The 542,021-nt window shown below is 49.4% G+C and overlaps 13 protein-coding genes and 2 long non-coding RNA genes across 33 annotated transcripts; 9 read left to right on the plus strand and 6 right to left on the minus strand.

The window, feature by feature from the left end:
- The first annotated feature begins 12,687 nt into the window (after window positions 1-12,687).
- LOC130603877 (uncharacterized) lies at window positions 12,688-14,463 on the plus strand. Its single transcript, XM_057417966.1, has one exon. The coding sequence runs from the start codon at window positions 13,176-13,178 to the stop codon at window positions 14,307-14,309; it is 1,134 nt and encodes a 377-aa protein (XP_057273949.1). The 5' UTR covers window positions 12,688-13,175; the 3' UTR covers window positions 14,310-14,463.
- Window positions 14,464-14,853: 390 nt separating this feature from the next.
- LOC130603882 (uncharacterized) lies at window positions 14,854-16,207 on the plus strand. The gene has a single exon (XM_057417980.1). The coding sequence runs from the start codon at window positions 15,005-15,007 to the stop codon at window positions 16,121-16,123; it is 1,119 nt and encodes a 372-aa protein (XP_057273963.1). The 5' UTR covers window positions 14,854-15,004; the 3' UTR covers window positions 16,124-16,207.
- Window positions 16,208-25,152: 8,945 nt separating this feature from the next.
- On the plus strand, window positions 25,153-295,653 carry PRDM16 (PR/SET domain 16). Of its 8 annotated transcripts, none has more exons than XM_057418033.1 (17): window positions 25,153-25,289; window positions 25,692-25,764; window positions 136,941-137,290; window positions 254,336-254,470; window positions 259,976-260,078; window positions 265,537-265,735; window positions 269,774-269,921; window positions 270,379-270,532; window positions 273,614-275,015; window positions 278,638-278,725; window positions 282,506-282,675; window positions 284,517-284,594; window positions 290,311-290,480; window positions 291,058-291,232; window positions 291,999-292,229; window positions 293,179-293,353; window positions 294,943-295,653. In XM_057418033.1, the coding sequence occupies exons 3-17, from the start codon at window positions 136,964-136,966 to the stop codon at window positions 295,075-295,077; spliced, it is 3,690 nt and encodes a 1,229-aa protein (XP_057274016.1). In that variant the 5' UTR covers window positions 25,153-25,289; window positions 25,692-25,764; window positions 136,941-136,963; the 3' UTR covers window positions 295,078-295,653. The 8 variants fall into 8 exon arrangements, with proteins under 8 accessions (XP_057274016.1, XP_057274009.1, XP_057273992.1 ...); XM_057417993.1 differs by lacking the exons at window positions 25,153-25,289; window positions 25,692-25,764 and adding exons at window positions 37,263-37,526; window positions 172,255-172,305; XM_057418002.1 differs by lacking the exons at window positions 25,153-25,289; window positions 25,692-25,764 and adding exons at window positions 37,263-37,526; window positions 172,255-172,305 and having other exon boundaries at window positions 278,641-278,725.
- Window positions 295,654-302,218: 6,565 nt separating this feature from the next.
- ARHGEF16 (Rho guanine nucleotide exchange factor 16) lies at window positions 302,219-310,679 on the plus strand. The gene is made up of 15 exons (XM_057417440.1): window positions 302,219-302,285; window positions 303,279-303,831; window positions 304,408-304,459; window positions 304,853-305,022; window positions 305,571-305,627; window positions 306,091-306,251; window positions 306,403-306,555; window positions 307,156-307,285; window positions 307,450-307,524; window positions 308,179-308,271; window positions 308,402-308,556; window positions 308,889-309,098; window positions 309,457-309,530; window positions 309,923-310,024; window positions 310,493-310,679. Exons 2-15 carry the CDS (start codon window positions 303,304-303,306, stop codon window positions 310,630-310,632), a joined length of 2,100 nt encoding a protein of 699 aa, XP_057273423.1. The 5' UTR covers window positions 302,219-302,285; window positions 303,279-303,303; the 3' UTR covers window positions 310,633-310,679.
- A 2,719-nt stretch (window positions 310,680-313,398) lies between these two features.
- On the minus strand, window positions 313,399-390,362 carry MEGF6 (multiple EGF like domains 6). 4 transcript variants are annotated; one of them, XM_057418063.1, is made up of 39 exons: window positions 390,136-390,362; window positions 388,086-388,220; window positions 384,709-384,818; window positions 378,558-378,662; window positions 358,496-358,618; window positions 344,899-345,021; window positions 337,583-337,708; window positions 336,613-336,735; window positions 336,111-336,233; window positions 334,811-334,948; window positions 333,077-333,199; window positions 332,212-332,334; window positions 331,189-331,356; window positions 330,738-330,869; window positions 330,510-330,638; window positions 328,780-328,908; window positions 328,321-328,455; window positions 327,829-327,963; window positions 325,928-326,053; window positions 324,816-324,947; window positions 324,294-324,422; window positions 323,768-323,899; window positions 323,337-323,465; window positions 322,681-322,809; window positions 322,147-322,275; window positions 321,287-321,415; window positions 320,987-321,115; window positions 318,848-318,976; window positions 318,542-318,670; window positions 317,775-317,906; window positions 316,722-316,850; window positions 316,377-316,505; window positions 316,133-316,261; window positions 315,839-315,967; window positions 315,263-315,391; window positions 315,051-315,179; window positions 314,487-314,618; window positions 314,161-314,208; window positions 313,399-313,969 (listed from the first exon to the last, which is right to left on the minus strand). In XM_057418063.1, the coding sequence occupies exons 1-39, from the start codon at window positions 390,219-390,221 to the stop codon at window positions 313,911-313,913; spliced, it is 4,833 nt and encodes a 1,610-aa protein (XP_057274046.1). In that variant the 5' UTR covers window positions 390,222-390,362; the 3' UTR covers window positions 313,399-313,910. The 4 variants fall into 4 exon arrangements, with proteins under 4 accessions (XP_057274046.1, XP_057274062.1, XP_057274071.1 ...); XM_057418079.1 differs by lacking the exons at window positions 332,212-332,334; window positions 333,077-333,199; XM_057418071.1 differs by lacking the exons at window positions 313,399-313,969; window positions 314,161-314,208 and having other exon boundaries at window positions 314,423-314,618.
- A 2,861-nt stretch (window positions 390,363-393,223) lies between these two features.
- TPRG1L (tumor protein p63 regulated 1 like) lies at window positions 393,224-397,326 on the plus strand. The gene is made up of 5 exons (XM_057418100.1): window positions 393,224-393,430; window positions 393,529-393,620; window positions 394,378-394,554; window positions 395,271-395,424; window positions 395,991-397,326. Exons 1-5 carry the CDS (start codon window positions 393,242-393,244, stop codon window positions 396,183-396,185), a joined length of 807 nt encoding a protein of 268 aa, XP_057274083.1. The 5' UTR covers window positions 393,224-393,241; the 3' UTR covers window positions 396,186-397,326.
- A 588-nt stretch (window positions 397,327-397,914) lies between these two features.
- WRAP73 (WD repeat containing, antisense to TP73) lies at window positions 397,915-411,163 on the minus strand. 3 transcript variants are annotated; one of them, XM_057418114.1, is made up of 12 exons: window positions 411,093-411,163; window positions 410,434-410,586; window positions 409,780-409,896; window positions 404,180-404,252; window positions 403,234-403,337; window positions 402,540-402,626; window positions 401,570-401,704; window positions 401,401-401,478; window positions 399,971-400,076; window positions 399,281-399,406; window positions 398,455-398,646; window positions 397,915-398,369 (listed from the first exon to the last, which is right to left on the minus strand). In XM_057418114.1, the coding sequence occupies exons 1-12, from the start codon at window positions 411,159-411,161 to the stop codon at window positions 398,260-398,262; spliced, it is 1,350 nt and encodes a 449-aa protein (XP_057274097.1). In that variant the 5' UTR covers window positions 411,162-411,163; the 3' UTR covers window positions 397,915-398,259. The 3 variants fall into 3 exon arrangements, with proteins under 3 accessions (XP_057274097.1, XP_057274106.1, XP_057274114.1); XM_057418123.1 differs by having other exon boundaries at window positions 410,434-410,703; window positions 411,093-411,162; XM_057418131.1 differs by lacking the exon at window positions 401,401-401,478.
- Window positions 411,164-412,583: 1,420 nt separating this feature from the next.
- Window positions 412,584-437,663, plus strand: TP73 (tumor protein p73). 3 transcript variants are annotated; one of them, XM_057418150.1, is made up of 14 exons: window positions 412,584-412,709; window positions 415,706-415,801; window positions 416,179-416,302; window positions 421,348-421,593; window positions 432,061-432,247; window positions 432,319-432,434; window positions 432,821-432,930; window positions 433,363-433,505; window positions 433,940-434,028; window positions 434,294-434,418; window positions 434,614-434,768; window positions 434,843-434,975; window positions 435,805-435,898; window positions 437,323-437,663. In XM_057418150.1, the coding sequence occupies exons 2-14, from the start codon at window positions 415,743-415,745 to the stop codon at window positions 437,641-437,643; spliced, it is 1,902 nt and encodes a 633-aa protein (XP_057274133.1). In that variant the 5' UTR covers window positions 412,584-412,709; window positions 415,706-415,742; the 3' UTR covers window positions 437,644-437,663. The 3 variants fall into 3 exon arrangements, with proteins under 3 accessions (XP_057274133.1, XP_057274122.1, XP_057274142.1); XM_057418139.1 differs by lacking the exon at window positions 412,584-412,709 and adding an exon at window positions 415,048-415,177; XM_057418159.1 differs by lacking the exons at window positions 412,584-412,709; window positions 435,805-435,898 and adding an exon at window positions 415,048-415,177 and having other exon boundaries at window positions 437,323-437,477.
- LOC130603986 (uncharacterized) lies at window positions 425,424-430,541 on the minus strand. The gene is made up of 3 exons (XR_008973335.1): window positions 430,358-430,541; window positions 426,652-426,791; window positions 425,424-425,906 (listed from the first exon to the last, which is right to left on the minus strand). It is a non-coding gene; the product is annotated as an uncharacterized LOC130603986 (long non-coding RNA).
- Window positions 437,664-441,111: 3,448 nt separating the features above from the next.
- On the plus strand, window positions 441,112-443,725 carry CCDC27 (coiled-coil domain containing 27). 2 transcript variants are annotated; one of them, XM_057418188.1, is made up of 6 exons: window positions 441,112-441,253; window positions 441,714-441,844; window positions 441,970-442,044; window positions 442,303-442,515; window positions 443,133-443,237; window positions 443,353-443,725. In XM_057418188.1, the coding sequence occupies exons 1-6, from the start codon at window positions 441,121-441,123 to the stop codon at window positions 443,506-443,508; spliced, it is 813 nt and encodes a 270-aa protein (XP_057274171.1). In that variant the 5' UTR covers window positions 441,112-441,120; the 3' UTR covers window positions 443,509-443,725. The 2 variants fall into 2 exon arrangements, with proteins under 2 accessions (XP_057274171.1, XP_057274178.1); XM_057418195.1 differs by lacking the exon at window positions 441,970-442,044.
- A 137-nt stretch (window positions 443,726-443,862) lies between these two features.
- On the minus strand, window positions 443,863-448,931 carry LRRC47 (leucine rich repeat containing 47). The gene is made up of 7 exons (XM_057418176.1): window positions 448,278-448,931; window positions 447,437-447,883; window positions 446,686-446,802; window positions 446,357-446,472; window positions 446,060-446,162; window positions 445,561-445,650; window positions 443,863-445,161 (listed from the first exon to the last, which is right to left on the minus strand). Exons 1-7 carry the CDS (start codon window positions 448,929-448,931, stop codon window positions 444,934-444,936), a joined length of 1,755 nt encoding a protein of 584 aa, XP_057274159.1. The 3' UTR covers window positions 443,863-444,933.
- A 1,279-nt stretch (window positions 448,932-450,210) lies between these two features.
- CEP104 (centrosomal protein 104) lies at window positions 450,211-463,737 on the minus strand. Of its 2 annotated transcripts, XM_057418211.1 has the most exons (22): window positions 463,640-463,737; window positions 462,938-463,102; window positions 462,298-462,471; window positions 461,867-462,005; window positions 461,132-461,197; window positions 460,693-460,769; window positions 460,356-460,524; window positions 459,999-460,157; window positions 459,161-459,409; window positions 458,173-458,376; window positions 457,477-457,644; window positions 456,655-456,828; window positions 455,920-456,096; window positions 455,423-455,629; window positions 454,966-455,082; window positions 454,739-454,775; window positions 454,141-454,222; window positions 453,621-453,729; window positions 453,189-453,327; window positions 452,873-452,940; window positions 452,372-452,453; window positions 450,211-451,207 (listed from the first exon to the last, which is right to left on the minus strand). In XM_057418211.1, exons 2-22 carry the CDS (start codon window positions 463,048-463,050, stop codon window positions 451,071-451,073), a joined length of 2,847 nt encoding a protein of 948 aa, XP_057274194.1. In that variant the 5' UTR covers window positions 463,051-463,102; window positions 463,640-463,737; the 3' UTR covers window positions 450,211-451,070. The 2 variants fall into 2 exon arrangements, with proteins under 2 accessions (XP_057274194.1, XP_057274200.1); XM_057418217.1 differs by lacking the exon at window positions 463,640-463,737 and having other exon boundaries at window positions 462,298-462,452; window positions 462,938-463,087.
- A 64-nt stretch (window positions 463,738-463,801) lies between these two features.
- Window positions 463,802-466,395, plus strand: DFFB (DNA fragmentation factor subunit beta). 3 transcript variants are annotated; one of them, XM_057418237.1, is made up of 7 exons: window positions 463,802-463,925; window positions 463,990-464,116; window positions 464,195-464,383; window positions 465,027-465,106; window positions 465,266-465,439; window positions 465,622-465,722; window positions 466,164-466,395. In XM_057418237.1, the coding sequence occupies exons 1-7, from the start codon at window positions 463,812-463,814 to the stop codon at window positions 466,375-466,377; spliced, it is 999 nt and encodes a 332-aa protein (XP_057274220.1). In that variant the 5' UTR covers window positions 463,802-463,811; the 3' UTR covers window positions 466,378-466,395. The 3 variants fall into 3 exon arrangements, with proteins under 3 accessions (XP_057274220.1, XP_057274211.1, XP_057274227.1); XM_057418228.1 differs by having other exon boundaries at window positions 463,990-464,383; XM_057418244.1 differs by having other exon boundaries at window positions 463,990-464,383; window positions 465,907-466,305.
- A 2,632-nt stretch (window positions 466,396-469,027) lies between these two features.
- On the minus strand, window positions 469,028-472,148 carry CUNH1orf174 (chromosome unknown C1orf174 homolog). The gene is made up of 4 exons (XM_057417479.1): window positions 472,102-472,148; window positions 470,589-470,934; window positions 469,589-470,071; window positions 469,028-469,174 (listed from the first exon to the last, which is right to left on the minus strand). The coding sequence occupies exons 1-4, from the start codon at window positions 472,146-472,148 to the stop codon at window positions 469,070-469,072; spliced, it is 981 nt and encodes a 326-aa protein (XP_057273462.1). The 3' UTR covers window positions 469,028-469,069.
- Window positions 472,149-512,533: 40,385 nt separating this feature from the next.
- Window positions 512,534-522,939, plus strand: LOC130603599 (uncharacterized). Its single transcript, XR_008973223.1, has 3 exons — window positions 512,534-512,655; window positions 518,369-518,471; window positions 522,813-522,939. It is a non-coding gene; the product is annotated as an uncharacterized LOC130603599 (long non-coding RNA).
- Window positions 522,940-542,021: the final 19,082 nt, after the last annotated feature.

Genomic DNA, 542,021 nt, shown 5'->3' on the forward strand with positions numbered 1-542,021 from the left:
GCTGGCAAACAGTAATTACAGACTTCCAGGGGAGTCCTACAGCTGATGTGCCTCTCCCCTTTTCATCACAGCCAGTGTGCATGCTCCAGCACAGACATTCCCGTGCGCATCGCAAGTGGTGGAGCCAGTGACCATGAGAGCTGCTGCTTGGCTGGAGCACTGGGATTTTGGGCAGTGGCACCAAGGGCCACACTCACTGACCTGTGAGGAGGCTGCCCCATTCATCTGCCACAATCACAGTGGTGATATACAGACCATTATGAGCCCCAGCTGCTGATGTGACAGAGGAAACCCCATCCGTGCAGGTATGGTTTGAGGTCTTCCAATGGAACAAATCTGCAGCTTCACTCAGCTATTGTTGAGCTTCCAGCAAAGCCATCTGAGTGCTCAGCCCCAGCAGAGACAGAGCCAAGGTGTGTTTTGCCCCGTCAGGTATGTTGAAAAGATAGGACATTTGAGGAGGGCTGGGGATTGACTTGATGAAAAAAGGGCTTTGCTCACTACCTACCGCAGCATGGACGGGGCAGAGGCAGGGCCGGAGAGACGGGATTTGGATGGCTTTCAGGAGGGACGTCCCAAAAGGGAGCTGGATTGAATTTGGCCTCCTTAGGACAAGGAGGGCCTGTCAGTCATCCCCAGCTTTGTAAAGGAATGAAAGGTATTGTGCTTGGCCAGCTGAATGCTGAGCCCTGGGCAGGCATTTGCAATTTAAGCAGCAGTTGCTGTGGGCTGGACACTTCTCTCCTTGGCTACTTTGGGGGAATAAACCCCACCAGCCTGAGCCAGGGCAGCCCAGTTCATGCAGCTGTTGTTACTCAATGGGCAGAGGTTTTCTAATGCTATCTTCTAATGTTTACCCAAAGCAAATGCACTCTTGTGGCTCGATACACTGAAAAAGCATCTTCTCTAAAAGGGCTGGTACAAAACCATTAATTGCAGTAAATGATCAAGGAGCTGTTTGGAAGTCGGTCTCTTTCTTGACACATTTCTGTTGGATTAAAAGCAGCTCAGTACAAAAGCAGTGAATTACTCTGGAGAACATGTGAAAAACCAGAGGCTTGTAGCCAAAGAAGTGGCTTGGGTTTAAGCAACCAGTTTAGATAAATTAACATATACGTATAGGAACTGATTAAGCCTACATAAAATTATTGAGAGGCTCTGAAAGAAATGATGCTTTGAATAGATTCGGTGAGCTCTGTTATTTGTATTTAATGTTAATATCGTTGTAGGTGTGCATAGAATAGATTGCAGGTTCAGTGCTAACAGGAATCTCATTAGAAGCAGCTTGCTGATAGTTGCACTGTCACTGCCTTCGCTCCTCATTCAGTGGGTTTTATGCTGAGGCATCACCCAGGAAGTTGTGTCCTGCCCTCTTCAGGAGGTCCTCATACCATGGCCAGAGACACAAGTTTCCCCCTGCTCCCTCTGACCCGTTCCTCTTTCCCAGAGCTGTACGGCCTGACTTCTCCTACCTGTAAATGTGCTCCTCATGGGCCTGGTGGAAGCCAGTGTTCAGCAGGCTGTGATTTGTGCTCTAGGTAACAAGCTCGGTGGTGATCTTCTGCTTTAATTAACTTCTAATGTTTGATCTTATGGAATTTGGCAGATTATTCCCAGCACATTGTGCAGACATTTTCTATAGGCAAGCATCCCATAGCCTGAATTTCACTTTGGGATTTCAGCCATAACCACTTTGAGATAGAAGTGAAAGTGCCAGCAGTACTGGAGAAGGGGAATCCCAGAGCCCTGGGAAGGGCTAGGAAGGTGGCCAATGGGAAGCACAGTCCCTCCTGCAGGGAGGTGATCCAGTTGTTGAATTGCTGAGTTAATGAGATCTGACCAACGAGGTTCATTTCGGCGGGTGCTGAAAGGAACCCCGATCTCTTGCGTTGTCTCAGTGGCTGCACTCTGATCCCAGATGGGTGGATAATGATGTTAGAAATGATTTACTGCCGTACGGTGTGTGTTATGGGAGGTTTATAGAGATCAAATCGCACAGTGAGCTGGAAAATCCTCTCTATTGTCGAGTCTGTTCCCTGGCTGCTCTTGGCAGTAGTACATTAATGGCATGTGAGGGAGTTTGCCTTATTCAAACAATAGTGTAGGCATTATAATAACAAGTGAAAAAAACACCGAGAGTTTTCTTACTGAAAGGACTCCCAGTCCTTCCTGAGAGAAGCCTTATTTGCAGCACTGTGCTTCACTGATGCTGTAACAGTGGATTTCTGCTTCCCACTCCTAATATCCTGGACCAGATTTCCTTCCCAGTTGCCTTTATTCCTGAAATTAAGTGCCTTCCTGACAAGGATTTCCCATGCAAAGTTTAGCAGCCTCCTGTCTGCACCCTTAAGGTAAAGGATGGAATTTATTCCTTGGGCAGGACAATCTCCAGGCTGGGAAGAGACAACTGTATGAATTTTAAGCACTGTGGATACCCTCTAACAAACAGCAAGTATAAAACAAGCACAACAAGCGGGAGCAAAGTGTTCCTTGACCTGTGGCCTTGGAGGCAGTAACATCTCTGCTTCAGCGCTTGGATCCAGCAGTACAGCTTGTGATGATGGAGCCACAGATAGTAGCACACTTTCCTTTTGATGTATTTAAAGACTCCTTTCATTTGTTTGTTTTTGCTGTCACATTACTTCACCGAGTCCCTTGTGCAAGGCAGATACTGCAGGATATCATTACATCCTGTAAACAAGGACGTGGAACCTGACACCTGAATGACAGTAAATGAAGTTATTTGCCAGCCGCAGGGGGCCAGGTTATGCACGGGCTGGACTTTACTCAGAGGCATGCCCGAGGCATCACTCTTCGGGGACAGATGTAAACCAGTCACTGGCTGCCCTCGTCTGCAGAGAGCTTGTGGAAGGCACTTTGCACTTCACCTGCTATGGATTACACAGGGTTTCCCTCTGTGAACTACTTCATTGGATGTTTTCTGGTGTCTCAGTGTAGTGTGAAATGGAATAGGAAAACAGCTCTTCTCCCCTCCAGATTGGTTGTGGCCTGTCCTTATTCACTGTTGCACATGGCATTTTATTTGAGGGTATGAGCTGGCCATTTCTGGCCAGAAAATGACAGATGTTGTTAGTGGTCTTGGTTGTAACGTCAGCGTGGCCCCGCCGTGCCCGTGATGCAAGGGAAGCATCCTCCACTCTTTCTGCAAACAGGAGGGCTTTCTGCCACAGGAAGAGCCCTGTGCAAGTCCTTGGAGCATGGTGCTGGTTTCCCAGCGTTTGGGTGAGATCCTTTCCTCTGCACAAAGCGATGTGCATGGACCAGGCCTCTCCCAGCACACTGCCCACTGCTGCTGAGCCTTGCCTTGGGGTGCCTGCAGAGCTGGGGGTGCTGCTGCCAGCTGTAATCACCGCTCTGTGCCATTGTGCAGCGTGAGGCTCTTATTTGCTTTGTTTATTCAATCTCTTGTCACCCTGTAGGCATTTATTTCTTGCCCCAGAGTCACAATTACTGCTTTAATTATTAGCATTTTCTTTGCCAGCAGTTCCATAGCTTTCATTCCCTGAGTCAGCAGGGCCTGCTGCAATTGAAAGCCTTGAGTGCTTTACCCCACAGAGACACAACTGTAACTCGATGAGCCATTTGCCATGGCAGACCCATTTTTAAACTCCCAAACCTGAACAGCCTCACTTCAGTAAGTGCTGCTACTAGGAGTCTTGGCAAATAATGACTTTTCATGTCAAAGACCTGGATAATTTGATAGGACAATGAGGAGTAGTTCGAGGTCTAAAGTTTGAAATACCTCAAAATGATTGTAATTGGATGTGTTGCAGGAGGGGGGAACCTCCACGTTTTAAATACCTTTCTAAAAACCAGATTCATCAGTCGGATTCAGGGAACTAAGAAAGCAAATGCCATGTTTGTTTAGGACCTGGGCAAAAGAGACAACAAGTGGGTTCTCGATTGGTTCTGCAACAGGGATTAACTCACAAACACTGGCTTGGGTTTTGAAGCCCTTGCTCAATTTGTACTTGGACAAAACTCCTACTGAGCTACCTCTAGATGTCTGGCTGAGCCGCTGGCAGATGAAGCCCGATCCAGGAGCAGTGAGCAGCAGTGTTTTGCTTTGTGAGGGTATAAATAAACCAGTCGGCTCCCAGCAGAGGAAAAGCACCCCAGTGCGTTCAGCAGTGCTTGGTACTTCCTCTTTCAATGGCTCAGGAGATTGTAGGCTTGGAATTCTCTCTCAATGTGTCGCAGTCTCCAGACTTCTGGGCTGATTTCTGCTTTTAATGATCTTTGTTTGGTAGGACAGGAATTCTAGTTGCTACCTAAACATCCCAAGCCATTGGAGGAAAACAGATCTAAACAGATACATTAAACGTGAGAGTCTGAAAATATACAAGGGAAAACCTGCAGTGTCTATCCAGAGACAAATCTAAGAAGCTGGTGCTTTCCATTAAGGGAGTTTTTGGGTGGCTCCCACTATCCTGATTGCAACATGATGAATTTTACCTAATGAAGTTCGCAATTGCTCATGATTTCTCAGTCAGGTGGATCTGTTCCTGACCTCATCCATCTGCATTAGGTGCTTTTCCAGTTTCCAGATTAATGAGGCAATTCATCATCTTTAACATATCCAGCCTTTACAGTATCTTGTGGAGAGAAATACTGTGTCCACTTTATAAATGTGCAGCCAGAGGCACAGAGAGCAGAGCGATTTGCCCAGGGTCACGGAGTTCATCTGCAGCTGAATAGGGTAAGAACATTGCTTCCCGAGTTCCAGGACAATGCCCTGAGTGCCAGGCTGTCCTTTCCCAGGGAGGTGTTTGCTGGATCACATCAGCACCAGCTGAAGGCTGCTTCCCAAGTGTTCTTTTTCTCAGACTCGGAATAGAGACTTTCAGAAAGGCAGAGGCTGGCGTTTCTGAGCAGTGCGGAGCAGTGAGTAATGAAACAAGAAATCAAAACTTGCAAGTAACGTATTCAGCAGAAATGCCAGCCACATTCTTTGGGTAAAGAACTGGCAATGAATAATTCAACCAGCGTCATCACTACGGGGCATAGAACCGGAGTGTTTTTTAATCATTTGGCCTCTTTCTTCGTCAAAACTTCAACCCAGATTCAGACCCTGATGCATTCCAACTCCGCATCTGGGTTTTGCTTGTGGCTTGGCCAGAGATGGCCTAGGGTCAGGTTTGGGCCTGTGCTGGGCACGCTCGCTTCTCTTTGAAATCCCAAGAAACTCCAGGAATTTGGGATCTTAAAGGATACGATTCAGAGCCACTCTTCAGAGAAAAAAAATGCATCTGTAGCCTCAAAAACCTTGTGAAAATAGCAAAACCTTGAAAGCTGTTGAGGAATCCTGGATTAACACAGCACACAGGGTAGGGAAAAGGCTGGTGGCCTTTGGAACAACTTCTCACATTAATTTTCTTCCAATGCTGACAGCTTTGATTTATTGCCTCAAGGCTGGCTAGAAAACACCCAGACATGAGCGAAGCCAGGAGTTATGGAAAGCAAAGGAAAATATGGTAAACGTAGTGATGAATAGCACTGGTAGATAGACAAACACTGCTCTGCACTCCTACTGCACCCAAATGTTGTCTTAAAGTGAAGATGGGAACAGGGGCTTTGCTTGCACTTCAGTATTTCTTCTTTCACTTCCAATATGTTGGATATTCTGCTGGAACTCCTCTGGGAACCGTGGGTTTATTTTCCTTCTCTGTCCACTGAATGCCAGCTGGAGCACCAGCCAAGGGAGGGCTTTGGAAAGGAGAGAAACACAGCGCTGAGAAAGCTCTTTACATTGTTCCGATGTGAGAATCCAGTTTAACAATTCCTTGCCTTTCCTTTTCTCTGGCACTGAATAGCACTCAGACAGGCTCTGCACCTAGAGTTGATGCCAGGATCCTGAGAGGCAGCTTCTCCATCCTCCCACCCCTTCTGCGTCTTCTGTGTCTGTTTTTTCTTCCATTTCAGTTGCTGATACCCAGTTCTGAAATGGGACCTTGTGTTTGTTTCCCAAGCTTGGGTTCAGGGAGAAGCACATTTGGAGTATTTCACCTTTATTTATAGGTGCTGCTAAATCACCCACATCACAGCGCCTGGGTATCTGTAGCCATTAAAACCCAGGCTAAGCAAGTGTCATCCCTGCGCATGCAGCAACTGCCTGGGTGTGCTGGAGTCTGGCAGTGCTAGCTGGAATTGTTCTCATCAGACCAGTGATGGGAGGAAGCTTATCTTAGGCTTTGCTGCTTTATCTTCTGTCAAATAAGGTTTGGTGGTGGCTTCTGCATGAAGGTGGGTGTTTGAACTTGTCCCTGGGAAGCCTGCCTGTCTGTGCCAGTGAAAAAGTGATGTTGCTTGCAAGTGCTTCCCTCAGAAATCAGAACAAAGTATTATCTCCCAACAGAGATTTGGGAAGATCACTTAAACAGGCTTTTCTTGGATACCAAAATTGTTTGCTGAGAATCCCTGGCTGCTCAGTGCTCTCACTCTGCTTTTGCCATATTGAATTCCTGTTTACAGAAGAAGAACTGGCCCTGCAAACCAAACTGAATGAAATACCCGAAGAACGCGACATCGTGAAAGTTGTCTTTCATTTCATCAATATTCTTAAATACTTGGAAAGCACAATGTAAACATCTTAAGAGCAAGCAGATAGAGTTCTCTTGATGTGTTGGGATTTATAAACAGAGAGGCAGTTCTCAGGGTGTGGAACCGATGTTTCAGACTTTCCACCAAAGCTCTGTATGCTCATGTCATTACAGCTCTTCCTTCGGGCTACATTGTTGGCACAGTGTCCTGAAATGTTTCTCATTAGTAAACTTTTCATAACCTCCAGAACTGCAGAATGAAATGTGCCGGGATGCCAGCTGGAGTTGGCACTTGGCGCAGGGCTCTCCGAGCTGTTTGCTTAGCTGGATTTGAAGGATGTTCCGGACCAGCTAGCAGGACATGTGACTGAGTTTTGACTTAAACCGCTGGCCCCCTTCCAGCCATCCTGCACACTTCATGGGAATGCTTTCCACTTGTCGCTTTCATACCTCAGACACAGCTTTTAACAATTTGCTCGTAAACCCAAGTCCGGCAGCCATTGGAATAGAGCTAGAGGTAATGGTACTTGGCTGTATAAAGTAACAATGGGATTCCAGAACACCTCAGTATGTATTTAATGCTGAATTAACAGTTTTCCAAGGGTAAGAGCCCTGCTTTCCCTTTTTTCCATTGTACTCCCAACTCCTCTGATTTCTTCTAGAAAAGCTCTTACCTGGGCAGGCATGGAGCCATAAGGGAGAGGCACATGCAAGCTGCAAGCAGACGTCAGAAGACCAGCCATAGACCATGTCCTTGTGCCATGTCCTGGGGTGGTCTTAGCAGGGAGAGCTCTTGCAGGGTTATAAGTGTTGCTTTTCTTTTGTTTTCATGTCAGGTGTTCATATTTGTGCTTTAAGGCATCAGGTGCAGTCTGGAATTGGCCCTCTGCTGAGACGCAGGAGTTGCAGTGCTGAGATCCAGAGAAGCTGTGGCTGCCCCATCCCTGGCAGTGTTCAAGGCCAGGTTGGACACAGGGCCTTGGAGCAAGCTGCTCTAGTGGAAGGGGTCCCTGCCCGTGGCTGGGGTTGCAGCTGGATGGGCTTTAAGGTCCCTTCAACCGAAACCAGGCTGGGGTTCTGTGTGTGTGAGGTTGCTGCTGCTGTTTTACAGGTGACGCTGCAGCCCAGGGCTGGAGAGACAATCCCTGTGGCCATACAGGGCTGGCAGCCCCCAAAATGGACTTCATGTCTCCATCAGCTTCTCTTGTATCTCTTAATCCTACAACTTGCCTTCTTCCTTTTAGTATTCCAGGACACCCTGTAGGAGATGGTGTTATTTCAGAGCAGAGCCACAAAGGCCGTTTCCCCAGGAAAGCTTAATTTGTGGATGAGTGATTGGAGCTCAGTTTAGTGAAATTGTTTTACCTGATTCAGAGCATTTAGACAGTAAAAATAGAAGTATTTTCCTGGACTTCATTTCCAAATAATCAAGACTATTATTTTAAACATGAATTTTCAACCAGGAGTTTTATTTATGCATAATTTTGATCATTTCCTAGGTGTAGATCTTGTTTTCTTTGCTCCAACATGGAAAATAACATGTGGACTCTGAGTAGTTCTCAGATGCTGAATGCCAAATCATCTGAATTAAATTTGAATCCAGTGGGTTCTGCGCCTTCCCAGTTGTTCATCACTTGCAGGGTTTATTACATTTTAGATGGTAGTATTCAACCCAGCCAGCCCTAAAGATACTGGTTAAACTTTGTGGGTCTAAAGAGTAGCCCATGAATGAGTCCCCAGAGCCGCTTCAGTTTAGCAGTGCAGTGATTTCAGTTTCCTTTAAAAGGACAGTGCATTGCAGCTCCTTTTAGTACTTGAAAATTTGTTTACAATTTCAGTTTCCCTGCCTCCAATACCTGTTAGGAATTGTAAAATAAATGTATTTTCCCCCAGTTATATTCTGGTTTTTCTTTTCCTATTTAGCAAACATCGTTTTTCACTCCCTTCCCCAGTGCTGCTGTTCACTGCCAAAATTAACATGTCTTTTTGGCTTTCCTTTCCAGAGGGTCTGCCTGGAATGCCCCATTAACAGGAGTGGGTCCTGCTCCCTCCTCCTGGCACTGCTTGGTGCCCACACTGAGGAGGTTTGGTGCTGAAAGGCTCTGGGGAGCCCAGGCTTGCCTCGTGCTTTATAGGGACTTTTATAAGGCTGTTCACTTGTAACAGTAGACACTAAAAGGTTTTTGTTTCATGGTGCTGCTGCAGGGCCCAGCCTGGCTCTGAGTTACTGAAACCTTTTATGGCCCAGAGCCCCAGATGCTGATGTTGACTTGGGACCACGCTGACACATGTCCCAAGTGACTCAGCAGCATCCACTTCCAGTGCCTGCTGCTTCCAGTAGTTGGGCAGGCAGCTCCTCTGGCCCTGCCTGGCTAAACATCACCCCTGGAGGGTGGCAGAGCCCTGCTGCAGTCCTGAACTTGAGCCAAAGCCTCATGCTCCTCAGGAGCCGCAGCGGGGCCATGCAGCCAAGGTGTCCTCACTGGGTTGGGGAGACCACACAGGTTCAGCAGTGCAGCCTGGTCAAGAGAGGGAGCTGCCCCAGTTGTTTCTAATGGGCAGTGATGTGGACTTCTAAAACCTTCTGTTGCTGCAGTTAGGCCCACCTCTAGCAGATAGAGATCAGAGGGAAACCTCCTCTGGCCAATCTGCAGCATCAGGGCTGAGCTTCTGCAGCTGCCCATCACTAGGCTGGACCTTGGCAGCAGATCTGACACCAAGGCCAGCTGCATGTGCAGGGTTAACTGCTGGGCTTGAGCATGGGAAGCACATTATGGCAAGTCATAGATCTGCAAGGAATGTTGAAAAGGAGGACTTGGGCCATGTGGTGCCCATAAAAATGAATGCAAAATGTTCCAAAGTAATGAAATCTGCAGATAAGGGGGTTTTTATGTTTCACAAAGTGTTGAATATTAAAAGACGAAATCAACAGGAGTTTAAATAAGCACAGACAAGTGAGTCAGCAAGAAGATATAAAATCATCAGGAAAGGCTGAGTTTGTTTTAATGTGGGGATTACTGTAAACACCAGGAGTGCATGGTAACAATTTGTAGCCCATGTGTTTTGAAATATCATAACTGGTGTTAATAAATGCATTAAAAGTCAACTTCAAAGAGCTTTGTGGATGTTTGGAGTGTCACGAAGACGTTGCAAAATGGGGATTTTAGGTGGAAACAAGTATGGGAGCAATCAAGCACAGCTCCTATGTGAAGAAAGGGATCTTGTCAAGTTGTTAGAGCTAAGCATCTGTGATGGTGATTATTGCTTCTTACTGCTAAGAACTGCTCTCAGCCCCTGATTTCTTTCACGCTGTCTCCCTTGCCTCCCACCCTGACCTTGTCTCACCCACCTGTTAGGTCTTGCTTCCCAGACAGAATTCTTTGGAGCAGGGCCTGCCCTTTGCTGTTTGTTTCCGCAGTCCCTGGGAAAGCCCGGCTGATTTCCAGGCCCCGTCTCCATTGGAATAATAAACTCATTCTGTATCTGTCCCAGGATGACTTGTGGCACAGAGGACGTGTTGTCCTCCTGTGCTGACGGCCTGACTGGATAAAGGCATCTGTCATCACCGCAGTATTTGATGTGCTTGAGTCTTCCATGCTCTGTGAGCTGCTGTTCCAGGGGTACGGAAGAGGCTGAGCTGCCTCCCTTCTGTCTTCCCCACATAGAGTTTCAGTGGTGTATTCTGTCCTTCCTCAATCAGACTTCCACTGGGTTGAAATAACTTCTTTTCCTCACTTCTTCTCTTGTAATATTTCTTCCTGGTGCATTTGGATTCACTCCATAAATGCACCCCTATTTGTTACACAAATCACGTGCGTGCTCCAGGGAAATGGGTCTCTAACTGTGATCTTTCAGCTGTAAAAGCACAGACTTCTAAAACTTAAGCTTTAGCACTTTAATAAATCCGTTGCTTTGTTTCTGGGATATCCCAGAAAGTGCTGTATAACTTCTGTACGTAAAAAGGCAGCAGAGTTCTGTTTACATGACTCTGCCTCAAGATTCCACATGCCAGCCTCTTGGTTTTTCTTGTTTTCACCTTTTTGATGGATTTAATGCATTGCTTTACATCAAACAATCAAAATTTCCTCCTTAAAAGCCACTTGGAAAGCTGTGTTGGTCATCCTGTTGACAGAGGCACTGTCAGAGAGCCAACAGGTAACATGAGTTCTTTTCCCTCTGTTTTTATCCCAGGTAAACTCAGACCTTCCAAAGCTCATCACCCTTTTCTTGGTGCTTTCCCGGCCTCCTTTATTCAATTTGCCCTGAGTTACATGTTCATCTCCAGAAGTGTTTGGACAGAGGATGGCTATGGAGAAAGGACAAGCCCTGCCTCTCCTGGGGAATCGCTCTGTGCAAAGAGACGTGTGTTACCTGGTGAGAATGTGTGCTCAGCACTGACATGAAGCAAGCCTGGCCTATAAAGAGCATGTTTAAATACCTGTGAACTTTTACAATCCAGTGTCTGTGGGACAGAGCGCATTTATGGTTGGTATGTTGTGGGAACTGTGTTATTACTGTGTTCCAGTGTGCCTCTCAGCTTCAAGTTTATAATGCAATCCCATTCAGAGATGACAGTGGATACCATCCACCAGTCAAGACATTAGCAGACTGTCTTGCATGGAATGAATTTCCTTGTCTCAGTTTGATTCCTCCTGTGTCTCCCCACAGCTGGCAGCCCCTGGCAGACATCAAAGGCCAAAGACAGACTGGTTCCCAGAAAAGGAGCTCTCTGGCCATTCCTGAATGAGATCCTGTCCCATCAGCACAAGCTGTTCCACCAGGTGAGCAAGCGAAGTTTCTGATATCTCACATTGTCTCTTCTATAAATTCACTTTACAGCAAAACACCACCAGTAATTTCACTTATTACAAACCCTGCAGGAGCAAAATTAATTCACACATGCCCTTTTTAAGGTGATTTATGACAGAAGCAATCTGAGGGAACAGATAGACATTCCTGCCTCTGGTTTCAACTGCCATTTAATCATCCCAGTCAATATTCCCTTGTTCTAATGCTCAACACTGTGTTCAAAAGGGAGTGCTTCGCTGTCAGCCGCATGCAGACCACGCAGGATTAAATAGGGCTTCTAGTGTGATGCATATAACAACCTCTTAAATGATTGGGACACCTGTTGACATTAATATAGAAGCATGCATGAAAACAAGTGTGCCACACACTGAAATATACGTACACAAATATTAAGAGGATTAGAGAAATTGCTAAAATGGATAGAGTGGAATTTAACCCAAACGTGTCTGGAACCGAAGCAGAATGGAAAGGACTTGCACAGAGCTGATCCCTTGGCTTTCTTATTTCGGAGTTCATTAGGGGCAGAACCATCTCTGTACAAGGAGATCATTTGCTTACATTTCAAATTTCTCCTTAATATCTGTCTTTGTTTGGAATCTGCCTCCGATTCAAACTCACTTTCATTTAGTAGCTGGCACCTCTGCCATGCGAGCTGCAGGAAAAAGTAATTAAGTTTAATAGAAGCCACCCTTGCTTTGAAGCTGCCCTGGATTTAAAGCCACAAGGAGAAGCAATTAAACTCTGGCAGCCAAGGATTCAACTGAACTTCTGTAGGGATTTATTTATTTTTTTTATAAGGGAATTTTCTCAGTAGAGGGATTTGGATTGTCAGATCCCATCGGATTCAGAGCTGCAGAAATTTCCTTCTTTGGGAAGTCTCCTGAAGCAAAGTTATAAAACACCAACAAGCAATTAGATGGGAAAGGGGATCAGTTGTAAAGATCCAGGATATTTGTAATCCTTTTGCACTAACTTCCAAAAAACAGTTTGTTCTTCTCAGCAAAGTGCTGAATGGAAAAGGAAAGCAGGGAAGGAAGACATCTGCACGTCTGTTTATTTGCAGGCAGGTCAGCTTGTCAGCAGCCTAGGATATAGATTCATTACAGGAAGGGATTTCTTTGCACTAGAAGGTACCATAAGCATTGTTCAAAGCTGCTGGGGTTTTTCAAACCACCAAGAAACAGAAATTATTTCACTTGTGTGATTCCATCAAAAAATAGTCTTTAAATGAAGTAAGAAGGACGGGGGAAAGATGCCAGAATGCCATAAGGAGAGGCAAACTAGTTCTAATGATTTAAAAGTCTCTTGGGAGTTCCCTTTAAAGGATCAGAAAGGATTCGGTTGAACAAGGTCTGCTTCCAGTGCAGATGTTCTTCACAAAAGCAAACTGGTAATTCAGTTAATGCTTACAGGAGGCACAGTTGTCCTCATCTTCACCAACCCTTGGAAATGTTTGTAGAGTCTTAGCTAAGCCAGGGGCACTATGAAAGGTTTAATTATTGTCATGCAGGTATTTGCAATACATGTTCTTCTATTCCAAGGAAAAAATGCTCTCGGGCTCATTGCAGGGATACATTCATAGGGCATGACATGGATGAGAGTCAGTGAATTGATGGTCGTGGCTGGAATCGTGGTAAAGCTGCTCTGGCCATAGGCAGTGTCAGGGGAAATGTATTATTGCATCACGAGGCACTGTGAGGTGGAGGGGTGTTGGAAACAGCACGTTGTGCAGCCCTGAGAGGGTGTCTCTAGCGATGGGTGCACCAGCCTGTAAAAGGGGAATGGACAAAGAGAGCTCTGCGAAGAATGTTTGACCCCAGCGTTTTGGATGTTCCGGCTGTAATCTTTGACAATGGGTCTGGGCTGTTCAAAGCAGGTATCGCAGGGGACAGCGGCCCAAGGTCTGTTTTTACAGCGATTGTTGGGCGCTCTAAAGTCAAAGCTACAATGCTGGGAGCTGGGCAGAAAGAATGTTACATTGGAGAAGAAGCTCAGTCCAAACGGGGGGTCCTGTCTTTGAATTATCCAATTGACCATGGCATAGTTACGTCCTGGGATGATATGGAAAGGATCTGGAGACATGTGTATGAGTACGAGCTGAGAATCAAGCCCTGTGAAAGGCCAGTGCTGCTGACTGAAGCCCCCCTCAATCCTCTGCAGAACAGGGAGAAAATGACAGAGATCATGTTTGAAAGCTTCAAGGTACCGGCCATGTACATTGCAGTCCAGGCGACCCTGGCACTCTATGCATCAGCCCGTGTCACTGGGATGGTCGTGGACAGCGGAGATGGTGTCACCCACACTGTCCCCATATATGAAGGATACTGTTTACCCCATGCTGTCTCCAGGCTGGATATTGCTGGCCGGGATATCACCAAATACTTTATGAAGCTGCTTTTGGAGAGCGGACACACTTTTGTCAGCACGGCTGAAAGGGAGATTGTCAGAGACATCAAAGAGAAGTTGTGCTACGTAGCTTTAGACCCTGTCCAAGAGATGAAAGCAAAGCCAGAAGAGCTCATGAGGGAGTACAGACTGCCTGACAACACTATCATCCAGATAGGCACCCAGCGCTTCCGTGCACCAGAGACCCTTTTCATGCCTGCAAACATTGGAGTGGAAGCTCCCGGCGTGCACAAAATGATCTTCAACAGCATCATGACGTGCGACATCGACGTGCGCAGGAGTCTTTATGGCAATATCCTCCTCTCAGGGGGGTCCACGCTCTTCCCTGGCCTGGAGGAACGGATCCTGAAGGAGATGAAGCTGCAAGTGCCTTCTGGCATGTTTGTGAGGATCATCGCACCCCCTGAGAGGAAGTACTGCGTGTGGATTGGGGCCTCCATCCTCACCTGCCTGACGTCGTTCCGACAAATGTGGGTCACCGTGAACAATTACAGGGAATTTGGGGCTGCTGTCATTCACCGCAAGTGCTTTTAAGGAGACCATCAAGTGAAGGGCTTGCTACAGCAACACATGAGCAAGGAGCCCTGCTGAGAGCTCAGTGACCTGAAAGGGGCTGCAGCCGTTTGTGTGTTCACTGGCTGACGCACTCTGTGTGAAAATCAAACATTAAAAGCTTAAGCAATGAGGATTTTAGTGTTTATCATCCCCCTTCCCCTGGGCAGAGGTTACAGGTGCACGCATATCACAGGGATGCAGTTACTCCCTAATGGACTCGCAGCCTGCCTTGGAGGCACGTGAGGAGTAGCATACCTCCTCTGCTGGGAGATCTTCCCTCTGAGGTCTTCGAGGTACCTGGGGTTTCTGTTCTAAAACTGGCTCTCACGTTATTTTTTACCTCATTGAAAACGTTTCCTTTAGAAACCCAGCAAAACCCTAAACAGAATCCAAATATAAATCAATGCAAATGCAATTACTGTAACCGGCCCTCCTCTGTGCCTGGGGGTCTGAATAAATCCATTGATTCTCTGCCTTAATTTGTCTGGGAAGCAGGAACACCCAGTTTCATACTGAATCAAAATGCTCCCCAGAGGAAGTGGTGTTGCCGGTGCAGCTACAGTGATTGTGAGCTCGGTGGGGTGGTACCTCTAGGCTGGGGGATCTAGAATGTTCTCTGCCAGTAGCCACTGGCCAGGACAGCACCTGTCCTGCACAGGACACCTGACTCTGTGATGGCAGGGAGCCGTGCGGTGATTTTTGACATAGGGTCTGGGCAGTGTAAGGCTGGTCTGTCGTGGGAACAGGTTCCCCGCTCGGTTATTTTCACTGTTGTGGGGTACCCCAAATTCAAACCTGTCATGTTTGGGGCAAGTCGTAAGGACCGGTATATTGGGGAGGAAGCCCAGTTCAAAAGGGGCGTTTTGTCTTTTACTTACCCAATGGAAAATGGGTTGGTTACATCCTGGGATGACATGGAGAAGATTTGGAGGTACCTGTACGAACAGGAGCTCAAACTGAAACCGAGCGAGATGCCGGTGCTGCTGACCGAGGCCCCTCTCAACCCTTTGTCCCATCGAGAGAAAATGGCTGAGGTGATGTTCGAGAGCCTCCAGGTGCCTGCCTTGTTTGTGACCCTGGCGGCACTGATGGCCCTGTACGCCTCTGCCCGCACCACGGGACTGGTGCTGGACAGTGGCGATGGTGTCACCGTCACCGTCCCTGTCTACGAAGGCCATTACCTGCTCCATAGCACCACCAGGCTGGATTTTGCAGGCAGAGGTGTAACCAAATACCTCACAAGGCTCCTCTTGGAGACTGGGAACTCCTTCGTAAGCACAGCAGAGAGAGAGATTGTCAGGGATATTAAGGAGAAGCTGTGTTATGTTGTGTTAGATCCCAGCCAGAAGATGCATGCGGAGCCTGCAAAACTCCTGCGCAGGTACGTTCTCCCTGACGGGAGGGCTGTTGAGGCAGGAGACCAGCTATTCCGAGCTCCCGAAGCGCTCTTTGTGCCTGCGGAGGCAGAAATCACAGGGCCAGGGGTTGGGGTGATGGTCCTCCAGAGCTGCTCCAAGTGCCACAGCGACATCCAGCCCAGCATCCAGAGGAACGTGCTGCTGTCGGGTGGATCGACTCTGTTCCAAGGCTTCAAGGAGAGGCTCTGGAAGGAGCTCCAGGCAGGAGTTCCCAGCCCAGCTCGTGTCAAGATCGTTTCACCACAAGATCGGGTGTATTCCGTGTGGGTTGGTGCTTCCATCCTGGCCAGCTTAAGAGCATTTAGGAACATGTGGGTTACCAAGGAAGACTATTACGAGGTTGGAGCCACAGTACTCCAGAGAAAATGCTTCTGAACATTCAAGGAGCAACCATCCAGGGTTTGTTTTTGTGTGCCAATCTGAACTGCTGCAGAGCAGGTAATAAATCAGTACAAAAATAATTGATTTATAGTACGTGACTTCATAGCTTACTAAAGAAAGGTCTCTTGTGCATTGGGTGGGAAAAAGAGCCCTTGTTCAGAGCCCTTTTGCTATCCAAAAATGTTGGGGTTTAATTCTGGAAACGTGTTGATCCCTGCTAGAGCTGCAAACAGTTTGTCAGACTTTTAAACACTTGAGAACAAGCCACCTCCATTCCCTGCCCATGGGGCTGGCTCCTTGCCATGCACCATAAACATCCAGGGAGTGCAAAGAGACCTCTGATGGAGAAACAGAGGGCTCGAGGGTATTGCTGACCCTTCACCATCGTGCTGGAGATCTCCTGTAGCAGCCCTGGAAGAGCAGAGGGGCCTCAATTTCTACGTTTGGGTTTGCTCATGAAGTGAAGATAAGCTCTGTGATTCTCTAAGTTGATTTGGCTGTTAAAGTAGAGCTCTTAGACCTAGAAGCTCTGTGCTATTACTGGCCATGTGATTTGCTGTGTCATGTCACATGTAACATTGTCCACCTGTGAGGTTTCCCTAATATTCTAGCATAAGGACTATGTGAGACTGCATTTACACAACTTAGTATAACGTTAATTGAAATTAGTAAGTTAATCAGAGAGCCCAAGGTGAAAGGTACCTATTTGAGTTTATCTGTAGGGGACTTCTGAAGGAACATTTTGATGTCGGACATCTAAGAGAAGGTGGAGGCATTGGTCCCTACCTGACACTGGTTCTCTTAGGGAAAAGCTGAGTGTTTTAAGAGTTATTCCTCTACCTTGTCACTGAGAGCCAGGGAGAGTGACAGTCCTGCAAGTGTTTGCTTGAATTACTAAGCAAATCTGCATTGCTGGGCTCAGTATTTATAAATAACTACGCCAAATAAGCTTAACTGTCATAAATATCGTGGCTGATGGGTTTGGTTTCCAAAGGGACCTATGGAATTCATAACAAAGGTGTGAATTTTCAGCACTGAAATTTGCACTCAAAGAAACTACTTGAAAACGATGCATTTGCAGAGATCATCTTTATCCACACCTGCAAATACCTGCACTGCATCCAGGCAGGGGGTAGAAATCTCGTCATTTGTGAAACTGATTAGCACTATGATTGATACATTGTTGAATATCATTGTGTATTGTTGGATTTGCCCAAGACTAACATGAAAACAGGGAAGAGAGCTGCAATCTCTCCTGTTAATTCAGTACAGTGTCTGGCTATTTTCATGCAGCTCCGGAGGTGAATCTTCAAACTCATTGATGCCCTCTGCTGCCTTGGGACTGATCAGTCCTCTGCCACCTCCTCTCGCTGCCCTTTGAGGAATCACAACAAACTCTTCCTTCTCTACACGACATTTACAAGGGAGCCACATCTACCTCCCTGTTCAGTTGTCCCCCGAGCCCTGGAGCACTTCCTCAGCAGGCAAGTGGAAAAATGGGCTGAAAGACCTGGATACAGAGGACAGGGGGAGCAGGGGATGGTTTGTGGGTGACCGCACTGAGACCCACCTACCCTGCTTTTCCCAGTGACCAGAGTGAAAGCATAAAGCAAGGAGCCTGGAGAAAAGCACGCAGCTTTCCTGCTCCATTTGGGCCCTAAGGCTTCAGAAGGTTGAGCTCTGCATTACCCCATTGAGTTAAAGCAAGTGTTCAGAGCACTTTTGAGCTGTTATGAAATCAGACTCAGCAGTGTTGGATCTTTCCTCTGTTACAGTGTGTTACCTTTTAGCAGCCTGCTGGAAATGTGTAAACAAACGAGGTACAACTGTAGACAGTTTAAATACTTCACAGCTCACTGACTTCCATCTGAGGAGGGATCTGCAGTAACTTCAGTGTTTAGACTCCTGCTCCAATAATCTAATGCAAATAACAATGCAAAAGCCAGAGTGCTGGAAAGCAGAGGGGACCTGAGTGAACACTGCAACTTGGGGGTGGTGTCAGGGAGGAGGAAAGAGAAGCAAAGGGCAGGATAACTGCAAAGCCAGATGCAGAGACAAAACCTGTTCGGAGAGTGACACCTAGCAGAGCTCTCTGTGTGCTTTAATGAGATGTCACCCTTGCAGAGCAAGATATTGCCTGATGTACTCCAGGATGGGTTCAGTGATACCAAACGTGTTTTACATCACAGGACCTGGTTCAGCTCCTCCCAGATGAAAATCATTCAACAACCCATTATTAAAGGTATGTAACACCCACGGTACTGGTTTGGCCTGGCTGTTCCCATTTACCTCTTAGGCATGACTTTGCTCAAGGACACGCAACAAGATAGCAGAAGTTGGCACATGTTCCATGACTGTAGACTTTAATCAGCCTCTTCAGTCTCTTGGTCACCTTGTATTTCCATTGCTGCACAGGGAGCTGGAAATTCATTACTCCATTTGTATTTCATTTTCACTTTGAAGAGGTCTGAGGTCTTCATCATTTGAGACCTTATTCCCTTGGCCTTCATGCCATGGAATATGAATTGCAGTGATCTTTCACCTGATGTATTTCCCCCTATGCTCTACCTGTCCTGTGGATAAAGAGGATTTAAATTGTAAATGCCTGGGATCTTTCGAGCCTCAAGAAAGTAATACTTGTTTGGTGAATATAGGACTGGCTGCAGGGCCTGAGTTAATTCCTGGATTTACCAGTGGTTAGTTCTGGAATTAAAACTCCTTGTGTCCCCTCCACCCCGGCCTACCTGCTGGTGGGGTGAGTTGAGGAGTAGAAAAGGCCTTAAGTCGGTATAAGCACTGCTCAGGGATAACGGAAGCATCCCTATGTTTTCAGCACAAATCCAAATCACAGCCCCATACCAGCCATGTAAAAAATTAACTCTATCCCAGCCAAAACCAGCACTTCCTGGTAATTTCATTCCTCCCTCCCCAAGTCTCTTTTAAGTTTCAATCCAGCAGCAGCTCTTTATTTTCTGTTAAATGTCAGACAATTCATCATTTGCACTTTGCCCATTCCCTCTGAATTTCAGGGTTTTATTGGTATGCAGTCATGTCAGCCTGCGACAATGCACACTGATTACCCAAAACAATGTGCTGCTTGTCACCCTGCCCATTTTTGGTTGCAGGCTCTCAAGAACTGTACAAGAGCTCTTGCTTTCTCCCTCTCCTCCTTGTTATCATGTGCACAATAAAAAGGCCGGGTTCAAATATACACTTGGCAAATAATTATTATCTTTATTATTCAGATCTCCTGGCCCCTGCCCTCGTCCTGCTGAGCTGTGTGAGCACACTTGCTGCAGAAGGTGCCCTCACCCCTGCCTTGCAGATCGCAGGTCTCCAGGAGGGTGGTGATGGGCAGCTTGTTCTGAAAGCAGCTGGATAGAGAGTGCCAAGTGCATCTTTGCAGCAGGGCACGGGGGAAGGCAGGGAAATGAGCTCCTTTGTTTCCCCAGGCGGGGCGATGCTCGGGGCACGGCACACAGAGGCCCCACGATACAGAAGTGCTGCACTTGTGGTCTTGCCATGGCAGGCTCTGCAAGCAAGGTCAGACCCAAACTGCCCAGGTAAAGGAGGCATTTTTTCCCCATCCACGGTCAGAATGAAGTGATGCCAGCAGATCAGTGCATGCATTTGGCCACTGACAAAGCCAAGAGCTGCTTGATGAGCGTGGGGGTTGTTAAAGATTCTCATTAATGTGGCTGTACAGAGCAGAAGTAATCTCAAAAGACCCAGAGAACCAACCTGGAATGCCTGAGAATCAGAATGGTTTGGGTTGGAAGGGACCTTAAAGACCATCTAGCTCCAGCCCTGTGCCATGGACAGGGACACCTTCCACTTGTAAGTCTGAGAGCCTGCTGAAGGCAGCCTGCAGAGGTGGGTGAGAAAACAAGCTCTGCAGACATTTGGAAGTAGCCAGAAAGGGTAATGGTGCTACCAAAGGCAAATACCAGCCCTGCAGGTGGGTGTGGGCAGCTCCATCAGTTCATTGACAGAGCAACGGGCAGGCACACCTCCATTTCTCCAACTTTGGAAACATCCAGGTGAGTAACTGAATGTGAGGGGTTTGATGTGAAGGAGTAAGAACATTCCAGAGCTTTTCCCAGCAGAGGTGGTATAAGGTGTAGCTCTGTAGTCATTATCCACATGCCCCCAGGAACACATGCACCCACACACACACACTGATTTTATTAAGCCATTCCATACAAGTATTTTATATATGTATATATATTTTTTTATTTGGAAAACTTCAGAGTGCTTTTTTTCACACACAGTAAAGTTGGCTTTGCTGAGATTCATTAGTCCCCTTTCCCCCTGTGTGTAAATGGATCTCTCTCAGTTATGCAATGCAAGGGTACACAACCATGAAAAGTGCAGAGGCAGCCAAAAAAAGCATTGTTCTGAACTTGGACGTGTAAAATATTCATATTCAATAATAAAAAAACAGAAAAATCCCTCCCTTAATAAAAAATTCACAGCGTAAAATATGCATTGTCGTTCCCTCCCCAGGGCTGCAGCGGTTCCACACCAACACGTTACATGGGGCTTCACTGCCTTGTTTTACTCAATTAATTCAAAACCAATTCACTTACAGACATTCCAGTATTAGGTGCCTAAATTGATTCTGATTTCTCTAAGGGCAGTGTCTCTATGACTACAGTAAGAGCTGGTAGAAGCTGTGACTGTTCAAAGCATCCATCCTGTAGGTCCTCTTCCTGATGGTGTGTCTGTAGGCCCAGTTGCTATGCTGGGCATGGACACATAGAACAGCTCCGTGCAAGCAGGAGAGCTCTTTTAGCATGATGCTTGGGCCACTTGGTACCCCTAGTTCTTGAATGAGCAAACTGAGCTGAGCATTAACATGGCTGAGCAGCCTCCATAGAAGAGGGAGCACACTTTAGTGTCTGCCCTGCACCCTGCAGAGCAACCTGTGGAGCTTTGCACACAAAGCAGAAGAAAGAATCTCCTCACTGTTTTAGCAAAGGGAAACGGGCAGGTGGAAATGGCCACTGGCTCACCCTGTCCTCCTTTGTATTTTTCAGGACTGTGCAATGGGAATGTGCTGAGCAGCGTGGATCTAGCTGGGAAAGTCATCTGAGCAGAGGATGCTGCTTGCAGGCCCCAGGAAAGGCTGCAGGTTTGCAACCCCCCCACTGGTTTGCAGTCAGCTTGGATTCTGTTTATTGTGAAGGCTCAGCCACATCCTCCCTATCCCAAAGTCCTGAACATCTGCCTTAGTTTGTCTGGCCTTGCAGCCTTTGAGGATTCACTGCTTGGTTTTGCAATGAGTCTCTCACTGAGGACAGGGAAGGGAATTTGATGGTGTCAGAAAATACGACTCTCCCTGCGCTTCTCAAGACATGTTGGATCCCTGGTAATGTCAGAGCTCCAGACTAAGCAAGGAACCACTGGAGAGCCACTTAGCCCTTGTAACGCAGATGAGCTGAGATGATTTGGAAAGATTCAGCTCTTTGAATCCTTCGCTATCCTGACAAATCCAAAGGGAAATACATGCACTGCCAAAGTTGTTTCTGTGGGTCATTCCTGAATTCCTACAGAAAACAGTATTTCTCAGAACAACACAGAAGAGCTGTTAAGCGGTACTGGTGGTCTGGTGACATCCCTACAGTACTGTCTTTCAGCCAAAGTAATATGGATTTCCTAGAAGCACGTGCCCCCAGAGGAAGAAATCATGGACTTTTAAAGTATCCCAGACAACAGTGCAGATGCTGATTTCAGCTTCGCCGTTTTAAATCCTCTGTATTCAGTGGATTGACTTTGAAAGTGGTTTTTTTTAACCGATGGGAGACCTATGAGGGGAGGAATGGATCCCTGCATCCCCAGAGTACCTGGATAACCTCCAGCTTGTCCTCTTGGAGGTTTTGTTTCCAGATCTATCACAGGCAAGTCACCAGGACATGGATTCATCCCATCTAACCGTTCACAGCTAAAGCAAGTAACTTTAAACAAGAGTTAAGATAAACAGTGGAGAGAGAGATTTCACCTACCTACGGGCTGCTGGGCTTCTATCACTCTCCTTTTACTGAAGATTTTTTGGGCCTATGTTCCTAATTTAATTGTCTTCTTTATGCTTATCAGTGAAAGTGAATGTGGGCGTTTATCTTCCTGAGCATCAATTCCAATTCTGTGAAACTTAAATACAAGATTAAAGACATTTTTATTAGGTATTATTTTTGTTATTAGAAAGTCATGTGTGAAGGCTGCAAGAAGTGAACAACCAAAAATGTTCCTAGGATATGTAAAAGCAGAAATAGGTCAAGTCAAAGGTACCAACTTCCAGGTGCTCCACTTTGCCTGATCAGATACTCAGAGATGTTCAGCCACTTCTATTGTCAGTTTATGTTTACCGAGAGGCATCCATACCACGAGTGACTAAATGTGTGAGGATTTTCTTCCAGGAGCCAGAGAAGGGATTAAACACAACAATAATCTGTGAAATTACTTCACATTTTTTCTCCTTGAATGTCCTAAGGAATTCCCCAACTCCCAACCCGTTCCAATTGGCACCACCATGCACTTGAGCTCTAATATCAGTGGAGTTTGTAATGTTTCAACTTTTCTGGTGAGGGATTACATGGAACCGAACCAATTCTTTCCATGGGGGATTACGTAGCCACTTTTGTTTCTAATATTCCAGTCCACGAGTGAGGAACGTTTTCTTGGTTACCTGTTTCTTCTTTAATGATGAGAGTTAGTGTCATTTAGAGTATCTAGGCATAAATCCAGTTCATAAATTTCATTCCTGATCATTTCATCGCTGGTTAAATAGCCTGTCCTAAGTCCAGTCTTTATGTTTTGGCTGAATGTTCCTGGACTACTAATTTAACATAAATGATGTTCCCCATTGTAGTGACTGAAATGCATCTGCATGGTAAATGAGCTAAAAGCTCACCTGAAGAACCATCAGCAGCTTATGAAAATGACTCCTATTTGGGGTAAAATTGCCACTGATTTGCAAGAGTCTGGATCAAATGTATATTCCCAAATGTTGTTTTTTTTTCTGTGCAAGTACCAGAATGTGCTTTGGGGATGTTTTTGGCAGCAGTTTTAGGGCAGGAAAATAGGAAATGAACTGGAAAATGTGAAGACTACAGCAAACAAGAAAATCCTGGAAGGAGCACACGCTGTAGATCCACCCTGGCCATTAATAATATGGAAAGATTTCATTAGGAAGAGAAAAAGGAAGAATGTATAAGGAGGCAGTGTTAGCATCAGCACGCACAGGACGTCCTCACTGCTCAGACTTACAGACAGGGTTTTGCAATGCACTCCTGCCCGCAGAGACAACAGGCATTGTGTCAGAAGCTGCACTTCTGAGGAAGGTGATGAGTCCCAAGCGCTGGGACATGTGGCAAGTGGCTTCTGAGGCAGTTCTGCTGGGGACAGTGTGGAGATGAGGGTGCGCAGGTGAGATGCTTTCAATGCAAACCATAGAATTAAAGAATCCCAGACTGGTTTGGGTTGGAAGGACCCTAGATACCATCCAGTTCCAGCCCCCTGCCACGAGCAGGCTTCTCCTCTTTGCACCAGTGCATGGGGAATAAAGCAGATAAAGTTACATTGCAGGTCCTGTGACCTTCCAGAAAGTCATTTGTTCTGATGGAGAGGCACTGTCTGCCCCAGCCTGAAGGGTGCCTGACAGGGGGAGCAGCCCCCCAAGAGACACTGCTCTATTTAAGGGGGCTGCAAGAGGGCATCACCTTCACAACAGCCCCTTCCACAGCCTCTGCAGTGGTACCCTGTGTAAGGAGCAAGCCCTTTGGAAGCACCGTCTGTGCGGGTGAGTGCTGGGACCTGGGGCCATCACCCTACAGATCCACGGACAGACCGCCGTGCTTGTGTCCTGCTCTGCTGCTGTCTGCTCCCATGGGGCCCAGGGAAATACACAGAGCCCAGCAAATTGTGTTGTAAAAAGGGAAATAAAGTTCTGTCCCCTTTCACCTCTCTGTAGCATGTACCTGCCACCTCATCACTGCCACCTCCCTCCTGTGTGGGGCCCTTCAAAGGTTCCCTGGTAGCCAGAAAGCATCAAGTACATCAAACGCTTCTGTTCACTGTAACCTATAAGCAGTGTGCTGAACTCAGTGAATTTTTGTCTGGGAAATTGTTTTGTTCTTCCCTGTAACACACTCAAGGTGACTGTTCTTTTGTGTCAGTTCTAGGCAAAGTGCACTGCATTGAAACTCCTGCCACAGCAAAACAGAGCAGAGCAATTTCAAGTCCCTGGGTTTGCCAAAAGTTTTTGCACCCTTATGTCACATCCTATACATCAGAGTGTGCTGGGAAAGACTTGGGTTGGGGTTTCTTTCACTGTTCCTGCTCTCTTCTGGAAATAGAAATGTCAGCAGGTCGACTGACATGAGTTATGTTTGATGTGTTTCCACAGAATGCATGAGGAAGTTCAGTCTTTATGAAACATGCAGTTACTGCAAACAGAAGAGTTAAGCAGTGGAAATGTAACGACTATTAAATGTAGACCCTTTGGGATGCTTAACAGCTAATTCACCTGTGAGACAAGATCTGTGTTCACCAGTGCTGCCATAGTTGCATCTTCCAAAGAACTGTAAGCATATGGGGAGGGCTTTGTAGGTGTAACTTGTAATATGATACAAGACAAGCTTTACACATCACTGGGAGTTATTAATGGACCACCTGATATTAATTCATTTTCTGTCTTCAGATTCGGTGAGCTGAGCTGTTTCACTGCATATTCCTGGAACACACAATAGGAATCTACCCGGTTAGTCAGTATCCTTGGAAAACATCCACGGCAGCGATTTCATCTCCTGCCCCTTGAGCACGGGCACATCTGTGAAGGAATTCCCTCTATTGCAAAGGTGTGATCCCTTGTATTTGCTGCGCAGCTCACAAGGAAGCAGAGAGGAGCAGCTGTGTTGTACCACACTCAGTGCTGCCCACCACCACCTGGGTGCCCTGATGCTAGACCCCACCCAGCCCCAGCCCTGATGAGCTAAATTGAATCCTGCTAGTGGCACTCACCTTAATTGGTCAAATCACTGATGCTGTGTAGGCACCTCTGTGCTCCTTCCAGAAGGTTCAGGCTCTGCTCAGAGGAAGGTTTGCCGCATGTGGAGTCTTCTCTGCTGGCTCAGGAGCCAGGAGGTTCCTCACCTTCTTTAAGGTCAGTCTTACGTTCTTCAGCTCTTTTGAGGTAGTGAATTGAAGGTTGGTTCGCAGCTGTAGGAAAGAGAATTAGAGCTGTAGTAGCAAAATGCTGGTTTATACTCTTATTTTGTACTTTTTTATACTCAGATTTTATGCTCTCATTTTCTGTCTCTGCATTGTGTATGTGTTGTGGGTGATGTGCATCAGCAAAGGGCTGGCTGACCTGTGGTTCTAGCAGGTTATCTTTGCAATGCTAGTAGCTTGCTTAGAGTGCCAAAAGAAAGCTCTGCTGCCTCATGAGTTTTAGAGTCTCTACCCTGCTACCCAGAGCCTAGGCTGCAGTGGGATGGGGGGAAGCTACTCTGGTATGAGGAAATAAACTGTTTGCTTCAGCTTAGAAGTGCCACATTTCTTACAGATTTGATCCTGTGTGTCAAGAGAAATCTGTTTGCTGCAGAGGGATAATAAAGCAGCAGATGCAGAGCTCATAGGTAGGAGAAAACCTGCTTCTTTTCTATAAAACCTAAAGAATAGGAAGCTTTAAGCCTGAAATTAGGTGAAAAGTGGAAGTGAATGGAACTTAAGAGCTAAGAAAGTGATTTGGGAAAGCTGAATTACTGTGAGGGCCTCTGTCCTCTGCTCTGATTGACATGCTGTTGTTTCTGGGGTGGAACATGGTGCGTGTTCAGCAATTCTGAGTAAGTGCTTTGGTTGGGAGTTAGGTGACAGTATCTGTTTGAAACATCAAAGGAAAATCAGTAGTGGCTGTTGCCACTGGGTTTAAACCACGACACTAGGCCAACAAGGGAGCACTGTGGGTGTGGAGAAGTGCAGGGGGTGGTGGCAGTGCACCTCCCGAGCTCGCTTTGGTTGCGGTGTTCTGTGTGTGTTGAGATGAGCTGATGGAGGTGTGCCTCCAAATGGGGTGTTCTGAAACTTGTGGCTCCTGAGAGGATGTTGTAGGGTTTTTGTGAGGGGAAGAGAGAGTCCTCGGGGATTTCCAAACTGGGAAAAGCTCCTTGAGACCTTGAGGTTTATCTCCAAATGGAAGAAGCTGAGTAAAGAGAAGCAGTTAGATTGTGATGATAGACCTCACCTGAGTCTATCAAGGAGCTGTTCCCTCCCCTTTCCTCTGTGTAGCTTGTGGGTAGCATGCAGGAGAGAGATGAATAATGTGGTATTGTCTGTGCCACAGAATCTGGGGGTTCTGCTTGGTGCTCCCTGGAGCTGACCTCGTGGTGCCAGAGGGTGAATGGCACCTGAGCCAAGCTCCTGGAGCACAGGGTGAAGGAAAACCGTGGTTAAACTCTGGGTGAGAACTATTGGGAATTGTCCTTCTCCCTCAGAACACACCCATAGTTGAGCTGCACATTCATCTGCTGCTGCTACAGAGAAATGCAGCTGCTTTCTTCCTGCATTTATTGTTTAATTCATTCATGCTGCTTGTTGGAAACCCCACGTTAAAGTCCTTCTGGGGCATGGTTTGCTTTAAAGAAAGCCCTCTGTGGAAAAGACTTTCCTTTAAATTTAGTACAAGAGTGAAGTCCAGCTAGTTTTATTTATAGACCGGGGCATGAGAGACGTTGAGCTTTGGAGCTCGCTCTGTATCTCCACTTCTCCCATAAAAACATGTTTAACATTTTTCTCATCCTTCCAGAATAAAATTCTCTTATTGCCATTCTCTTTATTTCTAAAATGCAGCCCCTAAAGTGACAAAACCGTTGGGTTTCCTTGTTGAGTTGTGAGTTGGAGTCTGCTCTTGGATGATGTATTCTTGGGTTTGGTTGTTTTAATAGATCATGTCTTACATCTCTGTGTTTGTGATAATTTATATGCCTAAAGGTGTCTGATGTTCCAGACCTGTACCACAGGTATGATAAATGTGGGGTGTTACTAATGCAGAAGCATCCAGAATGTCATTGCACAATATGTGCTTGTATGAATTGTGAGAAATGGTGAAATGGTCAAAAATACAACTTCCCAGCAACCTGGGTGAGGGGAAAATAAAGAATCTTGGTGTTAGTTCATGTGTTTAATGGGGGGGGAAATACTGAGCTGTGGCTTGCTTGGGAAGCCAGCAGTGCCCAGGTGGATGACAACACTGGGAACATAAATCTTGGTTTCTATTGGTTATTGTGGTTGGATGCAGAGTTTGGAATGGCTTTAAAGTGATAGTGTTTGCTGGTGAAAGGGAGGATGTGATAAACAGGTCCAGCTGTAGAAATTAAAGAGGTGATTACAATGCAGAAATGCTGCCTTGTGCTGCTGGCAGAGCTCTTGCAAAGCTGAGTGTTTGGCTCAATGAGCAGCAACTCTTAATTACTCTGAGATAAAGCTGAGGTACACTGCTCACTGCTGCTTCTCTTGCACTGTCACTGGGTTTCACTGTTCCAGTCATTCTTTACCCTCATTGTGCCAGCCCAGATTTGGTGGTCAATATACTTAGGAATCAAGTGTTTTCACTGCCAAGATGGTTCATCTAGCTGAGCTTTGTGACAAAGTAAGGCTCAAATTCCCTCCAGTGTCATATCCTTCTGTGATCTTTAATTGATTCTCATCCTGGGTTGCTTAAGAGTGGAGTTAAAAAGCTGTTACTCATAACTTTATAAGAAATACCTTCCCCATGTGAATGAGTGCTGTCTCCTTGTAATGCACCCAAGTGGCTGAAACTGAAAAAGCCTCCTATTCCTCAGGAGGAACACTTGGTAAATGCACGTGCTGCTCTTATTTGAGCCATTTAAAATCACTCTATGGGTGATCTCACTCCATTATTTTTAAACTTCTCGGTTCACTCTATTTAACTTTATACTTCAGAGAAATGGGACTATTTCCGCATCTCATTTATACCAAAGGAACAAAACTGGAGCTGAATGGTAGTCAAGCAACTTGTGATACATGTTTCAGGGCACTGAAAGAATCTGGAGTAAAACTGTAAGAAGGGTTTGAGGGGTGTGGGGAAATGGTTGGCACGGTAGTGAGGTTGTGGCCACTTGCTGAGCAATACACCGGTTTTTCCTAGGCTAAGGGCAGTGTACAGCGGTGCAGAGCTGCTCTGCTGGGACCTCCCTGCGTAACCTGAGATGGTGCAGACTGACAGTGGGAGTGGGAGCCAGGAGGGCTGCATTCTGCTGGGTTCATGGTGGTGCAATGCCCTCGCCTGCTCCGCTGGCTCTCTGCTGCTGTTAACTTGGCAGCTTCGGACAGGATTTGTCCTCCAAACTGGGAGCTCTTTCCAAGCATCCTGTGTAGCTCTGGTATTGCACAGATGGTATAAGTAAATGTAACACCATTTTGCTCCTATAATTCTTTTATCGGTAACTTTGGAACTCAGTTGTTTTTTCAACTTAAGAGAGTAACTAAATACTAACCCTAATGCTTACAGCCAGTGCTGGAGATGGTTGGTTTCTGAATGTCTTTATCATTTTGGTAATGCTGAAATCACATAGGCTGTGTCCACGGAGTGAGAGGTACATGCCGAACTGCAGAGTTGGTGTGGGAGCGGGGAGCTGGGACAGCTTGCTTGGGGAGTTGCCCCATGCTGTTTTTTCATTGTGAAGGTAGGGAAGAAACTCCCTATGGAAGCTAGGAAGCGTATTTCTCTAGGAAAACTATTTTTAGGTATGGAGTAAACACTGTTACCCAGCAAGACTTGTGTTTGACCCGGGTACCATTGTTCCTGTTTTTAATGCTGTACCAATTGTAAAAGCCTTTCTCTTACACAGGATGTGTATCAGTACTTTGATATTTTGACTGGGAAGAGTCTGTTTGGTGCTTTCCAAAACGTAGCATTCCCTCACTGGAGGCTCTGCTCTTTGCTCTGTATTAACACAAGTCTTCACAGGAATAAACCCAATGGAACATGAGTCACTGTGGGAGCAAGCACACGGGCAAGGTGGGCTCCTGCCTTATAAATGGTACAATTGTAGACACAGAAGTGCAGAGGCTGCACTGGTTGGAAAGCTAGCTGGAAAATAGCAGTCGTAAGGTAGACAGACACTTATATTCATAGAAACCATTGGATATTTGTATATATTTGCATTTCATTTTCTAACCACCTTTTTTAAATGGAGGTTGGTTTTTAGCTACTTATCAATTAGTTTATCACTGGCTATGGCAAAACTGAACCTCCCATGGGGTTGCCATAAGCTCTCCTGTAGCCAGTTTGTGAGCTAAAAACCTCCTAGTGAAGTTGAAAAGCCTAATGATCTTGCTCCTAGATGTTGGATGTGCTCTTTGTGCCTTAATGGAAGTGTGGGAGGGTCCATCTGACACTTCGGGTCTCTGAGTGTAAAGACCACAGCTCTGGCTGTGTTGGTGCTCATCTTTCCATTACTCCCTTTGCTGTATCCTGATACTGCAACCCAAATCTAAGTAGTTTGTTCTTCCACCTGTAAAATAAACCACTGCTGTTGTGTGAATGTGTGATAGGAAAAAGATCTACTGTCAGTCACTTAAACATGCTGCTTTCTCCTCTGAAGTGAGTAGTGTCCCTCTGTAGTGTGAGAAGAGCTGGTTAAGAAACATGTCAGTGGCTTCAAGAGTTTTCACTTCCTCCTTGGAAATGAAACTAAAACCTTGTGAAGTTTAACACTAGAAATCTATGTGAAGGAGAAACAAGAATTAGCAGCAGGATGAGCAGGGGCATCTCTTACATGTCAAAAGCTTTCTACTTCTTCCCTGTGCCCTCACCACTAAGCACAATCTTGTGTGAATCTTGTGTGACTCAGGATGAATGAGTGCTTGTAACTGATGGGATGTTGAGGGGGCAATATTGGTGTTTCCCAGTGGTGAAAAGCATTTTCAAAACCTCCCACCCATCTCTAACCCTTAACACTGAAGAGAGAATTACCTGGGCAGCAATAAATGCAATGGGGGGAACAGGATGATCCAAATTCATGCCTGCTGCAGCTCTTGTCAGCTCAGTGAGTTTTACTCGAGGAATGAGGTTGACTCATTCTTCCTGGATACCATCCACCTCTTATGGAAGTGGATGGAATTCTTTTTGTTGTGTTTTAACACATGTTCTCACAGTTACTGTCTGCAGTAAGTCCTCATTAATTTGTAAATCAATGTCAACTCTTGGTTCCTGATGGCTTAAATAATTCTGGGCTGGTGCTGGTGGCGTTCCCTGGTGTGGGATCTGTGCAGGTGACACCAGTGCCTTGGTGGGTGCTGTTAGATGCTTCCCCATGTCTGGTTATGATTCCCAAACCCCGGCACAGGCTCTTTGTGCTCTAGCTGTGTGTGTGATTCCACGGGTGGTTTGTGCTGGTTCTTAGTGGGCAAAAGCTTGGGCAGGAGAAGCTGCTTGTGGTGGGGGCACATCTGGGGCAGACTGGGGGACCCCCAGACCTCCCAACCACGGGTCTGCCCCCCCCCCCCCCCCCGAGCCGTGCTTTTTAAGGGTGTTTTTGTTTTAAAGCTGCTTTGTATTAAGTGAAGAAGACATGTTCCTGTCCCATCGGGTCCCTGTTTGCTCCATTATGCACCTTTATAAAAGGAGGCAATCGTAACCGAGTTGCCACTGGCTTCTTGCAGTTTATCGTGTTCCCAAAGGAGTTTTACATCCTCAGCTCATTGGATCATCTTCTTTTCATCTTGAAAAGGAAAATGCGGGGGGGGGGGGGGGAGGCATTGAAGGCAGAGATGCTGCTGCTTTGAAACAGCTTGAAAACCCCAGCAAGAGTCGTAGTCTGTGTTTGTTTAATGCTGGCAGAGATGCCTCCAGCCATGCCCTGTGTTAAAGCGTTGCTGCTTTAATTCATCCTGCTGTAGATGAATTCTCACTGAGCGTGTTTTCAGGTGTATTTGTAACAGAGAAATGTTCCCGAAGTTGGTGCTTAAAGGAGCATTTGGAAAAGGGTTTGATTCTTTATTTATGCTGTTTGCTAGGGAGAAGTAAAATGTTCTTAATTATGACTTGGGGGTGGGGGGATGCTTGGGAAGCTCTTCCAAAAAGTAATTCTAAACAGTAAAAAAAGAAAGGGGGGGGGGGGGAACCAGCTCTATGATGTTTTATTTTAATAATCCTTTGCAGGCATGTGAGCCATTCCCTGACAAAAACCGTGAGTTTGGGGAAAAGGGCGCGAACAATACAGCCTTTAAACCCAAATCTGCAAACTTCTGAGAATATGCCCTCTTATTGAATACACCGGATTTCTCTCCCTAGCAAAGGGGAAGGTTTTGTTCGTTTGGACAGTCTTTGAATACTGTTCTAAAACTTCTTTCAAGTGGGAACTGAAGAGAGAAATGTCAAGTTCTGAGAGGAGACAATCAGTTAGCATCTTTGAGCAGAGCCCCTTGCATGCAAATCAGCCTTTTTGGCAATTTGGGGGCAGTTTAATTGGAAGGTGGAAGCGTCTAAAGATAAGGCTGTAGGGAAGGGGATCGGTGGGGACCCCCCCTGCTCGCCGCGGGTCCGGGGAAGGCGCAGGAGCCCTTGGGGGGGTCCCCATCCTGCTCCGTCCCTGTTGCACCTTGTGCCCCACTCCCGAGGGGGGGACTCATAAATAACCCCTTGGTTTAAAGTTTCTATCATTTTCACCTAATGAATTTTGTTTTCGCCGAGGCTTTCCCCGCCCCCGGGGCCCGCAGCCTCGGCCGGGCCCCGCAGCCCTCGGTGCTGTGTTCGTAGCTCTTGGCTGCGCGCAGACCCTCCTCGGGATTAGTGGTCGGACTCCTCATTTCCCAGAGCCGTAAAAGGTCTTGAACTCAATTAATAGCTAATAATTATACACCAGCCCCGCTCCAGCCGTCGTTAGCGGCGGGGGCCGCGTAACCTGCGCGGGCTGCCCCGTGTGAAGAAGAGCGGGGGGGAAGTGGGGTCCCTTCGATACCCCCCAGCGGGTGCTGCCGGGGGTCGGGGCGGCATCAGGGACTGACCCCCCCGGGGCTCCCATCGGGGCCCTCCGGAGCCGGCGGCTCCTTGCTCAGTGCAGGATGGAAGTGCAATTCGGACAGGCTTCGCCTCCCCAACATCAAGGAGTTCATTAAAGACCCCCCTTTAGGGTCGCGGGTGCCCGGTGCTGGCAACGGAGTTCGCTCCCGACAGTGAATGTGTCCGAGTTCCCTCGGACCTGGAGGTCATGAATTTCGGGAAGCGAGGCGGTGTGGGGCGTTCTGATGCCTCCAGAATATAGCGCGTTTCGGCTGAAAAATGTGTGACTGGAAATGACTCGCCCCGTACCCGCTTCTCCTCGCCATCTCCCGCAGGAGGGACCGGTGCGGGAGCCCCGGGAGGGAGAATCTTCTGCCCTGGTCCTGGGGCTTGGGCTCTCCCCAGCGCCGAACCGCAGCGCCCGTCAGTTCCATCTCGCTTTCGTTTGGCAAACGTTCTCCGGGCAGAAATATTTTGATCAAACGTCTCGAAAAATGGCTGTAACGCCTTAATTTCCCTTCATTCCGGGAGCCCATCGGGAGCAGAGCTGCTGTGTTAGTGCCTGTTCACGGGCTGGCGTTTTAAAGCCAACACTGCCCGATCTTTTACGATTGTAATTATAATAATGTTCAAGATAGATATTCAAATGTAAATGTTGCTTTTCCTTTTTCCTTTTTTACGGCTTCTTATTTTGGGACTTGAATTTGGACCCGGGGCTGGACCAGCAAGGCGGAGTGTAACGAATTCAGAGGAATTCTTAGCGCTGAACATGGGTTTTGAAAAATGCTAAATTGCGATTTACACGGTATTTGTCCATGGCCTGAGGAGCCAGTGTGTTCCTCGAGAAATAAGGGAGAGAAAAACTAGTCTGATAAACTCATTTTGGTGCAAAGACCGATTTCGGTGCAGCTTTGGCTATTGGGGCAGTGAGCTCAGGACAGGAAGGTGCACGCAGAGGCTTTGCGGTGATATCGACCTTTCTCCCCCATTGATTTAATTGCTAAGGGCACCGTAGAAGTGACTTAATTCCCTTTCCATACAAAATGCGGCTGTTTCTGTGCTTCGCTGTTGTGTTCATTCTGCGGCTTCTCAAAGGTTGTCGGGGTTTAAGAATGGTTTTAAACCAATAAGGAGGCAAATCGGTCTCTTCGGGAAGCCGCTCGGGGCCAGCCCGAGTCCCGGTTTACCGGGAGCGGCCGAGCCCTGACCCCTATCCGCTGCCTCAGGGAGTCCCACTGCGGGCTCCCGATAGCCCCGTGGGGCCGGGGCCTCGCCACCCGCGTCCCGGGGCTCCCGTGGGGAGGCTGCAGCCAGCCCTGCACGCTCTCCTTGTGTTCGTTATCTGTTTCCCCTCGCCCCGGCCGCTGGTGGAGGCAGCGGAGGCGCTGCCGGGAGAGCGAACAAACTTTGTCCCGGGTCCTCAACGGCCCCGGCCCCGCTGCCCCCCGGAGCGGCGGCCCCGGCTTCCCGGTTGTCCTTAACTGCCCCCTTGCGCCGGCACCACGCAGGGAACCGGGGCTTTAAACCGCGTCCGAAAGGTGTTGAAATTCCTTGGCACCGGCGGGGATGAAAGGCGAGCTGCTCTTTGATTGCGTGGATTTAAGGCAGAGCCTAATTACAACGTGGCGGCTGTGTGTGTGCTTCCTCCGCTTATTAATGGCAGATTAGAAAGGAAAAATCCCTAGGGAAGCGTGTGACATTCTTGCCGCCTAATCTGTCCGGGGCTCGCTGACCCTAACGGGGAGCAGCCCCATCCTCTGCCACCGGCATCTTGCGTACTTTAAAATATTAATTCCTGGTCTAATCTCCTCGTAATGTTGCGCAGAAACAATGAGTAATTGATGCGAAAATCCTTGGGAAGGGAAGGGGGTTCCTCTGCGTGTGCGGCAGCTCCCGGACAAGCCGGACTTTGACTACCTCAACCATTTTAATCTTCTTTACCGCTTAAAAGTACTTGTGCCTAACAGCTCCCAAAGCACCTTTTCCCTTCCCACCCCCAGCTGCTGAAGGGGTGGGTGCCAGCCCCCAAACCCCCACCTCCTGCGAGCGCGGGGTGGGGGGAACCAGCCCCATCCCAGCGGCTTCCAACGAAACCGCTGCGGGAGGCTCGCACGCCGGGCTTCACCTGGAGCGTGTTTTCTAAAGCTGCTTCATAAAGTACCCGGGAACATGGGGCTTTGCAGGGAAAATATCAGGGAACCCACCCGTAAATTACAGCCGCTCCCCTTAAGGAGCTGACCCCCCCCCCCCCCCCCCCCCCCCGGATCGCATGTGGCACGCTGCAGCCTTCGTGTGTTGAAATGTATATTAGCTGGGCAAGGAAGCAGAGCCGGAGGTGCAAACAGGCGCAAGGACCGGTGATATCAACCCCGAACAGGCGCTTTCTTGGTACCCGGGTCCCTCTCCCCGCCACGCGTGTTCCGCACGGCCCGGGGACCGGCTGCTCGCTGCTCCGCAGGGCACCGTGACTGGGGCTCGGTTGAGAGGCGGCTGCCTCCGGTGGAGCCCTTTTCCTCTTCCGCAGTCTCCAGCTTCGCCCTGGGGACCGATCCACGCCAAGTGCCCGAGCACCCGAGTGGCTCCTTGGGCCAGGTCCTTGGCCGAGCCGCGAAGCTTCCCGGCTCCTCGCCTTCCTTCCCTCCTTTGCACCGATTAACTTGCCACCCTGCGTGGAGCCGACCCGCACTCGGGCAGGTGCGGGGCTCTCCCTGCCCCCGGGCCGCACACCTCTCTCCGGGGCCCGGCTCCTTCCTGAAGCGCAGCCGGGCACCGCTCTCTGGGGCCTGCCCGCCTCCTGTCCTCGCCGCATTCCGGGCTCGAAGCGAGCCGGTGCAGCGGGGCCCGCTCCCGGGCTGCTGACCCGCTCTGTGCCCGGTGCCGCAGGGGCCCTGCTGGCGTCGGGGGAGGCAAGGGATCCTCTCACGGTCAATCGCCGGCACCCCCCGACCCCTTCCGTTAAAAATTCGTTCATTTTCCTTTTGTCTTCCCCCCCCCCCCCTTTTTCTTTTTCCTCTTTTCCTTCCGAACGCTGCTCCCGGCCCGGCCGAAGGGAGCTGCTGTGCCCGGTGGCGGCAGCTCCGCTCCGGCCCTGCAGCGAGTGTAAAACACTCTGGGGGAGACCGCTGGGAGCCCGGGCCTCGGCTCGGCCGCGTTGCTGCCGGCACAACGGCGGCTTTTCGTTCGCTTCTCTGCGGCTTCGTTTGAGAAGCGTCAGTTAAAGCAGGGGGGGACCCTCTGGTGCTCCCCGAAAGCGTTTTGCATCTCCGGAATATCTGCGAGCGGGTCCCCCCGTGCGTGCTTATTTACCGTCGGAACCGTTGCCTGGGGGGGAACTGGATGCTCTAGGGTGGCAAGAAAACAAAAGCCGGGTTTAGGCTGGGGGGGGGCACCGGCTGCTCGGGCCCTCAGTGCCCTCTATTTTATTATCCGTCCTCCCGGGGCAGCGCCGGTCTCCCGGCTTCGCTCTGCTCCCATTTTCAGCCAGCGCTGTGGGCTAAACCCCTCTGGAATAATAGGGAGAAGTAACCCGGGGGGGAATACATTTTCGAACCGAAATGATTCTGTCCTGTGAGGAGGGATGCGGGAGACAGCGAGCGCCCAAGGTCGTTGGCAGAAGTATTTCAGTGCATCGGGAACATTAGGGCTCCTGTTTCAGCGGGGAAGCTCACAAGAGCTTGTTTTTCCGACCTCGGGGTGCCCGCCACGCCGTGAAACGGCGTCCTCGAGGAAGGAATTCACGGGCACCGTGTCAACATTTTAGGCGACACGTGGCTAAAGTTCCCTTCAGCCGTATTTATTTTATTTGGACTCCTGTTCCACCACCCTTCCCCTGCGCGCTGGCTCCCAGGTAGCGTCTGAAAGGGCCCTGCTCCCATTCGCAATTAAAGAGTTTATTGAGGAGGGGAAAACCGGTAATTAGCAGGAATATTCCCCCCTCCCCGGTTCCACCTGCAGGGCAGGAGTGCAGCTGGCAGAATGGCTTCCAGCAGCGCCCTGGCGCACCCACACAAGTTTTGCTTTGGTTTTTGGTTTTTCTTTGCAATGCCCTCCACCAGAGAGGGCTCCGGTTGTGCTGCTCGCCCAGCCCCGGTGCCGGTCAGCAGCACCCCGAGCTCAGAGCGGAGCTGCCGGTTATTTCAGTGGAGGTTTATGAAGGCGCGCTCTTTCTCTCTCGCTCTCTCCGTATTAATCTCATTAAATCCTACCTTTCAACCTTTTTCCGTGACCATCTGACCTGGCCACTTGAATTAAAATAGTGCTTTTCTCCGCAGTCAAAGACAGCACATCAATCATCGGGCTATTTACACTTCCCTCCCTCCTTCAAAGCGGCTCAGCCCGGCCGCGCTCTGCCTCCGCTCCCGGGCGGCGGCCGCGTCCCGCAGGGTTCTCCGGGGGCTTTTCCCTCCCTCGCCCCTCTCCTGGGTGTCCGGGCGGCTCCCGGCTTCCTCGGGAGCGCTGCCCGGGTCCGCTGCTTCCCACCTGAAACGCAGAAGAAAGCGGCGCGGCACCCGCGGAAGCTCCGCTCATCCCGACCCGGAGGGGGGAGCCCGGCTCGGGCACCGTGGAGCGCGGCCGGGGGTGGGGGGTAGGTCCGCGGAGGGCCAGGACGTTCGTAGACACACAAAGCGGCCGCGGAGAAGGAGCGCGGCTCTCGCCGCCCGTGCGGAGCGGGGAGGTCCGGTAGAGACGCGAGAAATGACGGCAAAGCACAAAGCGTAAATTCGGTTGTTTGGGAAGTTTCGCACCCGCCTGAGCCGAGGGGGGCCCGAGGGAAACCGGGGTGACAAGGGAGAAAATAAAGACAGACACGGACGAGAAGTTACTGTAAAGAAATATTTGTCAGGTTAAAATATAAAAGCATGTAACATAGGTACGGTTACGAGATGACAGCCATTAACAAAGTCTACAGCATTGCGATTTAGTAGTAATAGTAATAATAATATAACGATAATCACCTCTTTATGGGATGGCACCTTGATCCTTAAATATTGTCCAGTGTGTAAGGTCAGTGTGCGGAGGGTTAGGAGCGGAGAGGGCTGATTTTTCTTAAAGGGGCAGATCAGGGGAAGGCTGGGATGGTGCTGGGAGAGAGGAGGGGGGAGAGATAAGTGGTGTGAGGAAGAGGATAGGACAGGGAAAGAAAAAAACGCCAACAACCGCAAACCACCCCGATGATGATGAATACATTGGAAAGTTTTTTTGGCCGTGGTGAGGGTGTCAGATTGAATGCTCTGTGCGCATGTGCGAAGGTGTCCAAACTGACAATGCTTGGGAGATGAAGATAGTGTGTAGCTGCTTCTGGGCTCGGGGAGGAGGAGAGGAATCCGCCAGCCGACACGATGAGATCCAAAGCGAGGGCGAGAAAACTGCCCAAAAGTAGGTCCTTTCTCTCCCTTCTTCCGCGTCCCCCCGCGCCGCCGGGCGCGGAGCTGGGCCGGGGGCTACGCGGGGCTGCAGCCCCTCTTCCTCCCTCCCTCCCTCCTGCCCTCCCTTCCTTCCGCGGCCGCGGCCAAGCCTCGCTGCCCGCCCCGGTGCGCAGAGAGCGGCCGGTCCCGCGTTCCTCCGCGCTTCTCCGCGCCCGGGCGCGCTTCAGCGGGCGAGCGGCGAGCCGGGGCAGGGGGGAAGCGAAGCGAAAGTTCCGTGGAGTTGGCGAGCGGGGAGAGCAACTTTTCCTTTTTTTTTTTTTTTTTTTTTTTCCTCTCCGGGCTCGCCTCGCTCCAGCTCTTGTGAAATCCTGTTCCTGGCGCCTGGAATAGTGGGCGCTCGAGCTCTGCGTTTGGCATCTGCCTGCGAGAGAGCCGGAGAGGAGCGGGGCTGGGGGGGGGAGGGAGGCAGCCCGGAGGGGGGTGTGTTGGGGGGGGGGGGGGGCAGAGGAACCCTTCTGGACTCGGGAACAATTATCCGGGAGAGGGAAGGAAGAGAATTTGTAGGGGAGGAAAAAAAAATGGATCCGCTCTCAGCGAGGGGCTTTGGAATCGCGGGTCCGGAGGGAGGACGATGCTGGCGCGGCTCGGGTGTCCCGGCTCGGGGGAGGGGGTCGGGGGGAGTGTCTTTAATTTTTAATTTCTTAAAATCGCACTTGCGCCGGGTGGGGAGGGGGGGGTGTGGGGGTCGTAGCTCCGGAGCCTGGCGCGGCGCTTCCCGCGCACCCGGTTCCCTGCTCCCTTCCCAACGCTTCCTACAGCGGGGTTTCGGCGGAGCAGAGCGCGGCTCGGGCAAGGGCACAGCGCGGCGGGTTTGCCCCGGCTGGACCGGCTCACGTTGTGCCGGGGCAGCGCGGGGCCCGGTGCCGGCGCAGCCCGCCCGCGCTCTATTTATCGTTGTTATTAGTACCATTATTATTTAGTTTCTGTTTCGCTCTGGCTCTGTACGAAACAACCCAGAGGCTGCACAAGTTCCAGCGCAGCCTGAGCTCGGCGGAGCCGCGGCCCCGCTCCGATTAACCCGCGGGTGCGTTCTCCGGGACTCCCCGGTCGGTGTGGGTATGGGGGGGTCCCCGCTGTCACCCCGCCGGTCCCGGCCCTGGGGGTGCCCTGTCGTCAGAAACACCGTTTGGGGGTGAAATCGAAGCGCGGTGTCGGAGCCCGCTGCTGCTCCGCGGCTTTGCTCGCTTTAAAAACCCGTTTTATCCCCCTCTCCCCGAGGCTCACTTTCCCTTCGTGCGGCTCGGCCCGGCCCCAGTGACACCGGGCACCGCCGGCGGAACGGGTGCTCGGGGCCGGGGTGTCCTGCGGTCAGCATAGCGCTGCGGCGCGGTTCCGGAGGTTTTCTTCCAGTTAATGCCGTTTTTTTTCTTTATTTTTCTTTAATATTTTTTACGTAAACACGTTTCAAATGGCCCCCTTCAAGTAACTTTTTTTTTTTTTTTTTTTTAAGTCATCACTTACAGTTTTAGGTTCTTAAAGAGCAAAACAATTTTCAGCGCTCCCCTGGCTGGGCAGGCGAGGTTGAATAGAGCAGAACAGTTTTCTTTTTCTCCTTTTAATTTTTTTTTACCCTTTATTTCCCCCCCATTTTTTTCCCCTCGTTCTCTTTTTTTTCGCTCCGCAAAAGGCACGGGGGCTTTGCCGGTGTGCGCCGCCTGGCCTCTTCCCACGAGCTTTCCCCGTATAAAGCTCCCGCAGCTTAGGGACCAACAGCTCTCCAGTGCCGGGGCAGCCGAGGCGCTTGGGGGGGAGCGGTGGGAGCCCCTGTCCCAAGAGCTGCCGAGCGGGAGCAGCGGCCGCCGGGTGCGCGGTGCTGCGGGAAGGCGGGTTGGGAATGCTGAGCCCTGATTAAAATCAGGTGTTTAACACAATACAAGGCCCAACGGTTTATGGGGTTTCAGCTGAGGATTTTTTTCGGGATCACAGTTCAAAACAGTAGTCCAAAGCTAAGGTTTCAATATCCCAGGAGTATGTATTTACAGAGCAGATTGAACTCGGACAAGAGGGTACGGATGGCGGTGTGTTCACACCGGCAGGGCAGCGAGGACCGCGGTCCGTACACGCACCAGGGGTGCTCCGGCCGGCCGTCGAGGGCTGCATTAAAAACACGGGCCGCTGCAGAATTCTGTTTCATGGGGCAATATTTTAAGCAGATGTGAGGCTCCCCCGGGAATTCGGCTCTGTTACCTGGCTTGGAAAGGGATGAACGCGTGTGTGCGCCGGGCTGCGGCTCGCAGGGACGTTCTCGGTAGTCTTCACCGGGCAAGAGGCAGGTACCGGTGGCGGGAGCTGGTTTCGCTCAGCCCCGGGTGGGAGTCCCCCAGCGACCGAGGTGCAAGGGGGGTACCGGGACCCCCCCAGCCCTCGGGCCTCCCACTGCACCGGTGTCCTCGGGGGTGCCAGGGATCCCCCAGGACTCGGCCGGGCCGGCGGCCTCGTCCCATGGCGGAAGGAGGAAGCCCCGGCCGTCGGCCTCCGTCCTACCCGTGAGCCGGGGGAAAGGCGGCGAACACGCGGGTTTGGGGCTCCCGCTTAAAGCAAATTCGTTTCCTTTCGAAATCTCCGACTTGCGTTTGTAGGTGACGAACACAACTGCAAAACACGCGCGGATGCGTTGGAGTTCCAACGCTAAATAAATGTCCGTGCTGGAGCAAACGGCGCCCCGAATTTCTACCAGCCTGTTTGCTTCTCATTATTAGGAAGTTAAAGTTTCGTGGGTGAGGGCTCGGGCAGAGCTGCTGCGACGGGGACGTGGTCCCGGGTACCTGCTCCTCGGATTAGGACCCGCGGGGAGCGCGGGATTGCCGGGTACGGTTGTGTTTCCATTAAGGCTGTCGGAGCAGCGGAGCGAAGGGAGCGGGAGACGAGCGCGCCCGGGACCGGAGCTTTCTGCGGCGGCTGCGCCGGTGCTGGGTGTTGGAACATGCCGAGGGCGAAAACGTGCCGCGATTTGGGGCATTCGGGGGGGTTCTACATCCCCAGCTCCGCCGCCGTCTCTGCCGCGATCCTGGGGCCGGCAGCAGCAGCGTGATCACAACCGAATGGCCCCGCAGCCGCTACCGGGAGCAGGGACCCGCGCTGCCGCCCGGCCCGGCGGCGGCTCCCGGTGCGGGGCTCCCGGTGCTCGCTTCCCCCTCATTCCCCCCCCCCCCCCCGGTGGCTCCCGGTGCGGTGCAGGTGCGGAGGCCGGTGGGTCCCCTCTGCCGCCGCGGCAGCGCCTTCGCCATCCCCCGCCCTGCCCCGGATCTGTTCAATTAGGCAATTAGAGATGCTGGGCGGATGGGGGGGGGGGGAATCCCCTAATTAACGGGATGTGTAATTAGCGCTTCAACAGAAATTACCGAGGAGTTCAGAGGAGTTTACTCTTAAAAAATATATAGCTAAATCCTACAAATACCTTAAATCAATTCCCCACCCTTCCCACCTGATTTATTGGAGAAAGCACAGAGAGAACAACTCCAAAGTGCTTCCTTGTCCGTGTCCCAGGAAAAAGCTTGGCAAATGGGATGAACAGGCTGGTTATTTGTTGTGGGGTTCTCCCTGGACCTGCCCGCAGAGCAACAGGGTTAAGGTGCCAATGCTGGAGGAGATGCAGGAATGAGGGGTTGAATTTTGGCCTGCAGTGCAGGCAGTGCTTGTGGGTGTCTGTGCAGCTGGCGTGAGTGCGGGTGATGCTTATCCACGTGTGTTTACATCACGGGGCGTTTGCATGTGCATCTATAAATGCAAGTTTATAAAGTGCACTGAAGATTTATCCGTTACTCCAATGTCACTGAATTCCCGTGTCCTATAACCCCCCCATACTGATACAAAACATCTCTGTGTGGATGCATTTGTCGAACCGACAGTGCGCATGCAAAGGTCTCGTAACACATGGCAAAATCACAGGCACCGTGTGATCACAAACCCGTGCGTTGTGTGCTGAAATTGTGGCTTGTGTTCTAAAAACTTTGTGTAGCAACAGCTAAAGCTGCTTTATTTTTAGACGTTATATTGGAGCTGCAGTACGAGTTCAAGTTCAGCAATAGAAAATGAGGTCTTTAATGAGCTAAGGGAGGGGATATTTCTAAAGGGTGCTATTAGAAATGCCAGGTGAAGATGCTGAGGTCAGAACGAGCAAAGCATCGCTCTTCTGATCCCCCACAGACATTGTCCTGTGTTCGGTTGTACGATATTGGTATGAGATGACTTGGAAACGAGCAGGACTTGGAGCTATCAAGCAGGAGACAGCCAAATGCACCCAAAACACAATCTTTATTTGCTTCCAGGCAAAATGCAGAGCTTGGATTTCACAGCACAGGAGTAGTGTAATGCATCGCTGTTGGTCACTGTAATAATACCCAGCCCCTGAGTCGGAGGTAGCCGTTCCACTGCCGGTGCTGCAGGACTGCTCCTGCCTGCTCTGGGTTTACACCTGCCTGCACCAGCCACACCGTGCCTGCACACACATCCCAGTTGTGAGCACACGCACCGGAGGGGAAGGACAAGGGGATGTTCTGGAGAGGGCTGTAGCCTCTGCGGCATGGCTGCGTTCATTGCTGTTTGTAAAGCACTCTGAGATCCTCGTAGGGAAAGGCCCTACTGAGTGAAAAGTATTATTATTGTTATTATGCTATGATTATTATAGCTTCGATATTTCAGCAGAGCTCTGTACTATTTAATTCAGTGCTTCAAAGACAAAGGCCTGGAGAAGTTTGCAAACACTAAGGAGGCAAAGCTCAGGAGCCACCTTGGTGGTGGGGAATGTGTTGTGACTGCTCCGGCATAGCTGGGACGTGGAGGCTGCCTGTGACAGGATCAGGGAAGGAGCCCACAGCTTCAGACTTGCCTTTGCCTTTTGAGCTGTCAAATCTGCATTCTCTGTTGGTTATCTTTGTTCTTTCTTTCTTTCTTCCTCCCCCCGTTGCAGTAAACTTTTGGTGTGCGAAATTGGTCAGTGCAAGGAAACCCTGCGCTTCCAAGCCAGGCCTTTGCAGCGCTGACGGCGAGCACGGCTGCGTGTGCTCGCTGTGGGCCGGGGCGAGCTCATGCTTTGTTTCCACAGCTCAATGGCTCTCCGGTTATTACGGGATATGTTTATTTTTTTCCCATTGAGGATGATTTAAATGATAAACCCATGTGGTTCTGCGTGCTGGCTGCGGGGACCGAGCTCTCAGCTCAGCGATGCTTTTCTCGTGCCTGTTTCCCCATAGATATTTGTAATCCTGTAGGGCTAAATAATATCAATAAATACATAAACACACAGTGTCCGTCTGCAGCGCGGGATGAAGACATGAGAAGGATCCCTGCAAACACATTTGTTTCCACTCTCTGGTTAACAGCCTGTTGATATGTCACTACTCCGCAGCATTCCACACCAAAATTACTGCTGGTTTCTGGCCTTAAATATACCCCCCCCCCCTTTATTTTTCTGCAGGAGTTTCAGGTCAGGGATGTCGTAGTGGGAAAGATCTACAACCTTATTCCTTCTTTTATTTTCCTAATGGATTTTCATGCCTCACCGCTACCTCCTCACGGGCTGTTTGTTTTCATTTTTATTGCAGTAGGTTCTGCGTTAGGCAGCGTCTGAATCTGTAACAGGGCGTCCCTGTCCTGGGGAGGGTTTTTTTCCCCCTTCTCTTCACTCAGTGAATGATTTGATCCTCCTCGCTAATAAAAATGAAGTATGACTTTTGTCCGTGGAATAAGGGAGCTTCTTGGTGCTTCTGAGTGCTCATACCCTGAGCGAGCAGCTTTTTTTTCTCCTCTTTTTATAATTGGGATGAAATTTCCCTGCGGTAAGGATCATGTGTGCTGGCATTGGTTGGTAGGGCTGGAATCCGAACTCCTTTTCCACGGGGTAAAGTGTGTCTGTGCAGAGGTTCCCACTCACTGTCACTCTGTGCAGCAGCACTTGGTGTGTTGTGGGACAGTGGGAGAAATGAAAGTTTCCATTCAGAGGGTGGATGAGCTTTCACCCCAGTGATGTGCTTTGCCCAGATTTACGACACAAAGTTAATAAGGCGTTTTTTGCCGTACCACTGAACCCACTTTTGTGCTTTGGGGAGACATTTTCCAGGTGAAAATGGACTGAGACAGCCAAATTATTTCCAGTAGGCCACAGAATAATGCTGGCATCACGGGAAATGTTTGGCTGTGTTGAGCTGGCGTGGAAGGACTTCACCTTCCCTTAACCACCCGCTTGTGGTAGCAGGATGGACAGCACTGGGGGCTGCTGGACCTTCAGAAAGAAGCGACTGTGCGAGCGCGGTGTCAGGCTCAAACAGACCGGGCAGCGATTTATTTCTGTCTTGATGCTTTTACATCTTTCAGGTGTTCTGCTTTAAGGTGCTCTTTTGATGGGGTAGGTTTTTGGCTGCTCTGTTTTCTTTGGCTCGTGAACCGTCTTGCCAAGGCTGAGACACACACAATGCCCTGGCGTCAGTTATTGGGGTCAATTTAGCCATCATTACTAGATAACGCTGTCAGCCCGTTTGAGACCCGTATTTGTTTAATAGTTAATGTTCTGCACAAAATATTGAGGGTGAGGAGAAGTCAAACTGCAGTGAATGCTCTGCTTATTTTATATCCACTATAACTATTTTTGTCCATGAAAATTGGCTTAATTATATCAATGGAATGTTTCTTTTTCAATTCTGTATGCAATTAGTCCATCTTGCTGGCTGCAATTTATTTTAATAAAAAAATAAACCAGTGGCGTGTTCAGTTCCTCATCCCCTGGGGACAAATGCGATTGGTGTGTTTAATTTCATTAACTACAATGCGGCCTACTGGAAAAATGTATAAAATCAGCTTTATACAGCTTAAACACTGGCATTTGAAACAAATCATTACTGCATTAGCTGTCACACTGGTAATTCTAGAATCCAAGACAAAAATATTATAGCTGTTTTTATAACCCTCTGCAAATACACTTAAAATAATTTGTAATCATTTTTTAAACATGCCCTGATGTTTTCAGTTAAAATATCTTATCGCCACCAAGGAGGGCTGGCCGTTTGTTATCCTGGGGATGCTTTATGGAAGGATCCAGGGGTTGCTTCCCCTATGGAAACTCCTCGCCTGTCTGTCTGAAGCTCCCGGGTTTGGGGATGGGCTGTTTGAGAGGAACATGCTTCCCGGGTGTGTATTCAACCGAATTTCCCTGTGCTGCTTTGCAAGCCTGGCTCTGGGTAAGGCACGTGCAAGGAGCAGCTTTTCCTAGAGGTGCAGCCTCAGAATATTACTAAATTCATTGTTCTGGCTGTCCCCCCCATCCTTCCTTTCCATCCTACCCGGTGTGCAACACCTTAAAGTAGTTCTGGGTATTCCTTCAGCGAGGAGGGGGTGTGCGGTCCTCTCCCGGTTTGCTCCTGCGCAGATTCCCGTTGTGATTGCGGGAGGTGGTAGCAGGGCCCAAGTGCATCCTGCCCCCGACGATGTGGGGCTCAGGGGGGCTTCAGCCCAGGCTGGGGGGGGGGGTGGGGGTGGGGGCAGAACTTGGTGCCTGAGCTGGCTCCCAGTGGCATGTCCTGCGCTTCATTGGGGTGGTTTTCCAGACACTGTGATTTAGCCCCAGCACTGTTCTGGCCCAGGCTGGTTAATGTGTGTGTCTCACACGTGAGTGTATGCGGTATTGGCATGTGTAATCAGTGCCCAATGTGTGTGCTGTGAAAACTGAGGTTAAATGGGCAAAACTTGGGACTTGTTTTTAAAAATGAGAGGCCAGATCCTCAGCACCTGTAAATCAGCATCAACATCAAGGAAACTCGTTTTCACCACCCGAGGACATGGCCAAGAGGTTCTGTGTGTATGTGCATAACATGTACAAATATTGGTATGTGGCTGGGTTAAGGGGATTCACTTATAGCATCTGCAGATCAATATCCGATGGAGGAATGTAGCTTAGGTTTGTGTTGGGCTTTTTTCCTTAATTTATGGAATGATCAATGATATAACCTCAGCATATTTTAGGCAGATTGCTATTTTCTGGAGTGGCATGGACTTCCTTTCCAAAGAGGTCATATACGGAAGATGGGCCATTCTGGACATGAGCCATCTTGTTTCCCTGCCTGCTCTGTGCTCTTTTTCTTTCCTTCCCCCCCGCCACTGCTGTCATAAACAGTAGTTAATTTTCTTTTCCGTATCTTTAACTTTATAGCAGCCATGTTTTGGTAGATGTGATATCGAGTTATTGTTTTATTGGTATTGCGGGGGAAAAAACCAGCTTTATTTCCTACTTGATACAAAATCACTTCAGGGGGGCTAAAGAACCTCAATGCAGTTTTCCTCATCAGGCTGAGGGAGCAAGGGGGCCGGGGGGAGGTGGAGGTAGTGCAGTGAAGCACATAGCAAGGGTGGGAAGGGGATGTGACTGCGTGGGTTCTCCTGCCTTGCTCCAGAGAGCCCAGCCCTGCTCCTGCACTCCGTGGGTTGCAAGGGGAAGCCGTAGCATGAAGGAAGAAAGAGGCTTTTTGCTCGCTGCTGCCGCACCTTCCGCACAGAGCAGCGTTACCTGAATGTTAAGTGCAGGATGAGGCTCTGGCCGGCTCTACACCGGTCGTATGCATCCAGCTTTAAGGGCTGTCTCTAGCACATGTATTTATTCTCAGGCCAGCACTGTTGTGCTTTGAGCACTGGGTGTGCTGCCCGTAAGGAATCAGGGAAGTTGGATGTGAAGTTGCTCAGGATGTGGAAAGCTGTGTCCCTGCACAGCACTGGGACTGGGGTCACAACAGGAACCCCACCAAGCCTTGGGAGCATTGTTTCACCTGGGCAGAGACTGGGCTGAGATGCAGCAAACACAGGAATTAGGGGGTTTTGCTGAGCTCATGAACTCGCTTTACCAGCTTTACCCTCAGCTACTTCACCTGTGAAAGGGGAGGGATATCCCTACCTGCCTTCGATTCCTGGATAAATGCCTTGTCAGTGATCCCTGGGTAGTTCCAGCTCCCACTGAGGTCACTGGGATGGGTTTGCCGAGTTTACCGGATCAGGCAGTTTTCTTCTTGTTTTGCAAGTTTCAGTTTTGGCTGAAAATGTTCTCTTCCATCTCAGATGCTGATGAAAAATGCTCCTGTTTACACCCAGCCTGGCATTCTCCTCCGTTCAGGCTAGCGTTTAGGGGGGGGTTATTTCCCAGTGAATGGACATTTTGGGCTCAATCATGTAATTAATTTTTAAATGGCTGTGCTTCAAGGTCACAATGTATGAAATGGCTTTAGGGTTTTTTTTTCCTGTTTATGGAAAAGGACTGGTTTCGTTTTATATTTTACTACAGAAACGTGACCCGAGGAACAGCACGACTCGCACATGAGCATGTATTTTAGTTTAGAATTATCACATAGGAATAAAATAAATTGCAATCCCTACATGGCACAATAGTTGTATTTAGGAAGCAGCTGATACCTCATGGAGAACTCTGAAAAGCCCTCTGCTCAGAAACAGTTCTGCTCATATATCCCATAGTTAATGAATAAAACCCAGATCCTTGTTACTTTGGGAGTTCTTAAATTCTCCCTGCTAGAATACTCTGCAAGTATTTATCCAGATACAGCTCAGGACAGGATTTGGGTCTTTGTCTCCTGTTCATGATAATATCTATTAATGAGGGCTTTTAGCAGCTGCTTAGTAACAGCAGCTGAAGGTGAGCTGCAGGAAATCCAGGTTAACCTCATGGCTGTGTCCCGAAGGAGATTCCTGAAGAGCTGCTGGTGCTTCCTCAGCCTCTTGGAAATGTATGTTTTCCCAGTACAATGTCTGGGCAGCTGAGGCCCCCTCAGGTAAATCCTGGCACTCCCTCGGCTGTTCTGGTGTTTGGGTTGTGATTATCTATTAGAAAATGGAAGCCTGATGCACCTGAAGCGCCATCACCATCGCTGTTAAACCAGGCCTCCCAAAGCTCGGTCCTGGCCTCTCTCGCACGAGCAGGTGGGTGATGTTAAAGGCCTGCCTGCTTCAAAGTGTATTTCATTTCCTCTCTGAACTTAGGTGCTGCTTCTTAGCTCGCACTCCAGATAAGCGGGTGTCTGTGTGCAGTGCTTCAGATGTGCCGATCTCAGAGTCCTGGGGGTGGGCAGAGGCTTGGTGGCACACACCAAGTCACACACACAGCCTCCAGCCCTCTCCATGAAGCTTCTTGTATGATCCAGGAGCTGATCCCACAGTGAAGTATTGACTGTTGGAATGGCACTGTCTGCTCCAGCAGATCAGGACAAGAGCATTTGCCACCCATCCGTAAATCTGTTGGTACCCCGTGACAGTAACTGGGGGGGTTTGTGGTCTGGTGTCAGAGCACTGTTGTTCAGCAGTTTGTGACCTGATTCTTGAGGTGTGGGCCAGAGGAATGTCCTGCAGGATTCATTCTATCCAGTGTCCCTCCTGTATGTCTGCAGCACGCATCTGGGTGACTCCATCATACTGGGGAGTTTTGCTTCTCGGCATGACAGCTGTGGATGCAGGACCTGCCTGGCTGGTCCAGGGAAGCTGAGTTCCTGTAGGTCAGTAATTCAGCCTAAGTCACATGCCTGGAGACTGAACAAAGGGCTGGGAGCAATGGTCCTCCCTGTCCTCCGTACTTAGAGACCTCCCCATCATTCCCTGGAGAAGCTACAACTCTAATAAATGAGGTGAAGCAAGAACCTATGGAGATTGCACAAGCATTGCTTTGCTTTGGAACCCTCCTTTCTTTCCTCATGAAAATACCAAGGGCATAACAGGGCAAATTGAGGCTCAGGTCTAATTCAAGACCAGGAAACAGGAATTCCACAATGGAAGTTTGCGTTTGACCTAGTACAGCTGATGGCCGCATCAAAGGCACCTTCCTCATAGCCAGACATTTACCCTTAAAAGCCTGCATGGCCTCGCTGCTCAGAACCTGGAGCCTGCTGAAGTTCAGGGTAGTCTTTCCATTGACTTTGCTGGACTTTGGAGCAGGCCCTCAGGCACTGAACTCTTCAGGACATCCACTATTTGCATGTAAAGATTTTTCCTTATATCTGAGTTTGGAGGTAACACTTGTTAATGATTAGCTACCAAGGGTCTGGTATAAGATATCCCTGTTTCCAGAGGTGAAATCAGCCCTGCCTTTGTCTCTGCTTCTAAAGTCCTTTTACTGATGTGACCTGGCTTTTAAAATATTGATCAACAAATGTTGTTGTTTTAACCTGTAATTTGAAGAGCCACATTCCTGATCCTTCCCAGCCTGAGGAATGTGTATTTGCTGCCCCTTCAGAATCCTACCATAAGTGGAATAATCCCATTCCGTAGTCACATTTCAGTAATTGAAGACTGAAGAGCCAGCTCTGAGGACTTCCCTGGCAATAGATGCTGGGTATGTCTAGTTCAGGGTGGCAATGTGTAACCATGTAAGGGTGCTGCTCGTGTTGGGAATGACAGATTCTCTTCAGTTCTGTCAGAGGAATTACATCCCACACGTCTGAAAGGAGAAGAAGCTCTGAAAGCACAAAGCTCTACCTACAGATTTATCTATCTAGAGACTAAATATTGGAGGAGTGGTGGTTTGGAGCATTCCTGTGCCTCCGTGCTCCCTTTGGAACAACAGAAAAAAGCACTCTTGAAAAATTACGGAATTCTCCTTGCAGTGTCGGGTTCCAAGATAATGATGTGTCTGTGTGTGAAAATATTAAATTGCAATAACATGCGGAGTGAGTGGCTTTCTGAATGGGGTATTCAGTTCACAGCTTGGACTATACATAAAGCTAGTGAGTGACAGAATACAAATGGTGTCATAAAACATCAGGGGAATTTACAGCCAGTCTGTCTTTTTGATCTGTGGTCTATCTCTGGAGCGCTCTCGATCTATCTTTAGTTAATGAAACAGTTAAACATATTTAATTATTTATCACTGGTTAATGTCAAGAGTTATCAAAACAGATTACGTCCCCCCTTCCCCACACACGCACTTAAAGGTATTGCAAGAACTCTATAAATTGTGTGTGCTAAAGTCTGGGATGTTTCCTGTTCAAAGATAATGCTTTTAGAACGCATCTCTGCATGTCCATGTTTTCAGATCGCAGTTGTTGGGTGAAAGCAATTGGAGCCTTTCATTTCTTTGCATGAGAAGATGTTTATTTCTGCAGCTTTGCGTGTTTCTTACACAAACTGCTTCTACCCAGGAAAACGGGGAACTAGGAATTCAGTTTCTCTTAAGGTGAGAAACGAAGCAGAGCGGAGGGTGTGAGGTGACCGACGCTGACAGAGCCAGGCTGAGAAGCCATTCCAAGAGTCCCTCTGCTCTGCCCATCCTCTGCGCTGGGGGGTCAGCCCCAGCAGGGTCTGTCGAGCTCCTTCAGGGATCATGTCTGAAGCCTGAGCACGCCACGTGTCCTTGTGGCTTCCCGCTCTCTGGGTCCTCTCGCATGTGCACGCAGTCTCTAAAGAGACTCCTGGAGCTGCGGATCCTCCCCCGACCTGGGCATCTCTGGTTTTCCAGGACAGGAGGTTCCTGCCTTCCCCCCTGCTCCCCTCTCCCCCCAGCAGAGGTGTTAATCGGCACCCGCTGAAGGCTGCCTTGAGCTGCTAAAAGCCGCTGTTTGTTACTGAATCTCATCTGGTAATTCTGGGCTGGAGGTAGGTGATGGGGATCCCCCTCTGCCGTGCCACCTGGGTCTCCTCTGTTGGCAGATGGAAGAAGAAGTCATTCTTTCTTCTCTACCTAAGCTCTCTCTTTACCAGTGGTTTTAAATTGCTCTCCACTCCTGACAGACTACCCCCGTTCAAAGAGAAATGTGGAGGAGGTTGATGGTTCTAGCAAGTATTAGGAGTCCATTACCAGAGGACTGAATCCTGTTGGGATCTCTTGGGAGACACCCCTCCTTGGCCCACCAAACAGAGTATGGCATTGTGAGCAGAAAGGGCAGGGGGATAAAGGAATCCAGCCTCGCTTTCCTCTGACAAAGAAACCTCAATACTTTTATTCAGCGGAAAATGGAATAATACTTGTGGGTTTGCTTTGAAAGCCCCAGCCACCGGCTACTTTACGCGCTGCGGATGGTTTCTGTGTGGGGAAGAGCTTTCCTCAAGGGGAGCGGACTTTACACCTGACACGAGATTAAAGGCATCTCCGTGCCAGCACGTTAAACATTTTGGGCTTTACTAGAAGAGCCAATGTTTCATTGCGTTCACGTGCCAGGCAGCAGCAAAGCCCCTGCTGCGCTGCTGTGTAGCACCACTCACCACACAGATGTGTGGGAAGCAGCCTGGCCTGCTGGAAGTAAGTTTTATTATATGTCATGTTCCCTTTAAAATGCACCATGTAGTACTGTTCTTTTGGTAAAGGTAGGCAAGGGACTACTCCAGGTATTGCAGCACTCCTAGCTACACAAAAGCAGCTCTCATGTAAGTAGTGTCCCTGCAAGAGCACGAGAGCTTAGTGGGGAAGCACTGGAGTTTTTCACGTCTCAGCTTCTGATGCCTTCGTTTTAACTTGTATCTCAGTGAGGCAAAATGCACATTGCAAGTAGAAATACACCACTACAGCAAGGTGCAAACCTCTCTGTTAATAGGAGTGTGATATCGGAGTTGGCCTATTGGCATCTGCCTTGAAATACTGTACTCTTGGAATGGTGCTTGTACAGTGGTCATTACAGACCAGGAGCCGATGGAAGGAGGGGGTGGCTAAGCTGACGTCTGCTGTGAGGAGCAGATGCTCTCTTGCTGAGCTGAGCCCTCTGACCCAGGGCTCTGATTGTGGCAGGGGCAGAAGAGTCAAGAGACAGCACAGACCATTCCTGCTCTGGATTTACACATCTGGGAACTGTATTGGATTTGATTTTGTCTAGTTCCTGTTTTGCTGAGAGCAGGAAAACTCACCAGGGCATCTGCTGGTTCATTGTGTTGCCTTGTGCTATTTTCAGTGCTGTAGACCAAAAATTTGCTGTGCTGTTAGGTTAATCAGTGTATTACATTTGATACTTACAGCTGACGAAGAGCTAAGTCTGTAATGCAAGGTGTCAGAGCCAAAGGAAGAGAGTTTTAGTATCAGAGATAGTCAATGAGGCACTTCAAGTCAGGTTTTCTGCCTTCAGTGCCTTGTGGGTAGTTTAAGGATGGTAAACACGGGGTGTTGTAGATAACTGGACTTGTTTAAAATAAGGAATCCCTGTTTTCTTGTGGGATGGGAGCTGCTGGGACAACATCTGTAGTGAAATACCCACTGGATGATCTGGAAAGAATGTTTTGGTGACTGCAGGCTAGTTCTGGTCCTGAGCTCTCCAGCCAATGTGTATGTCGGAGCGAGTGGTGTTATTTGCAAGGGTAAAGTTATGCTTGTAGTGAAACATTTGTGTAATGGAGCCCAAGCTGATGGTCCTGTTCTGCCACCTGCCTGTTTCTCGCTCTCAAGAGAGTAGGTAGAATAAAGATAAGGGAGGGAACGTAGAAAAAGGCACCGCTCTCAAAGTAGCTGTTTTATGTACAGCTTTTCCTCTGCATTCCACAGGCTCTTGTTTTGCCAAATCTTTCTCACTCCCTTTCCTTATCTGGCTTCCAAAATCTATTGCTGGTTTGTTTTAAATGGTGTAAAGCTGTGTTGGGAAGCATTGGCCATTTCTAAATGCAGCTGAAGTTGTTGTGAGCTTGGACCCTCCAAAACCAGGGATTCAGGGTTGGTTGTCCTCGCTGGTAGCTGCTGTCTTAAAACTGAGCGAACACACGTCTGAAAGCCAGGCGTGGTTTTTGAGCTGGGTCACTCGGAGTGAAACCATTTTTCCTGCCCTCCAGAACTGATATTTTCATTTCTAATCCCTTCAGAATTGCAATAATTCTGGTTGTCAGACTCAGGTTAGCACATGGAAACACGTGTCAGAAGTAAGCGTGATCTCATGGTTTGTACTGGGCCTTGGTCTCTGCATTTGGGAAAGGGAAAATCAACAGCATTTTGTGTGTCTGTGTGAGGGAGATGTTAGGCTTTGGATTCCCTTTGGACTACAGCCATTGCTTGCGTGGGCCAGGTTTCGTTTTAGCTTTGTCCCTTGGTACCAAGAACTGTTACAAGAATGATACTATTCCTCTTCATCTTTCTCTCCTGTGGTGAAATAGGAACACTTGGATCCTCTGCTACAGGCTTCGTAGCACCTTAGATGTTAAAAGGCTTGACCACATGTTGTTCGAGGCACCTACCTGTAGGATTGAGTCCTTCTTGATGCCACCTCCATCAAAACAGGGTAGTTGTTTTGTCAGGGGTCAGTCCTGTGCACAGATCTTTCTCCCGTGCAGCAGGGAGGTTATTTGTAGTGCTGTGGTGTCTTGGTGGAAGAGCTATCAGAGTCCAAAGCATCATGTTAACAATATGATAAATTATTGATTAGTTAGTTAGCCCAGGCCTCAAGTGTGAGTAACTGGTGTCCATAAATGACTGATGCCCCCGGACTGCAGCGGAGCGGGGTGGCACTGTGCAGGAAGGTTTCATTTAGGGAGTACAACCCTGGCTGTGTTTCAGGACAGGATGAGTGAGGCTGACCCAAATGCAGAATCCAGATGCTTGCATGGTTCAGCTGCGGCCTCTCTGCCAAGGCAGGTGCTAATTCCTAAGCAGTTGTGATGTTTGAGTAAAAGGCTGCTCAAAATCAGGTCTTTCAGTCAACAAGTCTGAAACACACAGTGCTGACTCCCAAGGGATGGCTCCTCTAAGGACAGGGCAGTTGTATCAGTGCCCATGTCACATCTAAGAGGATAATGACCACAGAGGTCTCCCAGTTTAGTGCTCACTACTTGTTCATGGAAAGCATCTTTATGGTAGGGGTTACATCTGAATGGATTCTGTCTACATAATTAGTGTAGGAGCTGCTCCCGGCAAAGGGAGATCTTGTGGGTCAAGCGTTGGAATTTTGGATACAGTCTCTTGAGCTGCTCTGGAGCTGATTTGCACTGTGATAAATAGCATCAAACTGGCTTTGTAGGAGGGGGCAGCTGGGATGATGAGGTACCAGCTTTAAAAGGCAAAACTCTCGGTCTGCAAGGGAAAAGGATTCTGAGAGTACTTTGCAGCTGCAGAAAAAAACCAAATTCTATTCCTAATCCTTGAGGATGGGTAAGAGGAGAAGTTAGGATTAAAATGAATGCCTGGCTAAAATGAGATGAGATCTTTCTCACTTTGGTGGGAACCAGTCTGTCCTTGTGTGTGAATTGCTTTTGGCCTTAGCTCCAAAATATCTGTTAAAATTTCAAGTACTTTAATTCCAGTAATTATTAATTTGAAAGCATTATTTTATCCCATGTTAAACTTGAAACCAAGCACATTCAGTTGTGAGAACCTCACAGGAGAGGAAGGAAGAAAAAATACACTGTTGACCTAAAAGATACTTATTCCTGTTATTTCTCATGTCCATTTCTTGCTTCTTTGCTTCAGTGCAAGGACTTGGTCTTCTATTTGCTGTTTCCACACTGGGAAAGTGCTGTAATATTGTCCCTATGTGCTACTGATTGATTTGTATTAGAGCCCTGTCACCAGAGTCACTTGGCTGTGGGGTCATTTGCTACATAGAGGGAAACCAACCACAGCCCCAAACCCCGCCACTGCAGTGAACCAAGTGCGTCTTCTACACTTCATGTAGGTAAAAGCCTTAAGGAAAACAAAACCCAGGCTGAATCCAGAGCAGATTTCCTGGGAATGGGAGATGCGCCGGTGAGGAGCTGCAGGTATTTTCCACATTAGGATTGCTTGATGTGCTATAATATGCTGATAGAATCTCCCTTGGCCTGACGTGGAGGGACTGGTCCTGCCCAGGTTTGGATAATCCAGAGGATTCCCTGGTCTCTGGCACTGGATGGAAGCGGATGGCGGAGCTTTTGAAGTCTCCCCATTTACGTGCGGCATGAGTTTCCCATTTGATTAAACAAATGATGCTTTGCTTAATTTGTCTGTGTTGGCTATTTTTTATGAAATATGCACTTAATTAAGTAAGAGAAATACAGAAACATGTTTATTCTCAAGATTTATGCGAAAAACGAGAACCCCACTGAAATTTCCAGTAGTGAAGCAATTAAGTAATGGAATTCCACAGTATAAACATAGTATAATTCAACTATAAAACCGATGTCTAAGTAATGTTAATGAGCTGACTTGAAGCTACGAAAGCTCGAAAAGTTCAGTTACAGATGAAAATTGAATTTGTTCTGAATTATAACTGAAATAAAGTTAGTTTGCAGTGGGAGCAGCCTGTGGTCCCAGCCCAGGCTCTGTCTGTGTGTATGGGATGTCAGGGTAGTAGAACTGGTCAGGACTGTATAGGATCTGGATGTGCGGCTTTGATCCATAGCAACATCAGTAGACAGATTATAACGTGCTCCAGTGGTAAGCAGTGTTTGCAGAGAGGGCGGAGGGAACAGGAGCTCTGTGAAGAGAACAATTTTACAGTTATACAAAGCTTCCTGTGAGTTACCAGCTCCAAGGAGCTACGAAGTCAGGTTCTTGCTGATTTCTTGTTGAAAGCTTGCATATGCAACCATCCGTGAGAGAGAAAAGGAGACCAAAAGCAAGCAGCCCCGTTTCCCTGCAGGCAGAGCCCCAGATAACTTCTCCATCATTTGGACTGGCAGTTTGCAAAATCTGTGCTTGCTTGTTTCAATATATTTCACAGCAACTCCTTAAATATTCTATTTGCTGCAGTGAGAGGCAGAGCCTGAGAGCCATCACTCAGTAGACGTGTGTGTAGAAAGAAGCTCAAACCCATCTGATTCTTCAGCGAGGTTCCAACATGAACACTGGCAAAATCTTGGTCTGGATTTAAGCTTGAACTCTGCATTCGTACTGAAAACAGGGAAGTGTTGGAGCAAATCCTGGAGCTGGCAATTTTAATGACCGGGTTTCTGTATAATCTCTCCTTCAGAAGCACTGGTTTGTGATGGAGACCTCTGGTAGCACAGGGAAACGGGTTCTCTCCAGTGGCACTGGTTTCTTCGTAGGCTCTTCTCTTCTTTTGTCACTGCTTTTACCTGAAGCTTCCTCTCTAAATTCTCATCTCTTTTGGTGAGTTTCTTTCCAGTCTCTTCCCAGGCTGTTAAGTCAGGAGTTTGCTGTGAAGGTGATGCTTACAGCACAGAGGTGACTTCTGCCAGCCATGGCCCTGCAAAATTTAGGCTGACGTTTCCTTAAGCTGTGTTTTAACCAGGTCCCGGGGGGTTTCCTTGCACTCTGGCCTCCATGCCACGTTTTCCTTTCTTTCCTCATTCCACTTCAGAATGTTGTTTCTATCACCTTTTCGGCCTAGTAAATAGCACACCCAAGATTTATGGTGTTTAAACTTTTAATGCCGTAGCATAGTTTATATTTTTTGCAGCATTATTCAGACGTGTGATGTTATGGTTAGTTCAGGTCCTAGCGAGGAACTCTTTCCTTGTGGGTAGTTCCTCTTTGCCAAATAGTATTTGCACTTGCTTCAGAGGACGAGGAAAGGAATGTGCCATAAATGTTGCACAGGATTAAAACTGTAGATGGCCAAACCATTGTGGATGGGGACTGAAAGCCTGAACCTGCAGCCTGGAGCATCTGTGAACCGCTTTTCCTTTGAGGGGCAATCTGTGCTGCATGTTTCTTGCCTTTCCCAATGCAAATTTAGTGCAGAATCAATCATTCCCCTCTGCATCGGGGGCTTGTGCTGCCATGAAATGGTCATCTTCACTTTGTTGCTGGGGTTGTCTGCTTCTGAGGTTGGGAAGGGTTTTCATCATCAGAATACATAGGGAAATACCTAAATGGAGTTGAATAGGCAACAGAGAATGCAAAGAAGGACTGTATTCAGCTTTCATTTCATCTCTTACATCGTCCTTATTGAATATGTGACTATTAAAGAGAAAAGAAAACAAAACCCCCACTTAGAACGAGCGAATTGTGGGGCACATCTGCTTGCCCTGCCTTGCTTTCACAGGGATTCCACTTCTGTGAAGTTTCACGAGTTTATAAAACATTAACTACTCGGAAAAGAACAACAAACATTGTTCTCTCCTCAGCACAGATCCTAAACCCCAGCTACCAGATGGACCAAGGCCTGCACCCAGCAAGGGAATATTAATTTTGATGGAGAGAGCCTTAGTGTTCTGGGTATTAAATGATACGCCTTGGGAAATGCAGCACAGTGGATGTGTGTTTGTACTGAGTAGTGCCTTTGTCTTTCATATATAAAACCCACTAATTAAAATATAATGTAAAAACCTGCAGCATGCTGGTTATGTTTTAGTGTGCTGCTAAGGTAAATAAAACTGAAACAAAAGAGATATATGTGTATGTATAGGTTGGGTCATTAAAAGTGCATTGTTAAATCGCTTTCTGCCACAACATTTCCGAATTAAAAGCTGACCAGAAATCCATCTGGAATTGGGCACAAAGGCACATTAGTGTTACTGTATCCGGACTTCTGCATTTGGCCTATGGCTCATTTGTGCTGCCGGGAACCACTGCGCAGGGAAACAGCAGCGAGCTCAGCTCCTGGAACTGGACCTTTCACAACATCTCCAGTGGTGCAGCACAGCCCCTGGCAGTGTTACCCCAGGGCTGAGAGCTGAGCTCCATATGCTGTCTGGTGCTTTGGATATAGGGTCCCTTTTAATATGTTCAAACCAGAAACAGCTTGGAATATTAACTGAGCTGGACCTTACAGCTCGCAGTGTGTAATGAGAAAAGTAGACAAGCTGTCAAACTTAGCAACTAAGACTGATCCTTTGCAATTTAAAATGAGGAATATCATATATGAAACTGAACCGTTTGATGTGAACAGCCTGCTCCAGTGGAAGGTGTCCCTGCCCATGGCACGGGGTTGGGACAGGATGGGCTTTAAGGTCCCTTCTACCTAAACCAGTCTGTGATTCTATATTGATGAATCAAAGCATGGCAAAGCACTATGGGCTTACAATGGCAAATCAGTACTACCTTATTTTATCCTCTATGTAAGGAAGTGTGTGGCCTCCCTCATGCCTTTGGGAACCAGTGCAGTGCACACGCTTCATCATCACAGCCCTTTGCTGCCCAGTGGCCAAAGCAGGTGGCTGAGGTGGTGGAGCCTCCAGCCCTGTGGAAGGTAATTTTCCATTGGGTTTGTTCTGCAGTGAATGTGGAACCCCATCCCCACTACTCGCAGTAGTATTAATAATGTCTTTCTGGGCAGGAATCCAAGGTTGAAGGCCTGGGGTACAATAAAGGTTACAGAAGGTCACTTCATCACCACTCTGTTGCTTCAAGAGTGCGTAAGTGCCCTCCAGAATCTTCTCCTGGTCTTCCTGGCATAGAATATGGCCACCTTGGTAAGGAGAGAGGAAAGAAATAATAAGATCTTTCTTTATGCCACGATCCCCCTGAAGAAAAAGCTTAACATCTGATTCAGGTTTACTGAAATAACAGCAGATGTTTATCTTGCAGTGTATGGCACATGGCACTACATCTCCTAACCCCTCCTGGAGCTTGAAGCAGGGATTCTGGTCCCTCATTCAGCACTTTCAGGCTTTGTGCTCTTTCTGCAATGTTTTCATTTGTCTGGAGCTTAATCTGCTACCAAAGTGTTTGTAAGTGTCCCGTTAGAAACCGTGACGTGAGGAACAGCAACGGGGGCTTTCGGTGCTTCCTTCCACTGAGCACAGGGTGAGGCAGCTGCTTACCTGCAGCCTCCAGCAGTGAGTAAATGGTGAGAGCTTTCTCCAGGTCTCATGGAGAATCCACTTGGGGTTTGGGACTGGGGACAGAGCAGTGGGAAAAACCATCCTGCCCTGGGAGAGAAAATGGGGAAGGAAAAACGTAGGGAAGAATTCAGTCTTGGACTTACACAAAGTGAAACGTTTTCACGTCTGCAGTGTGTGTTTGTGTGCATTTTGTGCACACAGACACTGAATTCTGCTCGCTGCAGCTGTAGAAAACTGCTGCGTGACGGAAACAAGTTTCCTTCTAGCCCCAACCTGGAAGTGTTTGAAAGTGTCGGTGTCCTTGTGGAAGCAGCGGTGACGTTCAGACCAGTCACTTCACCCAACCCTTCTTGATGGGCAGCTCTTCTTGCTGTCGGATCATGGAGGGGGCAAGGAAGCGCAGAACAGAGAGGCAAAGGGCTGCTCAGCTGTGGAAGGAAAAGAGGAAGCTCATTGCTTGCTTACATGAAACCTACTGCACTCTGGGTCTAATCTCTCTTTCCCAGCAGACTGAGGGGCGGAAGGGTGGAGCGGGCAGGGTGACAATTCCTTGTTGTCCACGTCTGGACACGCAGAACATGTGCAGCAGATTCCTTCCTCTCTGCGGAATGTTCTAGAGATGCCACGGGACTGTCTTCAATTGAGGCAGGTATTTGGGTATTTTCAGATATTCCTGAGCTCCACTGATCCATGGATGTTGTGGCTTCTCTTCCACATCCCCTCTGAAGCATGGTTTATTTTCTGTTTGAATCAGTGCAGTCCTTCTTTGTTTCCTCCGCTGAATTCTTTATTTATTATTTCCTAAAATGATTTGATTTTCCCCCTCCTTCACAACACATATGATTGCAATAAGCAGATACAAAATAGAACCAAGAAACAAAAGGCTGAACATGCTGATAATGTACATTTGGTTTGTATTTATCGTTTTAAGATGTGTTTTAATTGGTTCACTACCAACATCCTGGAACTCGCAGTCAGTCAGAAGAGAAACCTGTTTCATTTTAAAGTCAGTTCATTTCTTCCTCCTTTCAGCTGAGAGCAGTGGGTAAGACCCTACTGTAGGATCTTCAGATTTAATTGCATTAAAACATTTAAATAGAGGATTAGAATGCATCTTGGTTTGCTCTTCTCCCTTGGATTTCCTCGTGAAATGGGGTTTTAAAAGCACAACAATGCAAAACACATTTTTTTGCCTTGTAACGTAAGCCTTCATGCATAATTTCTAAAGAAAATGTGCAGCTCTAAACCTGGAAATAAACAGTTTGCAAGCTTAATCTGTTTAGCTTAATGAAGAGAAAGTGAAAAGGTGACACAAATGCCATCTGAAAGTGCTCACAACAAAATGTGATTCAATGGACTAAAGGTGTGACAACCCCCAATTTAATACAGGCCTTTTATGTATTTTATATATATATATATATGTAGGAGGAATGAAGGAAAACTGGATTGGAGGAGGGATCTGAAGGCTCAGCTCGTCTATCCTGGACAACAGCAAGCTTAAATGTTGCCCATCTTTCTGCTCAATGTTTGTTAACTGTGTTCTTCAGCCTCCTCAGGACAGTGCCAGTGACTTGAAGTTTGTTGCTGACAACTTGAACACAGGTTTGATGCCTCCTAAAAGGTCTGCATGTACCAAACAGGAATTAGTCTGAGGAAGTCTTGCAGTGCAGGAGGTCAGCCTGGCAAACCACAACACAGTCCTCTTGACCTTGCCTTTTATGAGGTTAGAGTCAGGGTTATTTTGGACTGGCAGCTTCTGTCTTCAAGGTGGAATTTGGTTTAGCAAGTTTGCATAAACATTTTGGATTTTAAAGGGTAAAAAGTGTCCTTCTGCTCTTAGTGAAATCAGAGCTAAAATCAGAGCACCCTGAAAGAGGGTGGGTGCATGTATTTCTGTCTTATGCTTCATGGCAATGCACTGTACCAAAAGTCTCAATTTTGTTCTGTAAAGGGTTGTCCAAAACCCCTGTATTTAAACTCAAAACCTGCCAGCCTGCATCTTGGTGGAGTTTTCAGGGTGCTTTTAGATGGGGATTGGTGATCACACTGTGGGCAAAGCAGGAGCTGTGTGGATGGTGGGGGTCTGCTCTCTTTGCTGGTTCTAGCCTTTGCCCCCAGCAGCTTTACAGTGATTTTACAGCCATTGCTCTCTGCTCTCGGGTGATGTGTGCTGCCCTGAGCTTCATGCAGACGCTTGCTCCTCTATGGGAGGAGTCCCTGAAGAGCCGCTCTCTGTGTGACAATGAAGGTTGCTGCTGCTGCGGTGAAACTGCTTCACGTGGTTAGAACAAATGGAGAAGTTCATGAACAGAAGTGGTGAGGTGGTGGAATTACCTGGAAGTTTTCCTTGGTTAGTGTCACACGGCGTCGAGACCTGCGGGAGCTGCTGCAGCCCGGAGAAGGGCATTGAGCAGTGCCGGGGTCTGGGTGGGCTGTGGATGGAGATGGAGATGGTGCGTTAAGAAAGGCTTTTCCCCCCAAAATGGGCAGCTTTGGAGGTTTCAAAGCTGAGGTCTTGAAAGGGAGGTTTTGTGTCTTTGGGGAGGGTGAGTAGTTGGACACTGTTCAGGAAAGCATATGGAAACTTTTGTTTTAATACATGTTATGGAGCTTCCCTTTTTCCATTTGGCTACTGGAAATGTGGGGAGGGGGAAGATGGAAAAAGACTCAGGTTGTTTGCTGGCCAATTTGGTCAAAGGAGAAAAGCTGGGAAGTGTCTTTTTCCATGAAGGTTCTTGCTGGAGGCCTCTGCCCAGCTCTGCCATGTCGGGGCCCAGCTCTGCAGGGAGCTGGGAATGGGAGATCCCATCTCACCCAGGTGCCTCTGCAGTGTTTCTGGGATGGTGCAAAAGCCGGGAAATGAGCAGGATTCAAGCCATGCTTGGAAAGCTGGAGTTAAAAAGGAAGGGCCAATATCGCACTACTGCGGTCTGCAGAGTTACTGCAGGAAGGAGTTATCCCTCCGGCGCTGTGATGACAACATAAATAGTTCTCTGTGCTATAAAACAAATACAGAATCATTTCTGGAGTTCAGTGAGCTGGGAGCGTGCCAAGTCTGCACTAATTATCTTGTGTCTTGGTTTTATCATATGTATTATAAATGATTTCTTCTGCCAAAGTGGCTGCACACTTTCCCTGGTATCCTATTACTCATTTAGGTTTCTGACCACCTTCTCACATGTACTGATTTCTCCTGTAGCTTTCTGGGGAACAGTTTGTTACCTGCTCCCACAGCAGTGCTGCTTATTCAGATGCTTTGAAAGTGTGTAAGAAAGGAAGAAAAGAAGGTTGAAGTGTGATATACACCCTGCGGTGTATCAGCCTGTGCCTTATGTGCGCATGGTATGGTCCTTTTACTGCCCATGAGGACGTTGCAAAGGGCAGAACTGTATTAGAGCAGCTGCACAATGGAGATGACTTTTCCTCTGTGACAGTCAGTGAAGAAGTAGGTAAATGTCTTTGAAAGTGGAAGGAAAACGGTGGGGGAGGTTGGGCCAGAGCATTGCAGAACTTGGAGAGAGAAGAGCTGAAGCGATGGAAGATAAAGAGGGTGCAGAATATGATCAGATGCAAAAGGAGAATTGGGGGGTGCGGGGTGTGCAGAGGGTGCCGGATATTCAGTGTGCCCCAGGAAGAGCAGTTTTGCTGTAAGCACCCCTCAGATGCTCTGTGGTATCCAGTTCATGGGAGCAGTCAGTCACCCAGGGATGACAAAGGGTCCTTGCTCTGGAGGGCTGCGATGCTGATGAAACGCTCTTTGAACTCTTTGAGGTTTCTTTGGTTTCTTTCTTTTTCTCCCTTCTTTTTTTTTTTTTATCTTGTGGGTTTTTGCTTTCTTCCAAAGAACAAACCAGGAACTTCCCATGCAGATCCAGCCTGGCGGGACAAGGACCCTTTTGAACTATGTGACATACAGTCCCTATTCAAAAGAATCTTCTCGCAGCTTCCTAAGGAGCCCCGGCAGTATTACACTTGGGTAAAGACAGAGCAAGCCTCTTTCATGAGGACAGCAGTGACTGCAACCAATGCTGAGGGAATTCCTGAATGGAAGTGGCAGCTTTGCTCTGCTGTGTTTCCCAGAGCCTTATTTGCTGTTGTCCAGCAGTGAAATAGATCTGAATAGTGAGATTCTAGTGAATTGTAGTTTATTCATCTGGACATATGTAATGGAATTATTCATTGTCAGTACTGGTGTCGTGCTTTCTATCGTAACGGTGTGTGCAATTTCCTCCTGAATCTGAGGCCTCTGCTGCCAAGAGCTGTGTCCAGTGTGGAAGAGATTCCACAGTAAAGCTGGTCAAACCCATGCAAATGTCTTAAATTTACAGTTTCCTCAGCAAAAATCTGGAATCCACTCCTATTAAAAAAACCCGACCCTATTTTTAATTCTGCAGAGGAAAATAAATAAAACGTAGTGGTATTTGCTTCCCATGGGAGCTGGACATCTGGGAGGGTGTTCTGTGCCAGTTCTTCCCTGAAAGAGTTTGTATCCAGAAGGGGATTGTCTTTATGCAAACTTATTTAGCTCAGATGAAGCTCTATTGAAAGCTAAGTGGAAGGTGGCAGAAAAGTGGTGCTGAATAGGGTGAAAATCAAGTGTGAGTGCAGCCAGAGATGTGAATCCTGTGACCTTGCTGTTCTTCCCTTTTTACACGTGGGGAAGCAGTGCCAACCCTGCAGAACTTCTGCTCGGCAGTGTTACTCGAGATCTACCTCACTGAGACAGTGCTGATTTATGGATGATGTTAGGGTGTTGTTAGGTGGTGGTTGTCTGTCAGCAAGTTCGCCTGTTGATTCACAACCAGAGTGAGCGAAATCCAATCACTGCAGCACGGAGGCTGCCCGTGCCAGCGGGTCACCAAGGATGCGTTTCATCCTTTGCAGTACTTCAGTCGCATTTAGCAGGTCAGGAGATGGGTGCCAGAAGCTTGGTGTGATAAGAAGTTGCCTAAATTGGGGCCATGATGGGTTCTCCTGGGGAAGGCAGGGAGGAAAAGTTCAAAGCCTGGTATTTCTGTGCACAAAGTCCAAATACCTGCCAAGGCTCTCTGAGGAAGTGTCTTTGCCAGAACCATTAAAGGAAGGTTAAAGAGGCCAGACCTTTTCTCAACATATTTGACTTGCTCTTTGTTTCCTCTCTTCAAGGTGTCTTCATGTTACGTTTCTTTGCTTCATGAATTCTTTATTACCCTGATCAGTCCTGATGTACAACCTCATTAGAAAATGAGCTGGAATGTAAGGTCTGTCAAATTTCAGAGACTTCTGACATGGTGGGGCTCAAAGGCAAAGGAAAGAGAGAAAGGAAAGAGGTGAATGAGGAGCTGTCAGACAATGGAGAAGTCGGTCTGTTTGGGGATGAAGTTTTGCAAAGTTCAGAGAGGAAAGTTGTGGAGTTGCCAGGCAAAAGACGGAATTCAGTTTATTTTGATGGGAATTTTGGCACAGAGGAGTTTTTCTCTTACTGGTGCTACTGAGCACTCCTGCTTTGGGTTTGTAATCCGCATTTTGAACCGGTTTACCGTGTTACTTTTTAATGAGGACACAGAAATGAAGGGAAATCATGATTTCATAGGGATTTCCTAATGCTGCAGATTTGTATCATGGGTCCTGTGCCAGTCTCGGCTGAAACCAGTGTCCCGCCATGGAAGGTGCTGTATAGATGCACAGGGAAATAAATGCTGCTGTACAGCAGGGTTTGGTCTGCTTTAAGAAGAGCTTAGATGTGCAAGATCCATCAGATCAGGAGGTCAAAGATCCCATCATTCACCTAACCTCGGGAGAAAAAGGTGAAAGAAGGAAGAGTGGTGAAGAGAGAAGTAACTTGCCTGCGGTCATACATTGGTCTGTGGCTAGAATAAGGGGAGAGTTCCCACCAGTGCCCTATTCACTAAATCACACCTTCTCTCTCTGTCCACTGACTGTTAGGATAAGTGCAGTTCTGAACAGCACTAAGAGTGAGGAAAACTGAACGATTAGCAACACACAGAACAGTCTAATACTAGTGCAGGCAAGCCTGCTGGCCTCTATGCAGCTGTGGTTGCATAAAGGTAGATCAGACTGTAAGTGGCTTATTTAATGTCTTCATTGAAAAGCTCAGGATGCAGTTGGAAAAGTGGTTAGATATGTCACTGCAAGGAGGGGTGGCTGCTACTCAGATGTAGCTGTCGAATCCTTTTTCCTTGTCATTTGGAACATGGAAACGCCTACTGTTTCCATCGTCAGACTGTCAGCTGGGAAGGAGCACGTCTGTCCTGACCAGCGACACCGAAAGGTGCAGGAGATGCTCATCACGAACGGCTATCGTGAATGCAGTGCTGTAAACTGGAGAGTGGGGATGGAGTGAAGGTGGCAGCTCCTGTGCTTTCTTTTACTACTCGTGCAGCCATCACACTCCCCATATCAACAGGTTAGAAACATGTGGACAGCTGCTCATCGCACAGAAGGGGATTTCAAACACAGGGAAGTGCAGGAACTGGACACCTCTGCCATCTTGACAGCATCATGTTGTCAGAGCAAGTAAGAGCAGCTCAGTTTACTGAGTACAACTTTAAATGTCTTTAGCCCTTGAATTAACTTGTATTGCTACATGGAGTTTAGAGCAGGCAACTCTTGTTCATATGAGCTGTATGCCAAGAGAAACCTTTCTCCAAAGCTTGGTCCTTCCCTCTCTCATTGGTAAAGATCCAGGTGGCAACTCAGATGTACAGGTCTGGAAGGCTGCCTGCTTCTCGGGTTGTGTGAAGCTGAGGGTCCCACTGCAGATCCCCTGTTGCCCACCTCATGTGTGTATTCCTTAAGGATGTGCACGGCATCCTTCTTCAGGGTCTGTTCCTCAGAGGTGCTGAGCTGAGCATCCCTGGCCTCCCACTTCCAACCGCAGTGTAAGGAACAGGAGCTGTGGTTGCTCAGCACCTCATAAAAATGAAGCCCTTGTGGGTTTTGGGGGGATAAATGAGAGAGAAACTGGGCTCAAGGAACAAGATAAGTTTGCTGGCAAATTGTTAGTAGCAGTGAAAGCAAAACCCGAGGCATTTACATACCCATTAGAGGGGATTTCAGGCCTGGACTCTGGCCTGCTTTGGAATCATTGGTCTCCAGGGGCCATCTCACCATATCCTGCAAACGCTGTGCTGAAGGGCAGCTGCCATGTGTGGCCATCCTTTTGATGGTGCTTTAAGCACCTCCATCCCAGACTCGGTGGGGTTTATGGCCACGACTGCTCTTGCTACAGCCTGTGCAGCGCTGGGGAGGTGTATCTAGAGCACAGCACACAGGTGAACATGCAGAACCCCTCAAGGGCAAAACTGTTGCAGCCCATGTGGCATGGGGTGATGATTCATCTGGGGGACTTCTCGTAAAATCAGATTAGAGTAGTGAAAGGGAGTGTGTTCTGCTTTGCAAATCTAACGCCATCAAAAAGGTGTCAAAGGACTGGTACTTTTCTTCTTAGTTCTTCCCCCTCTTTCCTTCCTCTTTCTGTCTCCAGCCGTTGTCTTGAAAACAAAACCCACATCTCAAATTCCTCCTCTTTGAAAGCGATGCTGGTCAGGTAAAGCAGATTCATTGGTCCCTTAGGAAAGAGCTTTGGGTATTTTCTTTACCCAAGGGATGTGGATCTGACTTGTGAGGAGCAGTCTAGGTTTCTACACTGCATCAGACCCATACACACAGGATTTCCAGGGCAGTAAAATATGAAGAGCACTGGATCAGCCTGGCAGACTTTTGGTATGTGTTTCTGTTTTACTGATGACTTGGTTTTAAAAGTCCCTTTATTTACCAAAAAGAAGTAGGTGTTTTTGCACATGAATCTGCTTAAAATGATCCTAAACTCTTCCCTGAATGTCACATCACTGTCATGTTACTAGCCATGTCTTTTAAGATTTCTTATGCTTTCCTTTCAATTCTGGTGCTCTGATTGGTGCTGGCTTATTTGTCTTTGAGTGTACCTGCTTGATAGCCTTTAATATCCAACTGCTGATGTTTTTTTTTCTTGCCAAATAAACCCCACTTCCCTGCAGGTATGAAATCTGAATGCACACCTCACTTGTTGCTGTTGGTTTTGGTGCGTTATGGCCCTTGGCAATCCTTCATTTTATCTTTGGTCTCAATTAGGATTTCAACCTGTGACAGCCCACTTTGGCCTTTGGAGATGAATGCTCTGGATGTGGCTTCTCTGCTCTCCAGATGGAACACCAGCCTGGCAGCCACGGAGCTTCACTTTGGGGCATCCTTCTCTAAGCAGTCACTGCTGCCCACTGGATGGTTTCCAGCTCCTTCAGCTATTGTCCTGCTGTATCACAGGGTGACGCTTTGCTCTAGGGCAAGGATGGCTGCAGGAATAGGGGAGAAAGAAATAATGCAAAATATACCATGAAAGAATTGACGTTTTTCTTTCGCCAGAGCTCTCACTTTTTCTTATATTACAAGGAAACTTCAAAATCAAACTTTTTGACTGATTTTCCTTTAGAAAACATCTTGTAAAGAGCTGCAGGAACTGCAGAGCTGTGAGGGCAGTTCTCTTCTCCAGGGTCTGGTTAGCTCAGAGTGATCCACACTGAGGGATGCTGGCACTGCTGGTTGGCTGGCTGGCTGTCAATCGGTCCTTCTGATAAGGTTGCTGTTTGTATGTGTGTGTTTTCTTGGCTGTCTTCTTTCCTCATCTCCCTTCTGCAGCTGCGCCAGCCCATGGTGGGCAGTTTAGATGTTGCATGATCTTTTGATCTGGGTTTGCACCTTTTGGTTATTCCTGCAGATAAATAAGCAGTTCACTATCAACCCAGTCAGTTACATGAAAAAATACAATCTTTAGATACTTTTTTCCTCTGTGTTGTTACCAAAAGGTACCAAATTCTCTAATCTTAAGAGTTGTTCTCCCCTGGAAATGTGAAAAGAGAAGATGGAAGAAGAAACGTGCTTCCACAGTGGAGCATCCTGGGATTGCTGTTCCTGTCTGGGCTCTGGGGCTGGAGGGGCAGGGAGTTTTCACTGCAGGACCTCTTTAGCTGGTTTTTCAGTTAGTTCAGCCCAATTCCTGAAGCCATATATGGGGAAGTTTACACTTCTGCCAAGCGTGTGTTGATAACCGGGAGACTTTGTTCCTGTGCCTGTCAGTTGTACCTCATCTGTGCTGGGTCAGGACAAAAGTCTAAGTGTATTTCCCTTAACAAATGGCTTACGCTGCCTCTGAAGCATCACATCTGTGTAACAGTCAGGAGGGAGCTGGCAGGATTGTGTTGTGAGAGGTGTGTCTGGGGCAAAGCCTCGGTGTAAGAACTGGGTCAGGGCGTCTAACGCTGACCAGGTTGATGTGGATTGTCAAGCAGCTGATGATGGGGAACCAGCTCCTTATAGAGACTCTGTAGGTATTTAGAAGTAAACACACACACCTGCATGTTTAACTGAAAGGCCTTATAAATAGAGCACCTGACAGCATCTCAGTTTGGATTTGTGTTACTGCAGAGACTGCAGCTTATACAGACAACTTTTTCCTATATATATTTAAGTGGTTTATTGAGGGAAAAGGAATAATTTAACCAAGAGTTAGGGCTGCTGCCAAAATGCATCAGTTTTAAAGCACAGAAGCTTCCTGAGTACTTGTACTTTCATGTTAGCCTGACCTGGGGCTTGGGAAGTTAAGGATGCTTGAAACAAAAACCCATTAGGAAAACAAGGTGAGTTTCTATGTATAATAGCTATTGTGTCACTTCGTGGCTTTGGGCAAAGACTGGTGAAGGGCAAAGGGGGTTTATACTTCTTGTTGAAGTGCTTTGTGCTGCTAAACTTGGAGGCAGCAAACACACTGCTAAACGAGTTTCATATTGAATGTAGCTATAATGCAAGCAGTGGATGCTGAGATTGTATTTAATTCTGTTTGCAGGGGGGCAGGCCTGCGTGGTTTGGGCTAATCTGTTCCTAGCTAGGCTAGCTTTGTGGATACAGGACTTGGGTTCAGAAAGGCAAGGTGTATGTCTGTGCCACTACCCTGCAGGACAACCTTTGCTTGCTCATTTCTTCTCTTTGCTCTGCACCCTTTACAAGCAGCATGAGGATTTGTTAGTTCTTCAGGGAAAGGACTCGCTCTTACTAACAAGTGGTACCATGTCCAGTGCCAGCTCCAGGCCTCGGGATTACTGCAGCACCAGTACTGACCTTAGATGAGTTGAGGCAATGTCAGCCTGGGTGAGCAGTGTGTGTTAACCTGCTTATGGGCAGCGCTCCCCTTGATCAGAAACCCAAACACAAAACACCTGCAAGCAGTGCAAGGTGGTTTTTCCCCTTTGGGTCTTGTATCCCATCTGGGATCACCTGGATTTCTGGTTTGCTCTTGACTCTGTAGCTGTGGAACTGCTCCATGTAAGCATGCTAATAATGAACTGGAGACCAACTGGAAATGTGGTGCTGTGCAGCACTGAGTGGGTCCCACAGACCCACCTCGGGAACTGCAGAGGGTGAGAGGAGAGGTGGGGCTGATGTGCTCCTGATCTCCTCTCTGAGCAGCTGCTCACAGAGCAGCAGCCATTCACAACACTGTATTTTAAAGCCAAGAGGGTGAAGGGACACTGGTAACTGCAGATGAGCGTTACTGTGAGCACCTCAGGTCCGGTGGTGAGCTCCTGTTTGCATGTTCCATTAGCACAGGATGTTCAGGCACATGCAAGTGCAAAAGCTGAGTTGCCCGGGTCGGAGGCAGTGCCCAGAGGCACGTGCACTGCGGGGCTGTGCCACGCTGCCGGCTTGGCTCAGCACCCCTGTAATGCCACTTGTCGTTGTTCAGCAACCTTGGCTTCCCAGGGTTCAGCTGAGTTCAACCTGGCAAATGGCAATCGTCACCTGGGCTCTCCGGGGAATAGATGGAGTCAGGGAGCACCGGGATATGGCTCTTGGGATGCTGAACTGGCAATGGGAGCACATGGTAATGACCCACAGCCTCTCTGTTGTTAATGGCTGACTCCTGATTGGGGGTCAAAGGTGTTGTGGTGTTGAACTCATTAGGGTTGCAGCCTTTTGGGGCTAAGATAGCCATCTTGAAGCTGGGGACTCCAGTGCCCTGTGTAAGAGCCTTGCTGCAGGACTTACTTCATGTTTGGAAGGGTCTCAGCCTGTCTCCATGTGGCTTCAAGTGAATGATGCAAAAGCCTTTGCTTTTGATACCTGCTGCAAAGATCTTTGAATGAATAGGGGGGTCTTTGCAGGGTTAAGGAGCTTCTACAACCTCTGTTAGCCACTGACACTTCTCCCCACCATGGAAGGACGGCTGGTGCTGGCATGGGAGTGGGGACAAGAGCAGAACGAATTAGATTCTTGTGGTGTGTTTCTTGTAGAGGTGGCTCTGCCCTGCCCTGCTGCCGCTGCCACAAAGTCCCTCCTGGTTTTCAGGAAGCCTGTACAGAGTAATTTTCCTTCTACTTTCCCCACTTCCTCTAAATGCTGGGCCAGACAAAGGTGCTGTAAGAGTTACAGCCCGCAGTTTGATCTCTCTAAGTTAAATGGAGAGACTCTGGGCTCCTGGTGGTTGAGGCAACACGGGAATTGGGCCTTGACATTTGTTTTTCTGTGGGCTCCCTATATGGTCTTTCATTTTAATCTCATTTTTGTTCCTCTCCTGTTCTTTCCTCCTTCCCCTCCCTCCTCCCTGTGTTCACCAGTTAAAAAAGAACAGAAAAACACTGCTGGAAGTAGCTTGGAGGTGCAGAAAGTGCTCCAGGATGCCTGTGCACTAATGTGCAGTGGGTCCAGGGCTGCTGGTGGGCTCTGATGCCTTGCAAGGGAGGAGAAAGGGCCGTGGCTTGCCCGGCTGTCGGCAGCATTAGTCACTGGCTAGAAGATGCTGGTCTCATACGTGCCTCATTTACATGAAGTGATGTGGAAGACGGGGCCTTTATCCTTTAAGACAGAGGTGCAGCAAAAGCAAACCAAACCCCTTCTGCATCTAGAGCGTGCTAGGGGATGTACAGACGTGCTTCCAGCTCGCCATGTTAAGGGCCCGTTTCAGCTCAGCATAAAGGTGTTGAAAAGGTTCCCAGGAACTCGAGTGAGCCCTCAAGGGAGTCTTGAATGAGTTCACAGGAGTCAAAGACAAAAGGAAGAGGGCAGAGAGTGCAGACAGGGTCCCTGGTGCAAGATAGCAGGGCTGTGTTTGCTCTTTGAACGCCTCCCCATGGCATTTGCTTCTTATTCCACAAGCTCAGGCTTCCCTTCCTGTAGCCTGCTGACGGCAGGTGAGCAGCTGTGGGCTGGTAGCCCCTGCGTGTCCCTCCGTGCAGTGCGATTGTGGTCAAATTAAAGCAAAACAAACCCCAAACCCGAAAATGTTCTATAAAACCTTTTGTTTTCAGCCCATTTACACATAAAGGCCACTCACAAAACCCAAACCCATTCACTCAGCTGGTGCCATTAAGGAGACTGAGGAACTTCAGTGACTCCTCAGGGGCTTGAACTTGCGGTTGAAGGAACTGAGAAGTCCCAAATGCGATGTTAAGGAAACCTTAAACTGCACCTTCCAGCAGCCCTGTATTAATGTAGACTTCTCTTTGTTCATAACTGAAACATGGCAGTTAAGAAATTTGGAAGTAGAAAAGATGGAAAAATGGAGGCAAATTAATTGTGCTAGTTGATAATGGAGGTGGTAGTTCATATAGAGACTCTGGGGATGAGGCTGAGCATTTCTGCTTGCTTGGGCTGTTTGTCCTGCCCCTTCATGCACAGCAGCCCACTCACATCATTTCCTTTCCCTGGTTTTCTAGCCAAACGGATTCCAGCAGGAGGGAATGTGGTGGGGGACGCCTCTCCTTGCTGGGTGCAGCAGACCCCCAAAAGCGGGCACTGCTGCACGCCCAGTGCTGGGGAGTGCTTGTGTGAAACAGCTCCATCTGGTGATTCCCCCCCCCCCAGGTCTTTGCAAGGCAAAAGCCACCCAGGCACTTACTAATCCCAGGTTAATTCCCATAGGAGCCCCCGTCCTCTCGGTGGACTGAGAGTGCTCTCTCCAGGGCAGGGATTGTGCCACCCCTCGGGTGCGCAAGGAGTGCCTGTTCCTCAGTGGGCACGTCAGGCTGTTGGTGGCCTTGCCTCAGCTGTGTTTATTGGATTACACACTGAGGGCTCAGCGCAGGCAGGAACATATGCTCTGCCTTTTGGCTCAGCTGCTCCCAAACATTCGCATCAACAAAAGAGAACACTGCAACATTTCTGATTTTTATGTTTTTCAGCTGACTGAGTCATCCAGAAATGCAGTTGTAGGATCAGAGAATGGAGGATGTGTGATAGCTCAAACAAAGCATCTTTGAGGCGCTCTGCTGGCTGTAGGAAAGAAGCTCCATGTTGATATGTATGGCAGGAGGGGTCAGCACCAGCTGATGCCTCAGAGCTCAGGCTGGTTGGGCCGTGTAGGTGTGGTACCTGATGCTGTTGTGCTGTAGCTGATGCTGCAGGCACTTAAGTGTAAGTGATGTGATCTGATGCATTGGTGATGGGAGGAGAGAAGAGCTCTCCATCCTTATACATCTTCCTTTCCTCAATGATTGTGAGATGGGCAGGTCTGGAGTGAAGGAAATGATTCCTCTTACAAAAACAAACTTCTCAGTTTGCAGTGTTTGTGAGCAGTGGTTCTGTTCCGTTTGGTGGTTTGGGTGCTAGACACCAAATGAGGATTGCTGAAGTATTTACCAGCCCCAGCTTCATGAGCCTGCAGGAGTCCTCTTGTTCTGATCCAGTGCCCTTTCAGAGATGGAACACTGAAGCTCTTTTCAGTCCCATCTCCTCTCTCTGTGTCAAATAGGTACTGTCACTTTAGGTGGGAGTCAGGAAGCTCTGTGGTGGAAGGTGAACAGAGCAATGTAATTTCTGTAATAAACAGAACTCTTAAACCCAAACAATAAAATTCCAACAAAGTGAATAATTACATTAGTTTGGTTGGAACTTTTTCCATGAAAAAAAGATCTTGATGCTGCAATGCCTTCATCTTGACCACTGCACCTGAGTTGGCATGGAGTTCCTGTAATGAACATCTGCTCAGAATAGTGGGATGTTATTTTGAGGCTAGATCTGTATTTCTGCTCATTACCAAAGCTGAAGCATTGGTGTCCATGATGTTTTCTCTTAGTAAGAAGGACCTAAACCTCTCTTTTTGCCAAGTCTCATTTATAAATTGGAGTAACATTTTGGTTGCCCCTCACTAGGGATGAGGCAACTTCTTGGTAGTGAACTTTCTAATGGGGTAACAGTCTTCACCAGTGAAGTGAAGTGATCCATAACACGTGCAGTGCAGGCACAGTGATGGATGCCTGTTGTAAGGTATGGGGAGGACCTCCTGTGTTTTACAGGTGCTCCTGGTGTACCAGCTCTGTGGTCATCCCCTGCTGTGGTGTCTGAGTATCTTTGCTAGGCAAGTGCTTCTTGCTCTCGGCTGCGAGCAGTGGTTGATTGAGGAACAGGCTTCAGTGTCCTTCAGTTCCTTCCTTTTGAGAAAAGCCCTTGTGCTTGCATTGAGGCAGCACGTATGGAAGGACCAGTGGATTTCAGGCTGTGCCAAGGGCTTTTCTAAACAAAGACCATAACGAAATAAATGAGGAGCTTCTGTTTGTTGAAATGAATCAATAGGGCCCTGCCCACCGCTCTCGCAGAGGTGACAATGCCAGTATCCATCTGCTTTGTCAGCCAGCCCTGCCTACTGCAGATAGTGCTGGCATCCGTCTGTGCCCAGTCTACAGCCTTGCAGCATTGCTCCTAGATGAGTTAAACTTTCCCCCCCCTCCCCTTCCTTTCTCTTCTTCCCACCTCCCTCCCTCCCTCCCTGGTCCTTGACAGAGGCGCAAACACTCCTAAATGAGAGATAGTGGCTTCCATCCAATGGAGCCCCGGTTAATCACCGAACATCGTGGGAAAAGCACAAGATGAGGGCCGAGAAACAGCCCATTGTCTGGGCAAGATTAAAGCCCCAAAAGCCGTATTGTCTACTGAGGGGATAAATCTTCCTGCTGTCACTCAAGCACTGAATTAAATTCCCCTTCATTTCTAAAGGGGCTTATCTGTACTGAATAGGCTGTTGCGCCACAAGCGTAAGGGAACGTATTAAGTGAGCTCCTGTCTTGGGCACCTTCACAAATAGACGAAAAACAGGAGCAAATCTGGAAGGGGCGGGTGGGAGAGCAGAAGTGCTTTGGCCTGGGGGAAGAGGAGGGATGTTAATTGTTGTTGCAGGTCGTCATTACTGAGCGAGGTAAATGCAGTGGCCACTTTGCTTGACTCCCAGCTTCCTCCCCATTGAAATAAGCGCGCAGTGCACTATTAGGGATGAGCATCCTTCAGTGGAAGGGTGGTTCTGGCAAAGGGACGTTCTTGTGTGGTTCAGGGAGTCCTGGAATGACGGCGGGATCTTCTCGCGGGGTCCTTAAGGGAGGAACCTGTTGGTGATGCCAAGGCACAGGCTAGGTGCGCTGCCAGGGGCCCTCTGCCACCCAGGCTGTCCGAGAGGGAGGGATGCTGCGGCACAGGCGCTCGCAGGGGGTTTGGAACACATTTGCTCAGCTGCTGGAGCTAGCTGCCCGCAGCCGAGGGGCTGGGCTCTGGCGGGAATGTCTGGAGCAGATGCAATGTCTCAAGGAGCCCACAGGCAACACCACTGCTGCTTCTCCTCTAAATGCTTCCTCTGCTCCTTGGCAAGGGCCCAGCCCTGTGAGGACACGGGACACACACAGGCGCAGCTCGGATCACTGCGATCCTCTCCTCTTCCTGCTCAGCCCTGCAGCATCCCTCAGCACCAGCCAGCGTGCTCTTCCATTCCACCTGTAGATGCCTCTGTGGGAGTGAGTGCTGTCTCTTTGTTCTTGGTGGCTCACAGAAGTACAGCAAGCAGGGACGTGCCTGGTGCCTGGCCGTTGGACCAAGTGTCGGGTCATAAGCTTGGTGTGTTCAGAAATAAGGCATCACATGGGGGGCTGCTGCCTGCAGGACCCTGCAGGCTGAAGGCTCAGCACGGCCCCCTTGGCAGTCCAGTGCTGAGCTGCCGTTCTCCTCCAGCACACTTACAGGCCAGAGAAAGGGCTAGCAAACTTGCAAACAGAAATGAAGCATTTTCCATGTTGGCTGCTGCTCCTTATAATAATCACACCAAGCCAAGTGTTCATATTTGCAAATGGAGGGTGATCCATGACTGTGTGTAGGTGAGGCTGAGTTCTGGCTCTTTGTTCGTAGCCTGTTTTTTATCTGGCTGGAATTTGTTTTTATTGGCTATTCCTTTGCCTTTGGTGGTGACTGGGGTGCTCGATGTGGTGCTTGTCTGCAATCTCCATTGCTAGCCTGGTCAGTTTATGTTCCTGCAAAATAAAGTGCATATGGAAAAGTTTCTCCATTGCAATTAGAGGCTGGATGGTAACCGAGTGTCCCACTGATTGCATGTACAATGCAGATGTCAAAGGACAGCAGTGTTTCTGTGTTTCTGTTTACCGTATATGTAAAACATGCTCCACATAGTGATCAGACTTTCCAGTGTAAGAAAGCAGATGATTGCACTTCACCTCATGTTAGTGTGTTGGATTAGAAGCAGGCTGCATTTCGCATTTGGTACGATTTGGGAAGTGCTAAACAGGATTTTCTGCATCCTGAGTGGAGTTTCCTCTTGTTGATAGGGTTTAATGCTCCCGTGTACAAATCTCTTACTGTGCAAATACCTCCAATCTCTTTTTTTAGCAACCCAAATCATTGCTTAAACAAGTGGGTTTACACCTGCTTACCAGATTAATTTAATTAGCTGAAAATAGAGTGAAAGAACTAGCTTGAGAAGAACAGTTCACAAAGAACACTCTTTTTCCCTGTTTTTTGTTGAATCTGGTAATCTAGTGGAAGCTGGATTGAGATGTTATTCCTCTTTGCTTCCTGCTGCCTTGGGTTTAGATGCTAAACTGAGAAAATAAATGATCAAAATGATATTTTTTTGAGGTTTTAGTGTATGAAATAACACAAAGAGAACTTTTCCTATGTTTTCCAACCGTCGTACAACAGAGCTGACCTCCTCCCTTCTACCCATCACGCACTCGTGCAACATTGGCCAACACTGACCAAAGGAAATGGAGCCCTGGGGCAAACCTGCAGCATCCACCCTGCAGTCAAGTGCCTGGTCAGTTTATAGTTAGCCATAGATTTATATATACATACATAACTACATAAATATAGCCATTGGCTAGTGCTGGGCCTTGCCACAGCTGGGGAGTTCTCTTCCATGAGAACTGCTGCTGATCCAAGCACCTGGAATTGGGTTTGAGCATTTTTGTTAAAATCACAAATCATTAATGAGTGGAAAAAATAGATTTTTGTCAATAGAAACGTTTCATTTCAGTAACCTTAAATGTTTCCTTTCAATTTCAGCCTGACTTTTCAGACCCTTTTCTTTCCAAATAGACCTCTTGTTGTAAGCAGACAGCGTTTTGCAGCACAGGAGCTGTACAGTAAATGTCAGATTGTCTTTTCACACTAATCCTCCTTTTACCTCTTTCAGTTTTCTTTTTTAAGAGACCAGACAAATTCCTGTTTTAATAAATCCACATTTTCTGTTAAATACAGTTATTTACAGGTACACTGGATTGGACAATTGTAAAGCCACTGAATTATATACATTAATTTGGTTAGAAATCAGCTGGTATTTTCCTGTTGAATTGAGGTCGTGGACTGTTCCATGCATTTTTCTTCATATTGTACAATCTTTTGGAAGAGGCACAAGATTTAAGTAAAGCACCTTCCAAGCCCTGCATAATGCTACTTTTAAAGTAATTTGTATTTAAAAAATAATAATAACAAGCAAACAAACTTGTTAGCCCATAGGATGCTTCTGCCCTGTGGCTTAATGGCACAGGTCTTTATACATCCAAATCCAGCAGCTTTCAATAACAAAGGATGAAATTCATGAAACAAATTGCTTCTCTCTTCGTAAGTCACACACTCGTATGCCAGGGTAAAGATGTGTTGATAACATTAAAATAGTTTGGTCTCTGATGAATTGTAAATTCCCACCGAGACTTGGGCCGTGCAAGTGAGCTGCGAACAGCATGATGCTGGACACAGAATGCACTCAGATTGTGGCATTCACGGCTTCATTTTTTATAATACTTTTAGGATAAGAGCTAAGGAACACCACTGGGGATTTTGGTAGGCAGCCTTGAGGGGAAAAAAGGAGCAAAATATGCAGAGGCGATTTAATGAACATCCACGGCTCTTTAGAGCTGAACTGGGGTAAATGGGATCTCCGCTGACTGTGACTTTTGGGGGCAGGGGAACAAAGGATAAATGTACATGCATTTCCTTTCTGACAAGCGGTAACACATTTGCGCTCTTTAAACAGAGCTGCTCCTCATCCGCAGAAGCACTGTATTGAGCAGGTACTGCTTATGGATACTTGGCCAAAGCTGCTGCTCTGGGAGGAACTGCTCTGAAGGGGAGAGATAAGTCTGGGGCTTGGCCATCTTGGGACTCTTCTAATGGTGTGGTTGAAGGAGATCTGGACTGCAGAGCACCCATTCCTGGCCGCCGGCACCAGAGAGCTACCAAATGAGAGCATCCTTTGGTGGCATCTGTATCTGCACAGGTTTCCCAGGGGTCTCTGCCCATGCTCTCCCTGTAGCTTGGTGTACCAGTGTTTTCCAAGATGACGTAGCAAAGGCCTGTGGTCAGCTTCTCATCTGAAGAGCAAAGCAACCTCCCGTGTAGGTGCTGCATGGTGTTGCTGGAATACCACTAGGATGGGCTCGTGCCCAGGATGCTTGTTTGAGGATTCCACACAGAAGGCGAGAGGAGGCCTGTGTTTCAAACCAAGAAAAGAACAGCGCTGCAGTTCTGCCCTTTTTCCCAGTTGCTGTTTTAATCAGATCTTTGAATTCTCCGGCACAATTTGAACCCAACTGATCTACAAATGTGTGTGTGTGGGGGGGGAACCCGTAATAGGTGGCTTGCCATGCCAGTTTTGGTGAATACCTCTCTGATTCCAGCACGTTCGGAGGACAGCGTTCAGCCTGCCCTCTGCAATTAGAGCCCCGAGCCTGGTGGCAGGATGCTGTGACTTCAAACCCAGGGCAGGGGAGGGGGACCCAGCAGCGTGGAGCTCTTCCCGCAGGTCAGGACACTTTGGCAGGACCCAAAAGGGTTAACAAACAAACTGCCTGAATCGCTTTGTTCACTGGAAATCTAATCAGATGTTAACCTACAGTCTATATCCAAGCAATCCTTTCCTTATGATAGTGATTAGTATTACACTCGGAATGAATAGACCAAGGAAAGATTCCTATGGTAACCTTCAAAATGCATTCCGTCGGCAGGCTCTGCCTACTCCCAATAATTACGTTCTTAACTCGTCTAACAAACGGCATGCTAATGAGCTGCTTAACCAGCCCCAGCTCATTATTGCCAGGCTTGGGCAGGCTGGAGGAAAGTGACCCAGAGAGAACAAGCCCACTTAGAAAAATAATAGTAATAAGAAGACATTTGTCAGATTTGCCGTGAAGATGGACCTCCTCCCCAGCGACAGGGCTCCCTTTGTGTGGGGACTGGCCTTTTGGCAAACCAGCATCCCCTCGGCAGCACGGTTCTGCTGCCTCTGAGCTGTGCTTCCTGGGCTGCATCTCCTCTGTGGGTTGGCATCTGTGGGTCTGAAGAGTGCGCTGCGAAAGTGCCATCAGGGGTTGCCCCTGCTTTGGAGGTACCCTTGTGAGTGAGCAGTTACCTTGCTCCAGAGCAAGCCTGGTGCCACCCCAGTGGTGGCTGGCCCTTGCTGTCCTGGCTGAGCTCTCTCCACCTCCACACCAAGGAAATGCAGGCGACTTGTGTTATAGTGCAGTGCTTTGTGATGGTGAGCTCCTTCCCATTTACCTCTGCTTTCTCTGAGGCTCAGGGCCAGCACCCTGCGTGGTTCAGCAAAGCAAAGATATTCTCAAATGAAAGCAAACTTCTTCCAGATCCATTGTGCAGACCTGGGTTGTATTTGCTGGATCACAGGAGCATTGGTTGGAAGGGATCTCTGGAGGTCCTCTTGCTGCCTGAAGGATGATGAGATCTGGTTGATTGCATTTCTAATACTAACATGTAGAGAACCCATTTCCTCGGGCTGGTTCTGCACTGGGGTTTGCACTGATCTGCTCTAGTCAAAGTGGGGGTTTTGGGGATCTGTTTAGACCAAGTGAAAGTATTTTATGGATGTCGCTGTTTCAGGTTAAACCAGGCCTGGCTTTGGTTCAGTTTAACATAGGTTAGCTGATTCAGAGTTGGACTTTGAATAAGTGGTGCCTTAGCACGAGGGGCATGTACTGACAGAAGCTGAGCTTCCCATGTTTCTGAAGCACAGAATGGTTGTCCCATTGGGAACTGGGCTCTTCCTCTCCATGGCTCCTGACAGCCACGGTCCATCAGGCACCTCCATTCTGTACCAGTGGAGTTCGTTCTTTTGAGCATTTCCCAGGTTTTGGGACCTCTCCCACTGCCTCCAGATGATAAAATCATAGACACAGAATGGTTTGGGTTGGAAGGGCCCTTCAAAGCCCATCCAGTCCAACTCCCTACAGTGAGCAGGAACATCTTCAACTAGAGCAGGTTGCCCAGAACCACCTCCAGCCTGGCCTGGAATGTCTCCAGGGCAGAACGGGCTCTGTCACTGGAATACGCTGCCATCACGCACCTTTCCTCTCTGTGTCCGTGTCTCTGGTCGGAAGGGAGCTGCTCTGAACCTCCCCTTGTGTTTCATCAGCTGTGTTCGCTTCACAAAGCGTTTACGTTGCTGCTGGTCCATGGCAGTGATCTGTGGAGAATGAGGAGCAGGGCACTTTGGTCGCTCCCTCTGGCGAGGTGTGTGGTGGGGCGTTGGAGGGGCTTGTTTGTCTTTTCCTAATGTTAACACCCAGGATGGGGAAAGTCCCAACTGGGTCTGCTGCAGCAGCCCTTGCAAAGGCACTTTGCAAACAGGAGTGTGCTTGGGAGGCTTCTGCTTGAAGAAACGCCCCGCAAAGCCCCGTTGTCTTTATGGCCCGTCAAGTTAGCTCACAGTAGCTAATGTGGTTAAGAACAGATCACAAAAGTGAGGGGCTTTAAAACTCCCTTTACAGTTCTTCAGTGTCAGTCCACAAAGTTAATCCCAATGTAAACAAAGCATAACACTATTTATATGTCACTAAATGCAGGCTTGTGATAGCGTGGAGCGCTGCAATGGTAAGGTTTGCTCTAAATACAATCTGTTCACTTCTGCCCTTGCACCAGCTGGAAATGCAGCTCTCTTCCCATGATTTCAACTCTTGATTCGGTTAGCATACATCAAAACATTACCTTCCTAGATGAAGCAGAATGTTTATTTTTGGGTTTCACACTTCCAACCCTTTTAACACCTTAATGTGCTCTTGCATTTTGTTGCACTCCTAATTATTTCCCCCCCTCTTCACCTCTGCAGTTGATTCTTACATTGTTGAAACCTGACCGTATGAATAATGAAACAAAGCTGAGCACGCTGCCTCCCACACAACACAGTTTCCTTCTTGTGCATGCTCACAGAGAGCCACAGGCCACAGAGTACAAACTTCCAGGGAAAAAAGGAGCTGCATTTACAGTCTGTGTAGTGTGTTTGTCACAAGATGGTCTCAAGTGCAGTGAGAGGCAATTTTATACTCAAGTATAGGCGCATGCAGTTGTAACCTCTTAAAATGCGTACTTCTCTTAATAACAGCAGTGACTTCATATTTATCTAACGCTGTTTATCAGCAGAATGGAAATGCAGATGTTTTAGAGCAAAATGTATTGTTATCTCTCTTCCTCCTCAAAAAATGTTGGCAAACTTCATGTCAGTAAAACCTGGAAACAGTTTTTGTCCCCACGTGTATATGTGTTGATTTATTCAATCACTGATTCATGTCCTATGTAAGGAGGAGGTTGGGAAGGAGGTGTGTGCAGCTCTGTGGGCACATGTTAGAAGGATCAGGATTTGCAGTTTCCACAAGTCGGACATCTTTTAATAAGCCTGGAGGTGCTCAGTGATTTTACTGTTCCCATAAGCAATGGCTATTCCTGAACCAGAAAGTATCAGTGCCAGGATGGTGCCAGGCAGAGAAGGAGTGATTAAGGGATGAATACCTACTTGTTTAGCAACTTACTTTTCTCCAGTGTAATAATTATATATATAGCAGGCCACGTGTATCTTTACCTTGGCTGGATACATAGAGAAATACATACTAGTGGTCACTGTCACAAACTTTGTGTGGATGCTGACTGTGTTTAGCCCTTTGGTTTTCCTTGTTCATGGCTCTCTTTTACTAGCAGGCCTTCCCTGCAGGTGGAGCAGTGCTTGGGAGTAGCGTGTGCCTGTTGTAAGAGAACTTTAGATCCTATTTGCACAGACAGAAACACAATTATTTCTCAGTTTCCCACCCCCTGGAGGCATTAATTTGATGCTAAGAACTGTTTCCTTGTTGGTTAGTGCCTTTCTTGTGGCTGCAGTTGCTCCGTTGTCCCTTAGACTTGGCATTGATGCTCACGCATGTTGCACGTGGGCTGGTTGGGGTTGTGCTGGTAAAACCATTGCCAGTGCAGGGCTGAAGCTGGGTCACCAACCGGAGCGTGCAGGGCTTTTACTTCTTCCAACTCAATATGAAGTGTTAAGAGTTGCAAATGGGAAAATAAACAGAGAAGTGGATGCAGAAGACTTCAGGTCCTCTGGCCCCAGGTTTTCCAAAGTGCCAAGTGTTTTTTGTATCTAAGAGGTTCCTGTGGTGTGTGTTAAGAACCAGCTGAAACTTTTGCACTGAACCCCTGCAGAACCTTTGTGATGTTGGAGAAATTCTCTCCCTCTTCCTCAGACAAGCCAGAACTGATGAATTTCCCCCTCTGTTGGTAAGGAAAGTGGAATTTTTAGCAAGGAGATGCCTCATTGTCTAGAAATAACCAGAAAGTGCTGGAAATCTTCCCTGCTGCTTGGAGTTTGTGGGGTTTCGGGGTGGTTTTAGCTGTTGGTAGCCAGGACCCTGCAGATTGAGGGTGCTTGTTTGAATGGCACCTCCAAGGCTTTCAGAGCTATCCTCTCCTAATACAGTTGGAGCTTGTGGCTCTGGACGAGCTGTTTAGAGCTGACTCTGAACTGGAGCGTATTCAGAAACCACCCCCATTTGTATAACGCAAGGAAGGAACAAGGAATATGAAAACACAGCTTCTGAGATCTCTGTGAAAGATTCTTATTATCCTGCCCCAGATGGCACCAGCTGTACTCCTGGACCAATACTAAATGACTGTGGCTTGTGCCAAATATGTACTTGAGTGGGTTGTACATGCCCTTTACAAATAGAAGTTGAATGTTAATAGATACTGAATGAAGCCCATTGCCAAACCAAACAGAGCCTCTGGATATATACAGGGCATGCAGGGAAATTATACATTTCAGCAGCGCTTGCTGCAGAATGCGTGCAAAGGATTTCAAAGTGTTGGTGGATTTAATGTGGTCGTTGCTAATTCTCCGTATGCTAATGGCTGTGTGAAGATGCAGGAAGAAGAATGAGGGAAGGTTAAAAGCCCGCTGCACTGATATCATGTAAATTCAGGATAGGGTCAGCGTTTGGTGTTGTAAACAACATCACATCTCGGAGTACATGGAGTTCTGATCCTTTCAGGTATTCGAGCCTTTGTCTGCTGATATAACGCTTGCCTGTCAGCCCCACGGTCAGAGGCCCAATCTTTTTTTCTTCAGTTGCTGAAAAGGTCCCAGCGCCACATCGGGGCAACATACTGGCTGCCTATTCTCCTTCCCTATGGAACGCAATCACTGGACAACTCTGCTATAATTCACTCCCTGGCCAGCCCTTTGAAAAGGTGGGCTGCCTCAGTGCTGTTAGCCCAGCAAGATAAATCATGTACTCGAAATTAACTTCCATTGAAAGGAAGGGGTGGAAGAAAAGCCGACTGGTCAGGCGGAGCATGCTAAAGAAAAGATGACTAGAGTTGATAAATGTCATTGCGGATAATTTGGGGGCTGTGATTAAGATCTTATCTAGGTAGGAAGTAAATAGAAAAGACTTAATAAAAGTCCTTCCCAGGGATCCGTCCTTATGAACTTGGGAAGTTTTAATTTTTTGTGCAGTGAATATTGAGGAGAGCACCGGGAAGGTCCCTTCATTAAAGGGAAAGTTGTTTTCCGGGTGCTGCCGACAGAGATTTGCAGAGCGCCCATGTGGATCTGCGCGTCTTCCCCCCGCTCCCTTTTCTTTTCCAGAGGAGAAAGAAAGCATCTTTGTCTGAAAATTCCTCTATAAAGTTAAAGGATAAACAACTGGGGGGAGCTGACGGAGGCTTCTGGGTAACAATCATCTGTTTTTTCTCTTCTCTTTTTTCTGTCTTTAATGAATGGGCTTTACTGCCATAAAATTCCCTACAAATAAAATGTAACCTTATCCCCAATATGTGTAAGGGAGAGAACGCAGAGGCCTGTTTGTCCATAAATTCACATTCTGCTCGCTCAGAGAGCATAAACTGCCTCCTGTTTTTATTGTACTGGCCAGAATTTGCTTTTATTATATTATTAGCAGTAGTTTGCCTTGGGTTTTTTTGGTCCAACCAATTACTCCAGCAACCTGCAAGCGGTAGTAAACTGGGTTTAACATCTGCGGGACTGAGTGACGGGGATCCGGAGCCCGGCGCTGGAGAGGCGGGAGCATTCCCCTCCTCCCTCCCAGGACTTGGCTGGCCGTAGTGCGTGCGCTGCCTTTACACCGCGGAGGAGCGCGGGCCATCCCAGCAGCTGTACAGCTGTTTTCTGTGCAGGGACCTCTGCTAGCTAATGAGAATGCTTAGGATTTTATTGAGGAGTGTATCCTGTGATCTGCAGCCTCCCTAATCCAGATCTCTGAGGGATACAGAGCTGCTCGAGCTTTCCAGAACCCTTGAAATGCCACCTCCTAAATTACCCCGGCTTCTTATTTACTTCCTCCATATATTTTTACTACTTTCCCCAGCATGCAGAAGGTATTTTGATAGGAAAACTGGGTGATGTACTTAAAAATGAGTTTAAATGTTGCAAAAAAAAAGAACAGATAAGGGCAACCAGAGTGGAGAGGTGAGGATCCAGGGGCTCTGTGATGTTACCTAGGCTTGAGCAAATTAAGTTTGGAGATGGGAAAAGATACCGGTGTGCCTCTAATCGCTTTGTATGTCAGGGTTCTCCTCCTGCTGTTCCAAAACCAAAGGGGAAGAGGCAAGAAGAGCAGGTCGTTACAAGCTGTTTGTCTGTCAGAAGCACTGTTGAGTAGATTATTCTACAGTAGTGAAGGACAAAAGCAGAACCTGGCGCTGCACAGCGCTGTTATTGTGTGCGCAGGGCAGCAGCTGCATCGAGAAGGAAGCTTTGCTGTGATGGGGACATTTTCACAGCAAATGAGTTCCCAGAGCTCGGTTGGAGCTGGTCTTCAGCGCAGATAGAGTTTAACGTGTGTGCAGAGGGCAGTGTGATGCACACTGTGCTTCCGTTGGTGAACTATAACATTAAACCTGCCCAATTGCAGGGACGGGATGGAGGAGCCCGATCCTGTCCCCCACAGGGCAGTGGCCAGCACTCCAGACCTTGCTAAAGGGAAGGATAACCAGTGCTGTGAGGCTTTACGAGAGCTTCACCAGGAACGCTGCCCACAAGGAGCCTTAACTGCAGCTTCAACGCCGGGACGCCTGCAGCCTTCTTTGTAATTAAACACTTACTTAAGTGCGTGGCTGCGGTGCTGCTTTCTCAGCCTGGGGAGGGTCTTGCTTGTATTTAGCTGAAGATCCTGCAGTAACAAAACTCGTGAAGTTCCGATGGAAGCCATGGGTTTAAGTAGTGCCTGTTCCACTCCACACAAACAGAGGCTTTGTAGGAGCCAGAGCTGAAAAGTTAAGCCTTATCTTTCCATTTGTAAATTCCCTGTGCACCGAGGCAGATTTCTAGATGTGTATTCCCAGTTTCATGTAAGTATGAGCCAAAGTGTAGTTTAGTGTTCTATGGAATGAGCTGCCTGCCTGGTGAGGCACTCCTGCCATCCCTGTGTCACTGAGCACTTGAGCCATAAGCAACTCTGCTGCTGGGTTACCTGCTTTAGAAATACAGACCATACAACGGGTATAGATGTTGGCCATCAGGTGCTAAACAAATGTTGTTCTCAGGGTGCCTGGAAGTGTAGAAATACCAATGGCTGCGATGAGGATCTCTGTGCAGGCTCAGCACCATGTGCACAGCTGGTGGTGGATGATGGAAACAATCAAATGAACTCTCCTCACTTCTTGTGAGCTGTGCTGTGAGACTCTGACATCTCTCAAATATGGAAGGTCAAACAGGGAGCTGCCAGTCTGGGATGCCACGAGCACCAACGTGCTCCTGTGGCTTGCCTCTTTGATGCTTTCTGCAAGCTGTGTGCTCTGCTCTCACAGCTGATGCTAGCGCAGGTATTGCCATCCTGCCTTTCAGGACATTCTGAAGGTAGCTGCTGGGCTGAGTGCTGTTCTCAAGTATTCTGACTCAGTCGCCTGCCAGCCTTCTGCTGGCCGCTCTTTTCATGTGCCTCCCATGGAAAATTCAGTGTTCTTTAGAAATGTCTCCACTGAAATCCAGTCTGAAACCCAAACCCCTTCCTCGTTCAAAACATATCCTGAGCCCAATCCATGAACGCTGTCCAAGCCATCGACATCATCATTTTCCAGTGATCTCACCAGCATGTCAGCATCTCCCATGTTAATGACTCTGAGAAAACTGTGGACCCAATAAACTCCGTGTCAGGTAAAGAATACAGTGAGGATTGGGAAGTGACAGATAAAGTAAATATCCTGCTCCTAAACAAACACAGCAGGACGGGAGAAAATGACAAATGACGGGATTGTGTCAGCTTGAAAACAGATTGGACTAATGGCATGCTGGACTTTGCACTCCGGGGGATCGATACTCTATCAGGCAAGAGAGCTTGAGACCTTGTGAATAGCGTTTGTATGGACAGGAGGCAGAGATCTGCTGATAGCGGGTGCGTGTTTTGCTCTCAGAGCACCGGGTCCAGCGCAGGGGGAAGCTGCACAGCCCGGTTTGTGCAGGCTGGGGGGAGCCTTTTCTCCTGGGAGCCCGTTCCTCAAGGCTGGAAGCAGGGATTTGGCGCTCTCTGCGTGTCTGCAAAGCCTGGGGCTCGCCTCGCTTCTTCCTCTCAGGCCTTCCCTTTGCTGCCTGGGGCAGGGGCGAGGGGTTGAGGACTTGTGAAGTGAGGAGCTTCCGCGCTTCCCACCCGCTGCTGAGCCGCGTCCTGCCGGGGCCGGCTGGGTTTTGGGCTGTCCTTAAGCAGGGCCCTGAGGCTCCTCCCGCCGCTGGCGAGTCCAGAGTCCTGCTGACTGCACCCTTCCCTCCCTGCCCTTCCTTCCTTTGCAGGGACCGCGAGACAGCCCCTTCCCCTGCCCCGATAAGGAGCGCGCAGCGGGGCGCCCCACGGCACAGGGATGCGATTCCATCCATCCCACCAGCAGCACGGGGGTTTAATCCTAAAGCTTTGCAGAGCTCAATTTGCCGATGGGCTCCTCATGCCTTTGTGTGCTCAGGCTCAGTCCTGGCTGTCTTTTTGTGGCTCAGAAGCCTCCGAAGGCTTTGAGAGGAGCGATGGAGGTGACTGCCCAGGGCTCTGTAAGTCACTGGGGCTCTGAATTGCACCCTGCCAAGGAAAGGAAGGGTCAGACCCCTACAGAGGCCCTGGGCACCGTCCTGTAATACACACCAGGTTTGCTGTGTTTGTGTAGGTCGTACTCAAAATACACATTCCCATCGTTCTGAGAGCTTTCCCCCTTCAGCTGGCATGCTCGGAAGGGTTAACTGAGTCGTGATGCATTGCACTCTCTTTAATAGCTATTAGTTGTTTACCTGAGCTAATAAGATTGATGTCATAATGAATATGAATAAAAAACCCCTTGGACAGACCCACACGTGCTTTTAGATTTATGTGCTCATTGTCAGGAGCAGGAAATTAACGCTGAGGAACCATTGCAGGAGCGCTTTTGCCTGGTCAGGAAACCAGAAAGAACTAAGACCTTATAGGTCCCATCCTACAGCTCCCATCGGAGGGCTCGCAGGGAGCAATTGGGACCATCGCTCGTGTGCATGGGGGTTTGTAGGAGCAGCCTTGGAAATGTGTGCTTTTAACTCGGAAAGGTCAGGTTCAGAGCCCAGGAGATCCCTCCATTGCTTGTGCTTTTCCAAGGTGTTTATTCAGCTTTAAAGTCTCTTTGGAGGGAGAAGGAAGGAAAACCCCTCGTGTGCCCATCGGCTTCTCTGTTGATACTTCTCTCTACCCATTTGCTATTTTAGATAAATAGGCATTATCTCATCTGAAGGAGCCCTTTGGAAGGCAGCAAGTACTTTTTATTAGAGCCTAACAAGCTGCTCCTTTAGAACTGGTATCTATAGAGCTGTGTTGTGGAAATGGGGGGGGGGGTGTGAAGGCCATTTAACAACAAAAAAAAAAAATTAAATTCCAAGCAAAATACCTGGAGAAATTTAACTGTGAGCAGTGTAAATATTGTTAATGGTCCAGTGTTTAATGGAAATCAAGTACTTGTGCTTTGCACAGAGGTACCAGAGTGCACGTGAGTTGCAATAACCCGTATGGGCACCTTGTAAAGACAACTTGTAAATACGCATTTTGGCCTCTGAAGAGCCGTGCTTGTCCCCTGCTTTCCTTGTCCCATAGAGGCTACTTCAGTGCACATGAAGAGATGATGAAACTGATGGAGCTTAAATGGAAACATGGTGCCACCAGGACTGCTGGAGAGGTGGGAATGCTCCTCATGTGCTTTGCTTCTATTGCGGGAGGGAAGGAGGTCAGAGAAGAGAGTTGCCAGCTCAGGATCTCTGCTGCATGTGAGCAGACCTGGCTTGCAGTGAGAGTTGGGGTGCACTGGGGAGGGGGGGCAGGCAGGGAAGGGTAAGTTCAGTCTCAGTATTGTCTGGCTGGCTTGGTTACTGACGCGATCTCACTGCTCCTGCTTGTCAGAGCAACTATAGTAATAGCAATGCTATGCTGAGAACAAGAACTTGAGGCCATTTTACGTGTATTTCCAATGTTGCCTTTGCTTTCCTGCACCTCCTCGAACAGCAGCGGTTCAAGCCAAGTAACAGGCAGAAAACTCCTCTCTTACTATCTCTTCTCTTTTTTCTGTAATTTATGTGAATCGTATGCTCGGAGAAAAAGGAGGGTTTTGCATTTATTTTGGCTTGTCTTCCCTTGTAACACGGTTGCTTGGGCCAGAGAAACTGCACGTCGTACGGGTGGCGGCGCGGGGGCAAGCTCTGAGCATCCCAAGGAACACATCCCTCTTGTGCTTAGCTGTATCAGTAAATGCATTGCTTCGCTGAGGCATTAATTGGAATCAGTTGATGTATATAATAAATGAAAGCTAATTCCCCACTCAGGTATCTCAAAGGAATCCACTAATTCTGTTTAAGAAAACCAGAACGCTTGGACGTGTCTGTGCCCAAAGGCAGTGGCCAAAGACCTCCTCACCTGGGCAGCACAAGGGATCTGCATGCCCCTGAGTGTGGTGCATGGAGTGAGGGCACTTTGCTTTTTCAGAGGCATTCTGTCCACAAAAGGGAGCTCTGGAAAGAGCCTGGATGCACGTTCTGAGCTGTCTGCAGTGTACCCGGCTCCTGCAGCTCCCTACCTTAGCAGCCAGCTGCGCATGAGGGAAAGCATGTGCCTTGTATTTGACAAGTAAAAATGCATTGGCTCTGCCACAGTCATTTGTCTTTATTGTGGCCCTAATTTGAATGAAGGCAAGTGCTAATGGAGGACACGGTTTGAGAGCACTGCACATGGGCAAGCCCCACCTCGGCGGCGCGGTTCAGCAGCGCCGGTTATCTCTGCTGCTGCCAAAGTTTGCCAGCGCGGCGACGCCGGTTCCTGCCGCAGCGCCCTCGGAGCCTTCATCCTTCCCGTTCCCCCGCCCCCCCCAAACTTCCCAGTGAATTCAGCTCGAAACACATCGATCCCATGCTGCGCCGGAGTGGGACAGGGCCCTGCTCGGCAGAGAGCTCTCGCTGTTTCCCTTTCATGAGCAGGCACAGCCTGCGTCTGTCAGCGCTGCTTGTCCTGGAGTACGTCTTCCTTGTGCTCCACAATAGGAGCTGCTCATCAAGGCAAGACAGACGTGTTAAATAAAGTGCCATCAGGCCTGCCCGCTCGCGCAGTGGTAGCCCATTGTGCTGCCGTCCGGGTGAGCTGGGGATGGGTTTGTCCCTTTGGAATCCTGTTTAATTATCTTTAACATGATTCCAGCTTGAAATGATATTTCAATTGAACAGAACTCGGGGGACAATTACCTTCTTCCGCGTCTTTGTAAATATTCATGTGCCGATTTGTTCGGATGGGGAGCGGGGTAGGAAGTGGGGACGGGAAGAATCTGACCATTTAAAGTGTAAAAATCAAGGCCGGATGGGGTAGCACTGAAACTGCAAGCTCTCTGCTTTCAAAGACGTGTTTTAGGGCTGTGTTTCTTTCAGTTTTCCCTTCCCTTTAGCTTGTTCAATGCAACGTAAGGTGCAGTGCAGCTCTTCTGAGCAAATTCAACAAGTGAAGGGGCTGGGAAGATCTGGTGGGGAAGGCAGCCAAATGATAAAACTTCCTTGTGAACAGAAATTATCTGTGCTGTTTCCCCCTTTTTTACCTCACTCCTCAGCCCCGTCTCTTTTCTTCCTGTCTTCCAGTATAAATCCAGTTATGTTACACTGTGCTGAAGGACCTGACATGTGGCTCCTTAAGGTTTGGGAATTCTTATAGTTTTGGAGACACCTGAACCAAGGTGCAGGTTTTCCCTCTCACATTCTGCTTAACCCTTTCCCTTCTCTCTCCCAGTTCACCCATCTCCTGCTTGAACCCGGGTGGTCCTTTCCGAGTACAGGCCTGTGGCAGCCCCAGCGCTTCCCTCCAACAGATGCTGCGGATCCCCGTCACAGGGGATGCTGAACTCCCTTGTGATGGTAACTTGGCAAGTTTGTGCTGGGTAGTGTCTGAAGACCAAGGCATTAATTCTGCTCTCTGGAGGAAGATGCTTTGTGCAATCAAACCCCTCCCAACCCTCTAAAAGCAGTGTTAAGGCTTTTAATATCATGGTTTCTGGGTCCCATAGGAGGCTGGGGAAAACAGAAATACTTTTAACAGTCAGGGTCTAGTTTAAAACCATGAGCACACCAACCCCTAAATAATTAAAGAGATGGATACAGTCTGGTTTAGCCCTCTTGTTTATTCAGTATTATTTAATTTCACAAATATTAAGTTTCCCTCTTCCATCATCAACACCCCTCCCATGGGATGCAAGTTACCACCAATTTCATTCTTCTGAAGCCTCATTAATGTCACCAGTTGTTCACTTTGACTTATGGGCTTAAATTACCAGCGACTGGAACAAGTGTAAATACAGTGGGGCTGCCCTCGAAAAGCCCATCCGCACTTAAAACTTCTGCAGTAAACAAGAGCTGGGAAAGTCAGGAGTTTACAGATGGGGTTGGGGCATTAGGATAACTCCCTCAGAAGCTCCCTGACGGTGGACAGAACCTAAACCAAACAGTGGAACGATACCACGTGCAATAAACCAGCAAGAACAGATGATGCACTGGTACTGGACATAGGAAATGTAATGCTAAATACCTAAGCAAAAGCAAGGGAGATGGGTGACTGATGGCTGTTCATTCCTCACTGTGTTGCTGCTGACAAGGCACACAGGTGTCTGTGCTTAATTACACAAAGCAAGGGTTAGCAGGGGAGCTGGGATGTAAGGTTCATGTCAGTGACAGAGAAATCATGGATTAACTGGGGATGGTGAGGGATGCGAGACACCCCTCGTCCTGTGCTCTGGACTGGTTCCTCCTGCGGGGGAATCACCATCGGAGCCCACCCAGGGCTGAGAGCGCAGCACCATGGGTTTCTCATGGGCGCTTTGTCAGCCCGTAGGACATTCAGTGGGAAGCTGGGAGAGGCGCTGAACCAACACACGGATAACTTGCTGTCATTCCAGGCTCCCTCCTGAGCTGCAGTAGCTAGAGAAGTACATGTGTTGTTGACTTCTGGGTTAAAGCTTCAAGCTGTAAAATAGAATGTAATTACTAATGAAACACAGGCAAGTAACAGGCGTGCTCCAGACTGAAGCATCAGATGAGCTTCAAGCAGGAGGAGGCCGAGTGCTTTTAAAGAAATACAGCAAGGGGGGAAAGGGGTTGTGCATGGAGACTGTCAGAGCAACACGCGCTTAGAAATATTTCCTGAACCTCACAGTTTTGCAGGAGGGTTTTTAATACTGGCACCATAGTGGGATGATGATTTAATAAGAGAAAAAACCCTATTTGACTTGCGCTTGCGGCACAATGAACATAGCCACAAGAGCGAGATAATTTCACATGCAGACATTGAGCTGTTAGTACAATGGTTAAGCATTAAAAGTTTCATCCTTGCTGTTTCTCCTCCAATGAGGAGCTCTTTGGTATTTAGATTAGCAACAGGATATAATAAACTCGTTAACATGTCAGAAATCTTGTGTTGGGAAAACCTACGTGGCTGGTCTCTCCTCTTTAGCTTTGTTGTGCGGTGAAACGCAGCAATTAGTGCTGTGACTGGGGGACAGGCTGGAGGCAGCAGCCAGGCGTAGCCGCGGCTGACTTGGCACAGCATTCCCAGGAAGTCCCGCCTGGTTTCCAGTATAATGTGTATGAAACCAGTGAGACATCAAAATGTATGTTAACAGAGCGCTTACACAAGTGTAGATGTACAAAGAGACCAGGATCTCGGCAGCACAGATGCACTGTGTGCGCAGACAGAGCCAAGCGTTGCGGCCGCAGAGGATGAAGGACAAACAGGGTTTTCTAGTACAAAGTTTCTCTGCTGATACACAATATAGATTTCTGTTGCATCTCTTTTTTTAGTTTGGTTTAAAGCTCTGAAATTGCAGCTGTTTGGGCAATTACAAACGGCAAACGTTAATTAAACCCAAAACAAACCAACAAGAAGCAATAGGAAAAAGTTCCTTGATGGGGAACAAAAACATTTTTGTTGAGGCCTAATAGAAGTTTGAGCTTTGTCCTAAAGCTCTCTCCAGTCTGCAGTGCCTCTCGCTTATTGAATAAGTGAAATGAAGCCCTTGGCGAGAGCTAGTAAGTGTGGGACAAAGGGCAGCAGTGAAAAATGAACACAGTTTCAAAATGCAGAGAAACAGATGTGAATCTGCAACAGAGAAAAAGGAGGAAGGGAAGCCCATTACAGAGACGATACCAAGGGCAGGATTTAAAGCTGCACGATGTTTTGCTTACTGTGTTGCTCGCGCCACGCAGCATTTTCCAGGCTGGTCCTCTCCATTATCTCTGATACCAGGTTGCAGAGAGGCTGCTTTTCAAACAGTGTCAAACATCTGAAGATTCTTGAGGAATATGCATCAAAAGACCTCGGGCAGGGTGGGGGGGAAGGAGAAGGTGGATGCTTATTAAGTCCTGCTAATGTTAGTGATGTATTGAGTGAAACATCATGAAAAATGAAAGCAAATCCTACTATAATCTTGACAGAACAAAAGGCTTTCAGTTAAAATAGAAAAATGCTAAGGCGGTATATATCAAACATAACTTTTATATTAAATGTGCATGTGGTAGAATATGGATCACATTATAGGAAATGTTGTTTGCCTTTTTTTTTTTGCCTTCTGTGAGCACCTAAAGCTCTTGCTTGGGAAACTTCTGGCCAGTGCGCTGCTTTCTGTTGGTAAAATTAGATTTTCTTGTGTTTTGTAATTACGAGGGATTTGCCCATCTGCACTTGGAAGAGAAAAGATTTTGCTCATCAGTCATTAAGTACAAGGTTTACATGTCTAGCCTGAGTGAAAGTAGCTGTAGTTCTCATTCATCTTTCCTTGACAGGATAAACCCAAGATATTGAAGCAGTTACTCTTCTTTTTAAAAATCCCACCTTTTAGAACCACTTAATGGTATCAAATTTATCTGGTGACTCAGTCTCTTTGAGCACAACTTCCCCCCTTCTAATTGCTGCCACCTTTTGTTCTAAGCATAATAAAATATAAGGCAGAGCTGGCACAGGAGCAAGGTGCCCCCTAGCAAAAGTCAAGTGCTTGCAAAGAAAATAAAACTCTCAGTTCCTCCTTGAGGTCCGGTAGCTCTCGCAACGGCAGTGGTTTCCCTTAATGCATTTAATTCGTCACAACTGGAAAGAAGTCTTTTAAAATACCTTTCTCCTTAAAAGTGAGCGTAGCCTCTCCGGCTCATCTCGCCTGGTGCCGAAGTCGTCATCTTGGCAGTGAGGAGAATTCATGTATTAGTTTAGGGCTCAAGCAACATAAACAAAACTCAAGTGGCTGGAGGGAAAAAGGGATCATTATGTGAGTGAAAAAAATTAAACATCTTGACTCAACAAATGCTCCGCTCCTGTCTTATACCAGACTGTCTGTGTGCCAAGTTACAGAGAAGTCATCTGACTTAGGGGGGAGAAAGGGAAAACAGGGCTTATGTTTCGATGTGCAGAAATGTAATACAGTGAAAAAGGGGAAAGCAGTTTTCTAAATATAATTTTTTCAGCTCTTTTTTTCTCCCTTTTGTATCTTTAGAACCGCTTCATTTTAAACATAATTGTGCCAAATGCAAGTAAGTGTTGGAAAGGAAGTTTATGTTCCTTACGACAGTGGGGAAGACCAGAACAAACCCCAAGCCGATTCTTTTATGGCTGTCCAAGGAGGGCACCGTCACACGATGGGCCGTCTTCTTGAAAGAAACCATGACAGATTGGAGGGAAAAGATTTCTCTATCCATCTTGTTATGTCACCTCTTATAAATCAACATATCTTAATTAATTACATTCTTTTCATACCAAGACTTTAAAATTGATGAGGGTGTGCCAGTGTGTATTTATTGCTCATTAGCTGCATGACTCTGCGGAGTTCTTGTGCTCTATTCCCACATGTTCAGAAACTCGGCAGCATACTGTGGACATCTCATTTTACTTACTGTATGGATAACTGTCTCGGTCACGGTGGCTTAATTGTGTTGCTATCCTGAAGCAGACATAGGAGATGCATAAAATTCGGTGTGTATGCATTTTTACCTGTCACATGCATGCACATAAATATCTGTACCTAAATGGGCACATCTAGGGACCACAGTTTATTTCCACATAAGGACAACAGCATACTTGGGAGATCACAGATGCTTTTCTCATTTATAAATTAAATAGCAGCCAGAGGGTTAATTCTGTATGATATCAGCAATAGCTGTTCCTTAGTCAACCCCACCATGCAGAAGGTCATAAACTAAATATTTCTGTGTCTCATTCTGATGTGCCAAAATTTCCTTGAGAAACAAAATGAAGCTGAAATGAGTCTTTTAACTGAGTTAGTAACTAGGCACATTTGATACGAGCTGCAGAGATTGGTCAGGGCAAATAAACCTTAAAGGGAAGCAGTCTGCAGTGAGTTCTGGTGCCACTGAACAGAAACATTCCAGGCTGTGGGTACAGCTCAGTGCAGATATCTGGGCAGAGCCTGCTCGTCCCGTCTCATTATTCCAACAGTTGTTTGAAGAGCACGAGCCAGCCCTGCCAGAGCCGCAGAGGAAATGGTGAGGGGAAGAGGACAGTGTGGAGAGTTTCCCAGACTGCAGCTAGCACGGGGAGATAGCAACCAGATGGAAGCTGTCAGCAATAGTGAGGGTATTGCTACTGCTGTTTGAAAATGGACAGAGTAAGGAATGAAGGGAAAGAGGGGGAAGAGGCCGAGTGAAAGATGGATTGCACTGAAGAGCAGAAGAGGAGATAATGAAAACGAAGTGGGGCAGGGGTGTGTGAGGAGTTGTGGGTTAGAGGAGCCTGGCTCCACAGTGTGCTAGCACACAGGAGCCTTGTTACTGAAAAATAACCCAGTTTACATGTTTTGTTTAAAATGTACCCGGGGCAAAACAAAGATCTTTCAGCGTTTGCATTAGATGCCAGAGAGATTGGCTCTCCTGAATACTTAATATTTAAGGCAATTGCTTGGGACGAAGGTGCAGGTTCGGATTTCTGTCTGCTTGCTCTGGAGCTGGAAATAAAGTCTGGGTCTCCCTCAGCCTGTCACCTACCTGAAAACCACCCCAGGTGCGCAGTTGTAATGCTTCTGTTCCACCAGTTCCCTGGTGCAGGGGTTTGTGTTTTCCAGCCTGACAGTACAGCATTCACCTGCGATGAGAGGGATGCTGGTTGAAATTCCCATTCTCTCTCAGACAAGGTTCCTGACCCAGCACAGTTTTAGCTGTTTTCAGCTGGAGATGTGGTTTGCTTGAGAAATTGGGAAAACTCAGACAAAAGTTCCTGCCAGGCTTACCCACAGCTTTATTCTTGGAGCTCAGCAATGAAATGCAGTCCCAAGCAGGCACCTACTAAGTCAAGTCAGTTTGTCTAGCAAAGATGCATCTCTGGATGCGGTCAAGTGTTATTTAAGGTTACAGAGAGTCTGGGAGACCAATTGCTTTAAAATGCCACTCAGAGGAGTGTGAATCTGTGCTGAAAGCAGGGAAGCAGTGCTGCTGCTCTTTGATGGGAACCCAGGCTCTGGGATCTAGGATTTGTTTTGTCCAGCCACTAGATTTCTGCATCAAGAGCCAGTCAAAGGCCCGATAGTGGAAAACAAACATCTGGTCCTCAAGAGAAAAGAGGTGTGTTCCCTAATTCATCTTTAATTATAACTATTTCTTGTGCTGTTAATTGATGCTCAGCATTTATAAAAGCTGCTGCCTGTTGCACCTCATGGAACACAGGCTGTGAGTTGGTTTTGCTGTGCTACTGGGGGTTTTGATGCATCGTTGTATGCAGAATTCTGCACTCAGGTTACTGGCAGTATCTTTAGGCGATGTCAAAATAAAGGCTGAAACGAGAGCACTGAAGCTCGGGTGTATCCAGCACAATTGGCACGTCGGTTTAGTTACTTTGTTTTCACTTCTTCAGTGGAGATCTCAGTCTGGTCTTGCAGCTTGTCCATGGTTTTTTACTTTCCCCAAGCCTGGCCTGTCCAGCAACTTAATACAATTTATGTATTAGTATTGCTGAAAGAATTTTCCATGTGTTATAACAGCGACTCTTCAGCTGCGGTGTGGGTCATGCAGATGCTAACACGAGGGATGCCAAGAGCTCGGTGCTGTCTGTGAGCGTTGTTCCTGAGAGGCAGAGAACTTGGGGCTGTTTTCTAGCCTGTTTGTCGACAGGAATGGTGTCTGGTCACTAACGGGGAAGATGCATTCAGTTGGAGTGTGTTTACTTCAGAAAGAGCGATAAAAGCAGTTTGTGCCGTGGTGCGTGCTGGGGCCGGAGCGCACAGTTGAAGTTGGTCAGGGTTGCAATGTGTGATGGCTGAGGCTGAGCAAGGTAATGCTTCAGGGTTGTCGCAGAGGTGTCCCTGGGGTGTGAAGCACCTCGGAGCCGTGTGTCCGCTGCGTGTCGGGCTCTGGCAGCGGGCGCTGGCTCCACCCTGAATGCTCCCTCGCCCTCCGAGTGGGCTCACAGCGGGGCGCTCCGTGCCCCTGGGCTGTGCGGCGGGGCTCGGTGTCCCCCATGGCGCCCCAGGAGCCCCTCACACCCCGTTTCCTCCCTCGCTGTGCGCCCTTCCTCCCCCGGAGCCCTGGAACCCGCGCGGCTCCGTGCCCGCGGTCATGGTGAGCCCCTGTGGGGTGCTGCGGCCCCGTTCCCTGCGCTGCCCTCCCGGAGGCTGCTGCGGGCAGGCACGGCCCCTCACTCAGCGCTCCACCGGTGGGATTCCTCCCGCACTAATGGAGTGCGGAAACCGGACTCCCTGAGCTGCAGCCACGTTGTGCTCCGAGCCCCAGGTCGGGGGCCGGGGCCCGGGCCCGGGCCCCCCGCGGGCTGCCCCCGCGGCTCAGGTGAGCGGGCGAGGCGGGACTCGCAGCTCCGGTTCCGCTCCCTGCTGCCCGCCCCGGTAAGCGCCGAACGTTCGTAGCTTGCCTTTGACAATTACTTGTCATTTCTGGTGGGTTTTCCCCCGGGAGGGATATGAAATGATAATGAAATGCCGCCCGCTGGAGGCGACGTGCCAGTGCCCGGCTCCAATGCCGGCATTAGCCTAATTCAGTAAGTGCTAGATGCCCGCTTTGTTTGTGTGGAGCTTGCAGCCCTATTGATGTCAAGCAGGCTGTTAAAAAGCATAATGACATGGCATTAGAGACCCCGAGAGCAATTAACAGGCTGCTTAATTAGCAAAAGGAATTAGAATTTGAGTGGCTGATCTTTGCTTAAAGACTTGTAAAAAAGCTGGAGCAGTTATCTGATTATGCATTGATCAAACAGGCTAACCCTGTCCTTAGGTAATTCTCTTCCCTCCATTGTAGTCTTTGAATATACAACTGTTTAAATATGCTGACCTGCCCCGAGAAACCAGAGGGGAGCTGCGCCCGCGGGGCTGGGCGGCAGCGGGGACCCCGCGCCTCGGCCCCGGAACGGGCGAAGCCTCCGGGGGGCTCCGGCCCCGGCCCCGGGACGAGGCTTGGCCCGAGGCGATGAGGCCCGGTGAAGGCCCCCGCCTGGCCCCACGGCGTGAGGCGAGGCCTGTCGTGGGCCACCTGCCCGGGCAGCAGCCAGGACACATGTGGGGCCAGCCCGGAGGTGCCCCCCGGGCCCTTCTGCTGGCTCTGGAGGCCAGGGCTACCCTTCGCGTCTGGCTGCCCAGTGGGACACGTAACGGCCCCTTTGGCAGGCAGAAGGGGCTGCTGTGGGGCAAGGGGAAGGGGGGAGCCGTGCCCATGGCTGGTGGAGGTGTGCCGCTTGCACAGGGAGCGGGTTGGAGGAAGCGAGTTACAGCATCCTGCGCAGGGCTGAGCTGGGGGAAGGTGCGTGTGGGGATGGCAGGGCCAGATAGCGCCGGCTGCATCCTGGAGCAGGCACAAGCACGTTCGCCCCTTGTGCAGGCACACGCGGGCTCCCGGCATCTCCCCTGCGCTGCTGGCAGCCGAGCGGCAGCGAAGTGATTGATTTTACACAAACACTGCATCGTTTGTTCGGCTGCCTTCGGGTCCGGTTCGCTCCAAGTGTGTTACGACACCCTCCCTCGTCAAATAATGGTGGAATCGCAGTTGGGGCGGGAGCGAAGAGCGCTGCTGGGGAAGGGGAGAAGCGTGGGCATCGTAAAATGCTTGTGTTTGTTTTAGGTGGTATGAGCAGCAAAATAAACATGTTGGAGTAAAGGGGAAAGCAAAGCAGACCGGACAGAAAGGGAGCTGCAAAGCCACCGTGCTGCTTTAGGAGAGGGTTTCAGCAGTGGTTGCTGTGGAAGGTCAGAGTAGACGATCTCAGAATTCCTTTGACTGTAACATGGATGTGACGCTTGCTTGACCTTGCTGTGCTTTTGGCAGGTGGTTCCCTATTACTGCGTGGCACAGAGTTATTAAAAAATCCATTAAGGGCTGTGTTTGTGCTTGCCAGGAGCCCACCTTCCCCAAATACTTTTTTTTTTTTTTTACACAGGTTTTCCTTGAATATTGTTCTCTTTGCTCCGCATAATTTTGGGTTATTGGGATAATCTTGTTGAACACCTCTCGGTGCAGCGAATGCATCCCTTTTTGTCTGCGTTTGTGAGGGTGAGGAAAGAGAATTAACCTTTACCAGGCAGGGGAATTGTGCTGCACCCGGTACAGTTTGCATTGTTCCACTTGCAAAAGTTTTCTTTGACCCAAGTGTGATTGTCTTCAGTTCCTGAGGGCTTTATTTTGGAAATGTTCGTTCTAAACATACCCGCCCAGTCTCTAAACGAGCGCTATTGTTTATTGTTTTCCTTTTAATAATCTTATTTTTTCCTGTCTTCTAGATGGCTAGAAAGAGAACAAAAATCCCCCCACCCCCCAGTTTAGCGATTGAGAAACATCTATAGCCGTTTTCTCACTGTGGATGCTGTTTAGGAGAGCATTTGTGCTGTGGACGCCTCTTCCAGTGATCCAAGTTCTAGTGAGAGTCTGATTAGTTTTTAATGCTTTGAAATGAGTAAATTGTGATTTGAGTTACAGTAAATCTCTGCTTACAGGAAAATTGTTCTGTAGGGAAATATTTATTACTTCACTACGGTTTGTGTGAGATCAAATATGTGTTGTATTTCATGCCATAGAATTCACTGAAATATTGCAGAATATGGTGAGGCTGAACTGAGCTAATCTGCAGCTCACTCACAGCACATCTCAGGTTTGCTCCTTTCACATTTTCCTATACTGAGTGCAGCAGTTAGGGGTGTTAAAAGTTGGGGTTTTGTGTTTTGGTTTGTTGTTTTTTCCCCCCTAGAGGTACCAGTCACTAAAATAGGAGGAGGAGGAGGGAAGTGCCTGCTGCACTGGAGCTTTTTCATATCACTAGGATGTGTGATGCAATTGCCAGGGAAATTTCGAAGCTGACGTTCCAAGGTCTTGATCTAGCCATCAGCTCTATGTAGGCAGAGCTCTATGCTCTTGATTTAATTGGGATTGCTTATGTCTTCAGGGATCTGTCCAGACGGGCACCAGCGTGCTCTCAGAAAAAAGCCTGTGTTGCATACAAGCATTTCCCTCATCTTTCTGCTTTAATGACATATTTCTCCACGAAAAATGCTGAATCTTTTCCAATAGCTGCGAAAGCGTATTTGAAATAAAAATCTCATTCCTCTGGAGGCTCTCCTCGATGATAAATGGACTATTATGCTGTTCAGCCAAAGAAGATATTCATATCTTCCAAAATTTGAAAGAACATATTAATAACTGATCCTGTGTCTTAAATAAATTCCATATTAAGTTGGATAAAACCTATTTTTAAGAAAAGGAAATGACGAGAAGCCCACAGTTGATGCACATCACTGGGTAAATAAGTGTGCAAAGTTATGCTTGTGTTTAAATGATTGTAGGGTGAAAAATTAATTGCTTTAGGCTTACTCGGCTAACATTCAGTGGCACTTTGGACTTTCTCAAAGCCTTCACCCTGAAGCTAACTAGAAGTTTTGATAAAGCCTTTCCTAAAGGATGGCTCTGGTCGTTGGGATCAAATCGATTGTGGGAGGGCGAAGCAGACACCCAGCCCATGATACCTGACTCAACCCAGGCTCACACTTTTCACCAAAATGCTGTCAGTTTGTGAAGAATCATATAATAAGCACATGGGGAAAACCAGGTTAAGATTGTTCATTCATGTTCTGAAGGATCCCAAATGAAAATAAATATCTTTGTTTTGTTTGATTGCTTGGAGTAATTAGTTCCAAAGCTTGGGTAGCATGAAACCTGAGGCACCTTTTCCATAGTGGTTTAAAGGAGCCTTTCAGAAGGAACTTGCAGTCTGTGAGGGTCAGATACTGAGGTGAGTTGGGAACCCCTTGGTTTTTGGGTGGGGGGTGTTAGTGTATCCTGTGTTTTCTCAGGTATTTGTGTTAATCTTGAACCAGTGAAGCAAACAGCCATGGTTGCGAAGGAAATGAGAAATTCTAATTGGAAAAATACAGGGACTGAACCCATCCACAGAGGTTGGTTGAGAGGCAGGTGGATGAGCTGATGCAGCACATAGTGGTGGGTGTTCTATAGCTAAGCTGCATTGCACATCAGTTAGAAGTTTGGTTTTTGAAACACAAACTATTTTACATTTTGCAGTGCTTTTAACTCATTGGCTTCAGTGGGTGTAAAATATTTGAAACTTTGTGAAAGCCCCAGAAAAGTGAGAAAAGAAATAAAAATACCATCTGTCTTTTTCCATTAACAGGCAGCTGTTGACTAATAAAAGTGCAAAGTTGGATCCATGTTATAAATGAAGTAAAATACCAGAATCTAAGCAGGTGTTTTTAGCCGTGCCATCGAGCATAGTTGTCCTGAGGTCAGGTGATGCTAGTACAGTTTTGTCTCCTGTGGCCTGACACTGAAGACTGGGAGAAGGATCCCTTGGACTTCCCTGCAGTATTCATTCAGGTTTTACTTTGTTGATTAGTTAATCATAGCTGCCCGCACGCTTTTTGCTCTCTGGGGGAGCAGAAGGAAAAAGGGAATAAAACATTCCAACTCGTGCAAGTTTAGGGACAGGAGGGAGGGAATTTAAATTGAGTTGGTGGAGTCATACCGGTGTAGGTAATCTTGACCTAATTAGTCTAATGGAACATAGTCCAGCACTAAGCATCTGGGCTCAGATTTTTCAAAAAGTAAAGATTAAATTTAAAGAGATTAGACAACTTTTATTTTTTTCTTTCCTCTGCAAGATATTAGCTGTTCAAAAATGACAAAAATGTCCTTAAGCCTCTCTGAAGGAAGGGTGACCAAACAGACTGCCTTTTGTTCTGCAATGGAGCTTGCTTGCAAGCCACTGAGAGGTGGTGTCCGGTCACTGTGTGCGGGACCCAGAAACATGACTTATCTATCGCCAGGAAAGCGAATCAGGCTGGGTATTAGCAGGGGGATTAAAAGTCGAAGTTGCCAGTGCATCAGGGAAAACACTGGCCACCCACAAGGTCTGTTGGAGAGACAGGTTTGTGAAGCCTTGCTGTAAACGAGAGGAAAAAACTGGGGCAGTGATCTTCCCAGTGCTAGCGTAAATGAGCCTTGGATTCATTATAATAATACTGACCTGGTGTTAAGGTATGGATAACAGATGCCACTGCTTGTAAATAGCACTTAGGCTTCTGCATGTTCATGTGACCTCTGAAAATGAATACACGTTCCTAAACCTTACCCTTAGGTAGCCTTGAGACCTTCATGATACGCACGGGCAGATGGCACATGTGCTAAGCAGCTATAGGTTAGGAAGTTAAGGTGCTGGTTTTGTGTGAGGTACTAGATCTCTGCTGCTGCCTGGTATGGAATCAAGGTGTATTAGGATGTTAATATTTTGCTGTTTCATTTAAAAGGATAAATGCTACTTATGAATGTGCAATATTGTGGGAATTTCAAATGGTGATGGTAGTTCTGTAGTCCATGTGGGTTATATACAGGGCATTGTCCAAGCCCTTTTCCTTCTGCCCTTGGCTGGTGGTCTGTGTGAAATGAGTTTGTGACTCTAAACCAGTTCTTGATAAACATAACTGTATATTACAGCCCCGTCGACTTGATGTGCAGTAATCGGCTTCCATATTTTAGTGATTGCGCTGGCCATGGAGGATAAATTGTATTGTCATTTTATCTTGCCTTTCATTTTCTGCCTTTCTAGCTGTAAGCGTTAGAACTGTGGATTCAACTATGCAGGGACCAGCTCTGCTTGCCGTGGGAGACACTGGGAGAGCTGCCATCAGACGAAGCAGTTCATCTTAGTTGTGTGTAGTCTCTCTAAAGCATGCGGAGCACAGCAAAACAAAATAGCTTCATCTGCCTTTTTGGTAGTTTATTAGCGATGTGATTATCTACCTCCAGCCCTCTTCTCTTGACTTAGCAGATTTTGTTGGGCTGGGAAGGATTTTAGTTATCCCAGGTTGTTTTAAGGCTCAGATATCGAAGGTGGAAAGGTTGTGAGACACTGAGCACCGCACCCGCAGTCCCACACATAAAGCCTCACCCTTGCACCTGTGTCTCTGGTGGTCCTTAAATAAGTGTACAACAGAATGAGGAGTGCTCTCAGTGTCTTTATAAAGTCCTGGTTCTATCAGTAGGATTTTTTTTATTAGCAAACCCTTTGACTTTGAAGCCTCAGTTGAACTACTTCTTGACCTTTACAAGTGAATCGGCGAGACACTAACCATGTGAGGTGGGTCATATGGAACAGATTTAGATAGAAACTCATATCATCCTACTAGAGGAATGCAAAGTCTCTCCCGATCCCCTCCACAAAGCTGCATCATGTGTGTGAGATAAATCCAAGGGACATAAGGGCTTGCCAGACAGCACAAAGGACAATAACTTTGCTATCTCAAACAAAACAGACAGCACTGCTTTGAGATTTCACTCTTAAAGGTGTAGTAACCTCCCTTAGCCATTGTGGATTCCTAAGTGAGGGTGTCGGGGAGTGAAGAGGGATTTATAGCTTTCAAATCTGTGGTGGTCTGGCAAAATGTATAAGGGACCACATGAGCATAAAGGTGTCTTTGGAAAACTGTGTGAGATTTTAAGATGTTGATAGCAATAAAGGGTTCAACCTTTTTGTGAACCCCAGAGCATCCTGAGTGAAGGCTCCAGCTCTTCTTGTTTTACACATACCGAACTATTTCTATCTACAAGGGTAACAAGGGCTTTCCTAAGAGCATGGAGGTGAATTTTCTCCCTCTTCACCTCGTGTCATCACTTGTCAAATGCTAAAATGCAGCAGTTTGAATTCTCATGTAGGAGAAGTGGGAACTTGTATCAAGTGGGAGCTGTGGAGATTAAGAGGTATCATCCAGCTCAGTGTTTCAGGTGTGTGGCTGGTGATGTGCATCCTCAGAATTCCACTGTAAGAAACATTACTGTATTTTGAGATACGCTGCTTGTGTAACTCCTCTATCCAGTTACCCTACCAGGTACTCACCTAAGACCTGCGACACCTCTCCTTCTTCTTTTGACAACACTGAATGAGGGTTCTTTAGAGTTCAGAGAATGTTTTGAGAAGATGCAGTTACTGTTACTTGCACAGTCAGGTGATGGGAAGAGAGTCTTTAAACTCTTAGGCAATAGTGTAGCTGATGGGGACATTTTCTTGTGGTGTCGCTTTCTGCAGGGGGAAAGCTGACAGTGTGCAGGCCCCAGTGAGTAAGGCATTTTTCCCCAGTGAAAAAAGGAAATGATGTCTTCCCTTGGGAACAGGAGGAGGAGTTTTTCAACAGAAGGCCATTACGGTCATCTTCTGCTGCTCATTTTGATGGAACCCACAAATCCTGATGACAGAGATCATGCTTAAGCTTTTGACAGAGACAAAGCTTAAGTCAGACCCATTCTTTAGCATTTTTTACTAACTCTGTAAGTGCTTCCTGCTCAGTATCGTGGTCTTTTATGTATCCTCATCCAGCTTTCGCATCAATTTCCAAAGGGAGAGTAGATGCCTAATACCAATAGGGTGTCTAGAAGCTTGGGGTTGTGACGTGTTGTGATGCCCAAATCCCATTTCAGCGCTGAGCAATAGCTGAAGCTTTCTGCAGACTGGGATGTGCAGCAGGTGTTGAGTTCTGTTGGAAATGATCAGCATGTTCCAGTGGGAACTACCGAGGCACAGCGCTTTAGTGCTGGGGCCTTGTGAACCCTGCGTGACCTGCTGTTTTGCTGGTACAAGGTAGGAGGATGTGAGCATCCGTCCTGCTGAGACAAACCTTTGCACGTTTAGTTAGGGAGGTGTCAGACTCTTGACCAGCGTCATTCTTCATTCCCTTGTTTCAGAGCTTTTTCTTTCAAAGTGCTTTTGCCTTAGGACTCTACAACTCTGACCTTTAGCACCAATATTATACCTTTAATTATGTCTGCTAGACAAATATGTCACCTTCAACTTACTTTAGTCCTGGCATGCTATGAATCTCCCTTGGCCAAGGTACTGTAAGGTTCTGGGTTTCGACAATGCTATTAGCAGGGAGGCATTTTAAGCTGCTCGTTGTATAATCATCCCTGTAAGGTGGTGGTTTTCTCTAAATTAATCAGCGGGGCTTGTGCTTAATCAACAATGATACATGTATATTTTTTCCTCAGATTACAGACCTCTGTCTCAGTGTTCCATGGTAAGCTGGATTCTGCACTTTATCTGATTTGTGGGATTTGAATAAGTTTGGCCTGCACATAAGTAACTGTGCACTTGACCTTGAACATAACAGTAGCAGAGGAGCTCCAGCCCCTCTGTGCTCGTGTTGCTGACAATGCAAACATTTAAACATGGGAATTAAGATTTTATTTTCTTTCAGTGTTTCTCCTTTTTTTTTCAGTTAACCTATGGCAGGAGAAAACTACAGCTTGGGCTGCATCTGCACCAATCCTCGGGTTATTAATATTCCTATTAAAGAGCAATGAGGATAAAGAGCAAATGGAAGAGAATAGGAATTTCGTTTGCTTGCTGGCACTACAGCGTAAAACATTATTAAGATGATTTGTTAAATAATAGAAAGGGTTTTTCATTTCCTAATTTTCCAGCTGCAGCTAAAGCTATCTCCCGGCAACCTGCTTCTCATTCCTTAATATTTAGACTTATGGACCAATTTGAGAGTATTTTCTTTCCTGCTATGATTAATGCTTCTATGAAACAATGTCATCGCAAGCCATCTACCTACCTTGTCAGCTTGGCATCAGTCTGGCTGTGCTGTGCTGTAATTTATGGCTTCAGCCAGTAATTTGCAAATCTAATGTTGGGAAGGCTATGAGGATCTGAAATCTGAATGCTTTTTACTGATTTGGTAAATATCTCCCCCATTAGTAAAACAAATGGCACAGGGATCAGACATCATCTCCAAGGCTCAATAAATATTTTATCAGCCATAATGGAAATTGTCAAATTGATCTAATTGTACAATACGTTATCAACGAGATATCAAAGTTGGACATGGCCTCTGCCCTTGTCTATCATTTGCAGGCTTTTGTCTTCGATTGTGACTTCCTGGGAGGAAAGTAGGGAAGTGCAGAGTTCATTGCAAAGTAGAGGGAATAGCGAGCCGGGTGGATAGCCATTCACAAGATGAATTCTGGAGAAATAATTAACTCTCCCTGCTTGCCTGGAAAGCAGGGCTGCAGAAGGTTCATGTAAATCTCCCCAATGGTAACTGGTATTTTTATGTTGAACCTGTACGCATCGATCTAATACGTAAAGGCAAATTATCCACCACCGATGCTGCTTTTGAGGTAGCATTCATGGCTTCCTTCCTTTTAGAAGAGCTGAGGGAGTGAATTCAGAAGCAGGTTTTAGTTCTCTGGTAGCAGCTGGGGAATTATTTCGTTAATTTATTTAAAGAAGTTTAGGAGAAAAGTGACCTGACTTTAGCTGACATTGCCTGGAATTATTGCTCAGCTTGAATCCAGTGGCATGGTCACTCACAGCAAACCCAGAGTTGGAAATAATTAAGGATTTATTTGGATTTTAGCTGGAGTTTAGGAAGATAAAATGAGAAGACTTCGCCATGCTGAAATTCAGGCTTGTTAAACTTCACCCTATAGAGATGTTTAATTTAATGCAGCTCTTTTCAGTCCGCCCCTTTTTTTTTCCCCTGTGTGAGGGGAGAAACCATCCACAGACACAGAAGAATCCATTGACATCAAAGTGAAGAGAACAATTTTTGTGGAAGAATTTCCTGGAAAGTAAAAAGGGGGGAGGTTGCTCTGCTTTGGGAGCAAGAGAAACTCAGCTGGGATGTTCTGCCCTCGCCTGTGCACTGCAGCAGATCTGGGCAGGATCGGAGGGGCTTCAAGGCAGCTTGTATCTGATGGAGTAGATTTCTCAAGGTGGAGACCCTTGCCAGCTTTTCCTGCTCAAAGCATTCAGTTTTCAGCCAGGGTGTTAATATTTAATGGGCAGGGACCAGGGCTGTGCACAGAACTGCTCACAAAGCAGCGTGTGACTGCCTGGAACTGGTCAACCGGTATATGGCCTCTTGAACGTTCATGTCCATTTTCCCCCAAGCATCCATTGTGTAGGAGTGGTAGGATGCTTTCTTGGACCTGTTTTCTGTGTGCCTTAGGTTGCTTATAGCTAACAAAGAGAGTGTCAGTACTGCCTCAGTGAGGTGGTGGATGCAGAAGAAATGGAAGAGTCTTCCTTTCTTTTTCTTCACATTAGTGTTTGGGTCTCCAAATACCCAAACTCACCAGTGTCTTGTGCTGGAGAATGGTGGTAGCCTTTGCCTAGATAGGGAATCTTAAACATGTTCTTGGATACAGCCCCTAGTTATGTTTTTCATTAGATCTCTGGGAGGCTTAAATAGAAGGTCTACACTTGATGTTTTTGGTTTCCTGTCATTTTGAATAAAAATAAGGGTAGAGAATGTGGTATCTTAATAGGAACCTTGCGTAAAAGTAGCTTTAGGTAGCACTGTCTTTGAGGAAGTGCTTAAAATTTAAGCTAACAAGCTGCAAATATCCTGTAATGTGTTTTTACTGCTAGTTTGTTGGATACAGCCACTTTCTGCGTTGTAAATAGGGAACAGAAGTAAATGGAAGTGTGTGTGGAATTAGAGTCAATTTTGGGATGTTAGTAACTGAGCACAAGTAAGATCATAATATTCATTAACTCAGTGGAAGGGTAAAGAGGCTGTTGTAACAAACAGCAGACAGGCAACCAAGACCAAGGGAAGCCTGGGCTTCAGTGCAGCCTCTAGCCTCGGGGTTGTTGAGTCAAGAGAGGTTTCTAAACATAAGCCATATGCTTGTTCTTTCTTTCAAATATTCTTTGAAAGTGTATGTTTGGTTTTCCACCCCTGTGCTTGGTCGCTCTGTGCTGTGCACAGGGGGCATGGGAGTTGTTTGGTGTGGTTTTCTCCAAAGCACTTCTGGTTAGGGTTTTTGCCCAGCAGGATCTGAGCATGATGGAGTGATAGCTCAGTAGATAAGATCAAGATGTTGATGTTATTAAACAGGGAAATACTGAACTCGGACAGCTTAGGGCTAGTTCTGGAGCAAGGTGGTAAGAAGCGGGTGTAATTCACTTGTTGCTGAAGAGGTGACCAGCTCCCCGTCTCTTGCCTCCTGACCGCCGTGTTCTCTGCAGCGTCTCGGACGTGCTGCCGTGTGTTGTTTCTCTCCAGCACACGCACAGAGCACACAGCATTTAGTTTGGCCCATCCAAGTGATGACAGACCTGTGGGTGTGAGCAAGGCCAGGCTTTAGCACCCATGATCTGCTGCACATCCGTTAACTTTGGGGAGAGAACTATTCATTTTTAATGCAATCCTTCTTTTCTTTGCATCCCATGCACACTCCCACCCCCAAATCAGCAGACCTAGATTTGTGTCTGTAATAACTTCTGGTGAGAAGAGGAAAAAAAAGGAAGTTGTTCTTAAGCATTCATTTTCTAGGCCAACAATAACCCCAGCCTAGACGAGTAACTCCCTCCTAGTTCCTACAGAGAGAAGTGTTAGACTACACAGACAGTGAGGTCATTCATAGTCACTATTGTTTCTTGATAACCCAATTAAGAAAGTGCAGTTTATCTCGCCTGTTTCCATTTAATTACCTGATCTGTCTGAGCAGTCGCACGAGCTATCTCCCCTGCACTCCAGGGTTCTATCAGGCTGAGGACCTGCTCCTGCTGCCTGCTCCCCGCTCCCCAGGTGCTTTTCATTCATTTGACCTATAGTCATAGACAGTTATAAATCAGGAAGGTGGAAAGAGCCATCGCATTGCTTTCCCTTACTTTAGCATGAGGGGGGGAATGTGTGCGCTGGATTGAGAGGCACAGTGCTATTGCCCTCTTGCTAATCTCAAACCAAACTTTAATAAAGGTATTTTATAATCTTCCATTTAAAACTAAAGATGGCTTGAAAAAAAGGTTTGTGTGTGCGGAGATTTGTCAGTGTGGATGTTCCGCAGCAAAGGGTCAAACCCACAGCATTAATAACCCGTGGAGAAATTATTAATACCTCTATATCACTGTTATTAACATGCTCTAATGACTCGTGTTTGTAAATGCTGTCTTTGCTGTGATTATCACTGCTGCCAAATGCAGTCTGGAGATACCTGTCTGAAGCAAAGGAATCATTTCAGGGGAACAGCCCCTGAAATGCCCCTTCGGCCTTCCGAAGCTGTACAAATCAGCAGCTAAACTGCAGCAGGATGTCTCCTGGTGGGCTTTGACTGCCTCGCTGCCCTGTCATTTTACCCAGAGCTTTCTCATTTGCAGTGTTCAGTTCACAGATGTAGGGACCTCATTCCTAGAAACGTGTTTAGCAAACTGAATGTTCTTGGTGCAAGACACTGAGGTCTGGACGCAGGGTTGTTGTTTTGCTTGTCTGGCTTTGGACACCAGGTTCCACTTCTTAGGCACTTACTCAGGTGGTACAGTGTTTTAGAGGTGCTTGTGCTCCGACTCCCTGTAAGAGTGGCAGTGATGTCCTCAGTTAATCCACCTGGCAGATTGGTGCTGGTGCTTGGGAATCGGTGTTACCCCTGTGGTTCAGCTGATCTGCATCTTCTGTCTGATGGTAATAGGTGTTTTAGGGGGAGAGAGCCTGGCAGGGACGTTTACCTTTCAGAACGGGGGGTTCATCTTCATTCAGATAGCATTTTTGTGACTTAATTCACATTTCAAGTGTGAAAGCTGTAACAGCAGCAGGAGTAGCATCACCATGCCCTTCTGTTTCTCTGATGCAGTGCTGTTGTGCCTGCTTGTTCGGTTGAACCCTCTTTGGAGGGCCCACCCATCAGTGTTGTGCTGGGTGCAAGTGCAAACACTTAGAGATAATCATCACCTCAGAGACTCATAGGCTGGTTGGAGTGAAGGCTTCTGGTCCAGAAAGCCATCTTCAGAGGCTTCTGGGCTCAGTGCAGTGAAGGTGTGAGCCACCTGAAGGACTCCGCTTTGTGGAGGTTTAGGGAGTGTTTCATGCCTTCCCTGTTGCTGCATTGACTTGTAAGTATAGAGCAATGGTCTGGTTTACTCTGGGGTTTGATTTTGGAAGCCAGGGCTGTCCACCCTTCCTAAGGTTGTGGGTGTGTTGTGTGGGTTTCCTTTCTCTCTGCAGTTGTTTGAGCTGCTGCCGTTTGTGAAGAGGTGTGTGCTGTGCTACTTGAAGTTAACCATGAACTGTGCTCTCTGCTGATAGCGGGCAGCTTTTGTTTGCTTTGCCACAGTCCTGTGCTGTCCAAGCAGGTGGACAAATGCCTAACAAGGGTTTGGCTTTGTTTGGGTTGTGTTGTGTGTATGGCTTTCTTCTTTTTGCCTCTCCACCCCTCTGCCCCTGTAGCAGAAGCACCCTTGCACTTCTGGGGTGCGTGTTTTGTCTTGCTGATGGTGTTCAGAGGAGAGGTTAACAGTGTAATCAGGAGCTTGGTGCTCTGCGTGTTCCAGCAAATCACTGAGCCCTCAGGTAGCAGGTTAGGCAAAGGAGCAAGCAGGAGCTGTCTGAGTTTATCTGATGCATTGAGAATTGAGTATCTCGGGCCGTGTTTGTAGCATGTTACAATTCAACTCAATTGTATGGTATGATTCCATGTAATCTGCTTTCTCTGTTTATCAGGGATTATCACACACGCGGTTTGCACAACATACTGAGAAGCAGCTTTTGAAAAGTTTCAGTTTCTGACTGTGCTGAGCTTGTGTTGCACATTCTCAAGTACGGGGCTGTTTGGCATGTTGTGAAAATAGTGATTGTGGTGCCTGCATAACCCCTTTCATCCACAAAGGTGGAATCATGTAGGTGCTCTGTTATGCAGGCTGGTGCACAGAGCTGTGTCTGTCCTGGGTTTGTGCAGGTACCAAGGTGATTGTGTTGAGAGCCCTGCTTGGGATGTGTGCTTCAAAAGTGTTGTCGGATTGGTCAGTAAATGAGGATTTTGTGACAGTATAATGGGTTTTAAAATTAAGGTGTTCTTTGTTATTCTCTCTTGAAATGTGGCCTTTTCCAAGGTGCCCATCAAGAGGATGGTGCTTTCTGTGCAGCAAGTGGCACGGGTGTCTGGAGTTTTGCAGATATATCCCAGGTCTTACTTGGAGCATCTTTGGGCAATTCTCAGGCCTTGCTGGGTGTGCGTGTGTGCTTTTCTGATGAGGAAGTGTCTCCAATGATCCAACAAGAGGGCAGAGCTTCCTTTTCTGCTGCTGACCTCATCTCTGAAGCAGGTTTCCATCCATAAGGTTTGTTAATACAGAGAGCGCTGATTTCTTTTACACCCAATGCGCAGGAGTGAATGTAGCATCCCCCATGTCCTGTGGTCACTGTGGGGACACTACAGAATGCCCTGACAGTGGCCTGGTCTGCCTGGTCTTCCCTGAGCATTGCTGCTGTTCAGTTGCATTCCTTCCACGAGCTGGAAAGGATGTTCCAGGTCCTACAGCTCCTGCACCAATTCATCTGTTCCAAGAGAAATATCAGTTAGTTTACTGTAAAGTGTAGAGCACTAAAGGCAAGACAAAGCACTACAGTGGAAATCACCCCAGTAATATTGACTAAGAGATCTTTATTCGCTTGTGAAGAATGGGGTTAGGAGATCTGATCCTGACACACACTTTGTCCAGCAGGATAAAACCTTCTTGTTGGGTTTATAATCCCTTGCAGTTGGTGCCAGAAATCATGAATTTGCCTAGTGTGTGTTAGAGTAGAAGCAGGCTTACGAAGCACAAGCAGTCATACATCTTCTGCTGCTCAGTGTTGGCTTCATCCTTTCATCCCTTCAGTGTGATAGTGCTTGGAGCTTTTCCTGTGGCTAAATAGAAGGATGGCTTGTTGTATTCTGGGAATTCGGTTAAGTCCAAATCTCTTCTTCCAGGCTGAGAAGTACTTTTGACACCTGAATGAGGTGCCCTAGTATCTTAACATGCCATTCCATAGGGATTTGTCACCTCCATCTATCCTGGAAACTTGTAGCAGTGTTGGGATTGTAGTATACCTGGAATGAAAACCCAAAATGATTGTGTTCTCTGTATGTGTGCTTTGATTTGTGCTTTGTAGCATAATACTCTGTGAAGTGCTTGGCTGAATGCCAGGAATTTAGAAAAATGTTTGTAAATCCCAACAGCTTCACATATTTCTCCTGAATGATGATTAGTTCCAATATTTGGACTGTGGGAAGACAACAGTCCTTGGTTGTTATGCTCCTGTTTGGAAAGGGTGGCTGTCTGGCTGCGGCACTATTTGATGGTAGCATCTGCAGTGACCGACCTACCTTTCCCACAGGGAATATCTACAGGTCCATGTCCGCAGGTCTGTTTGGAAGCCCTTTTACCACTGACTTGCAGGAGGAAACCTTGGCAGTGAAAAGCTAATGTGAGCTGTGTGGGAGACCAGTGAACAGAGTGTGAGTACTCCAAGCATTTAGCAGATGCTTCAGAAATCAAACATGTTCAGAGAAAACACAATCTGTTAGTGCAGAGAGGGGCTAAGTGTGGAATGGATGAAATCTCTCCCCACTTGAATCCACAGGGGATTTCAGATCCAAAAAGTAGAATACCTGCTCATTGGGCAGGTGGCAGGGACCCCTTCCACTGGAGCAGCTTGCTCCAAGCCCCTGTGTCCAGCCTGGCCTTGAACACTGCCAGGGATGGGGCAGCCACAGCTTCTCTGGGCACCCTGTGCCAGTTCCTCAGCACCCTCACAGGGAAGAGCTTCTGCCTAAGAGCTCATCTCAGTCTCCCCTCTGGCAGTTGTAGCAAGGGCTCTTCTGCATTACTGGGGGTTGACACCTAGCAGATAATGTGTAATACTTGGGCAAATATCAGTTCATAGAGTCCAAGAGTAGCTTCTTGGGTCTTGCTCACTGTGCAGAAGTTCTCTATGGCCCTCATTTAGCATCTTATTTAATCCTTCTCCCCCTGCTCTCCCTCCCCCATCATTCTGAGGAACCACAAGAGCAAAGTCTGCATCCTTTTACATGGCAGAACGCCTGAGAAGGATCCTGTGCTTGTTTCCATTATGATAAAAGACAAAACAACTAAATTAAATTGGAAGCAATCTCTGCATTACACAAGTCTGCATACTCCAAAATTCTCAAAACAAAAGAGGTGCCGGGAAAGCCAATCACCATTGGAAAGGAGGAAAAAAGTGTCTCTGGACTAAAACTTTTACTGTTCCTTAACTCAGAACTGAAATATTTTAACTCCTCGGCCACCAGAGCCATTGAAGTTTCAGAATGCAAAAAACAAAGGCAAGAAGGAGATGTGGCTGGTACCTGGGCTCAGTGCTGCTGGGGAATGATGTTGTTTCAGAGCCGATCTGCCTGCGGTTCTGTCCCCGACTCCGCTGCAGCGGGACTGTGAAGCTGTGATTTGCACGTGTTCACCCGGGAGATGTGAGCCAGCCAGAGGGAACATGTGCTGGGGACTTGGCAGTGTAAAAAGGCAGAGGAAATCCAAACTGTCTTCTAGCACTCGGAGCCCTTTTTTTCCCCTTATAAAAAAGAAGGCTGAAACTTTGAAAGCCTAGACTATTATTTGTTATGGTTAAGTTGGCCACTGACCCACTGGCATAGAGCAGAATCTGTTGCACAAAGTTGGTGCTGGATTTTGTTTCGTTGGAAATGGAGGAATGGAAAAGTGAACTGATCAGGTATCTTGCCTCATCCAATTTAATTATTTTAAGCAAAAAAGAGGGGAAAAAAAAAAACAGGGTGGTTGTGGGGGTAGGGGGGAATTCCTTGGAGCTCAAGTCACAACATTATTATCAATTCAAATTCAGTGAGCTTTTCTCTCCCTTGACTCTGGAGGGAACCTGATCTTATGAAACAGAGATGCTTTACCTGGTTCTGTGTGTGTGTATGTGCACTGCAAATCGCTGCTAATGTTTTTTCCTTCTTTAATCTGGGTTAGAAATGGAGTAATTTATTTTTTTATTATTTGACATGAAAATAATAAGAATTTGCATTTATATAGGTTCAGAGCAAGCTTTCAGCCTTTCCAAAGATCAGAGATGGGCTTTGTTGTCTGCTTGTGAATAAGGTTTTCAAAAGGAACATGGGAATATCAGATCACACTATGCCACACACTTAAACACATTGTTAGTGCAAACCTTTGCCAAGGTGATACCCGTGATCCTTAAGGAACTTGAAAGCTCCGTGCTGAGAGAAGGGAACTTCTGTTGAACTCGCAGTCAGGATGGGATGCTGCCAGGGAACATGCTCTGCCCTTTGGGGGATCCTTCCTCCTGTGTTGAGAGTGCTGCAGGGATCGGGACCAGGACTGGGTTGTGCCTGACCTGAGAGCCCACTGCGAACATCCCTGGCAGTAGGATCCAGTGGTTTGTGTGGCCCAGAGTGAGCCTCAGCAGCAAAAAGCAAAGATGATTTTGTGGCAAAGGCTTTAAGACGGGATGTAATAAAAACAAAGATGGTTTCCTAGCCCTTGCTTGGTCACCTTGGCCAGATCACCTCATGTCTCAAGGGTTCAGTTTCTCATCTCTACCACTGGGGTACAAAGTCTGTGTTTTTCTGCTTGTTCAGGGCTGAAGTTTTCAGGGCACAGCTCTTGTGGTGTTTTTGTCTTTGTGGCATCTACCGAGAGATGGTGTGAATCTCAGGTGGAGCCTGTATAAATGACATTGCTGTGCACAAGCTAGAGTTTGACCTGGGGCTAGGTGCGGGCACCTGAGGGCAAAACCTGGTCCCTAACATGTAGGTGCAAATAGGTGCAGATACCCGGAAAATCTCGTGAGCCTGCAGTTCTGGCTCTGAGTTTTTCTGCTGCCAGTGCACAGTGAGCAGAATGTGGCTCTTCCTCTTGTGGCTGCAATATTAGCCAATGTTTGCAGAAAAATACAGAATTTGCCATAATTCACCTTTAGAGGTTTCTCGGGAAGCATTTTTTGCAGTGGATCATTCAGCAATGAAAGCGTCATGGCATTGTGCTTAATAGATCTTGAATTCGCCGGGATGGGATCAGAAGTGAGCGGTGCAGAGATGACAAACCAAATCCAGCAGAAGCTTTGTTGGTTGGGCTGACTTTCCCGTTTGAGATGACTGTGCTAAAAAGCCCCTCCTGCAGCAGTGATGTAACCCTGGGAAGTGTGGGGTGAAAGCGCAGTTTGCAGCAGAAGAAAGGGAAATTACTTGCATTTGGAAAAATGAATCTTGTTTTTTAAAGGCATTTCCAGGCAGCGGTGAGCATTCCAGGCTCTGCTGATAGACACTGGAGTTACCTGGCGGAGCCTCCCTCGTGACTGACAAGTTACTGCTTTATTTTGATAGTGCACCAGTGGGGAGATAACTGGACAAAGCAGGGGCTTTCTCCTGTTACAGAAGTGGCTCCCCTCAGGTAAAGCAACTCAGTTGTTCATAAGTTGACCCATTGACCTTCTAATCACTGACAAATTATCCACTGCTTTATTCTACAGTCTTCATTATGCCCTGTTATTAAACAGACTAATTTCTTTTTCAGTAGGACAGGATCACTGAGGTGCAATAATGACCCCTTTCATTGACTCCAGTGAGTGGTCATGGAAGTATTTCTGTGATTTTTTACGTGAATTTTTGAATATTGTGATGGTTCCTGTGGTGGTTTTTGAGGCATTTGTGGTGCAGAGGGTGACACTGGGGGCTTTCAGTGTTGAACTTTATAAAATATGAGTGATTCAAAGTCTTTATGCAAGGTATCCCCTGTCCCAAAAATACGGAAATCATCCAGTTATTTAGAATCCCAGACTGAAGGGACCTTAAAGCTCCTCCAGCTCCAACCCCTGCCACGGGCAGGGACCCCTTCCACTGGAGCAGCTTGCTCCAAGCCCCTGTGTCCAACCTGGCCTTGAGCACTGCCAGGGATGGGGCAGCCACAGCTTCTCTGGGCACCCTGTGCCAGCGCCTCAGCACCCTCACAGGGAAGAGCTTCTGCCTAAGAGCTCATCTCAGTCTCCCCTCAGGCAGGTTAAAGCCATTCCCCTTGGCCTGTCCCTACAGGCCCTTGTCCCAAGCCCCTCTCCAGGTTTCCTGTAGCCCCTTCAGGCACTGGAGCTGCTCTCAGGTCTCCCCTTCAGGAGCCTTCTCTTCCTCAGGCTCACCCAGCCCAGCTCTCTCAGCCTGGCTCCAGAGCAGAGCTGCTCCAGCAGTGCCGTGGCCTTGCCCCAGCGATGGAATTGCAGCTGGTTTTGTGTGTGCTGCTGACTGATCCAGGTTAAACTCTTCCCCCCCCAGACCTGCTGCTCCAGCCTATGCAGGGGCCGCTCGCTGCGGGCACTGACACCAGGGCTTTGGGCACGTGGAGGTGCCTCTATAGAGGCAGGTTTGTGCCCTGGTAAAAGCCCAGCGTCAGTGACCTCTCTCCCCACTGCCAGAGCAGCCTGAAGGCTGAGCTCTAGAGCAGGCTTTAAGTAAGTCTGAAGGGAAAAAAAGCAGGAAATATGTTTTGCCTAAAATAACAGAGATAACTCCATGTTGCTTGCATGATGTTTTTTAACGTTTCCCATCAGTCTTTTCACTAAAGCTTTCCCAGTTTTTCAAAGGATTTATTGTGAAGGTGTAGGGAGCATGGGGGAGGGCAAACAAATTAGGGGTTTAAAATTACTATTAAGTATCTTATTTTCAAGCCCCTTGACTGAGATCCTCAGTTCAGAAGGAAAGAAATCAATGAACCATAGTCTGCATTTTGAAAGAGAACTACTGAGCTTACATTTCCAATAGTGAGCATCTTAAAGAACCCAATTTTTCTGAAAGCTGCAAGTACCATTCTCCCCAGACGTTTTCCTTTTGATGTTTCCAGTGGGGTAGCAGATGCTGGGACACCCAAACTCAGTATTGGAAACTTAAAACAGTGTGTTACAGAAGCATTTATTTCCCAGTATCCTTTCAGCTATGAAGACAATTTGTTGTACTTCATAATGGATGAACTAAAACAAAATCCAGTTTAGCTATTCCCCCTAAAACTCTCTTTAAGTGTTCCTGAGTGGCAGAAGTGACCAGCACTGCTGAGTGAACAAGGACATAAGTGAGAATTGAGCCCTCACCAGGCTTTTGAGAAGCTTAGCATTTGATGTTCTTCCTCCTCCTTTGTGTGTATTTGGATTCTTTGACCCCGAGCTGTGTCATCAGGAGCAGAAGCAGAACTATTGTGTACTCAGATGGGGTATAGTGAGTATGTCTTGTGCATAAAATCAAAGAATTTCACAAATTGCCATGCAAACCTTATCTGACCTTTCAGAACAGAATTTCCACTGTTCTGGGGGCTGCTCCGCACCAAGTGCGTGGGTCCTTCTCTGGTCCTTTGTACTGCAGGCATTAGAAAGCCTGGATTTGTGATGTAGAACCTCAGCAGAACCCCCTGACCCCTTGTAAGAAGCACCAGGTAGAGAAATGGCAGCGGGGCTCAGGTGACAACAGGTAGAACAGACGCTGTGAGAAAGTGTTCCTCTCCTGAAGGACAAAGGCCTGAAGTGTGAGAACCTTTCCATTTATGAGTGTGATGCTAATCCTTTTAAAACTGGGAGATTAATGTGTTTGTCAATGGGAGCAGGAGTAGGTGCTTAATGTATATTGTAGTGCTTAAATGGCTGTATGCTTAAAGCCTCCATTTTCAAACACAGGGTCTCAAGTGCCTGTAGCCATGCAGAAGAGAACTGAAAGCTGTTGGTTTAGACACTCCAGTTGAGTTTGTTCCTGCACTGCCCATCCTTCGTCTCTGGAGGGGCTCATGCCTTCCCTTAAGCACACAGAGAGAGCATCCCTGTGAAATCTTTGTGACCCTGTGTTTCGTAAGTGTTGAACTCTGTTTAATCAGAGGAACATGAAATCTCTCAGAAGACTGTCAGTGAAAAAGCACAAAACAAGACTGGATTTGTTGTGTAGATGAACTGCAGATGCAGTCAGTTGCAGCGTAAGAGACAAACTGGTGACAGACTCTTGCAAATGGTGGGTATTTTCAAGCACTTGGTAGGTGTAAGCAAAGGGTGTTATAGTCCTGAGTCTTTTGTTGCAAGATTTAAAATAACTGAAGAAATGAAGTGTAATCAAAGGCTTGGTTTGCATGATGGGAGCTATATGGAGATTGTGCTGGAGATTAGCGTCTCTCACAAAAAGTCCTCTGGGTTCAGGTTCACAGAATTATTTCCCTGTTATCTTTGTTGTCGATGGCACGATTGTATGTAGATTGCCACATAAGTGTTCTGTTATTTTGGAGTAAAAGGGACCTGTTGTATTGTTCAAAAAGCACTTGTTCCAATTCTGAGTACTTTCCATCTGTTTTCCTATTTCCTTCCTCTCGATAGGAGCAGCGTTTCCTCCCCTTCTGACTCCTTGAAGGGGCGGAGAGGGAGGTTCTTTGCACAGCCTTGTTCAGCTCTCTGATCTAGGATATTGCCTAAGATTTAAGCCCTGTCTTTGGGGGGGGGGGGGGGTGGGGAGGAAAGAGGGGAGAAGGAGTAATTTTGTTGGTTTGTTTCAAAGGCTTCACAGAAAAGGAGCCTCGATAGTGCCAGATCACCAGCTTCGCTACCTCAAATTGTGGGTGGCCCCTGCAATACAAGTTTGGGCCCTGGTCCAGGTCACGGTGAATTAAGGGTCCACAACAGGAAAAACCTCCTTCAGCCAGTGCTCATTTCTCCTTCCTTCCTCTCTCATCACACACACACTTCTCCGCAGTTCCAGCGAATGGTCAGACATGCTGGGCTGGCAAAGGAGCACTTATTCTTCTCTTGTCCTTGGTACGTGGCTCCTTCCATGCCCCTCTGTGGGAAATGGAGAATAATGCACGTTGGAGGCACAGTGGTCATCTTCCTGCCCATGCTCTGTTCGCTCTGAGATAGGCAGAGCTCATCCAGGCCATCAGCCACCTTTTAGATAAAAGCAGAGAAAGAAATGGAGAAGGAGAAGAATCCGAAAGGAAGGCAGATTTCCCAGGAGGGAGCCTGAGCATCCCAGGGGATGGCAGTGGGGCTGTGCCTGTGCTGACCCCCAGCTGCCTATCACAGGTCTCATGTAACCTTGTCCTCCCCTCAGAGCTGTACGGCGTAATGGATTTCTTTAAATTAATAATGCGTAAAAGGAGATTTACACCGCAGTGCTCAAATATTGTCTTTGCCTTTTATTCATGCATTTGTCACTGTAATCTCTAATAGAGGTGTTCAGTGGGGGGGATAAATAATGAAGGGTAAAAAACTCTGTCATAATCCAGAGCCATTTGCAAATTCATCACCAGTATTCTTTTGGAAGCAGAGACAGAGGGAAATGAAAAATATATCCTGGTGCTAATATATCTCACTGATTTCCATCTCCCGTTTATTCAGAGCACCTACTTTGAGCTATGATAGAATGGGAATCCTAGAAATTGCCATTCCTTTTTAGAGACGAGTCTCGGGCTGCTACTGAGCCTCTCGAGCAACAGATTAAATATAGTCAATGAATACTAAGTTAGTGTAGTTTATAGTCAGCCCTAATACACTTACCCGGTGTGTGGTGATTAATTAGGGTTTCCGTTATCGTGTACAAAATAGTACGGAAGTTGTAGCGATTCTTTAGCATTTAAGCTGTTGTAGAGGCCTTCCCAGGCCTTTTTTAAAAGGTAAGAAAATACGAGCACATGTTTTAAAGCAAGAATCCTGCAGAGATTTTTCTGTGTTCAGTATTAAAGCAAGAAGGGCTGGGATAGGTCTCAGAGCTATCCCGAGGCAGACAGAGCTTCTCATGGAGTTCAGATTCCTTTAACCTTCAGCAAAAATGTTGCAACTCCAGGATTTTGAAATTATGGTCTTGGGAGAAAAGAAAATGTTCTTGCAAAAGAGGTTCCCTTGTCACAGGCGCTGCCCGCCTCAGCCTAGGAGGTGTTGCAAAACCGGGGTGTGCCACTGTTGGGGATCATCTGGGTAATGCCAGGGTCGTACATACAGTGCTGGGGGCTGGAAGGGACCTTAAAGCCCATCCAGTTCCAACTCCCTGCCACGGGCAGGGACACCTTCCACTAGAGCAGCTTGCTCCAAGTCCCGTCCAAACTGGCCTCATGTATAAGCCCATATAGGCTTAAACATGAAGTTAAAACCAAACAGAAGCCTTGTGATACCTTTCACTGGAGCCTTTATGGTACCAGCCTGGACAGTTTGATTGAGCCCAAATCAACTTCAGCAGCATTCCCAGCATCCAGAGCAGTGAGCCACAGAGGGAGTTTTCACTGACTTCAGTTGGTGATTACACAGCAGCAGCGCTGCAACTGGTGGATGGCAGTGGGATATGGTTTAGGGCGTGAAAAGTTCGGGCCTAATATATATACTAAGGTAGTGACATGGTGTTTTGTAGCCTGTGAGCCTGAAAGTGCCTGGACTTAATGGAATCTGCTGTTCTGTGTGTGATTGCTCCCTGCTGCCAAGCCAGGGCTCAGTTAGAACCAGCAAGCAGAGTGAAAACAGAATGTAGTAGCACTCTGAAAAGGGGGAGAAGATGAAATATATCACAAGATAATAAGAAAATAAACCATTAAAAGGCTCTGTTTCCTATTATCATGTGGTTTTATGTTAATGAAGTTGTTCCAGGCCTGTTTGAGTTTAACTCAAGCAGGGGAATATGAGTAATATGAAAAATATGTGGGGATGAAGACCCTAAGTTAAAAAGTCTGTGAAACATTTAATGTTTTCATTCACCATGCATTTCAGAAGAAGATATAAAGCAGCCAGAAAGTGGTACGGAAAAAACATTAAGCACCAGATTTTCCTTTCTGAGATCTCTGAATCTGTGTTGACAAAAGCAGGGCAGAACATGACCCGATGCTGCTGTGGACAGCGTGGGGATGCCTGAGTTCAGATTCATGTGCCCAGTTTATCCATCATGGCATAAATGCCTGGATGAGTCTTAGAATTCCAGAAAAGAACATGAATGATAAATGGCATATCCATGTAGGGCGTCTGCCCAGGTTTCAGTAGTGCTGTTTTGGGTTTTAACCAAACAATTGATTTACAAAAGGAGGAAAAAGTATTGGAGGTAGAATTTGGAAAGCAGCTTTGATCAGAAAAATGGAAAATCCTGAAAATGTCCAAACAGACTTGAATGTTTTCATAGGGTTTGATTTCAGAAGAGCTGAAAACGTAAGCTCTGACCTGAAATGGCCTATGTTTAAAAAAGGGAAAGGGAAAGCATGCAAGGACTGAGATGTCCCAGGTTTAGAGAAAGTTTCCATGGTGAATTGAGATGATGTCAATTATTGTAAGTTAATTGAGAACCTTGAAAAACTCCGCTGGCATTTAATATGCACTGGACTCTTTAATTCTGCTGTGAGAATTAACCATAAAGATCATAGTGTGGGACAGCAAGGACCATATCCAGGGACTGGGTGGAAAAGCTCTCCTGCTCGCAGGGCAGCAGCTGGATGCTCTCACAGCTTCTGTCATTTTACTACACATGAGCATCCTTGGTTTTGCTCCTCAGTTTTTCAGTTTAGTAGGGTCCAGTGCGCAGAAACACAGAGGGGCTGTAACTGAACCAGTGAGCTGAGCTCAGCTGAAGAGCTGTCGGGAATGGCTGAGAGCTGAGCGGAGAGAAGCTCGTCTCCTTGCTCAGTGTCTTGGAGCTGCTCTGGCTGACAGTCATGCATCATACCTGGCGTCTGGTCAGCCAGCGAGGTTTGGGGGGCTTGGTTTAGTTTGGGTTTGGGTGGGGTTTTTAAAGTAACTTTGCTTTCTGTCTTCCTGCTGGATCTGACAGGAGCAGTAAAGCTGGGGACTCTGGATCCACACCTTGTCCCAGGCATGTCGAAGATGGTCTTCCTCTCTTTTGAAGCCAGGCATCTGTTTTCTCAAAGAAAAACCTCCTACAAATCAAAGCGGAGTTAAAGAAACTGCCACTGATTTCAAGAGTCTTTTCTAGAACAGTATTTCAGAAAGAGGACCTTCTGTTAATAACTTCCATGCAGAGCGCTGTAAATGGGCTGCAGGATTAAATAATGGGTAACTTGGGAAGAAAAGCACTGAATGCAAAGCCAGGTAAGAAAGAGATTTACAAGTGAGATGCAAAATGACCTATGGAAAGGGGGATAGAATGGGAATGGATATGAGAGAACAGTGAAGGGAAAGGCTGAGCACCAAACTAGGTGCAGAGGTGGAATTTGAAGGTTGGTGCTGTGCAACCTCAGTTTAAATGACAGAAATATAGAGAAGAATTGATGAAATGGTGAATTCATTTGTTATCAAACTGTCTACAGGGTATGGAGCTTTCTTGAGCATCTGGGAAGAGGTGGTTTTGGTTTTGTTGCTCTGGGTGATGATGCTGTGAGCAGACAGTAGCTGTGTTGAGTTTTAAACAGAAAGAAGATGCTGATTTTGATGTATTTTGAGTGCATCTGCATTTTTCCCTGAAAAATAATCAGTGAAAACTCATGGCCGTTTAGATACCTGGTTGAGAGCATAAGAATTCTTCCTCTTAAAGAGAAAGCTTTGAGTTCCTCTGGTCACAGTTAATATTTCAAACCATTTGGGACTGGTCTGGCCAGGCAGAAGCAAAATGTAAAAATAGTTTTATCTTATAAGATTTTTCTTGATAATACCTTCAAAGGCAGAAAAATTGCTTGTTCAGCTGCAGTTGACTTGTGTGCTGTGGCCTGGCAAAGCCCAGGCTGCAGGGGAGAGGAGGCCTTGCCTTCTGGTGGTGTTCCTGGGCAGCCTGGAATGTGAATCGTTTTGCCATGGTCTGTAGCCCAACAAAAGTATTTCTAGCAGGAGTAATAGAGGAGGAAGGAATGCGTTGTGTAGAGGGCTCTCCAGGACCAGTGTGTCAAGTTTTAGAATCAACTCTTCCAGATTTAGCTTCAAGTCTCAATGGGCATCTTCATAAACAATAGTGGAGAGTGTCACTGGGCCTGCATGCCAGTGTGTTGGGAAGGTGGTGGAGCAGAGAGGCAACCACCCGTGGTTGTCCAGACAGGTGGTGGATGCTCCATCCCTGGAGACACTCAAGGCCAGGCTGGATGTGGTTCTGAGTAACCTGCTCTAGTTGAAGATGTCCCTGCTCATTGCAGGGAGTTGAACTGGATGAGCTTTGAAGGGCCCTTCCAACCCAACTGTTCAATGATTTTATGGTTGTATTGTGCATAAGGCCATAGGAACCTTTGTGAATCCAAGTGTCTCTGTGGAACCAGGGTTAGTGGTTTGCACCTAAACCGGTTCTTGTTCCTGCTTTGATGTTGAAATTCCTTGAAGTTGTAAGTGGAGCGAGGTGGGTGCTTGGTGCTGTCAGTAGTGTGGGGCAAATGGCAGCAGATGGAATCCCTTAGAGCCCCTGGTTATTACTGTATCTGGGTTGCAACATTAAACAGGAATATCACCTTGCCTTCTGTTTTGCTGAAATGAATTAACGGACAGGAAATCATGGATTTCCGAGCCCAGCTTTCCCTATGACATTCCGCGCTGCAAAAGAGAATTAAACCGGTGAAAGGGAGTAACAAGAAACAGGTTCTGAAATGATTCTGTAGGGAAAGAGCGAAACAGCATCAACCTGTTCAGCAGCAGCCCTCCAAAAACAGGGGTTAGAGACAGATAAACTGGGACTGAGGGAATGGAGAGTGCACAGAACTGATTAGTAGGTGGTGGGTTGCAGTGGAGGCATGATGTCTATGAGAGGTGGCAATACACTGAGCATCCTGATGACTGCTCTGTAGCACTGGTCCTCGCTGTCAGTAGCCCGGCAGCCCCTGTTGCGGTGGTTTTGGTGTCTGTGTTTTCATAACTGGGGGGGGGAGGAATCCACTGAGCACATCTGAAAATTCTCCATTACATCCCTTATTGGGTCATGAATGGAGGGAAAAAAAAAGGATCAGTAAAAACGTTCGGCAGAGATTTTTGGAATTCTCCCCATGGTTTTATTATCTTCAGAACTGTCAATGGCCTCACTGTTGGAGCTGCTGTAGTGGGAGTTACGGACTGGTGGGACAGGGCAGGACTCAAAGAATGCAGCTGCTTTGCCACTGCTTGTACAATACAGCCGGGGCATTCAAAACTACTGCAAAGGTTCATTCTTTGCCCTCTTCCACTACCGCAGAGCGTGCGTAAGCCCTTCCTCGTGCGGGCCGACGGGAGCGTTTCCTCAGATCCCCCCCTTTGCCTGTGCCTGCTGACACTGGTTTTCACTTTAAAATGACAGTCAAATGCATGTATTGTTCCTGATGACTGCAGCACGGTCACAGAGAGCACAGAGGCTCTGCCGTCACGAAGAAACGTAATACTCAAGGAATTGTGGTGGTTGGGTTTGGTGCGTATCTTCCCTCAATACTTTGCAGTGTTACACAGTTGAAATGAGAAGCCACATTAAAGCAAAAAGAAGGGGCTGAGTGCCAGAAAGCGCCGTGTGTTGCACTGACAGCTTCTTTCAAAGTGTTTCCAGGCACAAGTGGCCAGTGCTCTATGATCTGGAAGCCAACAGCTCTGAGAGAGTGTGATTTTGGAAGTAAGGAAGGAGGATTCATTCGGCTCCCTGTGAAATGTGGTTACTTCACGTCTTCGAGGAGAGAGGAGAGGCCTTGGGAATGAGCTTTGATCAGCCCAACTGTGTTTCTAAGCATTTCCAGAACTGGCTCCCTGAAGGTGCTGCTGATGGAGGTTGCCATTCCTGCCCTCTCTTGGAAGCTACGGGAGGGATGCGGGACCTGTGAGAGGTGGTGTTTCTCTTCATACACAGGAGGATCAGGGGAGGGGACAATTAAGTAGAAAATACCACATGGTGCTTAATGGAAGTTCTTTTGAGTTGCATACAGAAGGTGACTTGGTATCTAAAAAGGCTACAAGAAACCTGGAGAGGAGCTTTGGGCAAGGGCCTGTAGGGACAGGCCAAGGGGAATGGCTTTAACCTGCTCGAGGGGAGACTGAGATGAGCTCTTAGGCAGAAGCTCTTCCCTGTGAGGGTGCTGAGGCGCTGGCACAGGGTGCCCAGAGAAGCTGTGGCTGCCCCATCCCTGGCAGTGTTAAAGGCCAGGCTGGACGGGGCTTGGAGCAAGCTGCTCCAGTGGAAGGGGTCCTTGCCCGTGGCAGGGGTTGGAGCTGGAGGAACTTTAAGGTCCCTTCCAACCCAGACCAGCCTGGGGTTGTGTTTCTCCTCCTTGGTGCCTTCCTCCGTTCTCCCACTTTGCTCCACTGCTGCTCTCCAATTTCTCTTTCCCTTTTCCCTGCCTCAGCAGCTTAAAGAAAAAGACTGATACAAACCCGTGCCTTTCCCCCAGCCCTGTGGCTGTGCTCTCCTTCCTCTGCTCGTGTCCCAGAGCCCTGCTCGGGTCAGCAGCAAGCTAACGCTTTTGTCAGCGTGATTAATAGCGCTGTGGATTGTCGTTAATTCACTGGCTAATGACTGCAACTCTGGCCGCTCCTGGAGTAATCGGGTGATGTATGTGGGGAGCGCGCACCTCATGGCAGAGGTGAAAATCATTTCGACAAGTCAAATATTGTCACAGGGAACAAATGGCTCTCCCTGTTAATAAAAATTAATGAATTTTTTTTACCGCTGGCCTGCTAAATGAAGCTGTGGAGTGAGTGAGTGGAGGGGACAAGCTCGGTGGAATTAAGCACTTTATTTGATGGTTAAAACTATAAACATCTTTATTAGGGTTGTGATAGGATGTGGCAAGTGTCGGTGGGGCTTTTGTTTGTGTTGCAGAGAGGTTTGTTCAGGTGCTCGGAGGCTTTGTGAAAGTTTGTGTCTGGGTTTGCCTTGGAAGGGAGAAGAGAGAGAAAATAAGATGGGGTTTAACTGGTACAGTCATGATTGTAGAGTTACTGAATGGTTTGGGTTGGAAGGGACCTTCAAGCTCATCCAGTCCCCATCCAGGCCTACGGTTACACTAGTGTTGGGATAACTTGGCACTGGCTACCAAGCCCATGGTAGGGAGAGGATGCTCTTGTCTGTAGTGGCTTTCAAGCCTAGGCTGGAGAAGAGGGTTGGGAGAGGATGAAGTGACACTATTCTATCAAATACGTATGGGAAATCTTCTTCAAGCAGTTTCCCCATTCAAAAGTCACGTGTATGAAGAAAAAATACCCCTTGACCTGTCAGAGAGGTTTAACAACTTCCAAGTTATCAGACACTGTCTATCTAGGGAGCAAGAAAATGGAGGGATTAGAGAAGGAAAACAATGGGAAGCCTTAAAATCAACAGAAGACCTCAGTGTTACTGGAATGGGTGTTCGGTGGCCAGGTTCACTTCACAGGCCAGGGCTCAGCATTAATTCTGCAGCTTTTGGTCCGGTGTTTTTGGTGTGTCTGCTGCCAAAGGCTGCTTTCCATGCCATTGGGGGTCTGCGTTCTGCAGAGATGCTCTGGCAGAGTCCATCTGAGTGAACACAAGGAGAAATGTTTATGCTACTTTAAAATGCATTGCTTTTCACAACCAGGTGTAGATACTGTCCTGGGAGATGTCAAGGCTCTCTGTACTTTTGGGCTGTGTTTCCCTTAATGAACTCTCTTTCCTGTCTTGATTTTAAGTTTAATGTAAACATGTTTGCTGCATCCAGGAGAGCGATCACAAGGGAGGAACCACAGGGAAGCAGAATGCCATTACTGTGATTTTAATCCACTTTATGTGGATACAACTCTATGGGTAGCAAAGCTTAGCAATGTGTTTAAATCACTGAACTTCCTGCCTCCGGGATTATTAATTGTCATGTAATTCGGGATAGAGATGCTCTCTTTCAGACTAAACATTGAGCAAAGTCTTGACTGGGTTTGGCTGTTAAAGATCCCATTAGCATGTTGACTCCTGTTTCCTATGTGAAAATGCAGTAATATGTGGGATAATGATGGATTGTCCAGGTTCAGTGTTTTTCCTTTGAGGTGAAGTGTTCTTCTCTTGTGCTTCCAACCATGTGCAGTGCTTCTGAGCACTGGTAAATGAGGGATTTCATTCCAAATGTGACCAGTTTAGAGATGCCTACAGAAGTACTGGAATACCTAGTTTATAATTTATTCATTGTCTTGGAGACCACGGGGGTTGTATAAATGCAGGAGGACAGCGAGCAACATCTGCTTTCAAAGCGTGTTTTGTTGTGTGCTTGGACACTGGGTTTGACATACATTTCATAGCAAGATTACCCTGTTTGTCAGTGAGACAGAACAAATTCAGACTCGATGAAGCAATCCCAAATCTGGGGTAAGCGTTACTGTGTTTAAAAACAAATTCTTTGCGGTGCATAGGAAAGGAAGAGCTTGTGTTTTGAAAAGACTTTGAAAACTTTAGCATAAATGTAGGCTTAGTGACGTAGGTGAAAGTACAGTGGTACTTGCATAAAAATACTGTATTAACTAAAATGCATTGTAGATCCATTCATATTTTAATAACATATCCGTGAGCTTGCACACGGATACCTGGTGATGGGCAGGCGGACCCAGAGCCACATCTGTTCAGTTGTGAGAAGCTTCCTGATGAGCTGGACAGTATTTGTGGAATAAATCTGAACGGCTGTGGGGGAGTTTTCAGTGTTACTGAGCTCCCAACAAGAAAATGTGCTGAAGTACCTTGAAGTGATCTGGCAACGTTGAACTGAAGTCTTTTGGAGCATTATCTGTACCTCTGGTTTTTTCTTTCCTTTACCTTTGACTGTGTTCAGTAGCTTGGACTTTATCTTTGAAGAGAACAACAGGGATGTGTTTTTTTTAAAAGCATCCATACTAGTTTTTACCTTGCATCAAGCCAATCCAATACGTATCTCTGAGAGGATTTGTTTTCGGTGTGGACCGGCAGCTTCCACCTCTGAACTCTGGTTTGCTTAGTTGTTTTTTTTTCCATTTATATTCTATTCTGCTCTGTTCTTCTGCAATTATCCTTGAAAATGCTTCTTTAAACTCTGTCAGTTGGGCAGAATATATTTGTTCTCCAGTTTATAGTGAATGAGCACCTGGCTCTTAGAGAGATCTGCCCCAAACAGTAAATAACAGTAGCCAGAGCTTCTCCTTCCCATCTCACTGTAAATCACAGCAGTCTCCTTTGCCAGAGCAGATTGCCCAGTCCTGACATGCATCTCTTTAACATGGCCATGTGACTGCTCAAATCCAGGAGCTGAAGAGTTAAGGCACAAATAAAACCTCAGGTTCAGACTGTCAGCTTAGATAGTGCTTAGCAAGGGTCGAGGAAAAAAAGCCAGTTGTGATTTAGAAGAAAAACAGTGAGATTTGACCAATTCCATGGAATACCTTTCTCAGCCCCAGGGCAAGTGGAAGTGGTATATTAACCAAGGAATAGAGCAGAGGAGGAAAAAGGCCAAATCACATTTCTTTGAAACAAAGAGGCTTTTTACCAGGAACAAGCCTTGATAAAAATTACAGTGGCATCGCAAGTCATTTCACCCGCTCTGCCTCGGGCTATATTAAAGCAGTGAGGAAATAGGGGATGCAGCAGCCCTGAAATACAAATACAGTAGTCCCGGGAGTGGTTTTAGTATAAATAATCCTTTTTAGAATAATGGAGCGGCTTTAAATAGGGCCAGGTGGTGGGTGCAACACCCAAGATGGCTTCGGAAGAGTGGAAGGGAGCAGGATGGAGAACCGCTGTCTGGATGTGGGATGTGCCCTGTCCCATCTTCCTCACACTTCTGCATCTTCCCAGGTCCTGCCTTAACGTGGAATCCAATGAAATCGGCTTAAAAATGGTGTTAATGGATCAGTCATGCTGATCTGTAAGAACACTGTGGCATGATAGGGAATTGAGCGGGTCTGAAACTACCATGGACTTCCCTGGCATCAGGCAAATTTCAAGTGGAGCTCGGGAGATTCCTACCAATGTATCTGCTGCTGCTTGATATTTCTGATCAGCTCCTTGGGCCACTCCTGTAACCCACCTGCAGAATGCTCCATAGACCTGCCTGTTTGCTGGTGTCTGTTCCCAAAGCACTGGGGAAGGATTAGATGCAGTGTTAACATCTCACTGCTGTCATTCCTGCCCCGTGTGCTGCAGGAGAAGTCTAGGAGCACGTTTCACAGTCAGAAGGGACTTGTAAACAGACCTCAGTGCAAAAAAGCTCTGGGATTAGACATGCGCTTCGTTCTTTGTCAGGTACTTTTGGTTTTGTTACAGAGGAAAGCCTGTCTGGAAAGAGCACTTGAGTGATGAGGAAAAAGTGCCCCAAACAGCGGAGGTGCTCACAGTGCCAAGTTATCAACACCAGGATAGGAAACGGTTTGGGGGGAATAGAGATCTCTGCAGAGAAGGGGGCTTAAAACCCCCACGTGTGTTTGTGACCGTCATCACTTGTACCAGTAAAATTCCACGTTCCCATAGTGGTTGAATGAGTCTGTGATCCAGCACAACGCTGGCAGCCAGAGGAAAGGTGCTTGGCCCAGGAAAGGAGTTTGTGTCATTAACTTGGCTCCTCAGCCTAATGGTGGGGAATCCTTGGTAGATCTGTGGCAGTCCATGCTGAGTTTCCCTCCTTGGCATGTTTGAGGTCTGACAGGTTAAACCTGAGCTGGAAGCTGGCTGAATGGGTTTGTTAGAGGTGCATCTCGGCCTCGAGGGTCAGGTGCGGGTTTGAGGTTCAGTTGCTGTCATAGTGTGTGATTTTTTGCAATGCTTCTCCTTCCATAAAGCTGCTGCATCAATTCATGGGCAATTACTGGTGAGAAAAATCTGTTGGTAATTCCTGGTTTCAATGGTGATGAAGGAAGGACTGATAGGAGGATCATGGGGCTCTCTGGATGCCCAGAGGATGTCCAGGACACAGAGAAAACATGCATACTTGTGACTTTAATTTTGGGGCCACTTAGGCTTGTTGGGCTCTAGAGGCAAGTTAAGGATGTGTGGGAGCACTGAAATAAAAAAGTCATATAGGAGCTGGCTGTAAAACCCCACAGCATTCCCTGTGCTTCGGAAGCAAATCCATGGAAAGCAGGAAGGCCATTTCCAGTTGGGTTTTGAACACAATCCTCTGCTCCCAGCTGCCGTCTAATAGGAGAACTTGTCTCTGTGGTTAATGCCCCTCTAGGATGGAGCTCTTCACTGTCTAACCCGAGATCCCTCTCTCTAGAGCCGGGGTACTTTCTGATGACAGGTAAAGCCCTGTGCCCCCCCCCAAACGTGGGAATTGGGTGGTGCCTGGGAATGGGCAGCCCAGCTCAGAGCCTTCGTACGTGGAGGCAGAAGCATCCCAGAGGAGTCTGGGAGCAGTGGTGGTGCAGCGCTGCATCCTCGTCTGTCCTCTGATGCGGTGCTCATGAGGTTTGCTGTCATCCCTGCACAGAGGCAGCGTGTCCTTGCAGCGCGCCCGTTAACGCAGTCGTAGAAAACCTCCAGCCTCGTGGGTGACAGCCTTTGTGTTTGCTGTTCGGGGCAGGGCTCGGGCAGCCTCCTCGCTACAAAGAGGCGTTTTCGCACAGATCTTCACTCGATTTCAGGGCTGGGAGAAACCTTCTTGGGTCCCACTGAAGTTGCTGCAGAAATGGGTCTGAATGTGGTGATGAAGAGCTCCATCGGTCCCACCCCGCAGGGACCGAAGGGGATTTGTGTTCTGCTGAGAGCTTGTGAGCTGAAATGCCTTGATTTGGGTTAAACCCCACAGACACCGTGGGGCCGATCATTTGGGAGCCCCTTCAGCAGTCGGGCTGTGCGCACCGCTTCTGCTGCGCGCAGTTAAAAAGTGTGCGAGAGAATGAGCAGGACTTTCCAAGCCCGAGTGGTAAAACCTTGTCTGGGCTAATCCGTCAGCAAAAATGCAACAGGTTTTACAGACTGCCTTTAAAATAGAAGAGGTCGGTGGCAGGAAATAGCTTGAAATGCAAATCCAGAAACTGGGTGAATTTGTGCATATCTGAATTTAACAAATAGCTCTGTAGTGTTATGAGTGTTACAGAAAACAGAGTGTGCAGGGTCCGGTGTTACACAGGGTGGTAAAAACAGCAGCAGTTTTCCCTGTTCCTGCTCGGCTGCTCTCGGTGTGGTATCAAATTGGTGAGCGGTGCTGGAATTGTGTTTGGCCAGGGATGGAAAATCCAACTTATCTTGTGGCATTAAAATGTGCCCCTGTGCCTCTGAAAACAGAGCCCTGCTTTTGACACCCACCTCACGGCTCACTCCTCTGTCCTGCATTGATTCACTGATTCCCTTTCATTCTGTAGAGTCTGTTGACACCGTCCCTTTCCTTCTCTGCCCTCCCTCCTCTGCTCCGTGCCTGCGGTCTGTTTGTCTGGCTCACGTTAGGAACTAGAAATTGTTATCGATTAATATTAATATTTAGCATGTTTGTGAAAATGTCTTTTCCCACTGCTATTAATCTGCTATGTTAATAATGCCAGGACTCCTGTTCTGGACCCTGGGGAACCCACAGTGAGTGGAATGACAATGAGACGGTGACAACAGCCGAAAAGCTTTCGCTTGGCAAAGATGTGAATTCCAATTGCGAGGTCTCCTTTTGGAGACTTGCAAATGCTTTATTCTCGTTCTATGGTTTGACATCCAGGACTGAGAGAAATACCCAGCACCGTTTGTTAGTTTTTGGAGAGCTAGTCTGGCTGCACGGATTTATTTATTCTAAATAGGTAGCATTCCTCTTACCGGCGAATTTATCTCGCGCTCATTTATAAAGTTCCACTTTAGCGCATTTCCAGCAAAGAAATTTCTCTAGAATTGGACCATTTCTGTAGCTTTATAGATTTTTAAAGGGGAGGTATTTTGTAGCAAAAAAAACAAACCACCATAAGCAAACCAGCGAGAAGCAATGATGATTTTTCTTTCCAAATTGGAGCATTTTCTTTAGGCTTTCATCTCTCCCTTTCCATTTCTTTGTGGCGTTATTTCTATAGATTCTTCACAAATGTTTGTTACAACTCTGTAATACACTGTACATTTCTTGTGACGCTTCGTTGGAGCTATTATGTTGTAAATAGTTTAGAGGCAGAAATCCCAAAGGCTAATATTTTTCCAGTGGCTTTAATAATATGACAATAGAGGTTTTTTTTTTGTTTAAAAGAACCCACTTTATCGACTGCATCCAAATACCCATCGCATTAATTTTTTAAGATAGCATAACTTGCAGCAATGTCATCTGGAATTTGAATACAAACCAAGCTGCTGAGCACAGGGGATCAGGTGCAGCGTCGCTTTGGACAGCAGCGTTCTCTGAGGAGTTTGATTCTAAAAGGATCTTGTGTGGAAATGTTTTTGATGCCCGGTTGAGCTCGACTTTTACTGGGAATATAACAGTGGCATTTAGGGGAGGGTAATGTGGACCCTGTCCCTGCTGGTTTTACTAGAGGAAAATGCGTATTAAGGAACACGCTGAAATGCTGTTTCAAGCTTTATTCTTCATTTCTGCCAGCAGAAATCCCTTAATAAAAGAAAACATTTTTTTTTACTCTGAAACCGAAAGCACTTTAAATTCTTTGTACCTGTTCTTCTTACGGCCAGGCTCGGAAGCTACTGGGTTTTTAGGGTGTTTATCAAATAATTCATGTGATAAACTCTCCTGCTCCGTAGTGAGTCGTTATCTGTGCTCACAGCTCACTCCGGTGTAAGGTGGTTTCTGTTTCTTTTTAATGGCAGGACTTTGCTTTGAGAGGTGTAGTTACAACCCAGAGAAAACAGACCAGAATGTGAAACTAGAGAAAGGAATATACAAGATAATCATGGAAAAGCTCTTAGGTTTGTACATGTTTAGTCACCACAGTCCTTTTCCTTCTCCTCCTCCCTTATCCCTCGCTGTCCCCATCTCTCAGTAACTCTGCAGGTTTTGGTATTCTCTGGGACTGAGCTGGTTTTTAGTGCATTCTACAGCAGTTCTGCATCAGACAGAGGTCTGCGGGGGTTTCATGGAATATGTCCTTAAGCCCTAGTTTCCAGGATGGGTAACTTGGACGCTAGCCTGGGACACTCCAGTACAGCAGTAACTGGGAAGGTTTCCTGTTGTGAGAGGGTCACATAGCTTGGTCTCTGCTGAATTTTTACGCAGGGGATGTGTTAAAATGTGTCTCTTCTTCAGGTTTAATTTCCATGACGTCTAAATAAAGATTTCCATGAGCAGTCCTGCAGATGTGAGGGCTTTGGGCTGGTGTGAGCAGTGTGGGTTTGTCAGATACCTGGCCGCTTGTTTCAGGGTCCTGTTGACAAAATCAGCGCCTTCTGCTTCTCGAGGAGTCCTGAAATGCTGTGCTTCAGAGTGTGTAAGTAAAATAGGATCATAGGGCTTTGAGGGGCAATGCAGGCCAGCAAGCAGGGAGAGCTGGATTCAGCTGGAGCTGAGAAGGGTTTGTTATGGCATCAGCTCAGGTCTTTTGTAGATGTGTTTAAATGAGTCGAGGATAGCAGAGTCTTGAGTTTTACATGCACACCTATTCAGTGGGATTTAGCTGGCTGGTCTTTCAGAACAAAGCCAGTGCCTTGTGCCTGTCGTAGCTGCGTGAGCAGGGAGTATGGAATACCAGATCTTTCCCTAGAGCCATTTTGTTTGTCAGTTAACAACAGCTGTAGCACTGGGGGGGGGGGCTTTCAGATAGTAAAGTCAGGGAGCCTGTGAAAGCCTTTGGACATCTTCTAAAGAAGAAACAGTCTTACTTGACTGAGAAACACATCTAATGTGCTTTATGTATTAGTGTCATCTGTTCTTCAATGCCCAGGATTTGGGGGGGGGGGGGTGCAAATCAGCAATAACTGTAAGGGAAGAAAAACATGACTTCAAGCTGGGTATTTCTAGATATGTTCAACATCCATGGAGGAAAAAATAGGCAAAATCACAGCAAGTTGTGGCAGAACTGCCCATGAGACTGCGAGTTCCATGGAGGGTTGCGCTGGCAGTGGGGTTTCTCAGAGGTCAGAGCAGATCATGCTGCACTCCTCTGGCACAGCAACATGTTGGCAAAGCCACTTCCCATGTGTGACCACTTCCCCTCCCTGCACATTTATTGCACTGAGCCTTTTTCCAACTGTAAACCTGGTGAAGACGAAGGCTTTGCATGAATGAACAGAAGAGAAAGACGCTTCCAAGTGTTCACCTAAAGCTGCATTTGCTTTTGCTCCTGCGGCAGCGGGAGGTGTGTGGAGCACCATTCACAGCCTCGCTCCATAGTGTGAGGAGCCTGTGGAGCACGGGCCCCTGTGCCTGTGGGGGTGTTGCTCTCTGCAGTTTCTGTTTCGGCTGCTGAGCATGCTGCTTTCCAACCAGCATCCTCCAGTGATGCTGTAGGTACTTACCAGGGCAGCTCAGGTGGAGGAGATGGGATCTTGCAAGGGATGGGAGGAAGAAATTGTGTGACACGCTCAAGAATCCTAAGTAACTTATTCCTTATTGTCCTTTCTCTACAGCCATTGCAGCTAAATCTCATATTGTGTGTGGAGGGAGGAAAAGCCGTTTTTGTATGCCTGTGAAGCTTTTATTGCTTCAGCCCCATCTGTAATGCAGGAGCAGTTATTCCTGTCACCACAGGTTGGGCACGGATTTGCATCCTTTCTGCAGGAAGGAAACCCAAAGATTCCGGAGATGGTCTCACACTGGATTTTGGGTCTTTGGCTCGCAGATACAAACCCTTTCAAGTGTTACTAATACCGTTGAGGGAAGGGGGTTACTAATGTGGGGAGAAATGTGCCTTTGTAGGTGACCTGTCCTGCCAACACTTTGTTACCTTCACCAGTAGAGTGACAGGGAAACCATTCCTGGATGAACTGAATAGGGGAGCCTCACTGAGGGTTGTGTTGGGTGCCTTGACTTCTCTGTTTTGTTGCACCCTGTGAGCCTGTGTGAGCCGAGGTGCCAGCTCCTGGTGCTGCAAAGGGCTTCAAATGTGTGTCAGTCAGTCTTGGTAACGGGTGTCAGGCAGATGCAGCCCAAGAAGGGAGTGGGTTTCTGATTTTCTATTGTATTTCAGCTGTGGCCATCAGGTGGCAATCTGATCACTAGGATCGTTCACTGCTCTGAAGTCACTGCTCGGGTGGGTGCTTTCTGGTGCCCTTTGTGATTTACAGGGGGGCTGCTGTCAGCTTTCTGCCTGGTTCAGGACAGTGGGAGCAGGTAGCCGGGCTCATGTAGAATTCCATACGGAGTACGGGATATAGGCCAGGTACCTGTAACTTGCCTGAAGTGAATTGTAGATGGGCAGCACCACATTCAGAGATAATGAAGCCAGTCAGTTGGTGGTGGTAGTTGAGCAAGTACTTGCTTGATGTAAGTATTTGCACTCTGAGCTGAATTAGGCTGTCAGAGCCTTTCTGGAGTCAGAGATGCTCTTTGGGATGTCTGTGAGTGTAGATGAAGTTTAGTCATTTCAGATAATAGACATTTCCATAGCAGAATTTGATATAATATTAATAAACATCTTAAAAATTAAGCACAAAACCTACAGCCCCCCAGAATCTCACATCATGTTTCTTCTGCCACCATTTCCTTTAACATCGAACTTTCTTTTTGCTTTATTACAGCTGCTAAATAGATTATTCATGAGGTCTCTCACCATTACTAAAGCATCACTCTCATTGTTGCCAGAACCTCATTGGTGTCACACAGATTTTAAGCCTAAGCCCATATCTGATTATCTGTGGAAGCAACTTTTCAATGGGTCTTTTTATGGAGTGATTTTCCTAGTGAGCTTTGAAGGACTAATTTTAGTTTCATGACAATAACAGTAAGGTCAAGTTGTATTTCTGCACTGCTTTTCACATAACCAGACATTCCAGAGCATTGCAGTACTTGCTGTTAGAAGAGGGGCAGATGTAGGACAGCATGGTTGTCACCAGTGAATGGCCACGTCCCACACAGAGCTCTTGAAGAGCAGCCAGCAGCCTTGGGATGGAGCTCGGCAGAGCTGGAGGTTGTTCCTGAACAGCAAGATGTTCCCTGGGTTTTTAACCACTTGTGTTACATCTGGTTACAGGAATGGCTCTGCTAATAAATACTGTCATAGAATCAGACTGGTTTGGGTTGGAGGGGACCTTAAAGCTCATCCAGCTGCAGCCCCCTGCCATGGGCAGGGACACCTTCCACTAGGTAAAAAGTATCGATCTAACTGTTAGATTGTGGTGACAAACCCAACGTGCATGCACATATGTTTAGATACATATGCATTTGGTGATTCTGCTCACACAGATGCCGTACGGGGTATGTCTTGTATCAGTTACCTGGAAGTGTTCTGTCTCACTGTTGTTTTATATCTGGTGTCAGTCCCTGATAACTGATTTTAGCACCTGAAAAGGCAGAAGGGAGGAGATTACCTGTGAGGTCAGTCTGATGCGGGTTCAGCTCCACATTAATCAGAGCTGGCCCAGTTGTCCCACAGAAGGAATGACATCTGCAGTGCTCAGTAGTGACGTGCCTCTGTTCTGGTGTCATTCAGAAATTTCCACAGGTCGTGCTCCAGTAAACCTGGTTTTGCTTTTCAGCTCGGTTGGAATTCCTGTTCCTTAAGTGCAGGAGAGGCTAATCATAGAGTACAACATCATTTGACTTGCTAATACCGGGAGAGAAAACATTTACAGCAGCCACAAGTATTTTCAGGGCTGTGGAGCAGATCATGCTTCTGAGAGCTTGTTTCTGGCGATGTGTTTGGGTAGGGAGGGCCGCACTTTGTACCGGGGAAAACAGATGTAAGCTGGAGCAGGCAGCTCTCTGAAGGCTGGAGCAGGAAGGCGTTGGCAAAGGAATCCAAATCCTGCTCCTCAGTCAGGTCTGCCACCGCGTTCTTCAGGCATGAACTCGGGGAAGTCTGCATTGGGCATAAGGCAAATACAGCACAGAGGAGGGGATGCCTTGCACACAGGAGGTGTGTTCCGAGGGTGGAGGGACGTGTGTGTGTGTGTGTGTGTGTGTGTGCAGTATGTGCACCTCGAGCGGAGCCTCCCGGCTCTTCCCCTGGTGGCTCCCGATGGCAGCAGGAGCGCGGTGCGGGGCGAGCTCCGAGTGTGGTTGGGTGCTGCTCCCCCCGCTGACATCAGGGTCAGGCATTAACATGCGCTGTGGGAGCGCGCTGGCTGCCGCGGGGCCCACAATGAGGCGGTTGTTGGACGTGTTATCATAGTGGAAACTACTGTGCAATGAAAGCACAGTCATGCTGCCTCATGTTTAATTGAGAGATGGCAAATCTGTTCCCAAAATACTTCAGCTCCTTGTATTGGATGACAAATGTGTTTTTCTTTTCCCCTTCTTCTGTTTCCCTTCCCCCCCCCCCCCTTTTTTTCCCCTTTTTGGATGAAAAAAGCTCAGTTTTGGTTACATATGAATGTTGCAGCTTAGCAGTCGACTCCTCTTGGAAGAGTCCCCAAACATTATTACCCTCTGAGTCTGCCATTCTCACTCTCAGCTTCCTCTCTTCTGTATTTCAGGCTGCCTTGGACTTGGGTTTGTTCTGCCCCTTCTCTTTTCACTTTAGCATGTTCAGATATGATTTTGTAATGTGCTTCTCGAGCTTGTTTCATGTTCCCACTGGCATTTGGCATGGTCAGAGGTGGGTTCTGTAGGACCTGGTCAGCAGGGATGCCTCACACCCAGAGCTGAGACAGGCCACGTCCAGAGAAGGGCCCTTCAAAACTGTTTCTGTTAGTGTGGGACAGTCAGAGGCCTGGTTCTCAGTTTATTTACCCTGAGCTCCTCTTTACCTGCCAGGGCTCTGGTGACTCTTCACAGTGAAAGCTCATGTTAGGAAGTGCTGGGGTCTGCTGAAAGATGCTTCCAGATCATCACCGCTTCCCGATGGGAGTGCTGGAGAATTTCCTTTTCTGTTGGCTTTGCTTGGGTTAATCTGTTTGTTTCTAGTTTAAGAGGTGTCGTGAGGAACAGAAGGTGTGCAGCGTTCCCAGAGCTTTCTGTTTGACTGTTGTAGCTGTTGCAAATGAGGTCCTTGGCCTGTGGAGTTGACTGGAACAATATCTGTGCTGTGGTAGCTTAAAGTGCTCACTGGAGGACACGACGGTCTTAAAGCAGTATTACAAACCAGTGATGCTTTAGTTGTGCTTGAAAAGGTGCGTTGCTGAGGGGTGCCTTGACCCCAGGGAACTCAAACACTGGGCAGACAGCTCTTAGGTGAGGTTTTACCTGAATTACTCTTTATTTTCTCTACAAAGTGTACTGAGCCAGTTTAAACCATAAATGGTTACAGGGAACCTGGAGCAGCTCTTCTGTGTTTTCTTCCCTCTTTCCTTTACTAAAAGACATTGGCTGCAGTAGCCCTGATCCCATACAACGTGGCAGGCCAGCAGTTAGCTTCCATCTCATCCTTCAGCAGCAGAGCAGGTTGTGCCACCGGTGTGAAGGTTCTTACCTCAGCCCTACCTGAGCCCTGTAGGTGAGGCTTATCCTTAAAGCATGCAAGCTGGGCTTTGTGAAACGTTGTCCCAGGAAGAGATTAACCAATGTTCACGTGAGTATTTCAGTGTGTTTTCTGCTGTTTCCCCTTTCAGGTGACAGCGAGATTGTAAATAATATGTACGAGACCGACCCTGATCTCCTTGCTGGCGAAAGCGCAGAGGAGGAAACAGAGGACAGTATTATGTCCCCCATTCCTGTCGGACCTCCATCACCCTTTCCCACCAGTGAGGACTTCACTCCCAAGGAGGGCTCACCTTATGAAGCTCCTGTCTACATTCCTGATGACATTCCAATCCCACCAGATTTTGAACTCAGAGAATCTTCGATTCCAGGGGCAGGGCTAGGGATTTGGGCCAAAAAGAAGATTGAAGTTGGGGAAAGATTTGGACCCTATATGGCAGTACAGAGGAGCACATTAAAGGAAACAAACTTTGGATGGGAGGTAAGCGCCTTGAATGTGACAATCACATTCATTTGTCTTCTGTGCAAACTGTTCATAAAGCGAGACTGAGCCCTGCCTGGCTGAGGACAGAAGCAGTGACTTTGCTAATGCCGTGTTTCCCCGAGTTATTTTGCATCCCCCATTACGTGCAGTATTTACAAAGCAGCAGAAATCCTTTTTAAGATAGCTTCTGGGGCTGCAGATGCTGCTCCAGCCCCGTTTTGGAAGGGTGGTTTTAAATGCTGTTGGGTCACTTCCTAAAGAGCTGGTCATTTTCAGGTTGTGTTCAGGACTTGTCACAGTGGAAGGAATCTGATGAGTCGCATCATGTTCTGTAGTAGGGTGTGTTACCTTTGACTTCCCGTCCATGTTAGCTGTGCTGCCGTTATTAACTGCCCATAGAGAAATAGCATGTACCCATTAACACCTTAGATGTTCTGGAGTTCTTGTTCTGCAGCAAAGATAAAGAAATGTGAAAGTCATTATTCCCTAAGAGCTGTTATATACTGGCGTTATATATTCCTGTTAATATACAGGGAATAGCTGCCTATTGTGGGGAGGATACAGGTATGAGGCAGCTTGAGATTTCCTCTTGTATTGATCGCTTTAAGGTGTCTCTGGAGCTAAGCACAATTCTCCTCTAGGAACAGGCAATATTGATTATTTGTAGGCTGCAGTGTGGAAGTGGCTCCTACAGAAAGGTGAATTCTCTTCTTAGAGGTGGCATTGTTGGTTTTGTGTTGTTTCAAAGCCTGATTTTTGGAGCCCGGTGCTGTCCTCCTTGGCTGCTAGAAGTCGGATCAAATTTGAGTAATGCAGATCTATTTTTCTTCTATGACCTTGGCGAAACTTTGTCCTTGTTTCATATTTCTGATAAGAGTCTGTATTTACATTCATGCTTTAAGAACCATTCCCCATATCCACTGCCTTGAATGCCAGCCCTGATAGAAGCCCTATCTGTTCACTTCACTCCACGTTGACTTTGTGATACTGCTTATTTTCGTAGTGTCATTGGACAAACTCTCTGGGTACTGCTCCCATTGCAGCGGCGTTCCTTTGTTCTCAGGTTTGGCAGGTACATTTCATACCTGGAAGGAAGGACTGTTTGTCCTCCATCAGATGTCCTCAGATGCTGTCTTAGGCCCACCCTGCCACTATCTTTTCTGACTTCCCTTGTACTCGGAGATATCTCCTGAAGTCTTCTACTTCCCACTATGTTTAAAGGCAGTATAGAAACCTGTTCTCAGTCACTCAGTAGCTTTGTTGTTTTACTTGGGAACAGCATACATGGATATCCTGTTGCGCTAAACAGGAGTTCATGTGATATGTACTGCCTGCCTCTGTGTTGGTTTCTGAGCTGTCTCCTTTGAGTGTAAGGTTGGAATAGCCTTGGAGATGTTCTAGGCAGCTCCGCATGATATTACTTGTGGGAGGAAGTTGTAACTGGGGTTGTGTTTCTATCCTCTGTTAATAGAATTGAGTAGGTAGACCATGGGCAGCAAGGGAAGAGAAGGGGAGGAGTTTCATAGAATCCCAAACTGGTTTGGGTGGGAAGGGACCTTAAAGCTCTTCCAGCTCCAACCCCTGCCACGGGCAGGGACCCATTCCACTGGAGGAGTTTGCTCCAAGCCCCTGTGTCCAACCTGGCCTTGAGCACTGCCAGGGATGGGGCAATCACGGCTTCTCTGGGCCTCCTGTGCCAGCGCCTCAGCACCCTCACAGGGGAGAGCTTCTGCCTGAGGTCTTTAGCAACGTCTCAGTTTTGCTAGAAACTGCTCTTTATGCCATGGAAAGGGACACGTCTTCGTGCCTGTCCGCTATGGGTAGCGTAAAGAGTGAAACCATGCTGGAGGAGACTATGGGGAGGTGTTCAGGAATCGTGTGTTTATTGCTGTTCTTTGGATTTTTGTAGTTAAAGCTTGAGCTTGATAAGTCAGTGTATTAAAATATAATAGTGATTCCAAAATGCTTCCATTTGCACTTCACAGTTTAGATCTTTTTCTCCTGATTTCTGTAATTAAAAACCCAACAACAGAAAACCACCCCAAACATCTGGGAGGGACTGGAGAATGTGCTCTTAGGGGCTTTGATTTGAAAATAGATTTCTCTCTTCTACGCAAGGCATTGACACTGCAGAAACCGCTTTCTCTTTTCTGACTTCAGTCAGAGCAGGTTTGTGAAGATCAAAATGACACAAAGCAGTTAAGTGTGTTGCTCTGAAGTCCTCACGAAACACGGCTGCTGTTTGGAGGTAGGGGCCAGCTCTTTTTCCATCTGAATTGTTTGATCCGGACCTGGCTCCGATGTAAGACATCGAGCTCCAGGAGGTGGGGGAAGAATGTGATTTGCTGAAACTTTTGGCTTTGCTCGTTATTTCCCTTCACAGCCTAAACCAGCTCAGGGAATAGGGAATGCTGTGTCTGACTTGCCATATCTTCAAAGAAAGAGATGTATAATAGATGCTTTTCCTGTTAGCCAGACAGGAGGATTGCGACTGCGTGAATACACGTCCTACTTGAACACAAGTCTTCACTATCCTGTTTCTTTATGTGTTTTTCCTCCAACATTCACTTTGTGGAATATGTATTTAAAAATACTCTTTCTATTAAACCACACCCATTATTGAAGGGTTTTACCAGGGGATGGCAGGGAGTGATTCATGCTCATTTCATAAAGAGGAATGAGATGTGTCCGTGTTCTGGAGCTGATTCACTGACTGCCTGTACAGGATGGTGCGTGGTGCACTTTCCCTCTGTGCCTCCCTCCTGACACTGCTGTGTCCTCATGTTTATCTACCTTTTTTCCCCTAAAAGACACCACCCAAACCTAAAGCCTCGTGATTATTTAGTGTGGCGTGATTGCATTTCTGCTCTCCTGATCCTATTACTTCCTTGCCTGCTGACACAGAACACACTATTCTGAGCCCCCCAAATAAATCACAGCGTCTTTTCCCTTTACTGCCTCAGGGACCTAAAGAGAAAAAGGAATCGGTAATGATTTTGATCACTTTGTTGAGTAAATAATGACATCTGTCATAGCACAGTTTATTTTGCTAATTGAGAGAAGAATGGGAGTCGCATCCCAGAGGGAAATCTAGCAGCTGAATTCTAGGGAATTTGGAATTAAGCTTTTAGCTCAGTTTGCTTCACAGGGCAAATGCCATTAATAAAATATAGTTATTAGTTCCTTTGTTTTCTATTTTGAGAGATGATTTGCCGAAGCATGAGACTGATGTGTAAGGGGAAGGCTGCTGCTTTGCACGGGAAAAATCAGTGCTTTGATTTAATACTTTTGGGTGAAGATAGAAGCGGTCCCATGAAAGACAAATAACTGTGGAAAAAATAAGAGCCAGCAGCTAAGGATGAAGCAGGCGTTCCTGGCTTCCCAGCTGTGCCAGTGGAAAACTCGGCTTTATAGTGACAGTGATTCAGAGCAGTTCAGCGTCCCCATTCCCAAGAAATAGAGTATTTAAACTGGGGGAAAGGGTGAGAGATTTTGGGGTTGGTTTGTTTGATTTTTAGACTCACAAGTGCCAAGGAAAATTTACTTCACACAACAGGTCCTGGTTGCTGAGAGAAGGATGATCTTGTGTTTCCTCAAGCCTAAAAAATATTAGGAATGAGACTCCAAGCATTCTTCTAACTGTGATGCTTTTGTCATGCTTCCCAGTTAAAAGAACACACAGCCCAAATTCCCTTGTTGCACTTTAAAAGCTGATTCAGTGTGTTAAAGCAGGATGTTCTTGGCTGTCCTGTTTTTAACAATAGATGCTAGAAGAAGTAAGAGTCCTTTAAATGAGCAAAGAAATCCCCAACCCTGTTTGCACTCATCTTTCACTGATGTTCCTTTAACTTTCAGGCTGAAAGGATGTGATGATATTTCCTTGTAGCTTCTCTTCATGTGTCTTCCAATTCATTCCTTTTCTCTGGCCCCTGCCTTTCCCTTTGGCTGGAGAGTAATGTTACTAGAACAGCTTCTATCGCTCAGGGAGAAAAAGCTTATGAATTGCTGTTTCCAAAACCACATCTGATGCTCTTGCAGGGAATGAGCAGTGCTGGAAGGGGCTGAGGAATGGTGTGCGTGGCCATTCCCTAGCTGGAGCGTGTTACCTACACAGAAAACCTTTCCCATGCAAGGTTACTCCACAGTTCCTCAGAGTTTTGTTTGGCTGGAGTGATTCTGAGAGAGAAAGAATCTGTGGGTTCATAAGGTAAGCAGAACCTAAGAGCACTCTGGGGCTTCCCTGATATGCCCTGAGCCACCAGCAGTCAGAAGCTATATATACATGTGCTATAAAACCCCAGACAGACTTTGCTTTAGACTGAAACCTGGCACTTAAGAGAGAAAAAAAGTAATCTGAAAGAGGAAAAAGAACCCACTGAACCCAGAGTATTTTAAATGCTCTGCGCTTACAGGCCAGTGAAGTTGCTCAGCTTTGTACATGGTAGATACTGTCCCCTGTCCAGAGAACAGGGGTGGTGAGAGCATCAACACTTCCACTTTCCCCATGGTACATGGCTTTGTTCTGGTGTCAGGAATCATCGTGAGGAAGGGAAGTGTCAGGTTCCAGGTCTGTCGGTCCTATGCCTGGTGTTAAAAACATGCCAGTAGCCCCATGCTACTGGCTTTTGATTCAGAAAAGGAGCAACAGAGATAAAGCAGGGAGGGATCAGGGGAAGCTGCTTATTGTATCAAAGGCAAAGTCCCATTCACTACAACTAAATCCATTGGGGAGTGGTTTAATTTATTAATTGCAACCCTGGATAGAAATTAAAAATGGACCTTTTGACATCCAAGCGAAGCAGCTGAGATTTGTACCATTTTTTGATGTTTCATCAAATGCTGCAATGTCAGGGTTAAAAGAGGAAGCCTTTTTTAGGCCCAGGAATGCCAAGATCTCTAGCTCTATCTTAGGCACGTCTCTAAAACATGGGTATATAAGGAATTAAGAAAAAAACCCCAGAAGAGACAGGGGAAGGGAATGACTAAGAATACCTCCTGATAGCTCTCCTTTATTTCCATAAGGGGTAATAACTCATGAGCAATCCGGCAGAGGGCACTTTCTTTAAATAGAACGTTCTGATTCACAAGCAGAAAAAGGAAATAAATATTTGCTTTTCGTCTTCGGGAGCCATCCATGAATCCCAACTTCTGGGGCAGCATTTGTCATCCAGCTGAAAGGGGGAAAAGGGCAGGAAGAAAAGAAAGCCCCAGGAAAAGCGCAGTGGTGACCACAGGGTTTGAAAAACAGCTGAGTTTGTTGTCTAAAGCCTTGCGGAATACAGGGCATTGCTGCTTCCCCTGGCATGTTAACCTGCCCAGGAATCCAGCCTTTATTTTGTGCATTCCCAGAAAAGGCCTGCCTGATGGAGCACTGGAACACAGTGGCTTTTGTAAAGGAGGTGATCAATAAGTTAAACTGTAAATATATGGGGGGCTTTAAAGGAGGCACGGCTTGGTGGCCTCTTTCGGTTGCCATTCCAGAAGGTGGAAGCAATGGGAAATAACTTGCTTTGCAGTTCCTGGGCTGCCCGTGTGGGGATGGGGATGTGTTTGCTGTTTGAGAAGATGGTTCTTAGGCTGTTTACTGGTACGTGTGATGGCATGGCAGTGAGGGCTCCAGCGGAAGCTGGCGATGCAGGAACGTCCCCACCTTCTCTGGTGAGCTTGGGAGCCAACAGCTGAGGTCAGAGCTGCTGAACCTTTCCTTCTTATGGGTCGGCTGCTCGCACTTGTGCTGTCCTGTACTCTGTTTCAGGTGTTCACCCCTTATTTTCCATCGTCCTTTTACTGGGCATCTTATCACTAGTCCCTGAGTTCCAGCAACCTTGTGCTAAGACATTAGAGGAAGTCATTATGCAACTTGGAGTAAAGGCTTGAATACTTAGAGCTGTGTTGGAACTCCAAAGACTTGTGCCATGAGCAAACCTTTCAGTGAACCTCATCTGAGTTCCTGGTTAATCATAAAGCCTGAAGGTTGTAAATTCAGTCCCTTCATCTCAACCTCTGCGATACAAGAAGTAACAACAATGACATTTCAGAGGAAAATGTGATGTTAATTGCTTGTCGGGAAATCACGTTCTCCGCACAGTTTGGCGCCATCCTCCTCTTCCCATAGCAAATATGGAGCAGCACCAAAAAAGTGGAGAACTAAACTTAGCAACTCCTACTTTGTGGAATTTAGCACTTCACACATTTTGGCACCTCAGTTGCTTCTGATCTGGCACTGGAGATGAGGGAGTTACGTTGTTGTATGGAGAGGAGGAAATGAAAAGTTGGGTCTGTCACACTTTCTGAAGTAGCAGGACACAGGTGGGTCCTTGTTCTTCACTTGTTACCGTACCGTTTTCTTACTCATCCTTTCTTCTTTTGTGTATTTCATCACAGCAAAGCACTGGGACCCGTACAAAAGGAGAGAATCCTTGCACTCGGAGTTTACTACTTCAAAAAACATGGGCTGTTTATCCAGGGAAGGTGCAAAGCTAAGCTTGAGTCACCTTCAGAAGCCTTAGTGGAAGGAGCACATCTGCGGGAGGTCTGGTGGTCAGGAAGGTGGGCAAGTGTGGAGCGGAAGGAGCATTTCCATGCATAGGGAATCTTACTAGTACCTGTGCGCTTTGTTTCTCAAGCTGTGGCTAAGGTCAGCTGCTTTGGGAAGCCTCCTTGTAAAATGACCACCTCCACTTCTTTGTGCATCTCTCTCCGTTTCCTGCTTCCCTCTGTCCTCTCTGAAAGCAAAGGGATAAACAGGATGGTCTGAGGCACAGCAGCAGGAGCTGGTTGGTGTTAACGGGGTTCCAGACGGGTGACAGTACCCTGGCCATTTAACGTGTTTGCACTGATCGGGGACGTGCATCTTCAAGTGGGATGTGTAAATAAGGGGGAGGCCTTTCCCTCCCAAGGAAAACCAGTGTGTGTGCGCGTCAGAACTTACCCTCTTTGCCCCAGAGAAGCACAGGCTGCTCCTGGCAACACGGGGCCAGTGAGTGAATCCCCAGTGTGCCCTGGAGGCAGCGCTGTGTGTAGTAAATGCTGCTGTCCTCCGAAGCCCTGATCTTTAAGAACCACCTTTGTGTTTAATGTATTTTATTTGCTTTCTGGTCTAGAAACTGCAGTGTTCAGCCAGTGGTGCCGGTGTTTGTGCCCAGACAGTTTGTTCGGCACGCAGAAGCGGGTATTTTCTTCCTTTGGATCTGATTAGCAAGCACTATGTTTCTTCACTTTCAGATAATGCCGGAGCAAGTCATTGCTTTAATTGTACATCTTATTGTGTCATCCCTGTTCAATCATGTTCAAAAATACCTACATTTCACCCTTGTCCCCCACCTCCCTTTTCCCATTTAGATCTCACTGAAGTCCATTCTACCTTATCAGCACAGTAATTTCATGAGCAGAGCTAGGATTTCTGCCGTTTAGGCCCCGGCCATTGTCTGTCGCAGCTGCAGTCAAGATAAACCCTCACCCAGAACAAAGTTGGAATGACCTTTTACAAGCAGAATCTGCCTTGTTTCCCTCCAGACTAATTTATCAGCCTTCATTTCAACCTAGTCTCTCAGCAGAGGCCTGAAAGAACATTACAGAGAGCATGAATGAACAGGGGGATTAAGATGCTTGGCTAGTCCCTCTTTTTCATCAGACACCTTCTGGATTTACTGAGATGTAAGCTGTAAATGACCGTAAGTGGTGAACTGCCTTAAACTTGGAGTAAGGGAAGGGGTGGGGGGAATCACCAAAGCCAAATGTTTGGAAGAGTGATGTGGGGAACTGGGTAAACCTCCTTGAAGTCAGAAAGTGGTAGGTCTGAGCTGTAAGGAGGTCCCTGGCTGTGCTGCTGTTACACTGAGGCTCGGTGATGGCTGTCCAGCGTGTCCCTGCGGGATGCAGGGGTGAGGCATGGGATGTGCCTGGATCTGCCTCGCAGCAAGATGGGCTCCAGCTTTTCAGAGATGTTAACCAGGGTTCTTGCAAACTTAAACCCAGTTTATTGATTTACATCCGTGTGTACTGCAGGTAGTTTTGTGCAGCAGTGCTGCAAGTGCTGAAACCCTTTTCAAGTGTCAAAGGGCTTGATGTGAAATAAAGGATCCACTTTTAGTTGACAACAGCCATAGACCAAAGGACTTCCTGTGAGGAGGGGAATAGCTATTTGCCTCTTGAAGGAGGGGAGATTTGCCAGCTATAGTTTGGGTGGATATCCTGCCTGTACCACGCAGGCAGCTGCTGTTGGCCTTAGTGGAATTGGATAATTCCGCCCCTAATACCATTAGACATCAGGTATCTTTTTAGTGCTTTCACCTTTCATTTCCCTTCATCTTTTATGTGACAAAAAACTGGTTTTTAACAACTTTGAAGCATTCCTGTTAAATCACAGCTTGCTCAGATGATTGGGGGGGAACCCTTGTCTGTAAAACTGGAACCATTGCAGTGAATAACTTGGAGTTCACTTGAAAGCTTTTGCAAGGGAAGAATTAAATGCAGCTCCAGTGACTTGGCTTTGCTGTTGGTAGTGGTTGTTATTACCAGTGCTGTATTACTTACTGCATGAGTGTCCTCTACTGTCAGTTGAGGAAGCACAAAGGCTGACAGGAGATGGCTGGGCCATGCAAGGGGCAGGAATGTCTCCATATAAAGCTGTAACACCAGCAGGGTTTGCACCTTTGGTGGGTTATTTGAATTAGGTGTATTTTTGGAATAGTTCAGGGGTTTGGTGATGAAGATGGGAGAGGCAAAGGATGGAACTGGGCAAATGAGCCACAGGGCAAAGCCCTCAAACGCAGTGGTTTGTGATTAGATCAGAACCATCTTGACTGCCCTAAACCTTGGGAAGGCTTCTGGTTTCATGTCACTGCTTGGGTGAAAGTTCAGGCTGTGATTTCTTTGTATCTCCTGCGTTGCCAACCCCTGTTTGTGCCCTTGCAGCCTTTTAGCCAGTATTATGGACTCCTGGGGTTTTTAGAGTTGATGGGATCCTTATTTTTGCTCCCAGCAGTGGTTGTGTTTAATCTCTTATTAAGAAAGCTTAATAATGCACAAGGACTGCACTGTTATGAAGCTTGCATCTTGTCTATTTACTTGCATTCAAACAAGAGGTGTGTGTGTCTCATCACTTAAATACTAACTATTGTTTTAAGTAGTGATTTACAGACACTTCCACTCAGAAGTTATCTTTTGCTATTCATAAGTGCTTATATCATCTCCGAAATGAATTTCAGCAGTGTGAAGGGAGATAAAGGAGAGTTGGCGAGGCAAAATGCACATACTTTAAACAGGATGGATTATTTTTGGCTCTTTTCCAGTTTCCTGGGAAAATGATAGAAAGAAGCTTAATTTCTTATAGACCACTGCAGCTGTGTTGGGCTTTAATAAGCATAAAGCTTGATTAAAACAAGGCAGGAAGTTCAGATCTGTGTCGAGCTGTCTCTGTTCTCTGGAGCAGAATTAGGTTTTACTGCTGAGTGGACCAGCAGCACCAAGGATAGGCAAAACCAATGACAGGTTAACTCCACTTAGATAAATGTGTGCTCATGTAATTTGGTGTGTCCAGGAAAGAGTGAGCTGAGCCGTGTCTGTGTGATGCTGAGCTCCAGGCTGGTGCTCACAACACAGGTATGGCGGTAAGAGTACGGGAGGGCAGCTAAAACTTCCAAGAGGATTGAGTGGCTGTTTTAGGAGGAGGAACTGGAACATCTGGATTTGCTGAGTGTGGAGAGGAGAAAGCGTAGCTACCCAAACTCCTGGCAACAGTGGTAACTGATAACACCGAATGGTGTCCCCAGGTAGGAGCCCCATGTGCAGGTTCTGGGCAGCGCTGTGCCAGTATCGCTATTGCAGATCTCATGGTCAGCCTTTGTACTGGTTTTGTGGGGTTTAGGTCCAAGCCACCATTCCTGGTGTAAGTTCTTGTCTTGCTTCAGTTTATACAGGGTTTGGTGGTGACTTCCTGCTGCAAGTTTCAGGTTTAGAAATTGGAGCCAAAGGGGTTTCTTTCCCTGTCTTTGCCTGGTTTTCAAAGTTGCTTCATTTTGTAAAGGCCTTGTATGTGTGTGTGCGTGATACATAGCAGCAGCTGTGTGTGTATATATACTTATATATATGCTGATATATATCAGCATGTGTAAATTTACTGCTTACTATAAACTGTAATTGGCAGGAGCAGAAATATAGTGAATTCAGAATGTGAATGATAAAATACTGATACTGTATCCTTTAATTTATTACCTGTATTATCCCCACTCTACGTTTTCCACTGGGTTCTCTCTCCTTCATGAGTTGTGTTTTCACTAGACTGGCATTTTCCTACTCTGATGAATTAACTGTCAATTGAAGTTAGTGAGATAAATCAAAACAAATGGACACACTGCTCCATATTGACTTTCTCACTGCCTGATTCTGAAAACCACTTTCTGAGCCCTGTGCTGCTATTATGCTCACTTGGTTCTAAGCAGATGTACAAGAAGGAAGGGCTGGGGGAGGTGGGTGTTTAATAGCCATCAATTACACTTTCACTATCTTCATTTTATCTGGGATCTTGTCAACAATGAGACCTGTGCCATTTACCTAGAGAGAAGACACTTGGCGTTGTGGCAGAAAGCTAAATGCCGAATGGCTCTTGGGAAGCATACATCGACCTTCAGGTCTTTAAAATGTGGTCTTAATCTACAGCAGAAGAGAGGGTTTGGAGCAACTGCAATAGTTGAAGTAAAAGAGGAGGACATATCTGTATCAGGAGGGGCTATGTGCAGACACCATAGCAAAGGCAGGTCTCTGGTCTGATGGAGTGAGTTTTACTAACGTTTGCTGTGTATAATTGCATAGTTGTTGGATAGGGGACTTCGAGATGTTGAAGTTTTGGCCTAGATCCTGAGATAGCAGAACTGTTTCTAGCCTGGTTTATTCTGTTTGTGCAAGCAGATGAGCTCAAGCTCCCAGTAACCAGGCTCAGCTTTGTCCTGCTTCGACAAAACAGTGCACTGAAGTAATTGGTAAAACAAATGTGAGATACAGACGTGTTTAAGATTGTTCCCTCTGCAGGCACGGTAAAACTCTCACAGTAAAGGACACGTGGTTGCCTGGGTGCAGGCATTCACTTTGTTGTCATCCAAGCCATAATTGTGTGATGGGAAAGGGGTTGATTGTTTTTAAATAATGAGAATAGAAAATCCATCTGCATGTCTCAAGGAGTGCTGCTGTGCAGGGCTGCGCGGATCAAACACACACCCTACCTCTGTAGCCCCTCTGCATGCCTTCAATAATGGCAACAAGCATCTGCCTGTCGTACAGCAAGTGTTGAAGCTCCTTTGGCTATTTGCTTTCTTGTATCTTAAACATCCCTGTCTTAATACTTGGCTTTGAAATGCGTTCTAGAGCAAGCAGGTTATTTTTTCCCAGCTGTTGCCTCGTGATGGTGGGTTGTGTGCTCTGTGTAACCAGCACCACGTGTAGCAGAGCAGTTTAACACCACCTCACCTGGGAGAGAGCTCACAAACTTCAGTTCAACAAGTAAAAGGTTAAAACCAAATGTATGTGCAGAGGAATGGATGGTGGAAAGGGGTAAAGCCTCTCAGCAGTAGGTTAATTGGAGAGTGGAATACCAGTGTAGATGGGAGCACATAGTTTCCTTGGACAATGTGCTAAAGAACTGGGAGCTGGGAAGGACCAGCTGGGATTGTTAGTGAATTAGCTGAAGTCAGAAACTGCTGAATGGAGCAAAGAAGTAAAGGGGAAATGAAGGTTAGGGTATAATTCAGTCTAAATTAGGTGGGCCATTCACAATGCATAAAAGGGCTCTGAGCTTCCTTTCTTGGGGAAAATGGGTAGGAAAGCTCACTTTTATTTGGATGTGTGTTGAGTGGTTGATTTTAAGAATGTGCATACCTAGAGCCTACTTTTTGGAAGTGCATTATCCCACACGAGTTTGGAGGAAGCATTGAAAATGCCATGAGCCTGAAAGACAACAGGTTTAGTAAGAAAGGCTCAACAACCGTTATGGTGCAAGAGCATGTAATGTTAATCTCTTAGGAACTGAAACACATTCTCTTCATTTGTTCTCTCTTTGGTGCTTATTATTAGTGATGAAAAGTCTGTATCTGATCACCTCGGAATCCTGGTGCTTGAAATCTGCTCTGGCTTTGTCCCTCCTCTGCTACTTATTTTTGAAGAGGTTTATTAGAGCATTTGTGGACTTTCATTAACTTCTAAGTTCTGTTTCTAAATAGCTGTGCCATTGCAAGTGATGTGGCAGACAGCAAATGGCCTTGGAGGCTGGATTTGTTCTACCTTAAATGATGAGGCAATAGGGAAGCCCCTCTCTTGCCTGAATTTAGTATGCTAACAGTGAATTTCAGATGGCATCTCCACAAAGCGCTGAACAGGCGAGGGGAGCTGTTAGTGATGGGGTAAAGCTCTGGAAAATCAAAAGCAAAATTAGGAGCAGAGGCAGTAAACGTCTGTTTACTTGTTCTGAGGGGATGCCAGGTCTACAGACCTCTGTGATGTGGATGGATGCGCGTCTGTGGCCTCACCACAACCAGAGGAGCCCGGGGTGGATGGGAGCAGCAGTTGGCTGGCAGCAGTGGATGAAACCGTTTCAAAGCTGAGGGTTTCTCAGAGCATCTGCGAGAAGAACCTTCCCCTCCTTGTCAGAGCTGGCTCGTGCCTCTGTGCTCTGAAGGTGTGTAATCACCAGTGCAGTCACTTGAGCCACCCCCGGCGGCTTCGCTCGTTTCATCTGTTGAATACTATCTTTGGAGCAGGGTGAATACAAACAACATGCTACAAATTTATGCAGGGTGCAGGCTTTGTATAAAATCAGGGGTAAATGCAAAGGAAGTTTGTGGTTGGAGGTGTTTTTCATGTTATAAAAGATACCTTCCAGTGATGCTTGGCTGTGATGCATTTGTGATGTGATGGGAAGGGTTTTGCTGCATCCCTGCTGGTGTTGGAGCATTAGGTTTCTAGGTGGACCTTCCAACTCCTTTGTCCTCAGTTTGCTCCGTATCCCCAGAAGTGCGTCATCCATTTGATCACAAGAATTCAGTGTTCTTCAACTTTGCAAGTATTTCAAAGCTCTCTTGAGATCTGCATTAATGTGGTCTGGATGTTGTCTGTGGGTGCAAAGTGATTGTAACTTAAGTAGTGTGGTCATTGTGGCTGTGCAGAGCACACCGAAGTGATGGAGCATGTAGCTCCATGGACAGATAATACTGAGTTTCTGTTTCAGAAGCCTGGGTGATGCTGGTGCTGCATATGACAAACCTACCTGCAGAGGCATCGTGTTGGATCATTAGTAAGATAAAACCTGACTGTTGGTATTCTGGTTTTATCAGACAGGAGGTGCTGCTGAAGGCTGATTTTATCAGTGTGCAACTCCAGAAGCGCTGTGGCTGGAGGTGGAACATTATCCCCCCGGTGCCACAGCCCAGGCTCGTTTCTGTGCTCACGCTAAAGGTTTATGTCAAGCCCAGTCAATTTAAATGAGATTCAGAACTGGAACAGCAATAAGTGTTCAATCAAAGTATTTGATAAATCACTTAAACAATCTCGCAGATTGCAAATTCTGTAAATGCAAGTTCTGCACTTATTCAAAACTAGTGAATGTGACAAGACTGAGAGACAGCAAAGTCAAAACAGCAGGAAGAAAAACTCCACTTCTTTGATGAGATTAAAATACCAGCAATTGAAGTGGTGAGCAGGTAGGACTGTGCTGCCCGTGCAGCTTTCTAACCAATTCTTGAGCATTTACAAGGAGAATATACAGATGGGATAAAGAAGAGAAGGCTGATTTGATGATTGCAGCATAATTTTACCTTTACTTTGGGGTATGTGTGTTTTCCTTAGTATCTTGAATGGCATAATTTAGGTGGTCAGGAAAGTTTTCTCTCTCATTAAATGGAATGACAAGTGACTGTAAAAGCAGGAGAAGGGAAATCTCAACAAACCCCAGATTGCTTTGAATGCTAAACAATTTTCCTTTGGTTACTCAGGCCATGGCATGAGCTTCCTCAGGGGGAATTCATTCTGAGAAGTGTCTCCACATGAAAGGTACAAACAAAGTGTTAAAGCAGACTCTTTGGCTTGGCTTTAAGCTGGTCTGTTCCCCTCTGCAGCCATGAATGTGTCCAGCTACGTACTTAATAATTTCTTTAGTACAGTTTTGATTATCCCAAAGCAATATGGAAGAAATTAAAGCAAATATTGTTTTAGTGGCTTCCAGAATGAAATGTTGCATTTTCCTCTTTGACCTTTTCCCATCTTATTAATGGAAGAAGGTTGGCAGATTATGATGGGAGAGGAATACGCTTACCCTCAGTACCAGCACAAAGGCAAGGAGCAAGATTTGCAGCGAGTTTTCATGGTTACCAGAAGGAAGATGAAAAATCACATCATTTTAGGTTGTAACTAGCATTGATGTTCAGCATTTTAGACTAAAAGAGTTGTTGGTTTGTGTGTCTGTTCAATCTCATCATCTTTGTCCTTAATTGTAATGGGGGGGGGGGGGGCTTTTCTTAGGATCCTGGTGCCCAATTTTGCTTGCATCCACCATTAGTGGATTTCTAATCCTCAGGAATCAGGAGTTTGATCACTTTTTGCAAGGTTACAGTAGGAGCTGCTTGACCTGAAATCTGTGCCACTCATCCCAGGCATTTATTGCCAAGGACATCAGCAAGGGGCTGATTTCTTTGTCTCCTTTCCCCACCTGTTTTACTGCAGATGTGAAAGTGCTTAAGGCTTGGATGCTGAAAACACACACACCTATTTCAGACAGTGCGAGGCCTGGTTTGGGAAAGCTTTGAAGGGCTCTTGAGATGGTTGAATGAAAGCTATTGTACTAATAGCAATGTATTAGAAATTACACAGGATAACACTTTGTCCAGCTTGAAGTTGGGCAGGTTTTCATCATGCTGGACTTGCATGCATCCATACGGGCACACACACATGCTTAAACCTCCCAAACAAAAGTGCTGAAGGTCCTTTACATCACTTTGGTGATAGGCTTGCTGTGACCTCCTGGGTCTGAGAATGGTTCAGGCAATTCTCTCTTAGTTAAACCAGTTTTCCAAAAGCTACCCAAATACAAATGATGTTAATAAATTAGGAAAGATTTGCATTCTGGGCCAGGGGCTGCTGCAATGCCTTGATCTATTAAAGAAATCATCATTTTGAAACCACACTTGAATGTACTTCACACATGTGGATACAGTCATTAAAAATATTCCCCCTTCAATCTTTTCCTCTTAAAAAAGAGGTAATTTTTAGGACTTGCTAGCAGTCATTATGCCTTCTCCCATAAAATCTGTACGGGTTAGCACATTGAACGCATATTAGTTAATGGAAATCAGCAGCTGCAAGGATCCACATAAAACTACGTGGTATGTACAAGGTAGAATCACTTTAAGCTCTAGCTTTGCTTGCAGGATGCCAGTGCCTTTCTTCTCTGGTATGTCCGTGCTCTGTCTGGCACAGAGGAGAGGTTAAGCTCCGTGTGTGCGTGCAAGTGTGTGTGCATGCGTCTGTTGTTTCTTTCTTCTTGAAATGCTTCACCACAGTAGGCAAAATGGATGAAACACAGAAAAAGAGAGACAATAAATAGTTTCCTAACCTGGCCTGGATAATGGAGAAAGTTCGTTAGATTTATTAATCCTCATTTTCCTTTGGACTGTCAGGCTTAGAGTGACAGTAAAAAAGCTTGTGACGACTTTGGCTAATTTGCACTCCATTCACTTTCTCATGAAAACCCATCAGGATGACTGAAGAACTGCTCTGCAATTGACCTTATTCAATGGCAGAGTGATATACTGGGAAACAGGCCAGTTTTTACAATGCCTAAAAGAGCAAATTGGACGGAATCTTTGTTCCTCTCTTTTTTTCTCTTTCCTTTTTATGCCAGTCTTGCTCTAGTTAAGCTCTCTCATTTGTTCCAGCCATAGCTCTAGGGCTCAGGTCACCCTCTGTGGCTGCCATTGCAGGTGATCACTGGGCTGCTTGTCTTGGATGCAGAGAGGAGGGAGAAAGGGAAAGGCTGGAGGACTCTGCCGCAGTGAAAACGTGGAAGAGGTTGTGCTCAGCCAGATGTGCAGGGTGGGGAGGCTGCTTTTGCCTTTGCACACACAACTCGCTGGTGCTCAAACAGGTTGTGTGCACCCAGCAGCCAGGAGGGAGCTGCTGTCGTGGGTGATGTTTTCCTGTTGTTCATGGGGTGAGGCGTTAAAGCTGGAGTCTGGTGGTGGCTGTGGCAGGAGAAGAGGGAGGAGATTCTGTACTCAGCTGTTCTGTGTGCCTTTTGCTCATGTCCAACCCAGGATCTTTCATTCTCCCCCATGCAAAGGAGAAGGAGACACCCTTTGAGGCTGGCAGCGGGGGGCACAGTGGTGACTGAACCCTTACATGAACATGTAGTGTTTTATGCAGAAGAGAACAGTGGTGAAATGAGTCTCTGAGATTAGCACATGAGCAGTCAATGTCTGGCAGATACCACATTTATCTGGGGAGGTGGAGAAAAGCAACACAACTTGGACTAGAACTTGTTTATCCTGATCATCCAAAGCCTCACCCAGTGCAGTTCATAGAATCCCAGCCTGGTTTGGGGTGGAAGGGACCTTAAAGCTCATCCAGTTCCATGGGCAGGGACACCTTCTCCTAGAGCAGCTTCCTTCAAGCCCCTGTGTCCAGCCTGGCCTTGAGCCCTGCCAGGGATGGGACTCAGTTTTATATCACAATGGCATGTGCAGGGTCAATTCCTATTGAAATGATAGGCTTTGGGAAACTGTGTTCACTCTCCGAAGCGGTACTACCTCCTCCTAACGTCCAGAAAGCCTTGATCTAACCGTTCTGTTTAAGGACAGTGTGTAAGCCTCCTGTAGAAAGGCTGCAAGCATTGGTGTATTTAGGGTTTGAAAGCAAACCAGCGGGCTGGAGACCAAGGTGTGTGTGGAAGAGCAGGGGAAGCAGCAAAGCTGCTTCTGTTGATGACGGGGGGGGGCAAATACTCACATGAAGAACAGGTTCTATAGACAGGTCTTCACGTGCAGGATAAGCCTAGAGAGAGGTGTCATCTCCTCTGCTGTGCCCCACTGTCACTGGTGGGTTTTTCTCATGGTACAGGAAGTCTCTCTGGCTGTTTTGGATCTCTGGTGGTTGATGGCCTTGAGTGATGCGACTTCCATATCCCGCTGTTTCCACACGCTGCGCGGAGTCACTGGCACCGTTCTCGTCTTCCCTCTGTCATCTCCTTGCCCTCCTCCTTCTGGTGCCCTCAGGTCCTCCAATTTCCCCTTCTCTCTCTATCAAATTCTGCCCATGTCCGCACCCTCATTAATCAATGTCAAGTCACAGAGTGTACAACAAGGGCTGTATTCTTCAACTGCCCCCTCAGCCCTCATACATCCCATTGTTCCAAAAAACTGATTCAGATGGCAAGAAAACAGCCGATGCAGCACATAAAAGAGATGAGACAGAAATGAAAAGAATCAAGGAGGGGAAAAAAAAAAAAGAGAAGGCATTTTTTTCCCCTGAAACACTCGAATAAATACTCGGCAATGATAATTTAAATTATTCATACATTTATGAAAACATCCATTGAAAAGTGAAGTGTATGATGCTCTTTGTCTACTTTACTTGTCTCTTGTTTGTGATTAACCTTTACTGTAACTTGGGCTGGCAGTGCCACGCTCACAAAGACCAGACTTTTCCTTCCATGGGAAAAAATGTTTCATCGTATCCAAATGAAAAATTAAGTGGAGGTATTTAGTGCTGATGTGGCAATTTGTTGCAGAGCATTAAAGATGCAGCATTATCCGCGCCTGTGGTCCAAACACTGCCGGGTAAAGAGAAATAATAAATAGACAAAGACAGCTTTTACCAGCGGCTTCCCTTCCAGCCTCCTTTGACATCTATTCTACTTCCAGTACCATGACGTGCTTCAGGAGCCGGGGAGCTCCTCACCACGCAGTGCACGGGACTTGCCGCTCTCAGATGCGTGCATGGGTCTGTGTAGATGAACGTGTACAAACCCAGGCTCGGAAATGGAAGTGAAAAAGGAGGCTTGGTTATTTTGATTACAGCTCATAGATGGGCCTGTTTGTAGAGTAGCATAAATAATTCCATCAGAGAAGGTGGGACATTTGATACCTGACGCTTTGTGCAAGTCCTGCTGACGTGATGATGCTTCTTTTGCCTGTTAGATCAGCGTGTTTGATCAGACTCATTGCACTTCACAAAACCTCGGTTTACAGCAAGATGAGAAGCAGGATATTAAATGCCAATAGTGACAAACAGTCAAGTGACAGAATAAGTTGGGAGGGTTTGGAAAGCTTAACTCCATGGGAATTGTGGTTCCTTTGGGGTATCTCTACAGTTCTTCCTTATTTCAGAGACCAAGAGCAACAGTCAAAGCAAAGCTTCTCTTGCAGCGTTTGTGTCTTGCTTGTAATTCATCAAATTTCTCCCCGACTTCCAACCCAGCGAGGTCTGGATAATGTCATATAATTTATAGACAATCATCCCAGCGTTTTTTACTCTCAAGTGAACGTATTCAGTCCTGCAACTCTGCATTTCTGCCTCTCCAGAGCTGGTTGATTACGTGGGAGGGGGAGCCTTTGTCTAGCAGTCAAAGCCAAGGGATTTTAAGCAAAGATCTTGTTACTCTTGTGTTGACTCTGCAGTTGACTCTGTGTGTGACCTTGGACATGTCACTTACTCTCCGAATGCTTCACTTCCTCCTGTAAATGGATCCAGCAGTGCTGAGCACATGCAGGGAAGGGTGTCTGGGTCTTGGTGGAGCATTTTGAGTTCTCCCTCCTCGTAGGCACCGTTAGGTCTTGGCACTTGAAAGGGATGAGCTCCTCAGTGGTGGGGCTGTGTTGAGCGTGGTCCCAGTGGTGCTCATCTCGGGAACTTTGTGTTTTCCTTCGCTTCCCACTCCTGCATTCTGTATTCCAGGGTTTTTAGTTTCCCTGCCGAGCTCTTCGTGTACAAAGCGACTCTGAAGGTTTTCCTTTGCATGCATCTTGGCCGGGATTTACTGGGTTTGTCTTTTAATGCTGTCTCTGGATCTGTCTTTTGCCGAGGTGAAGCCTGTGCCCTTGTTTCAACAGAAAACATTTTTGGTGAATCCACTAATGGATAAATCTACTAACAGAGGCTGCCAGCCATAGGATACAGTATTTATATAGAATGTGTGGTGGAAACCTGTATATTAAAAGAGGAAAGGAGCTAGAGCAAAAGTCCTAAATCACTGCTGGCAATGTTCTGTCTTGGTGTGTATTTCTTGCTAGGCTGTGATTCCTTTTGCTTGGAAATCATCCAGAGCTTCCTGGCTCAGTGATCTGGGATGCTTTTCAATGTACTGGATATATGGAGCAATGGGCAGACTTCAGAAGCTTCTGAGATTTTGTGGGGGCTATGGAGAGACATCCAAAGTATCAGTTGCTTTTCTCAGCTGATTTGCATAAATCCTCCTTCACTGCTTCCAAGGCTTTCTGTAGTTCCTGAGCAAGAAATGGGGATCAGATCCCTCCCATTCACACGCCAAGGTTTTTGGGATCAGTCGTGTGGAGCCTGCTCATCCTACAGCAGAGAGCTTTGTGCCTTGGCTCTTCTCACTTATAGAATCCCAGAATGGTTTGGGTTGGGAGGGACCTTAAAGCCAAGGGCAGGGACACCTTCCACTCGAGCAGGTTGCTCCAAGCCCAGTCCAACCTGGCCTTGGACACTGCGATGGGTGGGGCATCAGCCTTTTGTTAACGAATGGGCAAGGGTATGGCCATGCAGAAATCGCCTCAGTTGTGCTGGTTGGTAGTAGGAGCTATGAGGAAGGGAAAACCTCCTCTGCATTCACACCCACAAAGCCTCCCGTAGGGTTCTCAGTTGTGAGTTTGGATGAAGGTGATTTAATTGGGTCTGATTCTTCCCAGCGCAAAGTGGCCCTGTTGTTGACTGTCAGTGCTGTAGTTCATGGGTAACCACTGCCCCTCATTTTCTGCCTGCCCTTTCGGCCTGAGGAATTAAAACTACTTTTCCCTTGCATTCATACGGTTCAGATCTGATCCCTGTGTGATCCCTCGCTCCGTGGCCAGCCCTGGGTCCCCCTGCGCCCCATGGCTTTGCCTGTAGAAGGTACTGAGGTTCCCGTTGTGCTGCGCTCCCTCCTCCCGCCCGGCCACCAATGCCGGCCTCTGGGAAGGTAGCCAAATGCCACTGAGGACACTGGAGCAATAAATCATCCTCCTTCCAACATCTGCAGGCCCCAAAGGCTAGCCCCTTGCGATGATGATCTCGCCTCCCACCCCCTGCTTTTTATCCTGTCCCTCTCTGACAAAACACCTATTGTCACAGCCTGAGTGAAGAAGAGTCCTTTTTCCTTCACAAAGGCCCTCTGAAGCCAAGTTGTGAGCTGCCAGAGAAGATGCCTATGTCTCGGCAGGGAGTCTATATCTCACTCTTTTTCTCTGTAGTTCATACTTTTTCTCTCTCACGGGGGTCACCCAAAGCCTTTCACTCTGGCTTCATATTCACATAAAGACATCAAGAAAAAGAAAAACCACACCAGAAAGAATTATTAGGCATGGCTGTCAAATGCTTTATGGGGGGGGAGTGTAGGGGGAAAGAACAGTAACTCTTTATGTGCTGGCATTGTTATAGGAGCTAATGTACCACTGCCCGGTGCAGTGTGCAGGGAGGCATTGCATGCAGTAAGGATCAGAGACATGTTAAACTAAAATATTGTGTTTCAGGGAAAGGGCATTTTGGTGTCTGGTTTCTGGGCAGGTTTTTCCAGGTTATGGAAGGCTCTTTCCTGATCCTCCTTTCTGGAAGAACTTTTATTGAAGAAGCCTTTACAGACTGCTGTTTGCACGGCAGTTGTGAACTGCAGTGATTTTTAGGATCAGATAGATCAAACTAGTCCATTTCTGCATGTGAAGGGAGTTTAAACATCCAAACCCTCTGTTAATATTTCATCAGTGAATGGGCAAAGGAACTGAAAAACGGGAGAGAAGAGCCCCCTTGCTCCTCTTCTTAGAAGCAGAGACGTGCTTACACCTGGGGTGTGTTCAGAGGGCAACTGCTGTGCTGATGCGTGGGCTCAGAATTATGGAACTGCCCATTTGTGGCAGGTTAATGCCAGAAAGCATTCCTGAACCTGCTCCCCATCTCTCCCCAGTGTACTCATGGAGAACTTGGGAAGTGAAGGCTTCACAAACAAATCTCCTGCCCGAGGTTCATCCAGATGCCATGTAGCTGTGTATGTGTTTAACCCTTGGAAGCTGTGCTCTGGTGCTTTGCTCCTGAGCAGGGGCAGCTGTGCTGGGCACTGCTTTGGGAAGAAGACAGATTAAAAACTTCATTGAATCCTCTGGAAGGCTGAGACTGTAAAGTTAACAGTGGAGTAACCTATTAAAATTTACAGCGCAAGGCATCAAAACAGAGGAGAAGTGCACATGTATAAAGTTTAAAGCATCCTTATAAAAAGCCGGAAACCTACCACTGCATTCCTACAAATTATTCCCTTAGCAAACATTTTTATTTCCAATTAGTAAAAGAAAAATTGCTAATTTGCTGCAGTTGGACAGGCCTGACGTCTCAATCTGCAAAGTGTCAGTGCTGTGAAAGGAAATGTTTCACACTGTGCTGGAGAGAGAGAGCGGCTCTAAACAGGGTCAGGGCATTGGGCCCAGAAACCAGATTGACTGGCCATCGTGCTAAATTACTCACACAAGACACACATTGTCTGCGGTGCCAGCTCCAGAGTACTCACTTTCTCATTCTTTCCCTTTTTTAGCTGGTGCTTGGGGAGGAGGTGAGGGGATGGCAGGGAGAGCAGGAGGGGGGCTGTGCTCAGCTGCGGTGAGCGGCCCCATCCCCTGCTCCCGGCTGAAGGTGGGGACCGCAGGTACCTCTGGTGAGGTGGAATAGCCCTCTGATCCATCCCTGATCCTTTGGGAACCAATGTTATCGATGGTTTGGTAGGTGGGTTAAGGTGCTGCTGGAGATAAAGGCTCAGGCTGCTGCTGAGCAGCCCCTCTGTATCCTTAACAAAACCAAGCAGCAGCGGTTGTTTTGTGATGGTTGTAGCAGTATTCCTGTGTGTGAGAGGAACAGGCTTGTATGATGTGTCTCACTGTGTGAAGGGTGTAAGCCTTGAGAGCTGCTGGAGAATGCCAGCAACATGGCAAAGGGGTGGGAAAGAGAAAGGAGGAGGAAGAAAACGGCAAGGCTGCAGGGACACAGCAGATACAAAAACCTATCAGTATTCTTCAGCACTGTTGTGGTTCTCTGTTTAAAGTACCTTTGTTGTATTTATTTCATGGTCTCATCAAGAGCCCTTGAATCCAGGCAGTGTTTTGAGCGTATTGCAATAGCTTAACCAGGATACAAACCTGGATTTTGTGGAATTCTACAGTGATCTGAGTCATCCCACTCACTAAAGCGCAGTCGCTGGACCTGTCCTGGGAGATTTCGTAGGCACCAGCTTGGACTGTTCTGGCTTCGCCTGGTTATTTTCCTGTTACGCAGCTGCATGGGGCAGAGCTGAGGCTAACAGATTGCCAGGGCTCGTTTCGTGTGGTACAGGCTGGTATTTGAATTGAAATCATGCTTATCACTTTTTTGTTAATCATGTGTTAAAAAAGAGGCACAGATCGAGTTCCCAAATAATCACTGCTTCCCGAAGGGCGATCTTCTTCTCTCCCTGTGAAAGAGTTTGTTCCGCTTCTGGCTCCCCGTTGCTGTGCCCACCTCACCCTGTGCTCTCACTCTGTGTGGCGAGGGTGCTTGGTGCATTACTGCGGGTGTGAAGTGTTGCAAGCTGCAGGCGTTGTTGGGTGCATCGTGACGGCAGCATGCTGCAGTGCTCAGGTGTGCGCTGGACACTTCTCAGTAAGCCTGTTGCAGGAGCCCTGTGTTTTGCTGAGGTGCTGGTACCTCTTGTGGAGCAGCCTCCGTGGGCCAGACGGATGTCTGAGTTTCTCCTTCCTTTCTACGGGGAGGCAGCGTGAGGCAAGCTCTGCTTTACTTGTGCTGAAACCCTTACACTGCACCCAGCACTCCAGTCATGTCTCATTTACAGAAGCAGCTTTTCGCTGTGCCTGGGAGGAAGCTGGTGCACCTTGACATAACAGCCTCCGAGCCCCTTCTCCAGCCAGACAGGTTCTGGGTTTCTTTCTGCTGATAATCCCATCAGGACCTTTGTTTCCTGATAAAGCTGGATTCCACTGCAGAAACCCAAACACATTAGAGGCTCCATTACACCCTCTGCCTGCTTCTTAAAACCTGCCCCGTGCTTCCTGTGCATTAAACAGAGCAGATGCCTGCTCGGTTCCTCTGTGGCACAGGCCAGCCCAGCCATCACGGTTATTGCTGATAGCTGCGTACAGCTGCCATGATAAGGCAGTAACATTTCCAACGCGTCCGGATTAAGAAAGCCAGGAAAGGAGCTTGCCTTCAGCCAGAGCGCTCTGGGCCATGAATGTGATGGTTTCTTTGTGTCTGAAGATGCCATTCTAATAGTCAGTTCCCAGCTCCTTCGTTCCTGTGGAGCTCAGCAGGCAGTTGTGTATGAGCTGAGATGGGGATGCTGCTACTGAGTCGGTATGAAGAGAGGGAGAGAGAGAAAAAGCAGTTTGTTTGGGGTTCCAGGTTTGAATGTCACAGCGGAAGGCCAAGGATGTGTTTCCTTTCACAGTGCTTAGTGCCAGAACAGGGAGCTCCGGCGCTTTGTGCATGAAACCCAGCCCAGATCCAAGCAGTAGGTTCCTCTGAAGAGGCACATTCCAGCACCTGGCATAGGGAGGACGGGATAGGAGGGAGTGATTCAGTGTTCTAGGACAGTTTGGGAGGCTTCTGTTGGGGTTGGGAGGGAAGACGTGTGAGCCGCAGCCTGTACGGAATGGGTGAGGAACTGCAATTGTCTCCATTTAGGTTTCCTTTTCTTTGCCTTTTCTGGGGCAGAACTTTACCCCGTGCAAGCTGAAGAATAATTTTAAGGGCAGGTTGGACGGGGCTCGGAGCAAGCTGCTCCAGTGGGGCAGGACCCCCCATGGCAGGGGTTGGAACTGGATGAGCTTTAAGGTCCGTTCCGACACAGACCAGTCTGGGATTCCATGAAGAAGGGAATTGTATGGGAAGCAGCAGTAGATTCTCAGAGTTCTTCCTTTTTAAAATCATGATCCTGTTGTCTGTAGGATTCAGAAGCTGAGCCGTGGTGGATGAGCTCCTGAGGCTGGCTGGGTAGCCTGTGTGCTGGAGGGAGTGGTGCTTGTGGTTTGGGAAGCTTCCAGGGTGAAGGGTTTGGGGTATTCTCAAGTCAAATGCAGTCAAAAGCCCCAGGTCCCCAGGAGTCTCTTGGCATTTTTTGTGTCTTTGTCAGCCGGTGCAAAGAGGGTGCTGCTTGGTTCGGGGTGAGCTTCTCCCCATGTATACAGATGTACACCCCATGCCAGGGGTCAGACCCAGCAGCAGAGTTAGCCTGGACACGGTGTTCCTCCTGCATCCTCATCCACACACTTTTTCCTCGGCTCCATAGGGCTGGAAGCGGTCCAGGCACTTTACATATGCAAACACCTCCACCTCCAGGCTTCTGCTGCATCACAAGGGGCTCCTTCTGTCAATCAGGCCACAGGCACGGAGCACAGCAGCATCCCTTACCACAGAGGGTCACTTTGAACTTGTTTCCCTGCACCTGGGAGCTTGTGGTGTGTGCTGGGGAGGGAGGCCGGAGCCTTCCATCCTATGGAGTTTCCTGCTTGCTTTTTTTCCTTCTTTTTTTCCTTTCTTCCAGGCCTTTAGTGTCCTCCTTTAGGCCAAAACAACGCATCCATGTTCTCCGCAAATTGTTGCTATAATTACAGCTGTGTGTGGCCACACAGAGATGCTTTGGAAACCAGATGTCGCATTTTCTACCCTCTGGTGCAGGGGTAGTGGCTGGCCACATAAACTCCACAGCACATTCATTTATCTTCTTAGGGAAGTGGCTTTGATGTTCCCAAACAGCAAATTGTCCTTTTGAGAGGATTTGTCCTAATTCCCTCTTGCTTGTGGTGCTCCCCGTGCTGTTTTTTCTCTTGTTTGATAATCAGATGTAAGCCTTACCATTGCATTCTGCATTCTCAAGTGCAGCCAGCGCTGTCACATGGAAATGCTGCTTGAGGATGAGCCCTGACCTCTTCTGCAGTTGGCTTTGGGTTGGTAGGTGCTTGCTGTGGCTCCTCTCTCAAGTTGGTCACGATTCAATTGCTGATACACTAGTTAATGTTTCAGTCAGTTATATTCCCAGTACGTGCAGAATCTAGAGAGCCCTTTGGGCTTTTCCAGGAGGGAGGTGAAGCACAGCGAATGTGAACCAGTGAATTCTGACCTGTGCTGTGGAGGGGTTTTGTTTTCCTTTGTTCCCCCTTTTCGGCAGACAGCTCTGGTACAGTGGAGGGGACAGTTACACTATGGGGAGATAAGGCAGGCTTCAAAGTCTGAATAGATGTGTGCATAGTTCTGAGCTTACTGGGGTCAAAGGTGTTTGTATCTGGGGAGGAATCACAGCCTTATTGTTAAGATTAGATCTAAGGAGCTTGAAACTCAATTTCTAAATGCAAGAGACTGAGATTTGGGCTCGTTGCCTCATTTCTTGTCTCAGTCTTGTCTGTAAAATTGGGATAGTAAATCCTGCCTTTCTGTTCTCACTGTTCTTCCAGTGCCTTTCCTTGTTTCACAGGGTCCTTTGGGCAGACTCATCTTCTTGTTATGTATCAGCGACACAGTTGGGCTTCAGCCTGAAGTCCTTGTGCCCCTGATAATAAACAGTGGGGAAACTCAGTCAGACATAGCGTGGTACCAGGAGGTTCAGTCTCACAGTGCTTGGTGCATCCCCATTACCTGGAGATATCAAATGCGGGGAATCACAAAGTCCCTGTCTCCACTTTAAAGTCAGTGGCTTATTGGCACTGGATTTTTTCCCCATGAAGTGGTGGGGTTTGTAACTGAGGTTCTCTTAAGTCCACCTGCTTGAAGGTAAGTGCTGGCTTGTGCAGCCACATCAGGGATTTCTCCAGGTAAATCATCAGATCAAGGTCAGCGTGTGTCCCCTTACCCTGCCGCAGCTAACAGAAGCTTTGTTTGTGAAGCAGCTGCTGGTTATCATTGGTGAGGAAATGTCTTTGATTTTTATAGCTCCTGTTATCTGAAACTAATAAAAACACAATGCAGTGACAAGCCGAAGGTCATCTCACCTCCCTGCTGAGGTGGGTAGCACTCGGCAAAGCTCAAGCTTACACACTCTTTTTGTCTAATAGACATGGGAAAGAGAAGTTTGTGAATGAGGGATGTAAGTCAGGGATGGATGCATCCGTCCATTAACACTTATACTAAAGTTTTCCTTTTGTTTTCACATATTGCCCCAGAAGAGAACAGAAATCGGCGTACCTCAGGCTCAGTCAGGTGCCATTTCAGTTAACCAAGCACTGGGGTGGTTGTGAGCACTTCTGAAACCCCAGATCTAATAGAAAATCTATTGAAACACTCAACCGCTCACCTTCCAGGGAAGCTGTTGTGCCAAGTGCAACGTAAGGAGACAGCAATAAATCAGCACGCTATGCACCTCAAATAGATAATCAATTTAATTGAAAGCATCAATAATCATAGTTTGACATTTATTACCCTGTGGATGTTTTATCTTTTAGGCTAGGGGACAGCAGGGCAGTGATGAATGCCAGGCCTGCCATGGAACACAATTACGTGGTGCAAGCAGAGGGATTTTATATTCTGCAGTCAAATTCATAATTGAAGCAGATTGCAGGAAATCTGTGAGAAATAAATGCCTATAACTGGGATGCCTATAACTTGAATTCCAGTGTCGAGATAATGTTGCAAATGCTGCCTTGTATATATAGGCAGGCTGAGAAAATTGGTGCTGTTTAACCATGGAGAAAGAGAAGCTGCATGGAGACCTCAGAGCGGCTTCTAGTGTCTGAAGGGGGGTTCAACAATGGTGAGCCACGCTTTGTTAGTCCCTGAACTGCAGCTGAGTTACAAACCAGATCACAGTGAAGCTATAGACACTCAGGGTGGCATTCCCTCTGCAGCAGCACTGGAGCTGTTCCCGGCCTTATGCCCTTGAATGCTCTAAACTTCCCACCTGTGGAAGGAATCAGCAGCCCAACTTAAAAATGAGCTTAACTTCCTTTTGGACTCCCTGAATTCCTGTCTCAAGAAACTGGATTGAAATTGCCACCCACTCTCTGTCTGTCTGATTAAATAAAATATTGGCCTTTTCCAAGCACAATATTATCATTCCAAGCATAATATTATCCAGTTCTGTCCCAGATTGTTTCTCCAGCTCTTAAAAGGGAACTCACCTGCCACCCCCTATCAATTCAGATAAACCAGCACTATTTAAATTAGAAACTCTGTGCCCATGTCTGAAGTTAGTCTGCAGAATAATTCTGTATTCACTTTGCTTTATAGAGAATATAATTTGCTGGATGTTACTTCTGAATAGAGGACGATAAAGTGCCCTTTTCTGTCCCTCTGTTGTTTTCTTCCCCTGCACAGAACGTTACTACAGGGAATTCCTCTCTAAGTTAAGTTACCAACTCAAAGTAAGGACTTACCCTCTGTTTGAGCAGCGGTGCACCTTGAGGACAAGTGAAAAGAGGGGCACATACAATAGCAGACAGTGTTCTTGTTGGCACAGATCATCCCATGAAAGAAACACACTAGAACAGGAGATTCCCCTCCTATTAGAGCCCATGGAAGCCTCTTCAGAGCTTTGCTTTATCAAAGACTTGTTCTGGTAAGTGAAATGAGTGTTGGGGGATGTACCCTTCCCTCGAGCTCTGGGGCAGGCCCCCGTGGTGGCTCTGCTACTCACCAGCTTCTTTCCCTTCAGAAAAGTTCATCCCTGCAAAGGAGCCTGCAATATCCGCATCTTCCCTCAAATAAATAAGACTCAAACATCTCGGCAGCAGCCCGATGTTTCTCTTCCAGTTCTTCTCAGGCTTTAATGGCCCATTTTTCTTACTGCGTCTCACTGACTGGCTATGACCTTGTCATGTTAAAGTGACAGCTAGGTTATCCTGCTGATGGGTATCAAAGTGACATATCCCATCCTGTCTGTCGGAGTGCCAGGCAGGGATGCATTCCCAGACAGCCTGCACTCCCCCTGGACGGTACCGGCTATTAGGAAGGCTGCTGTTTTCATTCCCTCCTTTCACAGTGTGAGCAGCTAAGTTGAGCTGCTCAATGAGACAGTGCATTTCCTTCTTCAGACCTTTGAAATGGGTGGGAACGTTGCATATTGGCTTTATTTTCCTTCAAGTGTGATTGATGATCAAAAATGTACATGTCACAGCTTAGCTATTTAGCTTCGGTGCACTACTGTGGGTACGCTGAAGGCCATTATTTTGATGGAGCTGAGGATAAGCTCCACATACAACTGCAGTTCATTGAGCTGGGGTTTTGGCAAGTTCTGTACGCACTGAAGTGCAAGTTGGCTTCTCCGTTGTGCTTGTGATTTGACATGCTTGCATGTGGGGAAGTAGAACACCCAGCTCAGCAGTCGTGTGTTGCTGGGGCAAGGAAAAGCCTTGGCTTTTGAAGCAAGACAGGCAAGAAGGCTGTGAAAAAGTGTATTTGTCATACACTCCTTAAACATGGTAAACCTCTTCATAACTCTTATCAGTGTCTTTTGTGGCTGTGAGGAAGAGAATGGAATGAGGTCATTTTTCTCTGTTCTTTCTCAAATTGGGAACTGTGTAATTAGGTTTAAATAAGATGGAGGCAGCGTGCTCCAGATGGGTGATGGGAGAAGCCCAAGCAGTCTGGGGGCCTGCAGAAGAAAATCTTTTCTTACATCTAATCCCAGTCCTGTTTGGCAGCTGTACACGTGGAGAAAGTGAAGTGCTGGGGCTGTTCCTACATAAAAAATGCTGTTTCCTATAACATTGGTGCCAGTCAGCTTCAGCATCAATGGCAAGCCTGTGATAAAGGGGATTTTGTGTGGAAAGAAAGGAATAGTGTTGATGTTGCTGTGGCTTGAAGGTATTTAACCTCTGCTGCTGTGTGGAGAAGGACAGGGAGCTTCTGGAAGTCTTGCTGGAAAGGAATGTTACCCCAGAGATACCAAGGATGGGGCAAATCAGTCAATAGCTGTGTATGAAGCTCACCCAAAGGGAGGCATGAGTGACTGGTGTTCCAGTAATGAATTATTCCAGGGGCTGGATTTGTTAAATCCATTTCAGTGCACCTCTTCCCTCTCAGGGTATTTTCTAAGATGCCCTCGTCACAACAGGTATGATGAGATACCAAGATTTGAGTGCATTGCCTTGTATAGATGCCATTGTGTGTCCTGGATAGAAAGGCTGCAATTTAATATGAAGTACGAGCTCTTCTGCCGGAGCCCAGAAGTCCCCATACGTCAGATGAAGCGCATGTTAGCGCTGCCATTACAAGATGATGTATGATCACTCTTTATTTACTTATGATTATTACTGATCATCTTAACAAACAGGTTATCAATAGATGAAGTACAGAGGAAGTTCATTTATATTGTTCTGTCAATATCAAGGTCATTTTTATAACTAAAAAGGGTCAAGAACAAAAGATGGATGGCTGGGTCATATGTGACTGAAGGTAGCCACCCAATCCATTTACATGGCTGCGAACAGCAGAGCTTTATGTGTTAACCAAAACGTTGCACTTCACTCTTCAAGGTGATTTTTTGCTCAGATAAGAAATAGCTCTTGCAACATGAGGCGATGGTGTGCTCTATGGCAGGCAGAATCTAGGGTTGATGACCCCAAGCTTCCGTTCTCCTCCTGTTTTCTCTGTGGTTGGAGTGAAGGTGTAACTGGTTTGCAGCTCAGAAGCACGTTGTGTCAGGGCAGCTCATATTTTATTCAGCATAGAAGTGTGAGGGGAGCGTTCCCAGGTTTGAAGATGAACAGATGGGGTAAATACAGCTGTGGTTCAATGCTAGGAACTTGTGCTTTAATCCTTAGACTGCTCAGCATTAGGCACAGAGAGAGGTGCCCCTTCCATCTTCTCAAAATTCAGTTTTACAATGAAATTTCCCTTCAGGAAAAAGGTAATTGTAAGAGTGGGTTTTTTTTAAAGAAAATGATGTCCTATTGGCTATTTCTGGGAGGTGTTAGGTGAGCAAAATACTGGGCAAAAAACTTCTTAATTGGGACTTACTCTTCTCTCAGGAATCCCTGCGTGTTGCAAAAGGGGTGCCCTGGGTGAGCTCTTACTGTGTAAATGTCTCTGCTCCAGGATCCTTAAAGAGCTCATTTGCTGTAGCTGGTAAAACCTCTTTGCTTCCAACAGTCATAGCAAATAGATGGTTGCTAAAGGTGACGTTGGATTGCTCAAATGGAGAAGAAGAATGGGGAGAGGTAGATGTGGCGCCACGTGAAAGGGAAAAGCATCTCCAGCCTGGATCCCAGGGGCACGTGGAGTGAATGGAATAAGTTTTCTTTGAGCAGACCTGCCAAACTCTCAAGCGCGTTTCTCGTGCTCATTAACACTGGACTTTAAGGACCCGATAAGAATGCAATATAAAATCAAAGAGCCCCTAAAGACTCTGAGATTATATTTAATACTCTCCTATCACCAGTCCCTGAGTGCTTGGCAAGAGAAACGGTGACATTTACTAATCAGTACCCTCTCTTATTTGTCTTGGCTGGAAGTCTCAAGTCCTCAGCTTATTGAAGTTACTACAAATGCTCTCCATTAGATTCTGTGGAACTTCCTGGTATTTGCAGTTGACCTCGATGGCAGTGTCATGGAGGAGTTAGGTCTTTAAGAGGTGATCCAGAACTTGCCGTGCCATGTATGTAAATGGGGTGTGTTTTATTCTTAATGCTTGACATTCATTTTCCTTCTTAACATTAACGACCCGAGCGCTTTCCTGCTCCTTTCTGGATGCACAGGTTTGTTTCAGGTGATGAGCAGGAGCTGTTTCTTACTACAAGGTGGCTTTGGATGTTCCTTTCTTTTGAACACCCTTTGGAATCACCTGTAATGGTTCAGCTGATGTAAACTGCATTTTGTTCTCCCGAAAGGTGGCGAACAGGAAGAATTCCTGTAAAGCCACAGCAGACACAAGGCAGGAGCAAGTGCAGAGGTGCTCCCCATGGCAGGTCACCACTGATTCCCTCCTGATCTTGGTCACTTTTCCTGCAGCACTGGACCACCTTTTTGTTCAGACTTTCAACTGAGAAATAAATGGTTATAAAATGGTCTGTGGGGTGCATACCATGGCTTTGCAGGCTGTTACTGGTCTGCAAACCACAGTTTGGCTGCTCTACAGTGTTCCCAATTGTGCTGGGGTTGCCCTTAGCAGTGAATGGTTGGTTTATTCTTTATACTCTTTTCAGCCCTTGGCTTGTTTCTTGCCAGTCAGAGTTGTGCTGTTCATCCTCCTTCACTCACCAGCCAGGAGAGGAAATTCTTCCTCCTAGACAAGAGCTTTCCTCTTAATTCCAGGCACATTCCTTTCAAATTCCCAAGGCAGGATATTGAAAATTTCCTCAAGTTAACAGGGCTTCACAAGTTCATTTACTATAGAAAATGTGAAATTTTGGTAAATTGGTGGCCAGAAAGTGCTATAAAATCCCTGGATTTTATAAATTTCAGCCAATGGGAAAAGTTCCCGAGTGCTGAAATGGGTTTCTGTGGGTTCCTTCTCCCTCTGGCTTTACTGTGAAAGAGCATCACCTCTGTGACTTTGCTGTTGGAGGGTTCTTAGCTGGTGTGTTTTAAAGGCCAGTTCCATCATATCGTGATATCTGATAAGATGTGATATATCTGGACACTGATTTTAAACATTGACGTGCTTCAAGTCTTACTGACTTCAGCACTGATGTATTAAGGTCTTACTAAAGGAACAGATGACAACGCAGAACATGTTACTGAGAAGTGCTGTTATCTGCTTCTATGGAATTACGGGGCATCCTCTTCTGTTTCCAACTCAGAGCAGCCATGGAATTCCTCCTTAAAAATCAAGATTCACAGGGATGCAGCAGGGGCAGGTTCTGGTCTCTCATCCTCTGTGCTGTCAGAGCCTGCTGAAGGCATCAAGCATGCCCGTTTCAGTTTGGGTTTTGTGGGTTTTTCCCTTTAAATGACAGTTTATCTGAGCTCAGGGAATGAATGGATAACGTTACTATTTACATAAGCTCATTGTGATCTGTCTGGGTAATGTAATCAAATTAGGGTTAACTGCAGCTGGAGAATGCCAGCTTGTAAACTGTTTTTCAAAACGAATCACATGGTGTTACTTGACATGTTTAGAATACATTCGGGAGGCTTTGCACAAATTATAGCACATCCCGGGCTGATGGGACCGAGGCAGGATTCTGTTGCCACCAGGTCGCTGAGCCCAGGACATGGGATGTAGGGATTCACCAGCGGGCAGAGGAGATGCAGCTCGGAGCGGAGCCTGCACCCCACGTGTGCTGGCGGCTGCTGCTGATACGTTGTCTGTCTTTTGGCTAAAAATCAGCGTATCAGTTGATAGAAACAGCATCTGGTGTAAGTTTGGGGAACGTTTAAGAACATCTGTGTGAAGTGCCAGAGCGCAGCCGCTGGACACACCAAGCCTCTATTTAGTCTTAGGGCGTTTTGTGTAAGATGAAGTCCAGCCTGAGCTGAACTTACCCCATGAGTAGCTTTTCAAAGCATCTTGTGTTATTCTTAGTAATAAACATCGCATCTGGTACTTACTTTCCTTCCTTCTTTCTCGCTTTCCCATTGAATCAGGAGGTGCTTTTTTGCATCAACAGCACTGCAGTGTCTGGTTCTTTTGCTGTGGGGAGTGATGTCAGATGTGTCTCCGAGGACATCAGGCCATGGGCCATGTCCAAGCTAACTTAGTCCCACACTGTTGAATTCCGGATGTAACCCTTATCCTTTTTGAACTCCAGGATTTTCAACTGTAAAGGAAGGATGGGAAATGCCATTTAAAGTTGCTCCTGGTCTCCCACTACTGGTAAAATACCTTTTCCCACACAAACTGTTCTGATAGTTTGCATGGGGAGATGGTTCCATCAAATCTAAAATACATTCTGGCTCTGGGGTTTGTTTCCCCACAAGTTCTATAGCAGAAGGAAAGTGAACGGATTTCACCTTGTCAAAACCCAGCCAGTTTGCGGTGCTCCTCATGACCAGGTACATAACCAGCCCCTGATGCTTTCCCATGGAAGTACCAGGTCTGAATGTGATGAAATGCTTCTTACAGAAGTTCCGTTCCCTAAGAATGGTCAAATTTGGGATTTGCTCTGAACTGAGATGGGGGAAAAATCCTGTTTGAGCAGCAGAACTTGCCCCTTGCACGCAGATCTGTCCAAACCGGCACAAGGAAGCTTGTGTTGGCGTTTAGATTCAGACTCAGGAATTCCTGACTCTTAAGCCTGTTTATATAGGACTATACCACAGCCCCATTTGCACTTCATTTTAGGGTTTTTTTTCTTTCCCCCTCTATGTTTATGGCCATGTTGAGCGGGTGGATTATGCACTCTGAATGCACATGCTTAACCAATTGTATTGAATGGTGTTGTGCGTCTAATAATTACAGTTAAGTGTCTTCATTTGGAAGCAGCAGCCTTCCATGAAGGCTTTCAAGTCATTTAGCACAAGCATATTTATATTACAGCTCCGAGAGTTTCATGGCCTAATTGTAAAGGTTTTGGGGGTTGAATGCACCCGGATCCACAAGTTCTCTGGGCTTGGCAATGGTCACTGATTCCCCAGCAACCTGGAGACGCGTGCTCCAGTAATTCAGGGTGAGATTTCAGCACGTGGATGCACACACACAGCGTAGGAGCACACGGGTTCTAACTGCTCTGGTGTTCACCTCTTGCTCCTGTTTGCTTTCAGCTGCTTTCTGAACCGCAGTTTCAGTATCTATTAGAGTGGCTGTAAACCAGGGGCTGGTTCAGGATCCTTGCTGTGTAGAACACGACCCGTTGTTATTGCAGCTGAGCTGGGAGATGTTTGCCAGCAGCTTGGAAATCTCTGAATTGCTCCATGTCACCTGGGCATGGGCAAAGGGCTCCAAGAGCTTGGTGCCAAACCCTCAGCTGCAGAAACACAACGGAGTTCTTTGGGCCTTCGTTTATTACTGTGATTATTTCAAGTGAGGTTCCTTTGCAGTGTATATCCATTCTCATCACATCTTGGGTTTCCTGGCATTTGGATTTCAGTTCCTTGGAGCTTTTTTCTGCTGTTTGGTAGCCAAAATACATTGCCTGGGTCTGGAAGTCCCGAGTACCTTGACCCCATCCTGGTGCTTGGGTGGATGTTAAACCTGAGACACCTGAGATCCCCACTGAGGGCAGTGAAGCTACTTAGTATGAGTCAGGCTGCTTGATCAGGTCCTTGTTGAGTACATTTATCCTGATGGGGCTATGGAGTGTGATAGAAGATGGAGGTATTGACCCCTTGAAGGCCCACTGACCTCGATCTCACCTGAGGTAAAGCACAGCCGTGGTTTCATGACTTGTGTCATCACTCCTCTTGTTGGAGGAGGCACTGAAGAGCTTCCTGCACGGCTGCTGGGAGCACTGAGGTACTGAGGCATCCCATGGTCAGTCCCTGCCACTGGGACAAGCTGCTGGTGTGGTGCTGGCAGATGGGTTTGGTCCCCACTCTGCTCTGGGGGATGCGCTTTTGGAGAGCCCACAGATCTCCATCCTCTGCGTGCTCAGAGCCCGCATCACCGGCCACTGGGGAAAGAAACGCATCTTCCCATCGGCTCAATCTAAAGAAATCGCTTACAGGAGTTACAGAGAACATTAAAACTTGTGGGAGAAAATGATGGTGTTTCTGGTATATAATCCTTCCATCTGACTCCTAAAACATCCGTGTTGCTCTGTTGCAGTTGGGAGTTTTGACCTGTAAAACCAAGGAAACAAACCGTGTGTTCTCTTCCAACAGTTGCAATTCAACTGAATTTTGCTTCTGTTTTGTTTTTTTCTCAGCAAATGCTGACTGATCCCGAGGTGACCTCCCAAGAGGGCAACATAAAAAAGGTAGGACATGGATCACTCTTATCCGAACTGTTTTACTGCCTGGTTTGAGGTGCAGCTCGGCACTTCATTTTCTCTTCCTGCTGCTGAACGGAGGTGTGTGTCGTGACAGCGTCGTAAAAGGTTTCCAGTATTTGCTGCTGCTTTTCTGGATGAAGTGTTGTGCTGCTGTTGGCATCGTTTTTTGTCTTCTTGTGATTCCAGTCCTTATGAAAAAGAAAAAGGAGTTTAAAGTGCTCCTTGATTCAGCTACAACATAAACAGCTCCGAGTCCAAAGTGAAAAACCTCATTTACCTCTTTTCCAGTAAAAGAAAATGTTGGTCCTTTGTTAAAAGTGCTAAATTTTTAGAGGTCGCTTCACCATGTAAATGTGGCTTATGTGGAGTCCAAGGGAAAAGGAATAGATATATAAAAGGATAAAGTTTAACTCATGTGATGTATTACCAGTGCTTTTCATCACATTGTGATGCTTAAACTGTAATACTGACCAGAGAAAAATGTGTTCCAAATACAGCCCAGCTGTCTAAATCTCTTCCTAGTGGCTGTGGGGCAGCCTCAAGGCTGCACACTTCAGTAGCCAGGTTGCTATTTTGGTTGAGGTTATTCTCAGTAACACTAAAATCACATTATTTCCGTGGCTGTCTTTCGGTTAACAGCTTTACTGAAGTAAAGTGTTACAAGTCGTATTGGACGATGGGCTCTCTAGATGTCTGTGTCCGTGTTGAGATGAGGAGGTGGCTGTCCTTTGCATCTGCAGTTGTCTTGTGGCGAGTGTTCACGGTGCTCCTCATAACGCAGGAGTATTTGGAAGTGGAAGGTATTTTAAACTGGAACTTGCAGCCCCTGCCGTTCCTATTCACCCAGTGAGGTGAGCGTCAGTGCTGCTGCTAAACTGAGAGCTCAAAGGAAACACTCGTTTCCCTCTGCCAACCAAAGGGAGATGTAATACTTGTCCGGCTCCAAAGTCGGTTTGGGGAAAGACATTCGGACCCATGTCCGGTGCGGAGCGACTGTTCTACCGCGCGGCAGCCCCCAGCTTTGCTTTGGAAGGCCCGGCTCCCGACATGAAACATCCTTTGACCATCCCATGACCTTGCGGGGGACCTGTCGCAACACTGCTGAACTTTTTACCTTGTTCATCTCCATAACTCATGGGGTGTTGGTCTCTGCCTCTGTGGGATCCTTTTGTCTGGACAGACCCAGTGACAAGGTGGCAGGTTCATATTATCACAAGGCGCTCGTCAGGCGGATGGGGGAGTTCTCCCCTGCTCGGCTGGTTCTTTGTCAGTCTGTAATTACAGCATCACAAATAAACCGTGTCCCTACCTTGCAGAATCTTCAGGACCCTAAAGAGAGCAGGCTGTGTGTGAGACAAGGGTAGGAGGAAGCCTTAGACTGGCAGCTTTACGTGTGCAGTACATGGGTTTGCACTTCAGTGTCATTTTGTTTCAGATGAGAATGTTGCAGAAACTACAGGTCTTTGAACCGTACTGTGTGTCCTGAGATCTCCCCCTGTCCAGCAGGTATAGAACTGGACAATTAGGAGATTTGACACTTTGGGGAAGGACTGGCCTTCCATTTGTGTCTTTTAAATGCATTGTAGGGAAGCACTAGTGGGAGTTTATGAGGTGATAAATTTATTGAAGGATGGGCAGTAGGGTTTTACAGCTCGGGTAAGAAAGGTCAAAGCAGTGAGGTAAAGAGTTCAAGTCTAAACTTTATGGCTTGTGACAGGACTGCTGCTAGACAGCTTTTCAGTCAAAGAAAATGAAAAATAAGGAATGAAAAATCATTCCTTGCAGGTTTTGTAGTGTCAGGAATTGTTTGTAAGAGGTACCCGGGCATTCTGCTCCGCTGGCACAAAACCCTCCTGGGGAAGAGCTCCTTTTCCAGCCTCTCTAAATCACTCTGTTGTCATATCCCTGAAGACACAAGAGCTGAGATTTGACTTCAGTTTATTCCTGTTCCATCAGAGATAAGTTGGTGCTGAGAAGGTGACTGAAGACAAATGTAACTGTAGTGGGTGCGCTGATTTAAACCAGGGGAGGAGGATGTTGGAACCAGACAGAGACCACAGTGGTCAGTGGCTCCTTTGGCTGCTGCATCAGGGCTTCAGAACTGGGCAGTAACAAGAACGAGAAAGAGAAAAAATCCCTAGAATGGAGAGAAAATCTGTAATAAAGCAAATGGAAGGTGGGGGTGTGGGAAGTGTGATGGTGTGAGAGGCACAGGAAGGTGCTCAGGAAGCATCTCTGCTTGAAAATTGCCCCAGTGTTTGTTCTGCTCTTCATCTGCCAGACCAGAAATGCTCTTAAATAACTGCTTATGCACTGAAAGGCAGTGAAAAGTCTGAAGATGCAGCAGAGCAGGCGCAGACACTGTTATACTGCACACTGAAACAGGCCTTCTTTTGGCTCAAAGCAAAATAAGAAGTATTATCCCACCGTGCCCAGTATCTTTGAGTTTGTATTACTGTTATTTCTGCTGGGACCACTAACATCAGGGAGCTGATTTATTTGTTAGTGGTTGTCTCACAAGAACTAGGATTTCTACCAATGTTATTAAAGAACCTGTACCCAGGGTCATTTTTCTGTATGTGGAAATGCCACAGACTATAAACGTGCTGTGCTCTGAGTAAGTCTTCCTTTTATCTGCTGTGCTTGCTGATACTCAGTTTAACTTCCACAAATGTACGTCAGCTCCTCATCCTGCTTGTTTAATTTGAACGAATCGATCGTGGGAGTTGTGCTAAAATGGGAGATTCCCTCTTTTTAGTGACCTGAATGTGTGCATTCAGAGCTGGGTGTAAGTTAGACCTGTGGGTATATTGCCCGTGCTCCCAGACGTCTCTTTTTTCCAGGCCATCTTCCTGCAGCCTGTTTATTTTGCTTAGAGAGCAGCTCACATGCTCCCTTGCTCTGCATTTTCTACGCTTCTCCACTGTGTTTAATACCAGTGGCTTGTTACCATTATCTTCATTGTCATTTTGATTTAACTTTGAGAGGGAGATGAAAGATTCAGACTTCCTCCGGCAGGAAGCAAGGCCAGTGTCCATTACAGGACACCTTTTTTCCCAAGGAGCACTGCTGGGTGTATTTATCTCTCCTCTAAGTCACTTTGGCCAACGGTTCGAGAATCACGTTGAAGGAGGCTCTGTGCAGAGCTCCTGGCTGTGGTGACAAGAGACCTCAGGGACTTCTCTTCAGTAGACTCTCTATTTAGTTTCTGTTTACTTAGAGGGAATAGCCTGAGGGGCTACTGGAGAGAAAACATCTGTGGGAGATAATCTATAGAGTTATCTATCTATCACTCTTGTCGACCCTGTCTCCCTTGAGAGCAAGCTGAGAGACTTGTAATAAAAAGGCATCACTGAAGAGGCTTTAGGGACAAATAAAGAGACATGTTAAGGGCCAGCTGAAAAAGGATAGAAGACATTATTAAAGCTCAATAGCCGTCTTATCAAAATCCAATAGGATAGGCATTTGGCAAAAGGCTTTAAATTTATTCTTTGACTTTCTCGAGAGCTTGAATTTATCCATTAACAAGAACGAAGCACGCAGGGAGCGGGAGATGCTATCAGCTTCAAAAGAGTGGGATTCAATCTGGCATTATACGAAACACCACAACAAAAACCGAAGGCAAAACCCATTTTTACCCCCGCTTTGGCCGAGTTCGTACTCACGCTGCAAAATACCAGAAGCTGGTAACATAATGCTGGTGTCACTGAGCGGAGGTAATTTGGGCAGCAGTGATTTATTCTCGACTCCCAAATCACACAGATTAGTTTTAAAAACAAAGTTACTGTTAGAGAGCTGAGTGAGATCAGAAATCCTGACCTCTTAGAGAGCGCCAAGTTGTAAACAGAAACCTGGGTGGGTGGAAAGCTTTTGCTCCTAAACAAAAGTGGAAACTAACTGATGTTTTGCCACTGCAGATGCAAAGCAGGATGGGGCCATAAATCTCACCAGGTTTATTATTATATGCAAAATGCTACAGGTCACAGGAACCATCTGATACTTCAGGAACACATTGTTCCCACAAGATGATTGATTGATAATTATGATAATTTGCAAAATGATTATTTGGGTATTATAACCATAGTTTGTCCCTCCGGATTGCTGTGAAGACATTTTCTATATCATGGGCCGTCAGAAATGGCCTCTGGCAACAAGGGATATGGAGAGGTCTGGTCGGTCTGTCCCAGCGGGATCTGTAGGACTGATGAATGATGACCCAGAGGAGTAAGAAATCAGACTTCAATAAGCAGTCAGGAAGGTAGTTAGGGAAGAGCAAGGGAGCTGTTAACTGTCTTTTGTGGAGCAATTACGAGCCGGACCATACACCCCCAGGCCTGAGCACAGCCTGTCATAACATTATACATGCAGAGATTTCAACTGGAGCCTGCAAAGTTCTGGGTTTGCAGCGCCTACACACAGTGCATTTGCATTTGGGAGCTATTAGGAATATATATTTATTATCTATGCCTAATAAAAAGTATTTTACAACTGTCAGGATTTCAGAATCCAGCTTGCAGTGAGATTTGTTCATCTTTCAGTTGTCTATGCTGAAGAAGGAAACCCCCAGTTGTAGTGGGGTTAAAACAGATTTCATACTGAGAATTCACACTGTTAACCAGACCTATCTTCCACCTGCTTTTGTGTGCTTAGATTGTGCTTAAGGAAGGGGAATGTGGTGTTGAAACACATTGAGAGCTTGAGGATGGCGCCCAGAGCTTGGGGGTAGCGGTGCTCCCCAAACCCCTGTGAGCTCCTGTAACCGTACCCGGACAGCACAGTTGAAGTCCAGTTGCAGCACGATCACTGCCTTACAGTTACTGTTTCAGAAGGAGCTTTGATTTGCCTGGTTTATAGGTTGTATCTTTCCAAACTAAAGGTATGTTTAGTTGCCACAAACAGAGGCAGCTTTGAGTTGATTTTTATGATCTTTTCTTGAATAGGCTTGCGTCATTCCAATAAGCCCTGGACAAAAGAGTGGACAGTTGTCTGAGAGTCTTTTTTATAACATTTCTCTCTTTCTATTGTTAGAGAGCTGCTAATAAAAGAACCAGGAGTCCATTAATTCAGTGAATGAACATATAGTAAAGTCAGTTCCCTCTTGAGAACAATAATGTTGCGGTCAGCTTAGGTTGCCATGGAAACTAAGTACTTCTAAGAAGTTTGCATCCTTGATTTTGCTGAAATGAAGCATGTAAAGTAAAAGAAAGGTGTAAGCTGGCACAGAGGCGCCAGCGGAGAGCGATGGTGAAGCCGTCCTGCAGGACCAGCACTGTATGTTTCATCTCTGGGATGCAGATGTTTGGGCTTGATCGTATCATGTGTGTGTGTGTGTGTATGATAAATGAGTCCAGAAAGAGGTCTCGGGGGGGTTGAACCCAGAAATCAGGGCAAGTGAAGAGGAGCAGCAGTGGTTAAGTTTGCTCTCTCCATGTCTCCAGTATGTTCAAGTCAAGTACAGCTGCTGTGATGTTAACAGTGTGCATCAGCATGGGCCTCTTGTTTCAGGAGGACAGAGGGTGAGGGTGGTTAATGGTGATTTACCATGTTGTCTCTTTGCAAGTTAATGTAAATATATGGATACGGTGTAAGCGCCTCATACGACTTTAATTAAGACCTTTGTGTAAAGTAAGTTGGTTCCTTTCCTCCCTCCCACTCTAGGCAAGTTCATACTAAATCACTACAGTGTGAACCGAATGCAAGGACATTGATTTGCTCTTTTAGCCCTAATTCATAGCCTGCCGTCTTACTTCCTTGAATAAGTGATTGCTGCAGCTGAGAGGGAAGTGTCCGAATGTGCTGCTGAGCTATTTATACCCATTGCTCCAAATGACATGCATCTCTGTTGAACAGTATCTCTGAAGATAAAAGTGTCTGCTTAACTTGAGGCAGCGAGTTACAAGAGGTCACCTTGTCTTGTAGTGCATCTCAAACATAAACACGCAGGTTGTGTGGAGCCTCAAGCTATTACAGAACCAGTGATGCTTTGTGGGATGCGAGGGGCAGGAGGCTGTTCCCTTGGCAGAACTGACCCACTCGCATTGGTGATCTGCTGTGTCTCAGCAGGAAGTGTGAGTAGCAGAGTCATAGAATCATAGAATCCCAGACTGGTTTGGGTTGAAGGGACCTTAAAGCTCCTCCAGCTCCAACCCCTGCCACGGGCAGGGACCCCTTCCACTAGAGCAGTTTGCTCCAAGCCCCTGTGTCCAGCCTGGCCTGGAACATTAAAATCAGTTCTAAACTGCTGTCCTCTTTAACCCCTGTGCCCAACTGGTGGTTGGCTTGAGAGGGAAAAAGCCAAACCCACTCCACTACTAATTTATAGGAGGTGTCAGAGTTGTATCTTGGCATCAGGGCAACCTCCTGTCACTGGGGCAGAAATGGGAGCTCGTTAGCTCGCTGGCCAGGTAATTAATTGCATGCCTGTTCTGGGGAGTGGTTTGGAGTATCTGGTGCTCTGCTGATGGGTACTCACAGCAGAGCCTGGTCGGCTGCAGTGGCATGGCTGGGGGGGCCCAGCCCCTCTGCAGAGCAAAGCAAATAAAGGAGACTTGTTCCGACATCTTGGCTGAGTGATCAGTTACGTGAATAATGTGTGTAAAGTTAAGATTTATAAACTTTGATATAGCTAAGGGCTTCCTAAAGAGTGTGAAACCCACATGTGCTAGGGGCTGAGCAATGTACTTTGCATTCACAAGCACATATTAACAGCTTTAACACTTTTCTCGCAATCCGTCTTCTCTTTCTGTGTGTAAACAGAGTTAATTTCAGTGATTCCTTGTTGAAACTCACATGCAAGATCGTATGTGAAATGGAAACCTCTCTACATGCGTGTCTGCTCTTTGCAGTCAAGAGACGCTGTTAATTGTTTGCATACCTTTGAGCACGCACTCGTTGTGTGCTCGCAAGAGGAGCTGCGCACTGAAAGGCTGGCATTTACGTGCTCCTGTAAGGCGATTACTGGTGAAAGAATATTCGGGATGATTAGGAGGTATTACAGCCTCTCCTCAGTTTAGAAATGCCAGAATGCCCCAGAGATCCCCATGAATCTGCTGCCAGCCGGCCCCTGTCAGAGCTGAAGGCAGCACTGTCTGGAGCCCAAAATCAACTTCAGGAAGGTCATGTGAAAGAAAATCCTCAGTCATCAGGAAGCCCTTGGCCCCGTGGCCTTTCTGACATTTTCTGACAACCCTTAAATCACCGGAGTAGACAAAACAGCACAAATTTTGGAATGATGGCCTCTGGGATTTCAGAACTGTCGTTAATTTGGAAGGTAACCCCTGCCAGGAGAGGTATTCCCAGGATTAGGGCTGGATTCAGAACCACATGTGGGATGGAGCGGGGTGGGACTGGACTGTATCCGGTACCGCGGCAGAGGAGGAGCTGCCGCACCCCTGTGCCCGTGTGTTGCCACCACTTATTTACCCGGTCCTGGGAATATCCATCAGTGATGTAGGAGCGGGTTGTGCTGAATAGGGTGGGATTCTGTTCCAGAGTTAAATTTGGACCCCAGATTTATTGTATACATTGCATACATCAGAGCAGCCAGATGGCTCTGTTGATCCAATCTGGGATCTTGAGGTGTGTGCAGTATTCGGGTAATCGCACTGTGCAGCTGTTAAAGAGAATAGACATCAGGTAGGAGCCTATTAGAGCTGGCTAGCTAAATCCAGAAACCTGGACGGTAACTGGGAGGAAGGAAAGGGGGGGGAATAGCAGGGGGAGTGACTTGAAGTTGCCTCCCATCACTATGGTACTGCTCTAAAAAGACAAATCAAAGGGAAAATGCAGGGACCTGAATGCCAGGGACTGAAAATTAAATATATAAATCATAGCAGATACAGAAATGCTTTTATTCTTTTTTTTTTCTCCTATATTTTGCTTTAGAAATGCATCAAGGGTTTACAGAGCAGCAGCAGTGACTGTCATCCCAGGCGCGTTCCAGGAGTGCAGTGTTTCTGGTGGTGCTGGTTAGATGGGGTTTAGATGAGCTGAGGGTTTGATGAGATTATAAAATGCCCAGATTTATTTTTTCATAGGACTGTTTTGGGAGAAAAATCATTCCTCAAAGTCAGCTCTTCAGTGATGTTCTGCCTTTACCCCAGGAGATTTCATGTGCAATAGCAGTGCTTCATGAGCAAGTGAGGTTCATTCACTTTGCCCTTCTAGTAGCTACAGTAGTTGTCTGAGTGAGTGGTGTCTGCTGTGACCTGCAGTGTGAAGCCAGATTGTTTTGGGAGTAATGAGAAGATTTAGCTCCATGTCCTAATGATTGTCCATGGGTTTTTTTTACTCACTATGGATGTTTCTTTTCACAACATCGTGAGTTTTCAAACCTTGATCTCATAGTGAGTTGGGCCAGAAATGCTGCATTTAAACCTAATGGGGTTCTGTACTTGGAGATTATTTCCCTTAGCTTCTGATAAACGTTAATTTCTGTGAATACTTTAATCAAACAGTAACTTTTCAACACAGTAGTTTCGGGTTGGGAAGCATGCGATCAGTTCTAGTCTGGGCTCTCATTTATATCTATGCTAGAAGTGAGGATTTATGTGGTATTTAAACTGATGGGGACTTGCCAAGCTCCGAGTCCAAAGTCCTTCGCTGCTCACGCAGAGACACAAGAGCTTGCAGGGCTGATTTCATCCTTCCCAAGGAGGAGGTAAAGCAGCAGTTGAGGAAACGGCAGCGTGTCCAGGATTCTGTGCTGGCATCAGTCATTTCCAGACCTTCCAGCCCAGCCTGGGTCTGAATTCAGCAGCTTATTACGGAGTTTGTAACCAGCAAGGAAGGGGTGTGAGTGATGTGGGACCCTGCACAGGGGCTGAGCAGGTTGTGCTGGAGCATGTGGTCTAGGTCATGCTTTACCTAGAAAGGTTGGACCAGAGGATCCTGGAGGTCCCTTCCCCTGAAGGATTCTGTGATTTGGTTTCTTCTGTTTTCCCTCCTTATTTTAAAATGTGACACAGAGGTACAGAAAAGGATGGAAAGCTGTGGAATAGATGATAAACTACTTTATAAACCATGGAGGACGTTTTCCTCATGCTTCTGTTCAAGCTTCATGTGTCTTATAAGGAAATGAAATGAAGAAATCTTCTGTCGCATGGAAGCATCCTATCTCCCGATCTTCATGAGTTAGCTGATTATGTTGGGGTGTGTTGAAATGAGTGCTGGCCTCAGGATGGGTGAGGCTTGCTACTGAGCAGTTTTCCAGATCATTAATAATTGCTGTAGAGATAGTTGTGCATATCTGCTGTCAGAACACTTTAGACCCTGGTTGATGGAGTAATTCCTTCTGTTCCAGATGAATAAATCACCAGTCCTGAAGGAATTGTTTCTCTTTATTTCAGTCTTAAGCTTCAGCTTGTGTCACCCACAAGACGACTGGTTCTTCCTTATATGCAGTCTGGTAGAAACTCTGGAAGTTTACAGAAATGCTGTTGCATCAAGGTAGTTCTTATGATCGTGCTAAGGTGGTAAAGTTCTTCTTTCCTTAAAAATTAAATGAAAAGTTAATCCAGAAGAGTTTTCATTTTGCATATTTCCCCCTCTAATCACATACATTTATATATAACACCAGAAGAGTACTGACTTTGATTGTTCATTCCCTTCCCTTTATATCTGGTTAACTCCTTCTGTAGTTGTGCCCAGAAATAGCTTGCAGGCAACCTGCTGACTTACATTGGCTGCTTCAGGCAGCCTCTTGCTCAGCTGCTGCTGCCTTGATATGGAGATTAATAACATTCCTTATCCTGGGAATCTCAGAGAAGGTAACTCCTGAACAACTTGTGGAGGGAGTTCAGGTCTGGTGAGCCCGAAGATGAGCACTGTCACTTGAGTGTCCCCGAGTCTGGAGTTACACTGGGCTTTATTCGGCACGACTCCTTTTCCTTTAGCTCACACACTTTGTGTGGGTGGTTGCTTCTTTTCCACCCCAACTCCCATTAGGAACAGAGGTCTGGAGCAATGCTGTTGGGTTATTTTGTCCAGTTTCCTGCAGTCACATGCAGTGAGGATGTGCAGTCTTTCCTCAGTAAGTGGGGTCCCTTCCCCCTTCAGTAAGATAATTTCTTTCAGGCTTTCTGTCTTCTGATGACTAGAACATGTCTTCTGGGTTCCAACGTAAATTTATTCCTGGCAGTTTATATTTGCCGACCCTTTTGCCAATAAAAACTTCTCGTTTGAATGGTAGCCCATCTTCCATTCCAGTTCTGATGTTCACCATATGCTTATCTGCTCTCTGCTTTGGTAGGCTTGCTGCAGACAGCACCCTATCTCCTGCTAATCGAATTGCAGCGTGTCTGTCCCACCCTTGGGAAAAACTGGGAATCCCAGTGCACGGAAAAGCTGGGCTTTAAGGTCATGCTCATTTTTCCAAGGCATTGTAGTGTTGGTAGGTGTCTGATGTCTACATCCTTCTCCTGATGCCGGGATGACTTTAGGCAAAGCGCTTCCCTCCTTTGTGCCCAGGTTGCTGTTTGCACAGCTACATGAGCAGTTTTGCTTTTTGAAGGTATTTCAGTCCAAGGAAAGAAATCAGAATATTAAGAAGTCAATATTTTAATTATTATTACCCAAATAACAAGGTATTCTCAGAGTAATGAGGTCAGAAAACCAAGGTTTATTATTTACTCCTGGTCTATGTCTCTGTTATTTCTGAACCTGGACCAAGGCTGTAGCCATTTGCTATGTGAATGTTTGTGTCCCTGTGACTTAAAAGTGTTACAGACGGAGGCTCTAAAACGACCGTGACCATGAAAGCAGATTATTCTGAGATGATTTGAAATGGCCCTTTCTGCTGTATGATAGGAAGGTTGGCAAACAAGTCCCTGCTGAATGTCAGAGTTCACAGTCTTGTTTGGTTTGGAAGCTCGCTCCCAAGTTTGGATGCATCTCTGAAATTCATCAGAACCCCTTTGGTCTGAAAAACACTGATGAAAACCTTGCACATGACTTCTTTCTGCATTAATTTCTTCTAATTCCTCGCAGTAACTGGGCTGGAAATACCCAAGAAATAGGTTTCCTTGTTGTATTTTCTCTGTTCCGTTTGCAGCGCCAGCCAAAGTCTAAAGCATTAGAAACTTATGTACATAAATAAGGAGAAAAGAAGCTAATGGATTTTTTTCTCTGAAGGTTCAGAAATCCTTTCAAGCTGGACAAGGCTTTGAGTGTGTTTTCCTTCTTGCAGGGGTTTAGTAGAATTCAAGGAGGTTTTCTTGTAGTGAATCTGCATGGATCATTCCATAGCAGAGCAGAACCACAGGGATTTGGTTGGCATCATGAGCAGATTATAGAAGAGGACTTGGATAGTAAGGGAACAGTAAATACTACAGATAACAAACTCTTATACCACTGATTCATTACAAAAAGGGGCAGATAACCACTGGTAGGTCTGGCCCCTGCCTCAAGGCGCCTCTGGGTGGATGCGGTCCTGTGTGGATCTGCTGGAATGCCAAGGAACAATTGCTTTTAGTGTGAGAATGCTGTGCCAGAGAAAAAACCTTCAGTGTTTAGGCTCTGAATAGGGAGGATGTGCTTTTCAGAGGATATATTTTGCAGATAATGTGGTTAAGTTAATACTTAGTGTCAGTGAGAAAATGCTTTTGGGTAGGCAAAGAATTGTGCAGACCGCATTCACTGTGTATCATCCTGTATCTCTGCCTGGTCGGTGAGTCTCGTGCCTTTTGTACTCTTCCTACAACGCTTAAACGTGTCAAACACTGAATTAGAGGAGCTGGGTGTTTGGTAACTATCTTTCCCATTTGTGAACAGCCACAGCGCTCTCTGTATTGACACAGCCACAGTTTCCCTTTGTTAGTAGCCCTTCTTCCCCTGGCTGGTTTTCACTCACATAAACCAGTTGACCTGCATTAACTGTGCTTGCACAGTGCTCCTCCTTTTCATGCTAATGCAGCACATCAAATATTTGTTTGATTTTTCTTTAAATATCTACCTAAAAGAATATTTCCTTTTTTTTTTTTTTTTTTTTTAAGAAAAAGGAAGAAAACCCTGCTGAGCATCTTACTTAACAGGTCACAACAGCAAAGCCAATATGGTGGCAGAGGGGAACCCTCTTTAAAAGAAGCAGAAATACTTTAAATAAATAAATTTGGTCTGATCTTGCTTCTACTGGAGAATAAGATAAGCAGATGCCATTCTGTAAAACAAACAGCTGAAGCTAAAATCCATACTCTGCATTAACCTAAAGGGCAATCCCCTGTATCACACATCCATCACAATAAGGTGAGAAGAAGGCAGTCTTGTAGCAAGACAGGTTTGGGTTAGATGTTAAGAATGGAAACCTGGAGCAGTTCAGTACCTGAGTAAACTCTGCAGGGAGGAGGTAATATACCTGCCACTGGAGGCTCTGAGGAGGTTTAGACAAATACCTGCTGGGCTGGACTAGGTAGGCACAGTCCTGCATTAGAATGGGGTGGCTGAGACGGCTTCCCGAGATCCCCTCCAGCCTCACAGGGTTTGTCTTGGCATTAAGGCAAGTGAATGGAGCGAGTTCGATGGGGGCTGAGCTGGTCCTTGCCTTCCCTGGGCAGGCTCCACGTGCAGGCTGAACCACACTAAAAGCATGAGAGGGGCCAGCCAGGGCTTTCCTTCTCCTTTCAGGCTGATTTGCTGTTGTTTCATGGTGCCTGGTAAGTTCTGTGCCCTTTGTCTTCAGTACTGCTGATCAGCCACACGTTTTTCTCCATTTACGAGTGGGTTTGGTGCTTGGGAGAGCTGGCAGGTTTAGAGAAAGCTGAGCTGAAGGGCTGAGCGTTCCCTCCTAAACTCCTACATAGCTGCGTTTCCTACTATGGAAAGTAGTTGGTCCAGATTCTGAAACATATATTTATACACACTGGATAATAGAAAACTGAGCAAAAGGAAGAAAGAAGAAAAAAGAAAAAGCCCGAAGTATTTGCAACTGTGTGCCAGAGTCCTGGATCAATCAGGAAAAGCAGGATCACAGCATGTGGAATAACAGATGCAGTAAAGGCTAGCAAATGAATGCTGAAATGCATTATGCTTTTATAAAGAAGATTTAAGGTGTCAGAACGTTTTTCTGTTTGAAGATGGAGGCTCTTTGTCCTTGTGGCTGACATTGCTTCGTTTCTATGTAGTGTTGCAATGGGTGGAAACATCCTTTAACTGCCAGACAGCACTTACCGATAAGGCAGCCAATTAATAATGTTGATTTGAAAAGCCCAGGAATAGGTGAGAAAGCAAAGTCCTTTGGTAAGTCATATTTGCACAGTATTAAGAGTCCCCTTTTACCTGATCTGGTAAACATGGTATTAGGAACTCTGTGCCATTGAAAAGTTGAGGGACTACAATGATATGTGGAACTGATAATTGCCACTCCTAACTATTCAGCACCCACTTATCATGCCTTTTGTACATACATACCTTTGAAAGGGACAGCTTATGGCATATGTATTTCTCTTTCCTAAATACGGAGGGAGTGCTTTTATTTTGGCTGCACTGACGTGTTTTATCGCAGGAGGAAAGGTGGAAAAGGAATCGGCATTTCCTTCAAAGCTGGTGGCCCTCCCGTTGTAGACTTTGCGTTGGGTCTGGACACGCAAACAGCCACCCTGTTTGCTCAGCTGATGGCACAGTCTTCCCTCGCTGTGTCGTTGTGTGTGCTCAGAGGACAAGATGAATGCAGTCTCTGATGGAAACAAAAAGGTGTCTAAATCTGTAAGCAAAAGAAAAACCAGTTCCCTGAGGTAACTGCAACTGATTCCGCATGGGCACCGCTTGTTGCTTTGGTCTTTGGTGTGAACCTGCTCATTCTCAAGGAGCAGATACACTAAAGATGTACAACAGTGACACACAGACCAGTCCTAATCGCAAGGGAGGCTTGAGCGGAGTGGGAGCTGTCAGGTGGTACAGAACGTGCCCTATCATCGGTATCTTTGTATGTTCCTGTATGCTTAAAAAGGCATAGAAATGGAATTAATTAGAAGTAGATGAAGCTGTTTGATTAAAGGGCTTATTTGTTGCCTAGACGTACGTGTAGGTATAGAAATGCAATTAGTTTGAGCGTGCCATTAGCAGTGTCAGAGACCAGAAGTAATAGAGCTTAACCCTCACAAGAGCCGCCCGTGAGGCTCTGTGCAGTTCTGATCCTCAGAGCAGGACCTGAGTTACTCTGCACGAACCATTTCACCTCTTAACTCTTTCTGTGGAGTCATTTCCAGCCCACAGTCACTCTGGTCGGGGAAAGCTCACCCAGGGCCAGCTCTTCCCTTCCTGCCATGGACAGGTTTGCAAACAAGTGTGTCCAAGGTGTTCTCTGAGATATGGATCATGCAGAATTCCTCAGCTTTCAAAATCCCTTAGGATATAGCTCCGAGGACAAGACCTGCCTCAGCATCTCTTCACGTGTCACTGACCTGTAGCTACTCGGTCTGAGGGAGTCTGATTAAAACATAAGGTTGGACGAAGCCTTGGGTGATATGGTTTAGTGTGAGGTGTCCCTGCCCGTGGCAGGGGGGCTGGAACTTGATGATCTTAAGGTCCTTTCCAACCCTAACTATTCTATGATGCTCTAGGATCACCCAGCCCATGGGGTGAATCCCTCAAGGACCTCAACAAATAAGAAGCCTTTCGAAAGTGATGGCATTCTGGTGCTGCCTTCAGCAGTTTATCAGTTGCTAAGTTCACATAGGTGGTTAGAACTTATCTGCATTTCTGGTCCGTGTGGACTTTGAACGCCTCTGTGGTCTTTGTGCTGCTCCTCTGCTGTCTTCCTTAGGAGCAGAGTATGAAGAGGGGAGTGTGGGCTGAACATACCCAGTGCCAGTGCTGGCCTTGTCCTGGCTGAGTGACTTTAGAGGTTCAGTGTTTGTGCTCTTTTGATGGAAACACTGAGTGCTGTAGTGCAAGTATTCAACCGCAGGTTCACCGCTGCCGCTCACGAATACCTGGTGATGGTCCATGATTGTGGAATACTGGGATGTGTGTGGTACCCATCATGTGAGAAAATGGTCACCAAGAGCAGCTAGGGTTGGGATCGTAATCGTCATAAATGTATATTCTCTATCTGTTCTTTCCCTTGAGAAAGTGCCTTACTTTAGATGAAAGAAATGCACTTCATATTTCAGCTGATAATGAGAAGTTAATAAAATGGGGATTTTGTGCAATGCAGGACCTCTGACATCTTAATCTTTATTAAAGAGACTTAAACTACCAGGAACTGCTGGTGCTGACTGGCACAGCCAGACTCGAGAAACACCAGGAGAGACTGGTCAAATGAACTGTTAAACAACTCTTCCTAATCCATCAGGAAGAAACAATAAGTGCTGGAAACATCTATTTACCATGCATCAATCACGCTTACCTAAGCAATTTCTAAGTAATTATACTTGTGTTATATAGTTCCTGAGATGACTGGTCGGAATGAGACATTTGCTTTATTAAAACAAAAATGTACTTCAGTTGACATCTCAAATGTTGGTTCCCGTTCTGACAAAGTAGTAATTTTTCTGGACATAACCTCTACTAATTGTTGTGCCCAAATCCCATCTGGAATTCGGAGAGCTGCTTTTCCCTTTTAAAAGCTTGACAAAAGGAGGGGGGTAAAATTAAGCGGTAGAGATTTTGTCTGTTGAATTTTGGTAGGTCAGGAAATAAAGCGTTAGGAGCAGCTTGGCAAGACACGGCCTGTGGGGAGCTGGTATTTGGGGAGGGGAATAAGAAGCTCATTGCCCTTTTCGTCTTTCTTTTTCCTTTTATTCTTTTCCCTGCTTCCTTTTATCCAGAGGGAGAGATGCCCTTTGGGAGGAGCCTGACAGTCTCCAGAGCAGGACCAGTTGTAACCACCCAGCTGCTGTTGTTCCCAGTACTGAGGGTGTCAGAGTTTTGCCTGTTTTTTCCTGACCAATATCACATTTTAGACTAACAGATAAATGAATGAGGAGCAGTTTGTACCTACATTTTCCATAGCTGTACCAGTATATTTGGTGTCTTGTTGACCTTTGATGTTTGAACATTGTGGAGTTGTAAAAACATATATATGTGTGTGTGTGTGTGTGTGTTTTACAAACCCATCATTGTGTGGGGCTTTGAAATGTCGGTTTCTAATCCACTCAGAGAAAGGGGAGGGATAGAGGCTTTGTCAGGATCCAAGCAATTAGGATAATTAAAAAAGAAAGCTTATTGGGTAAACATGCTCTCAGATTGTGACCTCTTAATTAATGGACTACAGGGAGAAATTACAGCAGTGGCAAGATAATTAACACATGCATTTAAAAAGAACTGTTAGACAAGGGTATTAGAGGATAGTAAGACACAGATTTGAATCACCCAAGGACTGTGGAGGTGAACAAACACAGTTGAACAAGACAAGATTTGCATGTATGAGTGCCCCAGCGCACAAGAGGGAACAGATTAGGTTAACTTTGTTATCACCCGGAGCGGCTCTTTTCGTGGTATGTTCTCTTCAGTGAAGCGTTTGAGAGATCTCTGCTGGGTTTTGTACATTGTCCATGGAGAAGAAGCCTGCCACGGAGCGTGCTGCTGTTCCTGGTCACTGTGAATGCTGTTAGTAGGGTGTTGGAGGCCTCCTTGCTGTGTGAATGTGGACAGCCACCCATCCGCAGAGGGGATAAGGGAGGTTGCAGCAAGTGCCTGAGCAAGGCTGGTTTGTGGCACCTTTCACGTCTCCTTGGCTTCGTGGCTCTTGCCAACTCCAGCAATTCCAGTAAATATTTTGGAAACATTAGACAAAAACCAAACCAAAAGAGGTTTGTGACCCAGATTGTCTCCTGGAAGTACCCAACACTCAGAAAGGCAGCAAAGAGGAATCCTGTGTCACCTCCAGCTTGCTGTGCTGTAGGTCTTCAGCTTTGTAGCATCAGGTGAGGATTAAAGTTAGCATATTGGTAATGACCCTGATGAGAGTGTTGTGGAGCAGCAGTCTGCTAGGAAAGGGATCTTGGGAGATCTTCCTTACCAACTAGAGCCTTGTGCTGAAGGCAAACTGGGGATCATTTCCCTGCCTTGGGCAAAGTCAATCCATCCCTGGGTTCTGCTAAACCTTCACTGCTGAAAGTAATGTGAAGACACCTTTTTCCATCACCCCAGCATGGAACTAGCTCAGGAAACAAGCTGCAGTACCCACACCAGGGGCTGTTGGATTGATTTGCCACTTTCTGTCACCAAAACAGTCTCCCTGCAGTTAGGAAGCAGGACCATGCAGGCTGTTGAGTGGGATTTCTGAGGCCTCTGTCTTTATCCATGTGCAAGTAACGTGCGCACAGAGAGGTGGGAGCAGCCCAGGTACGTGGTGGCTGTCAGTAGTGGTTGTCAATGACGCAGGAAGTAGATTTTAGGAGACGTTCTATCACTGAATATGCCCAGCAAGTGACTTGAGCAAGAGGGGCAAGGACCAGATGACCCTTGAAGGTCCCTTCCAACCCAAGCTGTTCTGTGATCTTCCTGGGATTGGTTTTCACCCACCTTAGGACCGAGGTCTGTTTTTTGGAGAAGGGAACAATTCCATGTAAAGATGAATCTGACCACCAGAACTGCCTCTAGGGTTTGCTTTGTTCTCTGCAGGGTGAGTGGCTGTGTCTAAAGGGTATAGGGAAGGGAAGCTCACCCTCCCTCCATGAATCACACTGTAGCCAGCCTGCAGCCAGGGGCTGACTCTGGGTGGGATATGGAGATGCTTTGTCTGTATGGAATGTATCTCCTATACATGGGATAGGTGCCAGAAGCAGTTTTCTGGGCTCCCTAATCATTAAATCTCCCGAAGTCTAATGTATAGAAAGAACAAAATGCGGCAAATGCGAAAACTCAAATGATTTGTGTTTGGTGATCAAACCTCCTGTTATAAATGTGCACGGGAGCCAAAGCTGAATGATTATGTTCAGTTTAAGAACATGGGATTTGCATAAGTCCCCACTCCTCGTGGTCTCACAGGGAACAAAGAGATGCTCTGCCAAGCCAACATTTCCCATCTCCAGCCGTGCACTTACCCAAATCCCACCCACTTCTGAGTAAGTCTCAGCATTGCTGCTTTTGTCTGTGTATAAATGTCCCTGTTCAGTACAGTGTTCATCCTACCTGGAACATTAGAGATGCATGTAGACAAAAAACTGAAATGGAAAAAAAGCAGCTTTATGAATGTTTGATTAGGGACTTGGGCCCCAAATTTTTAACTAATTGAGTACATTAAATAGTATGTCTCTGAAAGACACTTTTCAAAGCTTCTTTAATAAAAATTCTATTTGGGATTTGACCATAATGGCTATCCTTGCTTGCCAAAACATGACTTCTTAGCAGGTGACTTTCATCAAGTACATCTGAAATAGTACCTAAATGAATTAGCAATAAAATGGACTTAGGCCTAGCAGTAGGAGCCTCCATTAATCTTGGGTTAATCACTAAAGAGATGCCATTCACTTTTCTTAAGAAGTCACATTTTTCTCCCCTTGCTGGCGACCAGATTTCATAAAGTAACATATTTCTAATGAAAGGGCTCTGCTTGAATTAAAACCCTGAAGGTTTATGCAGATTTTAGTTTTGATTACTGCTGGCATGGGCTCTTAGCAGACTCCGGAAGGTAGGTCCGCAGTGAAAGAGCCCCAGCATGCAGTTCATAATATTCTTTGAAATAAAATAGTGCACTTGTACTTAGTGGCTTTAATCAGCTCTGACTTTTGATAGTCAAACAATAGCTAATTACAGTAACACCTGCCTTCTAAGTCATGTCATGTAGGTTATTGCCAACAAGAGACCTTGTATCTTAGCTGCGTGATTATTATAGAGTCTAAAACCTATCTGTTAAAAAAAAGAAGGGGGGAGAAGAACTGAGTTTGGTAGCCATTATACGTAGGTTTATTGTCTGGTGCATTTCTGGCTATTCTGTTTGCCTTTTCTGTGTGTGAAAGGCAAAGAGTTGGTGTTTATGACCAGATTAGAGCTGGGATTCAAGGGAAAGGATACGGTTTTGCAGCTCTCACTTTTCTGTAAAGGAAGGCTTGGTAATGCTGGATAAATACATTTATAGAGGTCTTTGGATGTGTCTCAGTTTTCCATGTAGCTCAAAATGTAGAATATGTTGTGAATTGTTTGTATCATTGAATCTCTGGCTTGTAGCCACCGAGTAGAATTGTGTGTCACTGTCATTAAATGATACAGTGAGGGGGACAAAGGCCCATTTATTTCAACCTTCATCACATTTGGAAGGGTTTCATAGAACCAAATACCCAGCTAAGAACTTGATTTTGAAATAGCCATGTTTGTGGAAATAAATCCACACCTTTTCTCCCTGATATTTGCCTTTACTGGGAGGGGTGCAGTCAGAGGAGCTTTGCTGCTCGTGCTGGCTGCGGCGGAAGCCATTAATTATTGTCTCATTGAAGACTCTTTTCTCATTAATTTTGCTGGCAAATAAGGCTTCGTTTTCACAAACTCAGTCAAGTGAATAATATCAGATGTTCGCCAGAGGCTCAACAGCCTCTGCAACAGCTCTCCAAGAGCCAGAACTACAGATGTGTGCACTGCTGCTGCGAGGGATGCTCCCTCTTCCGCACCCAGAAGGGTCCAGTTCTACACCCAGTGCTGCCAGACTTGGTTTCAGAACTGTGTGACCAGTGAAGCTAAAAGGCCATTTGATGCCTGCCCATTCAGAGGAAGGCTGCTAATGAAAAAGGGGCAAAACGAAGCCATGGTCAGGTCTTGTTTCACCAAGTATATTTCTATGCGTGTGTTTAGAAAAGCCACTGCTTTACAGCTGGGTCATGGGCAGCGCAGAGCTTGTCCCCACCTTCTCACAACGGTCTTGAAGGCAAACAGATGAAGTTCTGGGAAGAGTATCATTCTCAGATAGCTCTGCCCTGACAGACAACAGAACATCTCAGTGGTTTGGGATTCTGACAAGACGGGATGTATCTCTGCTCCAGGCTTTTCATCTGTGGTTGTTTCATTGCTTTACCATGTTAGGCAGACTCTGTATTCTTCATAAGTGACAGTCCAAACCTCTTAGGGTGTGAAGTGCATGAAAATTGGAGGAAGATGGTCTGCCTAAGGTGACTTACAGGTTGCTTCGAGCTGTGGGATGTGTTCTGGGGCCTGCCCGCCAGTCCTGGTACCAGGAACATCAGTGGAAGGGACAAAGTCTGCTGTAAAAGATGAGGTCCTTCATCTCCATGTGGCCAGTGGAGAGACTGCAGTGTGAGGTGTGAAATGGCTTGTTGAGACTGAGCCGATGAGGCAGTGGCTGAGCAGGGAGTACAACGTAGCCGAGTGCTGCAGATGTGGTTTAGATTTCTCTTTACAATCCAACCCTATGTTTAAAAACTATTCCCTCTGGATTATACACGGAGTTTGCAAGGAATGCATTCAGGGTTCCCTCAATGAATGGGGAATACGAGTGCATGTTAAAAGGAATTGTTAACTCTGCTTCCCAAAGCTACTTTTAAGTTCAGCGTTAAATGGGCTGATTTCCCCCCGTAAGTTATTCTTTCTCACTCTATCATTTGTCATGTTAACCTCAAACTGTGTAGTAAGAAATCTTCTTTATATCAGTTACCATGTTTGCCATATCTGATCAGTTTGATTGATCATTGCCTCAGCCACAGGTTGGTAATAAGCTGTTTTGAGAGAGACACACATTTCCCATAGGACAAAATTGGCATGACAGCATTATAAACTGGCCATTTATCAACCTTCTCCCTGGTGGTCACTGTCGGAGCACTGATAGGCAGGCAGGCAAGCCAGACCTCTGCGGCACGGCAGGGGATAGAGCCGGAGCCGGTGGGCACCATGGTGCAGCTAATACAGGAGACAGTAATAAATGATGCTGCTTTTGAATCAGAGCCATTGGTGCAAATGTCACGCTTAAAGTCGAGCAACTTCCTTCTCTGAAAGCTGCTCCTTCGGATGCACATCAGCTTGTGCTGCTTCCCCGGCTCAGTGCCCTGCTCCAGACAGGAGCGGGTCAAAACTATCAGTGCAAGGAAAGAACAGCATCACAAGCAATGAGGGGATGCCTGTCCTGTAGCACACGTGATGGTGCTCTCTCTGCTTCCCAGAATACTTACTAGAGCAAACTCATCTTAAAGCTTTGTGTGCCTTGCGATGATACGGGCTCTGTTTGTGTGTAGGAAAGCAAAGAAGAAGAGACACACACCACCTTAAAACTGATCTGCAGGTATTCATCACTCAGGTTTTTAAAGTCCAGGGAGGGAATAAGGTGATGTAGTGTCTCCAATGCACTGTAGCATGGTCACATCTCTTCCTTGCCCTGTTGCTTCAAAGGCAGCAGCATTCCCTGCATCAGGAAGAGAAGGCTTCTTGTTCAGAGCTGGGCATTGGGAGATTTGTATGTCTTACACCTTTACACTGTTGCTGTCCTAATTGTGGATTCCAAGGGTGCCGTTCCTCTTGGAACTCTTACTGCAGGTACCATGAGGACTTGGCACCAGCCTTGCATTAACTTCAGGCAGTTGATTTTGATTCCATCACTTCCAAGATACAGATCCTGAGCTGCAAGCCTGTGTTGTGTTGTAATCAGGCCTTGATTGCATTTGGTGCTGGAGTTGAGGAATCTCCTTATTAGAACTTCGGGATCATAGAATGGTTTGAGTCAGAAGGGACCTTTGGTTGAAAAAGGTTGCAGACCTTGTAGTGGCTATTTCACTGCAAAAAAGGTATGTTCAAATCCTGCAGATTCCTCATTTCTCGCCTTATTCTGCAGGACATGGACCAAACGATGGTGCTAATTAATGAGAAATTCTTGTGCCTTGCGAGAGAATGTCTGCAGAGCAGGACTGGAAACAGTGGGAGCATCTTTGGCTTGCCAGGATGCGTGATGCCTGTTAGAGAGATTCATCTTCTGAACTGAACTGAATGAGGTGTTACAAAACTTTTCTCCTTTTAACCTGTGTTGGGGGTTTTTCCCTCAGAATTTTGGTGAAGTGGCTTTTATTTTACAGCCAGTGTGAAGTTATTCCCAGACTGCACAAACTGTGATTTTTAATCTTAATGATAGATTTAGTGACCACTGGAGTGTAAAATAAACCACTGTGGCCTAATCAATCAAATCTGCATAGTTCAGAGAAAGCACCTGTATGAGGCTTTTATATCAGAATGTCTGTAATGGTAATAGATGTTTATTAGCAACCATAAAGCTGTTTGAGTTTAATATCTCTCTAAATAACACCAACAGCATTAAAACAAATCTCTAAAGCAAATGCAACTGCGCCATAAACAGCCCATAGTGTAAGGTTTAAAAGCCATTGCAAGAATCCTGCGAGCTTCATGGTTTGTTCGGTGGCTTTGGACGCTTGACCAGGGGTGGAAAAATGCTGTGGTTACTACAGGGAGAAGAAAGCACTGCCCAGGTACTGATGACCCGATGGGGTTTGTGGTTTAGCCCAGATGGGTACAGCTGCCTTGTTAAATGGCACAGACAGCAGAGGCTTCCAGCAAGGCAGTGCTCAGAGTTCAGCTACGCCTCTTTGAAGGTGAGGTTGTAAATGGTACCCATCAGCTTTTAACACCCAAACCTGCCTCTGTAAAGTGCTGAGGACTCTGAGGTTGGTTTGCAACCAAAGAGGATGCAAGCGCTCCAAACCTGTTAGATTAACTGCCCCTTCAGAGGTGGAGGTGAATGAGAAGCACCTCAGGACAAGTTGTTTAGGTTTTCTTGGCGCTTTTATATCTGTAGGAAACTTACATATGGTCATGAGAAAACAGCATAAAAGCAAAAGCATCAACAAACCATTAAGCCCATGTTAATGGCTTTGGAGGATTAAAATAATACTTGGGGTTTTGTGAATTAAAACAGGTCAGGTTTTCCTCTGTTGAATCAGGAGTTCTTTGGTCCCTTGTTTTACTGGAATTCGCCGAACATCCTTGGAGATGGCTGGGAGCTGGAAAATTCTCAGACGAGCATTTTAAATCCTGGTCTGCTTTCCAGGTTTATATGGCAAAACCTAGCGAAGGGTGCTGATCTCCTCTGGTACCCGAGCCCCTGCGGCACAGGGGCCTGTTCATGTCTCTGTTAATCCCAGCACATCAATTCTAAATTTCATTTGTTAAAACTTAACCAAAATGCAGCTTTTTCCCCCCTGAAAACACAGTTTTGGCTGAGTGAGGCTACTTGTGGCTGAGGCACTCAAGTGGTTTAGAAACAAACAAACTGCATGGGGATTTTTGTGCTTGGCTCCTTAATGAAGAGATCAAGGGTTTCTGCATGGATGCACAGACTGCAGGGCCGGGTAGATGGTGATCTTCGGTTCAGAGATCAGATCTCTCCTCGAGCAATGAGACCACTGCTCGTCTCCCACACGTGTGTTGGACCTGGAAGCGAATACAGCATCGCTTTGTGAGGCAGGCTGAGGTCGGGGCCCCCAGTCAGCTGTTTTATTTGGGGTAACTGTGTTCAGATGGAAGCGGTGCAATAGAACAAGACATTCAGATGGCAGGGGGTGATGGACACACCAGAGAATAAGGGGCAGGCAGGGCAGCTGCGTGGCCAGGGAGCATTGCAGGCTGTGTGAGCTGGCACACGCTCTGCAGCACGGCATTCCTGGGGTGAAGGGTCCCGGAGAAGTGGGACCCAAATGGGGATCTTTCCCAGCATGAAGGAGGAGAAAAGGGAAGAAAACAGCAGGCTTTTAATGGCAACAGGGCAGCTGATGTTTAAGGAGCACGGCTGAAATCCCGTGTTCCTGGGAGGGATGGGAGTAGAAAGAGGCTCTTTTGCAACGAGGGGAGTGAAATTCCAAGGCCATTTTTTGGATACTAAGCAAACAAGAGAGCCTGTGCAGTGCTGTCAGCTGGCACAGAGGGTGCTGGTGACCTGCCTGTCATCGCTGCTGCCTCCAGACCCAGCTCTGGTTTGTCTGGGACACCCGACTGTGGTGACCATTGGGGTGAGCGCTTGGAGCTCACCAGCTTTGTGTCTGTGGTGTGTAAGGGCATGGTCTGCCCCGAACACAGACAAACCCACTGCTCCCAGGGACGGTGCATGGTAACCGCAGACAGTTTGGGGCAGGAGGTAGGAGACTGAGAGAGAAGCCTATCACCTATGAACTCCCCAGACAGCTGTGGATAACCAAAATGAGTGTTATTTATCATTTATTGGAAGTTAAGGATTGATACGTGGCACGTGGAAGGTGTTAAGAAAAAAGCTCTATGGCTGGATCTGCTGTCCCTCCTGTGTATGAGCAAGTGAGCAGCTTTCCCCCAGCCTTTTTAATGCAGCTGAATCCGGGTGTGATCGCAGTGGTTCATGCTGTAAGAAAACGTTCTGATTTTGCTCTAAATTACAAACCACCACCCCGAAAGAAAAAACTGCGACTGGAGCAGAAACAATTCCAGGAGACAGCAAATGGTGCTGCCGCCGGGCGATAACAGCCCATGAGCTCAGCGAGGGAAGCGGAGGGCAGGCAGCCCACCAGTACCAGGGGCTTGCTTTTCTTTTCCATCAGAGAGAGGAGAATTGACAGAGAAGGTGAAGGAGGATGAGACTGGAGAAGCCAGAAGTGAGAGAGTGAGCCAGTGATTGTTTCAGGGAGTTAAAGTAATGGGACTGGTACTCGGATGAGTGCGTTCGGTGTTTTGCTGGGGAAACACGGAGTAATAGGAGCAAGTATTTTGTGTTTCACGTATCCATCTATCAGACCGTTCATCAGATGCAGGCTGAAGTTTTGCCCATCGTTTCAAACCACTTTGTGCATTTTGTCTCATCAGTCTGAGTTTGCCTTGATCCCTGGGGATCTGCTGAGTGGGATCCCCTGTCGTGAATCCTGTGATGAGCTCAGGAGCAGCAAACCCTGGGATGGGTGGTTCATCGCTTCCCACCTTGCGCTCTTCCCTGTTTCTTTGTTGTGTCTAACTTTGATGACTTCTTTATTCTTGACTTACTGATTCCTTCAAATAGGACCTGTTTTCTTTATCACTCGACTACTTGGCATTTACTACAAGGTGCCAGTCCTTGGCTGAGTCTCCTAGGTGCTGTGACAGTAGACTGAGGAATGCTGAAGGAGCATCCCTGGAAATACAGTGATGTTTTGTGAGGCAAGCGTGAAGCGCTGAAGACAGAAACAAGATGTTCGGAGCCTGTTGGGTGGTGATGCTGCTCATTGTACAAGCAGTTACAGTGGTGTACAGCGCTGGGTGCAGCACTGGCATTGTGTCTGTGCACGTTCATACTCTGCAGGGTGATGGATGAGCGAGCTGAGCTCGGCAGGTAGCAGGCTTGTCCTGCAGAGAGGGCATCAGGATGAGGGAAAGTCAGTAAGGAGGACATTGAGAAACCAGCATCCAGCCTCCCTTAGTGTAAGTCGTTCAGTCCCATTTTGTTTATCCCTGCCTTTTAAACTGACCTTTTAAAGCAGTTCACCTCTGGTCTAGAAATACCATCCCTCCTGTATCAAAACATGCCCTGTTTAAAGAGTTCTAATATTAAGGTACAAACAGTCATGCCCGGTGTGAGGTGCCAGCTAAGCGGTACCGTCCCTACAGCATGGTGCTGTTGCAGCTGTAGAAGTGTCATCTGAAGGCCTTTCCATGAGTTTTGTTAAAAAACGAAGGTTCTGTCCAACCACAGCGCTCGTTTTTCCAAAGGAAATAATTTGTCTTCAAAAAATGCCTTTTTTCTGTCTTTGAGTAGAGCCAAAGGCCTTTGTCTGCCTTCAGGATTAGCCAGTACGAGTTCAATTTATAAATGAAACCCTTTTTGACTGTCAAATAAAAAGCATCAGAAACCAGTGACCAGCTTGGTTTCCCTTTTATGTCTGTATAAATTTTCTAACTGTAAAATGCACTCCCATGAGCAAATATTGGAAGAGAAACCTCGTTTTTGATGAGAGGAGTTAAATCCTCGCGTTTGCAACAAAACTCGGAGCAATCGGTCCCCTAGAAGCAGGCTGACAAATAACCACTGGTACCCCATGCTGCGCTTGCATTAGGGATATCGAGGGCTGGTTACACATGGATCCAAAAGTTCAGGTGCTGAGTTGCATTCCAAGCAATGCAAGGAGTTGTCCTTAGATGGCTTTCAGTGGGATTGGGGCTGTGGTGTGGTGACCTGGGTATGTCAGTCCTGCTCCATCCCTCTGCTGCGCCCAGATCTGCAGAGGTATTTTAGGTGTATTTTTGTGGCCTTGGTTTCGTATTGGAACAAGAAAGTAGAAGGTGCAGAAACTGCCCTGAAACACAAGAGTGACCTCCTCTGAAATGTTAACGAGTTGATTTGCACCTGGCTGTGGCCGCAGTTGAGGATGGCTCCTGGATTTATTTGACTTTGAGACACAGATTGCGGCTGCCCCTTTCCCCAGGCCCAGGTTCATCGTTTCTTAACCCCAGTTTAAAAGTGGTTTCTGCCGACAAGCAGTGAACGCTGCTCTGGGGGGCAAACCCCTTGGAGCAGCTGGAAAACCATTCCCTGCTAGCACAAACCTGAGGCAGGGAAGCACAGGTTGAAGGGGGACCAAGTCTGTGTTAAACTTCAAGAGGAGGAACTGCAGAAGCCAGAAGCACTGGCTTCCATTGGGTTGTGTTCCTGGGGCTTGGGCAGTGGGGTTCACTCCAAACCTCAGACTTTTGGGACATTTCAGCAGCGGGATGCTCAGTTCTGCTGCTGTGTGCGCCGCTGCAGGACTCGGAGCTCTGTGTAACCCCCCCATTGCACTTCATTTCTTCTGCTGGAGCAGTTTAGTGCTCGTTGTGTTTTAACGCTGCGGGACAGGTTTGGGTTTGTCTGTGCGCTGTCCCTTAGGAAAGATGCTTTTTTTTGACCCCTGGTTAAAAGTGGTTTGGGGAAGACGTTCGGGAAGCAGCAGTGGCTGCCCCATCCCTGGCAGTGTTCAAGGCAGCGTTGGAGCAAGCTGCTCCAGTGGAAGGCGTCCCTGCCCGTGGCAGGGGCTGGAGCTGGAGGAGCCCCTTCCAGCCCAAACCAGTTTGGGATTAAATGGCTCTATGAAACTCCGTTCCCGTTAGCGGCTGTGGGAGCAGAAGCCGAACCGCAGCGGTGTGTGCGGTGCCTGCCCCCCGCCGGGAATCCCGCTCCCTTCCCGTTTCCCGTCGTGCGGGCGCTGGGACGGGGAAGCGGCTCCCGGCGGCAGGGGAGGACCGGCGCACGGCCTGGGCGGGGGCGCCCCCTCTCGACGGCGGACGGGCGCTGCAGCGGCGGCGCGGAGCTGCGCTTACCGCCCGCAGTGAAACCAGCTTGGGAAACGCCGCTGCGGTTCTCGGGCATTCGAACGGAGCGGAACCGTTCAGTGCCGTGCTGCAGTGTGTTACCGTGGGGACGTTCAGTGCCGTGTTGCAGTGTGTTACCGTGGGGACGTTCAGTGCAGTGCTGCAGTGTGTTACCGTGGGGACGTTCAGTGCCGTGCTGCAGTGTGTTACCGTGGGGACGTTCAGTGCAGTGCTGCAGTGTGTTACCGTGGGGACGTTCAGTGCAGTGCTGCAGTGTGTTACCGTGGGGACGTTCAGTGCCGTGCTGCAGTGTGTTACCGTGGGGACGTTCAGTGCCGTGCTGCAGTGTGTTACCGTGGGGACGTTCACTGCCGTGCTGCAGTGTGTTACCGTGGTGGCACGGGCGGCACCCCCTCATGAACCGCTCACCATGGAGGTGACCGCGGCCGCCGGACTCAGCGCCCTCCCCTGCTCCCACCGCATTGCTAAAGTTTAGTCTCTTGTTAGACATGGGTCTTATCCCTGAGACAGAGGCGCAGAGACAGCCCCAGGCTTCAGCAGCGATGGGGCTCTCCCAGTCTGTTTCCCTGTGGGAGCTGAATCCTTTTCTCTGCTCCGGGAAACTGAGGCAGGCATCCGATATGAGCTCAGCTGGGAGCTGCCCATGGAGCGTTCTCCAAGGGGATGGAGAGAGGCCCTTCAATGAGTCTTGCTCCAAAGCCGATCTCCATCCAGCAGAGTACACTTTGCTCCAGGTGTGTAACTTTTATTTTAAGCTGCTGGCCTTTGGCTTGAAGCAAAACCATCATGGAATGTGGCCACTGCTTCCAGACAAACACAAGCATTGGAGATCCCGAGGGTATCCTTAGTGCACCTTGATTTCAGAGCTGCCCTTCGCAAAGTCCCATATTTTTTACTTGCTTTTTCGGGTCTGGTCAGAGGTACTGTTATTGAATGATGGTGTGACTGAATTCTGGTCTTGCTTATGCAGGTATTCCTGTTACTGAAAGAGTTGCTTCCTTTTACATGGGTCTGAGTGGGAGAATAATTTGCTTCTACAAATACACCCTTTTGTTTCCAAGTGTCAACATCTTGGAGGGTTTGGTTTCAAAGGGGCCATGTAGTAGTTTACGTCTCTATCGAGTCCTTAAGGATTGTGGTTCTGTTCCTAATAGTGGATCTGTGAGCGCTGCATCAAAACTGACAGCACTTTTCTGGATATTATTATTCCAGAAAAACACCCGTTGCCTGGATTCATGACTTCCAGGACACTGGGAGCAGAGCTGTGTGGGAAGGTTTGTTGGCAATGAGATACAGCTTAGAAGTTCATTTAACTGCATTTAAAAACAAACATGTAAGCAAAGCCCCCAAGCCCAAGGATGCTTTTACTACTAAAATACTCCAGGTTTGTGCCAGGATGGCGATTTTCAATTTTGCCAAAACAGCAAAGATTCAACTGGAAGATTTCTTTGGAAGTAGCTGAATGTTGCCTTGGAAGTCCCTTTATTAAATTATTCCAAATGCTATAGAAAAAAAAATACCACTTTTTGCATACCGAGGCGAGGAATTTGGCAGCCTTATGAATGTGGAATTCTGTGCTTTGTTGTCTGATTATGTATTTATTCCTTACGGTATTGTGGGGGGGACTCCCAAGAGGAGAGGTGGCACCGTGACATGGGTCCACCTGGCTCTGGGATGCATCCCCTGCTCCATCCATCCTCCGAGAAGCCAGAGCGCGGAGGGAAGAGGCTGTGATGCAGACATGGAGTGGCTCTGGTAGTGACACAGCTCTGGGATTCTGGATTGATCTCTCGATGTTAGAGCCTGCAGGATTTTGGGACAAGTTCCAGGTTTGGAGAATGTTGAAACGCTGTTAGACATGTTCTGAATTTGTGGTTAACTCAGAGAGGCCTGAACCTTGTTTTAATGCTCTGTGGATCCCTTTAACCCCTGAACCGTGGCAGAATAAGGCCCTAAGCTAACAGAATAACTGTGAGCGCTCTGTTCCAAATCGCTCCATGTATAACGGCACTGGAAGTATTTCTGCGGCGTGTGTGTGACATTTGCTAACATTTTATTAGACCTGCACTTGAGAATTAATTCACAAAGGGCAGGCGCAGGGAAATCTTGATGAGCCGTTAGTCAGCCCCCTTCTCAAAGCAAACCCAGCCACATGCTTGTGTAACAAGTTGAATGTATTCAGTGATAGTTTGCTTTAGCTGGAAGTGCTCTTTCTGCATCGGAGCTGTGGTGAAGCCTCAGTTCCCTCGTTATTGCTGCTTACAAAAACATGTTTGTTTAGTCTTCTAGTTTTTATAGCTCTTGCTGTGTGCAAGTACTCGGGAGGCTTTATTGTCTGTCATAAATGATAATGCTGCTGCTTTGCACACGCATGTAGGCAGACGCACAGGTACGTGTAGGTATTCAGAATGCTTCCATATTACCTGTCAGGGAGCTCAGCATCTCTCCTGCTCACAGTCTCCTGTTTTCATCAACCAAAACGGAGCTTGTTTCACGTGAGGGACGTTTTGGCTTTTACCAGTGGCAGGAGTGGGGAAAGCTGTGTGTGATGTAAACGTTACTAATGGCTAATGCGTGTTACCAGTCTGCACTCCTAAAGCAGTGGCTGTGATTCAGTAGCATCATAAAGCTGGGATGGTTTGGGGGGGTGTGCATCATTCCTGGTCTCTTACATGAGTGAAGGGTTCTGAGCGTGCCCAGCCAACCCGGGTTACACCCCCTTAGTCACTGTACTTGGTGTGCAAAGAGCCACTTCTGGTTTAATCTAAATAACTTGAATGGCTCATTGCGGGCCAACGCGGACTGAGGAATTGCAAAACGTTGGGCTTTAGCCAAGGTTGTTCCCAACTAAAAAGTGCCTCTTCAGATGTTCTATGTATGTTTGTTCTGGTTTGGGTTTATTTGATTATTCGAAACACCATTTGTGTATACCGTGCTTTGCAGACAGTTACGGATTGCAGGCTCCCAGCATGAGAGACTGTGTTGAGTTGAGTGTGAATGCAGTGCAGTGTCACACAAGGAATAAGTGCTCATTTTCTTGCATTTTCAGCTTGCTTTCCATTAACTGATGGGGCATTCTCGTGCTATCTTCATTTCAGTGCACTTGTAGTGGTTTGAGAGGTGACAGACCTCTGGTTGCAGCTGCGCACAAGGAGCACAGTCTGAACATCTCTCTTCCCAGCTTCAGTTGGGCCTGAAAAAGGTGCAGAAATGAATCTGAACCCGCACAGTGTTTGTTTTCTGATTCTTTTATGTTTTGTCTGAACAAATTTGAAAGCATTTTGGGGAAAATCATGCTCTATGGAAGTGAATTTAATGGAAACAGGCAGGGAGAATGGGAGGTGAAGGACCCCGGCTGTCTCCTGGCAGATTTCAAGCAGTGTTCCTCAGTGAAATTAGCAGAGTTGGTAAAGACAATCTCAGGTCACGTCATCATCAAAGGGTTAATTCTAATTTTGAACTTCCCAAATGTCAGTGCTCTTCTATCCAAAATTACAGCAACTGCCTTTATCAACATATGCTTTTCATTACCTACAAGACTTACAATATTTTTGGTGTCTGTATCAACTTGATTCAATTACTGGTACCACTGCGAGGGAACATTACCTCCAGGGAAAAGGGGGTGAATGCATCAGTGCCCATGGATACAGTGTACAGAGCAGATTAATATAACAGATTTACATCGAGACTGCTGACTCCATTACTTTAAAACTCCTGTAATTGACTTTCTTAAAAATGACATTAGCATTTAAATGGTACTATCGTTACAGGGGTGAAGGTTCAGCGGAATATGATCAATTTATTGAGCTCTTCAAATGTTCTTTCGGTATTTATTTTTCGTTGTCATGCTGGAGGGTTTTTCTGGTGCTGTGTCAGACGCGAGGCGACGTCTGCAGCACCGGGGTGCTGCTCGGTGCAGCCGCTGAGCCAGCAATGCACAAGGCGCTCACTGAAGCCAGCGGGTGACCTACTCGGAGCTGTCTTCCTCTCCTGCATCCCCCACGCCCCGCAGCCTTTTCTGAGATGGGAAATTCCGTGTGACAGAAAGGCACAATTTACAGAAGCTGTCTGTGGGCCGCCACGTGAGGCTGGTGTTGGGGCTGCTTGTACAGAAATAGCCAGGGACATCAGCCACCATCATGTCCCCTCTCAGCATGGCGCACTGAAAGCACTGCAGTAGCATCCATACAGCCACCAGTGCAGCCACTGAGGCAAGCTTGACAGAGATTCTACATTGCCTCAGGAGAAGGTAGCTCCCTATCCCGTTGCTTTCCACTGTGAGTTAGATGCATAACACACCTTGTACCGTTTCAGAACCTCAGCACAGTGCATATTTCCTTCTGGGACATTTGTTCTGTAGCAGCCCCATGGCATCGTCCACAGCCCCTGAATCATGCAAAGCACCTTCCTGAAGGTGGGAAGCTCCTTGTTCACTGAACAGGCAAAACTCGTGAGTTTTACTGCACTAACAGAGACTTGGGATAGTTTCGTTAGAGCCAATCCCTTCACCATGGTAGTAAATGCTCATGAGGATCATCTTGCAGCACCTGCTACTTTGTGGTTGTACGTCATTAAAGGCTGAATGATTTTAAAGAGATGTTTCAAGTGCAAAGTATATTGTGAAAAGCCCCTCTTACACGAGCGCAGCAGGACAGAGCCTGTGCTCATGGAAGTTCTAACCCTGAAGACGGGGATGGCAACAAGTGGTGCCTACCTGCTGGGTCATTTAGCACTGATCTGTGCATCTTCTCATAGATAAGCATCTCATGAGTGCAAAAGTGTATGCATATGCATGTGTTTCTATAAAATGGGTTAATTCTAGTGTAATATTCTGATGTCCTCTGTGAAGTAAAGTTTTGGGAAGCTTTGAAGGCAGATCAAGGACTAACCATGAGACTGAAATGGCCCAAGAAGGCATCTCTTCAGGCCTGCAGACTAAGCAAATAGTTTAGGAGTTAGGATGTTTAAGAGTAGTAAATTTACTTGAACATATCCGTTTGTGGGTAAATAGGTTTTAAGTCTTTTCCTCCCAAACCATCTGATGCCACAAAACCAAGCACGAACATGTAACAGTCCATGGGACTTCGATGAGTTCATTTTGTTTTCTCTATCTTTAAAGCAAAATCTAAATGGAGAGGACAGCAACAACTACACTGAGTTTTTACAGTTTTAACCAGTGACTGATAGGGTTGATGCATCCCAGTCCCATTCTAGTGGAAAAGCAGCTCTGGGATGCAGAGCAGGGTTCAGACCAGAGTGGCAATGGGTAACCCAGGATCCCTCCTGCTTGCCTGGCTATAAAAATGCTTTGTAATGACCCAGTTCGACCCTGCCAGTTCTCTCTGACCTCCTCCTCTTCAGGATGCTGCTTAATTTGCACTAATTACATTCCATTCTGACAGGAACTTGGACATTGTCTCAGGCTCTCAGGTATTTTCACTGCCGTGGTCCAGCAGAGTACAGAGGCTCACTATGAAAATGGCAATAGGTGATTTATGACAATGCACTTTGTTTAATATAATACAGGAGCCGTTTGCATGGAGCGTGATTTATGTTCATAAATACTCCTTCAAGTTTGACTTTGTGCGTGAGTCTTGAATCCTCACTAGGATTCAGGAGGGTTGGTTAAACCCATCAGTAGCAGTCTTGGGTAGGGAGTACATTGTTGGCTTTGGGTTTGGTGGGTTTTGTTGGTTAGCCTCCAGAATCCCAGGTTAAATTCCTAATAATAATTCCGGGGTTGATTGCCACTACAGAAAATTGTCCTTCAGAGAGGTCAATGGTTTAGGAAAGATCTTCTGGAAGAAGGAAAACCCAAGGGATAGGTTCAGCTTTGCACAACAGCAAAACTGAACGCAACCAGCAGCGACAACCAAGAAACCGGCTCCGGGGGCCATAGGAGCCCATGTTTGGAGCTGGAGGAAGAGCCCACTCTCCTTATGGAAGCAGATCTCCCTATGAAGTCTCAGAGCGACGGCTGAAAAGGCATCCAGCACATGCCAAGGCTTTGTATGGCTTTGAAAGGAGTAAGATCGGAGCCATTGTTGGAGCTGCACCGAGGCTTTTAGGCACAGACGGTATCAGTAAAGCAGTTGCGTGTTTCAAAATATTGCATCATTTAAAGTGCAGCGCACATTAGGTCAGTGAAAGGGGATCCGCCGGTCGGAGCTGGGTCAGATAATGCGGCTCTGTGTTTGCAGAGACGGAGGCACCCTGGACCCCAAATCCCTGGAGCTGTCTTTCAAAGAGCGATAGTTACGGAAATTAGCGGTGCAGAAACCCATACTGATCATTCATCGGGGCTCTTATTAACTGCCTCGCCGTGCGAGTAGGAGAGGGCCCGGCCCCCGAGCGGGGCACGGGGCAGAGGCTGCCTCTCCCGAACCAGCACCACCACCTCTTGCTCCCATTGGGAATGGTTTAGTGGCAGGAAGGGGAAAAGGATCCCACCTGCACATAAACTGAAGCGACGCCTTTGATGTGCCAGAGAATGGGACCGCATCCTGAGGATGAGCTGCTCCGTGAGCACCTCGAGGTCCTCTGCCCATCCCTCCAGCCAGCCAGGGCTGGCATGGGAATGACCTAAAGGGTGAGAACCTGTGGAATAGTCATGGCTGTAAATGGGCAATGCCCTGCGCTCCTAGGCTGTGTCTGTCAATACTGTATTTAATACACTGAGCATTATCATGTCTCTTTGTTTATTGACAGACTTTACCTAACTGGGAAAACCAGTGCCATTTGACCCAGCTGAGCAGGGAGTTTTGCATTAAGCTTTGCCCCTACTTTTATCAGACAATTGTTTGAGTATCGGCTTGAGACCTATTTCTCTGGAAAGAGAGCTCCTCAGCGTTTCGCAAGGGTGAGTTTCGAGTTTGACCCTTGGTGTTCCCATCTGATGTTGGTTTCAAATGAAAGAAAATGAATGACACACTTGGGTTCAAGGATTTGAGTCTGTGAATCTCACTCCAGCCGGTATCTCCACCATGAGGGGAACAAAGGACAGAAAGGAGATAAATAATACTTGAAAAAGACAGAATCTTTTTTGTCTGCTCCTTTATCTGTGGTTTGACTGTGTTCCTTAAGTGTTGAAAGGGGCACTTTCTTGGCAAGTATGACACAAATAACCTTCACCCTTGACTGCACTGTCTGAGGCAGTTATAAATTTGAGGATAAAGGACACGAACAAGAGTTACTTTATATGACATTTTCTCATGATAACAGAGGATGGAGGAACGAGTGAGTATTCCCGGCACGCTTGTCCTGAGATTGTTGTGTCAAACAGTGGGATTTATAGCCCACACTTCTGCTGTGTGGCTGCTGGCACTGGGTTTGGGTCCTGTGCTGCAGAGTGGAGCCTGTGCAGGGTGGGTGCTTGGTATCACTTAGGTGGCATCTTGGTGAAATCTGGAACCTCAGTGTCCCGCTTCAGAGAGATGCGGCACACCCCACACTGAAATAGCTTTAAATGAACACAAGAGATAGGGTTCATTTATTTGCTCTTATAAACTATTCCATAATCCTGTTAGATTCATTCTAAAGCATTTCTCAAGATCTTTCAGTGTTCTAAACATTGGTGTTTAAATTCCAGCAATCCCCAGCATATGGTTGTGTTTATGCTGTGAGTACACTCAGGGTGTTCTCTTTCTCCGTATTCCCATTGCAGGGCTTTTTAGGGAATTGTCCAGACTTTTAGAAATGCATTTTTAGGATTTTTAAGAATGTCTTTTTGAACGATGATATTTAGGGAATTGCAGAAATCTGCATTAAGGAGACACCAGTAATATCACATGCTTGGCAGAGTCCGTACTCAGGAAGCACAAATGTGATTCCCAGAGCTCCCGAGTGTGGTTTGTGGGTTTATTTCTCCTCCTGCCTGGAACTGTGTGTTGGGTGCCTGCTGCTGGAGCTCAGCTAGGGGTGGGTGCTCATAATTTGTCATCATATCATGACAACAGCAGCTGAAAACTTTCCTGGATACCATCATCAGTGTGAACACTTGCGTCCCCATGCCTGCATCCAGTATGATAATGAAACCTTCCAGGCTTGCCATGGACCCTGGTTTTGGTAAAAGTGTCTGGGTAAAGCTTGATCCCTGCGTAGTGATTTATCCATCTGGGAACCGGGATGAGGCATTAATAAGAGGCGTAGCATTGCCAGGGGCAGCGTTGGAGCGCAGATGTATCAAAGGTGCTGAACTTGATTCCACGCTTTAAATACTATTCCATTGTTACTTCCTAAATGAAGAGATTAAGGGATGTAGGCCACGAGCTGGCAATTACATGGGAATGGAGCTGGGGTAAATTCATGAGCACTGGGTGGTTTAGGGCACTGTTTGTCTCAAGGGGCATGAAGGGCTTGTTTTAGAGGAGTTTGTTGAATAGGTTTATGAGCAATTCTTGGCACACAGAGCGCTGACTGCATGAGATGCTCCATCCATCTCTCACCTAGCTCCCTTTCTTGAGGAGTTGTGATTATTTCCCATAGGCCTTTTTTTTTTACTGGGAAATCTTAAATACAAACCCAAACTAAACCCCACCAAAGGCAATCCCATCTTCAGCTGTGGCTTCTAACTTGTGCTTACTTGAACAATAACATCTATTCCCACAGTGAAGAGATCTCCCTGGACATCTCCTCCTCAGCTCTGTGCTTGGCTCAAACAGGTATGCTGCTTCTCCACAATGCACAGGGTCCTCTTCCATTTCCATCGGGGTTTCTATTGTCTGATCCTTCCAGCTGACAGGAAACTTGGCTCCTTGCTTACTCTTAACACCTTTTGGGTATTTGTAGGCCAACATTGCTGGGTGTGCAAGCAAGCACAAAACATAGCAAGTGTGGTCGTTACTTTCTAGCAGGGTCACATCCGGAAAGGGGAGAGGACCATACGAGGCATCTTTAAAGCAAAACTACTCATTTTGAAATGGAGTCTTTCATAATAGGGGAAGAAGGGAAAATAATTAAACTGATGGTGTAATAAATCATCCTGGTTTGCACTGTTTGTACAGGGGTTGCCCAAGAGACCAGGCAGAGAAAAGGAGGCAGTCACACAGCTGTACGCCCATGTCAGGAGCTGTGGGGTCCTTGGGACTGATTCCTGTGTCTCATCCGGGAGTGACTCCTGGAGGGACCTTGCCATCCATGTCTGCAGTGATGCCTTGTGCCTCGGTGTGTGGCTGCTCAGCAGTGAGCTCAGGGCTGCTGCTGAGCAGGTTTTCTGTTTGCCGTGTTCCTGTGGGATCCCAGCACAAGGTGTGCAGCTCATAGATTCTTCAGTGTTTCTGGGTAGATTATATACTGACATGCATTAGAGCCAAAGGCAGCGTCCGCGCCATGTGGACTTTCTGGAGTGTTTGGATCTTTATTTTCATGGGAAAAAGATTTCCCTAAAATGGGAGGACTGCGAAGCCTTTCCTTCCAGCCAGCCCCACTGCTGCTTCCTAGAGAAACGCAGAGGACTTTCCCCCTTTCCTTTTGTTTAGTCTGGGCTCTGTTTGGGTTGTAGGCTTGCTTTTTCCTCCAGAGCTCCGTAGGCAGAAGAGAGCGCGAGAGGAGCCAGCAGTGACTCAGTAAATCCCTTTGTGGCTGAGTTCCCGTTTCTCCTCGGGGCAGGTCCTCACCGGCAGCCACAGGGGTCGTCCCGTCCTGGAAGCACAGCTGCTGGGTTCACCAGAACCGACCAGCAGATGCTGATGTGTCCCTTAAAGCGCTTCAGGTACAGCAGTTTCACCTTCGGCTCCCCACACGCATTGCCTGTTTCAGGTAGCCCTGAGAAATGTGGCTCTTTTCCCAAAGCACAGCAGGACAAAGCCCTGGGATGTTTCCGTCTGCTGCAGGCTCGGTGCAGAAGAAATCTGGTTTGTGTATAGGCTTCTAGATAAATAGTTATTTAAAATACATATTCATTTTCATACCGTAGCACCTCAGTCTCCATGTTGCAAATGATAGCTTTGGCTTAGGCACGGCTGTGTGCCTTTGCCTCTGAGGAAGGGGGAGCAATAGAGAACAGCTCTGTCCTGCCTGTGCTTTGTGGCTCTCCCTAGGAGGGTCTCCAGGCTTGGGACCAGCACAGGATGCTGGAACAACCCACATTGTTTTGATAGGAATTTGTTACACTGAATCCCCAGGGGAGATGACATGAATGGATTTACACTTTATGAGTGGTGTGAAGGTTGTAGAATTGATGCATTTCTATTTACCCTGTTCACAGTGAAAAAGTAAATTCCGCTTTAAAACATATTTTTGTTCCAAAATGTAAGCAAGCCAATGTTTTAATACAGAGATTAATCTTAATTTATATCATCTCCAGCTCGAGCCAGTGGATATCTATAAAGCATGCTTCAACTGCTCAGTGTAAGTAGGGATTTCTTACCGTGCGTAACAGAGCGCTGCTTTCTGGGGCGCTGAGCCCTACAGCAACAAGGAGAAGGGAGGAAATATTAAGAGGGCTTCCTGGATCAAGCAGAGGCTTTGTCCAGGTTGCGCTCTAACTTTGGGGTCTCTGAACAGCTGCTTGAATTTGGCCCCGTTCAGGCCTTACCCATTGGATTGCTTTCCTGCTGGGGGGTTATTTTAATAAATTGCAGTTTTAGAAACATTGCAGCTACTGCAAGAGTCTGCTGGCAAAAATGGAGCAAACTTTACAAGTAACTGTAGTAACCTACAGCTAGCAATGCATCAGAAGGTTGAATAGGAAAGGAATGTCCTATTATGTGGTCTTCTAGTACATACTGAGCTCTGCTTCCCCTTCCAGACTGGGTGATGAAGGAGATCCTCTGTTTGTTCCTGATCAGCTTCATTTTTTGTAGGATTATCCATAATTAGGGAGGCCAAACATTTCTGAAGGCTCAAACCAGGCAGTTAGGGCGAGGTATTGTAGGTCAGGACTCTGTTTCCTGCCACTGCTGGGCTGGGGTCCTCTTCTGCGCCTCAGTTCACTACCTGCAGAAAGGGTGCAGTCTCTTCCTGCCTATCTTTCAGCACAGAATTGTGTCTAATTCATACCTCTAAGCATCTGAGCCCATTTAAGCATCGAGCATTTGTGTTTCTTTCCTAGGATTTTTTCTGGTCTTCGTTAGCTGCTGGTGGGAACTGTGAATTCCCATTGACCAGACAGTGTGGACCAGGGTGGCGTGATGATGTGTAGGGGTGGGTGCTGGGGCAGCTCTGTCACAGGTCCTGTGTATTGCCTGGGCTCTCAATCCTCCTTTTCAACTGAAGAAGGTTCTTTGAACCACAGCTTTAATATGCACGAGGATGTTTATCATCTCCCCTTAGTGTAAAACTAAAGGCCACTTCATCTTTGATGGGTGTAATCTTTCCCATGCACTTACAACGCAGAGCAATAGGCCACTACTTGGGTTTTTTAAATGAAATCCCTTTTCCCCCTGTGATTAATTCAAGCTGTACTTTGATCTGTCTGTAGAATTGTATGCACGGCTGTGTACAGAACAGTGGTTTGATATCAGATAGATGCTGCAGTTGGAGTTGCAGTAAGGAAGCAGTGGAACCGCAGGCGCTGCTGAGGTGGCAGCGCTGATGAGGGCTGCAAATTAGATTTACATTGCCTGAATATCTAACAGCAGCTAACCGGGTTTTTGTCCTTTGTGTATGAACATTTCCATTAAAATTTCCAAAGGGTTTGAACTGGATTAGACCCCCACAGTCACTTTGAAATAACAAAATACAGCTTGGCTGACGGGGGCTCTTTAGGAACCTGGAGCAAAAATTATCTTCAGAAACGTTAGCACTTAGCAGTTACAAAACGTCTACTTTTGTCTTGCCCCCTCTGCCAAGTTCCCTTTTTGTCTTGCCTTGGGGAGGATAAATTATCCGCCTTGCAGAGATAAACCACAGAGAGGTGAGATTACTGGAGCTGAATGCTGGAAACCCCCAGCACTCTGTCCTCCTCTACAGTTGGAATTTAGACCCCTGTTTCTGGCCGTGTCAATCAGTCCCTTAATGAATGCATTACTAAATGTAGTTAGTTTTTTCCTCTCTAGAAGATGCAATTAATGGTTTGGCTTAAGACACCAAGTTTGTAATAAATGTATGGGGTGCAGCAAAAGGTCTTTGAAGCAATTCAAGGAATTACCCAAACAGGGAAAAGGCACACAATACATTGCTTTGCAGAGTCACCAATGGGTTGGCATAGGGCAGACAGAGGGAAATGATGCCTCATACACACCACCATAAACCCTTTATGGCCTGACACACTGTGCTTATGCTAAACATTGGCTGAGGGTGAGGACCCCAGTGGAAACCTCTTGTTATGGTCTTGGTCCTCTTCTGTGTGTAGGTCTACAAGAGGGTGCTCAATGTAAGAGAGGTGTGTGTGTGTCGGAGGGGTTTCCCTCCAATAAAAGGAAGAGCAGGATTTTCCTTCCTCACAAAGAACCAGTGACGTGCAGAGTGCCTGGAACAGGAGGGTGGGAAAGAGCTTTAGCAATAGGTGGTGACAGTTTCTTGTCATCTTCATTATGTTCTGCATGCAGTAGTTTAGTGGCTGGCTAACGGTATCTTTGGATTTATCTAGCCAAGGAGCCTTTGACAGAGTCATTTCCCCCCCTTATTTATTAACATTTGTGCTCTAAGGATGTGGTGCTGGTACCATTGGAGGGGTCAGAGCCTGGCAGGGGGGGCCCTCCTGGTTTTCATGGCATTTTACAGCTAAAATCTAGGCTGTGAACGGTTTCATTTTGTGAATGGTGCCTTCAGGGTGCTGGGACAGGTAGGGCAGTGGCTTGGTGAGGAAGAGGAGAGCCCAGGAAATCAGCACCGCAGCATTCCTTAGTGCCTTGCTGGAGCCTGCAGACTTCCCAGGCTATTTGCACTGGATTCGAGCTCTGTGAATGAATTGAAACCTTGAGTTTTGCGTTTCCAAGCACAGTTTTTGCACTGTCTTGTTTGGGAGGTTGTGATGTGAGGAGGGCTTGGATGGGGCTTGGAGCAAGCTGCTCTGGTGGAAGGTGTCCCTGCCCGTGGCAGGGGGTGGAACTGGATGAGCTTTAAGGTCCCTTCCACCCAAACCAGGCTGGGATTCTAATGTAGAGTAAATAGCGAGTGGAATTACGCTTTTAAACATCTTGTTGTGACTGCATTTATACCCATTCATTTCTCCCATTTTAATTCCTAACTAACATATGTGATGGCACCGATATTGAGGAATTAACTCATAAGAAAATTTCAATACTTGCATTGTTGTCCTGTGACAATTCAATGGAGACACTCACTTTTAGCTGGTGAGATGGGGGGGGGTGTTCATCAGCGTAAGGAGTAAGAACTAAATCTGAGATGGACTGCTTGCAAAGCATGTGGAAATCAAGTAGTACATGTGCAAAGGCAGTAAATGTGAGTGGTTAGTATGTCACAAAGTTTGGTTGTGGATAAAAAGAGAAGTAAAATTCATCCCCGAATTCATTCACATGTGTAACTGTGGGGTTTTATTGTATCTGGAGAATGTGAAACCTGGGCTGAACACGGAATAATAGTTGACTGGTGAAATTAGTATATGGTAATGTACTGATATACCAGTATGAAATGCATAAATAACGTAAATTAGTGTAATAAAGTAGAAGTAGCAATTCAGAAGTTTCACTGCCGGCTCTGAGTTGGCTTCTCTGCAGTTGTAATGTTTCTTGGGATGGGAAGGCAGTGCAGAGGTCACCCGCGCTGGCCAGAGGCAGTGAACTCTGGAGGTTGTCTTGGCTGTGGTGGTTCTGAACTTCATCGTGGGGCTGCATCACTTCATAGGGGCTTGCACAAGGGCTGAGTTCACCTGAAATAACCAATTTCAAGATTGCTCCCAACTTGAGACCAAAGACAAAAGCTTCTGATCAACTGGCTACCAACACGAAGTCCTGGAGTAGCTCCGCAGTGTCCATGCGGATGCCAAGCCCCGCAGTCAGCATCAGCCCTGGTGCAGGGAGCAGAGCGGGTACAGGCTCAGCGCTCACCAGCTAAAGGGTTAACTGCCAACGCGGAGCACAAACAAGAGATGCAAGCAAACAGTCCCCAGCAGAAATTGGACCCATCACTTCCCTCTAATGAAAACCAGATTCACTCCTACAACAATCGTTCCACTGTTCCTAGATACCGTTCCTGGCTGGAGAGAAGCATTATTGTTGTTTCTCTTAGAAGAAACCCCAACCCCGAACCTATACGTTATATTTCTAGAGTTCATCTCTCTTATCATCTGGTTTTCTTTCTGGAAAAGGAAAAAACAAAGTCAAAAGGGTTGCCAGGTCTGAGTCTCAAAGCAAAGGGGAAGGGTGGGAGTTTGCAGTGCCATTGGTCCTGATCTGAGTGTGAATGAGTTCAGAAGAAATAATAGAAATTACATGAAGTAGAGACCTAAGTTTGTGTCTTGCTGTCCTTTTTTTGTGGGTGGGAACATGTATAAGGGCTGTTTAGAGAGGATGCGTTTCACTTAAGCAAAGGGTATTCTCCTGCTGTCTGCCCGTGAGCTTCACCTACGCACCAAACCCACGTTTAAACCCAGTCCAGTTTATTAGGAGTGCAGCATGGTCTTTAGCAGCCTGACCAAAACCTGCAGTGCTGAGGGCATTTTAGCTGTGGGTTTCAATTTCATGCTTTGCAACTGATTTGGTGCAGGATAGAAGAAGGTTTGAGCACAGAAGAATCAGCATCCAGGCTTTTCATCTGACCGAGCATTTCCTTTACATAGACAAATCAACTATGAGGTCTTTATACATTGATCCTGCTCCTCGCTATCTCCCAGCAGCCAGGACCCGCTGTTCTGCTGGGAGGGTTAGGATTTCCAACTTACACAAATAGTCCTGGGCTTTTTAAACGTGTTCCAAAGAGACATTTATTTTGGCTGCAACGATATTTTCCTTTTATTGCTGTTGTGAGATTCAACATTTCCAGAAATAACTTCTGAAAGGTGCTGGAGGGTCTTGATGGAGGTGTTGTCAGATGCGGTGGGGAAGTATTGCACAATGCACAATGTGTACTAACATGCATTCGGAAAAGCAAGGAGTCCATTTGGGAAACTGAAGCAGTCTTTTCAGGCCATTCCTGCTGAGTTGTTAGGATCAATATCCTTTCCTGCACCCCACAAACTTCTCATTGCAAGGATTCCCGATGTTAGAGTTTACTTGGGGCATCTGATGGTCACTGGCTGATGGTTAGAGTTTGGAGTTGGCTATATTTGGTGCTGTATAGGTGATGCCATCTACGAAGGTTCCTTTTGGGGTCAGATTTAAGGTATTGTGTAATATTTCATTGCAGAAATCAGCAAATTGTTTTCTGTCCTCAAGTTCATGGCGTGTTTGTCTCTGCATTTGCAAGGGACTGTAGAGACAACAGCTAATTCTCATGTTACCCTAGCTGAGCAAGCTGCTCTAGTGGAAGGTGTCCCTGCCCATGGCAAGGGTTGGAACTGCATGAGCTTTAAGGTCCCTTCAACCCAAACCGCTTTGGGATTCTGTGATGAGCATCCCTTCTGCTGGTGGTAAACTGAGCCTCTGAGAGATGCAGCTGAAGGCCTGAGCAGGAGGTTGGGGGGAAGACCCCAAGCTGTGGCGTTCCTCCTGCCTCTCCCAGGTGTGCAGTAGTGCTCGTGTACAGAGGTTGCCGAGGGATGAGGGTGCACTGCGAGCTGCTAAAGCACTCAGCCATTTCCTGTGGTCTCCTCCGTTCTCCTGGATCCATCCTGTGTGATGGGGGTTCTGTTAGAAGACAGTAAAACATCACCAACTCCACGCAGCGCCTGACTCCATCGCTCTCCTCTGAAAGCAGGAGCTGTACTTCTCACTTTGCTCTTGGCTCCCCTCTCCTTCCCTCCCAGTTTCTCTGATGTTTGGGGTTTCTCTGATGGGGCTTGCCTGGAACTGGGGAGTTTGGGCTCAGGAAAACTGGAATTCCAGTTTGTGCCCATTTCACATTCATGCTTGTGTCTACTGCATGTGTTTCTTGAATGCCAAACAGTTGTGATTTTGGTGAACAGCTTGGTTAGTCTGATCATAAGCAAATTATATAGAGTCATATAGTGGTGCTTCTGCAGGACTGAAAGCAAAGGTGTAATGCTCATTTCTGTACATTAGCTTTAGGGTTGGGTTTTTTTTGCAGGGCATGACATAGGTGTGCAGATGTGGACACCTATATCCGAGTGTACAGAGTAACAAACACGCATTGATGAAGAGCTCTAGCTGTTAGAGCCTGATGTTTGGAGAGGTCTGCATCACTTCCCAGTCATCGCTGTAACACTCCGAAATCTGCTGACCCAAGCCAAAGCCTCTCCACTCGGCTCTGCTCTTGGGGAGGAGTTAGGGATTTGTGAATGTGTGAAAGCATTAGCTGCCAGTTGTAACTGGACTCAAGCCTAGAGGAGCCCAAATCCTTCAGCGGGAAAGTTTATAATACATTATCTCTGGAGTTGGCCCAGCTTTCAAAACCAGGAAGCATTAATAGGAATAAATGTGAGCACCATTAGCACTTCCAAAGGTGTAATTTATTATGCATTTTGGTTGCAAAATATTGTTTAGTTGCATAATGTGGGTCATTTAAATAGGAAGTGTCACTAATGGAATAGTTTATTAAATACACAGACCTGAAAGTGAGGGAATTCCTTTGAACGTGTGACTGTCTTTGCAGCATTACAGCCACGCTGGGCCTGCTTTCAGAGGGAGGAAGCATTCATTTTCCTGCTTAGAATTAAAGTAGGAGAGAGTTTGGAGCAAAGGTGGTAGGTACAGAGCCCTCTGGCCATGCCCCGTGGGGATGCCCATCATCAGTGCGGCGTCAGAGGGACCACAGGAGCCACAGCTCTGGTTGGAGGCAGGAGGGACCCTCTTGAGCATCGTCTTTTCTGTTCAGTTCAACTTGTGGTGTTGAACTGTGCACATTATGGGTGAAGCAGAGATCCCATCCCTTCCCTGGCTCCCAGCACCACACAGCAGGGAACAAGCTGCTTGGGATCAGACAGTTCTGGGGTCAGTGCTGCCGCAGTGCTGGGGTGTCCCAGCATGTTGTTGGTCTCTGATGGTGTGTGCACAAAGTATTATAACTTTGAGGATTCTGATGTTGCTGCAGGTTTCTTCGTGCCCAGTAAATGAAAAGGGAGATTTCATGACTGACTATTAAAGAGGAACTTTACTTAAAGCATCAACGTGTTCTACGTTAATAGGAGTAAACAGTCGGGCAGTGCTTGTTCTGGTTAGTTATCTGCTCAGTTTTACAGGTATCTGACTGATTCATGGAGGCAATGCTCATTACTCTGCCTTTTTTCTATTACAAGGTAATTTTTCCCCTAACGTTTGCCCCTGTAGTCAGCCTGTTCCCTGTAAAATCCTCTCCTCCCCTCGCCCGCTTTGATCTGCTGGTTAGGGTTCACCTCCTTCATTTCTTGCAATTACCAGTCTGGAGTGAGGATGCCCCTGACCTTTTCCAGCAGTCTGGCAGACACATGGGGCAGGAAGCTTGGCTTTTATTTCAGCCTTTTCTACCATTCATCTTGGATGGATTACAACAGTAGCAGCTCCAACTGTCCTGGAGCCCGTGTTGTGATAAAGCAGAGGTAACCCCACAGGCACAGAGGAATGTTGGGGTGCTGCTGTCTGATTGGGATGGGCTGGCTGAGGTCTTTGCTGGGTAATCAGATGCAAGAGCCCCTCGTGTTCTGTATGTGGCTATACTGTGACGAATTCCTGTTACATCAAGTTCAGCAGCAGTTACCCTAGAGCGCAGTCTGTTCTGGTGAAGGATCTATGGGTATGTCAGTGCAGCAGATGAGTCGTTTGCTCCCCAAAATGAATGGATTTGCTTCTGTTCTGCTGCTGCTTTCTTCTGCTTTCAAAGTAGTTTCAAATCTACAGCAGCAGCAGAACAAGTGAAATAAATCCAGCTGCCATGAGTGCTTTGCAAAAGATGAGGATAGAGCTTGGGGTTTATGTTTGGATTTGAAGAGGACGGGTGAGTTTGTCACGCAGAAATTGAGTGTTAAGTAGTGACTGAAGCGTGTTTTTCCCACCTTGCAGAAGTAAAGGGGAAAGCTGATGCTGTAGCTTGCATCAGTACAGCTTTGCAATAACAGTGGCAGTAACTCTTAGTTTCCCTTTGCCTTGTATAGCTTCAAAATAACAAAGAAATGAGTTTTCCATAGCTGGTTTTAGCAGGCAGGTGGTGAAGAAGCTGTGTGTGTGTGAGCTCGCCTTCCTGTTCTGCCGTTCCATAGAGAACATTCCTCTCCCAGGAAAGAAAGTGTGGTAATTCCTATAGAGGGGACTTGTAATGAGGAGCAAAAGTGAGGACAGGCCCATGTGTGAGAGGCAGGGGGTGGGGAGCCGGAGAGATGAGCCTTTGGAATGACATTATGGCTTTACCTGCTTGCTGAATGTATCTGCGGATTTAAATGACATCTCAGGGGACAGGATCAAACTTCTGAATCCCATTCATCCATCAGATGGGAGAACAAGACCTGTCTTTCAGGCAGGCAGGAGCTGGAGTCTCCTCCTGGAGTAAATGAGCTCAGACCACACAGATAAAGAACGTCTTCTGTTCCGTTTTAAAGCATTTCAGGGGAGAATCATCTGTCACCCGGCTCCGGGCTGGAGGCCTCGGCTCCGACTGCGGCGCAACAGTGATGCTTTTCAGACCCTTTCCAGCCCCTCATTCCATTCTAACTTCCAGAACTGGCTTCAGAGCTTCTCGCACTTTAAAAGCCAGTGCCCAGCATCCAAACGCTGCAGGTAATTGCACTGCACACAGCATTCCCCTGGGAAAGGGTAGGCTGGGTCATGCCAAGCAGGCGTTTGCTCCCCAGTGCCTTACTGAGCTGCTGCTGTGTGAGTTTTATGTCCATTCGCTTTCTTCCCTCCAGCGAGCATCCTTCATCCCAGCCAGACCCAGCAAGGAATGAACCCAACAGCAAACAAAGTAGATTTTGTATGGGGGATTAGTGTTCCTGTGTGGATCCTCAACTTGTATGTGCTGAGTTTTGTCTAGGTTCACGTAGAATTGGTATATTACTATAAATGTGTTGGAGTAAATCTGCCAGTTAATATAGGGAAGAACTGAAGACGTGTTACCTAAGAGTGTCTCAGTATACTTTCCCTTCCCGGTGGCTTTAAGACACTCCCACTTGGGGCTCTCTCAGACTCCCTTGCTGAATATCTCCATCTGCCTGAATAATGGTGGTTTTATTTGGCTGAAGGGGGTAACAGCTTTAACACAGTCGAATGGAAATGGAGGAGAAGGGATACAGGCAGCCTGCAGAGAGGAGGAGAAGCCAGCGAGCTTTTACCCCCTGCACCTTATAACTGCACCTTGACGGGTGGGGATGGAGATGGGTGTTCAGAACACCCTTTTCCTCAAACCCTTTGAGCCTGTCTCCCAATAGAGAGCATGTCTCGAGGTGAGGTGGGCATCTCAGCTCCATGGTCCTGTGGGGTGCAGGTTGTGCGGTAAACTGAGCGGCTGCATCTGTTTGATGGGGTCCCGGGCTGGAGAGGTCTGTCCTGATGATGCGTAAAATGGGAGTTGCAGAAGGGGACAAAGGCACAAGGAGTGGTGTGAGCTGTGAAGCTCATTTAATTGCCCTGCAAGGAAAAGGTGAGTATAGCAGTGAAGGAGAGGTTGTTCTTCCAAGAAGTACATAAAGACCAAACCTGGTCTCTCTGGCTGTCTTCATCCTTGAAGAGAAGGAAAAGCACCAGCTGTGATGAGATGCCCACATAGTCCCAGCCTGTCAAACGCAAAGCATCATTGGAGAACTCTCTTGTCTCATCTTGATTTCCAGAACAAACGAGTTTGGGTAAACTGGAGATAAGGATCTGAAATGTGGATCACTGGCTCATTGCATTGAAAGCTGCCATGGAAACATATCCCTGGTTCACTTTGCTGTCTACAAAGGCTCGATCAGTACATACGATCCTAATGATTTCCACCCAATTCCCAGCTCCCTGGGTCAGACGCAGGCTCTGTGCTGCCACAGAGCGTGTGTGCTCACGTGTTTGGAGTGTGTTTTTCCACCCGGAATGAGCAAAGTACACTGCGGGAAAGGGGAAAGGGAGACCATTTAAAGCAAAATTTCACCGTAATTAAAAAGCAACTTTTCAGATGCGAGCTGTCAGCCTGGTTAACCCTGCATCCCCGCGCTGCACAGATACATTTTCATCTTTGCAGAGCCTTAGTTAGCGGTTCCTGGCACATTACATTAACTAATTTGAGATGGAATTATCAAATTTGCTCATTGCTGCTAGCGCTAATTTGAAACCTTACAATAAAGAACAGTTTGAGAGGCAGATGAAAGGTTGCCACCCACAGAGGCTCCAAGACCTGTCCCTGGTGTATCACAGCAAGGTTCGCAGAGATTTGGGGTAATTGCAGTCATGAGCTGGAGTTGATTGAAGAAAATTATACCCCAGTTTTTTACTACAAGCTTTTTTCCTCCTTCGTCTTCCCTTTATTGTGTGTGTGGCTTTTCTTCAGTTATGCTGGGAAATAGCAGTGCAAGGAGGACAGAGCATTCCATGGTAATAACTTTGTTAAAACTTTCCTTACAACTTGTTCAGCTTTAGTCTCACTGCAGTTCCTTAATGGAGTTTCTGAGGAGCTCTTTATGTGTTCCCTGTATTCTCCAGGAGATTTTTAGGTTTAGGGTGTCTGAGGTTTTTGTCTTTGCAAAGCTTCGAAACTTGCAGGCAAGAATACATTAATGGGGATCAAAATGACACAAAATCCTTTCCGTTCTCGCTGGCAAAGGCCTAGTGCCCTTCTGAGCCTCCCAGTTTGATGAGGGGAGAGTCTCCATTGCTGGGTTCAAGGCTAACAGATGGGAGCTGAAAGCAGTTCTCTGCTGTGGCTGTAAAGCGGCTCATCGGTTCCTGGGCTGGTTTAGTTTTCAGCATCCTCAAAGAGGCTGCGTTTTAACGCGTCCTGCAGGCTGAGGCCGGGGGGTCCTGGGAGAGGCGGTTTCTTTGTGACCTTCCTGAGATAAATAATTAAGATGGAGTCTAGATAAAGATCGCTGTCAGGGGTGAGGGGTCAGCCCGGCTGCCTGGCCTGCGAGGGGAATGGCCCCGCTGCTGCGTGTCAGCAGGGAGCAGACGTGCTTTGCTCTGTCGAATAGGGCAGAGATGGGGGAAAAGATCTTAAAGATCTTCCCTTTACAGTGTAGGGCCATGAAGTGGTGCTTAGGAAAATATTCCCCCCTTTGGTCAGGGTTAAGGGAGCAGACGAGGGGACGGTAACAGGGCTTGAAATTTGGAGAGTGCAAAGGTTAAAATGGTCTTCTCGTTTGGAGCCTGTAGGCATGCCTGGGGTAGGAGCAGCCTCCCCGGACGGGCAAAGTCTGTGCTGTGAAATAAGTTTATCAAACACATGGTTCTGTGATGAACCCTCTCCCAGGGTCTTCATTGCCATGAGGGTGCTCTGCTCACAGCGGGTACCTGCCCTTGCCCACACTTCTCACTTTGCAGGAGCCTTTTCGTCTGAGAAGCATCCCGAGGACATCACAGCAGGCCCAGGATGAGAATCACCTCTTTGAGGTGCTCCATTGCTGCTTGGAAGGGAACGTGTCCTGACAGGGAGTCATAGAACAGTTTGGGTTGGAAGGGACCTTCAGAGCTCATCCGGTCCAAGCCCCCTGCAGTGAGCAGGGACATCTTCACGTAGAAGATGCTTTGGGAAGGGTCTCCTCAGGGACCCCAGAATGTGGGGTTTACCCCTGTAAGAGCTGCAGGATGGAGCCAAGCCTGATTTCGGGGGCACAGGGGGGGTCTGTGCAGAGCCCCAGGTCGGGGGCTGCCCCCCGCCTTCAGCCCATGCACCAGCAGAAACCAGAGCGGTGCCTTTAAATGTCCCTGCAAGATGTCTGCAGCTTGGGCTGCCTCTTGTTTTCAAGAGGGAGTGCTTGGGGGCTAGTTCCAGAGCTCAGTGACAGAGAGGAAACAGGGCCAGGAATAAATGGCCTGTTGATTTACTCAAGTTACATCATTTTCTTCCCCTCAAGAGCCTATAAATCTCACGCTCCTTGTAAAAACAGAATTTAAAAACAATTGAGAGCTTCTGAGACGACCCCATAGCTTCCAGCCGCTGCGGCCTTGGAATATAGAGCTGCCTTTCACAGGCTGGACCACTTGTTTCATATTAGATACTGGGGGAGCCCTGCTTCCAGCTAAGCAGCAGAAGCTGTTAAGATATTTTATAGTCGTCCTAGTGGTTTAGATAACACTCTCCCCATACATATCGTGGGGCTTTAGCTAAATAGCAGGCTTCCTGGCTGGGCCACGAAGCTCGGAGAGTCATTAATTCACACGTTGGGGTTTCTCCCCTCTCCAGTAACGTTTCTGATCAAAGACACCCAGGCTGGCAGAGGGGCCTCTGTTAAAAAGTGGATCCTTGTGATTATGGTACAATTTACGGCCTCTTTGCTCCGACGGTTTGCATATTAAGGAAAGCGCTCAATTGTTGGGCTTGCTGCAGCGCTCCTTACTGCTCCCGTCTGAGGGCTGGCGTGCAACAGGCATTTGTGCTTATCAGTTGTTCACTGCTAACGCGATGCAGTGGCCGCCGCTCTCCCCGCAGCTGGGTTCACCTGGCTGGGTATCAGCGGTCTGGAGGTGAAGAAGGGCCTTGCGTGGGTTTCACCATCGCGTGTCCCAGGTGAGCGGCAGTTCGCCGCTTCTACCTAGAGTCAGATGCAGCCAGGAGGAGCTGGTGTCTAATCTCTCTCTGTGTCAGAAGGCGAGTTGTGATGGTCCTTCTGATTGTTATATGGGGCTGTGGAGTTTATGGAGCAAGGACTGGAGTTCCTAAAGCCGTGTGCATCTTCATTCCGTAATCCATGGCAGTAAAAACTCGGGTTCAGAAGTTCCAGGAACCTTGAAGAAGCATAAAGGGCTTTTCTCAGGCTCTTTGCAGCCTTTTGCCGCTGTCAGTAACAAGGTGATACCTAATGTAATGATGTCAAAGAGGCATTTCTCAGCCTGATCCCAGCTTTCTAATGGCTAACATCCAAGTTATAACACCAAAGCCCTGAAGGTCTGTTCTCCTTATTGTAGCTGATAAGCTCTGAAGTGGCTTCAATACTGTTTGGATATGTAAACGTACAAAAATGTGTAATTGAAACTGCTTTTAGACATACACTGTGAGTGAAGATTGTCCTTTTCATGCACTAAAGGGGAGAGCAGTGGTTGCTACACGTGTCTGTGCTGTTACTAGCTAAACTTAGAGATGGGAGAGTTTGTGTTTTACTTACCAAGGGATGCTTTGATAATGATATTGTGGTTAAGTGCAGGAAAAGCAGAACTAAATAATGAAACCAGCAATTCCTTCTAGAGTGGTGCCCCCCACCCCAAGAAAAGAAATAAACATACAAGTTGACATAACTCACAAATGGCAGCATTTGCTGATTCCTGGCCCACTGCCATCCCAGCGCAGGGTGAGGAAGAAGGAATCCCTGCAGGCCCAATTCATATAAACTAAGTGGATTTACTTATCATTTATGAAAACAAAAGAAGGTACCTGATTAATCACTTTGTGGACTGAGATCTGCATCGGGATGGGTTAAGGAGCAGTTTGCTGTGTGCTCAGTACATTCTGATCTCAACTTGCACTTTCTTTTTAGGAGTTTCCAAAGGACCCAGTGGCTGGTTTAGAGCGTGTGGAGGATGCTTTCCTCCCCAGACCTTTTAGCCTGATGAAACAAAGGGTGTCTGCAGACATTAAGATGTACCGATGGCTTTTGGAAGCAGAAAGGGCATTAGGGAGCAGAATAGGCCTTTGGGAAGTAAAACTCCCTGCCAAACTAGTAGTTTTGAACTTGCCTTTGCACTACCCTAATGGCATTGATTTTGCATAGAGCTTTGTAGGAGGGTAACACATCTGGACTAGCCCACCTCGCTCTCCTGTTCAGTAGTTCAAGGGATGGGAGGTTACATTTTCTGTTCCTGACATGCTCGTGTGTGCAGTTCATTGTTTTATGCCTCCCTGCCCAGGAGGTGCTATTGGGTAGAATTCCATGGGGATTGGTTCCTGACAGTGGTGGCTTTCGGGTAATGCTGGGGAGGAAGTCATTAGTTTACCTCTTTCTAGCCTATAATTGCAAGCAGCACTGTTCTGTTCTCCCATGTTTATCCATGGAGTATTTGATCTTTTTTTCAAGTACTTCTGTCAGTTTTGTGTGTGCTTCGCTTTGCGTTTTATTCCCATCTCGGTGCAAACTGCATCTGATTCTGTGTGTAACTGCAGGAGACTTTGGTAGTGAGCACAGCTGCTCAGTCCTTGTGACTGTGGTGCAGGTCTGCGGCCCTCTTTCCGTCTGTTTTTCTGCCCTGATGAAGCAGGTTGGGAATGTAGCTCACATTCACGCCATCCCCCGTGGAATCTGCCTACTTCCCCTCCCCTTTCACAAAGAACAATGCTGCTTCCACATCTCCAGGAAGAGCAGCTCCCGGAGCGTTGGGTGAGCAGCAGCAGGTTCTGAATCCTACTGGTGCATACAGTATTTTCTTTCACCAGGGTATTAAAAAGCAACCAAGAAAGAGACCTCACAGATGCCAAGAGCTGTTGAGCATTGAGTTGTAGCCTCCATGGTGCTTCAGTTCCTCGGCTCGGCAGATAGGCAGCGTTTTTCATGCTGTTTGACAGTTATCTCCTCAGCAGCATTACTGGGCTTATACATCTCCTTTCAGCAGCTCCAGATAGAGCTGACAGCAGGGGGATTCTGTTTTGTCTCAGCGAGGGGGGAAAAAAAAGGTGGTCTTTTGGCAGTAGCCAAGGCCACACTCAAGCACCAAGGGGCACAATGTCTCCTCTGTCTCAGAGAGAAAATAGCTTCTGACAGGAATCAGCTTTCAGTCAACTGCCAGGCATCTCTCATTATGGGAGGCCCGACCTGCAGGCTGCTATGTAGATAACCTGTTATCGCAGGAGATTGAATGCGGAGTTAAATTGCCTCGTGCTGCTGCTCCTGCAGGTTCCAGCCTGAAGCCGTACAATATTAGCCTTGGGAAGATGCGTCAGAGTGGGAAAAGCGGGAAGGTGAAGGAAGGCAGTGCCCCTCGAGGGGAACCCTGCCTGTTTCCATGTGCCCTTCCCGTGGGTTCGGGACTGAAGAGCGGATGGTGTCTGTGTTTGGTGTGCTGCGAGAGGCAGCGAGGAGCTTGTGCGGGTGCCAGGCTGATGCTTGGGCTTTGAAATGGTTCTGATTATAACATGAAGAGCCTCAGTGACTCGGTGTGCTCTAAGAACCAGTGAGCTGGCCCTCGCAGCACCTCTGAGATGAGTATAGCTGCTTGGGTAAGCAGAGGTGGGGAGAAGGGAAGGATGCCCTTAGTTCTGATCCCAGTTGTCTGTCCACGAGACATTGCACAGGGGCATCTCCTCCGTGTTCCTTAGGTGTGGGGCAGCCCCACTGACAGCCACAGCCTTTCCTCTTTCATCTCCAGCATCTAAACCGTGCAGGCACTCTGAAAACAACCAAACCAAAGCACAGAAAGCAAAACTTACTGCGGCTTGTGCCAGATCAGTGGTGAACGCAGCAGAACCTTCTGATAGAGAGCTTTAAACCAGCTTTCCCTAACTTCACGCTAGTCTCAATCCAATCCTTTAATCCATGTATCTTTGCATCTGATGTGAAAGGAGTCAGCGGCTGCACCCATTGCATTGAGCCCTTACTCATGTTGGTGCACTGGGAATCATTTTCCATTGAGGCCATACACAGTTAAGGCCAACAGCGTTAGATGGGCCTATTATGGGGGTTCTCTTTATGCTGACAATAGGTTATTTGACCTTTGGCTGATCATGTTTCTGATACAGAACATGCCAGCTCCCTGCTTTACCTATTGATAACGTGAGCTCCACAGCATCAACATCTGGATGCTGCAGCTGGGCTGTGTTCAGAGGCAGAGGAGGAGCATCAAGGAAGAATATCTCACCTTAAGAAAGCTTTTACATCCTCAGTGCAAATGGCTCAAAATTGGGATGTTTCTGTGCCTCTTATGTTGGGAAAAGGGTCTCTGAATAATTCATTCCAGTAGCTGTTCCTCAGGCTGCCTGGAAAGGTGATAAACCAGCTGGGAGGGTATAGCTTCTGCTATTCACCTGTAGGTACAGTTGTCTTGCTGTCAAAGTGAAGGAATAGCTGTGCAGGCAGAGAAGTTCCTTTCTGTACCGTGCGTCCAAAGGGACCTGTGTGGAGTCCTGGGGTGGTGGGATCATTCTCCTGTCAGTTACAGCACAAGTGTTCATCTCTTGCCCCTCGGACCAAGGCTCTGTTGCTCCTCGCAGCCCTGTCTTGATCCTTTTGTACCACCTGCCCTGGGGCCTGGAGCAGTGACAAAAATAAAGAGGAGAAACGCACAGAGCTCATCACGAGTTCAAAGGCCCACAGACACTTTGTTAGCTGCAGGCCCTTTGTGCTATCTTGTACATGACATAGTTTGCTGAGCAATTTGGTGACTACTGTGCACTGTCAGCTAGCACTGTCCCGCCATGGGGCACGGGGAGCTCTGGATGCAGTGAGGAGAAATGCTTTCATGTCACTTTTATCTGACACTGGACGCCTGAGACAAGTGCACTGAGGTCCTGCTGAATTCTTTATGAGACAGTCTGGGCTCCTGCACAGCTTTCCTTGGGGGCATGGGCACGGTCCTGTTCACCGGGTCACTCACCTGAGCAGGGAGCGGAGGATGCTGTAGGATCATCCAGCCCATGGGGTGAATCCCTCAAGGACCTGGGGTCAGCTTTTCCTTCCTGGACTTGCTGGAAGGATGGGTATCTCAGCAAGTGTTCCTCTTGGGGATCTCTGCTGCAGGTACCAGCTGCAGGCAGCAGGGGCACAGAGCCAGGGACTGAAGGCTGGCACAGAATCATAGAACCATGAAATCATGGAATGGTTTGGGTTGGAAGGGACCTTAAAGCTCATCCAGCTCCAACCCCTGCCATGGGCAGGGACACCTTCCACTGGAGCAGCTTGCTCCAAGCCCTGTCCATGTATTTTAGACTAAACTGTACAACAGAAGCTTTAGTAGCTATATATACAAAAAGAGCAGTTTTGCTGTTAGCTTTGGAGGTTTTCTGTGGTTGCATTTGCAAAGCATTGAGTTGCAGGATGCTCAGAAGGAGGACAGTGAGCAGCGGTTGGGGGGGGTGTAAGCCCCCAGGGACAATGCAGTCTTTAAATACAGGTTTGTAAAGAAATAACAACCCCAAACTTGTTATACCTTGGAAGGCTGACAGGCGATGCTGAAGGGCAGGGGTTGAAATGCTGCCTCACAAGTAGATGTTTCTTCTCCAAGATCCTCAGCAGAGCACATCTATTTCTGCCTCTTTAAATTTTCATGGGCACTCGTGTTGTAGTTGCCTTAATTGTCCCATGTCCTTTCCCCACTGAAGCTTCTCAGCTCAAGTGCTATGGCTGTGAGACGTGATAAACCTCTGCCAAAGCCAGGGCCAAGTATGAAAAGGAGCGTGATAAGGGCTGTGTGTGGTGTATCTTCAGTGAAGGAGCCGGTTCTCTGACAGTCACTTTGAATCCTGGCCTGCAGCAAAAGAGAGCATTCTTGAAACCACCCGTCCCTGTTGCTGAAAACTCTCGTAATTCAAGGTGAATCCCATTTTAATGCAAGCATCCTCCTAACTCCTAAGATCTGCTTATAAAGGACAGATTGTTTTAAAGGGGTTTTGCAGGTCGAGGTTCAGCACAACAGAACTCAGTCAGAAGATGGTGTTTCCTTTATTCTGTAGAGACACAGAGCCAAAGGACTTTGTCACCTGCTGGCTGCCCGCAGAAATAAACCCCTGTATCTGCAGGCCTGCTTCAGGGTCAAGAGGTAAGGAGATAAGGCCCGTCTTTTGTGAATGGGAGCTTGACTTTCAGAGAGCAGGAAGTGGGAATGAATGCAGGGAGAATGGCAGGAGTCAGGATGGTGAAACTCCAGCCTGCTCTCATCTGATAAGAAAGAGACACTAAACTTACCACTGCCAGGGCGGCTCAGCTCGGAGGGAAGGACAGAGGCAGCCGCTGGAGTTTGGTTTGGGTATGTACAGTCAAAGCAATATCATCTAGTGTAGGAGCAGCACTCACCTCTTGCTCTCCCTTTCCATTGCCTGCTTCTCCTGCTGGGGGATGCTCCATGAGGATGCGCAGTGCTGCCGGCAGCTGGGCTCCCCAGTGTCCCTCTCTCCACCTGATGCCTTTTTTCCCCTTCTAGCAACATTGTGAGTCTGAAGGAAGACAAAACTTGCGGTGCTGTAGGCAGGGATTTGAGAGGCAGGTTCTGGAGATTAAGCCATAAGTTGTCCCTGCAAAATAATGAGCTATGAATGTTAGATTGCCTCGGGAAGAGCCATAGATTCTGCTCCAAGTGTCATTACTTACAGTAGGTGCTCCTTAGGAAAGGAAATGCACTTGTAAAGATTTAAAGAAATGTTAATGTTCTGAGAGCTCTGCCTGAGCAGCCTTCACAGTTCGGCTCTAATCTCACTGCACGTCTTTTGTGATAGAACTCAATTCTTCAGTTATTCTTCAGCTCCTATTCTGTTGGACTGCACCCAAGCACAGGGCATCCTGCCTGCCTGACTCCTTGCCCCCAGATGGCAAAGCTCTTGGCTGTGCCCTGCCTCTGATCCATGCAGAAATCTGGACTGCGCATTGAGATTCATCAAACCACTAAAGCTGGTGCAGTAACTGACAGGAGTAGCATTGAAACAGTTCTCATGGATGTTTTTCACGTTGATTAGAGATGTGGCTTTATTATGAATAATTAAAAGTCGACTCTCAACTGCAGTAGCAGCTTCTACTTCCTGATGTTCTTGGAGCACAGGTCTCTGTGCAGAACATTGGCTTTTACGTGCGTTAGAGCCTTAAGAGGATAGTAGTGAGCTTGCATGCGTGAGTAGCTGTTGCTAGATGGGGGTGTTACCATTTCTGTTAGGAGCTGTGTTGTGCTGACTGCAGAGGGGAAACGCTTTGAGTTTCTTCAGTGTCAGGTATATTCTGTATTTGGGATGTGCTCAAGAAATGCAGAAGTGGGACTGGATTCACTCACAACCTGGTTTGACCTCAGCAGTTCTGCAGCATTGAGCAGTTCTTTTTCGCTGTGTTTGCTTTTAGAGTTGTAGAGTAGGTAGGAAAGGAAGCTCCATGACTTTATCATTACTGTTGTTGTTGTCCTCATTGCTATTTACCCATTTGCAGTTGTTTTCTGTCTCCAAGTCTCTGTCATTGCCTGAAAGAAGTAGATGGAGTTGGCTGGCAGGAGCCAGCCCTCTTGTGCATAGTGACATAATTTCCCATTGCAGTCATCAGAGGAAGGCAAGCCAGCTCCTGCTCGCTGTTGTGACAGCCAGACTTGGCTGTGAAGCTGCACAAGAAAATGTCTGCATTCGGGATACACTCTCTGCCTGTGGACAGTGCTGAGAATACAGAAAGGAGGTGTTCATTCATCCGGCCCTAAGAAAGCCCCTTGTAAAGGTATTCACCCTTAGCTACAGTAGCCTACATGTGCCACAAGTGGCTCTTGGAGGTGCCCATCGAACTGATAGAATGCCCAAGAAGTCACTTGGGAGCAAACCGGGATTCCCAGATTCTGGTCTGGATTCTGTTCAGCCTTGCAGTGCCCATACAAGTCCTTACCTTGATGGATGCCCTCCTCTGTTACCTGTAACGTGGAGTAAATGCCAGGCTGGAATGGTTTTGGTGTGCGGATATATCCCTAAAACAAAGTGACCCTGATCCCAGGTGATGCTGTTGTTCCATCATAAGCACTCTTAAACCCCAAATTCTGTTTCTTTGAGCCTGCTGTGCAGACATAGCCAGAACATTCCACATTGCCAGAATACCCGTTCTGCAGGCAGGCTGCTGCTGGTTATGAGCTTCACTATTTTTTCCATTAGAAAAAGAATCCTGTAGAACCTCTGTACATGTCTGCAGAGGACTGTGCTGTGTATGGATAGATTTTTAACAAGTGGCCACTGGTCATAACAGCAACAACAGTAACAACAAAGTCGATTAGGTTGTGGGTAGGAGGCAGGAAAGTATTGGGAATCTGGTGTTCTGAATGTTGTCAGTAGCAAAGTCTTGCTGAGGCTGCCCAGTGTGGCTTGACAAAGCCCATTATTCAGTAAAGCGATAACAGGATCTGTGATTTAATTAATATTGGTGATTTTTTGATGTGTATGGACTCCCTTCTCAACAAAGATGTAGTGCTAAACAAAGCCTGGGGTCCTTAGGTCAGGGACTGTCACTATGGAGCTGATATCAGTTACAGAACAGACAGGAGCAGATTTCGTTTATCTGACACTGAGCATTGTGCTGGGCAGGTTGGCAGTGCTAATAATGAGGGATGGGAGAGCTCGGGACAGAGGCGCTGCTCAGCCTGTAATCCATCTGAGGGGGAAGAAAATGAATCGGCGCACACCTGCGAGGTCCAGGGGACTTAAAAGGAGGGGAGAAGAGAAAGTAAGACCCCATCTGAGGCAAACACGAGGTGCTCTGACCGTGGAAGATGTTTTCATTTCAGGTTTGGGATTGGCTTCTTGCTCTGCGTTGGAGTTACAGGAGGGTGATTTGGTGATCCCTGCTCACCTAAATACCACCCCATGGCAAGTGTGGAGGTCGGTGTTAGGGCAGTCACAGGATTCAGGAGCAATGTCACGGTGAGATCTAAGTTTTGCTGTGCTTTAGTCGGTAGGAAAGCAGAGGGGAAGGTATCCAACCTTCAGTGTGTGTTTGTGTTGCCAGAATTCCTTATTCCTGCGTCCCAGTTGTGCGGTGCTGAGCAAATCTGTGTACCCAAGGCTCAGCCTCAGCTTTGCTTTTGTCTGATCACCTCATCCAGGATTTAGGATGCAGGGACAGCCCCATAGAATCCCAGCCTGGTTTGGATTGGAAGGAACCTTAGAGCTCCTCCAGCTCCAACTCTTGCCGTGGGCAGGGACCCCTTCCACTAGAGCAGCTTGCTCTAAGCCCCTGTGTCCAACCTGGCCTTGAACACTGCCAGGGATGGGGCAGCCACAAATGGTTGAGTTCAAACCCCTAGTGCAGTTTGCTTTCACGGCCGATGATATTCCTTTGTCTCCTACATGCAAAGGATCATTTTGTTTTCCTAAAGAGCATCCAAAAGAACATGTCCCCAGTGAATGATGGTGCTTCGTTAATAATTTAGCACCACACTGCCTGCTGATTTTTCTGAATCAAAATCTGATCAATGGGAGAGCAGTTGGTTTATTGAGTTTTCTGTCAGTTTTCTTTCCTGAAGACACGGGGCAGAGTGCAAAGGATGCCTGCTGTGCAGAGCCCACTGCTGCAAAGTTACACTGGCTCCATGCAAGTTTGCCCAAAGTAATTACTCTCTCAGGGAATGCTCAAGACAGTCTCTGATACAGCAGCCTCTGAAAGCTGAGGCTTGGGAAGCACCAAGACTTTGGCCTGTACTGGTGTTTCCTTAGCAGCTTCAGAGGTCTTACAAATAAATACAGCATCGCAGAATCCCAGCCTGGTTTGGGTTGGAAGGGACCTTAAAGCTCCTCCAGCTCCAACCCCTGCCACAGGCAGGGACCCCTTCCACTGGAGCAGCTTGCTCCAAGCCCCTGTGTCCAACCTGGCCTTGAGCACTGCCAGGGATGGGGCAGCCACAGCTTCTCTGGGCACCCTGTGCCAGCGCCTCAGCACCCTCACAGGGAAGAGCTTCTGCCTAAGAGCTCATCTCAGTCTCCCCTCGGGCAGGTTAAAGCCATTCCCCTTGGCCTGTCCCTACAGACCCTTGTCCAAAGCCTCTCTCCAGATTCCCTGTAGGCACTTTGAGGTTCCAGAGCACTTCTGTGTCTGAGCAGTGAATGCTGACACCATGCAAAGAGATGGGCAGTGATGAGCAGCCACTTTCAAAACCCCAAGAAGCTGAAATGCAGAAGGGCTGAGCAAAGGGCTGGGCTGGGAGCGTCGGGTGCCTGCTCCGGCCGCTGTGTTCAATGCATTGGACAATGCTGCCTCTAGAGTCCAGCGCACAAAGGTGCATTGACTGCGCGCGGCTCCCAAACAATATGGGCTTTGTGGTGGCAGAGCTATTCCTGCTGCAGGGGAGCCTTCTGCAGCACCACCATTGCGCTTTTCTGTTTCCAGGCGGCCTTTTCCTGGCATGGTGGGTATGGAAAATGTTTATCAGCTTTTGCTTTTGTTTAATAGCGTTTGAGGAGAGTCACGGTGATGGTCCTGGTCAGTTTAATCCATGCAGAATATGTCAGCCCGAGGTGTTTATGCTTTCTGCTCTGTGCATTTAGTCAGCCTCTTTTACAGCTTTCAGCAGGACACTGAGGTTTTCTGGCAGCTCATGTTCTGACATGGTGTTACCCAGCAGGGGAGAAATAAAGGGAGGATGTTTAGGTTAATGTGGTTTAATAAAAGATCTGGGTTTAAGTCTGGAAAAGGCATAGAGAAGAGTCTTTATCCCGGTGTTGATTGTAAGGGATCTTTCAGTCTCCAGGCTCAATAACAGGTTTGGGATACAAGAAAATCATACAGACGATCTCGTGAGTTTTCAGAGTTCAGCTTTCGGGAGCCAAGTTGTCAGAGCTGTGGATTTTACAGCTCTTTGATCCCACAAGTTGGTCTTCCCTGGTTATGCCTTTAGGTCACTTACAGCAGCAGAAATGTAACCGAGAACAAGATGCTCTTTTAAAGAGCAGGGAAGAAAAGAGAATTAAAAAGAAGAGAACGTTCTAGCTGTGTGTTTGAGCACTGGGGTTTCTGATTGTGTGGTTTTAATTCTAAGTGGTAAATCAGTTTACCAAAATCTGGTGTTTGGGGAGATGACGGGGTCTGGGGCTGACGTTGACTGTCCTGGGTGTATGGTGGGAGATGGTGTGATTGTGATGCACAGAAACTGTATTTTCAGCTTTCAGTCTGTAGAATGGGAATTTCAGGTTTTAGCCACCTCCTGTAACTACTCCAGGATGACTGTTCCTGACAGCTCAAGGTGCAACCAAGTCACAGAAGAAGTGATTAACACCGTTTCATAGAGGAGGCATTAGGAAAAAACCACACAGAACGTTCTCGAAGCTGCACAGAGCATCCATGCCACACCAGGACACGTGCCCCATGTTTCTGTGCTCCTTCTGGCTGTGCCTTGAGCAGATCGTCATTCCTGGTCATTGCTCTCAGCACACAGGGGCTTGGCACACAGCAAGCACAGAATGTGGGGTATGGTTCCCATCTAGGTTGGAGGGAATGTGCCACCTTCTCCGTGGTGTTGCCATCCTCACTGTGAGCATTGCATCATGTTCACGTCCACTGAAGTGTAGGAAGCTTTCTGTGCCATCTGGGTCTGTTGGGGTTTTAGTTGAAATATGATTTACGGGTCCCATTGAGTTACTTCAAAATAGTCTTGCCCACTGGATCTTGTTCTAATGACAGCAGTAAAGTGCATGGAGGGTTCCCTGTGACTCTCAAAATAGGTGTGCTGCTGCCTTGATCCACCCCATCCCTGCACATCCCTCTTGGCGTGCTGAGTGCTCCTCGTGCCTGCAGAGGGATGGACAGCTTCTGCCATGCAGACATGCCACTTTCCTACCAAACCCAGCTTTTAAAACCCATCTTTAGGAGTGTGACACTAGGTAAAACAAGGTAAGATGTTCTGGCATTGTTTTTATCTCCACTCCAGCTGCTTGGGAGCTGCCCTATTTTGGGTGTGCTGCTTTTTCTCCCAGTGTACAACTTGTGAGATGCAAAAGAAGGAGGCTTTTTAGGGGAAAATACTGTTGTGATTTTCAGACATGGGAAGAGAATTCCGCCATCCAGCCACCAGGAATAAGTGCGTATTCTTGCAAATGACAGCTACTGGACCTTGCTCACATAGCGGTGCTAATAGGAGGGCAGAGCAGCTGCCTTCTGGATGCAGCGTGATGGAAGTGTCCCAGTAGCTTTGGTCTGAAATTACAGTAATAACTCTTAAATTATAGCAGTCACAAGTTAATGTATTTCTGCTCAGGATTGTCAGTGGCAAAGCAAAGCCCATTAATTTCCCACTCAGTGTTTGTTTGAGAAGTCATCCCCTGTCAGCTGCTGCTGTTGGCCTTGTCTCCTCACCGCATTCCTCGCCGCGCTCTCTGTCTCCCAGTGAGGGTCCTATCCCTGCAGGAGATAAGATACAAGGGGTATTCACCGGGAGGTGTCAACGGGCTGCTTTATGACACATGATGAGTGATAAGGGCTGTGGAGAGGTGCTGATGTGGCCACATTAGTTAATGAGGTCATAGCTGAAGTTGCTGCCCCACTGATAACCTGCAAATCCAAATAATGTGAAGATATCGGGAGGGTGTTTGGAAGTCCTGTCCCCCTATTCTCTTGCTGTCCATCACCGTCAGGCACCCAATGAACATAAAAAGATGATGCTTCCAGAAGGGGAACGCTCATTCTTTCTGCAGCTCCCAGAGCTGCTCCGAGCTATGGGAAAGCAGTGGGGGACAAGGAATTGCTGCACAGGCTCAGTGGCTGCCGTAGAGCCCTGCATTCTTTTGGTGTCTCAGAAAAGAATTGTTATATTGGGTTAATAGTTGTGAACGTGGTTGAGAAGGTTGGGCTTCACTTGGCTTTGTGTGTAGGTTGTGGAGAGCCCTGTGCTCAGTTTGCATGTACCAAGGCTCAGTGAAATCCCTTGTGCTGCTAAACGCGTATCAGAGGAGTTCCTATCCTCAGGCAATGATCTTTTTCAGTGGCGTTCTAAATATGTGAAGGGAACATTCCTTGTGTCTCCCAAAAAAAAGCGTTGGATTTCAGTAACTATTTTTAGGAAGGGGCAGCCAGAGTCTCCCTGCAGTTCCACGTCTAGGTTGGGATGGACCGGACCCAGTGGTGGCTTGGCAGTTGTCAGAGCCCCATAGGAGGGCAGAGTATTGGTGTTATTCAATCACAGAATCCCAGCCTGGTTTCGGTTGAAGGGACCTTAAAGCTCCTCCAGCTGCAACCCGTGCCACGAGCAGGGACCCCTTCCACTGGAGCAGCTTGCTCCAAGCCCCTGTGTCCAACCTGGCCTTGAACACTGCCAGGGATGGGGCAGCCACAGCTTCTCTGGGCACCCTGTGATCCCACAGATCTGCAAACCATATCACCACTTACTAATGAGCAATGCCTGGGTTTTGGAACCTGTTAAAATGTGCTGCTTTTGCCCCTTTTTCTGCTCATAAACAAGTCAAAACCTGGCAAGGTCTTGTGCTGGTGGTGAACTTTCTGTCCTTCCCTTCTTAGCGGCTCAGCTCTAATTTATTTAATCATTGGAGCAAACGTTCAAAGTGCTCCGAGCCTCCTCTTTTGTTTCTAAGGTTCAGATGTATTTTTAGCCTTTGTTACTGAACTGGGGCTGTGCATTGGAGAAGAATTAATTATTGTTTTGGGTTTGTTGTTATTCAGACCTTCAGAAAAAGGGGGATTTGCAGCCCTTGAGCCCCTCGAGGGCTGTGTTCTGTGCTGTTTGTGTTGTTGGGGTTTAGTGCTGGTTTGGGGTTTACTATCAGTTCAGCACTGTGGAAAGGTGACAGCAAACAGGGGCCGCCCTTACCCTCTGTAGCAGAGGAGGGAGGCCCCAGCACCCTGCCTGAGGGCTGGGATGTGCAGACCAGCCCTGATGGTGGGAGGAGGATGCGGTCTCTGTTGGGTGGAATGATGCTTGGCTTAAGAACTAAACTTTCACCAAACACTACAAAAGTAGCCAAAATCCCTCCCTTTTTCAACAGCAAAAGTTAGAAATTCCATCAAGCTGGTTTTGCACATTGGCAGCCTCCAGTGTTCCTCAGTGGAATATTTCCTGGTTGATCAGTCTGTTACCGATTCCTTTTATCAAATATTCATGGAATCACAGAATCCCAGGGATGGGGCAGCCACAGCTTCTCTGGGCACCCTGTGCCAGCACCTCAGCACCCTCCCAGGGAAGAGCTTCTGCCTAAGAGCTCATCTCAGTGTCCCCTCTGGCAGGGTAAAGCCATTCCCCTTGGCCTGTCCCTACAGGCCCTTGTCCAAAGGGCATGTTTGAAACCTCTGAGCACCACAGTGTCTCTGTAGTATCCTCTGTGCTCTTACTCTAAGAGAGAAACAGCAAAACCTCTCCCCACGATTGTTGCTGAGCACGCGGTCCCGGGCTCCTCAGACACACGTGTCCCTGTTCACATGGAGGATGCCGACTGTTCCATCGCGCAGACTGCGGCAGGAGCCTCTCCTGGGAGATCATCCCCAGTTCTTTACCCCGAGCCATTGACTGCGGCGTAGGAAAGCTGCTGCCCTGCGGTGCGGGGTCAGGAGGCTGCGCTTGAGCTCTCGACGTTCCTGCTGAGTTACTGGGGACCTCGGTTGGGCCCACGTTTTGTAACGATCTTGCCAGCCAGCCCGAGGTGACTCTGACTATGAACTAACAGCAAGGCGCCAGGCAACCGTAACAGCCTGCAGTGCCTTTCTCTGGGGGCCTGATTTGCTCCGCTTTCTTGCCTAAAACTGTTTTGATGCATCCCTGGCAGTGTTCAAGGCCAGGTTGGACACAGGGGCTTGGAGCAAGCTGCTCCAGTGGAAGGGGTCCCTGCCCATGGCAGGGGTTGGAGCTGGAGGAGCTTTAAGGTCCCTTCAGCCCAAACCAGTCTGGGGTTCTGTGCCTGGTTCAGTGCCAGCATTAGCATTACCTCTTCTGCTTTTGCTCTATTTGTCTTTCTGAAGATTTTGCTTTTAGACCCTAATTCTCACCTTCAGCTCTTTGTCACTGTCTCAGACAGGCTCCAACCTTACCTGCTTCATCTCTGCAAAGGGATTTCGTGTTTGAATCACTTTTGGACACGGCTTTTCAAGAAGCCCTCACCTGGTTCCATCGCTGGTGCGAGCGCGAGTGGAGCCGAGCCCTCCTGCACCTCTGCTCTGTCACTGTGTTCATTCTCTCCTCTTTTTGTGTCTCGCTCTTCCTCCCTCCGTGGGCCCAGCCTCTGTGATTAAGTCTGCAGCTCTCCTGCTGTTTTTAATAGGCCTGTAGACCTGACCATCTGATGAGAACCAAACTGCACAGCGTGCTCCTGAATACTTTCACTGGAATCTCCTAATGCAGGGTATTAATCATCACTGTCAAACCATTCAGGCCCTAAATGTGTCCACCCAGTATAAAATTATACTAAACAGGAGGAGGAAGAGAACTTGGCCCGTATCAAACCCAGACATTAGGCAGTCCCCTGACTTCTCAGGCATGATGGCCGAGGGCACTGTCCGGTTTATCAAACAATGGTGTATTCAGTGCGGGCAGCTCGTGACTGACGTCCATAAAGGCTTCAGAAAATAAGCAGAATGAGTTAAGGGAATAAAGCAAGGTGCGGCTTCCTCTTGGTTTACCCACAGAGATTCGCGGGACGCAGTTTGCTTGTGCTTGCGGTGCAGATGCATCCACCTTGGTGATCCTGATAAATACTTTGTGCGGTTGGTGCTGCTGCTGCTGCAATTAGAAAGCAATAATTGCCCAAGCAGTTGCTGTCACACTGAGTTATTGTATATACAGAGCTCGGGGATTTCTTGCCTCGGTGTATCACTTGAATCTGATCCTGGGAAGTGCAGGGCACAGCGTGTGAGTAAAGCATGGGGTTACTTGACACGTCTCAAGGAAGGTAAGGCTGTTTCTCTGTTAGCACTGAATTAGACACGCATGTTTTCAACTCTACTTGCTCTTGCTATTTCTGAGCTGCCAGTGAATGCAGCCCTAATATTAGAGTATCTTTTTCCCCTTTTTTTTTCCTTTTCCAAAAGGCTGTTTCTAATTCCCTGCGCTAAGAATGCCTTTATTCTTTGGAGTTGGCAATAAAAGTTAATCGAGTGTAAAATAAAAGTTACATAAGGTGAGTGGTAAAGTTTTATTCTCCCTGATGTTGCATTTATTGATGACCCCGTTGGTGTTGCGGGCTGTGGCTCAGCACCAGCCCCACTGCATGTAGCCAGGCCCAGAGCTGGCTCTGCATGGATTCGGGATCATTATCCTGCCGCCAGATGCTGAGATGGGCCTGGTGTGGCCATAGGGATTTATGGGGAGAGCTCTCCAGGCATCCATTGCAATATGCTTCGGTAAATGCGGGGGGGGTTTACTGGCAACTGGGAGGAACTGCTGTTGATTCCAGTAAGGCCACTGCTCCCTGTGTGCTGTGACCGACATCATGCCAGCGGTGAGCCTGCCAGCTACCATCCATACAGACCAGCGTGAGTTAACAGCTGCCATTGGCAGTCGTTCCTTTCACTTCCACACAGACTTTTTCCAAGCCGACTCCGTAACGAACTAGCCTGTAGCATCCTGGTCAAGAATCCTTTTGCACAAGCTAAGAGAGAAGACTTGGTGTTGAGAGCATCTCCTGCTGCGAGTAGTACTGCCTTCCCAGTGCAGTAGTTTCACTTGCTTATCAGTGTGTTCGCATGGGCTTCCCTAATCCTTCCCTTGTTTTACTCTGTGCCTAGCAGAAGAATGTATAAACCCAGTGAAAATACAACGAATCGTCTGTATGTATTGCTGTATCCAAGCTGAGATAGTTCCCTTCCTTTGATCATTATCTGTGTTAACTGGTTTGAGTGGCTCATACATTAATGTGGTCATTAGTGGTATACATTTAATTTAGTGGACTACCGATTTAATGTTCTTTTTTCTTCCATTTTGTCAGGTCTTTGAGAAATATGGCTTAGAATGTCAGGGCATTTGGCACTGCTGAAAATCATGCCAAGTTCTTTCTCTGGTAGCTTTTGCATTCCTTCCTCTAAATAGCTGATTGAAGCAGCAATGACAAATAAATAAGGCAGCTGATACTGGAAGGAACAGCAACAAAGCAGCCTTTCCTACCCTGACTTTCATTTTGTATTTACCATGCTGTGTAACCCACAAATCCTCCTACAACTGGGGTGCAGAAGGTTCGTTGTCATTGATCTCGGCAAGAATGCCTAAACCTGCCAACTGTGTTATATGTGTGGAGTCTAGACGAGGATGTAGCAACAGGCATGTGTCAGCTGGATTTGGCTTTTAGAGTTAAGCAGAGATTGCAGAGGTCAGAGCAGAGGTCCGTGCTCAGGAACAAGAGCTTCACAACGGTCCCTAAGATCTGGGGTTTTGTTCATCTGGAAGGGCCAGATGAATAAATGGATTTATGGTGGAAATAAAAAGTCTTCTTTCCTTTCCTCCATCCCCTCCGAGTGGTGCTGGAGCAAGGAGGGAGTATTTGTCACCGTGGCATCAGTTGAGGTCTGGGTGCCCAGAGGAAGACAGTGCTCCCCCAGTGTGTGCTACCACCGTGGCTGCTGCCTCTCGGGCTCCTCTCCCCATTGCCTTTCCCAGTGAGGGTTGTTTTCACCCATCAGTGCTGTTGCCCATTGGTTTGCTGGGTGCTGCTGCGTGGAGGCACCGGGTACCAGTCCCAACCACCCGCACGGAGTCTTCCTGCTGACCCAGCATTGCTGCTCACTGTGCCACAGGTCTCCAACTCTGGAGCACGTTCCTGCCCTCCAACACAACAGCTGTGCTTTGCTTTTATCCCTTTCCAAGCCCCTCTGAAGGTCGGTCTCGTATTGTGCTGCCCTGGAGCACTTGGCAAAGGCTCTGCACGTGCCCATGCTCCAGCAGGGACTGGCCTGGCCCATGAGCTGTGCTGTGGGAGGAGAGGAGAGGAGAGGAGAGGAGGGGAGGGTTTGGTTATGATCAGCACCATGTTTCCCCCCTCCATGGTTCAGATCAACCCATTGAGGACGGGCTGTGCCTGCCCCATCTCACATCCCATCACAGCACTGAGCTGGAGCAGGATGTGTCTCACACCCACCACGCCTGGAGGCAGCTCCCTGGTGCCCCCAGAACCAGGCCCAGGCAGGTGACCCCTCCATCCCCAAACCAGCCCTTCCCAGCACCATTTCGCACCATCTTCGGCATTTCCAGAAGAGCCAGCAGCGCTCCTCAGGGAGTCGTGTTCGCGTGAAGCAAACCTCACCGTAGGTCATTGCACCAGTAGCTACTGGAGATAATGTGACCTCACAAAATGGGATTGGAGATGACTTTTATCTGTTTCTTCCCTCTACAAGCGCTCTTCAGTGTGATTCATACCATGAAGAGATGGTGCAGTTCCTGCTGCTTTGAAGGAAATGGACCCTCAGTGCCCTGGCTGGAACAGGAAATGGTTAATAGCTGAAAACCAGTAAAGCTCCCTTATTGTGACAACTGAAATTTGTGATGAAACAATTATAACCAGTATCATCAGCCTACGCTTTCTTTTAGCAAAGGTGAAGGGGAAAAGAAAACCCCTTTTGCTAAATGCAGCCCTTAGAACGCAGAGCATTATTATCCTCCAGGATGAAAAGGTCAGTGGCTCAGGCTAACCGTGTGCCAAGAGTGAACATTTCCATCACACGCACACGTGCACACGTGGATGTGGAGTGAGATACGTTTACAACTGCCTGTATCCAAAGGGTTTACTTCATTTTACCTGCTTAAAATACTCATTGTTGTTGGTTCCAGCTCCATGTCTCTTTATCAGCATTTTATTGATCCTGTCTTGCTCTCTTAAGAGGGCAACTCCTGTGTTTTAGAGGCCATTTATTGCTTAGGTGTGTGCTGTGGTGCAGCGTGTTTCCATAACTGTGTTATTAGTTCTGTCCAGCCTACAGGAAAAAGTGATACTGGAGCTGGCATCCCAGTGTTAGGTCGTATTAAAACCAGCTGCAACAAATCTTTATTTGCAGTTACTTTGGGGTTCAGGTTTCAGCTTCTCCTCCACCTGTCAGCAGTGTTTATCCTCATCAGCTTTCACAGCTTCTTTCATTCCTCTCAGGGTTTTTTGGCCATCCCGCACTCACTTTGCCCAGCAGAATTCCCCTCTCCTTGATTTAGGAAAGACACCGGCCCCATATATCTGCAGGGTCTTGAAGGAGAATGTTCTTTAATGGGATTTCCAAGCAGAAACAGCCCTCTTGCTGTTGTTTGTGTGGCACAGGGAAAGAAAACTTTCAGGTGTTGCCTGCAGACAGAAGGGTGCTGCTGTTCTGATGTGGGTAAGTAGTTCTGCTCTGAGCAGCTCAGTGAGGAGGTCTCGAACAGACCGTAAAGGTGGGTTCATCCACATCTCTTTAGTGTGCTGGTTGAGATTACAGCCAGTTGGTTTTAATCCTGTCTGACAAAAGGTAATGGCAAATCTGGTTAAGAGCATTATCAATCAAGGTTGCAGCGTGTGTTCAGGGTGCTGTTAAAAACATCTTCACTTAGTATCATGTAGGGTACATTATTGTTATAGGAATAGACTGATCAAAAATGGTGATGGAGCACTTTGTTTCCTAAGACCATTTTGTTTTGTGTCCCTGTAGGCAGTCATCAGATATATACAGTTGATGTCGAGGTTTGTGCATCTTAAAAGACTCATAGTCTTAAAAAGAACCCCTTCTTAATCTTCCATATTATTTGGTCTGAAATCCAGTCTTGGTTGTAAGGCGTTTAAACTGTCACTTAGTACTATGTCAGTGCCCATACTGATTTGGAAGTCCTGCCTTTTTACTGATGCTTTGACTCTGTGAGTTTTCAATAAGCTCATCTTACACAAGGCTGTATCTGCAAGGTTATTCAGCTTACACAAGGTTGCATCTAGCTGGGTTTCCTATAAGGCACAGCCCTCTCAGAGGTCTTGGCTTTCTGGAAAACACTGAAGACTCACTGCTCACAAGCAAGCAGTGCTTCTGGGGCTTTGATTTCAGTGTCCTGCTTGAGCAAGAGGAGGCTGCTCATCACTTCATAACCCCTTGGTGTGTATATAAACTGTCATGGATTGGGCTCATACACTGTGAGAGAAGGCTTGTGCAAACCCTTGGAAAGAAGGCAAAAGTTATTCGAGAGGAAATTGCCCTTCACAGAGCTGATGCGCACAGGCACTGAGGTTGTGGTGATGCACACTTGTGTAAAGGGTTTGTAAGGCTGACAAGTTGCAGCCAAAGGACGAGGACCACGCTCCAGCTCCTCGTCAGTCGGGTCTGCCCATTCTCTAGAGGTAGTGTCCTCTTTGAGGCCCTTTTCTCCTTCATCTCCTACTCCTGCAGTGCACAGAACACGTGAGTCTCGAGGTGATACACAAGTGCTGCAGGGTTTCATCGCAGGAGCAGTGTGTTTTCCTCCTTGAGACTTGTTGCATTTTCTCCTGCATTGTTGTGTTTGATCTTTTCATAATCTTCTGTGGCGCTTTCTGCCTCTTATCCCACAAGTTTCTAAGCACTTGGAATGTCCCAATGCAGCTCATCCTGCTTCCTTGTCCTTTTAAGTGATTGGCAAAGCAGGACCTCATCCCAGGCCAAAGAGAGACATGTCTTTGTTGGACGGGCAGATTTTGATCCCTTCATTAGCTTCAGCCGCATAGTTCCTTTCCTGACAGAGGGAAGGGGAAGGCGGGATGTCGTTCTCTAAGCCACAACAGAGTTGTGTAGCATTGCCAGTGAAGGTATCTGCTCCCAAGTCTGGACTTTCCAGCTGTTTTTTAGTCAAATCAGGTAAAAATAACCCTGGTTTGGATGTTTAAGCAGAGCTCTAGAGCTTCTGTCACTTCTCCATCTGTGTTGGCTTTCTTTTGGTTATATGTATAGGTATATATATATATGTGTATGTATTTATCCCTGGCACAGTGTTCAAGGGCAGGTTGGACACAGGGGCTTGGAGCAAGCTGCTCCAGTGGAAGGGGTCCCTGCCCGTGGCAGGGGTTGGAGCTGGAGGAGCTTTAAGGTCCCTTCCAACACAAACCAGTCTGGGATTCTGTGATAAGTAAATACATGTATATATGTATATGGATAATTGCTGTTGTCTGTCTTCTGCTGGGTGTTTCCTTGTTCAGTGATTGTGTTTGGGGTAGGGTAGCGAGGTGGGGAGCTGGCTGCGGCCATAAAGAGGACGGAAAACAAGCTTCATCTTCGTAACCCAGAAGAGGGCATTTTGGATGGTTTTAATCTCTTTGACCTCATGGCAGGAGAAGGAGGGAAGTGAAGAAATTGTGACAAACCCCAGCTCTTTAATGCCAGGTTTGTTACCGCTCCGGGTGCCCTAAGGGTTAATGTAACAGTTTTAAGCCCTTCAATCACACCCACCCCCAACTACAGAACACTTCCAAATAATCCCTTTATAATAGACCCTTTTCCACAGATTGTATCTAACCCGAGCATTAATGGGGCCCGTTGGTGTCAAGCGTTTCAACAAATACGGGCCAGGCGGCTGCTCGGGGAGCCCCTCTTTTAACCACAGACCTTAATGATCTTTTGCCCCTCTGCCTTAGCTCCCCTGCTGCAGGGACAAAATTAAACTACTGCGGATGGCAAAATAGTTATTTGCTGCCCAGGCAATTACATAGTCCCAAACCTCTCCATCGCGGAAGGCCAGATGGACTTTATAGAAACCAGACCCAGGCCACAGTTTTAATTATCATGGTCCTGTCAGAAATGAGTGAAATTCTGAATGACCGCATGAAACGAACCAAAAGCCTTGCACATGGATTTTTTCCTCCATAAAATTTTATGGCTTCTTAAAGAAACAGCATTCATATATTTTACGAGGCCTAATCATTCACTAATGCTGGTATTAGTGCACCTGTGGCACTCAGCCCCATGGAAATTACAGCTCTGGTCTCGCCTGCGCCCTTGCGCCTGTTATTACAAAGCCCTTGTCAGGCCTGCAGCACGTGTTCCCGGGATGAGTGGGTTCATTTTGGTGAGCCAGCAGTCCTTGGAATAAGGGAGGGATTTTATCTGCCAAAACTTTTGTTTCCCTGTGTGGGGAAGCCTTGGGTACATAACTAACAGCCTTTGTACTACAAGTATCGGTAACGTATCTCAGGGCAGTAGCCTTAGTTGATGGGAATGGATGTGTTGTGTTCTCGTGCTGGTTCAATGAGAGAATTTCCCCTGGATACTTCTCCCCCCCATATAGCAGCAGCTATAACTGTGCATTATTCACCCGCTCAGTGCTCATCCAGACCCCTCCATTTCCAGTTCAGGTCATTCCCATGGGCCGTTTGTATTTATTCAGGCCACTGATTTTATTTTAATGCAGCATTTTAATCACACAGAGGCTGCAGAAGCCGCCTCATCCCACTCTGACCAACACAGCATCTCCAGGGTGTTTGGGGTAGATACTTGTCTAACCTGTGCTTTACAGAGGCTCTGCAACCTCTTCAAGTGATTGATTGTCCTGTGCATCGCTCTCTTGGCTGTTAGACAGTGTCCTAAGGTCTGAACTGAAGTTTCCCATTATATCCCATCACTCAGGCTCCTTGAGGCTGAATGACTTCAGCTCCTCCCAGCTTCACCCATGGAGGTGTTTCTAGACCTTGGCTCATTCCCTTGACTCTCTCTCCAGTGGCTTTGCCTCTTCCTTGGAGCATCCTGCCCCATCGTGTCCATAGCAGCACTGTGTAGGGTGGAAGCATGCTCCATCTCTCCTGTAGGCTCTGGTCCCTTTGTTCACCCCAGAGGAATTTCACTCCAGCCAACAGAGGAGGTGTTTTGTTTGTACTGGGGTGCTGGTTGTGACAGATCCAACCCAGTGCAGCATTTGGTGCTCCAGCCCAGCAGTGTCCAGAGCCCTATTCCCAGCTGCCCAGCAGCTGTAACTTGGGTTTGCATCCTGCCTCTTCTTCCTCCTCCCTGACTGACTCTGAGGCCGACGTGGTCAGTGTCACCAGCTGCAGGTCACATCTGGGGGCACTGGGGGAAGCAGCTTACTGATACCAACTCCACAGCTGCTCCCGAGCTGTATGAGCAAGGATGAGCCGGTCAGGCCGAGCTCGCAGCAGATGGAAGGTGGCACCAAGGAATGCATCTCCTCTGGTTGTTAAAGTCAAATCTGCTAATGAGGTCCACTTCAGCGACGTGCTGACAGCCATAGAACATACTGGGTGTGTTAGCTCCAGCGCTGCTGGAATGAAGTCAGCTTTCTCTCCCTATGCTTTCTCATTACTTCATGCATTTGGCAGCTGCTAACAGACTGGACAAGCTTAGCCAAAATAAGAACTGATGTAGAAACATGGAAAAGACTATTTAGCATTTCCAAACATTCTTCCTGGGGAGATGGCAGGAGGGGGAGGAGGAGCTGCTCTGTGTATGCACGTTCTGTCTGTGGCGCTATCAGATGAGAGCAGCTCTTGCGTCTGCGCCGGGCACGGGCTCGGCTCCTTCCAGCCCCCGTGTGTGGTGCTCAGGGGACAAAGTGCGCCTGTACCGGGTAGATCAGCTCCAGAAGGGGCTAGTAGTAAACTGAGAATATTTGGATAAACTCGCTGGCCCTCAGGACTAGAAAAGGACTTTTGTTCCTGCAAAGAAAAAGGCTGTTACATTTCCATAGGATGACTGGATCCCGTCCAGTAAAAACTGCTCTTGAAGTCTCAGAAACGATCAGGAGTGTCAAACGAAGGATCTCGGGCAGGAGGTCACATAGTTGTTTTTATTTATTAGAATGTGAGATCAACATCTATGGCCCCGCTTTGCTCTGAACCGGCAGCTCTCTTAGGAATATTGGCCTCCAACAAAGGCAGGGTTGTGCCAGGAGAAGGGGCTGGGGGGCATCCCCTGCGCCCGTCACCCCGCGCCTGGGCTGCCCCAGCTTGTTTCTTTTCTGACTCCTCAGTTTCAGGTGACAGGGACAGAGTCCGCAGTGAGATGCTTTGATTGAGCCCGATTTACCGTGGCTGTCGAACCTTAGAGCAGGGTGATGGGTGCCGGCCTGGGACGTGAAGCTCAGGTAGGTGATGGAACAGTTTGTATGCACCTGAGTGCTGTTCCCCAAGCGTTCTTTCCATCCCAAAGTGTTTTATATGGTCATTTACACAAAGACTCATCCTTATTGCTTTGAGAAGCAGTCAGGGACCCTGCTGTAGTCATCTCTTACCCTGGTCCACCAGTAATGGCTGGTGGAGCTTTGTCCTCTCTTGCCTTATCTCCTGAAGGTAGCGCTGGCACAGGGGGAACGGAATGCAGGGAGGTAGCAGTTTTGGACAGAGGAGGTTGATTCGTTAATCAAAGCAGAGAGAAGGAGCTGAAGCCGTAGGAAATCACCCCCAGAGGTGCAGCCAGCGCGTTATTGAGTCCATGCGCTTGCTTAGGCCGTTCTTTCTTTATGATGTGCTTTAGTGTAAAACATAAAGGACACATTTGGTACAAGTGTTTTCCTGAGATTTATTTTTGTCTAATCACTTAGGAAAGTTTTGGGACTTTAAAGGCCAGATTTGCCCATCAGCCCTAAGCCACATTTAGCTGCTTTAATCAAACCAGGTTTGTCTGTCAGGTTTTGTTCACACAGTGACAACATCAATAGAAATACATCTCTGCCAGTTGATAAAAGCAGGCAGCTCAGGGGAGAAAATACGTGTTGTAGCATCTTTGTAGGCCCTACTGTTGCCAATAAGAATTGCCCCAGTTAAAATGTATGTGGCTTATGTATGTGCAGGCTTAATTTGGTATGATTGGACTTACGTTCATCCTCACAGAACTCCTGGGGCTGCCAGACACAGCCAGGGATCATTCCTACCATGGAAGTATTAGGCTATTCAGCTGGTTTAGAGACTGTAGGATTAGGTCCCAATGAACTGCTTCAGCAGCATTGCAAGGCTTGTGTAGTTGTTTGACCTTTACTGTGTGGGTATTTGCAAGGGGAATGCAGGCAATATTGTTGGGTTTACTGCATATCCACTGGCATGCAAAAGTGCTGCTAAGAACGTGATGTGGTGCTTTCTACCTAGTGTTAAGTTCATGCTTTATATTATGGTTGAGAGGGATTTGTTAAGTCCTGGGTAGGATTTCTAACTTCAGAATAAGGGAAGAAGAAACCTGGCGCACAAAAAGTGTCTCCATCTGTTAATGAAGATGAATTTGGCTGCCCCCCCCCCCCCCCCCCCATCCGGCTTCAAATCAGCTCCTCTTAAACAGAGGAGAAGTCTTCTCTGGGTCCAAATGCAAAGTGTTGGCTTCAGTTGCTGGGCGCTGTCACTGGGGCTTCGGGCAGGTGTGTGTGGAAGGTAAGACGTTCTGCATGGAGGTTATCAGGATCCTTAACTCAAACCTGACTTGCTCAGGCACCGCAGGATCTCTGGTGTCAGAGCCGGTGTTGTTTTGAGACCGCTGTCAGAGAACCAGATGTGTAGGAATTGCCTAAGTAAAATAACCTGAGCAGAGGCATGGGTGTACGTCTCACTCCACGCTTGGCTGTGGCTGCCAGTCCAAGCAGTAACCACATCATCCCCTGAACCCTCTTTTGACCCAGAGATATCAGTATATCAGTATCAGATCCGAGCTGGAGATTTGGAAATGTTGTTTCAAAGGGCAGATTTATCATTAGAATCAGTTCCTTGGAATGTGTCATTTCATAAGTAGGTGAATTGGCTTGGGGGAAAGTTCATCTGGGGGCACTGGGGACTCTGCAGTTTACCCTTGTACTTCCTTCCAGCTAGGATTTCAGTCTGTGGTGCCAGACAAGATACTTGGGCAGCTTCAGCTGCAGAGGGCTCAGCTCACCAAGCTCTGGGAGGAGATACCTGAGCCGGTCCTGCACTGGTCGTGACTCTGAAAGGAGCAAGTTTTGCCTTGAAGAGCTCTGTGTGTTTAACTAAATGAACATGAGGTTTTGTGCAGGAGCAGCTCAGCAGGGTGGGAGCCTCGGGTGCTTCCTCGCCTCAGTTCTGCACCTTCTCTTGGTCATGTTTTCGGTAAATGGGAACTATAAAGAAGTCACACAGCTCAGCTTTATGAGAGGTGAGCAGTACATTGTTAGTACATCAAGAGAAACCTTCTCTTTGGCCTGGTGTGAGGTGCCTGCTTTGTTTTCAAAGCTCTTTAAACAGGGGGCTGCTGTTCCTGTTTATGATCAGCTGCATTGCACAGGAGGGAAACCCATAATATCCTTCCATTCTTTTTCTCAGTGCCAACCCAGTTCACAAGCTCATCTATTTCACACCTTCTAAAGAGCACGAGAATAGTCTGCAAAGCAGCTGCCCTACTCATTTCTGATAAGAAAGGTCACAGGGACAGGGCTTCCTCCTGTGATTGTGGCACCTTTTGGGGGTTTCCTGTGTAAATGCACCCAGGGTGCAGCTGTGCTCGGGGGGGGCGGCACTGCCACGCTTTGCTTTTGGGTTTATTTTGGGGTTTTTCGTCTTGAAAATCTCTGTTCTGAAAGTGTGAGGTCAGGGCTGAAGCTCCGGGTGACACTGATGCTGCACCCAGCTCTGGGGCAGCAACACAGGAGGGACATGGAGCTGTTGGAGTGAGTGCAGAGGAGGCCATGGAGATGCTGCGAGGGCTGGAGCAGCTCTGCTCTGGAGCCAGGCTGAGAGAGCTGGGCTGGGGCAGCCTGGAGAAGAGAAGGCTCCTGAAGGGGAGACCTGAGAGCAGCTCCAGTGCCTGAAGGGGCTGCAGGAAAGCTGGAGAGGGGCTTGGGACAAGGGATGTAGGGACAGGCCAAGGGGAATGGCTTTAACCTGCCCGAGGGGAGACTGAGATGAGCTCTTAGGCAGAAGCTCTTCCCTGTGAGGGTGCTGAGGAGCTGGCACAGGGTGCCCAGAGAAGCTGTGGCTGCCCCATCCCTGGCAGTGCTCAAGGCCAGGTTGGACACAGGGGCTTGCTCCAGTGGAAGGGGTCCCTTAAGAATAAACCTTCATGTCCTTTCCTGCTCTCAAGCCATTTAACGGCTCTGTCTTGTTGCATTGCTTACACCCTACCCTGCCAGTGATTTTGATTCCCTGACAGTTTGATTCGTGGTGCACTGATGTTTCAAAACGCAGCAGGATAACTCGGATACTGAGCTTTAGGAGTAATTCTTGTCTCAGTTTTAGGGGGTCAGCCACACAGGTTGGATCCATCAAATCTCCTGGACTTAATGATCTGGACATCAGTTACCTGCACCTCCCTGTCAGTTGAACTTGGGCCATGTATCCCCAAATCTAGTAATTAAACGGAAACTACGTGCTGTTTCAAGAACCTCATCTCTCTGAATTAATTCACCTTCCCCTGGGGCACCTGGATAATTGATGTTATAATTTGGTTCATATATTATTAATGAGCAAGTATGAGCTGAGAGCAAGGGGTTTGCAGGGAAGGGAGTGGGGCTGTCGGTGAGTCTGGATTCTTCCCAGGGAAGAGGCTCACAACAAGCTGTAAGACAATGTCATTTCATGTGAGTCTTCTCGTGGTGGATGCTTGCTGAGCTGTGCTGAGGCTGTGCAAGGCTGGTGTTTGTAACTGGTATTAGCAGCATGAATGGGCATTTGAAGGCTCTGCTACTTTTTTGGCCAGAGTGTGAAACGCAGCAAATGGTTTTGGCACTCGGTGCTTTCAGTAAATCACTCTGAAGAGGTCTGCATGTTAGTGGTGTTCCACAGCTCCACTCCCAAAACCTTATTAACATAAAGCTGTAGTAATAAAAGATGATTTAAGTCAAGCAGCAGTAACCTCTATCTGTAATGATGCAGAGGAACACCCAGAGCACACCTGAAGAAGCTGATCAGGATTCATTTCTAAGGTTGGCTGTGATTTCCTTACAGCAGTGGCACCTCTTGAGGGTGAAGAAGGGGAAGGAGCCAGTTTCTTTGGTTTCACTCTCACAGATGATTCTGTGTCTTGCCACTTCTAATGTTCAGTTCAGGACCTCAGGTTCCTTCATTGCTGGGTGCAGGGGAACCCCAAGGTCACGCAGTTACAAACATCAGAAACCAAGAAGGAAGCAGAAAGAATCCATTGGCATTTTTTGTCATTGCATGAACTTTAAGTCAACCACGGGATTTTGGACCAGAATTTGCCCAAGGGATCTGCCCTGTACTCAGTGCAGTGTCTGGACACTGTGGTGCCTGCATCAAGCTGCTTTGTAGAGCAGGAGATGCTTTCACAGAGATGATATCCATCAAGCTCTGTAAGTGATGTACTATATGATTATTGCTGCTCTTGGTTTCCTCTGCAAGACTTTGTATATGCAGCCAGGTCTGATGTCCATTCAGCTGGACTGAATCTGCTGTGCTTGCAAGACGCTGATGACACTGCAGTTCTGCAGCCCTGTCCTGATGCGGAGCCAACTGACACATAGGAAATGCCGGCTGGTTTGTGCTGGTACGTAAGAGGATCGCAGTTAATAATGGGCAGACCTTCAAAAGGCTCAGTTGGATTCAAATAGGCTCAAGAAACTGAAGAAGGGGAAGGAGCATGTGTGAGCCATCCAGACTCCTCTGCTTTGGAAAGGGAACAGGGCGTTTGGGGAGAGAGCAGCCCTGGTTCATGTGATTTCTTGTGTGCTTTAGATGTGGTGGAAAGAAGAATGAGAAGGTTGGTTTTTCATGCGAGGAGTCTGTCTCAGTAACAGCTTTCCCTGCAGCTTGCTCATGTTTTTCCTCCAGGTCCTTCATGAAACCAGATAATGCACGACTCCATGAAGATTTCTTTTCCTCTCCTCTGGGCTTTCCAAGTATTTGGCTACTCTGGGCTTTTGTCACAGAGCTGAAAATCTGGAAGTCTGCTTTACCCACGGGAGCACACGTGGATGGTGGGGATGCTCAGCAGGCAGTTGCAGATGAATTGAGTTCTCTGAGCCCTGAGAGCTCAGACCTGGAGTCCCCCACGCTGCACGTGCACGCACATCCTGTGAGCATGCACGAGTGTTTTGAAGACAAGGGCTTGAGCGGTGTGCTCAGGGTGATGGAGATGTCTGCTGCCCACTCCCAAGCTAGAGCACAGGCAGAGGCTTTCAGGGAGCAGCTCCTGTCATCGGGCACTTTGGGGATGGGGAGCTGCTCCGGGCTGTGCTGGAGGGCCTTCCTCTTGGACAACAAATCACTGTGTGCGACGGAGTAGTTTTCACTGAACCTACTTCAGAGCTCTTCCTGTGGCCCTGAGCTGGGGGCAGCAACAAGTTGGGTTTGGCTCAGCTGCTCTTCCCATCGGTTTTAAGTGCTATGACCTGTTTTTATCTGACACGTTTCTCATTAACTCTTTGTCAAAGCACCAGGAAGCCTGCTTAATTGCAGGCAGAGTGCTGAATTTATGAGTTCATCTAGGCTTCATGTCTACACATTGACAGAGGTGTTTCTCGGGATGAAGTCTTTTTCTCTTCATTTTGCGGCAAGAATGGACTTTCTGTTTCAGTTCCTTCTGAAAGTCATAAATTGCAGCAGTCCCTCCCTTCCCTTTATTTAAAAGAAACACAACAAAACTTCATGGCAACAGTTTATTGCTCTAAATCAGCTTGTGGGTCATTAAAGCAAAAAGTGGGGAGGGGGAAGGGAAAAATCTCCCTCTAACTCCTGCCAAATAAAATGCGAACATCAGCCAAACTGTCAGAGGCAGATCCTGCAACTATGGGATGAGAAGGTTTATTACACTTTCGGCTTCTGGGGAGGGATGTTATAGCAACAGGACACTGGGTCACTGATGGCAAACTCATGGTTGCTCCGTTTCTTCATGCACACTAGGAATCCATTAAGCTAACTGACGACAGATCCCTCGGCATTCCAGTCCTACGGCACACCTCTGTGGAGGCCAAATGTTGGACGCTGCCCATTAAAACGTGAAAGAAACAACCCAACAGAGAGCCCACAAATTAGAGGAGCAGGAAACCTCAAATGATGTGCAAAAAAAATTGTAAACGGGCAGGAGAATTTTTCCATAACTTTTGCTTCATAACTCAGCATTTCTGATGTTAATAAATCATGAAACAGAGCCTTTGTGAGATCAATGAGCCTTTTGGATCCCGAGCCTGCCTGCTGCTGAGCAGACAGCAGATGAAGCTGCAAAGTGAGTCCTGGAACATGACAGCGATTTCCTTTTGGCTGGGTAGAGATGAGTCTGAGCCGCAGCCACAGGCAGCGTTCAGGGCTTTGGTCCAAGCCGTGTGTCTGCTGTGGCCAGTTCAAAGCCCCGTAACCCGAAGGAGCTTGGAGGTGTGTTTGTTTTAACCAGGTAGAGTGAAGAGGAGGAGGATGGGGAGCTTGGAGTAGGGAAAAGATGGGATTATGTGGAGAGAGAGCGGCGCCTCGGCAAGGCAAAGTCATCGCTGGAACTGGCAGGGAAGAGGAGAGTATTTGGATGAGCTGTTGGATTTGAAGGCAAAAGTGATGGGAGGTGCCTTGGGGTAATAAATACAAGTATATCCTGGAGTCACCATCGGCAGCAGAGGGAAAAAAAAGATGAACATTGGGTTTTGGCCTATTCAATGGAAAAAAAAGCACAGAAATCCGTGCTTGGGCGGGTGGGATAAAATGAAAGGCTGATCAGAGGGAGAGGAGGCGAAGGAAGTGCTCCCACAATCATTAACTTTATGGGAATGCCCGCAGGCTGCAATCCAGATGAAAGCTTGCTTTTCCAGCCCGCCTGCAAGTGCACATGTCTGCCCAGACCAAATGGAGTTTAACTTGGGGAAGGGAGGCAAAGTGTGTCTTGCACCAAGCCATCGGTCATCGTCAGAGCATCAGTTGTCTCTCAGTGATGGTCATGTCTAAGCATTAAAAAGGGGCGCATTTGCATCCCAAAAGCGAGCCTTCAGACAGAAAATCTCTTCAAGTCTTTTTGACTTGAAAAGAGTTGGTTTGAAGAATTTCAGCAGAGGAAATGTCTGATTCCCTTCTGGTCTGAACTGGAAGAAGATGTGGTGTGCTTCTGCGGAGTGTTTTAAGGTGGGAGAAGAGGGACTTTGGCTGTTACTCTGCGTGTGCAGGTCTGACGAAGGCAGCAGTACATACTGCAGGTGGTAGTTCATAATTACTATTGGATTTCTCAGGGTTTTCTAAACTGTGACATAACCTTCATACAGAGCATCAGAAAAGAGTGTGAGGGTGTGAACTCGGTGTGTAGCTGGAGGTGTCAGCACAGGGAGCTGGGCTGGCTCAGCACTGGTCCTGCAGCACGTCGGATGCTCAGCATTACACAGACCATATCTCACCATGTCCAGTTTGACACTGTGTTAGACAAACACTGAAGCATCCCAGTGAGTTAAGATTTAAGGTGTTTTCCAGCCATGGAGTTATCACCTGTGTGCCTGTGTTCAGCTGCAGGGGAAAGGCGCACACTGTGTGTTTGCAAATCCTGATATTTGAATGCAATGATAGTCCTTTAAAGGCAGGGTTCGTAAGACACAGCCTGTGTTCTTGTAGGTAATGCTTTGCTTTTGTTTTTGTACCAGTGATAAGTTGCAAGTATCCAACGAATTTCTTCATGGGGGAACAGTTGGACTTGATGATCTTAAAGGTCTTTTCCAACCTGGTTGCTTCTATGATTCTATGAATATCTGACTGCCAGGAACTGAACAGCTAGTAGTTTAACCTGCACTTACCTTCGTTTTCTCCGGATCGTTGGCGCATAGGAAAGATGCTATTATTAATCAGGCAGATAATGTTTCTTGGAAATCAGAAAGCTAGATAAACCTACACTTAGAAGGGTTTACAACAAGCAAAAGCCATTCTGCTAATCATCTGTCCACATCATTCCATCCTGATGTGTTGATCTTTGCTCATTCCTGATGAGTGTTTCTTAATCAGAGCTAGTGAGTGAGTGAAGGTGCCACACAGGAATACAGTGAAGGTCAGAGGATGGTCTTTGGTGTGTGTAAAAGGCAGCGCACCTCAAATGTAGAGTTGGGGATGAGTTTCTGCTTCTGGTGCAGCAGAATCCCAGGTCTCTGCTCTGTAGTGTGGGAGGGGTGGGAATGCAAAGGAAGGGATGGCACTCAAGGGACACACCTACGAGGCTGAGAACTTGGTCCTCTTTGTCTTGACTCCCTCTTCAGCAGCTTAATTACAGCTTTCAGCCCATTGCAACTGCCAAGGGAAAATGTGTTAGCAAAAATCCTAGGAAATTCCCTAGTTAAGAATAATGCCTTTTACTAATGCATGGAATGGGGTAGGAGAACTCGCATCATTGCTTCACTGTGTCCAGCTGGAAAGTGATAACTTGCTGCTGTTTAACAGCTGTGATGCTCTGTCCACTCTCTTCTCCCTCTGTAACATTTATTATGTTTTCCAGCTGTTCCAGTTTCCTTATTGATCAGGAGCAGCGATACATGAAGCTCCACTCAGGGATGCTGCTGGGCCTTGGTTCCTGATGCCTTGTTCTATTTCTGGGTGTCTGTGTGAAAAACAGGGGTTTAGGTTCTCAGGGTTTCATACAACCTCTTTCTTTCTCATTTTGACCTGTCAGGTTTCACACCCCTGCTCGGGTTTTACAGCTCCGCACAGATAAAACCACAGATTTTCAGGTGATTTATAGCTAGGACGGGACCTCCTTCTCAAGTGGGGAGCCTGGTGCAGGGCCCTGTAAAGCTCTGGGTGAAATCGAGCTGAATTCTGGCTTTGCCCTGAGCTATCTGAGTGTCTTCAACCAAACCATTCTAGACTGTGACAGCAGGTGTCTGTAAGATACGGCTGTGAAATGAAATGGACTGTTTGTGTCGTCCTGGGGTTTGCTGTCTTATGTTCCCGGGGTGACTTAGTTTCACTGATTGCTGCTGTTTAAATCACTGGGACTGGGAGGTCACCGGGCTGCTGCTTATTCAGACCATTCAAACTAGATGCTATTTGCCCAAACTGCTTGGCTTGGACAAGTTACACACTCGATGACTTGAGCTGGTGTAGGCACCAGACGGGAGTGGTTGTGTCTGAAACAGCTGTAACCCTGAGCCTGTTCCTCATGGACAATTCTGGTGTATTTCCTTGGAGGTTCTGCTAACCAGGAGCTTTGGGTTATGACTAAGAGCTGATTTGAGCCTGGTCACGTGTCTCTATTGGTGATATATCATCCAGCTCTCCTTTCTATTTCCTGTTTGGAAACCTACACTGCAAATAATTCTCCTTTGATTCCTCTGCCTGTAGCTGTCACTTGCTGTCAGATGTCCCATGTGGCTCTTCTCCTGTTCCCCTGCAGATTGCCGATGACCTGGGCAATGAGAAGTTCTGTGTTGATGCTAGCCCGAGTGGAGCTGGGAACTGGCTGAAGTACATCCGCGGGGCCTGCTCCTGTGAGGAGCAGAATCTGGCCGTGTGTCACCTCAACGACCAGGTATGACGATCGAGCCATGGTTGTTCTGGAATCTCCTGTTCATCCTGAGTTGTCTCTCACACCACTGCTGCACAAGACCAAGTCTCACCGCCTTCTCTCCTGGTGTTAGTTGGTGGTTCCTTCTGGTATTGAAATTGAGAATAATTCTTCTGGATTAGTGAAGCTTCAAAGGACAAAGGTGGCTGTGAGGGTATTTGGTTGTCATGAAAACTAAGAGAGTAAGATGTAAATATAGATAGAAATATGTCAAACAGTCCATAAACATGGGTGTCTGAGAGCTGATGTGTGCTTTCATCAAACTCAGTGGATTCACAAGTAGCCAAGGTGCCTTTTGGATACAGCCCCTTGTATCCAAACTCTTAGACACTCCAAATAAAGTGTCTAGATTGCAAACCTGAGTTCTTCATCCTGGTTCTAAGAAACACTGGACAGTGAATGTTGAAGGGAAAGCGGTGGATGTTTTCAGAGCCACTGCTATTAGACCTGGTTGGAGGGTACGAAATGTTTTACTCTTCTTTACTTTTTATTTAGCTGATAACAGTCAAGTTCCATACTAATAGAAAGGGATTAGGGGTGTTACAGATCATCTTCCTGCAGGTACCTCCGGGTGTGAGCAGTTTGTTCTTCACTGCAGTCCAGGGCATTGAGCTGAGTCTCTCACAGACGTGCATGTTCCTGGCCAGGGCTCGTTTGTGCTTTAGGAATGAATCCCCTCGTTTTCCCTGTGGGATATATTTAGAAAATGGAATTTGTGTTGACTTGAGACTTTTCTTTCTTGTGCACAAACCCCAGGTACGGTTTGTGCAAGGGGAGGTTCTGCAGGGTGCTGCTGTGCTGAGCATCCTAGAGATGCGCGAGGCAGCTCTCGGAAGGTTTTAGCTTGATTTCGTTTCACGTTGCTTTCAAGGGTACCTTTTTCCTTTCCAAAACATGAACTCAAAATCCAGGGGGAGGCTTTACGCTTCCTGCTGAGTGGGCATGCAGGGATTTGGGGGTTGTTTGTAAGTATCTAAAGAACAGCTTCTGCAATGAAAGATCATCCATGAAATAAGGAATCGGAGTTAAGAGAAGAGCCAGGAGAAGCTTTTAATCAAAACCATTTGCTTTTCAGGAAAAAAATAACATTTTTACATGGGGAGATGGCCCTTTGTGCCCCCCTGGACCACATTCTGTTCTCCTTTACACTCCTGTAAGTTGGGAACATTCCTAGGAATGTCCAGGGAATTTCCCTGCATTTTTAGTAAAGTCGCTGACAGCAGAATCTGGACCTCTGAGTGGTTTTGATTTTTTTGTTCCAATTTACAGGTTAAACCACATTTAGAGAGCGATGAGCTGAGACATTTCAGTAACTGCTTCTCAGTTGTGAAAGCAGTTTTCAAATGTTAACTAACAGGAACCACCGTTCTTTATATCTGCTCTTGCTCGATAGGTATTTGAAAAGAGTAAAAGATCCCTGACTGACTGAGATACTTGTGTTTCTAAAGGGGGACTGGGAATGAGTGCTAGGAGAATGCTGGGGTTCACTAACTGCAGCTGGAAGTGATTCATGACTTTGGTTTTATTTTCTTGTGTTGCTGCTGCTGCCTTCATGGGGCGACTGCTGCAGCAGTTCGGTTGTTCTTACTCAGGAGGCTGTAATAGTAAACAGGGTCTATGTAATAAGTGCAGTACCATTGGGGTTCAGGAGGATGCTGCTGCTTTTCTGTGTCATATAGTGGAAAAAAGAAGGGTTAGCGCAGGGGCTGCAGTGATGGGAAAATCGGGCTGATGTTTAATAAGCCAAGCTTGTATCTGTGTGTGTAATGAAGGTAGTTTGTAAGTGTTTTATGCTTATAAATACATAAATATTGGGTGACTGCTCAGGATTCCTACGTATGCAATACAATGCCTTAAGAAGAGGAAATCAAAAGCAATGTGGCTTAGTTGAAACAAAGGGAAGGCGATTCCAAAGGAGGGAAAAAACAGCTGAACAAAAGCAGAATGTGCAGCCCCATCCCAGGGCCACGCGAGGCCAAACTTGTCCCTGTTGTGTCCTCTGCATCAGCAGTGAGCACAGATCTCTGTGTGTCAGTGCCGGGGTGCTGCTGGAGTTCACTGTTCGCAGGATGAGATCGTAAAGCAACTGCTCTTGAGCTCATTGGGGTTGTCCGTGTGTCCCTCCATCCTGCTGCACTTGGTGGGGCTGTGTTTTGATCTCAGGACACGCTGCAGTTGTTTGCTCCGGTCGCTAATGCTCTTTATTCCCGCAAGTACAAACGTGGTGCCGCAGGGAAGCGGAGATAAATGGGAGACGTAACTCAGGCGGCAGGTAAACAGAGCTGGTTCTGATGAAGGATGCCTAAATAATGAGGTAATGCCGGGCTCCCACCGCACTTGTTTCATCTCCGTCTCCTGCCCTCACCCTGCAGACACCCCACAGCCCCCAGCTTCTGCTCAGGGATGTGCAGCTTCGGTTCGGCTGCGAGCGCAGCCTCGGCGTGGTGCCATGAGCCGCGGCTCTGTGCTAGCCCTGCTGCTGTAATCGCACCCGCCGCTTGCTGAGCGCTGCAAACTGTTGCAGCCACAGCCAGGATGCTGCTGCACCAGTTTGCATCCACAGGCACGGCACAAATCCCGGTATCGAGCCCCGATGGGAAGAGGATTCCTCTGGGTATTTTTACTTTCCATTTTCCCTTCTTTCTTAGCACCGCGTGCCCAGAATAACTTGATAAAAACCAAGCAGTGTGCTATTTCCAGTCGCTTGGGAGGGCACTGCCCAAACCCCACTTGGATTTTTAACTCTTTTGTGTTAAATAAACACAACTAATATTAGGAAAGGTGCCCCTTTTGTTGTGACAAATAAGACGTGATGTTTTTGTATGAGCATCAGTGGTTTGTGCATGTAAATGTTCTGATGGAGTAGGAAATGTGATGGGTTTTGGTGCACAACAAATAACAAAAGGCAAAGGAAATGCGGCAGCACTTGTAACGAGTTCAGACCATCCGTAGCACGATGGCAAGATGAAGTTAATTATTATAATGAAATGTTTGATGAAATTAATGTGACTCCAGCAGAACCCAACTTTTCCCTAATGATTAACGAGGCTTGCTCCGTGTTTCTGGAAGGGCTGTAACAGACACGGGCTCCTGCACAAGGAGCTACTTTGTTCTGGGAGGCGGAGGGGCTCGCCGTGGCTCATGCTTACAATCCTGGAGGATTTTTTTCCAGTGTAGAAGTTGAGAATGGATCGAGGAGCTGGGTGAACCTCTCAGACCATGGCTGTGCTCTGCTGGCCTGGGTGGGGGTCACCACCTGAACGAGAAGTGTCTGTTAGTGCCTATTGTGAGCTCTTTTTACTCCTTGCTAGCTGCAAGTGTTGGCACAGGGCGAGTTGTTTTTCCGAGTCGAGCCCCAAACTCTGTGCTCATTCCTGGTCTGTCTTTTGGTTTTGGTTTTGGTTTGCCGTTCAACTCGGTGTGATTTGGTCCTGGGAAGACCTTTTCTTGTTGAACATGCAGGCGGGAAGGAGAGTTGAAGTGCAAATGAAAAGAATAATGGGAAAAGGGAGAGGTTTGTGCCACTTGGATAGTTCGCAGCGAACTGATGGATCCGATCCATGTCTCACAGAGAAGTGTGGTCTCGGAGCTATGTTCACCTCCTCACATCTGTGCTTGAGCATGGATCTGCCTGTCAGTTCTGTATGGGACTGCTCAGCTGAGCATCTCGATGTGCTGTACAGTGAGAAATCCTTCCGTGCTCAGCTCCTTCAGCTGCCCGAGCCCGCGTTCCCTGGTTGTACACCTCCAGGATGGCATGCGGGCGTCTGTTCAATGGGAGGATTGGTTACAGACCAGTACAAAACAGTGCTGACAGTTCTGACCAGGGTTGTGCGAGGGCAGGGATGGGCTGGGGGAGTTAAAGTCACAAGCAGTGATTTAATTACTCAACTTAAGCATTCGGCCTCTGCCGCGCTTCCAGACTGCATCAGGGACTTCCCGGCCTCTCCTGGGGGTCGGTTTGTGGAGCAGAGCTCGCGTGTCAGCGGCCGTGCAGGTGAAGCGGCGGGGAGCGGAGAACAGAACCGGGAGAGCCCGTGCGGAGCTCGCCTTCCCCGCGGACCGTGCTGAAAAGTAGGGGCCGGGGGACCGGCGTTGGTGCCGACTGTCGCGATATCGGCCCCGTCGGCGGGCGGAGCCTGCCCCCTGCTGGGGCGGGCGGGGGCCGCGCCGGGCTGGGCTCGGTGTGCGGGTCCCGGCTCCCGCCGCGGGCAGCGGTTCCCCGGGCGGCGGCGGCGGCGAGCGCGGCTGGGTCTGTACCGGGGCGGGAGGAGGAGGGAGCGCGGGGAGCGGCGGCCGTCACCGCCGCGTCGGGGCGGGCGGCAGCGCGGGGCCGCGGGCGGGCGGCGGAGCTGCGGGGAAGCGAGCGGGGCCGGGGGGGCACCTGCTGCTGGCCGGGCCGGGTCCGCGGGACGCGGGGAGGGAGCGGGCATCGCGGCCGCACCGAGGGGCTCAGTGTCCCTGTTCCCGGTAGAGGCGGACTGGAGGAGACGGAGCGATGGGTGACGGAGGGGCAAGCCGCGGCTGATGTCCTGCGAAGGGGTTTCAGGCGCCGCTATTAAAACTTGGCTGTGGGTAACCATCACCAGCAGTGCTGTTGGTAGAAGAGGACGGGGTCCAGCGTGCTCCCCAGATTAGGAAACACACGGAATGCGCTGAGTCCCTTGGATTTCACGGAGCTCTGATCCTCCTCTTTGCCAGTCTCCCAAACTCCCATCCTGCTCCCGACTTCCTTCAGCTGCTGTTCGTTGCAGCGTTGGGTGAAGGGGATTTCCTTCTCCTTGTAATACTTTTTAAGTGATGCATCCTTGGGGTTTGAGGGTTCTTGCTGGTTCAGGAAGCCTCTGTGAGCCCAAGTGTCCTTTAAGCCCTGTCCTGCCCATATTAAAGAGCCAGTGCATGTTTCCCATTCTTGGTTTTACGTCATGTAACAAGGCAGGTATGGCCAGGAGCAGTGTGGAGCTTCGTACCTTCCAGAAGGCCCAGGTTCTGTGGTCAGATGGAGCTCTGAATGGGGTAACTGCTCACCTGGAGCAGCTCAGGACTTGGCTTTAGGGCTCAGACCCTCAGGCTCTAAGTGAGAGTAACCTACAACATAATTCTGTGGAGATACACTAATTCAGGTCTCTAATCATCAGGCCAGAGAAGCATCAATTCCATCTGTTTAATCTTCCCTCTAACAAATACATGGAGCTTACAGGAGGTAGGGAAAACAATGGGAAGATGTTGTGTGATTTGAAGGAGGGAGGCTGTTACCCTAAATACAACATTACTGTCCAAGCTGCATGAACCACTGACACACGGAGAGTGGGATAAAGGCAGAGGAAAAGAGCTCTGAGTAGCAGTTACCACAGAACTCAAGTGAGAGCCTCCCCAGTCAGCTGGGATGATTTGAGTTATGGGTTAAAATGTGAAATGCAAGTCTTTGCACATTTAACGTGTCTCTCAATTTCTGTTTCTGATTCCCAGATCTATTATAAAGTTATTAAAGAAATTGAGCCAGGAGAAGAGCTCTTGGTGTATTTGAAGGAAGGTGGTTATTCACTTGGGAACATGGCGCCCAGCATGGAAGGTAAGGCCTCCTTTTGCCAGACAGGACTTTCTGCACCTCTCACCAGCACACCTGGAATGTTGGGATCCTCACTCGGTGCTGAACTGGGACAAAGCCCCGCTCCAGGACCTGCCCTTCCTGTCACTGTTAATGTGTTGTGCTCAATTTCACTCTCAGTCAAAGACAGCCAGTTCTGTCAACCTCGAGGCATGCAACAGATTAATTTGCTGCTTCTCTTTGTGGAACACTGTGATTTGGAATATGACTGGAGGTGCCTTTTGAATCCCCAGTGTCCCCATATTTCTTTGGGTGTAATGAAAATGGTTCAAACCATCCCAAGGCTTACGGAATGCTGGTCTCTGGTGCTTCAGATTACGTGGAAAAGGAGGATCTGGGCAGAGGATTGAAGACTCATTGCTAGAGAATTATTATTGCTATAATACAGACACCTCTGAAACCCTGAAAGTGAGTGCTTTTCTCAACAATGTAGAAGGAACAGGACTTCTCTCAAATGAAGAGATGATGAGGGTGTATGACTTGTCTTCCATTCATTCCTCAACTGCAGAGCCTGTTGCAGGCTTCACATTATTATTTATGACTAATTTCTATCCACATGTTCTCTACCAGCTGTTTTTAAACCATGAGTTGGAAACACTGTTCTACGTAATGAATCACTGCAATTTCACTCGTCTCACCTGGGCATCCTGCAGTACATCTGTGTTCCTTCACCTCTATCTCTGCATAATTTTCAGATTCACATTTGTGGTGGAACTCTTTAAGGGTGTAAGCTATTAGCTGCGATATTCCTGCAGAGGTGGGTGGTTTGAGGGTTGGTGCTGCTGAAAGCTCTGTTGCTGAAGGTCCAGGGCTGAAGTGATGTCAAGTTTGGGATTCTTTTTTTAGCCTTCTTCCCCCCGAAGTTAATCATTTTCTTGAGACCAACACACAGAGATGAGTAATTTCTGTTTCCAGTGAGGGAGTAGCAGGGACCTTTGCTTTGATATCAGGGAGAAACCAGCAGGAAAACCCACCACTGTTTTGCATTTCAGTTTCTAATAAGCTTTTATTTGAAAGAGCAGAAAGTGCTCCTTGTTTTCCACCTTTGTCCCTGTGTAACATCTATCTGTGTCTTCCTGGCAGTGCCTAGTGCTTTTGCTGCATAATTGCTTTCAAATCTAATAGGCCAACATTAAATATTTGACTTCTTACCACTTTCTGCTTTGAGCCTGTGCTATCTCCCCGCTGCCTCCCTCGCACCCCCATCTCCAGCCTGAATTAACACGAAAGAAAATGCAAAATTGCTCAGCACAAAGATAATTATCATAAAAATCTTTTCTCCAAACCCCAGCCAAACACAGCAGACCCCTTATCACTGCAGGAATTTTGAGTAGGGCACTTGAACTCCTTTGAGATTCAAGTCTGGTAGATTAGCATGTAGATGCCACATAATTGTGTTCCCCTTGGTTTCTCTGAAAGCTATTAGGCACTGATTTATTTTTCTGCTACATTCCTGCTTTGTCCTGAGTGTTACTGATGGAACTCCAGATAGGCACATAGAACTGGGGATCTGACAAACAAGACGTGGGGAGCAGGCAGCAATTTTTGTATAACTGGATTTTCCTTTTCTTTGTATCCCCTTCTCCCTGTAAGGTACCGGAGTCGGAACCTGCTTTTGAAGGGCACTGTTGTTGTTTGCGGTGCTTAAGGAAAGAAGGGAACTTCAATGAGAACTTCTTTTGAAGGGCAGTATTTTTATTTTTGGTGCTTAAAGAAGGAAAAAAAAGCCCTCAGTAAACCTGAGCTCTACAAACTGTGTCTGATGCAGGGGCACACAGTCCGTTCCAGGACTCCTTCGCCGAGTCCTGGGCCTCCTTCCTTCCTTAGGTTTTGTTTTTGCAGGGTGATGGTCTGGCCCTTAGTGTGCAGGTCAGTTCCGTTCCCTGCAGCACTGTTTATTGAGGTCTGATCTCCACTATTCTAAAGTTCAGAAGTGGGAATGCCAGGGGAAGGGGTGTTGGACATTGATGTGATATAATCAGCCGCTCTACCAGCCAGTCAGTTCTTCCTCTGCTTAACCTGAGCACCAAAATAGCGTTTGCAACATGAATGACATGTGGCTACAAGGCTTTTAATGGTATTTTTGCCTGTTCTCTAATTCTTCTCAGTAAAAATTTCTTTTTCCAAGCCCAAATATTCTGAAACACGTAAATTTCTTTCCCTATAATCCATCTTCTCCATCTATGAAGAAGCTGTTGTTTTGGGGGATGGAAGAGGAACGTTGTTGGTGCTCAAGCCTGCACAGAATACACAGGGTTTCTCAGTTTAGTGATATGCAAGAGCTGTAAGATGTGTGTGGCTCTGAAAGCAGGCAAGTGCAAAACGCTGTGACAGTTATTACTGAGGCTGTCAGTGTATTTGTCTGCTCTAATCTGATAGAAAGGACAAAAATACATTATTCTCGTTGGTAACAACAGGTTGTATGCTCTGGGAGGGGATGCTTGTGAGTCCATCTGCAGCCAGGTGTGCAGTAAATTATGCTCAGTGGCTGCTTTTCCAAACTCAAAGTGGATTTGTGGTTTCTAGAGGATAGTTTGGGCCAAGCAAGATCCAGTTAATCCTGTAGATCTCAGACTGCAGTGGGAAGTGTTGAGTGCAGATCTGCAGGAGGTATCGGGATGTGTTTTCTGGGGAGTCAAACAAAAACAAGGAAAAAAAGCCCTGTTTCCTCCATTCCAGGTTTTCAGGTCTGAGGAATTGCCAGCTGGAGCTGGAGACATGCTGGGAGTTTCATAGGAGCTTCTCAGGAAGGACTTCCCAGGCTGGGGGGCTTTTGGTTGCCTCTACAGAGAAGCTTCTTGTGTCGAGGCATCGCTGTGTTAGGAAGGAGCAAAGAGGGGAAACAGTCAGCTCGTGGGTGAATTCTGAGGCAGGCAGACCCCGCGCCAGGGCAGCTCCACGTTAGCTGGAGTCAGCGAGGGATTTATCCTGTTCCTCCACAGTTCAGTGGCTGCATGAGTCAGATGAACTTCTGTCCCATGTACCAAAAGTGGGGTCATGGCTGTTGCTGCCAGTGACTGTGAGGGCAGCCTGACGTCTGAGGCTCTGAAACCCCAGCGCTGTAGCAGAGAAGCACTTGTTCTGGAGCTGATGTGCTTCACTGATGATGAGTGATGCAGGAGGAGATCGCTGCCTCAGCCCATGCGGTGCATGTGCTCCAACACTTGATGCCGTCAGGCTTCTCTCTTCTTACCCTAAATATGGATGTATGGAGAGAAAAGAGGTGCCTAAATACACCGAAACCCAGCCCTCACCCCTCCCGTGCTGCTCTCACGCTGGGAATGATTTGGGTTCATAAACACATGTAGATGAAATGTTACATTCTGCCAGGTAACTGCTGTTACAAGTCAAATGCAGTAACAAGACATACCATGATACTGCACATCCTTTTTCTTCTTTTTCCTCATTAAAAAGTAATTTGGATTATTTTAATGATAGGTTATACACAGTCTCTCGATGCCGCTGGGTGGTTCTTTATATCTTGATTTCCAGGTTTCCTGCCCCAGGGACATAAAACACATGAGATGCATACTGGTGTACTGCTCTACAAAGTGCTAGTAAACAGAGTTTCTCTAAGGTGTAGAGCAGAGCGTGACCCATTTCATTGTGAGGCTGCTGATAGCAATTTCAGAGTATATGATCTGTCAAAACGTCTTGAAATGGGTAAGATGTGGGTATTTTCTTCCCTTAGTTCTTGTTTTTTAGTCAAGATCCCTTCCCACCCCTACAGGAAAATGTGGACCTGATGGAGTTTATTCCTTTTACATCCCTCTCTTCTGCAGGTCAGGAAATCCCGAAGCACCTCTGTATTCATTCCATGTGTAAATGGGGTGCAGTGGCAGCAGACACGCTGCTTGGATGAAGAGCCAGGCTCTGCTGCTTGGGTCGTGGTGCTCTTTTCTCCTTCAGCTGTGTGTGACTGCTCCCAGCTCGTGGGCATGTCGCTACTTCCCGTGTAGGTGTGGACCACTTTGGGTTTCATCTGCCTACGTAGCCCCGCTGTGGCAGCTGGAGGGATCTGGTCTGAGTCACCGCAGCAGCACGTTGCAGGCTCCCTGGCGTGCAGGGGCACGGGGTGAAAACCACAGGGTCTGAGCAGGCTGTGTCGAGAGAAGCAGCAAAGGGAAAGCAGTGCCCACGTGCAGGTGGGAAGCGCCTGTCTGCGGGTGATGCTGCCTTGTGCTGTGGCAGCCTTTTAACAGAATTAACCCTGATTTATATAAAACACAATTTCAGGCCTTAAAGCACAGCGGGAGTGGTTGTGATTGTGCAGAACTGGGCAAACCAAGGGTTCCCTGAAAGGTTGTCTGCTCTGAAAACGGCTCCAGGCAGAGATCGGCCCCATCACCCCCTTGCCCGCAGAGCAGCAGGGATGGATCAGATCCATCACAGCGCTGGCTTTTGGCTGCATCCCTGAGAATCTTTCCACTCTTCCCTTGAGCTCATGCATTTTGCCACAAGCTTTTCTTTCGGAAGTCATCAGGAAAAGGGAGCAACACTTGGTACGAAGGAAGCAGAGCCCGGGGTGCAGAGGAAGAGGGTGAGGAGGGCAGGGCACTGCGGCAGGTCGCTGGGAAGCTGCTGTTCCAGGCTGGAGGAACCCGGAGTTATCCCCACTCCCTCGCAGAGATTGTTCTCCTGGAAAATTTACAGCTCCGAGCCGCTTGTTTGGCTTGGCACTGTGGTCAGGATGCTGCCTTGTAAACTTAATAATAGCTGCCCTCTTTTTAATTTGTTTGACCTTGACTGCAGTAATTTATTATGTGCATTACATCTTTCTCTTTTTTTTTTTTAAGACAAAAAAAGGCAAAAACAGCAAAGCATTAAAGGCAATACAGCAAAGCATTAAAGCATTTGGCTGCCTTTGCTTTCCTCCGTGGAGCTCTGGTGTGGAGCTCCTCGGGTTCAGTGGCTCACTGTGCTCTGCAGTTATGCTGGCTGAGTCAAGGGGATAACACTAGAAAGACATTGTCTTAGAAAGGAGCTTCCCCAGGTCTGTGCTGGGGCAATTTGCTTCTCCAGTATCTGTCTGCAGGAGCAGGGTTTGTTCCTTTTCTCCCCTGGTGGCCACTCCTGACGAAAAGCTTGCTCCTATTTCCCCCAAAACCTCATTGCAAACAAACACAATACTCCAGAACTGCCCTTGGTTTTGGTGTATCTACTAGTTCTTGTAGGTCTCAGTGTCTCAGCAGAGGCCAGGACACAAAGAACACGAGATCTCTCCTGTTAGGTGATTGATGTTTTTCTCTTAATGCTCATTGTGCTGGCCCAGCCTGCCTGGCTTTCTCTCCCCTCTCACTTGCAGCCCTCTCTGTTCGATAGATGCTCACTTCTCTTCACAGGCTCAGTGTCGGGTGCAATAATGAGACTTGCTTGAACTTCCTGACGCTCAAGTCAAAAGCATTTTGTGTGTGTGTTGCAGAAGAGCACTCGTTCCGCTGCGAGGACTGCGATGAACTGTTCCAGTCCAAGCTCGACCTGCGGCGCCACAAGAAGTACGCCTGCAGTGCTGTCAGCTCCCTCTACGAGAGCCTGAGTGACGAGATCAAGCAGGAAGGTCTTGGCGATGGACAGGTCTATGAGTGCAAAGACTGCGAGAGGATGTTCCCCAATAAATACAGGTACCACACAGCTGCCAGACCCTCCCCTGCCTGCCGCTCTCGGTGCCTCCTGTGCGGTCCATCTGGTGATGGGAAATGCAGGACAAGGCAGGAGCGGGGTGGCTCAGACCTTTCCACTGTCCATAGGGTTAAGGAATCCTGGTTTCAGGATCCTTCAATGTCATTCACTATTGGACAGCACTTTATTTCCCCTTGGTTTCATCATCTGTGATGCTTTTCATTGCTCCTTGGCACAAGCATCTGCAGATCATTGGCACTGTAAAGCTTCAAGGGTTGTTCTCTGAATTCCCACTGTCAGGGCTGTGACAGGTTGAGAGACCCCGTTAGCATCTGTGCAGCTCCCATGTGAGCTGCTTCTGAGGGGTAACATGTTCTGCCAATATTTGTGTGAGCACTTCTTTTATATCTAATTCTGGTCATTTGACATCAGTGGGTATAAAGAGGTGTTATTACACTGAGAGCTCTTCACGTGGTGATGACTCCTCTGCAGAAGCAATTAAAAACCCCTATTCCAATCAATTTTTCAGTGGTTTTTTGATAAGGAAAAGGTTCATGTAAAGATTTTATATTCACCAAGTGTTCTTGTAATAGAAATGTGCAGAGAGAGAAGATGGGATGTTCCCCAGCTCGTTTTATTTGCAGTAATTATTCAGTTATTATTCTAAGACAACTCTAAACAAGATGGAATTAATTTCTAAAAGGAAGAATTCTTATACCCAATAAAGCTTTAATTGAACTTGTGCCTCCTCCAAGCATAATGTGATAGTGATCCCATACGGCTTTAAAGCAGGGACCTTTGAGATTTCTGATCCATTTCCAACCTGAGACTCAAATGGTTAAATATTAGGAGCCAGTTTTAAGAACTTGCGGGGGTTTTAAATCCTTTTAGGCTTACGTTTATTTGCATTTTAAGTCTTTCTTTAACCCCTGAGCTGTGTTTTCAAGGTTTTCCCCACAACGTAAGGACTCGAGTTTGCCCTGTTACCAGGGCTGAAGTTCTCACTTGCTTCAGTTGAGTTCTTAGATGAACAAACACCACACGCAGCAAGAGTTGTTATAATGTGAGAACTGGCAATCCTTATGTCATAAAAAGAGCTTTAAGCCAGTATAAGACCTGTTTCATTTCAGTTACAGGTATAAAAAGGTGATGTTCACCGGCATCAGTCATTTTGAGCTTAATTACGTTGTTACTTTCAGATCTTTTATCTAGGTAAGTGAAGGGAAAAAAACTCTTTTAAAACCGTAGAGAAAGGTGAAACATAAAGAACATTCCAGTGGTTTATCTGTCCTGAACAGAGCTTGGCTCTTGGCTGGGTTGTGGGCACTGTAAAGGTAGTAACAGATACTGCCTGCCAGTGATACCTGTGCAGTGGGTCTGTTGGCACAGTTGCATGTCTGTATTCCTCACCTCATGTTTCTACCTTGGCCACTTCTAATCAGACACCAGGAGGCTGCAATTCCCTTTGTTATTTTTACCTGATGAGAAGAGGAAGCTGCCTTTAAATGTTTAAAATATTCATGATTTTAGTAGAAATTCTTATTCTTTGGCCTCTCTGACAGTGATAGAAACTTTTCCCTCTTCAGCTTCCAGCACTCTGGAGCTTTTATGTTCATTTAGGAAAGACCCTTTTGAAATGTATGTGTCTCCTCTTTGTGCCATCTGTGTGCTTCCTGGCTCCCCTTGGCTTGGAGTAGACCCAAAACTGGGTCCTTTTTGCAGGGGTTAAGAGGAGCAGAAAAATTGGAAATCCCTTTTCTCCTTTAGTGATTACTTACCTCTGGGAGTAAAGGTGTTCACAGTTGTCTGCTGAAGCTTCTTCTGGGTGTTCAAATGATGAGGCTGAGCTCAGGCCCGCAGTGCCCTTGATTTTCTTGGATAGAGCCCTTTTTAAGCTGTTGCCAATTGCACTGAGGTGATCGGGGATGCTCCAGGTTCCTCGCCACAGACCTGTACGCTTGGAAAACGTTAGGGAATGTGGGGTTGGGATTTTCTTAAGCAAGTAATAGAAGGTTCATACTGGTTTTGACAGGGGAAGGATAGAGCGAGCACCATCACCATCGGCCTGATGGATTTAGTGGAGCTGGGAGAGAGTGTGCGCATCTATCCCTCCCCATCAATCTGGCTGCATTTTGTGTACTCAGAAAGCCACTAAAACACTGAATATATCCAGGCTGTGTTCCTAGATGGCCTTATAATTTTTCAGAAGTTAATATAGATCAAATCAAGAGTGCCACTGGGGAACTGAAATTGAGCATTTAGCAGCTGACTAAATAAATAAATGTTTTGCTAATCCCAGTAGGTACTTGCCTCTAAACAGCATATTAGTTTGTCCATATTTGCTCTAAATAAACTCATAAATCACAGTTAGCAGGAGCATATTTTTGTGTATGTATATGAAAGGTATAGATTTCTTTGTATGGGTGAAAAAATCTGTAGCGTTAAGGACATAATTTCTTTAGCAAAATGAATATTGCTTCTTTAAAATGAGTGGATTGGCAGTTTAGAAGGGGCATGTTCATGAATATTAACTACCTCATTTGAAGGAAGAGGCGGTCCTTCAAGGGAGTAGCAGGCTGGTGGCTGCTTAGATTTGTATGTAGAGCTGCAGTCCCCCCAAGGCCGCTTGTGATGGAGACAGCTTCTACATGGTTGCCCCTGAGTGCCAGAAAATGCCCTCGGGGCACAATGATGTCCATGCAATTGGTCTTTACGCTGGGAATTTCAGAGGACCGGTGTCATGCCCATTCTGCTCCACCTTAGGCAGGTCCCACTGGAGAGGCCAGTCCAAAGATGCTATCCAAAGACAGTCAGAACAGTGTGTTCCTGAGGACAGGACAAGGCTAATTCCTGGGTTTCCATATCCCTCAGGCTCCATGGCTAACCTGCTCTGAGGTTGTCCTTCATTTAATGAAGAGTGGCAGGATTTTCCAGTAGTGCTTAGTTTAATGTTCCTATAAAAATACAGCCATGCTTTAAAGTTCCATAGGAACGGTTTCATATCGATCTGTGGGGATTCCAGGCAGGAGCAGATTTCACAGCAGTTTGTCCTCCATCCGAACTCGCGGTAAGGACGGGCACTTGTAACTCCTGTTAAACTGGGGTGAAGGATGTGGATTCTCCTGCTTGGTTTCTCAGGGCAGGCCTGGGAGCTGTGGGATGGCTCGGTATGTTTTACATCACTTGGTCTTCAATGCAGCGGACCCCGGTGCTCTCTGTGTGCCCTGGTATCACCAGCAGGGTGTCACACTGGGTCTGGGGCTCGGAGAGTACCATGGGCCAATCCATGGGGTTGGTACTTTGGAATCGGAGCACCCCTGTGCTCCTCTGCAGGGCCATCCCTGCCGTGGCCCCGTGCCAGCAGCCGCTCTGGTTTGCCATCATCCTCCAGGTTAGGGAGAAGCTGCCAGTTGGCAGAGGTTGAAATTGCCGAGTTAAGTAATCAAAGATGTCTGACATTTAGAAGTGAAATGTGTTTGCACCTTATCACGTTTCTCTCCAACGTTAAGTTGCTGTGTTCTGGGAAGCTGTGGGCTTTGTGCCCACCAGAATGGCAATGTGATAGCCTCAGCAGCAACAGCTAATATCTTGTCTTTCCCTGAGGGGATGCCATAGAGACCTTGGTCACAAAGTGCTCATTTTTCCCTCCAGGAACCTGCAGGGTCAGGTCTGGTTTTACCTTCCTTTTCCCCCTTGTAAATGGACTCGGGTATTTAATAAGAAATACCATAAAACACAGCGACATTCTGAGGCAGAATAGGGCAGCTTCCATCTGTGAAATGAATGCCAAGAAAACAAAGGAGAGGCTATTTGTGTGTCACTGCCCCTCTCATGGTCCATGCGCTGCTCAGCTCCTTTTCACAAAGGTTGGTTCTGGAATCCCCCCCATACCCCATGGGTCTGCACTGGTTTCTCTGTCATCATCTATGCTGGGTTCAGATCTCCCTGATATGGGGCAGTAGGCCTGTAGCAGTGTCCACCTCCCATGTGTGTCCAGTCCATGCCTGCCATTGAGGTCAGCCTGTCTCTTTGTTCCCCAGCCTGGAGCAGCACATGGTAATCCACACTGAGGAGAGGGAGTACAAGTGTGACCAGTGTCCCAAGGCTTTCAACTGGAAATCCAACCTGATTCGGCACCAAATGTCTCACGACAGTGGGAAACGGTTTGAATGTGAAAACTGCGTTAAGGTACGGTGCAGAACGTGGTGATGGGGGCAGCTTTGCCTGGGCGAGGGTGCTGGGAGCAGGGTAAAGGGGTCTGGAGGACAGGTGACACACGCGGGCATGGTTTGGTGGCCTGGCATGGTGGGGCGATGCAGGGTGAGTGGTGCGCCCAGCCAGCATCTCTGTTGGGATGTGGAGCTCAGCCTTGCCATGAGCAGCTCACCTTGGCCTTTTCCCAGAGTGTCTGCAGGGATGGGGGTGAGCTCTGTGCAGGGCAGATGGTGAGCCCAGCACACGTCAGAGGGTGCATGGGCAGCTCAGCGCGGCTCAGGTTCCTCACCGTTTGCAGCGGGAGGTGAATTCCCTGCACACCTCATGCCAGGATCCGTGGTGACAAGCCCCAAAATGCATCCAGGCTGTCACACAGACGCTCCTCTCCCCACGCTTGGGTTCCCTCCTCTCACAGCCTTTCCTCTTGCAGGTATTCACCGACCCCAGCAACCTCCAGCGGCACATCCGCTCCCAGCACGTGGGTGCGCGGGCTCACGCCTGCCCGGACTGCGGCAAGACCTTCGCCACCTCCTCTGGCCTCAAACAGCACAAGCACATTCACAGCACTGTCAAACCTTTCATATGTAAGTTGTCACGGCCATCACAGAGCTCTGCCTTGGGCTGTAATTGCACGTATCCTGCAGGGCCCCCCAGTACTCGTTGTCCCTCTGTGAGCAGCCGCGGTAATTTTATAGGTCAGAGCACAAGATGAAATTCCGCAGTGATTTCCCCCCCCCTTCTCTTTTTTTCCCTGTTTTTTCAGTAAACATTGGTGGCAGTTTCTGACTTTTTGACAAGTTAAAAGCTGAGTCTCGCAGCGGTCCTGGCGATGCCATTTTCTTGTATCTTTTTCTTTCTCTCCTCTTTTTTTTGGCCTTAATCATTCCTGAATGCTCGTGTCGGTGACATAAATACAGAGCTGACACAGCTGGATCGAAATGTTGTGCAGGGGTGCCTCAAAGGATGTGGAATAGTCACAGGGACAGCAAGGTGTTCTTTAAAAAGAGGGGGTTTTTTCTTTCCTTATTTACTGCATCTTTCATCTGGATAACGCTTGAAAGCCAAATAAATAGCAGATTAACGGTGTCCTTAGCGCGCTCTTTCATGGGTTGTTTCCAATAGGGCATTTTCCCTCGGGAGCCATCCGTCTCCTTCGCTGTCATTCTCAGGCTTGTGTATTTTTTTAATTGACACAGCACCTATTGGATTTTGATAACTGTGCAGAAAGGTGGATCGTGTCACAACAAAGCCAGGGAAACTTTAGGGACCACTTCCTGACACTTCAAGCGCTGAACGGGATCTGGGTTTGATTCCAGGCTTTGATGTTTCGGTAGGGAAGCCACTGAACCCACTTCTGCCTTTTTTCCCCATTGGTATAATGGGAACAGTATGCAAGGGTATCCTGGGAGAGTCGTTTCATTAATGTGCTCTGAGATAATCAGCTGGGTGTCAGTGGAGGAAGAAAAAATACTCTTATTGCTCGTTTTGATGCAATCTTTCACTTGCTGACGGGCACATGAAAGAGATAATTTGAATCTCATAGCATTGCCGCAGCGAGATGAATGATTTCTTCTCATAATCTCCTCACTCTCACCTCATAAGAATTAGGGAGTTGTCAGTCTAAATCAGTGTGTAAAACAACCGGAGACTGATTCTGCCTAGTTCAGATGTGCCAGGTGGAGTCACATGCGTGAGTATGGAATCCATTAGCAGCTTCAGGATTCGCTGGGAAGTTGTTCCTTCCCGTTCAGTGGATGAAAAGGGATTTTTTTGGAGGGGGTTGTTTGGGTTTTTCTGATACTATATTTGGCTTTAAAAAGAACCCCAAACCTGTAACTTTATAGCTGCAGAACACAGGACAGCATGAGAGGACATTACTAAATCATTGTAGAACTGGAGACTTAAAAAAATGTGCCAGTTTTCCCTGTTTTACAGTGATGATGTGAGCTCTCGCAGCTATAGCACTTTTCTGCAGAGAATTCTGTGCAGTGTTGGATGTATTTAGCAACTCTTCCTGGGGTGGAAAATGGAAGAGAGGAACCTGATTCCCTTGGAAGACTTTGCATTTGTTATCCTTGGTCTTCTTACTGAGTTTTGCCATGTGGGAGCAGTGTAACTTCTATTTGGTAGTATTGCAAATACACTGAAAATAACGCAAACACCACAAACACAGTGTTGAGCCAGTGCAAACTGTTACAAGTGCTCACAGTTGTGATACAATCTGCTTAAACAGATCAGCCACTTATTATCTGTGGCTGCGTGTATCTTCTAAACCACCATTTAGCATCCCTTGGCACGCGGCAAGGGAGGTGGTTAAACTTGGAAAGGGGGAATTTTGTTCTGGGAAGGGCAAATATGCAAACATCTTTAAAAGAAATCCTAAATGTGGATCCTAAAGATGTAAGGAAAAAAATGTAGGGAAAGCCGTGCTTGCATGTATCTGTCAGTAATAGCTGGGAGGGAGGAAGGAGGAAGGAAGGACCACTTCATCACGGAGCTGGAGGATGAGGTGTTGGGAGAACTGGCATTTGGGCCTTTGCCTGCCCAGCTCCCAGCAATACACTCTCCCTCTCTTTGTTTCAGTTCCCACATGTACAGCATGGTGATAGCAGCAGTTCCCTGGTGAAGGAAGCATGTTAATTCTCGAAGGAGCACGATTTATTCCTGTGTTGAAGGAGGGATCAGATAATAAAAAGTTACAGTGGTTTGATGTAGAGAGCAGTTTGGGTGGGAGTTTGTTCTTCCTTTGCCCTGGTCCTTCCACAGCAGCCAAGCCTGCAGGTGAAAGGGGTCATAAACATTCACATTTTGAAAGCCTGGTATTTACAGGTCATTAAAGAGAACGCTGATGTTGCCTTAACTTAGCACTGCCAGGGTGTCCCAGTAACTCAGTGAGTACAAGATCTCACCCTGCTTCTCACTGAACGGAGGCCTGGCTGGCAAAGTATTTATAGAACATCCCTGCGGAGTGGTTACTTACTCTTAATGGCATTAAAGAAAGGGTAGGTTTGATTAAATGTGGCAAAGTCATTCCCCTTCAGCCTTCAGTGCTTCCTGCCATGCCAGGACTACAGGGAAAGCGACCAGCTCATGGAAATAGATATTATTATAATGCATTATTACCTCTGTTGAAAATCCCCGCTCAGATTTCTGTAGAGCTGTTTCTGCAGAGATCCTTTGGGAAGGTGGTTTGTGCAGAGGGAATGGTGGTGGTAGGTCTGGGCCTTCAGGTGGGTGAGGGCTGGGCGTTGGATGCAGCGTTGCTTTTGCATCCTCGTCCAGACTTCGTGGGGCTGCCTCTTTACCTGTAGCGAAGATCACAGCGCAGTGAGGCTGAGTCCTGGGCAAGCCTTTAGAGAGGGAGACACGTTCCCACGTCCTTGTAAACTGAAGAGACCAGATGGCCTCATCAGCCTGATTTTATCTGGGGAGAGCTGAAGCAGAACAGCTCAATGGTGGGATGGCTTAGCAGGAGAAATGTGGAGGTGGGTTTCCCAAGGTCTGGTCCGTGTGTAACCTGCCTGTTATCTCTTCTGTCCTTAAGGATGTGAGATTCTGGGGCAGGGTGGAAGGGGCGGGGGATGCTGGGGAATCTCCTGCTGAGCTCCCGCCACGTCCTGTTAATTTCATACGGCTTTTGTTGTTGGTTTCTGTTGACGCTTTAGGTGAGGTCTGTCACAAATCCTACACGCAGTTCTCCAACCTGTGCCGGCACAAGCGGATGCACGCGGACTGTCGCACCCAGATCAAGTGCAAGGACTGCGGCCAGATGTTCAGCACTACCTCCTCCCTCAACAAGCACCGGCGCTTCTGCGAGGGCAAGAACCATTACAACCCTGGGGGCATTTTTGCCCCTGGCCTGCCCCTCACACCCACTTCCATGATGGACAAATCCAAGCCCTCTCCCAACCTCAATCATGCCAGCCTGGGGTTTAATGATTATTTTCCATCCCGCCCGCACCCGGGGGGTCTTCCATTCTCACCTGCCCCCCCAGCATTCCCTGCCCTCACGCCGGGATTCCCAGGGATTTTCCCACCCTCTCTGTACCCCAGGCCCCCCTTGTTACCACCCACACAACTGCTCAAAAGCCCCCTCAACCACACTCCGGACGCAAAGCTCCCGAGCCCCCTCGGGAACCCAGCACTTCCTCTGATCTCCGCAGTGAGCAACAGCAACCAGGCCGCTTCCGGAGAGGAGAAATGTGAAAGCAGCCTGGAAAACTCCTACCTGGAGAAGCTAAAAGCCAGGAACAGTGACATGTCCGACGGCAGTGACTTTGAGGATGTCAACACAACCACAGGCACAGATCTGGACACCACTACTGGCACTGGTTCCGACCTGGACAGTGATGCAGAGAGTGACAGGGACAAAACGAAAGATAAGAGCAAACAGATGGAGAGCAAGCCAGATTTTGTCAGCAGCTCTGTGTCTGCAAGTTCCACCAACAACACGAGTGAGATCCCTCTCTTCTATTCTCAGCATTCCTTCTTTCCTCCCCCTGAAGAGCACTTGCTGCCTACCACGGGGGCAGCCAATGACTCTATTAAAGCTATCGCCTCCATCGCAGAGAAGTATTTTGGGCCTGGCTTTATGGGGATGCAGGAGAAAAAGATGGGGTCGCTCCCGTATCATTCCATGTTCCCTTTTCAGTTCCTCCCCAACTTCCCCCATTCCCTCTATCCTTTCACGGAGCGGACCCTCAATCACAACTTGCTGGTCAAGGCAGAACCAAAGTCACCCAGGGACCTCCACAAAGTCGGCAGCACCAGCTCAGAGTCACCCTTCGATCTCACCACAAAGCCAAAAGAGATTAAGCCAATCTTGCCGCCACCGAAGGTCCTGCCAGCCCCGTCCTCAGGGGAGGAGCAGCCGCTGGATCTGAGCATCGGCAACCGCATCCGAGCCAGTCAGAACGGAGGCAGAGAGCCACGGAAAAACCACATCTATGGGGAGAGGAAGCTAATGGCAAGTGAAGTCTTACCCAAGATTTCCCAGTCTCAACTGCCTCAGCAGCCATCCCTGCATTATGCTAAGCCATCACCCTTTTTCATGGACCCCATATACAGGTATTAACATACCCTGCCTTAAGCGTTTCCTCTAACGAGCTGGTTTTCTAGCTGTCAGCACCACTTGAGGCAGGTCAGGAATTAGATTGGTCAGAAGGAGCAGTGAAGGTCTGCTCCAGTTGATTGTACTTCTCCTTTATCACAGCACTTTGAATTCTCTGAATCAGAAGGGCTGCATAATGGTGAGGAGTGCTCCTGATCAATATGTACTGAGCACATCCTTATTTTGATAACAAAGGAACTTGACCTATTTAAGGACTCTCCCACGAGCCAACGCTAAGATGGCACTTCTTCTGGAGAGATTCCAGAGGTTTGATTCCATAAGAATGCAGAGTTCAGCTGCCTCGGAGCCTGGGCTCGCATGGCTTGGGAATGAGTCAGGAGCCCTGGGAGCCTGGAAATGCAGCTCTCCCACTGCCTTACTTGATGGCCTTTGTGAGCTGCTTCACCTTTCTTCCTCCTCACCCCCCTTTTTCTCTCTAATTCCTGTTCTTAGAGTTTTCCAGTTCGTAGGAATTGCTGCTGTGGACCAGCCTTCTGAAGCGTTTTTAGGTCTGGGGTAACGTGTGCTGTGTAAATACGTGGTAGCATGTTATTACCTGCATCCCTCCCATATACACTGCTTGCAGACTCAATCTGTCTTAGAAGATAACAAGGGGTTTCGAGTTCCACTTGAAGCTGCTGGGTTTTGAGGAAGGCCCCATGCATTAGGTCATGCCTAGAATAAGCTGAGCATGGAAGTCATGCACAGAACAGATGGGATGAAGTTACCCAACTGCCAGTTCAGCTTCCAGAAGGAATGAATTCAGAAGAAGGTGTAAAGGGAAGACTTGAGCCTTCTGTTGGTTCAGTGCTTTTTGTAAAACCTGTGTCTAAAGGAAAATTGTTTTAAATTAGATTAGTTTAAGCTTTACAGTGAGGGTACCAGCAAGTTTGTGTATTGCCCATCTGGGCCCTGGCACTACCTTGGTTATCCTTCTGCTACAGATGAGCTGTGTTTGTCACGCAGCAAATACCATTTGCTTCTTTTTAGCAAAAGAGGTACCCTGACCTACTTTGATTTGGACATTAGCATGGTAATTAATTTTCCCTTAGGCTGGAACGCAGTGTAACGTTCTTTTTGGTACATGGGTTTGGCCTGGAGGGCTCCTGGATTCGGTGTCTGTAACTGCACAGGCAGTTCCTGGAAGGGGATGGTTAGTTCTTGGTTACTCGGGCTAAATACGAGTGTTGCAGGGGTGCCTTGCAGAAACCCAGCTATGGAAGGGTCATGGATGCACACAGGAGCTGCTGGAAAGCCTCACAGTCACCACAGCACGATGGGGTGGTTCACTTGACAAAGGACCACGAACAGCAGCGGGTGCTGTGGCCTTCCCCGGGCTGGAGCAGGAGACCAGCACCTATGTCACCACCACACTGCATTGAACGGCTGATAACTGTGGGAAAAAATGATGTCAGTGTCTAGGCAGGCCAAGGAACTGTCAGCTGGGATGAGGATTAGGGAGCCCTCGTTGCTTGCTATTAGGAACGCGTCTCTCGCTGTGCCAGACTCGCAGGGTTGATGCCGTGTTGCTCGCTCACACGTTTGCCATCTGTGATGGAAACGCTGCATCACAGCCCGGGACATGTCGCGCATTCTGTCCCGGACCACCGCGGTCATCTCCTCCTGGAGACATCGGGGATGATGTAAACAGCCCCGCGTTTATTTTTGTGCTTTGGGGAGCAAAATAAATGGGATGGAAAGGCAAAAGCTTCGCGTTACTGCAGGGCCCTGCCACCTCTGGGCATTCTCAGTAGGAACGTTAAAATAACACGGGTTGGAAAAGCCGTTGCCAATTAAAATAGCAGCCTCGGGAAAACCGTAAAGGTCCAGAAGACAGATGGAAGTGAAGGATGGGGGCATCGTTTGGTGCATTCCACGGGATGCATATAGTTTTAGTAATACATTAAAATAGAAAGTCGGCAGTGGAGTTGCTTGTGAATCAGACTCCTGATGTCATGAGCTAAACAGCAGAGCTTCCAAGTCCCAGCTTGAAAAATATGGAAATATTTTGTTTCTAAACTTCTCTTTATCAGACTCTCTCACATCATTTGGCTCCTTCGTTTTTCTCCCAAAGGCCACTTAAATCCTTGACATTTTCTCCTGGTGATATAATTTAATGCAGCCAGACAGCCTGAAATCTGTGCAGTTTTTAGCTCGGCCTCGTTAAGGTGATGTTCTCAGGCACTGGGCTGAAAAGATCAGCTTAATCCTTCGGTGGCTGTGGAATTCTGCTCTGATGGGGAAGGCTCTGCGTGGGCTGTGTGCTCCTTGCCCGGCACCAGGAGATGGGAAAGCTGCCTGAGACGCTGTCATTCACTAAGGTTGGAGGTTTATGGTCCACCCTGGGCTGGGGCATCCCCTGGGAATCGAGCTGGTTCCAGAGGGTAAATCTCTGCTCGGGACATTTGCTCTTTCACCTTGCGTCAGGGAGAAACTTTGCTTTGGAGATGCTTGAACTCACTCTGGTAAAAGCACGTACCCCCCAAAGCACAGTAGTTGTGACTGCGTTTCAGATCCAGCTCTTCTCTTGCCTTCTACCCAGGGAAAATTAAATGCAGATTAAATACAGTTCACTAAGTAGCACTCTGCAGGACTCTTCTTTTAAACTCTTTGGTAATTTGATCTACACACCAATCAGCTGAAATGCAGCAAAATAATTTGCTCTCATTTATGCCAGACTAACATAGTTAAAATTACTCTTCCTATTGGATTTCTGCTGGTTGAGCTGAGGTGGACTCTGCTCTGGTGATTTAAAGGTGCAGCTGCATTTGGTGGAGTTACTTTCATAACACTTTGTTCCCACGGAGGAGATTCCAGTTTCTCTTTTTGGTGATTCCACAGCCCAGGTTCCCCACAGCAGGATAGTTTATGAAAGCAAAGCCAAAATGAGGAGCTCCCTTTAGGAGCATTTCGCCGTAGTAAGGTGCTTAAGCATGGAATGTTTTGCACATGGAGCCATCAGGAGAACTCATGTTCTCAAGTGGCTTCAGAAATCTCCCGCCGCTTCCTGCCTCCCTAAATGGTTGTCCACGTCTGCTCAGAGGAACTCACTGCAAATGATACCTCAGCTGCAAGGGAGGAAATGGATGTGAAACACCTGATGATTTCAGCACACTTGGGGCTGTGAAGCTTGGCCCCGTGTTAACTCTTAAGATGAAGACCGATTCTCAAAGACCAGGCAGGGGCTGCTGCTGTGGACTCCAGAGCTTCTCCCACTCAAGTGCTGGTTTTGCTGTAAATGTAGGGTTTTTACATGACATTCCATAAGAGTAGAGGCTTATAAACCACTGCAGCAGAGGCATTAGTCCTCACATAGAAGGAGCACAATATTTTCTTGGTTGTCACTCTGACAGCTAAGCAAACACTGCCCAAAGGAGGGCATCCATTCTCGTGTCGTTTCCAGTGCTTTTTGTGAGGTAACCTGTGGGTCGTAATTTGTGCTATCCAGTAAGAAGGAGAAGAAAGACATTTGTGTCAGTAGGAGATCAGCCTCGTGTATGTCCTTTAAACACCTCTGCAAGTGGTTTGGGTGGTTCTTTGCTGCCTGTGAGGTATGTAACCCTCTGTGTTGTTGTCCAGCAGGGTGGAGAAGCGGAAGGTGACAGACCCTGTGGGTGCCCTAAAGGAGAAGTACCTGCGACCCTCCCCGCTGCTTTTTCACCCCCAGGTAAAAGCAGTAACGTTACAATGTGGTGCTGGTTGAAAGCTAAGGAATTAGAGATGGAGCTGGTGCAAACAGGTCATTGGATCAGGCTCTTCCTCATCCAAAGGCCCAGCTGGAAGCTCCTCCTGTTTTACTTTCAGATACTTTTAATTTCCTGCCTGCTTTGAGGAGGATGGTAGCTGTGCCTTGCTGCTTCTTTTGCATTAACAGAAGAACAGGGATGAGGTCTGGACAGCTCGTATAGTCTGCCAGACTCCCCTTTCACATGCCACAATGCCTATGTAATTTTCCCATTGGGAACACCTGGTGCAGTCATTTGCAGTAGTGCAGAGTGGAGAAGGACTGTTCAGCACCAGGCAGTAGCATTTTACACCTGTCTGCAGTTCCCTTACACCATCAAGAAGGAGTAAAATTGCAGGGTAACATAGAATTGGGGCTCGGTCCTGCCTGCTCCTAAAGGTGATGGATGGGTCACTCAATGGAGACCTCATGTTCTCTCCTTCCTGCACAGCTGCTCTAGTCTCTGTTCTCTGAGAGCTCATGGATATTTGTTCCCTCTGCATCTCCTTTGGGTCTGAGTCACTGCTGAGTGATGGGAAACACTGCTGGACAGCTTTCCCATTGGACAGTGGGCCAGGAATGCCACCCCATCACCCCACCAGGCCTTTACCCACAGTGTTTGAATGGCACAACCAAGGCCAGTGCAACCAAGGCCGTTCATGAGAATCACCCCGCTTTACAACCCCCCTTATCTTATGAGCCATAGCTAAACTCTTCAAGAAGGGATGCTGCTCTTTATCCTTAGGATTCCCTGCTCCATAATGGTAATGGAGCAAGCCCTGCTACATGCTGCCCTACATTGTCCCCAGTGTGATGGTTACCAGCGATCCTCCATCTCTCCTGCCACAAACACGCAGGGAGCTGGGCTCTGTCGTCGTTATTGTGCTCTCCTTTCTATTCACATGCATTGTTCTCCTCTGATACTGTTTCCCACCTTAGATAAATAACGTGCAGGTTTGTGAAAGCTGGGTCCTGGTTGCTTTCACAGCTAAACTTAGTTCCCTCATTGTTTCGCATCAGCCTCAGAGTTTGGTTAATAACTTCCCCCGATTTTTCCTTCGTAGAGGCTGGATAATGGTGACAGGCTGGCCAGGAACATCCTGTGTTTGTGTGAGTTAGAATAGTGGGGATATCTGCCTGTAAAGAATCTGATAGCAGGGAGGAGCTGGTGTGGCAAAGCAACCCAACAAGACGATGAGAAGCGTATGGGCCCTGAGTAGGAGCAAGCATTGGGTGGAAGGTGATTAACATTGTTCCTGAGATCCTGACCACGTCCTCTTCCCATGGCAGTGAAAAGATGTGGAAGGTCTGGTTATCTCTAATAGCTTATCACACAGAATAGCCTAAAATTTACAATCACTCAAGCCCAAAGCTTCCTGATAACTCAGCTTTCATAAAGTGGGTGGCTGTGTAAAGATCACTGATCTAGGGAGCTGCTGTTCCCATGCTGTGTAGTCAATCGGGTATTTCTAATATGGTTTGTTCAAGAACGTGGCAGGGGGGAGGGAGGATTTATGGGATCCCCATCCAATATTATCCTGGATCTTTGCCTTTAGAAGTCATATTTTCAGGGAATCCTGCTCCTGTCTTCATTAAGAGCAGTGTTCACGTACGGGGTCAGTTAGGGGCACCCTCTACGTGCATTTCTCTGAACACAAGTCTGGTCTCGGCCTTTTCTTCTGTGAATAATTCCCCAGCTCTCATGGAGGGCCCTGGGTGGGATGTGGTCATGCCAAAAGATGTAATAAAGGCTGAGCATTCAGCATTCAGAAGATGCTTTCTCTCCCAAAACGAATTTCAGGCCACTTTTCTTTCTTAGCCAGTCATTGACAGTGGCTCCTCTGCTCTGATGGGAGTTCTTCTCGCATTGTCTCTTTTAAATGAACCCCTGGACAATGTAAAGAAACGGTGGAACTTTGTGAGAACTTAATGGAAAGACCTTTTCTCACCTGTTAAGTTTTCTTTTCTTCTCCCCTTCTTTTTCATTATAACCAGGCAGTTGTTCCCTAAATAGCAAAGTGCCTTTGCCACTGGAGAGGCTACGGCCGGGGCTTAGCATTTTAAAACAAGCCTACGGCTATCAAGCCAGCAAACATCTCTGACTAAGTGCCTAAAGAACAGGGCACAACAAAAGATAGCTCCAGGTACTCCGGCAAAGGGCTGAGTGGCACAGCTCTGAAAGATCCGGATAGCATTTTAACGTGATGGTTTTGTTACATGACTGGCAGCTGGGGCAGAGCTTTTGCTGTAAATGATCAAGGAACCTTTTCAAGTGGCTGGCGCTAAGTATTACTTACTATTTATCATGGGCTGGGAGCCTCCAACTAAGGGGCCGTGGATCTATTATCAGGAAATGGGTTTTACTACTCCTCTTTTTTACAGCTTATGAATGGTTGTCAGCCTTCCACAATGTAGGCTTGGGTGATTAAGACAACTTTTTCTTTATGGTCGTACATTTTAAACAATATCTTGGCTCTTTTCCCTGCCCCCCCTGAGCCCAGTTTAATAAAGTGTAAACGTGCAAAAGGTCAGCCCTTCCTGTACAATAGAGCATCTAGTTTTGATCTATGGCTTCCTACTGCCTTCCGCTCGCTCCGCGCTCGGGCTGACTTCGCTCGGGCTCCCGGCTGTCCCGCTGATGTCATGGGCAGGGAGGAGGCAGCTTTATTGCTGCCTTGTTTGCTTGAACCCTGTTTTCTGCTTGGTGTCTTGGAAGTGCTCTCCAGAGTGCATAAAAGTGAGCGGTGGAGATGGCGGCAGAGTTCTCCGAGTTGCATTTCTCTCTTAGATTTGGATTTCCTGTTTTGCTCTCAGGAAAGCACAAGTGAGTTTCCTTAGGCAGGAGGTTTGTGCATGTCCTCTGCTTTTTCTTTTTTTTTTTGCACACCCAACTTTTTTCTTTCCTTCTTTGCTTTCCCCTTCTCCTCTCTCTCCATGGTTTTCCCTTTCTCCCTCTTTTTGCAGCGGTATTTCATCCAGTGTTTATGTGAGAACATGGCTGTTGCCGAGTCATAGAATCATAGAGTGGTTTGAGTTGATGGGAGGGCCTTAAAGCTCCTCCAGCTCCAACCCCCTGCTGTGGGCAGGGACACCTTCCATGGAGCAGCTTGCTCCAAGCCCTGTCCAACCTGGCCTTGAACACTGCCAGGGATGGCACGAGTCTCTAGGCCTGCGTGCCTGCACCTCCCATCCGGACATTGATGTGTAGGTTGTGCTCCTCCAAACCATAACTCATCCAGCCCCAGCTCACGTAGAGTATTTTGGCTGGAATTGCACTCCAGGAAGCTCGGCCATCTCCCCCGCACCCTTCCGTCGCCTTTGCTGGCTTCTGAACCTTTCCTACATGTACTTAAGATGCTGGCCCCTTTGCTAGGGAAACTCTCTGTGGACCTGCTCCATCCTGAGTCTGATCTTAACTCCTCCTCTTCACCCCTCCAGCCTCAGCCTCTCCCCTGTCCCAGCTCCCTGGTCACGCATTCCCCTGTGCCCCCTCCCGCTCTGCTTGGCCAGGATTCTTCTGCCTCCTGCCCAGAACTTCCCTGTCCTCTCTGCCCCACCGTTGCCTGCTCACCTGCCTGTCTGCAGCTCACTGCTGCTTCCTTCTGAGCCCAGCAAAAGCAGCAGCAGGCTTTGACCAGCACACTGGTGCTGAAAGACGTTTTATGCACTTACATTGTTTTCCTGTGGATCCTTATGACGTGAGGCCTTGCCTTGTCCTTGCAGATGTCAGCCATAGAAACAATGACAGAGAAACTGGAGAGTTTTGCAGCCATGAAGGCAGACACTGGCACCTCCCTGCAGCCCCTTCCACATCACCCCTTCAACTTCCGATCTCCGCCTCCCACGTTATCGGATCCCATCCTGCGCAAGGGCAAGGAGCGTTACACCTGCAGGTAAGGGCCTGGGCACCCTGAAGAGGAGAGGGCGTGCCTGCAGCACCTTACAGCATCCCTGGGAGAACATCACCCAGCTGGAGCATCAGACAGCAGCGTGCAGCGGAGCAACCCCACGTGGACATCTCTGCTGTCTTGGCAGGGGTGGGAGGAAAAACAGAAGCAGCAGAATTAGAACAGAGCATTCTGATGACTAACTCCCTCTGAAATAGCTTGTTTTGTCTGGTAGAAAATCAGCATCTTCTGTTTGCTTTGTAATTTTTAATAACCTTGAGAGCAGATCTGGAGATTCTCAAGCAAACAGGATCCTCCGAGCCGAGTTTCTTGTAACAGATGCCATGGTTTCCAGTGCAAGTGCAATCACAGCGATGTCCAGTCTCAGCTAGGCAAAACATTGGTATTTTACAAATGGCATACAGTAAACAGCTTTTTCGAGCACAGTAGTATCTACAGAAGTACTTAGGTACTCATTGCAGCTCTAAAAGCTTGTATGAGAGCAGATCACTAGGGAATAAAAACCTCTCTCTGCTTATGCAGTTTTACCTGCAGCTACTGGGGGTTCTTGTGGTGGCTCCCACTGCATTTGCCCTGGGTGCAGTAAGGGGGTATGTGTTTTGTTTGATGTAGCTCTTAGTTTCGTTTGCCACAACAGCTGTGGGCTCAGATGTCAGCTGAATATTGAGGTTTCTACCTAAAAGAGGAACTAAACTTATGTTTAGTTATGCACTCACAAGTCCACATTTGGATTTTCATTGTTGAGGGACACTCACAGTAACTGCTCATGTTCAGGCCATCTGAAGGTACTGAATGTCTTATGTTCCTTCTGCAGCAGTAAGCATCAGGTTTCATGGTCACTGAATGTAACCCTTCATCCTTAGTATTTTATTTCCCAGTGAATACTTTTATTTATACCTCCCTTCCTTTTACTGTGAATCAGATTTATTGGGGAACACCGTTCCTTCTCTGATTTCATTTCCTATTGCTGCATTTCCTTATTCCAAGCAGGCTGTCAGACTCACAGCAGTATCTTCTGACAACAGTAACACAGTGCTGCAGCATTTATCTGCAAGGAAATCCTGTGAATTCCAGGAAGGATGATCAAGCCCATTCAGTATGATGAGCAGCTAAACAGGGCAATAGAGGAGATCTATAAAAGTCTCCAGTGCAGTATGACTAGGTAGTGATTAATTACTCTTTATCTTAATGCGGGAATGAGGTATCATCAAATGCAGTTACTGAGTGACAGGTTAAACCAAACAGGAGGTTCTTTCACACAACACACGGTTCAGCTCGGACCTCGCTGCTGTAGGAGGTGGTGGATGTCCAAAGCCTATGTGCATTCAGAAAGCTTTTAGAAAAATAGGTGGGAGAAACTCAGCCAAAGGGTCCCAACCACAAGTATGCAGCCTTAGGCTCAGGAGGATCTCCAGTTCAATGGAAGCTGGGCAAATGCACTGGGGATGGGTCACTACGATTACTGTGTTCCTATGTGCATGCCCAGGTCTCCAAGGTAAGCTGCGAAGTCAGGCAGCGTTTGGGGCCGTGCTGGGTGTTCGGGTAGGGCTTTGCTTTTTCCTGCCCTTCCCCTATGTCCTGTTGCTCTGTCCCTCTGGAGATGGGTCACACACACTGTGAATCCCATTGCTCTGGAGCGGGCATCGCTCGGGTAGTTTTGACCTCCAGGTCTTCCTCCCTCGGAACATGGGTTCCTGGAGTTATTCCTGCGTAAAGGGGTTTCCTGATGGCGCGCGAGGAGCCGGTGGTGGCTGGTGATGGGTGGTGGCAGTGATGTGGTGCGCAGGACACCGTGCACTGATGGTGCTTTGGCTTTCCCCCTCCAGGTACTGCGGGAAGATCTTCCCACGCTCGGCCAATCTGACCAGGCATCTGCGGACGCACACTGGAGAGCAGCCCTACAGGTGAGGCTGCCCCCAGACAAAGCCCCTTTCCCAACACACTCCTCGTTCACCACCACGCTGTTTTTATTCCTTTCTGTAAAGCTCTGCCAACATAATTCCACGGTCCTGTAGCATTACATATAATGATTCATAGGATTGTATAGTATGTGTACCAGCCAAAAATAATCAGGTTTGGCAGCTTGAAGATAGACACTTAACTTATATTTAGATGTATGCTGGCAAATGAGTGGTCTGATTTGCAGTGTTGTTCGACACTCACGTTAACCATTCATCTCAAGGACAGCTGAAGGTGCTGAATGTCTCTGAAAATCGGGCTGTTTTGAAGGGCTTGCCAGTAAGCTAACTGCTGGGTCTGGCTAGGTTTCTTTTTTCTTTTCCTAATGCATATTTAGAGGTGCCTGGAGTAGTGGATCAAAACCCCAAAAGAAAAGCCCTGTAGTGTGTCCACTTTAAAACCTCAGTTAGGGAGCATCCTGCCTTAAATCACATAAACAGAGTGATGAGAGGAGGGGAATCCACGTGTTGTGTCCCCTCTTTGGTGGGTGTGGAGGGCAGGAGGCTGAGCTCTTCTCTGCTGGTTGTGGACAGGGCAGGCTGGGTTTTGCAGTTCACTCTGCACTGTGTGTAAAAGGGCACATTGTGAAACCAGGCACCTCCTTCCCAGGGCAGCACCCTGCATGCAGGCAGGACCCGCCTGGGCACACACCAGGGGTGCTGCTCTTAACGGGACTTCTGGGCCGGTGAGCCTGGGAAATGGGAATAAAGCTCACTAGAAATACATGTAAGTACGTGTGTGTATGTGCAGGTGTATGAGGGAAAATATTTCTCCTGCAAGACCAAGTGGGAATTTCCACCCCCCCGTATTCCTCCTCGTGGTTTGCAGTCACTGTCAAAAAACTTTGTCAAAAAATACTCTTTAATAGCTGCATACGTGAGCAAAACCAAGCGAGTGATGGATTGAGAGCCTGCTGAAAATCAAGCCTTGTGTTTCCGTGATAGGAGTGCTTCACGCGTTGTCAGACACCGGTAACAATTCAAACTTCTGGGTAGCTAAGAGTATGGTATTCCCATACGGAGAAGTTCACAACAAATCTAACACAATAGTTATTACATGAAGAAAAGCACATATTCATGAGCAGCAAACAGCCAGGTGCTCAAATCCATCACAGTTTCATGCTTAGTTTAAGTTAAGAAGCTACTTCTCCCACATTGTAATCCCTGGTACGGAGAGAGCCCAGGTTTTTTTCCATGCAGAGTCATACAGAATCTTAAGCGTAGACATGAGGTAAATTAAAAACAAAAAGCCCCTCTCCAAGCAGACATATATTTTGGAACCAGTCCCCGTTCTGATTTTCTCAGTTGCGTTATTTGATAGGCCTTGAATGAACGCTGTGTATTCACTGCACACCCCTGTCTGACTGAAATGCTTGCTCCCGATTATTCAGAGATTGTTAGTTCAGTTTTCTTCCAAAAAAGGAGACTTGCAACTTAACAAAGGTTAGGAAAATAAAGATTTATTTGATCTGGTCTTCTCCCAGAAAATGGCCTGTGTGGGGTTTTTGTAAGAGAGGTTTGACTTCTGGACAGTGTTGTGTTCTAATGGCACTCCTGAGAGTTAGGGCTGCGCTTACAGAGGAGCTCAATTATCATTGATTTTCTCTTGCTCTCAGAGAACTGAGGTTTCCAACTTTGGCAGCGGGAATTGTTTTGAGAGCTTGTTTTTGAAGTGACAACTTGACGCAGGTAAAGGGAGGTGCTGACTTCTCAGTGGTGCGCTGATGTCTGTCTTCTGACTTGTGATGAGTTCAGTGGTTTTGTTTCCTATTGACTCTGCAGTGTTAGATATTCACCCAAGTACACGTTAAAATGTTCTCAGAGCTGACACAAACAGACCAGGTCTCCAAGCATAGATCAGGAAAGACGGAGGCCAGAAGAGAAGGTGCTTTGCGTTTGATTCCTGGTTGTCAGTGAGAGGTGATGTTTTTTTCACCCAGTCACTTAAACTTCCCAGGGGTCTACTTAATGTGTAAAGAAGGAATTAATAGCCCATGAGCAGTAAGGAGGCAAATGAATTCTTTTTGGAAATGGGAAGTGCTGTGTGGTTTTGGAAGAGTAAGAAATACCTGGTAATGCACTGCCTAAAAGCATCTCACATGGAGTAGTGCGTATTTAAATCCCCAGTGCCAAAAAGGGCTGTCAGACTTACCTGTTTCTTTCAGAGAAAGGCAAAATAAGCTGGGCGTGCAAAATCATCTCAGACTTACCTGGAAGCTCAGGTCATAAACCCAGGGCTTTGTTATCATCTGAGCTCAGCAGCACAAGCAGAAGAGGCTGGGTTTAGTGACGTTCCGTGTGCTCAGAGCACAGGAAGGTCAGGGTGTGCTGCAGTTGTGGCCTTGCCTCTTTGGCTGTGTTTTCATTCTCTGGACTCGCAGAATCACATAAACTACATAAACCCCAGGCTGGGAACTGCTAAAAGCTGTTGGATTCAGCAGGACTCGTATTTTCTTCTTTCAGATGCCCATTCCCTCCAGGATGCCATCTAACTGATTCTTGAATTGCCCCCAGTCCTGAAGCCTGCGCGGCTGCGATCCCTCTATAAAGATGTGCTTCCTGACGGCTGTTTTGAATTTGTTTTCCTTTCATTTCCTTTTCAGCCCCCGTGTCCTGTTATCTGCAGTAAGCAACTGGAGCTGACATCTCCCATGTCCTTTAAGATGCTTCACGGTTCAATGAACATCTCTTCTTTCTCAGTTTCTTTTTTAATACGTAGCTTAAATTCATCCCTGCTATAAAAGCGCTCGAGATGAAGTTGTTCCTCAGTAGGTGTCCACGTGTTTTATGCTTTGTTACTGCACTTCTGTCTTTGCAGCTCACATTCATCATCAAGTAAGTGCTCATTTTGCAAGTGCTGCCGTGCTGCTGGAACTTCACAAAGCACCGTATCGCATGCTATACTGTCACACCTGGAGTGGTACCAAAATGCTGTAGCCAGACAGCAATTAGCTCTGTTCCTCATTTTGAGGTTTTGCTGGGCTTTGCTGCCTGATTTTCCCCAGGTATCTGAGCTCCCTCGAGCTCTGAGGGTCGCCTGCCATTCTTCAGAGCTCCAGTTCCACTTCGCTCATTCCCAGCCATCATTCACTCCCACTTTGTATTTTTTTAGCCCACTGGTGAGTTACTTTAAGCTGATGAGGACGAACCTTTACGAGCGTTTTGTCAGTGTGTTTTCAAAGCAAATACTGCTGCTTTTGAGTTTTATTCTTCTCCTGGCTCTGTGTTCACCTCTTCCCGGTTTTTAAGCCAGTTCCCTCTGCCTGGATCATTTATTTAGATTAAAACCAGCAGAGACCCAAGTACCGACCCCTCTGGGGCCACAAATAACGCAGGCCGTCTCCCTCATCCCTTTGCTTTCAGACATCAGCTATTGCTCCTTTCGAATGCCCCTCTGTTTCCTATTTTTGTAACAAGCTCTTTATCCTCTCTCCGTACCCTACCCTGGATCCACATAGCTCATAGAGCAAGGGCCTGTCAAAGGGGACTTTTCAAAGACTTCCTGAACATCTAAATAAATGGACGTGCAGGAGGCCAGCTCGCTCTTGCCGTGCGCATGCAAGAGCTCCCTTTGAAGTCACTGGGACTGCTCCTGTGAGTAATGGAGGCAAGACCCAGCCCAGCAAACACAAGTGAGGGGGGTTTGGCTTTGATGGACATCGAGCTGGTGGGGACAGGCAGGGAGAACAACCCAGAGACAGGGAGGGGGCTGCTGGTGATGCGCTGGTAGAGCCACGCTGGGCACAACCACCTATGGGAGTCCTGGGAATAGCAGGGATACTGGAGCGCTGGCTGGTTTGGACACTTCAGTCCTCTGAAGTGCTGATGAGTAGAAGCTGCTGAAGCCTGGCAGCCTCTGAAAGCAGAGTCAGCAGTGGCTGGTGGACAGGAGGAGAGTAAGAGCTGCAAACCCATGCGTGTTTAGCTCTCCGCCTATAAACTGTGCTTGTTCTTGCTGATGTTCAAATAACCTCTTGTTTTCTTTAGTTTTTCAATTCATTTTCTTTCTAAAAGTGGCAAAACCTTTTGAAGGCTGAGAAAAGTGTGGTTTCAAAAGGGATTTGGTTTTCTTGCAAGGTTAAGCAGAGTAAAGGTTCGTTACTTGAAATGTCTGTTCCTGTTGGTGATTTAGCAGTAGGAAATTCAGAGGTGGGCACGGAATCCATAAACAGGCAGTGATGGAGAGCGTTTCATAAGTGTATCTCTGCAATTTAAAACCAAAAATATCCATTTATTATTAGAGAGCAAATAAAAACCACAGCTGTGGCGCATCCGGAAATCTGTGTGTTTCACAGCATAGATGTTTCCACCCTCACACCTCCTTCCTGCAGTTGAACCTGTTGTGTCTGTAGGAAGCAGAACCATGTCCTGGGTGTTGAGGCAAATCCAGGTTTGTACTCGCATGAGAGAGGTCCAAGGTGAGCTCTGTGTGCCCGCTTCAAACAGTGAACGGATGGCATTCCCAAAATGAGCACAAATGCCCCATCATCTTCATGCCTTATCAAGCAGGAGCTCAGCTCAGTGGGATGGACTTGGCTCTGGTTGCAGCAGCACAGAGCAGTTCTGCTAAAGCAAGTGGGTTTATTCTGGAATTACAAAGGCTTAAGAGTGGTTTTCATTTTGTCCTCAGAGTGCCCAGGATTTACAGAGGTTTGTAGCAGAGAAAGGGTTTTACTTCTCATAGGGTTTGGAAGCAGAGCCGTGAGGGAAGCAGCTTTGTTGAGGTACAACTGCCATATTTAAAGGGAGATCTAATGAGGGGCTCGGGCAGATTCAGAGGAATTCGGTTTTCTGTGGCTTTAGGGCTGAAGCCCTTCAGTGCGGCTCAAAGCTGCCCTCTTCAGTCCACCGGCTGCGATGGAGGAGCAGGAGGAGGAGAGGCCTGAGCTCCCACAGCCCCTTGCTTTAGCAAAGCCTTGTTTCTATTCCAGCACATCCACGGTGGGTCCTGCAGAGGTTCGTTTCAAAGAGGGAACATTTCTTCACTCAGCAGTTTCCCTGGACGTTCTGGCTCGGCTCCTCGCATTCCACGTTTTTTCATCATAAACCAGATATTCGCTGCACAGGAGTAAATCTTATCCTGTTTGGAAACGACAGTGTGTTTCTTGGGAGCTATTGTACTATAATAACCATAATTACCTTTAAAGGCATCTGTGCTGCCTACATCCCGAGGACCACAAGGAATGTCACAAATAAATCTGGAGTGTTCTGTATGTCCAGATAACTGTGTCATGGAGGGATATGCTAGCTAATAACTACGGGATGCATTTAACCTGCCTTCTTTCTTCTCCTTCTGTCTTCTTTTTCCTCCCTCCACAGCCATATTTCACCTACTTCCCCTGCGAAAGGAGAAGGCTGGAAGAAATAAATTCACTTTCCTTGTTTTTACATTCGTGTGTGGAAAAGTAATTATTTTGTTCAAAACTCGTATTTGTTTGGACAACTCGCTTCTTAATTAAACCTAATCCTTCCTTTGTGCTCCTTGAGTAACAATAATATCAGATTTGTCTGGAATGATTAATGCCTTGTGCTTCCCAGGTCGTCCGCCGAGTAAAGATTTATAGACCAACATTTTCTGCCTTTCTGATAGTCAGATTTTTCTCTTTCTCCCTTTTTTCCCCCTCTCACGTTGCACTCTTTGGCATTTGCTTCTATTTTTCAGGTGTAAATACTGTGACAGGTCATTCAGCATTTCCTCCAACCTCCAGCGGCACGTTCGAAACATCCATAACAAGGAGAAGCCATTCAAATGTCACCTGTGTAACCGATGCTTTGGGCAGCAGACCAACCTGGACCGGCATCTTAAGAAACACGAGCACGAGAACGTTCCAGGTAGGAAGGGGCATGGCTGGGTGGTGCTGGAGGGAGAGCACCCCGTGCTCTGGTCTCTCTGGTCCTTGGGAAGCCTTTCTGGAATGCATGATCATGATGCTGTCCTCCTGGGGACACAGTGGGACCTCCTGGTGCAATGCAGATATGGGCATGTCAAGCTCTACCAAGGGTTTTCAACCTGAAATGCATCTGTAGTTATTTGTGAAGTTCAAGAAGATAAATAGACTTTGCCTTCAGATAAAAACTGCAGGAGGAAATTCCTGTGCTGAAGCCAGCTGATTTCCCCGCCTAGGAAAGTCAAATAATTATGGAATAGTTACAGGCAAACAGCTCTGCAATGGTAATGATTTTAAATTGTCTACACCATCCATAAATGCTGAATATCACCTCTGTTTCTCACTGTTGTCCCAGTCTGGAAAACATGAGCTTTGGTCCATGAGATTTCTCTGCAGGATTAAATCATTGGTACATAGTGAGAGGATTGTTGCTAATGTGCCTCCTTTAGTTTTCCTCTTAATAATACCTTTGACACTATGCAATTGTTTCTCCTGTTCTCTTTTGCTGTTTCTCTCCTCAGTGAGCCAGCACTCCGGAGTCATTACAAACCACCTTGGGACCAGTGCCTCTTCCCCAAACTCGGAATCAGACAACCATGCACTTTTAGATGAAAAAGAGGATTCCTATTTCTCTGAAATCAGAAATTTTATTGCAAATAGTGAGATGAACCAAGCGTCAGCTCTAGCAGATAAAAGGTAGGGAAGCAAATCAGTCTTTTCAGCTGTCTGCCCCTGTCACAAGCCTTGTCTGGACTGAGTGGTATTGCACCTGCTGCTGTCCTGGTTTCACAAATAGCTGTTGAATGCCATTACTAAGGTTTAAGTGCAAAATGCAGGGATGAGAATTCCCCATCACAATGTGATCTGCGTGAAGGACAGTAAGGAGTGTGGAACACCGATGGGGAATTTCTGGTGGAGATGTTAATCTTACTTTATGTCGCTTGGGGGCATCCTGCTGGGTTCCAGGTCCGTAGCACTGGTGATCCTGCTCTTGTAGCATAATGTAAAACTGCTCTGGTTTTGGAGTCTGCCGGGCCCATAGGGCATGAACAGCAAAAGTAATGAGACACAGAGTATTTCGTCTGGCTGTTAGATTACACCGTGAGGAAGCTTCCTCCTGGTGGCTTGAAGGGAGATTGTTAGAGCACAAGAAGGAAAGCTGCTTGTCTCACAGATGCTTTATTTTAGGGGATATAAAGCCATCATTTAAATCCAGTCCAAACAAGATTCTAGTTTGAAAGGCACTGAGGTTGGTGTATACTTGACATGGCTATTAGTCCTTGAGGGAGTGATTTTTAAATGCCTGAAGTGTGTTGGGTTTCCTTTTCCTTGCAGTTTAAATCAGAAGTACATGTACATAAACGTGTCTCTGTATTCATATATATTGCAGTGAAATAGCCTGCCTTACACATTTGGCATTTTCTTTTCTTTCATCTTCTTCCCCCTTGACCAAATATTTCAGGCCAGAAATCCAGGATATTGATGGCAATTCCCAGTGTCATGGATTAGCAAATGAGAAAACAGAAGATGTGGACGATGAAGATGAAGAACTGGAAGAGGAAGATGATGACAGCCTGACAGGGAAGTCCCAGGATGAAACGGTATCGCCCACCGCAGAGCCCCGAGGAGCATTTGAGGATGAAGAGGATGAAGAGCCCACATCTCTCACCATGAGCTTTGACCACACCCGAAGGTGAGGAAGGCCATTCATTCCCTTCGAGAAGTCAAACGGGGCTCAGACCTGACCCTGTGTCGTGGTAGATTGTGAGTGCTGCTGTTTTGTTGTTGGAGCCATGTGTCATACCTTCAGTTTGATGTAAGCATCCACCTCAGAGATTCCATTGTCACCATGGTGGGGGACACGAAACAAGTGGACTGCAAGGAGAGTCTGTGCTGAGGCTTAGGTGCAAGACTCGAGAAGCTCATATCAGAACAGTTAGTCCAGCACAGAAACCTGCATTTTCGGGGTACCACAGCTCAGAGGATAAAGCCTTTCCCTCTAAATCACTGGTCAGAGTGAAGGAGGAGGCGTATGCCTGCAGTCTGGTTTGTGCTGCTCCGCCCATTTTAGTTGTAGCCAAATATTGACTTCAGGTCAGGTTCTCAGAGCTCTGGGGAAAAGTGAAGCTTTTTTTCTCAAGGTCAAGCCATGTTAGAGACCTCTAAAATTAAAGTTTGTGACACATAGCATAGGCTTAGCTTGCTTTTTGCCTCAGTTTCCTAGATGGTATTTGTAACAAATGATGCAAAGTAGTATCTGACTTGATTTCAGTGCATCCCTGTTTTCATTGCAACCCAAAGAAAGTGCAGCAATGGATTCAAGACCACTGATCCGGTGTCAAACCCCCAGGAGTACACAGCATCCTCCCCACAGACAGCCAAAGGGAACTGTAGCCACGCTGACTCACAGACAGCGATGCACCCATGCTTGTGTGTGCACAGCCATGCTCTCCACTTTTTCTTTGCTCCTTGCATTGTGTGTCATGTTGGTGTTTGTCCGTCTGTCCGTTCACGCATGTGGCTTGTGAGTCCCCCATGGTATGTGCATGCAGGCACTGGGTTAGCAACACTCACTTTGGCTAGATGTGAACGGTGAGATGAGCTAACAACAGGTCAACCCCTTCCCCTGGTCATTGGTACAGGTGTATTGAGGAGGACGAAGCCGGCCTGTTAGATTTGGAGCAGATGCCGAATTTTGGGAAGGGGCTGGATCTTCGCAAAGCAGCCGAGGAAGCATTTGAAGTTAAAGATGTGTTTAATTCCACCTTAGACTCTGAGACAATAAAACAGACTCTGTACAGGCAGGCTAAAAACCAGGTAGGTATATTGCAGAACATTTTACCTAGTTCGCTGCCAGCACGTGCAACAGGATTAGCAAGCAGCTGGCCTCAAACAGTTGAGGTTCATTTTCCGTTCTAGGTGACCAGGTCAATTTACCCCGTAGCCTGTGCTGTGAGAACATGCTTGTGGAGAAAGATAGAGGCGTCTGTCTGTTCTTATCTGTGTGTATAAATGTTTTTATGACTACTATTCCTTTATGCTTTGGGATGGGTCTTCAGTTGAGTCCCTTTCTAACCTTCAGGCAACAGAAGTTGTCATGAAATCTGTTTTAAATGTCCAGCAAAGCAGCAGCTGAACACAGTTGCCAAGCAGAACATGATTTCTGATTTATCATCCCCCTTCACAGTAGCTGCAAGTACTGAAGCTGGGGAAGGTCTGCTTGGAGATAGGACAGAACTTGGTTCGGGGTGAAACCAGTTCAAACACAAGCCACTTGCCTGACTCTTACGTGTATCCTGTTACTAATATGCCAAATGTACTAACCATGTAGTAACAGCTTGCTCTTTCAGTTTGTACTACATTGTTAGGCCCAGCCTGTGCTTGGATGGGGAGGGTTTTTTCTTCTTGAATCCATTTTAAAGTGTATGAGATGCAGGACTGGTTACACTTAAATGCCAACAAGTAACCTGAACAGTTCTAACCATCTCTAATGCAGGGCATACAATGGTAGAACAGCATTTGTGTGAGCAGCGCAGCCCCTCTGGCTGGCTTTTAAGCAATTTTAGAAGCATGCATGTCCATAATAGTACCGAGCTGTGCATCTCCCAGCACGCACCTACAGTACATCAGTGTGTTGACAAGTAGATCTTGTCTCCTGCTTTTAAGAGGAGAGGCAGAAGTTGGAAAACTGGTTTATACTGTCCCCATGAGAGTTGCATTACTGAGGGTCCTAGTGACTAAGGGTCCTACTGTGGCAAGCTTGATACTGATGACCCAGGTAACACATGGTGTTTGTCTCTTGCCCTGCAAAGGATTGTGTGTGGTGAGTGCTGCTTTGGCCAACGGAGCCCAAATTCCATTGCAGAGTATATGTGCCTATATTCCTACATACCTGAGCCTGGTTTTACAAGCACCAGTGGGCTCATGCCGGGCAGTATCCTGCTGCCTGGTGGGCTATGCTAGTGTGGCTATTGCTGCACCATTCTGGGGCACGTGGCCTCACTTAGCTACTGGCTTGTCTGTAGCTGTACTTTGTATAAGAACAAACCAAAGCAGCTGGCACTGTGCATGCAGCCACTGTCCCCTGGGCAGAGCCTAGACTCAGGGTGTGGGTTTGTGACCAAGTGCAGAGCTTGCACAGCATGGGTTTGGTCCTGTCCTGGGTTTGGATGGTGGCCTCTCCTGTCTAAGCCTGCACTGCTACAAACTCCATGGCAGGTTTGAGTAGTTGGAGTGACGGGTCTCATCCTGCTGTGCGGATGAGAGGTTCTTAGCCCAGGCCAAGGGGTGCTGGAGGGCCTGCATTTCCTGCGTGGTTAGCTGGTGCTGTGTTTCACACGCTTTATCTCAGCCTGTCCGGTGTGTGTATTCACACGTGTCCTCTGCACTGCTCTCTTCTCCTCCAGGCTTATGCAATGATGCTGTCCCTGTCTGAGAACGCTCCCCTCCACGCGTCCTCCCAGAACTCGCTGGGTGCTTGGTTGGACATGGCAGGAGCAGCTTCAGAGTCGGGGACCTTCAACCCCATCAACCACCTCTGAGAGGTCAACAAGGCACTGGCCAGAGCCCCGGCGAGGAGGCGGTGGTGCTGCAATTACCCCAGCAAAAATCCCAGCAAGCAGAAGATGGATGAGGGGGCCTCAGGGAGTCGGCTGGACCTTTGGCTGAGGAGGAAACCTGTCGCGTCTGACCTACAGGTCCTGCCTTTTTATCTATCCAGAGTTTTCATTTCTAATTTATCAGAATGAGCCTCTTCAGAACTGGATAACCCTGAAGCAGCCCCAGGATTTCACAGTCTGTAGGAACAGCACGAGCAAGACACGAATCGCAACAGTGCAGTCAAGCATTGGCCCCTCTAACCTTACACAACGGTATCACTGAGCCAGTAGAGCCTGCCTGTAAATGGAAGCTTGAAACCATTTGGTAGCATTTCCTCTCAACTCAGCTGAATAGTGAAGTATGAAGGGAAGAGCCAGGTGTGACCTCTCCCTGGTGCAATTCTACGCAGTCACTGGAGTTATACCAGGGAAAGGGAAATTCAACCCATTTTGTTGCCCCCCAGAAGAGTTTGGTGTGTGTGGTGGGTGAGCTTCACCTGACAAAGGACAGTTTGGACACGTCTTGGCTTACCAACCAGGAGTTTATAGAGTGGCAGCCTGGCAGTGTCAATGGTGGCAGCAGTTCCTAACTCCTGCAGTTGCTCTGCTGTGCTGGATGGTTCCTATGCATCACACACTCCATGCGGCCTGTAATTTCAGTGGAAAGATGATTATTTCCTTGCTTCATCAGCCTCAGGGGTACAGCCCTCTATTGAAGCACATAGCTCAGAATCCAGTTGTGTCTCTGACTCTGCAATTGCTGGCAGATATTTTATGAGTCTCGCCCCCTTCACTGATCCAGAGCAGCCTCCAGAAAGACTGTGTTGGTGTCTCTGCTACTCTGCATTGCGATTACAATCTGCTGTTGGAGCAGGGATTTTGCAGGCAAAGATGAATTAGAGTAGTCAAGAAAGCACTTAAACCTTGCAAAGGATGACATTGGCTCCACAGAGCAGATCTCAAATGTGTGTCTGGAGAAATTTCACATTAAAGCATCTAAGATGTAGAAATGATGAGGACCAGACTGCTGCTGCTGGGTGACACCACGGGCCTCTGCATCTTGCCCATTGCAGTTCTGCACCAGCAGCCTGCTGGGAGCCTGGAGGGAACGTCGTGTCCAGAGCATGTGAAGTCAAGAGGAACTTTTCCCATGAAGTTCAGCATCATTTGGTACTGGATGTGCTTCCTGGAAGTGTTTTGTCAGGTAATAACTGCTTGCAGAACTGGGATAATGGCCGACTTCACAGAAACAGCACGCAGCTGTCAGCATGTCTGCCTGCAAATACCTGACCTGTGCAGCCCGCATGGTATGGAAGGGAACGGGTGGAGGCTGCTGTGCCAGGCAGCGTGGAGAAACACAACGGGGAAGCCTCATTCCAGCATGCCAGAACAAAGGAAACAGCTACCTAAATAAACAGGCGAGATTGCGCTGGGACGAGACCTTTGCACCCGAGAGGAGACATGAGGCTGGTTTTAGATCCCCAGGAGCCTCAGACAGCAAGGAGAGCCTCAGGAAAGCACCTTGGGGTGGCTTTGGTACAGAAGGAACAGAATCGGCGGCATCAGCGTATTTCCAGTGGGATTCACCCTTCCCTTGCGGTTTTCCACAACGTCCGGGGAAAGGTTCCCGAGGCCGAGACCAACAGCACGGCCCCAACTGCTTCCTCGATTTGCACAAAGCCCTGGGGAGCAGAGCCCCAGAGCTGCCCATGGCAGCAGACACCAGCTCTGCGAAGGGGACGGGCTCTCCCCAGCCAGCACCTCTGCCTCTGCCGCCGCTGCTGCAGCCCAGCCCTGCCCGGGCACTCGGCCTTTAAGTTATTGCCACAGGGGCCAACTGAAACTAATAAAAGGATTGTTTCTTTTCCGACGGGATTGATTTTGATCTGTACAGAACTTGTCAGGTTGGGCGAATTCCGGTCTAGTTTTATTTCTTCCTTAACAGTATTTTTTGCGTTCGATGTCACTGTTGTGAAGAAATGATGTTAATATAAGGACGTGGTGAAGGACCAAACCGGTGTCATTAAGGTTGGGTGGTGAACGATCGGTACCCAGGGAGGAGGAAGAGTTTGTGCGTGTGCCAAACGCCCCTGCCCCCTGCTCCAGACCATCCCTCCTTCGGTGACCTCTGCCTGGAGGCGGCCGGGGCAGAGCACCCAGGTTTCCGTGGGCTCCCTGGGCAGCAGCGAGCGCCAGCCCCGCGCCGAGCACCCGCGCCGGGCTCTGCAGGGCCAGCAGGGAGCCGGCTGATGGCAACCGAGGGCACCGCGTCCCACCGGGCACCCGCAGGGGCAGGGAAGGGCTCTGCCTCCACGGAGCTGCTCCAGGAGAGCACGGACCCGTCCCTGGCCTTAACCATGGGGATGGATCCGTCCTGTCCTGTCCCAGCACAAGGGCCTGAGCTGCAGCTCCGTGGCTCCTGGCCACGTCCGTCTGTGCATCTTTCTGACAGGGACCACAGCGCTGTCTGCCTGCTGGAGCAGGAGCTGTGGGAAATAGGAAGTGTTCATGTGCTCTGCCCCAGAGGCTTGTTCCTTGTTGAAGCAATCCTTGTGTTCGGCATTGCGCTTCTCAGCCTGAGGAGGTGATGGAGCAGCAAGGAGCAGCAGTGAGCTGGTCTCCAAAATGTGGCCAAGTACCAGGAAATGTTGCTGTGGGGGATGTATCTGGGGTGTGTATGGTCTTCCCTTCGCTCTCATCCCTCCTGTTGTGTTGTTTCTCCAGGAGCACAATTTGTTGGCTCTGCCCAGGCTGGAGCAGCCACCGTGTCCCTCACTGGGCTGTCTCTTGGCTCTCCAGAGCATGGGCTCCTCTGCTTGGGGACTGGGGGGCACAGAGCAGCCAGGGACTGAGGACATTGCAAAGAGAGCTTTTAAAATCATGAAATGATTTTTTTCTTCCCCTATCTCTTCATTCAGTCTTGTTCCCATTCCCTCCGCCCAGTGTCTCTGTAGGATCTCCTCTGATTTAGCACTGATTACAAGTTTTAATTCTCCCACATTAAATAAACAGAAAGCCTCACTGAACCTCTCCTTATCTCGTAGCTGTCATTCGATTGCACTTGAGCCGTGCTGCAGCTCATAGCGGGTGTTGGGTTCATGATCTGCTGGTTTGGCACAAGCAATCCCTCGTTTTGGAGGGTGTTTCCTGAGAGGTGTGTGTTGAGGTGGGTTCTGCCAGCAGGGCACAGTGCTGGGACAGGGCTGGGGTGCTTGGGTGTGATGAGCCATGGAGCCATCACGCTCATGTCCACCCGGTGCCACCAGCGTGTCGATAGAGCAAGGCCAAGGGTTGGAATGTGGCCGGCTGCTTGTTTTAAAGCCAGGGCACCACTCGAAGTGGGATTCAAACCAAGGATGCTTGTGTAGGGTCTATTTATTAAGAGTATTTCCCCATCCCATAGCCATACTGCCACAACAGCAAGGAGGGGAGAAGCACTGTGAAGTTTTGGGTAGCCAGATGCGGTTGGCAGCCGCTGGGAAGTGAAGGTGCTCCCGGACAGGTCCTCACTTCTCACCATGACTTTGGCCACAAACACCTTTCTGCTGGAGCTGGTCAGGGAGGAGGAGATGGTTCTGCTGCATGTACCTGCCCTTTCTCCTGCGGGCGGGCAGCGCTGGTGATGCTCATCACGGCGGCTGATGCGGAGAGCTGGGGGTGCAGCAGGACTGCTGCGGGTCCTCCTGTGGGGTGTGCAAACACGTGGGTCAGAGGCACCCGGGCTGCTCTTTGCCAACCGGCTGCTCCGGGCACGTGCCTTTCCCGTGCATCCCGAGCATCCCGTGCTTCATGCACTGCAGCAGGGAGGAGCAGATGCACAGCAGCAAAGCCAAACCAAACAGGGTCCAAGAGCCAAACGCAGCCGGGTTTGCTCAGCAGCATCCCAGGACAAAGCTCAGAGCTTGGGTTCTGTCTTGCTCGGAACAGAGCAGAGGAAGCTTCCGATTCTCCCTAAGCAGCACTTAGACTCGCGACAGGCGCTCTCGGGAGCGGCTCCTTTTCACTTCAGACGCAGCCTTTGGAAAAGCACTTGCACAACGACGTGAGCGTGGTTGACTCTGAGCATCGAAGCACTGGATTGAGGCCCCCCCCTCCGCCCCGGTCGATCTCTGCTGACTTTACCTGCGGTTCTTACGTGCTGTACTGTGTGTGTGTGTGCGTGGCGGGGCATGGGAGCTGCCCGGGCTGCGACACCAGGGCAAAACCCTCTGCTGCGAGGCGCTGGTCAGTAGTGTCGTCACCAAGCCATGGAACTCCTCTGTAGTGTTGAGTGATAACTGTGACTAAACCGTTCCTGAATGATTCCGAGGTTATTTTTCTCTTCTTTCTGTCTTTAATTCTTATTACCACTTTTTTTGGGGAAAAATATAAAACAAAAAAAAAAGGAAAAAAAAAAAGGATGAAAAAGAAAAAAAAAGGCAGCTTTGATTTCCAGATGTGCAATTCACTTGTGAACAAAGTAATTCTGACAGTAATTCTCAATGTATTTTACATTCTCTTCAAAGCAAGAGCTGTTTTGCCCTGATGTCATTTCCAGCCTGCAGAAGATGTAATTTAAAACATATATATATTGTGCTTGCAAGAATCATAAATCTGTGCATCCTTTGTCATTCCTTTTCCCATTGTTACAGGACAGATCTGATTTAGGGTTTGGTTGGTTTTTTTCTCCTTTAGGACTGTATAGTGTTTTTTTAAATCAATTGTAAATGTCTGGTTTTCATATAATGTTTAAAAAACATTGAGAAAGAGGATGGTGCTTGTTCCATATCATTCTTGATTGTATATTGCTTCTGTTATGTTTATAAGTAAACTGTGCATGACTTGTGTTTAGCAGTCATTATTGTGTCTGTTTGTGGAATTTTTATGGAGAGGACAAGAATTCCGTAGATGCACTTATTGTAAATGTGATTAGACTTCGCGTCCGAGGCTGGGAGCCTCCAACTGCCGAGGAGAAGACGAAAAGTGTTGGCAGTTATTAATTAATATGAAATCGCTTTGTTGGGAGCATAATGAAATAAAAGAGATGAAGTGTAGAAAATAATTAAAAGAGCGATTTTACACATTTCCTTTTGATGCTTGTGATAAAAGATTCAAATGTACTTGTGTAGAGAAATCCCTTTAAAATAATGAATAGAAAAAAGCTGATTTTGAGGTTAATGCTGTAGAATAGGAATGTATACCAAATGTAATCTTTCCAATGCTACGATGAATTTATACATGAGATTGATATGCAATAAACCTGTGTGCTTTTATAAGCAGTGGTCCTGGGAGCTTTATTTTCTTGGTGGGAGGGTAGGAACAGCACAAGGTGCTCCGGGGGGTTTGGGTGCATTACTCTGTGCTTTGCTGAAGGGAAGGTGTAAGGATGGAGAAGCAGGAATTGAAGGGGGATGCAATAGGAATGGGAACTTGTGCAGGAGCTTGTTTGGCAGGAATAAGCTGCCTGCTGAAGAGCTGGGTGTCAGAGCTGTCTGCCCAAATCCCTGTTCCCTTCCTCCTCAATGCTCAGGGATGGAGGGAAGCGAGTGCTTGCAGCGCATCCTCCAGCAGCCCCGCATGGGGCTCACTGTGAATCCCACATCCCTGGTGCCAGCATCATCCTGGAGTTCCCTCAGTGCGGGGATGGGTTCCAGGGAGGTGCGGAGGGAGGAAGCAGCCCCTGCAGGTCCACATCTCATCCAGGGCTGCATGGGATGGCTGTGAAGTGTCCAGAGCTGGCAGAACGCCTCTGTATTGACTACAACGGCAGTGCTGAGCCCTCGCAGCCTGTGCAGCACCTTTGTTGTCTGATGGTTTATGTGCTTGGTTTATAAGATGTCAAAAAGGCTTCACGCACTGAAATGGTGGACGCTCCCCTTGCTGCCGAGGTACTGAAGGACCAGGCACTGCTACTGATCCTGTGTCCTGCCAAAGGGATGCTCCAAAGGGAGCGAGAACGTTCTGGGGTGGGGGAATGGGTGAGCAATGAGCTCTCTAAAAATGTCAAGACTATTTCCTTCCAGCCTCGGAGCTGAGAGTGAGGGAACGATCCAGTGACAGCGGTCAGATGTTTCAGCGGGGGCCCTGGGAGCAAAAATGACTTGAAAGCAGGGTCTTTGAACTAACAACACGCATTACAAAACTGATGAATGGTCCCTGCTTCAAAAAGTCATTCATCGTGATCAAATGATGGTATCCTGCATACAGCATAATGGCCCTTCCCTGGAGGTTGCCGTGTAAGGGGCTCAGTCTTAGCCGAATCCTTGAGTAGAAACCCTCTGCCTCTCCGTGACGGCTGCAGCCTTTCTCCTTATTAGCCCTGGAGGGAAAGGCGAAAAATCTATGGGAGAAGAAAGCTCTGATAATGGAGCGATTGTCAGGCAGGGCCTGGAACAGTCTTTTAACAGAGTATTGCTGACAAGTGGACTTTGTCATCCAGAAAGCACTTGAGATTCACCACGTCCCAGCGAGAAAAAGGCTCCATTTTTAGGGCGGGGGGGAATCAGAGCAGGGGCAGAAGAGGAGGTCACCGGGAAGCCCGTTCCCAGCGAAGGCGCTGAGCGCTGGGAGCGGCCGCAGCCTGACCTCGGATCCAATCCCGGAGGCTGCAGCTCCCGGCGCAGCGTGTGGCACCGGAGCGACCCGGGGGCTGCGTGTGACCTCTGCAGCCTCCAGCTGCCAAAGCGAGCCTGAAACGTTCCCTTGGGGAAGGCTCCTGAAGGGGAGACCTTAGAACGGCTCCAGTGCCTAAAGGGGCTCCAGGAACCCTGGAGGGGGGCTTTGGACAAGGGATGGAGGGACAGGAAAGGGGAACGGCTTTAACGTGCCCGAAGGGAGATGGAGGTGAGCTCTGAGCCCGCAGCTGCGGGGACGCGCGCATGGAGCCCAGGCGAGCTCCGGTGCCCCCGGCTGCAGGGGCCGGCACTGCCCGGTCCCTCCCTGGGGCGGTCCCGTCCCGCCCCGCCGGGTCCGAGGGGCGCGGGTCCGGGCCGGGGTTTGCGGTGGGACCGGGGCGGGGGGGACGCGGGGCTCCGGAGCGGGCGGGCTCCGGGGCAGGGGCGGTGCAGCCCCAGCGGGACCCGGCCCCAACGCCGCCTCCCCGCCCCGGCCGGGCCCGGGAGGAGGAGGCGGGGCCCGGCGCCGGCAGCGCCTCTTCCGCGGAGGGGAGCGCGGTGAGTGCCGGGGTTGGGTCCGTCCCAGCGCGGGGGCCGGGGCCGGGGCTCCCCCGGGTGCGGGCACGGGGCCGGCGGCTCCCGGCACAGCGGGGCCGTGCGCGCTGCGGCTGTGAAGCTCCGGGAAGCGGGGTCCAGCCCCTGCGCGGTGCCCTGCGGGGCCGGGCCGGGCCGGGGGGGGCTGCAGCGCCGCTGGGACCGGGTGCGCCCGTGTCTCGTTACCGGGTGCTTCAGGTGGGACTCGCCCTCGGGAGGGGGTGAAGGGAGCCACGAGGCTTTCCCGGGATGGTTTGCGGAGCTCTGGCCGTGAGGGCTGTGTCCCGCAGCCAGGGGCAGGCGGAGGAGCAGCATCTTGATCAAATGAGCTTTTGTGGCTGGGTCTGTCCTGTCCTTCTGCCACTCGCTGATGCAGGGAAATGTGTTCGAGTCTTGGTTTCTGCTTCCTGGTCTGTGGCGTTTGAGGAGGACCTGCTCGGAGGTGGAGGTGGAACAGAATGTGTCAGCCGAGAGGAATGAAACCCTAGTTTTACCTCAGACTAGGCAGTGGGGTAGGCAGTGGGGTGAGAGGCTCTGTTTGCTCTGTAGGTGCGCGGGGAGTGGGTGGTGCAGGAGGAGCCGAGTGAAGTTTCACCCCATGAGGAGCTGCAGGGACTGGGGCCGGTGGTTTTGGTTGTGTGGAGCCGCTCCCCGGAGCGGTCTGGGACAGGAGCAAGCTTTGAGGAGCGCAAGGCTTGCGGTGAGGCGCCCGTGGGGCTTTCACAGCACCTCGAACAGGAAGGGAAAGGCCTGGGCGCATCCTGCACCGCTCTGCATGGCAGGGAGCTGCAGGAGAGGCGCAGGGGTGGTGAGAGCATCACTGAGTGTGTGTGAATGGGCTCCGTCTGCATACAGCATCCCGGGAAAGAGGAGCCTATCGCGAGGTTCCCTGTGGGAGCGACACATAAATGCCCTCTGCAGTACTAGAAAGTGCTCATCTGTCTCTCTGTCTTACAGTGTTCGGGTTCCCTGTGCCACCACCATGTCTCGGAGCCCTCCCGGCAGCTCTGTGGACGACAAGGCCTTCCTCCTGGAGTACCGGTGCCACCCCGTGCGCCCGGAGCCCCCCAGCCCCACCGGGAGGCCCAGCTCCACCACGGTGCCCGATGCCACCTCCCTGCTGGTGATGGGCTCCCCCCCCGCGGCCGAGCCGCGCCGCATCGTCCTCAGCACGGACAGCCCGGCCGCGCTGAAGGTGGGGACCCAGCAGCTCATCCCCAAGAGCTTGGCCGTGTCCACCAGGACCAAGCACAACCCGGCCCGGCTCCAGAGCTCTGCGGTGAGCAGGGAGCCGCTGAGCCCTGACCCGAAGGGGGCTTCGGTCCCCAGCCTCTCCCTGGAGGCAGAGGAGGAGGAGGAGGACGGGGGGGGGGCCCTCAAGCGCAACCTGAGGAACATGTCCTACCGCGCGGCCATGAAGGAGCCGGGGCCACCAAACGCCGTCTCCTCACTGAAACCTGTGTCCGAGGAGGGCAGTGCCCTGCCTGCCCACAGCCCCGGCAGGAGCAAGGTGGGTTCTGCACCCGACTGTGGGGATTGATCTTGTGCTGGTGCTGAGCGGCTGCTGGGTCTGCAGGGCCCCTTTCCTGCAGCTTCTGTTGGTTCCAGAGCTGTGAGCCCGGTGTGGAGCTGGCCGGGCTCCTGCGCCTGGTGACGACTCCTGCCCTGGGAAGCCTGCCTGTCACCAACCGATGCTGCAGGTCCCCGGGAAGAGCTGACGTGGGAAGGAGCCGGCTGCTCCGCGCTTCTGCAGGGTGTTTGCAGGGAGGGGTTGGTCGGGTGTGCGGCTGCTTGTGCTCAGACATGGGTGAAGCAGGCCTGGGGACAGGGAGACTCCGGTACAGGCAAAGTCCAGGCGTGAGACACAGACGTGAAGGGCAGCGGTGCCACTACTGAAGGGTTTCGATGGTGACCCCGATAACACGGGGTGAAAGCTGAGTCACTTGGGGAAGGCAAATAGGAGCTCGGACAAAACGAGAGCGAAAGAGCAGGGCGGTGTTTGCTGAGCGGCCGCGCCGGTGACTTTCCCAAAGGAGCTCGGTGCTTCCCAGGGCTGCAGCGTCTGCTCCTCTTCTTCCTCCTGCAGAGAACCTTCGGGCGGAAGCGGGTGCAGAAGCGTGGTGGCTCCTTCAAGGACCGTGAGTGCTGCGTCCCTCCCGTCTTCCCCAGAGCATCCAGCATCCCCTCTGCCTCACAGCACCGCTTGGAATCACTGCAGGTCCCTTTGCCACCTGCGCTGCTGCATGTCCCTGGCCTGGGGCTCTTGCTTTGCCTCCATTTCCCCACCAGCAGGAGACCACTGCGGCCCTGCTTCCTGCTCCTGGAGGATGATGACGTTCCAGTTGCTGGAGCGCTCCCAGCTCGGCAAACGCGGGGCAGCCTGCGGGCAGTGGGAGCTGCTGGTTCACTGGTGCTGTGCAAAGTCCAGCCTGGGCGTGCTGGCGCCGGCCCTGGCTCACAGCGCTCAGTGGATGGAATGGAGGCCGTGGGCTGGGAGAGGCTTCGCTGACCTCGTGCCTCTTCTTGTGCAGAGCCCCGGCTGTACCAGGAAATCCGGGAGAGGGGCCTGAACTCCGTCAGCCATGAGTCAGACGAGGACTTGCTGGAGGAATCCATCCCAGAGGAGCCGTCCCCTGCGGGTGCTGCTATCGTGGTGCAGAGCTATCGCCCAGCACAAGTGACCTGGAGCCAGCTCCCGGAGGTAGGGCCCGTGCCTCGTGATGTGTGTATTTAAACGCTCTCCAACAAGCTGGGAGCGGATGGTTCTGCAGCATCAGTCTTTGCAATGGGATGGCCTGGGGCTGTCCAGCCCTGTCTGGGACACGCAGGGTCCTGTCCAGGCTTGCTGGGGTGCTGGTGGAGCTGCTGTGGTTGTGCTTGTGAGAGGGGGAAGGCAGGTTGTCCTGCGGGTACCGGGGAAACAGGGTGCCCAGAGAAGCTGTGGCTGCCCCATCCCTGGCAGTGCTCAAGGCCAGGTTGGACACAGGGGCTTGGAGCAAGCTGCTCCAGTGGAAGGGGTCCCTGCTCGTGGCAGGGGTTGGAGCTGGAGGAGCTTTAAGGTCCCTTCAACCAAACCCCTCCGTGCTTACGCTGCAGAGCAGCATCAGCTGTAACCGGTGGGTGATGCTGCGGGTTGTGAGGAGGTGGGCAGAGCCTCAGACCGCACTAGAGGGCGTGCAAGGACCACGGCTCGGTGGTGAAGGGTCTGCTCGTCCCGGCCTCGCTGCTCATCCCGGCCTTCCCCCGCAGGTGCTGGAAGCGGGCATCCTGCAGTGGATATCCCCCGAGGAGCGCAAGCGGCAGGAGGTGAGAGGACCCTCGGCAGTGCCCGTAGCGCAGTGTAAACACCGGTGGGATGCGTGTGGCTGAGTCCGGGCCCTCTCGTGCAGGGTTCAGCTCCAAGCAGGGCTGGGCTCAGCTCCTGCATGCAGGATCCCTGGTGCTGGTACCTCTGGAACTGGGCAGCACTGAAGCACTCGCCTGCTCGTGGTGGTGGGGATGAGGCAACTCTGTTGGATGCTGATGGGAAATAGCCACTGGAAGGGAAAACATCTTAGTGCTGTAGGTTATAACTGACTGAGGGTCCCAAACCACACTGAAGTTATTGGTGTAGGCCAGGCAATGCAGGAGATGATACAGGGAATGCTGTACTGTTGGAGCAAAGTGTTTCCAGCGGCTTCATGCAAACTGGATGTAAACATGATGTAGTAAGTTCTAATTCACTGCCTTGGTTGTGCTGTTGCATCTTCACTGCCCCGCTTTCTTTCAGGCAATGTTTGAGATCATCACCTCTGAGTACTCCTACATGCACAGCCTGAGCGTCCTAGTGTGCCACTTCATGAGGTCGGAGGAGTTGAAGGAGACCATGACCCAGACAGAGCACCACCACCTCTTCTCCAACATCAGCGACATCCTGACGGTCAGCACGAGGCAAGTGGAGCTGGGCTGTGCAGAAGGGATCCAGAGCCTTGTCCCATCTGGGAAAACGGGGGAAGTGGCAGTGGGAACATTGTGGAGCACACATTAGTTTGTCAAGCCCTAACCCGTCACGTGGTGCAGTTGGTTGCAATTCCCTTCTTAGGTTCTTTGAAGACTTGGAGAAGCGGTACCAGGAGCACCTCCTCATTCCTGACATCAGTGACATCGTGGAAGAGCACGCCTCGAACCACTTCAGTCCCTACGTCAGCTACTGCTCCAACGAGGTCTACCAGCAGAGGACACTTCAGAGGCTGCTGTGAGTACTGCTGTGTGCTCGGGCTTGCAAAGGAGTTGCTTCCACAGGGTCTCTGGGCTGCAGGGCTGCTGCAGGGCTGCTACAGGGCTGCAGATGGTACCAGGGACTGCATGTGGCTCCCTCAGCCGTGTTTTCTTCCTTTTCCCTAAGGAAGGCTGTTTCCTTTCTGAGCAGAGTTCAAGTTCTCGACCTCTGTGTGCCTGTGTCAGGTGATTGGGATGTGATCTGTGTTGTGCTGTAAGAAGGGTGAAGGATGGGGATAAATGGGGGCACTATAGGTGTCTATAAGTGTACCTGTGTGGTACATTAGAACATGCATAGAGGCTCCTCATCCTCAGATCCTACTGGTGGTACAGGTCTATTTTGTATCTGCTGTTGATACTTCTATGGCTTTACTTGCCTTTTGGTGGATGCAGCATCTCTAGGTGCTTGTCCAGCATCCACTCATGGGTCAGTCTGTTCTTCACTCAGAGCTCATGCAGCTGCTGCTGAGCAGCAGGGCAGTGCCTCCACTGTGCTGCACTGCTCCTGCATGGAAAGCTACTGGAAAACCTTGACACTGAAGAGCAGAGCTAATGGAGCTTTCTTGTCCTGTTCCAGAGCCACAAACCCCTTATTTAAAGAGACCTTGAAACAAATTGAAAGGAAACCAGAATGTGGAGGTCTGCCAATGATCTCATTTCTCATTCTCCCTATGCAGAGGGTAACCCGGCTTCCTCTGCTGTTAGATGTAAGTCACACAGTGGCATTGCCTGGCACCTCTGAAGAGGTGGCTGTGTTGCACCCTTCTTCAGCTTGCTGAGCACTGGGAGCAGCTCAAGCATCCCAGGGAAGCAGCCGATGTGCAGGTCCTGTCTTGCACTGTCACTAAAACATCTTACCTTGACGTTCTAGACTGTCTGTCAGAAAACGAAGGCGTGCACTGCAGCCTATGGAGCTGCCACCAGAGCCCTGAAAGCCATCAGCAAGGTGAGGCCCGGCTGCCACCTCTCCACCTTTTCTCCTCCCTGCGACCCGTTCCATCACCGGGCATGAGCCTGCCGTACTGGACTCAGTGTTCCTCCCTGCATCGGTTCACTTGAGATGTCTCTTCTCCGATAGCTGCTGGGTGTTCACATCTCCCTTGCTCACCTTTTTTACCTGATATTGGTTTTTTCCTTCTTCTTCTCATCCTTTCCTCTTTGGTCCATCCTTTGTCCTCGCTGGACCGTCGTGATCAGGATGGCAGAGGAGCCAGGGCACTCGGTAGCCACCCTGGGGGTGGGTGAACAGTGGTGATGCTGCACTTGCCTGTGGAAGGCTTCTGTCCTGCCTTCCATCTGTCTGATTGTTCATCCTCCTCTCTTAACCCCCTCTCTTCGATGATCAGCTCCTCCTCTTCGTACTGCTGCCTGGTGAAGCTCAGTTTTGGTGTGGTTTTGCTTTGGTTCTTCTCCAGGCTGAGCAAATGTGTCACCTCTCTCCTGGAGATCTCATGGCAGGAGAACCTCCAGCTGCCTTTCCCCAAACCTGGCTTGAGCCCTGTGTTTGGGCTTGGCTGTTTCTCCTGCCTGCGGCAGGGCAGCACCCAACCCAGCAGTGCTGGTGTGCAGGATGACCCTTGTGGTGCTGTTCTGTTTCCAGCTGGTTAAGAACTGCAATGAAGGCGCTCGTGCTATGGAGAGGACGGAGCAGATGTACACCCTGCAGAAACAGCTGGAATTCGGGAAGAGGAAGGTAAGGGGAAATCCGGGCTGTGCTGGTAGAGGGGCCCGTCCCAGGCGTGTGGGACCTGTGCTGGGAATCCTGCCAGGAAGGCTTGCCCGTGTGCCAGGCAGCAGTCACACTTGCCCTGGATCCCTTTCAGCCGTTCCCGCTGATTTCCGCGTCCCGCTGGCTGCTGAAGCGGGGGGAGCTGTACCTGCTGCTCTCCGAGGAGGCCGGCATCTTCCGCCGGGGCGCCGGCAAGCTCTGCTACCTCTTCTCGTTCAACGACGTCCTCATCATAACCAAGAAGAAGAGGTGGGTGTCCAGGGTGGTTCCTTTCCCTGGAAAGGGATTAAAATCTCCATTTCCCCAGCAGCACGCAGGGAAATCTCAAGGGTATCTTGGGCTTTCAATTGAGATCGGGAAGGGAAGCAGCCAGCTCTGCTGCTCTTGGCCTTGCTTATGTTTGTGGGTGGCTCGCAAGCCTGCAGAGCCGTGTCCCCCCTCGAGCATCAGGTCATGTCCTGGCTGTGGCAGTCACCTCAGTGATGCCGATCTTCACCCACGGGGCTCTGAGCAGGGGAGGGAGCTCGGTCCCCACCGGCAGCATCCACATGGCTGAGGTTCCGCTCCCATCCTTGCCGCAGCGAGGAGAGCTACTCTGTCCTGAACTACGCCACGCTGGACCAGGTCACGGTGGAGAAGATGGAGAGCACGGATCCACCTTCCCCTCCTCCCGGCAAGCCCGGGAGCGGCGGCACAGCCCGCGGCACGGCCGGGGGGTTCCTGCTCCGGGTGGTGATGGAGAAGGACAGCGAGGGCCGGCGGGAGGAGGTCGTGCTGTCGGCAGAGACACTGTGAGTGGGATGCCACAGGGCGCTCCTTAGTGCTTGTGGGATAAACTGGGTCCTTGGAAATCCCCCTGAAGTTCTGCACCTTTTCCTGCTCGCACGAAAGGGGGACGTGTGCGGGTTTCTCCCTGGTTCTGCTTCTGTCTCTCAGATTTCCCTTCTAATTCCCATATAATGCTTCCTGTGTCCAAATCAAGCAGTGTGTGCTGCTTCCAAAATACCTGAACACTGAAGCTCTGATCAAATGATTGTCCGGTCGGACTGCCCTTGAAAGCCTCTATCCTGCTGGGAATTTCCCAGCCATCGCTGGCAACACGGATGCTGTCTCTAAGGCTCTCTTTGATACGGATTTCCCCTCTGCCAGGAGTGACCGTGCCCGGTGGATCGCTGCGCTGATGCACAGGGAAAAGGAGAAGCCGGACACAACTCCTAAAGGAGGTACTGGTTGTGCCAGGGCCTGGGCATTTGCAGGCACAGGGTTTCTCCCCTGCTCTTACCTGCTCCTGCTGGAGAAGGAGCCGAGGATGTGTGTTGATGGAAAGGAGAACTTGGATACCAAGCCTTGCTCCTTAGGAATTGCCTCCCATGAAGTTATCAGCCACGATAAACCTTAAATACATTCCCTCCGAGGCACAATGAAATTCCAGGGATGCCTCAGGCTGTTGGGATTTGCTTCCCCTCCCTATGTTCTTGGAGGGGCAGGGACAAGGAGGGAATGGAGCTGTGGAGCCTGAGGGGGTGGGCACCCAAGCTGGGCTGGAGCAGGGGTGCGGGGCTGTGGGTCCTGGCCTCATCTTCTCCCTGGGTCCCTGCTGCCCTGTGCTCTGCAGATCTGAGCCAAGTGGAGATAACGCAGCCCTACCTGGCTAAGCAGGCGGACGAGATCTCTCTGCAGCAGGCGGACGTCGTCCTGGTGCTGGGGGGAGAGGACGGTGAGTGCCAGCGGGCAGGGAGCTGTGGCTGGGGAGGGTTTGCCTTAGGTGGAGCTATGGGAGGGGGAACAGCTTCAGTGATCCCAGTGGAGCGGGGTTATAGCAGTTGCCAGAAGCTTCCAGGAGCCTGTGGCTGTTGGTGGGGTCCGTGTTGCTGCCTGCTGCCTTGTCCCAGTGGATGATGGTGGGTCCCTGGCGGCTGATGAGGGTGGCACTGCTACAGGTGGCTACTGCGTTAGCAGTGCCTCCTGTGCGCAGGCTGTGTCTGGCAGCCAGCAGCAGAGACCTCAGAAGTGAGAAGCCAGCCCCATAGCAGCAGTAAATCAAAACTCCTCCTGTGCAAAGCTTTCCCTGGATGCCCCCAGCCGGCACCTCCATGGGACGGGCCGGGGGGGTGATGCAGCCCTCCCAGCACCCCCAGCAGCCACAGCCGTTCCTCGCTGTGTGACCGGCTCTGCTCTCCCCTAGGCTGGTGCTGGGGGGAGCGGCTCCGGGATGGGGAGAGGGGCTGGTTCCCGCAGGCCTGCGCTCGGCGGATCACCAGCCGCGCCGCCGTGGAGTGCAACGTGCGCCGCATGGAGCGGCTGCGCCTCGAGACCGACGTGTAGCTGCCAGCCCAGCGAAGGTGCCTCCGTGGGACGCGGCGCAGGGGCCTTCAAACCTCTGTGGACCGGGCCCAGAGCGAGCAGGGAGCGGGGGAGCCTTTGTCCTTGGGCTCATTTGTCTTGAGCAGCCACCGGCAGCAATTCTGGTTGCTCAGGACCGGGCCGGGTAGCGGCTGTGGCAGCAGCTGATGAATGTGAGACCTGGCAGGCGGGCGCTGCTGCCCAGCGCTGATATTAATGACCTGGAACAGGCTCCAGGAGGCAGCCCAGGGCTTGGCTGGAGTTGAAAAGGCTGCGGCTGTGCTCGGGGCGCTGTGAAGGAGCTCGTGCTGCCGTCTCCATCCCTGCTGACGCCTGGGCCGGTGCCCGCTGGCAGTGCTGTGCACCTGGCATGGGAAGAGCTGGGGCCGAGGGAGCACACCTGAACCCAGAAGCTTCAGGACCTTCAATCCGTACCCTCAGCTAGTCCTTGACTTGTTTTTTTTCTCATGATTCCCCATTTTCTTCCTTCCCCCCCATTTCCTTCCCAGTTATTCTTGGCTCTGACCCTGCAGGCTGAGCAGTGCCACCGCCTTTCAGCCACTCACCTAGCAGGCAGCAGAGGCTGGTGCAGTCAAGAGTTGTTCTCAGGGAGCCAGCTCTGGCCAGAAATAGGATGCTCTGGGCACTGGGAAGCAATTGGCAAGCCCTGCTGTATGATGAGCCTGGAGCACAAAGGGGAGCGATGCCATAGATCACAGCTGAACCTGGGGACTCAGTCCTGCAGGAGCAGGACATGGTCACAGAGGGTTGAACCTCAGCCTTGACAAGGCAGAGCAGTCCCCTCTGCTCCCCTTCTCCCCCCAGAATTAGCACTGATAACGTGGTTAACGAAGCGGGCTGAGGCAGGGGGTGTCTCTTGTCCCAGCTGAGCTGTTTGAATCTGGGTTTTCCATGGATGTTTAACACTGTAGGGCCTTTGGGGTGGGAAACAGTGGCTGCATTTTTGGGGTAAGGCAGCTCTGGGCACTGCCTGGGTTTGGATTCAGAGGGGCAGCGTTGCTGTAACAGGTCTATTTTCATTAAACTGTTAAAGGATCCCAATGCAATGCGTGTTTTCCTTGTCCAAAAGGGACCTGTGTGCAATGGGGGCAGCATCCATGGCTCCCTGTGTTTGACCTGTTAGAGGTGATGGAGATGACACATCAACACCAAGGAGCCAGGTTTCCTCAGTCAGCTCTAACAGGAAAGCATCCTTCTGGAGGCAGCATCCTTCCAACCTCTGCTTGTTCTCCACATACACACATCTCAGGAACCATCCTTCAGAATCGCTGCCTAAAACCTGCTGTGCCAGGTGCAACTGACTGAGAGAGACAAGGTCAATCAAGATTAAGTGAGGCTTTCTGTTTATTTCTCTTAACTGTGGAAGAATTCAGTTTTTTCATCAGTTCTAAATAGAAGAGGTGGGATCCAACAGTGCAACACTGGCTACATGGAAAGAGATAGGCAAACACTGTATTAAGAAATATGAACAGGAGAACAAATCATGATATAAAAATACAGGTACAGAGTTCCTCAGACGGATGATTTATTCCCAGCCACAGGTGCAGCTCAGGCCCTTGTGCTGGGACAGGACAGGACGGATCCATCCCCATGGTTAAGGCCAGGGACGGGTCCGTGCTCTCCTGGAGCAGCTCCGTGGAGGCAGAGCCCTTCCCTGCCCCTGCGGGTGCCCGGTGGGACGCGGTGCCCTCGGTTGCCATCAGCCGGCTCCCTGCTGGCCCTGCAGAGCCCGGCGCGGGTGCTCGGCGCGGGGCTGGCGCTCGCTGCTGCCCAGGGAGCCCACGGAAACCTGGGTGCTCTGCCCCGGCCGCCTCCAGGCAGAGGTCACCGAAGGAGGGATGGTCTGGAGCAGGGGGCAGGGGCGTTTGGCACACGCACAAACTCTTCCTCCTCCCTGGGTACCGATCGTTCACCACCCAACCTTAATGACACCGGTTTGGTCCTTCACCACGTCCTTATATTAACATCATTTCTTCACAACAGTGACATCGAACGCAAAAAATACTGTTAAGGAAGAAATAAAACTAGACCGGAATTCGCCCAACCTGACAAGTTCTGTACAGATCAAAATCAATCCCGTCGGAAAAGAAACAATCCTTTTATTAGTTTCAGTTGGCCCCTGTGGCAATAACTTAAAGGCCGAGTGCCCGGGCAGGGCTGGGCTGCAGCAGCGGCGGCAGAGGCAGAGGTGCTGGCTGGGGAGAGCCCGTCCCCTTCGCAGAGCTGGTGTCTGCTGCCATGGGCAGCTCTGGGGCTCTGCTCCCCAGGGCTTTGTGCAAATCGAGGAAGCAGTTGGGGCCGTGCTGGGCTCTTGTGTTCCTGGTTGCTGCAGGTGGCAGCCGAGGCTTTGCTGTGGCTCCATGTTCCCCACTGAGCCACGATCCAGCCGCTGTTCCCACCTCCATCCCCTTCCCAGTGCTGGAAACACCAAAATAACACGTCCTGGGTTGGGGTGAGAGCATTCAAGTAGGGTTCTGCATTTACTGGGCCAGGCAAGAGGTTTGTGTCTACCCACAGCGTATCTTGGATTATCACACTTAATTTGGGCTTCTTTTTCACTGGAGCAAACGTCATGGGATGGCGCACTCCTGGTATGAAAGACAGGCTCCTGCCCCCCTGAAAGCTCAGAAAGAGGGGGCTGCACCTCGGTGAGGATGGCACTGCCTGCTGCAGGACTGGTGGGGTGGGTCACGCTGCAGGCACCAGCTCTGCAGAGCTGTGGGCAAGGGCCAGAGCCCAACACCTCCAATAACTTGCAGTAAGAGACCATTGCAAATTCAGATTTAAAGATCCAGGGGAGGTGGCCCTTCTGCAGGAGGCACGATCCCAAGGAGAGCTGGGCGTCTTCAGCCGTCAGTCCTGACACCACCAGTGCACAGCTTCCCGTAAGTATGGCTGCAGAAGTACCTGGTTTGGGCCATAATTTCAGTCCCCTCCCCAAGAACAGCACCCAAAAGAGAAGGGCAGCAATTTGCCAGAAGCTATCAAAGTCTGCTTATGAGAAGCAATGGCTTCTGAGCTGTTCCTGCTGGTGTCTGCCGGTGTCGGTGTGCGTGACGGGGAGCCCTGCACGTGCCATCGTGGTGGAACTGGTGACACTCGGTGCTCCGACCTGGCTCAGACAACTCCAAAAGCAGCAGCTTGGGCTGTCAGGACGCGGCTTGTAAACAAGTTCATTCAATAGGTCACTGACTCTTCAGGTGGCCGCTTGGCCACAGCGCGGGAGGTGGCTGCAGGCCCTAGTGCTCCCCTGGCCAGAGCCCACCCTGGGATGGAGATGAGCCGGTGGGCTTCACTGCTGAAAGGCAAACCGGGCTGGGTCAGGCACTGTTTGTTGGCTGTGTCTGCATCTCGGAGGGGAGATGCTCAAGGCTGACCCCCAGCACCACTGCTCGCAGCCAGGCTCTGCTGCTGCACCTTGGAGCAGCAGGTTTAGGTTGCTGCCCTCACCCCAGTCTGCAAGAGACCACTTGTTGGTTGGTTACTGACCTGGGACTGAGGTGGGGTGCTCGGTCGATGGCAGACGGGGGGTACCACCTGCAAAGCAAGGCATATATCCATCCAGCATCCCAGCACCCGCAGGGGACTCACTCCAAGCCAGTGGGGTCAGCCGTGGTTAGGGCAGGGCATTGGGAAGTGCTACACTGTGTGGCTGGTTTTAGTTGAGCTAAAACTGCTCCCACAACCAAGCCACCAGGCCACGAGCTGCAGCCCAAGCACGGGTCCCACCGCACCCCTCCTCCTCTGCAGCAGGCTCTGCATTCGGGTCCCCCCCATTCAGCGGTACTCACTGTGGTGCTGCACCCACACGTTACCTTCCCGACAGGTCGGTCCCGTGTACCCATGCAGGCAGAGGCACTGGCCGTTGCGAGCGTTGCAGTAGGAGCTGCTGGGGGCACACTGGCAGGGCAGGCTGCAGCCGGGGCCATACTCGGTCGGTCGGCAGTCTGGGGAGGAGCAGGGAGGTGCTGGGCTCTGGGGCTCAGCCTGATGCTGCTGCTGGGCGCAGGCACCTCCCGCTGTGGGGGAGCCCGAGTGCAAGGGAAGGCAGAGATTTTGCCTTTCCCCCCGCCTGCTCTTGAGCTCTGGTGGCACAGGGCACCCCCAGGCTGACAAGGTGTTCCTCCTGCGTTTGATCCTCAGCCTTTTGGCTCTAAATACGAGGACACTGGAGGCTGGGGGAGCATTTGTATTCAGATCTGACTACAAATAGAGGCTGGCAAGGTGATCACTGTTGAGATGCCCTCTCACTACTTTGGGGGACACACACAAAAAGAGAAAGCCCCCTTCCATGAGCATTTAGCTCCAACAGGAGGGGTTTGCATCCACTTTAGGACTGGGTCATCTTTTCCACCTTTCTGAGCACTGCTTCAACTCACCTGAGCCGCACTTGAGGCCAGTTTTCCCTGGGGGGCACAGGCAGTGCCCCGTGGCCGGGTCGCAGGACGCGTCGCCGATGCAGTCACAGAGCTGCTGGCACCCCTCGCCGTACATTCCCTCCTTGCAGCCTGTTTTGGGAGGTGAGATACAGCACATGCAGCACGAGATCCCACCTCGGGATCCCGCCTGTTCCCGGCAGGAGGACGGGTACCTGTCTGGCAGCGCTCGCCATGGAGCCCAGCGGGACACCGGCAGCGACCGGTGACGGGGTCACAGCCTGCTCCGTGCGCACAGTCGCAGTGCTCCCGGCAGCCCGCCCCATGGAAACCCGGGGGACAACCTGGGATGGAGCCGGATGGAGAGCTCGTTAAAGCATGGCTGGGGTGAACCCAGGCTCAGCTGTACTTAACTCTGCAGCAAAGCCTCCATCAGCCCACCAGAGAGAAGCAGTGAGCCTTTCTCTTGGAGCAGAACCCACACGTATGCAGCTCTCTTTTGGATACACAACTGTAAGACGTGCAGCGGTGATGTGCATGTTCAGCTGCCTTGGAAAGGCACCTCCATATAGTGAACAGAACAGAGAATAGAAATTACCTTGTCTGTGACTATTCTGCTACCTGGGTGTGATTCCCTGTGAACACTGGTAAGAGAAGAGCCCAGTGCTGCACACAGCCATGTGTGTGACTGCAGCGGGTCACAGCTTGGTCCTACGGTCCGGCTCTCTGGAAGAGCCCTAGAAAGCAGCACCCCTTGCAAAGGCAGAGGCGTTTCTGCTGCCACAACTCACTGTGCTCGCAGAGGGGCCCGTAGTGCCCTGCGGGGCAGTGGCAGGCCCCGGTCCCCGGGTCGCAGGAGGCGTTGTGCAGGCAGGAACAGCGGAGCTGGCAGTTGGCACCGTATGATCCCGGTGGGCATTCTGCAGGGAAGATGCAGTGAGGCATCCCTGATCCCTTCTGTGCTTCAGAGGGATGTGATGGGGTAAGGCAGAACAGGCACAGGCGGGGACAATGGGAACTGCACCCACTGTGGAACAGACTGAGTGGGCTCAGTTACTGGGCCCATGCATTGAAGTCAGGGTTACCTGACTCGCAGGACTCCCCGGTCCACCCGGGCGCACATGAGCAGGAGCCATTGGCTGCATGGCACAGGCCCCCGTTGCGGCAGGAGCAGGTCTGCTGGCAGCCCACCCCGAACCGGTGCTTCTCACAGCCTGGGGACCAGAGGCACACAGAGCACTTCACACAGGAGCACCCCAGCACAAGCAGAGCTCCCCGGGTAAGGAAATCGGCTCCCACCCAGGACCTGTGTGTGCTGGTGACATTTACCTTGCTCACAGGTGGGACCAGTTCTTCCCGGTGGGCAAACGCAGTCACCGGTGATGGGGTGACAGGTAGCACCTTCCCCACAGGAGCACACCCCCGCACAGTCCTTGCCGTAGCGACCAGCGGGACATCCTGGAGGGAGGGAAACCTTGAGCTGCTTTGGTCACACACAGACTTCCCAATGGAATGTGAGTACAGCCACGGGGACAGCGCAGGGCGTAACGTGCCACGAGGAGCTGCTCTCCGGCTGGTGGAGCGGGGCAGGGCTGGCAGCCCGGCTGAGTGCAGGGTTTGCAGCCATGACCATTCACCTCCCGTGAGCTCATCCCGGCTGAGCCGGGCACTCACCGATGCCGCAGTCAGCGCCGATGTAGCCCGCGGGGCAGTGGCACATCCCCGTGGCAGGGTCACACGGGGCCCCGTTCCCGCACCCGCAAGCCCTGTCGCAGTTCCGGCCGTACCAGCCGGGGGAGCACTCTGCGGGTTAAAGGAACAGAGCGGATAAAAGGATGACAACCTGGAAAAACACCCTGGAAAAGCCCACCACGTGCCTTCACACACGCACTTCATCCAAGGGGAAGCAGGCGGCTCTGCTGGAGGCGGGTTTGTGCCAGGCTGGCACAGTCAACAGGGTTCTGATCCACTTTGAGCTGCTCCAAAGCAGTCACGAGGAACCCAGCTACAGCAGCTCACACACACGCATCCTTTCCAGAGCTGCTTGTGCCAGATGTGACCCAGACACCACGGGCTCCTGCAAGCCATGCTCAGGTGCCTCTGCCCTCCCGGTGGCACGCACCAAAGCGCAGGAATGCGACAGCTTCTCCCATTCCAAACAGAGCCAAACAAACCATTCCTAAGCAGCCTCAAGGCAAACAAGCAACAACCCCAAGCAGCTTTGGAACGTGCAGAACCTCCCTGCTGAAGATGTCGCTGGGAAATTTTCCTCCAATTCCGAAGGAAATCCCCAGCCTGAGCACAGATGAGGATGATGTTTTGGTTTCATTAACTCCTACTCGCCATTAGTCAGCGAGGGGCACTGCAGAGGTCAGAGCCTCTCGTCTGTGCGCAGGACCAGGCTTGGACAAGGCAGCAAGTGAACACTTGCCCGGATGCACTCAGCTCCCAAGCTGCAAGAGCTGAGCAATGGCTAAGAACAGAGCGGGAGGAGACCTCGGCCATGCCAATGAGGACAAAGGCAAGCACGGCAAGACACCAGGACAGGCAACCCAGCAGAGCCTGTGCTTGGGGCCGCAGCAGTGAGCCGTGCTCCCCAGGCTGCGGCTGCTCCGGCGGTCACCCCAGTGCCATCCCTGTGCCGAGGGTGATGGCTCAGCACCGGCACCGAGCTTTCAGGACAAAGCAAAGGGTCCGTGAAGCAGCAGAGCGATGGAGAGGACTCACCCAGCTCGCAGGTGGGGCCGTGGAAGCCGGGGGCACAGATGCAGGCCCCGGTGACCGGGTGGCACTCCTGGGTGGCTCCGGCACACTGGCACATCTGGCTGCAGCCCTCACCGAAGGTCCCTGGCAGGCAGGCTGTCAGGAGAGAGGGCACTGAGCTCACACAGCACGGCTATCCCACCCCTCTCTGCAAGGCTTTTCCCCCCTTTTCATTTTAAGCCAGGATTTTGAAGCCCTTTAGACAGTGAGAGTCCTTTGCCAACCAAAAAGTGAAGCGACCCACATGCAAATCGTCCCTTGACTCCAGGAAAGACTTGGATTGAAAAGAAACCTGAGTACTTAAAGGCATTATCTGCCTTTTGCAATGCTGGCCTGACCTACCCTCATAATCCTACAAGCTGCCATCCCCACACACACAGACATGGCAAATACACCCCTGTTCTCTGGGTAAGGAATGTGCTCACATGCCTCTGGCCCTTCCAGACTTGCTCATACCCACAGGAGCTCATTTTAATACTGATTTATTGCTAATCCTCTGGATAAATACATAGCTCTGATTTCCCACTTGGCTCCCTCTGTGTTGCTAACATTGTGCAGGCATGCACCCAGCTGCCAAGATGAGAGCTGCTCCTTGGCACCGCTCGCTCTTGGGGTATTTTTTCCTTGTTTTTCCTGTTTTCCTCCTCTATTTTCTGCAGCAGTCCCTTGACCCATCCTGTCCCAGAGCCCGTCAGTGCGGCTGGAAGAGCCCATCACTCCCATCTCCATACCCTTTTCACATGCAGAGCCCGTGAATCCCGGCGGGCAGCCGCACCGGCCCGTGATGTGATCGCAGGGCGCTCCCCGGGGGCAGGCGCAGCGGCTGGCACAGCCCTTCCCGAAGGATCCCGGCAGGCAGGCTGTGGGAAAACAAGCAAAGGGATTCTGTTGTGGCTGCCCCGTCCCTGGCAGTGTTCAAGGCCAGGTTGGACACAGGGGCTTGGAGCAAGCTGCTCCAGTGGAAGGGGTCCCTGCCCGTGGCAGGGGTTGGAGCTGGGAGGTGTGTGGCTCTGCTTGAAGGGATGCTGCCGCCTCACCTTTCTCACAGCGCCGGCCCCTCCAGCCGCGGGGGCAATTGCAAGCGCCAGTAACGTGATGGCAAGTCACATTGTCCCCACAGTCACAGTGCTCTTCACAGCGTGCCCCAAACAGCCCCTCTGGACAAGCTGCAGGGATGCAAACATGGGAGAGGAGACAAATTACCCAAAGAAAAGGGGATGTAGGTCTTTTTTCACTGCAGTTTCTGCAGGCACACACTTGATTCCTGTCCCTTTCAACCCTGCCAAGCCATCGTGGTGCTGTGACAAGACCAGTGACATCTGCCACCAGCAAAGGCATTATATTATGCTATGCCGTTGTATTATTATAGCAAGTACTGCGGCAGGAACCAACAGCTCTTCTCTGGTTTGGTGGTGATGGGCAGCACCAGCCAACCTGCGTGGGCACTGCCGTCCCTCTCTGGTGCAGCATCACCAGTCAAACCCGCTCAGGGTATATGGGTGTGAAGCATAACGCTCACGGTCACCAGTTCAGTGTGAAAGTCTCTGTTCAACTGCACTACATGTTTGTGGAAGTGTTATTCCTGGCACTGTCCAATGGGAGCTTGGTGCCAGCACGGTGTGTTTGAATCACCATTGCGGTGTGCTGCTTTTCCTGCTGTAGAAGCCCCTGGTTTGTAGCGCAGCGGCAGAGCAATGTGTGTGCAGTACCGGCACCGGGCAGAAGTGAGCGCTGCAGGAGCAGAATCCAGGAAGCTCGTTTTCACTTCTGCCTCGTGAATGAATGCAGCAAACTCAGTGAGTCCGCGTCCAAACAGGCTGCTCGGCCACGCAAGGGATGGGTTTGTACATGTAGCTGTGGCGGGAGGTGGCTGCTCCCTGCACACAGCTAGGCAGGTATTGGCACATACAGTTCGCAGTACGGCTCTGGGAAGCCAAGGGGGTGATTCTTGCATTAAAATAACCCAAATGTGTAATTTCTGCATTTGTGGGTGGGTTTTTAAGTAATTGATGCTGAAAGAAATGCTGAAAGTGAACCTGTGGGTGAGCTCAGTGCAAGCAGCTGCGGGAAGGGGGAGGCAGGGAAGGCCCCCAGGGTGTGATGGCCAAACACAGGGACACTTGGAGCCAAACCCCCCCAATGCCCATCCTTTGTAATGTCCAACCCAGCAGCTTCACGCTGCCTCATTGCAAGGGACCTCGCTGCTGGGTTCTGGGTTTCGGAAGCGTGTGACATGACTGTGAGGGGAGGATGTGGTTGCTTGCCCTTGGCTGGCACCAACACCATCTGCAACCTCTGGAAGCTGGGGCATGGCCGGGCAGGAAAACTGAGAGCCTTTGATGAGGCTGACGGCAGCTGCAGCTGCAGTGGGCAGCTCCCTTATGCCAGACAAGCAACAGCACTGCATTAGGACATGCCTTTTACACCGCAATATAAGGAATATGCCAGGCTGAGGTGTCATGACCCCTGAAAGGGAAGAAGCTTGTGAAGCTCTTCTTGATGTGCTGATACTTGATGAAGCTGCTGTTGCTCCTCTTAGTAAGGCCAATAGCCATTTCAACACTTCCTCATAGTAAAGGGATTGCCAGGGTATGTGTTACATTTAAAGATAAGGTGAGCACAGCAGCCTGCCGAATGACAGATGTAATTATTTGCTGGGCCTTCAGACTGAAGCCAGGGATTTAGGGCCTGTATAATCAGTAAAGTGTAGAAGAAGGAATGGAAAGATGATCCTTTGTTACTCTTAAACTGAATGGGACAGAGGAAGTGTCGTCCCTGCCGTGTGTCCCTGCTTGGAGCCTGGGGGCTGTGCCTCTGGGGATCTGCCCCTAACCCTAACCCTCACCCCCAGCACCATTGCAGGCTGCTGTGTGACCCCTGTGTGCACATTCAGGACAGCTTTCAGGTGAGCAAAGCCAGGGCATAGAGCTGGAATCACAGCAGCCACAAGCCCTCTCTGCAGTGTTCCGCTCTGATGCAAAGTAATGCAGCTCTGATGCAGCACCAGGGCAGTGATGCATTACTGATGCAGCACCAGGGCAGTGATGCAGCACCAGGGCAGTGATGCAGCTCTGATGCAGCACCAGGGCAGTGATGCAGCACCAGGGCAGTGATGCAGCTCTGATGCTGCACTGCTGCAGCACACGGTGCCCATCCTGGCCCCGTGCCCCACTCACGGCTCTCGCAGCTCTCTCCGGTCCAGCCGGGCTGGCAGGCGCAGAGCCCGGTGCGGCGGTCGCAGAGCCCTCCATGGTGGCACTCACAGCGCTGCTGGCAGTCGGGCCCGTGCTGGCCCTGGGCACACTCTGGGGGGGGGGGCACACAGTAAAACACCACCCAGACGCCCACCGCCCCATCACCGCGCTCGTGGGTGCGCACCGCACATCACCCCCAGCCTCCGATGGAAACCAGGTCCAAAACGGGGCAGGTTTGTGCCAGAGCCCACCTGTAAGCGATGCCAACGCACCGGTACTCACCCTGCTCGCAGGCCAGCCCTGTCCACCCTGCGGGGCAAGCACAGAGCCCCGTGGCAGGGTCACAGGTGCCACCGTGCCGGCAGAGGCAGCGCTGGCGGCAGTTCTTCCCATAGGAACCTGCCGGGCACGCTGAGGGAAAAGCAGGCAAACATCCCCGTCAGAAAACGCCTCCAAAGGCAAACAGCCTGCTCTAAAAGGAAGTGGTTGGAGCTTGCAGTGAGAGGCAGGGAGAGGAGCCTATGAGCCCCCTGAGCTGCCAAGCTGCCCACATGAGGACATTTGGTGTTTTAAGCAGCACAGGTGCTTAAGGCAGTGATGGCACATGGAACTGGTGCCTCATCCCTTTAGAGCCTCCTTAGCTCTGGTGGTGGCAAGTACCCACAATAAAAGAGGTTGGGTGAGTTCAGCAGCCAGAAAAGACGCTCATTTGGTAGCCAACGCTTTTGGTCTAAGTTGCAGAACATCCTCCTCTCCTCCCCGCAGACAATGCCAGTGCTTGGCAGAGAAATAGAGCCATCTCAGCACATGAATGCGGTTTCCCTGAGCTGAGCCTAAAGGCATCACTGACTTGGTGTCTGGATGCTCAGATGGCAAAGCTGCTTCCCTATGTGCCGCTATGAAACTGCGGTTTCTGGTGCTCTTGGAGCCGGAAACCTCTTGGCTTGTCTCTCAGTGAATAAGCCAGGAGGGCTGCCCAGCTAAGTGTGATCTCGCTTGCAGTCTGCCCTTGCTGTTGCACTGCCTCTGCTTTGTTGTAGTCCTGCTCATTGAAAGCTCCAGCCCCCAGAGAAACGTTTTTTTCCGTGCGCTGGCAGGGGAAGCAGCAGCCTGGGTTGGGAAGTGACCACGAGGTGTTTTACCTTGCTGGCACGTGGGTCCCATCCAGCCGGCTGCGCAGAGGCAGCGGCCGCTGACGTGGCTGCAGGTCGCGTTGTTGAGACACTGGCAGGTCCGGCTGCAGTTCTGGCCATACCTGTTCTCCGGGCACGCTTCATGGAAGCAGAAGCAGGCAGGGCTGTTAGCGGGCAGGAATGACAGCAGGCAGGCTCTTCCCAACCATCCCAAATGCCCGTGTCTGGGAGGGGAACCAACACTGGTGCAGTGCCTGCATAAGCTGGGTTTTATGGTGCTGTAATCTACAGGTGGCTGATGTCCAAACAGGGACGCTGTTCTTGTCATCACTGTCACATCCTTCTGTCCGTTTGGAATCTGTTCTGCAGGATGCTTAAGCTCTCACTGCATTCAACAACGTGTTCAGCCCCCCCAGCCCCTCTCTTTGGACACTTTCCTGCCACACAGAATTAACTTCACACGGCGGAACAGACCCCCAGACCTCAGGGTGCTGGGGCTGCTCCTTCCCCACTCCACCCCACCCCAGACACAGGGACCCCTACCCTGGCCGCAGCGGGGCCCATCCCATCCGGGGGCACAGTAGCACTGCCCTGTTACATGGTCGCAGCGGGCACCGTTGAGGCAGTCGCAGGCTTGCTGGCACTCCAGTCCATAAAATCCATCAGGACAGGCTGGGAAAACAAAGGAGAAACCCCCACAACATGCCTATACAGAGAGATGGAAACCTCTCGGCGGAGGAGATGCCTCTTGGTGGCCTTTTTGGCTGATGTAATGCTGCACCAGTGTGACAGCCACCTATTAAGGGCTCTCCCCCCAGCAGAATATCGGGTGCATGACCATTACAGGTGTTCAAGGACCAGGACAAAGCTGTGGTGGGTCAGAAGAGCCACGGCATTAATTTTCTGACCACAGGAGGATGAGCAGGTTAATGGGGGAGCCAGGGACCCCTTTGTGAGGCTGCTCCAAGCCCTTTATATGCCATGTGTGTGTAGGCAAGGAATCTGTGCTTTTAATCCTTGCTTACACTATGATAGCCTTTTTTGATGTTATCCTAGACCTTTCCTCTTCAGAATTAAACCCAGAGACTCAGCAGCTTGCGGACATGAGGTTTTCCCCATCACTATCCCAAGAGATTCTCTTTGCTGTAATGGGATAGCGAAGTCAGACAAGGAGACCATGGCAAAGTGTGGGTACTCACGGTGCTCGCAGAAGGTTCCTCGCCAGCCCGGGCTGCACGTACATGCCCCACTGACATGGTCACAGGCAGCCCCATTCTCACACTGACACCGGTGCCGACAGCTCAGCCCAAACCATCCTTCCGGGCACTCTAGCAAGAAGTAAAGGGGAATGAGGAACCTGTCCATTCTTGGTGTCCCTGGAGAGCTACGGTAAGGCAGGGTCTTGGGCTCTGAATAATAGTGTCTGGCAGCTGCTTTTTATAACAACCAGGGGCTCCACCTTTACAGGCGTACACCCATCCACCCAACCACCCCCAGGACAGGACCGAACTGGCAGCATCACAGACAGGGCATGGGGACTGGACCTGGGGACTGAACCAAGGAGCACTGCTGGAGAAATCTGGAAGCTTCCTGGCCTGTCCATGCAATGCCCTCCCCCTGGAACACTCACTGTGCTGGCAGTGGCTGCCCGTGTAGCCGGCCTCACAGGAGCACTGCCCCGTCTCCGCGCTGCAGCTCCCATCGCTGTTGCTGCAATTGCAGGTGTGCGCACAGTTGGGGCCCCAGCGACCCACGTCACAGGCTGAAACACAGGAGGGAACTGATCCATCAACAGCTTGTGCTCCACTCGCCCAGCTGCCCCAGTGAGCAGAGCTGTGGGCACAGCGCTGCCTTCCCCCGGGGGTGTTATTGCCGCTGGTTACAGCTGATCCTGTTGGCCCTCAGAAAACCCCAGGGGACAGTGAGAGCGGGTGCTACATCAGCATGTGCTTGATGGGAATTCATTCTGCAAGCAAGCCCAGTACAGGAGGCAAGTGGCACCCGGTGGTGCTGGCAGGACAGAGGCGGAGAAACCTAAAGGATTTCAGAGAGTTTTGTGGCAGAGGCACAGCACGAAGATGCCAGTGAAGCCGATGAGAGCGGGGCGCTGCACAGCGTCTGCTGGGAGTGATGGGGAACACGAGCAGGTACGATACCTCTCTGACAGTTGTACCCCGTCCATCCAGGGGCACAGCTGCACGTCCCCGTCACGGGATGGCAATGGCCCTCGTTCCCACAGCTGCAGCTCTGCTGGCAGTCGGCGCCGAACCAGCCGGGGGGACACACTGTCAATGCAGACAGGGGGTAACTGCAGGCGGCTGCCGGGACACCACGGTGAGGGCTGTGCTCCGCCTGGACCACGGTGTGCTCCGAGCATCAGTGCTCAGCTCCACGCTGAATGGGATGAGGGGCTTAGGGTTTTATTCCCTTTCTGCTGATGCAGAAGTTATCACTGTGGAGGTAGGACTAGAGAGGCTTCAAGGGAAGAACCTCGTGCCCCAAAGTGTGAGGCAACAGGGGTGTGCATGATGCTAAGCCTTGCTCTGAGGAGTGCGGTGATGCCTGCTCGATAGTGGGATGCTCTGCTCCCTAGAGCAGGTACTCCAGCTTAACCTAAAGAGCCCCCATCCCAACAAGAGACACCCATTGAGGTGTGAGGGTCCCCACGCAGCACTCACCATCCTGGCAGCGCTGGCCGGTGTATCCAGGCAGGCACAGGCAGGCTCCGGTGGCGGGATCACAGCGGGCACCGTTTGCACACTCCGGACATATCTCCTGGCAGCCTGGGCCCCAGCGACCTTCGGGACAAGCTGGAGCATGGGCAGAAAGAGAGGACACAGCCATCAGGACCACAGCCAGGGGTTAGAGGGAAGCAGCTATTTTCTAGTGCATGGAAACGAGTTCCCTTTCGCACTGCTGTCTGTGCTTCATCAAAACATGGACTTCAGTTTGGCAAGGCCTGGCTATGAGCAAGGGCAGCATCGCTTTGTTTGTTTTATAAACAGCGTGAGAACCCTCCATAAGTGCTATTCTGAGCTCATTCCACTGCTTTAATGCCAATTTTAGGTCCACATCTACTTGTGGGCTCCTTTCTAGGAAATGGTGTTGCTGGCAAAGGGTCTTTGCATCTGCTGTCACACTGCTGGACGTTAGTCAGCATTCCCAGACCTGCTTTTAGCTGCAAAGGAGAAGCAAAAGGCTAAGAACTGAGAAAAATGGGGCAAGAATCCTTGTTCCACTGCTCCTAAGCTGCTCCAGAGCCTGGAAATAGGCAGTTCAGAATGTATGGTAAGCACTGTGCATGTGTGGGTTTATTGCTTGGTCAAACTATTAGGAACAGGACATCTTTATATGACTAATATCTTTCAGGTTCTGTAATACTGTATAATCATGTCGAAGTCTTTAAATGAGGATGCTATAGTTTTCCAGCTGTGGCTGCCCCATCCCTGGAAGAATTCAAGGCCAGGTTGGACGGGGCTTGGAGCAGCCTGCTCTAGCGGAAGGTGTCCCTGCCGCCTGGATGAGCTTTAAGGTCCCTTCAACCCAAACCAGGCTGGATTCTGTGATTAACGCTAAGGACTGCAACAACCAAAACTACCCCCATCTGCACGTTTACCTGCGCTTCACACGACAACAGAGCTGAGGCTGTTTCATGCCTTACCCCCAAAAGCCGTGGCTGTTCTCGGGTGACTAATGCACTCGATGGCTTTAAGGCCCATTTTAGCACAGGCCAAACGCACCCAGGCTCCTCAGCCCTTCCCCTGCGCCCCTCCTGCTGCCGCCTCCTCACCTTGCGCGCAGTCGTGCCCCGTCCAGCCGGGCCGGCAGCGGCACTGCCCCGTGCTCCGGTCGCAGGGCGCTCCCCCGCAGGCGCAGGACTGGCGGCACCCGGCCCCGAACCGCCCCTCCGGGCACTCTGCATGGGGAAGAGCCGTGTGAGAGCCGCCCTTCCCGGAGCAGGATGCCAGAGACCGGCTCCTCCGGCTCCGGGAGGGAGAGCCCAGCCGGGAGAGGCGCCCAGGCTGCTCTGCAGACTGCGCATGGGGCTGGATGTGACCGCTCCGTGCGCCACAGCGATCACCTCCAGCCCCAAACCTGTCACCCCACTGCCCTGAGCCCAACAGCTCAATCCGGACTGGTCTCCAGTCTGTGGATATGGCAAATTAACTGGGCAGCAGCCGCAGCACCCTGCAGACGCTGAGGCAAATGGCTCAGGAAGGATGTGCCTTCACTCTTCATCCCATAAACAGTGACTTGAGTCACTCTGCTCTCCATGTGCTGAGGTGCAGGTCTGCAGCCCCTCAACTTGTACCATCCCTTGACTTTTAGAAGATGCTCTGAGGGCTTTTTATGGATGCCTCCAGAATCTGGAAGCCAGGCTTTTAAGAAGCAGCAAGGTTTGCAGGAGGTATATTGGTGTAAAGCAATAAAGAAGGAGCATCCTCATCCACAGGAGGATCGAATGCTTCTTCTCCCTGCTCCAAAAGCCAGGGTGGTGCTGCCGATACCAAAAACCTTACTTTGCCCTTTGTACCCCGCCAGCAGCCAGCTAATTATGCACAGACTGAGGGCCTTAAATCCTCTTTGAGTCTCCCAAAGGAGCTCCATGCTCCTTTCTGTTCACTGCAGCCAAGGTTTCGGAAGGCTTCGGCAGATGCAAGCACACCAGCGCCCACAAATCACGGAGGAAAAGCAGCCCAGCGCGTGGAGTTCAAGCGACACAGTGGAGTTTTTGTTATTCCCCCTCTTTGCTAATTGATGGCAGATGTTTGTCTTCACCCTTTAATAATTTCCAGACCCGAACAACAGCCAAGAGCCTACTATTTCTATACAAATATTTGTGTTATTTCCTGTGACTCCCCCCTGCGGGCTCAAGCTCCTTTCTTAGGCTCTTTAAAAATACCCCGACCAAACGTGCCCAGCCAGACCAGGCGCCACGGCTCCGGGGGCAGCAGCATCCCACCATGGGGGAGTCTGGGCTGCCGGGACCCCTGCAAGGGGGCACAAGGCCCATAAACGCAGCTCCCATCCCTCCTGCTAGTGCTATTCCTCTCTGTGAGCGCTTGCTTGCATTTGAGCCATCTGTGACCAGCTGCAGGTTTTGTTCTGACCAATAGACCCACTATGTTCTATCAGTTGTTATGTGAGTCAATGGTGTGCCAGCAGCTTAAGGAGGTTAATAGCTGCAACTTCTGGGTTGGGTGTGGACGGAGGGCTGGGTGAACCATAACTTAGTGCAGAAACTCCTGGGATGCTCGAATCAAGATTCTGATGCTGACCACCTTAATGCAGCCTGTCTTCAGGTGTGGACTTCGAGAGTCTATCTTCGTGCATCTTCTGTTGAATCCAACCGGTTGAAGAGGGATGCAGAAGGAAACAACCTCACAAGAGGAGGATGTTGGTTTTTCAATCAGTGATCAGCTCTGAGCCTGGCACAAGGTATTATTTCCCAAGAGCTGTGTTGATGTTTTTTATTCACCTCCTTGTGCCGATCACTCAGTGCCTTTAGGTTCACACAAAACACCTTTGTTTCAAGAAAGCCAAGGTCTTTGACACCCCAGCTATTTCCCTGATTCTGAAAAGCTGCTCCCTCCAAGCTTGAGCATGATGTGCCGTTTAGTTACTTGTACTGTCAACTGGCCCTTCATGTGTGAGGAATTGTTTCCAGCACATTTAGAGCCCCTGCCTTACCTTGCTCACAGTTTTCCCCGTGGTAGCCTTGAGGACACTCCTTCAGGCACTCCCCAGTGACATGGTCACAAGACACTTCTGGAGAGCAGCTACATTTCTTCTTGCAGCCATCCCCGTAATAGCCAGGGTCGCATTCTGTTAACAGTCAGAAGTACAAAGCAAGAACATCTGGCATTACTTGGTTGACCCTGGAAGAGCAGTTTGTGATGGGCACTGACCAGCACCCTCCCGAATTGATAAATGTATGGATGAGGTCCAGCACCCACATCTACAGCCATTCCCACCCAGCTACGCAGGTTCTGTGCGCTAACTGAAAGAACATGACCGGGTCTGATAGCAAGTTGTTTCCCTAAGCTAAGCAATGAGAGCTGAGACAGTTTGAAGAGGGCAGAAAGCGAGCTGCGCTTTTCCCACTGAAAACTAGCCACGGGAAAAGAGGACGTGGGAGGAGAAAGGGGGGGGATGCTCTGTGAATGCTTCTGGGCAACTCACGGGTCTCGCAGCGCTTGCCGCGGTAGCCGGGTTTGCATTGGCAGGAGCCGTCCCTCCGGTCACAGTCCTGCGTGTGCTCCTGCACGCAGCGGCACTCCTCCGAGCACCCGGCGCCGAACGCCCACTTCGGGCACACTGATGGAGCGGGAAGGAGCCGGTCAGTGAGGGCAAACGGCACAGGGCAGGGACAGAGACCTCGCCGCCCTGCCTCCCTTGTCCCAGGGATAGTACCTATTTAATCTCATATACTTATATATAATCATATATAGAGAGAGATATAGCTCTATATAGATAGATATATCTATAGATAGATTTAGATAGATAGATATCTATCTATATAGATATATACATATAGACAGATAGATCTATAGATAGATTTATACAGATATATATCTAGATATAGATATATAGAGAGATACAGATATATAGATACAATGAAAAAAGTGAGGACAAGCATACCCAAGTGGCAGTACCGTCCGTATAAGCCAGGATCACACAGACAGGCCCCATAAATCCGATGGCAACGACCCCGGTTGGCGCAGTTGCACTTTTTCCTGCATTGCTTCCCATAAAATCCTTTAGGGCACCCTAGTAATAGGGAGAGATTTGGGGGAAGATGAGCCAATTTCAGCCTGTTGTTTCATTTCTGGCAGACCAAAGGAAAAATGTACCCAAATCAAAGGTGTATAACATCAGATATGAACCCTGGCAAAGGCTGCACTGTCGAGAAGGATGCCTTGTTTTCCAAGCAGGAATGTGCTTGTGTCAATATGCAATAAAATAAAGGGAAGAGCAATCGGATTCCCTGCATCAGCTCAAAATCAGATTGCTTCAGCTGTGGCATTCCTGTCCTTGCAGAGAGTGCATTTCATTTGCTGCCACTCTCCAGCCAGATGAGGTGCCTTCAGGGCACCCATGAGCTCCATACCCAGCTTGAAGGGGTGACACTGGCCATGGGGTGACAGAGCCCTGCAGGGCTCTGAGCAGTCAAGATTTCCATATGTGAGAATAATTCATAGGCTGCTCCTATTGGTAAATAACTGTGATATTTGCACTATTAAGGGAATAAAATGATTATTGTTTCTCTGTTATGCTAAAGGTCTTACTATTAGAAGCACATGGCAGACAGGCTGTGTCAGCAGAAAGCTCCGGCCAGCATCTGGCCAGGCAGCACGTGCCTCCTCCCGTAGGACAAGAAGAGCAGGCACTTTGAGCAGAGGAAATGCCACCCTGGCACAACAGATCAGTTCTGCAGTGTTTATATTCAGCTTACCTTCCTGTTTTGACTCTGTACCCCTCCTTCACCTCCTTCCTACAAAAGGAAAGGTCAGGGTATCTCTTGCATTCATTTGCATTCTGCTTTGGTCTCCTCCTTCAGTAATGGTTCCCATATGCTCCTGGCCAATTGTCTGAAATCATTTTGTCTCAGTCTCTTACTGTCTCACTCTGGTTTTAGCTTATGCCCCCCAGATTTTAACTCTTTGGGAACAAGAAACAAATGCCAACAGCGACTGACACCTCCTTGGGTACTTTAGGTAACTATTGTCGCCTTCAATGCCTTGGGTTTTCTTCAGATGAACACCTATTTTTTGACATTCTTTTGTGTGTCTGCCACTGAACATGCGGAAACTACAGATGGCTGCCCAGGGTCATTGCTGAGCAGCAAAGAGGGACTGCAAAGGTCTTCCAGTGCGGAGACAGGGTACGCTACCCGGAGCACTGTTTTGTGGGTGAAGAATATTGTTTACCACCATTCCCTTGTTAAAACTACATTCTTCCTTACACTGAGTCAGATGGAGCAGGGATGCATTAGAGCCACTCACACCGGGATGGCTCAACAAAAGATGTTTTCAGTGAACATCTAAAAAGGGACTAAGAAGTAAGATGCTCTGTGGAAAACATGTTAATGCTTCAGAGATTAACATCAAAGAGTGGTGTCGAGATGGTTGTAAGAGACATTTATCAAATGGCAGCAAACGTTCTACTAACACATCGAGAGAAACAGGAGCGGAGCAGCTCTGCAGGCTGGGCAGCATCACCTGTGACTGGCAGCTCAGGCACGCGGCTATTATGTGGTTTATGGAGAAAAGAGAACTTGTGCTTGATTTCAGGGCACCGTCCTGCCTCAGTGCAGGGGTGGGACAACCCGCACCACCGAGGGCTGCGGCTGAAGGGGGCCATGCACTCACCATCCTGGCACAGCTCCCCGGCCACGCCGGGCGGGCAGCGGCAGGCGCCGGTGCTGGGGTCGCAGGAGCCCCCGTTCTGGCAGCGGCAGGACAGGCTGCAGTTCACCCCGAAGGTGCCGGCTGGGCAAGCTGGGGCGAGAGAGAGATGAGGTGAGGGGATGCCCGGCCGCCACCTCCGCGCATCCCGGAGCAGGGATGAGAGCCGCGTTCTCGCCCCGCATCACGCACTCTGGTTGCAGAGGATGCCGGTCCAGCCCGCCGGGCACTCGCAGCCGCTCTCCTCTGCGTTGCATGTGGCTCCGTTCTGGCAGTCCTCACAGGTCAGGCTGCAGTCGGGGCCGAACGTGTGCTCCAGGCAGACTGCAATGAGAGGTGCTGCGGTGAAAAGCCTGCCCTGAGCTTCATCTTGGGGAGTTTGGGCAGAGAAACGCCATGGTTTAGTGTGTGGTGTCCCTGCCATGGCAGGGGGTTGGAACTGGATGATTATAAGATCCTTTCCAACCCAAACTATTCTATGTGCAAAGCTAAATGCTTCTGTGCTACAGCACAGGTTCTGGGTATATAGAAAAGCCACTCAATACGTTTGTGCCTTCACCAAACACCCACAAACCCAACATGCGTGGTTTATTCTGGACTGCCAAGCCAAGCATGCCATTTACTGCTGCTACAAAATGCCCACCAAATTTTTCTGTAATGGTGTGCTCTCCTCTTGCTTCCATCTCTTCCTCCTCTTCCTCATAGTCATCATTGAAGAGCTGGGTGAATTCATCCCGCAGGATTGCGACGTGAGGGATTGGGCGGATAACGGGGCGCCGACCATCCAGAGCTTCCACAGTGTCCTCTATAGCTGGGGAAGCAGTCACAGAGATCACAGTGTCAGTGGGAAAAGATCTCTAAAGGACCAATAGTAGGACAGAGCATCTGCAGCTGGAAAGGGGAACCAGAAACGTTTACACAGGGCTGGTGCATCTGATTTGGCCTGGTTTGCACCATGGATTTCTCCACATCTCTAAAGTGTTTGCAACTTGCTTAATCATTTCTTTGGGCTAGAATGGGCATGGGCCAGATAAATGTGCTCCAAATCCATGGGAGATGCTTTGCTCTTAACCTTGACACACTTCTTCTGACCACAGCCACTCGGATTCCTTGAGTTTTCAGGTACCTGGAACATTAAACAAGAGTGCCCATCCCTTAATGCATCCGCATCGCTTCTCAGCTTGGTTTGCCTTTTAGAAAGTGTATCTGTCACACAGAGAGAAGGGTTTCCTTCCCTTGCAGGGCAGGCAAGGGTTAAAAGCCAGGCAATCAAGCTAAGCCCAGGCACACTTGGGAGCCAGGGCAGGGCCTATAAAAGCCATGGGCTGGATAAGGGTCCTGCATTTGCTGCAGCAGGGGGATGCTGGATGTTGTTCTTCTGGGTGCAGGCCTCAGAAAGCCATCCCAGGAGCCTGGGTGCTGCTGCTGAGGGGTTTGCTGCCCTGCTAAGTGAGTAAGGTGGGTAGCAGTGTGGTGGTGGGATAAAGATAATTAAAAATATAACCTATTATTTTTTACATAGAAAATGTGTCAGTGCCGGTGACTGCGGAAAGGGTTTGGGTTCTTTTGGTACTGTGGAGTCATCGCTGCAGGCTACTGTAAGTGGAGCTGTGCTACAACCCCCTGTGCTGCTTTGGGAAGTGCAGCAGTGCCAGGATGCACTTACAGATGCAGCTCCTTCGGTCTTCATGTAGCTTGTATCCAATCTTGCAGCTGCACTGGAAGGACCCTGGCTGGTTCTGGCACGTGTGTTCACATCCCCCATTGTTTGCAGAGCACTCATCCACATCTAAAACCAGTGAGATATTCCAGTGTAATAGGAGGCAATATACAAGACAGGAGCCTGTGTATGTTTCTGCCCACAGATCAGCAATAGGCTGGTGGAATCCTCTCTGCTAGTTATATGAAGTCATCTAACCCTAAAAATTGAGTGAGACCACCCGAGATTCAGGAGGCCAGGGTTTCAGTTCCCATCTGTCACTGATTGAGTAAAAATGGGTGGCTAAACCTGGGTTTTCACCTGTGAAATGGTATTGGAGAGCTCTGCTAGGGAGAACAACTCAATAGGAGGAAGAGCTCTCCTTTCTGCTGAGAAACTGGAAGAAATACCTGCCTGTTCCCAACCAGGTAGGACCATTTCCTGCTCTCTTTATTAAAAGCTTGTGTTAGTCACTGTCTCAGCTGTACTTTATACAGGCACTTCAATTTCCCTGCATCTCCTGGGTGAAAATTGTGGGCAATGTAGGTCTCTGGGGTTGAACATGAAGCGATTTCTGTGAATTAATGAAGTCAGACCTGGACCAACTCCCTTTGAGTTATCCCAATTTGAATTTGGGGTGTTCTAAAGCCCCACTCCTACCCTTCAGTTGTGCCGGGTGGGTTGGAATAGCTGAGTTGCCTTAACCTTAAACTGATGAAAATAGAACCAGAATTAGAGGAACCCATTCCATGCATGTCCCTTGCCATGCTGCAAGGCTGAACTGCAGCATTGCTGCTCACTTGCAGGAGTCCTGCTAGGTGCGTCTGCTTACCATCACACCCACAGCCGTCCGTGCCCAGCCGGTACCCAGCATAGCAGGCACACTCGTAGCCTCCAGGGTAGTTGTAACAGTCTTGCTGACAACAGTGAGAGCCGCTGTCACATTCATTGACATCTAAATAAAAACCAGAGGGTGCTGGATGTTAGTACCCATCTAGCTTTGCAGTGGTGACAGTGCTTGTTAAAGCTGCTCTGTGACTAGTACGTGCTGAGCTTTTCCTCATCTGACTACCAAATGCTGACCAGTGTTCTTGTTCCCCTCTTGACATGAGTGAGCTTTATGTTAGCAGATCTCCTCTGCACTGTGCTCCCCAGCCAAAGGAGGAATCCCGAATCCCAGAGGCCTGTGAGAAGTCAAATGTGATTGAGATTGAGGCTTGTGTGCTTACAGATAGGGGGTGATTCCAACTTGCTCTTGCTTTCTGATTTACCCTGTTACAAACAGTGATGTCTAGTTCAGAGGTGGTGGAGAACTGTGGGGTTCCTTCAGACTGCCTCAGAGTGAAGTCTCTGAAAGATGGATCTAGATAACCTGGAGCAAGCAGAGCTCCTGCAGCTCCTTCAAGCCCCTTGTATTTATGGGACTCCATTTGTCCACTGTGAAGTGGAATTACTGTGGTGCCCATGTAGTAAAGGGGTTTGAAGCATCCCCCTACCACTGGAGTAGGCTGCACCAAGGAAGTGCTGGGCTACGAAAAGCTTACTGGGCTTTGTAGTGTGCAAAGGAATAATGTTCTTTCAGAGCCGACTCCTCTGGGAGAGGAATCACCCCCTTTGCACAATAAAACCCCTCTGCGTGTGCCCATGGCAGCCTGCTAAGGAGTTTTTGTTCCAAACAGATGCCCTGGACTAACATGCTCCTGGAAAAGTGCAGAAGGATGGTGGTACTGAACTAAGAACTGAATTCAGGATCTCTGGAGTAATATGAACTGCACCTCCACACTGCATGCAAAAGTGTAAGTACTGTTTTGCATCACTGAACATTTATTTGGTAGCAACCTCCTGCTTGCTGGTCTTATGGAAAGAGGTCTTCAGGTATAAGTGCCTCAATGCACAGACCCTGCAGCTAACCTGCAGAGCTATGTCACCTTTGGATGGGTACGCAGCTTTGGTGAACAAGTCTGAGCTACAGGAGTACACCCCAGCCCCACACGGTGGTGCAGGAAATGTCTGGGTTGTGAGCACTACAGTGGGTTTCCAACCAGGTTATTGCTCCAACAAGCACAGAGTGATGCAGTATAAAGTGCGTGCCTCAACCTTACAGCATTCACAGAGCTCAAGGTGCATTTCACCCTTACCTCTCCATTAGCCCATACTTTACAGACTGAATGGGGCTGAACTACACTTGGCTTGTAGCTAATAACTCCTCCACATCACTCATTTATTCAAATTACACTGCTGCTTCCTTTGAGATAATAGGCAAGATGGCACATTGTGAGCATTGGCCCTTCTAGACGTTAAGCTCATAGGTATCTGAGATGCAAGTCTCTATCTGCCTTAGATCAGATTCAGCAGGGAAAAACTACCTAGTTCTGAAGTCAATGTTTGCTGCCCAAGTAGGTTTTGGGGTTTGAGGAGGTCTTAAGTAGAGCAATATCTCATCTCCTCTTTGCATCTGTTTCTAGGCTTGTTAGCCTGTTTGTAGTGCACATACACACAGCAGTTAAGCTAGAGATCCTCATCATTGCTTGTAGAAACAAGATCTGGACCTTTTCCCTTGCCTTACCAGTGCATGTCTTCTGGTCCTCTTCAAGCCGATAGCCAAAGTTACAGGTACAGACCGGGCCGGAGCTGGTGTGGTGGCAGCTATGGGAGCAGCCCCCGTTGTTGGCTTCACAACTGTTCACAATCTCCATTTCTATCCCTGGAAAAGACACAGGTTAGGGCTGTGCTGCACATTTGTGTACATCAGCTGGAGCTGGCATCCACAGCAGCGCAGCCCTGCTGAGGAGCAGAGATCTGCAGTGGGGAAGGATGAAGGCAGATTTGCTGGGCTGGGAAGTGATGTATAAAAATACATGGAGGGATCCCAGGCAAGGCCCCATGTAGCCCTTTAGGGACAGGCTCTGGACAATCTCTGAGATGAAGCAGACTGCAGACAAAGCTGCTGCCATTCCTGACAAGCTGCAGGATGTGCTGCCAACCGAAAGTTGGCTCAGCCTTTGTACATACAGAGCTGTTCTGATGCCAGCTAGGAATGGGAGCAGCAGAAAAGAGCTAACTATGGAAACATCCAGATGCCTACAGCTAGCAATGTGAGTTACATGTCAAAAAATGGCAGGCACAAACATCAACAGCAGCCATAGATCATCTCAGCTTGGCAGGCTTTCTGTAAACTTGTCTGGTTAATTAAGCTTTCTTAAACTAAAAGCAACTTGTACCATGAAGCTTCGACTCAATCCTCAATGCCAGGAAAAGAGTTTCTGCCTTCAAGGACGTTTGTGAGGTTTTTTAGAGTGTTCAGACCCAAGGAGGATGGAAAAAGGGGAGTTTGATGCTTCCCAATGGATCTGTGCATGTCAGAACCAGAAGCTGTGCCATGGTGGTTCTCTCCATGCGCTGAATGCCGACAGCCCCACTCTGTGCTATCGCTGCTGATGTGTCTTAGCTGACCAAAGATGCATGAACAGTCTGGCTGGCTCTTGCAATAATAGTGTTTATTTCTCCTCCTGATGGGAGCAGATGTGATCACTTCACTAGCTCAATTCCTCCTTCAGCGACACATCTGCAGCTCACTGAACTCATCCAGCAAAGTCCCCAGGAGCAAAACTTGGCCTCTTTGGAGCCAAATAGCTCCAAATCATTTGCCTAAACCAGCAAAAGTAGCTTCACGGTAACTGTAGAGATCAGACCAAGTGTTTTATCCTGGTGGGAGGGTGACCAGCCCCAGGTCTGCTTGTGAAAGTCTTCAATACCGATTGCTCTAACTTGGTCCCACCAGTTCCCAAGGACAGTGCACAGGCACTTGCCTGCAGGAGCAAACCCACCTCCCGTCCCCCCGGATGGGGTCTGCGTGCGGTACTCACGGTAGCATTGCCTGCCATCAGCCCCCAGCTCGTAGCCTGGGTTACAGGTACACTTGAAGGAGCCCCGGGTGTTGAGACACTGGTGCGCACACATGGCCAGTCCAGCCAGGCATTCATTCACATCTGCGAGAGATGAGCAGTCAGCAAAGCAGGTTGAGCCATGAACAGTCTTTCAAAGGGACACTTGTTTCTATCCTCCAGTTTTTCACCAGTTTCTTGCACCCTGAGTGCTCCCCTGGGGTCAGACTAACAAAGAAACGGAGTTAAGAGCTCGGAATTACAGTAAATCTTCCTAAGAACTTGGATCACAACGAACTTGAGTGTTCCAGACGACTCAAGCAGGGCTGTTGGCCAGACACCGAGTGCTTTCATGCCACCCCTTCGGAAGGCTTGTGCATCGCTCCACTGCATTCACAAACACCAGCAGTTAGTCTGATGGAGCATTGCTGCATGCCATGGGACACAGTTGGTTTTCCCCATGAAAGCTCTGCCAGGGGCTCACCTTCACAGGCCTTGCCATCGGGAGCCAGCCGGTAGCCAGGGTGGCACTCGCAGCGCGGTGTCCCGCGGTGGTTGTGGCACCGGTGCATGCAGCCCCCGTTCCTGTCGCTGCAGGGGTTCCTCACTGCAGGTCAAAGCAGAGGCAGGCTCAGTTCATGCCAAGCTCTTGTTGGCATGATGCTTATGGCAGAACAGAGCATCAAGCAGTTATCCCTAGCAATGAAGTCTGTGAAAGAGCAGACAGAAAATCTCTGCTACTGCACTCTGGTTGCTGCTCCACCCAGGGAGGAGGATTTACACAGTGTGAGATCCTGCAAAACCCAGGCACTAATCTGAGCAAGACCGTTCCAGCAGAAGCTTGGCATGGGCATGCACCTCTAGGGATTTCAGAGCAAGGGCTAGGCAAATTTGCTTGGAGTGCTCCTAGCAAGAGGTTTGCCAACCTCTGACCTGTGCCAGGACCTGGACAGATGCTACAAAACCCTACTGACGGCTGTGTTTTTAATACTCCAGTTTTCCCTTCTCCCTTAGCAACTTCACAGCTAAAGATTTTCCCCCTCCTGCTTCTTGAATGCCAATTGCTAGGAATAATAAGATTAAACTTCTGCTCTACATCCCCTTCAGCTTCTCTTCCTCCTGCAGCCGGGAGCAGGTCAGCCAGAAAGCTGTCTGCAAGCACAGGGAGATGATCCCATCCTGCTGCTGTTCCATCACTTTCTCAGGAGCATGTGCCTTCATACCAAGTCATTTTGGATGGCTCCTTAATCTCTTCCCAGCCTTTCAGAATAAGCTGCAGAATAAGTCCATAACACAATAACATGCTTTTTTTTTTATTGGAGATAAAGACCCAAGTCTGATCTATTGGACATCTGAGCATGTAAGGGAGTGCTCCCATTCCCCCAGCTCAGCTCCCCTGGGCCCAAGCAGATCCCTGCCTCCCCATCTCCCCTTGTGTGCTCAAAGGGACTCACAGACACAGCGCTTGCCATCCTCCCGTAGCTGGTAGTTGTGCCGGCACTGGCACCGGTGCTGTGCCAGCGTCACCTGCACGCAGTCATGCTCACAGCCACCGTTGTTCAGGGCACACGAGTTCACAGCTACAAGGAAAAGGGATAGGCTGTGAAGAGCAGCATCGGGTAAGATCAGCTCCACAGCGTGTTGCAGGAAGGGAAGCTGCTGCCCATCATGCTTCTAGCAAGCATCATCCCTCCCCGAAGGGTGCCCATCTCAATGAGGGGGCTTCTTGTGCTGCGCTATTGCTGGAGGTCTCGTTTTGTTCACAGAGGCACTGCAGGTGCAATGCCACAGCAAGTGTAGCTTCATTCTGCTCAGAGAGAGTTGCACTTGGGTGTATTCAGGTTTTCCTGTAACAAAATGATAAGGAGCATGAAGTTGCTGGCTCTGTGTTGTGCAAAAGACCCTGATTACGCAGGGCAGTGGGTACCATGAATTCTTACGGGAGTATTTAAGGAAAAAGGTTTTAGGCAGCATCCTGCATGTCTGAATTTCAAGCCCCCCAGCTCAGTGCTTTGACTAGGAGATTTCTACATGACACTTAAGGCACATGTCCTATGGCTCGTCCACACTGCAAGTAACTGATGCTTTAACCAGCAGTCGCTGAGCTGAAGAAAGGCTGGTGTGAGCTGTGATTTCATCCTCCAAGGAGGCTGCATTGGGAATTGAGATTCCCGACTGGTGTTCCTGGTCTCGCTGCACCGTTTCTGTGTGGCCCTTGCGCAAGGAGCTTTCCTGCCCAAAAAGATTCTCAAGTCAGAAAACAGAAGGTTTTGCCTAGGCTACGGCAGAAAACAGATCTCATGACCGAATTTGTGGACTGTCCTGTTCTTTACAAGCTTGCTATCATTAATCAGCCTTAAAATAGCCTTCTCCTCCCTCCTCTGATCTTATAATCTGGCCCTTCTCTGCAGGACAAGTGATAAAAGCATGATGTTTAACCAGAGATGCGTGCATCTTGCAGCCAGCAAGCGGGGAGGGTTTCGCCTACTCATTTTTACCAGGCAGCAGCTATTCAGGATCACTGACCTTGGTGTATCTAAGAGAAATCTGAGCTAGAAACAAAGCTAGAAAATAAATCTGGAGGAGGATTCATGGACACTGGCAGATAAATCATCCTGGGGTAATTACATAGCTCCAAAGGGATAAGTCTCCTTCTAAACCACTGCGTGTCTCCCGAGTTAGCCTAACTACTCCTTAATCAGTGAGCATCTCCAACATGCTTCAAAGAGAGGTGTCCCCATGGGGTTGGGAAATTGGCCTTTAAAGTTGGCTCTTCCTCTCAGGAGACACAAATGGGCAGGAAAGGCACCGCATGCTGCACATCAAAGCTGGGTGGGTGCGACACGGCTAAAATCCAGCCAAGGTCTGCGATGGAAACTCGGACCTGGTTTTCATAAGCACAAGTACAAGGAGTTGTGGTCTCACACGTTTCTGACCTATTTTTCAGACTCCAGAATAAACCAATGTGCTGACTGCGAGGAATCTTGCGAGAAGGTTAAAAATATCCCTAATGAAAACCATCACTCCGCAAGCGAACCCTTCAGGTAACCGTGGTGCCCTTGACAACCTCGACAGTTTGGCGAAGCAGGCGAGCTGGAAAGCACGTGCTAGGAGAAGTTCCTGCTTTTAGCAAGGTCTCCATGCCCTAAGGTGAAGTGGGTCTGTGGAGCAGCCGTGCCCAGGATGCGGATGAGGGGGTGGCTGTGGGTACTAATGTGTTGCATTACTTGGGCTGCACCAGAACCTGGTCTGAGTATTCGAAAGAGTGTATTCTATACATAAACCACTGCAAGTAATTTGATTCAACCTCTCTTGTACATTAGTGAAACCCAAATATTTGGCACAGGAGGAAAATAAAAGGCAAAACTGTGTATTAAATTCTCTTTTCTTTTTCAGCAATAAACATGCCTTGACTCGATGCTGAGGAGTTCTCTCACTTCAAGCTTCCAAACCCCAACTTCCCATTGTATGCCTCTAACTAAACAACACTTGGGGGAATAGGAGCAACTTAATAGGGTCAAAGTATTGTTGTACCCAACGCAAGCAGTTTATGTTAGTTGTGCTGACAGTGTTTCCTTTAATCCATTTGGAAGGAAACAACAGAAATACTTGATGTTCCCAAAAAGTTACAGGTCAGAGTTAGAGCACTCAAGCTTTTGCAGTGATGGGTGGTCATTTTAAAATATTCTGCTATATTAAAGCATTTAATGGCATATATGAAAAAATATCATTAATAATGTGCTTGTTGGAGTGCTTTGCTAAAAAAGAAGTAAAACAATGCTAACGCCTGCCAAAACATTCCTTCATATGGGAAAAGTACTGGGTTGACGTTTAATGAGTCAATGCAACTCATGTCTAAAATAACCTCCTGGTATGCAGTTATTTGTATGCATTTGTAGTCTAAATAACTGGCCTTCTTGCATACCTCTAAAAGACAACTTTTAACAATCCTCTAAAAGACAGCAGAGTGCAAAGAACTGAAGTCTTTATCATACAGAATTTAAGGAGACTGACATCCCGTAAGGTTGGACACAGCAGACCTTCCAAAAGCATTTTATATATCTTATTTCTAGCAAACATACTCTTCAGGACTAATAACCCCATCTGAGCCCCCCATTCGTGATTGCACACGATGATGGAGGGGTTGGCACACGCTGTTGCCTCAGTCACCATGGGTATGTTCCAGACCACTACGGGTAATGGGAACCAGAAGTCCTTTGCTGCCAAGAGACTTGAGCACGGTGCAGAAGCGGCTGGCATCACTGGCTATCTGGTGCTCATAAGCTATACAGGACTGGTGGCACACATGGGATGTAAAAGCAAAGCGATCGCATCCCGTGGTACCAAGCAGAGACACCCACAGCGCACGGATGGGCTTGTTTGTGCAGCCCCGCGGTTCTGCTGAGATAAGAACTAATTCGATTTGAGAGTCAAGAATAATAAGACAAAACAAATGAAACGCATTAAATTGGTCTGGGTGTCTCCATCAAAGAAAGAGCTCTCTCGCTCTGGCCCTCCTTGGCTGGCTTCTCGCAGCGTAGCAGCCTGCAGCCCTCGCTGCTGGCCTTGCTTTAATTACTGCTCTTTTTTTGCTGTTTACAGAAACACTCTAAAAATATTTCCATTCCCAGATGCTTTTCCTTGCTTAACATTGCTGTGAAAGCGGTGCCAAATCCAGTGTCATCTTGCGCATCACACAGCTTTTTGCAATTAAAGCTCAGACACATTTTCCACAGATGATATTTCGTCTGCAAGAGGGACCTCATTTCCATCCCCTCTGTCTGAAGGGAATGCAGCGCTGCTGAAAGGTGCTAACTCCTAGGTTCTGACCCTCTCGGGCCCAGGGAATGAACAAAAAGGGATGAAAAGGACACTGTTACTATCGGTTGCACGTGGGAAGCAGGTCTGAGAAGTAGCATCCTAACAGAGGAGATGCCACAGGGAGGTGGTGACAAGATTTCACTCAGTTTGACTCGAACTTCTCCTCTTTCCCATCTGTATCACGTCGTCAGAGCTAAGTAATTTGCCATCAGAAGCAGTGAGCTAATTAATACCTTATAAGCAACCTTAAGGAGCTGGAATTGAGCAGGACCTTCCCTTTTGGGATCGCACAAAACCATGGACTCTAAGAAATAGCTGAGGAACAGCTGAGAAACCTGCCTCTGGATAGGGAAAAGGTCACATTCTCTAAACCCTGCAAGCTGTCTGTATAACACATGTAAACTGACAACCTCTACAAAGCACACAGGGACCATTACCCTCTGTCACATAGGTCAAGCCCACACAAACTGTTACACATCGTCCTTCTGTTCGCTATACAAATCCCTGCTACATTTCAGATTTCTTCATTTAAAGTACTCTTAATATAAATAGGGATACATCATGTAATCCCAAACTGATTTATTCTAACCTCAGACGATTTCCAGAATCATGTTGTGTGTTAATACAGACCATCTCTCTGCTCTGCAGGCCAATGAAAGCAATTGGCTCAGATTAGATTCTTTGCTTTGGACTGGATTTCATCCCTCCGCTGAAACAGTGGAGAAGGACCTGAAGATGTCAGCTTCCTGCCTCCTGCCCATGTGGTTCTGATAAAGAAAGAGGTAATTTCAGGACGTCCAGTGACTCTCTTTGTTCTGTTTCACTTTCAATAGCACCATCTGCTCTTTTTCTCCCTTTTGTATCAAACTCATCAGTGACTTGCTATATTTGAACAACAAAGACGCAATAAAAGAATCTTGCATAACTGAGCTGCACCAACCATGGGTGAGACCTGCTGTGAGGCACAGAGCAGGGCACAGGAAGGTGGCTTTAAGCCACTGTTTGTGCTATCCTGAGCCACAGGTACAAGTTGAGCTGTCGGGGGCTCTTTGGCAGCATAGGTGCATCTCTGGGATGCAGCCCGTGCATGTCTCAGCCTCGGGCTGAAGGCTTTGCCTTGGCTGTCAGCTCTTCTTCCACACGCACAGAGGGATTGCTGCAAGGCTTCTGGAGTCCCTTGCTCACAATGACTGATGAAGCAGATGTAGCTCTGGTAAAGGAAGAGATCCCGAGGTGTGAGCATGGGGACACCACAAGCCTGCTGTCATCACCTGCCCTGGATTCTCCAGGCTATGTCAGAGATGGGATTTGAGAACACGCTGTTGTCCTGAGCACAGAGCCAAGCTCGGCTTGTGCTGTAAAAGGGACCAAAGCCCTTCCTTACAGCCGGCCTTAAGCTTGGCACGTGGAAAACACCTTCCTCTTCCCCAGGGGTGCGCTGGGTGCTCCTGAAACGGGAAAACTGGCGTGAGAAGGGAGGGAGCGCTGGGCAAGGCCCCTGCCTTCCCTGCTGCCGCCCGCACGCTGCCCTGCGAGTGCTGCCTCGTCAGGAACGCTGCCCTAATGAAAGCCACGTGCGCTCCCAGAGCAGAGCAAAGCCCCTGGCTCCGCGCTGTAAATGTTTATGCAGCCCGAGCACTGAAGGGAAGAACCGCTTGCATGTACTTGTGAGAGCATCACAGAGTGGGAGCGCACGCTCCGGGTCACCACAGTCACCCCTAGAAAGCTGCCTGCCCCGGCTGCACGCTCATGGGCTCGCTCTCCAAGCACTGGGGAAGGCGAGAAATGGGAGAGAGCATCCCACTGCCGCGGCCGAACCTGGGGTGGGAGCATCCCCTCGGCAGCCTCCCATCGCCACCAGCCGAGGTGCTGCCCGTGCCCAGGCTCTGCTCTTCCAAGGGCATGGACATTACACGCATGGGAGTTGTGCAAGCTCAAAGCACATCAGGCTGGGCTGCTGTATGTGACTGCTGCCGTGCAGCCAGCACACACAGGGAGGACAGAGGTTGGGCTCCAGCACCATCATCCAGGATCCATAAGGGCAGAAAGCACTATGGGACAAGTATCAAACGGGGCGCTTCTGAGACACAGGCACCCACTGCACAAGGTACAGCCAAAGACACTGGCAGAGGAGTAACCAGCAAATCTGTGCCCTGCTCTGAGCTTTTATGAGACAAAGGTGTTTCCTTCCACCCCTTCACACAACCAGCTGAATCAGTCAGTACGAAGCTGTTGCAAAGGTGTAGCTGAGAGACACATGCACACAGATGTGTTAAGAACAAAAGGCACCAGTCCTGAAGGGAGAAAGCCAGATTCTTATTCCCCTTCTGTTTGTTGTTATTTGAGCAACACATTGGACAGTTATGCAGTGAGAGGGGTTCTACTTGCCCTGCCTGGGCTGCATCGACTTCCCCGTGCTCTTTGTGGCTCACAGGGGCACAGCAGATCCTGCCAGCTCCCTCCCCAGAGCTTCCAGGAGCTGCCCAGTTACTCCCATAGCAGATCAGGTTTCATGAGCAGGGACCCCTTCGTTTTGGCAGATGAATTCCAACCCTGTGCACACGATGGCAAAAACTTGCTCAGAAGTTTAATGCAAAGCAGGTTTGCAGCGCTTGGTGCGAGCAGCCCAGCAGTGCCCTGCACGGCACAGCCACGCAAGCTGGGAAGCCTAAAGAATGAGAGAAAAGGATGGAAAAGGTTTTTAAATGAGAGATTCCACTCTATAGAGATCCCTTTAATATTTCCTATGGGAATAATTTCACCTTCTGGGGCTGACCCCGCTGAGAACGCTCCTGATTTCGGGTTCCCTCATGTGTTATTCTATGAGGCAGAGGCAGCAGGATCACCACATACCACAGAAAGAACTACACATTATAGAGGCAGTTATTAGATGACAGACCACATGCACACACATGCAAACAGTAGCAATGCGTGCCCATGAACACAAGTTGACGTGTTCGGTGCTAGTGGGCTGTGAGTGGTTCGGCTTTAAGAATACAGGGCACTCAGTGAACTCGCACCTTAAATGTACGTCCCACTGCACTTCAGAGGGGCCCTGTGGGTACTGCTTCCTTCCATGGCTCTTTTCCCTGCCCGCATCACCATTCCCACCTGGAACAACCCAGCCTCACGCAGTCGTTTCAAGCCAACTCTGGCATGTGACTATATTCTGAGAGAAACCAGCAAATGGCCTTTGTAACAGCATCGCCCGGGAATTCTTTCCACTTGTACGAAAATATCCCTCAAAAAATGGAAAAATGTGTCAAATCAAGCGCTGCAATAAAACCAGCAGCAGATGCTGGAAGGCAAATCCAGGCTCCAGCCTCTGAGCCTCCAGTCTGGGGCTGGCAAACAGCAGTGTTCCAAGAAATTAGCCCAGGAATCAGCCGCAAGCCAAACCTGGCATCTCAGCTGCAGTGTCTGGACACACACCATCTGAACGGCTGCCTGACCAACATCCCATGGTCCACACAAAGCTGTGCTTATTTCCACTGGCTATCACACCCAGAGCCTAGGGAAACAGTAGAGATAACAATGGGACTGACTTGGACTTTTTCATAATCCATTTGTTTCATAATCCATCTTTTCATTAGCTCTTTGTTTTGAAGATGCTGGACCTGATACACCCTCTATCAAAACCAGAAGCACCAGAGCACTGGAATTTACTTCTCCTGAACCAGGATAAACTGAGGAACTGCAAAGATGTCAAAATCACACTGAAGAACAACAAACACTATCAGTTCAGTAACAAAAACACCTTAGGGAAGACAACCTGGATCCTGACAAGCAAAGGAACATGCAATCCATCACCATCATCTCCAGTTCCCTGCACAGCGGGCAAATCTGAGCAGATAAGCCAATGGAAGCATTCTTATACAGTGCCACGTACAGGTAGGAAAAGGGCTATAGAGAACTGGTGATTCTCCAGGGATCTGAACCTGTGACTTACCAATGCAGGTCCTGCCATCCGTGTGCAGGCGGAAGCCTGGCTTGCATTCACAATAGTAAGATCCAAGGGTGTTGACACATCTGTGCTGGCAGCCCCCATTGTGGACTTGGCACTCATCAACATCTGCAGAAGAAAAGGGAAGAGGGGAAAAGATTCAGGGGAGTGGGCATGATGGCCTGTGGAGCCAGGATTATGTATCCTCTGCGGACTGAGTCCAGATTGGAGGAATGAATGCAGAGGGAACAGAATCACTATTTCATTATGTTCAATCAGTGAAGCTATTTGAGACATTTCAGGGACAAGCATGCAATCAGTGAACAAAAAAAGACCCCCAGAAGCATCACTTTGTCAAGTGGCACAAACCATCCTTGATCTCACTCACCTCCCAAAGGTCACTTTTCCCATTTGCTCTAAGGTTATGGATTAATTAATGTTTTATACTTCCTTACTCTTTATGTGTTGAAAACAGGCTGAGATAGCCCATTTGCTGCTTACTACATGAGGAGCAAACCTAACATTCAGTGGGAGCAAACACCCAGTGATACAGAGTGAGGTGAGGGGTGGGATGCGGAGCAGCAGAGGCTCTCATCCTGCCCAGCCACACTCATCCTCCAGCAGCACAGAAGCTTCCTGAGCTCAGCCAGGTGCCAAAGATGAGAGGTTTTGCTGTTTCACTTCTCATCTCAGTACATGGCAGAGCATTTAGCACATTTCACACCTTTTATGCCTCTGGAACAGCTCTGATCTGCTGCAGAAAGGCAGCACAGAGGGGTATCAGATATAAGCATCCTGTGCTCAGAACTGCTGTGAGACACTGGAGGTGAGAAAGAAAACCCCTTAATGCCTGGAGAAAGTCATGACAATGGGTTTGCACATAATCCAGGCAACACTTCTGATGAAGTCCAACTGGACCCCAAATACAAAGGGGGAGATTCTGACTGTGGCTCAAGCCTGGGGAAACTGAGGCAGCCATTCCTGCAGCAAGGAATCCAGTCACGGCCAGTTCAACTGGTAAAAACCACAGCCCCCAAGAAAAGGAGGGGGGGGGGCAGAAAAATCCCTTTCTCTGAGCCAGGAAGATCTTCTGCCAAGTGCTGAGCAATCCCACAAGGGCTCAAACGGGAACTGGTCCATGAGGTCTCGGTAAAAAATCCTGTTATATTTTGTTATCAAAGCTTCGAATCCAGCAGCGCGTTACAGAGAGCGAGATTCTCCTCTTTCCCAGACCTACAATTGCCTTTAAGTGCTGGGAGCATCTTCCAGAACTGAGAAGTGTAGGAACGTTTGGAGCTCCCAGTTACACGGTGCTAACTAAGATGCGTATCAGAAGATTGTCCAAAGCAACTGCAAGTTTCTAAGAAGACAAAAGACTCCTTCACAGGGCTACAATTAGAAATAACAGGGATGTTTGTGGCTGCAGCTGCACAGCTCCTTAATTACTGCCGTCTGTGTGGGGGTGCACACATATACCTGTGTACCTTTCAGACTGTAAAGGATGTAAGATCTTCCTCCGGTCAGATGGGGATCCGGATCACGTTCCCGCTGCCAGCAATAAATCCAGCCAGCAAAGCCCTTTTCCACGGAAAAAACACTTCAGGAGTTTGGGGTTTTATCCTTCCCATGCACGTTGTGAAGACACCTTCAGCACGCACAGCTATTTCCCGCTGGCACAGCGAAGCTGGATCGCGATCCAGAGCCAGGCTGAGCGCTGAACCAGCACCGTTTCATCGATGACTGTTACTAAGAAGATAAAGAAACACTTCCTCAATGAATCACAGCAGGGTGTTGCTCCCGGCTGTGTCTTTGCAAGCCAGCGGAGCAAAAACCTGCTCAGGCCTCACCCTCCTCGCCCAGCATCGCCTGCTCCGACCGGATGGCAGCTCTCAAAAGCCCATCAAAACCACAGGAGAAGGAGAAACACAACCTGGGCTGAAGCCAGTGTGCAACTTCTGCATTCGTTCCATTAATTTCACATTCATCAGGTTAATTACCAACTAAATCAGCCAGCAGCAAGCAAAGGGACTGGGTCAGGGATGAAATGGGAGGCAAAGTGGGAAAGGAGATGCTTGACTCTGTCTTTCTCTGCTGCACAGTAATGATAGAAAATGACTGTTGTCTCAGAATACTTTTCATTAGAAGGCTTCTTGCTGCTTAAAAAGTTAAAACCTAAGGATCAGAGCACATGAAAATGGTCCTTTCTGTCCTGGCGATGCTCTCCATTGGAGCTGAAGTCGTCATTAACCCAGCAGAAAAGAACAATGTCTGTAGTGCCTTTGCTCATTCCCTGGGCTGTAGATTCCTCCTCTGGGCACTTTAGAAGGTTTTTTCTTCCTGTTTTTTTCCAAGATGCTTCATTTTGAAAGAAGGGAAAAGGAGCAGATTTTTGAGGTGAAACATAAGCTTCAAGTGATGCTCTGCAAAGAGCAACACAAATCCAAACCAGCTTTCCAGGGGGGAAAGAATGCTGCGGCATGAGTCTGAGATGCCTGTCAGAGCAGCCCAGCTCTAATTAAATCATTCTCCTCTGCAAAGGCTGCACACAGTTTTCATGCTACAGAGCTCTGGAGCCCCTGATGCCCTCCCTGATGTGCAGCAGGGAAGCAACTCATCAGGCGTGATGCCAGAGCATCCATCCTCCCAGGTTCTTCCTTCAACAGCTCTCCAGCCTGCATGGTGGAAGCATGGCCAGCCCTGTGCCCAGCCAGCCACAGAACAACAGATATTGTGGCTTTTGGGTTTTCCCAACATCTCTATGGGCAGAACTAGCTCTAATACACAAAATTGGCTCCGTTCTGCTTAAAAACAGGAAAAGTGGGGTTTAGGAAGATTTTCTATGGAGTTTTCTGGTCTGAATTTCAATGGCTGTTCCATTGCTTTATTTCAGCTCTAATCTGAAACCGTGGAGAATTTACTGTCCAAAAAAGTAAGTGATGTGTTGAGTAAACTTCTTATTTTCACCCCATTACTCATACTCGGTAATTATACATCTCTTCTCTAAACATCTCTTCTTTCCCCTTTGTACTTTTCACCCTCTAAATCCCTGTAATCGCAGAGGGCTGTCTCCATCCCACCTTGCCCTGGGAAAGCGACCGATCTTTCCTCACTCCTCAGCCGTAGAAACACCCATCACCATCCCCCAGTAACCCACCACGTCCCATTTTCCCTTCTGGAGCCTCGCTTATCACCTTCTGCAGCAACACACAGATATTTGACATACACTGCACGATGGTGTGAGCAAAATGAAACCTCCCACCCTCGGCACCCCTGGCAGCAGGGCAGCGGTGTCATCCCTTGGGTTTATACCTTTGGAAACGGCACAGTTTGCCCAAGCACATTCAAACTCCAGTATGAGTGCACAGAGAGAAGAGGCACCTCCTGGGAGGATGTTCTAAGGAGAGTCTGTGATTTCTGGTGGGGACTGGTTGCTTTCAGTCCCCAGACTGTGGAGTTATGGGCTGCTAAGAAGAAGGAGCCACAATGATGGTGTGCTGGGGCCTGGTCCAGGTTTAAGAGGATCTTTCTGCCCTGCCCTGGCTCATGCTGGGGAATGGGAATTGTTCCTGCTCCATTGGACACTCTGGGCAGCTCTTGCCTGGCCATGCCCAAGCACCAGGGTCCATCCCACAGCCCTGGACTGCTCCCTGCAACAGACAACTGAGTACGGAGAGAGGAAAGGGGCAAGAGCTGCATTTCCCACTGGGACCTGTGATGGAAGAGGCACCATTCCCAGCACATTGTCCTGGGAAGAGTAAGGGTGCAGGCCCACTGGTCACCCCCAACAGCAGCATCTCCAGCCTGCCCCAGGGCTCACCAGGGCATGATTCACCAGGAACATGAACCACAAAGCAGCAGGATCATCACTGCAAAGGGTCACGTTGCCCTCGGTGCACGTCTTGGCAGCACAAAGACCCGAAACCCTACGTGCCGCGTTGCGAGATGCGGTTTGGGGCACGCCGAGGTTGTTTTTCCTATTGGAGAGCTGACAAAGTCTGTTTGAAATTAACACACCAAAGGAGGGAAATGAGAAGCATGCAGGCTGTGCTTCAGAGGAGGCTGCCTGACACTGAGCAATCGGAGCCTTGCCAGGACAGAGCACACCAAGCCCACGTGCCGGGATGCTCTGCCAGCACGGGTAGGGCAGAGGACACTGGCCAAAGCCCACCGAGGCAGACATGAAAACCAAACATAGCAAGAGCCTGGGTGTGGGACTTGGCTTATGGGGTAGGGAAACTTCCCTGCTGCTTAAGGAACCCGGAGTTCGTGTCCTCATCCACAAGGACACGGGCTCACCCGAGGAATGGCTGATGCTCCCATCAGCCTCATCCCTAACAGAAACAATCCATCGGACCTCAAGCACCATCTACGTGGACCAACAGGGATAACGCTGTGATCAAATGTAGGGAAGATGAACAGAAGAACAAAAGGGAGGCGGGTGTGAGGAGATGACTTTGGTTAAGTGCACTCTCTGACCATGCACGGGTCCTTCGAGAAGCAATTCAGTGATTTATCTCTGACAAGAGCTCCGGGTAAAAGGAAAGAAAGTGGCAACAGCAGCCCTGCAAATTACTAAATATTTGGTACAGAGGCAGTTTATCTCCTCTGAAAGGCTGAGGAGGAGGAGACAGATCCCAGCTGGAAGCACGGGCAGCAGATAGCTCAGGTCCACTCTATCTGGCCGAACAGCAGTGCCAGGCTGTAATCCCTGCGGCAATTAGCCCGGATTACAGAGCAGGGCTGCAGGGAAAAGGTTAATTGAAATCCATCAAAATGAGCGTGTGTGGGACTTAGTGACTTTATCTTTCCAGTACCAGTTTGTTGAAGCCAACTCAGCAGTTTTAAGAAGTAAAGAGCCTGGAAGGAGACAAGGAGCAGGATGCTGGGCGGCCAGAGCCTCCACCAGGAGGAGTTCAGTGTACCGGATGAGAAACCAATCTAGATTAGGAGCTTCACAGAGCGATTTGGGCTGGCATCCCTTCCAGGGCAGCCCCTCCTAGCCAGATAGGAGATGCCCATAGCTTTCCCTTGCTTCCAAAGGCGCTCCAGGAACAGATGCATCGGTTTATAGCAATCAAACGAAGTGAAAGTGCATCAAGGAGCTGTTCTGCCTCAGTCTCTTGCTTTGTCCTCAGCTCACCTTTCTCTGCCTTGAAGCACAGTGGCTGGGAGTTGCCCAGCTCCTTTCTGCTCACGGCTCTGGCTCTGGATGGTGCTGATAATTGCTCAGGGATGACACAGCGCGGAGCAGAGGTGCACGCACTGACAGGCAGGCAGCCTGTGCTCACCCACTCAAACCACCCCCCATAGCTCTGCCTCACCCCCTTCCCTGGGCAGGCTGCTCTTTTGACCAGAGGTGTATCGTCAGAGGCACGTCGCTGTGGTCCCTGTGCCAGGCCGTGGCAGCTGACCCCACTGATACACACTGGGATGTACCAGCTACGCTCTATCCTGGTTCCTGACATGCTTTAGAGAACCAGAGAGAGAATAACCCTAATCCCTGGCAGTGTTCAAGGCCAGGTTGGACAGGGCTTGGAGCAAGCTGCTCTAGTGGAAGGGGTCCCTGCCCATGGGAGGGGGTTGGAACTGGAGGAGCTTTAAGGTCCCTTCCAACACAAACCAGTCTTGGAGTCTATGATTAATACTAGGTACTAGGTCTACATGACTGTGACAACTTAATGCAAGTCCCCAGCAGAGCACAATGATCTCCCCTGTCATGGTGAGCTGTGTAAGGACATAGTGCACAGCACTGCAATCAGCCACTCCAAGCTAGCCAAGGACCCGACGGGGCCCTGTTTGTACACAGAAGGCATTTTAAGGCACTCGAGGCCTCAGTGAAGTGCACACCGCTGTTACACACACCAACCCTTCCCTCTCCATCCATACAATGAAACTGCCAGTGAAACACACACAGAGCAGTCTCTTGCGCTTGCTTTGCTGAAACACGGCTGCGTAGAAGGGAATTCTCTTCCAGTAAACCAGCACACGGTACTGTAAAAGTCATACAATGGAGAGAGTGGCTGCTACTACCTCTTGAAGAGAAGCTCAAGCAGCGAAGAAAAAATCATCAGCCAAATCCACTGTAAATATCAAGTTCAGGATGAGCAACACGACATCCTGAGCTGGCTCTCAGGAGCTTGTCCTGCAACAGGCATATGAGCTAATGGAGTTGGATGGAGACGGCGCATGCAATCTTGGGTTCAAGACAAACATCTGATCTATAAATAACAAACCAGCAACTCACCCCCTGTCTGAAGGTCTGGCTTAAATACATCAATATCACTTTTATAACTGACTGCTTGGGGCATTTATTTATTAGGATTATCTCATGATGAAATAATGCATTCCTCGATGTCTACATTACTCACAAGCATACAAGGTCTTTAGCAAATGTCACATATTCTCCACTATTTCCTAAATCTTCAGGAAACCACAAACCTTCCCTGACACTGAGCCAGCTGAACACGAGGAGGCAGGGGCAGGTATGTGTGTGCTCACAGAGCTTGCACCTCGCTCAGCAGCCCCATCACCTTCACACATCAGCCAGAGCACGGGAACATTCTTCTATTGGGAAGCAGCAACAGGAGCCGAGCGACTGCATCCCTCCACCTGCTCCAGGGGAAGCTCGGGCTGGCCAAGCGCTGCCCACACCACAACTGCCTTGAGATGCCTCTGCTGGGGGCTTGTTTCAAGCAGCCCCTGGTCAGTGGGACCATTTCTGCACAGAGAAGTCACTACAAGACATGGCTCAGCCAGCTCTCGCCCCTTCGCTCCCCAGCTCCTGACACCAGTTACTGCTGCCAGAGGACTCCCTGTGCACCTAAACCAGCAATGAGCAATGCTCTGTCCCCTACAGGACTGCTGTGCAGCACTCACACAGCCCAAACCCAGTCTTGCAGAGGGAAAGACAGACTTCTTTTGTACTCATGGAGTCCCAGACCCAAGCCCCGTCCAACCTGGCCTTGAACAGTGCCAGGGATGGGGCAGCCGCAGCTTCTCTGGGCACCCTGTGCCAGCACCTTATTTTTCATGATAAAAGAGTATTATATTTCATTTACTGTCCCAGACCAGGATGAGATCTTTCGGAACTGAGTAAAACCCCAACCCACGTACCCTAACAACATGCATGAGTTCGTAGCTCACAGTAGCTACTCTTAACCAAGCCAGATTGCTGCACAGCAACTGATGGAAAGAAACTCCAGTTTCTTTCCCCGAAGCAACCCCTCAGAACGACCAACCCGCCTGTGGTAACGCAAAGGGGTGGTTCAGATACAGCTCCAAGCAGGGCAGCAGATCACCTCCCCCCCTCCAACCTCTCGGTTTCCCTGCTCCCCACCTCCCGCATCCCCCTGCCCTGCTCCGTACCTGGCCGAGGCGGGGATCTGCCGGCTCCGTAGCCCGCCCGCCCGGCGTAGCAGGGGTAGCAGCTCCTCCAGAGGTAATGGTAGTGATCGCCGCCGGCGCCGGAGATGCTGCCCAGGGCGGCCGCGCACCACAGCATCACCCAGAGCGCCATGGCTCGGCGGGGCACCGCGGCTCCGCGGCCCGGCACCGCTCTCCCTGCGGCGGGACGGGAGGAGCGGGAGGAGGGCGCGGGGATGCGGGAGGAGCGGCTCTGGCCGCAAACGCTTGGTCCCCGCCGCGCCGCCCCTACCCCCGCCCCGCAGGTGAAGCCAAACCCGGCCGAGCCCTCGGGAGGGGCCCCGCGGGCGGAGCGATGCCGCCGACGGGGCGGGTTTGTGCTGACGGGGAGGCCGGGATCGGCTGCGGGGACCAGCGGCAGAGCGGGGGCTTCCCGGATCCCGGGCTCGGACACTGCTGCGCGCCGGGAGCGGAGCGCCGGGGACACCGTCGGGGCGGGCGGAGCAGCGGTTTCGGTGCAGGGGCTCACCGTGACCTGCCGGAGGGCAGCGTCTGCGCGCCCGGCCCTGGAGCCTCCGGCAGAGCCCTTCGCAGGGAAATGAAATCGGGTGAGGAGCCAGCACAGAATCCCACGGGAAGCCCTCGTGAGCCGCCTTTACCTGGAGCGGCAGCGGGGGGTTTTCCAGGAAATCACTGCTTTTCCCCGGGTACGTGATGCTTGGCAAGTGCCCTTTAGGATCACACCTCCCCAAGCAATGAAACTGCCACAGGCAGAAAAACCTTCACTGGGTTGTGCTTGAAATCATGAAATCATCAAATCCATCACCAAATTTAAGCCCAAAGGAGGAACAGCCCCTCCAATGAAACCCATAATATCACCGTTTCCTGTGAGCTGGAACTCAGAACTTTATTTTACCTTTTTCATTAAACAAGAAGCACAAATGGCTCATTGGGTTTTCCAGGGGCCAGCTCAAAAGCTCTCTTTAGCTTTCTGGAGCGTTTTGAAACGATGTGCTTGCAGGGCTGAGCTGGGCCTGCCACTCGGAGACATTTTAGCAGTGTGATTTGGCTGTAGTAAAATTCCAAATTAAAACTCGTGGTTTAGGCTGCAATGAATAGAATTCCATGAAAAGCTTTTGAAACACGGAGAGAAGCTGAATCCAGGAGGAAAACAACAATTTAAGGCTATTATAGAATCATAGAATCAACCAGGTTGGAAAAGACCTCTAAGATCATCAAGTCCAACCTTTACTGCCAAGTCCACCACCAAACAACGTCTACACTACTGCTGCAGCGGCTTCCAGAGGAAGGTAGCCTCTGGTTATGAGTCCCCTTTGCAGAGTGCTCCAAGCAAGAGCAACTTGCTAACATCTCAGGGATCTCTTCAGCTCATTACCGAAAATATCAGAGAGGAGATAGGGCACAATAGGGGCAGGAGGAGGGGAAATGCTGGAGGGGCATTACCAAGAGGCACCAGAGATCACACCAGCACTCCCCATGCCCCCCAGTGAACCATCACTGGTTGCAGTCCTACGCTGCCATCCTATTAGAAACCACCTTCAGACCTACCAAATACTTCACCCAGTTATTAAAAATAACACACTGCCAGACGTCAGGAATTGTCACTGCTGCCCCGGTTCGGTCCTTGGGGATTCTCCCGCCGAGCAGCGACATTTACGCCGTTACAACGCCAGTGTTGACATTTTTCCTGCGAATGTTTCAGCAGCGTTGACACACAGAAATGAATATTGCCACAGAGCTATGACAAACGGTCCAGACCCACTTCCTCAGCTCAGCAATGTCATTAAGGCATTGTCTGTCTGAACTGATCCTTGCCTGGAATGCGGATGAATCACAGCGAGCGCAGCTCTCCCAGGGACTCCCTGAGTCCACAGGCACCACCTGAAGGGACCTTGCCGCTGGCTCCACGACCTGGAAATTCCTCCTACATGGGCACGCACAGCTCCCAACAAAGAGCACTCGCTCCTTGGCCTGCAGAAACGAATGCTGGCACAGGCAGTGCTGCTCAGCAACGCCTGTGACAGACTTGTTCAGTCTCACAATTCCTCAGACTGTTAAATAACCCCAAATAGCGCTGAGAGGCTCAGACTTTTCCAGACAGCTCCGGCCTGTAACACATGGACCAAAAGTACATCAGGCTCGAACATAAACTGAATTCTGCTTATGTAATAAGTTATGCTTGGCCAGGTTCGAGCCAGCTCGAGCTTCCTTGTCACCTAATTTACTTCAGCTGATTAAGTACTAAGAGCTGGTTCGAGTATGGCAACACATTACAGTCAGCAGCAAGTCGTTACTGCTTCCTGTGGACTGAGCTGGGAGAGGCATCCAGAGGGTTCTTGAAACAGGGACCGAGCTGGACCGAACCCGTCCCTTTCATGGAATTTCATTCAGATTCAGTCTCAGCATTAATCAGTTGCCATAAGGACCTGAACAAGTTACAGCTGATGATGTGGTACTTTGCAGTTCAAAGGCGTGTTATGTCCCGGGGTTGATTCATCCCTGCACAGACATGGGTCAAACCAGCTTATGTGAATGCAAGTGCTTCTGTCTTCATCCAAAGATTACCTAAACCTTGAAACAAGTTTCTTCTGGTGCTTGAAAGGATTCTACAGTTAAAAGGATTCTACAGTTAAAATGGAGAATATAAAAGAGGGCAGAAACATGCAAGAGGTGGATGAAACAGGGAAGGAGAGCAGAGAGAAGGGGCTGAGGGGGATTCTCAGGTTCCCTCTGTCACCTTGAGTGGTGTGTACAAAGCATGTGGCACTGGCTGGCATGACGACGAGCAATGCAGGAAGCTCTGCTGCTCCTGGCTCCTGCATCCCTGTGCAGAGAGGAGCCAGCAGTGATTTGTGCTTCACGAGTTGTTTCAACATCTTTTACCTGCTTTCCCCCCCAGGGGCACATTTTGCCCGTTCAGGGTTAGCTTTCACCCTCCACTACATGGGGCTACTGGGAGCCAGGTTTTCTTTCATCTTATCATCAATTTTAACCAAAGAAGGTACCACAGAAATAGCTTGGAGGAAGAAACATCCCTAACGTTCTCGCATAACGTTGTGTAGCAGGACCTCGATCTCCCCTAGAACTTACCACACCTCAAAACATGTTATAAAAAAGAAAACCTGTTTGTTTCCTGTATGTAAAAACCCCAACCCATGAGTTCCCAAACCACTCTACAGGCAGCTCTCCCATGATAGATAAAGTTACAGGAATACTGGAGAGGCTCATGGTTACGAGCACAACCATCCTGTATCCAACAAAACAGAAACCCTCTCCAAGCACTGTGTATTACTGATACTGGTAAATCAGATGAGCATTAGCAGTGTACAAAACACATTTCTTTGCAACTCTAGATCATCAGCGCAGGTTCAAACCATGTAAGCAAAGAAGAGAGCTGGTACCATCCAGGGACTCAGTGCTAGTATGAAGTGAGCTGGTTTGACAGATGGGTACAAGAGCAAATTGGCTCCTTTCCTGGTAGCATTAGCAAAGCAGCCCAGGACTGAATAAATCCAAGGGAGGATTTTCTTTATAACTGTAATCCCTTTGGCTCAGAAGGGAAAACAGACCGGAGAGCCAAAGGCTGCTGCTGCCCGTCTGCCTGCTCATGGGGAAGGCCAAGCCAGGAGTGGTTCTGTAAGGTACCAGGAGAGGTCTGAGCTAGCACTGTGCACACACACATACATGCGACAGACATGTCCCAAGCCCATCCTGTGGTGGATGTTGCAGGCAGTGGGATCCTGTAGCTCAGAAGATGTCGTGTGTGACCCTCTCAACTTGTCCTTGCAGCTGACAAATGTGCTAAGGACTGGGCAGCCAAACATTTCCAAGTCTTATATTTCCTACATTTCCTTCCCGAGCTGCAGAAGAACATTTACGTTCATTTTAAGATCAGTCATCAGCCAGCCCTGGTATAAAATTAATTCCCTTTTTTGCCCTTTACTCCTGCAATGGTATCCCCCTCCTCCCTTATTTCTACTGAAAGCAGACATAACTCAACATAACTGAAACCAAGTCAGGGCAGGAAAAGCAGCCAGCTCTCCCTGAGCTATAGCATCCCTCTGTTTCTGAGCAGAGTTTTGGCTGGGAAGTCCTTATGTAGCCAAGATGAGCTGGTTTCCTTCAAAAGACAGCCTACCTTAGGAGCAGACACTGGGTGTCGGTGGTTCTCTGCCTCCCCACACAAAGCATCCTGCTGATGTTATTCCATAGCTATTTGTTTAGCAGATCCATTAGCGAGGAGGACTCCGAAGAGGCCAGCCTGACATCACCCCGAGCCAGGAACCGAGTCACAAGGGTGAGGCAACGTGAACTGCAGGCCTCTGAACCCACGGCTCCGCTGCTCGGACCACCCTCGGGAGAGATGCAAGGTCCAAACCTTCCTGCCCAGCACAGAGCCAGCAACAGGCTCCAAATATCTAAGCTCGTGTTTTGAAGCCCAGGCTGCTTTATTCAGGCTCCATCAGGACTTTGACCAAGAAAAGCTGAATATTTTGCAAACTGTAAACATTAATCAGTGCCTTCTGTCTTTGCTGAACTCGTCCATCTGTACAAACAGGGATCTAATCCCCTCCGCTCTTCCCAATACGTGCATCAGCACTCAGGGTACAGGGAGAGAGTTTATCTGATGTGAATATAAAATGAATGTAAAGAGTGGTGAGCGCAGCAGGGTCCACCCCTGCCCCATCAGTGAGGCTGGTGGAGAAGGGCAGAGTAGCGAGAGGATAACAAACACCGGCTTTGCGGTGTATAGAGATTTGCACGTGAGCAGGACAGGAGTATGGGAGGGATGCGGCCCAATGCACATCCTGGTCTCGGTTAATTCAGGGCTTAATCTTTTCCATGCTCTTTTTTTTTTGTGAAATGAAACCTGCAGACAGAATAAATGCTCGCAGAAGGAATAAGGAGCTCCAGGAGGATGACGGCAAAGGGGGTTGCCATCTCCATTGCAACAAGGGGGAGACAGGGCCCCATGCCAGCTCTGTGGGCACGACTAATTACAAGTAATTCCAAGCATATATACAAAGGGATTGACATTGTCTCCTCAAATACAAGAGAAAAAGGGATTGTTTGTTTCCACCAAAATCCTGAAGCTCTTAATCATCCGAGAAGCTAATCCTCATCAGGGGAATTCTGGGGAAACTGAAAATATTTGAGCTTGGCTAAGATAAGGGCAGAGCTGTTTATTTCACACATCTCGGCAGTGGTACGGAGCCAGGAAATACTTCTCAGTTATTTTCAACAAAACAAGACAAATGCACCAAATTGGCAAGAAAGTGACATTTTTGTGCAGAATTCTTTCATGTCCGACCCGGGCTCCACAGGAATGCCTCTTTCCCCATTTGTCAGCAATCTTTGTTAATTATTTGGAACACTTTGGGACTTCTGCTAAGCCAACCAGTGCTGGAAAGATGCAATAACTCCATCACAAACCCAGGATCATCCTAAAGCAATTACTGGTACCCTGCAGCAGGCATCTCAGTGCTGCAGTAGAGTGTCTGCAGCACCAGGAGAGGTGGCTGTCTCCAATGCTGCCAGTGAACCCTGGAACTGCATTATCCTCCCAGACAATTCATCTGTCTTGCTCTCAGCTCTGATAAGCAAATGGCTGTTTGCATTTCTCTGACTCTCTGCTCCAGCGACCCAAACACTTGCCCAGTGCTAACATCAGGGAGAAAGGGATAGGGCATCCGCACAGCACGCAGCAGCAGTCAGGCTGTAGGAGGTGAAGCAGCCACACAATGTGAGGCTTCCTCTGAGTACTTCAACACCAAATCCCATCCAGTGTTTTCACTTTACAAACACAAAACTGTGCCTTCGCTTTCACTTTGGTTGTAAACAGGAGATTTAAAGCGGAAGGCAGGGAATAACATGATGATACAGGCTCCAAAGGAGAAATCTCATTCTTGAAGCAATAAAACACACGCCATCGACTTCACCAGGGCTAAGATCTCACCCTGAAAACATCAGTTCTATCCAGGGGAGGCTTTCCTTCCCCACCAGGTTAGATGGGGCTCGGAGCAAGCTGCTCTAGTGGAAAGTGTCCCTGCCCGTGGCAGGAGGCTGGGACTGGATGAGCTTTAAGGTCCCTTTAACCCATTCCATGGTTCTATGACAGTCACACCCCTGAGCATGAGAGCCCTTTGGATGGATAAAAAGCACCGGAGCACGTAGGACATGAAGGAGGAGAGGGAGGTGACACAGACCCCCCCGTCCCTACCTGCACAAGCCTTCCCGTCCTGCGCCAGGCTCAGCCCCGCCGCGCACTTGCAGTAGAAGCTCCCGATGGTGTTGCAGCACTGGGACTCGCAGCCGCCGTTCCCCACCTCGCACTCGTTCACGTCTGCGGGAGAGGAGAAGGGAGCACAGTGAGGGGCAGCTCCAGAGCAGGACACTGCGCGGGAGCAGAACCAGCTGCTTCCATTACAGCTTGTTCTGTCCTTAACCTTCCAGTGCCAATGGGAATAAAGAGTGTCAGCCAATGCAAAATGAACCCCCCATTACACACCCAAACACCTCATTACTCAAAAGATTCCTATCCTGGGTGAACACAGGCACTCACGTGGATAAGAATGTACTTGTTATCAGCACATTGTAATGCTCCTCTTGTTCATGGCAATGAGGAGAAAATTCCCTACATGAAAAATGGGTTGGTTTAGAAGCTTGACTTTCTTGTCTTAAATCAGAGTGGTAGAACCGCTACACCTCTGCACTAAAAATCCTTCCAATAAACCCACACAAGTTGCCTGAACAATGTTACCCCCATGAAAGCTAAACTAAAAATTGAAAACAGTTGAAACAGCCCCTGATTTCAATTTTCTATCAATTGTTGTAGCTCGAGGGCAGAATAAATCCCATTATCCTACCAAAACCAGAGATTCCTCTTCCCTTCAGCAGGGCGCGGGCCAAGCCTTTAAGGAACATGGAACACCTTTCCTGAGTTACCTTTAGAGTGAGTGACCACTCACAGGTTCAAAGGGAGGAATCATCCCCTCTCTCATTACCTACCACAGGCTCCCTCCACTCCTCAGCTTAGCTGGGAACCCAAATGAGCCATCGCCTGTGCCTCCCGACAGCACTGGAGCAGCAGCCATCTGAAAACCCATCTGTGAATCCCTGCTCCCATCCCATACAAAAAGCTCAGCCAGGATCTGCCTCCGAAGTGGCAGAGGGACCAGAGACTGGCAGCAGGATGAGGAGCAAACCTTGCACCACATCAGCATCAGGCCATTCCATTACATCCAGTTACAGATCAGAATCAACCCCTGATTAGGAAACGCCAAGTTTGAGTTAAACATGTGGAATATATGGGGAGGCTTCAGAAAGATTTATCAGTTGCTGGCAAACTTCTGACATTTGGCACTAAGCAAAGCACTCTAGAAATGTATCTGTGCTTCAGAAGCTGCTCCTTCTCTTGCTCTGTAAAGAAGCATTTCCTTCTAAAAAGAAAGTAGAAAAATGGAGACAAATACTGGTTTAAGGCATTTGGTCTGGAAGGAAGAATAATGAGCTGTGGCTTTGCCAGGAACACAGGCTTCAGCCATACTGTACTCTGTACATTTCCTTCTGCTACTGCAGATAAATCTGGGTTTCTGCTGCTCGCCCAGAGCTCGCTGTCTGGCAGGAGCCAGCCCCATTTCCAGCTGCTCTTAGCTTGGAGCCCAACTCAAGCTCTGCTGCTTCCATGGCCAAAGCCAGAGAGAATCCCTTGTCAAGCCATGGGGAAGCAGCCAGGTCAGATAGCACACACTGGTTTAGGTCAGTGGCTCCCAAAGTGGGGACCACAAAGCAGTGCAGACTGCCTGGGCACCATCCGTGCAGGCATGAGAACACAGACCATCACGGGAAATAGGACTTTAGATGCAAAGAAAAGGGGGACATGGAGCTGTGGCTGCCTGAGCCAGCGCAGCGGCACACGCATGGCACTCACAGCACAGTAACCAGCAGGGATAGGGACAGGGATGAGATGGGGATAAGATGGGGATAGGCAGAACCACCGCCATGCCCTGGGCATCCACTGTTGTCTCCCAGCATCGCTTCCCAGGAGGCATCCCTTGCGGTGATGCTCTTTATTCGGTATAGAACAGGCCATAGTTCGCTCATGTGAGAGCAATAATAAAGGGTGGCCATGGGTAGCACACAAACTTGTCAAGTCACAAGGAATTAAATGTGTTACCGGCCAAGAGCAGAGTCAGAGAAGGACAGGGATCAAAACAAGGCTGCTGTGATCAAAGAGAGGCACCGTTTAATTCCCTCAGCCTCTCCTAACTCAGCCCTGTCTGGGCTCGGAGCTCTGTAGCTCCTTCAGGAACACCAGACCGTGCAAGTGCTGCTCAGAAATCCCAGGACCTGCTGGAGCTTAGCTAAATCCCACGGGTTTATATCTGCTTAATCCCCGCACCGCAGCCGCCGCCAGCGCTGGGAGAGCCCCATTCATTCCCAGTGCTTCCTGTAAGGCAGGTTCCCGGGTGGTTGGTGCACCCGGCGCTTCCCTGCCTCCTCTCCAGCGATGGATGCTCACACCTCGGGTGTTAACAGTGTGAATTCAGTAACTCCATAAATCTGAGCCAGACTCCCAGGTGCTGTGGCTCCCCAAATGCGGTATCTGTCTGACAAAAGGTGTTCTCACAACCGCGAGAGGAAGAGTCTCTTAAACCAGTGCTGGGAAGCAACTGTTCATCAGTTAGAGGCTCTTCTATCTGCACCAAAGACCTACATCTATTGTCCCACTGTGAGCTGCTTTCAAGACAGATGCCAGCTCCAGCAGCTGCACTAACGGCTGGCAGGATGGATCCTGTTTCATGCATCACAACAAAAGTGATTCTAAGTGAATCTGTGACTGATGCTCACAAATACAAGAGCAAATCCCTGCTCCTGCTCTGCCCCTTGCTCTTATATCCGTTATCACACAAGTTTTCTCCACACAAACAGCTCTGGTGGATGGACACATGGACTGGGCAATGCTGTATTTCAAAGAAATGCTTCCTGCTTGGTTATGGGGAGCAGAGGGGGAATTGGGAAGTGAAGGCTTAAGAACCTGAAATCCTGATGTTTCAGGAGTTAAAAGGGCAGCTGGAGGCAGTGAAACCTCTGTCACGCTGAGTTAGCCAAGGGAGAGCACTGAGAAAGGCCGATGGGTTTGAAGGTCCTTGCACAATGCAAGCAGCCTGCTGGGAGCATTCAGGGAGAAGTTTATGATCCAGAATTTGCCTGTCTCGGTCCCACTCATCCCCATAATGGTTCATGGTTTAATAAGCCTCTTGCTCAGCCTCTCACACAGCAGCACCTTCAAGCTATGCCTGTGGCACCGATCTCTTGCTGCGGAGGAGACCTTTCTGAGGCCATAAATCCAGATTATGACCTTATAAAGGATTAGGCAGAAACCATAAGGGGAGAGAGAAAGAAGTCTTAAGCACCAAGGCAATTTGGGCAACCTGAGGCATGTTTCCTCGAGTGAATGCCAGCAGCAAACAGCAATGGAGAGGAGTCAGTCACTGAGCTCTAAGGGTGCTGTAGCTTTGCTGGGTATGTGCTGGGTGCAGCTGGACTCCAGCATACTCAATGGGGTTTATTTTGTTATTATGACTATTTTTTAACAGCAGCTTTTGTATAAAGCTCCCTTTAATCTTTTAAATAGCCACAATCTCAGCAGCTTCCCCCTAAGCCCTAAGTTTCCCCTGAAGATGCAGCGAGAGCAGGAGTTACTCTTCCCTCCACGTTTTGTAATAATAAGCACTGCGGTCAGGCTCTGCAAACACTGCTTTCCGTTCCTGAGAGCTTGCATTTATCAAAGCATTATGAAACTTCCTTCCTCCCTGCCTGAAACATACGACTCATAAACAAAACACAGAGCATCCTCCATCCCAACTCACCCCACACTGCAGCATCACCACTAACACCCATGCCTCCATCCTGGCTTCCCATGGAAAAGCAGCTCTGAGATACAGCCCATTCTTGTTCCGAAAAGGGGAAGAGGCTCATGGTCAAAGGATACCTTGAAATCACAGTGCACCCCCGGCACAGAGTAGGAGGTTTATTTTGCCAGGCAGCAATGAATCAGCTGTCGCCACCAGCCACATGTCATGGGGAAAGAGCAAGTAAAGGTTGGTCCCTAAATCAAAGCTGAACCTCCCGGAGCCGCGAACTAACCAGGAGCAGCTGTGCTGGAATTGCTCCTCGGCTCATACGTTATTCCCGGGAGCTTGTTGTGCATCTTTGAAGCAGCCCGTTAGTGCTTCAGGGAGGTGTGAGGCTGCACGGGTCCCTCACCCTCAGTGCTTGGCTCACAGCGAAGGATTTGGGCAGGGGAGCCAGATGCCACCTAAAGGCACCCACGCTCTCCTCTTCTCCTTTCCCCTAAGGAGCAGCACATCAGGAGCCAAAGGCAGAGCTGTGGGAAGCAGGAATTGGGGCAGGTTGTGTCACTGACCTACCAAACCACGCTGGGTGCTCGGAGCAGCTTCACTGACCCAGGCTGGCCCATGTTCCCGAAATCACTGCATCGATCATTTTCTGCTACAGCATCAATCCTGCCTTGAGCTTTACGTTTCCTGACAAACCCAAACCTCGGTTCAAATTCACCGAAAGGACTGAGATTTTTTCAGTGAAAGCAGCACTGGGTTTGAGCAGGAAAAGAGTCAGGTTCCCACTTCCCCCAGAAGCCACTCAGAACTCACAGTTCCTTCATGTTTCTCATAGGGAATCCAGTCAAAGCTTTCATTCTACCTAAAGCCTTAGGCCTGCCCAAATCCCACAGTACAAACCCAGCCTGAGGACTGTGAGCCTCACTTGGCCTCGGATATCACACATTTTCCTACAGGGCAAGCCTGGGGAAGGAAAGAGCACAAGGCTGCATGTGGACAACTGAAAAGAGAGGATAACCGTGGCTGGAGCATGCATGGGGCTCTGCTCGCTTCTCACTGTAGATTCCCTGCACACCCTGGAAACCAAGTATGGGTCGCCTGGAATTGCACCTACAGGCTCTACCTATACTTGATTTCCAAGATCATGCACAGCAGACATCAAGGAGCTCACGGGAGCCTGTTCCCTGAGAACAGCTTCTTCCTGTCCTTAGTTTTAGTTGTCCATCACTCTGCCCTCACCAGAACCGCAGAGCACAGGCACATTCCCATTCAGACTTTGGTTATCACCTCACTTTTCCAGCTCTGTGCTCCCTCTAGGCAGTAATCCCTATGGGCGGTAGGGCACTGCAATAGCTGATATCCACGTTCATTATCTGCCCACCTCTGCAGTGGCCAGGCAAGGCAGAAGCGACCCTCAGAGTGCTGTGATAAAACCACCGCTGACCTGTATGATCCCTCCCAGACACAGCCTAACCTCCGAACATCCGGGGCAGCAGCCCGTGACCTGCGGAGTGGGCTGTGGTATGAAAAGAAATACATCATTTCAGGTAAAAGAAAAGAAAAAAATGAAACTCTATCCGTGTTTTTGAGCAGCTTTGCAGAGGAATACTGAGAAAGTTCAGTCACACCCAAGTAATCCCTGTGTTCCCATGAAGCTAAAGGCATTCTCTCTGGAAGAATTTCATACAGCTCTTTCTTTAACCTTGTGCCTGTGCAAGAGCTGTTTCAAACATACCCCCAGTCCCCAGCTGAGTCCAAATCCCTCCCAGCATCAGCAAGGGCAGTGACCAGCTCTCCTCTGCACCGTCCAGCTCTGCTCACCTGCACTCATCATCATCCTCCCAGCACTGCAATGGCTCAGAAGTGTCCTTTGAAAGGCATCACGGTGCTGCCCCTGTACACAGCCAGGGCTGACTGACCTCTTTCTGCAGGATCTGCATCCTTGTGATGGGATTTGGAATTACAGGTAAGCCTGGCTTAACGGGGAGCTGAGAGCCTCAGGAGCGAGGTGAACACCATGGGGGTGGTTCCCATCCTGCAACCTCCGGCATTCACAAACTCACTTTGACACCCTTAGCTAGGAAAGGCTTGAGATAAACCACTGATACCTGCAGGTATTCCTGAGGAGAGCCCTCATGTCAGCTTAAGGAGAATTCCAGCACATCTGGTATTTATTTATGGAAATTACACACTCCCACATGAAAGCAGCCATCCACTCAACCCGATAACAAAACCCCCACTTTTCCATCTGCCTTCGGGCTAAGAGACCATTAATATTCACAGCCTATTGTCAAGCAATTTTGCAAGGTCTTTTAAAAAGGCCTGAAGGAAGCTTAAATGCCAAGAGGCCCCAGTTTTGGAGCATCTGGCTTTCCCTGGAACAATGGCTGTCCCTTTCCAGCACACCAGGAAAACCCACCGTGAAGGCAGAGCCATCTTCCAGCTCAAAGGCACACACATCAGCTCAGTTCTGGGGACTCAGGGCAGAGAACGTGACCCCTGACAGAACAAAGCAGGGTCTTTGGATGTTATTCTGATGACCCACAGGAGGTCGGTGCGCTCCAGGCCGCACAAATCATCTCAGCTGTTCCCAGTTCCCCAGGAAGGAGGATCAGGGCCTTTGGTGCCAAGGTGCCAACCTCGTCCTTATCCAGGTGAGGTTTTACATGGCTTAATTTCCCTTCATTGAGTAAAGCCACCAACGTGCCAGGTGAGAGGAGCTGGCAGGACGTCTCCTCACGCTCCATCGCCAGCTCTCCCCGGCTCAGGATGGCGAAGCTGGGAAGGGCTGCGGTGGGAAAGCTGGGTGAGCACCACCTCCTCTCCCAGGAGGGAGGGCAGATTGGGCATCGTTCAGTGCAGCTGGGCTGGATCAGCAAACAGAGCGCCAGGAAGGCACGACCGTGGGATTGGGGCTGGGAACGCGACAGTGCCAGCACCAAATTCCCTCTGGGAATTAGAGAATCACGATCAGAATTTAGGCTGTGATTCTCACTGTGACTTCTCTGCAGAGCCAAAAGCCTCCACTGTGCGCGTGGGTTTGACTCTGCTCTCTCCAGTGCTTCATGTCCACCTTTTTCTCCTGTCAGCATCCAAGGAGGCTCTGGCGCTGCCGGGATTTTTTCCACGAGCCGCAAGAGGGACCCAGACGCTGCCGTCTCTTTGCCAGCAGCGGGATGCTGCACCTCGGCCGAGGGGGAGCAAGCGGGAAGCAGAACCTCAACTCAAGCAGCCCAGGCTGTGCTGCCGTCTTCATTCTTGCTCCTCCTGCTTGCGGCAGCCCATTTCCTCACCTCGGATTGGGATTCCTTTCCAATGTGCATGGAGTGTGCTGCTGGGACTCTTCCTTCTGCACACGTCTCAGCAGCTCACGACCTCACAGACAGTTGCCCACCAAGAGCTAAGTACTGGCAGCTCCCTCTACTTGTTCTTCACTATAGCACATCCTTTGTTATAAATACAGGGGGTGCATCTCTGAGATGGGCTGCACACTCCCAGCAAGGCAGCTGTACAGCCTGCACGCTCCTCCCTGGGAACCATCATCCCAGGAAAACAGAGCTCCCCATCTGTAAGATGCAAAGTTCACATCCTCAGCTGGCTCAGCCCCAAACACCTCTCAGCGATGCCGACCCGATGTGAACACAATCAGCTGGTGGGATGCGGTGTCACGGGGGGTCGGACACTTCTGCTCCATGATGCTCCAGGGGACCTGGAGCCAGCGCATTCCCTCTGGCTACAAGAGAGAACCAGTGCCAATCCTGGCTTCAGGAATGATGCTTATTGCACTGAATGGGTCAGTAGAAGAGTGGGTTTGATTCTTGGTTTTGGAAACTGCCTGTCCAACTTGCCAGCCCTGGGACAACCAACAGCTGCTGCGTGGCCTGCTGCTATCTAGTGAGAAACAGAACCTCTGCCTTTTCCCATCAGCATCTTCTCCCTTTTTTTACTAAAAGGATTTTTAACTGCTTAATTATTTATTACTGCAGAGAGAGAATTTCCATTCCCTGAGCAGTTCCGACCCTGAGACCTGCCTCCTTCCTCTTCAGCATGAACAATTGCAAGCAAGCACGAGCTGGCAATGAAGAGAACTCCATTGCAAACTCCAGGTCAGTTGGGGAAGGGACCTCTCACAAGCCAAAACAATAAACAAAATTCACTTCATTCTGTTTCACCAGAAATACATCAAAAAGAAACCTGCTAGAGTTTATACAGATTAAAAATGGTTAAACTGGGTTTTTTTTTTCCCCTAATTCCAAAGGGATAACCCTGCAGCTCTTTGATGAGAATTCTCACCACAGTGGAAGGATGAGGCAGGCTCTGTAGGATCTGATCCTGAGCAGAGCAGAGAGGCTCTACCTCCTCCCTCTGGCCACAGTGCAATGTAACTGACTCACAGCGGCTGGGGAAGCTTTTGTATTTTCCCATCTTCCCACAGTTCCTAACCAGATTCTCACCTTTCCCACCTCACCGTCTATAAGCTCAGTGTCTTTCCATGGAGTGTACCAAATGCCCAGACTACCTCAGCCCGTCTCCTCCTGCTCTGCAGTACCAGAGCCCCAGCAGATAGCCAGGACAGGCAGCACAGACAGGAAATCGCTCTTTCCTCTTTTTTTTCTCCCCAAAAGAGAGCAGAGCCTTTCAGGAGAACATGCCTGATGGGATCTGCCGTGGTCTGCAGGGAGCAGATTATCGTTGATAGCTCTGTAGCTTCCTGCAGTGCTCAGATAAAACTTACTCAGTGCAATGTTCATTGCTTTCCACAGGCTTCTTTGTTCACCCATAATTCCTTCTGCAATTTTCTATCCAAACTGCCATCATCTGCACTTTTCTGCTCATTTACATGTACTTTCTTAAACACTTCTGATGTATCTGGTCTTTATCTCATAAGCTACAGAGGCTTTATCTGCTGCTATGGGAAGGGCAGGTCGTTTCTGCAATGCTTGTTAAGACATGTTGAGGTAGGAAGCACAACAGCGAGCACGAAGATTCACAATGTACATGCACATACATCTGTATTTATGTGCACTGCCTGGTGTAAGCCAAGGCTTGGAGAGTGCCCGAAGAAAGAGACTGGGGACCACAGGTTCATGCTATCACAGTGGTGTCATTCCCACACACACCAACGGCGCACGTGCAACCTGAAATCCCCTGTTTAGCAAGAGCCAACTTTCCAGAGCAGTTGCAATATCATTTTTGGCTCCTGCTAAACTTCTCACAGATATAACTATGTGAGACGGGCACCTTACATTGAATCTATAGCACGGTTAGGGCCTTTTTGAACTTAAAGCTGCTTACGGCAGTGAGTTGACCTACACTGACCATAAACTTTGCAGGTCTTTTTAAACTGGACACGATGGGCTGTGCCATGAAAAACTCCAAAGGATTCTGTCTGCTTTTTAAGGAACACGAAGCTCCAGCGCTCCAGCGGCTCAGTTCAGGTAAAACACGACAGAGGTGCGTTTGCTTCATTGCCTTTTCAAGCTGTTCTAGGACAAGGTCTTTCCAGTGAAACAATGACCCAGGATCACAGCTGGGATCTTCCCTCTCCAAGGCTGTCCTCCCGCTCTCGAGACCTGCTCCTGCTGAAGTCAGAGGCAGCAGCCTGACCAGAGTAACCTTAGACTCCGTGCTTCTGCCATAAAACCTTATGGGCTATAAATACCCCTCCATAGTGGAGAGAATTCTCTTTTGACACATTATATATAATGGATGCGATATAAAAACGCACTGCTCTTGGCAGGCTTTCCAAGGCTTCCCTTCGGGAGCTCCGCACACGGGCTGGTGTTTGATGGGGTTTTTTCCCTACTCTGTAGCCAAAACTGCATTTCAGGGAAAGGCGGGGAGACGGCTCTCCCGGGAAGGAGCCTCTGTTCCTCTTACGGAGACACCGAAGAGGCTTCCTTCAGAGTTTCCAGACCTCCGAAGTGACCTCAGCTCCATGAGCTCACGGATGCGTTTGCCAGGGCTGAGCTAGGAAGGTGTGAACGTCAGCACCGGGTTTGTGCTGCTCTTGACTGCTTCTCATGCCAGGGTGAGGCTCTGTGCTCACTGGGCAGCCGGTGACCTTCAGCCCTGTGTCCCCATGGCACGTGCCTCTGAACAGAGCTTGGTTAAATGGGTCTGGTCTCCTGCTCCCACAGCAAAGCACCCAGGCTAGGCCAGACCTAGTGCCACACATCTGAGGTGGCGAGGCAATGAGCAAGGGCTTTGCTCTCACCAGTGACATTGCCCCAGTCCAAAGCCAGTGAGACCCGCACAGAATCAAGCTACAAGTGATCCAAACCTAGTGGAAATGTTTAGAAGAAACACTGGTGCTCTAAAGAGTCCAGACAGGGACTGGAGATAAGTGGAGATGTGGGCTCCACATACATCCCAGCCTCACCACATTGCCTTCCCATGGCCCAGGCATGTAACCTGCCACTGCGGGCTCTCCAGCTAAAGCATCAAAAGACATACCTACCTCAGGAGTCCTGCTAGCTGTGCTGCTTCATGCACCCGAGTCTGTCCATGGCTTTATGAGCTGCTACAGGGATGTGGCAGAGCTGCTCAGCTGCGGAAAGCACCCTCCTGGGATGGGGATCAACACTTGTCTCTTAGCAGAAGGCTAACCAGAATAAAGAAATCAAAGTTCTCCTCTCACTCAAAGAAGGAACAAAGCATTGATGCCAACGTAATCATTCCTATTGCCCTCACAGAGACAACCCCAGTGTAGGTACCAGGGAATGCACCCGCTGGTGCTCACAGCAATGCTACAGGGTGAGTGGAAGCAAGTGAATTTCAAGAGAAATGAACAGAGAAGGTGCAGGTGCTAAGTTAGAAAGCCCCAGCTATGACTACAAACAAGCCGCAACCAGACAACGGAGAAGGCTCCGCTTCCAAAGCGGGAAACGAGAGGTACGGGCACGAGAAGAATTGGTTTGACATTCAGACATTTCACTGCTCAGGTTCAAACTGAATGCGAATCCTAAACCAAGCATCTGTGAAAGCTCCGAAGCATCGACCGTCAGCTGCTCCTTCCAGCCTCCTGCCACTTTGTGGCTGGAACAGAGTCAGAAGCGCTCCAAGACCATAAAGCAGACTCTGACCTCGGGTAGAAAGGTTATAACCAGCAGGGTCAGTGATCACAGTTGTTCTTTGCCCAGTCTTTCTAGGCACTTGGCAACATTTTGACTGTTCAACGCCAACAGAGGGTACCTCTCCCCTGGGACTTGCTCACTCAGCTCCTGATGCACAACGGGCAGTACACATCTTACTCTGAACTGGCAATGCCATGGGAAAACAGAATCCTCTCCTAGTCTCTTTGTCTCCAGATAATTAAGTTCAATATGACAAAGCATCCAAGGGGGATTATTGTGAGGCTCTCAAGAGCTGCAGTAACATTAATGTTCTAAAACTATTGATCACTCGTCCCATCATTTATATTCCAGTACAAAAGCCGCTCACGTCCCCAGATGCACAAGAGGTGTCAAGAGTAAGAACCTTGAAAAATACATCGAAAAAGTTACAATAGCAAATGGCTTGTTTATGCCATAATTGGTATTAGGCAATTAATGGTGGGATGAAACATCACATTGCTTCTGCAAACAAAAAGCAATGCTGTTTAAAGAGCATTTAATGAGCACGTTTTATGTTGTCCTCAGCAAGTTCACTGCCAAGCCACAAAAGACATTTATACATGCTCCCTTTTGTCTCTAATGAAAGGGTCATTGCTACCGGCCTCTTGTTAGATTCACAAGTTAAAAAAGGAAGACAGAAAAAAGCACAGATGTGATGCTTGAAACTTGAAATTCCCTCTTGAAGAAGCAGTTTCAGTTCAAAGCTCTTTGCTCGACAGGGACGTTCAGTGCTGTGCAGGCCATCAGAACGAGAGGTGAACCAAATCAGAGCCAAACACCTCCAGGAGGAAAATGGAGCTCAGTGACCACCTGCCCCAGAGATCCATTGTACACCTCCCGTACCCAGATACTCCAGATACTTGACATTCCCAAGTCTTCACTATTAATGAGGTGGGATCCTGAGCAACCAGGAAAAACAAAGGTGGAAATAATGTATTTATTTGCTAGGAATAAGTATTCCTCTGCGCAGATCAGGGCTGTTCCCCAGCCCGCAATGGAGGGGGATAGTGCCTAAATCACTTTAAACCAGAGCAATTACCTGATCTCCTGTTTCCCAAAACCCATTTTCTACATCTGTTTCTCCTACACATTTCAAACACCACCGCTCTCCATGGGCACATTTAGAAAGGCCCAGGTCAATGCACTGCATAGGAATTGGTGCTGCACTTCCAGCTATGTGAAATGGTGGTACAGACACCTCAGACACCTCCCTTGTAGGAGACCTGAGTCGTTTATTCCTTGCAAGTCCCCAGAGTAAGTCAGTGGCAGGGTTTTCCTCACGAGCCTTTTGTCTAGGTTTGAGATGAAATGACTTACAAACCTTCTCAAGAATATGGATTTCTGAAGCGTTGTGCCTGGGAAACACACACAGGAAGGAAGAATCTGAAAAAGCCTTAGAAAGTGGGGTATTCCCAGAACTAATTCATACACAGACTAAGAAACTAGCAGAGTGTGCTACGGAGATGCATCAAACACCACGTACGAAGTCTCGCAGAAACCTCAGCTCCTTTCTGATGAACGGCCTGTGTAAAGTAATAGCATTTTGATAATGAGCTGGGGATAACAAATTCATCCCCAGCTATGCCACGGTGCATTCTGCATTCCTACTGCCTGCACGCCTCAATGGTCTCTTTTTAGCCATCTCTGCAGTTTAAAAATGTGTGGTTTTAAAGAGCATATCCTGTTACACTGGAGACTGCAAAGTGAAAAGCCATGTCTTACTCTCACATAAGCACAAAAACATCTCTGGCATTCCTTCACTGAAATCCTTGGAGTTTTCTAGGGATTTGGTTTACAAGTTAAATGCAGAATATAATTTTCTGGGCAAGTTTATCAAGGCGAAGCATAACAGAGCTCCTGAACAAATACAAATCACAATGTATTATTTGACTTTTCCACTTGTGATTGGCTTGGGCTGCTTAAACCCATTATTTATCAGTTAAAGAGAAGCCTGATAACATCTGAGATACCAGTAAATTGTGGGAATTCAAGCTTCTCACGATGAACTGTACAGCAGAGGAAGTGACGGACAATTTGCAGCTGGTAAAAAGAGGTATCCTCTAATGACATACATCTGGCCTCCATTATCTCAGCATCTGCTGTACTGAAACCCAGCCTGCCTCACGAAACACAGTGGTATGCTGAGGAAAGGCACCATATCCCCTGGATTCTCTTCAACAGCTTAAAACCCACCCATCCCCTTTATCCACTGCTCACCGTTCCATTAAAGCAGCGAAAGGCACCCAGCGTCCTACCCATCACTCACATTTATCACACAGGGCTGAATTATTTTGGCTCTTTGATCTCCGACGATCAGACCAGGACCACGACTCAGCATGACTGACTTCCATTATCGTGGATTCGAAACAACTGCTTTGGAGCTCTGGTAGTGATCTAGCCAGCCTTTAAGCAAGCCCTTAAATCTCTAAAGAAAAAGAATCACTATTTTAATTGGCAAATATGGGGGTTTCTACATCTTTGTTGTCACTGTTCATTTGTACTGTTTGCAGTGGGGTCCCACCTCAAATCAGTGCGGTAAGAGTTAAATCACTGCCACCTACAAGACCTCTTTGTGAAGCCTGGATGAAGGCACCCGAGCAAGGGAGATGCACTTATTAGGGTGAGAAACATCCACTGCAAAGCTACCAATAGCCACGGCCTGTGTGCACCCACAATTGAGCCGGCCGGCCAATGACATGCACAGTGATGTGCAAGGCAAAACTCAACAGCAATGACAGTGTCCTAAATGACAGGCTTTTCAGCTCGTGGCCCAGCATCAAGGGAAAGCAAACCAACACGATGTTACTTCAGAGAGCAGCTAAAGGCCAGCAGCCCCAGTGTCTAGCCTGTGAGAGACGGTCCATGGAGGAGAATGGAGTTTGGTGGGACTTCTTGGCATCACCATGCGGGGCCGCCTGCTGCTCTGGGGTTGAGTGGAGGGCTTCCAGATTCAACTGAGGGTTTATTAGCTTGGGGAGGCAGAAGACAGACAGTTAATATGCATTCACATACAGCAAACTAAAAACACCTGCTGGCCTTCCAATACGCTTCTTGGCTGGTTTATGGAGACAGAGGGTCTAACCCCTTCATATTCCCATTTTAAAGGGGTTACAAAGGCCCCACGAACACTGAATTATGCAAAGACAAACTGTCTGCACAGCTATATACAGCACGTGTCTGCGTGTGCACGCGGAGCCACTTGGCTTTGGTGAAGTGTGAGTCTGGGTGTGCCAGAAGGGTCTGTGTGCTCGTGTATGGCCAGGATGATAAAGAAAATAGGGAAATAGTCACTGCGCTGCAAATCACTTCCATGTTTCCAATGAGGGAGCTGTTAAAATGCAATATATGTTCTTAAATACTAGCTGGTGGTATTAATATGCTATAAGCCACGTATATACTGTTATATCCTGCTGTTCACAAACCTCCATACACAAATATACGCACAACAGGATGGATTCCCATTTTCCAAAATGCCATTTTTCACCTGAAGTTTGTAACCTATTTCACAGTAAAAAGCGGCTGTAACAAACGCCTTTGCTGGCTCTGCCACCCTTAATCTGCTTGTGGGGGATGTCAGTGGGAGATTTCCCTCCCCTCTGTTATCAACCAGCTTAGGCAGGTTAAGGCAGCACAGAAGAACAAGCTTATGGCCCAGGAAAAGACCTGCATTGCACAAGAGGAATGCACAAGCACTTGAACTTGGATCAAGGATATACAGAAAGTGTCCTCCCTTCCTCTGATAACTCTCATTAACTAAACCTCTGGAGCAGGAATCCTCTGAGCACCTTCCTGGGAAGAGGAGCATCTGTAATGACTGGAACCTCAACGTAGGCTTTCCTGAATTATCACACAAGTTCTACAGCAGCGCTGAGACCAAAGGAGAGGAAACAGACTGAAACACAACAAATGAAGCAAGAAATGAAAAGCAAACCTGTGGCTGAGGTGGAGATAAGGGCTTTCAGAGGCTGGTTAAAAGATGTTATCACCTGCTAGAGAGCACTGCTGTACAAAAACGCTTTGGAGAAGGCAGCACATAATGAGTAAGAAAATATTTTCTCCAACCTTTCCAAACCCAGAAATTGGAAGCACAACATTCCGATGATTTATTACAGACCGTGCTATGTATGCAAGCAGGAATTAATCCTGAAAATCCCAGGAAGGTTTCACAGCAGTGCTTATCTTTTCTGCGTTGGCCTCCGCTCCTCATTTCATTCACTAAACCCCCTGTTTTGGTTGGAACCCGTTCCCTTGTGCCTATGGCCAGTGTGGATCCCGCACCGCCAGTTTCCACGAGATCCCCAGGAAACAAGGGAAGATTAGGTTAACAGTTGGACTCGAGGATCTGAAAGGTCTTGTCCAACCTAAACAATTCCATGACTATTACAGGTCCTGAGCATTAAGCCGTCCTGGGTCACTTCTCTTCCATTACACACAACAGCCAAACGCAAAGGGGCGAGTGGCCAAGCACAAGCAGACAGAAGCGGCACACCTCAGCCATGCCCCCGAAACGGTCCTTCCATAGGCTGGACCACTCTGTGGTTTGTTATCAGTCTGTCTTTTCGAGGAAGCAGCCAGCTGGGTGAGCAGTTGGAAGCTTGGATGGCCCTTGGCTACCAGACCTGGGGGATGATCTCGTCCTCTCCAGTAACGGTCCAAGGATTCAGCATTAATTCAGTCTACTTGGCACTCAGGTATCCAGTTCTTCCTATTGCCAATTACACGATGGGATCCCAGTGCTCCTTTGTGAGACTGGAGTATTTTTCATCGCTTGGAAAACAGTCTGCTCCCCTATATAAATATCCCCTGTCTCAGCTCCGGGCTCTGTTACTTTCAACAGATAGTTTAGGAGAAGAAAATGCTTAGGGTAGGCTACCCTGCTCCCTAAATGTAAAGCTCTTTGGAGCCCTGTCAGCTCCGAGAGCTGCCTTGCAAACACAACCCCCCTTTTTAATTGGTCACAGCCGGCTGCAGACATTCCCGGAAATCCTTGCAGGGAGATTAGCGCGGAGCCGACCTTCTGCCATGGTGCTGGCACTGCAGTAATGAAGGATTTGATCACGGGAGGTGCTGAGGAGTTTCAGTCCTCACAAAGGGAAACAAACCCCGTGCGTCACTTTGAAGCACTTCACAGGGCTTGGACCAAGGTAGGAATCCCTCAGAACAGGGTGGAGATGTGGTCTTCTCTGCATGGCACAATAGAAATCCCCTTCCAAGCTTTTCTTACCCCTGACAGACCTTAATGTGGGAGCAGTAAAGATCTACATGGAAATTTCAAACCCGTGCAACGTCAGCGAGAGGATTCCTCTCTCATTTGTTTGCCAAAACCTGAGCAAAGAGCTGCAAGTCGTCTCAAGAACTTAAGCCATACATTTTTCTTGCACTGAACACAATCACCTCTTTTAAATTATAATGAAATCCTTAATTCTTGAGTTCAACCCAAGGAAAGCTTGAAGAGGACAAGAAAGCCATGTTTCAAATCCAGTAAGGCCCTGAAGACTTTAGTCTCTTTTTCACCCACTATCATATTCCTTTAAACAAGCATGTCAGTAGTATTTTGCATGTGCATACACTACATCACTCATAGATGATGCTGGACAAAGCTGGACCACTTTAAACGTGAGAGCGTACATGCAGAGGGCTGTTCACTGTACTCCAGTTAACCTCTGGAAACTCAAATCATATGAACTGTGAAGTTATTCATAGAGTAATTGCCCTGCATTTACGTCCAGGTTTCTATCCAGAGATCGTGCCAGGAAGCTTGCAATGAGCACTGTGTTGTGCGTCCTGGTGAGGGATCCTGGGCCCCCGGTTTCCCAAAGGATGGAAGTCCAAGGAAACTCATTTCGCAGGTACTACCCCAGCTATTCCTCCAGCTTCAGCACCCTTCCTCTTCCTTTAAAGACTTGCTTCACAAAAGACTCCTTCTTTTTAACTGAATAAGCCCCTGCATACCCTTGGCTTGTTTCCTCTCACCGACTTCTTCAAAGAGTTCAGTGCTACCTGTTTGCCAGCTATTAAATACCTCGTGTTTGGCTGATGGACAAGCAGATAGCACAGGACGAAGCAGAGCTCTGCACAAGCTGCTCTTGTTCCACTGCCTTCCTGAGCCAAAAAGAGGGAAAATCCCAGCAGGCAGAGCTGCACGGCAGAACCACGGACTAGCAGAAATGTCTGGGCTCAGGCTCTTCTCCCCTCCACAGCAGAAGGTTAAGCCTTTGCATCAGGAGACTGCTTATAAGAGTATCCAGACTTGTTGGCTGTTGGAGAAACACTCAGCTTAATTTAGCCCTGGTATTGTTAAATATGTATTCTCTCCAATAAACTGACACCCGAAGAACCATTGCCACTATTTCATCCCACAAATGGGCTTTAAATCGGCCTTGTGAACTTTAAATCCATGCAACACCAACACAATATCTTGCTATTGTCATTCTGGAATCAGCACTGGGATCTCCCTGGTGCAGGGAAGTCACCTGAGCCCAACCAAGCATTGTCACCCATTCATGCTCTCTGGGGGCATCTTTCCAACTTGGAAAGAGGCTCCTGGGACCAAGTCTACAAGGTGTTTTCCTTTGCCCCTTTGCTTCCAAAGACAAAACCTTTCCCATTCCAACTCTGTGTGCTCTGCAGGCCTGTGTCTCTCTTTGGTTACCACCTCTAGCCCCAAGGCTGCTGCAAACCCCTCTCTCCCACGCCTCCACCCAAGCAGCCCATGCCCTAACACACTGCAGAGGCTTCAACTGAACAGCTCCAGAGATCAGCAGGAGAAATAGGGTCGTTAGTCAATCAAACAACACGGAGGGCATGTCAAATGCTTGTGTAAATGAGGGCAGCGCTAGGAAAGAAAGGGGCAATAATGGTCTCCTGAAGCGGTGACAAAGCCATTTCAGCTGCCCTTGCAAAAGCAGACACTAATCACGGGCCCTGCTTGCTTACAGTTGACCTCTCCTTTGTGCACAGCTAAAGAAGCCCGGGGCTGGCCGAGCCTTCAAAACGCAGCCGGGCTAATTAGGAAGGGTCCTGTCCCTGCAGCAGCATTCCCACAGGGAGCCCCAAGTCTGAGTGTTGCTGAGAGGATCCACTCCACCAGGAAAGGGTCAGTAAGCAAAGGCTGAAGCCGAGCAGCTGATCTGCAGCACGAGAGGCAGGCAAATAACAACAAGCTTTATGCTCCCCATCCCTGCCGTGAACGTTCCAACCCCCGGTGAGTGAGGTCTCGGGCAGCACCGGAGCTGCTCCGCTGCTTGGGGATGCCGAGTTCACCTCACCCGGACGCCGAAGCCTCGGGTGGTCTGAGGGTCCTTTGGGAAGGCTTGGAGCAGAGCCCAGGCTCCCAGCACCCCCTCCCTCCCGGCAACCAGCCCTCTGCAGAAAGGTCATTTACATCCAAGCTCAAAGAGGGGAGCTCCAAAAGACAGCCTCAGCCCAAACCAAACCTCAAACACTCCATTTACAACCCTTTCATCTACCAGACATGGAAGATAACCAAGGAGTTTGGGACAACCCAGCTGCTCCCTCCGTTCCGAAGCAGTCTCTCCAGTCACTATAACATTGCTCAGCTCAACCTCCTCTTTTGTACTCCACTTATGGCAGGTTGGCAATACCACATTTGGGGGGGAGGGAGATAAATCCCAACAGTGACAGCACTTTACTGGATCAAAAAGGCACCGAGAGGTAGCAGAAAAGGTGCTGAAACTGGGATAGGTAAACAAGATGTAGTGCAGACCTTCCTGAAAGAGCTCTCGTGGCCCTATCGAGAGGTTCGCCTTCAGAGTGAGAGGATTTAATGCAGATGGACAGTGCTCAAACACTACCACTTCCAGCAGCTAGGGAGCTCAGGAAGGACATCTCACCCCTGAGAGCCAGACTGATGGGATTCCGCCTGCTCTCCAGCCAGGGTAAGGACAGGATTGCTGCTGCTGCTCTAGGCTGGCCAGTAAAAATATCCCATGCTGAAAGGTATGATAAGAGCCTGGCCAGAACAGAGAACGTCCTGCCTTTAAAACAGACACATCCCTATTTCCTCCAGGAAAGAAAAGGTGATACCATTAAGATCAGACACTGAGATTTCTGGAATGACACTAAAGAATATCACCATGGAGCAACTCAGCATTCCCTCTGGGTTATTTTCACACTGTTTATTAAACAGCCTCTCTATCAGAGAGCCCCAGTTCAGCCCAGTAAATGCTGCACAACTGTCCTGGGGAGCTGTTTCTCAAGAAGGCATCACCATCTCCAATACCAGGATAGCTTTTTAGAGGTGGCAGGTGAGGAAAAGCCTCCCATCCTTAAGACCCAGCACAAATGCTGGCTGGCACCACAGAAGTTAACCACCCTGAGTCCTTTGAGCAGTGAAGGAGAAGACGGGAATACAGACAAGTAGATTTCCTCCAGGAATGTGTTGAAAAAGCATTTACCAAGAAAAATCATTTACAGGAGTCAGTGAGAAAGGAAGCGGAAGGGAATTTGTGGCAGGGATCTTCCCGTATCCTCCATCATCACATTCCCTGTGGCAAGGACTGTGGCTTTTGGAAAATGCTATAAATAATGGAAAGCATTGCAGGGGGTTGGACTAGATGAGCCTTGAAGGTCCCTTCCAACCCAAACTACTGTATGGGTCTAAGACCTCGCCCTCTCATAACACAGTGGCAGGATGCACATGCTCCCTGAGCTGCTGAGCTCTCGTGGTGACCTTCCCACCCTCTGTCCTGGTCACTCTGGGGCTGGGTTTTTCTGACCGTGTGTGCAGCGCAGGGAACCCTTCCAGCTCTCAGGGGCTGTTTGCTATAGACTCTCATGTTACCAGATCAGAACATCTGTGAACCACCGAACACGGGAAACACAAGCACCTCCGGAAGAGCATTTGTATATCACATGAAGGCTAATTAAATAAAGCTTAGCCGCCCCAAAATGAAGCCTAAGCAGGATATCACTGATCCAGTTGTGGCAGCCCATCGCCACGCTCCCCCAGGCTGAGCTTCACTCCACAGGCCACGACCCCGGGGTTTCTTTGTTTGACCCAACTTTAATCAGCTTCCTTCTCCGATTCCAGCAAATCCCACTGCTGATGGCAGCCAGGAATAAAGGCTATTGTACAGTGCAGGGCTATGCTTCACAGCAAGTCACGATAAGCATTTCCTTTCCAAACATCCAAGTTCCCCAAACGTTACAAACAGTGGCCAAAACCAGGAGAGAGCGGATTATTGGAGTTCTGCAGGTAGAACAGCGGCCAGGGGCATCCCTTGTCTTTACCCTCTCCCCTTCCACCTGAAAATGAAAGGAAGAACACGCAAAGGCTCCTTACCGTACTGACAGCGGGGTCCTTGGAAGCCAGAGGAGCAATGGCAGAGCTGCGATGATCCCTCTGCGCAGTTCCCACCGTTGAAACAAACCCCGTAACCACAGGCAGCTGCAGAGAGGAGGGATACAAGAATTCCCCAGATCAGGATGGGAAGTGCACACTCACTAATAAACACACATTCCCTGATGAAGTTCCCACTCAAAATTCAAAGCACAGGAGGTAAAATACCTTGGGCAACGTCTAAGGGTTTTTTACAGTGCAGCTATGTGAGGATTAGCAGGAAATCAGCAGCAGAGCTGCAGGACTGTTGATGCAACAACACTTTTCCAGCCAAGAAGTGGGCATAATAGTCAGAAAATGGCTTGTGCAGAATCATATCAGGTAAAGAAGTTATTTATTTTGAAATGGGATATACCTGTCAGGAATAACCCCTGGAAGGTGCTTCCCACCTCTCCTCTGAGCTTTCCCAGTGACCCAAAAGCAGCGTCACCTTCCGAAGGGGTGAGGGATGAAATAGAGCTAAACTGTACGGAAGCCTGAGCAGCCACGTTTCTCTGTTCTCACCAAGTGAAGTGTAAAATGTACACAGAGACAGAGAATGCCCAATTAGGCTTCTGAAATCCACCTTTTGAAATCGCCCAAATAAAACCACAAACAAGGGTGTGTTTTTCCAGTGAAACGTCTATTTCCCATAACTCACACAACACAGCCAATGGTTTCAATTTCCACTAGAAAATGATCATCTTGGAAGGAGAAACACTGTGAACAAGCGATGCTGTCACATGTGCCATGCTTTGTCAAAGTGTACGGACACAGAACAAGCTCCTGTCGATGGGGAGCAAAAAGAGCTTCACCTGTCAACATGGTGCAAGAGATCTCATGGTATCATCCAGCATTTCTCAGTGGGAGCTGGTCCAGCAGTTCCCAGTCACCTACCCTGAGGTGCCTGCTCAGCCCAGGCTGGATTGCAGACACCTCTGGTCCAAGAGCAGCAATGGGGACCCATGGATTACAGTTTAAGCATCCTGGCAAGGAATATGCCGCAACTGCCAACAGCATCACGGTCACCTGCGTGTTACTGGGGCCCTTGTGTCCTATTGATCCAGCTGATGGATCCAGAGAACATAATTATTTCAAGTAGCTGAGATTACAAAAGACAGACCAGGCAATCCAAAACCTGTTGGCTCAGAAACACAGATTGTGGAGGAGAAGCACAGAGCAAGCACTGATGGAGCCACCAGTTATGGTGACTGAAGATGCTGCTGCCCTGCACAGAGCAACCTGCCAGCAGAGTAAGTGAACCATCAACCTGCGAACACACGCTGCATCCTTAGGAAAGCATCCTCTGCTGAAGCAGAGATGAGATTTGGCTTTGGCTTTAGTGGAAATAATATGGGGAAAGATAACAGCGAGGTTTGTCTCCTGCTGGGAGAGTCAGGGTTATCCCAGTCCAAAGGCACACACTACTGGGAGCCAAAGTCCTCAAACTTTGCACCTTAGATGCACTATAGCTGAAATATTCGAGCCTCAGCTTTGGCTTCTTTAAGGACCTGATGATTCTTCAAATCCTGCCTCCAAAATAAAAGGATTATTTAGCAATACAAAGGTAGCATTGAAACCCAAATACTCACCTCCCTAAACTAATGAAACAGTGATGAAATGTTGGTTCAGAAACCTGCTATTTTCTCATCTAATGTTTTAGTTGCTCTTCATAGCCACATATCCCTGGGGACCACTGTGATCCCGTCTCAACCCCGTGCTGGGCTGCTGGTACAGAACACTGGAACCTGGGAATCTCTTTCCCAAGCATCCTGCCCAGCTGAGCCATGCATGTGATGATCACAAACCCTTCCCTGTGCCTGTCCTCCCACATGGCAAAGCAGAAGGAGCTCTGGGCAGTGACTGTTTCATTGCAACTTCCCATCTCCAGATGTGCACCAGGATTTGCTGGAGCTGCAGCCTCACGTGTGGCTGGCTGTAGGCTTGCAAGAAGGGCTGGCTTCTGCTTTATGCCTTTTCTTCAGGCCCTAACACTGTTAGACAGAATTGGCTCTGTGGCCAAATTGCATAGTGAAGTGATTTGGTTTTCCCTGCCTACTTCACCTTGGTCCCCTAAGAACCATGCTTTAGGCAGGGGCCCAGTGAAGCTCAGCCTGTCTCCAGCCCTGTGTGCCAGCATCACTCAGCCCTCTGAAGCAGTTCAGTGAAACCCAAAGCGCAACAATGGAAAATATGAGGAGCAATTGCAGCGACACAAACCAGGGATTAGAAGATACGGGTGTTATTCTTGGCTGTGCCCCAGAATTCCTGAATGAGCCGGACAATTCCCTGCTCTGTGTTTCAGGCTGGCACAGCCAGAGTGGAAATCACAACAACCCACTTCCCAGCCCAGGGGGCCCGGGGGCCTGCGAGTCTCCCTCTCTCGTGTCCTCCAAGCCTTCTGCAAATCAGCTCCTAATTCAGAGCGACAGAATTTAATGGAAAGAAATTTGGGACTAGGGTAATGGCACTGTTGTGGGAAACAGGGAAGACAGGATAAATCACAGAAAGCATGGCTGCCTTCTGCTTGAAAGGCCAGACAGCATCTTTGGTGCGGAGTTAGCAAGGTGGGGTTCTTGGGAAGACAAGAGATTGATTTAAAAGGAAGAGTGATGAGGAAAAGCACTTTTCCTTCAGCGCATGGGCTCCCTGAGGTACAACGTGGCCATCCTCCGCGTGGACAAAGACGGTCTCCTAGGGGAGCCCACGGTGGGAGTCCAACCAACACCGAGGTTCAGAAGTTCAGGCAAAGCCTTTCAGCTAACAAAACAATGAGCCTCCAGGAGCCAAGAGGTGAGACACAAAGGGAAGCCCTAATAGGGAAATCAGAGCAGAGCCTGATCTGAACAAAAACTCCAATTAACGATAACCGGGAAGGGTGACTGAAGCCTTAGACCAGCAGCTCAAACCGAGCTTCTCCATGGAGGCACCAAAAGAGCAAACCACGCTGCTGGCAGAAGCAGCTATCCAGCCACACAACGGCCAAGCTGCTTCTTGGCCAGCCTCTGCTCACTTAGGCTGCTCCATTTCCTTTAGCCTGCTCATCAGAACTGGGCTTGGGCATTCCCACCCATCGCCGTGAAAGGAGAGGCCACAAGGATTGCCAGACATGCAGGCCCCTCATCCTAATCAGCAAGGGCTTTAACTGCATTATTGAACCCATGTGGAATTTAAGTAGCATCTCAGAGGCCACTTGAAACTGAGAAGCTTACTCTGGAAGTCAATCTATCAGTAATCAAGCAGGGAAAGAACCTGATGCCATGCTAAAAATGCAGAGGGTGTCTTGACTTCTGACCTTTTTCATTCCCAAAAGGACTGAGAGGATGAATGCTCCAGGACAGAAGGCAATGGAAGTGCAATAAGCCCTCATGCTCCTACCAGAAGGCTCAGCTGGCCTTGACCAGCTACACACAAGTCTACAGTGGTGAAAATTTCCCCTAAGAACACATCAGATGGGTTGATTTCTAAGTATTTTAATGGAAAGTGATGAACAGGCCAGCATTTGGGGCGAGGAGAGTGCTGCAGTGATGGGATGCCAGCCTCCGAGGGAAGGCAAGATAAGATGTCCTTGCTGGAGCGATTCCATCGTGTGGCCTCCGACAGCTCTAATTAAACTGTCAGCAGCAACAGCCTTCCCCACCTTTGTGCTCCTGGAACACGATCAATGATCTCTGGAGACAGATAGGAAGGGCCACAAATCCTGCTGACATATTTTGGCACAGCTTCGCTGTGTTCAGCTCAGCTACACCAGTGATCACAGGCTGCCTGGCGATTGCTGTGTGCAGAGCAGAAAACCCTCTAACACACATCATGCCCTGGCTGTTTCCCTGCCTCAGCACTACACTAATACTTAGTGACTCATTTCCCCGGCCAGTCCTTCCTACACCTTCTTCTGGCCCAGAAGAACAAGCTGGTCAAGGCCACAGCAGGAAAAGTCATCACACCCCTGCAACCCGAAAGCTGGGAGCTCCTCGGGATGAGGGTTCAGTTATGAAGAAACCAGAAGCATTCCTTAGGAGAGTCTGAAGATCAGGATAGAAACTCCTGCATGGGTACCAGCCAGGCAGAGCCACCCCATGGGCTCGGTCCAGGCTGTGGGATGCTCCTCCAGCTACGCTAGACCAGCCATGGCACAGGATGCATCCCTGTCCTTCCTCCTGAAATACCATTTAACTGATCACATCACCCACATTCTCGCTTTGAAGTATAAGGCTGAATGGGGGGAAGCAAGGGAAAAGCTAGGACTTTGCAACCTGGCCTTCAGCTTACTCTCCAGCTGCAAAACATCCACTAGTTTTCCTGCTCTTGGGAATAATACACAGCAAACGTGTAAACAAGACCCATTTAAAAGAGAGCAGCAGGAACTACCGACGGAAGCACGACAAGAAAATAAACACCAGCAGCACATCAGCAGCGAGTGTGACATTAACTGAGAGTCTCAAAGAGCTGCACCTCCCTCTTTTCTAGTCTTCCTCTTTCTATTCTGACCCTGCAGCCAGCAGCCTGTGGAGACCATTGTCCAGCTTCCGAGTGTTGGTCCCAGTGATGAGGATGATGAGTTAAGAGCGTGCCCTGAGCAGCTTCATTTCCTTTTCCCTGCTTCCTTCCTGGATGGAATTACTCACTTCCTCAGCAGGAAAAACCATCACAGCCCGCACTGGTCTGAGTTCATTTGAGGTGGTTATCCGTGCGCCGACAGCGGGTTATTGGGCACCCATGGAGCTTCCTCCGGCACAGTGGGGTTGCTCTCCTGTGCTGCAGGCTTTTGAATAGGAAGAATAAAGATTGGCTGCTAGGCACACCTTTTTCTTCTTGCCTTTCAAACCTTTGCTTCAAGCATCACAGCACACAGAAGGCATACGCAGCTTCTCTATGGAACAAAAGGTGACTACCTGTGGGAGACATTTTCCTACATTGTGGCTCAATTACGACCTAAATCACCTTTACAATGGAGCTGGCCACAGCAGCTTTCATCCCCTTGCTGGCAAGGTAGGTTGGATCCCAAACCCTTTGTTGGCTTGCCTGCCTATTACTTAAAAAGAAGCTGCTTTTCTATGGTGCAGGCAGGAGCACACCTCCAATAGCATAGTTCAGAAAGGATCAGAGCTCTAGTATGCAGCCAGGCAGAGAATTAATAACACAGCGCAGGGAGCCTGGGTGATTCTGCCTTGATGGCGACATTTATTCCTACACACATGCTCAGATAAGCCTTTGTTTGATTCAAGAGAAGATTTTACTTTGCTCTCCACACCTCAGAAGCAAAGACCAGTATATCCCCAGCAGGACGCGGCTGATGGGGTGCCTCAACATCCCTTGCTGGGTCCCACAAGGACCAAATGCTCACCCTTTGGCTATGGAGGGAGCAGGCGATGGGGAGGACAAGGTGGGTCTCAAGTTCAGTGAGTATTCAAGTAACAGTTATAGCACCCAACCCCCCCCCTTTCCAAAGTAGCTGAGGAGCCTCATCCCAGTCAGTTGAGAGATGAATCCCACTCTCACCCACGGTTTGGAGTGGGAATGGCCAGGGAGCAGGCTCCAATGAGGAACCACTGGCCAAAATCCAGTCCTTTGGGAGTGCAGCACTGAGGCCAAATTCCCCAGCAATTGGCCTAAGGCTGCCTTTTCCAAGGAAGCATCTCTAATGAAGGCCGAGTAAAACCAACCAGCCGGCACATCATCCGTCACTGGCACGTTCGATCACACAGACAGCAATTACTGGCTTTTGTAGTGAGGGACAAGCCCACTCAGGGCTCGGATTACAGCTTTCCAGAGCTTCTGCCAACGGCACCACTTGAAACACCAGTTTGGGCCTGATTTTATACATTTAGTGGCGTTTGGCAATGGGAGGAATGAATGTGACTGAAAACCCTTCCGTGCTGCGATGGGGAAATGGGAAAACCGGGAAGCAACACATAGCACTTCCTGGGAAGCCAGAGAACCCCCCCCGATGCACAGGTAAAAGGAATACAAATAACAACCCCCCCATCCCAGCTCTTTTTAAAGCCTTTTTTATACCATTTACTGCAGGGATAGGGCTTGGACTGAGCATCCTCAGCCCAAACCCAACCCTGCCAGCAGCAGAGGGAGACTCGCACCCGAGGAGCACGATACTCACGGTAGAGACAGCCGGCATCACCTCCAAGCTGGGACCACCCTGGACAGCACTTGTACGTGGTGTGGTACATCACCTTGTAGACCTGCCTGTAGCCCGTGTAATAGCCAGTTCTGAAAGACAACAAACCCAGATTCCACCCGGACAACGTGAATTCCTGCGGAACACGGGAACGGGAAGGCTGTAACTCTACCTGCGGGTGCACACAGAGGCAGGAATTAGCTTTTCAAATGTGCTGACATTTTCCACCTGGTCTAGCAATGATCGCTGATGCCAAGGAAACACTTCTTAATGTGCTCCAATTGGGAAGAGGAGAGATGAGCGGCCGGGTCCTATAACACCCCTGACTCTTCTCCTTTGCTAAGCTATTTCACAGCTCCGAGCTCCTCTCAAACGACTCATTCGTAAATTTAAATGTTAAGGTAGTTCAGTCAGTTCTAGTGAGCAAAGGGGGTGTCTGAGCTAAAAAACCATCGGAATCCTGATGGAGATATGAGAGACTATGAGGGTGTTGAGGCGCTGGCACAGGGTGCCCAGAGGAGCTGTGGCTGCCCCATCCCTGGCACTGTTCAAGGCCAGGTTGGAGCAAGCTGCTCTAGTGGAAGGTGTCCCTGCCTGGGACAGGGGTTGGAACCAGATGAGCTTTAAGGTCCCTTCAACCTAAACCATTCCCTGACTCTATGGCTCAAAAAGCTCATCACGTAGTTGTGTTTTCCACAGCCAGGCTCGGCAGAGCCGGGACACCGCGCTCCACTGGGGGCTGAAGGTCCCTTTAACGCCTCCTTCCAGTGACTTCCAGGGTGGAATGTGGGGCAGGGAAGCAGGGATTGATCTGAAGCACAAATAAACAGAAGTGACCCTTTCCCCTCCCCGGAAATTCGCTGTTTTGTCTCTGGGAAACCTGAAACAGGGACCACGTTTGAAGCTGATTCTCAAAAAGCTCCTTTGGCACAACATGAAACCGAGCGCACCAAAGCGAAGCGGACAAACAACAACAGCTCTTGGGTGCCGCAGATGTGTTGTACGTGTCCACTGGAAGCATTTACCCCAGCTCAGTCTGGCTCTTTGGGTCTGGCTGAATGCTTGCAAACTGCCACCTCCCCCCCCAAAATCACAGTGAGCCATCAACCCCCATGCAGGAGCCCTGTGGCTGCTCTCCTGTGCCAGCCAGCACATGGAAGCACAGCTGACAAACAGGAGCAGACACCAATGCTTCCCTGGATGAGCTGTTAACAAATTCAGAAGGAAATAGTTGTGTCCCAGGAGCAGCTGAGAAAGCAATTTGCAGTCCCTCAGACACCAGAGCAACCAGCAATTGGGCTTGGGTCCAGCTGGACCCACATGGGACTCAGAGTGATCACCCAGCCCAGCCCATTATGGCAAACACAGCACCTTGGGAAACAGGAATGGACACAGTGGATGCCACAGGCTGGAAAACACCATTCTTCCCATGCATGGCAGTGAGCAGCCTGTTCCACAGCCCTGTGTAAGGTCAGAAATGAACGCAGGACAGCTCAGGACTAACCCCAGGCTCTCTTCTGCTCCCTCCCACCCTCATCTCCACGAGCCTTTGGACACTTCACATCCCTAACTCGGCTCAAGTGGGTTCTCAAGGAGATGCAAATATTTTGCCAGGCTCAGCTGCCTGTGGGTATCCGGATGCTGCAGACTGGAGAGAACCGCAGAGATTCTTTATCTTCAGTGGTTCTGTTTTCCTTTGTGCTTTAAGGAGTCCCTGGCACAGAAAACATTGAACAACCCAGAACTAAGGCTTGAAAATCCTGCTCCTGGAAAACCGGCATCCAGCCCCTCTGGGGCAGTGCTGCTGCTCCTCCAAGATGCATTACTGCAGGGGGAGCAAAGCTACCTCCTATCCTTACCTAATTCAGGAAGACTGCACAACCAGTAGGAAAACCATCCCATTCCCAGGAATAGCGGGATGTGCAGCCCAGGGGATGCGCTGGTCAGCTGCCAAGGAGCAGACAGGCAGGGCCCACATCCTGGGCTGGTGCAGAGCAAGGTTTGTGCTCACTTTTAGGTAGCATTGCAATCCCATACATGCAAGTCCTCTGAAAGCAAATGCTCCTGGCTGCAGAATGCACAAACTCAATAGAAAACCACCTCCTGTCCCCAGCTCACCCCCCTACACTGCACTTGCAGGCACAGCAATGGGGCTGTGGCAGGGTCTGCAGCACCCTGAGCATGCCCATGGATTTTAGGACACTAACTACACATAGGACACAGCTCTAACACCTATGGATATGGCACATCAGCAACTGGTGCTGCTCCTTGCCAAGCGGCCGAGTTGGGCAGCAGCACCGAATGATGTGCCAGGGAAGGGAAGAGCAGATGCTGGATTTTCCTGGCTGCATCCATGTCCTCAAAGGCACCAGGAGCAGTTCCAGGCCAGCCCCGTGTGTGTCAGATCCTGAAGCTGTTAATGCGCTTCCTGCTCCCTGTGCTGCCAGAGCCAGGTCCAGCTGGAGCAGCTCCAGAGGGAGCATCCCTGGGAATGCTGAACCCGTGCTCTGCTGCCCTTGGCCGCTCAGCACAAGGGAGCTTGGCAGGAGATCTTCCACCTATTGGGATAAGCTCCCAGAAGAAGTTCAGAGGGAGGGGATGTGGGACAAAACCCTGCCTGGGGGAAGTTCTGCTCTTGTACTGCTAAGTTCTGCTCACAGTCCTTTTGCTGCCTTGCTTTTAGAATTCCTTGTGTGAAAGCCCCCATAGTACCTCCAGGCTTCACCTCTGTATTCCCACCAGGAACACAGGTTTAGCATAGGCTGTTCTGATCTTTATAATGAAGTACAACAGAGTTTTTTCACTTCAGTCCCTTGACTTACAGCCTCAAAACCAGACATGAAAGGACCAAAGGGGCATCTGGCTCTCAAGAGTTCCCAGCCTTTGAAGCAGGAGCAGACAGGGCACCTCTCATTTTGAACATTAAACACAGCCAAAAGAGGGACTCTGCTCCTTTGGAACCACCACGCAGATATCATCACCACGGTAATTACCGGCAATTACAGGTTAGGAGGAATTCCTCAAGCCAAGGCTTTAAAGCTGTCTCTAGTCCAAGATGCTGCTTTGAAACTACTACCGTAATCAGTGCTTTGGGAAGGCTTGTAGCCGGCCGATGAGGGCGGAAGAGCAGGTGGAGCACAGAGAAGATCGGGCACAGCAGTTTGCCCACCGGGTAGGTAACAAAGGTCCATTACTTGTCCATTATTCGCACTGCTGCCCATGCTCACAGCCCCTGCTGCCTGCTACGGCTCCTCTGAGGGTACCACGCAGTTAGTGAGGCTGGTCCCTGGGCCGGACCCCCCCCAGGGCACACGATGGGCTCCCCGTAACCCAGAGCGCTCGGAAGGAAGAGCACGCACCTGCGCTCGTAGCCCGCGCACCGCCGCCGGGCGCCGCAGTCCGGCTTCCACACTTGGACGCTGCGGGTGAAGGCCTGGACACGCGGCTGCCGCTGCCCCACGATGAGCACCTCCGGCTCCGCGCAGACGTTCGGCCTGGACACAGAAGCGATGGTGAGGGAGCTGCTTCCTGAGGGACAGGCTGCGCCGCGCACAGGACCTGCCTCCTCGTCTCACTAAACCGGTGCGGGGACGGGCACCCCGCTCCCAGTGCGGCCCAGGCACCCCCCGAAGCACTGCGATGCCCTGCTGAGCAGCCTGTTACCAGTGAAGCACACGGGGCAGAAAGGGCACCTCTGTCTCTCAGCAGCATGTCTTTAGGCCTGAATGAATCGGTAAAACGTCGCAGAACCGCACAGCGAACATCACAAACCCGTCCTTACAGATGGAAAATCTCCATTCCGTCCACTCTCGGTTAATGAAGAATGCATGTGCGCTCTTTGCGCCTAGGGGACTGGTTTCCTGACTGTTTTCAATGCAAACACCGACGACATCTGCATCTCCTGACTGTTTGGAAAACAAATTATCCTGCCGCTAGAAATGTGATACTGTTTTGTTAATAGTGCTTCAGATTAGAATTCAGTCCGCTTAGATGCTTTCTCACTCATTCAGAGCTAAGGGCTGTAAAACTAATGCCATTAAGTAAGTGAACTGAGGGAGCTCAGGGGGAAAATGAGGGAAGCACCACTTGCATTTTATTTCTGTCTAAAACTAATGCTCTTTCACCAAGATTTTAACTAAGAAAGAGGAGGGAAACCTTTGACTCGGTAAGTTATGAGCCATTCCTTACTCGGGATCATTCCTGTTGCTTCCAATCCTTTCACACACATACTTCCTATAGAAGAGGTTCCACTCAATACCCTGGACGTTGAGAAGCACATGGGGCTGCTGCAGGGCACTCACTACCCCTGGCAGTGCCTGTGGGATGAGAGCACATCTCCTACTCCCCAGCATCGCTCCCCTCCTCACCCCACCGTGTGCCCACTGCCAAGCCGTGGCCTTGCCAAGCTCCACACACATCACTGCAGCAGCACAAGGGCTGCAGCGGAGCCGTTTCATGCCCCCAGGGGCACACAGGGACTGCTGTGAGCTGATGCTGGGGAGGGGGGGGCCCACCTCTGAGCGTCTGCTCATCCAAAACCAGGGCTGGAAGGATCCCCACGGACACGTCTGGCAGCAAAACCCTGCGGGTGTCATTTATTACAGAGAAGAAAGGGTCCTGTGTGCCCCAGAGAGTGGCTGTGCGTGCAGCGGTGCCCTGTGGGAAGGGACAGCACTTCCCAGGCGCTGCTGCTTTCTTTTCTGCAGTGCCTTGGCACACATCCCTAGGGGCTCATCCAAGAAGTTCCTAAAAGGAGTTGTCGAGGCAGGAGCACAAAGTTCTCACAAAGGGAGAGAAAGCATCTTCTTGTGGGACCTTTATCTGCTGAAAAGGGGCCCTTATCGATCAGGAAGTCAAAACCACCCGGAGAGCAGCTTGGAGCTGGCACACGGCGCGAGCGACACCACTTCGCTACCAAAGGGATTAGAGCAGCCCCCCCCTGCACGGGGAGATCATCTTCTGGCAGGGGACCAGATCCACAAGGAGGGTTTCCAAGGAAGCCAAAGGAGTAACACCCGACGGTAACTGTAAAGTGTAACTGAACAGAACGGGCTGCGTGCTGCTGCCGACAGCAAAAGGGGGAAGGACCATGCGTGAAGTGCCATAAACCCAGCAGGCCTGGGAGGAAAGGGCACAGCTTTCCCACTGCAGTCACCTCCTGCACTCCCACAATAGGCACCGTGGTTGCAAACAGTGTTACAGCAAGCAAAGACTCTGCATTCTCAATGACTCTTCCCCTTTCTGTCCCGCTGGCAGCAGAGAAAGCAGCACAGGACCCCCCCCCCTCACTCTTCTGCTCTTCCCTTCCCCCTAGAGCTGGAAGTACCACATTTAGCTTCTGCTTTACACTTCCCTGCCCTACAACCTCCCCCCCACCCCCCCATCAAGGATGCTCTTATTGCTACTTACATATGGGGCTGGAGCTTGCTCCCAGAAGCAAGAGAGGACACTCGCAGGGCCAGGATGAACACCAGTGCTGCTGCATGAGACCCCATCGCACCCACAGTGCTTCCAATGCCTGGAAAACCTCGGAGCCCTCTCTCCTGTTCCTCAGAGGACACTCCTGCTCCCAGCTCATTGGTGTGCTCCTCTTCCAAAGGGAATGCTATAGGAGCACATGGGAGTTCTTGCACAGGGAGGGCAGGTTCATCATTCCTGGATGCTTGCTCCTGCACCGTTCAGCTCAGCAAGTTCCCTGGGTCCATGGGAAGTGATTACAGCACAGGCTGTCACCGGGATGTCCCCCAAACCAGACCTGGCTTCCGATGCTCATCTGCTCATCTGCTCACAGGGAAGGGCACAGAAGTGACTTTTCCTTCTGGCATTTGCTTCTTGACAGAGCCCAAAGAGCCGGTGGCTCACAGGACCCGGGCTCCCTCCAGCAGCGAAGCCTCATGTGGGTCTGGAGCCGGTTTGGAGTTGTGATCCGCTTCACAAGGCAATGTGAAAGTCAGCACCCGGGAAGAGAAAAGACTCTCCTGTGCATAGAGCATTCCAGCTCCCAGAGCAGGCAGAGAGCTCCTTTATCCCATCTGCATCCATGGAGCCATCCTCTGCTGCTGCCACAGTTCCCACCTTCCTCCGGAGAGGGGATGGAGTCCCGCACACACGGAGAGCAGCTTCCCTGCTTTCCAAGGCAGTAACTGAACTTCCCTCCTGCCTTCCCAGGTCCGGCTCCGCTCCCTCACATGCTCTCTTGTTTCTCCTCTTGCTGACAGCCACAGATCCCTCCCACCGGCCGTGTCCAACCCCGGAGAGGAGGGGGAGACCCTGCGGAACAGTAGCAGCGTGATTCGGGCTGGTTTCTCCAAGGCAGCTCTTTGCACTGCCTAAGGCCAACACCGCGCACACCACCCCAACCCCCTTGTCCAGCAGCTCCTAGAATATCCCCCAGAGGCTGAATCTTCTCCTCTGTGCTCCAGCAGGTAACAAAAAGGATCAGTTCCCAAGGAATAAAGGCCATAAACCAGCCAAGGACACATCCGACCTGTGCTTAGCGCTGTTAACAGCCAGCTCTTGGGGTGGTGGGGAATGCACCAGGCAAAGAGGGACTTGGGGAACGAGGTGAGATTCCTGCCTGCCTTTTCCCCAGCAAACTCCCTGCTCCATAAGGAAACAGCACGAGCAGAGGCACTGGTAGGGATGTTGCTGGAGCTGGGTGACAGCTCACTGGCCCCTGTGAAATAGAGAACAGGAGGAGAAGTGCCAAGCCTAGCGCTGAGCTGGTTCACTGCAGTTTCCTCTTCCAGAGAACTGCCATGGGCATCAGCTGCCCGGCCTGGCAGAGGGCTCCTGCCATCCTTCCTTCCTTCTGTCCTGGACGGAGGGATGGACGGGTGCATGGCAGCCGGGACAGCAGGACGGGGAAGAGCAGAGCGGAGCAGGGATGCTGCACTACAGCTCTCCCACCTCAAGAACATGCAGCAACCTCTCCCCAGGGTGAGGGGGAATCAGTGCAGCTGCAGACCTGATCTATGGCACATACAGACCCTGAGAGAGCAGGAGGGGAAGGTCTGGGTGTTGCAGTGCCCACACCACACACGTATTTTGCCACCATTCCATAAGGACTTAATGCCACCAAGGAGCCGGGCCCAAGAGCTGGCAGCTCACAGAAGGAAGCAGGCAGCTCCTTTTTGCACCTCAACCCTTCCCAAGTCACAGGACTTGCACACATCCCCCGGGTCAGAGCAAAGCGTGGGTAACAGGGGCTCATGCTTCCACTTAAAGTGAAGTATCTGCCAAGCAGAGCAGATGGGAAGACAACACCGTTCATTCTTCCTGGAGAAGAAAGGCAGCTCCATCAAGATGTTTTATAACGATGGGGAGAGCTCCAGGGTACAATAAATTCAGGCCTCCGCTTTCCTGTCCGGACGTTAAACGTCAGGACTCCTCTTACAGCAGGGAACGCCAGGACTGCTCCCAGGGACTTCCAGCACGCACTTCTGCGACCCAAGAGGCTTCTTTGCACTCGGCCGTCCTCGCTCTGGGTCCGGCCTTGGTGAATGCGGTACCTGGACGTGCAAGAGGTGAAAGCTCAGGGCCCTGCATGAGATACGGCACAGACCCCGACCAGATGCCCACCGGCAGGAATGGTCAGAGGGGTTTGTGCTCCTTGTGCTCGGAGGGAGCAAGCATAGAACAGGAGCGTGGCTCCCTCTCCAGGACACAGCCGGGGATGCGGATCCAGCCCCCCTCAGCTCCACGCTGTGCCTCAGGAAGCGATGCTGGCCACAGCGGGCAGGGCACAACTTACCAGGAGGGTCCGGGCTGGTCTGGCTGCAAGGGGCAGTGGCGTGGTCACCCCTCGGGCTGTGGCCATCCCTCGGCCACCACCATTCCCTGGGCCATGACCGCCCATCCCCTGGGTTTGCAGGGAGAAGAGGACGCTCTGATGCAAAGAGCTGCAGCGTTAAAGGTTTCCCAGCATTAAATTCAACCCTGTAACGCTTTTATAAGTCACCTTAAAGAAAGCCGCGATGCTCCCCATGTAAACAGGCTCCTGTGAGCACGGGCTGCAGCGAGCCCAACACAGACCTCTTGTAGCACGTGTGAAAGGTGGGTATCTGTAACCCCAGCGTCACTGAAGTCAATTTAGTGCGTTCCCAATTGGGTACCACATCGCAGCGCTGCGGAGGACGTCACCCCCTGCCTCTGGGTAAAGCAGCCCTGGGAAGCGCTCAGACAGAGCATGAAGAGGGATAGCACCTTCAGTAACGCCGGGGACCGCAGGGCAGATGCCAGCCTGCCCTCCATCCCCAGCGCTCTGAGCTGCAGGATGCGGTGGGGGCCGCAGGGCGCCGCAGGGTCCCGCCGCCCTCCTGCGCTCCCCCCGGGGTACCGCGGGACCCGGTGCGCCCGGTCCCGGCTCGCTCCGGCAGCACGGCCGCTGCCCGCGCCGCTCACGCGTGCCCTTTGTGCTCCCCAGTCCCGCCCCCGGCGCGGGGCGGGCTCGGAAGGGGGGGGGTCCCGGTGCCGGTCCCGCCCCGGAAGGCACCGAGCGCCCGGGCCGGCCGCGATGCTGCAGCTCCGGGACGCGGCGGAGGGCGGCGAAGGGGACGGCGGCGGGGACGGGGGCAGCCCCGCGGCCGCGGTGCTGGTGCCGGGGGAGGCCGGGCCGCTGCTGCCGCCCCGGCAGACGCTGCGGCCGGTGTCGGTGCGCACCGCGACCCGCGGCGGCCGCCTGCGGGAGTACTTCGTGTTCCGGGTACGGCCGCGCCGCCGGGGCCGGGGGGGGGGGGAGCGGAGCGGGGCGGGGCGGAGCGGCCCCCGCAGCCGGTAACGTGTCCCCCCCTTGCCCCGCAGCCCGGCACCATCGAGCAGGCGGTGAGCGAGATCCGCGCGGTCGTGCTGCCCGCCGAGGACGGGGAGGTGCAGAGCGTCTGGCTGCTGGCGGAGTGAGCGCTGCCCCTGCCCCTGCCCCAGCGCGGCCTTGCTTCCCTCCCTGCACCCCCTGCGGCCTTCCCTCCATCCTGCCCCCCCCAACCCGCACATCCCCGCTTTGCTCTGCTTTAACTGCTGCTGGTTACCTGCAGAACAAGCCCTGCAGGGGCTGAGGCTGGCTGCATCATGCTCCTATCCCCGTGCAGCCCAAACCCACCCAAGGGTGAGATGCAGACCCTGAGTTAACTTGTTCCAAAATCTTACGACCCTAAGGGTTAAAACATAATCTACTCCTGGGTTGCCCTGACATTGATACAGTATTATAGCTGTGATGGCTCGGCAGCAGGTAAAGGTGAAATCTTTTATCCATGAAATGTGAAGAAACAGACAAGGTTTTCTGTGTACAGGCTGTTCTTATAGAGGAAAAGGCTGTCAGACCACACAGGTAAAGGAAACCGTTTCTTTCCCCTGAGCATGCACCACTGCAGTTAATTCAGCCAGCATGGCAGCACACTAATGGCGTGGTGTTAAACACGCTCTAGTGCTGGTGAGGGCTCATCCGCCCTGTTTAAGGGGCATTTGCTCTCCAATAACACCTCCAAATCCTCAGACTTACTAAGAAAATCAGAGTACTCCCTCTGTTGTGACACTCCCCCTCCTGTCGGACTTGCTGACTCAAAGCAAAGGCCCTGATGGAATGGGTTCATTCTCCTTCGTGATTCTTCTGCCCATGACCAAGACCGCTAAAGCTCGGTCTTGTTGCCTGGCCAGGATCGATCACTGGAACAATGAGAAGGAGCGTCTGGTTCTCATCACAGACTGGTCCCTCCTCATCTGCAAATACAACTTCATCAGCCTGCAGTGCCAGCATGTGACTAGGATCGCCCTCAGCGCCGTCGATACCATCTCGGTTGGGCAGTTTGAGTTCCCCTCTAAGTCTCTGAACAAGTGAGTTGATGCAGTAACGCTGCAGTGTTATTGTAACTCCTGTTGTCGCTGTGAGTAGTCAGAGCTGTCAAACCTTTGCTCCTAACTGCTGGCCATGGCTGAGAGCTCTCCTTTTGCTCACCTGACTTCGCAAACTATTGCTCAGCCTTACTATAAGACCTTGGAGTAGCTGCTATTTTGGTGGGGCAATCAGCACTTACATTAAAAGCAAGTTGCTCAAGGACTTTCAATGTAAGATGAGTAGATTTGGGAGCAGAAGTTCATTGCCATTAATGTTCAAGGCCAGGCTGGACGGGGTCTAGTGGAAGGTGTCCCTGCCTGTGGCAGGGTGTTGGAACTGGATGAGCTTTAAGGGCCTTTCCAACCCTAATGATTCTATGTAGTGCAGTAGTAGTACCACCTTAGCATTACTAGAAAGCCATGTGTAAATGTCAGGTCATACATCAACACAGGCTATTACAGGCAATGCAGTTCAGATGTTGGGTCCTGGGCATCTAGCAAGCGTCACCTTCTTGCCCCTAGCTTATAAGAAGGTATCTTTGCATATTCCAGAGGCCAAATTCTTCTCTTACTGATCTAGAGGAAACACTTACTACCAAACTTGTATTTCAGCTTCCAGTTCTAAGCCTGTCTGTTTCAGACAGCATGTTTCCAGTTGAACTGACCTCAAAGAGTCCAGAGTCTTACCCTGTTACTTGTGTTGTCTTCAACATCAGGCGAGAAGGTGTCGGGATTCGAATTCAGTGGGACAAGCAGAGTCGTGCTTCCTTCATCAACAGATGGAACCCGTGGTCCACCAGCATCCCCTACGTCACCTTCACCGAGCACCCCATGGCAGACGCTGATGAGAAGGTGGCCTCCCTTTGCCTGGTAAGGAACTGGCCTCCCCTGCTCTAGATGGGCTGTTGAGCTCCTAGGCTGGGCATGTCTTGGATGATTTTGGAAAGATACAGCAGTTAGATGGAAGCAGTTAAGGCAAAGAGATGGATCCTTCTCTGACTTACCCCACAGGCTGATGCCTGATGACTTCTAGGACGGCCAGCTAAATAAACACTTTAATTGCTGACTGCAAACCTTCACTTAGGTGGTTCTCCATTTTACTTGCAATAGTTGCTTTCCCTTAAAACCAGAACACCATAGTAATTTATGTTCAGCACGTCAGTGATAAGGGCAATCAGAAAGAAACAGCATTAAGTCACATAAATCTTCACACATCTAGGCCATGCATTTCAGTTACACATAAATAGTGTCCTGGTATTAACTGTATCATGAAGGTTAAATGTCAGAACGTAAAGTTTATCATGGCATGGAAGATACATGATGACAGCAGTGGCATTCAGCCTTTACAAGTCAATGCAAAGGCTGATGAATGCTAGCTGTTTATCCAGCAATCTTTAAAACAAAGGAAGAACACCAAGATGACTTTTTTCTTTCAGCTGGAAAACTTCAAAACTCAGCTCATCCAGGCCGTGAAGAAAGCCCAGAAGGAGTCTCCATTGCCAGGAAGGGCAAATGGTGTGCTTGTGCTGGAGCGTCCTCTGCTGATCGAGACCTACCTGGGATTGATGTCCTTCATCAACAACGAGGCCAAACTTGGCTACTCAATGACAAGAGGCAAAATTGGATTTTGAAACTCATTGTGGGGCATCTTTTCAAGGGCAAGTGATTTGGTATGGGGCTGGGGAGAGCAGCAAAACATCAGATAAAGTGAGGAAGTCGGGGGAGCACGAGGAGGGTGGAGAACTGGAGGTTCACAGGAGGCCTGAGTTGTTCTGAGAACACACAGGCCAGGTTAATCTGACACAAGCAGTGTCACTCATACTGTGTATTGGATTTACACAAGGCTAGCTAGCAGCAGTTACTTTTCATTTCTAACTACATGTTCTTCTAACTAAATGTTAATTAAGGGCAGTGGGAATCTGCTACAGCCACTCTGCACAATTTCCAAGACACAGCAAGACATTCATGCCCTGTTGCAGCTGTCTCCCTGTGCGTGGTGTCAAACACTGCAGTGTGCTTGGGCTTGATTCACGTTGTTTAAAGAGGTGGCAGCGGTCACAGTTCTGGTACCTTAGCGCTTAGATTAAGGCCTGTGAAGTCATTCTGTAGCTAACCAGTCAGCTAACAGTGTTAAACACCCCTGTTGCATCTGCTCAGAAACAGTCCACATGAGCTATGCTTGAATAGGACTTTATTGGCTTCCTAACTTCTTGTGTGTGTGTGCTTGCTGTAGCCACAGAATAAAGACTTTATGGAGAGAATATTGCCAAAAGCCCTTGCCAACACATCTGCCTTCAATGCTATTATTTATAAAACTGAAAAGGAATCCTATTTTGATTAGATTTATATTCTTAGCAGTTTTTCTTAAATCAAGTCTGGGAGAACAGCAGGGCAGGACTCATCCTGGAGCCCAGTAAAACTTTGGTTCCAACCTTGATTTACACTTCACCTTATACAGACGTCCAGTAATGAAATGCAGAAGCAGCATAAGAGACTGCAACAGCAATTGTGCCCAAGGTTACTCTGACCACCTCTTTCATTGCGTGTGACCTTCTAGGTGTGCTGTTTATCAGAGCATTTCTCTGCACAACTGCAATGCTGAATAAACGCTGTGCTGCAGTGGTAGATTTTGGACTAAGATGTGCTTTTTATGAAGCCTCTGTAAAGCTGAAATCATGATGGAATGCAACAAGCTTCATGCCCCTCAATTCATTTTCTATGATACCTGTTTAATTATAATTAATCTTGCAGTAAAGTTAAAATTTAACTCAATTTGTTTGTTTCTCTTCATTGTGGGGAGACTGAGGCTGTGAAATTAAGTAGCAATTCAAAAACATCCAGTAAATTCCTCAGCAGTGGGCTCCCTTCCTCTGATGGACCCAACAGCCAGCTACATGGGTTACAGAGATAGGACAGAACAACTGCTCCTTCCCTGACCACCCACCCACTCCTATCTGGCATTAGGCAGTTGGGTCAAAAGCTCCCATTTCAACTGGCTTTAGTGCATCATTCTAAAGTACCAGCTATGATCCTTCTTATAAAGATTTAGTAAATCTATAGTAGACCAGGTGCAATTACTGTCACCTGTTAATACCTTAGTCTGGAAATTACTGCAATGACTAGAGAGGACTTGATTTGCTTCTGAACACAGAACTTGTACTGCTTTAACACTAACTGATTCCTAGAAAATGTCATCCTGGTGTATCTACTTCTGCTACAATATTTAGTTCTAATACACCAGAAAGATCTTGTTGTCTTACCAGCCTAGATACATTGGTGTGTGCAAGTAACTGTCTTCTTGTGCTCAGGTTAATCACCTCACCAATAGCAGAGAAACAGACTTCAGAATGGAGTTAGAGCCATTGCAAGTTTGTAACTATCAAAGCATTTATTGGAAATTATAAAATTTAAATAGCTATACATTATATATACACAGCTAGTTTTAGAAAACAAGGTTTTATAGTTGATAAAGTCCAAAAGAAAGTTCAAAGACCTAAGTACTACAGTTTTCTTGCAATCCAGATCTCATTCTCTACACACAGTTGCTACATCACTTCATTCAATCACAGTACTTCACACACTGGAGTTTGGGTAGGCTTCTTCAATAAATAATCCATAAATACAAGAACTTCACACTGGGCAAAAAGGCTTGGCCCCTGTCCTCATTCCTCCTCAAACTCGTGAGCAGTTTTATGCAAAGGGTTGTTACTTTACCTCTTCTCTTTCCAAGTAACAGACACAAAAGTTGTCCTTACTCAGGAGCACCATGGAGTCTCCACTGGAATGCCAGGACAGAGACACGATTGGGAAGTCACCTGCAGAAACGGATCAGACCGATAACTGGGAGTAAATTTAGTACATAAAGCTGCTGATGGCTTGTGAAGTTCCCACAGACCTTACCTTCCACTGGGACCTGCACAGACACACAGCCGGCTGGGGACCACAAGTAGACATTACTATTCCCTGTGCATACAGCAAGGCGGGGTTGTCGGGGGTCCCACTGGAAGCACTGGATGGCACACAGCTGCTCTAGGACTACAGACAGCTTCAGCTTTTGAATATCCCAGATCCAGACAGCGTTAGGAATGTTATCTGTTGGAAAAGGAAGAGGTAATCATGTCAATACCTGAAGGAGAAAAAAAGTAGCGTGATCTTTTTACAACATGGGCACTACTGATGTCAAACACAACATAAACCCTTTGGGTACACCATGGGTGTAACACCACTAGAGTTTTGCCCAGCACTGCCTTCAATTTTGCCTTGGAAATACTGCAAAAAGGATAAAAAGTGACTTAGTTTGTTTTCCAGAACCACAGCTTCTGTGACACAGACACAGGCAGCCCTTTAGGAGCAGAGAAGGGAAAAGATTAAAGTTAAATCCATGACTCTCACCATTTGAGGTAATCAACTCCCCCACTACAGGTTATGAAGAATTCTACCTTTCAATAAACACTTGCTGTAAATGGAGGAGGAAACCTGAACCTTTCATTTTCTAATACAGCAAACTCACCTACATTTGTAGAGATATAAAAAGCATCCTACTCATTAAATACAAAGCCAAGTTACTGCACTGATGAGTAGCTCTGGCAGCTCATAACACTTTATGTACGCTATAAGACATAGGCTGAACTTCCTCTGTAGTTGCATGTTTGCACAGCAGAGCTGATTTTAAAGCCCACATGCAGTGAGTAAGTTCTCTCTCCAGTGTAGGGCAGCAGGAACTCACCATTTTTGGTAGCCAGGAAGCAGTTATCCGGACTGAACGCCAACATCCCGATGCCCATTTTGGGATTTGCCCGGTCAGAAGCTGGTTTGACATAGTGCAAGGAGAGTGGCACCTCAGAAATGGCATCTGGAATTTGAAAGAGAAGTAATCAAGCCTGAATGGACAAAATATTTACATTCCAACTGTTAAACACCCCTTATTTCTGAGATGACAGGGCTGTATTTCACTCATCTCCAAGATGTTCCTATCAAAAAGCTTCCACTGTCTTAAGACAGTGCATCTTCACATACACAGCTCACTGTTCTTGCCCTTCTATAAGCCTGGAAATCCAGGCAAGCCTGGGATTAAGCTACCAAAAACACAAAAACAAAAACCAGGGGATCAAGTTTACTGCTGCTTTTTCACTGCTCTTTCAAACACCAATGCAAACCACAGGTGATTTACAGCACTGCAAACAGTGAATAAGGAAGTCATCCATTGCCTTCTACAGTATCCTACTGGTCTTTAACATGCCAGCAAACCAGCCTGCAGACAGCAGCCCCTCTGGCAGTGTGCAGCACTGATTCACTGCCCTTCAGAGCACCCACTGGAGCCATTCAGTACCAAAGGGGCAGAGTTCACCTATAGCTATTACTCCTAGAAAGACTTCACGTGGCAAACTCAAGCATCTTGTAGTAAACTTTGGCTTACATTTACTTTGTGTGCTGAAGAGAGAACTAGCCAATGCTCTTGTTGGAGGGAAAGAAAGTCTCTCTGTTTCAACAGATGGGGATTTCTCCACTTCTTTATACACAATCTACAAAGAAACAAGTGAGAGTTCTACAGAAGGCCCTCAGAGCATTTGAACATGGGCTATTACCAAACCATTCATATCCCATTATCTCATTTGTAAGCATGTTGTGTCTCAGCATCCCCTGGTTCACCACCAGGGCTTCAGTAGGCAAATACCAAACTCAGCGAATCATCTGCTGTTTGGAACCACGATCAGGAAAACACTCCTGTGATATATAAATGAACCTTGAAGTCTATGAAGAGCGAGTCTGCCAGAGCACACCTCATCTGTTATTCCCAAGAGCTAAAATCTGGCAGCACAATAAATCACCTCCATTACAATGGGAACATCAGTTTCATTTCTGCAACAAAGACTCTTAATCGGATACTACCATAAAAAATGCAAAGCACAACACTGCAGGAGGGAATAGCAAAGATATTTTAATAGTCTGCCTACTATATATTATTTCCAAACACAAGCACCGGGATAAAATGCACCAACTGCAGTTCCTGTCCGTGTAGCAGAGATTAACAGAGCTATTCCCATTTGTTTTCCATTACATGTTTTACAGCTAGCTGGAAGTAAGAGCATTTTTGAGTCGTGAGAAGTTTTGCTGAGGTGCATTCAGTGGATCACGCCTCACTTCTGGTTAGAGGCATCACTGGAGTCATGGGAATACTGCAGACTTCCAGTCTGCACACGTGAAGTCTCCCAGGATATCTGTCCAGACACAAGCCCGGTCCCCCTCTGCAGCAGCACGCAGCACTACTACACTGTGTTCTTTTTACCTTGATGGATGGGAACAGTTTGTGATTTTTGGAACAAAAGCCACAGCTCTCTGCCTGCTGCCAACTGCCCAGAATCTGTTGGGCCCTGCACATACAGGTATGCAATGGTAAAAATAAACCCTGACAGATGTTTACAGGAAATGCTCTTTAGGTGAGCCAGAGGAGCCTGTACACACAAGATGTAGATCTGACCACAATCCAGGTCCAATGCTGTTTAAAGTCATGAACTGTACAAAGCTGAGACAAATCTCTCCTGTTGTTTCCCTGTTTGCCATACTCTGCACACCCACATCTGTAATGCAGTCCCCATCTACATCAAAATACACTGGCATGTGACAAAGCACCTGAGAATCCGTGAGTGCCAAAGCTGAGGGGATCATACACACAGTCTCCAGACTTGAAAGGATTCCTTTCTTACATCCCCAAATTTTAATGGGATTTTCCAAGCCCTTTACACATTAGAAGGGGAAAAGCAAGGTCTCCAGAACAAAATCTCTGGGATACAAACAGCAGCATCAAAGCACTGCCAATGACTCCGTGGATTCCAGATCCATACTTACAGTCTTTGTGCTCACAACAGTTGCTGGATGCTCAAACTCTGTGATCTTCTTCCAAGTTACATGGTTCAAGATACGCACCTAGTTGTGGAAAGCATTGCAAGATAGAACCAGTATGACAAAGTTCTACAAATGGTTCAGGTAACAGAGAGAAAGTAAACTTAGTTCTTACCTTTTCATCATAGCTGCCAATTGCCAGAAATTGACTGCTGGGACTCCAGGCCACTGATTTAATGCCGAGCGACCATTCATAAGCCCGATACGTGGACAGCAGTCTGCCATCGAGGGAGTACAGCAGTATTTTATACTGAAACAGAAACGGATTATTTTAAAGACTAACAATATTGTTTAAAGTCATAGGCAGCCAAAACTATTCCTTCCAAACTTTCCTCACTAAAAGGCAGCAAATTAAATACAAAGGGGCTGGCCTTTTATCTGTGATTTGAGACAAGAGGCTTGAGGCTTCCAGTTTGGCTCTTCTGGCTCTCTCAGACCACAGCCACGTTGTCTCCAAGAGCACAAATGCCCCACTGAGCCAGAGCAGTGGCCCCTCCAGCCCACCACTCTCCAACAACATCAGCAGGTGACACTATGGAAGACCCTCATCCTCCTTCAGCATCTGCCAGCCCTCCAATCCAGGCTGTTCCAACCCTGCCCATTCCCAGGGCTGTTTTGATCACACAGCCCATAAAATCATGGCCACCAGAGGCCGTTTTTCTATACCTAGATATTCACCTACTCAGAGCAGAATGACAGCAACTTAGATATTCCTTGCTAAATTTTGGGGTCAGTATTTAACTGTAAAACTACTGTGCAATGCAAAGTACAACAGCAGGAACCTCACAGCAGAATTCCTTTATTATTTCAGTAACAGCTTCTGCACCACTTACAATCAATTTTTTTCAAGCTAAATCAGAAAGCCAATAAGATAATTTGCTGTCATTGAAGATTTACACAACAGTTTGGCATACACTCACGAGAACACCAATTACCTATACAAACATAGCAGTTAAAATGGCTTGATTCAGCTTTCACATTTAAAGGAAAAACCATGAAATTAACTATTTTAATTAGTGCTTTATACACAGCAGCTAAAACTCAACTTGGACCCTCCAGGAATATAACCACTTTTTTCTCCATACCTCCAGACACGTATCCCACACTGCCAGGACACAGCCATTAGGAGCCCATTCGATCCCAAACAGATCTTGGGTTTCAGTGTCAAAATGCTGTCCCCAAAAGAGAAAACACAAAACCATTTGAAAGACTGTGTTAACAAACACAGTTGCACTGACTGAAAATCCTCAGTTTTATGCTATTCGGTGCTACCACAAATGCAAGAGAGCCCTTGGTATGCTAGCATGGAAACGGAAGTGTTTGCTTTTGCAACAGTACGCTGAATTCCCTGTTTCTTTGATTTCCCTTTACAGAGGAGGCAAAAACTTGTTATACCTTAAAATGAACATAATTTCATAAGAAAGGAAAAGTAATTCCACTGAATCAGTCAAGGAATCCAGCTAGGCAAATTCCTTGCCTCAAAGACCAGTATAGGATCATTATGGAAGGGCTTGGGAACACAACAAGCATTCAATGGTATTTCCTAAATCCTGCCATCAGGTTCTAAGGAGCCTCAGGACTCCTGAGCCAGAGGTGACATCAGGTACAGAGTAGTTCTTAATAGGTTTTAATATCAGATCCATCCAGTCCTCTACAACATGCGAGTGTGCATCCCTCACAGCCTAAAATCAAGCTACCAAAGTGACCGAGTTCGAAGCAGCCAGCATGCCACACATGCTTGTAGTTTACACACAAGGGAAAGGCAAGGATGTATCTTACTCTCAGTAGCTGCCAGTCACTGCACACAAAGATGCTAATGAAGTCCTTGCAGTCACGTCTTTCTGCTACTGCCATGTAGCGGCCATCCTTAGTGAAAGCTATCCCTGCAATGAGACAAAGTTAATTCAGAAAATGAGAGAGAAAACATGACAGAATAGCTGACAACTCCTCAAGGAAGAGCAATTACTTCCAATTCAAAGGATAAATGAAAAGAGAAGGAAAAAACATCCTCATAGATCACATTAATCAAAATCAAGGCAATGCATACTGTCACTAACTTCCTTGTGTCACAGTTCTTCAGCTTTCTATGTGCTACTTCTAAGGACACAGCTTCAGAGCTACTGCAGAACTCCAGTATGCCTCAAAAACCCGTGTTTGATTACAGATAGTTGTTATATAAAAGCCACAGATTTGAAATAAGCAGTTCATTAATCTAAGATAAATGGATTAGTTATGCAACTGTTGGTACTCCACAAGCTTCCAGGCATTGGTCCCCATCCACTCTTATTTTATATGGGATACATAATTGTTTGTGTCATACATGGGATACAAGCCTCAGGCAGGATACTGCTAACCACAGCCATGTGGCTAAACAGGCCTGACACAGCTTCCCTTTAAAATCTTTTCATGTGCAAGAGATGGCAAAAGCCACTTTGGATTAGTGTTTTCATCACCAATGCATCCAGCTTCATTTGATGTCTTAAAAGGACCCTTCAGAGGCAAATGCAGCAAAGATGTAGATTTGCAGAACGGGCACATGGATTGATGCGATCCTTCATTCACAGCGAGAGCATGACATCCCCAGAGCACATCTTTGTGCTGGCAGCCAGTGGAACATGGAAGGGGGCCAGGGCCCACCCTGAGACCTGTGTTTTGTCATTACATTCCTTTTCCCTTTCTGCCACGTTAAACAACACCATTTTGGTGTTAGATTTGTGTCACTTACCCTGCTGACAAGCTTTGGGATACTTGATGTAAGATACAGACTTGGTACACAAGGACCACACTGTTATCCGCAGCTGTCAAAGAAACGAAGACAAGGAAGTATGTGTTTAGTTCTGTAGATAAAAAAAGGTAAGTAAACAGAAACCAATAAACCTACTTCAGTCACACAAAGTAGATCAATGTACCCTTTGGGATTAAACTTTGCAGCTACTCTATGTAGCTTAAACAAAGCCTGAGAAGTAAGGGTGATGAATTCTCCTCTCCCAGGTCCCTTCAGGTAGCAAGGTTACTTATTGCAAATCACCATGACAGGCACACTGGAGACACCAGAGGCGTATACAGGATGAGGAACACCAATATGGAGAAAAGCTCTTCATCAACATCAAAGTTACTGATAGTAGCAGAAATCTAGCTACATGTATCATACACAGGCACTCTTGAACTGGGACAAAAAAACCAGTTTCATCTCAGGATCTAGAGGAGAGATGAGAAGTTTCTTGAATTTAGGAATGGATGAAAAGTTATAGCAACTTAAGAACATTGTACTTCTTGGCAAAGAGGTACCAAGTATGAAAATGGAGCTGTGTTTTTCAACACTTAGACACACTCTGCTTTGACAGCTAATTTCTTTTGCATTTTGCTCTTCCTTCCTCAGCGATACACCCAATGCATCCTACATCCTTCCTGAAAGCAGGAGAAAAGAACCAAAACATGCCATGCAAAGCAAGGCATTAAACATGATGTTTGGGATATTTCTGGAGGCCTGTGCATCCCTAAGCCACCCAAACAGCAGAGAAGGCAGTCAGCTGCAAAAGAAGCCTCTCCACAGCTCTTCAAGGTCACAGCCCACATTCTGGAAGCTCTGTGTTGCCATCTGCAGATTATTCAATTAAAAACAAATACTTACTCTCCCTTAGCAACGGCAGCCCCACCAGACATATGTGCATTAATCAGGATGGCATGTGAATCATTTATAGCTGGAGCAACGAATGTTCCCAGGATAGTATTTTTCTTGTGGTTTCCTACATGTTACTGCACCAAGGTAAGAGATTCTAGGAGAGATGCAGGTAAACCTGTTTCTCCAAGAAACCATCTTTCCCAGAACTATTGAATAACAAAACTAGTTCAGATTCATTACACAGGTAAGACTTCAGCATTGCCTATCCCAATACTGCATCAGATGAATCATCAGATTCACCAGCACCCTTGGGAGGAAGTTTCTGCTATGCTTCTATGAATGTTTGCCCTCAATGCACATTTTCCTTCCCTGAAGTAATCAACATTGCTCAGTGGTGACAAGGGATTCTCCAGGGCAGCATCCTATGACACTGTTCTACCTGGTAATGCTACAGACCATGTGTTTCAACAGCCCTCAGAGGTTCTCTCTTGCTGACACTATCATTTTGCTAGATGGCACGACTCTCACAGTTGACACGGTGTTCAAACCAAGCTTCAGAATCCTCATAAGCACTCTGAAGATGCATGAAGTCCCAAAGCAGAAAAGCTGTTCTCCCTACTGCTTTTTGTACACAGAAGACATTTCTGAGATTTTAAGAGAAGAGGAAATAGTTTAAATAGTTCTTTAATTTATTAGAGGAAAGAGCACAATCAGGTCAGATTCCTGTCCACTTCTATCCAAAGTTAGAGAAGGCATTGCACCCTATTTCACCCAGGGTTTATTATTCTCTTTATTTCATAGGTATGAAATTACAGCTAAACACCTACAGTGCCTTCAAGTTTAGCAGGTCCTAGAGGAACCCTTGAGCTGAAGAACATTAATCAAGTTTTATTGCTGCAACTGCTCGCTTCCGGACCCACAGAAATACAGCAGTTAGTCTGCTCCTCATGCAAGATTTACTTTAAAAATACCAACACAATGCCTACTCACATTCTTCTAGCACAACTGCAATAGTGATACGCTGCTTGCTCCTATTAATTGCAGCATTAAATGTACTTGCTGCCGTTCCTCCCCCGACCAAAACACGCAGCCTACACAACACACATTCTGCAGCCACTTAATACAAGCTTAGCAGCTGCAAGCTTCGAATGCTGAGGTCTGCACTGTAACTTTTCCCAACAAAGGCATCCAAGTTTACACTTGTGCTGCTGCTTGGCCTCAGGATCAACTCACCTGGCCTGCTCTGTGTCAAACACTTCCACCCCAGACCATGCTGGCTGACTCTGAGGCAAAACCACACCACTCATGTCAAGCTCAAGTGTGTAGGAAGAGAAGAATCTCTACAGGTGTGAAGCTGCACGTGATGTGCAGAGCTCTCACTGTAACTTCTCCATTGCTGGTTGGAAGGGACCTTAAAGCTCATTCAGTTCCAACCCCTGCCACAGGCAAAAAGACACCTCACACTAGAGCAGGTTGCTCCAAGCCCTGTCCAACCTAGCCTTGAACACTGCCAGGTCCTCCATTTGCTGCTCAGAACCTTCTCTAAAAGGATCAAGTTTTGCAGTTCCCCAGAGTAGACACTAATAATTGTTTCTCTGTTCATTCTCGTCACATTGTACTTAAAAGCTGAGCATGTGCTTCACAAAACTGACAATCCTTTGGTAACCAAAGCACTTCATCTTCAGACTTGATCTCCATCAGTCACAGGACACTCGTAACTACTAAGAAGGTCCTCTATTCCAGTATTATTCCTGAAAAGGCTGCAAGCTGGTGAGGGAAGTGCACAACAGCAAGGTAGAGACCACCGATATGCTCTGCCCTAACATCCTTGTAACCGCTTGCCCAAGTCACAGAGCAGGAGCCTGAAGGAGCACTTCAGCATCTATAAACTGAGGAAGTTACATTAGGAGCCTAACCTATGGACTTCACACCTATCTTACACAGATTAAGAACATGTTTACAATTAAACTAGGACAAAAAGGGAGAATCTTCATATTCCCAACTGGAACTGAAACATCATTCCATAATCTCACCCAACATAAACTAGCCTAAGAGTGATTATTTCACAGCTATCAGGTATGAGACAGAAACATATTGCAATAAGTTTGCATTGCTCTTGCTTTTCTCAGGGACTCTGTGACAAAGGGACAATTGCTTGCACAGCAGGAGACCAGATCATGGCCAGCCAAGCCTGCAGCCAGCTCTTCTGCACTGAGCACCGAGGGGTGCTTCCTCTTTAGCACAGATCCATTAAGTGGCATTGTCAAACTCAAATCCTAAGGATACCGGTGTCTGAGAAGTTTTCAGCTGTTGTTTTGCAGTGGAAAAACAAACCAAAAGCAGCAGCATTTTTAAAATAGCTTAAAAACAGCTGAGAAATAAAAAGTATTTAGATGGTAACGTGATAAACAGTCTCCAGTGCTGGGTTCAGGACTACAGCCCAATGTTGACAGCTACAGGCAGGTGTAGGACTGGTGATTTTCAATGGATAAAAACACACTTTTAAACAACCTTGCATCTCAAATGACCATCAACTTTTGTCCCAGACTTGACTGGGTCACAACGCCTCCTTACATAGCAGTGTCTGTCAGCACTGGATTTCAGAAGATTATTCAGAGCACATTCCTCGACAGAAAGCATTTTTCAACCACTGCAGCCATTTACAGTTACTAAGGATTAGCTCCATTATACACAGAAACACTTATTCCCCCTGCTGCTGTAGTTTGAAAGAAGCTCCTCAGTGTTCAGTACCTAATGCAGAACTGAAGTATATGTAGTTGATATTATGGCTCTTGAAAGAAACACTCAACAATGCTGCTGATCTTCACACTATTTATCACAAAACATGAGTCACAAGGAAGAGGATCCATTCGTTTCCTCCACATCTTTTATCTGCAGCTTGTGTTTAAGCTCTACACGTGCCTATAAATTCAGGCACTGTAACTGGAGAGATACCTGGGACACACCAAAAATGTGGAAACTTCTGGAAATCAACTAACTAGATACTACGCACACTTCTGTGTGGGAAGCATGGGAAATTCCTCTGTATCTGTAACCCGGTATTGTTAAAAAAACAATTCACTACCAAGTGATCAGAGTCTATGTACTCCCTCCAATAAGGCTGTACCACTTGGCTGCCCTGTATATCATGCTGTTTACTGCAGCAACTGTGTGAAGACTTGGACAGGTACCTCTGCCATACAATATTATGTATGTTGTGTAACAATTCTAGGACCCAAAAAACTTCCACATTATTATTACAGATCCATCTCCAATAAAATGATCACATTTGCAGAGCTATATTAACATTAAATCATCAGGCAACCAACACCTGGCTGACAGGGAAGACCTAAGCCCTCTGAGCAATCACTGTATTCAATAACATATATAACACACCAATATTAAGTGTCCTGACAGTTTCTGTCTCGAGCACTACTCTGTCTGTCCTACCAGACTATGGATTTAGCAGAGAGAGAGTAAACACAACTCAGACACCAGCATAACCCAGGCAGCTGTCTGACAAAAGCTAATTTAGCAGCCTGTTTACAGCTGGAAAGAAAACTTATCCCAAGACAGATGCCAACTTGGCAAAGGCTTAATGAAACCCTCTAAGGTCAAACCAAGTTCTGTTGGAGGCAATAAATACTTGCTTGTCCACCCCCACATGCACATGCCACGAGATACTCACACTTGTAGCACATAGCACCAGGCTGCAGTGGGGGTTACTGCCTTCACCTCTCCCTGACTAGCAGAGGATTTAACAACTTCAGGCTGAAGTTCTGAATGAGCTCTGAAACTCATTTTGTTTTAGTTGCCATCAGGATGATTCATTGCTAGGAAAATTAAGGTCTAAATTCGTCACTCCTCATAACCCACTGTCTAAAGGGGTAGAGGAATGGAACAAGACTGAAAATCTTTACCCCAGCCAGCACTAAACATCCTTGCCAGAGAATTCTGCCACGTGTGCGTGCAATTCTTTGCTATTCTTTGCTCATTCATCTTTGCACTGAACATCACCAATCACCAACTCTAATCCAAAGACCACAAACAGTGGAGAGTCAGACTTCCCCTGGCCTCCCAACAAACCCAGCGCCCAGAAGCCACACCTGACAGGGATTCTACCCTAAGGTGGGTTCCAGAACAGGGCTCCTCATCAATAAGCACTAATAAGCAATAGATTCTATGATTCCATGAGGTGTTTTATCTCCCAAGTGGTTCCATGAACAGCAGCCCAACTTCTACATGCCAAATCAAACAGTTATGAAAGTATTTCTCTAAATTTCATCTCATACATCAATAAACCTAAGATCATACTTTTGAATTCCACAGACTCTTAAATGTTGATGGTTTGGAGCTTTATTTGGTTTTGCCTGAGCCTTCCCCAAGCGATGAACAACACATTTGATTTCTAAAATCATTTTGATGAATACCAGTTACCCCTGCACTTTCCTCAAACATATAATTTTACCTTCAAAGCCAAGTGTTCACATTCTACCTGATCATCAGAAGCAAGAGAATAAAGTGTTCACAGAATAGCTAGCATCTACCCTGGAATTAACCTAGATTACATACATGGATACAGGAAATCTATATCCATGCTCTTCACCACCATCACAGCTTTAAGAGCTTTAGGTTATTTTAAGAGGCAAAGTGCAGACAGTAACATCTGATACCAGGCAGAGTAATCATGACTTCACACTCACATGGAACTCGGTTGTGTTGAGAATGTGACGACCATCCGGACTCCAGCATGAGGCCACCAATCCTGCTGACCCCTCGTCTATCTTACAGTGCCAGTCCGGCTGCTCCAGGGACCAGACCTAGGTCAGAGAGGAAACCAGAGAGGCAACACAAGGAACCAGCAGCTCACCACCCCCTCTGCTTGCGAGCACACACTACAGCAGCAAGGAGGTTCCGCATCACGCATCAGAGACGTCAGGAAACCACTGCGAGCTACAGCCATGAAGGACTGGCGCTGGATCCCACTACAAAAGTAAGCCCTGCAGCTCTGTGTGCTTATACAAGTTGTAGAGTAAGGTGGCTTTTTAGCTGTGACAAATTCTGAACTTAAACCAAGTTTTAGTCCATTTAACAAGTGTGAATGTATTTATTTCCTACTGCACTGAAAGCTGGTAAGCCAGACTTCAGCTTTGAGTTTATTTTTATTCTAAAATGAATTTGTTTTCAAACTAAGATGTTTTCTTAAAAACAACAGCATGCTTGGTTATCCTCAAACCCTGCATTACCAAGAGTGAGGTCAGTTGCTTTAGCAATAACTCTGAACTGGTTACTAAGAAACTCACCCAGAGCACACACAAACCCCAAGCAGGAAACCCCCTGCCCTGCTTGGGTCTTACCTGCACAATCCCTCGCTTGTACATGGCACACAGTATGAACAGTGAGTCCGACGACCACTCTATGTACTGGATCTGGTCCAGGCACGTGTACAGATGGAGGATCTGGAGGCTGCCCGCATCCCGGACAGCCAGGCGGTACTGCATGCACGATGCCTAGGCAAGAGCAAAGCCAAAGCTGAGCTGGCCTCAAAAGCCGCAGCTCCCACTGCACCGTGCAGTGCTGTGGCTGGCTTAGGGCTAATTTCGGAAGGGCTCAGTGTGTGCTGTGAACTCCAGTAGGAACGGTTAAAGCAGGGGGAAAGGCGGTGGGGATGTTAATTCACGGAACCCTCACTTTACCACTGCTCATTACTCTAAAACATTACTCCTTGGCTCGTAACTATGACTTCATTAAGTAACCGCAGTCTGGTCACCGTTATAAAGAGCCCTGACCACTAAAAGCCCCCCAGCAACCCACCGGCCGCACGCACACGCTTGTCCTCCTAGGACCAGCGGCACTATCGCTCCCCGCAGCGGCCGGCCTGTGAGGACGGCGCTCACCGGGCCTCCCCGTACCACGCGCACCGCGCCGGCTGCGGAGGGACAGGCCGGGGCCCGGCCCCAAGGCCCCGCGCTGCCGCTTCACCTGACGCTCCCCTCGGGCAGCGGCCCCGACTCACCAGGCAGCGGCCGTCCGGAGAGAACCGGCCGAGGAGCCCCGAGAGCTTGAACAGCTCCGAGAAGTTCATGGCGGAGCGGAGCCGGCCCGGCCGCCATTCAAACCCGCCCGCGCCGCCGCCGCCACAGCCCCGGTCCCTGCCCCGGCCCCGGCCCGAGGCGGAAGTGGGGAACGGGCGGAACCGGGCCTACCAACACCCAATCATAGCGGGACGGAGCTGTCCCGACAGCCAATCGGAGCAGGGAGGGCGGTGCCCCAGGGCACGCCGGGAGTTGTAGTCCTGGTGCAGCGCCTCCTGCGCGGGGTCGGTAATTAACATGTAAATGAGCCCCTAATGAGGCGCGTAACGGTGAGAGCCCCCCAGCCCCTGCGCGGCCTCAGCGAGCCCCCGCGCTCAGCCAGCGCCCCCCATCCCGGCGCTGTTCCGCGGGCAGCGCCCCGCGCCCCCCCGCCCGCGGTAATGACCCCTCCCGGCTAATTGCTGATGGCAATTAGGGGCGCAGCGAGGGCAGAGGAGCGCTAATTGCAAGAGGAGCTTACCTGTAAAAGGGACGGTAGCTGGATTGGAAGTAATAAAGAAGTAAAGGTTTGGGGAGGGGGGGGGGGGCATTCTCCTTTAGGGGGTACAGACACGGTCATTAAAAAATAAACTTTGGGTCAGAGCAAGTGTTTGACTCTTGTTTTCATTATGGATCATGTATTTGGGGCCCCAAAACTGGTTACAGCAGCTCTGATGTATTTAGGGGCTGGTAGATCATAGAATCATAGAACAGTTTGGGTCGGAAGGGACCTTAAAGCTCCTCCAGCTCCAACCCCTGCCACGGGCAGGACCCCTTCCACTGGAGCAGCTTGCTCCAAGCCCCTGTGTCCAACCTGGCCTTGAGCACTGCCAGGGATGGGGCAGCCACAGCTTCTCTGGGCACCCTGTGCCAGCGCCTCAGCACCCTCACAGGGAAGAGCTTCTGCCTAAGAGCTCATCTCGGGCTCCCCTCTATCTTCTGAGTATGCCCAACGCACATAACTAGAGTCTCATTACTGATGGGTCTTGATCAGAAACACTCAATCTTCATCCGCTGCCACTCTATGCGTATCTTGTCAGGCCAGTTTTCCCACAGTGTGGTGGGACCTTGCTGATCCCCCGACCGGGCTGCCCCGGTCCTCCGAGAGCCCAGTGCTGACGAGCCGGTCACGTTGACCAGCACAGGCACAGAACCAGCTCAGCCCATCAGTGTGGCGAGAGGAAGAGCCTCCTTCGGGGTCAGCCCACATCGAGTCTCCTTCCCCGCTCCTTCGCTGCTAAAGCCCAGCCTCGGGCGCAGTGCTGCGGGGGGCTGCCGGAGCCCCGACAGCCGGAGTCACTTTGGTGACCAGCTTAATTCCCGGGCACGCTTGGCTGAGCATTCCCCACCCCCTTGCAACTGCCTCCTACTCCAGGAAGGAGCGCGCAAGCTTTTGCCTCACTTTTCACATAGCTTTCAGCAGCTCCAATGTCATTGCCTAGGCGACCAGGACGCTACTTGATTGTAGGGCAGTAAATAACATAGATCCTCAATCCCAGGCTGCTCTTGCCCGCGGGAGACCTCCAGGGGAACTCGAAGCGCTTGGGGAGCCAGAGCAGGTAGGAGGAAAAACGTGACAAAAGGGAATCCCTTGCTGTTTGTGTGCGGGAGTTACTCGGCACGACCCTCTCGAGTGTTGCTAATGCAACTGGAAGATGATTTGTGGCTGCGTTGCTTTGTAGGCTAGTTCTGCGGTATTAAAGTGTTGTGGGAAGTTTGTTCCCAAGTGCCTTAGATCTGGGGTTAAAGCATTTGTGGAGTAAAAATGGGCCATGGGAATGGGAAAGGCAGAGGTGGGGATGGGTATGACAGGATGCTGAGTTGGGTCCTTCCACATGGCTGATGCTCAGTGGCAGGCAGGGAGGATGGCTTGGCTGGTTTCGCCTCCTGCCCATCAATGAGTCTGATTGAGTTGTTTTGTATCAAAAATCCTGCTCTCTCCTTGGAAAGAAAATTGACAGGAAACTGCTGGATCCCAAAGAGGGCTCCTGACATCCAAGCGTGCTGCACTGCAGGGAAACTTGCTCATTCTCGGTTGCTTTTACAAGCCTTGCTTTGCAGTGGGAATTCAACAATGAATGAGCGATAGCACAGGGTAGTGTTGGCACCTCAGGAGTTTGCAAACATGAAGTTATTTGCTGTGGGCTGGAGGAACCGGATGGGTCTCCTTGTGTGGAGGAGATGAGAAGGTCCAGGAGCCAGTGCACAGCCATCACGCAATACACAGCAGCTCGGTGTGGGAGTTGGGAATGGCTCTCACAAGTCATCTTCTTCTCTTAGGATGGGCAAGAGTCTTTAAGAATTAGGCATAGCCTCATTATACAGGGTCTATGCATTTATCTCCCTTTAAGGTGGCTGCAAAATGCTGTCACATTTTGTTGCTGGTTGTTAGAGTGGCAGGATAGTGGTGAATAGGTTATTGTCAGGTGAAATGGGAAGGGACAGTTCTAGGTGCCTAAAATTGAGGCTTAAAGTTAATAGTGAGAGCAAAGATGCTCTTCCTAGAGAGCACAGAAACTGAGCTCCAGGCATCGCTCTCAGCAAGGCTGTAACCCCCACATCACGCCTGTGGTACCTTCACCTTCTTATAGTGATGCAAAAAGGGAGTCAGTTTATACTAATTCTAAGAATATTTTCAGACTCTGTGGTCAAACCCGTGGGTTGAATGAACCTGTGGTTGAATATATGTGAGCTCATCTGCTCTGCTCCCCCAGAGAGCTGTTCTCCCATCTCTGGAACCAGTGGGAATTCAAAGGGAAGTTCCTGGACACACCTGCAGCCCCCATAGTGGCAGCCCCTGCCCGGGTGCTAAGCCCCATGGAGCAGAGGTGGCGGACTGCCTGTCCCCAGGCTTTGTCTTACTACTCCCAGCCGGGTTTTCCTATGTGCAACTTCCCTGCAATGCTCTGACCAGCAACAGAGGGAAGCAGCAACCCAGGGAATGCTGGAGCTGCATTGGGAAGCCGGTGGATAGCGGCTCTCCCAATGAAACCAAGCGAGATCACGCCAGCAGCCTGCAATAAAGCCGGTGTGCATCCTGCTGCAGGCAGCTGTCCCCATGCAGCCACGCCGAGCACCCTTTCCTCAAAGAGAGCTTCACTTTAAGAAGCAGCTTTTGGTCTCTGGAGGTGTCGAATCCTCCTGGTGTGGGTTTGCCTTGAGCTCTGTGGCAGAAGTCGGGGTGATAACTCCAACCTGGCACTGGGAAGCTGGTGACATCAGGGAGCTGACACAGTTATGGCAGAGGGGAAGAGCCTCCAAATGGATCCGAGGGGCTTGAAGAGGCTGGGGCTGCTGTGGAGCTCTGCCACTGCTGCTGTGTTTAGCCCCGGGTTAGTCACTGTAGGCACTGGGGAGGTAATTACACCCAGGCCATCTAGCACTGCTTCTTTAGCAATGTGGAAATAGGCTCTTCCCAGTCACCTTTAATTCAGCTGTGCCACAGGGTCTCCCTCCTCTCCTTCTCATCCTTCTGCTGGACATCCCCATAGGAGTGATTTCCCAGTTTCCCTGGATGTGAATGCCTCCTTCCTTCCCTGCGTAACAGGACTCTAACCAGCACCTTCTTTTAGGGTAAATTACAGTCATTGGCACCTTGGGGAACCCTGTTTGAAAGCCTTTTGTGACTCTGTCAGCCCAGACACCCATCTGCCAGGCTGGCATCCTCGCGGCGAGATGCTTTCCCAGGATGTGCGATGACCACGGCAGCAGGGCTGTGCTTTAACATCGACAGCCCGAGCTTCTCTTTGTCCCGTGGCTTTCAGAGCTGGAGCGTGCTGCGACACTGGCCTGGCTTTGCAAGCGCCGCTGGTGCTTTGAAAGTGAAAGGGAACCTCCAAAACGCCCTTAAAATAGTCAGATCTTTTTTCCTTTCGACAAGGAGGGCGGCTGCGTGGTTAGAGCTGGTGTCACCCATCGTGACCACGCAGCCGGGGCGGTGCGGAGCTGCTCTGTGCCGAAGGGAAAGGCCTGGCTCCTTCCTGAAGCTCCTGCTGCCTTGGGGCAGGGAAAGCAGCATGGAAGCAGGGTAAGGCCACCCGCAGGCAGCTCTAGGCTTTTCCTTTTCCCACAGCGGATGTGCAGGTCCTTTCTCTGTCGCACATGGGACGGGGAGGGGTGGGAGGACACCAGGCTTTCACTGGTAGCTATTTCAGCCCCTGTGGCCACCCGGTCCCCGTCTGACTCAGAAGGACCCGAGCACCACTCAGGCAGAAAGCGCTGCCCTCGTGCTCGGCGGCTCGAGCCCCGCGAGCAGGAAGTCCTCAGGCTTTCACTATTAGATGTCGGGACGGAGTTGAAAGGAGGTGCTCACGCTGGCCTGGGGAAGAGGAGCAGCCTCAGAGTGCACATCCACGTCAGCCGGGGCAGGGGAGAGGTCCCGCTGCTCCCAGGGAGCGGGTAAGGGAGGAGGAGGAGGATGGTTGCGTGGTGGGGCAGAGGAAGGCAGCGCAGGGTCAAGATGGCTCCGAGCCATGTGCGAGGTGGGAAGCTCCTGCCCGTGCGGACGTGAGGCGGCACGCTCAGCTCTAACCTCGCTGTGTCTCCTTGCTCCTAGAGTGGTTTATCCTCTGTCAGACTCCCCCTCCGGGAAGATGTCCCAGTCCTCGCCCGCTGATGAAGGCACAACGTTTGAGCACCTCTGGAGCACGCTGTAAGTGATGGCCGATGGTTTGCCTTGAGGTGTATTGGGAGCAGAAGTGGCCTTGGCTCTGCAATCCGTGTCAGTACATATCGTTACTGTAGCCCGAGGTGAGACGGGTGTCTTTATCATGCTCCACTTTCCCCATTCATCTTTGCACACTGAGAATTTTGCTCCCCAACTCTGATCTCCATGCTCAGACCGTTCCGTTTGCCGGAGCACTGGTGATGACAGGCAGCTCAAATTCCATGGAGCATGTATGTCCTGAAAGCAGCGGATGGAGGAGAAGTTGGGAAGGGGCCGAGGGCCGAGGGAACGGCAGGCTGCTGGTGGTGGTGTGGGCTGTGCTGGTGAGCCAAGGGCTGACTGTGCCATTCCCTCTTCTGCAGGGAGCCAGACAGCACCTACTTTGACCTCCCTCCATCCAACCACGCCAGCAGCAATGAGGTCTCCAACCGCACGGAGGTCACGATGGATGTCTTCCAGATGAGGAGCATGAATGACTCGGTCATGGTGAGTGTGCTCAGGCTGCACGAGAGGGAGAAGCATCAAGCAAGCTGGATTTCCCCGCAGTGGGCTGGGGGCTCTGGGGTAGGAAGTGGGATGTTGCTGGTTCATAAACCACACACAAGCAGTACAGTTGCAGCGCTGCTGGTGGTGGTGCACGGCTGATAACCTGTGACTGCAGCTGGATGATGCAGGGGGCAAACAGTGGTTACTTGTGAAGAGATAAGACAGCTGCATGCAGCAGCAGGGGCTCCGTGCTACAATGGCAGTGAAGCTTTGGTACCTTGGGAGCAAGGGTACCCTGTGAAGCTTGGGACAGGAGGGGAGTGTGACTCACTCTGGTACAAACATGCTGCGCAGTGAAAGCCATTTGCAAGTGGAGCTGCTGGAGGGGCATTTGTGCTCCCGACACCCAGCTCTGCTCCCACCGTCATCCCCTTCCCTGCTGGGAATCTGGTGGGCCTCCCTCTGAGGCAGAGGGTTTGACAAGCGCAGCGGGCGCGTGAGACTCCCAGGTCACTCGCTGTGTTCAGTGCCGGGAGCAGCGCTGCCTCCCGGGAGCATCCCTGAAGCGGCTCCGGCCGTTGGCTGCATCTCCCTCCAGAAGGGCTCCTTTTCCCTCCTCTCCAGCTTTGCATCCCCTCCCCCAGTCCCTTTTCCCTCGCTTTCCACTCGTTTTCCCTCCCTTTCCCTGGCTTTGCCTGCAGGGGCAGGAGCCTGGCAGCGGGATCAGGTGGAGGTGGTGGTGCTAATTGGGAGCTGCCCCTCGCTGAGCTTGCTCCTGCTGCAACCACAGTGAGCCCAGGCCAGCACTGGCCTCGCAGGGCGCTGAGCACAGGCAGCTCCTGATCCTTGTTAGGGATAATGAGCCATAGAAAACGTTTACACCGGCCCCGTGGTGTTCCCGGTGGAGCCTTGTTCAGCTCTCGCTGGCTGACACGTGTGGAAAGAAAAGCAGAGATAACGGGATGCCACCTGCCTGAAAGGAAGGCAGGACACGGGAGCTGTGGTGGGGGCTCCGTGCGGTGAGCCCGCTGCTCCCGGTGGCAATGAGCACATCACCCAAATGCTCCAAGAGCTGCCCTGTGTGATGCTCCCTGCATGGGCACTGCCTTGCTCCTGAAAGCCTACTTCAGGGTCCTGCAGGAGGAGATGCTGTAATTAAAGATGGGAACAGTTCCTCAGCCACCCTTTTGCTTAGAGATGCCAACTACAGAGCTGGTAGTTTGTGCAGAGCTTTATGTATGACACTGCTGTGGACCTCCTTGTATGTGGGTGATGTACGCTGGTTCCACCTTCCAGATATGCCACTCAACTCAGGTCTGGATGAAGGGAACACTGTTCCCCGTCTGCCTCGAGCTGGAAGGAAATCTGTCTGGTCACTCCATCTATCTTTATCCATCCATCCATCCATCCATCCATCCATCCATCCATCCATATATCTATCCGTATCTGTCTAGATATCTATCTAAACATCTATCCCTATGTACCCATATCTATCCTTACCTATCCCTATCTAAACATCTAAATAGGGATAGCTCCGTATCTCTGAGATATGGAGCTGTCTTAGAGTCACTGCATCATCTGGTCAATGCAAATGCAGCCGACTCCGTCTGTTGGTAACAGGCTCTGGCAAAATGGGTTTCCAGGCCAGCTCAGCTGGAAGCAGCTTTCCAGCCAGGAGTCAGGTTGGATGCTGGAGCTGGACCCCCGCTCTCCCTGCAGTGGGAATGGTTGGTATCGCCCGGTCCATCACTGGGCAAGCTGGGGCCTGCCCTGTGCTTTAATGAATAGTCATGAGGGACAGAAGGGGTGGGCCCCGTTTTGTTGTTGGATGCAGCTAGTTGACAGAACTAAGGGAGATGAAAAAGGCAAAAGAGCCTACAGTTGGCTGCACTCGGGTGGCCAGCGCAGCATCCCTGGCACTGCCGCTCCGGCCCTGCTCCGGCGCTCCCTCCTTCCGCCTGCCTTCCTGCCCCGACCCCATGACTCCCGTGGCAGGACGCTTCCCAGCGCCCCGTGAGCCCCGAGACAACTAAAATGCTGTACGTTAGCGACCCGATGCAGCATTACACCACGGTAGGTGCTCCTTGTTGTTAATGGGGTTTCTCTTGCTTTATTGGAATCACCCTGTGCCGAGTGCAGGCTCCAGCTGGGATGCACCAAGGGCTTGTCCTGGTGCGAGCCTTTCCCCATCCCATGGCTGTCATGAATAATGAGCTGTATCCCTGTGGGATGCTGCAGCTCTGGTGGCTTGGTCGGGTTCCTCTCTTGCTTTGCCCAGGATGGTGCTTGCAGAGCCCAAGGCGTGATTTCAAGCTCCAGTGTGAAGGGATGCAGGCTCCTTCACTGCAGACAGGAGCAGCATCAGCCTGAGCATCCACTCAAGGAGTGCCCTTGCACCACAAGCACCAGTTTGTCTTTCACTGGGGACCTCCTGGGCCAAGCCATCAGCATTATTGTGGCCCTAGGCGGGCTTTCTGCCCTGCTTTGGAGCCTTTGGGAGGCAGAGGAAACGGTACCTGTGCTGCGGGCGATCCGATTTCAGCCCTGTCCTCCAGCGCTGAGGTTGCTTTCCCAGGCAGGAGGGTTTGAGTCTGCTCTCTGGCATTATGGAAGTTAGATACGGGCAGAGACACAGCTGGAGGTAGAACAGAGCAGTGCTGTGCTTCCTGACCAGGAATTCCGTCATTCCTCCTGTTTGTCCTATGTCTGTTGGTCCGAAGCACCGGGATCATTTCGCAGGGTAGTGCTGTGCTTGGGATGTTGTTGCTGCAGCCATGTGAACGTTTATCTGCGTGTGTGGATGAGCATACCTGTGTGGATGTGTATTCACAGACACTCAAGCCCTGCGTTGGGTTTGCTGACACAGACACACGAACACTCTCACTTTCCCTTTCTCTTTTAGGGGACTGTTTCCAAAATGTAGTCAATTTTTCAAACAATCCTGTTGTTTTTCCTGCACCTGCCTGGGCAGGTCTGTGCCGGTGGATTTCCAAAGCCCGGGATTAGGGACATTGGTCCTTGCTTTATGGTGGTGAGGATCCCGGCTGGGGTGGCCAGCCCGACTTGTCGAGGAGATGCTCTGAGTCTTGTATCTCCTTCATGCACGAAGTGGTCACCGTTTTTCCCAAGGGAAGGCTCCCATACAGAGGTTGGGATGCTCTTGGATATACGAGGATGGTGCTGCAGGTCCCCTGGTTTGCTCATCCTGTGCAGAGCATTTACCCTCTGTTTGGTTCATTCCTAACACAGGCACATGGCAGGGCACAGGGTGTGTGTGCAGCCAGGTCCCCGCAGCCCTTCCCTGCTCCTAGGAGAACAAACCAGCTCGATTGGGATACTCTGGGGTTATCTAGGCTGTGGATCAACCCCAGTGAGCAGCAAGCCCTTTTCCCATTGCTGTTCTCTCCCTGCTCCATGCCTGAGCTTCTCTTCCCGAGGATGACTTGGCTGCAGCTTCCCAGCTGGACAACAAGGGATTTCCATGGGTGTTTTGAACACCCATTTTGCCAGAGTTTCTCACCTGGGATTGTGGATAGTTTGAATGGGGGGGCTTGTTTTCAGCTGGGTTATTTATAGGGCGGCGAGAAGGAAAAGAGGGGTTTACGCACATATTTTAGGGGAGAAGATGGCTGTATCTGTGTAAGAACAAGCCGGATCTTGCTCAGCATTCCTCCGGTTAGTCACAGGCTCCAACGACCTTGGGAGAGATGCAGACAACAGGAGAGCTTCCCTGCAGAAGGCTGAGTGCCTTTAAACCATCAGACATCGCAGACGGTTGGGTGAGGTTGGGATCCCAAGTTAAAACACGTCTCTTGATTCCTGAGCCGTGAGCCCTTCGCGGGGGAAGGCAGGTGGCAGAGTGGGATGGCCGGCCCCAAACCGCCCCCCTGGAGCGCTCGGATCCCGGAGCTGCCAGTGCTGGGTGCTGCGGGGAGAGGGAATGACGAGGATCAGTGCAGTGGCCACTGCACGTGGTCATTGCAGAGCCCAGGCTGCATGGGTCTGCTTGGAAATGCTGCAGATTTTGGGGGGAAACCCATCCCTATTGCTCTGAGAAACAATTACATTTGTGATTTTGGGGTTTTATAGTAATTTATTTCCCTACTATAGAAAAAAGAAGTGGTTTTTTTTTTTTAGTTTGATTGAGGAGAGATTCAGGCTGCTTGAGCCATGCGGCTCTTGAGAGAGCACTTTAGCTTAGGCTGTGCCTGCAGGTAAAACTGCTGCCACTTTACTGGAAGACTCTGACAGTGACTGTTCAGAAGGGGAATAGGAAAACTAAATAGCAAAAGGTCAGGATTTAGCCCAGCAGGTCTGGAATAAGAGCCAGAACCAGCCCAAAGAGGCACGTTTGCCGAGTGACCTGCCTGCATCGCAGCTACTTTGTAGGTTTGAGGTTTTCCCCAAATTAGACCTGCCTGGGTGGAAGCTGCTGACAGCAAACATCCCATGTGGGGAGCATCACCCAAACCACCATTCAGAGCCGGCTCTGCAGAGGGAAACGCTTCCAGAGGTGCCCTGTGTGTGCACATGCGACACGGGAATGCACGCGGGAGGTGGATGGAGGCAGCTCCTGCCTCAGTTGGTCGCAGTGGGAATGATGCCTCATCCAGGGTGGGCGGTCATCCTCCTCCTCATCCTCCCTGACCCTCGCTGCTGGGATGGCAGCACCCATCCTGTGTGCAGGACGCAGGACGGGGCCATCTCTCCCACCCCGCATCCGCGGGACATCTCCCACAGCATCCCTGCCTGGTCCCCTATGGCAGAACCCATGCTAGAGCCCGGGAATCTCAGCTCCTCGCTGCCTCCCATGAGGATGGAGCGAGTGGAAGGGGATGGTTTAAGCTTATCGAGGTCACCCCTCGCACAAGTGGTGACCTGTCCAAAGCCCCAAGCGACCCTTAGGGGTGTTCCACCGGGCTCCCGCACTGTCCCTTTAAGGAGGCTGTAACAGGACACCCGGAGCGCAGCACCGTGGTGAGGTTCCATGTCTCAAACTGGCTGGTGTTTTCTTTTTTCCCTCCTCCCCTTTTCCCTTCCTCCAGTCCCAGTTCAATTTGCTGAACAACAGCATGGATCAGAGCATCGGCAGCAGAGCAGCCTCCACCAGCCCCTACAGCTCCGAGCACACCTCCAATGTCCCAACGCATTCGCCCTACTCGCAGCCCAGCTCTACCTTCGACGCCATGTCCCCAGCTCCCGTCATCCCCTCCAACACTGACTACCCTGGTCCCCACCACTTTGAGGTGACCTTCCAGCAATCCAGCACCGCCAAGTCGGCCACCTGGACAGTAAGTTGTTGCATGTCTTCTTGCCTTCGCTAGGGAGATGCTTGCCATGCCCCCAGCGTTTTCAGCTCGCACACAACTGAATGTCTTGGTGGTGATTTGCAGTGGGATGCAGAGGGTTTGGTTGCATGGGGTGGATGCAGGATGCAGCCACTGTCCAGTGGGGACCTCACTTGCACGGGCTCCCCTGGAAAGCAAAAGGTGCAGTTAGCATCAGTGCTTGCTTTCAGCGATGCTCTCCAAAAGGGCTGTGAACAGCGGTTTGAATGTAACTTTTCTCACAGCAATTCCCTAAACTGAAGGTGAACATCCCTGAAAATCATAAAGTGGGAGAATCCCGGGGAAATACCTGCCTCGTTCTCATGGTGCTTCCCTACCGCTGTCAGAGGCGCGGCAGTGGGTGAGAGGGAGCTTTGCTCGCAACCACTGTCACCAATCTCAGCTTTGCCGTAAATTGTTGCTTGTCATTTACAATCCTTTTTCCTCTCGTGTCAGAAGAGTGACTTAACCCCTGCGAGTCGTGGCACAGTGACTGTAGGTGTTTAATCACGGAGGGATCGCTGCCCGGCGCCGCGACCGGCGCGCAGCAGCGCGGTCCTCGGGAGCAGGGCTGGTCCCCGTCCGTGCAGTCCCCTGCACATCAGGGACACAGGATCCGGGCAGAATGAACGGGGACTGCTTTGCTTTTTGTGGTCCTAAACTCACATCCCGGCTCCTGACTCAGGGGTTTCCGCCGGGGCTGTGGTTTGACACTATCATGAATCAAGCAGAGGGGACCAGGAGAGATAGATGAGCCCGGGGGGTGCTGGCGGCTTGGACTTTGGAAGCTGATGTGTTGAATTGCCAAGATGGTCCTTGCCGCGGCAGACAGAAAGTGTCCCTGGATGATTTCATGCTGGCAGATCCCGGGCTGCGCCTGCTGGGTGCTGCTCTGCTCACTGCTGCCGGCGCAGCACAGGGGGCTGCCCGGTGTCATGGAGAGGGTGCAGGGGGGACAGGCTATGGCGGTGGGTCTGTGACAACCGCAGGCAGGCAGAGTGGGCAAGGCAGCAGGGAGCTGAGGTCTGAATGCAGCCCAGTCCCTGGCTGGGACAGCAGAGCAGGTTCCCGGTGTCCAAGGCTGGAGCATCACGGCTTCACTGCTGAGTTGTGCTGACCCGGCGGCTGGGACCAGCTCTGTGATTAAACACTACTTGTCCTCATAGGAGCGGTTGTCCTCACTCTTTTCCTCTGTCTTTCCTTGAAGATGCTGCTAAAGGATGCATTTCTTAAGGTATTTAGTAAATAGGTGCTCAGGGTCGGATGTGATTCCAGCCCAATTCCATCCTTACCAGGGGTAACTCACTTCAGGTAACAGTGAAGCTGCACAGGACCTGTCAAGGGAAAGGAGGCATTCATGTGCCACAAAAACAGCCAAATGGAAACTGAACCCACAAAGTCTTGTCTCAGTTCTCCCTGGGTAGAAGCAGGAGGACTGGAAAGGGTCTAATGTGAGATTGCCACTGTTTCCAGCTACTGGCACTGGGGAGATGGCTACGGGATGGAGCAGACACAGCTATGGGCAGGACACCCTCAGACAGCGAGACAGGGGGTACCCACACGTGTCAAAAGACATAGAGAACACCTACTAAAGGTATGCTCTGTGCTCACTGTAATTACCAGTAGGGAAATACCCTTCTCTCCTGCCAGATGATGCTTGTTGCAGCTGCAGGGAGCAAACTGAACAAGCCACTAAGGTCTTTCTGGGCAGTTATCCCCCGAAGAGCAGAGGGTTGTGCCCCAGAGGCAGGTTTAATGCTTGGCAAAGCAGGCAGAGATGTGTAGACCCTGCACTGCAAGGCAGGGCTGATGGAACGTCCCCCAGGAGAGGGCTGCCTGCAGGACTGGCACCATTCAGCCCGCATGTCACTGCAGTGGAGCTGAGCCTTGTGAACAGACGTGGGTCAGCAGCATCTTGCACCTTGAAGAGTACAGGGGATGTTTCGCTTGCAAAAGGAATTCCTGCAGGAGTGCTGATGGTGCAGAGCGCCCGGCTCACCATGTAAAGAGTGGTCCTGCTCGGTGACAGCCAGATTCACTGCATGTCCTCCTGGCTGAGGGCTGCCACAGCCATGCAGCTGCATGTTCTGTGCTGGAAGATGGGCTGCTGCCTTTCTCCTGATCACCTTGAGCTCTGCACTGTCACTGCCATGCTTGGAAGCCTGTCCTGGTTAAATGGAGAAAGGAATTCAGCAGGAAACCATCTGTTCTGTATTGCCAGTCCATGTACAAACGATGATGTACCTACGCAGTGTGATTCCACAGAAGCGACGTGTAGCAGCGTACAAGTAAGACTAGGAAAGCTGTTGGGAAATGCAGGCACTTGGGAAGGAGAGTTAAGTGTGCGGTGAGTAAGGCTGGGGCCAGCAACATCTGACAGCTCAGGGATGCTGCAGCCACGGGTATCAGAATTAACCATCTCGGTGTGCTGAAGGACACGCATGGTTTCATTCAACACTTTGGAAGAATCCAGGCTGACTCCTCATCCATAGCTGGGGAAGCCTCACAGCTCTTGAACAAGATTAACTGCACCGAGCGATGCGCACCAGGACCATTGAAGTGTTGAACAGGGATTCAATGACGCCACCCAGCCAAGCAGCAGCGGGAGCCCTTCACCCTGAGGAAGACCCTGCCAGCCCGGCAGCTCCAAAGGCCTCCTGCAGTCTGGGATTGGATCATGGAGAATCAGCCAAGGAGCGGACAGCTGGAGCAGAGGCAATGCCCAGCCAAACAGTTTGGTGCGGGTCGTCAAATGACTTGGCATCAGCTTTGGTGGATGGAAGCGAGTAGCCCAATAGACTGCTGGTTTTGAAGGGTCCTGACCAAATCCCTCTGGGAAACACAGCGTTATCCATTCTCCCATGCTGAGGGAAGGAGGCTTATGGCCAGAGACCATCAGGAGATGAGCTGGCTGCATGGTGGCTCGCTCTGCAGCGCCTGGGCAGGGGGAACTGAGCATCATGGAGCTCCCTGCCCTCCCATGCACATGCAGCTCTCGTGTCCATGCTCCAAACCCTCTGCTGCCAAAACAGAAAAGGTCTGGGAGGGAGATCCAAGGAAGATGAAAGATTTGGAGCAGATGAAGGGTGATACCAGAAACATTCTGCGTGAAAGGTCTCCATGAGAAGAGTAAGGGTGGCTCGATCGCAGCCTGCAGGAGATGGTTTCTGATAGCAGGCAGCTCTTTAATCTAATAGCAGAAAGCATAATGAGATCCAGTGCTTGGAAGCTGAAGCCAGGCAAATTCAGACTAGAAACAAGGTGGAATTTTTTTAGCAGGGAGGATAATTAACCATAGGCACAATTTACCAAGGAATGCAGCGAATTCTCCAACTCCTGAAGTATTCAAATGAAGAGCCCGCATATCTCGCAAAAGATAAGCTGTACTTCAGGCAGACTCTGCAGGCTCCATGCAAAACGAGTAGGCAGGGACCAGCAGTGTAGGGAATGGAACCAGAGGATCATCATCTGTTCTCTGTAGCCTTACACCACTGAGTTTCTACATTAGGAAATAGGAAAATGGAGAAGAGGTGAAGCTTTCGGACAGGGCTTTGGGGTCACATCACCCGAACCGGGTCTGCCCTTGCAGAGATGGGTGACATCCCGACTCCGAGCACCTCACGTTATCCCGAATCCTGACCCAAAGCAGCAGCGCTGCAGGAAGCCCCCCCCCCGGCCGCCTCCACCTCCCTGCTCCTTTTTAATGGCCCCTTCACCAGCAGAGAGCCACGGGCAGGAAATGCTGACAATAAGGTTTTCCCTGTGGGTTGGAGGCCGTGCTCCGGCGGGAGGGAGGACCGGGAGCTGCGGCGCGGCAAGACGGGGCACGCCGGCATCTGCCGGTCTGCTGGGAGCTCGCAGGACTCCCGGGTCCCCGGAGCTGCCCGTGCACGCTGGAGCTGCGAGCCCAGCCCGGCTGCTTCCTCGCGGGCAGCCCCTGGCCACGCCGGCCAGCTGGTAACTGATGGGTAATTAGGACTGTTCGCAAGTGGGGTGCGCGGCGCATCCCGGCGCCCTCCCCTCTAAGAGGCTCTCGGTGTGCCAGAGCCGGCAGAAGCGTTAATGGGGTCTTTGGCCTCCCGTGGCCTGGCTGAAAAAGGATGTGGGGAATGGAGCCCCCCGCGTGGGGCAGCTGCCCGGGCTCGCACAGAGACCCTGGGGCTGGGGGGAGAGGGACAAACCTCTGAGCTGAGCAGACAGGGGGTCCATGAAGCCAGGGATAAGCATAGAGGGGTCCCCATCCAGGGTTCTGCCTGCTGCTTGTGGGAGCAAATAGCCTGCAATGGAAAGGATGGAGAGGTTCAGAGAGGAGGTGAGGTGCTCCCGCTGCAATGGAGCACCCATCACCCACAGCAAACCAGTCACCCACAGCAAACCAATCACCCACAGCATCCCAGTGCTTGGCCAGTGGGAAACTGTCATGCTGAGCTGGGTCCAGCAGCTCCACTGATCTTGCAGCTGGAGTGTGGGTACTGGGGGAGCTGAAATGCTTTGTCTGATGCAAACTGAATGAGGAAGGTGGGAATAACTGGTGTGGCAGGAGGTAGGTTCTCCCTTGGTCACTTGTTGGGGTAAAGGGGGTTGTAAACAGGAAGGCAAGACCTTTAGCAGCACCTACAGAAAACAAGCCCCTCTCTCTGGCACTTTACCGTGTTTTAGGGAGGTCCCCATCCAACAGCAGCAGGCTGGGGATGAGCAGGGGGATGCGTAGTGCGGCACAGAGCCACAAACATCTTTGGTTGCACCCTGGTGGCTGGGCAGAAGAGCGTGGCTGTTTTGGTGTGCCAGGAGTAGGAAAGCAGCCTCAGCATCAGCGCGCTCCAGGCCCATTGAAGCCAGCCCACTGGAGGCTTTCCACCAGCTTTCACAGGGCGTGGATGAGGCTCCGGGAGCTCCAGACACAATGGAATTAAGGAAAAAAAAAGGCAAAGGAATTCGGTGTGCGATGTTCCAACACGATCCCGCTATCAGCTCCACTATCTCGAACGTTTATGGTATGCACAGGTCAAGGGAACGACTTACTGGCAACTGCTGCTCCAGTGGGAAGGCAGCGCTCTCCTGCAGGAGAAGTGGGAGAGGATGTACCAGGGAAATGGGGCTGCTCTGGCCGGCTCCTCTCCACTTGGATCCACACCATGCAGGGGATGTAGGGACTGAGGGACCTGCTGGAGGGACTGAGATAGTGAATAGGCTGCAGGAGGAAATACATATCTGTGCTATCACAAGTAACAGCCCCACCAAGGCTTTTGGGAGGAGATGTGGCTGCATCCCATGCCACACATTCCTGGGAAGTCTAAAGGATGGGGAGAGACGGATGCTGCATGTGCCCCCTGCAAACCACGCTCTCTGCCTGTGCCCACTGCAGGCAGGGCTGTAAAGAAGCAGAAGCAGCTCCCTGCTGCTTGCCAGGGATGCTGCGGGTGGTGCTGATCTCCCCCAGGTCCAGGTCTTGCCATTGTGGCTTTTGTATTTAGTTTCCCAAGCCCAACTCAGCCTCTTCTTCCCTCCCAGCTTGCTCCCTGTATCCAATCTTGATAACGCAGCACAGAATAACTGCCTTGCTGGATGAGAGGGACCTCCAGCACCGGCTTGGTCAGAGGACCCGAGTATCCAGACACACAGAAGGAGTCAGACTTACTAGAAGAGATTAAACCAAGCTCCGCGTGTGCCAGCGCTGGCTGGTTGCTCGGTGACTAAGAACGGCTGGGATCCTGGCTGGCAGTTATTGTAAGGATGTGCACACCGGGGAAGGAAGGGAGAGCACTCCTTTGGGGGTGAGCAAAGGGATTGTAATTAGCAGTAATAGCACGATAATAAAGGTAGAAGAATGTAGGCTGGAGCACACAAGGCTTCTCTTGCTGTGTCTGCTCCAGTGGCAGCCCCAAGGCATCACTGGTGGCCCCACTGTGTTACCTGCAGGTGGCACCCAAGTTGTCACCACCATGGTGCAGGCACTGCCAACATTGGGCAGCCAGGGTTGGGGCATCCCTTAGAGCTGCTCTGGAGCAGCATCTCTGCTGCCCAGCCCCTCACATGGCTCAGGCAGCACCGCATGCTCTTGGGCATCAGTGATGCTCTGGCTGTGCTCTCGTAGTAAAGGAGGCACAGAGGAGCTTTGGGAAGAATTTCCAGCTCAGTGAGAAGTTCCAGAGGCCGGTGATTAAAAACTGGTTATTAAAGAGAAATTAGAGAGAAGAAAGGCCGAGCTGTGCAGCCGGCATGTCTTCAGGATCTGTCGTAACAGATTCGTCCGAGCCGGTTAACGGTATTTGCGGTTTGCAAGATGCTACATGTCTGAGTGAGATGACAGACACGTTATTATCACCTCTCGGCTCCGATCTGTCCGAACCTGTCCCAGGATGCAGCTCCGCAGCTGCTTGCTGGGGAGCGCAAGGAAATTAGCAGCCGGAGGCAGCACTTTTCTTCTCTCTCTCTTGCCAGGCTAGTGGCTTTATTGGGATCCATTGACTGCAGTCCTGGACACGTCTTGAGTAGAGCTAATGAGGAGACTGGAATGTAGGAGAGGAGGAGGAGGCTGGTAGGGAGGAGGGGGGAGGATTTGTGGAAAAAGTAATTGTTGAGCAAATCATTTCCTTCAAGAGGGAAAGGAGGACTTGGCTGCGGCCCTCCCGGAGCAGGCAAGTCTGGACGCCTCAGTGTCAACAGTTGAAGATAAATAAGATTTTATCAGCTCCGAATCTGTTGGGACACATCCTCGTAGCGGTTCTGCTGCCCAGGGAGGGCTGGGGGAGATGGACGTTGCCAGTCGGTCTTCCCACACGGAAGATTCGGGTTGTGAGGCTGTCAGCATCCATAGGGAAAACCCATGGCTATGGGTCCATAGTGCAGTGGCCTCTTTTGGAGCGGGTGCTAAGGGTGCATCACAGCTCGCATCAGCCATCGTGAATCATTGTGGGGCATCGGCGCATTTGGATCTTGTGATGTGTGAAGCCCTTCCTTGGATGCAGCAGTGGCAGTGCAGGATTACCTTGGCAAGCCCCTGCAGTGCCCGGTTGCACCACGGGCTCTGTCTCCCATCTGGGTTTATTTCCCATTACTGGTGCAGCGCGGTCTCTGTCTCACCCAAGTAGTAGCTGCATTTCAAACACAGAGGTGAAAGAAACCCCATCTAAAGACACTTTGGGGTACCACATCCCTAGAGAAACAGAGGTTGATGCTGATTTACTGCTGGTGTTTAAACAATCTGGCTTTTCCAGTTATTCCTAGCGCTCTGGACTTGCACTGCAGGACAGATCACAGGAGCAGGGAAGGGACAGTGATGGAGCTGGTGTTCTTTCACCCCAGCAGATGAGGGCTGGCGCTGAAAGCTGCCCAACTACAGAGAAACCCAGGGGAACAAATGTGCTGCAAGTTTATGTGGGCTTCAGGCAGATTGCGCAGTGCTGTTACTGCTCTTTGACACAGACCCAGCACCCACAAGCCACACGAGCAATGAACCTGTTGTGCTCTGCAAACGGGCATTAACAGACGCTCTCTGGCTTTTTCTACGGGCAGAGATGACCTTGGCAATAACGTAACTGGGGCACAGATGCTAACGGCCCAAAGGGTAGAGCAGGACCTGAAAATACAGGCAGGAGGTGCCCAGGGCAGAACGTAGCCAAGCTCTTCTGTAGGTGTGAAAGAAGTCCTGGGGCTGAGGTCTGGATGTGCTGATGCCCCAGCGCTGGGAAGTGTTCATGTGCAGCTGGTTTTAAGAGGTCAGCTCATCCAAACACCATGGAACAGGCAGGATACGAGTGAGCAGCCTGCAAAGCATCAGTAAAGCACGTTGTGCAGCACAGCACTGCTCAGGGATGCTCACATGGAGGGGGGTTAGGAATACAGATAAGCACGTAGGAGCAGAGGCTCTCTGCCCAGTGCCCGAGCAGGCCATGCGTTTTGCTGTCCCCTATGGAAAGCATACGCTGCCAATGGCTTTTCCTTGGCTGGGGATGCTGAGCCTCCTCCTGGGATCCTGAGAACATCCTGCTTGGTGGCCATGGACAGGCTGGGTCCACGGGACCAGGAGCACTGCCGCACAGGGCACAGCCCTGACTTTGCTCGCCCAAGTTATCAGCACCGAGTTCCTTAAAAGAATCGTTTGTTATTGTGGAAGGATCTTTGAAGGCAATCCCGGAGCTGTTAAGACACGATAAGGTTATCAGTGGAGGCATGCCTGCGTTGAGCGGCAGCCTTTCCCCCTGCGGGGCAATCGCTCTGCTATTTAACAGAGATTTATCCATGTCATAACATGGTATAATGAGAGAATTTGTTACCAAAGAACTTGCCATAATGCACCTCTGCTCTTCCAGAGCAGTTAGATTTCCCAGGCATGTCGAGGGCTGCCCGGGAATGTCTACATGAAAGGATCCTTTGACAGGAGTTGTCAGTATTTTAACACCTGGCAAGGAAGAGCCCCCCTCCGAATAACCCTTGTTTTGCCATGTGGGCTCCTCAAACGAGGGTGTTCAGCCCCCGTTGCGCTGTGGGTGAGCAGCTTACCTGGGCCATGGCCGAGATCTTCCTTCCTCCAGCCAGGCAGAGGGGAGCAACTGCCTCCCAAGCAGAGCCCGTGCTTCCAGCTCCAGCACAGTCCTCTTGGAGATGCAGGATGGTGCCCAGGAACCCAACCTGGCCATGGAGTCATCAGGTTCCAAGGCAAAACACGGGTATTTCAGTTAATGGCGATGTTTCTAAGCATCCCTTCTCCCTGGGCAAGTCCACATACCTCCCACGCTGAGGGTGATTTCTTGCTGCCAGATTGAGCTTCTTGTATAGCTCCTGATTGCAGCCTCTAATGACCACAGCATCTTCCTGCCCTCTCTAGTGCTGGGCAGGCTCTGCCCACTGCCTTATCCCTCTGGGAGGCAATACCAGCATTTGACCACCCTCACTGCTGCAGTTTGCCTTGGCAGAAGCTTCTCCCCTTATATCCTCCCTACAGAGACCACCTGGAAATGGTTTATCTCGTTTCCCCCTTCAGCTGCTCCCCGGGGGTGGGGAGCTCATCCACACCTGCAGGCTCCATGGGAGCCTACAGCAAGGGCAGTGAGGCCAGGAGGCACAGCTCCCTCCTGCCGGCTGGGCTCGGGGCATTGGGAAGACAAGGGATGCACCACTGTGTCAGCCCCACAGCACCCTCCCGGTGCGGCGCTGAGCCCTGCTTCAGCATCCCCTGACCCCAAAGAGGGGGGCAGCAGGAGCCTCGCTGTCCCCTGCCCACCTGTATTCGGGTGGCTCGGGACAAGCGTTAACATCCCAGCAGTACCCTGCACGGTGGTATTTTTTTGGCAGCGGGCATCTCGTTGTGGGGATGAGATAAAATCCTTTGAGCAGGAACATGCCCTGCCATGCAGGGACTGGCTTCTCCCTGTGCGGCAGGGGTGGGCTCCTGTATAGCAAACACATTCCTTGCGAGATGGAAAACAGTGTGGCACCGGCGAGGTGGAAGGGAATCGCACAGCCCCACACCTGGGCGCTGACACACGGGGTTCCTGGAGCTGAGGGACAGGCTCTGCATTCCCCAGCTCTGGAAGCAGGGAGGGTTGGAACGGGCAGGAACCACAGTGTCCCCTTTGCGGCAGCCGCACAGCATCACCTCATGGCCAGGACAATCCCTGCCCGGGCCACACGTGCTCCATAGAACTGAACTCCCAGGCCGTGCACCGTGAGCTGCAGTCCTGTTATTGCCATTAAGCACGAACCCCTCAGGCTGTGGTGCGTTGGTGCCCTCGGTGATCCCAACCCTTGGCTCAGCCAGGACTCGTGTGTGATAATAGACTCAGCGTGATGCTTCCAGTGATGTCTGAAGGGGGTTTATGCTGATTTGCAGCAAGGCTTCCTCCAAGTCTCAGCGGAGTGACTGCTCTGCTCTGCCAGAGCGCTTGGGCTGGCTGGGAACCCCTTCCTGCAGCTCCCAGCCCTTGACAGGGAAAGCAGACACGATGCAGCATGGGCAAATACGGTCACATTTAAGTATTTCCAGGGGAAACCCGAATACTGATCCTAGAGAACAGTTATCATGAAGAAAGGCTGAACTTGCTTTGGTCACCATGCCCTATGACTGCAGCAGCAGTTTGCAGTGCTGAGATCCATCATGGAGCCACTGGGGTGATTCTGTGCGTCGGCACCTAGAGCAGCCTTGCCCTGGCACGGTCCCATTCCTAGGAAGGGGGTTTATAACCCTGATTTTAATGTGCCATGTTCATGCTTCACATGGAGCAGTGAGGAAGCAGGAGGTGGGTGGGAGAGGAGAAGAAGGGCTGGAAATGCCTCTCGGTGCAGTGGGACCATCATCTGGAGGCGGACGTGAGCCCCGTGCAGGGAGGAAAGAGAAGGGAGCAGCCGAGGAAGCCGGGGGCAGGCAGGGGAGCATCCACCACCCCATCGAGCCCAGTGCCGCTCGCCCCATGGGCATCTCTTCTTCTGCAGTACTCCCCCCTGCTGAAGAAACTCTACTGCCAGATCGCCAAGACATGTCCCATCCAGATCAAGGTGTCCTCGCCGCCACCGCCGGGCACCATCATCCGGGCCATGCCCATCTACAAGAAGGCAGAGCACGTCACCGAGGTGGTGAAGCGCTGCCCCAACCACGAGCTCGGCCGCGACTTCAATGATGGTGAGCGCGGCTCTGCCCCTGCGCCGGCACCGGCGCTGCCACGGCCCCTAACACGGAGCTTTGCCTTGCAGGCCAGGCAGCCCCCGCCAGCCACCTCATCCGCGTGGAAGGCAACAACCTCTCCCAGTACGTGGATGACCCCGTGACGGGAAGGCAGAGCGTGATGGTGCCCTATGAGCCTCCACAGGTACCTGCCACCAGGGGATGGGGGGGCAGGACCAGCCCCTGCCTCCAGCTGGGATGCTGCTGGTGCTGAGGGTGAAGCTGCTGGTGCTGGGGCTGCTGGGTGGGAGCATCTCACTTGTCCGTGCCCATTTGAGGCCACCCCTGCCTGCCTCCCAAACCATCTGCAGCTCCCAGCCATGGGAAGCATCCGAGAGCATCCCATCCCTGGGAAGTGGGGTGCAAAGAGAGATTCCCCCCCCAGTTCTGCCCTTGGGGGCCTCAGGAACCCTGCAGCCCCTGCACAGTCCCATCTTCTCTCTGGCTTCCCCCAGTGAGGGGCCAGACCCACACCGGGGGTTCCCTCCCTGCGTCCCCATCACTCAGTGCCTGCTTTCCCCTCCCGGGCAGGTGGGGACCGAGTTCACCACCATCCTGTACAACTTCATGTGCAACAGCAGCTGCGTGGGAGGGATGAACAGGAGGCCCATCCTCATCATCATCACCCTGGAGACACGAGAGTGAGTGGCTGTCGGAGCAGGGACGGGCATCCCTCACTGCTGTGGGAGGGCTGGAAACCCTCGGGATGAATCCCCCCCTCCAGGGAGCAACCTCAGGGGAAGGGGATGTGGCAGCCCCAGCACACAGCAGGTAGGAAAAGGGCTGGTACAGAGGGACTGGGGACCAGGCACAGAGGGACTGGGGACCAGGCACAAAGGGACCAGGAACCCAGGCCAGCATCAGCTTTTCTGGCTGCAGCTGGAACCTTCCTCTGGCCAAGGAGCCCGCTGCTGCTGCAGGGCAGCACCCTGGGGATCCATTGCTCCCTGAGCAATCCATTCACACGGAGGGATGGGCAGACCCTGGTTTCCGAGCTGGACCATGATGCGCTGGATGCGCTGTGGTGCACTTCCCAAGCAGAAGCAGGGTCACTGATTCCCCTCTCCTCCCAGCGGCCAGGTCCTAGGGAGGAGATCCTTCGAGGGCCGGATCTGTGCCTGCCCGGGCAGGGACCGCAAGGCTGATGAGGACCATTACCGGGAGCAGCAAGCCCTGAATGAGAGCGCAGCCAAGAACGGCAGCACCAACAAGCGCAGTGAGTCCCTTGCTGGAGAGGGAGGGGGGCTCAGGGAGCTGCTGTGCTGCAGCCCAGGCTCCTGCCAGCACCCACACCCCTTTGTTACTCACATGATGCTTCTGCTTCAACCCCTTTCCCATCCCAAAAATCACTGCGCTCCAGAAGCTTGGGCTCAAGACAACACCCAGCCACAACGCTTTGACCTTCTCGACTAAATCTAAAGTCTCACAACCAGGACCCCCTCCCTCCTGCCCCCAGTGCAAAGCTGTTTGTGCAGGGCTTTCATGTCCCAGAGTATTTGTTCATCATTATCACTACCCAAGGGACATCACCAATGCCAGAACCCAGGTGAACAGCAGCATCCCGCATGGCTCTGGGTGCTGTCCAGATGTGCCAGCTGTGCGCTGCCTCCCAAGGACAGCAAGCCAATGCTTTTCCTCTCTCCTTTCCAGCGTTCAAGCAGAGCCCTCAGGGCATCCCAGCACTAGGGGCTGGCATTAAGAAGCGACGGCACGGGGAGGAAGAGATGTATTATGTGCCTGTAAGTGTTGGTGAGCTGTGCTGGTTTAGAGCTCGGCTTGGATGGGTGGTGAGAAACACCTTGGGGATGTGATGTGGGGAAGGATGGGGATCCTGAGGCACAGGTGATGAGAACAGGGGCAAAAGCATCCATGAATCCATGTGCGAGGCAGTCCCAAATAGCCCCTGGGCACAGAGATGTGGTTGGGTGGAAATAAGGGTCCATGGGGAAGGCTGCTGGGAGGGGTGGGAGCAAGGCGAATCCCTGGGCTTGTTCCGTCCTGCAGGTGCGAGGCCGGGAGAACTTCGAGATCCTGATGAAGATAAAGGAGAGCCTGGAGCTGGTGGAGCTGGTCCCGCAGCAGTTGGTTGACTCCTACCGGCAGCAGCAGCAGCAGCTCCTGCAGAGGCAGTGAGTACCAGACCCTCACTCGTGGCACTGAACCCCCCCCATGGGTGCTGAGCGCTCTGATCGGTGCCTGCAGCCTCAGCAGGGGGTTCCGATCGCCTCTGGGATCATTAGGGTTGGAAAGGGCCCTTTGGAGGTGATGAAGGATGGGGCAGGGCGGCTGCAGGGACCAATCCACCGCTTGGTTCCCACACACAGGACCCAGCTGCAGCCCCCGTCCTCCTACGGCCCCGTCCTTTCACCCATGAACAAGGTCCACGGCGGAGGCATCAACAAGCTGCCCTCGGTGAACCAGCTGGTGGGGCAGCCCGCACAGCACGGCTCCGGCTCCGCGCCCGGCCTCGCACCCATGGGTAAGAGCCTCACCCCACTGCGGCACCACGGGAGCCCCTCACCGTGATGTCTAACGGGTGGTTGTTGTGCCCAGGACCCGGAATGCTGAACAGTCACCCCATGCAGCCCAATGGAGAGATGAATGGGGGCCACGCATCCCAGTCCATGGTGTCTGGATCACACTGCACCCCCCCGCCGCCCTACAACCCTGACCCCAGCCTCGTCAGGTAGGGGAGGCAGCCGGTGCCCTGTCTGTCTTGTCCTCTGATGTTTCTTGCTGTTGTCCCTCCCTCTAACCTTTGGATCTGTGTAGTAACTGGTCAACTGGCCACTGGTCCCAACAGAGAAATCACTGCTCAGGAAACCACGTAGACCATTCTGAGCCCAGAAAGCAAAGCCCAGCTACTGAGCAGTTAGGAAGCCCTATTGCCATCACATACCCCTATCTAGCAAAGCCATCCCTGCTTAATTAAATTTAATTACAATTTAATTACAATTTAATACAAAAATTAAAGGCACCTGAATGAGGCTCTTTTCCTGCACACCAAACTGGCCCACAGCTTTGGGAACTCCCCCCTTCCCCTTCCTTACCAGCAATGCCTGGAAACAGCTCCACGTGGCTTCTTCCCATCAGGAGCACATCAGCAGGCCTGCAGCCGCTTCTTAGTGTGTCGGTCTTCAAACAGACCATGGGTGTTCCGCCGGACGCCCTGCTGGAGCCAGGGATGCTGCATGGGCAGGGTAACCAGAGGTGCACGGTGTGATGACACCGCCTCGCTGCCCAAAGCCAAGCCCCAGCCTCCCTCCCAGCAGCTCCATCTCGCCTGAGTCATTCCAAGGACGTTACTGAGCTGAAACCTGATGATCAGGAGGAAAACGTGGGGAGCCTTAGGATCGAACACAACCCCATGCTTCACTCTGATGGTGGTGGCAGCTGAGGGGACCCCCGGGACGGCAGCAGGACCAGTCTGCCACCGCAGCGCTGCCTGGGAGCACAGCTTCTATTGCACTGCTCAGGAGTTAACGCCACTTTTGTCTTCCAACTGTTTTCTGCAGTTTTTTAACAGGATTGGGGTGTCCAAACTGCATCGACTATTTCACCTCCCAGGGCTTACAGAACATTTACCACCTGCAGAACCTATCCATAGAGGTAAATGCTTCGGGGAGATCTGTTCTTACCACTTGTTTCTATCGGCTGCTGGTCTGAAACCCCTTTGAAAGGAAAGGGAGACCTGGGCACCAATGTGCTCACAGCTTTTGTGCCCCGGATTTATCCCTTCCAGTTACACATCCTTTGGGTTTAGTGGTAGCTCAGTCCTTGGGAGCAGCCACAATTGGTCTTCACCATCAGAAGCAAGAAAGGTCCCCAGAGCAGAGCCCAGGTAGATCTGCCCCTAACTCAAAAGAAGGCTGAGGTGCTCAGCACAAAGCCCATGGAGCCAGTGGGAACACCTGCGTTTTAAATCTGATCCAATCCTGCATCTTCCCCTGCTCATCTTTAAGTCAAGAGGGGCTGAAATAAGGGAGTCAAGCCCAGGGCATCTGTATGATGGGAGCTCTGGAATGAAATAGCCCAGGTCAGGCAAAAGCTGCTATGAAAATAGCAATGGGATGCTAAAGGTGCCTGAGCTCGCACAGCCTCAGCCTCTTGGTGCTGACAGCCCCATCAGGGCAACAAGAAGGGAAAAACCCTAAGAACCTGAAACCCCCTGAGCCACAGCAAGCCCCATAAACCCAGCACTGGTGTTTGGGCTGGAACAAAGCTCCTGCCCCATCCCATTTGCCCCCAGGAGCAGGCAGAGCGAGCGATGGGACATGAGGCCATACAAGACACAATGATTTTCCATTAGTAGCTGGGGCCAGTGGTGTGACCTTAGCCTGGTTTGGGACCATTCTCTGAACTAACCCCATGGAGTCTGTGAGCTGTGCAAGGAAACGCCGGGTACGGCCAGAGCGTGTGTGCGAGTCGGTGTGTGTAGTTACTAATCACATACTCACTGTCTCCTGCAGTTAACGCTCCCGAGTCTCTGTGTTTGGCATTAACCTGATCTCTGGCAGCTCTTTGCTCTGACCGTGCTCGTTCTGGTGCAGGGCCTGAGGCTATGGACCTGGCTTGGCTTTACGAGCTCAGCCCATGGCCTCGTAAGCACTGGCTGCTAACTCTGTGTTGGGGCATGACCTGGGCAGGGGCTGCTCCAGCCTCCTGGTCCAGGATCAGAGGAGAATCAAACCTGTGTGAGCAGGCATGAGGATGCTTCACATCCTGCTCTGCAGCCTGGTCCGAAGGAGAGGTCCCGTCCCTCCCATTTCACATCGCTTTGATGTGAAGCCAGCCCCGATGCAAAGATTGTGTTGGAGTACCTGGGCCATGGCCACCGGTTACATGAGAAATCGCCTCTGGGGGGATGTGCCATGGGCTTGTCATGACCACAGGGCGTCCAGCCCCACCACCACGGGCACTGGGGGCACTGCGACCACACACCCCAATAAGCACAAGCTGGGGTGTCCGGGCCCCACTCCCATTGGTGCAGCCCCACGTCTCGGAGCTGTGCCTCAGCGCCGCTGTCCTTGCAGGACCTCGGAGCACTGAAGATCCCGGAGCAGTACCGCATGGTCATCTGGCGAGGGCTGCAGGAGCTCAAGCAGAGCCACGACTACGGCGCGCAGCAGCTCCTGCGCTCCAGCAGCAACGCCTCCACCATCTCCATCGGCAGCTCGGGGGAGCTGCAGCGGCAGCGGGTGATGGAGGCCGTGCACTTCCGCGTGCGCCACACCATCACCATCCCCAACCGCGGCGCTGCCGACGACTGGGCAGACTTCGGCTTCGACCTCCCCGACTGCAAATCCCGCAAACAGTCCATAAAGGAGGAATTCACGGAGGGGGAGATCAACTGAGGGGCTCCCGTGAGCCAGAGACCCGGGGCGGGGGGGATGAACCCCGCTGTGAAAGACATTTTCAGCCTTGGGTGGCTGGAGCAGTGTGACGGTGGTGTCTGGAGGGGGACTGCAGCCCTGTGCCACAGCACGGCCCCAGGCGGTGCTGGCTTCGGGGGACGTGATGAGGAGGGCGGCTGACGCCGTCGCAGGATGGAGCACGGAGAGCAGGCACCGTGGCTCTTACCGGAGCAGCCCCACGGTGGTGGATGCGGCGTTGCTGTCCTCTTTGGAAGACCGGTCTTTGGCACCGCCTGCCCCCGTCCTGTGCTCTCTGTGGTGTCCAGAACTGAGAGGCTGTCACTGCTGTACACGGACTCAGCCCTGCCCCGTCCCGTGCTCTGCACACTCGCCAGCGGGACGCACCCGCTCTGCTTCCCCGACGGACTGCCAGGAAGTCCCCATCCCCTTCAGTTCTTGTAGAGCCAAACCTGTTTGTTCCCCCACGTGTTCATGTACTTAACTATTGGTGTATATAAACAGAAGCGATTGTACATACGTATCCTCATCGTGCTCTAAGGAGAAAAGATTTATTTTCATGTAAGCTATAAAAATTGATACTTACTCCTGAGACACTCGAGCGTCAAGTAAATTAATTCCATGTTCTAGCATGTAAACATGCAGAAGATTGTGTCTCCGGCCTCATCTATTCCACAGTCAGTGTTCCCCCTTTCCCTCCTTCCTTCCCTGCCCATTTCAACAGGCAATGTCCCACAGCAGGCACAGGAGCTGCTGCATCTGCCCCCTGAGGTCCCTCAACATTCCAGGTGGCCTGAGGGAATCCATGCGGGAACAACGCTGCCCAGCACATCCCCACTGCAGCATCCCCTCCCTGTGCTGCCTTGGTGATGGAGGCCACCAGCAGGCAGAGCTCCAGCTCCATCCCATCTGCCCCGTGCCTGGGAAGGAGCTGGGAGACCCTTCACAAAGCCCTGGATCCTCCAATCTGTAAAGGGACAGAGCTCAAGTTCCACTTACGGCATTCCGGCCTCACCTCGGATGCGTCTTCCCTCCCCATGGGGAAGCTCCATCCACACACGAAGGGAGGATCATGAGGAAAACCAGCAGGAACCTGTGTCCTGTGGGAACAGCCGATTAAAGCACTTGAATGCTTTAAGGGGTTTGAGACAATCACTCGTGGTCCCAGTGTTAACCGAGGCTTCTCCCAGCAGCATCCCACCACACACTCCCACCACGGCAGGAAGGGCACCTCTGGAAAACGAGCTCCTCTTGGAGCTGTGGTTTCCCTCTTTGTCTGTTTGGTGACACAATAAAAGCACACGTGGGAATTACAACACCTGGAAATCAAAGTCTTGCTTCTATGATAAGGAAAGGGTGCTCCTAAACCAGTGTAAACCTCAAAGGGCCTCAACCTGCTTTACTTCATCAAACAACCACAAAGCTGGGAGCTGCAGCAATCTTCATCCTTAAGACACAGCTTTGAGTTTGAAGAATTGCACCGCTAAAAGCAATTTCCAGGAGCGAATTGGCTTTAGTTATAGATGTCACCCCTCTTTCTAGTTCTAGGAATATGTATTCCATCTGTAGGAGCTGGAAACTGATTGAACTGCAGGATCTCGAGAGCCAGAAGTGTCATTTACAAACTAACACTCGAGGCAAGAACCTGATTTTAATACAATAGAAACAGCTTTTGAAAGCTTTTGGGAAGTGGTGTGTGAGGAACAGCCACAACATCTACCTTGGAGGTTATTAGAGACACAAGCAGACAGCTTCCAGCACGTAGCTGCAACGAGGCAGATGGTTCCACATCCTCCCAGGGGCATTCTGTTCCTTGCATATCAAGGCGTTACCACACATTAGAATACTGCACACTGCACCTTCTCTAACAGCAGCAGCTGCAATTACCTTCATTAAAACTTTGCATTTCCATTTAAAATCCAGCAGCTTCCAGGTTTACGGTTGGTTTAAATTAGTCGGGAAACCCAGAGCGTGTCAGCTTGGCACAATGCTCAGTACATTCACATCTTTAACTGGGCTGAGATCAATGGGAACGTGCCAGGGAAATATCATAGAACCATGGAAATATCATAGAACCATGGAATGGTTTGGGTTGAAGGGACCTTAAAGCTCACCCAGCTCCAACCCCTGCCATGGGCAGGGACACCTTCCACCAGAGCAGCTTGCTCCAAGCTCCTGTGTCCAACCTGGCCTTGAGCACTGCTGCTGCTGCTCAGAGAGAACCTTCTCTAAACGGGCCAAGTTCTGTAACTCCCCAAAGAAGCCATTAATAATGGTGGGGAACTGAGAGAGTTCAGAAACCAAGACCCCATCTACAACCTCCTGAGAAACTCAGCTTCTGTTCCACTAGGCAGCTCCTTCCACTGGCCCATGATGGAACAGTTGTCACGGCTTCCGTGGCTCTTACACCCTCACTCTTCCCAGCAGCAGTATAAAGTGCACAGGTCCACCATAAACAATCACAAGACTGAATCCTACCTGCACGCCAGTGAAAACAGCGTCTGGTGAACAGCAAACTGACAACACCCATGCTGCGCACAGCAGCACTGTAAAGAATTCCACCTGGAAGAAGCAAAACTGGGTGTTAAGGGCTCCACATTTAAACCCCCCAGTGAACAGACACCTCTGAACTGCACTGAGATTGATAAAAAGGGTCCCCATAGAAACTAATACTAAAAGCAAACACGAAAATGCAACAAAGACTGGCAAAGAAAATGCCACGGACTCGAGCTCTACGTACACGTTCACATTCAGCTGAGTGCTACCAAAACCTCAGCTGAGGTCCAGCCTCACGGAGGCTATGAGTGCAGCCCCTCTTTGTCCAGCCTGCTTTGAAGAGGCAGTGTCAAACCTCACAGAGAAGGTGGGAAGCACCAAGTGGCGACCAGTGGAGGGCATCGAGGGTGTCCATGCTCATGGGGCAGCTGTCAGCAAGGTGATGGTGGGGAACCAGCAGCTTATGATGGGAAGGCAGAGAGGGAACCATGCTTTACTGGTGCTGGTGAGGATGAAGGACGGTCAGGCAAGCAGCACGGGCGCATCGAGCTGGGTTCAGCAACATCAGGACCTGCGTAGTGGGGCGAGACAAGAGGGTTTGGGATGAGGCTCTGTGATCCCCACCGAGAGGTGCCACGGTCCCAGCACTCACCGGAGCAGCGTGGAGCTGGCAGCGGTTGCCATAGCAGCGGCCGGAGGAGAGATGCTCAAGGATGCGGTAGCGGTGCAGCCGCAGGGATGAGCAGTTCGGAGCCTCCATCACCACAGCCCCGTGCCCTGGCCCTGCTGCTTCACTGCCAGCCCTGAGAACTCACCATGTGCCCGGGCAGCGTCCTCTCCTCCCGCCCATGGCGCGGCCCCGGAAGCGGAAGGCGCGGCCCCGCCGCCGTTACCAGGCAGCACCGGGGCGGGAGGCAGCCGCTGCGGCGGTGCCGGCACCACAGAGCACCCGGGCCCCTCGGGATGGAGGCGGCTGCAGCCCCCGAGGGAGCAGTGAGGGGCAGCGGGGGCTGGCGGGAGCCGGCTGAGCCCAGCACCGAGCAGGAGCTCCGTGAGGAGCTGCGGAGGGCAAGGGATGACTACAACATGGCCACAGGTACCGGGCAGGCATCCAGAGCACACCCTCACCCTCCCTTCATCCTCACACCACTCTGCTCTGACTGAGAGCACGCCCCAGGTCAGGCTCGCACGAGCACAAAGCTGACTTGAAGGCCACTTGCATTAAAACCACTCAGTTTCCCCCTCCTTACACAATACAACCCAGCCAAAGAGCATCCCAAGCACCATCCTGGGGCATCCAGCAGCACTTCTGCATGGTGGCAGACCTATTACCAGCTCTAGTAGTTCCCAGAGCAGCACACAATAAGGTTAGTTTAATATATATTGAAGTACTGCAGAATACATAACCAGCATCACTGCGGCTGCAGCATTAACTTCACCCTTTCCACACTCAGACGGTCACAGCTGCAGCTCCGTGTGTGCTTACCTGAAGGAAGGAGCTGTGCAGCTACAGGCAGGGGTTCGGTTTGTTTAAGAGTCCTTCTCCAACCCTACAGGCACCATCTCCTCCTTGCAAAGACAACTGGAGATCAAAGAGTCCCAGCTCCGGAGAACCAGATCTGAAACCGAAATGCTCCAAAAGCAGCTCAGAAAGCAAGAAAGCCACTTACAAGACATGTCTGCCAAGGTACCACCTGAGGGCAAGGTGTCCATCCTTGGGGATTCAGGCCTCAGGCTGCAGCTCGCCTCCTCATAGACAGGAGGTGCACCCGTGAGCTGTGACAGTGAAGGGTAAAATAACTTCTTCTTCAGTTTTGCAGTCTCAGAGAACAGAAATGTGAAGAAATGATGGTGACAATGGAGGAGGAGAACCGCAGCCTCCGACAGGTAAACTCGGTGCAAAGCTGCTATAGGGAATGCTTGTATTAGCTGCTTAGTTGTGCTTGTTTCAGGCTCGGGGGAGTTTCCCACTTAAAACCCCTACTCAGTCCAGAAGTAACAGCAGCCACCAGTGCCAACAAGGCTGTCAGTCTGCAGACTCTGCCCAGGAGACAGAAGCAGCGTTTGGACCAGACACAGGGAAGATGCGGCCAGGCCTGCTTGTTCCTTCCTCACAATCCGGGCTTGGTTTCTGGATCTCTTCAGGTCCTCTCGGAACAAGAATCCAGGCTGGCCGCGCAGCACAAGCTCATCGGTGAGCTACAGGAGACCATCGGGCAGCTGCAGACAGAGGCGCGCTCCCACCGGTACCACATCCGCACGCAGCAGCGGCAGCAGGAGGCAGCCCAAAGGGAGGTTAAGGCACTGCAGCAGAAGGAGCTGCAAACTCGCGTGGCGCTGGAGCTCATCACCAGCAAGGTAACGTGGCCTTGGTGTCAGCATCCTCCCTCCCTCCCTCCCTCCTGGGGACGCTCCAACCCAGGAGCAAAGAACACGAGAGCACAGAGGCATTACTCTTGGGCAGCAGCACAGCAGGAGATGCACCAGGGCACTGCAGTCCTGGCTGCCCTCCACTGCCACAGGGCCACGGGGCCAGAGGAGCAGGGAACTCATCCATTTCCTTCCCAGCTTTGTAGCATGCAACTCCTACATCACTTACAAAGCAAACAGGCCTCAAATACCAGAAGCCCTTGAGAAACTCGTGTTCAGAACAATTACATCATCAGGTTTCTAATAGCCTTCTAGATTCAAAGTAACAGGTATCACCTTGAAGCCATTTCAGGGAGGCACAGGGTGGCAAGCACAGAGCCCAATACCTGCGTAAGGAACTCAGTCCACTCCAAAACACATCATTATCACAGTACTTGCAGCAAAGCCCAGTCAAACCACGTATAATTTCACACAAACAGGCCTTTCATTTCACCCTTCAGTAGCACGGCACCCAAGTCTAACAGCGTAGTCTCTGTAAATCCCTGTGAATACCAAAGAACTGTATATACACACTAAGCCCATCTATTCTCATCTTTCATCAACAGTTTGAAAAGTATCGAAGCAAAATAATCCAGGCCACATTCAGCACAGCAGGCATCAAGCCTCCACAGGCAGAGACCACGGACGAGGAGGTGCTGGAGGCAATGCAGGTACGTGGTTCACGTGAACTCTGCTTCCAGCAAGGGCCTGACGAGGTAAGAGATCACTGCAGTGCTGATCCCCACCCAGTGCATCCCCACCTCTTTACACAGCCCTCATTTGCAGAAAATCATTAACGAACGGATCGAGTTCCATCAGATGCTCAAACAGAAAGGCATCAGAGTCCCACCGCTCTACGGCACCGACACCGCTGCATCACCTACTAGTAGGGGAAGGAGAAGGAGTAGCACAAGGCAGCAGCATGTCACCCCTGAAAAGTAGCCCTGATGGCTGAGCAGAACACATCACCAATGTCAGGCTCCTGTTCCCTGGGTCTGAGGTCGACGTACTAATGAATTAAACCCATCCTCCTGAAACCAAGTCCTGCAGGAATCTCTCATTCAGTTGTTTCAACCAACTCACAGCACAAACCACTGTAAAACACTGGTGTGTAGAAACACTCAGCTTCACAGGGAAGCTCAAAGCACTACTAAGGTCTGCCTGGCTACAGCTAGAAAGCACTGAGTTCTCATTTTTGCAGTGTTCAATAGCTGCTTGGGCAAGGTTGTACGGTTACATGACTGGAAAACTCACCAGTGCCAAAACCCATCAGTGCCCAAACACATGACAGTGACATGACTGTAAGAACCGTTTTATTTTCCCATTCATAAGCGAGTCCCAACACATGGATGTATTTGACACAGTATCTCCAAGTTCAGTTAGAGCTCTGCAGCCTCACTTTCAACAGCACAAAACTCCATCTCTAGGTCACCATTGCTTATGAAGAGGTTTGCACTCATAAGGTGGTAGCCTGGATGTAGCTGCCACCCACTCCAACCACTCCAACTACCGGTGCACCAACACCCTTCACGTGGAAGTGTGAAAGCAAGCACTCTGGGCATGAGTGCTTGTACTCTGGGGAGACAAAAAGCTTTAGTAGCGTCAACACTAAGCAGCATCAGTCCTCTGAGTGGAAATGAACTTTACGAGCACGAATGAACTTGGTGCTCCATCAACAGTAACTCAATGGGTACGCAACAGGGCCACTACAACTGGTGCTTCCACAAGGATGGGCGATGGCTCTGCAGTGCACTGAGACACAAACCCCTGCACTCAATTCAACTGACTTGGCTTAGAAATGGAAGCTGTGTTAATGTCTGAACACAGAAACCATCCTTTAAAACTCACTCGAGTTCTGACAGCAATTACATCGTCACAATTACTCCAGATAGAAAATCACGCTGAATGAGATGTCAGCAAAGCCATTTGGCATCCCATCCTCGGTAGGGGCATGCAGCACGTGGCTGTTTCAACGCTGTCACTGACTGATTTCTCAGTTTAGCTGCCAAAATAATAATCCAGCTGAAACATACCAGGAAGAAGCAGGGATCCAGCAGAAAAACACGACTGCATTCACATTACAGATGCTAAGACACAATGGTTTTCTCTACAAGTGAACATGTTCTGACTTCCAGCTTCTTCTCTGCCTTTCAGTTCTCCCTACTCAGACAGAACGCTGATGGCTTTCTATTAAGGCTGAAGGAACACAACCCTGCTTGCCACAGCCTATCAAACGTGACAGTAGCAGGCGGGATGCACTGCATCTTGTCCTTACAAACCCGAACAACCTCACTGCATACAAGCTGCGTTGTTGGCATATGGCAAAAAAGAAAGGAAATGGAATCATTCTGTGAGCTCTGACAGCTGCTAACGTATTACAGTGAGGAGAGAGGACACTGTGCTTAGGTCAGTTTTTGAAGGATAAAGTACTTTCAAGTTTCCATCTGTGTCCACCACTCGAACCTGCTCCACAAGCATCGGCTGAGCGTTCTGGCTGGGGTTCAAAGCTGCTGGTCCACAAAGAGCATCAGATTCGTTATCCGAGCCTGAGTCTTCCTTGTTTTCCAAGGTAGATCTGTTCAGTTCTGCAATTTTCTGTTAAAAGCAAAACACAGAAAACAAGATTAATTCTGTGGCTGAGAGCAATTCCAGGCTGCTTCCAACAGAAGTTGTTGGCAGCAGCTGAAGCCGTACGAGCACTAAGAAGGGAAGGTGTTCAAAGACAAACCCTACATTTCTAATTGTGGTAACACAATGTTATTTACCTGGGTGAGTTCTGAGGTCTGCCAGGGAATCAGGATATAAGAATATGAAAACCCTTTGCAATGTGGAGATGGAAGGGTGCAAGCATGGAAGCAAGGATGGGAAAGCAAGTGAAGGAGAGGGAAGAATACTACTACTAAAGTAAAAATCAGCTGCTGTGTTCTCCTCAATGCATGTGGGCACTACGCATCCTGTCGAGAACAGATGTGATTGTTTTCCTGAGCTACTTACCAGAATTAGTGTGTCCATGACATCTTTGCATATCTGTAAGCTGGTATCACTTGTCACCTCCAGAAAGAGATCCCGGGTGTCCTTCCTGATCTGGAAGGATTTCACAGGTAAAGCCAGTGAGATGGGAGCGCACTCGCCCACAGTCACTTGGCAACACTTCATGCACAAACTGAAAGAAGATGTTCATTCAACGCAGCTCAGGCAAAGTGCTGCCTTGCTTTACAAGTCAAACACCATACTCTTGCCCTTCAATAAAGCCATCCCTGCTTAGAACAGAGCTCTGGCCAGAGGCTGCCACACTGGCAAAGGTGGAAATGGCACTTCCACATCCAGCTCAAGCTGACCACCTAGCAGGCAAGACCCAGGTTTGGAGATTTGTATTTGGAATGTAATCACAACAGGCACAGATTTGGGCATATCTCTGAATGCAGAGTTCAATCTCAGTGGAAAAAAACCCCTCACTTTAATTCTGATCAACACATTTCCACTAACAGATTACCTTTGTCTTCTCGCTGTTGGTTATGGGTGGGAAAGAAATCACGATGCCTTCAGCATCCACCAGACAGGGGTAGTTGTCTTTGCCATCCAGTAACTGGAGATACCTGCCAGGAAAAGGAAAGCGGCAAAGAGTGGGTAATTGAACCAGCAGCAGGATGCAGTGGCACAAGAGTGTGACAACAGTGAATTAGGGTCTTCCTGGTCCACCATGGAGCAAAAGGAGTAAGAACATGGAAATTCAGTAAAGGTGTATCACGGTGATACAGCTGAGGGAAGCCACAGGATGTCATGCACTGACCTATGCAATCCAGACACATTCTGGCGCTTCTTCTGCTTCCTCTGCTCCTCAGCTTCTAACTGCAGCTGGCGGAGAAGATCCTTTGCCTTGATCTCCTTTCGACCCAGAGGTGTTACCTACACCGTACAGAGCAAATACCTGAATTTAAGAGCTGCTCAGTCACAGGGGTTATTCAAACTCCTGTAAGCAAGACAATAACTGAGTTTAAACCTTTGTGTGAGCTACAACACCCACTGGAAAACCATTTGCTAGCACTAATTCCATTCTGTACAGTTCCAGAAGACAAAAGGGAACCAAGCGGAAAGGCCCAGGGATGCTATGGGCCCTACCTTCAGCGTGTCAGGAGGCTGAACATCATACATCAGAGGAGCTTTGATCAGCTGCAGGTCATGGGTGGCAATAGTGGCTACTGTCCGCTTTTCACAGATGTCTTCATGCAGTTTGGTCTGAAACAGAAAGAAACCTATCAAAGCAGATCCAAAACATCCACATGATTTACTCCTCAGAATTACTCTTCACAGATTCTTCTGTATTTAACATTTGTAGCTACTCAAGTAACTCTTTTGCATTAAATAGAGCCTTTCTGCAAACTAATTTTACCTGAATTGCAATTGAAATGTAAAGACAGTGAGCATAACCCATGGCATCTCTCAACTAGGAAACAAATGGTTTTAAATCAGAATACCATCACAGAGTCTTATAATCTGAAAGCACCTAACCCCTGCCACCTAATGGCTGGGCAGGCCATAAATCAGGGGTGACAGGCTGTGGTTATCGTACCTGTTGGTTTCAGCACAGATTAGGGAACCTGGAGCCAAACCAAGGTACTTCTAATGTGGATTGGGTTCACTAATAGCTCTCAACAGGTTCCACAGCACCAACAAGCTGCTGCGACAGAGCAAACGCACTCAGGTGTGCGCTCATCTCCCTCTCATAGTAACACCTGAGCTCCTGTTGGGCTCCTCAGGAAAACCAGTTCTGCTCGTTCCAGAGGGACTGGTCAGCAGCTGCTGCACCCTCCCCAGCTCCTGGGTGAACAGCTCTCTCTGAGCTCACCTAACACAAGACCGCAGCACTGACCTGTGCGGACAGGAACCTCTTCAGAGCATTTCCTGGCTTCAAGTTCACTCCCCTAAGCACGCAGCACACGATGAAGGGTCGAACATCCTTGATACCCGGGCTCACTTTGACCACCAAGGGCGCCGGGTTTTCAGAGACGTGAAGAACCTTCACCAGCAGCTTGCTCGCCTCTTCCACCTCGTCCTGCTCCCCGTCCCCACCATCCTTCTTCTGCTGCTTCTCCCTCTTCTTCTTCCTGGCCTCCTCCCTGGTGCTCTCAGCCTTTCCCTTCCCGCGGCCCCCAGCCCGCAGGTAGTCCAGGATGGCTTTTGTCTGGCAGCCATTGACCATCTTCTCCAGCCGCTTGTCCTTCAGCTGGTTCCCCCTGAAGTTGGCTTCCTTGAGGCGGGGGCAGTCGGCCAGGGCAGAGGGCAGCTCCCGCAGGTGGTTGTTGGCCACGTCCAGACTCTGGAAGAGACAGAGACTGGGGGGTCAGTGATGGGGACCCAGGTGGGCTCTGTAGCAGACAGCGATGAAGGGGTCAGTGATGGGGACTCAGGTGGGCTCTGTAGCAGCCAGCAATGCGGGGCAGTGATGGGGATCCAGGTGGGCTCTGTAGCAGCCAGCAATGGGGGGGCAGTGATGGGGACCTGGGTGGGCTCTGTAAGAGACAGAGATGGGGGGGGGGCAGTGATGGGGACCCGGGTGGGCTCTGTAGCAGCCAGCAATGGGGGGGCAGTGACGGGGACCCGGGTGGGCTCTGTAGCAGCCAGCAATGGGGGGGCAGTGACGGGGACCCGGGTGGGCTCTGTAGCAGCCAGCAATGGGGGGGCAGTGATGGGGACCCGGGTACCCCTCGCACCTTCAGTGCCGGCAGGGCGGCGATGTCAGCGCCCAGCTCCTCCACCTCGTTGTCCGCAGCCTCCAGGCGGCTCAGCAGCGGGAAGGGCCCTCCCGGGGCGGCGGCGGCGGGGGGGGGCAGGAGCCCTCCGGGCAGCGCCCGCAGCCGGTTCCCGGAGAGCAGCAGCGCCTGCAGCTGCGGCGCGGCGCGGGCCAGCCCCGGGCCCAGCTCCCGCAGCCGGTTCCCGCTCAGGTTGAGGCTGCGCAGCTGCGGGAAGGCCGGGGCTGCCCCGGGGGGCTCCGCGTCCGCCGCCCCGCCCAGCGCCGCGGGCAGCGCCTCCAGGCCGTTACCGGAGAGGTCGAGGACGCGCAGGGCCGGCAGCGCCCCGCCCAGCCCCGCGCCCAGCCCGGCGGGGCCCAGCGCGTTGCCGCGCAGCACCAGCGTGTGCAGGGCGGGCAGGGCCGCGGCCAGCCCCGGGCCCAGCTCCCGCAGCGCCGCGCAGCCGCTCAGCTCCAGCGACTGCAGCAGCGGCAGCGCCAGCAGCGCCGCCGGCAGCCGCCCCCCGCCCGCCGCCACCCGCTCCGCCACCGCCGCGCCGGGCAGGGACAGCTCCCGCCGCCGCTCCCGCGCCGCCGCCTCCAGCTCCGGCCACGCCGCCGCCGCCGCCGCCGCCATGGTGCCGCGGGGAGGGGCCGCGGCGCGGGCCCGCCTCGCCCCGCCGGAAAGGGCCGGTCCGGGGCCGCCTCCGAGCGCTGCCGGGAGCGCTCCGGAGCCGGTGGCGAAGGTGCGGGTTTAACCCTTACAAAGAGCGAGAGCATCGCTAAGGGTGACCCCCTCCGTGCCCATCCCCAGCTGTGCGAGCGGCGTCCGTCCCTGCCTTGGGGTCGGACAGATTCCTGCGCGCGGGGCAAGGGCTGCTCCAGACGCGTCTCTGCACCTCGGGTGGGTGAAAAGCACCCGGCTGGCTTTGGGGCACAGCGAGGAAGCGGTCATGCACAGATCAGGCCCGCGGTCTGGTCACTGCCGTTGTTGATTTAAGCATTCCAGTCCAAGTGTTTGGAGAGCTTTCCTCCTGCTAGCCAGGCCTGCCTTGTGCAACATCTCTGCTCCGGGATGCTTTGCAGTACAGGAATAAGCATCACTGTGTTTCACACCCGCGTTGTTTCTCCCACTGCAGAAGACACAAAGAGTGAGCAGGCGCTGGGACGGGCAGGGTGATCATAGACTGGTGTGGGTCGAAAAGACTTTAAAGCTGATCCAGTTTCAACCCCTGCCACGGTCAGGGACACCTTCCACTCTAGCAGCTTGCTCCAAACCCCTCTGTCCAACCTGGCCTTGAACACTGCCAGGGATGGGACAGCAACAGCTTCATGACCCAATACACTGCCCTGGCCAACCCAAAACACACAGCAGGCCTTTGCTAACGGGGCTTTTCCAGTGACCTACACCAGGAAAGCTCAATTTGATGTCCAAAAGGGAGGGTGCTCGGGGCACAGCTCACAGCCCATCACAAGTGCTGATCCCCAAGCAAGATCAACACGTTTTGCCTGCATAAGTAATCAGGTTTTCAAATAAGAACTTGTGTCACTAAAGAAGAAATAAACCCACGCATATGTTAATATATATCCTCATGTATATCTATATTTATTGATATATGTAATTTGGAAGAGTTAAACTATAGAAAGGTTTCCAAAGTACAAGCACACTGATCTGCCTGTGACATCCCTTCTCTTGCAGAGAGGCTGCACACAAACTAGAAACTGTAATAACAAAATCAGTGCAGAACATACAAAATTCACTCCATGGTAGCAAAAACCCCAACCCCAAAAGGTCTGTCACCATCCTCACCCATCTTTGTACCTGTGGTGACACAGACCACCACTGAATTCTGCCCTGGAAAGCTCTGGCCTAAGTGTTACAGGTTAAAATCGGGACGGTTGCGTTAAGGCAAAGCTCCACACACTGTGCCTGAGCAGAATTTGTTCTCTGCAAAGCTGTTAAATGGTCACATGCTGTATCCTACAGATGCTCATTTTAATCAAGATCTAACTGGAGAAACTCAGCATTTAGAATTATCTGGATATAATTTTGGATTTAGAAGCGAGCGAGCACGCTAAAGCAGGAAAAAAGGTCTAAATGGTTAAGTCAGGGTTTCCAGGGCCCCACTAAGGTTTTCTTTTCTTTGAGGGGCCATTTCTTGGGGTGTATTTTGGAATGAGCTGGGAGGTTATAAAGAATGACTTTGATTGCTACAGTAGCTCTGTGGGGCCACTCTCATGAACCTAAGGGCATGCTTAGGGTTGAGCTTAACCCTGTGGTCAAGAGGCCTAAGGCACTTGGTGTGCAGCAAGCAGCCACAGAGATCAGCCACTTCGTGTTCATGTGGTGGCAGGTCATATGGCAATATCCAACCAGCCCTTTGGCTTTTTCCTTTGGTGCTAATTCTTGACATTAACAATATGCTTGAACTCATCAAATTACAGACACTGGTGTTAGAAACAAGAGCGAAGTGTGTTACCACCACTCTCATCAGGGAGACAGTTTACTATGAGTAACTGGAGATCAATGCCTGGCCTGCTTTGTGCCATCAGGGAATGTGGGAGGCCGGATCCATCCCAAAATATCCGTGTATTTCCAGTGTAAGCATTTCTAGGAGAAAGCCACTGTGCTGCACAGGCAGCTGACACAGTGCTGTGGTTATCAGACTGGCAAGCGCTGCTCAACAGGCCCGTGGAGTCAAACAAATAAGATGAAATGAATTTCCCACACCTTTTAAATACCTACTATAGGCCAAAGGAAAAAATACTTGTCCTGTCATCGCTTTGTGTATGTTTTGCCACTGATTTTATTTGGGCTCCCTCTTGGGATTGGGATCTTGCTTCCTATAGAGGGTGATCGAGCTTTTGCTCCTGGAGGACCTGGTTTCCTTAAACACTGGCCACCCATTTTGCCTGTGAAGAGAAAATACAGGTCGTTATTGCAAGGACATCTGGTCCCAGCCTTGAATTTTATCTACCATTTTGATTCTCAAGAACTATGAAGTCTGAATGACTGATACTGGCAACTAAAAGTTGGTGGGCATCTGGTCTGAGGTGAGTCTCACAAGACTAGACGGTCAGCATTCCTTTCCCATCTCTAGGAAATTGCTCTGGAGCTTTAGCTGTATCCAGGCAGGATTTAAGTTCCTTCTGTGTTTCCAAATTCTAAGCAGCAGCAAACTAACTAGCATTCTCACAGGCAAATAGAAAACAGATGGACAGACATGACTGTATGTCCAGTCTGACACTGGACACTGTTGAGTTTAACCACATTCACTTAGCAGAGCTGACAAGATTCTGTCCAGGATGCTGGAGTAGCTGTAAAATGCAGGTATGAGCAAAGCAAATACCAGACACAGAGGTTAACTCCAGCAATGACCTGAACACACAGGGGACTAAAGAGCTCTGAGAAAAGTCTGAAGGAGGAAAGGCTCTGGATGTTACTGACCAAGAGAGTTTTGGTGCTGCAGGCAGGGAAAATAGCATGTTTAACTTCTGCGTCCAGGAAAGAAAAGGATTTTGCTTCATAAATAGAGATGAGTGTTAAAAAAAGCCACCTGACATCAGCATCAATTTCTCTCTGTTGGTAAAGAAGCTGCACAATCATAGATTCTGCCTACCTCCTGGGTCTGAATGGCAAAGGAAAAGCAGTACACAGCACTAACTATTCAATTCATCTCGTAATTAGGATTAGATTAGCATCCTCTGATTGGACATTACAAGCTAAATCGGGCTCTCAGTTCTCTGTGTCAGCGTTCAGGAGCTTGCCAGAATGTTAACTGTTTCCTATCACACCGATTGTTCTATTCACAGTTGTACTGTCATGCAGAAAAAGCCCCAAACTGATCAAATACACCAGCTCTCCAACCAACTGAGTTAATGCCTTGGTTTGAAACAGGATTGTTATGAAATGATTTTGAGAGTTTGCCCCCCGAGTATGCTGTAGTTAGGTTAGGTTATGTAAAAAACTGAGTTGAACAAGTAGCAAGAGTCTGCTCTCGAGGATGAAACACTCCTCTTAAGTAAAAGGAACACAGTAAAAAGCATAACCATTATTATCATAAAACAGTATCTTACCAGGCTGCACCAGAAGAGTTTTATTTAAGATGGATAGCCTCCGCTGATTCATTTTACAGCCCATCAAATGAGATTTCCAGCCCTGAAGTCAATCAAAAAGAAGTGATACTACAACACCAGCAAAATCAGCCAAGCTCTTAGGTAGTCACTATGTATGCACATAGATGTTGAAACCATGAGGAAAAACAGGGTTATGAACAGACCTTTTTGTGACAGCATTTGAATCTGCTCACTCATAAAAGCATCTTAGGCACCTTATGACTAAGTGAAATAGAAATTAAGATATCCAAATCTTGATATGATACCAACAGATATTTTCAGCTGCTGAAAGCACACTTTGGATGTGCCAGAGATTTCCCAGCATTAGGCAGTAACAGGGAACAGCATGGAGGAAGTTCTTCCAAGGCAAGTTCTGAAGTCATTGATATAAGGCAGTGTTAGAAGAGGACATGAATTCAGTCCCAGTGCCATAACATCAGAGCAGTCTGGAAGGCATCTTACCTCCTCTCCTGGAGGAAAGTTGTCATGGCACAATGGGCAATGGTTTGCCTCATGTTCTGGCTTGGCAACTGAAATGATGAGAAAAATAGTGCAAGAATTGCAAAGGCAGGCTAAGTTCAAATACAAGAGAAGAAGCTGCACAACAAAGACTGTAAAACTACTCCATGGCTAAACCAGCTCCATCCCTTTTATCATTAACTGCTCTCAAAGTCCCGTGTTTAATCATCTACACCAAAACAAGATCAAAAGGAACGTTGGGGCTTAATCCTTTGGGCTTGACGTTTGAAGTTCAATCCTCCTGTTTGAAGCTACTCACAATTGCAAGTCTTGCTCTTAATATGCTTGGGCAACTCATCTTTTGGAAGGGCTTCACCACACCGTTGGCATTTCCCAAAATTGTCCTTTTTATCACAGTCAGTCAACAAGTGCTCTGTCAGGCTGGCTATTTCCACTACCTGCAATGGAGCAAGAGGCACCCAGTGAGCCTTGTGCTGTGCTGAGTAAAAGAGGAGTATTTAAAACTCTGCTTATATGATTTTTGGAAGTTAAATCACACTTTCCAAAATGGCACAGGGAAAATGAAATTTTAGTCCATTTATAATACTGCTCTGTCCAAAAAGTGCTACCCAAGATCACACTTGTGTTCAGCATTTGTCTACCTTAGCATTAAATATTATCTTATAGCACCTTAAAAACAGAATAACAACAGTTAATGTCTTGTAGTAGCTCCAGACAGTTTATGCCTAACCTGTTTGCAGTGCTCACATCTGGTTAACATACGGCAGTGTTTCCAGTAATGGAGATCCAAGCCTTCCTCTGTGAAGGATTCATCCCTTTCACCACAAAAAATACATAAGCTAGGGAAAAAAAATACATGCATCAGTAACATCACAGAGTGAAATGGAGGAATACTGCTGCTTCTGTTAGAAGCTATTCTGAGTAACAGCTACTATCTTGGTACACCTCATTTTCTTTACACAGTGCTTATAATGCATTAGGGCATGTACAGATACTATCACATAATTTATGGTAACTACAACTGTGAAGCATTTGCTCACATAGAAAGATGTAATTCCCCAGAAGCACTGAGAACAGCTCACTGAGACTGGCTGTCATGGCTCCAGAGTTTTCTAATGCTTCCTCTGAGCCCTTATATCCTACAGTACACATGACAGCTACAATACATCTTTGATCCATTGGAAAAACATTAAGCACTTGGTATAACCTGCAAGCTAATAAGGTGATTGGAAGCTGCTCATCTAACTTACTTATCCAAGTAATTTGCAACAGAGGAACGATTGTCTGGAATCTCCACTGTTGCAGGCTGTGGGCTTTCCATTACTTGATAACCTGTAAAAAGAGAACTATTAAAACCAAAATCATATTGTAATTCACTGTCATGCATGCCTAGAAATACTGTTTCTCTGCATCTTCCCAGCAAAAACACTGAGCAGAAGCACACCATCACCATCGTGGTAACAAGCACCAAAAGCCAATATACCTGTAGGCAACTGGGAAACTACTGCTTCAGTCATTTACAACAGTAAAATATTTCAGTGATGATTTTTACATGTAGTAGATGATCTCCCTCAGGCTGGGGAGAAATCTAAAGTGGTTTCAAGCCATATTAATTGTTATTAGAAATTAACTGGCTAGCTGGTGGCAATTTTTCTCCCGTGAACTGGTTTCCTCTATGGCAGGTTGAGCCTCGGCCAATCTGAAGCACTCTGGCATGTTTTTAAATAAGATAATTCAATAATCTATTAAGCACCTGCAGAGTTTCAGAGACATCATGAAGTATGTCCACATTTCTTAACACTATTTGAAACATTTGCACATTTCTTAACAGTGTTTAAAACTACCTACCTTGAGCCTTTAGCTTCTGCAAGTCAGAGTCTTTCTCCTATTGAACAAAAAAAATCTAAGTCAGAAATGTACTTAATGACTGTGATACTTGCCAGGAAGAACACATTATATTCTGATTTTTCTCTGTCATTAAAAGCTTAGAAGCAGAGCCAATGCATTACAACGTTTGTGCTTCTGGTCCTACAGCAAATCTCTCAGGTACTGAGGCAAAACCAAACCACCCTCACCTTTCCAGCTTGAACTTCTGCTTGCATCTCCATCAGAGCTGCCAGCTGACCTTGCAGAACTTTCATTTCTTTCTTCTTCTGTTTCTCTGCTTCTTCTCTTGCTTCCTTTCTCTGTGCCTGTCAAGAAACAGTCTTTCAGTTACAAAAAGATTTTGAACCATCTCTCATATAGAAGAGACTGCAAAACACATCAATGTGGAACAAATGGTCAATGCAACAAGAAATATCCAGCACGGTTAAATGTTGCTACAGCAACACCTCCTTCCCCCCAGATTCCTCTGTCCTACCTGAAAGATAGCACTACTACTATAGTGTGTACTACAATGTATTAACAGCACACCTTATGATGCTCTGCTACTGTGTCCTCCAGTGCCTAATAGAGCTGTGAAATCAATATTTTGCTCAGTTGGATGCAATGTTTAAAATAGCTGTGTGGGTCTGCAATCTGATTACGTACCCTGATTTCAGCTTCAGAAAGTTTGCCATCTATTTTGGTGAATCCATCAAAGAGTGTTTTATAGAGAACAGTCTTACGAATGGTTGCATCATCTGGAGGCAGATATTCCAGTACAGCAGTCCTGTGCTTCCTGTACATGTCAAAGATAATCTGCAACGCCATATCACGGACTTCATAAACTCGGTGTTCCAAAGCTCCTGTTGCAAACTGAACATAATAATAAGGCTCTATTTCCCCACATTTTTTAAGGACTTCTTTATTAATCTATTATTTCACTGCAGTGGCAGAAATCTTCAGGCAAACAGGTTTTTACAAACACTTTCTGACACAGTGATTCTTTTTCCCCATATTGGCATCTTGCTTCCTCACAGGATTGTGTGTTGTCACCTCCAAGAGGCTCAAATTCTCTTCAGTAATCCACCAAACACTCCAAAATGGGCAGCCCCAATAAGACAGCAACAGAAAATGCTTCCTGTGCTGTAAGCTCAGGCTCCTACCTTCATGACACTGCTGATGGTAAACCCGGAGTTTTCAGTTCCCATGTCTTTCAAGAGGCATTGCACTAATTCCACTTGACTCATCGCCAGATGTGTTGCAGAGTTGGGTTTTAATGGTTGAACCAAATGAACTGGAACAATCTGAAGAGGTCTGACTTCACTGCACAGTGCCATTTCCTAGAAACATGCAGAGAGGCAGTGTGCATGTCGGAATCCTGAACAAGGGAAGTTAACTGCCTTTGCAAAATAGAGGTATATTCTAGGTTACTTGTAATAAGTTAAGTAAAATAAAATAAGTCTTCCATAAGAAGTAGCTGCTTATTTGTTACTTTAGCAGCGAGAAGCTGCTTGCAAAGGTTTTAAAGAGAAGATTATCCTGAAGTTTGGTTTCACTTTCGGCATCAGGGAGAAATCAATAAAGTCTTCGACATGCTCAGGTGAGTTATAGAACTGGACTGTGAGAAACGTTTCAAGAGCTGATCTTACCCTGAGCTATATGAGAAGGTAGACAAGAAGTGTTACAGAGGATACAAAATCCTGATATTGCTGGACATAAACAGCTGGAAAACACACTGCAAGTTGGTTTTACCACTTTGCCTTCCATATTCAACATCATCCTTCGCAGCAGCAAACTCTGGTCTCAAAGTCAAGCCTGGTTAGATGTTACCTACCTACCTTTGAGCCCTGTGAAATTCTTAATGCAACTCAGACCATAATTTGAAGCAAAACACTTACCTGAATGAAGTTAGAAGCCACAAGGCGAAGACGGGATGAAGAGTCTCCTGTTCTAGAAAGCAAATTTGGCAGCGTTTTTTCCACACAATGAGAAGTCTCCAGCTTTCCCAGTTTATGTTTCGGTATATATTGGGTAATGATCATTTTTAGAAGTTTCAGGGATGCTTGAAAAACCTAAGTTAAAAAGAACAAGAAAACAATGACCAAAAATAGCACACAGATCCCTGTGTTCAGACAGTATTGTAGACTCTTCTCTGTACTAAAGAACAGCAGCAACAGGAGTCTAGAATTACAGTGACAACCCTAATAGAAGCTACTTCAGATACCTCTCTCCCAGAAAACATCTTGCTAGGGCTTAGGTGAAAGGCTTCTTATAAAGAGAAACACAGCTCTTGAGTTTTTTCTCTTCTTCTTGTTCTTTTATTTGAAGCCTAAGGCTCCTTAGGCTGACTGCCATCTCTCAGGTTGGAAACTAGAGGTTACTTCATTTCTCTATTTCAACTTGATAAAAACAAACAGGATCAACCACACTACACATTTATTGTAGCAGCAATAGTTCCTCAAGCTCATTACCCAGCCCAGGGCAGTATTTTCTGCGCTGCTGAATGACAGACATTGCCCAGTCCTTGGGCCCAACTAAAAACTGACATTCCACTTGTTTGGGGGGGTTGGATAGGCTTGTTTGCTTGTTGGTTTTAGTTTAAACTTACTCAACAGTAGTTTTACAAACTATTTGTTCAAAGCATCTTAACCACATGGTTCTACAATTTTGGCTGCTAGATCTGCACTGGAGTATTTCTTACCCAATATATCACAACGTACCGAAGGCACTATGTCTTTGATGGCTCTCCTCACAAGGAAGATGGCAGCTCTCAGCATGTTCTTTAAGTCCTCCTTTGGAGTGGTCACTGACACTTCCATCAGCTCCTTATACACAGCAAGCAATGCATCTTCTCGATATGACCAGGTTTTGGAAAATGCTCCTGAAACCTGAGCACAGAACAAGTTAATCTCTTAAAATGTCAGTGCTGATATTTCAATATTTACTCAACATTAATATACAGAAACTGCCTCAAAAGAACACATGAACTTCAGCATGAAGTCCCCACGTGTTTCCAGCAGGAATCTGGCTTTTATTAAAAGCTCAGATATTTGAGAAACTATGAGGGAAATGGATTAACAGGTCAGGCTCAAGGATCCGTTTCCTGCACAGCGATGGCTTCTCTCCCTACAATAGACAGTGGCAAGTTATGGGTATTCTGATAGGGTCCATACCCAAAAGCAGTCTACCACATACTATCTGCTTAATAGCTCATCATGTAATCAATCATAAAAGCTACAGCACCATACAAACACTGCAAACACGAACCCGTATGTCCAAGGTCAACTTTTAACCTCATATTTTTAAGTAACAGCTCTGAACAAGTGAACATCAGTAGGTGTTTGCTGACAGAGTGCGTATCAAATCAACTCCACACAGATCACAGTAATCTATGGGCTCATTTTGGTGTTCTTTACCAAAGCTTCTCCAAACACTTCAACAGTGGGGCTGGCCTCCCTCAGTGCCTTCTCACTTAATGCTTCTGGCTCCCCAGTAATGCCACTTCTTGGAGTATCATCAATATACTCTTCAGCCATCCCCGGCTCAAAGTACGCGATGGCTCCATCAGATTGTTTCCGGATGGCTGGAAGAGGTGTCTCATCATATGGTAAAAACTGAACCTAACAGAGAAGATAAAAGTTGCTGTTCTAGAAATGACTTAGATGTGAAGTTGTTTCATCACAAATTGCCTTGATTTCAATGCATTTTTCCCCCATTAAGGCAGTATTGCTTTACAATTACATCCAGGTGTTGTAGTTCCCATAAAAACATCATGAAGAAATGGAATCAGTGCCTGTGTATGAAACTTATTTCTCATCTACAGAGTACAATAACACACAAAATGTCTTTTGTGGAAGTGCGTGCACATATAGAAGAAATCACCTGCTGATAGAAAGCCAGCAAGTCATAAAGCTTTATTTGTTAACTAAGTCAATATCCTGGTAAGAGCAAATATTGCTGCTACTAGAGACAACACAAGTCTTCCTTAGCTTTGCCAAAAGCAGGAGCAGCAAAACCTAAAGATTAAGCTAACCAGACACTGTGATTTTCTTCCTCTCCTTAGACATGACACCAAGACTCTTATTCCATAACCACATTCCAACAAATTCCCTTGCAACTGTAGATTCACCTGACCTGATCTCTCAGACGGAGATTTATTAAGCCACTAATGGAGCAAGCAGAATTCAGCTTCCACTGTATTGGACACACAAGCCCTGAATAGTCATTTAGTGTCTATTAGCTTCCAGTCATCTGTTTGTAAATCAGATAAAATCAATCCCTTTTTGCCTCAATCTCCGGTAATGTATAAGCCATGCGAATAACCACAAAGCCCTTGTTTTAAAGGCTGAATGCACAACCACTTGCTCTGACAGACTTCTGCAGTAACAGAGGTTCACTACTCACATTTTCTTTGGGAAACGCTTCCCTAGAGGTTGTGGGATGAGTCTCAGGAGGAGGAGGGGACTGATGGAGAACAACAGGCTCAGCAGAAGCGGGATCTGCTGACCTCTCTTCCAGCAGAGGTTCTGCTCTCCACGACTCCCCTTTAGGGGGCTCTGTGTGCTCACAACGAGGTGAAGTTGCAGGTTTGGTGAGCTGAAGATTGTCAGCGTAAGTCATAGGCTCCAAAGGCAATTCAGATGGTTTTCGAACCTGAGAAAAGGAAGATTTTGTAAAGCAAGGCTGACAATGTCCTAAAATCAGGATTGGCACAGCCCCAGCTCTGACAGTCACCAAGATTCTCGTGCTTTCAGATAACTGTCAGACCCCACTCAGAGATGGGTAATCATTTCCACTGGATGCAGCTTTGTGAATCAGGAAATAATTCTGAGTGGATGAGTGGCAGGAGATGATAAAGCTTCCTGTTCCAAGAACAATATAAAACTATATGTATCTTATCACAGTAATTCTGTCTGGTCAGCTTTGACCTGTTACACCCCTTCAAAATGTAAGAGAGTTTCTTACTCATCTGCATCAGGTAGTCCTCTAATTCTGCAAAACATTCAGGATTCTTATGTCATTTGCTTGAGACCTCAACAGTCCAATGTAATGTAGTTTATGGAGAGTTAATCATGTTCGTAAAATGCAAGTCTTTGGTTAGGGAAATCCACATAGAAAGCTTAAAATCCTCACCTAATTGTCATAAAATACCAGTGTACCAACTCTTATTCTTTGAATCTATTAGGCTGCTCGGCCACTTCTCTTTACACTAGCCTCCTGAATTAGGAACAGCAGTACCCACCATCAGCTCTTCATCCAGAAGGTCATGGAGCTCCAGCTGCTGATACACCTTCAGGCGATATGCTTCCATTTGCTGTTTCTTCTTTTTAGCAAGATCATAATCCTCTTTCTCCACAGCACAGCGCTTCTCCACCTCGTACCTCCCAAGTCTTTCCCCTACCTAGCAGACAGCATAGCAGGCTAGTTTGGAATCACATTACTGTACCTATATTAAAGTTATTCAACTAAACTATCTGTTCTTAGAATTACTCTTTGAAAACATACTGGAAACCGTTATGATTCCACATGAACACAAGGGTCTCCAATAGGCTGCTGGAATACTGTTTGGCTTAAGAGACAAAGAGCTTTTCCACAATACCTTCTGCAGGTCTGCAATAGCTTGTTTGAGTTTCTTGGCATAATCATAGCGCTCGTGATGGACAGCTTCCCGCTTCTTCTCATCCAGTCTACGTATTATCTGAGCGACTTCTGGATCCTGATACATGTCAAAAGCCAGATCATCCAGAGGTGAAATGGAGTCGCATTTCCTGAAGATATAAAAGGAATAAACTAAGCTTTCAGTTCATCCAGAATAAGCCAGGCTGAGTGTTTGTATTCTCTTTCCACTAGCAGGGAACTAACAAAACAGAGGGACTGAGAACTACTTTATTCCAAGCAGACGTTTTGCCAGGGTATACACAGAAGAACATCCTTACCCGAGGTAAGTTCCATCTAAGGCAGGATCATCTGATTTAATTCCTAAGTACTGATCTATCAGCTTCTCCCTGGAAGGCTTTGCAAGGGGAAAGAAGAAATATCTTAGTGTGCATTCAACACCAAGTGCATATTCAGGCCAGAGATTCTGACTTCCCACAATTGACATAAGCAATGTAAATTATAACCCTTGTTATGTATTTTGGGGTATCCTGAGAGGCTGGAAGTGCAAATGTTCCAAATGACTGTATTTTTTCTACCCACATATCAGGCTCCATTCTTGAGAACATCATTAAAACATTAAAGAAAATAAATAATTAACACATGGCAGCTCTGCTACAGCACAAAACCAACAGAAGAAAGATGCACTCCATTACCCCAGGAACCCTGTAACTGAACACATGTAGTAACAGTAAAAAGACAGGGCTGCTTTGCACTTACACTGTTAGTGCTGTCATTACTGTAGTCTGCTGGATCTCCAATAATGTTTATAGCTACTAGGGCGACCTGGGATAGATTTAAAGCAAATGTAAATGCATAAGGTCATTACTTTTTCCATATCTTATGAAAATTGAAACAAAAAAAGTGGAACAAAAAGACAAAAAGTAGAGCTGGTGGTCTCCAGAGTGATATGGAAGCAAAGAACAGCACTAACTGCCAAATGTACTTCATGCTCCATTAAAAATTTATTACCAAGTCTCCAGACCACATTGCACAGCCATCGTTGCTCCCTTTCCTGGTCTGGGATGAAAGGAAAGAGACTCACTGTAGAACTGAGGTAGGTATTTGCTGTTTCTGTATCAGGGTGGCTGTATAATACCTTCACTTAACATCACCTCAGATCCTATAGACTAAGAGTGCCTTTGTAAGGACCACAGAGCCATTCTCAGAGGAAGCCCTTTGTCCCCAGAGCAGAGCTTCAGGTGCTCTCTACAACCCAGGACAAAAGGCAATAATGGAATGGGCACTTGATTTGTTTGTTCTGGATAAGTTGCATGCACTTGGTCATGATCCCAAGTCACTTAGAACCTCTTATTTGTATTTTCTGGTTAAAACAAACCAAATATAAATCCAACTGACATTTTTAGCTCCTATAAGTGAAGGGAGGAGATTTCATTGCCTGTTCTGTACTACTGAAGTGTCATCTAGTTTACCAAGTAAGGACTTGTAACTCACCTGACCATATAAGTTGTATTTATTGACATAATTTTTATGGAAAATCAGCTTCAAGTACTGGCCAACTGCATCCATGTACACAGATTTTAACTCTCGTGCTTTGAAATCAGTCTTTTCATTGTCCGAGAGAGGAACATAACTGAGAAGGAAAATGTAACAAGTAAGCAGAGGAACTGTACAAATACACAGCTGCATCTTTGCTCCTCAGGTGAGGGCTTTGCTAAGGTATAAAACTCATAAGTGAAACATGTGCTGTGAAGTGACAATACTATTCATGTCTCTTACACCTACATCTGCAGCTTTGTTACCCACCTAAGCAAATAGAGAATCTCTGCTGCTTCCAGCACACTGTAGCCATATTATTGCACATTATTTCCTCCTGAAGACATTTTGATTAAAGTAATAAAACCATTTAGAGCTGTTTTGCTTACCCTAGTCTGTGAAATCTCTCTGACTGATAAGGAGCAAAGTATTCAGGCAAGCTTTCGCTGATGTAGAACTCAATTTTGCTTGAAATCATGTACTGGTGAGCAAGCAACTGCAGCTTTCGTATTCGACATCTCTCCACCAACTGCAGAACAATTTCCTGTGGATACTGACAGAGTCTGAAAACACACACAATTTCTGAATCATCCTTTTATAGACGATTCCACTTCCAACTCGAGTAACATTTAATTACAAAGCTTTCCAACATTATCACTTACATCAACATTACAAATATCATGAAAAGAAACCAAGGAGGAGAAACACTTTTCACTTCACTGCACGCATGGGTGTGTTAAGGTGTCCATACATGTCTAGAGGATATACTGAGAAGACTGGATTTTTAATACTAAGCCAAAGCAGCTGCAAACTCCAAAACTGACAAGAATACAAACAATTCCCTTTCCTTCTTTCAAAGAGCCTTTTTTTCACACAATGTGATGCCTTTAGGTGGTAACCAAGGCACTTTTTCCCCTCCAAGATAAGGATTCCATGGGATTAAAGTAACTTCTTTTGGTGGTACTGGACACAGTACATCATCCGCTTATTTTAAACCCAGTGCATGCATGTCCCAGCCCCTTGACATACCTGGATGATCGCCATCCATTCACTGTCGGTGCGTGAACCATCAGCTCCTTCGCGCTGAAGCCATCTTCGTGTCCTGATGAGCTAACAACTATAAACCCGATCTTGTGGGGCATCCTGCAGGCGTGAGCCAGTCAAAGCCACAGTGTTTCAAGCTTAAGGTAATCCCTGGAAGGGCAAGAGAAGAACACTGAAACACTGCAGTGAAAGCATTAAGTCCCATGGGCTGTCGAGTCAGCAGATGATGATGGCAAATTAAGTTTTCTTTATAATATCAGCACCATAAACCACACCATGTTCTCATGCTGAGCGTTCTACTTGCACTTCACACAACGAGAGGTTAGCTAACTTGTGTAACAGCCGAAGTTATAAATTAAGCAATAATGAAGAACTGGGTCAATTTAGCACCTTTCCACAGCTACGCACACACCTGGGCTGCTGACGGGCAACACAGAGAAGGAGCAACGGGAAAGACAAACACCTGAGACCACCGCCAGCCCTACCCCCGGTACCGCAGTGCTAGCACAGCATCAATTTCGGCCCCCTCCCTCCTCCTCCCGCTACCCCCGGCCGCTGCAGCACAGGCCGCGGCGGCTCTCCACCGGCTCGGGGGAACGACCGGGCCGCGGAGAAAGCCTCGGGGCCCTTGGGGCCCGGCCGGAGGAGCAAGGGGTAAACGGCCAGGCCGGAGCAGGCCCCACTTACCTCAGCGCGGCCCCGCCGCCGGCTCTCATGGCAACGCCGCGCCCAACGCCGCGCATGCGCGTCCGGCCGCCCCGGGCCGGAGCCGTCTCCTCCGCTCGGGGCGCCTGCGCGGCGGGAGCCGCTCCGGGGGCTGGAGGAGCCGCACCGGGGGCTGGAGGAGCAGCACCGGGGGATGGCGGAGCCGCTCCGCGCTTTCCGGGTGCGCGGGCGCTGCGCCCCGCGCAAGTTCGGGGTGGCGGCGGGGAGCCTGCGCGGGCTGCTCCGGAAGAGCTGCCGGCTGCTGCAGGTGCGGGCCGCGGGCCGAGGCGCGGGGCAGCGGTCCGGCCCGGCCTCACCCGCCCGCGGGGCAGCTTCCCTTGCCAGGCAGCCGCCTCTGCCTCTATGAGGACGGGACGGAGCTGACCGAGGGCTACTTCCGCGCCCTGCCGCCGCAGAGCGAGCTGGTGCTGCTGGGACCGGGGGAGACGTGGCACGGCTGTGAGTGCACCGGGGCCGGGCGGTGGGGTAGTGCCTGGGAGCGGCCGCTCAGCCCGCGCCGCTTCGTCCTTACCGCAGGTGCCAGCGATATCGAGCGGTTCCTCGCCGCCTTCTGCACCCAGCGGGAGGCCGTGGTGGAGGCCGCTCGGAAGCTGCTCAGCGATGAGCGGGCTCCCAGGAGGCAGAGGCTGCTGGCGGATCTCATCCACAACCTGAGCGAGAACATCCTGGCCGAGGACAAGGAAGAGGATGAGAAGTGGTTTGAAGGTGCGTTCGGTGACTGCAGGGAGCTGCTGTAGGCACTTCTGTCAGTCCTGCTGTTCTTGAAGTAGAATCATTCTATCATAGCTTTAAAATGTGGGAGCAATTCTGGCTGGAGCGGTTTGGTACCCTGTCAGGGGAGCGGTGATCACATTTTCAAGGCTTCCGTACAGGATATGCATATTTAGCATCAGAAAAACGGCTAAAACTACTCCAGTGTTCCTTCTTGCTCTGTCCAACAGAGCATCTGGAATACATTGTTTTCCCCATTAGTACAGGTGTGCATTTACAATCTGTTAACGATTTGCTATTAGCATCCTGCTAATTGCAGGTACCAGCTAACCTTCTTTACATTTTCTTTCAACCCCCTTCACAAGCTGCACTTCCCCTTCCCAAGTCGTTGTTGTGGTGCTTCCTGAACAATTGCTTTCTTTTCACAATCTCTTTAGCAAGTAACAACTATAATATCAGCTACTGCTCTCAGCTGGTGCTCTGGGTGGGCTTTTAAATGCTAAGAGCAGGGTAGTCCTGACCCAGTAAAGCAAAAATAGAACGAAAACATCTGCACATAGGGAGTTTGGAAGGAAGGGGGAAGGCAGAAGCCCTGCACTAACAGTAGCTAAGTTACAACACACTTAACTCCCTTTAGGTCTAGAGTCTCGCTTTAAGAACAAGTCAAGCTACATGCGATACAGTTGTGAAAGCAGAATACGGAGCTACATGAAAGAGGTAAAAGGTTCTGTTGAAGTAGCTTATTTTCAAGATGCAAGTTAATTCTGTGATCACATATAAAAGACTTCTATAGTATGAAATAGCGATTGTAGAAAAGAGCTTCAGGCTGCTATAGGCACCAAGGAATGATTGGTTTGGGGGTTTTCCCTTTTCTAGGTTAGCAGCTTTATTTCAAATGTTCATCCTACAGCAAGAGATGAGTATAAAAGGATCATTGACATGATGGCAGATAAATTGAAATCTGTGAAATACAATGGATGCTACTTTGACAGAAGGGAGGAGGAGGAAGCAGCCCGCCTGTGCACCACAGAGGGGTGGTTCTCTTGTCAGGTGAGTTCAGCCCTTTCTAAAGCAGAGTCTTGGTTCCAGCAGGCAGCACTCTGACTTACAGTAGAGGAAGGACAGAGTTAGCTGGATGTGCACGCAGTGTGATAATGATCTTGGGAGGGCAATGATGTGGGTGATCTATCTTGAGTCAGTCATGATGAGCAGGGCACCCTCTTGTTTTATAGGGACCCTTCGACAGAGATGACTGCCCATGTAAGCATTCCATCAACCCCTACAGTAACAGGGAGAGCAGAATCATCTTCAGTACCTGGAATCTTGATCACATGTATGTACAAAATATTAATTCAAACTACCCTTCATCTTAGGCAGGAAAGGAACAGCCAGAGTCTTTACTCACCCCACTGCACTGTGATAAAAGATGCTTGGGTGCTGCAGCTGCTTCTCATGACATAAAGTCCTGAAGGCAGATGACGATGCTGTCTCTCATTAGCTGCTTTGCTTCTGTTCAGATTTTTCTTGTACAGAACATACCCCTCCTCACTATGTCCCCCTTTGTGGGGACTCCTCTCTGGCAAACTCTCAGACCTGTTTTCAGGCACTGTGCAGTTGTGAAGCAAACAGGATGTGCTATATTTCCTCGGGTTGGGAAGCCTAGTTACAGTGAAGGAATTCACATTCTGCCTGCTTCTGAAAGGAAGATGGATGCTCAATTATTATGAAAAAAAGCCTTTAACAGCAATATTGTTTTCTCTTTTGTGCACTGAAGAATAGAGAAGAAACGTGCTGTTGTCCCAGAACTGGCAGAAGCTGTCAAAACACAAGATGGAAGGGAAGTGAACTGGGAATACTTCTATCAGCTGCTGTTTACTGTGGATAATTTAAAACTTGTACATATTGCGTGCCATAAGAAAACCAATCATAACCTCAGCTGTGACAAAACTAAAATTTACAGGAGAAGAAAGCACAACCACAGGATTTGATAGTGCATCTCTGGAAGTGACTTCAAAATGTTGAAGTCACTTCAATATTTGGTTGGTTTTGAACAGCTCTAGTTTGCTAAAGGACTTATTTCAGAGTCCCTGCCAAAAGGGACTTGCCAAGTAATTCAGATGCCATCTCACAAAGCATACAGGTACCTCATGCATAATTCTGCTTTCCTGCTTTCTCACTTCAAGCCTGCCTTCCATCACACTGTTAAAATACAGATGCAAGTCAGTATAAAACTGAGGCCAGAGGCTGACAGGGATTAAGCTCTACTGCCTCTCTAGCCATGACAAACATAGGTCCGAAAAACTAATGCTAGATGCGCATTTCTCTGAACTTTAAGCCAAACAAAGTACTTCAGGATAATTATTCTGCTCCATGCCTTTTCCAGGTGATAACCACTGTATTTCAGGTGCGCTAAAGGGCGGTTCAGTGACAGAGCTGCTGGCTCTTCTGTGCTGAAACACCCACACTCATGCATGTCCACTCTGCTGCTGAAGAGCAAGGCCATGGCACATCTTTGCTTCTGCTACCTTGGTTCTTTAGCATCTTCCCCACTGGTTTCTCTCTTTCTGTTTCTGCCTCTGTAGCTTGAAGCAACACAAGGAAAGTAACTGCATAATCAGTTTTACCTGGTGCTCCAGAGAATATTGCCTTTGTAAAACACTTCCTACCTCAGGTAACAAAATACAAATGGATCAATTTTTACTTGTTTTTTTTTAAGTACCAGCTGACAGCAACTGAATTTATAGGGACTGTCAGTGTAAGTGATGGGAATTTCTTCAAATTAAAAAATTGACACCATTTTCCTGTGTTGTTATGTGGAGGCAGAGGAGCAGGAGTGGTTAATGAGGTCTAACATAGCATGGCAATTCAGAATGGAAAGGCTGAGCACAGGGAGATTGCTAGTAGAGCACTAGCTGCTGACTGTGAATAACTTCACCCTCTTTACCCCCATATTGTTGGTCCTCTTCCCTACCTAAGTAAATCCAAGCTAGTCCACACAGAACAGTGTAGAGGTGTAACTGATGGGTGAGCCATGACCTGCTATGTCTTGGAAATGCAGGAGCTTTACTACAGAGACTAGCAAGCTGCAAACAACAACCCAGCCCCCTCAAACATTTCAATATAAAATTTAAGTAGGAGCATTTTAAATGCAGGATTTTTAACACCAATGCACTTAATCAATCCTTCCATATTACCTTACTGACTATACAGTACTCATACCCAAGATACAATCACTCACTGCACTGGTTTGACATTGGGGATGGCATCACAGCTAAGACCCTGATGACAAAACAGTTGTCATCTGTAGGGTGCAGTTCCTACAAACTGCGAATCACTGTTTTGCACAGTGCTGAAACAACCCCAAATGTCTGTGTGCAAAGCCATATTTGCTAGAAAGAGACAGCAGCAAATAAATCATTTAAGGAAGGGTGGGAGAGCTGCTTCAAGCTGGAGTTGTGCTGAGAACCATGAATATGCTATTAAAAAATTAGATTTTTCTGTGTTAAAGAATTAAGAGTGAAAAGGAGCCAAGAAATATCATTGACAGAAACAATGCATCAGCTGGAGTGGAAATGTGAATAAATTAACATGTCATGCATATACAATTTGTTTGACTTACAACTTTTGAACATTTAACAGGCTGTAGCTGTAGAAATTAATATTTATTTAAACCATCTGCTGATAACATTTTCTCTATGTTTTATAGAAAAGGAGAAGAAACTGTAACAATAAAGATCTGGGAGCTTATCACATAATCACACTTTTGAAGATGTATTATCATAAACACTGGGGGAGTTCACAGTCCTCAAACCATCTGAAATTACTCATTACTGGGTACAAATGCAGGCTAGAACATGGTGGGCTGCCCCCCATCTTTAGCGGGCAGTACTCACTCACCTACAGATCAAGCCTCACACTGAGCAGTTTTATTCCTCCTTTATCACCACTGATGCATTTGTATACAAAATCCCTATTCCTAACCCTGGGAAGTCAACTGAAAATACTGCCTATGTTGCCACAGGCAGTGCTCACAGCTGCTCTGGTGGAAGAGGGAGGCAGCCAGCTTTATGTGGTGGTTATTAAGAGAACTGAAATGCAACAAGAACTACTTGACTCCCAGAGATTACCATCGCTGCCCTCACACTGAATCCATGCTTTACCAGCAGAACAGCATTTCGGAGGTTTAACTGGTTCTGGTTTAGATACAAACAGTGCAGCACACACAACAGAGCCTGGTGTCCCTCTTGGTTCTGGGGAGTCAACTGGCTGTATTACTAACAGGATGCCACAAAGGCAGACATCACAGAATTCATAGCAAAAGGAACTTGTTCTCACCTGGTTTAATTGGCTATTTCTGAAAAAAGGAGTGAGACCAAGTGTTCATCCTAGGCAGGACCTCAAAATCATAAGCAAGCTCTGAGAGCTTCCATTTTCCCAGTTTTTTTCCTAAACATTAGTGGTAAAATGCTAACTTGCAATTTCTTTCCAAATCACTGACAATTCAGTCAATCTTAGCCCCAGACAACTGTGGGAGAATCCTCTATCTGCCAACTCAAGGAAAACAAACTCCACCACCTCTCTCTCTGAGAAAAGGCAAACGCAGACACCTTATGTTAGCAACAGCCAACCAGCATCACGTGGTTGCAATGAGAAAGGGGTTAGTTTATTTACACTTTGCTGTTAGACAACATCCTCTTCCTCCTCCTCTTCCTTCGCAATGAAATGGAGCTTTCGGAGTTCTCGCCTGCTCATCGTTGTGCTTGGGAGAGCAACTGCTGGGAGATCCTTTAAAGAAAGGATAAAAGCAGTGAGGAAAGTCTGTTGTGGCAAATGGCAGAGCTCCCGCCTCCCCAAAGGTTCACATCCTGCCGCAGCTGTTACACCAGGCACCAACACACAGTGAGAAAACATTGTGACAATAACACCCTGTCTCCACAGTACAGCTCTGTATGTCTTCATGAGTAAAAATACCTGTCTTATAGAACTGGACTAAAGAATTTAGTACAAAAGATTTTACATCTGAAATTAATCTGGCTGGGCAATTACTTCCAGCTCTGATCAAGACAGTTCTCTCTAGAGGACAGGAATACGATGCCAGAGAACTACAAGTCCAGCCTAATTTAGTTTGCAGTTGTGAGACTTGAGTGGAACAGAGCTGAGCATCACCTCATCATGGAACAGAGGAGGTCATCATCTCACCTGCAAAAACTCCATATCTCCAAAGAACCGGTCCATGGGCATCGGCTGGTTGCTGTCTTCATCCAAGAAGGTGCTGCTGTCCAGTCGCATCGGCTTCGTTGGGAGAGCAGTGTCCTCCAAGCCAGACCCATCAGAAAGTGCACTCTCACAGCTGCTCTCTTCGCTGCAGACACAAGCATGCGCACCTTCACCACTGTCCGTTTCTGATGGAGCATCTCTTGATTTCACCCCACGTGGCTTGTGAGATGCATTATGCTCCTTTTCCTGTTCCTCTCTGTTAGTCTCTGGAATGCTTTCACCTTTTTGCTGCTGAATTACAGCATGGTCTCCTGGATCCTCTGAACACTGATCCCCATCCGTTGTTGGGGGTGTTTCCACCAACGCAGCAAGGGCTCCCCTTCCACGTGGAAGTCCTAGCTCAGATTTTACTAGACCAGGGTGTTTGGTTTTTAGCCTCTTTGAGGGTCGTCTCTCAGCTGTTTTCTGTGAAGAGCAGTGGTAGAAGAAGGGATAAGATCCTAAAGCTTAACTGAAATAAAGAAAACCACCCTATCTCTTTAGCTGCAAGGCTGGATGTGGACCTGAAGGGCTTGAGCAGCACCTTGATGCACAGCTGCATCACTGAGAAACAGGACGAAAGAGGAGCAGATAGCTTGCACTACGGCACAGTCCACCGCCAGGAGCAAGTTACTTCTCAAAGCATAAACCATCACCGTATGTGGCTAATCACCATTTCCATGTTTTCCTGGGGACGCTGTAGCTGGCAATTAATGTAGCAGGACGGACTATTGCTAGGCTAACATCCCATCGCCGGCTTTTAAACGGTAAAAAACTCCAGAGCTGGCCCTGGAGCACACAAATACGGTCACAGGAGCGTAACGAAGTGGTGGGGAGGGAAGAACCACGTGAATTCTCCAGGTAACTCCCTCACGGCCCTGCTCCGTTTGCGGCCCTTAACCATTACCCGCACCCCCGGCCCCGCAGCCCGCCCCGCTCCTACCTGGCCTGGCGGCTGGGGCCCCCCCCGCTGCTGGCGCCGGGCCGCAGGCGACGCTTCCCCCGCGGGCTGAGCGGAGGCGGCCGCCGGGCTCCCGCCCTCCAGGGACCCCTCCGCGCGGTACCCGAGCAGCCGCTCCCGCCGCCGCCGCCCCGGGAGGGCCGAGCCGGGGGTCCCGGTGCGGCTCCCGCTCCGCGCCTGGCCGCCCGCCGCCATCTTGGGCAGGGCGGGGGAGCCCGCGCTCGCCATCTTGTGGAGCCGCCGGGCTCCGGGGGGGAAGGCGGAGGGAGGCCGGGTCCCCGCTGGCCGCAAGCGGGGCACAGCCCGAGCACAGCGCGGGGAGCCTGCCCTGCCCCGCCGTTAAATACGCGTTAGCAGATTGGGAACAGGAGTTTGCCTCCAAACTGCCTAATGGGCTTCTGCTGCGGAGCAGTTCTGCCTCCTCGCTCTAGAGGGGATGGGCGTTTCAGGGCTTCCTTCTGGAGCAGGGCTTGCTCCCGCTCCAAAGTGTGCGGCCAGGGTGTTACTATTCAGAGATGCCTCTCGGTTCATCTCCACAGCCTTCAGGGAGCAAATAATGTCAGTAACTCAAATCCCTCTTTAACTTCCAGGGCTGCCGATAGCAGAGGGACTCCCGTGTGGCAGAAACATCTTCATTGAGGATGAGGATGAGGATGAGGAGATGAGTGCAGTGTTTGTGCCCCTGTCCCACGGGTGAGGCTGCACCTCAAATCCTGTGTTCAGTTCTGGCCCCTCACTACAAGATAGACATAGAGGGGCTGGAGCGGGGCCAGAGCAGGGCAATGGAGCTGGTGCAGGCCTGGAGCCCAAGTGTGATGGGCACGGCTGAGGGAGCTGGGGGGTTCAGGCTGGAGAAGAGAAGGCTCAGGGGGGACCTGATGGCTCCCTACAACTGCCTGAGAGGAGGATGGAGCCAGGAGGGGCTGGGCTCTGCTCCCAAGGAACAAGGGATGGGACAAGAGGAGACGGCCTCAAGCTGCCCCAGGGCAGGTTTAGATGGAGCTGAGGAACAATTCCTGCCCCAGAGGGTGCTCAGGCATTGGAACAGGCTGCCCAGGGCAGGGCTGCAGGCACCGGCCCTGCAAGTGTTCACACCCCGTGGAGACGAGGCCTCAGTGCCATGGGTTAGTGGTGGCCTTGGCAGTGCTGGGGTAAGGGTTGGACTGGATGAGCTGAAAGGGCTTTTCCAACCCTGTTGATTCCATGGCTCTCAAGCAGCCCAACGCCTGGATTTAAGGGTGTCATTATCTGCACTTTATCAGAAGAAGCAGTGCTTGCCCAACATGCCCTGACGGAGGAGGGACACAGCGGCCCCGGGGGCTCCATCCATCACATTAAACTACAGCTCTCCTCTGTTAATTCCATGCTTTGAGGACGCTGGGGGGACTTTTGTAATTCTATGTAGCTGAGGGTGCAGGAGGTTGTTTCTTTATAACAGCCTTTAATGGTCCTGCTCATTGCGGAGCCACGAGCCTCAGCGGCTGGAGGGTATTACTTGTGCTCCTCAAGCCAGCTGAGCTCATCAAAGGCTTGTCCACTCATCCCGGCCTTAAAAAACCCATGAGCAGCCATTTAAATGGCTGAGCTAAGTGGCAAGAACGGCCCCGTGGGAATACTCAAGTAAGAGGTTTTTGCTCAAAAGCAGAAAGTCTCTCGGTTCAACCGCACCGCGCTGGAGAACACCTGATGGTTGCGCTGCAATATCTCCTGGTGCTCAAGGGTCCTTCTGTGCTGTGTTCCCTGCCCAAGATAATTCGTATTCTCCTCCGAAAGCTTCTCGACTTGCTCCGCTCCCTGCCAGTGCAGTTGCTTGCAGCCACGGAATACAGATGATTGCTTTTATTGGGCACTGAAAACTTACACTGTCTCGTAAAGAGGAGAGGACCAGAAGGGGCTGAAGAACAGTGTTTCTGCAGCTGGAAGGCTTGGTGGTTGGTTTAATTTCCTCCATGAGCTCAAAATAGCAAGGAAAATTAAATGGTGAAGATCTTAATAAATACTTTCCACAACACTGTACGTTTCCCATTCTTTATGCTCTGTAAAATCAATTTGAGTGGTGAGGGAGAGGTGGCTGAGCCCTACAGCAGCATCATGTCTGTGTGGACACAGTGTGTGGCAGCACATAGTGATGGAGATGAAGGATCACGAGCACTTGAGGCTGCAGGGTGGCCTTGGACACTTCCATGGGGGAAGCCAAGATGGCAGGGCTCCCTTGCACACTTCCTCTACTACCTTCACCACATTCTCCCCTATAACCACATTATTTAGGGGGAAAGCGGTGCCAATTCCCTCACTGCAGATGCTGCTGCGTTTCCCCACATCCAGCTGATCCCTCTTGGAGAAAACAACAGTCGCACAGTGCCGAGAGGGCTGCGAGGGCGCAGCTCCCCCCCGAGACCAGCCCACATCCCAGCAGCAGGCTGAGCCTCCTGAGCCACTTGAAAGGCTGCGCGGGGACTGCTACCAGCCACGCAGCCCTTAAAGGGAATCAGAGCAGCACAAAGTATTTACATTAAGCCCACATTTCCACATAAAAGAGGACTTATTTTCAACAATATTAAGAGGGGTTTTTATTAGAATCTCTTGTCTAAGCAGGCAGCAAAAAGGAAGATTTTGAGAGCTCCCTTATTTGTATGAAAGCTGCTGGCGGGTACAAAGCGGCAGCTGAGGAGCTTATTGAGCAGGAAGGGAGGTTCAGGCTGTGAAACTCGATGTGTAAATTAGCTTCTCCCAGCTCTTGTCTCTGCGCCTGTCACTTGCACCAGTGTCCCTGTCTGTTACAATCCTCCCGGTTCATTTGGATAACTATCAGCAACATGCCAGGGACAGCAGCCAAAACCCGCGCTGCCTGCAAACAGAGCGGCTGTTAACTGGGGAACGCGAGGTCTACCAAAGTAAACAGGCATCCAGCGGGAACGCCGGTTGGTCTTTTCCTGCTATGGGAGCCTTATTTTTAGTGAAGGGGCTGAATGCTTCATTAGCAGCACTTGGGAGAAAGCAGGAGGAGGATCCGCTTCCTACTGGCTGGCACAGGGAGCCTCGCTCCCTGCCTGGACCGTGCTGCAGCATCCTCCCTCCTCGGCACAGCCAGTGCTGGCAGGATAATCCGAGGACACAAGTTCCTAGTGGTTGTTCTCTCCTGCAATGACGGTGTTGTGCCAACTCGGGTAGTGGCTGCAAAGGGCCTGTTTTGGGCTCCCAAAAGTCTCCTGGCTCAGTTTCTGATGAGTTGATAGCTGAGCTGGAAACCAAGCATTCAAGGGGGCCTGCCACCCTCTGATGTGGCTGTCCTAGACAGCTTTGCACCAATGAGACCTTCATTTTCATTACTGAGGAGTTACAGACATGGGAATAGCAAGGAATTTATGACACATAATGAAACTTGATTCTTGCCATGTGAGAAATCTCTCCTCGAGTGTTATTTTGGATTTCTTCCTAATATCTTATCAAGAACCAAACGTGGAAAGCCAGTATCTGAAGAAATTAACACAACTGAGCAGAGTACATAGGCTTTGCAGGAAAGAGCAGCAAGGGGAAAAACTATGAAAGTCATTAATGGAAATCCTTAAGGGACACCTTAGAAGCAGAGGATACAGAAAGTTGGGATGCTTGCCTGCAGAGCTGCATGGCCATGACCTCCTACAGGAGGTCCAGCTGGAAGTGTCAGGCCCTGCTGATATCAATCACCCCCTCTACTGCTGCACAAACCCACTTTTCCTAATGATCTCTGGGATGCTTTACAAAGGAACGTAGGGACAGGGCAAGGGAATGGCTTTACCCTGCCAGAGGGGAAACTGAGCTGAGCTCTTCGGCAGAAGCTCTTCCCTGTGAGGGTGCTGAGGTGCTGGCACAGGGTGCCCAGAGAAGCTGTGGCTGCCCCATCCCTGGCAGTGCTCAAGGCCAGGTTGGACACAGGGGCTTGGAGCAAGCTGCGCCAGTGGAAGGGGTCCCTGCCTGTGGCAGGGGTTGGAGCTGGAGGAGCTTTAAGGTCCCTTCTCACCCAAACCAGTCTGGGATTCAGTATCAGGCAGCCGCTTTGCCCAAGCTTTCCTTCCCTTCCAAGGACCTGAGCTGCACTGAGCAGCATCACTTTTTGAAGTGTTTCACCAAAGGGAAGTCAGTCTCTGCCAGCACAGAGCGTCCCGCGGGACCGTTACCTCTGCTCCGGGAATCCGATTACACGGGCTGCGGCATCTCAGCCTCGCCGCTGCACAGCAGCAGCTTACAGAGAGCTTTTCCGGACCTCATTTAGCAGCCGCTTTAGCTGCGGTCACCCCAACTCTTCCCCCTCTCGCTCTGCTGCGGCGCAATGCTTCAGTTCCGTTCTCGCCGCGGCTTCAGCCCGGCTCGGCTCCTCCCGCTGCCGGGCGCTGGGGGTCAGTGTTCCCCCGGCGGTGCCGCCCTGCCCGCAGCCCCGGCTCCAGCAGCTCGGGCAGCCCGTGCTGCCCTGCCCGGAGGGACCTCGGCGACCCGCAGCCTTTCCCCTCCTCCACCTGCCCAGCTGTGAGCTCTCCGCTGGCTCCAGGCAGAGAAACCACCCAGCCTGACCCTGCCGTCACCCACTGCATTCCACGAGGCTGAGCCCCATCCAAAATTAGACCCAGGGTGCTCTTGCCATTAGGTAGATTAAAACACAACCAGCCTCCCCCAGGAAGCTCCCAACCAACCCCAAAAGACCCCCTTCCTCTGTTAACCTCCAGCAAAGCCAGGCTTGCCCAGCCCTAGCCAGCTTTGCCACCAGTGACAGGTAACATTTTGTTAAGTGCTGTGCATTATTTAACAGAGTTTCTTCAGGGAGATTGAAAATTCTTTGAGTAAATGCAACTCTTCCACACGCACCTGACAATGATCGAAGGGGCTGTTTTACACAAGGCTCATTAAAAATAAAACCACAGTGTTGATTTCAGCAGCTTAAATTACTTAAGACACTGTAATAGGATAAATATTTGATGGTGAAGTTTAAATTTCCACCACCATTATGTTGCTGCTAGAAAGATAAAGGATTCTTTAAAGCCTGCTTGGTGGTCTCCTTTCAAAGGAAAACGGTTGGAAACTTGCCTCAAAACCCGCCTGCGGAGATTGCTTTTGGGATGGGAATGAATTCATTTCTTCCCTCTATTGTCTGCAGGTAATAGAAAATTCTTCCTGCTCCCATCAGAACTGGTCAGTCCCTGCTGGCAGTGGGAACTGCACCCAACTCTGGGGCAACAGCACAAGAGGGATGTGGAGCTGCTGGAGCCAGTACAGAGGAGGTCACAGAGATGCTGCAAGGGCTGGAGCAGCTCTGCTCTGGAGCCAGGCTGAGAGAGCTGGGCTGGGGCAGCCTGGAGAAGAGAAGGCTCCTGAAGGGGAGACCTGAGAGCAGCTCCAGTGCCTAAAGAGGCTGCAGGGAATCCCAGAGAAGCTGTGGCTGTCCCATCCCTGACAGTGTTCAAGGCCAGGTTGGATGGGGCTTGGAGCAAGCTGCCCTAGTGGAAGGTGTCCCTGCCACCTAGATGAGCTTTAAAGTCCCTTCCAACCCAAACCAGTCTGGGATTCTGTGATACGGGGCACCCGTTCCCTTGGAGCTGGTGGTGTGGTGCAGTGCCTTGGGGTAGGGACATCTCTGCAAGCCGCCATCACTGCACAGGTCATCACCAAACAACACACACGGGAATTCTGAAGGGCTGAAAATCCTTTTCAGTTCCGATTTTACAACACCTTACCCAAGCTGACCACATCAGCACATGCTTTTGGACCCAGCGCGAGCTGAGACTTACCTTCAGCAGAGCTGCAGCCCGCGTGACTGTCAGAGCCCGCTCCTCGAGTGCTGCTCCGGGCATCAGCAGCACATCTCGTGTCAGAGTGCAGCGGCAAGTTTCACAGTCCCGAGCCTATAAATATTTCTGTTTGCCTTTGAAATGATTGCTCCGCAGTGGCACTTCCCCTCTCTATCACAGGATTAACTCTCCTTTTCTATCACTTACCTTGGGGTAATGCAATACATAAAGCTTATAATGCCTCAACAATTCAATTCTTGGCTCCCAAGAGTCACCAGTTGCTAGGCAAATGAATGATACCTCCAAGGGCAGAGCTGGCCCAAGCAGGGGGGCTGTCCCCAGCAGCAATCACCAGTCTGACATGGAGAAGGTGGCTGGGCCAGGCAGCACCTTCTTAGCAGCACAAAAAGCCATCAGCATTCTCCTAAGAGGCACCTTTCTCCCTGGTCCCTCCCAGGCGCCACTCCAGGGATGTTATCACACTTCAGTAACTCCCCAAATTAAAAAGGGATAATGACAGTTGAAGCACCCTAGAACAGGACCATGGAATGCACCACTGATGGCAGTCTCTTGTCCAGTGTCACAAATACCTTCCAGGAGAGGAGCAAGCTTCACCCAAAAAGCACTTAGATTTGGTTTTTTACCCTCCATTACCAATGCCAGAGGTTACGTGTAAAGAGCTGTAACTGTACCTCAGAGAAGACCTTCTACCAGTGGGGATCCTCAGACAGCATCTATCTCAAAAGAGCAGGGAAAAACAATCAGAGGAGACATGTTCTGTTCATGCAACAGCAAGCAATATTGTTCCGTTGGCAGGATTCACGCTAAGACAACTGCTCCAGTGTCCTAGAATGCTGTGCCTTTATGCATTCCTTCCAACTGGGGACTTCAGTGCAAGAGGAATGATTCAGTTATCAGCCCTACGAGACTCCAGCAATGAAGCCAGATCTTCATTACAATCTGGTTAAGTATTTCCAGCATGCAGTGTGCCTCCATCCAGAGCTGTCTGCTTGCTCTCTTGAAGCTGGTTTTCCAGGAGCAGCTCATTACACAGCACCGAAGTCACCTTCCACCTCCTCGCAGGGTCAGCTCGGAGCTTTGCCATCTGCACCTCGCGTGCTGTAAGGAAGATGCTGCATGACTGTCCAGGCACTATTCAGGGTGTAATAGCTGCACTTCACAGACAGATTAATCATGTAAGTGAGCAAAGACTTCAGCCAAGAGCTCCTCCACAAGCAGCGAGTGTCTGGGGCTCTTTTCTGCATGCACTGATAGTGCTTAATACTTGAACAGACTTGGAATTAAATGAAACCCAGGAAGAAAGCAAAGAGCTTAGAAGTGTTCTATTGACTCATAGAGCTACGAACCCGACTGCCACATCTTGCCACCCCTCTCCTTGGCTCCCACCGCTCCCAGGGCTGGTGTGTGGCAATGCAGGCTGCATTCTCCACCCAGGTGGCAGCTGTCCCAGCAGTGTCTATGGCCAGGTATTCCCAGCGCTTGCAATGGCTCTGCTGTGGGGATGCCTGGCACAGGGCAGAGCTGCAGCACTCAGAGGGGTGGCTCTTGCAGTTCCAGCCCTCTCAGATTCTGCTAAGTTTTGCATTAGTTTGTTCCCATCACATTTTCTTCACTAAATAACCCTTGCTGGTTTTCTTTACAACTAAATATCTGCTCCTGAGATGGCCATGAGTGGCCAAAAGCTGCTGCTTGCAGACCAAGGATGTTATTTTGACACTTGATTTGATGTGAGGATACATGAACAGGAAACCACCGATGAATAGAAGAATCTCTCAGTATTCCTTGCTGTCACTCCAGCTAGAAAGCAAAGCTGGCAGCTCTTGCTCTTAGGGAATCTGAGATTATTCGGACAAAGGCTTCCCCATGGGTAGCACACTGGCAGGAACAAAGCAGTAAGGTTCACAGTATGAACAAGTGTCCTACAGCCAGTGGGATCAAAAGCAAGCCCTGAAACAGTGTGTAAACCAGGTTGGGTAGGACGGATTCAGCAACAATCAGGCTGCATGTAAAATGTGTTCAGATAGCAGGTTCTGTCCTGTGCAGACAATAGCAATGCTTGAGAGGCTGCTACAACACATGGCTGTGATTTTGTCATCCTGCTTAGTAGGAAAAGCCACCAAGGTCCCTGGCAGTGCTCAGAAATGTGCCTGACCAGCTCACGGTCCCTGCGTGTGTCCATACCCTCCCCAAGGCTTGGCATTGCTCCATGTCCTGCAGAAAACCAGCCACAGCATCCCCAAGGACCTCCACTCCCATGCTTGCCTCAGTGCATTTTGATGTCAGAAGGGTTTCAGGATAGATTTTAGGGTTACAGCAGTCGTTGGAGCTACACTACCTGGCTCTGGCTGGCTTGGAGCATCCTGCACTGCACTATGTTCCATGGCAGCAGCACTGGGCTGGGCACTGCCTGTACCATCTCTGGCTGCAGCAGACTCTCCCCCACTGGTGCCAAAGCCAGCAGAGCTGCCCTGACCCTGCTGCTTTGCCACTCAGCAGCCATGTCAGGGTGACCCTGCAAGAGAAAGGCTCAGCACACAGCGAGACACTGGCTTCTCCTTCCCTCCGAGCTCTCCAGAGGCAAACTTCTCCGGCCCAGAAGCTAAAAGGCTCATCAGGAGCTATTCCAGCCCCACATCTCGCTGTTCCCTCGGGACCACATCGTTCTCACCTCTGCTTGACATCCCTGCGTTGCCGAGGCCAAGCTCCCTTCCCTCTGCGTGCCACTTGCCAGCACCTGACCCGTGGCACCGCTCTGCATGTGCAGCCGCACGTCTCGCCCCGCTCCACGCTTTCAGTCACGCTCCCGGGGGAAATGTGTGAATGCCTCAATTTTGTCTCTGTGCTCAGTAAGCAGGGAAGGAAAAAACCCTTCAGAAGTGCCGAGGCTGCATCTTCGCGGAGCAGAAACGTACAGGTGTGCTCTGCCATAAATACTGCAGGAAGGGGCTGATTAGATTCTCCTAACACGGCAAGTGCTGCATTACAGATGCCGAGCGCTTTGGAAGGAAGCCAACCGCCAGTTCCCTAAGGAATATTTGCATTGCCATGGCACCGTGCTGAGCAGGGATCCTTCTCCTTCGAGCACCGGTAGCTGGTCAGGAGGATGAGAGGGGCCACTACAGTCAAGTTGAAGCAATTCTTTCTTCTGTAGTTTAATCCTCTTCCCTCCTCTTGATACAGTTTATTTAATTGCAGAGACAAGATGCATTTCCTTCTGGAGGGATTGTGGGAGAATATTTGTAATCCAAGGGCTGTAATTGAGCTCTGTAGTAATAATTATACTTCTCTTCATTAATATGTCTTAAAGCTCATTACAAACTATTTTTGTGCCAGCATCTTTGCTAAATCCCTACAGGGTGAGAGATAACTTTCTGTTCCACTACAGCAGCAACTTCAGAGTTCTCCTACTCTCACAAGGTAGCAGTGATAGCCAAAGAGAACCCTTAGATTGATGCTAAGGCCAGGGAAGCCTGGTCCCGAGTGGTATAAAATGGCTTAGGAAGGGGATCTCCCCCACTTGCTACCACCCAGCCTTTATCACCTTCACTGCTCCTCACCAGCCACCCACTGCACCCAGACTGGGGCTGTGCAAGGCAGGGGCCTCTGGCACATCCCCCCAGCAAACACTGAAAACACCATTCCAAGCTAAACAGTGAATGATAGCATAAAAGACCTTGTTTGAGTTTCCCTGTCCATGCTAGGGGGGTCTTTATGGAGGCATTTCTGAGGTTTGCTGGCTGCAGGGACTGCTGCAACACAACCACCACAGGAATACAGCTGTGTTTCATGAACACACAGACAGGCAGGGACTGGGACCTGCCTTTGTCATTGCGTATCCTAAGGGATGGATCTAAAAGCGGATGCTTTTCAGTACAAGAATGTCTATTCCAGATCACAAGCCTGCGATTAAAATGAAGAATTCAAACTCATTTTACTTAGACAAGAGCTAGGAGGCACGCAGTGCATTAAGACAGCTTCCATACTCCCAGATCCCATTAGTGCTAAAGTGAGGTCCTGGTGCAAATCCCAGTGCGCAGAGGGGAAAACATTCCCTAGATTTAAGATAACGTTAAACTATTCTCTGATGTGGGGATGCTGCTCTTCCAATATTTAAGCTCAGTCTGCGAAACATGCTGCTTATCTAACATTCATTATCCTGTTTGTGCCAGCATCTTTGCCAAGTCCCCAGGGCACCGGGGAGAACCATTTTCTTGCTACAGCAACAGCACCGAGGTGTGCTGCTGCAATTACAGGGGAATAGAAATTTATAGCTCCCCTGAAATCGCAGCGCTCCTATTAAAGCAGCCACTGGCTCTGTGCTAAATTTGCCCAAGCAGCAGCACGCCCGGACAATGAGGGCCTGTGGTGGTGCTCCAGGATGCTCCGGGTGCTGCTGTGCCTGCTTTGGGATGAAATGAACTCCTCTTTCTCAGCTCCCCCGCTCATGGCAGTTCCAAAATAACCTGAAAACGGAGCAGAACAAGTGGCAGCAGTCACAATAAGCTTTCTTTGAAGCAATTCTTCCAGGTATGTATGAGCTCACTCCCTAGATCTGCAAGTAGTTGTCAGAGAAATTCAATTCATTTCCCTCAAACAATCATTGCTGCTTTCCATTGGGAACTCTCCTGCTGAGCTCACCTGTGACATTTTCAGTTCCTATTCCCCAGAGCTGCTATAGCCACTGGCAGCAGGAGCTGCCGGGTCCCAGAGGGCTGTGGCTGCATGGCCGGGGCACAGGGACACCCCAACCACCTTCAGCCTGCAGAGCCATCAGTCCTGGCCCTGTGAGCAAGGAAAGCTCTGAACTGGATCATCAGCTACAGGTGGAGTTCACAGGGACACAAGAAAAAGCAGCTGAGAATTGTGCTTAAAAATGATGACTTTGGGGGGTGAGCGGCAGGCATCAATGCCTGGAAAATCCTTTCCATGTCCCGTTTTGGAGCAGAGTGAAGCAGAAGACATGTCAGCAGGTATCCTGGCTGCAAGGAGATCGTTTCCTTCTCTCCATCCCTGAGACCTGCGGCTGGACAATCCCAAGCTTTTAGAGAGAGCCTCAAATCACACCGAGAACATCAGAAAGCCCCAGCAGCAGCATTTCACTGGGCTGAAGATGACAGCACACAAAGCAGCAGCTTGGAAATCATTTTTGCCTGTCTTAAAGCTGCCTCTGTGCTGTGAGCAGCAAAGGCAGCACAGATCTGTATGGGAGCCAGACAGCTGGGTGCAGACAGGCACAGCATCACTGAACTGGAGCCTGGCATTTCTTCCTGAAGGGATGTGAAGGAGCACAAACCTCCACTTCTGTGGGTGAAACAGGGGCAAGTACTCACCCGAGGGCTGTTTCCCCCCATCATTCCCCATCCCAGCCCTGGTGGGAAAGAGGATCAAGCCCATCTCGAAACGGCTGCACTCACCACACGTCTGTTCTTGCCTCTCTCTTCCAAGCCATTTACTTCTCAGAAGATTTTTGCCTCTCGGTTTCACATCTCCTTCCAAAACATCACATAGCCCTTAAACTGACTTGAGTGCAAACCATGCAAATGCAGGAAGAAGGTAATTAGTCTCTGAAGGCTACAACTGGGATGTAGGCAATCAAATCACTTCAGTACAGTTCCACCTAACTGAGAAGGGAAGAAACCCCTAAAGAGCACAGTGCTCTGGGGAGGGGTTGTAGCCCAGCTAAAAGCTGCCACCCTCCTCTTGAGGACCTGCACAGATTGAAGCTGCCTTCAAGGCTTTGCAGCCCAAAGCAGGGCAGGAGGATGGGCTCAGGCTGTAGCTCAGCAGCTCCACACTGTTCCCATCTCCATCTGCTCAGCCCCATACAAACACCCAGCCCCGTGAAAAGACCCAAGTGCTCACCTCCATGCTCAGGGCTTCACCCCAGGGGCTCCGTGTCCCCACAGCACCCAACTGTCACCTTGGAGCCCTGAAAGTCATTTCCTAGCCTGGCCCAGGAGCTGCAGCTGCAATCAACTGCCTGGGCTCATATGCTCCAAATCACCCTAATGGCACTTCAGAAAAGCAAATAAAAGTGAGATTATGATATTTTACGTAAATAAGCAATGTGGCAATCCCACACTGGCTTGGCCTGCCAGGGAAATTCACTGGAGAGATATTAACATTGAAATATGTGAGCGTGTTTGCATGGAACATTTATTGTATAACTCCGGGCTCCAATAAAGCCTTATATAAATTATTCATTTTGGAACCGAGATGAAGTGCCAAGAAACCCCACCCACCAAGGGACTGTTTTTATTACTACCAAACATCTAGCCTTAGTTAGCAACTAAGCTATTAAGACAGCATGCAAGGTTACAAGTGGGAAATGAAGAGTCACCTCCCTGGTGACACGTGCCCTGTGCTCAGGGCAGCTGCTGACTGTCCCCTCCACTGAGCTGTTCCGGATGATGCAGAACCAGGTCCCTGTTTAACTCAGAGCATCAGCTCCTGCCCCCAGTTCCTGCCTGGAAAGCAGGGAAAGGTTTGCTAAGGGAAGCCATAGCTTAAGTGCCAGCTTGGCTTTGGGGACCCTCTGGATGCCCTGGAGCAGAGCAGGCACCATGGGCAGAGGAGCGGGACCGCTGTGCCCTGGCTGGGCACACACACTGCCAGCACTTCCCTGTGCCAAAGCACAAGAAACCCGGGTAGCAGTTGCCATGGCAACTCCTCTTTTTAAACGCTGCTGTTAAACATCGCATCAAACCCACCACCAGCATCCCGGGGTCCTCCTCAAGCTGTGGCACCATCCTTGCTGCTGCATGGGCTCATGCTGTTCCCTGCCTGGCTGGCTGTGGCCCAGCACCGCATGGCGAGGCACAACGACAGGTTGCTGTGTTTTCTGGAGCTGCAAAGTTATCAATTTGCTGTTAAAAAAACAGGGTTTTCTCCCCATCTCCAATACCTGCAACACCCACAGTGCCCAGAGGCAGTTGCAATTAGTTTTCCATGCACCCCCTCCCTCCTCATACCTTCCCTTCCTCAGTTCCTTGGAGCTGATGGATCATGGGCATAAGCTTGGGGGGGCTGCAGGGACTCCCTTTTTGAGCTCCATCCTCACCTCCTTCACCTGAAGCATGCTCCACCAGCCTCCACACAGCTCACTATGCCATCACCCTCCTCACCAGAGCCCTTCCTCCCAGCTGCAGCTTTTATAGCCTTGCAGCCTTACACCTGAGGTTCATCAGGCTGCTCTGGTACTTCCATTAACCCTCTCCTGCCTTCTTCAGTGGCCCTGCCTTCTGCACACAGGGTGGGATGCAAAGGCTCTGCTCTGTGTTAGAATGTGGCCAGCTGGAGCAGTTGGGTCTCTCCCTTAGTGCTCCATGGGCCAGCCTTTTCCTTGCAATGGAGCCAGCCTGTTCCATGCTTCTATGATCCCCAAGCCACGGGTGCCACCGTGGTCCTGAGCTGCACATCCTGGCTGGCACATGGCACCCCAGGGATCGGGATCAGTGGCAGCAGCGGTGCTTTATCCCCGCATCAGCAGCGCAGTGCTTGCACAGTCACTGCCACCCCGCAGAACTGCATTAACTTTTCTTTACCAGCTGCAACTTTTCTCTATCAGCAGCTGCCTGTGCCTCCAGCAGCGTTTTATGGATCATAAGAAAGGCCAAGTGGAAGAGGGGAAGTTTTCCTTGGTTTTGGAAGCAGATCAAACAGCCCTGCTCAAACAGCTCCGTGTGGTCTGGAGCGGGGAGGTGGGGTGGGAGCTCTGCTGGGTTCCTGTGCTCCTTGGGAAAGGTCCCATGTCCTATAGCTCAGTGAGAGGCCCTGCTTGTGGTGTCACAGTGAACACAGGAGGCAGGAGCCGCAGAGGGGTGACTACAACACGATGCTCTTGTGCTCCAGCCTGTGCTTGGCTTGTCTCAGCTGTAGGAAGGGGAATAATTTCATTGCAGGGAATGCTAATAAGAGGTTTGTGTGTGAGAGAGAAACCCAGAGAGGTGAAGGTACCTATCACAACTGTGAATAATGAAATTAGGAGAGTAATAATTACCAGAGCATGAGATTCCAAGCAGAACAATTATCCCAAGTGCTGTATCAGTGACTGCCTTGGGTCTCTGCAGACACCTCCCAGCCCTCGGCTGGTTTTCAGCTCTGGGTGGCCCTGGTGCTCCACTGCGGCTGCTGCCATCCATGGGGCTGGAAGAGCATTTCCTTGCCCTGCTGCTTCTGCTTGGGAAAGAGGCCAAGTAACCTCTTTCCTTTGCAACCCTGTGTTTAGAAGCTGAAGACAAACAAGCCCATGGCTGCAGTTAGATCTCGGGTGTTGGGATTCCTCTATGGGTTAGGAGATAACCCCTGCAATGCTGCTTGCTCCAGTGCTTTCACAAGCCATCTAAAGGTGTTGGGAGCACTGGGACAGCGCATACAGGCGATGCTGGGCTCAGTTCCTGCCTGCTGCTGCTCATGGTGCTCAACAAGCCACCAGCACAACCGCATGGGAACAGCCCCGCGGCTCCAGCTTGGGCATGAGCCGAAAGCGAACCACATTCTGAATGCATCTGAAAAGTGCATCTGAAGCCGTCTCGTTGTGTAATGAGGGATGATACAGTTCCACATTGTGGCATCTTTAGTGGGGATTTTATTTCTTAGCCTGCAGCACTGTGGCTCCGGGAGGGCTGGGTGTTTTGTTAGGGAGATGATCAAATAACTCTGAGGACCTGGGGACAGGCAGCGGTGTCAGCCTCTCCTCACCCAGTGTGGATTTAAAGCCTGTGCATTGTGCTGGAACACTGATTTGACAGGTTTCTGAGGGCTGCCTCTCGCCAGCATCCACCAGCACTCACAGAAGGGGTCAGCTCTCAGCCCCTCACCTCCCCTGAGCACACAGGGGAGCAGGACGTGGGAGCAGGATCAGTGGGAGATATGGAACATCCCTGGTGCCTGGCACCACGCGCTGGTGCAGGGGGCTGAGCATGCCCCACAGCTGAATGGGTTTGGGGGGGTTTGTCACATCAGTGCTACTGCTGCACATTGATCATGGACGGCCACATGCTGAGGAGGGTCTCATCCCACCCAGGCACCTTCCGACCCAGCACTGAGGTGATTCAGCCCTGCAGAAACCCAAACAACGAGGGAAAGTTCAATAAACATACACTTTTTACAGTCCATTATCTTACTCTTGCCAGCTCTTAGGCTGTAATTGCACCAAGCCATTTAATGCCCTCCATGAGCGGAACATGCCATTTGTGTAACGCAGCGTAATGGGACCCACTAATGCCTCCCTCTCCCTGCCACGGAAGCATCAATATCCACATTCTCAAGAACAATCCCTTAGTTCCAGGTTATTTGCACTGAACACAACGATATTGCTAAAATCCCCCTTAAAATCAGCACAGATGATGTTAACAAAACCAATAAAGCGTATTAATTAATAAGCTCAGTGATGAATGCATGGATATAAACAGGTTGCTGCATCTATGTGTAAGCTCTGTCAGGAGCAGACCGTGATTTCTTGACTACAGTCATCAGAGGACATGGAGCATTTGCAGCCGAGTGGCTGGATCAAGTCGGAGCTGACTTGCCCTGGGAGCAGAGGACACGTTACTTGCTGTAAGACGTGCAGTGTGGCCTGTGTTCACCGCTGTTTCCACTTACTGGCCTTCCAGAGCTAGTTTTCCTTTCACAATAATTAAATGACATTTCCAGTTCAGTGCCGGTTTGCTCTGTTAGTGGTTGAATATAAGGTAGAGTGAAATAGCAGAGTGAAACCCTCCGCACAGCTCCCTTGTCCCTCAGCCCGTGCCTCTGCTCTCAGCACAGGACTGAGCTGCTTTTGCTCTTCCATTGCTCCTTGTGCCATGGCTGAGGCTGCTTCCAGGGTTTGCCAGCAGGAGGGAGCATGAGCAGCAGCGTGGGGGGGTTATTTCAACCCCTTTCTGAAAACGCTGTTATGAGCAGGGTGACACAGGGACAGCCCTCATGGTGCTGCGGGCACAGAGCTGGGATGTGCTGGGTGCTGCTGGGCGAGCATCGTCCAGAGCCAAAACCAGCCTGGGGACACCCTGCCTCGAGTGTGGCTGGTGCTGGAAGAAGCCGGAGTCGCTGCACAGAGCATGGAGCTGGAAGCAAAGCAGAGCAACCCAGAGGCATCCCCACCGCTGCTCAGCACAAGGCCCAGGCGCCGGTGCCAAGCCAGGACACGCCAGCGCCGAGCTCACATTTGTAAATGTTTGGATGCCGCAGAGATCTGTATCGACAGCAGCAATTAATCCCTGGATTTATTTGCTGACCTGCTGCATAGGAGGGGTCACATTCAATTGAGCTGCTGGAATCTGCTGTTGTTGTCGGAGGCAGCGGCTTCACTTCGTGCCTCGTGCCAGCTTTTAGGTTTTATTCTTCTGAATCTTGGCACTGAAAAGCAGAACCCCAGGCAGCACTTGAGGCTCGTGTGCGGTGGAGCGCAGAGGGAAGCTCTCCAGAGGACCGTGTGTTCTGGATGGCCAGGGGTCATTACACCAAGAATCAAGGGCTTTACCCCTTCCTCCTGCTCCACTCTTACAGAAGCAGCTTCAGGAAGGCGTCTGTGGGGGGGGGTCTTGGCTTTGTCCTCATGGATTTGCCTGCTGGCACATGCAGTCCAGGGAGAAACATCAGAGAATCAAAGAATCACGAATGGTTTGGGTTGGAAGGGACCTTAAAGCTCTTTCAGTTCCAGCCCCTGCCACGGGCAGGGACACCTTCCAGTAGAGCAGCTTGCTCCAAGCCCCTTCCTATCTGGACTTGCCAAGTGCATCCCAGGGGCATCAACTCCCTACATGCAGCTGGTCCCGGCTCTTTTCCGGCTTCTTCTTCCAGCACTATCACTTAAACATTTTCTATTAGGAATTGATTCCTAATCTCCTTTCAGAGGAAGATCAAACAAGCCCTTATGTCTCTGTTGGCTGCTTCCTTTGCTTGGTTTTAAGTCATTACCCTGGTTTTGAAGTACGATTAAAAGGGAAGCGAGGATCCGAGTGTGGAGTGCGCAGCTGGGTGAAGCTGCTGCGGGTTGGAAGCACAAGACCCCAGACACCAGCTCCCCACAGCTCCCCACGGCTCCCCACAGCTCCAACACCCTCTGCCCCACACACATCCTCCATCCAGCTCAGACCATCCCACTGCTGCAGGGAAATCAGCACCTGCATCCTCGGCTCTTTGCCTCATGTTTTATTTCTTCTGAGCAAGAGTCTGTCATTAGCCTTGCTCCGCTGAGGAATTAGCACCATGGTCCGGTGTAACTCCCTTTCCAGTTTGCAGCAGTTCAGCTGCGGCACCATTGCTGCAGGATCTTGGTGCATCACTTGGATGTGGTGTTAACACCTAAAACCTCTCCTTGCCAAGGCAAGACAGGGTCTGCACCCTCAGTGCTCCTCCGGTCCATGACCGGTGCATCCTAAAAAGAGAACCAGTCAGGAGCACTGCCGTGTGCACAAACCCATGTCCTTGCAAACCCACCATGCTCCACAGCAGCGAGTGCTTTACGTTAGATAACACCCAGGTTTTAAAGCTTTATCCCTTCCTGTATTGTTAAAACCTGATGCTTAAACACCAAAACTGAAACACGCTGGAATGTGAAAGGTTTTTCTGCACACACTGTCACCCTGCACCATTGACAAGAGCTTGAGGAGGATGATGCCGCTTTTCTCCCTTGAGGAAGAGCTCAGAAAACGAATTGTCTTGCCCAAGACAATGCCCTTGATGCACAATAGAGGATCCACCCCTGAACAATCAGGGGCTGATTTGTATTTTGGCTTTAACTCCGCTTTCCCCACACAGGTGTCCAATTCGTTCCTGCCTGTATAAATCCCACCATTTAAACGACTCGGCTGTTGGCACAAATCAACCCAGGAGAGATTTCCCTACCTGGGGAAGGCAGAAGCATCACGCCCATAAAGCTGCGGGCTGCGATACAGTCGTGTCCTGGAGGAGATTTACTGGGATAAACCGCACGTGAGGTCACAGCAACAGCAGCTTCCTCCACGGTGCCTTTCCCTGTGGCCTCGGGAGCTCTGAGGGAGCTGCTGCCCAAACCCCTGCCAAGTGCATGGGCAGCGGCTGCTGATTTACTGCCTGCGCTGGCAGCGCGTTAGGTGCAATAATGTGAGGGAGCATTTCTGAAACCTTAGGACAAGGGTAATAAAGCTGGATGGGATGCACCTTGTTCCCTGGAATCCGTCAAGCCGAGCTCCTCTTTCTCTTTCAGGAAAGGTCACAAAACGCCTTATTCTACAGTGTACAAGAGAACAAGGGCAGCGAGCCCGCTGGGGGACTGAGACTGTTTAGCAGACTTGGAGGTGGAAAGGTGTCGTTCATGGGAAGTTCATGGTGAGATGATGGAGAGGAAAGCCAGGACCTGGCAGCAGGCAGCACTGCATCCCAGGCGTCCCTTCAGCCGGGCTGAGGCTCCCAGTCCCCACAGACCCCCACATTCCACGCTGCTATTTCCTCATTCCCACCCTCCAAGAGCCACCAAAGCCCCATGTACCTCAGCAGGAATAACTTCGGGTTGTTGTGGAGATTCAGAGGATTTCCCACCATCTGGGGCCAAGGAGCAAGGTCCGTATTGCATAATTAAATACAGGCATCGGTCCTCCCTCTGAAGTGGCTGGAACTGGTGGTTTATTGATGGCGTTTACTCTTTGGAGCATGACCTGGACAAATCTAACACCACCACAAGGTTTCACTTCAAGGGTCTTAAAAGGAGAATACAAATATTTAATGAAGCTCTTTTTGCAGTGGTGGAATAAAGAAAAGCACAGCCAGTTTGCTCTTTAGCGGCCCAAAGCGACGCTGCTATCCAGTCTCAGCACCTGCAGCACTTCACCTGAGTCAGCTCCTCCAGGCAGCTCAGGAAGAGTCTGCAATCCCACATTCCCTGTTAAATGATGCATGTCGGAGCAGGCCATTGCGTGCTCGGTCAGGCTAGGGTGGAATCCTGCCCTGCCCTGGTTCTGCTGTGGGCAGCCCACAGCTCCCTCCTGGGCACACAGAGGCTGCCGGTGAGATGGTGCCGTACTTCGTAGGATCATGGATTCATGGGATCTGCTCAGTTGGAAAAGACCTTCAAGTCCAACCATTCTCCAGCACTGCCAAGGCCACCACTGCCCCATGGCACTGAGGCCTCGTCTCCACGGGGTGTGAACACTTGCAGGGACGGTGCCTGCAGCCCTGCCCTGGGCAGCCTGTTCCAATGCCTGAGCACCCTCTGGGGCAGGAATTGTTCCTCAGCTCCATCTAAACCTGCCCTGGGGCAGCTTGAGGCCGTCTCCTCTTGTCCCATCCCTTGTTCCTTGGGAGCAGAGCCCAGCCCCCCCTGGCTCCATCCTCCTCTCAGGCACTTGTAGGGAGCCATCAGGTCCCCTCTGAGCCTTCTCTTCTCCAGCCTGAACCCCCCAGCTCCCTCAGCCGTGCCCATCACACTTGGGCTCCAGGCCCTGCACCAGCTCCATTGCCCTGCTCTGGCCCCGCTCCAGCCCCTCAAAGTCTCTCTTGTAGTGAGGGGCCAGAACTGAACACAGGATTCGAGGTGCAGCCTCACCAGTGCCCAGTGAGGGGGATTATGGAAGGATGCAGGCATGCAGATTTTGATGTTCTTGTTGTTTATATGGCATGAGTGAATCCCAGCCTCTTTGGTTTGCTCCTACATAATTCAGACCAATCAGTGCTCCTCCTAATGCAACATGCTCTTAACTTCACTGAGCCCCAAGGCATGGAATTCAGATTCTGTTCTGCTGCTGTGAAAATGAATGGTGTGACAGTGACAAGAGGAAGAAGGAGCTTTAAAGAGAGAGAAGAAGCCAAAGAGAAAGAAAGATAGTTGAAAGAAGGAGGAAGACAGGGAGAGGAGGAGATACAGAGCAGCAAAGTGGTTTATAATGGAAGGACTGTAATGTATTTTGACACTAACCATGTATTATTCATTCGCAACAAAAATAAACCTTATTAACCAGGAAAAACAGATCTCCCGTCTCCAGCCCACGTTGTGACAAGCGAGTGGCAGTGCTCAGGATCCTGACAGCCACCAGCCCCGCTCGTGCTGCATCCTGCACTGTGGTCCTCACCCTGCAGAGCAGCACCCATGCGTGCCGGGGCCGGAGCAGCGTGAGGAATCACTGGCGTTAGTCACTGAAGGGAAGATGGCTTGGCTGTTGGGGGACAGATAACGCACTTAAATCATGTCCATGCCCCTTCTCTCTTAGTCTCTCCTCATTCTTTCCAGGCTATACACAGCCAGGTCGCTCCGTCTGCTGCTGGCACCACGGTGATGGGCCCTGCGGTAGCAGCATTCCAAAGGCCAGAGGAAAATCAGACAGACTCAGGGCTCAGCAGGAGGGAACAGCAACAGCTGGTGTGAGAACTGAGCCAGGAATGCTCTGCTGGAGACACAACGCTCCTGCCATGAGGGGATCTGGGATTTGGGAAGCAGCAGGGTGCTGCCTTTGGACAGGGCGTGCGGCACTGCTGAGGGATGGAGCCCCCCAGTACCAACCTGCCTATACAACCCATGGGATGCAGCTCAGCTCCCGGAGTCAAGCCAGCCCTCCCTGCCTCCTGGCAAGATTTAGAGTGGATTTTAACGCGTTATTACTGACTTACAAAGCTTTAAAGAATATTGGGCTCTTCACATCTTCCAAATCTACTTCCTTTTAATATCCCCGCTCAGGCTTTAAGGCCTAAGCCTGGAGATTTACGGGGCTGTCCTCTGTACCTCAGTCAGGTGCGGCTTGTGATTCCAGTGTTCATGTTCCCGGTTTTTGCAGCAGGGTCTCCATCCCGCTTTGGGGTTTTACTTCACCATGAAAAGCAAATTCATTTTCCTTTTTGCTGCCGTAAGAAGGTTCCTGGAGGAGCCCCTGTGGAGTCGTGCCCGGCGCAGGCAGGACACCGTGCTTAGGGAAGCAACCAATTACAAACGGGGGTATTCAGTCTCTGGGAAGCTTACATTCAATTCCCCAGCCAGAGCTGCAGGGGAAGGAATTAGAACAATAATTATCAATTTGCTCTTTGTATCCAAGGGCAATTTTTAGCACTTAGAGGACAAAGTTGTTGCTGGCTTCTTTATTCCCCCTGCTCTTTGCAATCCTGATTAGCAAATGCACATTGCTGCTGGAAATGAACTATTTCTCTGTGTTTCCTTGGAAGAGGTCTTCGGTGCCTTTTGCTTAAGTCAGAGACAGGTTGGAAACAGTGGGTTTGCCCATAGGGAAAGCTGCAGGAGATTCCTGGGACCCAATCCTATTGCGCTCCCTCCACCTCTGTGCAAAAGGCAGTGGTCCTGCTTTCTCCTCCCGGGAGCAGGCAAGGATGCCAGCGAAGGATGCTCAGGGTCTGGCATCTGGAAAAGCAGCTTTGCCTGGAGCCTGCTGTTACCAAACACTTTCCAGCAACACACAGTGCTGTCCATGGGGTGTTCAATGAGAGGGTGTAGAGGAGAGGAGCCCTCAGCACTCCCCACCCCTGGCCCCGCTCTGCCATCCCCATGCAGGACATTCCCTCCTCGCTGCTCTGCTCACTGGCCTCCTATTCCACCTTCCTGCCACAGACTTCCCACTGCACCGCTTATTCCTGGCGCGTTGTCTCATTATCGATTCCATTTCCTGTTAATAGCCCCCGCCATAAACCACAGCGACAATAATGAGGCCCTTTATGTTGATTGTTGGTCTATGGGAATTTCCAGAACTGGCATTCTTTATTTATTCAGCAGCATAATGGTAATTCAATATTGCAGCTGTGTAAATGAAGGGTCGGGTTTTGTTCCTCTGGCGGGGAGCTGGGCACAACGTGGCTTTCCGAAGCAGAATTGCTCCTGAGCAGAGGAATGAGGCAGGGACCCCTTCCACTGGAGCAGCTTGCTCCAAGCCCCTGTGTCCAACCTGGCCTTGAGCACTGCCAGGGATGGGGCAGCCACAGCTTCTCTGGGCACCCTGTGCCAGCGCCTCAGCACCCTCACAGGGAAGAGCTTCTGCCTAAGAGCTCATCTCAGTCTCCCCTCTGGCAGGTTAAAGCCATTCCCCTTGTTCTGTCCCCACATTCCTTTGTAAAGCATCCCTCTCCAGCTCTGTTTCAGGCTTTAGTCTCATCCTTAGTGCCCCGCAGCCACGTGCTCCCAACAGGCTTTAATTCATAGGTAATGGACACTTTCTTACAGTTATTATTTGAATACATCAGTTTCTGCTTGACCTCTCTGAGCAACTTCTTGATGGATATTCAACCTCTTTCATAAACGGAGCTTATCCTTCAGCTCGCGGGAAGGATGAAACATTAACAAGGAATATAAAATGCAATTCAGCCTCTTCCCGAGCAGACTCATCCCTCGCCAGGGCTGGATGTGCCGGTGTTCGCGCAGGAGCACAGCATGGAGCTGCTCTGCCCAGTGTGAGGGTCCTGTGGCTGGCTTGGATGGGTGAAGGCAGCATCACCCAACACATCCCCGCTTGCCTGGGTCAGTGGCTACAGCAGGGCTGCTCCATTGCTGGTGCTGAGCTTTCCTTGCTTATCTCTTCCTTCTGGGTTGTTTTGTAAGCATGATAAGGCTAAAGATGCCAAAGCTGGCACGGGAAGCCTCCTGGAATAAGCCACATTATTAAAAATGCTCAGTTTAATTCAGATTGATAACTGCATTAAAGTAGCATGTTTTCCCTTCCGTAATTGAGTTACACCTACGGCACTGAAGTCAAGATGATTTTAATCACCGGCAGTGTTAGGTGACGTCTGCGGAATTCCCGGTGCCGATGCGAGTGCCGAGGAGCATCAACCGGAGACGCGGCTTCCTGGTCCCTCCTCCTCCGTCGCCATCGAAGGCTGTGAGCCGGGGGGCAGCTCGGGCTCACCAGCGCCTCCCAGCCTGCTCGCTCTGCCCTCTTTGAGCTCCTGCGCTGCTCCTCGCTGCCCTCAGCCGCTCCGTAGGGATTTGCCGGCAGCCTGGGAGCCTCGCATGGGATCAGCCTCACCGGCTGGAGCCCACAGGAGGAAGGGAAACACCTCAGCCCCCTCCATGGGGAGCTGGGTGCGAAGCTGGAGCTGGATCTCATTCCCAATGGACTCTCCTGGAAAGCACAGTCTCAGGTTTGTCTCTATTGGATGTATTTGGTGCCTGGGTGTACAGCGTGGACACGCACAAACAGAGCACCCCCGGCCCGTGACAAAAGCCAGACTCTCTTACACTCTGACATCAGATAACCTTGACAAATTCTCTTATTAAATTTAATATCTTGGATCAATCACAGTAAAAACTTGAGGAGATGAATTATTAAAATGAAGACTCGCTTTGTAGGGTTTATGGCCATTGTGCTCCCTAAATTAAACCTGTAGGTGCTGTTATTTAAAAGAAAAGAATATTCCTGCCGTCCCTAAAGGCACGTGCATCCCTTGGGCTCCAGCCAGAGATCTCCGATAGCAGAAACCACTGCTCTCCTCATACACAAGTCAAGCAGTGCTCTGTTCTCCTAAGCCATGAATTACACCATGGGGTGATGCAGCAGGTATCTGGGGTATTCCTCACCCTGGGATGGCCCAGGAAGGTCCCCACAGCTCTCCATGTCCCAGGGGATGTGCTGGCTCCCTGGGGACATGGAGCTTGCAGGTGCTGAGGGGGTGACAGCACCCTGGGCTTAAAAGCTTAACAGCTGAGTGTGTATACACAGATAACTTGAGGGCAGAGGCAGTAATTCCTCCACCCAGGAGACCTCAAAATGGGGTTTAATCATTCCCAGGCTTATTCCAGTGTTTGGCAATCCAGGACACAAAGTTTTGGCTTTTTTTTTTTTTTTTTTCTCTTGGTAAAAAGGCACAAACCAACTTAGGTTTTAGGGTCAGCAAGCAAAGGAGTGCCCAGGATCTGATGGATGCTGCATGCAGCTGACTTCGGTGGGGAAAACACCAGCCCTGGGGCACAGCAGGAGAGGGGAAGATGGTGCACGGCCACCCTAAACGAAACACCTCTGGAATTCAGGAGCTTGTGGAGATACAGCTCCATAGGCTTAGGTCCTGGAAGCTTTCTGTGTTTTATTCCTCCTTAGATTGCAGGGAAAGACAATTAGGAGGGATCAAATCAAATGTGCTTTAAAAGAAGGCACTATTAGGTGCACGCAGAGCTGTCTTGTCAAGATGAGCTGTGAGGGACCAGCGGGGTTCAGGGTGGATTATGTGTTTAGAGGGATAAAGAACAAATCCAAAGCTACAGTTCTGCACAAGGGAAAACCTGCCAGGGTATCAGTGTGTGAGGCAGGAGGCTGAGGGGCAGGCAGGGAATCATAATCACCTGCTGCTGCCTTCCCTGACACTTCGTCTGCAACAGCAGTGATGGGTTATTCTTGGAGAGGAGACACTGGATGTGATGGGCACACCTCAGCCTCGGCTGCCCTGCGGGGAGGCAGAGCTCAGAGTGCGGGATTTGTTCCCAGCATCTTTTGAGCTCAGGAGACGTGGGTGCTCTCATGAGAAAGAAGGGCCAGCCCAGCTGCCGGAGCCTCCAGCTTCCAGACGACTTCATCAAAGCCAACTCCTGCATTCCTCACCCGTCGCCAAGCTCTCCGCATCCTCACACCCAGCGTTAAACTGCCAGGCTGCAGCTCTTTTCCTCCCACCTCTTCCTCTGTGTTGGTTCTTGCCATCGCAGGCTGTCAGCCCTCCCGCCCGCCGCTCCTGGGCAGTGATGGATGAGCATTCCTGCGGAGCACCTCCGGCTGGAGGCAGAGCCATGATGGATGATGGGCTCGGCGCAGGTTTCCCTGGAGCACCGGGCTGGCAGGAGCTCTGTGGGAGGCTGGAGCTGTGCGAGGAGCTGCTGTCAAAGGCGTGTTTTGGTCAGTGCTCGCAGGGTGCCCAGTGCTGCAAGTGAAGCTCACGGGTGGCAGCGGCCACCAGCAGCAGCTCTGACCCTGAGCCGCTTTCCTGAAGCTCTTTTCCTCCTTGGGTGCAGCCTCAGAGTCCTAATGCTTGGGCTGAAACATGAAGGGAGCCATGGCCATGGGTAGCATCACCCCTTGATGCTCCCAGCTCATGGGATGGCAGGAGGAGGATGCTTTGGATAGATACTGAGCCCAAAGCTTGGTTGCCCTCCACCAGGCTGGGGAGGAAACAGCATCCCCAGGAAACGTTGTTGTTATATTGACTCCTCCGTTCCTTTGGCACCTGAAATGAGTTCTGTGCTTGTTTGGCCGCGCTGGGTTTTAGCCTGCACTAACAGCAAGTCTTTGCCAACCCCAGGCAGTTTAATAGTGAAAGCATTTGATTAAAAACTTTAATAGCTCCAGAATGATGGAGCAGCTTCTGTCCACGTTCTATCAACTTCCTGGCATGCAGATTTATACGCAGTGTAAACTTCCTCTATATGAAAACATTTGTTTCCTTTCCCACATCCACAGCAGCGCAGAATCCTCTTCTTCATTCCCAGCCACTGGTTTAATCACACATCTTCCCGCAGCTGCCACATGCGCAGCAGCAGGTTCCAGCTGCAGGTATCCCCAGGAATAGAGGGGAATGCTGTGTCAGTGGCTGTGCACATGGGGTCTGTGGCACAGTTTTCTGAGGAACCTCAAAGAGCAGCTTTCCAGTGGAAAAGCTACCGGGGAGTCTTGTGCCATCATTAATTTCTCCTTGTGGCCAGTCCAGCTCCCACATCCAGGCTTGGCTGAGGGATATCCCATTGAGTTACACGTCCATGCCCCTCTCAGGAGCACTTTGTAGCAGCCTAAATAAACTCTTGCCACTGGCAGACCCCATAAATCCTCATTACCATTTGCCTCAACCAATCTGCCCAAGGTCTCTCCTCTCCCAAAGTGGCCATAACTCTTCTGCAGGGTCAAGGAGTGAATTGTATTTTATAGCTGATGGATACATTCATTCCTCAGTCTCCTGTTTTTAGGCAAATGTTGTTGCTTCGTAGCAGAAGGACAGCCTGTGCCTGGCGTCTGAAGCAAAGGGCTGGAGTTGCCCCATAGAAACCCGGCCAGGCTCAGTGAAGGGCTGAGGGTTGGACTGAAGAGCAAGAAGGAAGGGGGTGCCCAAGGAAGGACGTTTTGGCAGCCAGCATCTCTCAGCATCGAAGGGCATCAGCAAACATCTCCTCCACCCATGGTTTAATTTCCCGTTGCTCCTAATCCTCTTACTCCTGTGGACTTTGCAGGGGTGGATTTGGGGCTGTTTGGAGCTATAGCATCATGCCAGGCAGGATCGTGGGCTTTAGGCTCTGTTGTGGGACTTAACAGAGGGGTTTGTCACCCCGGAGGAAGGAGATGTCCCCCCGGATCACGGCGCAGTGGGCTGGGAGGATGCTGCCAGCGGCGGCTGGCTCGGGGGTGTGCGGGGGCCAGACACGGAACCATAAATACCCAGTCCATGCACATGTCGTACAGTGAAAGGGAATTGCCAATTATCTTCAGCAGCACTTTATTAGTGAGGAACAGTTTGTTCTTGCGCTCTTCCGACTGTCTGCCTTTTTTTAGATGAGAAACCACATGAAATACTCTGTAAAATACCTAAGGATCCCTTTTGGGATAATCATTCATAGTCTGTGTTCATAAATTCACATTTCGCTGAAAAGAGGGGAAAAGAGAAGCAGAGATTTGGGTAATTTATAACTGTGCCGTTCCTCCCAGGCTGTCCTGGTGCTGGTGGATGCTGCATGGGTTCAGCAGTCGGGTTGCAGACCTTCCCCTCCGTTGTTGTGGCTGCATTATGCTTTTCAAATCTGAAGAACAAGTAGGAAAACACATAAACCCGCTTCCAAGAGCTGGAGGGAAGCACCGTATCCCGGGAATGGAACTGCAGCATTTATACCTGTTTTGATATACTGGCCAATTAAAGATTGCCAACAGAACCAGGAGATTTGCATCAGGATGTTGTTTCCATCGTGATAAACTGGAGTTTCCTCCCTATGCTCTACCTGGAAGCCAGCCTCGTTTCATTTATAGTTAAGACTTTGTCACTGTGTGTGTGGCTTAAAGCTTTCATCACCTGAGGACAGGAAACGTGCCTGTGTCTCCTAAGAAGATTTTGCTGCGTGCTGGTGCTCAGCCGCAGCCGGGACCCACAAAAAGGCTGTTTGCTCACGGTGACTCTTCCCTAGCAAGAGATATTTCACATGGGACCACAACAAATACAACGAGAACGGCTGTAGTTTGGGTCCTACACACTAAGAGAAGGGCTGCTGCAAGGGGCTGCCGTCCTCCAGGAGCTGTGTGTTCCCAAACCGGTGCCTGGCATCACTGAGGATTAAGTGATGCAGTGATTGAAGGTCTCTGTTCCTGGGTTAAGAAGATGCGCTCTCAGGGCAAACCTGGCCTCATCTCCCGGCTCTGCAAGGGCTCTGCCTTTCCCAAGGCAAACAGCGGGACAGCTTGCTCTGTTTGCTCTCTCGCCTGCTCACAAAATTGAATTATTATCCCCGCAATGATATTCTTAAGGTTAAGAACAAATATATGGAAGAACATGGTAGAAAATTGGTCCACTTTGGAGCCGACAGAAGAGCATAATATTTAAAGCTGTCTTAACAGTTTCTTTGGCTTAACAGAAGCATTTTTCATTTCATTAGTGCCAAGTGCACTTGTCAAGCTGTTATTTTAAGATAAGTTTCTGTGCAAAATCCAAGGATTCTCCACTTAAGGCCACACAATGAAGGCTGTGGATGCTCCAAAGGGCTGGAGGATGCTCTGCTCCCAGCGTACCCCAAAAGGAGGGGCAGCAGCAAAGCCACGGATCCCCCCTCCCAATAACGCTGTAATAAACCTGAATTAGGATTTATTGAGCCAAGCAGACGTTTCTTCAATACCTCAAGTCAATGACCCCAGTGTTGGGTTTGAGCTATTGTTCGATTTGTACTCATTGCAATTTGAAACCCTGCGCCGTGATCAATCACCGGCACGGAACGTCGCAGGGTGGCCCAGGCGGGGAGATGGAGATTAATTATGAAGGTGTTTGGTTGCAGGGTTCAGCACCTCGAGTGACCAGAGCTGCTGCATCCTGAATCCTGCCTGTGTGACCCTGGCCTGCTGGAGGAGAGCTCTGTCTCTGGGTTGACTGGGATGCAAAGGGCACATCTGCTAATGGCTTTAGTCAAAGGCTGCACCCCGTGAGCTGACACCAGGGAGCCCCATCACTGTGGACTCTATCTCCTTCTTCACTGAGTTACCTATGGGACCTGCTCTGACCCCGTTTCAGCTGTGGCTCACAGGTGCCCCATGTCCTGGCTGGTGTAACCAGGATGTGTTGTGGCAGTGCTAATTGCAGCTTGCCTTGTGTCAGAAATAAAACCCAAGAGAACCGAGGCATCACTCGTGTGACTGGGCACAGTGCTGGTCCTGTGCTGTTTGGGCTGAGCAGGTAGCTCAAACAATGCATTGGGAGATGGGGATTCTTTAAAAGCAGTTATTCCAATGTATTTGTCCTTCAGATTTGCACTTGAAGGTTTGGAAGTTGCTCTGGATACCTTCTGCCTGTGAACAAATCCCCCTGATGGTGCCTCAGCTCCATGTTTCCCGCTGAGATTTCCCTTGCAGATGCTGTTCCCTGTTGAGTCAGTGCTTTGAAAAGCAGCTCGGGCAGGCGCATACCTTCCTCCCTTCCAGCCCAGAGCCAGGCGTTTTGGATGGCTGGAGTGAGAGGGAGTGAAATGTAGGCTCCTTAGTGGGTATAAGGTGTAGGTTTTGGGGGTTCAAAGAAGCCTTTGTTGGTGCTGCTTTGCTATAGACAAGTATGAGTTGCCTTTTCAGTCCTTGATAAGTGTATAGATGGTATTAAATGAAGTTGGTGGTGGCCAGTGGTGTGGCAGCTAGGCTGTGGGACCACGGTTCTGTGCCGTGGTGCCTGGCAAGGTGGTGTTCCCAAGATGCCTCTCACAAGGTGCTGTACACGGTCACTGGAGTCACCACGGAGGTGCCAGGAGCCTGGATGTCAAGAGCTCTCAATGAACATCAGCTACCACTCCGCTGTTATTAACCAGATACATCATGTGCCAGCGCAGCCGAGTGGGATCAGCGAGGGCTGGAGTTCTGGGGAACAATCAGCTGCTTCCTGACACCTTCTTCAGGCACTGCTCTTGTGCAAACAGGCCATGGATCAGCCCAGCAGAAGCTCCATCTGATGGAAAGTGTTCATTTACAGGGACTGGCAGGCACTAGGATGGAGCATGGCACCTCCTGGTGAGGTTTGCTCTGCAGGCAGCATTCCCTGATGGACACAGCTGCATCCTGTTTGCTTGATCCACTGCACCTCTGTTCCGGGATGCCAATGACTGCACAAGATCCTGATCTTTTTTCCTCTCAGCCCACTACAGATCTTGCAAGTCTTATAAAACATGAGTTCCAGGCTAAGTTAATGCACAGGCAAGATCAGAGCCCAGAGGTGGTGTCAGTCTGAAGGACTTTATTGAAGGTTTAATATTCTCTTCACCTCTAGCTAATCTCTCAGTCACTGTGACTAGGAAGAGGAGAAAACCAGGCTGAGGAGGTGATCAGCATCGTGCCTGGAGCAGCACTAAGGCCAGGGCACCCAGCATCTTCTGCCCCATTTCAGCATAAGGGGGGAGAATTGTACAACCCCAGACTGGTTTAGGTTGAAGGGACCTTAAAGCTCATCCAGTTCCAACCTTTGCCGTGGGCAGGGACACCTTCCACTAGAGCGGCTTGCTCCAAGCCTCGTCCAACCTGACCTTGACCGTGTTGACACACAGTTGGGTTGTGTTACCCATTTATTGCTGCAAATACCATTAGGTAAATAGTCCAACCAGGATGCATTGATTTGCTGACAGCGTCCACACCTCCAGCAGCTCCTGCAAGGACATACACAATGGAAATGAAACTCCCTGCAAAACCTGATTTGCTTAAAATAAACTGTGGAGGTTGAATTGTTTTGTGCTGGAAGAACAAACAAACAAAGGAGAGAAACGGAGTTTGAGCAACGAGCGCGGGCTTCGCGTGACACTTTTTAATATGGAATTATGGATGGCATCATCGCCGGGGAACATCCTATTTGTATTGTAAAACAAGTCCCCTTGTTTCAACAATTGCAGCGCACGCCGCAGATCCAGCTCTCATTGTGGGATTATTAATGAGGGCTCCGGCGTGCCTTTATTCTGCAGAATTCCTAATAACTCTTTAATAAATATGGAAATCCGTGTCCATCCATCGTAGCGGCACGTGCCGGTAGCGCCAAGTGCTCTTCCCACCAGAGTCTTGCGGAGGAGCCAGGATTTCCCTTTGCACAGGCACTGCCAGAGGGGCTGTTCTGGCCAGGTCCAGGTTCTGCATCTTCTCCCCCGCTCTTCCCTCCTCACCTCCAGGTTTTCCTTGGGCAGGCAAGCGTGGTTTCCTGCCGCTCCAGAAGCCCGGCCGTGGCTCCGGCATCGCCGGGTCCGGTCAATAGGTGACACAATTATGGTTTCACTGAATTGCTTTTTCGTGGCCGCAGCTCCAGGCAGCAAGAGGCTGACAATAGAAATAATTTGTCAGAGGGCTGTTGATGAAACCCTGCTTATTGTGAGCTGTAAATTCAGCGCAGGCACTTCCACCTTTATTTCCCACCCAGGGAACAATATCCCCGTGAGCCAAACTGGGAGGGGAGGGAAGGACACACAGCCATTGTTCTGCTCCACCACGAGCCCGTAAAAGATTAAGGAATGGGTTTTATTCAGTGAGATAAAAGCTCTGTGGTTGCCAAAAATGAAGCACCAAATTGCTCCAGCTTAAGGAGGTGATTGTAGGGTTGGGGATGGGGCACATTGATTTTGGATGCAGCAGTTTGGTGCTGTGATTTGCGATGCAGTGATTTGGGATACAGCAGTTTGGGATGCAGTGGTTTGGGTTCAGTGATTTGGGATGCTATGGTTTGGGTGCAGTTCTTGGGATGTTTCCCTTCCCTGCTCTGCAGCCATAGTGGCCACTGGTGCCCATGGGATCTAGGAGCTGGCTCAGCATCTCTAACACCCTCCCTGCACCCATGGCTGGGCTGAGCCTTTTGCCCCAAGCTTTGCAGTTCTTCCAAATGACTGATCAATTGTTCTTTATTAGGTTTATTTCTTTCATTAGTGGTTTCGTCAATGCTTTCAATGTTTCATTAGTCTCCTCTCAAGTTTCAGTGGATTTCGAGCACTGTGTGGAAGAGGATAATTCATTTTATTAGGTCATTTATTTTCTGGGTACATTTTTAAAGGTCAATTAATCCATCTAAATGGAGGAGGAAGTAGAGAAAACCATACAGTGCCTCCTTCCACCGCTGCCAGCAGGAGCCTGCTGTTAGTGCAGTCACCCAGGGAGAGAGGGAGGCACCAACACGGTGAGTACCACGTATTGATATGGTGTTTGAACTGGGAGTTCTGTTTCCACAAGGCGCTTTCAAGGGAATATTAACTGCTTCTTTTCTAGGGATTAATTTTCAACCCGAGAGCTGGCCGCTGTGCCCATCCTGGTGCCATTTGCATCCCTTGGGAGCAGTTTGATTTGCATTGATGCAAATGCAATCAGGCCGGGGATGTCCATGGGTTGCTTTGGAAGGGGTTATATTCTGCTGAGACTTTATTGGCTTCAGCCATCAGTAACACTGCCACTGATGAGGAAAATATTGTCATGCAGGGACTCAAACCCGTCATTTCATAAACTCTTCCACCAAGGCAAGCGAGTTACTCTGTTCTAGGGCCGTGGGCATCATGGAAACGAGCTGCTCGCCCCGCTCATGTGAACCATCCCCTTAATTTCCAAATGAGTAGAGCAGGGGCAGGGCAGGAGCGATGCCAAGGAGCATGGAGGGAACCAAACCATCCCCATCAGAGCAACGTGCTGCTGCATCAGGCGCTGTCACCCCTGCAACTCCCCAGCACCATGGCTCAGCATGAGGGCTTTGATAACCTGGCTCTGTGGCCACTGCGTTGTTATTCCTTAGAGGGAAATGGAGACCTGCCCGCCCAGCCCAGGGAGCACAAGCCAGAAAATCCATCTCTGCCGCCGCCTTTCCTGTTTGTGTTTACATTTTTATTGAAGCCTACAGTGTAAACCACCAATTATTTTAACTGGAAAATCCATCGAGCAGTCAGATAAAGCTTCCCTTATGAAAGGGATAGGAAAGCACGAGCAGCTTGATGCCTCTGCTGAAGCATAAACCGTGTCTCTTGCTCCAGCTGGGAAATACCTGGAGATCTTTGGGAAACCAAACCCTCCACATGCAGGAGCCGGTGAGGAGCCTGGGACAGCGGCGATGCTGCAGGTGCTGGGAAGACACCACTTGGCCAAAGAAGCGCAGAAAAGAGAAGCTCACGCAGGACTCATGTCTTTGCTGTGTCAAAGCTGGCCAGGCTGTGTAAGGCAGGAAGGTTCCCCGGTGCAGATTAGTTTCTCCTTGTTCCATCCTTGCTCAATCTCCCTAAATGCATTGAAAAGCTTTGCTGAGGGCTCCTTACAGGATCCAGAGCAACCCAATAGACCAGGATTTGATGCCTGCACAGCTGAGGGGGGTGTTTCTGTAACTGCAAGAAAAATGCATTCCTTTTCCTTCTTCCAGTGCAGGAGTGATTTAAAAACTCCCATGACTCAAGACCGGTCCCAAACCACTTCACTGAATAATGCAGAGCAAGAGCTACAAATTGATGCTAAACTATTTCCTTTGGGCTCCCGAGAGGCCGCTCGCCTGGTCGCAGCCTGGCGGTGTCACCACTGATCCAGAGCCACAAACAGGGGGGCAGTGCCCACCATCGCTCATGGTTAACGTCTTTTTCTTCACGTCCTTTCCCATCCGGACTCGTGGGTTCACAGAGGGTGCAGGAGACAAGGGAACAGGAGGGGTGGGTGCTGTTTATCAGTGGTAGCTGTTAAATCTGAAAGGTGGGGGGAATGAAACCAGAGATTGTGGAGCTAATCAGTCCCTGCAAGAATAAACTTCAGATTCCAGCAGTCAGCAAGAAAGTTTTCATCAGCAGCAATGCCAACTGCTCAGGTGGAGAGCGTAAAGCGCTGCAGAAGTGAATGATAAAAGAATTGCTTGAATACATTCAGAGCCCATTGTTCGGGAAAAGAAAGCAGTAAAGAAAAGGAAAATAGGGCTCCTCAAAGTAATGAGTGGAGCAGATGAGGGAGAACAAAGGCCCGGCAGCTCCCGTATCCAGTTAATTTGTTCCTATCTCATTGAGGAGAATGAGAAGCAGGCGAGGCAGCACCGGAGTGGTTTGAGGATGGAAAGGGAAGGGTGCTGTTATTAAAGCTTAGATAAATAACCCAGCAGGCAGGAGCTGGGGCTGATAAAGCAGATCCGGCTCCAGTGGTGGAGTTTGGTGGGTGGCCACTTCCAGAGGGGTTCAGCATCTTCGGTGCCTGGATAACTGCAGCATTCCCAGCACCTCCAGCAGCCCTGGCCAGGGATCACTCGCCCTCCTGTGTGGATGCTACAGGACCAGCCCATAGCCTCCCCTGGCACACTGGATACTGTTCTGGGCTGTGCTGATTTCCAATTACGATTCAGTTTATCCCAATTAAATGCCACTTATTCTTCACTGTAGTTATCCAGTCCGATACTCTTAATTAGTTTGTAAAGTATTAGAAGTCAATTTTAATTATTTCCAGTAGGTTTCAGGGAAATCTCAATTAGGCGCCTTGTGGTTTAGCTCCAAGCTCCGGCTCTTCCTTCACCTCCCTGAGCATCGTTTCCTTCCCCTTTGTGCAGTGGCAGAGCCCATCCTGTGCCATGGGGATCCAGCAGCTGGAGGCACAGGGATCTAGCAGGAAGCCTGGGAAGCATGGCAGAGGGTTGGGGAGCCCACACAAAGCAAACCTGACTGGACCAGGACACCCATATCTTGGGGCATGGTCTGAGGGGAGCATCCTACAGCTCCCACCAGCTACCTGGGGAGCCTCCGATGCTGATGTTATCACAGCCACATGGTGCCTGTGTTTTGGTAATTGCTTCATTTTGCATGGAATTTAATTACAGGAATCCCCATGGGGAAATCACTGCATGGTTCAATTTCACGTGGCTCAGTCGCATCGCAGCAAAGGCATTGCTGGGGAATGAGCATCCTCCTCTTTTGGGCAGTCCCAAACAGCCACATCCTGCTGCTGAGAGGTGACAAGTGTTGGTCCAGAGCGCAGAGCAGGCAGCATGCTGTGGGGATTGCAACCAGATGCTCTTTGAGGTCCCTTCCAACCCAAACTGTACATGACCCTGGCAGCCAGAGAGGGACTCTCCTGGGTCCCAAACCCCTTCATATCCACTTCTTCTTATTCATTCCATGCAGCGCTGAGGCTGAACTGATGAGCCCCGGCTCCTTCTCGCCATGAGTGGCACCAGCTAAAATGAATTTCATGCTTTAATCCTGCTTTTAAACCCCAGCTTGCCGAAACAAGGAGCAGCACATTAGGAACCTCGCCGCCTCAGATGCTGATGAGCAGCTGCTTGGCACTCGCGCCTCTTCGTGTACAGATAGATGCTCTTGGAGGGCTGGGAAAGCTGAGCAGCAGAATCCCCCCTTTAGGGTAACAAAATCACAACACCAAAACAAAGATAAAGCAATTCTCAGCTCTGAGTGAAGATGAATCCTCCTTTCTGCTCATTATAAAGTACCTATTATCTCCCTTTATCTCCTAGCCAACAGTGTTATTTCAATTTAACAGTGTATGAGAAATGCAAGGAAATATAATAAAAGAGCCATGGCTGCACTATTTAATGTCAGAATGACAGATGCTTCAATTAGGCAGACAGGGCTATTTCTCCCCAAAATAGATAAAGATGAAATTTTGATAAGATTGCTCTGTTTGTGTTTATGATACAGCACAGTTACAAGCTTTCATTACAATATAAATTAAAGCAAAAGCTCCTGTTTCAGTGGAAACCCAAACGGATTCACCAGGAACTTTGCAAAAGCCCTGCACCAGGAATTTCTGATGGTCCCACCCTTATGGCACCGTTAAATTCCAAGGTATATTTGTACAGTAGCTGGGTCCAGGAATAGTCAACAGCAAAGTTATATCTGTGTTTACCCTGGAATTATATATGTATAGTTTGAATTATGCATGAATTAAGTCAACACAGAACACAACGAATACATTGGCTTGAGGTATGGAGAGGGAGATTGGCCATGCCATGGGACCCAATGGACCAGTACCACCAGTGCCAGACCTGAACTGGGCACAGGGCTTCATTGCACCTCCACTGTGGTGCTTTGCTGTTGAGTTTATTTATGGCTTGAGCCTGGTGTTCATTGTATCCGTCTCATATGTTTTAGTCATTTAGCATGTGTCTGATTTGTCACATAGTGCTGAGGATGTTTTGGTAACTAAGTGCTATAGACATTATTTATTATTATATTTCAGCCAAAACAAGCATTACTCTAATTTATTTATTAATCACTTTTCAGATTCAAAGGAAACATCTGTGCAGATTTGCAATTAAGTGGGTTTATGGCTCGAGCGAGATCTCCCTAGAATTGCTATAAATAGATGCAGTTTATTCCTCATTGTCTTAATATTTCTGCACAATAATAACCATGATGATAGTCCTGCCAGCCTGCTGTAACCCCTTCACAGCCCCGTGCCCCGGCTGCATCCCGCTGCGAGGAGGGAAGCTTCTCACAGGAGCTTGGATGCTGAAACCAGCCCCATCCCTGCGGCCGTGTCTGCTCATCCCAGTGATCCCAGGAGCATCTTGGTGCTGTGAATGCCTTCAGGCTCTGGGAAAGGCCTCTGCTGCTCTGCAGACCCTGGACTTCAGACTTCTTGCACCACGGCAGTGGTACATCAGGCACATCCATGGGAAGCTGTTCATCCTCCTACCTGCCTCCTGATTAAGCCCCAGCGTGTCACTAATCCAGCACAGCTTGATTCCCTCCTGAAGCACGAGGCTTTGCCAGCCACTCTTCCCCCTTTTCCTGAGCTCCCCGACCCCCTTGTAACCATCCCTGTGAGCTTCCCAAAGAGCCATGTGCCATTCACCCCTGGATCTGAGCTGCGCATTTATAACCTGAGAGCATCCTCGGGCTCAAACATTATAAATGAGGTGTTACGACTCAGCAGTTTCATCCAGTTCTCAAACGGAATAGATTTGTTAATGATAAATACGTTAATGCCATTAGCATTTTGGAGAAGGCGAGGATGATGGAGCACAGGAGAGACCTTGGCACATCGAGATGGCTTAATTGCGAGGCAGTGACTTTTGATGGATGGCAACACGCTGCCAGCACTTCAACAGCGAGTTAACACCTTCACCCACGGGGTGTCAAACAGGGCCAAGGGGTTTGTACCTGCCCCTGCTCCAGCATGTGGGGGGCATCTCATCTCATCCCTTCACACCTCACCTCAGCCTCCCAAGCAGGTGGCTGCCGCCACCCCACACCACCAGCGATGAGCAGCCCTGGCTGCATCTTCAGAACTATCACGCCTGGAGCTAAACTGCTGCTAAGGACATTGGGAAGCGGCTCTGGAGTTCAGTGATTTCTTCCATTTTGCTTTCAGGGCTATCCATCATCATCTTTTAGCAGGAATTTCCATATTCCAGCCATGCTCTGCTCTGCCAGTCATCCCTCCATGCCGGGCTCTAACCTGGTTTGCTACCCACAGATGCAAGTAACACGTTTAACCTTTTTTATGAGGCATATTTATTGCCTTCAGGTCTACCCTTTCCAAATCTCCTCCACACACACATTTGTCTTTTAGATGTTTCCAGTGTTTCCAGGGCAAAGCCTGGGAACCAATACAGCTCACATCGCTTCAGCTTTCCCTGCTGCCAGATCCAGATTGGATTTAAGCTGCGCTCCAGACCCTGTTTGTGCTTTAAGCATCCCAAGACAGCGCAGGGCTTTATTGATTGGGGCGGGGGGGAAGTATGATTTATCCTCACTGATCATCAGTGTAATGTGCCCAAAGGAACCACTCCAAGGGATGGCTCTAAGTGGGACTATAAACGTATTTTATACCCTTCTCCTGCAGTAGAAGAGGTGAAATATGGAGGAGATGGCTCTATTATATCAGCTCCTGGTTATTCTCTCCAGTATTTATTTCAGAAGTCCTGTGCAAAGCCCGCTTTGTGCAGAGAGGAGATAACCTGCTACTGAACTAATTGCAAATCACCTTTATCAGCGGAGAAGCCATGCGAGGGAGACATCCTTAAGACAAGGATGGGGTTGGGTTAGTGGCTGCAGCATGCAACCGCAGCGTGCACCTTGTGTGCAACCACAGCATAAGTGGCAGCATGAGCAAAGCATCCATACCGTGTCCAAAGCTGCACAAGAAGCCAAGGCCACTCGGGTCCTGCTCCTGCTGGGATGCACATTAATGCTGCTCCACGGAGGTGGCTGTCAGCCCTTCCAGTGGCCGCTGCGCCAACCGCGGGGTCTGATCAGATGGGGACTTGTCATTGCTCGCAGAGAGCTGCTGCACGGAGTTGTGTTGCCTCCCAGGAGAGAGCAATGCCACACACACACACCGGGGCCATCCTCCTGGCAAGGGTCCTGGCTCCTGCATCCCGGAGATGCCCCTGGGAACGGAGCGGAACGGGATGGAGCCGAGGCCAGAACGTGCACTGCAGTTGGAGCTACAAACCTCTGCTTGTCTCTGCTGAAGATGTGAAGCTCCCAGCATGGATTTGCTCTGTCAAATGAGGAGAAATTAAACCAGCTGATTCTGAGGATGGCACCTGCATCCCAGGTAGCGGCGGCCGCCGGCATTCCCCAGCTCCCAGCCGTGACTGTGCCACTGGGATATGATGCAAGTTACCTGTGCGGAGCCGGAGGATTCCATCCCGGATGAGTTGCCAGAGCAGGGATTTTGATGAGTGAAGTCCTCTGACATAATAACCCCTGAAGGGACGGGCCCTGCACAGCTGAAGCACCTCGGGCTTCTCAGTGCTGCTAAGAACAGGAGCTGGAGCCCTCCTGGCCCCTGATCCAGCTGGGAATAATGCACGGCACAATGCTGTCTGAAGGACAGGGCAGGCTCTCCTGCATGCACAAATGGGACCAGGAATTGCATTATCCATATGAGAACACAGGCAGAGCCTGGACAGGCTGCCCGAGGAAGCTGTGGCTGCCCCATCCCTGGCAGTGCTCAAGGCCAGGTTGGACACAGGGGCTTGGAGCAAGCTGCTCCAGTGGAAGGGGTCCCTGCCCGTGGCACAGGTTGGAGCTGGAGGAGCTTTAAGGTCCCTTCAACCCAAACGTCTCTGATATTCTATGCTAAAACCCTTTTCCAGCACCTGGTGCCCTTCTCCTAATTTCAGGGCTGGGAAGGGAAAGTAGCCACCCTCACCCCCCCCACCTGCCCACCCCTTTTTGCATCTTTCTCTCTGATCTCTTCCAAAGCAGCACAAGCAGCCCCAAAACCATTCCCTGGAGGTGTCAGTGTCCCTGCTCCCCCCGAAAATGCTGGCAGGCAGAAAGCCTCGAGCCAGCTGACTCCGCAACAGCCCTTCCAGAGCTGGTTTAATACAGAAGGATTTGGGATTGATGAGCAGGAGCCCTGCAACACGCAGTGCTTTGGGATGAGGCGCCTCTGCACGCAGGCTGGGCAGTTCATGCTGGCTGTCAGCTCCACGTTATTCCCAGTGAGCGGAGTTCCTTAAAGATCCGTATTAAAGCCATCATCCTGTCTTCTCTCCCTTGCTCCGGTGACAGTTTCCCCCCGACACTGCCCATTATTGGAACCTCTATTCATGTCACGTCAGGAGGACGGATCGGCTCTCGGGAGAGTCCTCCTTTACTGGGAAGTGGCATCTCTGTCGTGTAGTCTGGAGAGAAATCAATGAGCAAACTAGTCAGGGATCAGCAGGCGAGGTGATAACTCTCCACTTACACCGGCGTGCCTCGCTTTGCCTTGTTTAAGGGGAGCAATGGCAGTGTGCAGGAGACTGAAGGCAGAGAAGGAGGAACCAGCACCAGAGCTTCCTTGCTGTAGTGGATCTGCTTTTTCCCACCCCACTTTCTCCCTGCCTGCACTTCGCAGCAATATATCAGTCAGGAGGTCAGGTGTGCTTGAGGTGAATTTCTTCATGCTCAGCAAGTCTGTCTTGCAGCACGCAGCAAGAGGGGAAATAAGAAGAAAAATGATCAGATTTTCTCCTCCATTGGAAGAGTTGAATATTAGCTCCTGATATATAAGATAAAGCGGGGATAAAGGGTCACGTTTCCATTAGATCTTCTTAATTGAGCTATTTCCTGCAAGCACAAAATCAATATTTTCATCTACACCTACCCAATAACCCATTCGGGTCTCCTTTAATAATGCAGATCTGGCCTTTGTGCATGCAGAGCGATGGGGTACAGGCAGGGAGATGCCATGGAGATGCTCAGGCAGGGATGCGGCTGAACAGCACCATGAGCAAACCAGAGCACTGCAATGTGCGAGGAGCTGCCTGGGCTGTGCTGCAGGGATCGGGCTGTTCCATGGGGATGGGGCTGTGCCGGCCGTGTGTGAGTGATCAGAGCCTTTGGTGTCAGAGAGAAAAAGCCAATCCTGATCCCGCATCCTGGGTCAATATCTGCCAATTGCTGAGGAATGGCCACCTTGGAGCAACCGCAGTGACAAAGTAGAGCCGACTGGGAAAACGAAGCTCAGCCCGAGCAGGAGAAGAGGCCGCTCGGCTCACTGGGAACGTCATCTGCTCTAATTGGAAGCTTTGTTTAATTTGGCTTTGAAATTGAACTCTTTTCCTTCCTGGAGAACTGTTATTACCTTAATTCTCTGCTTTGAATAAGACCACTTATATGGTCAAATACAGCTGGTTTGCAGCACGGTGAACTCACTGAGGGCAGCAGCACTTGTGCCCTCCTGTGCCAGCTGCTGTGGGCAAGCCAGGCTCATTGAGTCCCACATTGTCTCCTCTTATTGATGCATTTCCCCCCTTTTCCTTTAGCCTTTCCTTAGTAATTGTATTCTTAATGAAAAGAAAGATCTGGTTTAACTTCCCTGCTCCTTCTGAGGCAGACACAGGCGCTTCCCATGCTCCCCAAAGGGGAGCAGCTCTAGGATGGGGATCCTGTGGCTGTGGCTGGTTCGGGCTCTGCTTGGCAAAGCGGGTTTTCCCATCTCCGTACCGGCTCCTTTCCCCAGTTTTAGGCGGCTCGCCGTGCGTAGCTTATTTGCAGAACAGCAACAGAGGGAAGACAACAGCGTAATGAAACCATTGCCTCCCAATTTCCAAGTGTGGCCAACAAGATCAATCCGGCACTTTGGAAAAATCAAGAACTTTATCTCCAATCAGCCAGCTTTTATCTGCTTTGGAATAAACACGGCTGAGGAAGCTGGTGGTAGCAACAGCTGCATCATAAATAAGCCTGAAGCCAGACCCTTCTGCTGGAAGTAAATAATTGATCTCACAAAAATTCTGCTTAGGCAGAGCCATTTCAATTACCTGCTGGATGGCACCGAGCGCAGCCAGAGGTTAATGGCTCTAAAATATTTAAGGAGAAGCCGTTTGCCTGGGCCCAGCGGAGTTTGTCTTTCATTTACCCAACAGAGGGAGATTGGAAGGCAAGTGGCAGGGAGCAGTGATTCATTGGGGTGACTCGCTCACCGGGAGGGCAGCGAGGGGCACCCGGTTGAGGGGTGAAGGTGCTTCTGGCCACTGGTCACACCAGCCCCGAGTGCCATTGCTGGATCCTGGAGCGTGGCACAAGGTTTTCCTGAGGATTTATCTCCAAGGCAGCAGAGGTAGGGAGGTAACACATAAAAGGGAGTTGCTGTAAGTGAGATGCTGCTGTGCAGCACCCCGGGGGCAGTGGAAACCTGAACATTGAGTTTAGTGCTGCAATATTTCTCCGTTGGTGGAGGGAGCAGCCTCCCAAAACCACCCAGCAGGGCCGAGCCCGGAGGCTGTTAGCATCACTGGACAGCAGCATCCCTTTGGGATGCAGGGGGTAGTCGTCCTTTTGATTCTGACAACAATCAAGTTTATTGTGGGAGGTATCAAAGAAGGTGTCAGTGAAACAGCGGCTCTCCATGGGTACCGTACACCTGACCGGCTTCCCACTGCATTCCCCAGACCCGAGGTGCATCCCGGATGATGCACAAGGGAGGGAGCACCCCAAGCCCAGGCTACCCACGGGCCGGGGAGCACCCAATGCGCACCCGTGGCCACCCGCAGGGCGCTATCAAAGCCGCGGTGTTCATCCCCCCAGCAGGGTGCTCAGCCTTCGGCTTTAGTTTCGCAAGAGCTTTGATCAAGCTACCTCAGCTGTGGGAAACGCGTGGTTCCCTTTGTTTCGGTTAACTTCCCTTTCTTCACTTTCATGCTCATGAATTATTTATCCCTGTTTGTTCTATTCACTTTCATATTTTTGTTTGCTTCCCCATTAAAATTCTGCTTCGGTGGCTTCGGGAGGAACTTTGAAGCTCTCCCTCCTTGTCCTTAGCCTTTCCGGAGGAACAAATTCCTCCTCACTAGGGAGGAAAACACTTAAATCCACTGCTCCCAGCTGCCCTTTGCTGGGTGCTCACCCTGCATCAGCCCCACTTCCCCTCCTCCTCTGGGGTTAAGAGCACCTTTGGGTGCACAAACACAAGACACGGCTCTGCCAAGGAGCTGACCGTGTAGAGGAAACTGTTTCTGGCCTTACACCACGTTCCTCTTTGGAAATGCTGGGTCCGTCAAAGCTCCTCTCGTGTTAAAGAGCTTTTAAAGCCTCAAAGCAGAGCACGGATTCCGTGGACAAAACCGCCCTCGTGCGCTGCCCGTCCCTGTCATGACCACAGCACCCCGCCTGGTTTTTCCATCCCTTTTCCATACAGCAGCTCCTCTGGCTGCTCTCTTTTTACAGAGCTCTATTTTTTACCTTTTATCAATACTTTTCCCCCAGTGAGAGATAGATTTTAGTCTGTTTGCCCTTAAATGAGCCCTCCCAAACCAAAGGAGGTGCATCTGTCCTTCCCCATCGTGTCTCTCACACCCACGTGGCTGTTCACAGGTTTAGTAACTCCACCTGCATTCATGTTAGCATCTGGGTGGGTTTTAGGGTTCCTCCTCATCTCCCAAAGGGAGATCCTGCAGTCATGCAGCATCCAGAAACACTAGAAGCAGATACAGGATGCGTCTACTTAACACAAACTTGAATCTACCCCCAGCTCTGCCAGCCTGGGCCCATTGGGGCTGATCTGCAGTGATTTCTCCATGTCTTTTTTGAGCTATAAACAGGTTTTTCCACTTTGGTAATCAGGCCTCAGGCTTTAAAACCCCCCTTTGGGCAGCTCGGCAGCATTTTGTCTGAGGTAAGGGGCTGGTTATGCTCTGTCACCGTGCTCGGGGAGCGGAAGAGAAGATGCACTGCTTATTGCTTGGATAAACAAGTCTTCAACAGCCCTTTTACAAGACTCAGAAAGGTAATTACTCGGAGGGGAAGTGAAATGCCTTTACATTAGCAGGTATCATTTGTTCTAGGGTAGCAAATTGCTCTGTGGTTGCTATTATTGCTTTGACAGCAGTGCCCAGGGCCCTTCTGAGGAGGGATGTGCTGCTCCCTGCCTTGACGAGCGTGGTGCCTCTTGTCTCCTCTACTTACCATCACTATCTGTAAGTGTATCATGGAGAACTGGGTGCACTCTCCCGTTTGTGGTGGCTCAGTGCAATAAAGGGGTAATTAACTGTTATTATCAAACATGTCAGTGATGTGACTTGCCTCAGAGGATTTGGGAGTGCTCTTTAAGCTACCGTGCCTCATCCTGCAGCCCATAGTTGAGGAAAGGACTGTGCAAACTGACTGGCAGTGAGTCTTGCCCCTTGCATGCCATGAAATCAAGCTTGCAGGGCTGCTCCTGTGGAGATCTTGCTCTGATTGCAGCTCCTGTCTGGGTTTTCTGGGTCAGGATTATTAATATGGATCATTAATTGGCCTGGCTTTAGGAGGGGCGGGGACATGGGGCTTAGTGCACACCTCAGCAGCCTGCCATGGCTTTAGTTCTGCTTCTTTATGGGTCCCCTGGAAGATGCTGGTGCTGCTTCTTGTCCTTTTCTCTGTCCCCCTTCCACTGCTGATAAATGCAAGGGGAGCCTCCTCCTCACCAGTGTTTGTCCCAGAGCCTGCATGGCTGTGCTCAGCTCCCTGGCTATCGCTTTGGGTGCGAGTACCAGTGATACCAATGTCTGTGTGCAGGAGGGCTTGGTCTGAATAAAGCTGGAATGGTTTTACCTTTTCCCACAGGACAGACAGGATGCAACCCCCCCTTGTGAAAGGGCCTATTCATTTGCAGGGAAACTTCATATCTAGAGCTCTTGTGACAAATCTATTTCAAGCGGAAGGGCTTATGGCAATAATAACCCTTGGATATGTATCTCTTTCTTTACTGCTGTGGGATTTATAACAGTCAGAAAGCAGTCAAGCCCAGGGTAGCACCTTAACACATTGTGTCAGCTCACACCATGCTCCCCTCCCTGCATATTTTCCATAGTAATCGGATTTGACTATTCCTGCACATTGACAGCGCTCGCAGTTGGCACAAAGGCACGCACAGCTCCTGGAATCCAAGCCAGTTCTCAGTGGCAGGGCTTGTCTCGGTGATGAGCACTGCCAGGCATCTCTGAGCTTAATCCCATGCAGACCGTGATGGTGCTGAATGGACACGTGCTGGGCACACACAGGGGTTGGTACATGTGTGAATGGAGGTGGGTGCTGCTCAACCTGCTCCAGGGATGCTCTGTGAGTCCTTGTGCCTCTGATATGCCCAAAGCTCCTGTTGACTGGGGGCTGGAGATCAAGGCTGAGAGAGCTGGGCTGGGGCAGCCTGGAGAAGAGAAGGCTCCTGAAGGGGAGACCTGAGAGCAGCTCCAGTGCCTGAAGGGGCTGCAGGAAACCTGGAGAGGGGCTTGGGACAGGCCAAGGGGAATGGCTTTAACCTGCCAGAGGGGAGACTGAGATGAGCTCTTAGGCAGAAGCTCTTCCCTGTGAGGGTGCTGAGGCGCTGGCACAGGGTGCCCAGAGAAGCTGTGGCTGCCCCATCCCTGGGATTCTATGATTCCATTAAAATGAATGGGCTTGCTTCAGATGAGCCTCTGAATCCCTGGCGACCAGCAGGTGGGAGTGGGATGCGATGGGCTCTTGGCTGGGTTGGGTGAGGGCAGGGACAGCACAGAGCATGGCCCTGGCTGTAGGAGTGGTCCAGGCTCTGATGTGCCGGTTGCTGGTGAACAGGTTAACTGAGTGCTGCTGGCATTCTGCTTTAGCTACCTGGGAAGTGGGGAAGAGTCTCCTGAAATACACCCCCCCCCCCCCCCCCCCCAGCTGCCTGTGAGGAGGGGTTTTGTGGAAGAGCAGAGCATTCCCTGCATCCTGAGCTCCAGTACCATTAGGTTGTGATGGGCAAAGAAAAGGCACCTCAAGAACCAGACTCACAACTGCAAATTTCTCAGAAGCAACGGCTGGTGTGGAGAAAACTGGAATTTTTTAGCCCTGAGGAGGGAGGGAAGGCAGCAGACCCGGTTCTGCTAAACAGTAGTCACAGGTTGAGGGAAGGAGCTGAGAAATTTAAAGCTAATTAAAAGTATCTGAGGCTTTCTAAAACCACTTCTAAAGCAGACAAATGGAAATAACCCACTGGGTGATGATGAGCTTTGAATTTCGTTAGGAACTGCAGAAGAATAAATTTAGCAAATCGCCAGGAAAGGCTAAGGCAGCACCGGAGCTCCGGCACGCAGGCGGTGCCGGTAACGCCCCAAATTCCTGACAGTTATCCACTTTGGGAGGTATTTCCGCTTATCTTACCCCACCTTGAGACCTTCCTATTGAGCTCTGCCTGTGATTAATCCGTGTTCATGCTCCCCTTTCTCTGTTCTCTGTTACTGCTTTCCCCTGTCGCTCAGCGTGGTGACATCAGTCCTCACCCATCGGCCCTCTTTTCCTGCTACTGCCCCATTTAGGAAGGATTAAACCTTTTAGTTGCAGGGAGGTTTTTTGCCTTGGTGTTGCTGTGGCATTGCAGAGCTGCCAGAAGCTCTTTGAGGCTCTGGGGCAGCTCAAAGGAAAGCTGCAGCCCAGTGATGTCCCAGCATTCCCAACTGGTGGGATGCTCCCAACAGCAGCTCCCTCCCAGGAGAACTGAGCCTGGTGTCAGTTCTGACTGGACACTGGTGAGGGCAGCAGCTCTTGGCCATGGGAGCTGATGTGAATGCTGCTATCTCTTCCTGAAGGAATACGGAAGTGGGAATGTTCCAGAAGCTATCTTTTCCTTGAAAGAAGGACCAATACAAGATGGATAAAATGCCCAGCACCATGGCCACGGCATGCAGGAGTTGTGGGAGCTGGGGAACAGAGAGGGGGGAAAAATGGGATGGCATAGCAAGGGAAAGGAGACAATCATAAAAGGGGAAGTGAAATAACCACAGGAAAAAGCCAAGCTGGCTCTCAATAGGCTGTAGGGTTCAATGAGCAGCTGGGACAAAACACATGCAAACACTGTGGCTCCTGAATAATCCAGAGATGGGAGTGCAGGCGATAAGGATGCAACCAAAGGAAGGAGGAAAACAACAGAAAGGAGGAATTACTGAAGGGAGAAACCTGCAGGTGATGTGCTATTCTGCTATGCTAATAGAGAGATGAAAGCAAATGGAACAGGAGCAGAGACTGGCAAAAGTCTTCCTTGTGTTGGAAAGAATAAGAGGATAAACGCTTTTAACATTTATGAAGTAGCAAAATAAAGCAAAGAGAGGCTCAGAACATCAAGCTCGTAGATGAGGAAATTAAAGTACATAAAATATTTATCCATTCGTACTTAGCGGCTGTCAGCCATGCATGCACTGGAGAAATGGTATGTTTCTAGGCACAGATTTATTCTTGCTCCTATTTTTTCCTCCTCTCCTGGAGATGAACAGGAACAATTTGGTAAATAGTAGCTGAACGCTCCGCTCGTTTTTTCCATTCCATTAATGTTTCATTTCTTAATACCCTGGAAACTAAAATGGGAAGTTGGTATAAAACATCATTCTCCTTTCAAGTCATGGTAAAAAGGAACGTGGTTCCAGGCCAGGCATCAAGACTGTAAACGGGTGTCTGTGTTAAAAGGGGAGTGTGGTGCTGCTGACCTGTGCCAGGCTGGATGAGGCACAGAAAGAGATGTGACCCAGGTTGGTTTTGTGTCACCAGCGGCCCAAGAGAATCGCTTCTGGAGGATGCTCTTGGCTCCTTGTCCTCTGCCCATTTCACCCCCATGCCCTCCCTGACACAGGGAGCAGGTTCATCGCCCCAGGTGACTTAGGGGTTACTGCACTGAAAACGCAAGCAGCTTCCTAATTACGGACGTGGGCCTCCGAGTCGGAATGGCCGTGGAGCACAGCGTGTCCCCGAGCTCTTTGTTGAGCACTTCTCTCAGTGGCACTGCAGGAACCCGGGATGAGGAGCACCGTGATGCTCATCAGCTCTGGTTTGCTCGTGGTCTGCAGAGCGGCACCGGCCCCAGGCAGTGGCATGTCAGCCTCTGGCCTATTGCTAATCTTCATTTATGTGATGGGGAATCCCGGCTGCTCCAGAGACTTGGCTGGCATCGCCTGCCGCCTGTCAGATGCGTTTATTCCCCAGCAGCAGCATGGAGAACGCACCAGCGCTGAGCTAACCTGCTCCTCCTCACGCCGCAGACAGCTCCTTCGCATCACCGGGCTGCCGGTACCCCTCTGCCGCTTGGTTTGGTGCCTGGAACCCGCTGAGCCGGGGTCCTGGGGTGGGCATCTGGAGCTCCTGGGAGTCTCAAGTGCTGCCGCTGTGTGCTGCACTGTCCCTCGTGGGATTAATGGAGCAGCCGCTGGACAGCCCAAGGGAATGTCCAAATCCAGCCCTTCCATGAATGATATTGTGGGAGAGCTGGGATTGCGCCTGGGGCAGGGTGGGAAGCGCCGGAGAGCTTGGGCTGCTGCCTTGTGCATCCTTCCCAGGCTTATGTAAAGCAAAGAGGCATCAATATTTATTTCATTATAAAGCTCAAAAAAAGCCCCTTGATCTTGGTTTTATCAGGAAGAAAAAGTTCCTGGATCATTTCTTAGTCTGGCTATGACAGTTTCCAGTGAGGTACTTGGGTGATGTAAGCTAAAATCAGTTCATTAACTTCAGCTGGGATCTGCCAACTTATACCAGCTGAAAGATGATCTTTTTTTGTCTTCTGGTGACAATTTCAGTCCAAGTAAAGCTGACCCAGCCTGGAGGAGACGAGAAGCTGATAACCACAACAAGCAGCTTCCTGCATCCCCTCATGGTGCAGCTTTCATCTCTGGTGCGGGATCAGAATTTGCTTGGAGAGTGAGGAAAAATAGAAGCAACAGTTTCTCAGCATCACCACTGAGAAATCACTTTAACAGCTTATAATGACACTCCATGGAAGGCGCGCATGGACTCCCACATTCCCAGGATCACAGGGTTCCGGAGCCGTGACGTGCAGCCTCCCTGTGCCCCATGGAAACCTACAGCCGGGTCCTCCCCAGTAGGGAAATCAAAGAAAACCCATCCACAGGGAGGGAGCTTGGAAATGCAGGGGGTAAATGGGATAAAGCTGTGTATGGCGTTAACTGTAGGGAGAAAACGGGCTGTGTCAGAAGTGCAGGGTTTCCTCTGGATTCCCTCTGACAGCAGGAAGCTCTGTTGGGGTATATGATGGGCTGTAGTGGCATGAAGGATGCTCTACCTCTTGGCTGTGTTGCACCTTGCTCTTCTCCATGGTGTGTGCTTTGTCTTTGCTGGGCTCCAAAGCCTTCTGAATTCTCTTTGTGTGGCCTTTGTATTGGTGTTCTGCATATAGACTCCCTTGCAAGCCTCTGCACTTGATTGAGTCACTGCTTAATTTAATCCTCTAATCTAATCAATACTTCATGGACCAGCCTTTATTTAAAAAACCAAACAAACAGAAAACCTTCCAGTCTCTTTTCTGATTGCCTGACGCAGGTATTATTAGGTTAATGCAATCAGCAGTGATAAAGCTGCCCTCCATTTAATGAGGGAGCAGTCTAATTCTGCATGCTGGGGACGGGAGCCTGAAGAAGGAAACAACACGGAGCCAAAGTTGGGTGCTCGGGACATTTGTACTGGCATCATCAGATTCAGAGGTGACCCTTTTATTGCAGGAGGCACCCGCAAGGACTCCACCTCCTCTCCAGATGCTCCACAAGACGAGAGCAAGAAGCAGGACCTGCTGCAGTCCCAAGAGGCGAGGATGGGTGATGAAAGGTAGGAGGATGGAGAGCGGTGCGATGGGGAATGCAGGTGGAGGCTGTCTCAGTGGTTTGCTCGAGGCTGCATGGTTCTGGTTGCATGGCGTGAAGCTGCTTTTCCTCCTTGGAGCTCCAGTCATGCCATGGCATCAGCACACAGCTCCCAGTCACAGGCTGTGCCTGCTGGTAGGTGCTGGCACTCAGTTCAATGGCATGCTGCACCTGCTCTCGATACGCATGAATCCTCCAGCAGTTGTTCCATCTTTAATCACATTTGTAGAGCCTCAGGCCATTCATGAGGAAAAAACCAGTTTTCCATCTGTAATAAGAGGAAAGTTTGACTGTCAAGGGGTGCAAATCCTGATAACAAAGTTACCCCTCCTTGTTGCGTTTTGTCATGAATTTCCAGCATCATTACTTTGCTAAGAGTGTTCTCATGTAGGAGGTTGTTCTCGGGCTCTGTGAGAGGGTTGGAAGTGGTAGCAGCAGCTTCCACTTCCAGGGCTTAGCGATGCCTTAGCATGGGTTTAGCTTTCCACACCACGCAGCATGAAGCCAGGGCCCAGGGATGCACTGGATGCTGTAGGTGCTCATCCTGGTGCCTTGGGGCTGAGATCCAGAGCCCTGTGCAAAGCATGGGGAATGAGCTGTGGTTCTGCAAGCTGCTTGCTGGGTTTTTTCACCCTAGATTGTACATTTGTGAGTGGTTCTCGCCATCTTTGTCCTCATCTTTTTGTGGAGAATTGTCCTGTTTTGCCCCCAGGTTGTAGCACTCTGGTTGTGTTGTGCCTTTACAGAAGAAAACCAACAGTAACGTAGGGAGGCAGGAAATAACCCCCCAAAGAAGCTACTATAAGCATGAGGAAGGTGATAAAAAGCAACAGAAACATCTCTACTTCCTTGTTTTTTCAAGAAAGGTCAATTGACTCCCTGGCACCTTGGAGCCCGTAACAAAATCGATGATACTTCATCTTTAATTTGATTTTTCCATTCAATAAGGGTGGTAAGCATTAGTGTCACTGTAATTTTACAGAGTACCATTAGATAACAGGCAAGTATCAAACACGAATATTATGTGCAGTATCAGTGGCAAAATATTATACCCAGCAATGATTTAGAAGAACTTTAATGTCCCAGGCATGCTATGAGAGATGTCACGAATGGGACAACAAAGGGCCTTGTTCTTCAAATAATCACTCCCGGTGATGTCTGGCTCTCTGGGAGGCAGACAGGCATCCGTGGAACCCAATGTCCCATCCACAGCCAGTGACCTGCCTAGGGCAGGCACCTCATTCTGTTCCTGATGCCGCAGGGCAGCGAGGAGGGTGATGGGTTGGAGGAGTGATGGATGTGCTTGCTCCTCGCAGGTCGATAGCAGTGGTCTGCACTGATCCTGCTATTTTTGTGTTTAATTCGGTGAATAAAATGAAACAGGTAAATCACTCGGAGGAGATGCGAGCTGATGTTAATAGGCACATTTGCAGCGCTGTCTAAAAATGAGTTCTGCAATTACTGACTCACGGCATCGCTTGTGCTCCGTGGTGCTGCCGGAGCAGCTTTCCCACCAGCATCCCACGAAGCCAGCACCCAGGGCTGGGGCTTGTGGGAGCGATGGCCGGACTGACTGATACCGACTGACCGATGGCAGCAGCTGCAGTGGAGGATGAGACCCTCAGGACAAGTGTGAAACTGGCTCCATGTGGCCATTTACCACCAAGTGACCGCTGTGAGAAGCCTCGGTGTGCCCGGCTCCCTGCAGAGGAGGCTGGGTTGGTGTGGAGGCCGGCTCATGGAAGGGTGGGGGGGTGTGTTTGCCTTGAACTGCCCTGGAGGAGCCTCATTAGAGCATCCAGCGCTCTTGGGGATGAGAGATGAGAGGGATGATCAAATGGTTGTGGCTGTATTTCAGCGCTGTTGTCATCACCTCTGGCCCTGAGTGAGACCACCCGCTGTGCCGCCTGCATGTGGAATGCCAAGTGATGGGGGAGATGCTCTGCATCCCTTCTGCTGAGTGAACCACCCCATAGCACCATGCAGTGGGGTGCGGTGGACTGGAAATATCCCCAAGTACAAGGAGACCAAGCCTGTGTAAGGGTGCAAAGAGGCATCCACAAACCTCCCAGCTACGCTCCTGCACGGTGCTGGTGCCTCAGCCACCAGATCAGAGGCAGGGCTTTTCCTGTGACTAATCTTCATCCTGCCGCACTGCTGGCTGCTGCCATGGTGGCGTTGCCGAGCTCTTCATAGAGGACACGGTGCCTTTCTCCACGGGAAATGCAGAAGCTCAGCCATGGGCTGTGCTTTTAATCTGGGATGCGATGTGGGACCTCCGAGCATCCGCAGCCCCGACCCTGCCAGGCCTGTGGGAGGACCAGTGGAGCTGGATGGTGCTCTGCCAACTTCCCAGAATAGCATCCGAGGCAAGGCCAGATAAGTCCCTGCGGAGCCTCGTTGCTGGAGCAGTGGGAATCCGTCCTGCAGCACGCGGTGTTCCCACCTCTGCAGCAGAAGTAAAGGATCAGGGACCTGGATGATGCAGCCATCAACCCGTTTCTCTCCACGGAGCAGCCTTAATCGCTCGGATCAGCAGAGTCATTGTGGTTACCGAAAACAAAACCAAGCCCATTGTTATTCGGAGCTTGTCGGGGGCTGTGGCTAATCCCATTATGCGGAGCAGGAGGCACCGGGGGAATGGCATGGCACTGATAAAGCTGCGCGAAGCAATTAGAGGGAATCTCTGGGCTGCGCACAGGGATGTGCTGGGGGCTCAGCCCCGAATTGGGGACAGGCAGGGACTTGTGGGACGGATGTTCCCAGCTGAGCATCTCCTGGCTCTGCCTTTGCAGGGAGCCCCTTTGTGCTCGCAGTAGTGCCCGGTGAAGTGGCTGCTCTTCCCCAGGTCCATCCCAGCGCCTTTCCCATGTGAATGTCTGTTTGCTCACGCCTGGTCAATGCACAGCTCGGCAAAAACCTCTGCCAGAAGCCAAACTGGGGCTGCAGGACTGGGGCAGTGTCACGGTCCCATGCCAGGCACAGCGAGCCAGGAGGCATTGGGAACACAACCCTCTTGGCACTGTGGAAGGAAGATGTCTGATCCCACAAGGTGGTAGAAGATGCTGATGGATAATGGTGCAGGCCATAATTGAATGGTGTTAGAGTGCTGCTACCTTTTTGTTTTGATAAATCTTAAATCATTCCCCAGCTCCTGCTGCTGCTTTAAATTGTAACTTCGCTGTTAAAAAGTTTATCGTGCACTAATTCATCCAGCCCGTTCATTTACATTCTGCTGACAGGGTACAAAATTGCTTCTTTTTTCATCCCGGAGAATTCCAACTTCGGCAATTTATCGTGCCTTTTTGATTTAATCAGGATATTTCCTAAACTTCCATGGCAACAATACGACATTTCTCAAGAAGTACCTGAGAGATGGCTGGGTGTTATTATTTATATCCCTGGTGAACGCTATGTTCCTGAAGGATTTGCCACCACAGTCAGTGCAGTGGGGGTGCATGGGCTGGAAGCTGCGGGTTGGGGCAGGGGTCCCTCCAGCATCGCTTGATTTAGGAAGGACCCCAAGAGCTCCTTTTTTTTTCCATTATCACAAATGTCCATGTATCGTTCTTCCCCATTCCCACCCAAAGGAGCCTGGAGCTGTTGGAGACTGATGGGTGCATTGCCCACCCATCCCTTGGTGCCATGGATGGAGCTGTTTGGTGCTGCTCTGCAGAGCCCATGCCCCGTGCCATGCTGAAGCGCTGTTATTTCACTCTTCCAAACACTGTCAGCACAACTCACAGGAGGGCTTATTTTTGGCTCTGCTCAGCGTAGTTACCTAGCAATTTGCAGGAGGTTGGTATTACTGGGTAGTTTCTTGAGCCGCTTTGCAGCGAGCAATTCATTTGTTGCATTTGGTTCCTTTCACTGCTCACAAACAGTCCAGACGCCAGCTTGGAGTCTTGCAAATTTGTTCTCAGTTGGAAAGATTTCAGCCCCGTTGGTTGGTTGTGAAATATTTCCTCTGATCCTTGCTTTTGAGTGCTCGACGCCTGTAATTCCCAAATCATGCCTGTGCTCGGGCTGCCGGCGTGACGCAGCGCTTCTCCTCGGCCCTGTGAGAGGAAAAGCACACCCTGTGCTGGTGTGAGTATCCTGTAGGACAGCGCTTGGGGGCTCTTCCAACGTTCTGCCGTCTCCTTTCTCAGGCTGGAAGGGAAGAACGGGCAAACGCCTTCCTCTTCCGGCTCCTGGCTGCGCGGGTTGCCCTGCGTGCACAGCATCACCGCTCTAATGAGCTGTAAATACTGTTTACATTGGGTTTATTATCTCCGAGGTAATTTATGCTTTTCCGCTCATCCAGGGCGTTCACAGGCCTTCTGCTCCCCGCAGAACTTGAAGCACTGCGATGAAGAATTGCTGTTATTCAGCTAAGAAGCAATATTGATGCTGAAAAGCAAACGCAGCCACTGCCTTCCATCCTCCCAGCATGAGTCTGAGGGGGAAATCCCAGGTGGTGCAGAACAGGTCAAACAACACCCAGATGGCAAAGAGCCATGGTGCTGTGATGAGTTTTCCAGAATCCTAATTGGGAACAAATTAGAGATGTTTCAATTGCATGTATTGTTACCCACATGACTAAACTGAAGTGAAAGATGCATGTCTTGGCTTGCAGGTGCAAGAGGGAGGGTTTATTGTCTGCTTGGTGCCTTCTTGCAGGAGGCTGGGTGCTCTTGGTGTGTCACAGGCAGTGAGAACCCCGTGGGCTGGTGGGAGCAGCCCCATCTGCAGCGTGCTCAGACTGATGGAGCAATAGCCATGGCTGAAGGACACTCATTTAACCTCCTCATGGTGGCTGTGCCTGCAGTGGGAGGCTTCGTGCAGGTACGGCCGGCGCTTCTCAGGGGGAGCGTGTTTATGGAAGTTCCCCCCCCCCCCGGGGCACATAGATGTTCATTAGTTCTATTATCCCGACCATTTTGTTCTCCAAAGTGTTGCAGAGAAGACAAAATGAGAGCGATGGCTCTCTCGGAGCTCCGGCGGGTGCGGGATGTTTGCTTTAAATAGAATTAACCATGCAAATTGAATCATGTGAGCGTAAATTAGCGCTCATTCCGCCGGTGCTCTCGATGTGGCTTAACCTACCATTTACCCCAAGACATCTGCTAAGTGCCATACTTTCAAGTACTTAAACAGCACCTATTGCTACCAAAAACGTCCCAGCCCCACGGAACAACAAAGCTGCCGGAAAGCCTGTAATTATCGTTAAAGGGCTATTGTGCTTCTGGAGATGATGAAGCCTCGGGTGAGGCTTTCCAGGCTGGCTCTCCCGCTTGCCAAGGGGAGGTGGAGCGGAGCTGGGGCTGAAGCCTTGCAGCCTCCCTTCCTCTGGCTGCTCCGGCTGGGGCTTGGTACGAGGAATTGGAAGGATGCAGCGAGAGGGGGGTTGGATTCCTCAGGTTTCTACCTGTTGTGAGGAGGCCGCGTGTCTGCTGGGGGATTTTGGCTCAATCTCTTGCTGCCATCGCATCCTCTGCAGCTGATACGGAGGGAGAGGCCCCAGGGCTGCAGCGAGCGCGGTGTCACTCCTCCAGCCTTTGCTGCAATGTATTATTTACACGGTTATTTAAGCTTTTGTTGCCACAGCCGGGAGAATTAATGCATTAACCTCGCAGGGAAGGTGGAGTGGCAGCAGCTGGAAGCTCAGCCCTTCAGTGTGGGTTGGCTTCTGCATGCCAGATCGCAGCTGAAAGCGTGGCGGATGGGGAAGAAGGACAGAGGGGGTGGCATTGCCGGTGTCCCATGGATGCTCAGCCTGTTCCCGGGCCCCTCGTGGGAAACGCGGCTGTGATGCTCATTGGCTTCACGTGGAATTCCTGCCCCCTTCCTGCAGCGTGAGAAAACTCATTGTGGTGGGTATGAATAGAGTTGGGCACAATTCCTCCACAGCAGTTATGCAAATTCCCAGCCATAATGACACATTGTCTTGTGCGATCCTGCGAACAGATGGCCCGAAGACAGGCTCAAGATCGGAATTAGTCCTGGGCTCCTGCAACGTAGCTGGGAGCATATGGTCCTCATAGATTCCTTGTTTAGCCTTGATAGCTAAGTGAACTGCTTCAGATGAATACAAGAAAAAGAAGAGGACAGACAACAAGATTGTGATGATTCAGTGGTGCTCAGGCTCTTTGGAGAGGCTGAAACTGTCCCTTCTCAAACTCCTGTATCCTTCCAGCAGCAGAAGTTTTGCTGCCAGTGATCCATGAAGATGGAAGCAGCTCTTTCCTCCGTGGAAATATAGATCCCTAGGGCTGATGCCTGTTCCCAGGCACGTCCTGGGATGGCCTGCGTCATGCTGAGGTAGAGGAAAGCCTTCATCAGCAACAAGTGTTAAAGGTGGTATCAAGCTCAGGTTGCCCAAAAGCCTGGCTGTAGCAAGGCCAGAGGATGCTGGTCTCATTCTCACTGTGAAAAGCAAACTGCCAGCTTCTCCAGTATGGATTCCTCTGCGAGGTGCAGAAGCTGGGATGCAGGCAGGAGCACAGCTGCACTTTTGGCCAGGGCAGTTTCTTTGGCTCCTTACAGCATCACTCCCATCTGACAGCAGCAGCCTTCAGGGACCGAGCTCAGAGCCTGCTTCAGACCTGTTATTTATGCTACAGCTTCCCAGCCGGCCCCGAGTGTACCAGCAGTGGTTTATAATTCCATTTGGCACTTTGTTTTATTGCGAGGCTTTAGGAATGGCTCTGATGGATAGCCCCGTTCTGCTGGCTGGCACATCCGTGCTGCACATGCTTGGTCAGGTGCTGGTTCCAACTTGGAGCCATCAGGAGGGGTACCCAGTTTGCAGAATGGGGCATTGTATGCTCATTGCTTTGTAAATTCATGAAGTATGGGGATTCTTCTCCATTTATTTCAACCTAAAGATGTCTTTAAGGCTGTTCATCTGTGCTGCTTGGGATTTCTCCAGGGACAAAATAGAAAACAGATACATATGGTGAAAGTGCTGAGCAACGATGATTGATTCTGTCAGTTAAATGTCATACCAGCATTAAACAGCGTATGCTGCTGTAACTGCCTCCCCACTCATGTCAGAGCTGAACCCTTCCCATCAGCCCGTGAGCTGCCATTGGCACTGCACAATGCAGCATCTGGGTGAAAAAGGGACTTTTTCTTTTAAAGCTAGGCTATTTCTAATCAGCTCAGTGTCTGGGTCCTAATATTTGCCTAGGGCAAGTTCTTTTGTTCTTTCACAAGTCTGAGTAAGTGCTCCCTGAGGATTGTGGCTGAGAAAACGTGTGGGAAGGGCTGTTGGTGCCAGTGTGGATCCATGGTACCACAGATGCGGCCATGACAGGACCAGGCTCTGCCCAGCTGCTCTTGTGCTTTTTGCAGTGTTGTGTGCGTGCCCCCCCTCCCAATAATGAGTAGCAGCAGAGGTTCCAACTGATGTACTTGTTCTTTTCCATGTTCTGCATTGTAAACCAGCTCGGTAGCTCTGCTGGGAATTCCCTGGGACAAGGGCAAACAGAGCCGGCTGCTGTCCCTGGATGAGTTGTTAGGATGCTATTGGAGGAAGCTCAGCCCATTGCAGGGACCCGAGTGACCTTTCATTTCCTTTTAATTGCAAAGCAGATTTGAAATTAATTGATCCCGATGTTTTCTTGAAGGAGGGATGAAAAGAGGGCAGTGTGATTTCAAACTGGGCCAGATGAAATACCACGGAAGATGATATTTGCTGGGGCTTCACCAGCCCTCAGGGGAGCTCTTTCCCTGTGTTGGGGGGGATTAGTGGTTGATGACTGGGAAATACCATGGGGCTTCTCTGTCCTGTTTGCATGTGCCCTCCAAACGCTGGTAGAAAAGGTTTTCTGAGCCCCTCAGCCTCCAGGAGAGCTGGTTCAGGGCGACCCCCTCCAGCCGCTTCCGAGGGATGTGGGTGATGCTGGTCCCCCCACGCTGATTGCCAGCTTGGCAGCACCACCAGCATCATCAGTTTCCATGGCAATGGCAGGATGCTGTGCCGTGGAGCTGGGTACCGGTGCATGCCACAGGCTTCTGCTGGTTCCTTCAGGAAGCTGGAGGAGTTCATGGGAACCTGGGTGCAGGGCACAGAGCTTGGCCAGGGCTGGCTGTGAGGGCTTTATTTCATAGCACAACTTGAGCAGAACCCCTGTGCTGCATGGGAGCACTCACAACCCTGCAGAGAGGCACAACATACGTGTGTTTTCAGCAGGGCAGCAAGACAAATGAGCCAGCTCTTTGAACCATCCATCTAACTCACATCCTCTGGACCCCACAACCTTCTCCAAGTAAATTAAGTCCTGTGCCTGGCACTATTTGCTCTACTGAGCTGGTTTGCCTTGAGGCACAGTAGCCTCTGGTGGGTTTTTGGGAGGCCAGGGTGAGACCTGGTTCTGTGCAGGGAATGATGTAAAGGGACTGGGCTGTGTGCTGTGCAAACAGGCATTTCAGCTGTATTTCCCTCTGCTGCCAGGTACTACCATGGGCAGAAGATGGCTTGCAGGATCCCAGGCCTCCTCCATGCCCAGCAGGCTTATGCTAAACAAGGTGAAGAGGGGAGGAAAGTCACCAACCCATGCAGCCAGAGGTGATGGCACAGGGTTGGCAGGGTGAGGAGCTATCCCAGCGTCTCCACTAGTGCTATTGGGGGGGGCATGGCAGAGTGTGGGCCTTTTTTCTCCCTCTTATCTAAGCTATTGCCTGTCACTTGTTTCTGTTTGCACTGGGCAGATAAATGCTGTGATTGCTGGGATAACGTCTTTGTCTGGTGCTGTCCTTGCAGTGAGAATTTAGGGGTTTATCCCCTGCCTTAACCACAGACACCTCACGTGGATGCTCGGGGTGGACCACGGCCCCATGGTGCTGTCCATACTCCCTGAGCAGCACTGTGGCTCCCACCCTTTGCCCACTCAGGATGCTGCAGGCAGAGCAAGGGGACACAGGCTGTTCTAATACAATCCTGGTTTGCTCTGAGAGCAGCCTCCTGCTGTACTGGACTCCCTGCTGCTTCCCAATCACTCTTTGCTGACACGCAAAGCAGACAGGCTGTGGATTCAAACGTGCTCCCTGTGCCCATGGCGGGGATGCCGCCTCCTCCCTTTCCTGGGAATTATTAATGCTTGGAGCCAGTGTCCTCCAGCCTTGGGAATGTGCAAGTGATGGATGCTCGTCCGTTGTCTTAATTTTCCTGTTTGTTGCCCCCGGGGCGAGCGCCCTGTGCAGCTGCAGGCTCCGGGTGCTCCTGCTCTGATATACACACCTTCCTCTTTCTGTAGATTGTATCTTTTATGGGTGCTGTAACTCACTCCGCTTCTCGCTGGCTGTGGCAAGGAATTCATCTCTCCTCTGCCTGAACGTGGTCACAGCAGGCTATGGGGGAGCTGGTTTCTAAGGTACGTGGGCTCCCTTGCTCCATGTGTGTGTGCCTTTGGAGTGAGAAGCAGGAGGTCAGCCCTCCTCCCCATGGGTTACGGACCGTGGAGCCCACCGGAGGGGTTTTAAATAGAGAGCTTTGGCCTCCGCTCATGTAAAAGTCATTCCCTGCTTCAGCAACACTGCCGAAAACAAGCTCTTTCCAAAGAAGCCAGGATTCTCTTTCCATCGCCACAGTCATGGCAGTGGCAGGAGGTCTGCAGGACAGGGGTGCCTCAGGGCTGGTTGGCCACGTATGTGGAATGCTGAGGTCCAAGACCCTCTCCTTGCTCAGGTGAGGTCGGTCTGACCGGCAAGCTGCTGTCATCGGAGAGCATTGGCTCTGCAGGTAGAGGCGCAATATTTGTCTGCTTTGACAGGCTGGATTGTACCAGAACCACTCACAGCTCGGTGTTAAGCACTGAGCAGCACTAGCTGCTGGATGCGGTTACCATCAGGAGGCTGGTGAAGCTCCCCGGCTGCCTCATGTCAGCCTCATGCTCATGCTCTCTTGGACTGTGGAAAGCACCAAGTCCCATCTGGATCCAGACAGGAGAGATCCCGTGCCATGGCCATCCGTACCAGCCCTCATTGGAGACCACATGAGCTTTGCATCCCCAGCACCGACTGCTGCGTGGACATGAGCAACCCCCCCTGCCTGGGGCTGAGGAAGGGCCGCTGCAGCTGCCAGAGAAGCCGGTGACTTACTGCTCTAATAAAAACCAATGCTGCTTATTTGAGCATCCTGCAAACCAGGTGGGAAGGTGGGATGAATCCACCGGGTGCCAGATCCCGTCAGCACTGCAGCCCTCGCTGATGGGGCATCACTTCGCTGCCCATGCCCTCGGCCAGGCAGGACTTTCATCTCCTCTCTCCTGCTGCTGGAGGTTGGATGCTCACAGCAGGTCAGCACAGCCAGGTTCCAGCACCTTGGCACTGAGCAATGCACCTTGTTCCCTTGTAGCAAACCCAGAGCCTATAAAAGGGAATAAAATACGCAATGCCACGCAAGCAGCATCCCTGAAGAGTGGTAAAGCACCGAAGTGCTGCTCCCATGACATCAGAAGAGAGTTTTGTCTTTAAACAAATAACCTCAGTTAACAAAGTGACGGTTCGAATGCTGTAACAGCACTTTGAAGGGAGAGAAGCCGCTCCTTGCAGCAGTGGGACGTATCCTGCACTCCGCAGCATCCACAGCCTCGGGCAGCCAGAGCACACGCTGATGGCGAGGAGCAGGATGCAGCCCCGCTGTCCTGCTGCTAGAAACAGCTTTAATTTCTCCTAGTGCCTCATGTAAAGTAGCCAAGCACCCGGGTCTTGCACCCAGCAGGTCCAAACACTGCTTTTACCCCTGCGTGGCAGGAGAGGCCACGCAGCAGCGCTCTGCTGGCATTGCACAGCGCTTTATCAATGTTATATGAAGGTGCAGCTCCTGCGCTGCACCCCTGGGACCTTCCAAGCCGTGCTGGTGCAAGCCTTCAGGAAAGGAGTGCTCGGTGCACACAGCCCAGAGACAGGTGACTTGGAACCATCCTGGCCTTGATGAAGTTGCCTGCTGGAGCTGCCCGGTGCAGCGCAGGGAGAGCTCGGTCTCCCTGGCAATGGTTGCCATGCGATAGCTGCCGTGGCACTGCATCGCCTGACTTCAGTCGAGCGCACGGTCCTTCCCAAGGGAATGCGCTCGTGTCAGAGTCCCCAGGGAGGCACAGGCACCGAGGAGCCCAGCAGTGGGAGGGCTCGCTGCGGGATGGATGGGTCCTGCTGATGGAGAGAGGAAAAGAGGGACTGAACCGGGACACGGAGCTGCCCCAGCTCTGCAGCAAAGGCACAATGTGGCTGTGGCAGCCAGAGGGAACGTGTTCCCAAACCATGCCTGTGTCCTCTCCGTCCCAGGTCCATAATCCTGCGTCACCGTGGAACACAACCATCAGTCACAGCCCTGCAGGGGATGCAGTTTGCCAAATGTAACGTGGCCTGCAAGACATCTGTAACCCATCTTTTGTAGTATTCAGCCCCAGGCTGTGGTCTGTCTGCACAGCCTCTTCTGCGCTCCTGAAGCTGATGGGCTAACAACTTTACAGTAGTGCTTTCTGTCTCCCAGCGAGCACTTAGCCTTGCACCGTAAGACAACTCCTGTTTTGAAAAACACAAAATCTCTGTAGGAATGTAAGGTTTTTATTTTACATCCAAATGTAAAAGCAATAATTGCATTCATGCAGAAAACCAGTGGGAAGAGGCAACACCCCCAGATGAACAAGCGCTTTGTCTTTTGGCTCCCCGTGACTAGTTGAGCTCAGAGCTGTGCACCCATCCAGTGCTGTGAGCGATGTGAATTGTGTATGGAGGGGGTCTGGCTTGGAAAAGCAGTGGATCAGTGTTTAAAATGCATTGAGAAATACACACCAGTGGTTCAGAGAACGTGCCTGTAACTGCTGCACCCAGTGCTGTGTAGAGCTGGGTCCTGAAGGACCGCTTGAGCTGGGGTCCGTGCCTGCATCTGTGGTGATGGGAGCGTTGTCCCGGCAGCAGTCCCCTCGTGTCTCATCCATTACCTACATCTGATTTCTGTATCCGCTTTCCCATGTGAACAATGGCGTTGAACCGAACGCCAGTCATCAGACAGGCGTAATTGGATTTGGGAAGTGTTATATTGTGAATTAAATTGACTGATGGGGAAGTGCCAGTTTTATTAAAAGTCTTCCTTCAGATGATAATTTTATATCTGTGAGGATGAATTGCAAGAGTACTTGAAGGCATCAGTTGAAAACGATGAAGTCATTTTAATAAAGGCTGACTTTCCCTTTCGTATACTTCTTTTTAAGTACTTTATCTCTTTGTGGGAAACTCTATCCAATTCCAAACCAGAACCTGTGCCCAAAATGCCACATAATCAAGCAATCACTTTGCACCCGGAGCCCGGGCACACACAGCCAGGACTAAGTTGTCTCTGGGCAGCCCTGGTTTGGATCCTGCTGGGGTGACCTGACTCCCGGGGGCAATCACACATTGGCTTATGGGGGTTTTCCTCTTCACACACCTTCACCCCTTGGGAAAGCTCTGCCTGGTGCCGCCTCCACAGGAAGCTCTGGCTGTGAAGCCACAAGTGCCGTCCCTCAGCGTGGCCCTGGGGTGATGGATTCAGGCTTCATCCCTTGATGCATCAGGGTCTGGAAATGTTTGGCTTCATTTTTCCCTCTGAGCCACTTTTGTGGTTTGTTTTTTGCGTTATGCCTATGGCTGTGGGGAAAAGCAAATGGGCTGAATCCTCCGGGTGGACAAGAAGAGCTGGACAATGTGCTCTGCTTCAAACAGCCTTGAAGCGGAATTCACTGAATAAATCCAGGGATTATAGCAGCATGAAAAGGCTGGAGTTTTGCAGTAAAAACCTGTTTCTGTTGTATTATGTTAAATAGCATCATCATATGCAGATAAGAGCAAGCAGTGCCCCCAGACATGGATATGGGATGTAGTTAACATCTGAACTGATCGGCACTGAGCCAGGATCAGGTGGAAGGCACTGGCATCACTTTGCATCCTGCTCCTACGCATGTAGTGGAGCCTCACTCCTTGCCATGTGCCTTCGGGGGTTTGTACCATCGCCCCATCAGTGAGATGTTGGAGGGAGCAGCTTTGGGTACCAAGGGCATCGCCACCACCTTGGCCGCTGCCTCCCCATCAGCTCCTCCTGGGTCTCTGCTGCCTCCTCCCATTATCCTGGCTCTGGTTGGGTGAGGAGGATGGTGAGCTGTGATTTCTCCATCACGTCAATGCTTGTTGATCTCTGTTCTTGAGGCTTCAGTGGAAATCTGAACACTGAAAAAAATCTACTTCCTTTAATTGTATTTTCCAGAAGAAAGAAGTGGGAAATGGAGCAAGGGAAGGAGTAAGAGGAACAAAACCCAACACTTGGAAACTTCCCTGACTCTCTCCTGCTGAAAGAAGTTTATTATTGGACTTGATGGTCCTCATGGGTCCCTTCCAACTTGAGGTATTCCGTGATCCTATGGTTGGCTTTGTTCCATAATTTCACAGCAAGGAGATGTTTTCTCTCCTTGTTGTTGCCAGTCGTGGCACTGCTGAAATCAGAAGGGTTTGGGGTTTAGATGTCAGGGCTCACGGGGCAGCTCACAGCCCTCACTGCTTCATTTCCCTTTCCTACTTAAGCTCATTCTAATTAAAAGTGTCTTAACAAATCTTTGATGGGCAGTTCAGCTGAAATGGGGCTGGAGCCGTGGCTGTACAAGCACTGGCCGATGTAGCCTGCAATCCCCGAGTCACCTCTGACCGCTCATTCATCACCAGGCAGCGTCCACTTCATTATGTCTCCATTGATCAGTTAAATACTTTGTGCTTTATTTATCCCACCGACAGGAAGCAGAAGTGCAGGAACAAAACACAATTGGGTTGGACTGATACCTAAGGAAGTAAAATGAGCAGCTAAAAGCTGCGCTACACCCGGCTTCCTTTTCGGATGGGGCTCAGTTGGGTTTGGGATGGGGCTTTTTTTTCCTTATTTATAAGGGAAAATCAGTGAAAACCTCTTTGGTCAAAGTTTTAGTGCTCTGGCCCATGGCAGAAGGGCCGGGTGCTGTTACCACTATGTGGGTGACGGGGATATGAACCCTTGTGTGTGCAGAGACCTGTCCTGCCCCTCTGTTAGAGGTAGAAAGGCACTATATGAAAGGATAGGCTCAGATCTACCCACTCCTCACAAGAGGAATCCCAGATTTCAAAATATAATTAGAATTCTGGTTGTTCTTTGGTTGATCTAAAGCTCTGTCTTCTGCCGGAACGGTTCTGTGCTGAAATGGTTTGAAGTCAGATACTTTAGCTGCGCAGAGAGCGCGAGGCCGGATTTGCATGTGAAATGAATCATGCCAGAAATGATTAAAAACACCAGAAAAGTTGAATTTAAGACTTTTTTTTGTTACTTACTATCAAAGTTTTCCAGTAATTTTCCACCCCCTCAGATGAGCATCGTTCCGATGAACTGAAGAGAAACTTTCTCTGCTATTCATTACTGAGGGGTCTGAGGGGAATTCTTCGTGTTTCAGTGAAAAAGCAAAGCTAAAAATAAAGGGGTTTCCATCAGATAAGTTTTTTTTGTGGAAGATGAGACTCTGGGAAACATGAGGACAGCATTTTATCTTGTGAATGGTGGTGGCAAGTCGTTAGGAAGGGAGAAGGAGCAGGCAGGGTGCGTGTGTGACAGGAACAGTGAGTGCTGTGCCACTGCCGATCCCAGTGCTGGACAGGCACCGTGAGCAAGGTGCAGGAGGTTGGATGGGTTTGTGGTGCTCCATGTCAGTGTTTTAACATTTGAAATTCCCATTTGGAAAAGCAGCCGCTGGGCCCAGCCCCGGGATGAAGCTGACATGCGCTTTCCCAGCCGTCGCTGGCACCATCAGCACAAGGCTGCTGCCAGCCCTGGAGCCGAATGCAAACACATGAAGCTTGCATGGTGCTTGTCCAGCCCTGCACAGCTGTTTGGTACAGATGTGCCTCAAGGCCTGGGAGCAACTGCTGCCTGCATCCCCATCCCACCGCATCCCCATCCCACCCGCATCTCCATCCCACTGCATCCCTATCCCACCCGCATCCCTGTCCTCGGACACAGCAGTTAGTCCCTGAGGAAAGATTATTTGCATGATTAAAACAAGGGGAGCAACAGCACAGGCAGCAAACCTTAACTGTACTCTTACGAAACAGAGACAGGTCAGCAAATGTCTTAAGATATCTCTACTAATGACAGCAGGATCTGTCAGCTGCTGGGAGAAAAAAGATCTCTCTCCATCTCTGTAGATGTGGGGCTGAAATCGTATTTGTATGTAGATGCGGTTTCTCTAAATGCACACTAACTTCCCAGTTGCTACAGGAGATGTTGCATATTCATGGCAGGAGAGCCTTTTACCAGAGCAGGAGTTTTCAAGAGTGCTTTGCATGATTTTTTTCTCTTTCTCCGCGTGTCAGAGTTCGGCTCACACTGAAATTAAAACCCAGCCGAGACGGATCATGCGCAGCTCAGCGGGGCATTATTCTCCAGCGAGTGGCAAGGGAATGGTGGAGCAGTAACGCACAGCTTTTGTAGCCATGTCACTTTGATGAATTCCTCAGTGCTGGCAGCATAGTGAGCTTTGTGTCCCATCAGGAGGTGCCCGCGGGAGCAGCAGCGCAGGCTGGGCTCTGGGATACTCGTGCTGCAGGAGAGCGATGTGTTTTCTGTTAATCAGCAATCCGCTTGTTCCCTGTAAGCACAAACTGGACATGGGGAATGTGGTTAGGAGGAGTGCTGGCTCACCCCGTGCTCTTCCCCACAAGTGGTCCCTTTGGCCATAGGACAGCCCTGGTAAAAGCTCCTCCAAAGCCAGCCCATCCCACTCAGCAAGTCACGCAACAGCACCGGCTTTTTGCATAGAGAATCCAAGTGTAGGGCACCGAGCAGGGCGAGCAATGTGATCAGTGTAATCATCCCATTAACCACAGATGCTGTTCCCCTAATCTGTGATTTCAAGTCGAATGCAACCAATTGGTCTGCTCAGGATACTCACAGCCCGGTTCATGAATCATTGAATATAGAGTGGTTTGGACTGGAGGGGACCTTAAAGCTCCTCCAGCTCCAACCCCTGCTATTGGCAGGGACCCCTTCCACTGGAGCAGCTTGCTCCAAGCCCCTGTGTCCAACCTGGCCTTGAACACTGCCAGGGATGGGGCAGCGACAGCTTCTCTGGGCACCCTGTGCCAGGGCTAAATCCCGATCTCCTGAAGGTGCTGAGCGAACAAACACAGGGATCTGGGTGGTCCAGCCAGGCTGGTGCACTCCTGGGATCCCATGGGATCCCGGCCCTGCTAGGGAGGGTCGGCCGAGGATGGCTACCCAGGGAGAATTAAGAACAAATCACGGCTTGGAATCATATCTGCCTGCAAACATTTCCATAGCGCATCTGCTGCCTTGAATTGGGACCTGAATATTCATCTCCAAAATGTATAATTTATACTTACAGCAGACAATTCATAATTTAAGTGTTATTGCTCTAAATTAAGTATAACATTTAAGCTGGCTGTGGACCAGACAACTAAAACCAAGCCACCATGAAGGGGAGAACGTGCTCTCTGCAGTTCATGCCACAGGGTACCACTGGGATGTGGACATCGGAACGGAGTCAGGCCTGGCTGCCTGTAACACCCCTGCTTGTGTCCTCTCCCTTCTCCAGCCCTCCAACAGCAGCCACTGGAGAGAGAAAGCAGAAAAAAGTCAGGAATGAAAAAGGAAAATTAAACATGAAAATTTAATTAAATCACCCTTTGATCACTCTCTGTGGAATGGACTCCGTTCGGAAGATTATTTGTTGGAGAGCAATAATAGCTTCTAATTAGGATGGGATTCAGTGGGAAATGAGGGGTTTATTATTTATTTCTTTTAATCAACCCGTTTTCCCCCTACACAAACCGACACAACTCCACACACGTTACCAGCCAAGTAGTGTCCAAGTTATGTGTTATAGCCTGGTCATTTGCTGTTGTCTACCCACCGGAAACCTGTGGTTTAACATCACCAAAGCAGCCACTGGAGCAGCGCTCTGTGCCTTCACTGTGACAAGCAGGGCACTGGGATTTCCTTTCCAAGTCCCTGGGAAGGAAGGGAGCAGAGGAGCGTTTTGCCCTCCCAGGTCCTCTCCATGGGTGCTGCAGGGTGCGTGGGACCATCCCCGCTGGCTGGGATGAAGGGCTGGGGAGCAGGAGGAGCCCGGGATGTCGGAGCAGGACTTTGGGTGGGAGTCACATTCCTCTTCCCAGCTTTGGCTCCCACACAGTAAATCCCCTGAAAGAGCAGCCGTGGCTGCCTTGGCTTTGTGAATGAGGCCCTTGAAGATTTGCATATATCATAATACATGTGAGTCACAACCAGCCAGCGTTTCAAATGCTCACTGAGAGAAAGAACCAAATATCCCCATTAGAGCTTTTATCCCCTGCTATTTCATATCACAATAAAATGTCAAAAGGAAAAGAGAAGCAGATTTCTGATATTATTACTTTGAACTTTTCTTGGCTATACTCCCCTGAAGCATGACATTTACTGAGGAGAGGGAAAAAGGAAGAGGCTGGAATATCTCCTTAATCATCTTTATTTCAGTGCTGTGGCATCGAGTGGCCGGACATCATCTGCTGCCCTTATGGGTGGCACCATGTCCCCAGAACCCTGCCATCCCCCTGGCACCCAATCTCCATACCTCTACCTGCACACAACTGAGGAGACACAACAGGTACCATTTACATCATCATCATCATCACCACCATTATCAATATCAACATAACAAATGGTGTAGTATAGCATAGCATGGTACAGTATCATAATATAGAATCATAGAGTGGTTTCTGTTGGAAGGGACCTCAAAGCTCATCCAGTTCCAGCCCCTTGCCATGGGCAGGGACACCTTCCACCAGAGCAGGTTGGCCAAGCCCCATCCTACAACAACATCTAGCATTTTCCAAGGCCGATCCCATTGTACTCCTGGGAGAAGCAGCACAAAGAGCCAGTCCCCGCGCACGTTGACATTGCCACCCCAATGGCTTTGTCCTTTCCATGCTCCTGAGGCCTGGCTTTGCCGTGGGATTTACACCACATCGTAAAGGTGGCTCCAGGGGACTACGTATGAATTCTAAGTCATCAAAAGTTCACAGAGCAAGGAAAAGTGTGGATGGATGTCATAAAAAAGTGAGGGGAATAAAGTGTTTCTTCCGTCAAAAGCTTTTATGAGTCCATTTAAGAAATCCATTTTAACTGTATTTTAATTTCATTTATGGGCCTAATAAAGTCAGATAGTGTCAGGGAGATTCACAAAGGTGAGCACTAACACCACATGCAACTCCCATTTATGAAATAGCCCAAGTCTGGCCAAGGATGGAGCTGCCAGGAGCTTTGCTGCGGGGGAAAAGGGTGGCCAGGGGTATCCCACCCCCTTGGGTTGCAGGAGATGGGGACCATGGAAGTAAATCTAATTTGGCAGCTCCGTCTCTTGTGTGAATGTAGCAGGGATATATCCTGGCACCGGTGCAAGGGCCCGGGGCGGGATGTGGAATTTCTAACAGGCATTACAAGAGGTACCTGCAGAAGGAAGTTCTCGGAGCAATGCTTTTCCTATGGGCTCTGGGCAGCTTTCAGGGCAATTAGGAAAACCAATCCAAGCTGCAGGCACTGCGGAATCTTGTGCAGTCGGGATGTGGATATACGGGAGGTCCTGGGAGATGGATGCATTGACCTGCTCCAGCGGGCCGGAGCGCTGCTGAGATGCCGCACGGAGGGCTCCGGCTTTGCGGGAATGATGCCAGAGGCGGCTTGAATCCTCCGAGCTTCAGACCCAGCCCCAGAGCTGAACCGTCAAAGGGCCCTGTGAAGCGCTGGGCGTCCTGCCATCACCGCGGTCCCGCTCCTGCCGGGGCCGCTGAGGTTTGCTGCGTGCGGCAGGGGCAAAGGCAGGGAGAGGAGCAGCGGCGCGGGAGGAGGAGGTGTTGTTATGGTAACAAATGACTTGTGCTCTCCAAAGGATGCACGGCTCTGGTTTAACAGGGAGAAAGCGCCGGGAAGAAGGGAAGGATGATATTTCAAAAACATTTAATGAGACGTGAATTGTCCCTGCTCGTTCCCTGGGGGGTGCAGCGGCTCAAGAGGGAGGACGAGCGGCGTTCACAGCCAGCCCTGTGCGCGGAGCGGGGCTGCTCTGCCGCTGCCGCACCTCCGAGGCACCCCGGCCCCGGCACACTTTGCTGGGTCTAAAGCCTCAGCCTCTGCCAAAACCGGATGCCAGAGAGGGGCTCTTCATCAGGGCCTGTAGCAACAGGGGAGGGTGATGGGGTCAAACTGAAAGAGGGGAAGTGCAGGTTGGGGATAAGGCAGAAGCTCTTCCCTGTGAGGGTGCTGAGGCGCTGGCACAGGGTGCCCAGAGAAGCTGTGGCTGCCCCATCCCTGGCAGTGCTCAAGGCCAGGTTGGACACAGGGGCTTGGAGCAAGCTGCTCCAGTGGAAGGGGTCCCTGCCCGTGGCAGGGGTTGGGACTGGAGGAGCTTTAAGGTCCCTTCAACCCAAACCGTTCTATGATTCTATAGGATGTGCCAAGGGGAACCCAGAGCTGAGGAGCCCTGTGTCCCAGAGCTCCTGCCTTCGGCCCTGCTTTGCCGAGGAAAGGCGGTGCTTTGATACGGAGCACAATCGTTAGGAATGTGCCAGAAACCAGGTATTAATAGAAGCACTATTAGAGAATTTATGGATGATTTAAGATGCAGCCCATTCTGCTAGTGAATGCCTCGTCTGTTTAAGAGCAGTAATTGCCTATTATCTAGCAGCTTCTAATGTGCTTGGCTCGTGCTGGCGTGACACACGAAGATGCAGCACATACTGAAAGAACTAATGCCAATTCAAAGGACCTGCTTGTAATTTTAAGCACAAGAACCCAATAAAATTCAAATGGCACGGAGGGAGGGGGTGAAAAAGCAAACGGCACAGATTGGTTTGGGTTGAAAGGACCTTAAAGCTCCTCCAGTCCCAGCCTCTGCCACGGGCAGGGACCCCTTCCACTGGAGCAGCTTGCTCCGAGCCCCTGTGTCCAACCTGGCCTTGAACACTGCCAGGGATGGGGCAGCCACAGCTTCTCTGGGCACCCTGTGCCAGCGCCTCAGCACCCTCACAGGGAACAGCTTCCTAATGTGTTAATCTAAACCTACCCTCTTTCAGCCTCAACCCATTCCCCCTTGGATAGAAAGGAATCTTGCTGAAAGGAACCTTTCGGTGGCAAAAAGCTCTCTTGGCAGCAGAGGGAAAGTTCCTGCTGCTCAGCTTGCAGGGCTCTAGCTCGCTCAGCAAAGAATAAATGCCTTTGGAATAGCAGCCGCAGCAGCTGGGAAGTGCCTTTGACTGTCTTCTTGGCAGCTGTTAATATATAGCGCCTGCACTTTGACGTGTTGATCTTCCTGGTTGCACAAGGAATTGAATTTGATTCAGATTTATTTGTTCTAATTTGTGCCTCCTGTTACTTATCGCCGCAGCATCGCGGCCTGCCGATGGGTTTTGTTCAGCCATCCCCCTTAAAGCCTCAAAGTGCAAACACACACCGGAGCAGCTGGAAATACAGCGGGCAAAGAGCAAACAGGCAAACAAGGCAAACCCCCCAGCCACTGCAGAGCCCGGCCCGTTTTGGTGCGAGGTTCACCAAGAGGAGTTGGGGGGGTGGAATCGGCTCCGTTTCTTTTCCAGGGGCTTCTTGTCCTGGCTGTCTGTACCCGGCTGCACCTCGACCTGCCTATGCCTCGAGGACAAGAGGGTGATGCTGATGGGAATGCTCACGTTGCTGGGGACTGTGAAGCGCTGTGGGGTGTTTCTCCTGAGCAGCAGAGTCCGTTCTGCTGCCATGGACATCCTCTTGCTCAGGTTATCATGCCCTGCTTCCCCCTTGTCCCCTGCAGCCTTGGTTATTTAAAGCCTCATTATCGGAGGGCTCAGCACTGGCAATTCCAGTGGGCTTCAATCTGCTGCTCTGCACAAAAAAGGGACAATGAGCACGACCTCCTTTAGAGAGTGCTTGGAGATTTGCTGATCAACAGCTGATCCAGGAGGTCAGGATCAGCAACAGGGATTCGCAGGAAAGACAGGAGAGCTTTGCCCTCTTCTGTGGCCATCCCTTTGTGGCTGGTGTGTGATTTTTATCCCTCTGAGCAGCACACACAGCCTCTGGGTCCCGGGCTGATGCCATCCCTGCTCCTCTGGTTGAGCCTTCCCTCCTGTTCCAGTGCCCGGCCACTGCACCTACACTGTACTACCAAGAGCCCATCATTTCTCTCGGCATCAGTGACTGCCCATGGTGCTATGGGGAAAGAAAGCCTTCAGAGTGAATTGGAGCATGCCTGGCTTAAACTGCCATCCTTTGATCCTCACAGTGCTCCGTTGTACCTGGAAGGCCCCAGTGCTGGACTTCCCTGCGCAAAGGAGCCAGGTCATCCCTGAGGCTTCTTCTAAGGTCAATAGTCTGAGCTCTTTAATTTCCTTTAGGGGAGAGGATTTTCCCAGCCACCCACCTTTTCTCCATGAAGAAATCCTGCCTTTTGCCCATGCAGCGTTTGCTCTGCTCCTGTTGCCAACAGGCAGGATTTTCTTGTCTCCTTTTTCAACCCTCCTATGTTCTCCTCACAGGTGGCACCGTAGAAATCCATAAATACATGACAATGCCATACAATGGCTCTGGCAGGTCACACCGCTGTACCTGGCTTTCCAGAGCTCAGGAGCACTTGAGCTCTGCTCTCCTTGAGGCACTGCGCAGAGCATGCCATACTGCTGGGGATGTAATCCAGCTCCTCGGGCCTCCCGTGGTGCCCACAAGTGACAATGACATGGCAATCAATGGCAATGATCTCCCAAGTAGCCTGGCTGATAAACACGCTCTGGAGGCTGCTGCGAGCAGCTCGCTCTGAATAAATTGGGTTGGATGTGTACAGCCCCAGGTGAATGTACTCTGAATCCATCCCTCCAGCCCCTCTTGCTGCTGGGGCCCTGCTGCTGGGGTGGATGGGAGCACTGACGAGCTCTCTACCGAGCTGCCTGTGCCTGCAGGGGGGACAAGAGGACCTGGATGCACATCACCATGCCTGTACCACTGCTCTCAGTGGCTTGGGAAGAAGAACCAGTTCCCCAGGTGCTCAGCACAGGTTTGCAGCAGGATATCTCTCCCCCTTGATGGGAGGGAGCACAGAAGCAGGTGGCAGTGGTTATCCCAGCTATTTAAACCCATCACTAGAGGTTGCCTCCATTTGCTGGGCTGTTCTGCTGGGTGCCTGTACAGAAACCTCAAGCTGGGAGACCCATGGGCTGGGACTGCATGCGGTGAGTGATGGAGCCAGAGCTGGAGCTTTTCCCAGCAGGTGATGGGAAGGGTTGGGCATTGTGCCGAGGCAGCGAAGCCATCGGCATCATTTGGCTGAATGTTTGCTTTGTGCTTGCTTTGTTCTTGGAGCATGTTTGAAAAATTAACAGGAAGGTGTTAATTGTGCTTGGTTCTCACTAGGAATTTGCCACAAGTGAATTGTGAGTGGAGGGGAAGGTTTTAAGCTAAAAGAGGGTAGATTCAGACCAGGTATAAGGAAGGAATGTTTACAATGAGAGTACTGAAGTACTGGAAGGGGTTGCCCAGTTTGGGGGTAGATGCCAATTAGATGGAAACATTCAAGGCCCAGTTGGATGGGGCCCTGAGCAATCTGATGTAGTTGATGTCCCTGCTGACTGCAGAGCCCTGCATCCATCCAGGGCTGGACTGGATGAGCTTTAGAGGTCCCTTCCAACCCAAACTGTTCAATGGCTTTATTGAGGTTTTCACTTCAGCTGGGGGTGTGTGGGGGGGGCTTTAACTAAAGCTTGGGTCTGAAAACTTGCCCCTTTACATAAAGCTTGGGGAGATGCATGTGCACACACTGGCCCTGTGGTTCCTCTGCTGAGCTCTGTGACTCCTGCACCGACACAACAGGAAAGCCTCTTAAACCTGAGGGTAGGCTCCGATTTACAGTTCTGTTCCACAGAAAATATACATCAGCCTTTTGATCCCCAAAGTGGGCTGGGGAGAAAGATTGCACTGAAGGATACAGGAGGAGAATGCTGAGCTGTGGAATTGTGCTCCCAGTAACATAACGAATGGCTGCAGCCAGCAGCTCTTGCCAGGCTTCTGCGTACTTCAGCCGCCGTTTAACACAATCATTTTCTTTTCCTGGCTATAAATATGTTGGAATTCTCTGACCTCGCGAGCCAGCATTATTCTTGGAGGCAGAATCACTTCTTGCTCTGTGGTTAGTTCTGGCCTTGAAGCTCCCTGACCCCTGGCAAGTGTGTGAAGCCCAATTTACAAAGCAAACCGGACACGGGCAGCAGACCATAGGGGGAGGCAGGATGAGGAGCGGGGTCCTTTTGCTGTATCCTGTGCCAGCACCTTGGGTTTGGGGTGATGATGAGCAAATGGACATCACTGCAGTGGCCAGTCACGGTCCCCAGAGCCAGGCAGAGCCCATCCTCCCGCCTGCAGACCTGGAAGGTGTCCCAGCCCATGGCAGGGGGCTGGAACTGGATGAGCTTTAAGGTCCCTTCCAACCCAAATCACTCCGATTCTATG

This window comes from Pezoporus wallicus, unplaced genomic scaffold, assembly GCF_028554395.1.
Source record: "Pezoporus wallicus isolate ANWC-B61680 ecotype Strahan unplaced genomic scaffold, APGP_CSIRO_Pwel_v1 contig_13766, whole genome shotgun sequence".
In the NCBI taxonomy this organism is placed as follows: Eukaryota; Metazoa; Chordata; class Aves; order Psittaciformes; family Psittacidae; genus Pezoporus; species Pezoporus wallicus.

Coding starts and splice junctions, on each gene's coding strand:
- LOC130603877 (XM_057417966.1), top strand. CDS start 13,176: ATGTTTGACCCCAGCGTTTTGGATGTTCCGGCTGTAATCTTTGACAAT.
- LOC130603882 (XM_057417980.1), top strand. CDS start 15,005: ATGGCAGGGAGCCGTGCGGTGATTTTTGACATAGGGTCTGGGCAGTGT.
- PRDM16 (XM_057417993.1), top strand. CDS start 37,490: ATGAGATCCAAAGCGAGGGCGAGAAAACTGCCCAAAA. Junction 172,306..254,335: donor AAGAGGGCAACATAAAAAAG/GTAGGACATGGA, acceptor GTTCCCCTGCAG/ATTGCCGATGACCTGGGCAA. Junction 265,736..269,773: donor ATGTTCCCCAATAAATACAG/GTACCACACAGC, acceptor TTTGTTCCCCAG/CCTGGAGCAGCACATGGTAA.
- ARHGEF16 (XM_057417440.1), top strand. CDS start 303,304: ATGTCTCGGAGCCCTCCCGGCAGCTCTGTGGACGACAAGGCCTTCCTC. Junction 305,023..305,570: donor CCTGGAGCCAGCTCCCGGAG/GTAGGGCCCGTG, acceptor CTTCCCCCGCAG/GTGCTGGAAGCGGGCATCCT. Junction 305,628..306,090: donor AGGAGCGCAAGCGGCAGGAG/GTGAGAGGACCC, acceptor GCTTTCTTTCAG/GCAATGTTTGAGATCATCAC.
- MEGF6 (XM_057418063.1), bottom strand. CDS start 390,221: ATGGGGTCTCATGCAGCAGCACTGGTGTTCATCCTGGCCCTGCGAGTG. Junction 315,968..316,132: donor CGGGGAGTCCTGCGAGTCAG/GTAACCCTGACT, acceptor TCTTCCCTGCAG/AATGCCCACCGGGATCATAC. Junction 315,392..315,838: donor CGGGCCCCTCTGCGAGCACA/GTGAGTTGTGGC, acceptor GCTCCATCCCAG/GTTGTCCCCCGGGTTTCCAT.
- TPRG1L (XM_057418100.1), top strand. CDS start 393,242: ATGCTGCAGCTCCGGGACGCGGCGGAGGGCGGCGAAGGGGACGGCGGC. Junction 393,431..393,528: donor GGGAGTACTTCGTGTTCCGG/GTACGGCCGCGC, acceptor CTTGCCCCGCAG/CCCGGCACCATCGAGCAGGC. Junction 395,425..395,990: donor AGGTGGCCTCCCTTTGCCTG/GTAAGGAACTGG, acceptor TTTTTCTTTCAG/CTGGAAAACTTCAAAACTCA.
- WRAP73 (XM_057418114.1), bottom strand. CDS start 411,161: ATGAACTTCTCGGAGCTGTTCAAGCTCTCGGGGCTCCTCGGCCGGTTC. Junction 410,587..411,092: donor CTCCGGACGGCCGCTGCCTG/GTGAGTCGGGGC, acceptor GCTCTTGCCTAG/GCATCGTGCATGCAGTACCG. Junction 400,077..401,400: donor CTGTTGTGAGCACAAAGACT/GTAAGTATGGAT, acceptor GTTTCTTTGTAG/ATTGTGTATAAAGAAGTGGA.
- TP73 (XM_057418139.1), top strand. Junction 415,802..416,178: donor GAGCACCTCTGGAGCACGCT/GTAAGTGATGGC, acceptor CCTCTTCTGCAG/GGAGCCAGACAGCACCTACT. Junction 434,419..434,613: donor CAGCAGCTCCTGCAGAGGCA/GTGAGTACCAGA, acceptor TCCCACACACAG/GACCCAGCTGCAGCCCCCGT.
- CCDC27 (XM_057418188.1), top strand. CDS start 441,121: ATGGAGGCGGCTGCAGCCCCCGAGGGAGCAGTGAGGGGCAGCGGGGGC. Junction 441,845..441,969: donor TACAAGACATGTCTGCCAAG/GTACCACCTGAG, acceptor CTTCTTCTTCAG/TTTTGCAGTCTCAGAGAACA. Junction 442,045..442,302: donor AGAACCGCAGCCTCCGACAG/GTAAACTCGGTG, acceptor GGATCTCTTCAG/GTCCTCTCGGAACAAGAATC.
- LRRC47 (XM_057418176.1), bottom strand. CDS start 448,931: ATGGCGGCGGCGGCGGCGGCGGCGTGGCCGGAGCTGGAGGCGGCGGCG. Junction 446,803..447,436: donor AGAGGTTCCTGTCCGCACAG/GTCAGTGCTGCG, acceptor TTTCTGTTTCAG/ACCAAACTGCATGAAGACAT. Junction 446,163..446,356: donor AATGTGTCTGGATTGCATAG/GTCAGTGCATGA, acceptor TTTTCCTGGCAG/GTATCTCCAGTTACTGGATG.
- CEP104 (XM_057418211.1), bottom strand. CDS start 463,050: ATGCCCCACAAGATCGGGTTTATAGTTGTTAGCTCATCAGGACACGAA. Junction 462,006..462,297: donor GAGAGATTTCACAGACTAGG/GTAAGCAAAACA, acceptor TTTCCTTCTCAG/TTATGTTCCTCTCTCGGACA. Junction 456,829..457,476: donor TCAAAGACATAGTGCCTTCG/GTACGTTGTGAT, acceptor TTTTTAACTTAG/GTTTTTCAAGCATCCCTGAA.
- DFFB (XM_057418228.1), top strand. CDS start 463,812: ATGGCGGAGCCGCTCCGCGCTTTCCGGGTGCGCGGGCGCTGCGCCCCG. Junction 464,384..465,026: donor GGATGAGAAGTGGTTTGAAG/GTGCGTTCGGTG, acceptor AACTCCCTTTAG/GTCTAGAGTCTCGCTTTAAG. Junction 465,723..466,163: donor ACCTGGAATCTTGATCACAT/GTATGTACAAAA, acceptor TGTGCACTGAAG/AATAGAGAAGAAACGTGCTG.
- CUNH1orf174 (XM_057417479.1), bottom strand. CDS start 472,148: ATGAGTGGACAAGCCTTTGATGAGCTCAGCTGGCTTGAGGAGCACAA. Junction 470,072..470,588: donor GGCCCCAGCCGCCAGGCCAG/GTAGGAGCGGGG, acceptor TGCTCTTCACAG/AAAACAGCTGAGAGACGACC. Junction 469,175..469,588: donor GAGATATGGAGTTTTTGCAG/GTGAGATGATGA, acceptor CTTTCTTTAAAG/GATCTCCCAGCAGTTGCTCT.